The sequence below is a fragment of the Mustela putorius genome, unplaced genomic scaffold (genome assembly GCF_011764305.1).
Source record: "Mustela putorius furo isolate JIRA1106 unplaced genomic scaffold, ASM1176430v1.1 tig00003869_pilon_pilon_pilon, whole genome shotgun sequence".
NCBI lineage: Eukaryota > Metazoa > Chordata > Mammalia > Carnivora > Mustelidae > Mustela > Mustela putorius.
In genome coordinates this window covers 2,649,753-3,226,468 of record NW_025422021.1, presented here as the reverse complement: position 1 = coordinate 3,226,468, position 576,716 = coordinate 2,649,753, and the positions used below count along the sequence as shown (strand labels likewise).

General features: G+C 38.0%; 1 protein-coding gene and 2 non-coding genes across 14 annotated transcripts; 1 reads left to right on the top strand and 2 right to left on the bottom strand.

Moving 5' to 3' along the window:
* The first annotated feature begins 54,110 nt into the window (after positions 1 to 54,110).
* Positions 54,111 to 54,246, top strand: LOC123388047. The gene has a single exon (XR_006602580.1). It is a non-coding gene; the product is annotated as a small nucleolar RNA SNORA43 (small nucleolar RNA).
* Positions 54,247 to 89,660: 35,414 nt separating this feature from the next.
* On the bottom strand, positions 89,661 to 507,201 carry ZNF385B (zinc finger protein 385B). 12 transcript variants are annotated; one of them, XM_045066763.1, is made up of 12 exons: positions 506,379 to 507,201; positions 411,064 to 411,215; positions 410,225 to 410,542; positions 285,612 to 285,683; positions 185,185 to 185,327; positions 164,163 to 164,201; positions 157,138 to 157,248; positions 125,399 to 125,561; positions 94,308 to 94,553; positions 93,270 to 93,448; positions 92,601 to 92,702; positions 89,661 to 91,135 (listed from the first exon to the last, which is right to left on the bottom strand). In XM_045066763.1, exons 3-12 carry the CDS (start codon positions 410,538 to 410,540, stop codon positions 90,917 to 90,919), a joined length of 1,590 nt encoding a protein of 529 aa, XP_044922698.1. In that variant the 5' UTR covers positions 410,541 to 410,542; positions 411,064 to 411,215; positions 506,379 to 507,201; the 3' UTR covers positions 89,661 to 90,916. The 12 variants fall into 12 exon arrangements, with proteins under 12 accessions (XP_044922698.1, XP_044922699.1, XP_044922700.1 ...); XM_045066764.1 differs by lacking the exon at positions 164,163 to 164,201 and having other exon boundaries at positions 506,379 to 507,199; XM_045066765.1 differs by lacking the exon at positions 285,612 to 285,683 and having other exon boundaries at positions 506,379 to 507,199.
* LOC123388038 lies at positions 155,044 to 155,150 on the bottom strand. Its single transcript, XR_006602572.1, has one exon. It is a non-coding gene; the product is annotated as a U6 spliceosomal RNA (small nuclear RNA).
* Positions 507,202 to 576,716: the final 69,515 nt, after the last annotated feature.

Below are 576,716 nucleotides of genomic sequence, written 5' to 3'. Positions count from 1 at the left end.
GTGCTCAACCTTCTCCCTACATCATTCATTTCTTAAAGGGAGAAGGCACACATCCAACTTTTGAGAAGCTGTAGTTTTGTTGTGCTAAGTATGTTATTTCAGCCTCTTGAAGCAAAGAAAGCCTCAAGGAACAAGTGAAAGCATGGCTCTGAAATGATGTTTCTTAGCGAAGAAATGGAAATGAGTTCTCTTCCAATTACTTGATTACTTCTCATAATATCAGCATACTGTAGCTTATTTAGGAAAAGTGTATTAATGAATTTGATTAAATAAATATTTATTGAATATGTACCTCAATATGTTTAAGGTACCAGGCTAAGTACAGTAGAGGAATGCCAGGATAAATAAAAGACAGACTTTTCCATCAAAGAAGCCACGAGCTGGTGGGGAACTTAGACATTTATATAAATCTGTCTCTCTGCCAAAAATGTGATTAGGGTAAACAAAATATAACCAGAGAAGTAGAATCAGAGAATCGTCTCACTTCAGATAAATTTACCAAGCAGGAGGCGGACGTGGACTTTGACTCCAGGTCTTCAGTTTCAGAGGTACATTTTCACAAACAGAAATACTTTTGAGGCATTACTAGTACTGAAAGGAGCCCCATTAAACGGGGGTGGGGAGATGAGGGTTAGGCTATGGAGGAAGGCAACAATGGAATTAGAAGACATTATTCCAGTTCCGTTATTTATTGGGAACTATAATTAAAGAACAATTCTAATTTAAAGTTTATTTATTGGGGCGCCTGGGTGGTTCAGTCAGTTAAGTGTCTGACATTGGCTCAGGTCATGATTTCGCGGTCCTGGGATTGAGCCCCATGATGGAGTCGGTCCTCAGTGGGGAGTCTGTTTGTCTCTCTCCTCCTTCACTCTGCCTCTCCTCTGCTCATGCTCTCTCTCAAATAAATGAATAAAATATTTTTTAAAAAATTTATTTATTTATTTATTTATTTTTGAATTATCTTTACCCCCCAACATGGGGCTCCAGCTCACGACGACTTTGAGATCAAGAGTTGCATGCTCTTCAGAATGAGCCATTCAAGGTATCTAGGGAATAATTCCAATTTAAAAGCAAGATAGTGGTAGTAAGCTATATACTTAGAGTATTTTGTTATTCTAAGACATATTTTTTTGCGTAGTGTAATATTTCTGAATTTAAGATTCATCTCACGATGAACATTTATATTTAATATAAAGCTGTTATTAAATTGATGTTACATCTTAGAATCAATGACATCTTTTAAAAAGATTTTATTTATTTGGCAGAGAGATTAAGAGAGAGAGAAAGAGTAGCAAGCAGAGGGAGAGTAGGGAACCTGATGAGGGACTCAATCACAGGAACCTGGGATCATGACCTGAGTTGAAGGCAGATGCTTAACCAACTGAGCCACTCAGGCATCCTACAATGACATCTTTTTTTTATAAAGACTTATTTATTCATTTTTTAGAGAGAGAGCACATACACATACACACACACACACACACACACACACAAGAGAACAGCGTGAGGGGCAGAGGATGAGGGAGAATCCCAAAGCAGACTCCCTGGGGAGTGTGGAGCTGGGTGCAGGGCTCGATCCCAGGACCCTGATCCTGACCTGAGCTGAAGCCAAGAGCTGACCACTCAACTGACTGCACCACCCAGGTGCCCCTATAATCACTGGCATTTTAGGTGAAGAAACCTTGCTTCTGCTGCCCGAAGACCATATATCCTGGGTTCCTTGAGTCTTATCTCAACTTTCTCATCTATCAAAATGGAGTGAGGGTACCTTAGAGTTTATGAAGATTAAATGAGATAACGTATGTGAGGCACTTAACAGTGCCTGGTAGACACTAGATGGGCAGCTAAATGTAGTCATAATTATTGTCATCTTTTTTGCTTTTGAGATTTACCTGTCCACACACTGAGCATCTTTCATGGCAAAGCCCCTCTAACTTAACTCTGTTCGAATTTCATCCTCATACACAAACCATGACCATATTTTAGTCACAAGCCTACTGTTTGAAAGAAAAGGATTTAAAAGGGGGTTGGAAAGATGAGGCAAATTAGAGGGGAGGGTTGCCAAATGTTGAAAACCTTCTTTGGGAACATAACCTCTAGGAGAGGAACTACTCTGCAAGTACACAGATGCATCATGAAAACACATCAATTTTCTATTCTGTGGAAGGGAGAGCAAATTGTGGCTTCTCATCACTGAATTCAATAATCACAATAATATGATGACAGTTATCTGATGACAATGGCAGCCATGAATGGGGAGACAGTCTTCAGAAGAAAAACAATTATAATTAGACCACAAGAAGGAGGGCGGAAGAATGCAAAAAGTAGAGGGCTACAGACGGTATTGTCTAGGTTACCTAGCAACAGGGTAACTTTTTTTTGTTGTTTTTGTTAGAAAATGGCAAAATAGAATATCAAGAATAGGATGCAACGCTGAGCTCAGGGGGGCTAAAATGCCTGAGTATTATCAGTGAGGTTATAATTACATTCACAGCAACATCAATATAAAATGATGATTTGTGGCACATGCTTCAGGGGATTGTGGCATAAACAAATGAGTGTGTGTGTGTGTGTGTGCACGTGTGTGTCATAATTTTATAATCATGTCTATGGGAAGGAGGAATCGGGGCGCCTGGGTGGCTCAGTGGGTTAAGACCTCTGCCTTTGGCTTGGGTCGTGGCCTTGGGGTCTTGGGATCAAGTCCCACATCAGGCTCTCTGCTCATCAGGGAGCCTGCTTCCCTTCCTCTCTCTCTGCCTGCCTCTCTGCCTACTTGTGATCTCCGTCTGTCAAATGAATAAATAAAATCTTTGGGGAAAAAAAAAAAGGAAGGTGGAATAATTCAAACATAAAGAATTCAGATGGTATGGGGAAAAAATTCAGGTACCAGCCCCGACTGGAATGTGCAAGACAAAAACTTTAACTCAAGGAGACATTGAGTTCTATATGAACCAGATGTGTTGGCTAAATATAAGGCTGTTCCTGGTAATATTTACATTTTAGGAGGCAACTCCTGAAATGAACTTTGTGACGCCGTGAGGTAGAGGGGTAGGGATTTCAGCACCTGCAAGACAGATATTTTTGAAGCAGAATCTCTGCAGCAGCTGAACGAGTTTACAGCAGGCAGACAATCTGTTCTCCTGTCCGAGGTCAGTGTGCACAGATGGAACATCGCCCTCCTTCAGAAAAGGCCACCATCGTCTGCGGCAGCAGCTAGAGAACAGCCTAAGCCCTCTGTCCATCTGAACCAGCACAAGGAAGATTATTCAAATCAACCAGTTAAAAAGCAAACTTACACAATGTATTTGCCACCTAGCTTTGTTCTGTTTTCCTGGCTGGGTTCACAATCAAGAGAGTTAACTTTCTTCAACATGCAAATACTCATGTTTTTAATCTTTGAAGATCTTGCTAAGTGGACCATTAGTCAAGCTCTAGCAGGTGCGCTTCATGAAAACTTTTGAAGGGAAGCGTTTGACAAATTCCCGAGTAAGTCAGAAGGAAACCATGAAGAGGATGACCCCCTCACCTCCATAGGTATTCGGAGATCTCTGAAAATGCCAAACCGACGTTCACTGGTGTGTTCCCAAACCTCCCACATTGAGGCATAATAGTAATAAGCTAATGGCCAAATCTTTCAGGAAGAAAGTGAAATTCATACTCTCAGTTTCAGCCTGGGGCTGAGCCCCAGGGTCTCCTGAGTCTTAAAACCTTCACCTTCATTATTCTTTGGTTCTTTCTTCACTGTGTTATAACAAACACACCTGAATCTCTTAATTCTTGTCTAGCAGGGCACTAGCCACACACCCTCTTCAGTCAGCCTAGATTAAGAGCTACCCTGTCTTCCCCAAGCCGGTCTAGCTCACCGAGTCTCTACATCTGGAAAATATTGTTCGCTGCTTAAAGTATCCCTCCAACTGTGTGTGGCTGGCAGGAATTCCTGCTGCTCAGACTTTTGGTATTTATTGGGAGAGCACCGAATCCTGGTGCAAGGATGCCCAGAGGGAGTCCTGGAAAATCCTTTTGAGCTTCACAGCTGGCTCCCTTTCCAGACTTCGCAGCTGGCATTCTGTTGGCGCAGCGTGCCTTACTTACCTTCTGTCTGTCGGGATGGAGAAGCCAACTCCTCTGTATTGTCTTCGGATCTTCAAGTTCTTCTGCCAGTTTCTGCTTTCACAGGAAGAATTCTTGAGTTGATTCATTCTTAAAAGCTTTCAAACGCTATCAATTCATTAATGCTCAGTCCTAAGTATGGCAGGTTTCACCAAAAAAAAAAAAAAATATATATATATATATATATATATATATGGATTAAATGGGTATCGTCTAACTCTGAGAAAGTGGCATTGTTATTAAATTTAAAATAATTTTATTTGTAGGAGCTATGGAAAGAGAATTAAAATTGGATTTTTTTTGACCATTTAACTGAAATTTTAGTGGATCTTAAACTCATTCCTAAAAGTCTTCCTGATGTCAAAGTTCAGAAAGGTAATTAGATTTTATAAGGGACAGCAGAGTTGTCTTCCAAACATGTTCCCTAACTCCCTCACACTATTCTGAGTATTCTTGCATTTCCAGGTCCAGGGCTTACTATATCTAAACCAATCAGTGTAATTATATACCCTTGACACCTTTATTAGTGCAGGTAACTCAGGCTTAAGTAATCAGCACATGGAATTTTCCTTGGTGGTGGTTGTGGGAAGTGTGCCTCTTCTGTAGTTTTATTTTTTTAAAAAGTTTTATTTATTTATTTAAGAAAGAGAGAGACAAAGAGCACAAGAAGGAGGAGTGGCAGGCAAAGGGAGAGGGAGAAGCATACTTCTCACCGAACAAGGAGCCCGAGATGGGGCTCGATTCCCAGGACCCTGGGATCATGACCTGGGCAGAAAGCAGATGCTTAACCAACCGAGCCACCCAGGTGTCCCTCTTCTCTAGTTTTAGATGTGAACATGGAGCAGGTGGCTCCCTTTGATGTTGGCAGTCACATTGGGAAGCCAACTGAGCCAAGCTGATATATGAGGCAAGGTAGATTCAAAGCACCATTTCTCACAGGGTGTGTACCCTGACTGAATGTTGCCTCAACCCCAACACAATTGCTGAACTTTTGAGTCAAAAATTCCCATTTATTATTTAATTCGGTTCGGGTTGAATTTTTTGATACTTGTATCCAAAAGAATTTCAGCTGACATAAATTAAGCTGAGTAACCACAAATTTCTTCAGCTTTCTGGGGGTAATTCCTTCTCTTAAAACCATAATTCAGGCTTTCATCCTGGGAGACAGGTAGAAGTGCTATGCATTTTCCAACTGTTTTGAGGATGACCAGGGTGTGATTCGTTCTGTGTTTCTCTTGTTGCCTTTTCTTGTGGCTGGGGCCACTCTCATCATCTAAGTTTTCTTTCTCTTTTCCACTTTAGTTTCAGCATGATGACTCTGCTATTTCTTAAAACTACAATCCCAACCTGGAAGTTCCAAATTAGTGATTATAATAACTTTTATATTTAGGGAAGGCAGACTTTTATTTGCTTATGGACAGAATTATCATCTCTCCATAACACCTCATTGCCTGAATGTTCTCCTACTCCACCCAAACACCATTCTAGCACTAAGTTTTAAGCCATTTCTTGACTGAGCAGAAATTTATTAAAATATTTTTCCAAAGAAATGGACAATTTTCCTCAAAGAAGTTGCAACCATCCCCACTAATATAAAACACAATTTAGTTTTCTATGCGATTACATTATATAAATACTAGGCAAAACTGATAAATCACAGACCTGTACCCCTGAAACAAATAATACATTATGTGTTAATAAAAAAATAAAAATAAATAAATCAGACTATAGAACATATATAGAATATAATAGCTTCTATATAAGAAATAAGAAATTTTGAGAGCAAACTTCCTTTAAACACAAGTGCATTTAAATTACCAATGAGGATTAATATTAAGAAAATTTATCTCAAAACTCCACCCTTACAAAAATGTTTTCCTGAATCCATAGATTCAAATAAATTTACATAGATTTAAAAAATCTGCTTCATAAAGAAAAAAAATACTAGGCAAGAAATGATGAATATGGCTGAAATTTTTATAATGTCTGAAATTGCCTTCTTCATCATAAATAATAATGAACAAAATTTGGGGAAACTAGTAGAAGGTAGGAACTATGTCTTGTTGCCTAACTTTCAGCACAGTGCAATAAATACTCAGAGGTTTAATAAATATTATTTACTGTTTAGATATGAAGTCAGTAAAACAAATTTCTTATTTTATTGGGATCCTCTTTTGGATATAATTTAGCAGACAATTCTTTCTATACTTTCTATTACATTATTTTTTTCATTAAGAAAGGCTTTAGTTAAATCTCCCTACTCATCAAAAGCACCTTCATTTGATTTATTTTACATTTCATCAGTGAAGTTCTAGGCAAGTAAACATCATTGGGGAAGTATTCGAATGTGGAAGTTATTATTAATATTATGCTTTAATTAAGCTACATTGACATTCATTATATATCTCTATCTGGCTAATAAGAACTAATATTTTCTTGGACAAAGAACAATATAAACTATAGACAGACAGTAATCAACTACTAGTGCTTGGTTTTTGCACTTCAGATAAAATGGATCATATTCTATGGGGAAATTATAGAACTAATTGTGAAGAGTAATGATGTTCTGAAAAAAATAAAAAAGGATTCTCAGCCAACAGTAATTATAACAGTTACTGATAGATCTAGAATTTTTAAAACCTTAAACTTTCCACGAGTGGGTTGTATTTTTACATCATGATTTTCTCTTCAAGAGCCACCATGACTAAGCAGCTTCCAAAATAATTCAACGTACAACATACAACGTAAAGTGAGAGGGGTTCAGACGCCACTTCTGCTCATGATGGAGATCATTCCAATAGGTCTACTTCTAAGCATCAACAGAACTCAAGTCAACCCAGTCCCAATATACAGAGCATCTTCCTTTCCCTATAGCCATTAATTAATTACAGGCAATACAAACAAGTGGAATTGCAGGAGAGTGTGGGGCTTCCAGGCTCAGCACATTGTGCTCTCATGACATCTCTAACAACCTTCCATCTAACACAAATATAGCCTTTCATTCAATCTTTGCTAACATATTTTTATACATACACTCTCTACCTTGATCAGTTTGTTACAGACACATGGCTATTTTTTGTTCCTCAAACATGCAAAACTTGGTCTTGTTTCAGGTCTTTTTGTAGCTGTCCTCCTCTGGAAGTCTTCCTGCAAGGCTTGCAAGGCTAATTCCTATCCAGGTCTTGGAGCAAAGACCACATTCCAAAAGAGGCTTTGCCTGATAATTCATTCTAAGTTTACTGACAATCACCTCATCCTCTTTTTTCTTTTTCAGTAATTAACCCAAATCTTCTTTGATTATTTAGTTTTTGTGTATCTCCTCTCTTACATTATACAAGTCAGTTTCCTCAAAGCAGAGACCTTAATTATTCTTTTTCCTTCTATATCCCTATCCTCTAGAAGGCACTGAATAAGTATTTGACAAATGAATTTAAAAAAAATGAATGAACAAATGAATGGAGGTAAGAATGAAATTATGGAAAGAAAAATCACAAAAGTGCATCTCCGGAAAGGAGAAAAGTGTATCCCAGCACTTAGTCTTTAGTGATAGTGAAAACTTTACAAACTGGTTTTATAAGAACTTTACAAACTGGGGTTATAAGAACCTCCTCCCTCAATGCTACTTTCTCCCCTCAACCCCTGCTTTCTTGAGTTACTGGCCAGTTACCTTGTTGCAAGGATGGAGCCTGGGAGATTCACCTCAGTCCAGGAAAAAACCCATCAATTAGATTTCTCTTTCTCCTCAATATATTCTGGCACTAGAACAAATGGAGGAAGTATTGAACCATAAATCGATTTGTAGTGGGCAAATGATTGGAAAACACACAAAGCTTACAGAGTGGTAGGCCTCCCATTTAAGACTTCTGGAGCATTCTACTGCTTTTTCAATCTCCTGCACTTGTACTTTTTAAAAGGGAATATATTGGAGTATTCTTTTTGGCTGTTAGCTCCACTCCTTGAGGTATGTAAGTCATTTTTAATATTTGTCTAGAATACCTATTGATTTTTAGGCAAGTAAACATAAGTGTGTTTTGCTCTCTTAACTTGACTTCCTTAAGTCCTAGGTGTTATAACACCAAGGAAATGATTAGATGTGAGTGCTTGCTTGCACAAATCACTTCTCTCTACCCATACATGCTTTGCATACTCAGGGCTTATATTGGTAGGAACAGGTACCAGATTATGGGGGAAGCCCTGGAAAGCTCACCAGAATGTGGCAGGAATAGCTGAACATGTATGTGTAGGAACATTTATTTTTCTGTCTATTACAAAAAGATTTAAAGCAGTTGATACCAAGAGACACAAACTCTTACCTTCCATCAGACCACCAATAAAGAAGATGGCGGAAACATAGAACATTGTCAGGAAATGTGATTTTCTGCATCTGAGTGATTCGTCCATTTACCCATCCATCCATCTGTTTATCAAAGTAATGCTCTAAGCATTGGAAATGTGGTTTCTTGCCCACATCATACTGTTTGAGGAAGAACTGGGAATAAAAACTAACCAGTATGACTGCAGAATCCATGAACAAAGATACTTCTTTAGAACTGTCAACCCAGTTCACAAAGAGGACCTCAAAAGTAGCCGAAGAGCTCTGAGTCTACATCAGTGCTTCTCAAACTTAAATGTGCATAAAGATCCTGTAGGGAATCTTGTTAGACTGTGGATTCTGATTCAGTGGTCAGGGGTGGGGCCAGAGACACTGCCTTTCTAACATGCTTTCCCTGATGCTGACTGTGCACACTTTGAGGAATGAGGTCTTTAGTGAGGAAGACTTGCTCTGTTCAGATTGGCTTTGTAGTCACTGATACGCTGTCCTCTCGTGACTCCTGAAGTAATTGCCCCCTGTGCTAGCATTTTTTTTTTTTTAAGTTTTTATTTGTAAGCAATCTCTACACTCAATGTAGGGCTCAAATTCACAACCCTGAGATCAAGAGTGGCATGCTTTACTGACTGAGCCAGCCAGGCCACCCAACATTACTATCTTTAATCAAAGATCTTCCATCATTATGTAACTCTCCCAGGTAAATGTTTTTCAAACCTTGGTTTAACACTTTCGAATTTTTCCCATATTCACATACCACTACACATCCCCTCATAATTTCTAACATAACTATGTGCAATCTCTACTCCAAAATAATTATTTTAATTGGTTTTCTTTTCTTTAAATAGATTTGTTTTCAAAGGGAACTTATATCATCACCTCAAATGGAAAGACCAATATTGGTTATCACAAATACATGGTAACTGTAAAAATAATTGAAAGGAAACCAAAACAGAACAATGCTTAAAAGTTCAGATAGATGTCCTTCAAAGCTCCAAGTCTAAGTCTTTGTTAAAGGGAGATTATAAAAAGTGTTAGAGCGTGTTAAAGACTCCTAGCACTAAATCTGGCATTTGCTTTGATAGTATCACAAGGACTGAAAAGTAGCTGAGTAGAGATTAAGTCCTATGTAATTCAATGTGGATGTGCACCACCAAAATAATTTCTTAGGGAACTTGCTGTAGATAATGTGTAAGAGTCTTATTTCCTGCACTTTCATGTCATTTGTCCTTGAGAAGTACATTTATAGATCAATGTTAGTTGGTGTCACATCAGAATTGGTCTAAGGTAAAGTATGCCTGTGTGGGCCACTCTTACACCCCTTTCTGCATAACCAGTGGGGTGGAGGCATTGTGGGTTCTGAAGCCAGAAAGACATGGTTTATTTCTATGCCAATTCACTGACAATTTTCTGGATGTTACTAGAATCTTCACCTATAGTCATAACTAAGCTTGCTCCATTTCAGAAGTCGTAATTGAGCTCTGAAGTATAAAGCTTTAAAGAGGGTAGCAGATAAACTCTATTTCCCTTCAGATGATTAATCAAAGTAATTTTGAAAATCCTTTCTCTTTACCAATGAATGGTTCAGGGTGGGCAAGCTAAAGCCAACATGAGCCAATGAGATGTAAGGAGAGACTAGTTGATAATAAAAGATAAGCTTTTGCCCTTAATAGAACTGCAGGAGGTAGCTTTTTTCTCCTTTCAGACATAAATGAAGTATAGTTGCTACAGTAGTGTGACCATAGCCTTTCTTCACCAGTGAGAGTAACATGGCCTAGGGGGAAGCTGATCCTGTGGATGGTAAAGCAGAGAGAAAGAATCTAGGTCCTTAAGGACATTGTTGACTGCTGACCCAACCATCCCTCAAGCCTGCTCTGGCCATCATCCCATGTAATGGAATTGATTTCCTTCCTGTTTAACCCAATATAAATTTAGTTTCCAGAATATATGATCAATAGCACGCTAATTGACACAAGGAGGATACAGCAAAAGTATAAGCCATAAGCTTTTCAATCCAGCTAGACAACCATACATATAGAAAAGGGTCAGGACGCCTGGGTGGCTCAGTTGGTTAAGCAGCTGCTTTCGGCTCAGGTCATGATCCCAGCGTCCTGGGATCGAATCCCACATCGGGGTCCTTGCTCCGCAGGGAGCCTGCTTCTTCCTCTGACTCTGCCTGCCACTCTGTCTGCCTGTGCTCTCTCTCTCTCTCTCTCTGAAAAATAAATAAATAAAATCTTAAAAAAAAAAAAAAAGAAAAGGGTAAAGATCAGAGAATTTCGGTATAGGTAAATGATGGCATGATCATGTTCTGATATTTATTAAGCACCTAGTATGAACGAGGCATGGCGCTCCATTTTTTATATACATTATCTCATTTAATGTTTTTAACACATGAGTAGGTAGACATTATTATCCCAGTTTTAGAACTGAGGCAATTAAGATTCAGACAGCTGTGTACCATAACCAGTGACACAGTGAGGGAACAGAGAATGTAATTCTAAATTTTATGCCTTGTCTATAATGCAGCCGAGAGAAGGAAGTTAGGTAGACTTTGATGTAATGGATTGGTTGACCAAAGAGTGGCAATAGAGTGGCTTTGAGATAGGCCAGGCACCTACTTCTTACCGTAGTATAATCTTAGATAAATTACTTGATTTCTGAGACTCAGTTTTCTTATTTGAAATGTGGGATAATTATATGTCACTTACATGCTTCTTACTAATGTATTTTTTAGATGATGAATTTACAATGAGATCTCTTGAATAGTAGCCGGCATAGGATCGAGATTTGGGAAACATTTAAAGAGGAAGCTGTTGAAATATTACTGTTGGGGTCCATTATCAAAGGAACAAGACTGAGGCAAAGTGCAAGTTATGCAAAGCTTTATTCTATGCCAAGCATTAGAAGTCAGACTGACCGGCCAGGGCCGCCTCCGAAGAGAGCGGCCCCATCCCCATCTCACAGGCTGGTGTTTTGTTTTTGTTTTTAAAGATTTTATTTATTTATTTGACAGAGATCACAAGTAGGCAGAGAGGCAGGCAGAGAGAGAGAGGGGGAAGCAGGCTCCCTGCTGAGCAGAGAGCCCGATGTGGGGCTCTATCCCAGGACCCTGGGATCATGACCTGAGCTGAAGGCAGAGGCTTTAACCCACTGAGCCACCCACGCGCCCCTCACAGGCTGGTTTTATAGAGCATAACTGCAGACCTCAAGGTACATGGCTTCTATTGTTAGGGCGTTTACTTCCGGAATCGATATCTGGAACTGATACCAGGAACTGCTGGGATGTTTGGAACTGCTGGGGAGTGCTGGAGCATTTAGAACTGCTGGGGCATTTATTCCCAGAATGAAGTCCGTAGATATAAACAACAATATGGCTACCCAGGTAATGTGGAGTCACTTTGGCTAAGTAGGCCCTAATAGTTAAACAGGTTTTAACGTTAAATCGGCCCTAACAATTACACTTACATGTTATTTCATGGGAAGCCCATCTGTGTTAGATGGTAAAGAAGATACCCATTTTTAAATTGTTTTTATTTTGAAATATTGTTGATTCACAAGAAATTGCTGCCAATTTTTCAGAAGGGGGAGGACAGAGAGAAACTTTTTTTTTTTTTTTAAGATTTTATTTATTTATTTGACAGAGAGAGATTACAAGTAGGCAGAGAGGCAGGCAGAGAGAGAGGAAGGGAAGCAGGCCCCCTGCTGAGCAGAGAACCCGATGTGGGACTCGATCCCAGGACCCTGGAATCATGACCTGAGCCGAAGGCAGCGGCTTAACCCACTGAGCCACCCAGGCGTCCCGAAAGGGAGAAACTCTTAAGCAGGCTCTGCACCTGGCACAGAACCCACCTTGGGGCTGAGATCATGGCCTGAGCCAAAACCAAGAGCTAGACTCTTAACTGACAACCCCCAGATGCCCTCTGCCAATATCCATTTTAAAGGTTTCTGATGTCAAGCTTTACCTGTGTATCCTGCTGCACATCATTCTTTTGTTTAAAAACTTTACCTTTAATTAAGGAGGGCACGTACTGGATAGAGCACTGGGTGTGGTGCATAAACAATGAAACCTGGAACACTGAAAAATATAAAATAAAATTACAAAAAAACCCCACTTCACCTTTAATTGAATGACCTTTATAAAATGGAATGGAAAATGGAAAATCCACATGTACCTAGACTCTGATTTGAAACAGTAGATATTTGAAAATCAATAGTTAAATCAAGGTAGCCAAATCTCAGAACTCTCATACACTTATGTTCTCACTACTCTCCTATAAAACAAATTTTATATACTTTATATTATACATTTTATATTATATTATTAAAATATGCATACTATATATTTATATTAAATAAGTTTTTTTTTTTTTTTTAAGTAATCTCTATATCCAATGTGGGGCTTGAACTCACGACCCAGAGATCCAGGGTCACATGCTCTTCTGACTGAGGCAGCCAGGTGCCCCTCTGTACTCTTCTATTACAGGCAGAACAGAGGTCTTCTCATTTAACTGATCAGAAAGCTGAAGGCAGAGGCCAGTAGGAAAGGATGTGAACTCTCTGCGGTCAAAGCCCAGAGCTGATGCACTACCTCCCTGCTGCTAAATAAAGGAAATTTCCAATCATACCATTTTCATTCATGAAATCCGACCTTCCACAAACTGTAGGAAATAGACTTTGTGCCTTTTACCCTGAAGGAACTTCTCACCCACACTCCTGGATCCTCCTGAATTTGCCCCCTCTTAAAAGTAAAATTTTAAGTCCTGGGAAATGATTCTGTTTTCTCCATTGGCCACAACTGCCCACAGAATGTGTGTTGCTCCCTTCAGTGACTCAGCACCTTGGGGAGAAACGCTGTTCTGAAGGGAATGTTAAGGCAGGCCACACTGCTGGTTACAGGAAAGAAAGAGATCAAATACTGACTACAGGGAAAGCAGAAACACCAAACTCAAAACACTGAATGGAAAAAACACCAGCTGAAGGGAATCCCGTGAGGACAAGGTAAAGGAGAAGGGAATTCTCTTAGGTCTGCACAGGACAGGCACTGCTTGTAAATCCACTGGTACCATGAGCAAGGGGCCCTGAGCGAGTGATCACACTGCTCTTGGGGGACAGGCCTACACGCCTTTGTTCTGATTTTTGGCTGTCTTCGTTTTTCTGAAGTTGGAAGTTTGTTAGTAGTCTGTGTAAAGAATGGATGCAATGTCAAATCTGAACTCGGAAAATTTCAGAGAAATAAAGAAAAAAGCCATTCTTCCTGGCCTCTCTGATTTGTCCATGGGAACCCAAAGCCGCTGGCCTGTTTCCTGAGAAAATAGGCCATTTTAGGTTGTTTGTATTGTCATAGTGGATCTTCTCAGAGCCTGGGACTTGGAATCTGTCATTCTTCTTGAAAACAAGTAAGATGAGAATCTTCCATTTGTCAGGTTTTCATCATGTCAGCAGCTCTTAAATCACTGTAGATTGTTCTAGAAAAACAGATGAAAAAATAAAACTCTCCTCCTTTTTGTCTTAATCTGATATCATAGTCATAAGTTCCCATCAGGAAATTGCTTTCGGGTATTTGCTCATTCATTCATTCAGTCATTCCTCCTTTCCCCCTCTTTATATGCTTTGAAGGAGAATCTAAAAATGAAAACAAAAAACAAAACAAAACAAAAACAACGGAAGAAACCAGTACAGAAGAAAATTAGGTATCAGCACACCAAACGCAAATCTGGACATTTGCAGACTTGGTCCGGAGCTTTACAGCAGTTAAGATAGAAGGGTGTGTGCGACCTGTAATTTTTAAGTTGATAATACAAATTATAGTGTCTATAAGATTTTAAAAAAACCTGTTGCTTAGAAAGATCACGGCGATTTTCAACTTGGGAGAAATTTCCTCCTGAAATGTAATAATGCGTTGAGTAACTCTTCCAACAGCACTTCTACACTAATGTGGTAACGGGTTTCACCGAGTTGGTGGTGATAAAGTTTCTCAAATGCAAACTTACGGTTTTGTAGCCCAATTCAGCTCAGTAAAGCCAATTCTGTAAGATCAACAACATGGTTACAGGACACAGCTGTAAGACTTGGTGGTACAATGTCAAAAACCAGAGAAATAGACAGACTTTACGGTCATCTGGGATTTTACCTGAATATTTTGTCGTTTTAGAGTCAAGCTTTTTAACGGTCTTAGACAGCAGAGTTCAAGGTTTTGCTCCCTGGAGAGATGCTCAAATATAGATAATCTATGACGACAATGAAGGACACATCTATCAAAGTTAGTTGAACTGGTGGTAGAATTGACATTTTCTTATGAAAACTAAGGAGTCTAATCCAGACAAAGGCATGGATAGGAGGCCACCTACCTCTCCATAGGGGTAGCACTGATTGTCTCAGACAAAAACAAAAACAAAACAAACTCCTTCCTTTTCAGTGCTGGAAATTAGGAGAAATTTATTTTAGGAATTCTTTTGTTTTACTATGCCTTAATTTTTAGAATTTAAAGGCAAAATATGGCCACCTCAAAAAATTAAGAAAATACTGAGAAGCATAAAGGAGAAAATTAAATCACTTTTCATCCAATCTCTAGAGGCAGTCTGCATTGATATTCTATTTTCTTTTTTTTTTTTAAGTACAAAAGAGGGATTTTTCTGTGTAGTACTTTTTCATTTAATATTATAAGCATTTTCCTATGTCCTTAAATTTTATAAAATCATTATTATGTTTTATTATTCCTTGGTATTTTATTGCATGGATAAAACATCACTTATTTAGTCATTCCACTATTTGGGGCATTTCTTTTCTATTTTTCTTTTCCTTTTTTTTTTTTTTTTTGGTCACTCTGGTCAGGGGACTACACCTCACTTGGCTTCTGCAAAGATACACAGTTGCTGCATTCAGACTACTTGAGTTAAAATCTCAGTTCAACCACTGTGTGACCTTGAGAAAGTTACTTAACCTCTCTGATTCTCAGTTTCTTCATCCATATAGTGGGAATAATATCAGTACCTATCTCCCAGAGTTTTGACAGATAATATGTCACATACTACTTAGAAAGGGCTGATCAAATTTATCTTTTAGAGGAGCCTTTCCAGAGTTGTGACATCAAAGTCTAAGTTCAGATCTTAGGTATGAGACCCCAAGCATTGTAGCCAATTCTAAGAGAGTTAGCATCTCAGAGCTGAAGCTTCAGGGAAAGAGGCAACCATCACAGCTATCACAATGAAAACATCAGTATTTCTTTTTTCTTTTTTTTTAAAATTAAGTTTTTAATTTTAACTTCAGTATAGTTAATATACAGTGTTATATTAGCTTCAGGTATATAATACAGTGATTCAACAATTCTTTTTTTCCCCCCTAAGTTTTTTATTTAAATTCAAGTTAGTTAACTTATAGTGTGGGTTCAGGAGTGGAATTTAGTGATTTGTCATTTACATACAATATCCAGGGCTCATCACAAGTGCTCTCCTTAGTGCTCATCACCCATCCCCCCACCCAACTTCCCTCCAGCAACCCTCAGTTTGTTCTCTGGAGTTAAGAGTCTATTATGGTTCGCCTCTCTCTCTGTTTTGTTTTGTTGTTTTGTTTTTAATATTTTATTTATTTATTTATTTGCTAGAGATAGAGAGATCACAAGTAGGAAGAAAAGCAGGCAGAGAGAGAGGGGGAAGCAGGCTCCTGGTGTGGGGCTCAATCCCAAGACCCTGAGATCATGACCTGAGCTGAAGGCAGAGGCTTAACCCACTGAACCACCCAGGTGCCTCTCTCTCTCTCTGTTTTTATCTTATTTTATTTTTCCTTTTCTTCCCCTATATTCATCTGTTTTGTTTCTTAAATTCCAGATATGAATGAAATCATATGGTATTTGTATTTGTCTGATGGATTTATTTTGCTTAGCATAATATCCTCTAGTTCCATCCATGTCATTGCAAGTAGCAAGATTTCATCTTTTTTGGTGCCTGAGTTTCATGTATAAATACATGAAACTCAGCCACCACATATATATCATACATATATGATATATATATATATACATATATACATACATATATATGATATATATGTATATTTAATATATACATAATACATATAAACATCTTTTTTATCCATTCATCAGTTGGTGGATGCTTGGGCTCTTTCCATAGTTTGACTATTGTTAATAAACCTGCTACAAACATCAGGGTGCATGTATCCCTTCAAATCTGTATTTTTGTATCCTTTAGGTAAATACCTAGTAGGGCAATTTGAATCATAGGGTAATCCTATTTTTAAATTTTTAAGGAACCTCCATACTGTTTTCCAGAGTGGTTTTACCAGTTTGCATTCCCACCAACAGTGCAAGAGGGTTCTCCTTTCTCTGCATCCTCACCAACATCTGCTGTATCCTGTGTTGTTAATTTTAGCCATTCTGACACATGTGAAGTGGTATCTCATCATAGTTTTGATTTGTATTTCCCTGATGATAAGTGATGTTGAGCATTTTTTCATGTGTCTGTTAGCCATCTGGATCTTCTTTGGAAAAATGCCTATTCATGTCTTCTGCCCATTTCTTAACTGGATTATTTGTTTTCTCGGTGTTGAGTTTGATAAGTCCATTATAGATTTTGAATACTAACCTTTTGTCAGATATGGCAGTGAACACATTAGTATTTAATATAAACATGCTGGGGGCATCTGGGTGGTACAGTTGATTAAGCGTGCAACTCTTGGTTTCTGATCCGGTCATGATCTCAGGATTGAGAGATTAAGCCCTGAGTGGGGATCCACACTCAATGTGGAATCTTCTTAGAGTTTCTCCTTCCTTCTCCCTTAGTCCCTCCCCTCATGTTCTCTCTCTCAAATAAATAAATAAATATTAAAAAAAAAATAAAGGTGCTGGAGGAAAGGTAGAGGGGAAAGCAATCTAATACATTTGGATTCTGTGTAGTTTGCTAGGGCTGCCATAAGAAAGCACCACACACTGGGTAGCTGAAAGAGCAGAAACTTATTATTTCACAGTTCTGGAGGCTGGAAGTCCAAGATAAAGGGTGGGTACCTTCAAAGGCTGTGAGGGAAGGGTCTGTTCCCAGCCTCTCTCCTTGGCTTACAGATAGCTGTCTTCTCCCCATGTCTCTGCACTCATCTTCCAGGTATGTCTCTGTCCAAATTCCCCATTCTTATAAGGACACCAGTCATATTGGATGAGGGTCCATCCCAATAACCTCATTTTAACTTGATTACCTCTGTAAAGTCCTTACATTCAACATATAAAGTTTGGGAAGGACACAGACCCAAAACAGTTTCTAAAGTAAGCTTCATTTTTACTTTACACTTTGGAAGAAAACCACTTCATTAAGAAAAACCAGAACCACACCCAATCTAAGTTTTAAACTAGCCCACATAGCATCCAAGATAAGTGTGCACAATATGAGCTTTCTGTGAGAGCCATGGTAGCTGGCAACTAGGTGGATGTGGGGGAAAAGACCTAGATGAGATAACAGAGAGGTCTCCAAGGCCACTTTCTCAAATTCTACAGTTCAGATGGTCTGTCTCTTCATTAAGCAATTCTTTGATGAGTCCTCAGGTGTTCATTATATTCTTTTTTTTTTTTTAAGATTTTTTTTTTTTATTTATTTGACAGAGAGAGATCACAAGCAGGAAGAGAGGCAGGCAGAGAGAGAGAGGAGGAAGCAGACTCCCTGCTGAGCAGAGAGCCCAATTCGGGGCTTGATTCCAGGACTCTGGGATCATGACCTGAGCCGAAGGCAGAGGCTTTAACCTGCTGAGCCACCCAGGCGCCCCTGTTCATTATATTCTTAAGTTAGCTGCAGGAACATTTTACAAGACATGCAAAATTCTGTAGGCTAAAACCTGATACTGTTTCAAGTCTAAAGAGACTTGATACTGCCTTGATAACAATCAGAGAATAAAATTGAATTTCTAATGTGACTCAACAATGTCTTAAAGGGAGGAGAAAATGAGAAAACCATGGCAAATATATTTTCTTTCCTATGCTTAAAAACTGAAACAATAAGCTAATATGTAACTGTAAATTTAATTGGCTGAAGGATGTAAGCATTCTAGAAATAGGTCATATAAAAAACTCAAGTATTTTAGGAATATATAGGACTAGGGATTTAGGGCAATGGAAGCCCAGGGGATCAGCAATGACTGAAAACAAATATCCTTGGGAAGGGAAATAAAGATTCAACATTAACTGAGCATATTCTATCCCTGGTCACTCTTCCCAGCTACCAATAATAGAATTATGATTCAAGTTAAATCATCCATGGGTTTACCTAACTGCAGAACTTGAAGAGGTGTTAAAAGTGAAAGTAGCAAGCAAAGAACTACTGACAAAATTATAACTCAAGGACTGAGTTCCCATGTCTTTGAAGATTGTTCTAAATTTTGAAACTGATACAAGGCAATGTATCAAAAGTTTTAGCTTTCTTGCTTTAATTCCCAATCTAAAGGCTCAGAACTGATTCTGTGGAGGCCAGGAGCATGGCGGGTGTAAAGGCTTCTCCTGAAGATTAGATTTCCAACCTGCCCTGGAGTGAGCATTCACAGGATGGTGTCTAGGATCTGCCTGGGTTGTGCAAGAGTTCAGCATGAAGCAGTCATTACCTGCGGAACCATTTTCCCTGGAACTCTGGCCAGCATTCTTCAGAAGCAAAGCTGAGGACTGAGGAACGTTTAGAAAGGAACAGAGCTTGGAAGTGGAACAGTGTTTGGGAGCACACTTGTCCCAACGGCTTTCGGTCTACTGTCAGCTGTTGTGGAAATTTCGAGTTTGAGGAGTCTTAATGTTTCCGGCCTTTATAGTTGAAATATAATTTCCTCCTTTTCTAAACACTAAAGTGTGATGTCACCAGTTCTTTTAGGTCTTTTCAGGAGCAAGGCAGAGAAGTTGATTTTTGGTAAAGTTTCCACCCTGAGTGAGATAGAATTGGACAGCAGGAAATCATATTTCTTCCTAAAAAATGTTTGCTTTTGTATCTTGCATCCAAATCGACATCTATTCTGATGTGTGCAAGCACAGAGGCTGTTTGGGAATCTTGTTGCCTCCAAGGCAGCCTTCTTTTCAGTTTAGTAATAAGCCAAACTCCTGGACATCATTTCCTGGCCTTTGTAATGATGATATTTATAAACACCTCATGAATTATTTCAGTTGCACTCAATTTAGTGGATGGGTAATTTTTATCTCTTCACTAGAAGATACAAATACAGAAGCATCTACCCTCATATTAGTTTGACAGTTGTGATAGAAACACACAGAGAAGTGTCTATAAATAAAGGGTCATGAGTAACTCCCTGTCATAAATATTTTATTCTCAAGTTCCTATTTCTCTCTCTGTCACATTGACCTATGATATGTGGCTGAAATATGCATCTGTAACAAACATTTCTAGCAGATACTGGATATGAATAGTGAACATGGCTTAGGGACTCGGTTTTGTTTTGTTTTGTTTTGTTTTGTAAGGACTTAGTCCTTTAGCAAGGACTTAGATACTTAAAAAATTGGTCTACTGCCTTCTTAATATATTTAAGAATAAGAACGAGTTAACTATCGCCTCCTGCTTGAAAATGAAAATTAGGATGTCTTTCCTCCAGTAATTTATACCATGCTATAAATAGTATTTGCTAATAATAATAACAACAAGGAACTGACCTAGTTCCTCTTTTTAGCCAAGAGATAAAAGGTAACTGACTTTTCGATTACCGAGTACGCTCTTGCTATCAACTTGTCTCATTTCATAAATATATTGAAATAATTTAAATTTCAAACCTAGGGAAAAATTGGTAAAATTCGAATTCCCTGACTTTCTTATCAAGACAAGCAGGAAAGTATGCTAATACCATATCTGGCTCTTTGGCATTATAGCTCCAGAGGAAATATTTGGATACTTTCAATTAAGACCTAACAAAAGATAAATTGCAGTGTAAATGACAGAGAAAATCAAATGCTGATTTTATTAGAAAGAAGGCATTAAGGAGATTCATTAAAACCAGGAACTGATGGCCTCTTCTGACTCTGGGAGACAAAAAGTGGGTCTACTGCCACTCCGAAAATGTTTCACAGCAATAGAAAATGAATTCAAGGGACGCCTGGGTGGCTCAGTTGGTTAAGCAGCTGCCTTCGGCTCAGGTCATGATCCCAGCGTCCTGGGATCGAGTCCTACATCGGGCTCTTTGCTCTGCAGGGAGCCTGCTTCTCCCTCTGACTCTGCCTTCCACTCTGTCTGCCTATGCTCGCTCTCGCTCACTCTCTCTCTGACAAATAAAAAAAAAAATAAATAAATAAAAGAAAATGAATTCAAGTACAGATAATGCAATTAGACATCTTGGTTCTATGAATGGCTAGGGCAAGCAGCGCTGATCGGCTGGATCTCACTAAGCTTGATACCTGGGCTTTATTCACTGTGAGGCCCCCCCACCCAGTATTGGGAGTGCATCTACATCACTGTAAAATCCCAGAGGAAAGAGATATACGATCAGTGTAACAATTCAAAAATCACTGGGGGAAAAAAAACCCAACAATGGAGGAAATGAAAGTAAGCTATAATCTATTCATTTAGAGAGTATTTATTTATTTATTTATTTTTAAAAGTTTATTAAGTAATCTCTACATCTAATGTGGGGCTCAAACTCCAGATCCTGAGATGAGAGTCCCATGCTCTACCTACTGAGCCAGCCAGCTGCCCCAGAGATCACTTATTATTGACTGTTCAGTAAATTGTCTCTTAGTCTTCTAAGGGGCTCTCTAGATCACTATTAATCTATCTTTACTAGATAACAAGGTGGAAAGAGTTTTGTTATCTTAACTGCTGACCTAAACATTCATCGTAGATTGAGGCTGGAGTGACACATCGTAGATTGAGGCTGGAGTGACATACCTTAAGTGTTCGAATTAAAAAGTGTACCTAGAGAATAGGGCAGAACTGCTCCATGTGAGTCAGGAGGGTTCTCCTTATTTCTCTCCCCCAAATGGGTAGAAGGTGAAGCTAAGAACAAATAATCGGGGAAAAATGGGGGTCAGGGAGAGGACCCCAAGTGGAAGATTGGGTGCTGCTCAGAGGAGAAGTGAGGACTTCTTCAAATGCCAGAGGCATTTGGAGACCAGCATTCTCTCCCATGGGCTTCATGCCATGTGCTACGTCGTGACAGTGCCCCCTCTTTCTTGGACCCCAGTAATTTAGTGATGACTGTTATGTCTACAAAATGCTTGGTATGTGTCAGTTTTTCTTGTGGGAGTGTGTACACTCAAGGGCAGAGTGTCAAAACCATGTTGAAGCTGTATGAGGAGAGACCACACTAGAAGCTGTGGGATGCAAGTCCCTTCTTCCTTTGCTGTCTCTTTCCCCTGAATTCACAGAACACTTAGGGGAAGTTTTGGAATCTACAGGACTTGAAATTGGGGTTTGATATTGAACCACTTTTATCTTGAAAGGTCAGAAAGACCTCAGATAATAGCCGGGTTATAATTACTCTTATCCAAACCATGACGATAAGACCTCTCACCAGTCTTATTTATTGATTAAGATGGAATCCTTAACAAAGAATGTCCCTCTGATATGTCTAATGGTTTTGGTATCTAATATGTGCTAAGGGACACATCCCTGGGGCTCTTTCCCTCTTGTCCCCTCTTCTTGTCAAAGTGTTTCTTCTTGTTTCAAGGATGAAACTCACCATTCCTAGTCCAGAGAACATGGCAGCCCTCTGACAGTAGCCACTGCCCACCAGCATGGACACAGGCTCACCAGTAAATTTCCCCCAGCCTGAGAGACTACAGAAAGACAGGAACTAATGGAAGGGAAGTCCAACATGAAAAATCTATTGCTGTTGCAGTTGAAGTCCTGCCTGCTTAGGGTTCCTCATGAGCTGAGCCATTTTCCTGACTTGTCATCAGCTTGTCTCCATGTCGTCAGGCACAGGTCAGGGCTATTAGCCTTTCCCAATCTCCAAGTGTCAAACCCAGGGGAAAAAGGGATATTTTCATCTTACCTCAGTTTAATTTCTGCTCCTAAGTCTTCCTTTTCTCTCCCAGGATGAATTTCTTCCTAGTATGTTTGACAGTGGAAAATATCCATCTCATAGGGACACCCAACACCTATATATAGAAGTGAGACTTACCTCTGTGTGCCCAGAAAGAAAACCACAAGGAGGTTGCTTTTTCCATAATCTGAGTTAGATGGCCTTACCTTTGGTTAACTCGATGTAATATTAACTCCCCATTCTCCTTCTCCCAGCCCCCAGCAACAAACATTCTACTTTCTGTCTCTATATATTGACAACTTTAGGTGCCTTGTATAAGTGGATTCATATAATATCTTTCCTTTTGTTACTGACTTAGTCTCTTAACATGTTTTCAAGATTCATCTATGTTGTAGTATGTATCAGAATTTCTTTCATTTTTCCAAGCTGAACAACATTCCATTGTGTCTACACACAAACACACACACACATTGTTGATCCATTAATCTGTTCATGGACACTTTTGGTTATTGTGAATAATGCTTCTGTGAACAAGGGTATACAGATATCTGCCCATATTCCTGCTTTTACTTCCTTGGGGAATATGCTCGAAATGGAATTTCTGGATTATATGGAATTACCATGTTTTTTTTTTTTTTACATTATTATGTTTAATGCTTTTGAAGAACTACCATGTTGTTTTCTACAATGGCATCTGGGTCATTTTTAATCACAGAAAAAGATATATATCTATATATCTATATATATAGATATATATCTGCACATTCATATAAAGTATTTCTGTGTGATAAAGTCCTAAAGTGTAGAAGAGGAATTTCAGAGTAAAAACATTTTAATAAATATTGCCAAGTTTACCTCCCAGAAGATTGTATTAATTTACATTCCTATCTATAGTACTGACATTCTCTGCTTCATCACACTCTTACAAATTTTGCATTATCACATCTTTTAATCTTTGCCAAGATGATGAGTGAAATTTTTAAGCTTGCTTAGATTTGTGTTTTTGTAATTACTAGTGAGAAGAAGCATCTTTTCGTTTCCTGCCCATTTATATTTTTTCATCTGTGGTTTCCCTATTTAAGTTCTTTGCCAATTCTTCTTTTAGGTTGTCTTTTTTTTTTTTTTTTTGAAGTTGTTAAGAGAACTCTTTGTAAATTAGAAAGTTAGCACTTGTCTTTACAAATATTATAAATATTTTTCCAGTTTTTTTGCCTTCTAACCACAATTATGGGAGAATTTATAAATACTTTAAAAGTTTAAATATGTGTTGTGTTGTATTTATACCTATTTTTATGACATTTGGGTTTCATTTCACATTTATGAATGCTCTCCTCACTCTAAGATTTATTAAAATACTAATTCTTATTTATTTTCAGTATTTTACCATCTTTTCAAACTTAACCCATGGATCTAACTGGAATACATTTTGGTGTGAGAGAAGAAGGACTTTGTGTTTTTTTCTCCAAATGGTTATTTAGCAGTTCAAATCCCTTTTCCTCACTGATTCAAAATGCCAATGCTGGTGTTTACAAAATTACCACATGTTACTCTTTATTCTGTTAATAGGCCTCTCTTTTACTGGGCTGATAACATACTGTTTTATTTATTATGGATCTTTATCACCTTTAAAAATGTATTAAATCTAGTTTTTCCCTGTATTACCCCTATTCTATGTTGCTCTTGCTCTTGGCCATTTTCACTTGCATGCTCTTTCAGAAACACTTTAGAAGCATTTGGTCAAGTTTATTGAAATTCTGTGGGGATGTCGCTGAATTTAAGGATAGGGAAACTGACATTTTAAAGTACTGAGTCTTTTTACCCAAAAACAAGACATTTTCATCTATTTATTAAAGTCATTTTAATTTATGGGTATCTCTTAATTACTCTCAGTTGAAAACAAGTCTTAATTTCAAGGTTTTGTTGAGAACCACCTGTTCTGCTTGATTATCTCCTTTGTTTTTCTTAACTGCCTTTATTCTCCTCTTCTATATACAAAGTGTAACTCATTAGAATTTGGAAGCATGAACTTTAAAATAAAAATATTGAATTAAGTTTCTACCTGAGGAGAATGGAGACAGAAAGACAGTAATTCTTTAAGCAGTGGCTCTTCCAAAGTGTGTGCTTCCTTTTGGTTTAAAGATGGACCTGGGCACATTTTGGGGCAGGGAGAAAATGAAGTCTGGGGAAGGCAAAGAAAGAAGGAAAGGAGTAGGGGTTAAATTCTGAGTGCTTGTAGAAACAGAATTTCAGTGTGTGTCTTCTTTATTTTATTTCAAATGCTGTGAATTCTTAGAAAACAAGAGGTATGGTGCCTGGGTGGCTCAGTGGGTTGAGCCTCTGCTATTGGCTCAGGTCATGATCTCTGGGTCCTGGGATCAAGCCCTACATTGGGCTCTCTGCTCAGCAAGGAGTCTGCTTCCCTCTATCTCTCTGCCTGCCTCTCTACCTACTTGTGATCTCTCTCCCTCTGTCAAATAAATAAAATCTTAAAAAAAAGAAAGAAAGAAAATAAGAGGTACACGTGACTACACGTGAGTACAAACTAGTTCTCAACTCAAAGAAAAATGATATCTCGTGATATGGAGCATGCTATAGTTATTTCCTGCTTGTAGATACTTCCTGACAATATTCCAAAATGGAAGAAAGAAGAAATAGAACATTTTTAAAAAGTGGAATAAAATTTGGGTTAATAAAATGTGAAGAAAATGAATCACTTTCCTATTAAACTACTTTCAATGCATTTATCAACACGATGAAAGTGTAATGAAAATGACTTTCATTATCTGTATTGCTTTAAAGATTAGTTAATTTATTTTACACTGTACAATTTATAGTAGGAGTCCAAAGAATTAAATACATATTTTTTATAGTAAATATACAGCGCATTTATAGCAAAAGGTCAAAATATTAACTAAATATATTTTTCAAAAGTGTCACAATCACCACTAGAGGGTACAATAAGCAGTCTTTTTTCTAGGTATTTGAGCAGAAGAATATTACAGAGAAACAAAAGGCAATTTAGAATCACAGTACTTGGAAGAACCCCCACAGGTCATCTGGAAGAGAAATGGCTTTTAGAAATGTTCATCAGATTTGACATGTAACCAAGGACAGATGCTATCAAGTGGTTTTCAAGGGCAGTGTTTGTCTTGGGTAAAAGTGAGTTTATCAAGAAACACAGAAGTGTTTCTGAAGTAATTAAGCAGGACAAAAAAAAAAGATCAGCCTTTCAGACTTCCGTGAAACTGTGACTCCATCTCACTCAGCAAGCCTGTTGTTGATTAAAGCTTCTCTCCTGGAGTGATTTTACTCTGGAAAGATAAACTCCACAAGGGCATAGAAAACAAAATGATGACACAGACTTAAGAACCTCAGCAAGATCTGTGTTGGCAGTAAAAGGAGACAACATTCTCAAACTAGCCAGTGACAGTGGTGGGGGCCAGATGTAGAGCCTCTGAGTTCCTCACTTCAGGTATTTCTCCAGACCCATTGAGCCCATGTTGTGAAAAGTAAATACATTTCTCATTAGAATTCAAAGAAGAGCAGTTTTTTTTTGTTAGAGTTGGATCATCTCACCCAATGTACCACTTAATCTCCTATAATGGTTCTTAAAAAAAAAAATCACTTCTTTAATATAGGATTTCTCCTATTTCCCATTATAAACATGCACTCAGCCTTTCACTTTTTAATACTGTTGTGTGTTCCAGAATACTGTGCTTCTTAAGAGAAAAACATCAAGCTTTGTAATATAGGGGAAAATAAAGCAATCTTACCTCATTATAAGGAGGAAAATTTAAGCCTTCTTTTACTAACTATTTTTTAAGGTTTTATTTATTCATTTTTCAGAGAGAGGAAGAGAGAGCGAGAGAATACACAGACAGGGGGAGTGGCAGGCCTAGAGAGAAGCAGGCTCCCGGCTGAGCTAGGAGACCAATATGGGGCTGGACCCCAGGACCCTGAGACCATGACCTGAGCAGAGAAGGCAGATGCTTAACCTACGGAGCCACCCAGGCATTCCTTTTTTTTTTTTTTTAAGATTTTATTTGTTTATTTGACAGACAGAGATCACAAGTAGACAGAGAGGCAGGCAGAGAAAGAGAGAGGGAAGCAGGCTCCCTGCTGAGTAGAGAGCCCGATGCGGGACTGGATCCCAGGACCCTGAGATCATGACACCCAGGCATTCCTAACTATTTAAGTATAATATTGCTTAACTGGTGCCTAGCATTTTAAAGCGTATAATTTACCTTTACAATAATCTTCTGATCTAGCCAAGTAGATATTTTTATTTACTGTTTCTGAATGACAAAACAGAGCCTAGGGGCTGGGAAAGGCCTTACCAATGTCTCTTAGTTAGAAGAGGATGGTTCTGGGAGAATGGAACTTGGGACCGCTTTTTAATCCAGTCCTGTTGGTGCCAAACTCTGGTCCCCATTCATCTACAATGATTCAGTGTCAAATCTCCTTAATGACACATTTACATTATATTTCTCGGAAAGAACTTTAGACTTAATATGAGAAGAATTTTCTATTTATCTGTGAATGTGCTTGTGTTTGTGTCCTGAGTATCAGGAATAAATAGTTTCAATTTCATAGCCCTTTCAGTTTCCTAGGCCCATTTCATCACCTAGGTATGACAGCCCAGGCAGTATGTCACTGAAGGGTTGTTGTGTTTCTCCAGTGGTTGAAGTCTCTCGGCCTTCATTACAACACTACCCAGTCTTGTCTTATTGGTTACCTGGAAAAACATTCTCAGTATGTATAAAGTTGTTGAGGGGCGCCTGGGTAGTCAGTCGGTCAAGCATCTCCCTTCCACTTAGGTCATGATCCCGGGGTCCGGGGATCGGGTCCCACATCAATCTCCCTGCTCCACAGGGAGTCTTCTTCTCCTTCTGCTTGCCACTCCTTCTGTTTGTGCTCTCCCTCTCTCTGTGTCAAATGAATTAATGAATGAATAAATAAATAAATAAATAAATAAAGTTTTTATGCTTCAATCTCTTCAGCATTCCATTTTTTTTTTAAAAGATTTTATTTATTTATTTGACACAGAGAGAGACAGTGAGAGAGGGAATACAAGCAGAGGCAATGGGAGAGGGAGAACAGGCTTCCGGCACAGCTGGAGCCCTATGCTTGGCTCACTCCCAGGACACTGGGATCACAACCCAAGCCAAAGGCTTAACAACAAAGTTTAACAACTGAGCCACCCAGGTCCCCCTCTCTTTAGCATCCTTTTTTTTTTTTTTTTTAAGATTTTATTTATTTATTTGAGAGAGATCACAAGTAGGCAGAGAGGCAGGCAGAGAGAGAGGAGGAAGCAGGCTCCCCGCTGAGTGGAGAGCCCGATTCGGGGCTTGATCCCAGGACTCTGGGGTCGTGACCTGAGCCGAAGGCAGAGGCTTGACCCACTGAGCTACCCAGGAGCCCTCTTTAGCATTCTTTAAAGCATTAGAGTTAGTGGCCCGTGTTTACTTATATTACTATTCAACAAATTTAATGTCCATGTATTGCATATAGAAAAATATTCATCATTTTTTATATTTTACTATACTGAACAGCAATGACACTAGATGTAGATTATAGAAAAACAGAAATGGCATAATGACTTCTATGTACAATCAACATATTCTTTCCTAAAAATTTTTGATTTACATCCAAATCTTGAACTTAATATGGCCACTGGACCATTTCTAAACAGATTTTCAATATGTTGTTTATAATTTCACATGAACTTGCTGTGGTGAGGGTTTCAAATCTCAGTAATTTCTCTTCAGGATTTTTGCCATATCTATATGCCATCTGTACTATTATTTACTATATATATGTATATATATATTCATGAAATCAAAGTTTATTCAAATGATTTCTCTACAATGTGTTCAAATAAATGTGTAACTTTTAACTTTTTAAGACTTTTTTTAACGATCTATTTAAAGTAATCTTGAATAGCAAAGTTGATATGTGTGCCATATTTCGTGAGGCACTGGCTGAGTAGAAAGAGTTTTGAACTAATAGTACAAGCCTGGATTATGGCATAAACATTACCATTTTCTAACTTTGATCATTGAGCAAATCAATTACTTTCCCTGAGCTCGAACCTTAAAAAAATTCCGAGGATTAAAGAGCTAAATGACGTAAAGATCTTTGCTTATGCAATGTACTCAAATGTTAGTTTCTGTCCCTTAAAGGGAATTCAGCTGATTAAAGATCTTATCTACCTCAATCAGGACAGTGTGACTTGAGTCCAGATACCTTCTTCTCTGTGTAATTTTTATGCACATGATATGCAACAAAGTGCTGAGAAAAGACAGAAACTATTTCAGAGAAGCCAGGCTACTGATGAAACCAAGTGAGGGGGTGAGTCCCTATTGTATGTTTTGTATGGAAGTTCACACGATTATTTATCATATTCTCTTTGGAACCCTTTTGGTTTTTTTTCAAGGCTGAAGAACAGAGGCCCACTAAAGCACTCACGTCAAAGGGGAATAGGGCTCCTATAGGCATTCAGATTTCATCGAATGCAAGAACAACTAATGGTGTTCAGTGAAGTGGCGCCAACTAGAACTGGAAAACCAGCGTTAGTTAAGCCTCTGATAGACTAATAGTACTGAAAAATTTATATTTTCAGTACTATTTTACATAGTAAAATATTGTATTTACATAGTAAAATAGTGGTCTCTTTTTCTGTCTCTGTCTTATCTCTGCTCCCTTGGGGTTTTTTCTCTACTCACAGTTTCCTCTGCTCACTCGTCTTTCTCGTGACTCCAAAACGGCAGTGAGAGGAATCCTGTCCAGCTTATGTATTTCCGTGGAGCCCAAGGTCCCTGGCTAACCAGTGGATTGGCTCCCTTGGGAATTTACTTCAGGAACAATCAGCTGGGCAGGGAGGGAAGATTTACTTCATTTATTCAGTCATGAATATGTAAATTCCTTCTCCCCAAGGTATTAATAACATTTTGCTAGGTATCATGGGACATTCTGAAGATCTATGCATGATTTGAAGACTGATGTTTTTATGTGATATATCATATGTCTGAAAAATATCATGTAAACACACATACTGAACTCATTTTAACATCACCGTTACTGAGTTTGAAAGACCCTCGATCCGCACCCAAGAAGCAGACACCAAGCCTCCACTGGATGCAAGTTGCAAGAGGTTTATTGGTTACACAGGTGCCTGCGGACCCATCAGCCTTGTGGGCTGAGCGCACTGGGCTAGATTGGGGAGCAGATTATATAGGGCAAGGGTTGGGGTGGCGGGAAGCGAGCTTACAGAAGCAGATGCTTGGTTACAGGGATCTGATTGGTTAACTTAAATCAAGCATTGTCAGGCACTGGGTTTAAGGCAAGGACACAACGGTTTGTTCTGATGGGCCTTGGCTCAGCACTCTGGAAAGTCCCAGGTACACTCTATTCCTCATTTGTCTTTTCTCTTGACAGACCGGGTGATCACAGACAATAGACATCCTGGTATGTGTTGCCATCCGGCTATGGGGACAATCAAGCCTTCAGCAAGGGGAGAGGGGGTGCTGTGGGGACATCAGGTTACTTAAACAAGCCTTTAGCAAGGGGAGAGGGGTCTTTCATCTTGACTCTTAAGTTAAATCAATCATCTTTTCCTGGACCAGGCCATATTCATTCTTTAAATTAAGAAAAAAAAATTTTTAGAGAAATTGGACTTGTGAGTTAGACTCCTCTATCTGGAGAAACATAACTCCACCAAATCTTCCAATACTGAGGAACAGTGTTAACACTTATAATGGCCCACTAAGACAAGTGTTATGATGAATTAGGTTATTTTTTAAGCAAAGAATCAGTAGTTATTCCCCTCTTACCCCCAAATGTTGATATCTCATCACCTAGGATAGTAGACCTAGGCTAATAACACTCAACACCATTAGTTAAGGAAGTGAAAATTTATATTTTCAGTACTATTTTACATACTGAGTTCAACACAAAATAAGTAATTTTCCCATGCAAAATTTTGCTGGACCCTTGATAAAGACATAGGTCTTGGGACGCCTGGGTGGCTCAGTGGGTTAAAGCCCGTGCCTTTGGCTCAGGTCATGATCTCAGGGTCTTGGGATCGAGCCCCTCGTCTGGCTCTCTGCTCAGCAGGGAGCCTGCTTCCCCCTCTCTCTCTGCCTGCCTCTCTGCCTACTTGTGATCTCTCTCTCTCTCTCTCTCTGTCAAATAAATAAATAAAATCTTTAAAAAGAAAAAAGAAAAAAGAAAAACAAGACATAGGTCTTAAACTCTAGCATGCCTAAGAACCAAATTAAAGATTCTTAACCACTGGTTCTGAGAGACCACCAAGAAAGCTGCCTTTTTATTTTTATTTATTTATTTTTAAAATTAATTTATTTTGGGGGGGAGAGAGAGAGAGAAAGATCAGGAAGAGGCAGAGGGAGAGAGAGAAGCAGCCTTTCCCCTGAGCAGGAAGCACGATGCAGGTGTCCATCCCATGACCTGAGATCATGATCCAAGCTGAAGGCAGACACTTAACTGACTGAGCCACCCAGGTGTCCTGAAAACTGCCTTTTTAATAAGCACCCCAGATTTTATTGATGTGAGTAGTCTGAGAACTACATTTTCAGATACATTTTTGGGAAGCAGCTATGCACGGACGAGACCAATCTAGACGAGCTCCTCTGGGGCTGATCTGGTTTCTGCTTTTTGCAAAGGCATAATCACATCATGTGCTTTCTATTTGGGACACTCATGCACCAGTTATACTAGCATAAGTTCCACTTACCTACTTTGCAATCATTATATAACAACTGATTTTTAGAAAACAGGATTTCTCCATGCCTAAGGAGAGAGCCAGGGCCCTACCTAGCTAAGCATAACCAGGGCAATCCCACAGTGGGATTCTGGTGTTGGTTTCCTGTTAGTCCCTAACCCTTTGACATATGTCGCGTCAGTGATGTTTCATGCTTTCAGAGTCCGCTGTGAAGTAAGAAGCTTTGCTCCACTTTGAAACAGGTGTTTGCCAAGGGAAATGTGTCTTTTGAAATCAGGTACATTTTTCTTGGGTGTTAGAATACATCATTATAGCAAATGACTATAGAAATGCTATGGTAATCTTTGGGGCTATTTTCAAATGTCATACCATATGATTTTTGAATCATAAAAACTTACAAGTGATACCAGTTCAAATTGAATATTGTATGACTAAAGTACTTAATGTATTCTGAAGCCCATGGGGATTTTTTTTGCATCTCTAAAGGGAAAATGTGGGAAAATTGAAGGCATGAGATAGCATAGAGACTCTAGGTTGTTTATCATAAAAATCTTCTGGGTTTTAAATGGAATTTCAAAAGATGATTGTTCCAGCCTGAAAAAGAATTTAGAAAACAAGAAAGGCAAACTTATTTCCAGAGTTTAATTTGTGTTTTTACATCTAATGCTTTCTGCATGCTTGTTATAATGCCCCTGTATTCTTTACCCCTTTGTTTAATGCCAGCCTTGGGTCCTTAAAATGTTCTTTCTGTTTTAAATCTTCTCTTCTTGTATAAACTTGGAGATTCACATACCTGTACCCCTGGGGCTAATAATACATAATATGTTAATAAAAAATTAAAAGTTAAAAAAAATTCTCTTCTTAGTCATGGCAAAATTTGTTTTTGTGTTTTTTGTCTTTTATAGTTTAAATCTCTGGACCATGAAAAAAGTTAGATTCCGGAAACTTGCTTATTTTTCTTGATTTTCCCCTTGGAGATTCACATTATTAGCCATTACACTTTTTCCAATCAAGTTTTCAGAAGCCTCTAATGATTTTAGATCTGATTTAACTCTTAATTGCTCCACATACTTTTAAAGGAAAGCATCGTTTATTTTATATAACTAATTAGACTTAGAGGTATGGTTTTTTGGGTGTCCCTGCTACAAAGTCTGTTTGTTTGTTTGGTTTTTTCCCCCAGCCTCCAGTCTAAAATACTTCTTATCCATAGAGTTTCAGAGCAGAGCCCCTCCTTCTTGAAGCCTTTCCTGAGAATTGCCTGCCTACTTTGGTATTCTTTGTCATATTTTTCGATCTCTAGTTCTATAATTATCCCATGGTAATATGAATTCTGTCCTGTCTCTGCATTAGACAGTAGTGTGCAGCAGGTAGGGAACTTATTTTGAACTCCATAGTGCCTAGTGCATTGTCTACTGCAAATAAAGTGCCAAATAAATATGTGAAGAAATATATCTTTATATATTAGACTCAACTCGTGTGTTCTGATCCATATAAACACTTAAATTTTTATTTTGGACAAGCACATTTGAACAAAGAGAGCCTCTCTTCAAATGTAAGAGGTTATATATTTGTTTGAGAAATGAATTGCCAAAGCCTTTATTCAAATATAGTTGCTTCTGGTATCCTGGAACATGGTTTCTCAGCTTTAGCATTGTTGACAATTTGGGCCAGATAATTCAGTATGTGTGTGTGTGTGTGGGATATGCTGTCCACTGCATCAAAGCTATTCAGCAACACCCTGGTCTCTACCCACTAGACTCTAATAGCATTTCTAACCCCTTGCGATAATCAAATGTCTCTAGACATTGCCAAATGCACACCTTGGTTGAGATATACTACCCTAGAAGGATAACTATACCAACTTTAGGTCAATTGGTCAGTACCTGAAGAGTTTTCAAACATCGTTAGAAATGTAATACTATTAACTCTGTGAAACATTTCGGTTTTAAGTTTTAATTGCCCTTTTATACTTCCAATTAGCTCACAATGTAAATTTATCTTTAATATTTACCTTAAATCTTTTGAAACCAGTTTTCAACATGTATTTCAATTATACATATTGTTATAGTCGTCTATTGCTTCTTAGACAAACCATCTCAAAACTTTATGGAATAAACCAAAAACTGTTTTGTTACATACATGATTTTATGAGTTAGGGATTTGGACAGGGCATAGTAGTAGTGGCTAGAGATGCTTAGGACAGCTCACTTGAGCCATATGTATGGGACTTTGGCTCTGCCTACTGGTTGAGTTTCTCTAGTTTCCTCCATGTTGCTTCTGCTGGGGCTAGAAAGTCCAAGATGCCTCCTTAGCTTATGTGATTGGTGTATATGGAGCAGGGTGGTTGGAAGCGTGGGGCTGGCTGGACATCTATCTCTCCATGAAACCAGCAGTGCTTCCTTACAGCATGGCAGGCTTAGAAGAGTCAGATTTTTTACATTATCCCTAAGCATATATTTCAAGAGACCTGGACAGAGGTCAAAGACCTAGTGTAGCAAGGATACCCTGGTGATGAGGCTTCCTATGACCTACTCTTAAAAGCCCTGGAATGTCACTTCTATTGTATTTTATTATTTGAGGAATTTAGGAAGTCCAGCCCAGATTCAAGGTGAGGAGAGTGGAGAAGGGGGATGAATGGACATTACTTCTCTTGAGGAGAATAAAATATATATATATATACAGGAAGGGAAGAAATTGATGGTGGCCATCTTGCAAACAAGCTACTAAATCTGTCCAGGTTTGTGGCAGCTCAATTTCTGAAAATGGACAACAGAAGACAAATAATCCATTCAGATTCCTAGGATATTCCTTCACTTTGAATAACAGCTTTCTTTCCTCTCTGTCTTTTGTTGACAATGAGAATTTGGGGTCCTACTGTAAAGACCTTCCATTTTGGAGAAGGCATGCTAAGCTGCTCATTTATAATGTTTTTCTATAGTTCTTCCAGATATCTTTCAAGAAATAACATATTTCATCCTGGGGAGGCATAATAAGCTGAAAATTTTCCTTCTAGAAGGATTTAGTCATGATTTTTGGCTTGTCATAAACATTAACCATAAACATGTTTGGGTCTCCACAGTGGTTTGGTAGGGAAGGGATATGGAAGGAGACAGGTCTGGGTGTAAATCCCAACTGCACCACTATCAGGCCTGTGGTGAGTTCCTTCACTTCTGTCATCCTCATTTCCTTCTGTGGAAAGTAAGTGAAGTAATGACTGTCTTGAAGGTTTTTATTAGGTGCTGATTACTGGGACACAATTCTCCACAGGTCCGTGTTTTTGCACCTCTTAGAGGCACTAACTGCCTTTCTTCTAGACTCTTTTGAAGATTGATTGTATAGCAAACAGACTTAGATGATAGTGACTCCCTTTGGGACAGAAGCCAGATCTCTCTCTTTCTTTCTTTCTTTCTTCTTTCTTTTTTTTAAGATTTTATTTATTTATTTGACAGAGAGAGATCACAAGTAGGCAGAGAGGCAGGCAGAGAGAGAGAGGAGGAAGAAGGCTCCCTGCTGAGCAGAGAGCCTGATGTGGGACTCGATCCCAGGACCCTGACATCATGACCCGAGCCGAAGGCAGCAGCTTAACCCACTGAGCCACCCAGGCACCCCAGAAGGCAGATTTCTAACCAGGATAATAAGGCATGGTCTACCTTCTACACAGAAGCTAGATAAGCTCATTGTCTATTATGAAAGATTCAGATTTTGAGGCACCTGGGTGACATAGTTGGTTAAGCATCCAAATTTTGGTTTTGGCTCAGGTTGTGATCTCAGGATTGCGAGATTGAGCTCTGCATCAGGCTCTGTGCTTGGTGTGGAGTCTGCTTGAGTTTCTCTCTCCATTTCCCTCTGCCCCACCCCTTGTACTCTCTTTCTTTCTTTCTCTCAAATAAACAAACAAATAAATCTTTTAAAATAAATAAATCTTTTAAAAAAAAAGGATTCAGATTTTGTCTGGGTGGCTCAGTCAATTAAATATACTCTCGATTTTGGCTCAGATGACGACCTCAGGGTTGCGAGATGGAGCTCCATGCTGGGTGTGGAACCTGCTTAAGATTCCCTCTTCTTCTGCTCCTTCCCCTTCCCTCTCTCTTGGAAAAAAAAAAAAAAAGTAGATTTCCTAAGCTTGGAGTTTCTTAGTTTCTCAACTCCACATATAGGAGTAAGGGGGCCTTCTTGTGGACATTCAGGCTTAAGGAATTTATTCAAATGATTTGTTTCTGACCCAGATGTCCATGCTTTGGGGTTGAATCCCAAGACAGGGACGGAGTTAGCAGAGACTTGATGTTTCTCCCACTCATTCTGCTTCCTCTACTCTTGTCTTTTGCACTTTCTAATCAACTAAACATAGAGTAGGGTCAGTTTTCTTAGGCTTCCACTTCTTTTGTTGATGGGATCTCCCTTATATAAAACATCATGGTGAGGATTACCAACCTAATCTCTCTAAAGGAGGATATAAAGGAATTTAGAGAATACTTTTGCTCTCTTCTTCTCCAAAAATGTTGCTAAATTTTGGTGTCAAAAGCTGAATGCTAACACTCTGTTTTTCCTCTTTGCATTCTCATTTGAACAATTCTAAATCTCCCTTAGGCAAACTCACTGGCAGAATGAAAGATTCGTTTAAGGAAGTATAAAACAGAAAATCTTATGAATTTTTAAAAATAATTTTTTAATTTTTTTCTAAACATATAATGTATTATTAGCCCCAGGGGTACATGTCTATGAATCACCAGGTTTACACACTTCCCAGCACTCACCATATCACATACCCTCCCCAATGTCCATAACACCACCACCCTCTCCCTACCACCCTCCCCCCCACCACCCTCAGTTTGTTTTGTGACATTAAGAGTCTCTCATGGTTTGTCTGCCTTCATTTATTCTTTTCCTACCCCCCAAACACCCCATGTTGCATCTCCACTTCTTCATATCAGGGAGATCATATGATAATTGTCTTTCTCTGATTGACTTATTTCGCTAAGCATAATACCCTCTAGTTCCATCCACATTGTTGCAAATGGCAAGATTTCATTTCTTTTGATGGCTGCGTAGTATTCCATTGTATATATATTCCACATCTTCTTTATCCATTCTTGTGTTGATGGACATCTAGGTTCTTTCCATAGTTTGGCTATTGTGGACATTGCTGCTATAAACATTTGGGTGCACATGCCCCTTTGGATCACTACATTTGTATCTTTAGAGTAAATACCCAGTAGTGCAATGGCTGGGTCATAAGGTAGCTCTATTTTCAACTTTTTGAGAAACCTCCATGCTGTTTTCCGGAGTGGTTGCACCAGGTTGCATTCCCACCAACAGTGTAGGAGGGTTCCCTTTTCTCCGCATCCTCGCCAGCATCTGTCATTTCCTGACTTGTTAATTTTAGCCATTATGAATGTTTTTTGAAAGTCCTCTCAAAACTATTGTGGAATGATTCCTGTTTCCCCCTACTAGAATAATTCTGTACATTGTCAAGTTTGGTAGTACTCTCTTTGCCCAGAATTCTTCTTAGTAGAGTTAGCTATTTTAAATCCTACATTTCTATCTCTTTGAGAAGCTCAGGGTCTTCCATACCAGGTAAAGGAACTGAACCCGCAGAAACCTACTGAGCCTTCATCAACACATTCCTATATATATTTCTACCTATATAGCTCCCTCCAGCCATGTCTGAGAGCTGGAAGATAACCTCTCTTACATCTGTGTATGTACTCATATTCTCAATGCCACGGTCAGTTCCTCTAAGCACACCTTAGATTGGTTGAGAAGCACCTGAAAGAGAGAGCACACTGTCTGGCAATGTGAAATAGTACATTTTCTTTCTATTTTAACAAGTGTGCAATTCAGAATTTTACCAGGATGAAGTTGCATTAATTTTCCCCACTTATGTGTGGTATTCAAAGTAGATTAACATTGCATGGGGGTGAAACTTTCTTTATGGGCTCCAAACTGCATTCTTTTTCTGGGCCTAAAGCAAACAATTCATTTTTTTTTTCACAAGGTGGAGATTGGGGAGGTCAGGCAGTCCATCCACCAACAACACTGAATCACCTCCATTCTCTGGCAACCAAAAGAAAGCCATTTGAGTACTTATTATTGTTCTCAATTTATCTCAATTCAAAATATTGATCATTTACTAAGCAATTAGTATGGGCTGAGCATTGTGTGGAATAGTAAATAAGTACTTGAAGTCTATAACCTTGTTGGGTCAATTTGACACTTGAATGGAAAACAATATAAAGCAAATTAAAAATTGTGCCCCAATACACAGTAAACCAAAAGAGATAAAAGCGTGTATCTACACAAATACTTGCTTCCTAAGTCCATAGCTCCTTTACTTGGAATAGCCTCAAACCTAGAACAAGTTATATTAGTTACCGATTGCCCTGTAACACATTTCTCCAAAATTTAGTGACTTAAAACAACAAACATTTGTTATTTCATAGTTTCTGTGGATCAGGAATTTGAGGGCCACTTAAGGTGGGTGGTTTGGGCTCTGGGTCTCCCATGAGGTTGTAGTGAAACTATAAAGAGGCTATGGTCATCTGAAGTCTGGATTCAAATTGGAGGATTTGTTTCCGACATGGCTCACTTGAATGGCTGTTAAGAGGAGACTACAGTTTCTCATTACATTGCCTTCTCCATAGGGCTGTTTGAGTTTCCTCACAGCATGGCATCTGGCCTCCCCCAGAGAAGATGATCTAATAGAGAATAAGGAGGAAGTCTAAAATCCTTACATGACTAGTTTCAGAAGTTGCATGCTATCACTTCGCTTCTACTTTATTCTATTCATTAAAATTGAGTTGCTAAGTCCAGTCTATATTGGCAAGGAGAGGAAAATTAGACTCCACTTCCTGAAGAGGGTAGTAGCAAAGAATTCATTGATTTACTTTAAAACCATCATACAACCTAAATGTCCACCAACAGGAGAATCCTTAAAGAATTTCTTTGCCTATCACACAGTGGAATACTACTCCACAATAAAAAAGAATGGAGTTTTGAAACAGGTAACAATGTGGATGAATGTCAAAATAATTGTGCTAAGTGAAAGAAGGTGGACACAAAAGAAAAGGTACTGTAGGATTTCACTTATATAAACTGCTAAAAACTGCACACTAGCACACTAAGCTATCTAGAGAAAATAGATCAGTGATTACCTAGGGACCAGGTTTGGGGGAATAGAGCAATGAAGGGATGGAGAGGGGATTTCAAAGGAACAAAGGAACACCAAAAACTTTTGGAGGTGATGGATATACCCATTGTCTTGTTTGTGGTGACAAATTTAGAAATATGTCAGTATGCCAGCATCATCAAATTTTAGGCTTTAACATGTGCAATTTATTGTATGACAATGATACTTAAATAAAGCTCGAAAAATATTTGCGGTAAAGACAAAATTTTTTAAGTTCATATTCCAGTTCTATTTCCTAGAACTTTATTTTTTAGCTCTGTCTCTTTAGTCACCAAATGTAATTAATAAGTATGGGACTTTCATACCTTGCAAGATAGTTTTTGGCATGGAAGGAACTTATTAACCTCTCTTACATCTGTGTATTCTTGTAACTCAGCATTTATCAAGGCAAAGTAGAAGTGAGTATTGAAGGAGAAAAAAAAAGTCCTGGATTCCAGCTAGGCCATGCTGTTTTCTTGCAGAACATTTTCACCAAAATCATAAGAGATCACTCTGCGGCTAATTTACCTAATGAATTAAAACAAACAAAGAAACAAACAAAAACAAGAACACGGTGCTAACCATAAACATGGTCACACGTCCCCCCATTTTCCAGCTCATGTGAATGACTGCTGCTTTTTCACCAATCACCAATTCCATGTCTCCATCCTCCTTGGTAAAAGTTATTAGAATATCCAGTCATAGAATTTCTCCCAACTTTCTGACAACAACCAAATCCAAAGCAAATTCCTGTTTCCTTGAACCTTCCTCAAATTATCTAACATGGGCCCAAATCCTACAACCTGTCCCTCAAATACTCTTTCAGATTCCCTTTTGTTCTCCATGGTATAAAGTCTCCCTGCTTACAGCAAATAAGAAAGCCAATTGGGTTTGAATGCAGGTATATTCCTGGTGATGTTTCACTGTTGGGCATCAAAGCATTTATATATTTGATGTTTCTACTAGACACTAAAGACTTACAGATCTGGGACTTTTATCTAACTATCTATCTATCTATCTATCTATCCATTATCTATCTATCTATCTATCTATCTATCTACCTTAGCACACCCAACACCAAGCATGGTGCCTGAGCCTTACTAGGAATGTTTGTAAGATAAATGAATGAATGTGTATTTTATGACTGAAGGCACGCCCTTTAACAAATGGAAGAAGCCGCTTTACTAAAACAGGTTATTTCTCATCAATGCGTTCTGCCAGTCAGCTACTGACTGAGTTTGCTTTTACATGTGAAAGTGCTCCTGTGGTTTTCATGTTATTGCCTTTGGCCAGTTCCCAACATCAGCGAAGCTTATGGCTTCATTTTTGAAGTGACAGTGACTTGTATTGTACCTCCAGAGTTCCTCATGATCCTTACCATTCCCAGCATACACAACTACATGGCCCACCAGGTGTGAGGATGCCGTTATCCCAACTATATGTTACCAGAAATAAGTCTCAGTGGGAAAGCAGATTAGGAGAGTTTAAAGTGTGGGAAAGAGAAGCTATGAAAAACTAGAAAGAAAATTGATTTCTAAATACAGTTAGACCTCATACTTGTTTTGACATCATGGATGATTCAAAGTACAGTATAGTTGTCCTTTCTCACCAGGATTTACTGCTATCTGTAGATTTCCAGAGGCCTCTCAAATGTAATCTTAGGGATCTTCCCGTTTTGTGCTTTAGTAACATCCCATTCAAAGTGGAATAAAAAGTGCCGGTTCTGCTCACACCCTTATCTCAGTTTTGCCCAGCATAGCAGAGTGGTTAAGAACTCAGGTTTTTGCATCAGAAAGACATGGATTGGAATCCTGGGTCATCAAATTCCTGAACATGTGACTTTCATATCATTGAACTTTCTTCAATCTTAGTTTTCTCACCTGTGAAATAGGAATATCAACAGTAAATACATTGTAGATTTGGGCAAATGAAATGAGATAGTACATAAAAACCTACCTTGGCACAGAAGTTATAAATTATAACTACTATTAATGCAATTAGCTCATTATTTTTTATTAACATAAATTGCATTTATAAAAGAAAGGTGAAAACTGGATACTATATACTATGCAAGATTATGCTATATTATAAAATACATACTATTTTATATATTATAACATATAAACTAAAATACAATTGTTTCTATTACAGGATTTAGACAAACTCATTATTTTAGTAATAAAAACTTTGCAAAACTGATTTATGTATATCTTGCCTGAAATAAACTTCTAAATTTCGAAAAATAAACTCTTTGTAATACCTGTCACAGGGGGAATTTGAGTTTAATCAACTGGAAGACTTTCAAGGTTCCCTGTCGTCAGAAAGAGAAGAGTGTTTGGATAAATTGGAGCAGAACCACACAGCCGAGCTGCTCTCAAATTCCTGATCCACAGAAAACTACAAGACATGGACACCTGAACAAAAAGACAAGAAGGAATTCTGCTTCCATTCAGATGTATCCTCTGTCTGAAGCAACCAAAAAAGAAAGGGGAAAAAAAAAAAGGAAAGAGTAGGAAGAAAGAGCAAATTAAAGAAAAAGAGACAAACAGAACATATTTCCGCTTTCAAGATGCTGGACATCAGGCCCAGGAAGTCGAGGATCGCCTAGAGGCAAGAGATCTGTAACCGGGCTAGGTTGCTGCCAGCAGAGATCTGGGCTGTGGCAGAGACAGGTAGAATCTGGCAGACTCCCTTGAGGGGAGAAGATGAATCTGAGTCAGGAAACCAAGGCAGCTAGGGTTTCCAGGCCAAAAGTCCTGAAGAGGAGAACACCGAACAGAAAGAAAACCTCAGGGACGCCTGGGTGGCTCAGTTGGTTGAGTGGCCGACTCTTGATTTCAACTCAGGTCATGATCTCAGGATTGTGGGATCAAGTCCCACACCAGGCTTGTGCTCAGCACTGAGTCTGCTTAGGATTCTCCCTCTCCCTCTGCTCCTTCCTGCTGCTCTCTCTTTCTGTCTCTGAAATAAATAAGTAAAATCTTAAAAAGAAAAAGAAAAAAGAAAGCTTCAGAATATCTACTGCATGTTCCCCTCCTGTATCCAGTGAGTACGGACAGGGGCACACACCCAATAACAGCTTCAAAATACAAGAAACAAAACATAATAGAATGGTGAGAAGAAGTAGTCAAACCCACAATTTTAGTCAGAGACTTCAATACTTTCTTGATAATTGATAGAACACACAGGCATAAAGTCAGTAAGGACATGGAATATTTGAACGATAGTACCAAACTGACCTGAAAATTGTAGAAGGCATCACCCAACAACAGAGTAATACATACTATTATAAAGTTCAAGTATACATTTTCCAAGATAGATCATATTCTGGGCCTAAACTAAGTCTCAATAAATTTAAAATTATTAGACTCAAAGTCTGCACTTTGACCACATTGAATTGGAAATTAAAAACACAGAACTCTAGCAAACAATTGACAGCTGAATAACACTTTGAAATGACACATGGATTAATTTTTTGTTTTGTTTTGTCTTAAGTAGACTCTACACCCAATGTGGGGCTTGAACTCACCACCTGAGATCAATAGTTGTATGTTCTACTGATTGAGCCAGCCAAGCATCCCTGAATAAAGTTATTAAAATCAGGAAAAAATATAAAGTATTTGAACTGAATGAAGATGTGCTAAAACAGTATCAACATACAAACAAATCAACGACCTCTGCTTCTATCTTCAGAACCTAGAGAAAGAACAAATCTGATCTGATCTTACTTCTTTCTTCTTTCAGAAGAAAGGAAATAGGGCGCCTGGGTGGCTCAGTGGGTTAAGCCGCTGCCTTCGGCTCGGGTCATGATCTCAGGGTCCTGGGATCGAGTCCCGCATCGGGCTCTCTGCTCAGCAGGGAGCCTGCTTCCTCCTCTCTCCCTCTGCCTGCCTCTCTGCCTACTTGTAATCTCTCTCTGTCAAATAAATAAATAAAATCTTTAAAAAAAAAAAAAAGAAGAAAGGAAATAAATGTTATAGAGAGATGAAAATGAAAACAATAGAGAACATCAATGAAATAAAAAGCTGGTTCTTTGACAAGATTAATAAACTTGATAAAACTCCTGCCAGACTGATCAGGACGAAAGAGAAGACACAGATGATCAATATTCAGGAATGAAGGGGCGCCTGGGTGGCTCAGTGGGTTAAAGCCTCTGCCTTCGGCTCGGGTCATGATCCCAGGGTCCTGGGATCGAGCCCCGCATCGGGCTGTCCGCTCCGCGGATAGCCTGCTTCCTCCTCTCTCTCTTTCTACCTGCCTCTCTGCCTACTTGTGATCTCTCTCTGTTAAATAAATAAATAAAATCTTTAAAAAAAAAAAAAATATTCAGGAATGAAGAAAGTGACATCACTATAGATTTTACAGATAATAAAAAGAAAATAAAGGAATATTGCGAACAGCATTATACCTATAAATTTTACCTCTCAGGTGAAATAGAAAAATTCCTTGGAAGTTACAAACTACCAAAACGTATTCAAGAAGAAATAGACAAACTGAATAGCTTTTAATTTATTGGAGAAATTGAATTTGCAGTTAAAATCTGACTAAAAAAATAACCAAACAAAACTCCAGGCCAAGGTAGTTTCATTGGTGAATTTTTCCAAACATTTAAAGAAAATATAATATCAGCTCTACCCAAACTGTTCCAGAAGACTGAAGAGGAGGGAATATTTTCCAACTCATTCTGTGAGAACAAAATTGTCCTGAGATCAAAAGTAGATGAAGACATTACACACAAAAAAATTACAGATCAATATTCCTTATGAGCATAGACGTAAGAAATTCTAAAGAAATACTTAGCAATTAAACATATCAATACATAAAAAGTTAAATGTATCCATACCATGTGGGGTTTAATCTCTGGAATGCAAGTTTGGCTTAACATTCAAAAACCAATCCTTGTAAATTATTGTATTAATAACATTAAAAAAAGAAAATCCGGGGCGCCTGAGTGGCTCAGTGGGTTAAGCCGCTGCCTTCGGCTCAGGTCATGATCTCAGGGTCCTGGGATCAGGTCCCGCATCGGGCTCTCTGCTCAGCAGGGAGCCTGCTTCTCTCTCTCTGCCTGCCTCTCCATCTACTTGTGATTTCTCTCTGTCAAATAAATAAATAAAATCTTAAAAAAAAAAAAAAAAGAAAAAGAAAATCCATGGGATCATCTGACTGTAGCAAAAACATTTGGCCTGTTACTTACTGCTCTTACACAGTAGCAATGATGTAAATTGTGAGATGTTCTCAAAATAATATACACTTGGCATGACTGTGTGTGTGTGTGTGTGCGTGTGTTTATGCGTGAGTATGCGTGTGCACATACTTCTTTTTTTTTAGTCTAAGATGCATATTTCATGGTCCTTTGCTTCAAATACTTCAGACTGTGTTTCCTAAGTATGCAGGTGTTCTTTGCCATAACTACAGTACTGTTATCAAATTCAGCCAATTTAGCATTGGTATAACACTTACCTAATATAGAATCCATATCCCAAATTTGTCACTTGACTCAATAATGTCTTCTATAGTATTTTTTCTTCTTCCAGAATAGAATCCCATATATGGTTAGGCAATGCATTTAGTTGCTGTGTCTCTTTATCCTTCAGTTATCTGGAACATTTCTACATCCTTTCATTGTCTTTTATGATACTAACATTTAAAAAATATATAGTCATCCCTCACCTACGTTATCTAAATGGAATATCCTGAGGGCTGACTGATATTTCCTCATTATTTGATTCAGTCTATTCTTTACTCCTAGCTGGGGTTGCATCCATCTCTGTGTATCACAAAGGCAGGCACACGATGTCCATTGGTCCCTCATACTGAAGTTACTATTTTGGTCATTGTGTCACGGTGTTGAATTTCTCCCATAGGTAATTGCTGCTTTTTAGTCCTTACAATTAATAAGCAGTCTGTAAATGTAAATGTCTTATTTTTTATCAAAATTTCCTAGATTTAGTATTCATTGATGATTCTTGCCTGATCCGATCTTTATTATAAAATAATGATTTTGTACTCCAGGACTCCTGCATTTACCAGTTGATATTCTGCTTTCGTTTCCCCTGTTCATTTCTATTAGTAAGAACCAATAAATTTCTATTTCTTCAGTGGTTTATAATTTATTACTTAATTATTTGATGGCTCTTTTACCCCCACAGTAACCCTGCAATTTGGTACCTGGGTCTGTGTGATGTACCACATCATTTCTACTTTCTGGCAATATGTTCCAGGCTCTTCTCGAACTTACCCTGCCCAGCCCTTGAATCAGCCATTTCTTCAAGAAATGTTCCTTTGAAGGGAGAGTAGCACTAGGGACCAAAGTTTGGGTTCTAGATCATAGTCACTGTATTTTTATGCTTTTCCTATTAAGTAAAAACCGTTTTAGCACTACTGGAGCTGGGTTACCTGAGTCTAAGATTACCATTTGCTACTTCCCCTCTATTCCTTAATATTTTAAAAAGCTTAATTTCATTTATAAAATAATACACATTCACTGTTCAAAGGAAGTACAACAGTTGAAACAGACATGAAGAATCAAAAACAACCAATCAAAACCCCGAAACACTTCAACGCTCACCAACAAGTCCTTACTTCCTGTAAACATTTTGTCTTATCTGCTTCATAACTGGGTGCTGTTCTAAAGATTTAGTGGGAGTAATCTTACTGACTAGATAAAGTGTGTCTTTTTTATTCTGCTTTTTATTCTTGGGGCAGGGGGGATGGGTGCATGGAAGGGTGGGAATGATTTCTCTGTGGGAAACTGATGGCAAGACACGCACCCAACCCTAACTCTAGTTAAGTAGGGGTTTATGTTTTTCAGCCCTGGACCCTTCCTGACACACAACTGATGGCGAAAGGGACTAAAGTTTTTTTTGTATTTGAAGGAACGAAAGGCTAGGGACATAGCTCTGGGGGCTCTGAGGGGGTGAAAGGAAAATGGCATGCCTTAACTCTATAAGGTAGTGAACAGACTGTTCCCCATAGATGTAAAGTCTTGGTTTCATGTTGAGGAGCCCTAGGTGATCAAAGAAGACACTGTGGCACCCCATGGTATGAATGGGGACATGGCAGGTGCCACAGTGCCTCCCTGACCAGTGATCCCTCTGTACTGATTTCCTACTTACCACATACTAAGGATTCTTCTCATTCTTGAGCATCAGAAAGAGCACCAACAGGTCATATGGTCACTCTCATAAGGAAGTCTCTAGTGGCTTTTGTACAACTTACAGAAGTCTCTATGGCACTTGATAATTTCTATCAGTAAAAGAATATAAACCATGCAAATCATGCAGCCATAATTTTTTACCACTTACTAAGTTCCAGTCACTGTGCACATACTAAGGATTCAAATATAGAAAAAGTCTACCTTAGCATGTATCATTGGCTTCACAGTATCATTGGCCTTAAAGGATTGGTACAACATACTTTTGGAAATGGGAAAAGCTGCATGCAAATCAAAGGTGACAAGAGACACAAATTGGGGTGACCTAACAGTTCATTGTTCTCATAGTGGCTGAGCTTGATCTATCTGCCATCCTAATTAGTCATAAAATTTCTGCCTGGAATTTGAAATGAGAACATGGTTAGAAAACTATTAGTCATAAATCGTCGTGAGGTAAGGCTCTAGAGAGATCCAAAAGCTCTTGCTGCTGAGGTCCTTGGAGCTATCCTGCTTTCTTTTCTCCCCAAGGCTGAGTTATTCAGGTCTTCCTGAGATTTCTGGAAGGCATCCAGTATCCTTCCAATAAATCTTCTGTTTTCATATCTTAGCCATAATCCATTTCTGTCCCTTGCAACCCCAAGGGACGGAAATGGATTAGAGGTTTCAGAATAAAGGAAGCATTTGAACTGAGACTTGAAGAATAAACATAAATTTTCTAGATAGGCTTCTAGGCAGAAAAATGTAGATTTTTAATTTCCATATTGTCTATTTGTCAGGGTTATTTTCCTCCAAAATAGTCCCTTGGAATTTGATTGGTCAGGATGAACAATAGGGACAAGCACTATTGAGAATAAATATTTAAAGGATCTGAGAGAGATTATTTTGTAATAAAAATCTCTTTTCTTCAGCAATCTACCTACTTCAAGTTCTTGAGCAGATGAAGGTAGAGATGTGTGTACTTAACGTTGCCAGTTTAATACTAGTTATTTTGTGCCAAGAGATGTTTATATACACAAATTACATGAGTTTAAAAAATTATACTCTACATATCTAAAAATGGGGAAATTTAAACCACTTAACTGGAATACTCAAAACTGGTAATTAATTAGCAAACATGACCTGGAAACTCAACAGAATACAGTAGTCTACTATATACAGTTGTTATAGAATGCTTAGGCAAAAATTTTGGCTCTAGTGACGCTTATAAAATGGGTGATTACATTAAGGTCTTATTTGTTTTCTATAGAGATTAGGAAAGCATGAAAGCAAACCAATCAATTGATTTATTTATCTTAATCAAATAAGAAGTCAATTAAATTGAAGGGGGAAAAAGTCAGTCATTTAGATAAAAAATAAATAAAATCGAGGTTGAGTTAAAAATTCCTTTTTGAGAGCAACTGATGGAGAAAGGGACTAAGTAAGTTTAGCTAGACAGAGGGGCAGAGTTGAGGATAAAAAGATGAAAAGTTTTGATCTCAGAAACTTTTTAGCAAAATCCTTTTGGTCTGGTCATTCTGCTTAAAAGACAACTGAATATTTCTGCAGAGGATTCTGGGGATTGGGAGGTAAAGGAGACAGGGAAGTGGAAAGGAATCCAGAATTTTAAGTTTTCCCAGGGATACAATGGAGAGGTGGGATATTACTCTCCTTAGCATTGTAACATCGTGGTAAGAATTTGCCAAGTTAATCTAATTTTGCCATGTAATTCACAGATTTAAACACATCATCTCTCTACAGACTCTCCAAAAAAACCTCAGGATTTACAGATTTTTCTGTCTGAAGGACTTGGAGTATTTTCTGACCTAAATTCTTGGTCTATTGGAGATTATTTTGACAATTTCTTAAATTTAGGATTTGTGTGTCTAAAAACCCACAGGACTTCAAGGAGCTAACAAATTCTGAGGAGCCTCTTAACTTTGGGGTACCCAAGTGCTTTGCTAACAGAGCAAGCAACCGTACAAATTTCACATTGAATCCCATCATAGAAATACAGCAGAGGACCAGATGAAATTAAGTGAGACATCAGCTATCCATACTCAAATAGATTACACTGATGGAATCAAGAAAAGTAGGTGTCTTTAAATACTTAGAATTTTGTCTGTGTAGACACAAATCAAAGGAGTCCATCAGCATGGCTTGTCTTCAAAGCTCTCACAAGTAAATAAAACCCGAGTTAGTGAGATAGATATCAAAAGGCTGGGATATCATTTTGTTTTTAAATTTTGTTGCTTTTAAAATTTACTTGGGAAGTCAAAAATTGATAATATATGCAGATGGCTAAAACTCCAAAAGTACTAATAAGCTTATTAAAAATAATTCTCTGACCAATCTTCATTTCCTGTAACTCAAATATAATCTTTTGATATTTTAAGCTATTTCTATTCTTTTTTTTTTCAAGTTTATATATTTAAATAATCTCTACACCCAATGTGGGTCTTGAACTCACAACCCTGAGATCAAGAATCACATGCTCTACCAGCTGAACCAGCCAGATGCTCCTGTCTTCTATTCTTAAGTTTGTATTTCTAAATGACAACCGTGTGTTACTATTTCTTCAAGTTATTAATTTTAGGCAGAAAAACTGTCTGAGTCAAGAGAAAATTAGGTCAAACTGAAATGAGGGAGAATGAGAGTGGTAAAAATTATGTTTGAGTTCTAGGATCTGGTGATGCCTAAATCTGCTTCACCTTTGAAACTTTATAGAGATGAGCAAATAGTGAGAAAGTCACATTAGACAAGATTGAAATTGGTTTCCATTCCTTATAATCTAATGTGTCCCAATGAATGCATTGTTGTTCTATGGGATATATGTAGGATTTGGTTAGCAATAGCTTGCCTTTTTCTAAATGGAAATAAAATATTTTAAAACAAAATAAGGTGTTGGAACTTTTATTTTTATACAAAACAGACAGGATTCATATTGGTCAAAGAAATCATTAGTTTCATAGAAATAAAAACTTAAGGGATTAATCAGGTGCAACCGGACCTAGGTGTTCAAAAAAAAAAAAAAAAAAAAAATCTTTAGACCCTGTCTCACTCTGTCCTCTCCTCTATGGCTGCATTGTCCTTAGGCAATCTCCTCCTGTGACGTGTTAAGATTGTATCACCTCTGATCTTAAAACCTATCAGCCAAAAAAGCCCTGAAAGAAAGAGAACTCTCTCTGAGTTTACTCAGCCAGGATCTTATACTCATTCCTGATCCAAATGCTGGGACCTGGATGAGGGGTGGTGATGGAGCCAGCCCTGGGCTCACCACAAGGACACAGTCCCATCTGATTTTGAATGGAGTTAGAAAAAAGCACAACGTCAAATCTGGCGTAAGAGGATTAGATGTGGAAAAAAAAAAATCTTAATAAAGATAAACTAGTAAGTGACCTTATAGAAAGGATATCAAGAAAGTAATGATAAAGTAGTAGAATGAACAAAGTAATGGCAAAAAGAAGAAAATAGGGGAAAGCAAAAATGCTGAGCTGAGGCACCTCCCATGTTGAAGTTGTAAAGAAAGCAAAATGAATCTTGTGTTGTAAAGATTGGCTATCCTTTCTTGGACATGTGTTGAGACCATATGTTGAATGTAGACAGTGTTTTGATTGAGGTTAATTTCTTCTAGAAGATGCTTCTCTTATCTACCCAGAAATGGACAGTGAAGGAAATTTATACATTTGCTGATATATCCAAGAAGCATGGCTATGAATAATGGCCAACTGCAGAAATTGTGAACTAAATCACAATTTATTTGTAATAGAGATGGAAAATATATTCATTGAAAGAAAGGGGTGAATATTTTCACTGCTATGGAAATAAAGTCCTGATTAATTTATAGATTTAAAAGGCCACTCTGACTCAGCCTCATAATTTGAGTAATAAAACTCTTCTAATGGCTTTACAACAGATTTATAAAATAAATGAGCAAACTTAATCAAACCACAGTGCTTGGCCAATACAAACATTTCTGTTGTCAGCAATTTATTCCACCAATTGAGAGATTTAGCTGTGAATTTGGGTGGCTACATGCCTCATATTCCATGAATAAAATAGCTTGACCTTCATAAATGCATTCTCTGTAGTAAGTTAAGAAGGGCATATCCTTAACAATCTGCTGAAGAAAAAAAAAGATTCCTTCTTCTTTTTTATAATAATGAACAATATATTTTTTGAAGTTCCATAGAGATATATATTAAATAAATATTTAAAGACTCTCTAGGATATTATATTTAAAAGAGTTAATGTTTCATCATTTACTCTCATTTCAGTTGACTGGAACAAATATATACAAGCGTCCATTAGATGTTTTATGTATCTGTGGTTTTAAGTTGGAGACTCTTACAAAGGGAGATAAGGTTATTGATTTATAATTTACATTGGAAAAATTATAGACCAGAAAGATAATTTAATTGTAGTCTGTAGTTGTTTCCTAGAAGAAATACATGCAGACCGTGCAAAGGAGCTGCTTACAGTGAGGGAGAGGTGCCCTTTTTGCTCCTCAGGCTCCAGTGGACCTGACCTAATTAATGGAGACCCCAAATTCATTCTGGAGTAAAAATTTGGTTATACATTATGATAGGGTGATGGACTTCTTTGCAAATCTGGTGGACCTTATAGACCTCTCCTCCCAGTAAAATATTCTTATATACATAGTGTATACAACTTAGTATTTTTATTGAGGTGTAAATTACCTACAATATCCCATTAGTTTCAGGTATACATTATTATAGTGATTTGATATTTTTATACAGTACAGATGATCCCTATGTTAAGTCTAGTTACTGCCACTGTGCAAAGTTATTACATCATTGACTATATTCCCTATACATTACAAACCTACAACTTATTTATTTTATAACTGGAAATTTGTGCCTCTTAATTCCCTTCACCTATTTCATCCCCTCCTTCCCCTAGTCCTTCTTTTCTGGTAACCATCAGTTTGTTTCCTGTACTTAGAAGTCTGTTTCTGTTTTGTTTGTTCACTTGTTTTGCTTTTTAGGTCCACATATAATCGAAATCATATGGTACTTATCTTTCTCTATCTCACTTATTTTACTTAGCATGATACCCTGTAGGACCAACCATGCTGTTGCAAATGGCAAGATTTCATTCTTTTTTATGGCTGAGTAATATTTCATTATACACATACACACACACCACATATTCTTTATCTATTCTTCTGTAGATGGACAGTTGGATTGTTTCCATATCTTGGTTATTGTAGATAATCTGCAATGTGGGGCGCCTGGGTGGCTCAGTGTGTTAAGCTTCTGCCTTCGGCTCAGGTCATATCTCGGGGTCCTTGAATCGCGTCCCGCATCAGGCTCTCTGCTTAGTGGGGAGCCTGCTTCCCCCGCCCCTGCCTGCCTCTCTGCATATTTGTGATCTCTGTCTATCAAATTAAAAAAAAATCTTTAAAAAATAATGCTGCAATGAATATAGGGGCATACATATCTCTTTGGATTGGTGTTTCATTTTCTTCAGATAAATACTCACTACTGAAATTGCTGGACTATATGGTATTTCTTCTTCTTCTTCTTCTTCTTTTTTTTTTTTTAAAGATTTTATTTTTTTATCTGTCAGAGAGAGAGAAAGAGGGCACAAGCAGGGGGAGTGGCAGGCAGAGGAAGAAGCAGGCTCCCCTCCAGCCAAGAAACCTAATGCTGGACTCGATCCCACAACCCTGAGATCATGACCTGAGCCAAAGGCAGGTGCTTCACCAACTGAGCCACCCAGGCATCCCGACTGTATGTTATTTCTATTCTTAATATATTTTTAAAGATTTTATTTATTTATTTGAGAGAGAGAGCACGAGAGAAGGGGGAGAAGCAAAAGGAGAGGGAACAAAAATCTGAAGCAGACCCTGCACTCAGCACAGAGCCTGACTCGGAGCTTGATCCCATGACCAAGAGATCATGACCTGGGCTGAAAACCAGCCCACTGAGCCATGCAGGTGTCCCTCTATTTTTAATTCTTTGAGGAAACTCCATCTATTTCACATAGTGGCGGCACCAGTTCACATTCCCACCAACAACAGATGAGGGTCCTTTTGCTCCACATCCTCAACAGCTCTTGTTGTTTCTTTGTCTTTTGGATAATAGCCAATCTGAGCAGTGTGAGGTGGTATCTTACTGTGGTTTAGATTTGTATTTCCCTGATGATTAGTGATATAGAGCATCTTTTCAAGTGTCTGCTGGCCATCTGTGTGTCTTCTTTGGAAAAATACAAATCCTCAGCCCATTTTTGAAACCAGTTATTTGTCTGTTTGTTTTTTATATTAAGTTGTATAAGTTCTTTATGTACTTCAGATATTGACCACTTTCTGGATGTATGATGTGCAAATATCTTCTCCAATTCAGTAAGTTGCCTTTTCATATTGTTGATTGTTTCCTATACTGCGCAAAAGTTTTTTAGTTTGATGTAGTCCCATTTGTTTATTTTAGCTTTTTCTGCCCTTGCCTGAGGTGTCTGTTAAGTACTTTTTCCTTAAGATGAATAGTGGGTACATATGTGTTTGCTTAATTAGTCTTCATTCTTTTATGCATTAATTATTTTATAATGAAAGTTAAATATAAACTAGCAGTACCCATTAGGCTGAATAATTAAAATGTAAAAAAATAAGATGAAACTTCTACTAATATTGTAGACTGTTTGGACTCCATCGTGTAATGCATAAAAATCTTAGATAAGAAGTATTCTTAAGAAATTGCAAATATCTAATCAAGCTCAAAAAAAAAAAAAAAAAAAAAAAAAGAAAGCGAAATCTTTAGGTGCCAGACATGAAAAGAAAAATCAAAGCTAAAGCAATGAACAAAGGCTGAAGTCAGACTAGAGCTGCTGGCTGAGATCTAGTGCTCCACTAGAATAGGTAAAGTGGGCTGAGTCCTGAGGAGATACAGAAAATGGAACGGAAATCAATGGATAAAGACTGGATCTTAGGTGAATTGCCCCATTTGTTAATCTTGCCCATTGATGGAGGAGAAATAGTGAAGATGTTTTTATTCGTCCTGTGCCTTGTGTTGAAAAGAAAAGGCATACGTTAAGAATTACAATTCTAGGGACACCTGGGTGGCTCAGTTGGTTGGACGACTGCCTTCGGCTCAGGTCATGATCCTGGAGTCCCAGGATCGAGTCCCGTATCGGGCTCCCAGCTCCATGGGGAGTCTGCTTCTCCCTCTGACCTTCTCCTCGCTCATGCTCTCTCTCACTGTCTCTCTCTCAAATAAATAAATAAAATCTTAAAAAAAAAAAAAAGAATTACAATTCTAGGGGCACCTGAGTGGCTCAGTGGGTTAAGCCTCTGCCTTTGGCTCAGGTCATGATCTCAGGGTCCTGGGCTCGAGCCCTGCATCAGGCCCTCTGCTCAGCAGGGAGCCTGCCTCTCCCCCTCTCTCTGCCTGCCTCTCTGCCGACTTGCGATCTCTTTCGCTCTGTCAAATAAATAAATGTTTTTTTAAAAAAGAATTATAATTCTAAGCTTGTACTATATCCAGATACAGCATATAAATTTGTAATACTTCATGGCTCAGGAATTCACCAGCTAAGACAATTTCATCAGAAAAGAAGCTCAATAATAATAATAATAATAATAATAATTTATTCTAGATATGAACTCACAATAACAAATACATATTATGCACACAAACACTCAACATGAATAAATGCAACAAACAAAATAATTATCTTGAGAATTGCAGATAATAAAACAATGAAAAAAAATTAGAACAGGATTGCTCAAATTGTTTAAAAAGATTTTTTAGGGGTGCCTGATGGCTCAGTTGGTTAAGTGACTGACTCTTGATTTCAGCTCTGGTTGTGATCTCAGGGCTGTGAGATCTAGCCTCACCTTGGGCACCCTTACTGGGTGTGGACTGTGCTTGGGATTCTGTCTCCCTCTTCCTTTGCCCCTCCCCCTCTGCTCTCTCTCTTTTCCCCTCTCTAAAAAAAAAAAAGAAAGAAAGAAAGAAAAAGAGAGTTTTCTTAAAGAAAAGGAATAGGAATTATTATGAAAATGGATACCATACAAGAAGAAAAGCAATTTTTTAAAGAGAAACAAGGACACCTAGAAATTAAAAATATAATCACACAAATGAAAAATTAAAAATGTAGATTGAATAGCGGATTAGACACAAGTGAAGAGATAATAATCTGGAGACAAAAAACATGGAAATTATTTAAATGCAGCACAATAGAAGAAAAACACTAAATCGAAAGTAAGAGAAATGGAGAATATTATTTAAAAAGTACAACACAGGGGCGCCTGGGTGGCTCAGTGGGTTAAACCTCTGCCTTTGGCTCAGGTCATGATCTCAGGGTACTGGGATCGAGTCCCATATCGAGCTCTCTGCTCAGCAGGGAGCCTTTTGCTTGCCTTTCTGCCTACTTGTGATCTCTCTCTGTCCAAATAATTAAATTAAATCTTTAAAAAAAATAATACAACACATTAAATAGTGAGAATTTTCCTGAAGTGATAAAAACACATGAATTCACAGTTGAATTAACCCAAGTTGTGACCAAAGTAAATAGAACAAATTCACCCAGACACATGGTGAAAATATAGAATATGTAAAGAAAATTAATCTCAGAGAAAACACAGATTATATATATAAAGGGATAAAAATTTGATAGAAGTTTTCTCATCAAAAGATGCTAAAAGGAGGCGGCCCCACAGGTGCTGGACCTGCCGGCACCCCGGGTCCAGCTGCTCTGCTGCACCTGGGCCCTCGGGGCAAAGAGCAAGCGGCTATTTCTACGCTCAGTGCTCAGAACCGTGAGCGCTAAGAATGCTTTGTAGCCGGACATGCCCCAGAGCCGCCGTGGGGGCAGCGGGTTCCGCGAGCGCGTGGCGGCAGCCCCTGGCGCCGGGCTTCTAGCTCGGATCGCCAAACGCGTGGGTTTTCTGAGGCGTCCGGGTGTGAGCGGGCGGCCGGCTGCGGACAGTGGGATGAACCAGGAGATGGTCCCTCTGGAGCGCTTTCCGGAAGTCATGTGTCCCTGGCCGAGAGATGCTCCGAGTGGCCTGGGGTCTGCCGTCGCTCCCTGCGTGGGCTCTGGGCCCTGTGCCCACGGACACCCCTGCTTTAAGGACCCTTGAGACAGGCAGTGCAGGAGGCAGGTCTGGTCAGGCTGGGGCGGGGGAGGGACACAACTGAGCCCTGTAAACCAGGGCGGGGAGGGGGGATGGCCTTGGGAACCCCAGTGGGGCTACACGTATAACTCGGGCATTCCTGCCTTCTTGCAGAAAAAAAAAAAAAAAAAGATGCGAAAAGGAGATGGCACAATATTCTCAAAGATTTTAGTAAAATTTTCAGTCAGCCTAGAACTCTGTACTCAGCTAAACTCTCAAACAAGATAAATACATAGAAGATATATTTCATGAAGAAAGAAATTAAACTCAAAAGGAAGGAGTGATGGGCGCCTGGGTGGCTCAGTGGGTTAAGCTGCTGCCTTCGGCTCAGGTCATGATCTCAGGGTCCTGGGATCGAGTCCCGCATCGGGCTCTCTGCTCAGCGGGGAGCCTGCTTCCCCCTCTCTCTCTCTGCCTGCCTCTCTGCCTACTTGTGATCTCTGTCTGTCAAATAAATAAATAAAATCTTAAAAAAAAAAAAAAAGGAAGGAGTGAAGTAAAAAAGCAGTAGTTAGCACTTGCAGTGGTAAGTCTAAAGGAGCTTCAACTAATAATAAACAATAAAAATGAAACAATGTTCGTCATCATTAGTCATCAGGGAAATTCAAACCAAAACCACATTGAGATACCACCTTACACTAGTTAGAATGGCAAAAATCGACAAGGCTAAAAACAACAAATGATGGAGAAGTTGTGGAGAAAGGGGAACCCTCTTACACTGTTGGTGGGTATGCAAGTTGGTGCAGCCACTTTGGAAAACAGTGTAGATGTTTCTCAAAAAATTAAAAATAGAGCCACCCTATGACCCCAAAATTACACTACTGAATATTTACCCCAAAGATACAGATGTAGTGAAAAGGGCCATATGCACCCCAATGTTCATAGCAGCAATGTCCACAATAGTCAAAATATGGAAAGAGCCGAGATGCCCTTCAACAGACAAATGGATAAAGAAGATATGGTCCAGGGGCGCCTGGGTGGCTCAGTGGGTTAAGCCGCTGCCTTCAGCTCAGGTCATGATCGGGGTCTTGGTATCGAGCCCCGCATTGGGCTCCTTGCTCAGCAGGGAGCCTGCTTCTCTCTCTGCCTCTGCCTGCCTCTCTGCCTGCTTGTGATCTCTGTCTGTCTGTCTCTCTCTCTCTGTCAAATAAGTAAATAAAACCTTTAAAAAAAAAAAAGAAGAAGATATGGTCCATATACACAATGGAATATTTCTCAGCCATCAGAAAGGATGAATACCCAACTTTTGCATCAACATGAATGGGACTGGAGGAGATTATGCTGAATGAAATAAGTCAAACAGAGAAAATCCATTACTATATGATTTCACTTATTTGTAGCACATAAGGAATAGCACAGAGGACATTAAGAGAAGGGAAAAAAGAAGGGGGAGAAATCGGATTGGAAGATGAAACATGAGAGACTATGGACTCTGGGAAACAAACTAAGGGTTTCAGAGGGGATGGGGGTGAGGGGATGGGTGAGCCTGGTCCTGGGTATTCAGGAGGAGACATATTGCATGGAGCACTGAGTGTTATACACAAACAATGAATCATGGAACACTACATCAAAAACTAATGATGCACTGTATGGTGACTAACATAACACAGTAAAAAAATAGGAAAAAAATCAATACATGTGTTAAAAAATAATAATAAAAATGAATAATTTGGGCTAAAATCCTAGATAACAATAATAAAGGGGAAACTGTCAGTGTCACAGTTATCCAAGGTCCTTGCACTGTTTGGAAGGAAGACAGATGTTTTGATGAACCTTGAACTTGTTAACCAAAACAACCCCAAACAAAACAGAAACAAAAAGCATAGACATAATATGAATTCCTTCTAAGTAAATTAAAAAATAGAAATAAAACATCATCAATTCAATAGAAAGATATGAAGAAAATACATGATTAACAGAAAAAATAAGATGGTAGAAATAAGTTTATCTATGTTAAGGCAAGAAATGTAGAACATGCCTTTAAAAAATAGAGCTACTTACTCAGTTTTAAATTCTAGCAATTTCTTCTTATAAGTATGTTTCTAGGGGTGCTTGGGTGGCTCAGTTGGTTAAGCATCTGCCTTCAGCTCAGGTATGACCCTGGGGTCCTGGGATCGAGGCCTGCTTCAGGCTCCTTGATCAGCAGGGAACCTGCTTCTTCCTCTCCCTCCGCTGCTCCCCCTGCTTGAGTCCTTCTCTCTCTCTATGTCAAATAAAAAGACAAAATCTAAAAAAAAAAAGAAAAAAAGAATATTTCTAAGAAAAATTATAGCATAGAAGTTGGAAGTAAAAGGAAAGTTACATCAAATTTCAATGACGGTAGTAATGTTAATATCCCACTAAGTAGACTTTAAGAACAAAGGCTTTATTAGGGTAAAAAGGGTTATTAGTTTTTTAAATTAATTTATTTACTTGTTTATTTATGATGATTTAATATACCTATACTTTGTGAAATGATCACTGCAATCAAGTTAATTAACACTTTTGTTGTTGGAGTAGGCAGTCGGTTAGGTTCTACCAGGTTGCCTGGTAGCCAGTAACCGGGAAGCTGTTCCAAAACAAAACCACAAGAAATGGGATGGAAACAGGCCCAAGATGGCTGACCAAGTAGGCTGAAGTTCACATTATTCTATTATACCACATTAATATTTTAAAATCTTCTCCCTAAGTGTACTAGGACAGGAAACCTCTGACTAAATAAGGAAGAAAAGCCAGGTAACCCACGTTCCTGGAAGAGACCACCTGCTTCCAAAAAAATCCTGCCTCAAGTAACGAATATTCCACTCCTTTGTTAACAACTGTCAATGAAGGACAGAAACACAAACCCCAGTGGGCACAGCTCTCCCTTGCTTGAGTTTACCTTCTCTCACATCTTGGGAGTGAACTTTTCACTTTAATAAACTTTCCTGCTTGTACTGTTTGTCCACTGTGTTGTGTCTGTCCTTAAATTCTTTCTTGTGGGGAGACCAAGAGCCTCGAGGGACATCATCTGGACAGGATGGATTGAGGCCTCAGGGTCTGAGATCTCAGCAACATTCTTACCTCACATGATTACCATTTGTGTGTGTGTGGTGAGCACAACTAAGATCTACTAATAAGGGTTATTCTTCAATGATAAAAGAAACATTTTGATAGGAAGTTATAAGATGTCTAAGACTGTATGCACCCAAGACTACCTCTCCACTTTGGGATAATTTTCACAGACTTAATGAAGATTTATTATACTTAATTACTATGTATTTGCTGCTTAGTTATTTGAGTGAGACATTGCATGACGGCTGCTTTTCATTTGTCTTCTTGATTTATTTGTACTATAGTTTACAAGGTCTCATCTGAGATTTTGGATTTAGAGCTGTCCTTTGGATTAAAACCATCATCTAGTCCCAAGCCAAGAATAGTATTTCACCATGCCTATTTTAATTACCTTTTGCATTCAAGCCTTTAATTCATTTTAATGGATTTTTGTGTGCACTGTGAGATAGAAAATTTCTGTTATTTTAAAATGAATATCTCGTCATCCCAGTACCATATACTGAATGGCTTATTCTTTTCCCAACTATCTGCAATACTAAGCTGTCACATCATTTCTAAATATATTATAGGTCTGTTTCTGAGCTCTCTTCTCTGTTTCATTACCAATTTGCCAATCACCATTTAGCTCTGTAATAAATCTTAATAAACAAGTCTTCATCTACTTCCTCTCTCCCTCCTCATCCCCATCTCTCAGAACATCTTGGCAATCCTTGGCTTTAGCTTTTCCATGGGAATTTTTAATATTTGTAAATTTCCTAGAAAAATCCTTAGGGAAATTCAAGTGTAATACATGCAATCCATACATTAACTTAGAAAGAGTTGGGACTTTAAAGATTTGATTTCCTATCTACTAAGATATTCTTTTTATTTATTTAGATATCCTTTAATGGCATGCCATAAAGTTTCACAATTTTCTCCATAAAAGTTTTAAACATATTTTATTAGATTAATTCCCAGGTACTTAATGTTTTTGTTGCTATGGAAATTGCTATGGACTCTTCTTAAAAAGTATGCTTTCTAACTTTTTGGGTTTTGCTAGTATTCAGAAATACAATTGAATTTTAAATATTTATTTTATCGCCAGTCACTTTGCTATATTCTCTAATTAACTCAGTGATTCAAAAAGCTTTTGTATCTTAATATCTATGAATACATAGAATTGGGTATCCTCCTTTCCAGTCTTTAGAGCTTTTAAAATTTATTTTCTTCCTTTAATGGGCTGACAAGGATGAGAAAATTTAGGTGGATCAGAATGGGGTATCCCAGTGTGCAAGAACAGAAGTACCATGTTGGATACAAGTGGTTGTAGTAGTTCTTTCTCAATACTGATTTTTAAATGAAAAAATTTCTAAAATTCCTCCATTAAAAATAATACTGCAGTAGCTTTTGTTCGATACCTTTTATCAGATGAGGAAGTAGAATTTTTTAACATGAATTTTCCATTATCTAGTTGAATTCTAGCCTGGGGGAAGAGGTGTTAGGGGGAGAGGTTTTAGCCAAAATGCTAGGACATTCTCTTTCTTTCTTTCTTTCTTTCTTTCTTTCTTTCTTTCCCCAAACACCATACTCATCTAGTTCTTAGAAATAGGTGTGATTCCATGAAGCAAAAAAGAGGTCAGCGACTGAACTGCTCTTATAATTTGAAGTTTCTGACCAGCTCTCCTGCTAGGGACCAGACATTCTAGATGTTTAGTGGCTGAATAATTGCTATCCAGAATTTTTTGTAATAAGCAGCATGCCAGGGACTGGAGAAATGGACTTTCAGTGGGCAATAGAAATGGTAATAAAAAAACATAGTGTGTAAAATGCTGATGGTTTAGAAATATTGTCAATTAAATGAGAATCTTAACTGCCCAGTCTATGGCAAAATGTTTCACTGTTCTAGAGAAGACATATATTAAGGTGATCCGTTACCAGGATTCATATATCAAATAAATAGTCAAGATTGGAGAAATACTCCACCTAGGTGTGGAGCATGAAAAAGCGATTACATCGTGTCATCCACCAGGGGGCAGTGGTGTGATGTTTGGAGCCCTCAAGTTCCCGCATGCCGGCGCTGAAGAGTTGAACAGGGATCCAAGCAAGAGTGCCCCCTTGGAGCTCAAGTAAGGGAGCCTTGACTTGGGGCTCCCAGGTAAGAGGGTCAGTCCTGATCAGGGACAGGGTGTGTTACAAAGGGACCATAGACCATAGATTTCATCACTACTCTTCACTGATCATCTTTCTAACTCTTGTCTGGGGGTAAACAGACTCATTAATCAGTCAGGCTGCACAGAAACAATCCCAAACTGGTCTCAATTGTGAAGAGAAGAATAGCCTGTAATTGTAAGGGAACAGCCAAGTCACTGTCTAGATTTGAAGGGCACAGAATAGATCCTCATGATTGCTTTCTGGGGAGTTCCCCACTTCCAGCTCCGTAGTTTGTGAGTAGGGTCGGTGTACCTGAGAAGAGTTCTGCTCCCCCAAAAGGAGCAGAATGAGAGGAAATGACAGGAATGAGAGGAAAATGAACAGATACAGTGAACGTTCTTCCAGGAAAAGAAACAGAAAGCTTTAACTGGGACACAGAGCATTTAATTGAGTAGATGTTAGAGTTTTAGGCTAGGAGTGAAGGTTGGCTCCGTTAATGCATACAAAGTGTCTGAAGCAGAACAGGAAGATAGAGACGGATTGAAATGGAGTATTCCAATGTGCAGAAACAGAAGGACCATGAGTATTTTGTTTCCTTTTCTAGAGCATGGTGGGTAAGAGATCAGAGGGTCTGTTCACATCACTGATGAAATAATCCTAAAATGTCAAGGCATTTAACCTACTTATGCTTTAAAACCAGTCAATTACTGGGGCACCTGGGTGGCTCAGTGCGTTAAGGCTTCTGCCTTCGGCTCAGGTCGTGATCCCAGGGTCCTGGAATAGAGCCCCTTATCGGACTCTCAGCTCAGCAGGGAGCCTGCTTCTCCCCCCCCCCCCCATCTCTGCCTGCTTCTGCCTACTTGTGATCTCTCTCTCTGTCAAAAAAAAAAACAAAAACAAAAAACCCCCCCAAAACCAGTCAATTACTTTAGGATTTCAGCATTTCAGCATTAATTGTGTGTCCTAATGGTTATCCATCTCTCTTGCTGTTTCTCCTTCTGCCTTTTCCAATTCCTCAGTAACAAGTTGAAACTTGACAATTGTGAAAGGATTTTTTTAAAAGCTCTAGGTTGGTAAATAAGTAAGAAACAAACTTCTGTTGCAATTGGATAGATAAGAAATGACATGATTTGTGAGGCTTAATGCCACGTGAAAATGCAGGGTTCTCATTCAAAAAAAAAAAAAAGGAAAATTTGCTGTTAGAGTACAAATATATAAAGCTTTTTCTTTTAAAACTACTTCGTTACTGTAGTGATCCAAAGGAGCACTTACACCCCAATGTTTACAGCAGCAATATCCACAATAGCTAAACTGTGGAAAGAGCCCAGGTGTCCACTGACAGATGAATAGATAAAAAAGATGACGTGTGTACACACACACACGCACACACACACGCGCGCGCGCGTGCTCGCACACACAGGAAAATTACATCACCATCAAGAATGAAATCTTGCCATTTGCAGTGATATGGATGGAACTAGAGAGTAATATGCTAAATGAAATAAGTCCATCAGAGAAAGACAATTATCATATGGTCTCACTAATATGAAGTATTTAAGAAACAAAACGGAGGATTACAGGAGAAAAGAGGGAAAAAAATGAAACGAGCTGAATCTAGAGAGGGAGACAAACCATGAGAAACTCTTAATAATAGGAAACAAACTCAGGGTCGCTGGAGCAGAGGGGAGTGGAGGACATTGGGGTGTGTGTTATAATGAGCACTGGGTATTATATAAAACTGATGAATCACTGACCTCTACCTCTGAAACTAATAATACGTTATATGTTAATTAAAAAAACTATTTGATTACTTAAAAGATACAATAGAGATAATCATCATTTTCAGTAAAGAAAAATTTAAAATTTGAATTTTACCATTCATCTTTGTATTGCGTTGTGCCAAGTTCAATAATTATTTAACTCATCACCAGTATTTCATAGTTCATATGTCCATATGCATTTCATTCTTACCTAAGCAACTGAGATTACAAAACTGATTCATTTTTTCTCACACATTCTGCCAGTACTCTCCCTTTGGCTTACTGAAGAAGGAGGAAGAACTAAGAGGAAGGACTATGGCTCATCCTATCATTCCTTTTTCTTTTATGTCATAAATTTTAGCCAAATAGTATGAATGAGAAAGAATGATTTTGTGTTTCTGAGAATACCATTACTTTCATTCATCATTTGAAGTAAGTTCTGGTTCAGATGAAAAGCATGACCTCTAGGAGCTGTCAGCGTCCTCACTTATTTAGTCTGAAATATGCTGATATAGAATGAGCAAATAATTCTGGCAGATTCACAGTGTATGGGAGTTCAGAGAGACCCAAGCTTGTACATGTTTAATTTGTTCTGGAAACTACATAGCAGTTACTGGTCCTCTATGTATATGTTGACAAGGTACAAAGGACATGCTCACATGTGTCTTCTCCATTCCACTGGCCCATTGAACTTCACTTACAAAATGCAAGGTCAAAGATGAAATTTTGAGAATTAGAGGTGGCAACAGCAGAGTTTTTGACCAATTGTAGGATGCTTCTGAGAGTGGGACTTTGTGTCCCTATACTTCTTGCCTGCCCATGAAGCTGGCCCTGACATTGTCTTTCCTGCTCACACTTCCAGATTCCAGCCTGGCTATTACTTACTATCTGGGCTGCTAAAAGGATTGAGCTGCTCTTGGCATTGACCTGCTTAGGGTGAACACAGAAGTAGAAGCAATAGTGGACCAGATTCTGTCTGGGCTTTGGAAGATGATTCTCTTTGGGATGACTTGTCTTCTCTCAAACCAGAAAAAGTTCTGAGGCCCAGAGGAGGTCTTGTAGATGGCCTGGAATGTCACATTTGACACACACCCCTGCATCGTTGGCATCCCTCACATAATTAGGGTCTGTCTTTCAGTGAGAAAACACTGAACTCTGCTGGAATTCATTCAGGTCTTATCAAAGGTCTGGAACTTCCATGGCCTCACTCTCGCTTTTATGATGATTCCTAATTCTGCATCTCTAGCACAGAGACATTTTCTTTGAACTTCAAACCACAATTCCACCCACCCACATGACCCTCCACCAGAACACTTCATTCACACCTCAAATTCAAAATATCCGACTCTGAACTCAGTGCATTATTCCCCCAACAGCCCTCTGTTCCTTCTTCAGGAATTTCCTTTCTTCAGTGTAAGCTGGTGGGCAGCCTACACTGCCCCAGTCTCCTCCTCGTCTTTACATCCCTCCTCCTAAGTTGGAAACCAAGGGTACAGAGACCAGCTTCTAACCAGGTCTCGAATCCAGGCTCCTCTCTTCCTTCCCACTGTCCCAGCATAATTCAGTTCTTTGCTAGCTCTCTCCTGTACTTATTCCGTCTCCAGACTCATCCTTTCCCAAATGTCCCCAGACTGCCAGGAGACTATTTTTATCTTGACAAATACAAAACTTATAAAATATTTCAAGCATAGAAGTCTAAACTAGTTTATAGTAAAACCTGTATACCTATCACCAAGCTTTGCTAAGTCTTAATTTGTCAAATTTGCTTCATTTTTTAAAGAGATATTATTTATTTGAGAGAGAGAGAGAACATGAGTGGGAGGGAGGGATAGGGAGAGAGGACAAGCAGATTCTCCCCTGAGCAGAGAGCCCAATGCGAGACTCGATCCCAGGACCCTGGGATCATGACCTGAGCAGAAGGCAGATGCTTAATTGACTAAGCCACCATTATTCTTATTACTATTATTATTATTATCTATTTATTCAACAGACAGAGTTCACAAGCAGGCAGAGAGGCAGGCAGAGAGAGAGAGGGGAAAGCAGGCTCCCCGCTGAGCAGAGAGGATGTGGGGCTCCATCCCAAGACCCTGAGACCATGACCCGAGCCGAAGGCAGAGGCCTTAACCCACTGAGCCACCCAGGTACCCCACCCTTATTATTTTTTAAAAAGAAATAAAACATGACAAATATAGCGAGAAGCACTGGTATATATCCCTCTGTCCCCTTGCCCTCCCTTTTTTCCCAGAGAGGACTATATTTGTTTATCCTTCCTGTTTTGGTTATTATATGCTTACTATATGTGAATTTTTATATGTAACACATGTGTTCTTATGAATTTAAAAATTTTCACATAAGTGGTATGTGTACTGTACTTATTCTGCAACTTTCTGACTTAACTGAACATTGTATTTTTGGAGTTTAATTATAGCAAAACTTGCCATTTCAGTAATTTATTTCAATCTTTCTACTTTAGTTCAGTCATTTAGTACTTCATAATTTGAATGTAACCAATTTGGTTGTCCAGACTTTTGTGATCACATTGAGCTTTTCACCTTTCACTATTATAAATGATATGACAATTAATATTCTGACCCATGCTTCCTGCTACAAATTAAAAGTTTTTCTGGACTATAGCTCTGAAAAATGGGATTGGTGGGGCACCTCTCCCTTAACCACATGTTGTCTCACTGTTCTGTAAAGTGGTTGCTCTGATACACATTTTGTCCAGCAGTTTTCATTCTCTTGTTCAACAGCTCTGTTTACACTTGGAACTGTCATTGTTTACTTTTCTTTTTGTCACAGTGTTGGGCCTATAATAGTATACTCTTGCCATTTTAATTATTTTCTCTAATTATTAGGAAATATATATTACCTATTCGTATGCTTATTGGCCAGCCAAGTGTTATTTCCTCTGAATTGCCTGTTCATATCACCTACTCACTTTTCTGGTTGCTGTTGTTGCATTGTTTGCTTTTTACTTAATCTTCTGTTGGCTATGTGTATTGCAAATTTCTTACCCCTATGATTTGTCTTCTCATTTTGTTTATAGTGTCTTTTGAGACGTAGATGTAATGTAACAAAATGTATCAATTTTCTTTACGGTTCTTGATATTGTTGTGTCTCTGTGTTAATGAAGCACTCCTTTTTTAATTCATAGTTTTAGAAAATTCTCCTGTATTTTCTGCTGAAAAATGCAAAACTTTTGCTTTTTACATTTAGATAAAAACTTAATCCACCTGGAACTTTTTTCATGTATGACAAGGTATAGGAATATGATTTTATTCTTTCCATGCAGATATCACTATCACTAAGAAGGAATAACTCCCTAATACAATTGAATATCCAATCAATATGAAAATCACCTCATATCATTCATGGTGTGTTTTTCTCTCTCTCCATCAGTCTATTCATTATTCCTTCTATCTATCCATCCAACCATCCATTCATCTCACTGATGTGATCCATGAAGACCCAGACCCATTCTTTTTATTTCCCTGCAAAGGGTCAGAGGCTTTCTGGTTGGAGATATAATTTGTGTTCTGCCTCCTCTAGGCTTCTTTTCTCTGCAGTCTTTACCTGGTTCTCCATCATGGTCTGGGCTTCTGGAGTTGGTTTTGGTAGGTTTGGGTATTATTTCCTAATTACATATGCATTAATGATTGCCAAATTCCAACTCATAGTTATGCTGCAGGCTTCGGTTATGGGTGTTTTTATTTCCTTCCCTTGTAGATTTTTTGGGAGAGTATAGAGAAACATTTGGATTTAGGTGTCCCTTAGAATTCAGTATTCTGTAGAATTAGTTTTTCTAATCCAACCTTCACGCCTCCAAAAAGAGAAACTATTCCTTTTTGTATCTGATTCTTTTCTTTTGGATTCTTTGTCTTCTTTATTGAAGTAAGCCAGTGAAGACTCATGGGTCCAGTGGGGTTGGCAAGGTTATGTTGTGATGAATTAATTCCCACATGAGCTTAGTAAAACAAAGCTTTATTTCTTGATCACCGTCATATTCCACAGGAGTTGGAAGGGAGCTCTGCTCACTGTAGTCATTCAAAGACAAGGGCTCCATCTCACATGATCGTCCATGATTATGGAGGCAAGAGAAAGAGTTGTAAACAGGCTCATAAAACTACTGGAAATGACACTTTTAACTTTTGCTCATAATTTATTGGTCAAAGCAATCACCTAGCTGTGACTAATCTCAGAAGTGAATCAGGAGAATTGGGAATAGTTCTAGTAATAATGATTATCTGTATTTTAGTATATATATATCATTAGCTAGACTCTATTTATTTATGTTTTTAAGGTACAATTAATACACAGTGAAATGAAAAAAAAAATCATTGCCTGAAGAGTTTTGATAAATGTGTAAGTCTTTTTCCCCAAACCTTCACCAAAATATAAAACATCAGCATCGGGGTGCCTGGGTGGCTCAGCGGGTTAAAGCCTCTGCCTTTGGCTCAGGTCACGATCCCAGGGTCCTGGGATCAAGCCCCACATCAGGATCTCTGCTCGGCGGGGAGCCTGCTTCCTCCTCTCTCTCTCTCTGCCTGCCTCTCTGCCTACTTGTGATTTCTGTCAAATAAATAAATATAATCTTTAAAAAAAAACAAAAAACAAAAAACAAAAAAAACCCACCATCATCACCCCCAGAAAGTTCTGTTGTGTCCCTTCCCAAACAATTCTGACATTAACCTGTAAAGGCAACCCCATCCTGACATTTTTATCAGCATAGAGTGGCTTTGTTGATTCTGGAACTTCATAAAAAGAAAATCGTGTCATATTTACTCATTTGTGTCTAGTTCCTTTCACAAAGGATATTTTTATATTCATCTATGTTATTGAGAGTATCAGTAGTTTGTTTCTTATCATTGCTGAGTGCAATTCTATTGTATGGATATACCACAATTTGTTTATTTATCATCCTATTGGTGAAACTGGGCTTCTCCAGTTTCTAATTCTTATAAATAAAATTCCTATAGACATTTGTATAAAGACATTTTGTGGACATGTGGACATGTATTTTATTTATCTTTATTAAGTACTCTGAAATGGGATTGATGGGCCATAGGATAGACATGTTTAATTTTTTTATTATTTTATTTATTTATTTGACAGAGAGAGAGAGAGATCACAAGTAGGCAGAGAGGCAGGCAGAGAGAGAGGAGATAGCAGACTCCCGCTGAGCAGAGAGCCTGATGTGGGCCTTGATCCCAGGACCCTGGGATCGTGACCTGAGCCAAAGGCAGAGGCTTAACCCACTGAGCCACCCAGGCGCCTGACATTTTTAATTTCTAATGACATTTCTAGACTTTTTTTTCCAAAGATGTCACACCATTTTACATTCTACCAACAATGTATGAGACTTTGAGTTGATCCATATCCTTGTCAACATTTGATATTATCAATCTTTTAAATTTGAACCATTCTAGGAGATTCAATGAAGTGGGATTTCATATTTATTTTTATTATTTGTTAAGTCTCTATCATCCTTACATTTGGTTTTTTTTTTGCCGAATCTTACTCAGAGTCCATGATTTCTCTGTCTATAAACTTGGGTCTTGATCTCAACATGAGCAAAACCTTATTTGTAGGAATTCTGTATAGCTTGGTTTGTTTACTTTTGCTTTCATAAAGTTTCATGATTTTTATGCTAGATTCCCAAGGATGTCACTGGTAGGGGCATTTTTTTTTGGCTTTTGTTCCCTGCCCTGGGGTCTTTGGACATTACAGAGAGTATGTGTTTGACTCCATACTTATATTAGGGCTGCTGTAAAGTTAAAAATTCTTGAGAGAGAGATTTTATTCCTTGCTGAGCCTAGGAAGAGACAGTAAACCTGCTTTGTCATCTTTCTGGATTGGTGCTATCCAGTCTATCCCTCTGAGGTTGAAGTCCTTCCAGAATCACAGTGGTATGTGGGATCTCACTTGCAGCTCCCTACCTTGATGGAACATCCTCTCCTATGTCCCTGTCATCATTAGATCCAAATTCCATATTGCTAGGATTTATTATTCTCTGTCTTCTATGGCATAATCATTACGCTAGATTTCAATTCCTTCTTCATTTTTGGGCTCTGGGGTTTTTAATATTTTGCTGAGAGCACAGGTCTGCATTTAAAGAGATATTTATTATGTCTTACTCTATTTTTCTAGGTGTTCATGGTAATTAGAAGGGTTTAGAAAAAGGTTGTTATGGTATATAACCTCTAACTATAGCAGTCAACGATTCCTCCCATTTTTAAATGCTTACACTGCTCCTTCCAATAATAAGCTGAATCTGTTTTGCCTCCTTCTGAGTTTTACCAATAGGATGTGGTGGGAATAATATTCTGGGACTTCTGAGCCAGGATCATAAGAGTTCCGTCAACTTCTGCTTTCTTTCCCTTGGAGCCTAGCCACTATGCTATAAGAAATGTAGGCTAGACTAAAGACTGATTAGTGCCCACAGGGAGAGAAGCCCTGGGGGACAAGAGAGCATCTTTGGACATAACAACCCTGGCCCAGCTCTCAGCTAAATGAAGGTACATTAGTAAGCCTAACTGACGTCACGTGAAGAGGAATGAACCAGCTGAGCTATGCTAAATTCTTGACTGACGAGATCATGAGAAATAATAAATTGTTGCATTCAGCCTTTACATTCTAAGGTGATTTGTTTCACAACAACAGATAAGGACTATCTGCCAGAAAACATAAAAGGTCTTTCTCACATGCAAATCTAATACACTGTCTTTGCTGCATCTCATATCCATGGTATAGTAGAAAAAAACAGACATGAACATATATAATTTAAGTATGATCTAATAAATACTGTAATAAAAGCATACAAACAATGCCATGAGGGCACCCAAACCAGCCCTGGGGAAGGGGCAAAAGGCATCAGTCACAAAAATTCGTAATTTTTGTTTGACTAATTCTCCTGTTTCTTTTAGACAAGTGACTATGTCTCATCATTTCTGAATGTCCATGGCCTGGTGTGGTTTTGGATACATAGCTGGCATAGATTGGTGAATGAACTTAATGTGGTCTATTTTGGAAAAAAACATGTCAACCACATTGTTCCTAATCTCAATTGACTGAAGGTATACAATTGATACATTGTTAAAATAGATTTTCCATGACTCAAGATTTTGGCACCCATAACTAAATAGTGACATGGTGTGATTTCAAATGCCTTAAGAAATAAAACCTCTAGCATTCTTTCTCATCTTTTGGCTAGAGTCTCAGATTTCAATTAAGTTTGCTATTCCTTTAGCTAAGAGCTTTGAGGCTAGCCCAAATACAGCTCTCCATTCCTGGGGCAAGAGTATCTCTTTAAGCTATGATGAGTTATTTCACTGAAATATGGTTGTGTTTTATATCTTTCCAGAGAACTTGTTTAGGTAGAAAAAAAGAGGAAGAGGATATCTTAGTTGTGAAGGGAGCTGCTAAAGATGGTCATTCCCTAACTACAGTTTAGTTGGGGGGACTGGTCCTGGTCCTCTTCTTAAAATGAAAAAGAGAAAAATAGAAGGACGGTATATATCATTATACTTCACATGTGCCCATACATTTGCCCAACAGGGGATGAGTATTCATTTCTCCAAGAGTTTAAAATTTGTTATGTTATTACAAAGAACTCTGCATACTAGTTCCATGGGACACATAGCTGTTCTTGGTATGTTGGTTTTTTAAGAAATTATATAAGCTAATTAATTTTTAGAAATTATGTTATAATACAAAAAATTTATCACTGTAACCATTTTTAAAAAGATTTTATTTATTTATATATATTTATTTATTTGGGTGGCGGGAGAGCGCGCGAGCATGAGCTGGGGGAGTGGCAGGCAGAGGGAGCGGGAGAAGGGAGTCCAACGTGGGTCTCCATTCCAGGGCCCTGGAATGGTGACCTGAGCCAAAAGCTGACGCTTAACTGACTGAGCCACCCAGGTGCCCTCTACTGTAATCTCTTTAAATGTACAGTTCAGTGGCATTAAGTACATTCACATTATTGGGCAACCATCAACACGTTCCATCTGCAGAGATTTTTTATCTGCAAAATTCTGTACCCATTATCAACAATTCCCCATGTACCCCCTACCCAGCCGCTGTAAACCACCATTCTACTTTCTGCCTCTCTGAATTTGACTACTCTGAGTATCTCATACAAATGGAATGATGTAGTATTTTTCCCTTTGTGACTGGCTTAACATAACGTCTTCAGGTCCACCCATGTTGTAGCATGTGTCAGAATTTCCTTCATTGTTTTAAGGCTCAATAATATTCCATTATGTATATATATCACATTTCGTTTATCCATTCATTTATTGATGGGTGCTTGAGTTGTTTCCAGCTTTGGCTTTTGTAAATAATGCTGCTGTGAACATGGGTATACAAATATCTATTGAAGTCCTTGCTTTCAACTCTTTGAGGGCACACCCAGAATTGTAATTTCTGGGTCATATGGTTTTATTTTTAACTTTTGGAGGAAGAGCCAAACTATTTTCCATAATGGTGATACCATTTTACATTCTTAACAGCCATGCATGAGAATTCCAGTTTTACCACATCCTTGCTAACACTTGTTATTTTCTGTTATTTTGATAGTAGCCACCCTACTACTGTGAAGTAGTATCTCATTGTGGTTTTGATTTGCATTTCCCTGGTATGTTGGTTTTTAGGACCTTCTTTCCAACATTTGTTATTACTTCTTCTAGAGGAGCCAGACGTCTCAAGACATAGGAAGTTAATGATATTGGAAAAAATGATAATCCCTCTATAGTAGGAAATCAAAATGGATTTTGGTGTCTGATGGTAAAAACTTGGGATATATGTATTTTAATTTTAATACATGTACAGAGAGGCACTGAATTTCCCTTTATGGCCCTTTAAAGACTGGAGTCCCTTGCATGAAGAGGTATGGTGCTGGTAGCCTCCAGGGTATACGAGAAGGCTGTGGATTTGCTTGCCTTAGGCCCTGGCCTGCAGACCTTGGAGAAAGTTTAAGAATAGCAGGTTACCTGGGTTCTATTTTCAATCCCATTGATTCTCACAACTGCATAGAATTCCTAGCTGGAGAATTTGAGGAAGAAAACAGTTTCAAGGCTTCCTGTTAATTCTATTAGGAGGACTGGGATGCAGTAGCAAAAATCACAATTCTCTCATATCCTGTGAACTCAGTTTAACTGTAAAGAGAATGACTGAAAAACTGAGTGCTCTAGGATCACATTGAAGATATAGATTCTTATTATGGAGCCAGAAGAAAGAAAATATTTATTATGTGCGAAGCATTTGGTTAGATAGGTTTCACATAGGAGTTTATGAGTTATGTATTACTTTGTCTTATTAAAAAAAAAAGGTTAGTAATTTGTCAAGGTCACAGAACTAATTAGTGCTAGAAAGAAAACTAAAATCCAAGTTCAATTCTAAACCATGCTACCTCTGGAAATGTCTATTACGCACTGGGCATAATTATGGTTATTTTTATTATACTCCCTTCAATGACTGAAAAGAGATCATCTTTGCAATTCATAGGTTAGGTTATTTTGGTATCCTTGGAGGTATTATGGCATTTTCAAAGACTCTAAAAACAACCCAGTTAAGAAAGGATGCTGATTCTGACATGCTGCTTATTAAAAAATGAATAGCTGGTTGTTCCATGATTTATTTACAAATGCTTGAGCTTGTCCAAATCACAGAAGTAGACTTGGCATGACCTTGTTTATCAGAATCGGGGGCCAGGAAATGTAAACCCCAGAAAAATTAGGATTTTTATCTTTAAAACTCTTTGTGCAGGGAGTTGAATATAATAAGGCCATGCAAGCCAAGTGGTAATTATACCACTGTTTATGAGTTTCTGTTCTAATACCATTTTGTTTACTTCACTCACATGTTGACCAAAGAAACACTTAGAATATATTAAAAATATAAAACCTGCCCTACAATAACACTCAATTGCCTGTCATATGATGACAATGCTCAGGGGCACCTTTTATCTAAGGATTTCACAGTGCTTTGTATGCTCATTAACTCGCAGCCCATCTGTTTTGTTCCATTTTATAGCAGAGAAATGGACGTACCACGGAAATCACACAATATGTTGGTGCAGTAGCTTAATAGAGACATTTGCAGATTCTGAGCATTCAGCCTGTTCATTCTTAATCTTAATTCACCAGATATGGTGAGCAAGGAACATGATAGCTCTACCAAATGCTTTTTATGTATTAACTCATTTATACCTTTAAGAATTCTATGAGGTAGAGCTTTTATTATCAGATGGAACAATTGAAGACTAGAGAGGCTAGGTTATTTGCTGTTAATTTATAGTAAGTATTGGAGCTTGGATTCAAACTAGGGAGAGCCCAAGTTTTTACATATTTCCTCACATTGCCTCTCAAGATAATGGAAAGTCTTGTACCTTTAAATATATTGGAACTTACTGATTCTAGAGAAAGCAGTCAATTTACTCTGACATGTATAATGTTATGGATCAGTGAATTAATCACGGTCCTCCAGAGAAACAGAACCAACAGGACATATGTGAATACAAATACATAAATAAAGAGAGAGAGAAAGAGGTTGATTTTAATGAACTGGCTTACATGATTGTGGAGACATTCAGGGTTTGTTAAGTCCAAAACTTCAGGGTAGGTGGGGAGGCTGGAGATCCAGGGGAGGGTTGCAGTCTGAAATCAAAGGCAGTCTTGGCAGAATTTCTTGTTGCTTGAAGGAAGTTAGTCTTCGTCCTAGTAAGACCTTCACCTGATTGGGTGGGGCCCACCTATATTATGAAGCGTAATCTGCTTTACAAAAAGTCCACTGATTTAAATATTGGTCTCATATAAAAAAAAACCACATTCATGGAGACATCCAGAATAATTAAAATTATTTTTAATAATTAAATAATAATAAAAATTAATTAATTAAAAATATTTTATTTACTTATTTGACAGAGAGAGAGAGAGAGACAGTGAGAGAGGGAATACAAGCAGGGAGAGTGGGAAAGGGAGAAGCAGGCTTCCTACTGAGTAGGGAGCCTGATGTGGGGCTCAATTCCAGGATTATGACCTGAGCCGAAGGCAGTCACTTAACGATTGAGCCATCTAGGCACCCCCAGAATAATGTCTGATCAAATACTTGGATACCATGACTCAGACAAGCTGACCCATAAAATTAACCACCACAATTAGATAATACCAGGGGGGCAGTTTTCCTGATGATTGCTAAGCCCTCATCTGATCCTCCAGTCAGAATAGGGCAAAAGTTTCAGTTTCTGTATATAAATTAGCACTTAGGGCCTTGCTTTTATAACCTCACGGGCCTTTATAACCTCATGGGCTGTGTGAGGTAGAGGGCTATTCCCAGGACTGTCTGTTGTTGGCCTTACTTATCTTGAGCATACTATTGGGGATCTGACCCTGGTGTCAGAGTCCATTTTCCCCTCCACCAGTCATTTTTCATAGCTCTGGGATATGAATGACCTTCACTGTGGATTATCTCAGTTGTCTGATTCATGTATTGGTACTCTCTTCCATTTGACCTTCCCTCGGAGACTCACCTGAATTTGGTTTCCTGTCTTCTGTGGTTTGTTCTCTCTACTTCTCAAGGTGACTAACCCAAGAAATCTAGACATTCTAAACACAATTCCTAACTTCCATGGGAACAAAGGAAGCAAAGCTAAATTGTTAACTCTTTTAAATTTAGGTCTTCTATTTTAAGCCTCCCTGGGGTTCGTGCTGGGCACTTATTGGTTGTGCAGCAAGCAGATTAATGTATTTATAACTTTGTTTGGTTAACCCCTTTGGCTTTTTATTTCCTCATCTATAAAACTGTGATAATATTATCTGATTTTTCAGGTATATTGGTAGGTACACATGAGAATATTCACTGTGTAATGCCTTGAAAAGTAAACATTTCACGTGTATGTGACATCTGTACTTTCTAGAAGCAGTTCCTTGCCTATGGCTCCAAAGCAGTGACTTATACCTTGGTCACCAGAACAGTCACAGGGGTACATCAGACCACCCAGAAGAAAGAAATTCTGACAATTATAGGAAGATGAGGTGGTCAGAGGGAACTAGTTACAGCTGGGGTAAGGTTGGGGGTAGGGGTGCAGCTCTTGGTGCCCCTTACGTGGTATGTTACAGGTGCTAATATTTTGCTTCCATGGAAGACTGGCTCTGTTCCATGTGTATGTGGACATATTGCTTGGATTCTATTTAGGAACAAATAAAACTAGTTAAGAAATTATGGACATTTGACTGGTACAAATGGAACAAGAGAACACTTACAAGTAACATTGCAAGAGTATGAACTTGAAATCCTATTTCTTAATGCACAGATAAGGGATGCATTTAAGTTGGCCATCACAAGTTCAAATTTATTAACCATATTAAATGGTTCCATGAGAGATAAAATAGAGCTAAAAATTATATAGGAAAATAGCATGGGAGAAAAGTCCAATGAAAAATTCAAAGGAGGCACTGACCTATATATGCATTAAATTAAAAAGTCAACACAATTAATATTTGTATTTATTGAGCAGTCAGTGCTATACCAGATATTGTTCTAGGCTCATTATATGTGACAGTTCATTCAATTTTCATAACAATCACATGAGGAAGATGAGGAAACTGAGGCACAGAGAGATTAATGCTTTGCCCTATGTCACATGGTTAGCAAGAGGTAGAGTCAGAAGTTGAATCCAGCCAGGCAGTTTGACTCCAAAGCCTATACCTTTTTTTTTTTTTTTTTAAGATTTTATTTATTTGACAGAGAGAGGGAAGGAGAACACAGGCAGGGAGAGCAGCAGGCAGAGGGTGAAAGAGAAACAGGCTTCTCACTGAGAAGGGAGCCCCATACGAGGCTACTGTCCCAGGACCCCAGGATCATGACCCAAGCTGAAGGCAGATGCTTAACTTACTGAACCACCCAGGTGCCCTCAAAACCTCTGTTTTAACCAGTAGGTTAGATTAAGGAAAGTGTTTCATGAATATCAAAGGTCCATACAAAATCAAGGTGTTTCGGTCATGATTAGGACTAGAAGGTACATTAGAGATAATCTCTCAGAACCTTCCTCTTGCACCTAAGGGAACAGGACTGGTAAACTGACCTGCCCAAGATCACAGGTGAACTCACTTGTTGCATGTGCCCCATCCGTGTTGTCAGCACCCCGTACCACCCTCACCCTATTATACTGGGAGCGCGAATTCTAACAATTGCGTTGCAATTCTCTTTCCTGCCAATGCCGTCATAACATCATTCAGTGCATTGAAAGAAAGAAAATATTGGCAAACCAGAGAAGGGAGTTAGATAAAGAGTAGCAAAGGGACAACAATCTCTCCATGACTGAGCCTGCTTCTTGGAGTAGTGTTAGTCCTAAGATCACCTAGTCTGTGTGGCTTCCTGACTGTGGGCTTGGATGAACACCTGCACATTGACAGACTGGCCTCCCACCCCCACCTCCCTCCGCTCCTTTCCAAGAGTCGTGTGTAGAGATGTCTCCCTTAAAGACTGCTTTCAGTATTTGTTTTAACCATCATGATAATGTTAAATGGAGAGATGCTAAAAACGTTAGTTTTTAGTAAACTGACATTTACTCCAGAAGTGCCTCCGTATCTTAGATTAACTCCAGTTCCAAATCCCAAATCATGATTTAAAGAACGTCCTGATTAGGAATAACTTGGATGTCCCTGGGTCTCCCCGGCCTGTGGGAATAAATGAGATCCCTGAAGTGTTCATGTCCATGTTTTACTGACATGGTGCTGGACTCCTTTCTTGGACAATCGCCCAGCTCCCAAGACTTTGGTGGGTCTCCCAAAGTGTTCCACATGTGTGACACTTCTTGACATCCATGCTCTGTGGGGCACAGCTGTGCTCTGCAGGGCAGCCATCCAGGGCTGGTGGCTGTCCTTCAAGTGTCTGGGGTGGAGGGAATAAGACTATCTATTTCTCAGAATGAAGTCCAGACACAGGATCCCAGAGCGATGTCATTTGGGGGCCAGTGAGTTATGGGATTGGGTACAGCAGCCTCCTCTCTGCCAAGAACAAGCTTGTGTCCACGGCACTGGGTAGGGGTGCCATCCTCACTCGATTCTAAGAAGTAGAAACTGAAAAAAAGTGCCCCCCTGAGTCCATGGAACCATAGATGGTGAGGCACAGGTAAGTTTCCAGGAGTCTGAGAATATTCCTGCGATTGTGTAAGAAACTGAGTGTTGTAGATGCATATGTAAATTTTTCCATGGAGGGGTCTAATACTTTCAGCAGATTCTCAAAGGGGTCCATGAGCTGTCTCCACCCCACTCCCTAAGATGGTGTTGTCAGGTTAAGCTCCTCCCCCCAGTAACTGTGTACTCCCTCCCTGTTCCCCTCACCCAACTTAGGTAAGTGAGAGAAGGCTGTTTGTTTTGCTCTGCAAATAGCTATTTCTTTCAGCCCTCTTCCCCCTACCTCTGAATATGCTCAAATATTCCAGAACCCAGCAGAAGACTGTGGATCTGAAAGACATCTTTGCTACATGAGTTTAATTAAATTTAGAAAAGGTAAGTTTGCACATTTTATTGCCAGTCCTCCTGCATTTGTAGCAGAGGTTGTATTACCATTTTAAAACAGCCTTGGGGGAAAAAAAATCCTCTCTCTTGGAGAGAGTGACAACTTATTCTGGGGAAATAGTGGTAATGGAGAGTGTTGATTCAATTAATTTTACTGTCTATCTGCATCGCCTGGGAACAGGTAAAATAACGAAATAAAATGGTAACATTTCATCTTCATGATTCCCCACAATCAAGTCAGGAGGAATTTAGTAAATTGTGGAAACCACTGTGTAAGGGACAGTCCAAAGAATACTAATGAGATCTTGAGGTCCCAGGATTCAGAAGCACACCTACTATGGTTCTCTCTGAAACCAAGCTCCAGTGGGATATGGGGGCATTGGTAAAGCAAGAAGCACGAGATGGTCCTTGACTGGGGGGTACCCTATAATAGATGGGTGACAGTAGGAGGTAAGGGGCCAGTAGGAAATTTGGGAGGAGGCATTAGCTCTGTAGGATCCTCAATACTTCTTTAATTTACAAGGATTCTTACTGAATTCCATCCTTTTCCTATTTTTTTTTTCCTCCAAAGTGGCTCATCTAATTGATAAATGGCCTGTTTGTCTTTTCCCAGAATATCCCATTTCCTTCAAGGTGTCTTTGGGGATCAAGGGAAAATGCTCCCCACTTACTTGTGGGGCAGCAAGACCACAGGCTGTCTTGTTCTTTGGGCAACTTTTGAAATGCTTCTCATCTGCCTCCCTGAGAAGGAAATGAAAAGTGCATTGCATTCAACAGTTGCTGAATGAAGATTTCCTGCAGCTATTGTGAATAGACCAAGTACATCAGTGGTTTCTGCAGACCATTTATTCACCTTAACTTAAGCACTGTCCCACTTCTCCGAAAGGACTTCTGATCTTCAGAAAATGCCAGATGCCTCCCGCCCCTACGGATTCAGACTCATTTTAAATCCTCAAGTTCCAGTGTTGACGAAGAGCTTAGTTAGGCTCGCTACCTGTGTTTGCTTGTAACAAGCAGCATTTTACCTACTTTTCTTTCTGAGAGTGGGTGGGCAAGAAGCCTGTGGTTATGAGACACAGGGTGGGGGACACCTGCAGGAGATCCCCTGGGAATTTGGTCCCCAGAAAGCCCCACAGTTGAGGTTCCACATGCCCTGTGACCCTGAGCTCCTGAGCCGTGCACATCCCAGCCGTTCTTTGTGGGGGCCAACCCTGCTCACCCCCTCCACATCCGCATGTTCGCAGATGATGGTTCTTAGCTTTCAGGTGTGAAGAGAATGAAAACACGTGGGGGTGGGGGGCTGTTGAGCTCTCTTCAGTGGCTCGTGTGGGCAGAGCTGCATGACGGGAGAGCCAAGACTTGGAGCCCTTGCTGAACAGAATTGCTTTTCTGTCTGTAATGCGTGTTTTTCAGCCTTGCTTTAGTCAGTGTTGTAATGGATGCAGGAAAGGGAGTCACCTTACTTCTCTCAGAGATACGCATGGTTGGAGCACAAGGTAATCAGTCATCAGTAACACCCCTAAAGGAGAAAGCCCTTTGCCAAAGAATTTATATCTGGCAAGCAAAATGGGGCAAAATTCAAAAGAAGCAAAGAGAAAGTAGGGCAAGCACCCACTCCTTCTCCGGTCTCATAAAATGCAATCTCTCTCTGTTGCATAAAATATGATTCCAGCTCTGCTGTTGTCTCCAGCACCAGCAAGTATGCATGGTTCTGTGTGAGGATCCCCAGATGGCTCACTTTATAGGATCTGATTATGAGGACAGGAGGTCTCAGAGCAGAAATCAGATAACATCATCACGTGGGGGTTGGCAAAATTCACACTCAGTAGTAAGTACATAAAGATCGTTTATAACCTACTTGAGACTGTTCAACATATGTCATGATTCAGAAACATCCATGACTGCTTAGATTTAGTATCTTTAGTTATTATTATTTATTAAGTATGTGAGTTCAAGGGAAACTGGGTGGCTCAGTTTGTTGGGTATCAGCCTTTGGCTTGGATCAAGGCACTCTGCTCTGAGGGGAGCCTGTTCCTGCCTCTACCTCTGCCTGCGTCCCCCCTGTTTTGTGCTCTCTCTCTTTCCCTGTCAAATAAGTAAATAAAATCTTTTAAAAAAGAAAAAAAAAACAGTATGTGGGTTCATTTTTCCCAATCCTCATTATCAGCATAATATAGCAGAAGTGACCTAATGTACCCAAATACTGTTTTTTGATGTGAAAACCTTCCTGACTGACCTGAATCCAATACACCGACAATTTCCTATGGTGATTTTTGGGGTAGGTTGTGGACATTTTTATAAGTTAAATTATTTTGCTCTAGCATCAATGGTCAACAGATTACTCTGCACTGCTTCAAGAATTTTCTATTTAGATAAATAATTTTAGGATATTTACTTCCAGAAATTTCTATCAGAAATTTAACAACACATTGAGAACATTCTCCCCTCAGATTTCATAGTGCCATCATGCAGGATGACGGTTCCAGCGGTCTGTAGGTGCACCCATGGGGGGATTAGACCATATCAGAGGAAAAACAGGACATTGTTTAACAACATCCTAAAATATCCTCTCCTCCCCCACCACTTATGTACCTCAAAAGCTGGTTTGTTTGTTTTGTTTCTTGGGCTTGGAAGATGAATTTTGCTCTCAACTAACAGTGATAGGAGGCATCCAACTCCTCTTGCCTTCATATTCGCAGTTCCTCTTCAGCTCTAAATGATTACTGTATCTCAAGCCTGGCTCTTATTAAGACCTGGATAGTTTGTTTATTTTCCTATCAGTGCCCGGGACTCACCACCTGAGATCCTGATTCAGCTGATGTGATGCTGAGACCATGGCTCTGATAGGTTTTTAAAATTAATTAGTTAATTAATTTTTTTTAAGATCTTATTTGAGAGAGGGAGAGAGCATGTATATGAGTGTGGGGGAGGGGCATAGGCTGAAGCAGACTCCCCACTGAGCAGGGACTCAATCCCAGGACCCGGAGATCAAGACCTGAGCAGAAGTCAGACACTTAACTGACTGAGCCACCCAGGTGCCCCAGCTCTGGTAGTTTTTGAAACATCCTCAGGTGATGCTGAGTCAGGATGATGTCCTCTAGATTAAACTCATCTCAGCATTAACAGAAATAAAATTCCAGTTAATATAAAGAGACGTGTAAAAACAAACCTAGTATCTGAGACTTTGCTCTCTGAAGGTCGTAGTAATCTCCTTCAGTACCAGGTGGGAATCTCGTTTTGTTTTAGTATTTTCCATATAGTGGCTGGCACATGATGGTTTCTAAAATGAATTAAGAAGATGATTATTTATTTTAAGCATTTTATTTTTTAAAAAGATAGATTTATTTATTTATTTATTTATTTATTTACTTGAGAGAACAGGGCAGAGGGAGAGGGAGAGTCTGAAGCAGACTCTGTGTTGAATGTGGAGCCTGACATGGAGCTGGATCTCGTGATCCGGAGATCACGACCTGAGCAGAAACCAAGAGTCAGACGCTTAACTGACTACACCACCCAGGCGCCTCAAGAAGATGGTTATTTTTTTAAAAAGATTATTTACTTGTATGGTATTAAGTGATTTAGCCCATGTTCAGACGCCATTTCAATGACATCCTCAATGTACAAAGCCGATGCAACACCTGAAAGTAAGAAAAGGGAAACAAAATGCTACGCTGGAGCAGCCGCAGTAGCGGTCCAAAAGACTAAGAATGGTTCTGGTCTCGGGCTTCCTGGGAGCATCCCTCAGGCTGCTCTGGGAGCTGCGTTCTTGCTTCGCACACAGTTCTAACACTGTGTCGGCTCTGGTTCCCCAGTCCCAGAAACTTAGGAGGTGAGGAATGGCTTCTTTGCAACTTGACACTAAAGAAAACGACATGCCAAAAAAGTAGACAGTGGAACTCGGAGAATATTGTCGTCTGCGACTAGCTAGGATGAGAGCAGAGAGTTCTCCGTGCCCAGCAGCTCCGGCTCTGGGCCCCTTAATTCTTTCTCGACCGGACTCACTCGTGCGGGTCACAGCGCACGCGCGGTCTGGGGAGCTGGCCCAGGTGAAGGCTCTCAGGGCCCGAGTGAGCATCTGCCTTGGCTGACTGCGGGGGCAGTAGAGGTGGCCCTGGTAGTGGCCACAACTGTGGCGGTGGTGGTGGCGGTGGCGGCGGTGGGGGGCCCAGAGTGCACTGGCTGCTGCTGCGGCTCTGCTTCCGTGCAGTGGTTTTTGCCGCCTAGAACGCTTCATAGTTTTTAATGACTGAGGCCGTCCTTCAGGTTATTTTTGCGACCTCATAGCTGTCTGGTCCACATCATCTTCTCCAATCCCTCCTTTTTATTTCCACTGGAAAGATCTCCCTAAATGCAAATCTGATCATCTTACTCCCAATTAAAATCCTCTAATGATCTCACCAGCTACAGGATTTCATCCAGTCGTCTGTGCCAGGTTCTCCATCACTGATCCTCAGGTAACCTCCCAGCCAACCCTCACTCTTCCTGCCTCTCATCTTTAGAGCGAGGCCCTGCTCCGTTTCCTCCAGACTCTGTATCGCTTTTGTGCTTCTGTGCTTTTGCTCATGTTGTTCCTTCTTCTGGAATGCTCTTTTTTCTTATCATTTGAGCTATTCTGTCCTCCAGGTAGTTTTCCTGGGCATCTCCTCCCTCTGTGCCCCAGCCCACCTCCTCTGAGCTAGTTGTCATTCCTTTGCTCTTATTATATACAACATATACATTTAGATGTGTATATATATTTCTTTTTTTCTTCTCTCACTATATATTGAAGTACTGTTCTATGTGTGTCCTCCACTCTCCCCTGCCCCCTTCTTCTTAGCATGTTAAGCAGCCCGAAGGCAGAAACCATTCTTACCCACTTACTGTCTTTCCAGTGTCTGAACATCAGCCATAAGTGGCTGTTAAGTGGCACTAAACTGAAAGCGCTTTCCTATGATATTACTCAGATGTCGTGTCTCAGCAGGAACCTCTGTAAGTAGTTCACAACCTCTGTGTTTCTACAAATGGTTTCCAGGACTTGGACATGAAATTGGCTGCACTCAGGCCGGACAGAAAAGTCGGCCAGAGGCCTGGGATGAATTTATTACTTAGTCTCTGTGGTCTCGGTTCCTCATCTGTTTCTCACGGATTTGCGGTTCCTGCAATGGTGTCATACCAATAATATGACCACTAAAAATGTACTGAGCACTTATTATAATTGTTTTCACTTGATCCTTACAGTAAAGTTTGTTTTATGCCAGGCAGGTAATATCCCCCCTATTTTAGAGATGAGGATACTGCGTCTCAAACTTGCTTAAGGGGACATGCCCAGTAAGTGTAGGCTCTGGGGCCCGTTATTTGGGAATTCTGATTTTTAGCCCATTGTTCTTTCCATAACTGTAGGATATCTTCTACCTATGTGTCACCAGGGACAGTTTTAGTGGTGAACTTGAATCATCCAGAAAGAATTATAGCCAGTATATCATGCTCTAAAAAGGGAAGACAATCACTAATAACTTCTAGAAAGTGTCTATCTAAAGATTTAAATAAAACCAAGAGACATTTTGTTCCGAAAGGACTAAGATCCATGCATGTGAAAAATAAACTTATGTTGACACGATTTCCTGATGTATAAGTCAGGTATTATGGTCCAAATTTTAGTATCATAGTAGGCTTCTTAGAATCATGAGATAGATTCCTTGAAAGGTATTCTGGAATGTTCTCCTATGTTTGTGTAAAGTCACGCATTCCTAGTCCATAATAATAATGGGTACATTTTAGAGATCACATTGCAAGCCACCTCAGTAATCTTACTTTTCTAGAATGGCTACTACAAAGCTAGTCTAAGTCTTTCAAATACACCCAGAGCCTCTACTCTCTTCTTTCTCTTCTTAAATTAGAGGTATTTTGATTCCTCTATTTGTCTCGAATCACTAGAATCACATACTACAGATGATTTGTTTTGGTTTTGTTTGTTTTGCTTTTAAGTAACAGTTAGATGTCGGATTTTGTTTGCAAGGGGAGAAAAAGAAAGCAGATTGATTTCGAGGGCATTTGAAAATCTTTACTGTTTGCCTCAAAGTATTTGGTTGTTTGGAGATGGAGTTCTTTGGAGCTTTTGCCTGGAGTTTGGTCTACTCAAGGTAGTCTTTAGAATGTTAACTGCTTTAATGTGGACTTGATGTGTGGTGCTGGATAGACCCAGGAGTCTATTGGCATCCTGAGGCCAATAAAGATTTCTTCGATTTTATGAGCCAGATTGTTCTCTGTCTTCTCCATGTGATCCCAGGGGTGGGGAGAGTGGGGGAGGAGCGGGCCTGTTTAGGATGCAGTTTCTGGGCATCACTCCCATCCTCTTAAATAATAATTTTGGGGGATGGGACCCAGTAATATACATTTGAACAAACTCCCCAGGTGATGCTTCTCCGCACTATCCTTTCTGGATCTATATTCTGCATTGTACTTTGTACTTCAGTGAAAACTCATCAGTTAGTTTAAGGTTTTTTGCCTGTAGACAAAGCAAAATAACCCCCTCATTAAAAAGTCTTGCTTTCTGGTTGGAGACCAGTGGCATTTTTTTCACTCATGCTCAGTGTTCCACTTCCAAACTGATTTCAGTGCTTAACTGCTCAGTGCATTGATGGAAAACAGGTTTACCCATGTTGTGCAATGTAAGCGTGAGAGTTGAAGCTAGCTTTTTGTTTTAACGAAGATGTGAACTTGACTCCCAGCTATCTAGAGTGATACTGCATCTCAGGAGAGCCTCCTGTTACCAGAAGCTACAAGGAGGAGCCTACTGATCTTTGTCTCTGAGAGTCAGAAATCAAAGTGCAGAGGGTTTATTCCCTAGAGGGTTTTCCTATTTATCGACTCAGCTTCTATGCAAACATTGTCTCATGTGCCACCTGTTTATATTTACTAGAAAGTGAAACAGTTATTGGCATCCAAATAATGAATTCTCTTAGGGAGAGTGTATGGATAGTATTCTGACTCTTTGTCAGGAAAGGGAGGCTGCATTTTACATTGTCCCTTTATCATTTGAAACTTTGGGGCCTTGTATAGGTTAAATGCTGTCAGGGACTCTTCAAGGAAATTTTCCTAACTATTCCTACTTATATGGCATGTGTTCTTTTCACATGCAGTTCTTCCTTACTGCCTACACTGCAGAGAATAAAACATCAGATAAATATGCCTGGGATGGTGGTTCTCTGATGGAGGAAAAAAGGAAGCCTGCCTTTTCTTTCAGTTGGTGCCCTAGTCACCAAACTCTATATGCTATATATAGGGCAATACTTATGCTATAGTAAAAATGCAATGCCAATCAGCAGTGAGAGATGAATGCATTTTGATCTTATAATAATGTCATTACTTGAAATAAATAGGCACCATCTTTCACAGTCAAAAAACAAACGAGCCTATGTGAACCTATGCACTGGTCATACATTTCCCAAAGAATTGGTTGAGCAACAACAGAAGAGCCCAGCACATGGGAGAGAGGTGGTAAGAATCTATGTGAGAGGCATTGAGAATCATAAACCTCAAGATACTATTCACTGGGACACCTCGGTGGCTTTCTGGGTTAAGTATCCTACTCTTGGTTTCAGCTCAGGTCGTGACCTCAGGATCATGAAATCAGCCCATCTCAAGGGCTCATGCTGGGCTCTGTGTGGAGTCTGCTTGTCCCACTCCCTCCTCCTATACTGCTCCACTTCTTTCTCTCTCAAATAAATAAATAAATAAATAAATAAAATCTTTAAGAGAAAAGAGGCTATTTACATTAGTTAAGTGATTATTTCTTTTTTCAAAGTAACCTAATTGCAGTATTCAACATGCCAGGAAAAAAGTTTTTCTCAAGGCAGGAAAAAAGTCTGAAATAACACTAAAGCTCTTTTCTTGCTTTTGTTTTTATAATTAACTATTCTTATTTGTCATTTATCACCCATTTATTTTTCAGTTATAATTTCTTGGATTCTTGTGAAATTGTGTGTCATTGTGTGGTGGAGGTCATTTGTTTGCTTATAATGGGACAACTGATTATAGTTACATGATTCTGAAACAGCAACATGTGTTCTTTATAGAAATTCAAATTCTACCAAAAAATAAAAACAAAATGTAGAGCCATATGGAAATCTACAATTCAGAAGTAACTTCCATCAGTCTGGATAACCACATTTATCAGACATCTCTCCATGTATGTATGCCAACATACAGGTATAGTTTTAAAAATTAATAATGGGTGTGTTCATATTTAATATGTTGTTCTGTAACCCTTTATTTCTCCCACTTGGACACACATCATGGACATCTCTTCATGTCAGTAATTACAGAATTATGTCATCGTTTTAATTTTTTTAAGTAGGCTCCATGCCCACTGTGGAACCCAACACAAGACCTGAATTCATGACCCTGAGATCAAGACCTTAGCTGAAATCAAGAGTTAGATGCTTAAGTGACTGAGCCACCCAGATGCCCCATGTCATCATTTTATTAATTTTTTAAAAGATTTTATTTATTTATTTGACAGACAGATCGCAAGTAAGCAGAGAGGCAGGCAGAGAGAGAAGGGGAAGCAGGTGCCCCACTGAGCAGAGAGTCCAATGTGGGGCTCCATACCAGGACCCTGAGATCATGACCTGAGCCGAAGGCAGAGGCTTAACCCACTGAGCCACCCAGGTACCCCATCCGTGTCATCATTTAAATGGTTGTGCTATTTCCTACCACATATGGGTTCCATAATTTATTTACTCATTCCCTATGGACGAATATTCTTTTATTATTTTGAAACATATTAGTGTATAAATCCTTTTACATTTACAGGAATAGTATCTTAGGATAAAGTCTTGAACATAGCATTCCTGGGCCAAATGTTATATGTAATTGACATGATGGCACATTGACCAACCATCCTTCCACAAAAAAATTGAAGCAATTTTTTTTTACTACCAACAATGTCTGAATGTGTCCATTTTCCCACTCTCACTGATACAAGGTCTAGAAATTTTATATATATTTAGTCAACATTCTAGATTTTTAAAATGTTGATTTCATTTGTAGTAAGTGATAACAAACACCTTTTCACATTTATTAAGCATTTGTATACTTTTTTTTTTTTTCTGAATTGTCTTTTTGGCCGATTTTCATATTGGATTTTTTGGTCTTTTTTTTTCTGGAAGAGTTCCCTCATCCCATTTTATGAGTTCTCTGTTTAATAAGGATACATATTTCATGTGGATTATAAATATTTTTCTTAGTTTTTCTTCTATGTTTAATCCCTTTAATAGTGATTTTTAGTTCTTCACATCAGAAAGATTTTTTTTTAAATTTTTTAGAATGGTAGTAGTAATTTTTTGCAACATAAGGAAGTTTTTTATTTTTTACAACTTGAAACTCTATTTTTCTTATATGAAATATAAGACATAAGTTTCACCCATATTTGTGATATGCAAACACTTTGCATTTACTTTGATTCTGTTATTTTGGTATTACTTTTATTTGAATTATATCCTTATGAGTAGGAACATAAGCTTACAACTAATGAATTTACTGTTTCTTTCCCATTACAGATGTATTTTTCTGAGTCTAGATTAATGCAAAAGACTCAAAATTGGCTAATTTGAGAGAATTTACTTAAAATTTAAAAATGAAAAATGAAAAAAATTTCATTTGTCTACAGATGGAAATTTGCATAGTAAGCTATGATTTGTGGTGACATTTTACATGTTTTGTTTTATTCCCTTCTCAGAACACCCTGTGAGTTGGGGACCATGGTATCTGTTTTACATGTGTGAGAAACTAGGGCTCTGGGAAAATGACTGAAATCATTTTCAGACATAAAAACCATAGAACTAAGAAACAGATGATAGGACTTGAATTCATGTCTCTTGAATGTAAATTGTGTATTGTTCTTTTTTTTTAAGATTTTTAAAAAATTTATTAGACAGAGAGAGAGTGTGCAAGCAGGCAGAAGAGAGAGGAGATGTCCTGCTGAACAGAGAGCCTGCCATGGAGCTCAATCCCAGGACGCTGGGATCATGACCTGAGCTGAAGGCAGCTGCTTAACCAACTGAGCCACCCAGGCACTCCAAATGGTGTATTGTTCTTATTTAATTATCTTCCATCCTAATTTTACTTTTTCACTCTAATAAAAATGAAAAGGAGGTATTTAAGGACTAGCTTGTCTAATCATCTGTAGATAAGTGACTACTTAAAATGAATATGGCATTAAGATATTGTTACTTTATCCACAAAAGGGTCTGACAACCAGAGGCTGATATAGCTTGAGCACTTAGTGAGTAGAAGGATACATTGTATTTTCACCCTTGCTTTAGAAATTTTGGCCAAAGAAATCAGGGCAATTCCCTACAGTCATACCCCATTGCTGCTGAGAGCCGGCATCAGGTCCCTGATGAATTCCTCCATGGAGCTAATTACTTGGAGAAAGGAAGGAGGCAGAGATGAGCATCCCCGGTAGAATTTGCTCTTACACTACCCAGCTCTGCTTCAGCCCACCAAGGTATCAAAACTGGTATTTTCCCAAAGAGGCCATGTCAACTCAGGGTAACTGAGGGCCATCATATTAACAAAATCAGGATCTGGTGGAAGGAACACTGAGGAAAGGCCAGAATCCACCCACCAAGCCTACAGAGGTGAAATGAAGTCCTTCTGCCTGTTACTAGAAGATGCTCATCCTTATCGAGGGTGTACGTCTTGATGCTGACTTTCTCTGTCAAAGGGTTCCTGGTCACCTCTCCTCTCCTGCCATCATCCTTCTCTCTAATCACACCCCAGGCAGTGGGGGCCCATTTCTCAAAACATCCCTAAACTCAACGTCCTCAGTGAGTCACTTTCTATTCCTGAGCGAGTGTTAGCACAACAGGATGTCCCCCTGATGCTCTATCAGCTCTGTCTCCTTAGCTGTTTTTTCCAGCGAGAATTTCCATGGTTCCCTTTTGCAGCTATATTCACTGTAGTGTAGTTCTCCTGAAAGCACTTTCTGAGAGAAAAATTCTACAGAAACATAACCATTTCTGCTCCAGAATATAGGAATTCTCTTAGGGCAGAGATGGAGCAAACCAGGGGTAGTATGTTTGGTGTATAACACAAATGAAAACTCAGTTTTTTGCTTTTACAATAGTTCATTTTTTAAAAAAGATTTTATTTGTTTATTTGAGATACAGTGAAAGAGAACACGAGAGGAGAGAAGGTCAGAGGGAGAAGCAGACTCCCTGCGGAGCCAGGAGCCCGATGCGGGACTTGACTCCAGGACTCCGGGATCATGACCTGAGCTGAAGGCAGTCCCTTAACCAACTGAGCCACCCAGGTGCCTACAATAGTTTAGTTTTAAGCAGTTTTCAGTGTGGCTGTCAGTAAGGGACACCTGTAACTACATTTTTCCCATGCCTGGTCCTATCCAATGTCAATATATCATTGACTTTTATTTACCACAAGTTTCCTCCTCTGACTATTTGTGAGTGCTTCTAACAATGTGCCTTTAAAATCTCGTTATTTAGTTGTGAATACCCAAGAGGCCACTTCTTTCCTGTAGAATTATGGTACTTGAGATGAAGAGGAATGCTCCTGAGACAAGGGTTACCTGATGTAGCAAGTAAAAATACAGGCTTAAATGTGAATTTCAGATAAACAACAAATATTTAGTCTAAGTACATCCCAAATACTGCATACTTATTTCTGGGACATACTTATACCATGTGAAATATCTTACTGAAATTATTAAAATATTCTATTAAAAAATTATTCACTGTTGACCGGAAATTCAAATTTGTTTAGGTGTTTTATATCTTATCTGGCAATCCTATCTCAGATCTATTTTCATACTCTACAGAGACCAGAGCTGCACTGTGTCAGAGTAAACAGCATATTTTTACCTTTCCCAATAAGTGGAGAAGTAGAGCGGTAGCCTTTCCTCACTAAAAATGGCACACGAAGAGCTATTAGTTCAAATACACACATCTACTTAGGACTGACCCACCGTGCTACCTCAGAATGAGGGTGCACAAGCTTTATCTGTTTGATAGTGTTGTATATATCATTATTTGAAGCTGCCCATGGCTACTTTTGGAGGCATGCATTTTAACTAATTGCTATTCATTTGTACTTCTTCTCTGAGGTGATTTTTCAAAATCTTAAACTATAAATCTAATCAGCAGATTTCTGGGTCTGTTTAAATCCTGACATTTAAAAATTTTTGAGGATGGCAGTGACCATTAATGAGACAGAGGATATACAAGAGAAATGAAATATAATCACCGTTGGAGTTCATAATAATAATAAAAAAAACTTCTCCAAAGTATTACATGGAAACACATTTCTTTCGGAGTGTGGTATTTCTAAGCCATGTCCAAAGGTTCAACCAAGGTTTAGTGTTACTAGTATAGAGTTGGAATGACTCATATTAAAACAAGCAAACAAATTCTGAATATCAAACTGGAATTTTAATAGACTCTAACCCTTACCTGATTATATACCTAGAATATTAAGATCAACAATTTTCAAATAGTTGGATAACCTCTTTGATAATGGAAGCCTATTGCCAGGGAGCACAGCTGCACTGCCATCCACTGGCCTTAACTTCTTAGAAATGAGGTTTTAGGTCCCCTCCTGCATTCTTTTCATTTAAAGAATTAGCATGGTGTGGGGTTATGGTGGGAAAAGGGGCTCTGTCATAGCTTTGTTACCACTCCTCTCCAAGTTCTGTAACAGAGTGGTAGATTAAAGATGGCCACAAATTCTTTCCTCTTTTTTACATTGAAAAGGGAGTACTTTTCCTTCCCCTCCAATCTGGATTGCCCTTCGTAAATTGCTGATCAGTAGAACGCAGTGTAAGTGACATGCTGGGACAATTTTATAAGAAGTTTTTTTTTTTTTTTTACTTCCACCCAATCCTCTTGAAATGCTCTCTCTCTGGGAGCCCTGAGTTACTGTGTCATTGCATAAGACCATGTAGCTGGGCAGGCCATGTGTAGAGTTCAGCCTTCCAGCTATCATCTCCATCCAGGCACACATGTGAGTGAAGCCATCTTGGGCCTCCACTCCCCAAGTATTGCCAAGGGACTTCGTGTTGATGCCTCCTCCAATAGAAGAGCCCAGCCAAGCCTGGTTGGAATTCTTGACCCCTGAAATCATGATAGAATAAGATGGTAGTTATTTTAAGCCATTAAGTTTTGAAGGAGTTCATTAAGTAGAGAACCAGAACAAATAGTGATGTATTGATCTTTACACTTAAAAAGAGAATGAAGTGGAAGAAAAAAGGGGTGGGCTGACTAGAGAAGGTGATGGGGGAGAAGTGGGATAGAAGATCATTAATGCCTCAGACACAAAAGAAAGATGGGCTAGGGATTTAGAAGACTTACAGCAAATTAAAAAAAAAAAAATCAAGAGTCACAAATTTTTATCAGGTTACTACTGTGACTTAGGGCTACACTCACAACGTGAGTTCCTAAGGATTCAGAGGGAAAAGAGCAGTAAAGTCTTGCCTCACGCAGATGCTGTGAACAGTAATGAATAAACATGACAAATGAAAATGCCTCAAATAAGAGCTAAAAATGCTAAATATGTAAGGAGCAATCTCTTCACCTACTGAAAATCGTTCATCAGATGATTTCAAATTGAAGGTGTCTCAGGAGAAAATAACTTTGAAAACACAAACAGAGTTTTGCTTTTTGTACTTTTATTGAAAAGGTACATTTAAAAAAATACACAGACGTTTTACCATTTACAGATTGCAGATATAGATGCTCTAAAAGAGTTCACTCTGTTTTGTTTTATGATATCTCTTGCCCCTGATACCACAAACATTCCAGTCTTGTTGATACCAGTTTAGAAAGGGGGGCACGGGAGCATGACCTGCAACATATTCGGTGAACAGAAAGACAAATTGTTCAGTTATAAATTTTTTTAATCTTCTGTACATTATTGCATTAGGGAGCCACAAAATTATGTAGCATCATTACAAATGAAAACAGGTTAAAAATGAAGAAGATAATAATGTAGAAATACATGGATTCATTGTCTCCTTGCAGAATACGCACAAGAGGTGCAAAAATGTGCAGCCGAGGGAGCTCTTTTTTTCTGGTTGTATACATTTGCTCAGCAACTCAAACTAGTGAGGAAGCTACAAAATAAGTTAAACAAAAGTAGCAAACAGGTAGTAATTATAGCTATGTTATATGGCTTTCTAGTTCTTTTAAATATCACCAAATAAAACCTGAAGTAAAGAAAATACATTACTTTATCATTTGTTCTCTTAAAGAGAAAATTGAAAGCTACTTTGCTTCCTAACATTGACACAGCAACTAAAAATGTTGAATTCAGACAGGAGATACAGAACTAGTACTACACAGGATACAACAGTACTTGGGTCTAAAACAGTACACAATCCCTGTCGACAATAGTACACCAGAAAAGAAAACGTTGTGATCCGTTGGTAAGATGGTATCCACAAGTGAGCACTTGTGGTCATCTAGTTTTGTTCCACACTAGAATGTGCCCCGTTGGATTCCAGAGTTATTTACAGACGTGTGAGGAAGACCCTAGTTTTCAAGTCTGTCAGGAAAATATTCCTTATCGTTTCTAAGCCAGATCACACCCATGGAAAAGGAGTCGGCGAATGGCATATAGATACATTGTTTTGTTTTCTGACCGATACATTTGCAAGAAACCAATTATCTCAGAGACACAGATCGAGTGGGGGAGGGGCGGGGGTAAAGCCTGGGCTGCTCGGGTCCCTAACGGTGGGAGCGGTCCCTAAAAGCACTCTTGAGTCTAGTGCGCTGCTAGTCTTTGGAGTCGGGGCTGGGGTGGTGCGCCGCCTTCGGTGGCCGGGGCAGGTGGGGGGCCGCAACACGGAAGGCGCCCGCCACCGCACCCCGCGGGACCTTGCTCCCGCGGCGGCCCGGGGCGCCGGCCGTCAGTAGGGCGCGAAGAGGATGGAGGCGGGCGTGGCGCGGATGGGCCCGTGGCCGGGCCGCAGCAGCGCGGGGGGGATGGCTGGCGCCTGGAAGAGCGACGTCGACGGCCGGGGCGGCAGCGACAGCGCCGACGACACCGCCGCCGCCGCCGCCAGCGGCGAGGACAGGAAGGCCGGGGCCAAAGGCTTCATCATGTCTTTCTGGAATGCGAGTTTTGCCTGACGGAGGGAGAGAACCGGGGCGGGGTGGGGAGAGGGTTTTGAGTAAGCACCGCGGACGGCTCTTCGCGACCCGCGCGCTCAGAAGTCAGCTTTTAAAAGATCGCGCCTCTCCGAAGTCAAGAAATTATTTTCACTGAGCTGGTTCTCAGAGGCTCGTGGCATAGCTTTGCTTTGATTTGTTTCCGTTTCAACTCTTTTTCTGGGGGTCTTTACCCCTGGGGACTAGGACGCGGCAGGGGGCAGGGGCGGAGCCTCTCTGAGTAGATACTAAAGCTATTTTGTGCCGCTTCTGCTCACAAAGAAAAAGCAAACGTACCGGAGGGTTTCCTGCTTAGATTATGGAGCTCAATTTACAATTCTGACTACTCCTAACCCACAGTGCAGCGAAGGGAGAGGTTTTCTGGGCGGGGGGCGGGGGATGCCTGACTTCCACCTTCTCTCTGAAGAGCTGCGCTGGGTGAGGTAACTGGGGTTCGGGACGTTAGGACCCTGGTAAGCGACATGAAAACAAAGTCAGTGCGCTCCTGTCTCTCTGGCCACTTAAAGACTATTCCCTGAAAAACTGCAGCTAACTCAAGTTTCTGTCGTTGGGAATGATCCTAAGTGTGCTAGAAGTGTTCTCCTTTTAAAGGAATCCCAAGGTGGAATCTTCCTGTGAAGTAAGAAATCAATCCCTAATTTCTCTCTTTTGCAATCAGGAGACGCTTTGCACACTGGATTTGTTTAATGCAGGTAACACCTGCTTGCAGCATCAGATGGAGGCTTTGCAGAAGCTGGGAGCATCGCCTCCAGCTGGCCAATCTCACTTCAACCTCAAATGGAATGCCAGACTGGGCTAAGTCCCAGGGGGATTATGAAATCCATCCATCTAGGTATTTACATGACATCTATTGCTGGCGCCCCTGGGTATTTTTGCAAAGAAACTGAAAACAGCACAAACTGAGAGCAGGTAGGACAGGCTGAATACCAACATGCCTGCTAGACAGGTTAAGAGACAGTAATACAAACACCCACTTTACTTCCCAGAAAAGGGGGGGTTAAAAGGGGAGTGGAGGAGGAGGAGAGGGAGCGTCTCTAGAAGGGAGGGTATTAAATGGATGGAGTTTTGTTTTAGGAAGGCAAGCCCTCTTCCCAGGTTCAACATATTCCAGGATTCCTCAGGATTACTTGTCTTTGTTCCTGAGCCTTTATTTTTCTTTATATGTTAAAGAAGGTAGTCTTTTGAAAAGGTCCTGGTAAAGAATGAGGTATTAACTCTTAAAGAGGTTCAGTTTCTCTTCTCTAAAGCAGCTTGCTTCAAGGTGACCTATAGCAGGGACTACTAAGCCTTCCTTCTAAGCTTCAGTCTGAGAGGGCTATTGAAATTCAAAACCTTTCAGGGCCAGTTAGTCCCCAGGCTCTCCTAACCCACAGTCCTTAAGGGGGACCCAACAAAACAGGTGAGCAGGTGAGGTGAACTTACTGCTAAAATGCTTGGGCTCCGCTGGAGTTTGTTGTAAGGGCTGTATTTCGGCTTCAGTGGTTTCCCTGCAACTCGATCCTTATGCCTTCGGCTAGAAATGTGCTGAAAAAGGTTGGATGCATTAGCTGAATCTAGATGTGAGCTTTACTTTATTCCATGTAAAATGTATTTCCTAAATAGAGGTAGTGGGTTGCTCCATTCCCAGTTCTGGGTCCGCAGGTCCAAGGCGGTGATGGTATGACCACCTTGCTCTCAGCATTCAGACCTGCTCCCCACTCAGTTGTAATGCTTCTCTTCCTCTCCTTTCTCTGGAGTACTTACCCTGTTTGGCTCATTTTTACCATCGTGACTGATGAGTCTGTCTCCCCAACCAGATTTTGGTCTTTGAAAGACGGGCTGAACATCTTGTCTTCCAGAAGTTCCTGCTCCACTGACTACAAACTCCAGGTTGAATGCTGTGCTCACCTAGCCCAGATCTGACGTTTAATAAAGATGCACAAGTATTTGGTACTAACTTTTTCTTCCATAGCACCTGCACATCATATATTGTATACATCGTAGAAAGATTAGTAAATTTATCTGTGAGCATAGTGGGAACCATTATATAGATTAGTTACACACGCCAGTGGTGACCCAAACAACAGTGAATATTAATTCAAGATACATTACCTGCTTGAGTTGAATTTCTGAATTAACATGAACATCACAGATCTCACAATGAAATGTCTTGTTCTGAAGTCCTGAGCCCTTACTGCCATTCTGCATCTTTAACCTTGATCCAGGTCTAGGATAGGACTTAATTGGACCAGCCCCGTTACGAGCTTCAACCATGGTCTTGTGTTTAGAACCTAAGGCAGCAAGAGACATATAATAAGTAAATAGCTATTTAAGAACCGAATAGAATATATGTATAGCTTTGTGTTTTCTTATCCTTGAGAAGTTTATCTTCAGGCTGAATTTCTCATTGCTTTAAAAAAATCATTTTACTGCTGATTATAAACACTTTTTATTTATTATAAACAATCAGGCTGATTATTCAACACATTTTTGTGTAAAAAGGGGGAAACATGAGTATATTATGAAAAAATATGTAAAATATAAAGAAGCATAAAAAAAATAAAGATTACCCTGTATTTTCACCACTCAGAGATAACCATGGTTATCATTTTATTTTTTTCAGGTTTTATTTTGTCTATATACTAAAAATATACATATTTTCAAAACTGGGATCATACTAGTTATATACGCTGAAAATTTCACAGCAAATCATATACTTTTTAAAATAATTACACTTTAATAACTGAGTAATATATTCTCTCTGTTGGATTACTATAGTGTATTCAACATTACCCTACTGAGGGACTTTTAAATTGTTTCCCTTTTCTTCTAAGTGTGATGCAGTGAATTTTGTGCATGGATATTTGTCTTCATCTCTGTCACTTCATCGTAATGAGTTTTGGGAAATATTAGATGCTTTTGAGAAAATCAAGAACAGAGTAAGTTTTATCTCCAATTTGCTTTAAACTTTTGCCTTGCTGCTTCCAAAATTATTGTATCATACTTTTCTTAAAATCACTCCTTTGAATCAAAAAAGCAGAGAAGACAATGAACAAACCTAATGTTTGAACAACAAAAGATATGGTATTCTGCTGGGAAAAGTTGGGTTTTGTTATAAACACTATTTAAATTCAAATGATAGCTGCTAACCTGTGTTGTGTGCCTCTAGCTGTGACAGGGAGTTCACAGCCACTTTGCATAGTGAACAATACAGTAGTTTTTTGGCTTTTTCTTCTTCTGATTCAGAAACAGTACCAGGAGCTCCATTTGTGCTCTTCGAGGGAGAAGTGGCTGCTCCAGGTGGCAAGGGTGCTGTGCCAGATTTGAGGAGATAGGAGCCCCCTTCAGAGCCTGATGGCTGACTGCAACTGTTGACTTTTAGCTTCCCTTTGTCTTCTAAGAGAGATGCAGAGAGATTATATTGAAGCTTCATATATGGTATCAACACGTGGAAAACTGACATAGAGGAATTAACGATAGAAAATGGATTTCCGCATATAGTTTTAATCTCCAGCACAGATTTTAGTTCATTGAACTTGATTGAAAAAGAACTCCATGCCATCAGTTTCCAATATCACCTCACCCCAAGATTATGATGACTTATGAAAAATGACTTTTTGTCCTCCCACTGGTAGCAGGTAATTTTCTGAGATCCTTGAGTTGTAAATTATGCTCCAGGGAAGTTTTTAATGTAGAGGAAAACTAACTTCTTTCCAATACGAGTACATGATATGTTGGTAATGTGAAATAAGTCATTCATCAATGGTAGTTTCATTTGACTATTCATGCTTTCATTATGATATGAATATAAAGTTAAAATTCAATTTTTATACTAAGTTAGCATTTTAACTTTGGGGTTTGGGGATAGAGGTGAAGGAAGAAACATGGTTAATTTTGGTTATGGTTAGTTAAGCTTTTGCTGCTCTTTGAATGGCAAAGCAATGTATTTGAAATAAAAGACGCAAAGACTTCATTCATTATATTTATGCCCGCCAGTCTAAATTCTAAGGTGTTTTTTAATTTTGTTTTGTTTTTTGATAAACTCTACCCCCAACATGGGTCTCAAACTCACAACCCTGAGATCAAGAATCATATGCTCTACCAGCTGAACCAGCCAGGCACCCCTAAAATTTTAAGTTTTAAGTAATGACATTAATCATAAGCACAATATGAGGATTAGCCAAATAATTTATAGACATCTTGGCATTTTGATCATGTAGCTCCTAAATGCTTCTAATTCTCAAGGCCCATGTTGCAAGCTATAAGAAGGCTCAGAGTGACTTTAACAGAATTTTACTCTTCAGGGTCCATTTGCTATTCAAGACAGGTTCTGTTCAGTGGTCCTTTGGGAAAGAAACTGGAACTTCTTAGGCAACAGCCCAATCCATCACACATTTAAGTTGAGTAGAGCTGGTGCTCTCAGAAAATGTCTATTGATGTGTTGATAAACTCTTATTAAGAGGGGAAGGAAATTAAAACTGAAAACGTATTTGTTAATTTCCTAGCTAATTTAGATCTGTGTACCATGGGCCTGGATCACCAAGACGGAAAGAGTAGGGGAACAGCAACACAATAGTGTGTGTCTTTTCTGCAGATGGGGCAAAGCCAAAGGTTTGATATGCATCAAAAATAATGGGAGATCATATTTCTACCAGTTTGATTTCAGGATCAACAGTTGATTTCCATTCCTTTTCCTGCACTGGATACATCCAGGTCAAGACTAGCAGGGATTCTATAGATGAATTCCAGATCTGGATGGGTTTGGAATAAGTAAATGCTCAGGTTCCTTTTTTATCCCTGGGTCTCACAATGTACATTCCTTTTTCAGCAAGTTTATTAAAACTTCAGGATGCCGTGAAGTATGATGGTAAAGATCTTAGACTTTTACTAAACTGACCTTCGTAGTATGAGAGAAGGAAATAAAATCAGTCTTCCTAAATGGTAACAGTAAGTAAATTAGATTGAAGATTGTTTAAGGCTTGGAACTCTCTCATCTCTAAGGATCCTTCACAGTGATTTTACAGTATTACAGAACTCACAGAGCAGTGAAATAATTCAGTAATCTTAACATTTGCCCCTATGGAATTACTTAGTTTTTTGTGATGGAACTCAAGTTATTGCATAGCAAAATCTTTGCTTCAGGCATTTCATAAGATGTTTCAAATAAATTTCACCTAAAGAATCTGACCTGTTTTAGTCATTTACTCATTCTCTCTCTTGTTCGTATTTAATTTATTGTCTCTTATATTGATCTCCCTCATATCCTCTAATATTTATATAGAATGTTAACAATTTACAAAGTGCAATCACTTACATTATCTTATAATCTCTCAAAACAAACTTGTGAAATAGGTAAGATTGAAAATAATTATTCCCATCTTAAAGATAAGAAAACTCAGGCTCCTCAAAATTGAATAATGTCCTGTAGATTAGTAGGTGGCATAAATGAGCATGATGTTTTCTCTAACTGTTCATCTTCCTGTACAAAGGGTGGACTTCATATGGCATTAACATTATAAAAGGCATAGAGTAGTCACTGCAGATGTGGTAAAGCTGTTGTTTTCTTTAGTTTTAAAGCATATTTGCCTTAAATGAAAATATCTAGCCTATTCAATAATCATCTGATTCAGAGAAGATGGACAGAATTATCTTTTTCTCTCTATTCTTATTTAAGAAAAATTAAACATTTCCTTTCCATATCTTTTTTTCAAAAGAGGTCATTTATTCATTAACAAATGCATGTTAACAAGATGCTAGATGCTGACAATGTGCTAGACACGGAAGAGAATAGTGACTAAAGTGGGTATAGACTAAGAAAATAGAAGTATAGCACGGAAAATGAGACAGTCATTCAGAGATCTCTAATTTATGACAGAAACTGGTAAGAGGCATGGGAGCATGGAGGAGGAAATAATTAATTCTGGTTAGGTAAAAAGAGACATTCTTCATAAATGAAGTTATATTTTGGCCAGGTTTTGAAGGTCAGCTTTAGAGAAGCATAGGAGGAGGTGACGAGTAGAAAGTGAACGGTTGGAGGTGGAAACACGAGGAAATGCTTAGGTGTTAGAAAGGGTGAGGGTTGCTTATTGAATACCTGCTAGCTCAGCATAGGTGATGGCAACAGGTATAATGAGAGATATTATTATAAAGGTGAGTTGAATCAGAAGGTGGACAATATCTTAAAACTCTTAAGATGGATAACAAGGGAAGCATTTTCCTTTAAAAATATTAAGTGATATGGTATGTTTACATAAATTATGTTTTACTTTTTATCCTCTAGATAGGCCAGAGTCATAATCTCTGTGAATACAGGGCTAAATTTTGACCTTGAAGATGTGTAAATGGTTCCATCATATTCGGGGAATTCTGCCATTGGATTGATACCAGGTAGTCAGTAAAGCAGATTCTAAAATCACCAATGCAATAATGTATTTGAACTTTGGAATTCTTTCCAGATGTATAAATTTATAAGCTTCAAAGCCAAATTTTTTAAATTTCTCTTTTAATTGTTTTATATTGTTATCAAAATCCATCCTGTTATTTTTGTTTCTTTTGGCATTTTTTAAAAGCCTCCTTATTTTGTGTATTTGAAAGTTTAATGAATGTACTGTTTACTTCTGTTTCTTTTAATAAAGATACATGTCATCTGGAACTTCTGGTTCATGTGAATTCCATTTTCAAGTACCCCACCTAGTGTTAATTAGCAGGTCTTCTGACAGCCTTCATTATTTTCTGATTACTCAAATGCCTTCAGGTTTTATCCTACAAGACTTTGAAGCAAAATTTGCTTAGCTATATCAGAACTGCCCTTTAAAACAAATATCTGTAATTTATGCCTCCAAGCGAATTTAATTCTTCAAAGTATCTGTCCTGGAAGGTTCCACGTTGATTTACTTATTTTCCAAAGTTCTAAGCATTTTGAAAACCTCCCATTTTAGAACTGTTTTCATATCTAATCAATAAACCAAAATCAAAACTTATTTGTCACAGCTATTTTTTACTCCAAAACTTTACCCCGTTTAACCCACCTGTTCATCAAACTTAGCACTCTATTCCTCAGACACAGCTTCAGAGGACTAATGAGCTAACACAGAAGATGAAGAGAACATGCCAGGGGTTCTGGAAGCAGCTTTCAGAAACTAATCCTGTGGGTAACTAGAAGACTGATGTCCATCTGTATGTCTTAATTTAAAAAACAATCAAAGAAATACTATAACTACATTGTAGATCTTATAGTTTGAAGTAGAACTTTGGAAGCTATAACCAGTTTTTATGATTCCACTTACAAAGTTTACTCTTCAGTTTAATGTTACTAAGCTTTTTCTAACTGGGTTTCAATGGTTTAATAACAGATACATATGTTATATAAAAAATTTGTGTTCAGTGTAGAAAATAAAGTTAGACAAACATTTTTAAAAAAATCACCCATGATTCCATCGCCTAAAATAACTTTTTTCTGTAAAGCACCAGATGGTAAAAATATATTAAACTTTGTAGGTCATACTGTTTCTGTTGCAACTATTAAGCTTTGCCATTATAGCAGGAAAGCAGCGACCAACATGGCTGTGATCTAATAAAACTTTATTTACAGAAATAGGCAGGAGGCTACCTATTTATGTTTAGCCCACAGGTAGTACTTTGCCAACGTTTGACCTAGATTATTATAATGATAACTTACTTCACACTATTTAAACAATAATATATGTGAATAGACAGAAAAGGTGAATAGATATATATGAATAGATGGAAACATGAGGACACTAATATTTTTCAATTAGCAATAAATCAATATCTTTTCAGGTCAGTAAATGCAGAGTTGGATCATGATTTATAACAAATGATATTTACTTATATGGGTGTACTATAATTTATTCAACTAATCTTCTTTGATATTTAGGTTATTTCTGGTTTGCACTTTTACCATGTTAAAGATACCAAAAGGCAGTTTGGTTGCCTCAGAATGAAGGACACAAGCCCAAACTGAAAGCAATTGGCATCAAGTATCTCAGCATCTTAGAATAAGTCCCCAGGGAAACCCTCAGACACAAACGTGTAGCATTTCTATGAGGTAGTAGAACTTATCCTGTTACCAACATCCTATCACTCACTTCCTAGATTATCTAAGGATCAGAGGACTCACTGACATCATGAGCTTCTGTCCTGATTGGATGCTCCTCAATCTAGCCAAAGTAGTAAAACCAGAAGTACATGTAAGAAAGGACACTGGCATTTCATTTTTCAGTCTGGCAAGTTCGGATGTTAGTTATCTGCCCCTCATACCAGTAGGGAAAGTAGGGAAAAGGAAGGTTGGGGACAGATGAGCTGGACCCAAAATGGTCAGAAGTTGAGGGACCTATAATCTCACTTTGGCATATCAAGGTTGAATGAGTTTTCTTTGGGTCAATAGGACGTCTTGAAGGGCAGTCAGGCTTAATCCCTGTTACTGATAACTGACAAGAAGGCTGAGCATCAGGACCCTGGCAGCAAGAGGCAGAGGAGTGGACTTCTCTGGTGGCGGGACCTACAGAAGGACTAGAAGAACCACATGAAGACCTTACACATGGTCCTCCCGAGAGAGGAAGCGTCTGGACACCTACCATGCAGAGGGCATCAATGACTGTCATTAAGTACAAAAACATTTGTCCTTTCTTCTTTAGTTCCTACTCCTATCTGTAACAATTGGAAAGGGCAAGCACTAGAAATTATAGGATGGGGAAGAAGGGAAGAGTAGACAATGCCCCTTCCCATGGCCCAAGCTGAGACAGGAAGAAGGAAGTGCTCAGTTGGATAAGAGCTTTAGGTTTCAGTAAGACCAGACTTTCTGATATCTGATGTCTTTGACGAATGAAAAAGGGACAGTCAACAGAGGAAACAGGCAATCATGTTTACTCCACTGAATTCATAAATTCAGTAAGCTGGTTTTATAAATAGCATTGTATATAAACATCTCTGTATACTTGCCTAATAATTTCCTCAGGACCTAAACTCTGAAGGGGAATTACTGGCACAAAGGGCACATATGTTTTTGAACTTGTGATGCACATTGCCAAATTGTGCCCCAGAATGGTTACACAATACTCTCAAAGCTCTCTGTCCTAGAGTGTGCCAGCTTCTCTGTATCTTTATCAGCTGAAGTATCCATTGCCTTTGCCAATCTGACAGATGAAATATAATAACTCATTACTAATTTGATTTGCATTTTTATATCGAAAGGGTTGAATATCTTTTCATAGGATTAATGATGATTTGTGTTTCAAAGTGATATTTTTTTAAAAAATTTCTTAATTCTGAAAAGGAGCAAACTTTTGAACTAAATGCGTTTTTGACAGTTAAAAAAATTTTACCCATAGTAAGAAGTAAACTTTACCATAATAACAAGCTTTCTTTTACACACAACTAGTACTGTTGTTTGAAGCATGGTTCTTAGAAGCTGAATTCTGAGCCTCAGTACTATTTAGGGAAGTATGCTTTTATGTAAAGCAACAAACTGGCCTAATGATTACTCCAGGAAGTTTTTTTTTTTTTTTTTTTTTTTTTTTTTAATTTTTTATTTTTGATAAACATATATTTTTATCCCCAGGGGTACAGGTCTGTGAATCAACAGGTTTACACACTTCACAGCACTCACCAAATCACATACCCTCCCCAATGTCCATAATCCCACCCCCTTCTCCCAAACCCCCTGCCCCCGGCAACCCTCAGTTTGTTTTGTGAGATTAAGAGTCACTTATGGTTTGTCTCCCTCCCAATCCCATCTTGTTTCATTTATTCTTCTTCTACCCACTTAAGCCTCCATGTTGTATCACCACTTCCTCATATCAGGGAGATCATATGATAGTTGTCTTTCTCTGCTTGAAATAAATTTCTCTTGCGAAATAAGCTAAGCATGATACGCTCTAGTTCCATCCATGTTGTCGCAAATGGCAAGATTTCATTTCTTTTGATGGCTGCATAGTATTCCATTGTGTATATATACCACATCTTCTTGATCCATTCATCTGTTGATGGACATCTAGGTTCTTTCCATAGTTTGGCTATTGTGGACATTGCTGCTATAAACATTCGGGTGCATGTGCCCCTTTGGATCACTACATTTGTATCTTTAGGGTAAATACCCAATAGTGCAATTGCTGGGTCATAGGGCAGTTCTATTTTCAACATTTTGAGGAACCGCCATGCTGTTTTCCAGAGTGGCTGCACCAGCTTGCATTCCCACCAACAGTGTAGGAGGGTTCCCCTTTCTCCGCATCCTCGCCAGCATCTGTCATTTCCTGACTTGTTGATTTTAGCCATTCTGACTGGTGTGAGGTGATATCGCATTGTGGTTTTGATTTGTATTTCCCTGATGCCGAGTGATATGGAGCACTTTTTCATGTGTCTGTTCGCCATCTGGATGTCTTCTTTGCAGAAATGTCTGTTCATGTCCTCTGCCCATTTCTTGATTGGATTATTTGTTCTTTGGGTGTTGAGTTTGCTAAGTTCTTTATAGATTCTGGACACTAGTCCTTTATCTGATATGTCGTTTGCAAATATCTTCTCCCATTCTGTCAGTTGTCTTTTGATTTTGTTAACTGTTTCCTTTGCTGTGCAAAAGCTTTTGATCTTGATGAAATCCCAGTAGTTCATTTTTTCCCTTGCTTCCCTTGCCTTTGGCGTTGTTCCTAGGAAGATGTTGCTGCGGCAGAGGTCGAAGAGGTTGCTGCCCGTGTTCTCAAGGATTTTGATGGATTCCTTTCGTACATTGAGGTCCTTCATCCATTTTGAGTCTATTTTTGTGTGTGGTGTAAGGAAATGGTCCAATTTCATTTTTCTGCATGTGGCTGTCCAATTTTCCCAGCACCATTTATTGAAAAGGCTGTCTTTTTTCCATTGGACATTCTTTCCTGCTTTGTCGAAGATTAGTTGACCATAGATTTGAGGGTCTATTTCTGGGCTCTCTATTCTGTTCCATTGATCTATGTGTCTGTTTTTGTGCCAGTACCATGCTGTCTTGATGATGACAGCTTTGTAATAGAGCTTGAAGTCCGGAATTGTGATGCCACCAACGTTGGCTTTCTTTTTCAATATCCCTTTGGCTATTCGAGGTCTTTTCTGGTTCCATATAAATTTTAGAATTATTTGTTCCATTTCTTTGAAAAAGATGGATGGTACTTTGATAGGAATTGCATTAAATGTGTAGATTGCTTTAGGTAGCATAGACATTTTCACAATATTTATTCTTCCAATCCAGGAGCATGGAACGTTTTTCCATTTCTTTGTGTCTTCCTCAATTTCTTTCATGAGTACTTTATAGTTTTCTGAGTATAGATTCTGTGTCTCTTTGGTTAGGTTTATTCCTAGGTATCTTATGGTTTTGGATGCAATTGTAAATGGGATTGACTCCTTAATATCTCTTTCTTCTGTCTTGCTGTTGGTGTAGAGAAATGCAACTGATTTCTGTGCATTGATTTTATATCCTGACACTTTACTGAATTCCTGTATAAGTTCTAGCAGTTTTGGAGTGGAGTCTTTTGGGTTTTCCACATATAGTATCATATCATCTGCGAAGAGTGATAATTTGACTTCTTCTTTGCCGATTTGGATGCCTTTAATTTCCTTTTGTTGTCTGATTGCTGAGGCTAGGACCTCTAGTACGATGTTGAATAGCAGTGGTGATAATGGACATCCCTGCCGTGTTCCTGACCTTAGCGGAAAAGCTTTCAGTTTTTCTCCATTGAGAATGATATTTGCGGTGGGTTTTTCATAGATGGCTTTGATGATATTGAGGTATGTGCCCTCTATCCCTACACTTTGAAGAGTTTTGATCAGGAAGGGATGTTGTACTTTGTCAAATGCTTTTTCAGCATCTATTGAGAGTATCATATGGTTCTTGTTCTTACTTTTATTGATGTGTTGTATCACATTGACTGATTTGCGGATGTTGAACCAACCTTGCAGCCCTGGAATAAATCCCACTTGGTCGTGGTGAATAATCTTTTTAATGTACTGTTGAATCCTATTGGCTAGTATTTTGTTGAGTATTTTCGCATCTGTGTTCATCAAGGATATCGGTCTATAGCTCTCTTTTTTGGTGGGATCCTTGTCTGGTTTTGGGATCAAGGTGATGCTGGCCTCATAAAATGAGTTTGGAAGTTTTCCTTCCATTTCTATTTTTTGGAACAGTTTCAGGAGAATAGGAATTAGTTCTTCTTTAAATGTTTGGTAGAATTCCCCCGGGAAGCCGTCTGGCCCTGGGCTTTTGTTTGTTTGGAGATTTTTAATGACTGTTTCAATCTCCTTACTGGTTATGGGTCTGTTCAGGCTTTCTATTTCTTCCTGGTTCAGTTGTGGTAGTTTATATGTTTCTAGGAATGCATCCATTTCTTCCAGATTGTCAAATTTATTGCCGTAGAGTTGCTCATAGTATGTTCTTATAATAGTTTGTATTTCTTTGGTGTTAGTTGTGATCTCTCCTCTTTCATTCATGATTTTATTTATTTGGGTCCTTTCTCTTTTCTTTTGATAAGTCGGGCCAGGGGTTTATCAATTTTATTAATTCTTTCAAAGAACCAGCTCCTAGTTTCGTTGATTTGTTCTATTGTTTTTTTTGCTTTCTATTTCATTGATTTCTGCTCTGATCTTTATGATTTCTCTTCTCCTGCTGGGCTTAGGGTTTCTTTCTTGTTCTTTCTCCAGCTCCTTTAGGTGTAGGGTTAGGTTGTGTACCTGAGACCTTTCTTGTTTCTTGAGAAAGGCTTGTACCGCTATATATTTTTCCTCTCAGGACTGCCTTTGTTGTGTCCCACAGATTTTTTGAACCGTTGTGTTTTCATTATCATTTGTTTCCATGATTTTTTTCAATTCTTCTTTAATTTCCCGGTTGACCCATTCATTCTTTAGAAGGATACTGTTTAGTCTCCATGTATTTGGGTTCTTTCCAAACTTCCTTTTGTGGTTGAGTTCTAGCTTTAGAGCATTGTGGTCTGAAAATATGCAGGGAATGATCCCAATCTTTTGATACCGGTTGAGTCCTGATTTAGGACCGAGGATGTGATCTATTCTGGAGAATGTTCCATGTGCACTAGAGAAGAATGTGTATTCTGTTGCTTTGGGATGAAATATTCTGAATATATCTGTGATGTCCATCTGGTCCAATGTGTCATTTAAGGCCTTTATATCCTTGCTGATCTTTTGCTTGGATGACCTGTCCATTTTAGTGAGGGGAGTGTTAAAGTCCCCTACTATCATTGTATTATTGTTGATGTGTTTCTTTGATTTTGTTATTAACTGGTTTATATAGTTGGCTGCTCCCACATTGGGGGCATAGATATTTAAAATTGTTAAATCTTCTTGTTGGACAGACCCTTTGAGTATGATATAGTGTCCTTCCTCATCTCTTATTATAGTCTTTGGCTTAAAATCTAATTGATCTGATATAAGGATTGCCACTCCTGCTTTCTTCTGATGTCCATTAGCATGGTAAATTCTTTTCCACCCCCTCACTTTAAATCTGGAGGTGTCTTCGGGCTTAAAATGTGTTTCTTGGAGGCAACATATAGATGGGTTTTGTTTTTTTATCCATTCTGATACCCTGTGTCTTTTGACAGGGGCATTTAGCCCATTCACATTCAGGGTAACTATTGAGAGATATGAATTTAGTGCCATTGTATTGCCTGTAAGGTGACTGTTACTGTATATGGTCTCTGTTCCTTTCTGATCTACCACTTGTAGGCTCTCTCTTTGCTTAGAGGACCCCTTTCAAGATTTCCTGTAGAGCTGGTTTGGTATTTGCAAATTCTTTCAGTTGTTGTTTGTCCTGGAAGCTTTTAATCTCTCCTTCTATTTTCAATGATAGCCTAGCTGGATATAGTATTCTTGGCTGCATGTTTTTCTCGTTTAGTGCTCTGAAAATATCATGCCAGCTCTTTCTGGCCTGCCAGGTCTCTGTGGATAAGTCAGCTGCCAATCTAATATTTTTACCATTGTATGTTACAGACTTCTTTTCCCGGGCTGCTTTCAGGATTTTCTCTTTGTCATTGAGACTTGTAAATTTTACTATTAGGTGACGGGGTGTGGGCCTATTCTTATTGATTTTGAGGGGCATTCTCTGAACCTCCTGAATTTTGATGCTCTTTCCCTTTGCCATATTGGGGAAATTCTCCCCAATAATTCTCTCCAGTATACCTTCTGCTCCCCTCTCACTTTCTTCTTCTTCTGGAATCCCAATTATTCTAATGTTGTTTCGTCTTATGGTGTCACTTATCTCTCGAATTCTCCCCTCGTGGTCCAGTAGCTGTTTGTCCCTCTTTTGCTCAGCTTCTTTATTCTCTGTCATTTGGTCTTCTATATCACTAATTCTTTCTTCTGCCTCATTTATCCTAGCAGTGAGAGCCTCCATTTTTGATTGCACCTCATTAATAGCTTTTTTGATTTCACCTTGGTTAGATTTTAGTTCTTTTATTTCTCCAGAAAGGGCTTTTATATCTCTCGAGAGGGTTTCTCTAATATCTTCCATGCCTTTTTCGAGCCCGGCTAGAACCTTGAGAATTGTCATTCTGAACTCTAGATCTGACATATTACCGATGTCTGTATTGATTAGGTCCCTAGCCTTCGGTACTGCCTCTTTTTCTTTTTTTTGTGTTGAATTTTTACATCTTGTCATTTTGTCCAGATAAGAGTAAATGAAGGGGCAAGTAAAATACTAAAAGGGTGGCAACAACCCCAGGAAAATATGCTTTAACCAAATTAGAAGAGATCCAAAATCGTGAGTGGGGAGAAAGGGGATAAAAAGAGGTTCAAAAAGGAAGAGAGAAAAAAGAAAAAAAAAAAAAAACGAAAAGAAAAGAAAAGAATTTTAAAAAAAGAAAACACCTAAGAAAAATGTAAAAAAAAAAAATATATATATATATATTAGATAAACTAGTAAAAAATCGTTAAAAAAGAAAAAGGTAACAGTTAAAAAAAAAAAAAAATTTACCCGAAGGCGAGAAAAAAAAAAATGAAAAAGAAAAAATTAAATTAACTGCAAGACTAAAAAAAATCACAGGAAAAAAGCCATGAGTTCCGTGCTTGGCTTTCTCCTCCTCTGGAATTCTGCTGCTCTCCTTGGTATTGAAACCGCACTCCTTGGTAGGTGAACTTGGTCTCGGCTGGATTTCTTGTTGATCTTCTGGGGGAGGGGCCTGTTGTAGTGATTCTCAAGTGTCTTTGCCCCAGGCGGAATTACACCGCCCTTACCCGGGGCCGGGGTGAGTAATCCGCTCGGGTTTGCTTTCAGGAGCTTTTGTTCCCTGAGCGCTTTCCGTAGAGTTCCGGAGGACGGGAATACAAATGGCGGCCTCCTGGTCTCCGGCCCGGAGGAGCCGAGAGCCCAGGGCCCCACTCCTCAGTGCGCCCTCAGAGCACAGCGCCCAGTTACTCCCGTCTGCCTGACCTCCGGCCGCGCTCCGAGCTCACCGAGCCTGCGACCGGTTCAAGGTAACACGGAGCTGCGAGCTTACTGTCGGCTCTGTCTCTGCAGCCGGCTTTCCCGTTCCAATACCCGCAAGCTCTGCGACACTCAGACACCCCCGATCCTTCTGTGACCCTGCGGGACCTGAGGCCACGCTGACCCCGCGTGGGCTTCGCCCCGGTTTAGCCTCTGGAGCGATGTCCCTCAGCGGAACAGACTTTTAAAAGTCCTGATTTTGTGCGCGGTTGCTCCGCCGCTTGCCGGGAGCCGGCCCCTCCCCCCGGGGTCTATCTTCCCGTCGCTTTGGATTCACTTCTCCGCCGGTCCTACCTTTCAGAAAGTGGCTGATTTTCTGTTTCCAGAATTGCTGTTCTTCTTCTCTTCGATCTGCCGATGGATTTTCAGGTGTTTGCAATCTTTAGATAAGCTATCTAGCTGATCTCCGGCTAGCTGAAGCAGTCTCAGCTTGCTACTTCTCCGCCATCTTGACTCCTCCCCCCTACTCCAGGAAGTTTTATCTTACAGTGATAGAAATAACAATCATAATCCCAAGTCAATGGCTGATATGAAATGAAAACTCACTATAGACCAAGCACTGCATTAATAACTTCTATTCATTATCTCATATATTTTTCACATAAATTAATGTGGTTGTTACTGTTACTATCTGCACCATTTAATTTCATTTTTTACTGAGGTATAATGTATAAACTGTAAAGTACATAAAGTTTAATGAATTTATACATATGCATACATTTGTTGAACAGAAGATATAAGACCTGTAGGAAATACAGGATGCAAGATACTGATACACAAGATATAAAGCTGTAGATGTTTCCACCTTTCTAGAGGGCTCCCCTGAACCTCCAATCAGCTGATACTCCCTCTCCCTCTAAGATAACCACCATTCTCATCTCCATCAACTTAGATCAGTTTTGCCTATTTTTGAACTTCACAGAAGCCAAGTGTACGGCTTCTTTCACTCAACGTGTCTATGAGATTCATCCATGTTGCTGTACATAGAACTTTGTTTCTAAGAGCTGAAGAGTATTCCGTTGTATGACTATGCCACCAGTAATCTATTTGCTATTGATAAGCATTTGGAATGTTTTCAGTTTGGGGCTACTTTGAATAATGCTACCATAAGCTCATTTATATGTGTTTTTGTAGACACAGATACTCATTTTTGTTCAATGTATATACATGGAAGTGGAATTGCTGGGCCATTCGCCATCTATCTCCTATCTGTCTACCATCTATCTCTATCAAGCCTTAGTAGAGTCTAGAGACAGTTTTCCAAAATGGTTGTGATTTATATTCCTGCCAGCAATGCATGAGAATTCCAGCGGTTGTACACCCTCCCCAGCACCTGGCATCGGTACTGTCAGTCCTTTTGGTTTTAGCCATTCAAGGGGAAGTGTGGCAGTGTCTCAATGAGGTTTTCATTTGTATATATCTACTGATTGATGGTATTAAACACCTTTGCCTATTTTTATTGGCCAATTATATGCCTTCTTTTGTGAAATGCTTGGTCAAATCTTGTGTTGTTGTTGTTTTTTAGCCTGAGAAAAGTGCTCAGGAAACCAAGGCCACAATTTTAACAGAATTGTTCTTTGTGCTTTCTGAGGTCACTGAAATATACTGCTGGTCACTTCTTTGTATAATTACATTTTCCTTTTTATACTTAATATTTCACTAAAAAGAATTAGCAACAGAGGCATGCAGTGAAAAGACTGCTGGTCAGAGTCTTCCTTGCATTCACAAGCACCTTGTCCAACATCTCATTATTGTTCCAAAAAAACAATGTCCGCATTACTGCTTACCACTTATTAAATCAAGTTAGCTCACTTTCATAAGGAATTCTGAAATCATTCTCCTGTTTTATCTTCCCACTTTCTGAATAATGAGAAATTAATGGGTGTCAGTCACAGTGTGTGCTTCCTTACGAGTTGTGCACTCTTGTGAAAAGTGAAGCTAAAAAGCCTGTGGTGCTCTGTGTCAGACCAAAAAAACAAAAACAAACACAAAAACAAAAAACCCCAAAAAACCCCAAACCCCGGAAACAGTGCAAACCTGTATGCTTGTTGATTGGTGTGCTGTGGAAGACTTCCTCACCATTGGCTTCATTTGTCCCTTCCTTATCTACACATTTGACACAGTAAAAGTGATGGAAACCACCAACTGATGACAGATATTTTTAAAAGTTTAAACTGGAATTGCATTCAGACAGTTAATGGATTTGTGTGGGGGGTGGGGGGGAAGGCAGCAGCACACAATCTGCAATAAAAGATGTACAGATGCTAGAGCATCACTATGTTGGTAGACGCACAAAGAAAGGGGCATTCATTTCTAGTATAACAGGTCTGCACCTGTCTAAAGGAGCAGGAAGAAAAGACCAACATTGCAGATAATGATCAGAAAAAACAGTCAGTTCCCCCTTTTTATTTATTAAGTGTTTTCCTGAAAGGTATGTGCAAAAAGATCTTGGAAAACTTGGTAATAATTTGAATACACTATTTAAAAGAGTGGGTTTTTTTTTCAAATTTAAATTTTACTTAATTAACATACAGTGCAATATTGGTTTCTGGAGTAGAAATCACTGATTCATCACTTACAAACAACACCCAGTGCTCATCACAAGTGCCCTCCTGAATCCCCATCACCCATCTAGTTCATCCCCAGCCACCTCCCTGTAGCCACCCTCAGTTTGTTTGCTATTGTTAACCGTCTCTTATGGTTTGTTTCCCTCTTTCCCCATTTTTAAAGAACTTTTTGAAAGCATGGCTCTCTTGGCAATGCAATAACCACATATCCTTATTTTAAAATTTTATAATCTTACAGATTAGATTTGCTTAAATTAGAAACATATATAGTGAAAACTTATATAGCTGAAGAACGGGTCAATAAATAAGACAAACAAAGAGGAAAAGAGTGATTCTATAAGGGGAATAAACACAGTCAGTCAGCCTCCCATGGAAAATTTGTCCTTCTTCTTAAGTTGCCTACCAATGTTACCAGCCCCTCATTAGCAAACGTCTGGTATATTGTTTCTTACAGCAATGAGGAAGCTGGATGAGTTTGTCCCTGATGTTACCTTTTCTTCCATTTGCCTCTATTTTCTTTACTTCTCTGAGGAAAAGGTGTATGTTTCCATCTGTCTATCTTTTACACTTTTTCTCTATTTCCTATAGTTCTGGCTACTTTTTTCCTACTGGGTTCTTTCTGTTTACAAAATGCTGAGATTCCCGTGTGCCAAAAGTCATCCGCTGACTTGGTTCATTCCTGGAATCTTCCACCTATCTTCCCTTTGATGCAGAACATGAAGTGGCCATGTGAAGTGGGTCTTCTACTTCCTTTCTTCCTGTTTATCCTTACCCACCTAAAAAAACCAATGGTCTCTCTTCATTCTTCTCTTGTATTGGCCCCAAATTCCTTCTTGAAGTGCTTTTCCCTCTAGATGTCCACAGACACTGGCCTTGCCTGGTTCTCCTTCAACGTCAACCACAGTCCTCTTCATCAGCTCCTATTCTTTTGCTTAGTGTTGGCATTCCTCAAGATGGCGCCCTTACCCTCTTTTGGATGTCATATGATCTAATTCACTCTAATAACTTCTACCACATTGACATAGATTCCTAAATCTGTAGGTGAAATTTCCACCTTCCTCACAGGAAGTTCAAGATCCTTTCCCCCTGAGTCTGTGGGGCATCTATTTTAGATGTTCCATGGGTATTTCAAACTCAACCTGCCTGACACTAAATGAATGATCTCCACCAAGGGGCCATACCAAGTAGTCCCCTTATCAATCAATGACATTACTAGTTATACATCAGAACTGTCAGCAATGACTCTTAAATTCTTCCTTCTCTTACCCTCTATGTTTAACGAATGACCTAAGTTTATTGATACTATCTTCTAAATATTTCTTCTATCAGCCTTATTCACTCTTTATCCAGCACACATTTCTTTAGCATCTATTATGTGCCACTGCCTTATTTCAGGCCCTCATCCTTTGTGGATTGCCATTAAACTTCTTTCTAGATCTTGCAACTTCTAGTCCCCAAGCTCACTTCCTCCCTCCTTTCCTTGCCTATGTTCTCATAATCCTTTTCATATAATTATATTTTGATCTTGCATTAACTATAATTTTTCCACAGTTACAGTTATTACCAAGATAGAGAGATTCTTCAGTCCTGCAACAATGTCCTAATTCATCTTTGTGCCCAATGTACAGAAAGCAATTAGTGGGCAATTAGTATGTTGAAATAAGGAATGTTCAATTCAATGCAATCCCTTTTAGCCTCACAAGTAAAAATACCAGAAATTCACTGTTAATGGCTAAATCATAAAGTGAAGTAAATATAGAGAGAACAGACATTTCTGTTGTTGATTATGTAAAATACTTGTATCGTTGTTGAAGATACATATAAGCAATCAATATTTAATGTCATTTGAAGTTGAAATAATTCTCTTAAGAATGGGTCTCCTTGACATGTACTAGGGCAGAGTCATAACAACAGGTACATTGTGTCAGGTCCAATATTTTGATTTGATAAAATGAACAAATCTATAGATTTTACTATCTTCTTTATTAGGAATCCTACATAAGCTTACACAGAAACAATAAGTCTGTACCTATGCCAGAAAAATCTAAAGCACCTGTGAAAACAAAAGAGAATCAAAGTATAGCCTATCCTCTTTGCAAGTAAACTGATATCCTGTTCTCATGGCAAGGTTTCATTCATAGCAACACTGTGGGCCTTAAGTTTGTAGCTAACAACCCATTTCAGCAATGTTGTAAGCAGTCATTAACAAATAACGTCTCAATACATTCATCTGAATTATCAACAGTTACATGATTGATATATTTATGCAATAATATTCTTTAAGAAATCCCAAGTACTATGATTATGCCATTATTTCATTTTCTCCACCGTTTTAGGTAATAGATGTCCATTACTAAAGGTGATATTTTGCAGGCTTTGTATCTTAGTGATGATACTACTCATAGCCTACTCAGATCCCTAAGGCCCTAGCACCATTTAGCTACTTCCAAGTAGATTTCCTCATTTAGATTTGATCTAACTCCAGATGTCCCCAAGCATTACCCAGCATAATGCAGACTGGTTTATCTTACAACACCTACTAAGTTGGTTGACTTGCTTTATTAGTCACAGAACTTCTTTGTTGGAAAGTGTCTGATCTCAATGCCTCACTTGGAGGATAAACAGCCAAACAACCTTTGGAAACAGAAAGCATTCCCTATATGGCTTATGTCATTTTGCAGACATGGAAAACAAAACAGAGTACTGTCTGTCATATCAATACAAGCCCAGAGACACAAGTAGCCAAGAAAAGACACAGAAACTAAAGTTAGTTTTAAGAATTCTCAGAGCACTCAAATATTATTCACTGGGTCAGCTGTGGCTGGTGGGGCCCTTCCCACCTAAGGCTACATGCCTCCAGCTAAAGCCCGGAAACTCTGCCTCTTCAAACACGGTGGATCACTGTGAAGCTTGCTAATTCCTAATTAACTATGTTTATGACTGATTTTCATATCTTGGCCTTTAGACTAATCCTGGAATCAGGGAAAATTGTCTATAAAATTGACTCTACGTTGAATCAGAATCTATATATTCTTATTTTATTATTTTTTGAAAGATTTTATTTATTTATTTGACAGAGAGAGAGAGCGAGAGCGAGCACAAGCGGGGGAGGGAGGTGGCAAAGGGAGGAAGAAGGAGAAGCAGGCTCCCTGCTAAGCAGAGCCCACCAGATGCGGGGCTCGATCCCAGGACCCTGGGATCATGGCCTGAGCCAAATGCAGACGCTTAACTGACTGAGCCACACAGGCACCCCTCTAGATCCTTACTTTAAAAAAACAAAAACAAAAGCTTATTTATTTGATGTAACTTAGGACCCATGAAAGTCAGGAGACCAATTTTCTAAGTTCAAAATAGTCCCTGTACTGTCTTTTGCCAGACTGAGATCCTGAGTTAGGATATCCCACTCTTTCCTTTTGAAAGCCTGTGTCAGTTGGGGTCTGGCCACTGGGCTGCACCCTGCAGTGATTTTGTGGTCCAATGAAATGACAGTCATTGCCTAGCTCTGCATGACAACTGCCCTGTCGTCCTTCATGCCACTTTGTTGGGGAGCAGAACCTGCCAGTCCCACACTCAGATATAAAACAGTGGCATCTCCAAGTATCTCCCTGTTAAAAGCTGGCAGCCCACACTCTATATCAATGAGCTGGCACGGAGTCTAGTGAACATGTCACTTTTCTAAGGAAGCACAAAAGAGGGCTTGTTTGCTAGAGCTGGAAACTAATGAACAGCTTTCTCCTATTTTGTGTAGTTTTCCAGCCATTTGACTTGTACAATAGAGAAATCATATTTCAACTTCTTCAGGTTGAAAAATTGCCCCCTTTCCGATTTGTCACTGAGAGATGTGAAACAGCTCTTTCTGAGGCAGCTTTATTATGGAAAATAGAATAAGTAACTCCTGTCACTCAAATCAAGTCCCTCAGGGAGTAGGTCCAGTAATGATTCAAAAGCCAGGACTAAGAGTAAAAACTAATTTTCGAGGTAGAATGAGAAGCAAGTTCTTTTCCTTCTAAATGAATGGCCCTTTACAGGGGAAACATTGGTTCGCAAGGTATGAGGAAAAACATGTGAATTCTGCTCCTCCCACCTCTTCCCTCTCTAGATGCAGAATTTAGGGGTTAGCTTGAAGCTCCAGGTAGACTGATTAGACAAGGGAAAGGTCAGCTTGAGAGGTATTGAGGACACAGGGTCTTTTTTCATCTTAAAAAATGTATCTTTATTTAATAGAGAAAAATTCTTTTAAAAAATTACTTTCTTCAAATGAGCTCATTGCCTCAGGCTGCTCCAGGGAGACGACTGTGGGCGGCCACTCTTGAAGGATTATCGGGATACTGTCTGTCCTAAGGAGACAGCTGACTTTCAGGGGCTAGACTGCCCAAGTGTAAGAAAGCTACCAGTCCTTTTAAAAATACACTGCTAAAAGCCAATCATACTTTTACATTTTGAATCTAGCATTTGTGCCCAAATTCAATCTGCTGCTTTGTTATGAAATTGTCAAGGCCAACTTTCTACTTATGGCCTATCAGTTGCAGGAGAAAGTCTGTTGACCATAGACAGTCTCCTTCTAACATTAAAACTAATGTTAATTCAAGAGACCTGGGCAACCAAAGGGGTTCATCTAGAGGTTCTCATCATCTAGATCCCTTAGGAATACTGTGACATGGGGCCTTTCAGCTACAAAGTTCTTTTCCATCCTGCCCTGAGACATACAATAAACTCCTCAAGTCACTGGAAGAGTCCAGACCACAGGGATCCATGGCACCAGACAGGTTAAGAACCTCTGTGTTTATGCCCATCACTTCATGCTGCCTTCTTTCTGTTCCTAGCCATCATTTCAACGACGTTTTTACCAACACCCTAAATTCCCTTCCTTGTTCCCAAGAGTCCTCTCAGTGCTTCAGGTATTTAAACTAGGCTGTCTCTCACATCTAAGTCCTGTGGCATACTGGTCCTTCTGATGAATTCCTCTTTCCTTTCTGAAACCGGGGCCCCTGTTTGCAAGGCTACCTTCTTTCCCATCAGGCAGAGGGAGTTTAAATCCTCTGCCTAGGACTTCCTCTCCGTGGACAAGCTCAGCGCCCCTCTCTTTGCATTTAGCTTGTCATTATTTGTTCAACATTTGCTCTTCCAGACTGTATGCTCTCAGGAGGGCACAGCCCAAGTCTGCTTGATTCACTATCACATACCTAGTGCCTAGCATAGTGCACTGTATTCCGTGGGGGCTTAATAAATACATGCAAATAAATACATGCATGAACAAACCATTTTCTAACTTTTGATCTAGTGTATTACCTGCATTTTCATGTTGCTTTCATTTACTTTAAGGCTGCATAATACTGTAGTGAGTGTAAGTACTTTATCGAAATAACTTCCCTGATACTGATCGTCTTGTTTCTACTTTTCATTAATAAAAATACTGCTACAGTAGGCATTTTCAAATGTAACATTTTATTTTTTTTACTTTGTATTTAGGATTATTTCATTAGTATAAGTTATAGGAACAGGAATTTACAGGTCTAATGGAATGAACATTTTTATGTATTTTAAATTTACTGTGACATTGCTTTCTAAAAGGATTCTCTCAATTTAAAGTGCCATAAGTAACATAAACAGATATCTACTAGTGGTTTTTCAAAATACTCAAAAAAACTTTTTTTTAAAAAAATATTTTCTTTATTTATTTGAGAGAGAATGAATAAGAGAAAGCCTGAGAGGGGAGAAGGTCAGAGGGAGAAGCGGACTCCCCAAGGAGCTGGGAGCCCGATGGGGGGACTCGATCCTAGAAGTCCGGGATCATGACCTGAGCCGAAGGCAGTCACTCAACCAACTGAGCCATGCAGGCTCCCACCAAAAAAACTTTTATTGGATATTTAATCTTATGGATTAACCAAAGGACTGGATAAAATTTTTGTTGAAAGAATAAAATAAATAATTTTTCCTTAACTCAAAATGTGATACCTTAATTTCCCACTTAGTAAAAATATTTTCTTTAATAGCAGAGAACCAAAAGACAAACTGTTTTAACTTAAATATGACCATTTTGCTAGATTAATGAGTAAAAAAAATCATAAAACTATGACAGAAGTTCAAATATTTGCCAGCAAAGAATAAAATAATTTCTATTATGACAAGAAAGTCTAATATTTATGTCTTTTCACATTTGAAGGAAAACAAAGCACATATTTTCTAGAGGCTAACTAGTTAATAGCATACAAAAATTATTTTAAAAAATTGTACACTAAGAAAATTTTTTGCAAGAGGCCAGGAATAAAATGTTTGAGCTGACAAGTTTCTCATTTACTGACATAAATGCTGGCAAGGACTTGTCAGGCAGGAGCATGTTTCTTATTCTGATCACACTCTCCCTCTCCTGCTCAGTAGCCAACCCTGGCTCCAGGCGGGGCTGCTTCTCTATAGGTAGCACCCAGATTCCTCCCTCCACAAATGGAGATGGGTTGGGATATCCTTTCTTTCAGTACCGTGTTTATGTATAGTGCAGACTGCCGACCTATGAGGTGGGGTAGCCATCTTACAGAAGACAAAGGAAAAAGAGCTAACCAGTGTCCGCTTGCCCTGTCCACATACTAGAGAAGGTGCTACAGCTTCCCCATGAGATTCTTCTGGATGGTATTAATTTAATATATGCTATCTATGTGACAGCCACATGCAGGATGAAATACCGGGAGCTGTGGAGGCCAGAGAAGATGAGATACATTAACCAGTGGGAGAATGAGTAAAAAGAAAAGACTTTTCCTCCATTTATAGAAATGTGAGGAAGATCAAGAAGGTCCCGCTACAACTTTACATGTCCCACTGGGAGAGTCACGCTCATCAAGTCTTAATGTCTGGAAGGAAAATGCAGTGTAAATAATTACTATGAGATAAAAGAACAAGTACATAAAAAGGAATGGAGTACAGGTCACTGTTGCATGGAGGCAAGGCATGGAATGATCATGGAATCAAAAGGGCAGAGTTGGGACATTTCTTTGAATAATGGTTGTATTTTTTATGGCTAGCATTTATTGAGTATCTCGTATGTGATAGGCACTGAGGTTGCCATTATTGGTTCATTAATCCTGACAATTCCACGAGGTAGGTCTTAGCCGTCCTATCTAACAGGTGGGGAAACAGGTTGGTGAACATGATTTGATTAAGGTTATCTGGAAAGTGAGAAGGGGAGCTAATATGTCTGAACTTCAAGCTCATGCTCTTTTTACTATGTTATATGTACAAGGTGGGTAAATGACACTCAAAAATCATACCCTGGTTAGTATGTCCTCATTCAAAGAAACTCAAAACTTGATTTCTCAAAAATAAAACCCGTTGTAAAAGATGGTGGGAATAGAAATCACACAACCTTTCTGAGGTGTCAGACGTCTAGAAGTGTCACTTAGTGAAAAAAATATCAAATAACCTTAAGGAAGCAGTGCAGTTAAAGTTATACACCCTCATCCAAAGGTGGCAGAGCATGGTAGTGAACTGGGGCTGCCTGGCAGAGAATCTGGGCTGGAAGCTACCTTCTCTCTGAGCAACTCTAAGCCACCATTTCCCCTTACCTTCTAGTATCCGTCAGAGGACTATATCATTATGTAAGTTAGCATCTATAGGATATTTAGTATATTAGCCTTGGGCACACAATAATCATTCAGTTACATGTTAATTATTAGTAGTAAGGGTGTTAAGATAATTTTTTGCATCTGATTCTAGTAAGATTGGATCTGTTTTTCTAGAACAGACTGTAATAGGTGCAGCACAAAGAAGGACAGTGATAGCTGCCCAAGAAGGGGGCACCTGTCGCCTTTCATGGATGGCAGCAAGAAGGGCTAACTGCACAAAAAGGAAAACCCCAAAACTGTAAGAACATCCATAACGGGCATTTTTATTATGCTTTACATTCTGCCAAGTGCTTGCAAAATCTTTTCATTTGATCCACAAAACACCACTATGACGCTGGGAGAGCATTATTCCCAGTTTACATATGAGAAAACAGGCTCAGAGAACATAATGCCTTCTCTGGAGTCATGGCTACTTAAAGAGCAAAGAGTGCCACAGTCTGCAGTTGTGCTGTCCAATTCAGTAGCCATGTGTAGTACTTAAAATTAAATAAAATTAAATATTCAGTTTCTCAGTAGCACAAACCACGTATCAAGTGCTGAACAGCTACGTGTGGCTCATGGTACTCATGTTAGATAGCACATATTACAGACCGTTTTCATCACTGCAGAATATTTTACTGAATAGAACTGGCCTATAAAAACGAGGGCATCATACTATTAATGTGTGATATTATGTCCAGTATCCACAACAGTGAGCCTGATTCTCGGAGCAAAAAATCAGAGAAGGGGAAAATATTTTATAAATGTTTCTATGAAAAACACTTTAAGTTTTATACCATAAAGCCAAATTTGTGGGGTACAGTGAGAATTGAGCTGAAATTCCCCAAAGTGCTTAGTATCAGTGCCTTGAACACAGAATCTACAAATATTTACTGTGTGATTCTATTTGGTCATCCACCCATCTCAAAAAATATTTCACTGTCAGAGAATTCTTCCTGAAGCAAATAAGTGGGATGTCATAAAATATTTGTAATAACCTTTGTTAAAACCTCAGGGGGCATTTTTGGTGGTGCATTTACAAAATTACTCGATGTACATACAAAATCCTCTTATATTCCCATATCCTGTCAATGCAGAAAGGTTGTAAATAAATGTAATCAAAAGAGATGAATACCAGTTAAAATACGTCTGAAGATGAGAAAATCTTCCAATAGTGTTATAAGCCTTAACGAGGAGATAGTTGAGGTTTTGCTTTTTGGAATGTTTTATAACATATCCCTAGTAAATTATAAGTTAATGGATCCTCAGCAGGTCAGAAGTGAGTCTCAACTTTTGGTTCATTTTCTTAGAGTGATGCTATGGAAATAGTTTTCAGAAGTGGAGAAATTAACAATAAATGCTCAGTCTTATTTTGAAGCAATATAAAATCCTCACAAGTTTCAGAAGTTGGCTTCCTGAGTCTGACAAACACTTAACTATCTAAGAACCTTTAGCCTTGCCTGGCAGGATGCTGTTGTCAAATTCAAGGTGGATGGGCAAAGATGGAGGCAGATTCCATTTTTCAATTGACTTTGAAAGTCTTAATGATATATGTACATTTCATGAAAATATGAGCCTTAGTATAATGGTCTGTTCTTTTTAGACAGATGGGACTCAATTTATGTTCTACATGATTGTACCCCAGAATTTCAGACTTAAGATGTTTGTCATAAATATAGTTAATCTATTATTTTATGAGGGATACTAAATCTCGGCCTCCTGGATTTGGATAGATGTATGCCAAATTTATGATGGCACTTGTCTATAAATGACAGATGCTGCCAAAGCAGAGCACTATCATTTTCTTCAAGTCAACAGCACAAGGTCTTGTTGCCAGAGACAGAAAGGGGAAGAGGCAGTTACAAAGAGCTTGCTGGTTAATCGATGGAGTCCTGTGGCAGTCAGCGGAAATGAGAAGTTGTCATTTGGAAAACTTGGCCCCATTTGTAACAACACATAAAAACTATGAAACACACAGGGGAACCCATAAAAATGACGAGCCAAGGGTCTCTCCATTTGTATCCCTGGCAGAAAGAGTCTTTGACAAAATTGAAAATACACTTTCATAAAGCAATAGGGTAACCAGAAAAAACTGACCTACAGCTTTGCCAGGTAAATCATACTAATCTACTAGTTGATAACTACTTCTGGTTCATGCCCGTGGAATTGCCACAACGCAGAAGCACAATATGGCTGGAAACGAAAATGAGCTGTTCTGAGGTATGCTATCCCTTTTCCTTCCTTCTTTTGTCGTTTCTGACAAAAAGCTCCCATGGTACAATCATGGGTATGGGCTACATAAAACAATTTCCCTATCCCCAGTGGGAATATTTTATTTTTAAATTTTATTTATTTGACAGAGTACACAAGTAGGCAGAGAGGCAGGCAGAGAGAGAGAAGGGGAAGTGGGCTCCCTGCTGAGCAGAGAGCCCAATGGGGGGCTCGATCCCAGCATGCTGGGATCATGACCTGAGCCGAAGGCAGAGGCTTTAACCCACTGAGCCACCCAGCCCCCCCCCCCCCAGTGGGAATATTTTAGATGGAATGATTCCAAATGCTATTGAAGCTGTGGACAGACTTCAGGACAAGCCAGCTGGACCCTTTAGAGGGCAGTTCAAGGTTTCTGCCATATTGGGGATGCCCTCCCTAGTGTTCTCCTCTATTTCAGCAAGGATATTTGGCTCTGTAATTGTCAGACTAGTTTTGAGAACATTTGTCATTTACCCAAAATGAGTATTTTCATTCAAACTTGCCCTGGAAAAGATCTGTAATGTCTAAAGCTTTGTTCTGTTGCAGTTAAATGCTACAGACAATATACTGCATAGGAAATAAGGATTCTTAATAAAACAAAGCCTTAATGCTTCTTTTAGTTTCATAGTTTCTCCTGAAAAGTATCAACAGTCAGCAAGTAATTTAAAAGTAATCCATGGAGGTGAGCAGGAGGATTGGGTTAAACAGGTGCTGGGTATTAAGGGGGGCACTTGTGATGAGCCTTGGGTGTTGTGCGTGGGTGATGAATCGCTAGGTTCTACACCTGAAACTAATATTAGACTGTACGTTAACAGCTGGAATTTAAATAAGAATTCTACCTAAAGTAATGTATGGTCCTACTCACTAATTCTTTTAAAAAGTGGTTTCGTGATTTCTGACTTTGCCCACTGGGACACTTGTATTTATTCCTAAGGAAGAAAAGTTTAGAAGTAATGGGAGTAATGACATATGTGTGGGTCAGGAAGTCCTGACTTTATTGGGATATGAATGGTGTGACCTTATGTGAACTAATTCGCGTTTCCTTGACCCAGGTTCCTCATCATTACGATATTTTGGGGAGCAGCTTGAAGGTGGTAACCATATATTATTTTTCTTTGTAGCCCTAATATCCAACACATTAACAAATACACACACAATAGGTTGGAAGCTCTTTGAGGGCAAGAAAATGTTTTTGTGTTCACTGTCGCACCCTAGTATCTGGCAATACACTACATCATTTAGTATAGAAAACAAATATTTCCTGAGTAGATAAATGGATATAAAGTTTGTTGCATGAGTGAATGAAAGATGGATACTAATTTCTGCCCTAACAGTCAAAGGGATATGGAGAGGTTCATGCAAAAACACATATGTGACTGGATTTTATAAATTGAACAAATTTAAGGTGTTCCTATTGTTATATTTCAAGCAGAACATGCTGGTTTCATTATCTTTGCTCTTAATTGCATTTATAAATACATCTATAGTGTTTTGAATCATTCCATCTGCTTTCATCTGGTTAGACAGCAACTGATTAAAAGCTGTTTAGTTCTAAATAGCTTTACATACTTTGAACTAGAAATGGATTTTCCCCATTTGATATCTAATTAATTAAAAAAAATCTAGTGTTAAGACTAGACATATGGACCATTAGGTTGACTACCATAATATTTTATCATTAGGTTGATTATAAAAATATTTTATTATTTTCAAGAATAAGGCTTTTTGAAGGCTCTGGGCTTTTCTGAACCCGTTACGAGGGGTCAAATGCTGTCACAAAGAGCATTCCACTTGATGTATAGGACATATTATCACAGGAAAGTGTACTGTCATATGGCATTATGACACTTGAACTCCAGGGAGAAATTTGGGTTGAGTGTCTGGCTAATACGTTCCAGCCATCTTCCTGAAGCTGTTTAATGCTTGCTGTGTTTTGACCCTAATTCTCCTAAAGCACATTTCTCCTCCCTCCTACCATGTTTTGAACTCCCACTGATGCATCATTAGAAGTTGGGATGGATCCTGGGAGACCATGAAACCATTTCTTCGCATTTTACATCTAATTCTACACCAACTTCTAAAAGGTGAATGGGACAATTATTTTTTTATTTTTTTTCAAAGATTTTATTTATTTATTTGACAGAGAGAGATCACAAGTAGGCAGGGAGGCAGGCAGAGAGAGAGAGAGAGAGGAGGAAGCAGGCTCCCCACCAAGGAGGGAGCCTGATACGGGGCTCGATTCCAGGACCCTGGGATCATGACCTGAGCCGAAGGCAGAGGCTTTAACCCACTGAGCCACCCAGGCACCCCAGGGACAACTATTTTTAACTGCCTTTAATGAAGCATATTTAATTTTTTTTCAATCACGTGGTCAGAACTTCTTACAATCAATGAAATACAAACTATTATTGTTTAAACTAATTTTGTTTACTGATCTGAGAGGAAAAAAAAGGAAAGCTTGCCACAATTCCCTGAAATATTTATATCTGATAGCTCCATTCTAACAAATCTATCTGGATTACACAGATCCAGCTACAATGTGAGCCCCATGGTATCTCCAAATGGATCATAAAATTAAAAAAAAGAAGCTGCCACTTCTTAGAATAAATAATCTGTGCTCTTGAGGAAGAGGCAGAGATCATCTGTGGGTACCATGTTCCTTGCTGGATACTCTGAAATAACACTTCTCCTTGACTGCTATTTGGTGAATCCCAGGATGCTGCCCTCCTAGAAGGTCCCTCCCTTAATTAAATTAATTCTGGCTATTTCTGTTCCCTCAAGATTTGCCCTCTATTGCTAGGTTACTGCTCCTAAAATATGAGACTGGAAACTGAATTAGTCAACGATATGGATGTTGTGAATCTGGATATTTGAAATCTGGTGGCTGAGACATCAAGTAACAAATACATTCATTTTGATTTAAATGTCTAAAAATCATGTAAATGCTGCTTAAGACCACTTGATAGGAACTCTTCTTTCAGAAGAGAAAGACCAATGCTAGGCAAACCATGGTTTTCCACTCTGACTGTTACTCTGATTTTTGACTAACTCCTTAGGAACAGTGTTGTCTGAAATAAAACATTTGGTCAATTAAGTGCCACAGTCACTATTCCTCTTCCCTTCTCCCTCTTCTTCATCTCTACATTCTACCTAGACCATTTATAAAGGACTGGTTTTCGTGTCCTCTGTTCTTCTAAGACAGGGACTCTGAGTGTGTGTGTGTGTGTGTGTGTGTGTGTTTTAAGTGGGCTCCATGCTGAGCTCGAACTCATGACCTTGAGATCAAGAATCAGATGCTTAACTGACTGAGCCACTTAGGAGTCCTCTAAAATAGGGTTTAAAACGAAATAAAAACCAGTTTCCAAAAAATCTATAACTTTGACAAAGCGGAGGGAGCTTTTTAAGGATTTAGAAACAGATAGTCAGCAATAGGTTACATATCACATTGTTTAGGCCAGATTGCCCATCTGGGCAAGGTTTCTAATTTTCCAACTTGAAAATTCTACTACATATATGTGGGAATTCTTATTCATTTGAAGGTGACAAAAGAACATATGTATCTATTTAGCAAACACAACACATTTTATTTTTAAATGGTGCCATCTTTGACAACTTTGGTATTGCCTTTGCTGATATGATAGAACAAATAGTGTATTCCATTAGTATTAATATTTATGGAAAGCATGGGGAAAGGAAAAAATAAAGTGAATGATCCAACCAATGAATTATCAAATCATTTATACAGATTTTGAGTAAGGAAACATGGAGAATGAACTAGCCCCAAAACACAGGTGGTTGTCATTACTTCTGGTCCGAGTCTCAACAGTGACACAGTGAGTGAAGCCAATACTATTACACCAAGTACTCTGGGGTGGATAGAGAAGTGGCAGAGGAAGCAGACAATGCAGGATTAGAGACCACCTCAGAGCTATTGAGGAAGAGATTCTGCGGTTGAGATTTGTTTTCCCCTCTCCCCACTCTCATCCCCTAGGATCATTCTAGATCTCAATTCTCTTCCCTTGTTTATACCATTGCCTGGTGTGTCCCTATTGCTTACAAGGCAAACACAAGTGCTTAGAAAGTCTCTTTCATTGAGACCTAACTAGTTTTTGATGGTAGGAATAAATGCTTTGAATTGTTTAAACTTTAACATATGCTCATTGGGTACCTTGCAGGTATGAGAAAAGCTGTGATTGTGGCCCAGGCCCCTGATTTTCCATTTCTAGATTGCTCTTTCCTTGGGTCTATCCCCTAGTCTTTGACTTTTTTTTGTACTTCCTTTCTTCTTCCACATCTTTCCTTCTCTCTCTTTTTTAAAAGATTTTATTTATGACAGACAGAGATCACAAGTAGGCAGAGAGGCAGACAGAGAGATAGGAGGAAGCAGGTTCTCCACAGAGCAGAGATCCTGATGCGGGGCTCAATCCCAGGACCCTGAGACCATGACCTGAGCCAAAGGCAGAGGCTTAACCCACTGACACCCAGGCGCCCCTTTCCTTCTCTCGTTAACTGTCTTCTATACTTTCATTGATTCTGCTTTCATTGATTCTTCTTAATTTCCATTTTTAACATTTTTTTTCCTGCTCAATACTTTTACTACTATCCCTGGACAAACCCAGTTCCCAAATAATTCATAACTAAGGGGAACACTGAGCACACACAACAGCAACACTGGAACATTTACAATACCTACCAACTGTGCTATTAGCTCAAGACAGAAAATAGGCTGAAAGAATGGAGTGACACTAACTTCCATTGTTTTATCATGTTGTACATAAGTTCTGCTGTGCTTAAGGAGCATAATCCAGGTAATAAAACCTTTGGCAGAGTGTTGTTTCATAGAGGCAACAATATCCTGTAGAAAATGAAACCAAGCAGGAAGTCAGGAGATGATGGATTCTTCCAAACACTGGGTAACCTCCAGTAAATAACTCCTGCACTGTGGACCCCGGCTTGGTTTACCATTTTGTAAACCTTAATATCTGATAGACCTGTGTAAAGGATTAATTAGATAATATACATAAAAAGACTTTGTTCTTTAGAAGGGGAGAAGTGTGATGTAATAATCTAGTATTTATTATCTGTTCATCAGATAACATGATTTAGTGATTCTATCAAACCAAGAATAAATGTTTTTATTATCAAATTTGGCTTAACTCACTCCTACGCTGCAGGGTGGTTGGAACCACCATTCCTGAGACCTAATCAATAATTGTCCCTTCCCAAATAGTCTTTTTGTCTTACCAGGGTTTTTGAAACTTCCTCTAATACTAGTAGGTTTGCTCTCCTCCAAAGCCCTGAGGAGCCACAAGAAAGCATTCTTAAGTCTTCTCCTAAAATTCTACAATGATTTCAAGAACAGAAGAGAATCAGAAGTGTGTGTCTGTGTGTGTGTGCGGGCACGCATGTGCTTCCAATAACACAAAGGTCCTCAAAAAGAGTCAAACATTGAGAAAGGGATATATGCTCTTAGTCACCCTTCATAGACACGGTTCCTCAGTTAGTTACTGAAACACGATTACTTATCTATTTATCCAACCTGGGCCTGAGAGGCAGTATGAAAACCTTCTAAACATCCAATTTTATGGTGTACATGCTAGAAAATGAATTTTTTTCTCTTCTTCCTGAATCATTCAGTTTGAACTTACTTAGAAAAACTGCTGATTCATTGGACTATGAAATACAGACTCTTCTTAAGAGGCATTTCCTGTAGTAGCCCATTTCCAATTATGTAAAGCACTTCTGCTAGTCAATTCATAACTTTTTAAATAACTTCCATAAAATCCTCAAGCTCCCCTCAAGAGTTCTGAGGGGAACTCTCCATAGACCTTCAAAAATCAAAATCTTTTATTACTGAACACATTTCCAGATTCATTTAATAATTCCATTTTCAGAAAGCATCACCATTTTGACCTGCCTTTACTGTGGTAAAAGAATATAAAAATGCCTATTAATAAACAACTTTAAGCATTCCTTCACTGAAAAGTCTACGGCAAAAAACAAACATAAAATGAATAAAAGGTAATAAACTCAGTATTTTAGATCCATTTCTCGATTTTTGTCTAAACACATTATGACCAAGTAGCCTCTACTTACTTTCATGCATATATACATATATATTATATATATATATTCACACACATACACACATATATACTTAAATGTATGTATTTAACAACATGGAATGGTAACATCAAATGCTTAGGTTCAGTGCAAACACATAACCTTTCCTGTGAAGGAAACATATTAATATTATAAAAACAAATCATGGAGAGTAACATGCAACAGCTGAGGAGAGAAGAACGGGGTTGGGGCAGGGGACCCGGAGAAACACAAAGAATGTAAAGAACAAAAAGTGTCATTGACCTGATTTGTCAGAGCTGTTGCCTGTGATTGGAGTGATGGAGCAGCTGGGATTAGCCTTTGCGCTGTCCTTGGAAGAAACCATTTTGGGTTTATTTTTCGTTGCCTCTAGTGCTTTGACCTTCTTGGCATGTTTACTTCCTTTGTAGTGGGCCTCGGCCTGGCTCTACAAAGGAGAACAAATCAGGCTCATTTTTTTGCTACTTACAAACACCACAATGGATGATCATGCAGGAAAATATACATTCAATCGTAGGCACCACGGACATTTACAACTCAGCCCTCAACAAGGTTTTTGGCATTTAAGGAATTGGTAGACCAGTTCCTAAGGGGGTTTTGTGTCTTGAAACCCTCAGTACGGCACAGAGGACCCGTGTCTTTAAAACCCAGACATTATTATGAGTGGACACCAGGGCCAGGGCACACTTCTGATGAAGCTGAGCCTTGTCACTGGTGCCCTCCTGCCACTGCCCGTTGGGGTTCCTCTTCAAACACTGAGCTGGCAGCAAGCTGCTGCCAGTGTCCTTCTACAAATACTCCATTTTGTTTCCCTTCAGGTAAAAGCCGGTTTGCCTGTATCTACTTTCTTCTAGGCTCTGCTGTCTCAGAGATCAACTGATGTAACAGCAAGCTGCTGGTGAGTGGAAACAGAGTTACATTTTAGAGTCGTCTCCATGTGCTTCGGAAGATCCCAGTTCCAAGAATGGATAATTTAAGCTGCAAAGGAGGGACAGTCCTTGTTTCTAATCTCAGAAGTGATTCTGAAGTCAAAGCAGTTAGTGTCCCAATCACTTGTACTCAAAGCATAGGTGGAACTGTGACTTCAATACCAGATAAAAAGGAAGAAAAGAGATCAAGACAAGTGACTACTAAAAACCTTTAAAAGACAAAAACAAATTACAGCAAAACAAGAAAACATTTAACCAATTTATTGGCATTTGGAAATCTTCTCTCTGTCTAAAATAAGGATTTTGTATTTTGGGCATCTAGCACGAATACACATATTAACAATAGAATCTAAGTATATTCACTTCAATTTCATTTTGAGTAGACCCTGAAAATAAAAACATGCATTTGATAAAAATAAAAAACCAAATTATGACATAGATTATATGACCTATTAGCTTAGTTATAAAGGTGAAATAGGTGATAAACTTATCATAAAGTGAGTTTTCAATACAATTTTTAAAATAATAACTTTTTTTAATGTCAATTTTCCTTATACATTTGTATGTACTTAAAGATGATTATATTAACGCTTTCATCACTTTCCTCAACAAGCAGAATACAGGGTGTGTGTGTGTGTGTGTGTGTGTGTGTGTGTGAGTGAGCACATGTGTAAGTAGGTGGGTAGAAGTGACAATGGACTGAACAAGCCAGGTTTTAATTCTATATTTCAACTAACGGTATGAACGTGATTTCCTTAGCACAGAACACTGATCACCCGAGGTCAAAAGCCTTATATTGATGGCATACAGGACCTAACTTCCTCAACATCTTTTCATAAATTTCATTGTAGATCATCATCGACTTATAATTACTCTTAGTTGGTTGCTCAAGGACTTCTCACACTGTTCTCTGCCAGGTTGGAAAAAATAATGATACCAAGGGAGGAGAAAAGTGGAACATAACTTATTTACTTATTAGTTACCAAGAATGCTTAAATGCAGCTAATATGGATTATTGGATACAAAATAAGAAAATACACAAATAAAAATTTAAAAATTGATTACATGAAGAGATAATAATAGTGACTAGCATTACTGAGGCTCTGCCAAGCACAGTTATAAATGTATTATGTGTATTAGCTCATTTAATCCTCATAATATTCTGTGTGGTAGGTACTATTATTAATTAGCATTTTACAGAAAGAAAACTAGGCACGGAGAAGTTAAATAACATATCAAAAGTCACAGAGGTAGGTGTAGAAGCCACTTTGTCCATCTGAAATGCTTACATGAACACTCCTATTTAACTGTATGCCCACACATTTACATACACATATTCACTCTGAGCTAACATTATAATTGTAATAAAAGGAAAAACTTTTTTAAAAAAGGGAAAAATTACACACTGGGAAGCCACACTGCTTTTAATGACCCAGTGAAGATTATGTCTTAACAGAAGCTTCTATGAGTAGGAAAAATCTACTTCACGGAAAATACTCACATAGTATGTTAGGCCTGCTCCTTCCTAAAGAGCTAAGTAAGTCCCATCGTTTAGGTATATAACAATTTCTACATGATATCAGGATACCTAATAACTCGTCTTTCCAAGTATATTGAATATGTGATGTTACTTTAGTGCCCTCCGGCTAAATAAACATATGGTTCTCTAAATAAAACCTCCTAGCACAAGATAAGCAGAGTGTCATTTCCTCATTACAATTTCCTGGCATCACTGCAGAAAGTTAACAGCATGAATTAGCACTTGAGATAAAGATCCAGCTAAGTGACACCTTGCTAGATGCCAAGATGGAAAGAACTCTCCAGAGCCACGATCCACTTTCCTTTTGAGTTCTGGGGCACGGAGAGAAGTGCAGCAAGGGAGCTTAGCTTCTACTCAATGTTATTTGGGAAGGACTCATGGAATAAAGATAGTGGCAGGCACCACTCATTCACATTTGGCATCTTTCCAATTGCCATGTGGTATTCTTGGTAGTAGCACTTTGCTCTCCTCAGTGCTGTATCTGGGGCAGTGTCAACAGCTTCCAAATCCTGGGCAAATCTTCAAGTGAAACTGAGACACTGTTAATAGTAACACGATTAACCTGACTTCATTATCTAGGACTCTTCTTAGTTGAGGAGTGAAAGAAACAAGGACAAGAGCCAGAAAACCCATGAACTAGGGAACACAAATCAAGCCCAACCGACCACGGCTCTTGTGTCACTTCTGAGAGACCTGGTTGACCAAACTGACTTGCTTTACACCTCAGTGACTGAATGGCAGGCACGTATTTGTCTAGCTCTACTGGCCTGCTTTCTGCTTCTCTGCCAAAAGTACTGCTGTGCCCCTAACTGGCAATGGGCAAAGAAACCTCTTGCCAAGAACTGTCAGAATTAGAGAGTTGCCTAAACTACCATATTGACCGCCACACGAGAATACCTCAGGATCTATGCTCTTCTCTCACATGTCACCTCAGTAGCAGCCTGACCATCTTCTGGCAGAGGAAGAGAGTTGACAGGAAATTACATCCTAGAATTTTCTTATTTGTTTATCTCCATGTTTGTTACTACAGCCTTTTGCTTTCCCAAATCCTCTCCATCTCTCAGGACCCCAATGGTCCAAACAAAAAGGAAAAAGAATGAGATGATGTATTGGTTTAAAAGCAAAAACGTAACACTAAAAATATCTAAAATTCACTGTGCTCCCATTTCTGATTTTTACCTTCTTTCTTTTCTTTTTTTTTTTTTTTAAGATTTTATTTATTTATTTGACAGAGATCAGAAGTAGGCAGAGAGACAGGCAGAGAGAGAGAGAGAGGAGGAAGTCTGCTCCCCGCTGAGCAGAGAGTCCGATGCAGGGCTCCATCCCAGGACCCTGAGATCATGACCTGAGTCGAAGGCAGAGGCTTTAACCCACTAAGCCACCCAGGCGCCCCTGAAACACAACTTTAAATTGTGCTCACCTTTTTGGAAAGAAAAACGCAAACTTACAAAGTGTCTGGGGAAGAGCAATGTTACTAGAGAAAGCCCTCAACCATTTATTTACCAGTAGAACTCGTCTTGTTGCACTTAAAATATTAATTAGAACTCTTCCCTTCATTAAAGAAAGTTCATCATTAAAACTATTTGTGTCTATTTTTGAGCTTAGATTTCAGGATGTTAAATGGTGTTGTACGGGAAATAACAGAGGTCAGTTAATTTTCAGAGAAACTCTATAAACTAAAATGTCAAATAAAAAAGATGTCAAATGAACACAGGCTACACTAACAAGGGGAAAACATTATTATTGTACAAAGAATTATTTAATACCTGCCATGTGCTAGACATCCAGAAAAATTAAAAACAAAGACCTCTACTCACAAGAATGGTTGCAAGGAAAAATCATGCATGCAAATAGCCTCAACTCAGACCAAAGAGTGGAATGATAAAATGGGATGTAAAGAGTAAGAAGGAAGGATAGAAGTTACAAGAGGTAAATCTCTTCGGATTGGCGGTGATCATAGACGCTTCAGGAAAAAGAGGTATCACAGTTGGGGCCGGCTCTGGGGGGCACTGTGGTAGAAGGGGGAGAGGGAGGTATTTCAGGCAGAGGGAACAGCATGTGCTAGGGTAGTGAAGTCCTGTGGACTATGCTGTATTAGATAATAAGGAACAAGAGGGAAAGGCCGCTGCATTGTGTTACCCTGAAAATTATCATCCCCTGTAAAAGAACATGTGTAAGAGTGTTCTACAATTTAAAAAAAAAATGTTCTTTTTGTAGGCATTTTATAGAGAAAATGATTATAAAGTGGGATGTGGCTTTTACATCACAGATTTTATCCTCTGCTCCAAACTATAATCCTGTATTATAACAACTAAATTATTTCTACTGAAGCTTCAATAATTGTTTGAGATAAAAGCATGGCACTTAAAAATACTACAGTTAAACATATTACGGAAAAAACTAAAGACTACTGAGTATTAGCTAAATAATTATTTGAATTTTTGCTTTAACAAGACTATTACTAACAACGAAAAGGCTGTTTGCATATACTTGCTGCATTGACAAAATCACACACTCTCAGAGACAGAGCTATAACGTATGAAACACAAGACGCAAGATGCAAGAACAAGGCTTACTGAATCCAGAGATGGCTGGTAAGTCTTTCTGCTGATATTTGCCGTTGTAAGGTCTACAGTATCAGTAACGACACACTACCGGCTTTGATATTCATTTCATTCAATCCTCAATCTATTGAGATCTCTTGAAAACAAAGTCTAGACAAAAATTACAACCGATATGAGACTTTAGCATAGAAGGACATGATGTTTTTGCTAATTTCTAGTTTATAGCTAAGTGCAACACTCCAGGTTGCTGGAGCCTGTCCAGAGTTTATCGCGTTGCAGAAAGCCGGGAGTGAGCAAATGTGATCCCTGAATTCCTGTGAGCCTGGGTTCTGGCCTCAGACTTTCACATTTAATGGCTTTACATTTCTACATATGTAGAAAACCCCATCAACTCCAAATATTTCTAGGTGACTAAAGAGAAAAGTAGTGGCTGTCTAGGAAGAAATGATGTGCACGCTAGACTGCTAATTCTCTTTGGGTCTAATTTACATTCTATCCAATATCATTAGACAGAAGTGGAGTTCTTCGGCTGCTGCTGCTTTAAAATGCCACTATTTGAATACACAAGCATTACATATATATTTGTTCACATTATCAAAACATTCTCATGTAGGCAAATTAACTCATTTCTTAAAATGCCAAAATCCTGAGTGGGCTTCAAGTTATCAAGTTAATTTTTCAAATGCAGCCAAAGTCTTGATGCTACTGTTTCTTTTCTGGTGCATGATTCATTGGTGGAATTACTTTACACATTGAAACATGGAGAAGCTATAAATGGACCTAAGAACTATGACAGAATTTATACAATGAATTAGAAAAACCTTATTGAGTTTAAAATCATCTGGAATACAGCAAAAGTGTTTTTTTTTTTTAAAGAAAAAGTTTTTTTTTTTTAATAAAATTGTCCTTGCAGAATAGCCACTGAGTAAAATTTTTATAAATCATTTTCCCAGTGAGTTTTATATCTCAATTAGGTGAAGGTAGATTTTAATTTTGGAAGATTCCCAGCAATCTAAGATTCTTTCCCTCAATATCCAATGATACCCTATGTTTCTAGTTTAGGACTGAGTACAGCAGGGCATTAAAGGGACAGTTAGTTATATGAGCTTGACTATGTCAGCTGTGATCTGACCCCCAAATCCTTTTAGATGAAACCAAATCATGTCATTTCATTGAATTCTGCTCTCTCCTGTTCCCTCCTTTTTTTTTCAAATAAGGCCATAGTTAAAAAACGACTCAACCATATATATGTGTCAAGGTAAAGTTTGTCCCAGAATATTAATTTCCAAATTCTATTCATGAATATTGCAAATTACAGAGATTGTATTTTGAAAAAGATTTTTCCCTCCAGCAATCTAAGGGAAGGAGGCTTTTCTTTGTTTGTTTTTTAAACAATTTTATTTATTTGGCAGAGAGAAAGACAGTGAGAGAGGGAATACAAGCAGAGAGAGAGAGAAAGTGAGAGAGGGGGAGTGGGAGAGGGAAAAGCAGGCTTCCTGCTGAGCAGGGAGCCCAATGCCGGCTTGATCCTAGGACCCTGGGATCATGACCTGAGTCGAAGGCAGATGCTTAACGACTAAGCCACCCAGGCGCCCCAGGAAGGAGGTTTATGAGAAGTTTTCCAACATAAATAATGGATAAGAAAATGAGATTTATTTAATGCCATGATTTCTTTACCATCATCACACTTTAGTTAGAAATTCCACAGAAAGTGTCTGAAATGCTTATCCTAAGAAAATAAGACTGCTTACTTCTCCATTTCATATTACAATTTTGAAGGGTATATTTACTTTGTCTTCTGGGTTGAAGGTTAATATCTGAGTCAATTTAATGATAAATGTATGTGTAAACTCCTAGTAGTTGTTCTAGAGTTCAGTTGAGACAAGAGAAGTTTAAATATACCCTGGAGAAATGTGCCCTTAAAGTCTCTCCCAAATCCAAAGGGGATCAAATCATGAACTCTACACAGAATGCATTTATAAACCAGATTCTCCGAATTATTACGCTGAAAATGGGAAAGCAGTGTTCTGTATACTAACACAATCTTGAGTATGAAATGATGAGAACATTTATAATTTATAAAAATATCTAATTTTTTCAAAGAATTATGCATATAGGGACCTAATGTGTTAGAACTTTTAAATCTTAGAATTTTTATGAAACACATGGATACTGTCTTTTATTTTTATATAATATAGTACCAAACATTAAGAATTTGGTAATAATTACTTAATATTCTTAACTCATTTATTTTATGATCTTCCCCAAAGTATTCCAAGTAGAAATTGTCTACCTATCCCTAATTATTTTCACATTTTATATTAAACTGGAAAATTTTAGTTAATAATTCTCAGCTAGCTTGAAATATAAAGAAGGGTATCTCAGAGTTTATAGTGATTTCCCACTTACATTCTAAGTATCTAACATGTGTGAGAGTGCTGCTATCTTTCAGTGGGGAAATAGATTGCCATTATGTGCTTTATAAGAACGATTTTTGGTACTCAATGATAAGTAATGCAATATAATTTAAATCCATGCACCAAAGCTGTGACTCTCCAGCTAACTAATTTAAGTCTTCTGATGGTCTTTTAAATTAGGCTCCCAGGCTTCCACACATTAATTTTTAATCAGTCTAGAAGGTATTACATTTTCTTCCATTTCCATATTAAGGAAATTTACATAAATGATACAAAATAAATCTAAAATTAGAATTTGCATTATGTCTCTTTATATTTGATATATAATATCCCTAAAGTAGACAAAAGTGGCACAGTAACTCTGAAAGTACAAGGATCAGAAAATTGGTTGAAGAATGCCTTTAGCAATATCTTATATATATTTAATATATTATTTATGTATCATTACTCATTTGAAAATCTTTTACAGAATGGTTTGCTAAAACTCATACCCCAAAGCCTTAAACCAATTCTTAAACTGAGCAGACATTTTATAATTCAAAATTAAGAAAATATGTAAATATAAAGATTAATACCATATCCTTTCAAAGTATACAGATAAAACTAAGAAAAAACAATGAAACTATACATATTTAGCAGTCACTTAGCCAACCCAACTCATATTAAGGTTGTTTGTACTCTAAAGTACCAGATTAAACTAGAAATTTTCATTCCCGGTTAATCTGGTCAACCTTCTAACATATGTGAAATTGGTCTCCTGGAGATAAAACTAAAATAAAAATTCCTTTGAATTTGATTTACCCATACATATAAAAATATTTCAGTATAATCAGCCAAGTGGACTTCTAGTTTCTGATTCTGTGTAATGTTGTCCAAAAGTTCTATTCACCAGTAATAATCACAATACTGGTTGTTCATATAATGTATGAAAATCATTAATGTGGACTCTTACTCATTTCTGAGTCTTCTGAAGTACCTATTGTGTAGTACAGACTCAATAAAAAGTTTTTGAATTGAATATAATATATAAATGGGACAGAGCAGGGAAAATCTTCTAAAAGCAGAATTTAAAGCTGAGTGTTCATTCAGTCTTTCATTCAACAAATGCATATTGAAACCTATTATGTTTCAAGCATAATTCTCAGTGTTGTGGGATGCAGGTCTAATAAAACTTACATTCTATCAGGGGAGATGGCTAATAAAATATAGATATATATAGATATAGTTAAGTGATTAAGTGATAAGTGATACATTTATGAATATGTTAGGGCATGCTATAGAAACAATCCAGAAAGTTAAGACAAGTAGACTCTGATGGGATGGGGTGCCATTTTAGGTACTGAGATAAGTTTTTCTATTGAGGGAACATTTGTAGAGAGAACTAAATGAAGTGAGGGAGTAAAGCAGGTAGAAAGACGGTAGAAAAGCATTTCAGGTCCAGTGAATAGCAAATGGCCATGTAAGATTTTGACTTTAATCTGAAGAGCTGGAAAATTCCTACAGTGTTTTGAACAGACAAGTAACCTTGTTTGACTTCCGTTTATAAAAAGATTACTCTGGTTCTTGTGTGGAGGACAAGTTACATGTGTACATGTACAGGGTGAGGAGACTGGGGTTGAGGCAAAGTTTAAAAGGAAGCTGTTTTCAGTCTTTAAGGCAAGAGATAACAAGGGTTCAAAGTCAAATCTGATAGCAGCAAAGACCTGCTAGAAGGAAAGAAAAGACAGGAGAGTAAGACCTAGAAAGCAAAACAGGGAGTAATAGTGTTCTTAAATATACAGATTTCAAATTTCAGGAGCACTATACACCCAAAGCCAGAGCTTTTTTTTTTTTTTAGATTTTATTTATTTATTTGACAGGGATCACAAGTAGGCAGAGAGGCAGGCAGAGAGAGAGGAGGAAGCAGGCTTGGAGCAGAGAGCCCGATGCGGGGCTCGGTCCCAAGACCTTGGGATCATGACCTGAGCTGAAGGCAGAGGCTTTAACCCACTGAGCCACCCAGGCACCCCAAGCCAGAGCTTTCTAGAGAAATATATTCCTATTCCTCCAATTAAGGTACGTCTCTCAACCCAGAGATGCTATTCCTTTTTGCTTTCCTCAGGTCTATGATCCCTTTTCTTTTTTAACATTTATATTCAAAACTCCTTTCCCAAATAAATCCTTATGATCAAGGTCTAAACAAGCTCTAATCTCCCCAACCCGAATGAATCATCTTTCAACCCCCATTCAGCCTTAACTTTTCACCCTATTACTCTGCTCCCTCTCACAGACTAATTTGTTAAATTGTGTGCACATCTTCATTTTCTCAACTTGAATCCGGTCCATTTTAATTCCCTGAAACAGATATCGCCAAGACACTGGTGCCCTACAAGCTAAAGCCAAGAACATCTTCCCTTACTCATCTTGCTTGAGCAATAGGGTACACCTGACCCTGCTGACCCCTTGCCTCTTCTTTGGAAGGTATTCTTTCCCCGGCTCTTTCCCAAGTCAGCATTTCCCCCATCCTCCTTTCAGAAGCAGTCGCAGGATGTCCGCCCCCACCCCCAGCCCCACCCCCAGCCCCACCCCCACCCCGGCCTAGTCACTGAATGTTAATATATTCCAAAGCTCAGTTGCAGGCCTTCTTGTCTTCTCACACAAAACCTTCCAAACAAGAGATCAGTCTCATTCCCTAACCACCTCTACAGCAATAATTTCCTGGTGTCCACCTCTCTAGTCTATATCTCTCTTCTGAGTTCCAGACCTAGACTATTCACTTGGATAACTCAAAGCACTTTAAACAGAAGTTCAAAACCAAACTCCTGTGATACCAGACAAGTGATTCACTCAAAAGCCCCTCTTGCTCTCTTGCAATCTGTTCTCTACATGGCAGGCAGCCAGAGTGATATTTTCAAAATGCAAATCTGATCATGTCACTCCTCTGCTTAATATCCTCAATACCTTTTTCACTATTCGTGGTTTAAAATCTAAAATAATCATATGCAAGACCTATATGGCCTACTTCTTACCTATCTTGAGTTTCATTTGGTAGCAGCTATCTTTCATTCTCTGAGGAACTGAAAGAGTGTGGGTGGAAAATAATTATGGTACCATCCTTTTGCACATGCCTAAAACAGTATCCCTTTTCTCTCTTCCTAATTATTTCCCATTTCTCCTACAGAAGCCAGCCCAAACATTTCTTCCTTAGAAAGCCTTCCATGATGCCCCAGACCAGGCCATATCCTAACTCTTTAAATTCCTTTCTTCATAGCACATCTCACAATTAAAAATAAATAATAAATTTTTATAATTTGATTAATACACATCTTCCCCAACTAGACACCTTCATTAGGCTTGTACTTACAAGATTTTTGTTCTTCATTGTATCCCTTGTACTAAGCACACTGCCTGAGACAGGTTAGGCATTTCATAGGTACTGTTTACAATGATGAATGAATGAATGAAAGAATGAGTGACTAAAGAAAGAATCTGTATTATTTGGCAAAAATTAAAGTAAAGTTTGAAGAAGAAAAGTAATTAGAGTTTACTCTAAAAGTTTCAGGCCCAAATGACTGGGAAAATGGTGAAGCAATTAAAAACAACAAAAAAATTCAGTTATGGTGGGGATATGTGTAGAGGAAAATGAAAACTCAGTTTGGGGATCTTCTATTTAGGCTTCTAATAGGGGCAGTGCTGAGGTCCAACAAAGAACTGGAAATGCAAATGGTAGCTGAGCAGAGAGGCTGGGGCTAGAGACATCCCATTTGGGAACCACATGGTAAGATGATAGACCCAACTCTCTGGGGACAGATGAGATTAATGAAGAATAGAGGGGAAGAAACCAATCTGAGGAAAGAAGCTTAAGAAGCAGCTCCATTTAATAGATAATATGAGGAAGAGAAGACTGCACCAGGTACAGAAAAGGCACCAGAAAAGCTGGATACACAAGAAAGTAATAAAACACAGAAGTGAAGGGAAATAAAAAGGACAGATAATTAAGGGAACAAAGGAAAAATAAAAATACACACACACAACTATCAAAGACCAACTATAGTCTTACTGAAGTATGACCACATCTTAAATATTAAAATACTTTTCTATAATTTCACAATAACCTCAAAAAATAACTGGAAAATAATGTAATAGGAGATCTTTGTTTTCTGGAAGAATATCTGATAGTGTTGCTCAGAAAGGTGGTGGCCATGTTTGTGTGAAATAAGGGATCTATTTATAGCTACTTCCCCAAGGAAATCATAGTGCCTCACCCATCACTTCAAAGAACTGAGGACTGCAGAGCCATAGACAGAACACATCAGCCTGAAGACTGCAAACACAACATCAGGTTACAAAAACTACTCTGAATTCAATAATAAAAATAGTGACAAGGATGCCTGGGTGGCTCAGTGTGTTAAGCCTCCACTTTCGGCTCAGGTCATGATCCCAGGGTGCTGGGATCGAGTCCCACATTGGGCTCCTTGCTCATCAGGGAGCCTATTTCTCTCTCTGCTTCTGCCGGCCACTCTGCCTGCTTGTGTTCTCTCTCTCTGATAAATAAACAAATAAATAAAATCTTAAAAAAAAAAAGTGACAAATAGTGAACCAGTATTGTTTTCTGTGTACCAGACACTGTGTTGAGTACTTTACAGACAACACCTCATTTAATCCTCACAAAGCCATGTGAGGCAGGTATTATTAGCCCAAGAGACTATGAAAAGTTAAGTAATTGTCCAATATTACACTGCCAGGAATGAAAGACCCTGGATTCAAACCCAGGATTAAAAGATTAGACTCTTAACCAGTACATCTTTGAAGCAAATCCGCAAAAACCCTTCACTGGGGAAGATCCAAAACAGAACAGAACTTTCTCCCTTCATCACTCTGGTAAAGATGACCTTCATTTCCTTAGGAAAATCTAGAGGCAAAACCAGTTTGGGGTTGTGCCCTTTAAGGTCATGTAAGGTATAGTTTTTATTGTAGAGAATGGATTCAGTAATTCTCAACCAATCCTTAGGTGTCATAAGTCAAAGATAAAAAAATCCCCTTTAAGACCACTTATTAATTCAAGAAATATACACACACACTCCGTGCTAGGCACCAGGGAGACAGCAATACACAAAACACACCCACTCCCTGACCTTCTGGAGTCAACAGTTGTGTGTATGTGTGTGTGTTTTGCTAGAAACTGTTATTAAACAAATAGTCCCATAAATAAAAATCTCTTTACCAACTGTGATACATTTAATAAAGAAAAATAAGTGGGTGTTATAAAATTATTCCTGGGAATGGGGCTAGTTTAGACCAGGGAGTCTAGAAAAGCTTCAGGTGACACCCGAAGGAGGAGTATGGACTAGACCAAAGTGGGAGGGGCAGAAGCAGCTTGGTAGATTTACATAAATAAAAAGAATCCATTGTGGCTGCAGCCTGACGAGCAAAGGGGCAAGTGGTAAGAACAAGACTAGAAATGTGCATGGCCAGTTAGAAACTTGAATTTTAAGAATTCTAGGTGACTAAGAGAGTGAAGAGTTTGGTGTCAATAGGCGCCAAAATGAAACAAGTACCTCATACTTCCTCCAGATTTGCTGACCGAGGGCCGCCTGTGATTCAAAGCAGTGGACTGAAGAGCGGGTCACCAGCTGGTATGATTTTGGGGGTCTGGATTCTTGATCAGTCTCAATGTGGAATGAGCAACTTCATAATACACTAATCACTCAGTTATTGGTAAAATAATTCTTAAATACAGTGATTTCCTTCCTTGCCTATCAAGATAGCCTCAGGTCAGAACGCAGAATCAGTGATTTATTGATCATTCAGTTAACTCGATCAGTGTAGACACCTAAATTGGATAAACATCCCTCAAAGTAATGTCTCTTTGGCTGGAAACATAAAATGTGGATATTATCTAAGTTAAAATACTTGACTCAAAAGAGTTTTCAGAGAGGTGTGCCTGGGTGGCTCAGTTGCTTAGGTGTCTGACTCTTGATTTCAGCACAGGTCATGATCTCAGGGTCTTGGAATCAAGCATTGCCTCAGGCTCCATGTTCAGCATGGAGTCGGCTTGGGATTCTTTCCTTCTGTCCCTTCCCTCTGTCCCACCTCCACTGGCTCATCCACACCCCACAACCAATCTCACACTGTATCTCCCTTGAAAAAAAAAGAGAGAGACTTTCAGAAAAATGTTAATCAAGTCACAAATACATTCATTTGCTTTAAGAAAGAGAATAGTATTAGGTATTACTAAATGGACGTAATTTCAGAAAAAACTCAATAAAGCAGACCAATTTGGGTAAAGGACATAATGAAATGGTAAAAAAAAAAAATTGAAAACTAGAACATTTTTGAAGAAATGCTGTTAGTTGGTGACTATTAGCTACTAGAGATTCTTAGGTAATTTGTTAAAATAAACAAGATTATTTTAAATGATATCATTGTTTATATCTTAATGAGTGCACTTAAAGTGCTTAAGTAAGCCTGAAAAAATTGGTTCCATAGGTGTTTTGAATCTCTATGCTTCAATCTCTTTTGCAACACTCATTTGCATTATCTTTGAAGAATGAATTTGGACCAAACAAAAGTATAATTCAGCTTATACCTGAATTATCACAAATTCCTAATTAATGTAGTCCAAATTAATAAGAATTTATTATATCTATAAAAATGGAAATTTATGCAAAATACAATTACTCAGTGTTTAGATCTTTAGAAAACTAGCTCGAAGAGAATGTCTTTCAGATATTCAAATTTTGTGTCCTTTATCTACATCTGCACACTTAGTAATTCTACTCTGGCATTTTATAAATATAGACATTCATAATTTTCTCAGCATTTACAGATGTTAATGAATACCCCCTTCTATGACCATCTGTGTAAATGTATAAATTAAATCATAAAAAGAGATTGTTGGTATTTTTAGTTTAAAAGTAAATATAGGACATTTTGTTGCCTTAAACAATTTAAATTACAAAACTGTAACAACCAGCCCAATTAACGAATCCTTTTCCATTCCTCATGAATGATATAAAAAAAGTCAATAAAAAGTAATGACATAAACAAATAAGTCATCGCCTAAAGGATTCCATATAAAATCAATAAAATATGTCATGTATAAGCTAAAATTCATATTTACCAAACAAAAATAATACACCTCACAATAGGTACTGTCTCACTCCTAAATTTTAAACACAAAAATTCTAAGCAGTCATGTAAAATGAGAGAATTGAACTATGTTAAGCTCTGTTTCTTCATCTTTACAATCACTGTGCTAGCCTTGTTTATTTCAGATCAACTAGTGAAATGCCAGGATATGAGCTGCACAGTTTTTACAAACTTGAACTACATCTGAAATGAACTTAAATGATTTTTAACCATTAAGAACTTAATTTCCAAATAATAGGTTAGCAGAGTCAATATGCCTTGAAAGTTCAATTCTGTAACTACAAGTTCTCTACATTAACTTCCATGTAGTTAATTAAAAGAGAAGTGACAAAAACGTGCTGGTTTTGTTTGCATATATATTATTAAAATTCATCTGTAACCACAGCGATTATTTAGAATGTAGACAAATAGATTTTATTTTCAGGAAGGTTATTTTAAAACTATGTCTAGAATTGCCAGCACATATTGATATTTAATCAGAAGGAGGAGGTCTTCTTTTGATTATGGCCACTCTTGATAATCTACATCTTCACTGTATTCGTCACTTAGTCTGAGAGTTTTATTATTACTTTTAAATTATTTACAGACCGGACAACCCCTTATTTCCCGGATCTGAGGTAGGCAGCCTCACTTACTGCGTACCAGTGACATTTGTTATTTGACTTATAGGAATTCTAGTTCTGCTTTAAATGCATGTTACATTCAACATGCAAGATGTGTAGTGCAGACTTAAAATCAGCAAGTAGTTTTGTTTTTATCCTTGATCCTGCCTGCTGAGTGTCCTTTGATATGTAGCTTTCATTATTTCTGACCTGTAAGCTTGAGGTGACTACCTGGTTTTTGCTCTGGGAAGAAATATCACAGTGTATAATGGTGTATTATTTTTGTTTGGTAAATATGAATTTTAGCTTATACATGACATATTTTATTGATTTTATTAACTCCTATCTTTAAAATTGAAATTTATGCTTCTTTTAAAGTTATGTGCTTTAAAACTAAGCAATGAAGAAGAACATAAACTATCAGTGGTATAATTCGCTACGTATATAAGTTATATCTTTTGTGTAATTTTGATTTTATTATAATTCATTTATTTATTACTATAATATTATTCATTATTGAGAATAATATGTTGGTTTAAGTTTTTTCTCATTTAAAAATATATTAATACAAGTAAGAAGAATCAATCCTTAATTTTTTTCCCTTTTTATACTATAATATTAAGTGGTCTAGTAGTATATTAAAACTTTAAAAAGTCTCTGAGTTTTTTTCTGGCTTTTATTTATTTCTTAAATCTTATTATTATTATTTCTACATGTTTTATATTTGAGGGAAAGAGAAAGAGAGTGAGAGAGAGAGAGAGAAAGAACATGAGCAGGGGTAGGGGCAGAGGAGGAGGGAGAAGCAGACTCCCCAACAGAGCAGGGAGCCCAATGATGCTGGGCTCCATCCCAGGACCTTGGTATCATGACTGAGCTGACACTTCACCCACTGAGCCACCCCGGAGCCCTTGGCTTTTATTACTAGTCATGTACATAAATATTTTTTTCTGAGGGCGCCTGAGTGCTCAGTGGGTTAGAGCCTCTGCCTTCGTCTCGGGTCATGATCTCAGGGTCCTGGGATCGAGCCCTGCATAGAGCTCTCTGCTCGACAGGGAAGCTGCTTCCTCCTATCTCTCTCTGCCTGCCTCTGCCTACTTGTGATCTCTGTCTGTCAAATAAGTAAATAAAAATCTTTAAAAAAAAAATTAAAAAAATTTTTTTTCTGAAAGGGACTGTTCTATAGAGGCGACGTTAAAATTATCTGCTTCTGGTGTCAGAAGTGTTACGTAAAGTAATATGGTTTTATTTTTAAGTGTTAAAATACACTTAGTAAGAGTCAAATAATATTCTCTGCTCCCCAAAGTCATAATCTGAATAGAGTGGCTTATTCCTGGGAGTTCTTGTTCATCAGAATTAGTGAATACAACATTTTCTCTCCATGTGCCCTGGAAGACAGAACTGAAGAGAGAGAGAGAGAAAAAAAAAACCAAGGTCTTGTTTCTTTTCCCTTCCTTTGCCTTCCCTTTCCTCCCCTCCCCCCCTTCCTTTTCCTTTCCTTTTCTTTTCGTGTTTCTTTTCCTCCCCTTCCCTCCCGTGTCCTCCCCTCCCCTTCCCGTTCCCTTTTCTTTCTATTCCTTTTCCTTTCTCTCTTCTTTCTTCCCTTCCTATTCTTTCTTTCAAGATTTAGGTTAGATGAAATGCTAGCCACTAAAAATCATTAAATCCTGGAACATATTGCCAAAGGAAGCTGTGGAACATTCACTCAGCAAGAATGGAAGATTCAATCACTTTAATCATCATGTTAAATAATCCTGGTTTCAGGTATGCAGATAGGCAACATTTTGCATAATTTTGGAGGGTTCATGGACCCCCTGTGGCCTATACATAGATTGCCTCCTTAGAAGCCCCATCTGTTTTAGTTCTAGTATTTTATAATTCTTAAATTCTCTTCCCTCATCCTGACCATTTCTCAAGCTTTTTTTTTTTTTTTTAAAGATTTTATTTATTTATCTGAGAGAGAGAGAGAGAGCATGAGTGAGCAAGCGAGCGCAAAAGCCGGGGGAGGGGCAGAAGCAGAGGGAGAAGCAGACACTGAGCACAGAGCCCAACACGGGGGGCTTGATGTGGGGTTGGATCCCAAGACCCTGAGGTCATGACTTGACCCAAAGGAAGATGCTTAACCAACTGAGCCACCCAGGCGCCTCTCTCTCAAGCTTTTCATAGTTTCATCTCGTCCACGAACCCCTGTGCAAATAATAATGAGATAATGTATGTGGAGAGTATCTACTACAGAGTCGGCAGAGAAACAAGCATCCATCCATGCTAGCTTTCTGATTATTCCAGCCCCTGTGCTGACTCCTCTTCTAGATTTACACTACTCTACAGTTAACATTATACAGTTTAGCGGTGTTTCTAAGTGCATTCGTTTTGTTTCCATAGCAAGATAATTGGGTCTATGAGGATGGAGAAACTGTCTTCTGTTTCTTGAATCCTCCTTTCTGGGCAGGAACTATTTTGACACTCTCTGTCTCAGGCAAAGTTCACTGCTTCTTTAGTCTCCTTGAAGAAGTCACATTAACCAGCAACATTTTTTTTTTCCCAACAAAGATTCTTACCTTGAAATTTTTAGCAATTGGTTAAAGCAATGCTTCCTCATATGCTATTTTCTCCCACCCTCAATCTGAGCCATGTATTATAAAATTCAGATCCCCCCCCCAAATGATCTTTATGCTGACCCACTGTATCTGAAGTTCTCTGGCCTCTTGAGATAATGTCATCACATTTTATTCAAATTTCTGCTTGAGATATGAAAGTAGCTAAAAGTTATCCCCTTTGCAGGATGTTTTGAATTGCATTAACTCAGCCACTTGCTTGAAAGCACTGGGTAGACAGATTTACATCTTGTTGCATCCAGCTTTTTGTTTTGTTTTTGTCTTATACAAGTGATACTTTTTTCTTGTTTTAAGGTTGTGAAAATTATAGCCAGTTGCCCAAACAGGCATACAGAATATAAGACAAGCTATGGGAAAACCAACATGTCCTACATAAGCCTAAATATAAACTTTAAACCAGCAGCTAGTTATTTCGGAAACCTATAGGTGTTCAGCCTCAAAACTCTACCTGATCACTAACTATATGTTAGATAAGTTTTCCAATGAAGAATACCAAATCACAAAAATTGAGTGAAACAGTACCTTACTGTTAAGGATTCCACAACCTGCCTTAACTAAAAAATAAAAATCCATACCAAGCAAAGAAGGAAAATACAGAAGTCTTCAACAATCTTCCTCAACCCCCAAGTGGCAAGAGAACTCTCGGATGACAAAAATCACCAACAAGATGACTCAGAAATGCCTTCAGGATTCTTTTACTTTTGCCTACAAGAATTACTAACACAGGGATTTCACACAGGAAGAAAGAAGTCCCACAGTGTTTTTAAAAGGTGTTATTAATATTTGCTCAGCAGGGGAGCCTGAGGGGTTGAGCTGCTTGAGCTTCCAGCTCTTGGTTTCGGCTCAGGTCATGAACTCAGGTCCTGGGATCAAGTCCCTTGTCAGGTTCCCTGCTCAGCGCAGTCTGGTTTGTTTTCTCTCCACCCCCCACCCCTGCTCGCTCATGCACGCTCTCTCTCTCTCTCTCCTCCCCCTCTCAAACAAAATCTTTAAAATGTATAAAGTTCTTAAAAAAAAAAAAAACTTGTTCAGCACACCTCTATTAATGGAAATGTACCAAAGCTTGTAGTATTGACAGTGAATTGCACATACCAAATGGTTTCTGCTGAAAATGTATTCTGATACATGGGTGTGGTTTTTGGTACTTTCCTTGTAACATTCATACTTACTATTATTCTTCACAGCATCATATTGGCTGATCATCCTAACTTTGAATATTACTGAAAATGTATGATTACCTAAAGTAGCATATCATGTGAGGCATCAATGTATTTTAAGAAAAGTCAGAAGATATTGAATTATTTGTGTTGCATAATTTCCTCATTAGTTAAATATAGGATCTGATGAGTCTTTTTAAGTCATAATACTCACCTTAAAAAAAAATTTTTTTTTTTTACTTATTTATTTTAGAGAGAGAGAGAGAAAGCACACCCAAGGTGGGGCAGGGGGAGATACAAACAAAGTCTCCTAACATGGGGCTTGATCCCAGGACCCTGAGATCATGACCTGAGCCAAAAATCAAGAGTTGGACACTTAACCGACTAAGCCAGCCAGGCACCCCTAATGCTCACTTTTTAAAGAAACTTCATTTTTTTTTTTTAAAGATTTTATTTATTTATTTGACAGAGAGAGATCACTAGTAGATGGAGAGGCAGGCAGAGAGAGAGAGATAGGGAAGCAGGCTCCCTGTTGAGCAGAGAGCCCGATGCGGGACTCGATCCCAGGACCCTGAGATCATGACCTGAGCCGAAGGCAGTGGTTTAACCCACTGAGCCACCCAGGCGCCCAAGAAACTTCATTTTTATCCAAGTTTTTCCTTCAGTGATGAATTTAAAATTATCCAAATACAGGGTGTGCTGAGAAAGAAGGTGGCATTTTTATAATACCATCCACCTACTTTGGAGACAAGTTTTTAAAAAAAAAATTTAATAAGTAACTACTATATGCTTCAAAAAAAGCTGACCACACTTTGTTAAGAGCTTTGTTAAACAGAGTTATTGAAGACAACTTTGAGCTCGGCATGTTCCTTTTCCCTAGAACCTTGCTATATTTCTGTCAAGTTGAAGCAAAAAATGTTCATCATTTTGTCAGTTCTGTCTGCAAAGCAGAGAATTACCTTCCTAAGCTCCCGAGATTTATGCTTTTAATTACCTCCTATCTGCTTCGCTACCCTCCACACCTAAGAATCAATATAAATAGTCCCATTTATGGGAAAAATGTAAAATGTTTGACAAAAGCAGGCTATCATTTTCTAGATTTCCATTTGATGCTATCGATTCCTTCTATCTTCAGTGAATTTTTCTTGAATCAGTCGGTTTTTCAAACTTATAAATTTATTCATTTATCTAATAATTTGTACTGCTTAATAGCAGATAGTTGTAAGCCCTGCAACTAGCTTTTTGGGTCCCAACCCAGCAATAAGATTATCATCACTTGACATCTCTTTATTTACTCATCGGCTGCAGAATTCAGATTATGTATGGTTTTTCTCCAAAACCCTTCATCCTAAACAAACTTCTCAGTGAAGACCAACTCCAATGGCTTATTTCATTTCTGAATGGGAGGACACTATTAACACAGGCAAAACCTAGCCACTGAGGCACCAGTACTTTTAAAACTCTGCCCCTCATGTTTTATCAGCATCAATTCTTTAAAATAAAAACTCAACAAATTACATATCTATCTATCTATATAATTATACATAATATAAAGATATATACACAATAAAGTATAGATATCATTATACATATTGTATTTATTATATAAATACAATGAATGAATAGACTGAGAAAGCTGCTATCTGGAAGGGTTTTTTTTTTTTTAAGGTTTTGTTTATTTATTTGTCAGAATGAGAGTGAGAGAGAGAGAGAGCATAAGCAGGGGGACTGGCAGACAGAGGGAGAAACAGGCTCCATGCTGAGCAAGAAGCTGGATGTGGGACTCTATCCCAGGACCCTGGGATCAGAACCTGAGCTGAAGGTAGGTGCTTAACCAGCTGAGCCCCCAGGCGTCCCTATTTGGCAGGCTTTAAGAGAAATAGAGCAGATGCGTATGGGTGGCAGGCACTGGTTGTCTGTGTACATGGGAGGAGGGCACGGTTAACAGCTGATCTGTAGAATCAATACAGGTAGATAGTAGTTGGATGTATGGGATCTTGGTGATGTAGGGAAGGTCAAATATTGAAACAAGAATGTTCAAAGCTTTCCTTGAGATGTCAGTTGGGGTAATGCACTACAAAATGCAATGTCTGAGAATTCAGGAAATACAGGACAAACTGATTTGTTTAATATAGCATGCTGGTTAGAGTTTCAAATAATATACTCAACGTGTTTGTTTTGTTTTGTTTTTACCTGCTAGAGAATTTTTTCAAGTGAAGGACCTCTGGATTTAAAGCAACAAACCCAGTTATAAAACTCAAGGCTTCACGAAGCTGCTATGCATGTCCCAGGACCATGAGGAAAACGGTGTTTTTGTTGTACTTCTGTGCCCGAGAAAGAGGAAGAAAGGGAGGAAGAGAAGAGTTGGAAGAGTGGTGGGGTAAAGAAGATAGAGAACACAGGAAGGAGGAATGCAGTTGTTGAGTAGAAGAAAACAAGTTTTGACAGGCAAAGGGAAACAATGAAAACTCATGGACAGAATTACTGGAGTTAAAGGCGAGCATTAGGCAGCCAAGAGCAAAATGTGGCACCCCCTGGAGGACTAACATGGCGACTCCTAGGCTTGATCCTTCAGAAAAAGAGAGTAGCTGCCCTTGTGGCTCGAGTGCCTCTTCCGCTTTTGCTACAAGGGACATCATCGAATGCAGAGGCCACCGGGTTCCTGTTTGCTGGGCCGCTCAGCCCTTCCCCGGGAAGGCAGGGCAGCTGCTGCAGGGACATGCTAGCCCACGGCAGCTGGCAGAGAGGTGGAGTTAGGCCTGGTGGCAAAAGGCGATGGAGGGTCAGCCAAGAGCACAGAGAAAGGGCATTTATGTGGGCCCTGGGTGTGGCTCTCCCTAATCTCATAACGGCTGAAATCTCTGCTGGCTGATGGAGGACTCTGGGGCTTCTAGCAGAACCGGCGCGAAAGCCTCAGAAGGGACAGATGGCATATGGGGACTGTCTGTTTATGCAAGACAGAGAATTTGTGTTGCACTCTGAACTGCTGAAGAAATCAGGAAGTGGGCATAAGATTAAAATAAAAGAGAGAGAGAGAGAGATCAAAAGAACTAGGAGGGCTTACTTAAATAACGTTATTCACAGGAAAATTGCTAAGAAGACAAGGATGCGGAGGCTGAGGGAAGGCCTAGCCAGCGCACTGGTCACACGCAGAGGGCGGTTCTGGGAGAAAGGAGGGGATCCCCGAATGACTGCACGTCCTGAAATTTCAGATAGTTTTTCAGTCAAGAATAGGAGAATCACCCAAATGTCCACACAAATGGTTGGTCAACCTGACATTTTAACTTCTAAGCAAACCCTTAATTTCCTGTCCATTTGTACATAGTCCGACTGAAATCAATGAGATGGCATGAGGTCATTTGTTTAGGCCTTGAGGCATGAGGAAATAGAACACAGCAAAAAGAACAGTGGGCCAAAAATGCGAGGTAGAGCTATTTGGATAACCAAAGTTCAAAAACTGAAACAAAGACAAAGAACAATCCAACAGAATTAGAAGCCTAGAGAAACCACAATGTAAGACAAAACAAACGCGAACTGTAAGTGATTCGAAGTTTATGGTGCTCTTCAAAGGTAATACTCTAAATTTGAAACATCAAATGGGTTTGCACCAAATGACTAATGAAAGCCTGTGGGGTCAGCAATTAGGGACACTGCATCTCATGCTTGATCAATTGTGGTATTAATGCTGAGTATCAAAATTTCAGGGTCAATTCCTAAATTAGAGTACATAAAACTTGATTAAAAAGATCATTATGCTCATGTTTCGATTTGCCTATGAAGCATAAAGGACCCAGTAGTATATTAAGGGTATTTATGATTAACCGTGTTCTGAGATAATAATAATAAAAGGAGATCATCTCTATTTTTAAAGATTTTATTTACTTATTTATTTGACAGAGAGAAATCACAAGTAGATGGAGAGGCAGGCAGAGAGAGAGAGGGAAGCAGGCTCCCTGCTGAGCAGAGAGCCCGATGCGGGACTCGATCCCAGGACCCTGAGATCATGACCTGAGCCGAAGGCAGCGGCTTAACCCACTGAGCCACCCAGGCACCCCTCATCTCTATTTTTAAATCAAGTTGCCCTGATTTTGTGTAAGATCTCTTTAAGGATCAGTTTCCTTTATCCTTCTGCTATTATCACCCAAAGAATTGAAATTAATATGCAAATCAGAAAATATCTGGGATCTGCCAACTTTCAACCTAGCCAAAAAGAGAAACATTAGCCTCAAAAAATATTTTAAAAGTCTACATTAGCTCTTGTTTCTGGTCTTTTCATGTGAAAATGGAAAGCCCCAAAATTATGAGAGTCTTTTTTCAAGTCAAGCTCAGAAGAGCATAGAGGATAGAGACCTATATCCCTGGCAAGGCTTAACTCTAGAAATGAATTTCCCAGCAAAAGGGTATAGATTCAGATTTAAGCTTATCAGTTTGTGACCCCACTATAGTTGGAGTGCCCTCACTTGTTGGAGAAGAAAGGGGCATTCAGGCTTGGGACAGCCTCACTCAGTGCTGAGCTTAAGCCGCGTTAGGGAAAAGAAGATGGCCAAGAAGAAACTAGGTATTTGGGTGTTGCACAAATTCGTGCAAATGTCTGGGACTCAGTTGGGAAGACATATTATTCCTGGACTGCAGTGCCTGCCCCTGGCAAAGTTAATGGTGTTAATTTGTAAAGGTTCATTTGGGAAATGTTTGTGATTAATGCTTGCTCATTTGCATAACAGTATATGGTGTAAATAAAACCATAGCCTTTTGCTTTCCAACAGTGGAGTTCTACTGAGATGATAAAAGCTGGACAAAGGGGGCTATGGGACACTTAAACTAGGTCACATTGAATTTTAATGCATGAAGCCAGTCCTGGTACATTTTACATGGCTAATGGAGAACTGAGGAATGCAGTCTGTTTACTGTGCAAATCTGCCTTCCAGATTTTTCAATAAACATATTTTCTACACTGAAGAGTGAAGCCAATGCAGTCTCAAGCTGATTTAGAAATGTTATTAAAGAAAATAAGGATGAGCATCTTCTTAATTCTTACATTAAAATGTAAATAGGGTAATTATAAAATAATAAACTCTCCCCCAAATAAAAAATGCTCAGTTTCAGAGCTCAGTTATGCAGATTATAGCACCATTACTAAACACTGAGAACATGTATATGTCACACTTGTGAATTTGCCACCCAGACTTTGTAGCTTTACTGCCCAGAGTCTAAGCATGACTCAGAAATTTAATTTCTTTCTCCATTATCGACAGAACTTTTGAACGGCGACAAGGAAACTGGTGGTCACATGCTCACCTGTGTACATTTCTCATGATCCTATTAGTAAATACAAAGAAAATCATTGACATCAAACAAAACTCAAGTCAAAGGTGAACCTACTCCCAAAGCAATTCTGGAGCACAGACAGAAGGCAGCACCCCACCCCCCCCCATTAACCCAACACATGACACCAATGAAAAACAAAACTCTCACTCATTCTTTTTGGGTCTTAATTGTTCCACCTGTAAGGTGGAGATATTTATACCCTGTCCTTTATTTACTTATTTATAAGTTTTTTAATTTAAATTCAATTAACATGTTATTAGTTTGAGGTAGAGATCAGTGATTTATCAGTCTTATGTAACACCCAGTGCTCATTACCTCTTAATGCCCTTCTTAATGTCCATCACCCAGTTACCCCATTCCCCTGACTCCAGAAACTCTGTTTCCTATGATTAAGAGTCTGTTATGGTTTGTCTCCCTCTCTGATTTTGTCTTATTTTTTCCTCTCTTCTCCTATGATCCTGTTTTATTTCTTAAATTCCACATATGAGTGAGATCATATGATAATTATCTTTCTCTGACAGACTTTTTCGCTTAGCATAGTAGCCTCTAGTTCCATCCACATTGTTGCGAATGGCAGGATTTCATTTTTTTGATGGCTGAGTAGTATTCCGTTGTGTGTGTACATATATATATATATATATGTACACACACATCTTCTTTATCTATTTATTTGTCACTGGGCGCCTGGGCCCTTTCCATAGTTTGGCTATTGTGGACATTGCTGCTAGAAACACTGGGGTGCAGGTGTTCCTTTGGATCACTGCATTTGTATTTCTGGGGTAAATACCTAGTAGGGCAATTACTGTATACCCTATCTTCCAACAGAAAAGCCATGGAAATGATTTTTAATCATAGAGCTGTAATGGTCCTCTCAAAATTATCTAGTCTATTTTAGGTTGTGGCACAAGAGGAAACTGAGGCCCATGGTAGTGAAGTGATTTATCAAATTCAAAATTAGGATTTAAATCACCTCAAAGACTCTTTTTTTTTTAATTTTTAATTTTTTATAAACATATTTTTATCCCCAGGGGTACAGGTCTGTGAATCACTAGGTTTACACACTTCACAGCACTCACCAAAGCACATACCCTCCCCAATGTCCATAATGCCACCCCCTTCTCCCAACCTCCCTCCCCCCAGCAACCCTCAGTTTGTTTTGTGAGATTAAGAGTCACTTATGGTTTGTCTCTCTCCCAATTCCATCTTGTTTCATTGATTCTTCTTCTACCCACTTAAGCCCCCATGTTGCATCACCACTTCCTCATATCAGGAAGATCATATGATAGTTGTCTTTCTCCGCTTGACTTATTTCGCTAAGCATGATATGCTCTAGTTCCATCCATGTTGTCACAAATGGCAAGATTTCATTTCTTTTTATGGTTGCATAGTATTCCATTGTGTATATATACCACATCTTCTTGATCCATTCATCTGTTGATGGACATCTAGGTTCTTTCCATAGTTTGGCTATTGTGGACATTGCTGCTATAAACATTCGGGTGCACGTGCCCCTTTGGATCACTACGCTTGTATCTTTAGGGTAAATACCCAATAGTGCAATTGCTGGGTCATAGGGCAGTTCTATTTTCAACATTTTGAGGAACCTCCATGCTGTTTTCCAGAGTGGCTGCACCAGCTTGCATTCCCACCAACAGTGTAGGAGGGTTCCCCTTTCTCCACATCCTCGCCAGCATCTGTCATTTCCTGACTTGTTGATTTTAGCCATTCTGACTGGTGTGAGGTGATACCTCATTGTGGTTTTGATTTGTATTTCCCTGATGCCGAGTGATATGGAGCACTTTTTCATGTGTCTGTTGGCCATCTGGATGTCTTCTTTGCAGAAATGTCTGTTCATGTCCTCTGCCCATTTCTTGATTGGATTATTTGTTCTTTGGGTGTTGAGTTTGCTAAGTTCTTTATAGATTTTGGACACTAGTCCTTTATCTGATATGTCGTTTGCAAATATCTTCTCCCATTCTGTCAGTTGTCTTTTGATTTTGTTAACTGTTTCCTTTGCTGTGCAAAAGCTTTTGATCTTGATGAAATCCCAATAGTTCATTTTTGCCCTTGCTTCCCTTGCCTTTTGCGTTGTTCCTAGGAAGATGTTGCTATGGCTGAGGTCGAAGAGGTTGCTGCCTGTGTTCTCCTCAAGGATTATGATGGATTCCTTTCACACATTGAGGTCCTTCATCCATTTTGAGTCTATTTTTGTGTGTGGTGTAAGGAAATGGTCCAATTTCATTTTTCTGCATGTGGCTGTCCAATTTTCCCAGCACCATTTATTGAAGAGGTTGTCTTTTTTCCATTGGACATTCTTTCCTGCTTTGTTGAAGATGAGTTGACCATAGAGTTGAGGGTCTATTTCTGGGCTCTCTATTCTGTTCCATTGATCTATGTGTCTGTTTTTGTGCCAGTACCATGCTGTCTTGATGATGACAGCTTTGTAATAGAGCTTGAAGTCCGGAATTGTGATGCCACCAACGTTGGCTTTCTTTTTCAATATCCCTTTGGCTATTCGAGGTCTTTTCTGGTTCCATATAAATTTTAGAATTATTTGTTCCATTTCTTTGAAAAAGATGGATGGTACTTTGATAGGAATTGCATTAAATGTGTAGATTGCTTTAGGTAGCATAGACATTTTCACAATATTTATTCTTCCAATCCAGGAGCATGGAACATTTTTCCATTTCTTTGTGTCTTCCTCAATTTCTTTCATGAGTACTTTATAGTTTTCTGAGTATAGATTCTGTGCCTCTTTGGTTAGGTTTATTCCTAGGTATCTTATGGTTTGGGGTGCAATTGTAAATGGGATGGACTCCTTAATTTCTCTTTCTTCTGTCTTGTTGTTGGTGTAGAGAGATGCAACTGATTTCTGTGCATTGATTTTATATCCTGACACTTTACTGAATTCTTGTATAAGTTCTAGCAGTTTTGGAGTGGAGTCTTTTGGGTTTTCCACATAGAGTATCATATCATCTGCGAAGAGTGATAATTTGACTTCTTCTTTGCCGATTTGGATGCCTTTAATTTCCTTTTGTTGTCTGATTGCTGAGGCTAGGACCTCTAGTACTATGTTGAATAGCAGTGGTGATAATGGACATCCCTGCCGTGTTCCTGACCTTAGCGGAAAAGCTTTCAGTTTTTCTCCATTGAGAATGATATTTGTGGTGGGCTTTTCATAGATGGCTTTGATGATATTGAGGTATGTGCCCTCTATCCCTACACTTTGAAGAGTCTTGATCAGGAAGGGATGCTGTACATTGTCAAATGCTTTTTCAGCATCTATTGAGAGTATCATATGGTTCTTGTTCTTTCTTTTATTGATGTGTTGTATCACATTGACTGATTTGTGGATGTTTAAACAACCTTGCAGCCCTGGAATAAATCCCACTTGGTCGTGGTGAATAATCCTTTTAATGTACTGTTGAATCCCATTGGCTAGTATTTTGGTGAGAATTTTCGCATCTGTGTTCATCAAGGATATTGGTCTATAGCTCTCTTTTTTGATGGGATCCTTGTCTGGTTTTGGGATCAAGGTGATGCTGGCCTCATAAAATGAGTTTGGAAGTTTTCCTTCCATTTCTATTTTTTGGAACAGTTTCAGGAGAATAGGAGTTAGTTCTTCTTTAAATGTTTGGTAGAATTCCCCCGGGAAGCCGTCTGGCCCTGGGCTTTTGTTTGTTTGTGGAGATTTTTAATGACTGTTTCAATCTCCTTACTGGTTATGGGTCTGTTCAGGCTTTCTATTTCTTCCTGGTTCAGTTGTGGTAGTTTATATGTTTCTAGGAATGCATCCATTTCTTCCAGATTGTCAAATTTGTTGGCGTAACCTCAAAGACTCTTAACCCAGGATTCTATACTGCATGGCCTCTCAGTGTATGGACTCATCCAAAATATAGAGCAGAAGACCTGTGATATGACTAGAAACTTGGATAATGACTATGCAAAATTATTAAACATATTTGGATCTATTTTAGGATTTATTATTCTGTCTTTCCCTACAAAAATTCTTTACTTATTATACCTTAAATTAAGTAGTAATATTGTAGCTCAATACAGTTAGTATTTATGTTCCTATCATTAATTAGTCTACTTACAAAATATTTCATGGCTCCTACAATGCTGATTTTTTTTTTCAAGTCAGGGTTACTGGGGTATACTTTATATACAGTAAAATTCCTTTTTAGGTATTTAGTTGTACGGGATTTGAAAAACAAAAACAGTTGTGTAATCACCACAAAAATGGAGATATAGAATATTTATTTCCATCACTTCAAAAAGCTCCCTCATACCCCTTACACCTTTTGTAGTTGATTTCCTAACCTCGCCTTGCTCCATCCCTGTTAACTAATGATCTGACTTCTTTTCCAATAGTTTTTGCCAAAAGTTATATAAGCGCAACCATACAGTACATTGTCATTGTGTTCAATTAGTTTCATTTAGCGTCCTGCCTTTGAGATTCTCCCATTGTGTAGAATTTTATCAGTATATTATTTCTTTTATTGCTAAGCAGTATTCTATTGTATGACTGTAGTTTTTATTTGTTGATCCATTCATCAGTTGATAGACATTTGGCTCAATTCTAGTTTGAGGCAATTATGCATAAAGCTACTATAAGTGACACATATGTATAAACATAAGTTTTCATTTCTCTTAGATAAAACCCTAAAGTTGGATTGTTGGGTTGTATGGAAAATTTATAACTTCCTAAAAACTTCTTATAAATAACTATTAAACTATTTTCCAAGTCCCTGCACCATTTGTATTTCTACCAACAACAAATTAGAGTTCAGTTGCCCCTCATCCTTGACACTTGGTATTATCAATTTGTTTAATTTTCATCATATTAATAGGTAGAGGGGTATGTAATTGTGGTCTGCACTTCTTTAATGGCTAATGATATTGAACACTGTTTTGTATACTAACTTTCCGTTCATTTTTCTTCTTTGGTAAAGTGCTTGTTCAAATCATTTGTCCATTTCTTATTAATTGAGTTGTAAATTATTTAAATATTTTTTGAAAGATTTTATTTATTTGACAGACAGAGATCACAAGTAGGCAGAGAGGCAGGCAGAGAGAGAGAGAGGAGGAAGCAGGCTCCCTGCTGAGCAGAGAGCCCGATGGGGAGGGTTTGATCCCAGGACCCTGGGATCATGACCTGAGCTGAAAGCAGAGGCTTTAACCCACTGAGCTACCCAGGCGCCCCTTATTTAAATATTTAAATGACATGTTTTATATTATTTTCTCTCAGTCTATAACTTTTCCTTTTTTTTGAGGTGCAAATTCTTAAAAATTAACATATAATGTATTATTTGTTTTGGGGATACTGGTCTATGATTCATCAGTCTTACACAATTCACAGTGCTCACCACAGCATATGCTCTCCCCAGTGTTCATCACCCAGCCGCCCCATCTCCTCACCAACTCTCCACTCCAGCAACCCTCAGTTTGTTTCCTGAGATTGAGAGTCTCTTATGGTTTGCTGCCCTCTCTGGTTTCATCTTGTTTCATTATTCCCTCCCTTCCCCTATGATCCTCTGTCTTGTTTATCAAATTTCTAGTATCAGTGAGATCATATAGCAAGAATCTTTCTCTGATTGACTTATTTCACTTAGCATAATAATGTTCCATCAAAAATATGGAATGCTTCACTAATTTGAGTGTCATCCTTGTGCAGGCACTATGCTAATCTTCTCTGTATCGTTCCAATTTTAGTATACGTGCTGCCGAAGCAAGCACTTTTAATTTTCTTAAGAGTGTAACAGTGTCATTTAAAGAGAAGTTTTTAATTTTGATGATGTCTAATATATCAATATTTTTAGAGCTCATACACTTATTTATTTATTTGATGGGGTTGGGGGAAAGGATAGGCAGACTTCATGTTGAGCTGGAGACCAATGTGGGTCTCAATCCCACAACTCTGGATTATGACCTGAGCCAAAATCAAGAGTCAGATGCTTAACAGACTGAGCCACCCAGGTGCCCCTATAGTTCACACTTTTAGTTTCCTAAGAAATATTTTGCTTAATTCAAGTTCATGTAGATTTCCTCCTATGTTTTATTCTTGAAGTTTTTTACTTTTCAGTTCATGGTTAAATATATAATTCATTTGAATTAATTTTGGAATTTAGTCTGAAATGGCCTTTAAGGTTCTAAATTTACATGTGGTTATCCAATTACACTATTTGTTACAAAGATTAGCCTTTCTCCTCTGAATTGTCACTGCAACTTTGTTGAAGATCAACTGATCATACAGCTTTGGGGCTATTTCTGGACTCTTCTGTTCCACTGATCAACGTAACTACTATCCTTCCACCAATATTACAGTCTTGATTATTGTAGGTTTTAAGGTAATTATTGAAATCAAGGAGTGAAATCTGGAAAATTTGATTTTTTTTTTTAAAGCTTTATCTAGTCTCGGGTTTTTCTTTTCTATGTAATTTAAGAAGAAGCTTGGCATTTTCCACAAAAATGCTCTCTGGGATTTTGACTGGGATTGCACAAGGTCTATAGATGAATCTGGGGACAGCTGACAATGTTGAGACTTCTAATGAACTGATACCATATAGTTCTCAATTTTTTAGGAAACACTTTAATTCTTGAAAAAGGAGTTGAGATTTTATTGAGTGCCAAAAAAATTTATTGGATTTTTGACGGAAATTGCATTAAATATACTTTTACAAATCATGTTAAACATGATAAAAACACTCTTTTCCAATTTTTATTATGTTTCCTATACAGAATTAGCAAAACATTTACTGCTATGTACAAACAAGAGTATTTATTGTTTTAGTATTTGCAAAAAAGCATGAATCCTGGAACATTTTCTTTGGAAAATGGCTTCTAGGTGGAGTAGCTCAGGAAATAACACATAATATATAGTTCCAGATTCAGATATGTATTGGCCATTGGCTTCACTTGGTAACTGAGTATTGCAAACATTCTAATATTATTTATTTTAATTTCACGTTACATTACTCCTACATTTAAAATGATTTGTACTCTTTTCTTGTTATTATTATTATTATTTTTAGCATGATGGTTATGCTGGCCATTTAAAATAATTAAAAAAAAATTTCCCTGCATTTCCATGTTCTGGGGAAAATATAAATTGTGTAATAAATTATTCCCTCAGGCATTTAATATGATTTGGCATACACACATGAAATGTGACACTTGTTATAAAGGGGAATAGCAATAATTTTCCTCTGCATTCATTGTATTTTCAACTTTTTAAAAAAATATTTTATTTATTTGACAGAGAGAGAGATCACAAGTAGGCAGAGAGAGAGAGGAGGAAGCAGGCTCCCTGCTGAGCTGAGAGCCTGATGCGGGGCTCGATCCCAGGACCCTGAGATCACGACATGAGCCGAAGCCAGCAGCTTAACCAACTGAGTCACCCAGGTGCCCCTGCATTTTCAGCTTTAAAAAATTTTTCTATATAGTGATTTTTGAAAAGTGAGTATCATTGGCAAGATTAAGCATAAAATGTTATGGGTGTGATTGATCACCTGGAGGAATTCTTGGTTTTTGATATTAGCTACTCTATTACTCAAGTTTCTAATGTTGAATCCGAAACCCTGGAAAATCTGGCCCACTGAACTAAGTGGGCCACCAAGGCAAGTGGCTGTTAGAGGTGATGTAAATATGAAGAGATGTACGTATTCAGAACAATCAGACTTTGAGCTTGACAGACTACAGAGAATAATAAAAAGGTGATACTCACATCTGAATTAAAGCGAAGCTGACAGACATTGCAAGAAATAACTTGTTTCTTCTTTGGGGGAATGGACACTCCAAAAGTGTGGTTAATGACTGCTTTTTGCACAGGATCCATCTGAAGAGCAAATGATAAAATAGTCAATGTACAGCTTCAAAGGATAGACAGTAAATATGAGCAAGTTAAAGTAGTTGTATTATTCCCTAAGATTTTAACTTCTTGGTTCCCAAAGAGGGATAATAAACAGTCTCCTTCAATAGCAAGTTACTCGTTTCCAGGAGTTAAAAACAAGAACAAAAAACTGGTTTTGAAACAATAACCACTCCCAACCAAATCACAGGAGAATCATATCAAGGAATCTTATACCTCTATAAAGAATCTTGAAAAACCTTAAAAGAATCATAAAATAAGAAAATTTAAGATTCAAAGGTCAGGGTTCAAATTCACATGTTAATGCTTTCCTCATATGAGGTAATGATTGTTAAGATGGTCTGAAATGATCTCAGTCACAATCACTACAATTATATTTCAGTTTCTCAATTTTTGATTTATGACAAAATTATAAGTGACAGGCTCATATCACAACATAGAAACTATTGATCATTATTTTAAAATAATTTATTACTTTTCATGCACTATAGATCGAAATCCATCTTACTTGAAACACATGTCATAGTTGTATACTCAAATACCCATAGCAGATTAACATGCAACCTTTGTCTAGATATTGATCAAGTAAAGTTTTAACTTTTTGTTGTCTGATTGCTGAGGCTAGGAATTCTAGTATTATGTTGAACAACAGTGGTGAGAGGGGGCATCCCTGTCATGTTCTTGAACTTAAAGGAAAAGCTCTCAGTTTTTCCCACAGAGAATGATATTTGCTGTGGGTTTTTCATACATGGCTTTTATGATATTGAGGTATGTTCCCTCTATCCCTATACTGTGGAGAGTTTTAATCAAGAAAGGATGTTGTATTTTGTTAAATGATTTTTCTGCATAGATTGAGAGGATCATATGGTTCTTGTCCCTTCTTTTATAATCAGACAACAGAAAGAAATAAAAGGCATTCAGATTGACAAAGAAGAAGTCAAACTCTCACTCTTTGCAGATGACATGTTACTTTATATGGAAAACCCAAAAGACTCCACCCCAAAATTGCTAGAACTCATACAGCAAATCAGCAACATGGCAGGATATAAAATCAATGCAAAATAATCAGCTCTATTTGTATACGCTAACAATGAGACAGAAGAAAGAAATTAAGGAGCTGATCCCATTTGTACCAAAAACCACAGGATACCTAGGAATAAACCTAACCAAAGAGGTAAATGATGTGTACTCTAAAAACTACAGAACATTTATTAAAGAAATTAAGGAAGACACAAAGAAATGGAAAAATATTTCATGCTTTTGGATTGTTAAAATGTCTATGTCACCCAGAGCAATATTAATAAATATTGTTTAACAATAAATAAGAAAACAAGAATAAATATTGTTGAAATGTCTATGCTACACAGAGCAATCTACACATTCAGTGTAAGCCCTATCAAAATACCACTGACAATTTTCACCGAGCTGGAACAAATAATTCTCAAGTTTGTAAGGAACCAGAAAAGACCCTGAATAGCCAGAGGAATGTTAAAACAAAAACAAAAACAAAAAAACAAACAAACAAAAAACCCAAAGCTCATGGCATCACAATGCCAGACTTCAAGTTCTATTACAAAGCTGTAATCAAGACAGTATGATGCTGGCAGGAAAACAGACGCATAGATCAATGGAACAGAGTAGAGATCTCAGAAATGGACCCTCAACTCTATGGTCAACTAATCTTCAACACAGTAGGAAAGAATATCCAATGGAAAAAGGATAGTCTCCTCAATAAATGATGCTGGGAAAACTGGACAGCTACATGCAGAAGGAAACTGGACCATTTCCTTATACCACACAAAAAAATAGACTCAAAATGTATGAAAGACCTAAATGTGAGACAGGAATCCATCAAAATCCTAGAGAAGAACGCAGGTAACAACCTCTGTGACCTGAGCCGCCGCAACTTCTTGCCAGACACGTCTCCAAAGGCAAAGGAAACAGAAGCAAAAATAAACTTTTGGGACTTCATCAAGAATAAACCTTCTGGGGGCGCCTGGGTGGCTCAGTGGTTAAGCCGCTGCCTTCGGCTCAGGTCATGATCTCAGGGTCCTGGGATCGAGTCCCGCATCGGGGTCTCTGCTCGGCAGGGAGCCTGCTTCCTCCTCTCTCTCTCTCTGCCTACTTGTGATCTCAAATAAATAAATAAAATCTAAAAAAAAAAAAAAAAAAAAAAAAGAACAAACCTTCTGCACAGCAAAGGAAACAGTCAACAAAACTAAAAGGCAAACTACAGAATGGGAGAAGATATATGCAAACGACATATCAGATAAAGGGCTAGTATTCAAGATCCATAAAGAACTTATCAGACTCAGGGCACCTGGGGGGCTCAGTGGGTTAAAGCCTCTGCCTTTGGCTCAGGTCATGATCCCAGGGTTCTGGGATCAAGCCCCATATTGGGCTCTCTGCTCAGCGGGGAGCCTGCTTCCTCCTCTCTCTCTGCCTGCTTCTCTGCCTACTTGTGATCGCTCTCTGTCAAATAAATAAATAAAATCTTAAAAAAAAAAAGAACTTATCAGACTCAATGCCCATAAAACAAAGAATCCAGTCGAGAAATGGGCAGAAGATATGAACAGACATTTTACCAAAAAGACATCCAAATGGCCAACAGGAACATGAAAAAACGCTTCACATCATTTGCCATCAGGGAAATACTACAAAACCACAATGAGATACCATCTCACGCCTAACAAGACAAGAAAGAACAAATGTTGGTGAGGATGCAGAGAAAGAGGAACCCTCTTACACTGATAGCGGGAATGCCTGCTGGTGCAGCCACTCTGGGAAACAGTACGGAGGTTCTTCAAAAAGTTAAAGATAGAGTTACCCTATGACCCAGCAATTGTACTACTAGGTATTTACCCCATAGATATAAATGTAGTGATCTGAAGGAGCACCTGTCCCCCAATATCCATAGCAGAAAGGCCCAAAATAGCCAAACTGTGGAAAGAGCTGAGATGTCCATCAACAGAGGAATGGGGAAAGATGTGGTATGTACACACACACACACACACACACACACACACACACACACAATGGAACAGTACTCAGTGGTCAGAAAGGATGAATACTTACCATTTACATTGATGTGCATGGACCTGGAGGGATATTATGCTAAGTGAAATAAGTCAATCAGAGAAAGACAATTATCATATGATTTCACTCATATGTGGAACATAAGAAACAGCACAGAGGATCACAGGAGAAGGGAGGGAAAACTGAACGGGAAGTCATCAGAAGGGAGACAAACCATGAGAGAGTCTGAACTATAGGAAGCCAACTGAAAGTTGCTGGAGGGGAGGTGGAAGGAGGGTAGAGTAACGAGGCGACGGACTTTAAGAAGGGCATGTGATGTGATGAGCACTGTGTGTTATACACAACTGAGGAATTACTGACACTACATCTGAAACTAATGATGTACTATATGTTGGCTAAGTGAATCTAAATGTTTAAAAAGCTTAAGTTTGACTTATACCCTATAACTTCCTTTCCTTTAGTTTGCATGTTCCATACATATTCAGAAAAATATATGGGGACGAAAGTACTCAGCCATAGAGAAACTATGGCACAACACCATGATAATACTTGGAAAAAGAAAGAACACTATTTGTAGAGCCTATAAAAAGAGAGACAGAGCAGTGATTCTCTTGCATATTCCAAATAATCTCCAGCATTAACATCAGACAACTGGCAGTTCAAAGAACAATGTGGATGATGAACAAAGCATTACTTATCAACACATGCAACATGAACAAGAACAGATCCACTGACTCCATCATGTAGGAAATCTCCTGCGGTTAGAGTTTAGGATTGGATTTGTTGATGAGATTTGGTAGAGAGGACAAATGAATACTATCCTTGATCAGAAGTATAAATCAACAAAGTATAAAATTAGCTATTAAAACCTAAGTATATTAGAAAAGGGGGTGGATTACAGAACTATCAAATAGTAGTATTACCTATTTTTTTGCTACAAGTTTAATAGAGATGACATGACAATGTATTCTCATTATACAGAACAAAAATTTGGAGAGGGGGATATTCTGGAGTAAGATACTCTATATCCTGACGGTAGTGGTGGTCACACAAATTTACATGTGTTAGCGTTTTTAGAACTATATACACATGCAGAAAGTCGATTTTATATGTGATAATGTAAAACATAAAAAAAGAAAAAAATTGTATGAGTATGATGTTTAACTACCAAATGTAAAAATATCCTTACTGGAAAATCTGGGGATTTCTTTGGTTCAAGGTCATGACTGATGTATTAAGTGTACTTAATGAATTTTTTTTAAAAAAAACTCTCCATAGGCAAAGAAAATCTCAGAAGTTCAGAAAATAAAACTTAAGTTCACTTTTTTAGTTTACTCACAAAAGGTCTCATTCATCCCTTTGTAAAACATGAAACTATACTTTCTGATTGTTACTAGAGATGGCAAAGCAGTTTGAAGAGGCTAAAAATAAAATAGCCTAACTATATTGAGCAGGATTGAAAAAAAAGTACACTGTTTTGCAAAGTTAAAAAACGAGAGAATTTTATTGAGATATTTTCTGTTCTCAGGCTCTGAAAAATACTTGCTGGTTATGTGTGAACTACATGGAATAAAACTATATGAATATTTCCCAAACACCAGTTTTCTGCATGCCACTTTCATTATTTTTGCCATAGCCATATATTATTATTTACTTATTTTTTCTTTAAGTCAAAGTAAAATTGACTTTTCTTTTTAAATTGACTTTTTTTAAAAACAGTGATAACATTAATGAAATCATAGGTTAATGTCTTTTTTCTTATTACTCATTTTAAAAAAGATTGAAAATTAACGTTAAAAAAATTAAAACTTTCATTATCTAAAATAAAGGCATATATTCTTCTTGTTTCCATATGAACACAGGCAAAAGGCTCATCTAAAATAATCTAGTTCCATGTTTTTAGTAAACCAAGACATCTGCTGACAGCTCCAACATGACCTGGAATATAAACATTCCTCTTATATTTAAAAAATTGTTAGCTGCTTATATAATTTTTTAAATGGCTCCTAATACAACTTTATTCTACTTAAATCTCACATTTGCACCACATCAGCCTGAAAAAATCCCCTAGTGTCCCCAAGGCTGGGAGCAAACTGTCCCAAAAGGTGAATTGTGGATGAGCCCTCCAGGTACAAAGGCAAGCTCCCAGCCATCTGCTCTCCCGTAAGTGAACTGAGGAGGTTCCTTCAAGAAACTCTTACCAGAACTGGCTTCTCTATCTTATATACATAATCCTATCCATCCTTATAAAATCAGCTAACTAAACACAGCCCTTTTACTTCATTCCTTGTTATCAATTCTTGTTGCATTTTATCCTTTGAACAATTTATCACTAATCATGTAAAAATTTTATTCCCTATGTTTCTCATTTGGAATAGATTTTTCTCTGTTTTCCATTTGATTTTTTTTTTTTTTAAACAGCTATTTCAGGAAAAGATCCACTTCCCCCCCCTCCCCCGTCTAAATCTCTTTTGTCTTTCTCTGCTGTTTATCACAGGATTCTATAATTACATTTCTTATTCAAATGTCATTTTGGGGATCCCACTTCAGTTGAAAGAAAACCTCAAATTGTCTGAAAAAGATCGCTCCACTTGCCAATTCAGTGGATACCTTGAAATAGCTACCATCTAGCTGATATTTGGAGCATTTGCCATGTGACACAGTAACTACAGTTACCTGAGTCATTTCAGTGGGATCCAGACATGGAAGAATATAGAGAAGGTCTTCAGATCTCTACCTTTCCCTTTTTAAGATATTAAGTGAGGGACACCTGGGTGGCTCCGTTGCTTAAGGCTCTACCTTCTGCTCAGGTCATGATCCCAGGGCCCTGGGATAAAGCCCTGCTTTTGCTCCATGCTCAGGGGCGAGCCTGCATCTCCCTTTCCTCCCTGTTCCTGCTCTCTCTCTCTCAAATAAACAAATAAAATCTTAAAAAGAAGTATTAAACGATAAAATCTTACATACTTTTCTTAGCAGTCCTACAATACTCTACAAGTTAGAAGAAAACAGTAACTATGATGTTAATTTATAAATATATATTTTTTTCTTCTACTAATGCATGTCCATTCTCTGTAATTACGATGGGATACGTAGAACTAAGTCAATGGTAATTCTTTTATTCAATCACCAATTTTTAGGGTAAATAAAACAGGGTGAATAAAAACATTCTCATAAATCCTAAATTGTGATATATGCATGTGACTCAGTTTAATACCGTCAAAACTATATATACATATCATAATGATCTCATATGTAGAATACTCAGAAAAATTATTGGAGATATTGCAACTAACCACAGTAAGAGTTTTCTTAAAGAGTCAGTCGGCTTTCTCATAGACATTTGATTATTAAAAATAAACAAGTGTTTTCAAACATCTCTGTTAAAATGTTTATATCACTTTTAAACGAACAAGTGCCTTGTAAATACTCATTGTTTAGCTCCTGTTCATTCAGATTGCACAAGAAAGCTATCTATGTACTGAGAAAATTGTGATTCATTGGCAAATAATGCTAGAGAAATTTTGCTTTTTTTTTTTTTCCTTAAAAAAAAATCAAATTTCGGGGCATCTGGGTGGCTCAGTGGGTTGAGCCTCTGCCTTCAGCTCAGGTCATTATCTCCGGGTCCAGGGATCGAGCCCCACATTGGGCTCTCTGCTCAGCAGGGAGCCTGCTTTCTCCTCTCTCTCTCTCTCTGCCTGCCTGTGATCTCTGTCTGTCAAATAAATAAATAAAATATTTTAAAAAATCAAATTTCATATAAGAGAGGGTTTTTTTTCCCCATCAAAAAAACAAAACAAAAAAACAAAAAAACAACCCATGTAGTTCTAGCTACCAATATTCCTTACCTGGCAGAATTTATTGGTCCCAAATAAGCCTCTTCTTTTCTAAAAAAGTAAAAGTTAGAAGTAGTCATCTGGAATTTTGAGGCTAGCAAGCACATTTACAAGAAAGTTTTAAAAAATTCATTTTCCTTATTCATCTCTGATTAAAAAGCCTGCAATGCTTACTAACCAAAAAGCAGCAAGAGTTAACACTTGCCACTTTTTCTAATGAAAATCATGTAGAAATGAAAAGCAAAACCTATTAGTGCAATTAACTGGGAGGTAATAAAAATGAAAGATGGGGTTGCGGCTATTACCAGGAATTGAGGAGATAATTGGAGGCTATGTATGGACAAATTAACTATTATATTATAGTACTTATAAATGAATTAATGAAGCTGGCCTTATCACACCATCTATTATATTGTCAATATCAGAATAAGAACAAACAGGTATCCTTGGTGTATTCACCAAGATTATGGAAACACAAATTTGTATGGATTTTTAAAAAGTGTTACTGAGCATACTAGAAAGTAATTTACATCTTCACAGTGTAAGCAATCACATAAAAATATGCAGCTGCAAATAAAACCGAGCCACTGGGAAAAAACAACGCCGGGTACCTCACTAAAGGCAGGAGCCACCCTACTGGGGGTAGGGAGAGAAACCAATGCAGGGGCTACGGGATCAAATGGCTTTTAGACGAGATGATTTTTCGGTTCGAGGCAAAGAACTTAGAAATACAAACTTCGGACGATCTCTGTAATTTTCAAGAGGCCTGAAATTTGATTTATATCCTTGTAAGAGTCTTAAAATGATTTCATTATGCAGCCAGGGTGGCTAGGTGTAAAGTTGGAGTAAAATATGGGAGTAAACTGAGGGTTGCTGGGGGGAGGGGGGTTGGAAAAAGGGGGTGGGGTTATGGACATTGGGAAGGGTATGTGCTTTGGTGAGTGCTGTGAAGTGTGTAAACCAGGTGATTCACAGACCTGTACCCCTGGGGATAAAAATATATTATATGCTTATAAAAAATAAAACATTAAAATAAAATGGATGTCAAGTTGGAACACCGCCCAATTAAAAAACAAAGAGACTGCCCAAGAAGGATAATACAAGGTTTTCTTCTCTGCGGCTAAATGGCTAGGTTTCTGCACTATTCTTAAAGACAGAGTAGTGTCATCTTAAACTCAGTCATCTATTTTAACCGATGTACTGAAAAGCATTTGGGAAGCACTTGTTTTATAAGAAACGGGCAATACTAGCTTTTCTAGCAAATGGAGGTAGAAACCACATTTTTGATGTTTAAAGTTTAACAGTCATCCCATAGACATTCCTGGAAGCCTATTATGTCAGATATTGTTCCAGACTAGATGGTGTAGGATGAGTCCAACATAAGGACATATTTATAATTGTGAAAGTTAACCAATGAAAAAACAGACAACAGAAACTGTATTTAACTGGGGCTGGGAAAAGAAGTGACCTTAAAGCAAAATAACAGGCCTGAGAAAGCACTTGGAGGTGTGTCTCCTTTGCCTCCCCTCTACTTTGGGCTTTTTCTCCCTTTTCTGATTTTCTCACATTTTAAGCACCGAGGACCCTCCCTTTACCAGTGATGTCAATGTGTTATCCTCCCAGGGGGTGTTGGTCTTTTCCATTCCTTTTTTAGCTGTGGAATAACAATAACAAACATCATAAGAGCAGCTTCGATTTACGGAGCTCTTACTATGTGCCAGGAATTATACTAAGGGATTATTTTGTGTCGTCTCCACAGTCACCCAAGGCAGATATGATCTTTATCCTCCTTTACAAATGAAGACTCAAAGGCTTTGAGAGTTTCAATAGCTTGTCACCCCTGAGTCGGAAGGTCTGAAGCCAAGATTCAAACTCAGGTAGAGTCTCTCCCCACTGTTCCCTGCAAAAGGAGCACTAAGCCTGATGACCGGTAGTGCCTGTGGCTCTGCTGAGGGGGCTGGGGGTGGTGAGATCTGAAGAAAGGATGGATGTTTCTAGCTCCTCCGCAGCCTGGAGGGGAGTTGCCTCGTCCAAATACACGTAAGACCCACTTGATACTTAAGTAAGTTTCCTGGAGAGGTGAGTCTGGGTTTTTCTCTTTCTGATCCATTTTCGTCACTCTTAGAATCAGCCCATTTCTTCTTGTGCAAGTTAAGGAGAGCCAGAAATAAGCACTGGGGCTGTCCTGTCCTCTCTCCCCATTGTAACAGCTGGGCTTGCACACAGAATAAAACACCTAAGAGAGGGACTACTTAGAGATTACATGCAGCCGGGGACGGTCAGCATTTGCACCTGCCCTTGATTTACTGCAAAGAGGACCTTGACGACTAAACCCTGGTGACTCAGGGCTCTCTGGAAGTTTGGCAAAGCATTACTTTTTAAAGTGCAATATTAGCAAATTACAGTAGTACAAAAAGAATGACTATTTTTTCATCTCTTCCTTTTTCAATATCAGACTTATGGAAAGGAATGTGACCACAGTGTCCCATGAAAACTTCAAATGTTCAGAAAGTGACACATTTAAAAGTGATAGCTACATCATTGAAGAGTAGTATCTCTCTGAGTTACTTCAAAAAAAGGTTTTGCCTTTTTCATATTTAAGCACTCTGACCCCATGCCTTAACATTATTGTTTTACTTTTTTCAAATCCTCACAAACTGAAATAGAGACCAGACACAGCTATCACAAAGACCCATTTCTTTTCTCAAAGATCAAGAGGTAGAAACAATTGCGCATTATTGGCAACAACACCTCAACCACACAGCTTTGTATGGTTTTGGATTTCAAATAAGAAGGCTCAATAAAAGTAAACCGCATGGAACATTACACTGGAATTGCACGCGACCACGAGACCTGCATTTTTGCATCTGGAATGTGTACAAGCATAGACTTGCCACACTGATATGGCTTCTCCTACCCAGAACACCCTGACAGGGGTCCACTTGGATGCCATCACTGTCATGGTAAGGAAGACAAATGGCCCGCCACTCTCTCCACAGGTTGTTGATTCAGCAGGGAGCCGTATGTCTGGAAAGGTGCTTCCCTCACGGGTTTCCAGTTCTGTGCTAGAACCACACCTTGGTTGCGACTTGCTCATCAAATCCGCTGTATCCTGATAACAATGGGATACCATTCCTCTTCTAGGAGTTTAACCAGTCATTCAGAACTGGTATAAAGGCTAAAGTAAGACAACGCACACTTAGGGAAATAATAAGCAACAGGCCACATTATATCTTTATCTCCAACCCAATAAAGCTATTACTATTACTACTACTATTTTATCAAAATATGGTAGGCTGTTCAGTATTTTGAGGCTGGTTAACAATTAGCAGTATTAAGTATTATATAATATAAGTATAATATATATATTATATATATAATACATATAATATAAGTATATAATATAATATAAGTATTAGCAGTGATTCCTGCAGAAATGAGATGGGATTCCAGGTTCTCTTTCCAGAGTCTCCTTTGGGGTGTCAATAGTCTCTAGAAAATATGAGTGGCCTCAGCCCAGAGATCTGAAGCAGCCAGTCAGAGTAGAGTACAGATTGGCCTTTCATCCACCTCCCTTTTTTTGTTTAAATAAATTTAGAAGGTTTGACATCTTTCACTCAAATTCCATATTGTCAGGCCCTCTTTGAAAAGTTCTGAGATTCATCAAACGAGATTGCATTTCCATTGACAAAAAGGATGACTAAGTAAGGAAAAACACCCGGTGATCTATTTTGAGGATCTATTTGGAAAGAAAAACTGAACTGCATTTTCCAGTGGTTTTTGGAGAAATTCATCTTGTTTTTATTTTTGGAAGAATAAAAAGAAACATAGAATGTTAAGAGATGTATGTTTCTGTCATAAAATATTGTCCACTTTCTAGATCACTCTGATAGTAAAGGATGCAATGTTTTTAGAGGTTGTTTCATATCAACTTAGACTATTCAGTACTTGGAAATTTTTGCTCCTTTCCCAACACATCACACTTTTATAAATGCATGATTTTCAATTTGAACAAACTATATTTTCTTGAAAATTCATTGATGTAACAAAAGTTTATCAAGTGGCTATCATTCAGTGTCTTAGGAACTGGACATAAAATGAAGAACAAGCCTTCAAAAAAAAATTACAACATTGTATTTGAGGATACCTATAAATCTAAAGTAATAAATAAGGTATTTTCAGAGTGTTTAAGTACTTAAGAGAAAATCAGGAGAACGGGAAAAAAAAACCCCACATTTTACCACAGATAATTCCTAAAAACATTTTGGTTGTCTTGACACAACTGTGATTCAGATACTTCTACATGTAAAACCATACAAAAAACATAAAAGCAATGACACTATTCCATGATTTAGGAAAAATTTGATACCAAATTCCGAATTGTACAACTTGTGCAAGTAAGGAGCATGTTCCTCAGCTTTCAAAGTGGCCTGTGAGATTCCCATAGTGGATGTTCTTCAACTGACAAGTACCAGATAACAAATGGATGTCAGAATTCCCATGATCGTCCTAACCTCAAGGAGAAAGTGACCTGCATTTTGGAAGTTGTCTGAAGAGGAGTGCTACGTGCTAGATATTCTCTCACATGGAAACCTTCCAAGCCGGTTTCTGTGCAGTGTGGTTGGTCTGGTAGTTAGTGAATAGCAAAATGAGTACGAGCTACCTCTCTTGTTCTTTACATAAGTACAGAATTGGTCCATGATCTAACACTTATGAAGATACTCTAAGAAAATAATGTTTTTCAAGTTTAATACGTTAAGAACTTCAAAAAGTTACCAAATGGTAAAAGAAAAAAGCAAAAAGCTAATGAATGGGTGGTTTCACCACTTCCCTCTCTTTAGTGGAAAACCAGTTGAACGCTTTTGACAGATAATTTAAAAACTATTCTGAGGAAAAGGAAGAAATTTTAAGGTATTTTTTAGACAGTAGTTATTTTGTTAATGGTAGACACCACAAGATTAGACCTGTGTACCTTACTGAAGCCGCACGTCTAATTCTGACAGTAGATCCTTGTATGTAACAAATATGGTCAGTACAAATGTAAAATGTTCCATTTTCCTGGCGGCTCCACATGCCTGGTGATTTTCCATGCTACCAGGGATTAAGAGCGATGCAGCAACGCTGTAGTTATGCCATTGGCTAATTTAAGAAGCCACATCAAAGAGCATTTCAAAAAGCTCAGTTTAACAAATAAGACTTTCAATTTACGTCTGCAGTGGGTAGGAGACTTAACTGAAGGTTCACTCAGACCTCACTGCGTGGACACACACACACACGTACACACCCAACAGTTTTGGGTGTTGATGTTCCTATTCAAACAACAGACGAGTCAGCTAAAAAATTCAATGGCATATTACCCATATTCAGGTTAAACAATGCATTTTGAAATGTCTATTCGGTTAATGTGATTTATTAGGGAAGCCCAGACCACTCTGTAGTCCAATTCTAACTGCTGCTTTCAACATAGGGAAAAAGAAATAAGGTAATGAGCTGAATTTTATCTCCTAAGAAAACCCAATGCTTTTCTTTCTTTGTTTCCATTCTTAAACAAAGCAAATGTTTAGATGTGACTGGAAACCACTGAGAGAGAGAGAGAGTGGTGTTTTTCCATCAAGATGGGAAGAAAGTTCTTGAAAGCTTTTTCTTTTATCTTCAAGATTTGATGTTCTGGGTTGCCTGGGTGGTTCAGTTCGTTAAGCATCTGCCTTCGGCTCAGATCATGATCCAGCATCCCGGGATCATAGCCTTGCGTGGGGCTCCCTCCTCAGTGGGGAGCCTGCTTCTCTCTCTCCCTCTGCCTCTCTCTTTTTTTTTCTCTCTCTCTGTCAAATAAATAAATAAAATCTTTTAAAAAAAAAGAGTTGCTTTCCTATGACTATAATATTTTTTGGCCAATGGATGCATACAGATATGAAAGATCTATAACATCTGTCAAAGACAAGATAACAAAAAAATTCTTATGAAAATGTTAGATGTCCTCATGAGAGAATGCAAAAAAATTCAAAAAATTTTTAAGAAAAATGAAAACTATGTGGAATCTTTTAGGAAACTAATAAGAATTTAACTCTACTATGAATTTTAATAGCAAAGAAGAAATAAAATGATAAATCCTATGAATATATTTTTTTCCTTGTGGGAAAGTTACTACCTCCAAAGGTAGTCCAAAGGTAAGTACTACCTTACTCAATAAGGTATAGTCATATTTAAAAAACAGCCCAAGATATGCATAGTTGACAGTGAACTATGTCACCCCCTGTTTCCCAAAAAAGTCCCACTAACAAAGCTAGAGTACATGCTTCAGAGTGTTGGGAACAGGAACTGGATTCACCAAGAGAATCTAAACTACACAGGTCAGCTGTTTCCTGTGTTATTTAGTATTGTGTCTTCTCAGGGTGAAATAAAAAAAAAATTGTATCAGGAATATGGACCGAAGAACAATTTTTCAATAGATGCAAAATACTCAAGAAGATAGAGATTCAGCTAAGGATAGATCATGAGAAGATCATGAGAAGCAATTATTCTGTAGTACATCATAGTACATCCATCCTGCAGTTTGGAAGGACCGGCTAATATCTGAGATAGAAGACAGGCACTTTGTTCTTGACCTTTCTTTTTGTTTTTAAAATAGTGACTGGAAAACTGCCTCCAAAACTTTGTCTTCAAGATTAAATTTCCATAACATAAAATTCAGTGCCAAAAGGAAGTCTGAAAAATACCTTAAAAAAAAAAAAAGAATTCTCTGTACTTTAGGAGGAAAAAAATGCCATACCAGTAACCAAAGACTACTTGCGGATACTTATGATGTAGCTTTAAAAGTTATTGGTCCAGGGGCGCCTGGGTGGCTCAGTGGGTTAAAGCCTCTGCCTTTGGCTCAGGTCATGATCTCAGGGTCCTGGGATAGAGCCCCATATCAGGCTCTCTGCTCGGCAGGGAGCCTGCTTCCTCCTCTCTCTCTGCCTACTTGTGATCCCTCTGTCTCTGTCAAATAAATAAAAGAAATCTTAAAAAAAAGTTATTGGTCCAAAGTCTCTAAATACAAGTAAGTAAGAATATGTTTGCCTGTGTTCTGGTAAACAGTCTTAAAAAAAAAAAAGTTACATTGGCTTCCTTAGACACTAGGAAAGCACTGAGCTTTCTTGATTTAAAAATCAATACACCTCCCAAACAGCAAGATGCATTAACTGACATCCTCTCAAAACCATTCTGTCAAAGCTGAGTTTGAAAGGCTGTTGGGTAACGAATCAGATAGATCCTGATGGTGAAGCAAAACAGGTCCGTGACACAAATTAAAAAGGTAGAAGATGAAAAGAAAACCCCATCAGGCAAGAAGAAGTGCAAGCGGAAACCCGGGCCTGTTTGGATGTATTCTTTATTCTGCGAAGCAAAGTGGAAATGAAATGTTTTTTCCCCAGATGCAGGACCATGTTTCTTACCCTTGCGCTAAGAAGAAAGCTGACAGTTGAGGACTGACAAGGCTCAAGGCAAGACAAGTGTTCCAGTCCTAAGCATCTCAGGTTCCTTCTCTCCATAGCATACTCTCATTACACAGTGGTAAAATGTCAGAGATCATCTATGTTTTCAAACTGGTTTTTAAATTTTTAATTTTAGTCTGAGCTTCTGAACCGCCCCCCCCCCACCAAAGTCATCCTAATTGAAAACAATAAACACTGAAAATGATGCTGGTTACAACTGGTAGGCCAGGCCCCACACCCACCGGCCCGATTTTAGTCCAGCTTCCTCACTTGAGAATGAGAAAAGATTTGGAGAATTTTAGTGACTTGCTTGAAACCCTTCAGCTAAGCCCAGAACCCAGATCTCTTGCTACAGTCACCAGATTTACAAATAAAAGTATAAGATGCCCAGTTAAAGCTGAATTTCAGATAAACAACAAATCATTTTTTTTAAGTAAACATAAGTGCCAAACATTGTATAGGATATTCTTATACTAAAAACAATTTGTTGTTTATCTGAAATTTAACTTTAACTGGCATCTTGTATTTTATCTCTCCCTGATTCCTTTTTTTTTTTTGTAATTAATTTATTGATGTCATCTCTACACCCAGTGTGAGGCCCAAACCCACAATCCCAAGGTCAAGAGTTGCTCACTCTTCCAACTGAACCAGTCAGGCACCCTCCCTCCCTATTCCGTGACTGCCATCCAAAGACGTCATGACTACATCAATATTGATTCTACTGGTCCTTCTCCTTACAAGCTTTTTTGTCATACTTAACATTCTAGGACTTTTATTAGGAAAGTAGTCCCTGAATGGTTTTGTGGACAAGTGACATCAAAAATATTTTACGTCATATATTTATCTTGTTGCTGCCTTTTTATATGGATGTATATGTGTATACTCTTCCAGCAAATAAAGATTTTTGGTTCAAGTCTGCATTTATATTATACAAAATGTACCTACCATACTTGTAAAGTAAAATAAAGAGCTTCAGTATTATATGCCTCACTCTGTTCTCTGCAGTGATAATTGCTTTATTGAATAAGGCTCTGTTAACGGTACAGCTTGACATTTAACATTTATCCATTTAATTTATAATTATTTTTAGGTGACTGCGAGGAGGCTACAGTTCAAACTAAAAGTAGTCTGAACTGAACTGTCTTTCTTCTTCTCTGAGTTTTTTAAGGAAATGCAGTCACTGGCAGGTGAAACTATTTTATCCACCAAATTTGTTTCAAATATACATAAAGCCCTTTCTGCCTCTGTATATTCTGAATACAGCAACATCTAAAGGAAGAAAATGAATACAGTAAATGAAATCATCACATTAAAAATGTGTCTAGCTTGCTCATATTTTGGCCATGGGTATCTCATCAAAATTCCCTAGTCAAGCAATGGAGAAACACCTACATGCACCACGTAGCGAGCTGTTAGGAAATATAGAATCCCTCAGGAACGTTCATAAAAAGTTCGAATGTTATGGAGCAAAAGCCATTTGTATTTATAATCTATCTACTCCTTATGAAGATTTTTAGAAATGTTTCTAAATGTTTCTGTTTCCCATTTGGAAATTCAACCTATTGGGATGCTTGGCACCTTCAAAGTCTTCATAACACTCATTTGGAATTTTTATTCACCCTTTTTGCCTCCCTCAACATTTAACACTTTTACTAAAAATTGGACAAATACCTCTATGTAAAACACAAGAAGTTCATATGTCACTCTATTTGAAAGGTTTTGTATAATTATCTAGGAGTCACCAGATTTCTGCCACACAACAAACAATATCACAAGAACGATTGTTGGCAGTTCTCTAACCACTGCAGTCCACTGGCCTCCTGAAGCTGGGGTTAAAAGCTGGCCTCTGGAAATCAGTCATGCTCTCGGCAGAGAATAATATTTCAGTGATATGAAAGCTGAAATGGAGACTATAATCTTTTGTGATTACCCTTAAGGCCGAAGCAAACGCAAAAAGGAAAGTCCATGAATTGCTGATAATTTCCTGTGATGACTGATTCCCAGGAAATTCTGATATAACTCTTGCTCTGTGAAGAACTGATGGCTCCGCAGAACTGTCGCTTCAAAGACCTGCACCTCTGGATGTCACAATGCTTCTTCAGAAGCTACTCATCCATTAAAGGGGCCAGGCCTGTGAGGCAGCAGCTCTCCCTCTGAAGACAATGGGAAGTCTGATTGCACAAGGAGTGATGAGCTGTATGCTACAGGCTGTTTTTCCAGAGAGTTCTTTTATGAAGGAATTGATTGAAAATATAACTGTTTTAAACCTTTTTTCTCCTCCTAGAGGTTTAAAGATGGATATATTTCTCTGCTGTTCCTAATAGCTCCGTAACTATGATTATCTCAGCTTTTATAATTTTTAAGGTTTTACTTGTTCTGATATTTGTTTTCTCTGAGAAAAAAAATAGTTTTCATACATATGTGCATACTGTTCATGTCTATTTAATATTTTGGGGTAGGATATAAAACTACTCATCTCTTTTTGAGTAAGCATCAAATCTACAGTTAGATGTCACTGCTCAGAACACAGGTTAAGTGGGTCCTTCTTATACAACTGGCAACTGAAATTCAGGAGAAAAGGGGAGGCAGGGTAAATGGAGATCTCCAGCAGAAGTCCAAAGAATTTTTAGAATACATTTCCATTATCAATACATGAAGGATAATTTAATATATTGGCTTCTATGAATGGGTTTAAAATCTTTTTTAATTGTTATGTTAACATAATTGTTATATATATAATATATACATATACATATATTATATATACTATATACTATACATAGTATATGTAATAATATATATACTATACTATACTATATATAGTATACTATATATAAATCTATATAAAGTATATATAAATATATAATATAAAAGTATATATATACTATATATAAATCTTTTTAAATAGAATCTTTAATAGAATCTTTTTTAATTGTTATGTTAACATAATTTTTATGTTAACTATTGCTAGTTGAAAGAATAATGTGAGAATAAGATATGTGTATATATGTATATATTATATACTAAATATACTGTATATATGTATATATTATAGTATATATACTATATGTATATATTATATACATATATATTATATGTGTATATATGTATAATATACATATATATAATATGTTTGGAAGTCAACTGTATTTTATTTTATTTTTAAAAGATTCTATTTATTTATTTGGAAGAGAAAGTACAAACATAGGCAGGGGGAGAGGCAGAGGGAGACAGAAAGGGAGAAGCAGACACTTTGCTAAGCAGGGAGCCCAGTGCAGGGTTGGATCCCAGGCTCCTGGGATCATGACCTGAGCTGAAAGCAGACGCTTAACTGACTGACCCATCCAGTCGACTATATTTTAAAATAAAACAGAAAACACTGTTACATGTTAGTAGTCAGTGACAATGTTGCATAAGTGGACAGCTTTCAGGTTCAAAATATCTTTATCATAACCTAATATTATTGAAGGTAAACTGGCAAAATGGAATTCAGCCAAACCAGTGTGGTTATTTCCCGCCTTCGTTCTATACCCTCTCCCCAGCCCTGCTTCAAATTCAGCTGTAGCCTCTCTTCATTGCTTTTAGACAGCCAGGTAATTCTGATCTTTAAGCATGCCCTACTACTAACTCATTCAGCTAACAAATAGAGTACCTGCTTAGTAGCGGGCAGAACTACTTTAAACAGTATAAATGTCTTAAAGTCAAGAACCAGGTCTTAGCCATGTATATATCCTTAGCATCTGCCTGAATTAGGATTGCTCGAATGCACAAAACCAGCCCCAGTGATAAATATAACTTGGTTTATTTAAGGCAATTGGCTAGGAAGATGAGATAAAGGGAATAGACATATTAATAAGAATATTAATTTTATTTATAAAAATCAAGCTTTGCTATTTTAAGTGTACTTTCTTAAACATGATCTCATTTGGTATTCATAGAAACTGAATTGTTCAAGACAACAATAAGGTGATACGCTGGCATGCCTGGTGGCTCAGTCCAGAGAGCATGAGACTTGATCTTGGGGTTGTGAGTTCTAGCCCCACACTGAGTGGGGACTACTTCAGAATAAAATGTTTAAAGAAATAATATTGTAAAGCAGGGTCAGGCCTGGTTAGTACTTGGATGGGAGAAATAATACGGTGATATGTTTTATAGTTATGATTTTTTTCACAGAACTCGCACTACATTTCAGAAGTTTTCTAAATATTCAGTCATATCCTCAATCCTCCATAAGCAAAATAAGCCCAAATTTTCATGATATAATGATAAGGGTTATGAACATATATTAACTCTAGTTGTAAAATAAGGAAAAGTAGAACTAAATGACTTTCTCAAGATCAAAGAAAATGAATGTAGATACCGGTGTCATGGCTCCCAGTCCAGTGCCCCTTCCCTTCCCAGTGCACTAGATCACTCTCCCTTCTTCCCTCCTCCGTTCTGATTCCTGCTTCTCTAGGGGGCATGAAGCAGAGTCAAGACCATGTAGGACTGTTAGAGGCTTACTTTGGAACAATGCAAGCAGAATTACCTCTCTGAGATCAGAAAGAACGTTCCAAGTGGCTTTGGGGAGGAGGTGGGATATGACAGATGAATGAGTGACGAAGTAAATGCTACCACCTCTTTAGAAGCTAAGTACTTCAAAAGTTGAAAATTAAGTATATACCATGTGATAGTAGCTATTACTAATAATTTCAGCATCTAATAACTTCAGCTCATTTTTGGGAAATGAAGTTTTTGGAGGTTTGATACTATTATGACAAAGAATCAATTTACATATTGTAGATATTTGGTATCTATATAAAAAAATCAATTAAATTAGACCCAGAAACATATTTTTAATTATTGCAGACTTTATATACACCTAAAATTATTGTAAATCATAAACCTGTGAAAGACATCAGCTATCTTTTCTACTACAACACTTTATTTGGTTGCAGAAACTGCTCACAATAAGAAAAAAGGATGAGACTGACGAGACAATTCTATCTTCTAAATAGAACACACTGCAGGGATGCCCAGCTGGCTCAAATGATACATTATGCCACTCTTGATCTTGGGGTGATGGGTTCGAACCCCATGTTAGGTATACAGATTACTTAAAAATAAAATCTTAAAAAATTAAATTAAAAAAATAGAACACACTGCAAAGGAGAGTTTTTCAATCTGACTTTAGGTCCCGCAAGGATTTATTGGGTATTTTAAAAAGTATGTACTACTTGAATAACCTGTTATAAATAGACACATTTCAATTCAAGTTATGTCAGGATGGAGACTGCTCTTGCTTGTCTGATACTTAGCTTTTTTTCCTTTTCAGTGGCAGAGCTGTTTACTGGAAGAAGTGTGAAGACTGGATTATATTCTTCAATCTTCCATTTTGCAAAAAGGGTGCAACAATGACACATGTAGCCTATTTTCATATGTGGGTATGTTAAAAGAATTAATTGTAGAATATCTTTAAAATATGCTAAAACCTTCTGATACTAGAATTCCATGAAAATAAGGTGTTGTTCATATAATTTAAGTTTTTCCCATCCTATTTTAAACATCAGAACATAAAAAGGAAGGTATAAAAATCAAATTGACAGCTAAATCTGTGAAAAAAGTATTTTTCCAAGATTCCTATGTGGTTCCACAAAGATGTTGAAATTTCACAGATTGCTCAATAGCACTCCAATTCTTCTTTAACACCCTCAATGACAATTCTGAAAGTAAAGGGATTGGAAGATTCCAAAACATGTTTTTCCTTCCCCCAAAGTGATTTGAAACCTAATTCTGAATATAAGAACCTGGGTGGGGGGCAGGGGGAGCACACAGTCTGTGCTATTGGCTGGATTCCCAAATTTTTGATAAAAGTTTTTCAGAAAACAGCACCATCAATTAATGTTTATAGATTGATCAATTTAGAAATAACTTTTTGGGCTGTAGGAATGTTTTGCACAATAATATTTTACTACTTCTTATATTTATGAAGCTACCTTACTTGACCACTGGCACATGAAGAATTGGTCACTGAGAGAAACTAAGAACAAGGCTATTGTTGGTTTCTTCTTTGAATTAACTGGTAAGAACAAGGTAAATTATTTTAAGAAGATGGTAAATTATTTTAAGAAGATGGCCTGACAGAGACACTTTTTCCAAGTTGACTCTGCTCTTGAAAAATGCTGACCTGGGATAGTGCCAAGACTGAAGACCTGTCTCGCCAGAAAATCTCATGTGCCCTCCAAGTACACATAATCCTTGAAACTCTAGCACTAAAGATGAGGCTCCAGAGCCATGCGAGGTTGAGACTGGGATAATGAAATAGACATTCGAGAGGACAGAGCATGGGGGAACTACAGATGCCTCTTTTCATAGGCTTCTCAAACCTTGTGTTCCTTTACTGCATAAGGGCCCATCAAAGTCTTAATCTGTGTTTCTTGGCAGCTTAATCAACTGAACTGACTATTTATTATGAACAGTATTCTCTATTATATTATGGTGAATTACACAAGAGGAAGTAGTAATGTCAGACAGTGAGCAGATTCTTATTCGTTATAACCCCTTTCTTAGCACAATGACTGGCATGTGAGGACATTCAGTAAGAGGTTGTGAATGAATGCCTTTTCCTAGATGCCATGCACAAATAATTTATTTGGGGAGAGAGAAGGTGTATGACCATACATTATATAAATACACATGCACACACACATGCACACATACATACCATATAAATAATACCCACATATTCTAAAGGGATTTCAATATTACGTAGAGAAAAGGAGATCTAAACACAAAGTCTGTAATAGGCAAACCTTGATAAGGCAAAGGATATGACAAATTTTAAAAGATACGTTTGTAGTTTGAAGAGGGAGACAATAGTACAGATGGTCACTATGTAGTATTTTTTTCCCTCCCAGGTAATATTTACATACTTTTTCTCTGTCATATTGAATAGGGATGAAAAAATTTCCGGGCAGGAATCTATGCTTAAATATTTGTATAAAAATCTTCATTAGTTTTGTACTGCATTTCAAAGATGGATTCCTATAACATTTTTTTTTTCTAATGACCTAGGGGGTTGCTGTTGGCTTTTTAAAATCCAATAACAGACCATCATCTCCAAAGAAATTTCAGTAACCATGGAAAATTTCAAGTTGGCATATTTTAATATACATTTCTTTAGGACACATAGAAGAATAAGGTACTTCAATATATCTTAAGCATAATCATGAAAATAAAAATTCAACCCTATCCTCTTTTTTATGTTATTTTTATTTATTTTATCTCTATTTTACTTTTTTTTCTTTTGGATAAATGTATCATTTCAAGTAGCTGTACATATTAATATCCTAGGAAACAAGGAATATATAACTTCTTAATGACAGCAAATCATTATAAGAGTAAAAAAGAACCCTCAGTAGCAAAAATTCACAACTAAGTGCATTAGCAGAGGTAAAGTATTGTATTTAAATCAAATTAAAGAAAAAATCAAGTAAAAGGGAAGTATATATCCAAATGTTTAAATAAAAACTTCATTAGGTAGCAAAGGTATTAGAGACAGATTAAAAAGTTAAACGTTTTGGCTCACTTCAGGTTTCCTTACAGTGACATCTCATGAGACACATGGTATGAATTAATAGTGAAGTAAGTATGATTTTGATTCTCAGTTTCTTTATTTTGTACCTCCTTGATAAATATATTGTAATTATATTATTATTTTTGGTACAAGAAACATTTTAAATATTCATTGAAATTGTCAAACTATGAATAATCCAGAATCTCAAAGAGTTTAGAATGAAAAATAGTAGACATACAGATCATCTCACAGATTTTCACGGATGATTCAGAGTCATATAGTGATTTTGGATTTTATACTCAGAAATAATCTTTATTCTTTTCCACATATTTGTTTATGTGTCAGGAAAAATGAATTTCAAGGGATGTAGTAAAAATCAGATTATTTTTCACAGAACTAAGATTGCTGAGCCTCTTACAATAAAGCAGCAGTGACCTCTATTGCGCCCGGAGCAGTTGCAAAAACAAGGCAGGACTCAGGAAGACATCTGAAATAGTAAACATGGGAAGTACCTGCCAATTAGCAGAGAAATTGATAGGTGACTGTCGTCTCAAGGTTACTCTGGATCATATCTATAGCTCCAGAGGGTCACGCAAATACATCTGTTCATGTTCCCCATATGTGGCTGTTGAAACTTAACCTACTTATTGTCACATACAATATATAGGTTGGATAACAGTCTTAGTTTGTTCGGGCTGCCGTAATGAAATACCATAGACTGGGTGGCTTCAACAGCAGACATAGATTTGATCATGATCGTGGCAGCTGAGATCAGTGTCCCAGCATCATTAGATTCTGGTGAGAGCTCTCTTCCTGGCTTGCAGATGGCTGCGTTCTCACTATGCCTGCACATGATGGAGACACAAGAAGCTTTCTGTGGTCTCTCCTTCTAAGTGCACTAATCCCAATAGGAGGGCCTCACCCTCATGACCTCATCTAACCCTAAATAACTCTCAAAGACCCCATCTCTGAATACTATCTGCAGGTGTTAGGGCTCTAAAATATGAATTTGGGAAAGAGGACACAAATATTTTGTCCATAACAGTATGTAGATATATCTTCTAAAGGGACTTACTTTATTTTTAAAGGTTTTATTTAATCATTAGAGAGAGCACAAGCAAGGGGAGGACAGGCAGAGGGAGAAGGAGAAGCAGACTCCCCTCTGAGTAGAGAGTCAGATGCAGGACTTGATTTCTGGACGCTGAGCTCATGACCTGAGCCAAAGGCAGACACTTAACTGACTGAGATCGCTGGCGCCCATGGCCTTATTTTATCATCCTAAGCTGATGCTATCCACCCTGCTAAGTATGCAATTTATTTCAATTCTGAAGCTGTCTCTTCTTACAGTTAACTAAGCACCAAGTACTACCCTGGTTTTTAAACACCAAATATTAAACACCAAGTATTATATGCATTGAATGAAGATAAAGATTGAAACCATAGTAAAGGACATGAGAAATTCTAATTCTAATAAAAGAAACAATTGTGTATAATCTGGTACCTACCAAAACATTATGTAGAGTAATTAAAGGATGACTATGAGGCATTTGGTGAATTTAAATAAAGTGAAAAATAAAATGGTGAAAATAGCTCTATTGGGTTACCAAAAAATCATTCTTTCTGGCTTTTCTTTAACACTATGAAGTTGTTACTATTTTCACTTTGCCTATATTTCTTGGGTTTTGTTATCTTGCCTTTTCCAGTCTTTTATTCAATTTCTTTTAAGTTTCTTGGGCACTAGAGTATTTTTGTCTGTTTATTTTGTTTATCCTCTTCCTCAAACCCAGTACTCTTCAGTGCATATATTTTCAATAAAATCCAGGAATGAGTAAGTTTCCCTTTAAACTAGCCGCACTTAAGAATAGGACCAAAGATAAGAAATGTAAGAGATTTTTGCAAAGCTTCCACACCATCCACACAGAGAAAGCTGGAACTATAGCTGCAGAAAAGGTTGTAAATAAGTATTGCGCATGGGTGAAAAAAAGACGACAGTTCTCAGGAAAACAAAAAAAAAGTAAACACCTGGGCTTATCGCCTTGTGCTTAGAAAGGGCTCAGAAATGTTGGTATTTCCTTTGCTGGGTGGCGAAGCATGTACACTGAAAACAAAAAACTGGGGTGCTTTCCTCCCTCTGTTTCTCCTTCCCATCAGAAAGGTTTTATTGAGGTCCTGGGCCACCAGGCATAGGAAGATGAACAAGCTATAGGCCCTGCTCTCCAGGATCTGGCATTCTAGCAAATACAGTAATCAGGTCATGGGATTATGGTGTGACAACTGCCATCACAGAGGTAATCTGGGAGTACTTTGGAAATACAGAGGCCTGGCGCTTGATTCAGACTTGAAGGTCACAGAAAACTTTATGTGTGGGAGGTGATACCTAAGTTGGGCTCCGAACAACAAAGAGTTGAAGGTGGGAGGCCATGGTGGGAGTGAGGGAGCCTTAGTGGGTAGTCAGGTGAAGAAGCCCTATTAGGCTGTAGATAGAAAAGTTGAGATCTTTAAAAACTTAGGTTTTGGTTTGCAGAGTCTTTTACCTATAATTGTCTCAAAACAGCCCCTTGGTAAGATAAAACTGCTGGAGGGCAGAGTTCATATCACCGTTCTCCATCTTTGACCTAGAGCCCACCATAAATTCTCAGTGACCCAAACTCCACCCTCCCTAAACTCCAGACTTCCCTCTTTGGATGTCTGCTTGGACTGTGTCTTGAATTATATGCTTATGGTTCACATATAATCAGTGAGAGAGATTCTGTCAGTTGTGGAGTAGAAGGCAAGACAGCCACTGAATGAAGAATGTGAAGCTTATCTCTTCATTGTGTACAATTTAGTACAGAACAAGCATGTATTCTTTTTCGCAATATGACCGAATCCCATTTTTCAGTCTTGCTATAATTCTCATGTAACATTATCATACTCCACTGCAAAAACAGAAGGAAACTGTTACTTTATAGGTATTTTAAAAATCCACTTAAAACAAAACCTCAAAATTCCCAAACTGTTGATATGGTATTGGAATACAGTGTTTCTAGTCTTCTGATAATAATGATGAATTAAAATACTTCTTATTTCTTATATTTGCTAATGTTATCCTTGGTTAAAAGTAAAGTGATTATAATGGCATTCACCTTACTTTTCAAAGAATAAGTGGACTCTTGAATAGAGAATACCTTTAAAATTTGCTAACAAGAAATTTTAACTTTTAAAAATATATTCTGCCTCAGAGATACTGTTTGTAGAGGTCCATTTTACATTTTCAAAAAATTCTTTCCTCTTCCTACTTAACAATTCTGCTGAAAATTGCCTGCCATGCTTCCAGAGAAGAACATGAAAGATTTCTCATTGAGCTTTGTTCATATGGAGTGATGTGGTAGGTAACATGGACCAAAAGAACCAAAGGCATGGATGACCCAGAACATGAGTTTGAAAGTTAGGAGATTTTTTTTAAAAGATTTTATTTTTAAGTAATCTCTACCCAACGGGAGGGGGCTCAAACTTACAAACCTAAGATCAAGAGTAGATGCAAACTGCCTGAGTCAGCCAGGTGCCCCTTAAGGTAGGAGATTCTAATTCAAGTGTCAGTTCTTCCTTTACTAATTCTCTCTCCTCCTCTAGACAGTGGAAATGACATGGTCTACTAAAATGTTCTAAGACTTGTGTTCTTTGAGGGATATAAAACATCACATATCTATAGTATAATTATTATTAGTGATATAAAAATGTTTTTCTAGAAAAATGTAGACAATGACTTTTATGAAGTTGTCCTAGGAAATCTACTAGATGATTTAGACACTGGGATAGAAAAGTCTATAGGAAAAGGTTTAGAGTAATCCAAATGGTAACTCAGTGCAAAATCATAGGTAACCCAATGATCCTAAAAATTCATTTATTTACCAGATGATAGAGGATCCTACCTGCAATGATTTAACCAAGAGTATTTTCATGTGAAAATTACACTTTTATTTTCTTCCAAGAAGAAAAAAAATTAATTTTTATTAGAATTATTCTTTGGGTTTTCTCAAATATTTCATATAGTTGCTATAAACAAACAAAAAGGCCAGTGAGTGTATCTACCAGCTATACAACATTAGCAAACCATTATGATACTGAATTTTTATCTAAAAAAAATTATGAAGACACTCTTTCCTTTTCTTAAAGCTTTTAAAAACATATATATATATAATATATATATTATATATATATACACACACACAAGGCATCTTGATAGTTGAAAAAAGTAACTTAGAAAAAAAAAGAAAAAAGTAACTTAGAGAATAGTGCGGATCATCCCATCACAGCTGTAAAAAGACAACAGTGATCAGGTTCCTGTTAAGTATGCATATAACATACTTCTAGAAGGGGGAGAGAGGGATGGATATAGGGTACTTTCCTCTAACGAAGGGAATAAACTTGTACACAGGGACAGGTAATGGTGACTCACACATTTTGCTTTGAACGTTAATGTTTTATTCGAATCTTTGAAGTAAGTATCCATATATTATTATTTGTGTTAAAAACAATGAACTGCAGTAGGAGCCATTCATGTCTCCCCACATCATCAGTGCTGCTTCCTGACAGTGGCCAGACCCCAGCTGTGGCTAAAAATGCTGTCTCCCAAATACACATTAATCAAAATACAAACACCTAGTAAGTGTTTGAAGACGAGTAGCTTAATTCAGTTATGTTTGGAATGTATCACCCACATTTCGGTAGAGGATAAAACAGCCACACTTGAGTTCAAGTTCTCTGAAATGGCACGTTGAGTTTTGGGTGGTCACGCCTGATGGATTCATGTGATCCAGGCGGGCATGACTTCTCTCACTGAGCTGCTTCGCTGCTCTAGAAACGCTGCTCACCTGTTTATGCCTTTCTTTCTTTCTTTTTCTTTTTCTTTTTTTTGTTTGACTTGTCTTTGAAAAACCCAGAAAAGACAAAGACATTCAACTGTTTATTCATTAAGTCAAAGTCAGGGCTCCTTAAAAAGTTGGCTGACCCCCTCCCTACCCCCTAATTACCTTGCAACACTAAGCCCTGACCGAAGTTCTGTCAGCAGATTCTATTTACAGCCCTTGAGGAAAAATCCTCTTTCTGTTTCACTTCGTACAGAAGATAAGTTTGCAAAAGGGAACATTTGGCAGTGCTTCAGATGCCCACTGTCTGGTGGTGTGGATAATGCAATTCTTTTGCTTGATGACGGCAGCTTCTATAATGCTGTATCACTCCTATAGACCATCATGCCCCAACTGATTGCATTTATTGACTAAAGAAATAATTCATACAATCACCTGAGCTGTTTAACCGTTTCTCTTCCTACAAGCTTAGCATTGGGCTGTGGGCTGAATTTATGCTGAATTTTATTGGTGAAAAGTGTCAAGCTCCACCTGGCATGCCTCCAAAATGTCTTTCAGCTGACCTGAGTGAAGAACATTGGCAATTATAGGTGAGGCACTAATACTTATTGCACGTTTTCAAGGGAATGCCAAAATATCGCACAATTGATACGTAGATGTAAAATGAGTTTTTTTTAATAATAAACTCACATTTGCATAACCCACAATACCTTCCCAATAAAAATTCTGTTTGTATAAGACCCAAAATACATCCCAAATAAAAGTGTATCTAGGTAGTCAAAGCATATGGTTTCTTTCTTTTTTTTTTTTTCCCAGAAGTAGGGGAAAAAAAAAAAATCAGCATGGCTTGCTATCTCTATATTGAGCATTTGAATAGCACCCCAGATATAATATGGGTTCTCAAGCCACTGAAGTCTACAAAATTGCTCAAAGACAAAAGTGAAAAGTCGCTTGGGGAAATATTTGTAAAGTAAATATGCTGGCTTTTGTTTGGACCCACTCCCATGGGAGGATTGTCTTCCATAATACAGCTGATCAGTGTAACCAAAATAAGGTCTAAAATTACACACTTTGGAAACAGGCTACGTCTACTACCTATTCACAACTGTAATGAAAGGAATCGGGGAGGACACAAATAAAAGAAAAGTGCATTTACTCACTGTGTTAAAATTTGGAAAGAGCCCAACAGCAGAACTACTGTCCACTGGAAAAGACATAAATGGTTTGATATCCAGTGAAGGCTGCATCATCAGGGTAGGTGTGCGCACGAGAGCAGGAAGTGGAGTAGTGTGGCAAGTACTGCCTGCCAAGAACAAAACAAAAAGGAATTCAATCTTTTGCTCATATCCATCTCCCTCCCCAACCTACCCTGCAAAAATCAGGACTGCTGAGCTGCAAAAACAGGACCTGAGAGCGAGGGAGTTATGCTGAAAGTGAGCCAACGGCACTGGAGGAGAAAATTCAGTTAAAAAGGGTCTTCTTGCTCATGATATAAGACAATGAGGCAGAATACTTCCCGATGGCAAGGCCAAGGGCTGCTCAGACCCGGCAGGGGTACGTAGTACACGGATCCTGCTGGCAGGTGGAGCTGAATGAGATCATCCTGTGGTTCAACCATTGTCTCTGACTGGCCAAAAATGTAGGAGAGCCCAGGGGAGGGGCCTCTTGCAGCCAGATGCTCTTTACTATTCAGAGTTATTGAATGGCTGGTAGGCATGTTTTGTGCAAATCAGAGATAATTATAGGGTTTTTACAAGGGGGAAAAAACCTTGGACTCACAGTCACTGCCTGCTCCCAAGAAAATTATGACTCAAACAATTTTATCTCTAAAAAAAAAACCAAACTGAAAGTTGCCCTTACTTTGCGGGAAATAAGTAGTCTAGACATTGGGTAGTTGGAGTAGCTTGAGGGAGTGATTACTGCTAAAGGGAATGATTACTGCCCAGGTGGGGCAGGGTACTGGGGGACAGGGAGAAGTTAGGACAGAAACTTGAATATTTGTCTCCAACTTGAATTCTAATGAAATTTGTATTAGGGTAACAATTACCCCTTTTTAACAATTATATTAGCTGTCATCTCTTTAGGAATCTGGGCTAACCCATGTATGGGAGAGTTAAAGCACTCCTCCCTGGCAGCAAGCATTCTTCTTCTGAAGCCTCCGTCTACCGCAAGTAAGTAGCTGCTGGTACAGGTGGCCCTCTGGGAGACAGGCTCTGGTGTGCCCCGCCCCCCGTTTTTAAAAATGTAATAACTTTACTGAGATATAATTCACATACCAGACAATTCTACCACTTAAAGTGTACAATTCCACGGTTTTTAGTATATCCACAGAGTTGTGCACATTACCACAATCAATTTAGAGCATTTTCACAATCCCTAAAAGAAATTCCATGCCCATTAGCAGTCATTCCCTATTTCCTCTCAACATCCCCAGCTCCTGGCAACCACTAATCTACTTTGTTTCTGGGTTTGTCTATAATGGACATTTCATTTTTTTTTAAAGTTGTTTTTAAAGATTTTATTTATTTACTTGAGAGAAAGCATGCGTCTGTGCAGGAGCAGGGGGCAGAGGCTGAGGGGGGAGGGAGAGGGAGAGAGGGAATCTGAAGCAGATTCTGGGCTAGGCGTGGAGCCTGACATAGGGCTCTATCTCACTACCATGAGATCATGACCTGAGCTGAAACCAAGAGTTGGCCGCTCAACCGAATGAGTCACCCAAGTGCCCCTATTATGGAAATTTCATTTAAATAAAGTCAAAGAGGGGCCTCTGGGCGGCTCAGTCAGTTAAACATATCTGCCTTCTGCCCAGGTCATGACCCCAGGGTCCTGGGACTGAACCCCTCCCTGCTCAGTGAGGAGTCTGCTTCTCCCTCTCCCTCTGCTTCCCACTCTGCCTACTTGTGCTCTCTCTAGCAAATAAATAAATAAAATCCTTAAAATAAATAAATAAATAAATAAATGAAGTCGAACAATATGGGTTCTTTCGTGACAGCCTTCTTTCACTTGGCATAAAGCTTTCAAGGCTCATCCATGTTATAGCATGTATGAAAATTGCATTCCTTTTTAAGTCTGAATAATATTCCATTGTAGATGTAAGCACTTTTCCTTATTCATTCATCAGTTGATGGGCATTTGGGTTGTTACCATGCTGTTGTTATTTTGGATAATGCTGTTATGAACATTTGTCTATAAATTTTTGTGTGGAGATACAGTTTCAGTTCCCTTAGGGATATACCCAAGAGTAGAATTGGGGACTGTTGGGTTGTATGGTAATCATATAGTTTAACCTTTTGAGAATTTTCAGACTGTTTTACAAAATGGCCAAAACATCTTATAGTACCAAGTAGTGTACGAGGGTTCGAATCTTTCCCAGCATGTCTATATAGGACCACAAATAATTATACGCTGAAAATCTCCTACTGGCTTCAAGGAGAAATAAACAGTATGGGAAAATGGTCCAACTATTAAAATTTCCTCCACTGTTCTCACACAGTGTTCAAGAATAATTAAGATTTCTCTTTCAATGATATATTTTTTGATAATGGATTTTCTTAATAAACTGCATTATATTTCAAATCATTCCAGAACATTATTAGTAATAGTGTTTAATGGACTCTCATGCCTCATTTACATTGATCCTCAAAACAGAAAAAAAAGAAAAAAGCATCTAAAACATTTATCTGTAATGGCAAGTGTTTAGGTCAGCCCCATCCATCCATTAGGGAATATGGAGGAGGACTCAGCAAAAATAGAATCAACTGAAAGTATAGATCAAACAGTAATGGTTTTTTCTGATGCCAGAGTAAATACTCTGATCTCAGCCTGGCATTCACATAACCACCCTGTATTTAATTACACATTTTTCTTCTAATTAGGTAATGTTACATTCATTGTTAACTTCAGAGCTTGGAGATCCAAGATTTTACATTATGTCAGTATTTCGATGTTGCAGAAGCACTTATTAAAATCTTTATTTTAAAAGCTTTCCTGTGAAATCTTAGCTAAATTGAAAAAATATATTCTTATTTTAAACTGATGGCCTTTTACAACTCACAATTACTATAATCATCAGAAGTCTAAAGTCCAAAAAGTATACAAAATTATTCTACTTAAAGCAGCCTGATGGACAAATTCTTTTGCCATCATGGGTCTCCCTCTACCAAAAGCAAAATTCTTTTTTAAGCCCACAAAGTACAAGGTACTGGGGCGCCTGGCAAGACTCATTTTGTACTAACAAACTCAAATCAAACATACTGCAACATGAAACTTGACAAACCGATTGCTCCATCAACAAAGGTCAGAATGCACAATGATCCCCTTTACCCAATCAAATATCTATGCTAATAAAGATGCGGCTTGAGAACTACTTAGCTGCCACCATTCATTAGCATAAAAACTTAGCAGCTGTTTACCATTCATTAGCATTTTAATGACAGACAATTTGCCATGTTAAACACAGATTGTTTTAAAGTACTGGTAGATCTCCTGAATAAATATAAACTGCTTTCATCAATTCCCTCACCTCAACCTTGCTGTTTCACTTTTAAAACCTGCTTTTTCATGTCACTTCACCCAGACTCACTGCTTCAAAGGAAGTTTGTGCAAATGAGACATGAATGGCAATAAAGTGCTCCCCACCTCACCCCAAATTAGGTTAAGCTTTAATGCTTCTGTCACCTTATTTCAGATTTTGCTGCTACGCCTGCTGCTGGGAAACATTTCTCCTCACCTTGGGATGCCTAGGTTGGTAGGAAGTACAAGCAGAAATTTGTCCAGAATACATTGTACCCTGCAAGAAAATGCTTAGTATCTTTAAAACTTGCTGAGAGAAAAAAAAAGAGTTGAAAATATAATGAGCATAAAAGCATGATACAATGTATCTTTTACATTGCTATGCTCATGGGACAGGACCAGCCTTGGTCTTTGTATGAACTATTCGGCAGCATTATGTAAGACATCTCCTATATGTAGTTCTATTTCAAAGCAAAGGATACAACCTTGTATATATTCTAATGAATCAAGTCATAACAGAGGTCCCTTACTTGATAATCAAGATTTTTAATAATTTTTAAGATTTTATTTATTTAAAGCAGCGAGAAAGCAGGGGTTGGGAGGAGAGAGGGAGAGAGAGAATCTCAAGCAGACTTTCTGCTAAGTGTGGAGCCAGAACTTGGGGTTCGATCCCAGGACCCTGAGATCATAACCTGAGCCAAAATCACGAGTGGGATGCTCAGCTAACTGAGCCAGATGTTTATACTATTTGCTGTATATATAGATCAAACTCACTGACCTAAAATGAAATACACACAAGTGGGTATGCCTAGCCCAAAGATCCAACAGTCACCACTCTCACATGGAAATTGCACGTGTTTATATACTGTCCCATAAGAATGCAGTTAACCCTCTCCCCAAATTTCATTTTCATTGTAAAATCCAAATTGTATTTATTTGTAACTATGAAACTAATGAGAGAGACAGCTCACCACTATGATCATAAAACTATTCTTCAACCAACTGCCTCTGTAACATAATAGGTGCTTTATTATGTCAATGGATTATGTTGTAATCCATCACAATAAAACCTCATTTGAGGGCTTGGTGAAACGTGAAATTATTGCCTTAGTCTTTGACCTTTAGAGATATAATCTTGAAGATTTAGTTGATAGCTCTAAGGTTTCCTAGTGGCTCTTCTCTATGTATCATAACATGAGCAGACAAAACACCTCCGTGTTAGAAGGAGGAAATGCCAAAGTCATAGAAAAACTGTATGGAGAAGCATTTATAGAATGAGATCAAATCTATGCTATATCCGAGAGAAAGGGTTTTTCCTTATGCCAGTATTATGTATGTCTGCCCTAGTGTGTACTGAAATAAAAAGCTTAACATATAAAAGTCTATCGGGTGGAGGCAATGCCAATTATAGAATTCCCAGAGATGTCATTGAAGAAATTAAAAGGAGTGACACTTCAGAAGTCCTACCAAACTCAGTTTTCTCTTTTCACTGCTGTCCCAGCTTTGTTGCCTCTTACCCTGAGTGACTTTCCCTCTTAACCTCCACCATCACCACCCAGCACCACCCAGCATCTCCTCTCCCCCTCACTCATCATTTCCCTACTTTCATCAGTCTAACATGTGAGGAAAACAAATTTGTCATGAGACCAGGGCTATGTGAGTTGGAGATGTGACTGATAAAGGATTTTGTTTCTGAAAAGGCCACATAATAATAATAATAATAGAGATAACATTTCTATAGTTCATACTATGTGCCTGGCACTACCTGTAAGCACATTACATATGCATATATAGAAGTATACCCACAGATAATATATACATATTTGTACATGTATACCCATATATACTCATTATAAATTGAATCAGACAAAATGTATTTTACTTTTTAAGAGAAGGTAAGAAATGTTACTATTTAATGAGATTTTACTCTATGTGAGGTATAACTAAGTAATTTGTGTCCCTTATTTTATTAAATTATAATACAATTCTGTGAGGTTTGTATTATTATCCCCATTTTACAGATGAGAAAGGTGAGCCTTAAGGAGATTGAGTTCATCTAGTATGTGGTAGGGCCTGGGTTATCTAGCTCTAAAGTCCAGCCATCATTTCACAAAGTAGGTTATATGTAAAGTTGTTAAGTGAAAAAGATTCTGTCCTCAAATACATTTAGAAAATGCTGGCTTCAACAAAGTTTAAAGTGGCTCTTTTTTGCAAGACATCTTGGAGCTTATAATATACTAACAGGCACTGTGCATGTCTAGACAGATATAATTTCTACTTTCCATTTCTTGAGCACAAAACAATACTTTGTTGTTGTTGTTGTTTGTTTGTTTTCTTCCATAGAGCTTCTGGAACAATTAGAAAGCTTGGCATGTCCTTCAGGCAATGCTGTTCTACACACATGAACTGTACCAATTCAAGAGTAAGATGATGACTTTCAGGTCTACCATTTTCTTGTTGTGCAAATTTGTGATGAAGGATAGTAGGAAGAAAGGCAGGCAGGGACAAGGGACCCCCACCATAAGAGGAAACCAACCTTAGGAGGACTTGACATCACCCTGGAAGGAGCCCTCCACCCTTTCCCACATAATGGATAGATGACAAAAACCTGATTGGATGACAGGCGCATAGAGGGTTAATCAGATTAAAAGAGCCTGCAAAGGAGCCCATAGAATCCACTAGACTTAGAAAATCTGATGGCAACCGTCTCAGGTCCCCTCCGTCTTCAGGAGCTCTGTGGTATCACTTTGCTATTGCTCAATACACCTTCCTTTGCTTCCCACCACTCTGTCTGATCTACCTCTTCATTCTTGGAAGTGGGATCATCGAGAACGATGGGCACCGAAGGAGAAAGAAATCCTGTAACACTTGGACAAATGATTTTATTTCTTTATTCCTCTATCTTCTTTTTTATAAGTTGGGGAAAATAAGAGTAGCTACAGCATAGGGCAGGTAGGAATACTAACAGATTTTTCTATGCAAAATGCTTAATCCTAAACCTGACACCTAGCAAGTGTTCAATAAGCTTTGATTACTGTAGTTATGAACCATTCCTACTCCTCTCACACTATGCCATATCCCAGAAGGCCATAAATACTTAAGTTCGTTAATACTTGCAAAAGACAGGATATGTAAGGGATCATAAATTATCAACAAAATGCTAAAGAGTTTCAAGAAAGAAACTGCATCTGGTTAGGAGTTGGGTTCATAAATGTTTTCATAGATGAGCTATCTCTTAAGATAAGCCTTGGGGAATGGTTGGTATTTTGAGAGGTAGATATGGGAGAATGGTGGAGGGAAATGCAAAAGCAAAAAACACGGAGAAAATTGAATGTATTAAAATTCAAAACCTTAAGGATTCAAGATACTCTTAAGCATATGTGGTTTAGAAGGTAAAACAAGAAAGAGAAAAGCAGAGTATCTAAATGACCTTGGAGTAAGCAAAGATTTCTTCTTTCTTTTTCTTTTTTTTTTTTTTGAGACTCAGTTATTCATTAGAGAGAGAGAGAGTGTGCACAAGCAGGGGGTGGGGGGAGTGGGGGGCAGTGGGACAGAATCCCAAGCTGATTCCCTGACGAATCCGGAGCCCTAAGTGGGGCTCAATCCCACAACCCATGAGATCACGCCCTGAGCCAAAATCAATAGTCAGATGCTCAACTGACTGAGTCACCCAGGTGCCCAGCAAAGATTTTTTAAATAGGAAACAAAAGATATTAATCATAAGGGCGCCTGGGGGGCTCAGTTGGTTAAACATCTCACTCTTGATTTCAGCTCTGGCTGCGATATCAGAGTTGTGAGATGGAGCCCAGCGACCAGCAATGCATTCAGTAGAGTCTGCTGAAGATTTTCTTTCTTCTTCTGTCCCTCCCCCATTCTCTCTCTCTTTCTGTCTTAAATAATTAAATCTTTAAAAGAAAGATGTTAACCTTAAAAAAACTGACAATATAGAAAGAATAAAGCTTTGGGAATATAACATATCAAAGGAATGAAAAGGCAATCCACAGAGTGGGAAATTAAAATATATACTTTGACAAAGAACTTTAATCTAGAATACAGAACTCCTTAATATCAGTAAGAAAATGAAAACATGATGGAAAAAAATGGGGAGAAAATTAGCCACTTCACAAAAATATATACTAAAATGGCCAGTACTTAGCTTCATTAGTAATACAGTTTAGCAATTAAAAAAAAAAAAAGGGACATGCAAGTTAAAACTGCAATGAGTTATCACTGCATATCCATAAGAATGGCTCCTATGAGTAAAGATTGAGAATGTTAATAAAGATATGGAGCAACTAGAACCTTTTTCCCCCCAGTTTTTTGTTTTGTTTTGTTTTTAGTTTTTGTTTAAATTCCAATTAGTTAGTATACAGTATAATACTAGTTTCAGGTTTACAACGCGGTGATTCAACATTTTCAGACATCACCTAGTACTCATCACAACAAGTATACTCTTTAATCCCTGTCACCTATTTAACCTATCCCCCCCACCAGTCACCCCTCTGGCAAGTATCAGTTGTTACAATTACTGTTACAACAATTGTGAGGGTTTAAAAAAAAAATCATTTTTTTAAAGATTTTTATTTATTTATTTGACAGAGAGAGAGAGATCCCAAGTAGGCAGAGAGACGGGCAGAGAGGGGAAGGAGGCTCCCCACTAAGCAGAGAGCCCGATGTGGGACTTGATCCCAGGACCCCAAGATAATGACCTGAGCTGAAGGCAGAGGCCCAACCCACTGTGCCACCCAGACGTCCCTAAAAAAATGCTATTTAAATACAATTTAATGAACAGATATTGTATTATGCGTCTCAGAAGGAGAATTCAGTGATGCATCGGTTGCATACAATACCCAGTGCTCATTACTTCAAGTGGCCTCCTTACTGCCCACCACCCAGTTACCCCATCCCCTCACTCACCTCCCCTCTAGCGACCCGCTGTTGGTTCCCTATAGTTAAGAGCCTCTTATGGTTTTCCTTATTTTATTTTTCCTTCCCTTCCCCTATGTTCATTTTTTTTTCTTAAATTCCACATAAGTGAAATCATATGGTATTTGTCTTTCTCTGACTGACTGATTTTGCTTGCAAATGGCAAGATTTCATTCTTTTTGATGGCTGAGTAATATTCGTGTGTGTGTGTGTGTGTGTGTGTATTTAGATGATACACCTATCTATATATGGAATACCTATATGGATGTACATATATATACCACACCTTCTTCATCCATTCATCTGTCAATGGACATCTGGACACTTTCCGTAATCTGGGAATTACAGAGATTGCTGTTATAAACACTGGGGTACATGTGCCCCTTCAAATCACTATCAGTTGTTACAATTACCTTGAAAACCCATTTAGCATATCTACTAAAATTGAACATATATATGCTCTATGACTCAGCAACTTCCACCTCTAGGTATTTAGCCAACAAAAAGGATATGTACTAGAATGCTTATAGCAATACTATTTATAGCAGCCACAAACTAGAAATTAGCTAATTAACCCATCAACAGTAGAAATAAATAATGTTGGTTCTTCATGCAATAAAACATTCACATTATGGATTACAGCAATGAGAACAAATGATTTATAATTAGATGCTACAACAAATAGACCTTCCAAGTATGATGCTGAGAAAAAGAACTAAAATACGGGAGCATGTGAACGTGCTGTATGATACTAATTTACACAAAGTAGGAAATCATGCAAAACGAATGTATACTGCAAGGATAGGCTCTCCTTGGAGGAAGGATGCGGGAAGTGACTGAAAGGGGGCATGAGAGGGTGCTGGAAATTTTTCTGCCTGATCTTGGTGCCAGTTACACAGGTCTGTTATGCTTGTGTACATTCATCCACTGTACACTTGTGTGCACATTTCTGGTGGTTTTCTCCAACAGAAACTTTTAAAATGTGTTCAATGATAATAATTTTAGTAAACTATTGTTGGCAAATACAGGCAAAATTTTCCAATAAGAAAAACATCTTCAAACGCTGTCAAGTACTTTTAGGATGAATATGATGTTTTTTTCCCCACTGCCAGCTTGATTTTGCTCAAAATGATTTGTGAGAAAATAAAATTTCCCTTTAATGCTGCTGCTTCCTTGCTGAATTTCCTAAGTGGATGGAAGAGACTAACACAGGATCTACTGATGCCAAAGAGAAAAATGTGTATCTAGAACTCTGAGTCTATAAAATCTTCACAATTGGCAGTTCTGTTTCTGAATGTCCTTTGGGGCACCTCAGGGTTTCCCCCAAAGAGCTCCAACAGCAGCATCCTGGCAGAATGTTGCATTTAAAAATAAATCCTTCTGAGTAGCACACTGAAGTTTATGGGCAATAATGAAATGCTGCTGCAAAAAACAGCAGAGAAGTCACATCGTGGTAGATTTTAAGCTACAGTGTCTGTTGGGTTTAGCAGTGATACGCCAGCTTTTACACAAAACGATGAATCTTTCACTAGGACGCAACGGATGGCTTTTTGAATGTGTGGCAATAGAATACTTAGAGCCAAGTGGTGATTCATTTATACTTGAATATTTTGCTTATGTATGGACTTTCTTATGTTTAAATCCTGAAAAAAAGGTTAATATTTTTGTTTGTTTGTTTGTTTTGGTTTTTACTCCGTGGTACAAAATACAGTTTGACTAAACACGTAACATACTTCATTAGTGGTCATCATTTTGGAAACAGAATTGAAAAATCTGAGAATTTCAGAATCTAAGTAAAGACGTGGTTCTCAAAAAAAGTCTTGAGGACCAAGTCTTCTTTGCAGCTGAAATTACATTTTTGCTTTGTTATCTTTTTTCCATTTGTAGCCCGATTTTATTAAGCATGACCATGCAAGGAAGAAAAATAAAGAAGGGAAAACAGGATTCTGACAAGTGCTTTGTCATTTTTTTGAAATAGTTTTTAATATACCTGACTTATCAAAAGGGAATGTCATGTGCTTAGTGCCTAAATTACTAAGTCTTTAGAGAAGCCAAAATTATCTCCAGACAGGGCTTTACTAAAATTGTCTGAGGTCAAGAATGGATTGGGAGGTCACAGTAGCCTGATGAAACTTTCTGGCAAAAAGACGTAGGGAGATGCTCCTGTGCTACATTTGCCCAATGACTCCTGTCTATGGCATCAAGATGCTTTCATGGAGTTTGAAGCCTGTATCAGAGGAACTTTTTTCTCTCCCTTCCCAACATGTGAAGGACCTCATGGCCGCATGGACTCATGGTTTATTTTAGAAACCTCCCAAATAAGGCAGACTTTCCTAGGAAAAGCAACCACTGTGTTTCTCAAACTGTTGAATACTTCTAGAGGAATTATAGTTCATAAAATTTTAGAGGAATTCACCCTTTGTTTTGCATGAGATAAATGATTAAGAGAACTTAATCCAACATGATGTCTGACTGATGGTAGACATTGCCCAGAGACATTGTTTTGAATATTGATGTCTACACAATCGAAGATGTTTAGGAATCATATACTGAAGTCTTGGTCTTCTTTAAAAATTTAAATAGATTTGTATTTGGTCTGTTTTCTTTTTATTTAATTATTATTTTTTAAAGATTTTATTTATTTATTTGACAGAGAGAGATCACAAGTAGGCAGAGAGGCAGGCAGAGAAAGAGGAAGGGAAGCAGGCTCCCTGCTGAGCAGAGAGCCAGATTCGGATTCGGGGCTCAATCCCAGGACCCTGGGGATCATGACCTGAGCCGAAGGCAGAGGCCTTAACCCACTGAGCCACCCAGGTGCCCCTTTTTTTATGTTTTGACTGAAATTTAGGAGTATTCCCTTTTCAGTGAGATTTTAATCTTAATGTTTTATTTGTTTTTATTACTATGTTTTGAAAGATTTTATTTATTTATTTGACACAGAGTGAGAAAGAATGAGAATGAGAGGGAGAACACACGCAAGGAGAGTGTGAGAAGGAGAAACAGAGTCCCCGCTGAGCAGGGAGCCTGACAGGGCTCCACTCCAGAGCCCTGGGATCATGACCTGCATGGAAGGGAGATGCTTAACCAACTGAGCCACCTAGGTGCCCCTTAATGTTTTATTAATATGAATAATGAAAGAAAGAGATTTAAATCAAAGAGAAAAGCCAGGGAAGTCAAGAGCCAACATCTCTATTTTAAAGAATAGTGGAAGATCAATTGCAGCACCTTATTTTACAGAATTCTTTTAGTATTCCCAATGACATTAAAAAAAAAAAAACGCATTAAAACTACGCTTTCAAGCATACTGTTTAGGTCAACGAAACTAATTCAAATAGCTTCGTGGCAGGAGGCACACATATATTTGTTGGTGGTTTTTATACTGAAGTACTATCAGTTACTGAAACAAAAATGCTATCTGAAAAGACACATTTTTTCCAAGCTATAGCAACTGACCTTCCACTGGAGCAGATCAAAGCACCAAAACCATGGAGGCCTCTGAGTCTGTCTTTAGGCCTCTCTTCTGCAGCTCCCGAAAGGGCCAGGCTGAACGGGCTGCGTACAGCAACTCGGCAGGTCAACACATCCAGCTGCTGCTATAAATTCTAGCTCCAGGATACAAAATGTTTTAGACCCTGGCTTCAGAGAATTTCAGTTCTTGCATTTGGTGACTTAGCTATTTGCATTTAAGAACCAGACAGGGGAAAAGGAATAGTGGTTTACTTAATGGTCCTTTAAAAAGATATTTTTTTCCTCCAGAAGCTTGCCCAGTTTAAAGAAATAGAGTTAATATTTGCTCTGCTGGTGTTCTCTACTCCCACCTTGGTAGAGAAAAGACGTTTCCTTAGCTTAAATATTAACTAACATTTCAAAGCTATTCAAAAGCTGTTGCCCATGTTTAAAAAACAAAACAAAACCAAAAAACAGTAATGGGCTTCTAGAAAGCACAGTTCGGGAATAAACAGGACACCAACAACTGTGCCATTATACACTTTTCCCTTTTTGCATACATATTCCATGGCTTCCATATTACAGTGCACTATACAGAATTCAGGACAAATTCTAGTAGATTATAATACTGGCGACCATCATAGACAAGGCCACTCTTGGTGCTCCAACCGCCAAGAAGCCATTTTCATCCAGAGACTGCAGAGATGGCTCCCATTTGGCATCCAGGCACCATGAAACCTGCCATTTCATCCCTGTGGAAACCTGGCATGGGTGACTAATGTGGACGTGCTAGGAATGGGGTGAGCAGAGATTGTAAATACTGGGGAGACAGTGAGGTTCACTTGGGCAAAAGGTGAGGGGGATTTGAGGAGGGAGGGAAGAGCAGCTAAGTTTGGCTGACTTTTAGAGAGGAGACTAGAATTAACACCAATTCCTTACTTGGAGTTTCCTAACATCTCACTCCTAAAATGATTTTTTCCCCTTTTATCTTTAATCGTATTGTCAAACTCTAGGATTAGATCTAGGATTGTCAAAATAGGATGAAGTAGAGCAGAACAAAAACAATATAAGTAGGAACAACTTGGTTAAGGAGGAATATAATCTCCTTAAAGGAGCTGGGCAAGTGGGAGGCAGTGTCATATCATCCTTATGCTGAGAAACATGGGGTCTTGTGACCTAGGGGATGCTTACACTCCCAAGGGTCTTTAGTGGGTATTGAAGGGAATGGTGACCCCTGACCCAGCTTCTTGGAACTCTTGCCATTGTCCTGATCCTGGAAACTGAGGCTCCCTGCTTCAGTCATTCAGACGGCTTCTGGGGGCGCTAGTGATATGCGAAACAGCATCAGATAAGGCCGTCCAGAGAATGCCCAAGGATTTTCTGCATTGGAAGTGATTCATCATAAATGATCGCCCCTGTCCCTGTGTATCATGTTTATTTTTGTACCATTATCCTGACTTTGTACCAGTTTTTCTTCTATGGAATTTCTTTTTGGCATCTTAAATGACTCAATCTCACTTCCCCAGTGAACACCAAAAGTCAAAGACATAATGATTTTTTAATAAGGCGCCACATGGAAAGTAGAGAATTTAATCATAGTACTCATCATTTTCCTTGTCAATGATTTGCTTTATAAGGCAAGGAAGGAATGGAAATAGTTTTTTTTAGAAGAACATTTGTTTTGACTCTTAGTCTCTTCTGAACTTCAAATAGCCTTTTAAGCTCCCTTTGCCTTAAAGGACACAAATGGAAAAGCATCAGACCTGTGCTCAATGTATTTAATTTGACAAAGCATGTTGCCAGTTAAAGAAAATACAAAAAAGAACCCAAGGTTCCAAAATTGTACAATCTCTATTTTCAAACGTTGATTGACTTATGTGTCTGTCTTTTTTTCTCTGACACCTTTCTTCTCTGTGTCTCTGTTATCTCGCACAGTCTCTCTACCATCCCCGCCTCTCACCTGTTTATCTTTTCTACTTCTCCCATTCCTCTAGTCTCTCTCAGGTCTCTGTTTCGCTCTCTTTCTACCTCTGCATACAGACCTGTCTGTCTCTCTTGTCTCTTTGTCTCTGTCTCTGTCTCTTTCCATAATATTGCTGAGGAACTAGAAAGTATTCAGACTGTCATTTGCCTTCTTTTATAGAATTCACTGTGTTTTCAATAGTTGCTTCCATAAATCAAGACAAAAAGACAGATTTTACTAATATCAGAACAAGTTTGTCTCTGTGACAAGATAAAACAATTAGATGAAGGTCACATCTCTAGTTATGTCTCAAGTAGTCATGTCAGTTGCAACCACTGAAGACTGTTATTATATACAATCACATGTTAATATCTGCTATACTCACAACAGAGTAGAGCAAGTTAAGAACTTAAATTCACCAGGTTCACTTGGGCAAAGGTGAGGGGGATTCAGTGGTGTGTGTGTGTGTGTGTATAAAGATTTATATTTATTTATTAGACAGAGAGAGAGAGAGAGCACAAGCAGGGGGCAAGGCAGGGGGAGAGGGAGAAACAGGCTTCCCACTGAGCAGGGAGTGCAATGCAGGCCTGGATCCCAGGCTCCTGGGATCATGACCTGAGCAGAAGGCAGACGCTTAACCGACTGAGCCACCCAGGCACCCCTCAGTGGTATATTTTTATAAAATTCATCATCAGTGTCCTGGGTTATACAAATACCATGGCTTCCTGTTGGGGAACACAAGGTGCTTTAACACACATTAAGTAGACTTCTAACATGTTACATGGCTTATGATCAATCATCCCACATTTTTCTGATGAAGAAAATGGTGCTCAGGGAGAAATGATTCCATGACAAAGCAAAAACAGAATGAAGCCAACAATGAGCTCAAGGCTAGAAAAAAATTTTCTTTCAGAATCAGGTATGAGCCTGATTGTGATAGCTACACTGAGCACCAGTTCTGCTCAGAAGCCTCATATCACAGGGTCTCTAGCACCTTGGAAAAATTAAGGCTCATGGGCTTTAATCCATTCATTTTTTGCAAGAGTCTACTGAACCCTCAGTGTTTATACTTTTGACCCACCTGTGAGGTAGACAAAAAGACGACGATGCTCTTTTACTATTTTCTGAACCACCTGAAATCCTACTGGGGACTACGAGATAAAAACATCTACCTAGTGCCAAGACTTCTTAAGTTCTTTCCTAACAGTAATATTTATTCGTGTTTAAAAAAATGACAAAACTGAAAAAGAAAAGGAATTTTATGTGGGCAAAACTAAAGTGATAACATTAAAACAGAAATGAGAATTTCACCATCATCGATTGTATACATACAAACTACATCTATCCTCAAAACAAACAATACTCCCACTTAAGGAGCTAAATTTACCTAGTTTCCAGAGAGATTTCTATGCCCAAGGGTCTAAATAAACATTGAAGCCATTGAGTTTTGACTTAAACTAGATGAAACATTAAAAACTCAAAACATGCTTATCATAAAAACCATGTGACGAGTGCAAATAACCCATGTCACCTAATTTTGTGACAGGCCACCAGCCACTATTCTGTCAGTTTGATTGTGAATGCTTAAATAGGTATAATCATCAGCTTAAATATACTTCACAAAGAGAAAAGTGAGAGACGGTTCTAAATCCTTGGATTAAACATGAATTTCATTTTTACCAACTAGTTATTCTGAGACAAACTTCAAAAGGAAAAAGATAAAGGACATGTGGGCAATCAGTCACATCTTTATTATATTTAGCAAAATGAACCAATATTATAATTTAAATAAAAACAAATTAGGAAAACCAGGATGATATTGGGCAGGGAAGTTGTGAAATTAGCCAATTCTATTTGCTCTAATTCTGCTACTTTTCTCTGAAATTGATTTTAACTGTTTGACATTTTTGTCACATACTTCATGAAAAAGTTCCCTGAGGTGTAAATGCTGATTAGCCAGCAATGCTTACCTTCGTTTTTAAGATTACAGTCCACGTTCACTTCTGCATTCAAGCTCTGTGCGAAGTATGACATCGAGAGATAAATAATTCCATCATTTCAACCTGATGTTTCTGTGAAATGTGGTGCTAGGAGACAGCCGACGGGCACTGCGTCTGAACAAATCATATGTCCTGTAATTGCCGCTTAGCTCTAATTACTATTGAGGATAGTGTTTGCAACTTGATTCCAGGGAGAGGGCAGACTACCTTCTGACGACACCGGACCAAATATATCCTAAAAGACTGACAATTACTTTCTTTCATGTAATTTTTCTGAGTAGCTTCAGCTACTCAGAAACTACTACTCGGCCATGGCAAAAATGAAATCAAATCATCTGCCACCCAACTCTCCTTTCCAACAAGACAATGCAATTTGCTCAAAACACTTACTTGTTAAAACAATTTGGAATTTTGGGGTATCACTGAGATTTAAAGGGATTATTTTTTTCTTTTCTAGGTGGGCAACTAAATTTTTATTTTAAAATTGCTTTTTATTTCAAAAAGGACTGTGTTCTCAAAATATGAACTTTGTCTATGTTCTCTTAGTTTGAAATAATTTATTTGCATGCCGTTAGGCCTGAAGAATTTCCTTCCTTTCCTGTGCATTTTTAAGTTTTAAGTAGATTCATAGCATATAATTTAGAAAAGACTAAAGCAGGTAACAATTTGATGTTGATACATTAAGATGGATGTTTATGCCTTTCAGTGCCAGAAGCCTAATTTGAGTTATGCGGGTGAATTATCATAGTGAAATTAGCAGTTGTGCAGGCTTGGAACTGAAATGATACATTATGCACTCATATGTCTAATCTCACTTTGTCCAGTGGCATCTGATCATGAAGGTTTCTGATAGATCCACGTGACACGTATGGCTATGACTGAATGGTGTTTTGCTTATGCTAGGCTGACTGCCATTGATATTGATAAGTTAGCTTGGTGGGAATTTTGACTGAGTGAAAGAAACTTGAAATGACGGATGTTATAAATGTTGGGAAGGATTTTGCACCTTTGGTTGTGCAACTTAACAACATTTGCCAACCACAGCCAACACTTTAGTGACATACAGAGCAAACTACACCCACCCAAATTCAAAGATCTGATGTATCTGCTTATGTCAGATTTGCATGGTAACTATCAGGGACAGGTAAACCTAAGAGAATAATTAGATGCAGCAACCAAAATGGTAATTACAATACCGGCTCTTAGAATGAGTTCATAACTCTAAGCCCCACCATCTCAGTTGTTATGAATAATAACAAAGTAGCATTCTAAATGGGACACAGCACCCTCTATACTTATTTCCCCCCCCAAACAGCAGTTCACACTTCTTGCTCATATAACATTGTTGTTCATGATTAAAATAAACTTGTCTGGCTCAGTTGGTTAAGCATCAGACTCTTGATTTCTTCTCAGGTCATGGTCTTAGAGTCGTGAGATCAAGCCCCACATAGGATTCCATGCTGGGTGTGGAAACTGCTTAAGATTCTCTCTCTCTCTGCCCCTCCCCTCTAAAAAAAACCTTATAGTCACTGCTGTGGTTTTCACTTTTATTTTTTTATCTTTTTTTTTTTTTTAAAGATTTTTATTTATTCATTTGATAGTCAGAGATCACAAGTAGGCGGAGGGGCAGGCAGAGAGAGAGGAAGGGAAGCAGGCTCCTTGCGGAGCAGAAAGCCTGATTCGGGGCTTGATCCCAGGACCCTGAGATCATGACTCGAGCTGAAGGCAGAGGCTTTAGACCACTGAGCCACCCAGGCACCCCTGTTGTTTAACTTATTTTAAAAAATCTATACCTAAATTTAAAAATCTAGAACACTCCTAAGAAAACTCGGTGTTCAGTAGGGATTCAGCTAGGCAGATTATTCCATTCTTTTTTGTCTAACTTTAAATCATGCCTGATTCCTGAAGTATTTTCCAGAACATTCCCAGGCCTGGCATACTAGTCCATCCTCAAACTCTCACAGCTTTTACTTGTACCTCCCATAGGCCCTTTGTTTAGTTCAGCAGTACATGAAATGTGGTCCCTAGACCAGAAGCATCAGCATCACCTGAGAACTTGTTAGCAAAGCGAATTCCCAAGCTCCATCCGAAACTTGCAGAATTATAACCCCCTGGAGTGGAATCTAGAAATCTGTGTTTTAACCAGCCCTCCAAGTGATTGGACACACACTTATGGTGGAGAACCACTGGTCCATGATGCATGTATGTACCAAGAGTGGTAGGAGAATGTGATAAGGAACATTTAAGCTTCTATGGGGGAAACTATGGAAGAGCTAAAGGCCTAGCAGAGGGCTGGCATTTAAGTGGTGGTCTAGACGGGCGGCAAGAGACTGAATGAATGAAAGAGGCACTAGGCATCCCTTACCTGGCTAACCTGTCATGTGTGCCCTTGAGTTAATGCAGCCCTACAAATTCCAAGGTCTTACTCTGTAAGTTACCATCATTCTTCAATCATTTCATTTTTCAGGAAAACAAGGAAAACTTCCCTGATTTTTGTCAGCTTCTTCGTCTACCAATTTCTCTGTCTTTTCCTTTAATTCCTTTTAGCATAGCCTATATTTCTTTTTCACTTTTTTTTACTCTCCCTTCAATTAATAAATCTGGCTTCTGATTTCTCCATGTTAAGAAAACTATGGTTTTGATGTTCTTTATCAGTCCTCCTTTTCCAAGCTCAACTTTTGTATTTCTAAACATCCCCTGGACTCTTCTCACCTGTATTATCCCACTGGCATCTCAACTTGAACATATACAAAATTGAACTAGATCATCCTAGCTCCCCTAAAGTCTAGAAGAGACATACTTCCTCTGGTGTTCTTTATTTTGCTGCCTAGCACCACGAGTTTTGGTTATACAGACTACAACTTGACTCTATTTGACTTTTCCCTTTTCCTTGCCCTGAATCAAGTTAGTTACATTTATGACACCTTTCACCTCCTATCCTTTTTCACACCCATTCTTGTTACCTCCATTCAGGTCCTCATTAGCTGTTCACTAGTATAATTCTTTAATCACTGTAATCCCCCTGTGGTTAAATGAGTTCCTGAGAAGGATAGCTTGAATCAATCATTTCCCTGTTCAAATGTCTTCCATTGCTCCCCTTAGTGAGTTACAGGCTTTGAAATCCAATACTGTACACCTGTTCAAATCACTACTCTGCTACTTACCAGCTGGGCAACATTAAGTGAATTAATTGACTTGTTAAGCCCGTTTTCTCAGCTGACAAGTAGGAATAAACACTAATCAAATCTCATGAGGAGACCTGAAGGAACTAACACATGGAAATTCTTACTAAAGTGCATAGAAGGCTGAAGGATTTAGCAAATGGTAAGCATTATTATTACCGTCACCAAAACCATCGCCATAGAATACAATTCCAACACTGGTTCAGCAGCCATCACCATCCTTAAACTTAACTGAAACTTTCTAAGATATGCTCAACTGAACTATTTCTCAGGCGTGAGGACAAAATGGTTTTCTTTCCGTCTCTGGCTTTTTAGGCAGTTCTTTTCACCACACAAAGCACTGCTTGGTTCTTTTACATACAACTTTTTTTTTTTTTTTTTTAAGTTCTATAGCTTTGGTTATGCTTCCTCGAAGCTCTTGCCTTTCTGTCACCTCTCATACTCTAGCTTTAAGTGGTATTTTGAATGCCATTTCTTCCAGGAAGCCCTTCTATTTCCAAAACAAAAAAGTACCTTGCTTTCCTTTGAACCTGCAATACATTTCACTAATATCTCTTTTTCAGTATATAAGACATTCTATTGTGTATGTGTCTTTTCCCCTAGGAAACTATCAGATCTTCTGGGTTAGAGACCAGACATGACTTGCTGCTTTTGCTTGGTGTTTCCCCCAGAGAGGGCACTCAACAAATGTACTGAATGAATGAATGAATGAATGAGGTAAAGGGAACAGCATCTACATTCTTACATGAACTGTGCTACTGTGTGCTACCTGGTGAGAGGCTTTCTTCCCCATTGATAATTATGAGGGTCTTCAACATGATGAGAATTACAGAAACAAGTCTTAAAAGGCCCCTTATAAATGGGACATTTTCTTTAAACCTTGGGTTTAAATTCATTCTAGAACTCAGAAGTAGGTTCTGCATAAATAAAGTCATAAACATTCATTGGATTCCTGAGATTGTGCTCAAAAGCGTAATTGACCCATAGGACAGGTGTCATGGCTAGAACGTTACATTAACACCTCAATGCCAGTGTTACTAAAAGGGGTCATGAAAAGGAGTCGATATTCTATGAGTGTTTATGAAGTGCTCAAACTTCCTTATGAAACATCAAACCAGGAATTTTTTTTCTTCATATTTTAAGACATACTCCAAGAGCTGTAGCCAGAAGCCAATTTTCTTGTGTATTCAAATGATTACTTTTCCTTGCCAGGATGAATGTGCTCTGGTTCAAGAATGAATTTATAATTGCTGATTATAAATTTAGAAAATGAAAGTCTTCTATAAAGTTGTTGATTTGTTTAAGTTTCCAGAAATCAGAAATTATTTTCTTTTTTAGTTACAATTCTAATATTTAGCTCCTTTGTCTTCATTTTGGATTGATTTTAAATTGACTGTGTGGCCCCTGATACTCCAGCTTCAGTTCCTGTACCCACATCCCCTGAAAAATACATAATGGCCCATTAACAAACTTTTAATTACATTCATTAGGAGAGTCTGTTATTTTAAAGTAACTCTTCAGTGAGTAAATAATCCCTTTTTAATGGAAAAATGATTGCCTTTCCAATTATCTGAATTGCAATTTTGGATTTTCACAAATTTACTTAAAGCAGACAAGCCTATAAAGAAGAAATTATCAATGAAAAAGACCTATTTTTACTGTTACTTATGTTCCCCCTAGTATTGAGCTAGACATTACGATAAACTGAAAATGGGGGTCCTTGGTCCTTGAGAAGGTGACTATCCTGAGAGCAAAAATAGTAAATCTGAAACACTTAGAGACTAATACAAAGACACATAAAATGTAGTGTGAATTATAGGCCCAGAGAGAGATGTACAGAGGTGAGAATATAGCCTCACAAGGACAGGGATCTTTGTTTTCTTCACTAATGTATCCTCAACACTTGGAACTGTGTCTTACAGGTGTTACCACCTCAGAAAAAAAAAAAAAAATTGCTCCACCAAAAGGAAAGACAAATGAGTTAGAATGACTGGAGATGTTTCACTGGGAAGGCAGGACTTAAGTAAGACCTTAAGATATGTGATTCCTTGGTTTCTCCTTTTGCTTACCACCTACACCCAGACTACTAGCAAGTTCTGTCTGTACTCCCAGCACAAACTGCAAATCTTTCTACGTCTCTCCATGTCACTGCCACTTTTTAGTCCAAGCCACCAATGTCTATCTGGACTACAGCTAATCGCTCTGAATGGATCTTTCTGGGAACATTTATGTTCGCCTACACCTGGCCTCCATATAGCAGCCAAACTGTTTAAAAACAAATCTCATTATGTTACTCCCATAACACAATAATGACCTCCCATCGCACCCTGATTAAATTCCATTCCTTCCCATGGCCTACATTTATCACATGATTAAGCCCCTGCTTACTTCCAAAACCACACCTTGTATCACCTCCACTTGCCAACCTCTCCCCCTTCTAAGACCCAAGCTTCTTTCCTCTTTCTTGAATATGTCAAATTCATTCTTATCTCAAGGCTTTTGTCTTTGCTGTTCGGTCAGAGTGGAACTCTCATCCTTAAATTCAATGGTGTCTCAGCTGAGGTCTTTAACAACATGTTTTCTCTATTACGTGCTTCTGTTTTTATCTACTCCATCTACTTCTTTGTCTCTAAAATTATCTAGTTTTTTTACTTGTTTACTGTCTCCTGTCACTACAATATGATCTTCATGACAGCAACAGCTATATTCTAGGTGCCTCATTTCTCACTTCTAGAACAGTGCTAGGCCTCTGACAGGCACCTGGTACAGATTTTGAAGGAATGAATGACTTTCCTCCCCCAGCCTTTTCAAGTATGAAGACACTTCTTACACATCGAAGGATTTGAAGGGTTCCTCACATGTTATTATTCTTTTCTTTCCCATGAGTATTCACTGATTATATATGATGCTGTTATGAAGTCAGGAACATTTTTTCAAATAAAGACCTATCATTATCACAGTAGGGCTGACATACATTTGGCAGGAGTATGATATGTGAGACATGGTATTTATTCAATCAGCCAGATACGTGGTGCACACTTCTGTCGGCAGGTACGTGAGGATCCTTTGCCACAGATTTTACGGGATCACTGAGTAACACGCAGACAATATGAGAGAACAGAGGGATGGAAAACATTCTACTTAGCACTTTCTCAATACAGAGATACAAATAAACTCAGGTGAAGCCTTAGCCTAAACTAAGGATAAGCCAATTTATTCTCTGAACCCTCTAACACCTACTGTGGAGTTTACCGATCATCTTCACACATTTGTATCATAACGGCTAATGCACTACATTTATGACATGTCGACAATATTCTAAGCACTTTATGCCTATATTAATTCACCTAATCCTGCCAATTAACACAGTAAGAGAGGAACTCACTAATATGTGCGTTCTGTAGATGAGAAAACAGGGCACACCAAACTTAAGTATTTTGCTCAAGATCACAAAGCAGGTAAGTGGCAGGGCTGGCTTGTGAAGCCATATCGTCTGGCTCCAGAGTCCGTACTTTAACCATTATGTTATGCTGCCTTCCTGACAGAAAAAGATGGCATCGTCTTCACACTGGGTAGAGAATGTCTTGCATCATACATAGCATATAAGAAAAATTACATATCAAATGTCAGCTACTTCTAAATATGCACATTTTACTCCTAAGCATTTCCAAGCAGTTGTTTTTCTCTTTATGCCACATAAAGGTCTGAAATGCTTAGCAGCAAGTGATTTCATGAAGCAGCTCTATATCATGTGGGAAATCATGAGGATAATCTAAATCAAATACAAATCTCACTGTGCCTTTAATATCACTGTGAAAACAGCATGCTTTTCTAGGACACATTGTGAAGTCTGAGGTGATAAGACAGCCTATCTTAAAATGACTTGAAACCAAAAATGGATTTGTGATTGTTATTCCCAACTCACCAAGGACGTTCTATTTTGACAGGTTAGAACATGTGGATACAGGCCTCACCTTCATATATAAGGTCTAAAAGTATATAAACCTCAGTGATTTCTGCACAGTATTTGGTCAGGCTGTTTATGAAGGAAGTTCAATATTAGCTTACTGAACCAAGACAGAATTCCAATAAGGCCCTTCATTTATTCCCCTCCATCTAGTCCCTCCTTCTTAAAGAGATTAATTAGCCACCCTACGAAATATGAATGAATCAAGGAGGAGTCGTGTCTATTGGGCAGAACACATGTTAAGCAACTTGACCCTTAGGTAATAAATCTTTTGGAAAGCAGGTCTTTTCCCACTGGGACCTGTCTTCACTTTTCTCATGTGAGACCTGGCAAATGGGACATTTTGAGTTTGACAGGCCACTTCTCGGCTCCTCAGCTGACAACTGTTTTACACAGATGTCAGCTGAAATCCTTACTGGGGCACGTAGGGGATCAGAATGTTTGAATCACATCCAGCACCGAGAATCCCTCCTCCCTCAGCTCTCTGCCTGCCCCACCCATCCCATGCCATCAGCAGCACAGCCCTCCTGCAGGGCAGTCCAGCTCCGGGGAGATGGCCCAGGGCAGGAGTGAGGGGAAGGATCAGCTGTCAGCACAAAGGTGGCTTAGGGTGTTCCTTTGCAAGAAGTTCATTCAGGAAGACGCATCTCTCAACTTCTGCCATTATTCCTTGGTAAGGATTTGGGAGCTGGAGGAGAGATGTGAAGGAATTTAGGGCATTTTCTCATGGTGTGGTAAGATTAGAGTCCGACTCCAGATCAAATTTTGCTTCTACTATTTATTAACTCACAATGTCACTTGGGGGAATTACTCTCTCAACCACAGTTTTCTGATCAGAAATACCTGCCTTTTTTAGGGTTGCAAGGGGAAGAGCATCATAACACATAGAAAGTGCTTGGTGCGGTGGCTGGCAGAGAGTATGGCTTCAATAAATGTTAATTCTATCTTTTTTTCTCTGAAACTGGAAAGGCCAGGTGTTTGGAGGTCTGTGTTTAGAAATGCCTCCAAAATCCTCAGCGCATCCCATTTTCACTGGCTTTGTTTTTGTTTTGCCTTTATGCTTTTGTTTTGGATTCTTATATTAAGATCTATGGACTCTCCCGTCCAAGAATTCAGTGCAGTATTTGCAACCATGTTCATTTTGGGGAAAGAGAAATTAGATTTAGTCAATTCTCAAAGGATTGTATGATTCACAGAGATTAAAAATCTCTGTGCATGTTTCTGAAAAGTTGTAGGCAAAGTGAATATCTTTTTTGTAAATCAAATTTAGCTTTTAATGTACTAGAAGAACCAGTGAGCAAAGAAACTCTCCCACGAATCTTTCTGTTTCATAAACTGCATATTCAATCCAGAGCTCTTCAGTTTTTACAAAAGATTTAGACTTTCAATATCAGGCTTGCTTAAACTAGAACACTTAGTGACATTATATGCATAGTAGTAACTTCCATTAACGATTTACAATGTAGTATGGGGGTCAAGTTCAGGTTGAATGAAAACTGAAAAAGAAGGAACTCCAAAAAGTTCCTGCTCTTAACTGGACAGAATCTTAGTTATCCTCTGCTCCAAAGACCTCATTTTATGAAAGAAGAAATTGAGGTTCTTAGGGGTTATATGACTTGCCCAAGGTCATTGCAATAGTTACAGACAATAAGGAATAACAGCTATAAAAATAATGACAGTGATTATGATGATGATGACAGCACTATGATCTGTTGAGCATTTACTTGAGCTGAGCCTTTTAAAGGCTTCAACCTCGTGCACTTTTGCTACAACTCTAGAGGAAGATTTTATTAACTCCACTCATTAGATGAAGCACTTGGCCCAGGGCTTCACAGCCTGGAAATGGGCAACTCACAACTCAGAACCTATTTTGCCTTGAAACGCTGTGTTTTTAGGCTGCTTCCCAGAATACAACAGAACAGAGAATCACACAGTCTTGAAGTAGAAACAAGAGGTTAGTTTGGAAAGATGTGTCTACAACCTTCAGGGTATATACTTGAATGGGTTTTTAAAAAATACAACATTAGACAGTCCTAGATAATACTACACCCTCACAGGTACACATTTGTAGTATTCTAGGATTAGAAGCTCCAGAATATATCCAGGTCGATTGCTTGCCAGACCTCTTCCCAGGCTGCAGGCCAAGGAGATTGGTCCTCGTGGAGTCTAGGCTCTCCTCCTCCACATTCTAAGCCACGTTTTGGGTCTCTAGGATTTCATATGTTCATTTCTAAATGGTCCTAGAACTACTTCCATGGCCTACATAGGTCTCTTTTCCAGATCTCTCTCCCTCGAGGTAGGTAATAGACATGTGGGACCAGTATGGCTATTTTTAGGGAATGTAAGTGGAGCTTGCCAGCCAGGACTGGGTGTCCATACATCTGTAGTATAGGACAGGGCTGGGGTGGGGAAAAAAAAAAAAAAAAGAAGGTGGGATAGAAACCATGCTGCATCTTCCATGTTCTGGCATAGAACTTTGGATATGTCTGGGAATTCTAAAATAATATGTAGCCTTCTCAGGTTTTTATGAATATATATTTGTCAAAGTATATGAAATATACTTTACTGAGCAGCTGAACAGCTTGATTTTAAACTATAATAGTTTATAATAGATATATATGGGCATCAATTTTTATCCTTATCTCAGGGCTCGCATATCATGGGACAAGACAACACATGCTTGTCTGCTTTTCCACCTCCCCATGCTGTTCCTTCTCAGCTTTCTGGGTCTTTGTATCCCTTTGCTATGGCTCCATATTTGCTTTGATTTCCATTTTCCTCACTCCGCTTTTACTGATGACTTGGTATCAAACCCATCTATGATCTATAGACCTATGATCTATGAAATCCATTATCTAACATGTAATGAGGGCTGATTAGAAGCCATAGAGGTACTATGTAGAGAACAATGGACAAGAAACCCTCAGTCCCTGCCCTCATGTGACAGCTCTGCTTGAAAATAAATACACTTAAAACACAGCATGACAAATGTGATGACAGAGAATTACTAGCTATGCTGAGGGAACGTAACTCTTCACCAGGTGTCCAGTAAGGTTTCCTTGAGAAAGTCAGGTCTAAACTGAAAACCTGGAGTAGGATTTACCTGGGCAAAAGGTAGGAATGAAGTAGGAGATGTTTGTTTTAAGTAGAGGGGATTACACATCAGGTGAAGCCTGTAGCCAGGGCAAGCATCGTGCCCTGAACTGAAAGAATTTCAGCAGTGACTAAAGTATGTTTCTGGGGTGAGAAATGTTCCTGGAGAGATAAACTGGAACAAGACCAAGCCAGGTCTTAGAAGTCATGGTAACGTGTTCAGGTTTGACCTAAATGTGATGGGGAGTCAAAGGCAGATTGGAAACAGGGGCATGACGTGATAAGACTTCTATATGAGGACATCAATGGTTGAAATACGGATTATGTGTATATACCAGAGTTGCTGCTGGAGGAGAGGGGGCAGGGAGGGGCAGGGCAGATGGTGCAAAGTCCGAATAGCAGGTATTACAGCAATTCAGGGGAGGGACAGTTTTAGCATGAATTGCTTGCGGGTCAGGTTGTAGTGAGAAGACTGAGGAAAGAGGTAGAATCAGGAGGATGTGATCACTGGTGGGATCTGAAGCTAACCTCCAGTGGACTAAAGGGAAGCTCCCAGCCTGGGCAGATGGAGGGATCAATCGCAGAAAAGGAACACACGGGGAGGTGAAAGCTTGAAGGGGAATTTGGTTTCTGAGCAAGTCACAGCTTTTGATTTTCATCTTTGGATACCACACATTGAGGCTGAGAATGAGGGCCTACCTGTTAAGACTTTGGGGGTCTCCTCTTCCAACTGTGCCCTGCCACCATCAGGAGGAAGGGTGGACGAGCAACAACCAGGAGAAGGAATTCTTAGATGAGGCTTGCATTTATAATTCCTCTGTAAAGATCATCATTTGTTTAAAATACTTTGCTGTCATAAAAGTTACCAGGATTATTCAATAAATGACAATGTTTCAGAATTTTCAGTTATGTTGGATTGGGGGGGGTCTCAAATATTACAGCAAGGATTCAGAGTTAGTCAGTCTGTCAAGATTTTGCTCTCAAATATTTGATGTTAACCAAAAAAGTTGATCCTTTAAAGATGAAGAAAGTTACTTAGCGAATGGCTAATACACATCCTTCCTGAACATATCTTCTCAGACTTTACACATGCATTCCATAGTACATCAATGATAGAAATTAATCTTTATCCATACACCTGAGTTGTAGTCTTTTCTCAGTCTCCAGGAATTTCACATGGGTTATTAATTATACCAGAAGAAAATTTTAAGAAATAGTACTTCGTTTCAGATAAAAGGAAAAGTGCAATTTTATTTTTTATTTTGCCAGACTAAACATCAACAAGGATTGCTAACAATCCTTTATGAAGTTAGCAGCTATCAGAAAAAAGCAAAAACAAAACCAAAAAACAAACAAGCAAAAAACCCAAAGGATGGGTCCAGTTTTTTGAAAACAAACTTTTCAAAAGTAAATGTATCTTTCTGCTCAATATTGATGAACACTGTCTGCATTATTTATTAGCCATATCATATGTAGTACAGTTAGGTCTTTTAAAAAAATCTAAAATTTAGGTGAAAAAGCCAAATTTAAGAAAGTTACTTCTGAACTTCTTAGCGATTGTGCTGTGTGAATTTTTAAGGTGAAAAAAACCCAGAAATCAATACTATGTAAGGAAAAAAAGAAAAATGGATGAGAAAGCTTTCAGGGGCTCTATCAATATTTTAAGCAAGCACAGAGGAAAAAGCCAAGTTGTTGCGGCAACATTACCAAGGTTATTCACATCTATTGCCTATGTGGCTTTGATAAAGTTCTATTTCTTTATACCTTAGTTTTTTTCATAAATAAAAGAAACAAAATCAAAACAAATGCACCAAAATGCCACAGAAAGAAGGTTTATAATGAATTTTGACATGTGCTTAATAAAAACTATAGCATTATTAGATCCATCTTATTTTATCCTTATACAGACCCAGATCCCTATGAACCAAAAGGAATGATTTTTAAGATCACTTTATTATAATGATATTTAAGATCGGTAACATACCCTGCCCCAGGAGAAACGGGCAAATAAAAATTAACACAATGAGAATGCCTCCGAAGATTAAGGGTTTGCAATGTAAATTGCATTTTACAGTGGGGGAAACATGTCTAAGCCACTATCTGTTCAGGGGGCAACAGAGCCTCGTCGTCCGTGAGTAAAATAGAGACCAGAACCCATATGAATCAGACAGGCAGCATTGTCCTTACTTCAAACACTGAAAAATAAAACAGACTTTTCTGTTTATCCTTCTTAAAATTGTTAGTTCTCTTAATGCAAACAACAAAGTAGAAAGTCCATGGAAGCAGAATCTAAACTATTTCTGTTTGGCTCTGAGCAAGGTATTTATCTGTTACATCCTGAACAAGGAGCACAGTGAACAAAAAAATATCCCCTAGTAAACAAAGGTAAAATTGGCTGGGTAACCACGAAAATAATGACTACTGAAACACTCCCATTGTAGTCAAATTAATTGTAGCTTCTTACAGGAAAAGACCATGAGAAGCCACAAAGCCCATAAACAAACTAGATAGAAGCAATGCTAAAGAAAGCTAATCGAATGTCATACTTGCACACAGAGAAAATTCTACTCTTCACGTGGCATTAGACCTTAACCTAAGTAGAGAAACTCTGGTGGATTTCCACCTTCCCTCGTGGTTCAGAGGAACTGGGTGAGAGGGAAGACTGTGGAGGTGGCAGGTTCAAGAGGCAAGGCTAATGAGAGAGAAGTGGGTTTGCTTCCTGCTCCCTTGTTCTCTGCCTCCTTTCTTCTGCTACTTCCCTTTAGCCCTGCCTCCTGAGATGTGTCTCTCCAGGCCCTTCTCTGGCCTATCCGATCAAGTTGCTCTGTCACTGTAAAGCCTGTTCTTACTCTTCTGTGTATGTTGATGTTCTGGTTTCACCATGGTTTTCTGCTGGTGGTCCTCTACACCTTCTCCCCAGATGACCCCTGTCAGGGCACGGTCTCTGCTAAGGACTACTACTCGGAGCCCCAGCCTCTGCCCCAAGCCTCAGTTCTGTGTATTCAGTTGCCAACTGGATCCCCCATAACCATGTCTAAAACCAAACTCATTTGGGCTGAAAGATTTTACTCCGAAATGTGAGGATGGAGTTACTCATTCTAAAAGAATATCCTGAGATAATAAAAGATATATTTAGAACAGGAAGAGAACAGTGCCAAAGAGTGAGAAAGAAAGAACATTAACCATATTTCTTATAAATCTTCAGTGTACAAGAATTACATATTTTAATAATATTTTTAACCATCTGAATATAAATTAAATTTAACATTATTTGAACACCAGGTTCAAGTGAAGGGGGGCCCTTTGTTCTGTTGGATTTGTTTTCAGCCCCTCACCAAATGTTAAAACCAGATTGAGAAACAGAAGTAGAAATACTGTTTATTTGGAGTTCTCCTTGGCCTCGAAGCATTGCTCCTTTCCTGTGTGAATTGGAGAAGCTTTCAAAGGCCACTCTGAGAAGTTCCATGTGGGAGCTGATTCCAGCCCCTCTTCACTGTAGAATGCTCAACTCAGAGGAAGAGGGTGGGAGAAATGAAAAGCTAAAAGGAGGAAAGAATGAACTATCAATACATGTCTCTCTCTACCTAAAATTTTGTGTGAAGGATATGTGGTAATTAATTATAGCAAAATGTTTTGGTGTTATCAAAATTTTTAAATGCTAATATAATAGCCTTGGGATATTTGAAAATTTGAAGTTCTAGATTTTCATTGAAAACTTGTTAGAATTTGTCCATGGGTTCATTTTTTTAAAATTTTTTATTTTTTCAGCGTAACAGTATTCATTATTTTTGCATCACACCCAGTGTATGGGTTCATTTTTAAAACAAAAGTTGAAAGATATTTAAATTCTAAAGTCTTCAGGAACACTTGAACTTGATTCTTCCTCTAAACAACTCTTCTCCTTATGTTCTTTAGATTAAATAATGGCAACTACGATAACACATGCTTCCTACCACTCCTTTTCTTCTCACAGCCAGAGAGCCACACAAACACCAGGTCCTACAGGTTTAATCTTCCGATACATCTCAGATTCATCCTGTGAATCTGTGACTCCCGCTGCCCTACTTCAGAGCCTCATCGTTTCCCATCATCATTGGTCTCCTTTATTCCACTTTTATTCTTCTTGGATCTGTCTCTCAGGCTGCTGCTATAACAATTTATCAAAAAATCCAATTTGATTCACACACATCTTCTGCTTAAATCCTTTTTTTCATTCTATTTCATTTCATCCACCCAAATAATATCTGTTAAGGACCAGGGCCTGTGTGTCAGATCAAGGTACAATGTTGGGAATGCGGCACAAATGAGACCATTGGGAGCTTTGCCTTCAACATTGAATTTATACTAATACGGCTTACATGGTCCTCCAAGATGAAACCCCTAACTACTCTGTGAGCTTCATTTCTCACCATCTCTGTCTCAAACATTATATTAGCAACACACATCTGTTTATAGTTCCCTGTACATGCCATGTTCTTTCTCACCTTTGTGAATCTCTCCTACTGACACTTTTCTCTCCTCTCCCACTTGATCTGCCTCCTTCTATGCAATCTCTGAGAGAAAGTCTCTCTCTGTCCCTCTCAGACGGAGGTGAAGTGTTCCTTCACCGTGTTCCTATATAACACCTGCATTCCATACCACTGTGTCCATTATGTTGTAAATGTCTATATACATGTATGAACACAATTCATTTTGTGTTCTAGACAAACATTTATTTAATCATCACCAAATTCAAACATAATGACTCCTATATTCTATAATAAAATTGGAAAAAATTGGTGGCAAAGAGATGTTCATATTAACAAAGTTATAATTCAGGTAAGAGGGCAAGAGGTAGAAGGTGTTTAGAGCCCAGTTCTAATTCCATATTCATGATGGGCTTAAGAAACTTAGGCAGTTCAACAAATATAGAGTAAATTCAATGGACTGTCTTGTTCTGGTAATCTCTGCTGCACTAGTATGTTTGCCTTCCTGATTGAGGTATTAATAATTAAGTGTGTTGTGTTAAAGTCAGGTCCTTTTGCTAGAAGAGAGGGTTTGAGGAAAAGCTCTTAACAGTGGTGTTAAGCATTCTTCATATGAGAGTAAAGAACTCAGGAGAAAACTGTATATAAAAATATATTGAGGCAGTAGTGAGTAATCATTACCTGCAAATATGCAATTATGATATGGAGGAGAAGTCCTATACCATTGGGCTTCTAGAGTAAAAACTAAGACATTCTTTGAGACCTTCAGAACACTCTATGAGACAAAAAGCAGGCTATCCTAAGTCCAGCTGGATTGGAGGGATCTTGTTTTTTAAGGCCAATATTAGTGTGGAAATAAGCCAAAGCTGCCTCCTCAGATGAGATCTTGGAATAATTTCCTTTTTTCCATTTTAAGCTACTTCTAGTTCTAATTAGAGTAGATAATATAAAGTTGGTTATACATCAGACATAAAATCTCATGGTGAAACAAAGTTTCTCTAATAACAAGTGCCAAAATTATCCATAAATATAGATCCTTTCTACCTGTAAGACCATTTATTATAATTCTCTAATTATATAGAGCTGGTATCTACTTTAACCAGAAAACTTGCCTGCATATGTCAGTATATTTCTTTCTTTCTTTTTTAAAGATTTTATTTATTTATTTGACAGATAGAGATCACAAGTAGGCAGAGAGAGAGAGAGGAGGAAGCAGGCTCCACGCTGAGCAAGAGAGCCCGATGCAGCGCTCGATCCCAGGACATTGGGAATATGACCTGAGCCGAAGGCAGAGGCCTTAACCCACTGAGCCACCCAGGTGCCCCTGTCACTATATTTTTAATAGAAAATGTGGCAAGTAGACCTGTGCTCTTTTATAATTACTGATCTTGAGGGAAAAAAGTCAGGTTAATGTAAGGGTTTATTAAAACCTTGTGGGCCACCTGGGTGGCTCAGTGGGTTAAAGCGTCTGCCTTTGGCTCAGGTCATGATCCCAGGGTCTTGGGATCGAGCTCCGCGTTGGGCTCTCTGCTCAGCGGAGGACCTGCTTCCTCCTCTCTCTCTCTGCCTGCTTCTCTGTCTACTTGTGATTTCTGTCAAATAAATAAATAAAATCTTTAAAAAAAAATAACCTTGTAAGTTGTGTAACTTCTTATTAGAAAAAAACTATAATTGCTTTTTAACAAATATTTAGATAATTACATTTCAGTATTTTTAGTAAATTACTAGTATGAATACTTGTTATGCCCACAGTAAAGAAATGATGAATAAAAAAGTTGCTTCATGACCTATACTGACTGTCTTTGTTAGAAACAAATGAAAAAAAAAAAAAAACCCAACAACAACAACAAAAACATACACACACACCAAACAACTCGTGGCCATGAACAAATGTTAGTGTTCTTGAATTTCTGTAAGTTTTCTTGGGCTGGTATACTTAATTCTCATAATGTTTATAAACTAACTTATGTCCATTTTTTGTATTAAGAAATTATTACATTTTTCTGCTTTGGCAATTACTAATTATTTAATTACATATTTATGTGATGTTACTGCTGGCTCGACACCTCAGACATTACTTTCCTTAACTAGTGAAAGTACTCTGAATATGGGATGTGTGTGTGTGTGTGTGTGTGTGTACGTATGTGTGTTGGTGCATGTGTTCATTATACAGCAATAGATTCTTCATACATTTTTGTATTTATGTGTTGCACATTTAATTACTATAGACTCACTCTTTTGCTCAAATCCATTTATTCATTTATTCAAGTATTTCTCTTAAGGATCTACCATGAGCCAGGCCCTGTGTTTATCCTGACTGAGACATGGTCCCTGCTCCCCAGAATCTAGTAGGGAAAACAAAACAAACATATGCAAGGTGATGTGTAACTCCCCTTTCTGAGTACATACCACAACTTAAACCAAATCATCAAACTATGACAATTATAAACAAAGCCAACTGTTATGGTAGGTATGGCTATCTTGCCTTCTCAAATCAAAACCATTGCAGGGTGTGTGTGTGTGGGTGTCTGCCCATATGAGTAGTCACACTGAGACTGTCTAGGAGGTATAGAAAGAAGATGATTTTATGATACCATACACCTTACTTATCTATATATTCATAATTGCTCTGCCCAGATGTTGAGAACTACTTAGGATCAACTCAAGTCATTAGTATTATTAATTCCCAATCAAGACAGTTCAGAATTTTCTAACACATGTACCTGGTGGGAAGCACTGCTTTTACCTTTCAAAGTCACTAGACTGTGTTCCTGAAGCCTCAAAAATCACATTGGGCCTTCACTATTTGTTCAGCTGATCACAAATCAGAGGTAATGACATTTACATTGCTAATAGCCTTTGCTCCAAAGTATGTTAACTCCAGGTTTTGGTGTAGTTTCTCCTATCTGAGAAAAGCTTTTTTGACCTCCTGCATGAAACTTTAACTAGAAATAACTATGTGAATAAGAACATTCCCTTACTTGTATATCCACAGAAACATAAACATATTAAATGTAGAAATGTATGAAATTCTCTAATTAACCACTCCATATGAGAATCAGGACTTGTGTGCAAAACAAATTAAGGTATGTATTATTGATTTATCCTTACATACACATTAGATAACCCAACAAATCTGGGCATATTAGGAGAGTTGCTCGCAGTCATTATGATTGACATAACCTCTGTGACAATTACCACGTATCTTGGCTTTTAGAATGAGACTAATATAAAAATATGTATTTTGGTAAAGATTAAATCCAGCATAATGTGGAGAACAATTGCGCGTAATTGGACTTTTCCGTATACCAAATTTCAAGCAGTTAAATCTTTGCTTCTTTGATGTTCCTTTGATCACAATTACTAACATTTTATTGGCTTACTGGTGTGAAATGAAAAACAACAATTCCAAATTCAGTTTACTTTATTAATGAGCACTAAATGACCTCAAACCAAAGCCAGATAAAAAGATTACATTGGTGTGCTTCAAGTAGAAGAGTTTGAATACCTGCTACTTGTTAACTGTTTTAATCTGCTGCTTGAGCAGGCAAGAATAAATAGACACACACAGAGACAGTTATTCAGGTGACAATTAAGGTGCTAGTATCTCATATTACGAATTTTATAACACTTAAAAACTTGTAAAGTGTTCTGAGGTCAGCCAAAAGTATATGTCATTTGGATAGTATTTTATCCATTCCAATAAAATGTATAAATTTGGTTTCACAGCTAAATTCAATGGAATATGATTTGATGTGTGCTCAAATAATAACCAAAATTCTGAACATTTTTCTGTGTACTAGGTGTATGCCAACTGATTGCTATGCATTACATAATTTGATTTTCATTAGTACCCTCTGAGGTGGACTCTATTCTTTCCATGTCATAGAGAAGATTGAGAAATTTTAGTGAGTTAAGTAACCTGCCCAGTTACTGTTAATAAGTGACAGAACTTGGATCGAAGCCAGACTTTAGTGACTCCAGAGCCAAATTCCAGCTTATATACAGTCTGCTGTGAATTAGAAATTGTAAGATCTGGCATGGAGTCTCAGTGTCAATCAATTATTAGCCCTGAGACCTTAGGGAAATTACAGAACTTCTCCAAACTTCAATTTTCTAATATATAAAATAGAGCCAATAACATATCCCAACCCTTCCTTTGGAGTTGCCATGAAGATTAAAGAGATAATGTAAGCAAGAAAACTATAGAGTGCTCTACAGATATCACTTTGTTATACTGTAATATCTTCACATTTTGTAACTCCCAAGGCATTTTGTGGGGCTAAACAATGACATTAGACCAGGTATCTCCTTAGAGAAAGAGAATTTAGGAAGGCCAGAGTGATCTACTGGAAGAAATTTTAGGGAGGTTGTCCAGGGTGGCACAGGGTAGTCAGGAAAAAAAAAATCACCCTTTATGAATGATATGTAAATGAAAGGGAGGTCACTGCTAAGGACTGAAAATTTTTATTCTCCCAAAATTCATATGTTGAAGCCCTAACTCCCAATGTAAATATAGATCGGAAATAGGGTTTGATAGTTCCAATGGTAGTTAAATGGGGTCATATGCATGGGGCCCTAATCCCATAGGGCTGATGACCTTACAAGAGGAGGGACGAGATACCAGTGTACTCTCTCTCTGCCATGTGAGGACACAGAAAAGGCAGCTACTTGCAAACCAGGAAGAAAGTTCTCACCAGAAACTGAACATTGATTTTGGACTTCCCGTCTCTGGAAGTGTGAGAAATAAGTATTTGTTGTTTAAGTGCCTGGTCTATGTCTGTGGTATTTTGCTATGGCATCCCAAGCTAGCTAATACAGCCAGTATTGTGTTCACCCCTCATGTTACCAAGATCACCAAAAAGCAGGGCCACCTGAGCCCCGTTCAGCTGCCAGCTTGATGAGAGTGTGGTCTGACAGATCACATGAGCCACTGACAATCTGCAGTTAGGACCCAGGGAATGTAAGAATGTACTAGGCAAGCTTAGCATGAAGGGGACTCAGTATAAACTGCTTTGCCTAGAAGAAAACTGTCCAAGTTTAGCAGATTATAATAAATATCCTCAGGAAAACAATCAAACCAAACCAATAGAAAAATAAGACAAGTTCCAAAGATGCAGTCCCATGTTTGTAAGTATAAATTAATGCCAAAAGCTTGAAACTGAATTTATGAAAAGAACAGTGGAAAAATTCTGATTAACAAATTTACAACTGAACAAACGAAAGAATCTCTACATTAAAAACAAGTAACATAGTTCACTTTGTACTTTTTCTTTTTCACCAGAGCACAGCTATTTCTCAATCAATCTACCAGGGTTTCCTCAGCTAAAAGGGTAGTGAGCTGAAGTCATTGCACATAAAAACAAGCAGACATTGAAATATTACTTCTGCAGCTTCTTTTCCTTAGGATGATATAAACCTTATTTCTTGGGAATTGTGTTTTAATTTACAAGAAGACAGACAAATTTTCAAATGAAAAAAATAGCTTTCTAGGAAGAGCTGTCCCCAAAATCTAAGTAATGCAAAGTGTAATTGATAAAATATTTCCACTTACTTGCTCCTTTCACACTAATCGCCTTCCAGATGATTTGATTCTAGATGAACATTTACTCCATGTGAGGCACTATTCCAGGTGCTTAGGGCAGGCTCTGCTAGTTTTCTTGCCAATCTCCAGGACACCAGGAGTATTAGTTTAGCGCTTCCCAGATAAAGAAAGCATTTCTCAACTTCTCTTGCAGCTAGCTGGGGCCACATGACTAAGTTCTGGCCAATGAGCTGCGAGTTGAAACGATAACTTCCGGGTCATTCCCTTAGACGACAAGGTGTGTTTCCTCTAGCTTTCCTCCCTCTGCTGGCCTGGAATGTGGATGTGGTGGTGAGCTGAGCATGCAAAAAAGGGAATGCAGACCAGAGGTGGCTAAGCAAGAAAATGGAGGAGCCTGGCCTCCGAAAGAGCTGTTATACCATTTCTGGATTGTTGGGTGAGACAGAAACAAGCCTCCGTTGTGTGAAATCCACTGTGCTCTTGGGCTCTTGTTACAGTAGTCTATCATGTATTTTCACTAACAGAGGATCGTACATATACCTTGTGAGGTATTACTATCCCAGTTTTATTAGAGGATTGAGGTTTAGGGAGATTAAAGAACTTCTTTATAATTACACAGGTGGTAAGCGGTAAGCTAGGATTTTAATCAAATGCCTTTCCCATTAGATCTTTTTAATACTAATAGAGAGAAAATTACTAATTTATAGAAAATCAGTATTATGCAGCTTTCTAATCTCCGATCTATTGATCTGATGGGATTATAAAAAGTCTTCAGTTTCACTGAATTAGAATCAGTGCTACAAACCCCTATTTTTCTAATAAAGTGCCTAACAGTTACCAACCTTTCTAGGACCTACTCCTCAAAAAATGTTGCATTAGAAAAAAATTATACAGAAAAAGTATGTTGATTCTCCAGGACTAGGACATGGAAGGCTGGTCAGAATGTTCAAATAACTTACAAAATAATACACTGAAAAAACACAATAACTCAGATCAGCAGCTTTTCTGGAATGCATTTTCTTCCCTAATGTTATCCTTATATTAACACATAAATTTGTTCTCAGAAAGAACCATACGTGAATTCACTCACCACTTAATAAACATGTACTGAGTGCCTAGTCTATGTCAGGTACTTCTTTAGATCCTGGGGGAAACAAGAGGAAAGAATCTAGATGAAGTCCCCACATGCACGGAGACTACCTGAATGCAGCTACTGTAGGTAATATCCTATACACATGAATGTGACAGGCTTTCAATGTGCACCAGTAATTCACATTTTTAAATTAAACTTTGTTTTGGAATAATTGCAAATTTACAGAATAATTACAAAGATGATACAGAGAGTTCCATATACTCCTCACTCAGTTCCCTCTAATATTAGCATCTTATTACCAGAGTATATTTATGAAAATGAAGAAACCAATATTGGCACAGTAAGATCAACTAAATCCAGAATATATTCAGATTCACTAGGTTTCGGGTTTTAGGGGTTTGTTTGTTTGTTTGTTTTTGGTTTGCTTGTTTTACTAATTTCCTTTCCCTGTACAGGATCCAGTTCCAGACTACCACATTACATTTACATCTCAAGCTTACTTGATCCCTTTTAGTCTATGACCGTTTTTCAGCTGTTCCTTTGTTGTCATAGCCTTGACAAGTTTGAGGAGCTATTTGGTGTTGTCCAATTTTTTTTTCATAATTGAACTGGAGTTTGTTTAGAATATCTAAGTAAAGTGCCCTTTTCATCATTGTATACCAAGGGATAAATGATAGCAATATGACTTGTCACTAGTGATGTTAATCCTGATCTCTAAGGATTCCTGTTTCTGTTTGTTGGAATATATTGGGTGTGCTTCTTGCTACTGAGATAAGCTCCATTTGTGTAATTCTGTACTAAACTATAGTAAATTTATTTGGGAATACATTTATACACACACACATATGCACAGGACTTATAGGCCATAAAATAATCTAAGGTATAGAATGGCAAAATGAATTCTTAAATACTCTATTTCTATCTTTTATATTCAAGATGCTAGGTCTTAAAGATTTACATATTATAAGCATACTCACTCTATGAGAATGCATTTTGGAAGGTTCCTTAAAAGAGATCATCCCCATCTTCATTCTGTCCTCAAATCTGCTGCTTGGTACACAGAAATGGTGACTGGTGCTCTAGCAGGCATTTGGAATATCCGGGCCATACTTTAGCAGTGCATTCCTTAATGACTTTGTGGAGGCATCAGGCAAACCCGATTACAGACCTCCAGACTTATTTTGTGTGGGAAAAAATAAACTATCTGTTTAAGCCATTATTATCAGGGCTCTGTTTCAGAGTCAAATGCAACTCCTGATGGGTAGTTTGGAAAAGAGGCAGAAGGAAGTAAGATTTGTTGAGAGCACTGTGTACCAAGTGCTTTATATGCTTTAGTTCACATCATCATCAAGACAAAACAAATTTGAGAAACTAAAGATCAATGGCACTAAAACTCATGCATAGGTTTACAAAGCTCAATATTAAAACTGAACCGGGACTGGACTCCTGGGTGGTTCAGTCGCTAAAGCGTCTGTCTTTGGCTCAGGTCATGATCTCAGGGTCCTGGGATCAAGTCCCACATCGGGCTCCCTACTCAGCCGGGAGTCTGCTTCTCTCTCTCCCTCCTTCTGCCACTCCCCGCTACTTGTTCTCCCCTGCTTGTGCTCACGCACTCTCTCTCTCTGACAAATACATAAATAATATCTTTTAAAAAAAAAACTGAACTGGAATTTAAGCCAAACTGTGTTTTCCCATCACAGCATGCTAAAATGTCCTGTTCATCATAGGTACCAAGACCTATGTTGATTACTAGCAATGGGTATGAACACATATTATTTTATTTCACTCAACAAGTAATATGAGATAATACTTAAAGAAATAAAATGACATATATTTAAGTATGCAACAAAATAGTAATGTGCATCCATAGTTTGAGTCCTCTCATCTCGTTCCATGGTTAGCACTTCAAATGGTACAAAAGGCATCAGGGCAAATTCAGGAGTGAAACCTCAGACTTACTGTTCTCAATCCACATATAACTATAGATTTTTCTCACTGGGCTAGAATGGGAAGCCATTCAGACCACCCATCACTCTACCCACCTACTTATGCATTCATATGTACTGAGCATCTACTATATGCCAAACAACTTGTTACTTCCTGCATATACAATGTTGAATAAGACACAGCTCTTGTTCTCCAAAAGCTTGTAGCTCAGTAGGAGAAACAAAAAAATAAATATGCAATTAGAACAGAATACCACCTCACACCAGTCAGAACGGCTAAAATTAACAAGTCAGGAAACAACAGGTGTTGATGAGGATGCGGAGAAAGGGGAACCCTCCTACACTGTTCGTGGGAATGCAAGCTGGTGCAGCCACTCTGGAAAACAGTATGGAGGTTCCTCAAAAAGTTGAAAATACAGGTACCATGCAACCCAGCAATTGTGCTACCGGATATTTACCCCAAAGATACAAGTGTAGTGATCCGAAGGGGCACATGCACCCCAATGTTTATAACAGCAATGTCCACAATAGCCAAACTATGGAAAGAGCCTAGATGGCCATCAAGAGATGAATGCATAAAGAAGATGTAGTATATACATACAACAGAATACTATGCAGTCATCAAAACCCCTGAAATCTTGCCATTTGCAGTGATGCGGATGGAACTTGAGGGTATTATGCTAAGCAAAATAAGTCAACCAGAGGAAGACAATTATCACATGATCTCACTGATATGAGGAATTTGAGAAACAAGACAGAGGATCATAGGGGAAGGGAGAGAAAAATGAAACAAGGTGAGACCAGGGATGGAGACAAACCATAAAAGACTCTTAATCTCAGGAAACAAACTGAGGATTGCTGGAGGGGAAAGGGGTTGGAGGGATGGGGTGGCTGGGGGATGGACATTGGGGAGGACATGTGCTATGGTGAGGGCTGGGGATTGTGTAAGACTGATGAATTGCAACCTGTATCACTGAAACAAATAATACATGATATGTTTTTAAAAAAAAAAAAACAGAATAGGGTTTTTCAAATTCAGCACTAATGACATTTTGTACTGGATTATCTTTGTGGGGAGATCTGTGCCTTGTTGGATATTTAGCAGCATCCTGACCTCTACATACTGGAGGTCATTAGCACCCTAACCCTAACCCTTTGTTATAACTGAAAGTGTCTCCAAACACTTTGGAATGTCAAATACCAATTGTCAAATGTCCCCCAGAGGTAAAAATCACCCTTCCACCTTCTATATCTTCCCCTTTCCCTTCCGTCATTGAGAACTACTGTAATAAAGTACAAGCCACCACTCTGGAGAAAGTAAATCCTTAACAGTGACTTGAAAGTTCATGAAGTGTAGCCAGATGAAGTAAATAATTATATGTGTGTTTATATGTGTATCAAGAAGGCCTTCAAAGCATGTGCAAAAACTCAGAGTTTTTAATGCATACAATACATCTGGGGGAATAAAGGTAGTCTAGCATGTTTGGAATGGGAGGTATGTATAAAAGGGAATTAGGAAAAGTTGCATGTGCCTACAGAAGAATAGAGAGATCTAGTCTGGAGAAGGTAAGAGACTGCAATCAGAACAGGCAACCATTGGGAAGAGAAGGAATTCAGTTTGGGATGTGTTAAATTTGAGTTACCTGAGGGACAACCAGGTGAAGATGTCCAATAGGAAGTTAAATTTTCATTTCTGGAAGGTAGGGGCTTGACTCAGGCCAGAGAATGAATACCATCTACATATAGAAGCCGTATGTGTAGATGAAATGACCCAGGGAGAGTGGAGAGGCCGTGGGCTTGACAGTGGCAATGTGGACATGGGTGAGGGAAAATAAGAGTGATCATGATGTCATAGGGAGAGTTTCATAAAAATGGCATAAAGGTCAAACAGATGAGGGTGAGACATATCCAGTGGAGTTGGCGATTAGACATGGCGGCCTTCGCAAGAGCCACGTTGTTGATATGTTCTGGGTGGTAAGCCAGCTCCCAGTGGGCTGGAGTAGATGGAAGGGTATCAAGAAGAGTCACATTCAAGAAATCTGTAGAAAGCACTGGAATCATGTAAAGATAGTGCTCATGGTAGAATAAATGACAAACATACCCAGAGTCAAAAAGGTGAGTGGGGACAGGTAAGAAGAATTTTAAGTATGGTTCTGACATCAGGTTAGCTATGGATATTGCTTATAGGCTCTGTTCTTATTTTTGGCTCTTGGAGTCTCCTGGGTATTTACATTAAGCTGCCTCATAGAATTTCTGAATATAAGTGCAACTGGATTGTTTTTGCCTCTCCACAACATACCACATGATTCTGGGTGACTTTACAGTAGCTCTTTACTTGTCTGAGGTATATCCTCTGAATAAAGAATCAATAACACCCGACTCACTGGGCACTAACTATACAGATTTCCCTTTAAAAACACAATATTCCAAGTCTAAAAGCAAGAATTTAGAGCAATAAGTTATTTTATATAAAATCTCTAAAACTATTTTATCATTAAGTGTGCTTATGAAAATCTTTCCTTTGAGAGGTTTTGTCTTGGAATAACTGACTCATGGGAGACAAAAGCTGACAGGGAGTTAAGAGACCTTCTACCTCCTTCCTTACTCCTCATCCACTCAGTGATTTTAGATGAATCCCTTTCCTCATGTCTTATAGTTCTTGCCCTTGACTCCATAGCTTCTGCTGACACTGTTACCATCTCTCCTGTGTGCCTCTAGATGGTTTCCCAACTGGCTTCCTCACCTCTAATCTTTGCTCTCTCCAAGCCTTTGCCATACCTCGTTAGAGTGATCTTTCTAGAACACATATGTGAATAGTTCCTGAGTTCTACTTGGAATTACTTGTGTCATGGCTTCTCACAAAATTCAGAAATCCTTATGTCAGATAAAGCCTTTTCCATTTGCTCCAGCATCCTTTGCATATTTCATTTCATCCTTATATTCCACCTGTACAGGACATCTGTTAGATCCTGAGGCTTTATACTGACTTCCTCCCACAGGCCTATGTTCTTAGACCTCCATCCCCTACTCATCTAGAGAATGATATTCAAACTCAGCTCAAACATCTTCTCTTTAAAGTCCAAGTCAATAGTCTTCTCTCATCTGAACCCAAATAGGAATGACCACTCCTCTTTTGGTACTCTCCCAAATGTATGTTATATTTGTATACCTAATACAAATTTCTGTAATAGTATCAAACTGCTTTATTGCATGCATTAGTTTTTATAGGTGCATCTTCTATTGAACTCTCAGCTCCTTGAAGACAGGGGCTTCTTTTTATTATTATTATTTTCTGTCTCACTGAAACATGTTATTTATCAGGAGCTCAGTAAATATCTGTTGAATGAATCCACTCCAAGCCTCTATTACTACCAATGAGGGAAAAAGGCCTGGAGAAGTTAAAGGACTTACCCAAGGTCACCCATCTAATGAGTGGCAGAGTGGGAACAGAAGCTGTGGACTGACTTTAAACTAGGGCTCTTAGCAGTGTCCCAGATACTACTTCATCTGTTTGAAAAGAGAGACACCAAGGCCCAACTTTGTGGTTTGCTAACTTGGTTGAACAATGTTTTGATACGGAATATTTAAGAGACTATTTGATGAGAACACTTTTTTTTTTTTTTCTGATTGAGAGAAAGTGTGGGCTAGATAGTTTCAAAATGATGTATTATTTGATTTTATTCTCACCTTTTTCTCTATTTGCTCCTTCAGCCTGCTTGACTTTACCAGTTAGCATTCAGTTAGATATTTTCAAAAATTTCAAAATCTGTAAGTAGGTATCAGCTGAAGACAAACTAAGTGCTACCACATTCTTCTTGTTGACAGAAGGGGAAAAAAAACCTGTCTTGAATGAAGAATTTCCCATACGTATTTCATACATCAATAATTAGTAGTAGGTTGAAATTGTTTTTGTTTATTTGTTTTTGCTGTTTAAAGATAAGAATCAAAAAGAGACGAATAAATTCTAGTGTCTCTTGGAATTGTGTGATTTAAGTTGCCAAATATGAGCAGAATAAATTTGTATTAGTTACAGTTTTTTTTTTCTCTTACATGTCCATAGAGATAACTAGCTTGTCCTTCTCATTCATTTATTCACAAATAAAACAGAACATTTAACTGGTAAATATGTTTTATTTGGAATGCTTTAATAGTTCTTAGTATATAACATTAATATGTAAAGGCCCTGAAGAGTCCATAAAACTCTGCACAACAAGCTCTATTTTAATAATGCAGAGACTATGCGAGATGGAAACCAATTTCTGCTGTTCAGATAACATAAGCAAAAACAATTTCCCGAAAGAGCTGAGGCTTTTTTAAACCTAAAAGGTTTTTAGGTTTCAAACCTAAAAGAGGTTTAAGATGCACAGGTCCTCCAGATGGCAGAGCTTAACATCAGCCTCAAAAGAACAGAAAAAGAAAAGATTAAAAAAAAATTCCCTCCAAACGCAGGCTTCTTTCAAGTCTTCTACTCAAAAGAGGATCTAGGATGCTAATGAATATTCAACTTTTGTTTCTTCTAATAATAAATTCCATTTCTAAATCTATGAAGTAAAACAAACTTGCACTATGTTTAGTTTCTCTCAGAAGATAAAGTGGTCTTTCATATTCCTTCAGGAGTTGATGGTACTTGAATATAAACAGACTTGACATGCTGAGTTGAGGTGAAAAAACTGAGAGCCATTTTGTCAATGGCAGTTTCTAACCTTTATTGGAAAGGCCAGCATTTTGCAGGCTCTTTTCTCAGGATCAGCAAAACTTGTGATATAAAGAAATCCTCTTCAGCTTAGGCAGATTGTCATTTCAAAGAGGAGGAATGAGTGAGGAAGATGATTTTTCTCATCTTTATATGCAACATCCCACAAGTCAAGACCCAGTCCTGCCATCATTCCTCATGCAAGCAGACAGGTAGGAGGTGGTATTTGAGTTCTGTCAGATTTACCTACCACAGTTGCTAAAATCATCTTCCAACCTAGTCTCTTCTCTCAGGAAGGAGCCTGAGGCCATGAAAACCACTCATTCATCACCTGCTATGCCACAGTGATTCTCTGAGCAGACACTCTGGGCTGGTGTAATTTGCTTGACAGCCCCGAGGTCAGCCTGCCTAGTGACTGAAAATCTTTTCTTTTCCATCTTGAAATGTTATAAGGCATTGTCCTTTCTATACATGGCTGATGTTCCTGACTCACCATCAGTGGTGGTGAATCTGAAAAGCAAAATGTGATGATCCAGTAGGACTGAGCTTGAGAGCTAAACATGGAAGAAAAATTTCACAAATTGATAGGAGCTCTTGAAAACCCCTGCATTACAGAGAGCTCTGTCTTCATCTTACCTTAGGCTTTCAGATCTTCCCATCCAACCCAATACCTCCAGACTCTCTGATACTCTTCATATTTTTGTCTTAGTTTTCAAGCAGATTTCTATCATCTAGAGCAATTCCATATGTTGACTGGTACCCCCATATATTTACAGAAAAAAAGCAGCTCTGAAAATAATCATACTCAGGCAACTTGGGAAGAATTAAGAAAGGTGTGTCAACTTCAATTTTGAATTTTCTTTTTACTTATAGTTTTCCTCTCAGACTTAATGCCCAGGAGGAAGTAAAAATCATAGTTTACCCTCTAGTTGTTCAATAGCATACATAAAATGAAGAGGGGGCTTAACTCAGTTCTAACTGGCTTAATTTGTGCTTTGAATGTTCAGGTTTCTGTCCATTCTCCTACCAAATCCAAACCAGTCAGAGCTGCCTGGACACACACATTGCACAGGGAAAGGAGAGCAGCAAAGAAAAGAACAAAAGGAGGTTAAAGAAAGAGGGAACATACATTTATTTCTGAAGTGGGAAGGTGTACTGGCATTTCTTTAATTCACAGCAATTTTGTGCTCCCCAAAGAGGGGGAAGAGAAAAGGTAGTTCTCTCCTACCCTAGTCAAAGCCCAGATTCTATATCTATTTCCTATTTGTATATATCCATCAACACTGGATCTGATACGTGAAGGGTGTTTTACTGTCGGGTCCGAGAATTTAGAATAATTAACCAAGCTTTACCTTACCAGACTAGCTCCACAAATAAAAACGGAAGATTGTTATGAAGACACCATTAGCTAGTTACTGGAATACAGAGGTTTAAAATTGTGAAACCAGTCCACTTTGGTAACAGGAACTGGTTCTTATGGAAAGCTACGCAACTAACCAATATGAAGAAAAGGATGTTACTATGATGTGAATACTTACTTATGGCTAGTCCTGCTTATTTTCCTTTTGTGAGATAGCTAATTATAATTAGATTTTGATTTAACATTCATTAAGCTGTCATCACAAGGACAAAATTATAAATGAGGAAAAATGTAGCACAGTATAGAGGAAACCACATATTTAGAAAGAGCAATGTTAACATCCTTGCTGTTGTGTAGGGTCTGTGTGTGACCCTAGAGTGGTCACCTAAGCTCCTCCGCCACCATGATCTCCATCAACAGATGATGTCCCTCTGTCAGTATTATCAGAATTGTGGGAGAGAAAGAACAGATCCTAGAGATAGCCTCCTGGGGTTTGACCTCATTTTCCACAACCTCAGTAGACTTTCGGCAAGTGAGGGAACCTATCGGTGTCTCAGATTTCTCATTGTAAAATAGGGATTACATTGAAATTTGTTTAACGGGATTATATGAGACAATGTATGCATGGGGTTTCAGCCCAAAGCCTGACATCTGAGACTTTACCTGCCCTTATTTTACTTGTGACTGCTTTGTTATTTTTATTACCATAATTATTATACCATCCAGAATATGGTAGTGTATCATAAATAGCAGCTTTAGTTCTCTCTTTTACATTTCCTTTTTGTCTCCCTTCTGAGACTTTTACATGCTTATTAATAAATAGTACATGCCTTATGAATAGGACTCCCAAGCACAGAGACAGAACCCAGTGGGAGGCAGGGGGTTGGCTGGGCAAATACTTCTTTGTCTATATACTTTCTTAGAAGACTTGTCATAATAATCATCCCTACAGAGGGCTAACTGCAGAAGCATCTCAAGACGGTTCTCCGCAGATGGTGCCTTAGCACTTGGTGGAGATTTAGGGTGAAAAGTAAATCAACTGGCCCTTTTCTTTTTGCTTTGGCTTATATTTTACTCTGCGTACTTAACACTAAGAATGGGTTCTCCTTGGAGGTTCCTAAGATAAATATTGTCTACTACCTCTTTCATGTCCTCATAAATCGGTTATCATGGAATATGTGGGTTGACTTCAGTAATAGGTAGACTGAGGCACAGGAAGAGCCTTTCAGTAGTTTGTCAAGGGTCAGAGTTACAGGCTGAATCTCAGGTCTCCCTCCAGTGTTCATTCTATAAGGCCACTCAGACCCTTAGGTCTCTTCTGCTCCAGTGACTCTAAGTATAAGATTATTTTCTTTTTTCTTAGTGGAAAACAAGACCCAGAGCCTACGCAACAGAAAATGTCATGGTATTAGCAACACTGTGACTAGGTGTCTTGTAATTACAAAGTAGGCAGGAACAATATCTTTCTTAAAATTAAAAAAATACATATATATATATATACATATATATATGCAATTTTTGAAGAATAAAGGTATGAATTGACTTAAAACGGAGACAGATCTGAGACTTGACAGATTTTGGTCTCTTTCTCTGTTCTTTCTTCCCTTTTCATGGTCTAGAAAATTTAGATCTCCTAGCAGCGATGCAGTTTAAGAGCACTCTACACCTTTTTCCTGTATTCATACAGGCAAACATAATATCTATTGCAGGGGGGGGGCTGCTTCCTTAAGTAACCGCCGTTTTTAGTAACTCATAAGTATAGCATTGACCACTGTAATTTAATAGTCTCAGTATGTTGGATAGCTAAAACACAAATTCAGTCATTACAATCATAACACGGACTCGACTCTTTTCATAGAATGCTTTCCTTTGGCAATAAGTACACCCCATTAAAAATGGAGAATGAAAGCACGACATTGAGATTAACCCCATGTTATCTTTACAGTAGCAGAAACTCATAGTGAACTTCCCCACCCATAAAAGTGGTAATATTTAGTAATTGGGAAAAAGAATACTGAACAAAAACACACTATAAGATCTTTGTATAATGTTTCTTACAGAAAAAAGAAATGTACTATAAAAACTCCTTTGGAATTACATTCTTTTATTTCATGGTCCAGATGGAGTTGTTGCATTATGTTAATTATTAACAAGGTAACAAAATATGAAACTGAAAATGTGTTAGCTCTAATTGCAAGTTGTATGTCTAAAGTGCTCATGGAGGGTTTTTGGCAGCCCTAATCATTAGGTATTTTACTCCTTGGTGTCATTTTTATTGATAGCAGGCTCTAAAGGCTTCTCAAAAATCCCTGCAACCTTATATTTAGCATATTATAGGTGAACACTGAATTTTCATATGGGAAAACTATCTATTACAATCTACTTGGGAATTCTAAAACCAAGGTCTTTGCAGTGAGCTTTATTTATTTATTCAACCCACCATAAAAAGTTACTGTTAGAAGGGAAGACAAAGGAAATAACTTGTCTGGATTCATTTAAATGTCTCTAAAATATTAATATTGCTTTCAATTATGATAAAAATGAATTACTTGCTATCAATGGGAATGAAAACCTGGTTTGGGGCAAGAAGTATTTTCTTTAAAATATAATAAACATTGAAACATAACAGAAAATCACCTTCAGAAATTATATATGAAAAAGAATATTAGAGTATCTGAAAAAGTCTCCACTCTATTAATTTTATTCTGTTTGCTGAACATTTCAAATATTTTCCATTTAAATACTTTCTCTTTACCCAAAGTTACCAACAACAATAGTATCCCTGAAAATTTTTTTTTACAAATCCATCATGAATACATTTTATTAAACATCCATTTATATTTCTGAACTATAATTCCATGAGAATTGTTTTAGGAATTTTTTTAGATTACCAAATGGAAAATACCCTCTCACTTATTAAAGTTCTACAAGAATCTAGGTAATTCAATTTTCATGCATCTAAACAGGACCATTTGAAAGCACTCCCAAAAGATAACAAAGTTCTGAGGAGGCACAGACACCCCAATATGAGAAAAGACAAGACTGTCCTTGCTATTTTTTAACAAGATATTAAGATTAACTGGTTCTACCCAAATTTCAACTATCATGAACGTGTTTTTTAAGAGTTCCTACATTTCTCTATATCACCCTTTAGCCCATCTTAGGTATTACTAGGGTGATCGCTTAATTTGCTATCTAAAAAGGAGAGCAGTTTTGAGAATGAAAGGGGATGCTATTAATAGGCACAGCCTGAGACAGTCGCAAGCAAATGGGGATGGACGGTGCCCTCACTTACACCTATCTTGCTTCAGAACCCGTCTGCTGCCAGTAAGTTAAAAATGCACACGTGCAGTAGTTACCTTCTCCAAACTACAATATCTACCTCCAGGACCATAAGTAATGATGGCAAAGGAAAGGGTGGGAGTAAAACAACCAGGCAGATTTCCTCCAAATTTGAAAAGGAAAAGCAGGCAAAAGGAATGAAAAGACCAAAAGAAAATAAGATCAGTTGCTGGAAATGGGCATCAATGAAAAACATTTCACCCTGCCATTCCAGTTACTTGCTTCTTGCTTTCCTCTGAGCCCTTAGCCTACTGATAATATGTTAGCAGTTTGTTGGAATTAATTTGTTATTGTTATTAAGCAGCTCTAATTTCAACTTAATTTGGCAGTCACACAAATAAATTTAAATAAATACTAGAATAAGCAGTAGTTAATTCTGTCAGGTTTCAGTTGTGAATTATAATACTCAAAGCTGTTGTGAAGTGTCCAGTGCTCTAAATGGCAGCTACACTCATTAAGTCATTATTAACTCAACCACAAACACTATATAATACCTACTTTTTTGCGTATGTTACAGCAGGGAAGACATTATTCACCACTACTGGTTTCTAGTCTTCTTTGTGTCTGCCTATATCTAAGCCCCAGTGTTCTGAACCTAAGTCACAGAAAATAATACGCTAACATGTGACTCGAGCCAGCTTATGGCACTTGGCCTAAGGTTGACTCAGTTACTAAAACCACCATCACTGCTGTAAGCCTATTGTGAGCTGATGTTATTTTTGATGATAGCATTTTTGAAGCTAGTTCAGATAAAGAGGAGGCATAATGCCCCCCCCCCAAAAAAGCAGCTTGTTAAGTAGGATTCTCATTTCAGGACAACAGTATCTTATACAAACCATGAAAAAAAACCACTGTCTCAGGTGACATAGGCGAACTCTTCTTATATGTTAGAAATGACTAGCAGACTTTGGAGATCTACAAACATGATAAAGTATATTTCATTAAGCATAAAATAAATGCCAGTGAAAAATAATAACCTGATTTTCATCTTCGTTTAGTATTGACACTTCACATTGTCAAAAATGAAAACGATTTAAAATATTTTACTAAAACCTGAATATAGAAGGATTCAAAGGAAAAATGATACTTTAAGTATCTGACCTTTTCATTACTAACTCCAAAACACAGAATTTGGCTTCCTCTGGGAAATGGCTTTCCTAGGCTTTCTTGATGTAAATATTAAGCCCTCAAGGGGGATTCTGTGGTTGTTTCACAGCTATACCAACCTTGTCCCATTATTTCTTTCCAAAAAAAAATCTTAAAAACTACATTTCTTGAATGCTCTTGTTGCTAGGGTTCTAGACAGGATTTTGCTTCCACCAACTATGAATGCTTAATTAGGTCACATGCAAAGAGACTTAGGGCCTCAGGCTTCTGTTGTGATGCCTTGGAGAGCAGCAGAGGAACAAGGTGTTGAAACTTCTCTATTGTGGCAGTAACAGCTGCTCCTTGTCAAAGCCATGTTCTGTGATAGGCCGAGAGTCATATCCAGAACGTCAAGCCAGGTGATTTTCAACTATCCCAAATATTCTGGAAGTCATTTAAATTGTTCTAATAAATCCCTTTCTTATGGAATTAGCTAAAATGAACTTGTTTCCTGCAGTTGACCCCTAACCAATGCATTATCCCTTAAAGTGAGAACTCAAAATTGCTCATTTCCTTCCTCAAAATTAAAAACAATAAATGGAACATATTTTCTCCTATGAAATAGAATTTTCATCTTCCACCTTGGCCTCTTTTTATTTTTCTCCAACAATTTAGCAGATTCTTGGCACGCTACGCAAATCCCTCTCCTATCTCCCTATACCTTCTTTTGCTGCTATTAAGGAAAACAATATGAATTAAATTGGTATGTTTTGGAGTGGTGATCTCGTCATTCTTAGAATGTAGGCCATACCATTTACCTTCATTTGGAGACTTAAAGTTATGTTCTTGTACAATGAAAACAAAATTTTCCCAACCGGACTTCTACTTTGTAGTAATACTACAAAGGTATTACAAAAGTAAAGGTTCAGGTTGCTAAATGAAGTTTCTATACAGAGTAAACAATTCAAGAAATGATATCAGTGGGTGCGCAAGAAAGGTAAGAGATTCCACAGTGACTGGTGAACAGCTAAATCTCTGAAGGGAAGACTTAAAATCTACTTCACTAAGTGCACACTGACAAATTTGAAGTAGAAAATAACCAGGGAGTTCCCAGAGTCAGAGATTTATGTGTTTGTAACTTAATAGAAAGCATACAGAACAATACAGCATTTGAACAACTGTTTTCAGAGCAAACATTTGTAAGAGTTTAGAAGTGAATTTATATGGAAACGTTATGGAACCACTTTACTCTCTTCTAAATTGCATAAACTCCACTCTTTAGAATCTTTTAGTGGCTCTCTAGTTATTAATATTTGTATTAGATTTCTACTGCTGCATTACAAGTTAACAAATGAACTAACAGGCTTAGCACAGCACCCATAATACTGCAACATTCTGTAGGTCAGAAGTCTGAGTGGGTTTTACTAGGTTCTTTGCTGAGAGTCTGAAAGGGTGACATTAAGGTGTTGAATAGGCTGTACTCCAATCCAGAGGATCTCAGTTCTGCCCCCTCAGAAGTCTCTTTTTTTATTTTTATTTTTTGCATATGTTTGCAGCCAAATCATGGTAGTTTACTTCCAGAATTACTTCCAAAATAGAATTTTGGGGTCCATCAGTGTCCTTTCACTTTTCACTCTTTTTGTTCCTTTCAGTTCTAAATGGTAGTGTTTCTGTTGATAAAATTTTCTTAAAAATTTTGTCTTTTTTTTTTTTTTAAGATTATATTTATTTGAGAGAGAGAGAGAGCCAACATGAGCAGGGGAGGGGCAGAAGGAGAGGGAGAGAGAGAAGCGGACTCCCTGCTGAATGCAGGGCCGGAAGCAGAGCTCTGTACAAGCCACGCGGGACCTGACAGGGGGCTTGATCCCAGGACCCTGAGATGGTGACCTGAGCTGAAAGCAGACACTTAGCCAACTGAGCCACCCAGGTGTCCCCTAAATTTTGTGTCTCTTATGGATGATACAACAGTGCTCTCTATTAGACATATCCACAGGTTTTTCTGAGATAATTCCTTCTCTGTCTTTGGCTCCTGTTGAGATGGGTGAGGGCAACACAGATTCCTAGACATTCCTAATTGAATGGCGAAAAGCTATGAGGCACAGTCTTAAATTTTTATGACTGAACACTGATCATCAGATCTTCGAAATGTTTCAGCAAAAAGTTTTAGAGCCACTCTTGGCTTTTTTTTTTCTAGTTCTAGTTCTGTTCTGTTCTTTCAGAGGTGTCTTAGTTTTAGCATCTTTTGTCAGCTGAATAGGTTGAGAACTTCCCAAATTTTCATGCCCTGTTTCCTTTTCTTCCCTCAATTTATATCACTCCTCTTGCATTTTACTTTAAGTAGCAAGAAGCAGGCCACATCTTTAACACTTTGCTTGAAAACCTCCTTACCTCCATATCCCAGCTCATCTTTCCCAAGTTCTGGTTTCCACATAACTGAAAGAGACAATTCCACTCAACTTTGCCACTATGTAACAAAGGTCTCCATTCTTCCATTTCCTAATAATGTGTTCCTCATTCCCTACTAAACTTCCACCACCAGTATCTTTAATGACCATATTTCTAAGAGTTTGTTCAAGGCGATCTAGGATTTTTCTATTATACTCCTCAAAATTCTTCCAGCCTCTATCCACTCCCTTCTCCAAAGCTATTATTTAATTGTTATGAGAGCACCCCACATCCAGCTACACAATCCATCTCTTTAGAAAGATCCCATTTCCCTTGGCTCTTATTCTTTGTTGGTTCTTTTGTTTTTAACAGAACAAATCTGGTGTTTATATTTTTATTGTGGGTTTAGTGCACCATCTTACAAGGCACAGCAATACTTTACCACAATTCAGTAGTAGCCAAAGCTACTATATAGATGTATATATTGTTTTGACTGTGTTTTACAAATAAGATGAACTGCCTTAGCACCTATGTTTGAATATGCACACAGCTTAATATGATGTCAGTGACTGCAAATGCAAAGCTGATCTGTATCCTTCACAGTTTTCTCCCAAAAGTTGGTATCTCTACCCTTGAAATTAAGCTTCCATCAGTCTTCTGGGTTCTTTCCATCCATCTTTCATCTGGTCACTCCATCTGAGCTTCTCACACAACCAATGCATAGATATCTTTGTGTCAATCATTCATAAGTCCTGTTGATAGATGCTATATTCTAATACCATTTTATTTTGCATTTTAATGTAGGTTGAGAACACTGGAATATTTATGAGATCTATGTGAAGCATATATGATGTTCAAGTCTTATAGTTAGGGGGAAAATGGATAATATTTTTGCTTCATAGGCCTTTTTCTTTCTTGGGTTGAACTTCAAGATCTAAGTTGAAGTGTCCTGATACAAAAAATTCAATACACACAAAACTCTTTGAAAAGACTAATTCAACTTTTCACAATATGGAGAAGTAAAAATAATCTTCACTAGAGTTCAAGCATTGAAAATGTCAGTCCAAAGAAAGAATCTTGAAAAACTTCCAACTTAGTGAAAAGAAAGATTTATAACATGGTTGCCATGGTAACTGCCTTGTACCCTGTTGCAAACCAGTTTGTGGTTAGTATAGTGGCTCTGTCTTAGGTTCTTCAGGATTAAAGACAGTCAATAAATGCAAAGTTTTGAGAACTCAAAAAAAAAATTAGTAAATCTTGAGGCTGTTTCAAGGAAGACATCTTAAAAACATAGTCAAGCCTAAAATCCATAAAAATGAGTTTGTTTTCTTGAGTATGCCTGACATGACTCAACTACCCCTTCTGCCATGGCTCTTTCTGGAGATTTAGTTCATGTGCTGTTTAGTCTACCTCCTTCTTCACTGTGGTGAGAGATACTAGCTTAGGCCAGGTATGGATTGGCTTTTCCTATGAATGAAGCTAATCAATCTTAGGTCATGGAGCTCACCACAGATTTTTCCTTATTTCCATTGTGGAATGGTTCAAATGTACTTTGGTTTTAAGTGTCCAAAACATGTGCAGGCCTATCCTTGATATATAAATCACGTGATATATCTGAATATGTCAAAAAATTAAGTCCATTTATAAGATAGAAACCCTGCAATATTCTAGTATGTGTTTATTAAAAAACAAAACCAATATGAGTGGTGGTGTGTGGGAATGTGCACATGATGCATCAAAAACATGAATCATATACATTATTACAGTTTTTAAATGTGGATTCTGAAAAAGCCATGACGTTATAACAATCATCACAATAAATTCCTTATAATTAAGACTTTGCATAACAACAAAATCTGACATCTTCTAATATCTAGTTGTTTGGCACTTTGAAACATTAGCCTTAGAATTAGTGCATATCCTTCTCATAAGAGTTTATTAAAATTCTTGTGGTTTGGAAATTTCATTATTTATTTTTATTATCTTAACATATACTGTATTATTAGTTTCAGGGGTAGAATTTAATGATTCATCAGTTGCATATAACACTTGGAAACTATTTTTTTAAAAAAGCATTTTGTGCTCATTCCTTTTATTAGTTGGGGGACAGTTTGCTATAAGCAATGGATTTTTATATTAAATGCTTTAGATATATACAGTGTGAAGAAGAAAATGATTCTTGAGGACACTTATTGTGTAAAGAATTCCAAAATATGTGAGGAATCATGGTTTAATCCATATATAAGGAAGCACACTATTTGACAAAAGGTAAGAAAATAAATGAGTAAGTGAACATTCTAATAATTGTATCAGTAAATATTTTGTGTGTGTGTGTGTGTGTGTGTTTTAACGGAAAACAGTACACCTCTGCAGGAATGAATAGGTATTTAGAACTTCTTGAGTAACAGATGGTATTTGACTTTTCCAACAGACTGCCATGGTGTTATACTTCTATATTCTATAGAATCTCTTAAGTGATCTAATTACTGGTACACTTGTTTTTGGTTCAAAACATACTGTATGGATTTGGAAACTGAAATTCTAGGAAGGCTAAGGGACTTGCTCAAAACTAAGCTGTTTGAGTTTCTAAGCTGAGATTCACCCAGACTTTCTGATTCAAAAACCCGAGGTATTTATTTCCTTATACAATTTAGTGCCAAACTCATGTAGATGGAAAGTATTTGACAATGAGAATTAACAGAAACAAAGGGAGAATATATCATAAACTTTTATCACATATTGTCATATCAAAGAAAGAACAGCCAAATGTTTCATTTCAACTAACTGCCAAAATTTCTGTCACAGCTAAATTAATGGGCAAAACTTAGAGAAACCCTCTTCACATTTTCTTACTTAATATTTCTCCCAAATCATTTAAAAACAGAAATACTTTTCATCACTTTATATGGAACTATTTTCTCCCTAAACTTTATGTCTGTTAAAAAACCTCTTATATTAAAGGAGATTCTATATTCTTTAAATGTTATGGCATTACATATCAGTACAGTGTTTGCTCCAAAGTGAGTACTCAGTAAATACTTTAAATGACAACACCAGTTCATGGGCATTTCTTTTTTTCTTTTTCTTTTTAAAGATTTTATTTATTTATTTGACAGACAGAGATCACAAGTAGGCAGAGGGGCAGGCAGAGAGAGAGGAGGAAGCAGGCTCTCTGCAGAGGAGAGAGCCCGATGTGGGGCTTGATCGCAGGACCCTGGCATCATGACCTGAGCTGAAGGCAGAGGCTTTAACCCACTGAGCCACCCAGGCGCCCCCCCCCTTTTAAAATATTTTATTTATTTATTTGACAGAGATCACAAGTAGGCAGAGAGGCAGACAGAGAGAGAGGGGTGGAGAGCAGGCTCCCTGCTGAGCAGAGAGCCAGATGCGGGGCTTGATCCATGGGCATTTCTTAAACTACAAACAAATATACCAGTGGTGATAGTGATTAGATCAACCAAGGGATTCTGTAGAATAGATGTGGGAGAGCAAAGCAGTCTCTTGGAAGTTCAAATGCTATTCAGAAGACCGGAGTAGCCAGGTTTGATGACAACATAACAAAAAGAGAGTATACAATGGTGATTCAGGAAGAAATTCCTGCTATGTGACAGATAATCACCCTTCCCCCAGCCTAAGGGGCTCTGAGAGGAAGCCACTGGTTCTAGGCTGCTTTCCCCAGGTGGACTGCTCAGGAGGCATGGTTGACACTGACCACTTTGAACATGCCCAAGGAAAAAGAAAGGTATCGGAAGTGTGAGCGCTAACCAGAATCTTGATCTCACATACGTTGTGTTCTTTGGTGGTTCCTTAGTAAACCTAAGTGAAAACAACTCCAAATGGAACCTATCATCATTTGTGTCACTCTCCTAGCTCCGACTACATTTAGAGGTCTGCCGTGCTTTAAGGCCCAGCCGTTGCTAGTGAATGTTTACAAATAAAAGAGTTGTAGAATAACCAATCCAATTTGAGTTCTAATAAAATAAGCTAACTCCAGTATATTGGGAACTAAAGATACCCCTCAAAAACTATATGGCATTTCGTTAAAATACCATTTTACTATGCAATTAAATAAGGGGGGGGGGTTAGCATTTCTGCTGAAAAACTATAAATGCAAATTGGACACTGACAAGTTTGACAATATTAAATTACTTCTGCGAGCAAGTCAACCAGAGGAAATCTAATAATATTCTAATGAAAAGAGTATTGCATAGCTTTCTAAGGTGGCTACTCCAAATGAGAAAATGTTTATCTAAATATGTAAGTCCGGGAAAGTTATCATGTATTCATTTCTATATTTTTTTGGATCAATTATGTTATCTCTCAAATCTTTGAGGAGGTATACTCCTTTATATTAAAAGAATAATGTAATTCCTTCTATTGGATCTACAGAAGAGCATAGCCATTTAAGTTGCGTAACAAAATTAAAGTAACTGTCTTGCATTTCTTGTTCTATATAATGCTGCTTGTTCACACAGCAAACCTGACTACTACACTGTGAGAACCTTAAAGGCAAGAACCATTCCTATATATTTATTTTCCTTCCTCCATCACAGAAATCAGCACATGGTGAGTACCTAACAAAAGTTCCTAGAATTATATTACTCTCACGGAAAGACCCACATTCTATTTAGGAAAAATGTTTCCAACTCCCACCTTCCCTACTAATAGCAACATTAAACTCCCACTGGAGAAGGAAATGGTGAGGTGCAGCCAAGTTTCTCAAAAGTTTTGTGAATATATGTGGGTAGGAAAAAAAAGACAAGATTAAAGAGGCATTATAAATGCATAGGCCATTCCACTCTTGGATGAATGAAGGCATATAACCCATTTTGTATCCCAGTCAGCACCATTTTGTTTGAATATACAAGACAAAACTGCACATTCTTACAGTCCTTTGAAAGCATTAGAGACTCTGGGTATATTTCTTCAGCAACAACTAGAAACTACTTTTAGATTTGGGGATGCTGCCAGCTGATTTGATAGCTCTATGCTAAGGGAGGAGGAGTAAGTGTTTTGGGCTGGGTGAAGCAAGAATAAGAGATTTTGAAGTTCACTAAGTATATTCGAAAATATCCCAAAGCAGTAATAAAATATTCATTTTATGTATAAAATGCTTGGTTATAATCTAGAATTATCATTTTTATGCTTTATGAAACTAGATAGCAGGTATGGAATAAACAATTCTTCTGACTTTTAACATAACAATAACTAGTATATAAAGTTCCTTTCTTTTTTTTTTTTTTAAGATTTTATTTATTTGTTTGACAAAGACACAGTGAGAGAGGGAACACAAGCAGAGGAAATAGGAGAGGGGGAAGCAGGCTTCCCGCCAAGCAGGGAGCCAGATGTGGGGCTTGATCCCAGGATCCCGAGATCATGACCTGAGCTGAAGGCAGACGTGTAACAACTGAGCCACCCAGGTGCCCAGTATATAAAGTTTCTAAATCTAAGCGTGTATAATAATTTTTCAGTGTTGCTGATTCTACTTTTTTTTTTTAATAGCCCTGGTAAGTAAAAAATAAAACCGGATATTAAAAAAAAAAAAAACAATTTTACCTGAGCCCAAGTTATTTGAAGTTGGGTTGAAGTTTCAAACTCACATTTGCCACTTAAAATTAGGACACAGCTATGATACATGTGCATGTTCCTGAGTTATTTGAAATTCTGTATTAATTATAATACACCCATTACAAATATCCTTGGGGTCAATAGCTACAAGGTTCCTTAAAACCAACAGAGCCAGTGATATTGTTACATTAAAATTCATGATCAAAAGGAAAGGTTCAAGTGTTTAAACATTTTTCCCCCAAATATGCCATTAGGATGATTTGCTTTTTTATTATCGATTTCTCCATTTAAAACTATGATCTGCTGAAACTTTTACTTTGACAATATCCAAAGAGTCAACCAGAAAGAGATTTCAAGTGCAGGATCAAAATGACTGAACTTTTACTACTTAGTGACTAACCTACAATTCTCATTTCAATAATGGGAGATATATGAAAAATCTGTAGCATCAAAAGAAATTGAAGATCTCTCTATAGTAGGTTCTACAAAAAAGAAAAAAGGAATATAACAAGTGTGGTGTATTAGGATATGCAGGATTATTGACCACTGGTGTATTGTTTAGACTTACTCTAGAAATAGTAATTTTATTCTATAAGCTGTGTGAGACTTCATTAGAAAATACCCTGAGAAGATATTTATGCAGTACTTAAAACTGCCCACTAAAAAAATGTGTAATTGGGATCAGACTGTTTTTGTGAGCTTTCTTTTAAGGCATTGAATGATTATAGATTCAAAGTTTTATTAACCAAAAATACAAAATGCAGGCTTTCCTTTTTAAAAATTTTTTTTACAATAATTACAGTCTACAATCACTAAGACAGCCAAACTGGAACCACTTTGAATATTATGTCAGAGTTTGTTTCTCTACTAGTCCATCTAGGCATAAATTACTTTTTTTTTTTTTAACCTTCTCTAATGGTAACCACTCTGCGATTTTTCAAGAGAAAACATTATACGTATTGCCAACAAATGAGACTCTGAAAAACTAGAATGATTTTGCAACTAGAATATTACTGTTGTTTTTTTTTTTTAACTGGAAGTCATCATGATTCAAAGGTTACATTAGAGAACTAAATCTTGACATTATAACATAAATTACCTATTTGGAAAATTCATGGATTGCTAACAAGCATGTTGTAACTCAATAAACTTTCTTTAATAACTCATTAAAGAAATGTATCCTGATATTTAGTTTTCTTTGATTAGTATTTTAAAAACTCTTCATGTTCAAAGATGCTAAAATTTTCCTTAACTACCTCAAAAGATCAGTGTGATTCCACAGCATCTTCAAACCTATTTGAGATTAAACAATCTGATTCTTACTATTTAACTTTGTTCCTCATGGGTTTGGATTGCTAGAAAACTGATGGGGCTTTAACTAATAGTAATGCCAGGGCAGAACAGAAGAAATGAGCATTGGTGCTGGAGTAAGCAAATGTGGGTTCAAGTCTGGTTCTGCCCCTTTTGATCTGTGGGGCCTCAGAGTCATTACCCTGTCTAAGCCCCAATTTTCTCACCTACAAAGCGAGGATGGTAACACTGCCAGCCTGTATAGGAAAGTATTGAGGGTTAAATGAGAGAGTGGGCCTAGTGCTTAGCAAAGTACACATACTCAGTATATGTTAGCTGGTGTTACTACAGCCTTCCAAGGCAGCCCCCAAATAATAGTTTGGTTGTATTGGGGTCTATTTCTAAGTACAGGCATTGGTATAGATCTTTCAAAATAAGGTTTCTAGGATCTCAATTTTTCAAAAGAAATTATTTTTAATCCCAACAACAACACAATGGCCAAGGACCTCTGAACAACAATATTATTTACATTCAGGTTATGTGAACTTTATGGTAATTTACAGAACTCAGAGTACTAGCTCATACAAGAATGACTTCATATGATTGTAGCAGCAATTCTATGAAGTAAGCCAAGTCAATAGTACCTCCAGCTGTCCCTTAATAAAGGCAGATTGACAGCATTTGGTTACTTAGAAAAGCTCACAGGGTTAGTTACCAATGGGGCTGTGATGAAGTTTAATTCTTCCTAGTCTGGTAGTTCCTCCACGTTCCCTTTCCACACAAAATAAAATAAACCTCTTTTTAGGGGAGAAAAAAAAAGGCTATGGCAGACACTGATATTTATCAGAAGTTGAATGCAGGTCTCCTTCAGAAAATGTCTCTGTGGTAATCTGTGATGAGTTTTAAAGCTGAGTCCATTTAGAACACTTTTAATGAAAGCCTTCTCTAAGGATTAGCACTGTGGGAGATATCAGAGTGAGCTCACAGAGACTCTACCCTCCATAAATTTAAAAGCCAATCGGAAAAATGGCAAAAAGGTTAAAAAAAAAAAAAAAGCCCCAAACCCTGAAAGTATAGGATGGACTATAGAAGATGATGAAAATATATTTTCAAAAGTGAATTCCTGAGAAAGGGCTAATGATGATTATAAAAAAAAGGAGTGATCTCAAGAAAGAATGGAACTGAAAAGAAATAATAATAAAAATAATTGGATCCCATTAAAAGAATGGTCATATTACCTAGAATTTCTGAGTTAGCTGGCAGGAGAAAACTGCAGTTGGAACTTGGAACTTCCATCAACCCTTCCCAAAATTTAAAAATATTTATGTTGGTAAGCTTTATTAAATTCTGCTCATCATATAAATTCAAATGCAAATGATATACCAGTAGGCCTTAATATCTGGCAAGCCTTTTCCAAAGTCAATATTTTTGCATATTGTAAGTATTCATAACTATATTATAGGGCTTATTCTATACAGATTTTAATTTGTTGCAAAGGAAAGCAGTAAGTTTGTCTTGGAGGAAACTTTCTTGCCTGCTTATAAATACTAACTTTGTCCAAGTGGTTTCTGGAGGGAATTTCTCAAACTATATTTCCAAGGAGTACTATAATATTTAAAACTGTAAAATGTCACTATGCCTACATACACCTTTTAACTGAATTCAAAAATATTTTATATTCAGTAACACAAGCAAATAGTATTTTCTTTTCACACAAGGTATGCAATTGTGAAGTGATTTGTTTTCCACATTGCATATTTTAAGAAGTACTCATGTGATGTTATTTTGTTTCTGATTACGCATCTGTTAAAATGGTGTATCTTCCATCTTTAATATAAGAAAGTCCTTTTCCGCATGTCAAGGATTTTGACTACTTAATAGAAGTATGTTTAAAATACAAAGTGTGATTTTTTAAAATACACATAGCGATGTATTTTGACATGTTAAATGATAGGTAGTGATTTTTTTTAAACATGTGTATCTTTTAGTTTCACTACATGCTACTTACCATTCTAGCCTTACCAGAAACATTTTCTGATTAAAGTAGGACATCACGAGCACCTGGGTGGCTCATTGGGTTAAGCCTCTGCCTTTGGCTCAGGTCATGATCTCAGGGTCCTGAGACTGAGTCCCACATCGGACTCTCTGCTAGGCTGGGAACCTGCTTCTCCATCTTTCTCTGCCTGCCTCTCTGCCTACTCGTGATCTCTGTCTGTCAAATAAACAAACAAAATCTTAAAAAAAATAGAATAGGACATCAAGACATACTGCTTCCTGTGCTATTTCATCTGTGTCATATTCTCTGGTTTTTAAAACAACCCAAGGGCGCCTGGGTGGCTCAGTGGGTTAAGCCGCTGCCTTCGGCTCAGGTCATGATCTCCGGGTCCTGGGATCGAGTCCTGCATCGGGCTCTCTGCTCAGCAGGGAGCCTGCTTCCCTCTCTCTCTCTCTCTGCCTGCCTCTCTATCTACTTGTGATTTTTCTGTCAAAAAAAAAAACAAAAACAAAACAACCCAAGTCATCTACCACCTGAGGAGGTGTTTTCTAAATAAGAAACAACTGAAAATTTCACTAGAATAATCAATTGTTATTAAGTAGGTTTTTCTGGGTGTTTTTGTTTTTGTTTTGTTTTTTTGTTTTTTTTAGAGAGAGACCAAGACATGGTTTATTTATGGGTCATGATGGTGGAACCTAACAGCAGTCATTCATGTTGGGTCACCAAAGTAAATATCACACCTTGTTGAACAAACAAGGTGACAATGGATCCCATTGCTTGTAAAATGTGTGTACAGGCAGGAACTATATGTATATTTATTGGGTGATTTGGTTCAGTGTGAAAAGTGAATGGTCAGGAATCCTTAAGATGCATTTATTTTCATACATTATCAAATGAGCTTAATAATTACAGGGAGTCCAAAAGACCATTATTAACTCATGTCAGTAAGTACAGTGTTCCCAAGTGAGTTAACTGGTTCTACTGAGCAAACGTCAGTGGTATTAGAGGCCTGAGGCCTCCACTGTCCTAGTAAATCAGAGCAGCAAATAAAAAAGTCAGCTTTCCTTCTTTCGACACAGGTCATTTAGCCTGAAACCTATGGAATCTTCTGACTATTCTGACTAGTTCAGACCATTACTATCTAGGTGAGGAGGGTTTCTCAGGACCAATGAATTCTGAACTAATTTGTAAGCCACTTTTGGAAAACAAGAATCCATTGTTTTGTAAATCTGATTAGAGATTATTATTATTTTGTAATAACTTGAGAAGTACAAGTAGTAGTTGGCAGGCAAAGAATTTGTAGGAATCCAGTAACCATATTTGTTAAAATAACCACATCTGTTAAAATTTATACACAATTACCTCTGATGTACTGATCAGAGTTGATCAAATGATTACTGGTAGGAGACATGTTTCTGCTACTTCTGCAGCATGGAAATTGAGATTAGAATTTGAAGGAGAGTTTGAAAAGAGCTCTCTTTGTTCACAGAAAAATTGAAAAGGTTAAGAGGATGTGACACTGAGCACCTCCTTGGAGGGTGTCTTTAAGTTTAGAGCTGACCAATATCACACGCTCATATTTTTAGAGGTCCCTCTCATTACTGTAGTGTCTGGATTTCCCCAGGACATGGGAGTCACAAACATTCTTAAAAATGCCTTATTAGACATTCGGCAATACAGTACTGCCTTCAGAAAGCACAATTTCTGCTTTCTGATTCTTCAAATATTTCTTCTCTTTTTTCCCTGAGAAAAAGATTATCTCCTTTATGTTTTGGGAGCTGTGGAAATCTAGAGTTTTCTAAATTCTAGACTGGAGTTTTAGGTAGATCTATGGAGTGTCTATAGCATAGGCAAATGAGTTAAAATTTAATGACTGACATGTCATCCCAGTTTTCTTTATTCTGTGTTTAAAAAATATCCTTGACAAAACGTACCATTTTAAAAATAATTATTGAAGAGTTTCTTTCTTATTATAAAAGCAGTATAGCTTTATTATAGAAATTTTGAAAAGCACAGGATATGATAAAAATGAAAATGAAAATCTGTATTTCCATCACTTGGGGATAACTATTTTTGACGTTTAGATATTGGCCACATTTTCCTAATTTCCATAGACTCTAGACAGAGTGAAATATGGGTGATTTGAATGAGAATTTCTCATACAGCGAATAGTCTGGGAAGGCATAGCTCTGGGAGAGAAGGCGCGATGGTATTTGCTGGGTCTTGGCTCTGCCTCACTCTGGGATCTGTGGTTTCTCCTTTGGTATCTCTTACTATTTGTTTACCTAGATTTAGTAACCCAGACTGTTTGGTTCTATCTTTGTTTCTGGCTTGTCCAAGGATGAGGCTATGGGCATGATGACGTTAAGGCAGACATGTGTGGGGTGCACTGGTATACTGGGTGAGAAGAGAGGGGCCTGAAGCCTTGAGACTCACGAGCATTGACAAAAGCATCATGGGTATTAGTAAATGTGAAGAAGAGCAGCTAAAAAGCTAGGGGTGGGAGGAGCTAATAGAATAATAGATATATGGAAATCCTATGTGCCGTCAAAGGAACACTCGTTCACAAATCGGTGAGTGACAGAGTGCCTAGTTCAAGAACACTTTAAAAACTCCTGGTTATGATGACAAAATATAACATTCAAAATTCTAGGGTGAATTACCTTGTCTGGTGGAGGGGTCTGTGTTTCTGGTGACTGACAAAGGCCATGTCTAGTCACTTCTACTGACTTACCGGATGGCCTTTTCCATATACGTTCTTTTGACACATGAACTTCGCATGTCTCCATGGAAGCCCTTAACTGCTCCCTTCTTTTGCTCTGTCTTGATCTGCACCCACCCCTCCACTTTCTGATTTGGATACTGTAACTCAGAAGTGTAGGAGCAGACCCTCCCACTGGTGCGAACCTCAGTCAGCAGAAAGCAGGAGTCAGGAGGGAGCCAGACAGAACTCTCCCCACCCCCATGCCCCAATCAGTGTCTGTAGAGGCAGTTCCACAGGCCTAGCAAACACCCCTGCCCGCTGAGCTGCTGGACCACATTCATTCTGACAAAGTTGCCAGCGACCTATCTCATTGCTCTTGAGGCTTCCCTTGCCTGACGAACCCTTTTTCCTGTGTTCATACTGTCCTGCCTTCACACTCTCAAATAAAATCAGATCTTTAATCCTTACCTTGGGCTCTGTTTTTTAGAGCAGCAATTCTCAAAACATAATGTGGGTACAAATCACATGGGGATTTTGCAAAATAAAATACAGATTCTGTGTCAGGGGACCTGTGATGGAGCCTGAGATGCTGCATTTCTCACAATCATGTGACATCCACACTGTTGCTCCTTTACACAGCAAGGTTCTAGGAGACATAAAATAAGACAAAACTCACCACCACTCCAGCGTAAGCTCCTTGAAGAGCCAAGACTTTGTCTCTCTTTCTACATAAAGATTTTTTACAATTCTGTGGTTTAAATCTACAACAATGCTTAGAATGTGGGAAAGTCACAACAGATATTTGTTGACTGAATAATAAATGAATAAATTCCCCTGAATGACTTTAGTCATGGTAAAATCTTTAAATCTTTAGTCATGGGGAAAAAAAAATTCTAATTTTAGCATTCAAAATTCTAGGGTAAACTGCATTGTCTGGTAGTGGGTTTTCTGTATTTCTGGTGACAACATAAATGTTTGCAATGGACTCAATGTTTATGTTCCTTCCTCTCCAGAATACATGTGTTGATGCCAAAGTAACGGTATTAGGATGTGGGGCCTTAGGGACCTGATTAGGTCATGAGGATTCAGCCTTCATGAATTAGTGCCCTTATAAATGGACCCCAGAGAGATGCCTTGCTCCTTCCACCCTGTGAGGTTATATCAAAAGACAGCTGTCTAGGAAGTAAGGCTTTCACCAGAAACCAAATCTGTTGGTGCCTTGATCTTGGACTTCCCAGCCCCCAGAACTATGAGAAATAAATTTGTTATAAGGTACCCAGTCTGTGGGGCACCTGGGTCACTCAGTGGGTTAAAGCCTCTGCCTTCAGCTCAGGTCATGATCCCAGGGTCCTGGGATCGAGCCCCGCATCGGGATCTCTGCTCAGTGGGAAGCCTGCTTCCATTCCTCTCTCTCTGCCCGCCTCTCTGCCTACTTGTGATCTCTGCCTGTCAAATAAATAAATAAAATTTTTTAAAAAAATGTACCCAGTCTATGGAATTCTGTGATAGCAGCCCAAACAGACTAAGACAATGTTGAATACCAAATGTAGCTATATAGTTCTAGCAACCCAACCTCAAGGGGTTAAAGCCAAAAGCCAATTAAATGTAAGAGTCACATTTTAGGGATTGGTTTCTGGTTTGGAAGCATGGATAGACGGTAGTGAGGTATCAAGTTCAAGATTTCCAGAGGCCAACCTTCTTTTCTAAAGCCTGGTTGTCTTCTGTCAGAGACAAGGGAACAAAGAGAAGTGTGCTGAAGATCCATTATATTGGTAACATCCTGTATTTACTCACCCCGCACTTCACTTTTCATAGAATACCTTGTACTATGGAGGGTAAATGGCAGTTTTCCCCTGAATTTTAAAATAGTGCATCATGTTTAATTCATTAAAACTGCCAGTAGCATCAACATCCTCTTCTGGTATTTGTCCTATTTAAGAAATGTCGCACGTTAGACTTCTGTGATAGGTGTTATGCCTATTATTGGATGTAACTGACCTTGTTTTACTGTCCCTTCCGTTGCTACCAACAACCATTTGGACATTAAAGATTTTTTTTTTTTTTTTTTTGCTGACAACATCAGTAGCTATTCTTTTCTTGTTACACTTTTACTGTTGTCATAGAGACACAGAAACAGCTGAATAGAGTTTTTACATATGGAGTTCCTGATGGAGCGGTGATATTATCCATGCTACTCTCTGTCACTGAATTTGTTTCTAAATGATTGCATCAAGGTCACACTCTTACCTTTGAATTTTAAGGAATTTTCAAAGACAAGAACAATTTCTACCAGGAAATCTCATTTGGAAGACTATTAAAGTAGTTCTCAAAGTATAGTCCCTGTACCAGTTGCACTGGCATCACCCACCAACATATTAGAAATGTAAATTATTGTGCCCTGTGATGGTTTCTTAGCCCAGTTAGCTGGTAAAAGATTATTTCTGGGTGTATCTGTGAGAGAGTTTCTGGGAAAGATTAGCATTTGAATCAGTAGACTTAGTAAAGCAGATGTACCCTCACTGATGTGGGGGGCATAATCCAATCTGTTGAGGACCCACATAGAACAAAAGATAGAAGAGTGAATTCTCTCTCCTTGAGCTGGCCTGTCCATCTTTTGCCCTTGGACATCAGAGCTCCTGGTTCTCAGGTCTTCAGGCTTTGGACTGAATCATATCACTGGCCTTCCTAGCTCTCCAGCTTGCTGGCAACAGATCATGGCTCTTCTCAGCCTCCATAATCATGTTAGCCAATTTCTATTATAAATCTCTTCATCTCTCTCTCTCTCTCTTTATAGATATCATTGGTTCCTCTTCTTTGGAGTATCCTGATCAATACAGGTCCCATCCCAGGCCTGTTAAATCAAAACTCTGTAGTCTCTGTTTTAACATTTAAGTCCTCCAGGTGATTGCAAGGCATGGTAATGGCTGAGAATCAACTTCTCTCTCAGACACCTTCCTGTCTGATAGTATTGATGAAAATTATTAAGGTACTCAAGAATCAAGGGATAAATGAAAAGAAGATGTTCTCCATTGGAGTATTTGAAAATCTAAGGTACAGAACAGCATTTTTAGAACCTGGGTTTGAACTGCATATAGTATCACAGGACAGGTCATTATTAAAGATACGTAAGCCTTGGCCCTACCCAGACCTAGTGAATCAGAGTGTCTGAGTCAGGGCTGATTGCCTCTTTAAGGGTACACCAGACAGTTCTGAGGTACCAAGTATGATAACCATAGAATAAAGTATAGCTTTATGTTAACAGTAGTTATCTCTGGCTGATGGGACTGAGAATGGTCTCTGCTTTCTATATACTTTTTGCATTTTTTTGAGTGGGGTGCAATGATCATACATTACCTTTGTAATCAGAAAATAACAGCAAGGCTGTTATTTTAAAAGAATAAAAGCAAAAAGAATAGCATCAGCCTATCTTGGAGCCCTGGGAACTTGAGGAGCTGATGTATTTTCATGATTATTTATATTAGAGGGGTGCAAAGCTCAGATTTTGGCATAAGACTGGCTGGGTCCTGATCCTGGAGGCACTTATGAGCTGTGTAAATCTCCTCCCCCAAGCCTCAGTTTCCTCATCAGCCAAGCAGAGAGAGTAATAGTAGAACCATTTTAACAAGGTTGTTGTGAGAATCATATGAGTACTTAGTAGAGTGCTTAGCACATAATGAGAATTCCAAATGTCAGCTATTAGCAGTACAAGGACATCTATGCTTTCTGATTATTTATGGCACTAGGTTTTATGGCTATTCTTAGCCCTATTTTCTATGAGTCATATATTAATCAATCCATTTCTCTTATGATGCTCAAAACAAAACAAAATAAAACAAAAAACAAATCGCTGGCCATGGCTCTAAGTAGAAGATGTCCCTCCTTAGTGATAGTAACTCTTCTGCATCACCCTGGGCTTGCATTCTCTCATCTGACTCTGGTCCCTTGCCATGATTCTCACACTCCTTCCTCTTGACAAAAAAACCACTTCTTAGTTCTTTTCCCATGCAGTGCCCACTGCCTTCATGCTTCCATGCTTCCCCTTTCAGTTTGCTGTTTGTTCGGTGACTGACACCATATTTATTTTACCTCCAACGTTGCAACTGTTGGTTATTACAATGTATTTAATAAATTTTTGTTAAATTCTCTTAGGATTAAGGTTCAGTATCACTAGATTTTTGTTTTTTTCTTTCCCACCCTGACATAATGAATGATTCGGGTTTCTGAAGCTCCGTCAGGAAGAACATTTCTGTCTCAGATTAAGAACTGACTGGAAAAAAAAAAATCATTCCTGGGTTTGTGCCTCAAGGGCAGGGATGGATGCTGTGCCTGCATGCAGTCTTGCTTAGAGCCACTGCCTGGGAGATCCAGAACTTAGCTACACTTCCCTTTTTCAAAGAGAGACTCTTACGTGTCAAAGTCTTGACACCTGACTGGGACTTTGTCCTACCAGATTAAATCAGAGTCTTGTAAAACATCGAGGAAAGGAGTTTAGGAGAGAAGCTGATCAACTTTCTACTTTCTGGAGCACTTTTATATTGAAAACAAATACTTCCAGGCAGTGGTATTTCAGATTTTAGTATGCATGAGAATCATCTGGGGGTTGCTATATAGATGGAATGTTGTGTTCCCCAAACATTCATGTTTTGAAATCCTAGCCCCTCAGGTGATGGTATTAGGAGATGGGGCTTTGGGGAAGTGATTAGGTCATGAGGGTGGAGCCCTCATGGATGAGATTTGTACCCTTATTATTGAGACCTCACAGAGCTCCCAAGTCCCTGCTGTCTTGTGAGGTAAGTCTATAAGGAAGTGGGTCCCCACCAGATACCAGTCCCAGTAACCTGGGACTTCCCAGCCTCTAGAACTGAGAGAAATAAACTTCTGTTGTTTATAAGCCACCCAGATTATGGTTATTTCTGTTATAGCAGCCCAAATTGACTGAGATGAGGGCTTATGAAAACAGAGGTTATTGGTCCTGCCTCAGTCTCTGATTTACTAGGCCTAGGATCTAACAAGTTCCTGGGTGATGCTATCACTGCTAACTCAAGAACTTCACTCTGAGAACTACCCTTTAAGGGAATCAATCCTTAAGAATCTTGAGAACTTGGTCCCCCTAAAAGGGGAGGAGTGTTAGTACTGGCTATGGTAGGAAATTTCTTGTCATACTCCATTTCTCTTTTTTCTTCCTTCCACTCACTGAATAGTACTCAGATCTGATAATTTCAGCCTGAGAAAGTGACCACTTCCATGCTCAGTATATTTCAGAGACACTTACCAAGAACCACCAAAGAGGGGTCCCTGGGTGGCTCAGTGGGTTAAGCCTCTGACTTCGGCTCAGGTCATGATCTCAGGGTCCTGGGATTGAGCCCCACATGAGGCTTTCTGCTCATCAGGGAGCCTGCTTCCCCCCCTCTCTCTGCCTGCCTCTCTGCCTACTTGAAATCTCTCTCTCTCTCTCTGCCAAATAAATAAAATCTTCAAAAAAAAGAAGAAAAATAACCACTAAAGAAATTTCTAACCCTTGGCATAGACTCATCGCCAGTTTACCGATGATTTTAATTGTAACAGCAAAATGTAAAATTTGGCTTTACAGATGTGAGCCTCTGTATCTTTGCCTACTTCTCACTCAGCAGAACTTCTCAGGCACCCCGAGGCACAGGTGCCCTCGAAGCTGGTGCACTCTCAGTTCCCCTGCCCTGAACGTCACTCCATCCCCTTTCTATCCTACTTCCATACCTGCTTTGAAAACAGTTTCATAAGACTCAATGCCTCCATAATGTCTTTCTTTAGAAATTCTGACTCACAGATAATTCACCTGTTTTGCTTTCCAGTGGGTAAACACAGTTCATAGTTCTTATATTTCATTTTCTATTATTTTCTAGTGTCTTCTCGCTGATTTGTCACCATCTTTTTTTTTTAAAGATGTTTTTTATTTATTTGAGAGACTGAAAGACAGAACACAAGCAGGGGGAGGGGCAGAGAGAGAGGGAGAATCAGATGCCCCACTGAACATGGAGTCCAACTTGGGGTTAGATCCCAGGACCCTGAGATCATGACCTGAGGAGAAGGCAGATGCTTAACCAACTGAGTCACCCAGGAGCCTCTGATTTGTTCTTCTGTTTTTAATTTTGCTATCTTCTGACCACAGCACTCTTCCTCTAAAACTGGGAGATACAGAGAATAAAAACTAACAATAGTATCTTCTGTCACTGCCCGAGATTTTCTGCAAATGATGCATGGGGTAGGACAAAGCCAGGATATCCCTCAATGAGAGACCAAGGAGAAGCAGGAAAGCACCGGACTTGGCTTTCTTGCCTCTAAAGAGTCCACATTCCCAGGGCCAGCAATGACAAAGCACTCATAGATATCTTGGCTTCAGTGACCCCAAGAACCTAATTGTAACCTGCTCATTCTTCCCCTTAGAGCAGACACAATTACCATGCTTAGGAAGGGAGCTCAGCCAGAAGGTTAGTGGATTTTGTTTTGTGCTTAATTTTTGCTTCAGTGCTCAGAGAATGTATTACACAACTATTGTGAAATAGCACCTGGTCTGTTTACTAACACAATATTATAAAAGTAAAACATAATTAAAAAAAAAACTGGATAACTAGGGCCCCAGAACAAAACTCAACCACAAATGATCACCTCATACCTATAATTACCACAATAATTTGAGTGTGGAATAGATGCCAAATGATTCAGACCAGCCAGGTTAGATTCTCCTGCTGTGTGGATGAACTTTTCAGGTGCACCTTAACGTTGCATTGCTGTGGATATCAAAAGCACAGCAAGGGTCCCCACAAAGCTGGCAAAGCCAATAAATTCAGGGACTTGCAAGCTTCCGGGTGTAAAACGTATTCAGCATTTGTTTAATAGGAATGATTTATTCTATTAAATCAATGGTTTTCACTTTTTTCTACTTTCTTTAGTGACCCTTTTTCTACTTTGATGTTCAAAATACATATCCAAAAGTTCTGGCAGAAGCTGAGTAACCGAGTTCTGCCCGATTTCTGTCCTGTCCCCTAACCCAGGCAAGAACCCCCGGTAGGCTCTCAGAGTACCTCCTGCAAACCTAGACAGCCCCACAGAACACAGGTGAAATGGCAGCAATGATACCATAATGAACAAACACTATTAAGACACTAGGATACAATTCCAATTTTTCTCTACTCGTTCACTTTTGAAGTAGATTTATATATAAGGAAGGAAGCACATTCTTACTATAAACCATCCTGCAGGGGCGCCTGCGTGGCTCAGTCCATTAAGCCTCTGCTTTGGCTCAGGTCATGATTTCAGGGTCCTGGGATTGAGCCCCGTGTCAGGCTCTCCACTCAGCAGAGAGTCTGCTTCTCCTTCTCCCTCTGCCCTGCCCTGCTGTCTCCTGCATGCTCTCTCTCTCTCAAATAAATAAATAAAATCTTTAAAAAACAAAACAAAACAGTCTGCAAACAGATTTCTGCCAATTCTAAATATTAGATCTGGTTCATTAAAGGCAATTCTCTCAAAACTAGATAGTGTGTATGAAAATATACACAAAGAAAACAAGTGAGAGTTTCACTAACATTAAAAGCGACCATTAAACATTCACTTAGTACAATGTGACACATTATGACATAATAAAAGATATTGGAGCCAGGAAGATATGAGATAAAAATCCAGTTCTGTTATTTACTATCTATGTGGCCTTGGCAAGTCTCTCAATTGCTCTGTTAGATTCTGATTTTTTATTTTTATTTTTTTAAAAGATTCCATCCATTTATTTGACAGAGAGAGAGAGATCACAAGTAGTCAGAGAGGCAGGCAGAGACGGAGAGGGAAGCAGACTCCCTGCTGAGCAGAGAGCCTGATGCAGGGCTAGATCCCAGGACCCTAAGATCATGACCTGAGCCAAAGGCAGAGGCTTTAATCCCCTGAGCCACCCAGGTGCCCCAGATCCTGATTTTTTTTTTTTTAATTTTTTATTTTTTATAAACATATATTTTTATCCCCAGGGGTACAGGTCTGTGAATCACCAGGTTTACACACTTCACAGCACTCACCAAAGCACATACCCTCCCCAATGTCCATAATCCCACCCCCTTCTCCCAAACCCCCTCCCCCCAGCAACCCTCAGTTTGTTTTGTGAGATTAAGAGTCATTTATGGTTTGTCTCCCTCCCAATCCCATCTTGTTTCATTTATTCTTCTTCTACCCACTTAAGCCTCCATGTTGCATCACCACTTCCTCATATCAGGGAGATCATATGATAGTTGTCTTTCTCTGCTTGACTTATTTCGCTAAGCATGATACGCTCTAGTTCCATCCATGTTGTTGCAAATGGCAAGATTTCATTTCTTTTGATGGCTGCATAGTATTCCATTGTGTATATATACCACATCTTCTTGATCCATTCATCTGTTGATGGACATCTAGGTTCTTTCCATAGTTTGGCTATTGTGGACATTGCTGCTATAAACATTCGGGTGCATGTGTCCCTTTGGATCACTACATTTGTATCTTTAGGGTAAATACCCAATAGTGCAATTGCTGGGTCATAGGGCAGTTCTATTTTCAACATTTTGAGGAACCTCCATGCTGTTTTCCAGAGTGGCTGCACCAGCTTGCATTCCCACCAACAGTGTAGGAGGGTTCCCTTTTCTCCGCATCCTCGCCAGCATCTGTCATTTCCTGATTTGTTGATTTTAGCCATTCTGACTGGTGTGAGGTGATATCTCATTGTGGTTTTGATTTGTATTTCCCTGATGCCGAGTGATATGGAGCACTTTTTCATGTGTCTGTTCGCCATCTGGATGTCTTCTTTGCAGAAATGTCTGTTCATGTCTTCTGCCCATTTCTTGATTGGATTATTCGTTCTTTGGGTGTTGAGTTTGATAAGTTCTTTATAGATTCTGGACACTAGTCCTTTATCTGATATGTCGTTTGCAAATATCTTCTCCCATTCTGTCAGTTGTCTTTTGACTTTGTTAACTGTTTCCTTTGCTGTGCAAAAGCTTTTGATCTTGATGAAATCCCAGTAGTTCATTTTTTCCCTTGCTTCCCTTGCCTTTTGCGTTGTTCCTAGGAAGATGTTGCTGCGGCAGAGGTCGAAGAGGTTGCTGCCCGTGTTCTCCTCAAGGATTTTGATGGATTCCTTTCGTACATTGAGGTCCTTCATCCATTTTGAGTCTATTTTTGTGTGTGGTGTAAGGAAATGGTCCAATTTCATTTTTCTGCATGTGGCTGTCCAATTTTCCCAGCACCATTTATTGAAAAGGCTGTCTTTTTTCCATTGGACATTCTTTCCTGCTTTGTTGAAGATTAGTTGACCATAGATTTGAGGGTCTATTTCCGGGCTCTCTATTCTGTTCCATTGATCTATGTGTCTGTTTTTGTGCCAGTACCATGCTGTCTTGATGATGACAGCTTTGTAATAGAGCTTGAAGTCCGGAATTGTGATGCCACCAACGTTGGCTTTCTTTTTCAATATCCCTTTGGCTATTCGAGGTCTTTTCTGGTTCCATATAAATTTTAGAATTATTTGTTCCATTTCTTTGAAAAAGATGGATGGTACTTTGATAGGAATTGCATTAAATGTGTAGATTGCTTTAGGTAGCATAGACATTTTCACAATATTTATTCTTCCAATCCAGGAGCATGGAACATTTTTCCATTTCTTTGTGTCTTCCTCAATTTCTTTCATGAGTACTTTATAGTTTTCTGAGTATAGATTCTGTGCCTCTTTGGTTAGGTTTATTCCTAGGTATCTTATGGTTTTGGATGCAATTGTAAATGGGATATTGAAAGGGGTCCTCTAAGCAAAGAGAGAGCCTACAAGTGGTAGATCAGAAAGGAACAGAGACCATATACAGTAACAGTCGCCTTACAGGCAATACAATGGCACTAAATTCATATCTCTCAATAGTTACCCTGAATGTGAATGGGCTAAATGCCCCTGTCAAAAGACACAGGGTATCAGAATGGATAAAAAAACAAAACCCATCTATATGTTGCCTCCAAGAAACACATTTTAAGCCCGAAGACACCTCCAGATTTAAAGTGAGGGGGTGGAAAAGAATTTACCATGCTAATGGACATCAGAAGAAAGCAGGAGTGGCAATCCTTATATCAGATCAATTAGATTTTAAGCCAAAGACTATAATAAGAGATGAGGAAGGACACTATATCATACTCAAAGGGTCTGTCCAACAAGAAGATTTAACAATTTTAAATATCTATGCCCCCAATGTGGGAGCAGCCAACTATATAAACCAATTAATAACAAAATCAAAGAAACACATCAACAATAATACAATGATAGTAGGGGACTTTAACACTCCCCTCACTGAAATGGACAGGTCATCCAAGCAAAAGATCAGCAAGGAAATAAAGGCCTTAAATGACACACTGGACCTGATGGACATCACAGATATATTCAGAATATTTCATCCCAAAGCAACAGAATACACATTCTTCTCTAGTGCACATGGAATATTCTCCAGAATAGATCACATCCTCGGTCCTAAATCAGGACTCAACCGGTATCAAAAGATTGGGACCATTCCCTGCATATTTTCAGACCACAATGCTCTAAAGCTAGAACTCAACCACAAAAGGAAGTTTGGAAAGAACCCAAATACATGGAGACTAAACAGTATCCTTCTAAAGAATGAATGGGTCAACCGGGAAATTAAAGAAGAATTGAAAAAAATCATGGAAACAAATGATAATGAAAATACAACGGTTCAAAATCTGTGGGACACAACGAAGGCAGTCCTGAGAGGAAAATATATAGCGGTACAAGCCTTTCTCAAGAAACAAGAAAGGTCTCAGGTACACAACCTAACCCTACACCTAAAGGAGCTGGAGAAAGAACAAGAAAGAAACCCTAAGCCCAGCAGGAGAAGACAAATCATAAAGATCAGAGCAGAAATCAATGAAATAGAAACCAAAAAAACAATAGAACAAATCAACGAAACTAGGAGCTGGTTCTTTGAAAGAATTAATAAAATTGATAAACCCCTGGCCCGACTTATCAAAAAGAAAAGAGAAAGGACCCAAATAAATAAAATCATGAATGAAAGAGGAGAGATCACAACTAACACCAAAGAAATACAAACTATTATAAGAACATACTATGAGCAACTCTATGGCAATAAATTTGACAATCTGGAAGAAATGGATGCATTCCTAGAAACATATAAACTACCACAACTGAACCAGGAAGAAATAGAAAGCCTGAATAGACCCATAACCAGTAAGGAGATTGAAACAGTCATTAAAAATCTCCAAACAAACAAAAGCCCAGGGCCAGACGGCTTCCCGGGGGAATTCTACCAAACATTCAAAGAAGAACTAATTCCTATTCTCCTGAAACTGTTCCAAAAAATAGAAATGGAAGGAAAACTTCCAAACTCATTTTATGAGGCCAGCATCACCTTGATCCCAAAACCAGACAAGGATCCCACCAAAAAAGAGAGCTATAGACCGATATCCTTGATGAACACAGATGCGAAAATACTCAACAAAATACTAGCCAATAGGATTCAACAGTACATTAAAAAGATTATTCACCACGACCAAGTGGGATTTATTCCAGGGCTGCAAGGTTGGTTCAACATCCGCAAATCAGTCAATGTGATACAACACATCAATAAAAGAAAGAACAAGAACCATATGATACTCTCAATAGATGCTGAAAAAGCATTTGACAAAGTACAACATCCCTTCCTGATCAAAACTCTCCAAAGTGTAGGGATAGAGGGCACATACCTCAATATCATCAAAGCCATCTATGAGAAACCCACCGCAAATATCATTCTCAATGGAGAAAAACTGAAAGCTTTTCCGCTAAGGTCAGGAACACGGCAGGGATGTCCATTATCACCACTGCTATTCAACATCGTACTAGAGGTACTAGCCTCAGCAATCAGACAACAAAAGGAAATTAAAGGCATCCAAATCGGCAAAGAAGAAGTCAAATTATCACTCTTCGCAGATGATATGATACTATATGTGGAAAACCCAAAAGACTCCACTCCAAAACTGCTAGAACTTATACAGGAATTCAGTAAAGTGTCAGGATATAAAATCAATGCACAGAAATCAGTTGCATTTCTCTACACCAACAGCAAGACAGAAGAAAGAGATATTAAGGAGTCAATCCCAGATCCTGATTTTTTAAAAAAGAAATTAAGAAAAAGTGCTGATAGAACTATATTTCAGGGTAACTGTAAGGTTTAGATACCGACTATTCAAATTTTCATTGTGTGTCTCATGTGTAATAGCAAAGATTAGAACTGTTTTACCCCTAAACCTAGCTAGATACAGAAATAAACATTTCTTGTTCACCCAGCCAACTGAGGTTTTTTTCCCTGGTTGCAAAATGCCAACTCTAAATCCTCCTACCTGTAACTTGTCTGTTCCTTCCCGTAAAAGACTAAAAGTAAAACCACTCTGTAAAGACATGTTCTGTTCTCTGGGTCTGGGGTGCTGTCCCTACGGCAATAGCATGAATAAAATAGATTTCCTTATTTTCTAGTTCTCACCTTTGATGATATCATATACGTAAAAGTGCTTGAACCAGAATCGGTCTTTATTCCTTGGAAGCTTTTATTAATGACCTCCTATAAACAGTGCTCTCAGTATAAACAATGAAATGCACAAATGTGAGTAGAATGCATCTTTTGCACTGGCATCTGCTGAATCTAGCAGCAATTCCATACATTTATGATGCTAAAATCTTTCTTTGGTTACATTTTTCCAATTTCTATCATGATAAACTAATTCTGGCAGATCAGTAAGCAATGAGTTAACTCAAACTACTTTAATGGGAACTTTATAGTCATCTATTCATAAAAACTATAAATAGAGTTGAACTTTAATATGCATACCAATTCTGGAAGACCTAGTCGAGATGGCTCCATTTTCATGAAGCCTTCTCTAATTTCTGCAGTCAGAAATAACCTCCAGTCTCCGTGGTCCAGCTTGCATTGTTCCTTACTTCTTCCAATACTGTCTTCCACATTAGGCTCTACATCATTCCTAGTTGAGTACGTGTCTGGTTTTCTCCCTAGATTTTATTTTGCTTGAGACTAGGTACAGTGCCTTATTTTCTCTGGCACGATGTCTTAGGCAAATGATATATTCAATTAGTGTTCGCTGAAATGAGTCTATAATACCGTTTGATGGCTTAGATCATACTAATCAAGCAGCGTGCACATGAATGTTCTTCATAAAATGTCAGAGTCTACACTGAGAAGACTAGAGTAATCAAGAAAGGATCACGGAGAATGGAATTTTTTAAAAAAAGAAGAGTGGAGTGTGAAAAGAAAACTAACAATACACTGAGAAATCTAAGAAGGTAAAATTATATAGGAAGCAAATGCATCACAAGTAACTTAAATAGCACATTATTCCAATTCTATGCATCTTTACTACACAAAGGTTTGAATAAGGCAGATTACAGTCAAGGTCTTTAGAAATTTTACCTATACTGAGTCTTAATCAGGAAGTGATAATGATGGTAAGGTTGTGATATACAAGGTTCCTTTCAACAGTAGATCATCAGTGGAATGCTAATAAATCTTAGCAACCTAGTCTCTGGGGTGGGGAAAGGGAGCTCCTGATTTGTAGCACCCCCTATTTCAATGCTATAAATACTTCCAACGTGGCTTATTTTAAGGTATCAACAGATTACTTAATGTGAGTTTGGAAAGAGGTACACACAGTTGGCTCACCCAAGCCAGTGGCACAGGTCCCATCACACGACTGCCAGTTCCCTCTCTCCTCACCTTCCTTCCTTCACTTTCTTCCAAGGAAGAGGAATGGAGTACAGCCAGTCTAGGGAAAGGAGCAGGGCTTCATGGAAGGTTTTGCTTCTCAGTTTCCCCTTTGGGACTGTGTTTCGGAGACAATGGATCACCTCCAATTCATACTCTCCACCTCAATTTTCAGGGGACCTGACCATCTAAGAATCACTTTGGAAATAAAATGAAAGCTATGACCTTCTTTTAGGCCACTGAAGAAAATGTTAGGAATACTTGGTTCACAATAAATGTTACTTTCAATCTGACAAAATGATGAGAGTTTAGTTTCTCTGAATCTTAAAGAAACTATGAAATTATATGTGAGAAAAACTGCAAATACTGAATTACCGGTATTTTTATCTTCTCCATTGTTACGCTAACAGGTAACTTTCTGCTACTGGTTATACTTCATCAGTTGAGCCAACATTTGCTTATCAAAAATCTATGTGCTGCTTTTCTCTTAATACAAAATATGCTGAAATAAAATGAAAAAATAATATTATCATGGTTCTGAGCACTTACACAAATTAGTAAGGGCTCAAAGACCCACGAGTAGGAATGAATCAGATCTCAAGATGTGCAACTATTAATAAAAATGTGATACAACAGCCCCTTTCCTGAACTTGTTCAGGATCATCACTACCAGAAGCAACATCACTCTGACATCTTACAGCCCAGCCTGGGCTGGTGTAAACAGTAAGCTCATGGAGTCTCCTGGATTTATCTTCAAGAATATGCAGAAGAAATCTAGCTTTTTGCAACATATACTTTGTGGCATCTAATGACACTGGAAAATCCCTAAGAAAATCTTCCTAGAATAACTCATAAAGGTACCAAAATTAAAAATAAACCTTATTTTCTAAGTGTGGGCTAGAATGACTTGGGAGGGCATCCTCCCAGGAATGGTTATAAAAGTTATTTTGGTTCCAACTCTATATTTTAGAATCTTACAGAACTTATTTGTGTTCTTGTTCTGCATTTTCAGAACCTTATATCATTTTAAGCTACATCTATAAGCATAAGAATTTTTAATCACAACTAGTGGGGTAATCTTTCTATTTTCCCACTTGTACAACTGCCACACTGGTGTGTGGTCTGGTATGATTCTCTGCAACTGGCATTGTCAACTAATAAGAGACAGAAAGAAGACTGGCCTGCCCTTGGGAAGAACAGCAGCTGTAGCAAGGATCTGGTGGCTGGCAAAGCTCCTGGTGAAGAGAGGGACATGCCTATGTAGCTGGTGCCTGCAAGAACACTCCCATCATTGTTGGGGCTGCTCTGAGAGACTTCAGAGGGCATAGATGGTAAAATCCCAAACATTTAATTTGTTTGCAATTATTTTGTTTAAAATATAAGCACCAACAACAGAATAAATTTGATGTCAAAACTTAAAATGTTGACACTCAACACCAAAAAGTTGTGATCTACAAGGCTTAACAAGATCTCCGAACACAATGGTTCTGAATTTCATCTTTTAAACTGGAACTGAATGGGACCTCTAGGTGGCTCAGCTAGTTGAATGTCCAATGCTTGATTTTGGCTCAGGTCTGGATCTCAGGGTCGTGGGGTCAAGCCCTGTGTCAGGTTCTGTGCTCAGTGTGGAGTCTACTTGGGATTCTCTCTGCCCCTTCCCTCCACTCTCTCTCAAATAAATAAATAAATTGTTAAAATAAATAAATAAATGAACTAGAACTGAAAATTAAGACTCATTAGGTAGCTCTTTCTAGGGTTCCCTAAAATTTTAGCTTTAAAAACCATCCAAATTCAAGCATATATGGAGTTTTGAATGAAAGTTTTAGTGGGCAGTTGCCTGTTTTGGGGGATGGGGGTACACAGAATCTGAGCTTTATGTCTCCCTGAGGATTCGTATCTTTCTAGTTTTGGAGGGAGGATAAGTCCACTCTTCACTATAAGAGCCTGTTATGGACTGAATATTTATGAACCTCCAAAACCCTATCCTTCAAAGTGATGGTATTAACCGATAAGGCACTGAGAAGTAATTAGGATTCAATGAGTTCTTGAGAGTGGAATCCTCATGAATGGAATCAAGCCTTTTTAAGGATCACAGGAGAGCCTTGCTTCCTCTCTCTGCTCTCTACCCTGCGAAGTTACAGTGAGAAGACAGCAGTCTGCTACCCAGAAAAGGCTTTTCACCAGAACCCTACATGCTTGCAACCTTGATCTCAGACTTTCAGGCTCCACAATTGTGAGAAAGAAATTTCTGTTGTTTATAAGCCACCCAGCCTGTGGTATTTCTGTTACAGCAGCCCAGACAGACAAAGTCCGAACATCTAACAGCCTCAGCCGGTCAGAAATATCTCATATTCTGTCTGCTCCTTCCACCCCCAAATCTTGAACTAGTGATGTCAGAGGACAGGAATGGGGAGAAGCCCATTTGGAGACAGTAGCACAATCTCCAGGAGCAGGCAGGACAAGTGTCCTGTCCAGTGGTGGGACGCAGCTGTGACACCCAGAGCTTATTGGCACCAGCTGCTTTGCTCTTACCACGTGATGGATTCCATGCCACGGATCTAAGCCCTGTTTCTAGCTTTTCCCAGTGTCCTAAACCTGGTTCAGCCAGCTTCTTAGTGATTCTGGGCTCCCCAGAGCCTTTTCAACAAATTTCTGCAGTAGACGGCCAGTTAGTTTTGTGACTAGCAACTATAACCCCTGATGGTTACAAAACATAGTAAGAGGGGTGCCTGGGTGGCTCAGTGGGTTAAAGCCTTTGCCTTCAGCCCGGGTCATGATCCAAGGGTCCTGGGATCGAGCCCTGTATCGGGCTCTCTGCTCAGCAGGGAGCCTGCTTCCTCTTCTCTCTCTCTGCCTGCCTCTCTGTCTACTTGTGATCTCTGTCTGTCAAATAAATAAATAAAATCTTTAAAAAAAAAAACATAGTAAGAAAGTTTATTTCTCAAAAAACAGTTGTTTCTTAACCAATCCCCCCAAATTAGACAACTTCTATTTCTTTCCCATTTTTTAAAAAGATTTTATTTATTCATTTGACAGAGATCACAAGTAGGCAGAGAGGCAGGCAGAGAGAGAGGGTAAACTTTAGCTGTGATCACTACTAACAGTAATGACTAATAACTGTAGTATCGTTACTACTAACAGTAATGGTAAGCACATACTACTTTATGTGGGAGGCCCATGATGGGTAAGAAGTTAAGAAAGCATAGAAATTCAGACAGAAGGTACATCTCCACAACCATGTCCCCTCCAGAGTACAATTCCCCTCTCTCTGCTGTCCACAGTGAGGCCTAAGAAAACTTAAAATCCTCTCAAAATCTAGGATACTTCTATCTAAAACAAATGTTTCAAGGAGATTTCTTAATTTAGATATCATTTTGATATATACCACAAAAGGGAGAGTTATTTTATCTTCAGGGACTTTTTTATTGTGTATTTTTAAACACTTTAGGGACGCCTGGGTGGCTCAGTCAGTTAAGCATCTGCCTTCGACTCATGCTTCTGGGATCCTAGGGTTGAGCCCTGCATTGGACTCCCTGCTCAGTCTGGAGTTTGCTTCTCCTTCTCCCTCTGTCCCTCCTGCTACCTCCTCTCCTGCATTATCTCTCTCAAATAAACAAATAAATAAAAATCTTTAAAAATGTTAAAAAATACTTTAAATTTTCAATTTTTTAAACATGACTCAGATAAATTTGAAACATGACTCAGATAAATTTTTAAACATGACTCAGATAAATTTTACCTCAGAGTTGAGAATGTATGTATGTGTGTGTATATATATATATATACACACAACTAAAACATAAGTTTTACAAAACACCATTGATCCTATTTGTGACGCACTATTTTTAACTTATTTTGTTCCATTTCATTTCTTAAAGTATTCTTATTATGACCCTTTGAATTAAGTTTGTAATAAATAACATTGCTTTAAGAAAATAGGAAGTTCGATTTCCAACAGGCAAATCTTTTAATTTTCTGACAGAAAACTATTCTTTTAAAGATCAAAGGAGATTGGGCCAACTTCAGATGGATGATATAGTATACTGCTTCTTATCTCATTAAGTATTTGCTCAGAAATCCAAAATATGTAGAGTTGAGTCATGCAACTCTTCCTGAGAAGAGAAAATACATCCCCAAGTTGTATTCCCGGTAAGAACATATCAACCCACACACGTAAATCAAATTTCAAATGCCTCTAGTATTAGTGTCTCCAGATTCTAAATATGGGCTTGACTTATAATTTCCATTTTCTCTAGCCTTGGTTTTAATGAACTTAAAAGTAAATTTTATGTATGCATATAATTCAGTAATTCTGAAAACTGCATCGTTATTGATTAATCAGTGATGACCTTAATCTTAGATTTCTATACAGAAAAAGTAAACTGTTCAGAAAACAAACAGAAAAAAAACCCCTTCTTTCATTAACTGATACCATAGTTAATCATTGGACTTAAAATAAAGAATCTGGAAAATACAATGCTACTATTTTTAAAAACTGCTCAAGCAATCAAAATTGTGAATGGAAGCATTTCCAATTTGCCAACATAATCCTTAGACACATTCATGCCGGAAACATCTTGGCTGAGTTTTAACATTCCCTAGGAAAATATTAAGTAAGTTATAGGTTTTCTTTCTTTCTTTCTTCCTTTCTTCTTCTTCTTTTTTTTTTTTTCCATGTCAACTCTAAGATAACACTTAATTCTAACTGTGTATTTGCCGTGCCAGATCACATTGGACAGAAACCACTACCTTTAACAGATGGTTCTATTCTAGCCACAATCATATCACATTAACTTCCCAGCCTACCTATTAATATCCAACCAAATTAGAGCTTGGTGAGCTTCTGGCAGGTTTGTGACAGCCCCTAAAACCTGCAATTTTAAGTAATTATAGAAATTCTGGGCAGGAAGCCCTCTAAAAAGATGATCAGCTTCATTCCTTTCCTTTGAAACTTTGAGACCATCCCAAAGCCAGTGTTCTTTTTTCTATTTTAACTTGGAGAGAAGAAAGGATATTAGCATGAAGGATCACTCACTGTGTGACCAGAACCAGACTAGGTTCATTACATGTATGATGTAATTTAAGCCTTATATATTCACGTAGTAGGAATTACTATCTCCATTTTACAGAGGGGTAAGTTAGCCTCAGAAAAACTAAGTAAGCTAATCAAGGATAGAGTGTCTGTTAAAATTGGGGTCTGACCAAGAATCTGCAGAAATTAACATTCCCCTGTCAGCTTTCTCAGTCTCAGGCTAGGGCTGGCCACACAGACTTGTGAGAGCTGGGGGTGCACACCTCTTCCCAACTCCACATTTGGTGAGGTCACACCAGTAGCTTGAAATCTGCCATGGTGGGAATATTTAGACCATGCCAGCTGGCAAACACTACACATCAGGGCTTTCTTCTTCAGATAGTCATTTACCAGCACACCATTACCTACAACATTCATATATATTTTTGAAGATTTATTTATTATAGAGGAGGAGAGTGTGCATGAGTAGTGGAGGGGAAGAATCCTCAAGCAAAATCCCTACTGAGCACGGAGCCCAATGTGGGGCTTAATCCCTGAAATCATGACCTAAGCCAAAGGCAAATAAATGTCTGATGCTTAACTGACTGAGTGACTCAGGTACCCCTCACATTCATAGTCAATATCTTACAAATGTCATGATTGGATATTTCTATTAGTGAATTTATTTTATTTTCAAAAGCAAATAATAGTGAGGATATAGACATACTGTCTCTCAGTATATACTTCCCGCTTTTATTTTCTAAATGCTTTTTGCCTACCTGTTAAGAAAACCTTCAGTTACCTGAAAGTAGTTACAATAATATAATAAATCTCCATGTCTTCATTATCCAGACTTACTTATTACTAAAATATAGCCAACCTTATTTCATTTATACTCCCCAAACCCTTTTTTCTCCCTAGCCGCATTTTCCTCCCAAGCCAGAATATTTTAAAACAAATCTCAGATATTTTATCATTTTATTTGTAAATAATCAGTTTGTATTCCTAATAGATATTAAGCTCACTTTAAAACATTACAACACCACCGTTATTACACTTTAAAATTATCAGTGATTCCTTAACATTAGTATTCAGTTTTCCTTGATTGCCTCAGAGCCTTTTACAAAGGCTGCTTTGCTCAAATCAAGAACCAAAGTCCGCATATTACGCTTGGAGAGAATGTCTCTTAAACATTAATTAATCTTAATCTGTTCATTAGCTTAATTTTTTACTGGTCTTAATATCGCCCCTCTTCCTTTTTTTTTTTTTTCTCACATCATTTATTTGTGGAAGAAATTTAGCCATCTATTTTACAGAATGTCTTAACTTTTGGATTTTGTGGCCTGGATTCCATGGTACCAGATAACATGTTCCTTTTCTTCTGTATTTCTTGAAAACTGATAGTTAAATCTAGGGGTTTGAATAAATTTATGTTCTACTATTAGCAAGTATATTTTATAGACAGAATTGTGTACCTGCTGTGTGTTGTCTTGCTCTCTTTCTTTTTTCTTTTGGAATTAATGAGTGTTGATGTTCCCACCTTAACTCATCTCTCCTAGAGATTCCTCAACAAATGGTCTGGGCAGCCATTGACCATCATTTCTTAGATTACTTCAAAAGAAGTTGCAAAAATAATGATGGCTTCGTTTTGTCAATCCTTCTGCAATTACTGGCTTGAATTTTTTTTTTTTTTTTTTTTTTTTTTTTTACAAAGCAGACTTTTTTCTTAGCAACTCTTTGATTAACCTGAATTACAGTCAGAAAAGGGTGGAATATATCTTTTGTTACTTTCCCTTCATCAACCAATTTTTAGAATGAGTTTATGTCCTCATATCCTAGGATAAAGGAAGTTTTGGGGTTTTATTTGTGGTATTATGTACTCATAGGTTTTAACATATTTGATGTATTTCAATAAATTGCAGTTTCTTTTTATTCCTTCAAATTGGTTCCCGCTTTCTGACATGACTCCAGTAGTTTTTGATAGCCTCCTTACTTCCTGGTATATTCCAAGCTCTTGTACATTTCTTGCCCCCATCTTAGAAACAGACATTTTTTTTTCTGAGGAGCCTGATTTCTTGTGGTGGGAAATTGTTCTGTGCACTATTTAAATGGATTCTGTCTCAAGTCATGAGAGATTCTAAACCAGAACACTCTCAGCACTCACAGACTACAGATGAAGTACCAAGTCCTGCAGCCAGCATCTCAACTTCTATTTCTTCGAGCAAAAACTGCCGTCTTATTACAGGATCTGTCAGGTTAAATGTATACAATATAACCTTCACCATATCCTAACTCATTACTGATTGCCTCAAGCATATGAATGAGTGACTGTCTGTAAAACTACATACGCTTTATATATTTTGTGGGGCCTGAAATCTAAACAATTGGGAGGGGGCTCTCTTTTAGAAAATGAGTATGAAATTACAAATATAACACTAAACAAGAAAGTGGACATTTATTTAGTTGACAAAAAATACCAATGCAAATTACAAGTGTAAAAAAGGCTGAAAAAAATCACAAAATATGAAAAATAATGTTTTTATTCAATTATTCCTACATTCTTTGGTTGTGTACTCTTTGGTCACGTTTTCATGTGATAATGATTTTATGATATTATTCTATGGAGGGATTGGAAAGATGATCCTGTCCTCCCTTTCATGTGGCTGGCCAGATTTTCTTCTTATTTTTGATAGTCAGAAATGCATAAAAGCATGTGGCTTAACAGGTACTCTCTCATCTGTAGCACTACTATGCTTTGTACCTTACTCAGAAATTCTGATAAATCCTATCTTAAGCAATTCCCCTCAAAAGAGGGAAAAACGTATGACATATTTATAATCGTACACAGCAATTATGTTTTCTAGTATAGCTTCGATAAGAGAGAACTTACATTGTGACTAAGTATCAATTAGAACTCAATCATCCAGTTACAAGTTTAAATGTCTGGTGATGGAAGGAAATTTTACAGAGATTAGCTTTTGGTTCTGTACATTTCAATCATTATTTCTCCTCCACTGCCTACATACTTTCATGGCTGTCCTGCAGAACACATTAATAACCCAACATAGCTTCGGCCCCGCTGGGTGAATCAGCCAAGTATATGTGATAGGACCTAGAAGCCATTCTTTTGCGGGGATGGCAGGCAGTAACTTAATTATACACAGAAACAACTGCAGACCCTACACAGAGCCAGCTATACTCAAAGTAAATATATCTCCAACCCTTTGTCTTCCATGCATTCAGCTACTTCTAATTCCACTCAATGTGAGGAAAAGAGAGATGGAGGAGAAGTTTTAGTGGAAGGAAACAGAGGTTCTAACCAACTGTGGTTAAAATACCTAACTTAGCAGATATTACAAACCACTTGGGCACATGGTTCAGGCTCCTCTCAGGGCCTTGGGAGGGCCCATACGAGTGAGGGACCCTGAAATGTAAACTTCACAGTAATGCCCTGTCTTAGAGAAACGTCATCTCACCACTCAGTCTTTTCTTTCCCAATGGCTAATCCAAACATGTGACTCTTTCTGTCTGCAACCTTTTCCCAGTTCCTTGAACATTTATGGGACATCCTTTGACTCTTCGGTCCCATTTTCCGGGGACCCTCGTGCACACAGACAGAAGTCGGTGCTTTTCACGTTCATCACATATTCACAAACCCTCCATGTGAATGCAAACACCTCATAATTTTGCATCTTGAAAGCAGCCCCCATGTGCAATGAAGAGTAATAATGTCAGGTGTCATTTTTCTCTGATCGGAACTCTTCACTGGTAGAATCAATAGTTTATATGAACCTATAGTTTGTAAGAAGCTGTTTGTAGATTAAAAATACAGGACATCTATATAAATATATCTAGCTACTCATGGCAGTAACCCAAGAGTACTGCAAGTAAAAATCATAGCAAATGATTTCTAGCTATTATTTTGGCTCGTGCTACAGCACTCACCAGCAAGAGTAGCAACAACATACTTGCTTATAAAGTTATAGTATGCTGTGCCCGTCAAGCCTGGGAGTTGCCAGCAAGCATTTCAGGAAAATTTCCAAAGTTATTATTAGGTATAATACAGACTTTCCTACCTAGTTTTCAGTCCTGAGATCTCTGACAGATGCTTTGGTGGTTACGGCGGCTGTAATGTTTGGCATCCCAATAGACAGCCTGCCCCGGCACCAGCAGCAGCAACTGACCGGTGTTTCACAGGAGGAATTTTTATTTTTATTTTTCAGAGGCTTCAAAACAAAGACAAGGTCATTCTCAATGCCAGAACTTTTAGCTAAGCCATAACTTTGCCTTGTGTCTCAAAAGTACTGAGAGAAAGAAAAAAAAAATACAACAAAACCCACCAAAAAAATCCAGCTGCCAAGAAAATAAGCCATTAAAGTTAGTGTTAGGAACTCTGGATATCTGGATTACTGTTTCAAATTTAACCTCAGCATCACTACCAGTGCCTCTAAAAATCACAGGTAATACTTTGCACTTGCTACTCATCAGGCCCTGAACTAAGTGCTTTCTACTATTCACAGTAACCTCATTTCACAAATGAAGAGGACAAGACAGCAAAAGCACAATGATCTTGACCTGGTTGTAATCAGGAAGTGTGGGGTGGGGTAGGGACCAGGGTTTGCCCTCAGGCAATCCAATTCAAGAGATAATTTGTTGAGGTCTGCTCTATACCGCCAGGCAGCTCTGGTATCCTTGCAAAAACTTCTCTTGATCCTGAACTTGGAACAGTAATAAAAATGTAAATTATTAGTACAAGAAAGAAAAACATTTATGCTTTCCCTCTCTTAGTTTCTAAACAGATCTTCTATATGACGATGACTTCAGCACCAAATTTTGCATACGGTTTTTTAATGTTTAGTTTTCTTAGCATTTTAAAACAGCACTTCTTACATATTCAAAAGTAGATTAATTCAACAATACCGGAAAATAAATTCTTAAATCAATATTACAAGCCAAGTAAATGTAAACCTATATGAAGCTGTTAAGAATAAAAAGAGAACTAATTCACATATAAGCTGTTTTAAATATATTCTGACCATCTGACTATATCTAGAGAGACATATATTCTGAGGACAAAAAGAATTGTAGGAGAGGGGCACCTGGGTGGCTCAGTGGGTTAAAGCCTCTGCCTTCAGCTCAGGTCATGATCCCAGGGTCCTGGGATCGAGTCCCACATTGGGCTCTCTGCTCAGCAGGGAACCTGCTTCCTCCTCTCTCTCTGCCTGCCTTTCTGCCTGCCTGTGATCTCTGTCTGTCAAATAAATAAATAAAATTTTTAAAAAAATTGTAGGAGAAACTAATGTAACATTATGTGTCCACTATATTAAAAAAAAAAAAAAAGAACTGTAGGAAAGGGGCACCTGGGTGGCTCAGTGGGTTAAAGCCTCTGCCTTCGGCTCAGGTCATGATCCCAGGGTCCTGGGATCGAGCCCCGCATTGGGCTCTCTGCTCAGCAGGGAACCTGCTTCCCTTCCACTCTCTCTGCCTGCCTTTCTGCCTGCCTGTGATCTCTGTCTGTCAAATAAATAAATAAAACTGTAGGAGAAACTAATGTAATATCATGTGTCCACTAAATTAAAAAAAAAAGAATTGCAGGAAATCTTGAATTTGGCACCATAAGTTTGTTGTTGGTCACAGTATTGGTGTAGCAGATATGAAACTATATTCTGTGTGCTGCAGGACTGAGGAAATAAGTAAATATATTGCCACTGTGGGTACAAGCTTTGGGAGAATGGAAATGGAAGTATGGAACAGGGGTAGGGAGGAAGGAACCTGCGGTGTTAGAATAAAGTTGATAGCAGTAGCATAGCAGTACTATACCATAAAGCTACAGCAGTGCTCTCCACATATGGGTATATGTATGTGTACATGTGTGTGTGTGCTAGTATCCTTTGAAAGGGCCTAGAACCAATGACACACCAATAGCAATGAGCAAATCTTGTGTCCAGGTCCAAGTTTTAGAACTAGGCCTGATTCCAAAAGGAATGTCCAGAGGCTTCTCTGGACAGGAAAGTCCAAGTTAAGCCTGAAGTATCTAGTTGTGCCATAGAGACTGTGCTCCAACTGATGAGAACACATCAAAAAGGAACAGACACCAGCTCAGAGGGGCCCCCACTGGTAAAATTTGGTATAATGAGAACAGTGATGGGTAATGAAAAGAGTAGATTATGATAATAATGAATTGAAAAAGTATATTCATAAGAACATAGTGTCTCTAAAAATACCTTTTCTTAAGGGGAGAGGAAGGAGAAGAAAGAGCAAAGCAATTCAAATAAATTTAAAAGTAATGATAAAATGGAAAACCAGAATTTACACATGCATAGCAACAACAAGAGCAGGTAACAGTCATCAGTGGGTACTAAAACCACTAGGTTAAAAAAAAGTGGGGAAGTGGCAGTTCATACAATCTCAAAATATCACTGTACAGATATTTGAGTTAAAAAGGGGAGGAAAAAGTTGCTTGACAATGGAAAAATCATGCAGTTATTCCTTTTACCTTAAAATCACCAGTAATGGATACACACTGACATTCTATGTCTCCTGAGGACCCAGCATTACCTTGCAGATATCCTGCCAAAAAGGCTTACTATAAATCTAATCATGAGGAAACAATGAAAAACATCCAAAAACACCCAAAAACGGAGGATATTCTGCACAACTAGACTGGCCCTTCCAGCAATACCAATATTATATAGAACAGCAACACCATCAAAAAAAAAAAAAAAAACCTGGAGACCTGTTTAATTTACAGGAAACTAAAAAAATAGGATGAATAACACAGCATATAATCCTGGATTAGATCCTCTAGTGAAAAAAGAAGGAAATGATAAAAACAATGTTATTGGGACAACCAGGGAAATATGAGTAGACTCTTACTTAATACTACTCTATCAAGATTGCTCTGTCAGGGGCACCTGGGTGGCTCAGTGGGTTAAGCCTCTGCCCTCAGCTCAAGTCATGATCCCAGCATCCTGGGATCGAGCCCCACATCGTGGGTGCTCCCCCACCCCGCCCCTCGCTGCCTGCCTCTCTGCCTACTTGTGATCTCTGTCTGTCAAATAAATAAATAAAATCTTTTAAAAAAAAGAATATAAAAAAAAAAAAGATTGCTCTGTCAGCACTCTCAGATATTTTGCAGAGAACGTTCTGGTTTTTAGAATATCCATGCTGAAGCATTTAGAGATGAAGAGTCTTGATGTCCATAATAATTCTCAAATGGTTTGGCATGAGAATATGTATACATACATGCATATTAATGATATTAATGTATGAGCATAAATATAGGAAACATAAATCCATATTCTATATACTTTAGAGTAAGAGACCTAATACTTGGGGGGAAAAGTTAATATTTAGCAAAGTTAGGTGAGGGGGTATATGGATGTTTCTTGTGCTATTTTTGCAGTTTGATAATGGTTTGAGATTGATCAGAATAAAATGTTGGGGGTTATTACAATGAGAGATATTTGGGTTCAGTTTGAAAATAAAGATCAGCAAATTGCTAAGCGGGAGAATATATTGCTAAGGAGATGATGGATGGCAGAGGAGACAACCACGTCTCTGAAACAGCTCCAGGTGAGCCGTGGAACAGACCGAGTGAACTCACAAGGTTCTGTTTAGTGTTATAATTTGTAAACTATGAAAAACAGAAAGAGGAAAAAATATAAAATAAGGTTGTTACCTTGATTTGAATTTAAATTTTTATTTTTCTTTTTTCTTTTTTGTCGGAGGCAGGCCCCTGGCCAGGGCGGCCTCTGCCATTAAAAGATGGCGCCTGGCTAGTTGCCAGGTTAGGATTGCCTCGTGAGACTAAGCGGAACGCCCAAAGAGGAAGTAAACAGCATTGGTTGCTAGAGAAGTTATTCGTTTAGGTGCGCAGCCTGATTTGCTCCCTGCTGTACCCTGCTTGCTGATTGGTCATGTAAGCGTATATAAGTGTGTAGACTTGCGGAAATAGAGAGAAGAGAGAGAAGATGCATCCGAACCAGGGTTCTTATCGTCCTTGCGGGGCGAGGGCGATACTTTTTGAACACAGTGATATGATAGCCATGACCTTAGATCAAACTCATAGATTATTTAGTTCAAAGTTCTCTAATTTCTAGTTTAAAAGTTACAAATGCATTCTAGCCATCAAAAGATAGAAGTTAAAGGAAATCTTGTCATTATATATATATATTTTTAAAATATTTTATTAATTTATTTGACAGAGAGAGACACAGTGAGAGAGGAAACACAAGCAGAGGGAGTGGGAGAGGGAGAAGCAGGCTTCCCGCCAAACAGGGAACCCGATGCGGGTCTCTATCCCAGAACCCTGGGATCATGACCTGAGCCGAAGGCAGACACTTAACGATGGAGCCACCCAGGCGCCCAATTATATTCTTATTACAGCTTTACTAAACATGAATTTTCTTAAATTCTCTTTGATTTTTTTTTCTTAAGAGATCTGAACCACCTACGTTTAAAATGATTTTTATAATGTGGCTACTGCATGGGAAAGTGATTCTTTTTCCTTATTATATATTATCTGCCTCTTTAGAACTCCAAAATTTCCTTTGTGGTCCTTCTCTGGGATCTGATGAACAAGTATGTTCAGTACTATCCATATGCTATAACATTTTATAGTTTTCAATAATATTCCTTTGGGTTTCCAGCTTGAAGAAATGACATCCTAATCTTTTTAATGGGTCTTGCTGTTGGCCACTTCAATATCACCTCACTTATTTCTTTTTTAAAGATTTATTTATTTGAGAGAGAGAGTGTGTGTGTGAAGGGAGAGGCAAAAGGGGAGGAGGAGGAGGGAGAGAATCCTAGGCAGATTCCCCGTTGAGTGGGGAGCCGGAGGCAGGGCTCGATCCCATGATCCTGAAATCATGATCTGAGCCAAAATCAAGAGTCGGTCGCTCAACCAACGGAAATGTCCAGGTGCCCCTCACCTCATTCACTTTTAATTGCCCTTCCTCAATCTTCCCCATGAGTTAGTTCTATTCTCTAGAGGCAGAACAACTCGAAGAGAAGATAATTCTCCAAATATTTAAGTTCCATTCCTGAGACCTTGATTTCCAGTAGTTATTTTTTTTTAAACAAAAGATAAACTTTATCTGCAAATGTAACACAGTTTAAAACTTTGAGGGACAAAATGTCTTTTCTTAAAGTAGAAATGGATTCTTGGAAATTATCATCGTATAACTGTAATTTAGATTTTATCCCCTAAAAGTATTATGTTATACATACATACAGCAAAATTGAACTCCCATGGTCTCTAAACATTCAGAATTTATTTCTGATACTTTCAATTCTATAATATAATCCTCAGATATAAAGGTTGAGAGGAGTCAAAAATCACTTTATAACCTGCTTATCCCTATAAAGAAATATTGCCAACCAGGGCAAAACGTGTCCAACCCTCACAGTTGGTGAGCCAAAGGAAGGTCAAGCCCTTCCATTTCAGAAGCCACAGTGTAGAACAGTAATCAGAGGCTCTCGGGTCCGGAGATGCTTTCTATGTAGGTGGGAAGAAGGCCTAAGCTGCCAATGGCTACCTGTCTGCATTTATCCTTGGCATGTGTGTGAGCTGCACGTAGCAGCTCCCTTAGCAGCTCTGACAAAGACTCTGAGTTGATTCCAACCTACAAGTTACTGAAAACAGCATCTTGCATGGCTCTATGAAACCATATAAAACTGAAGACTGATTTAGAATGCTAAAACAGTCTGAAAAAAATGTTTGAAGCAAAGACAATGATACTTAGAGATATTATAAGCCGCAAATCCTTTGGGACTACAAAATTATAGTATTGGAACTTAGAGGAACATCAAGAAATTATTTCATCTGGTTTTCTACCTTCAGCCATTTGTAATAGTAAATGTTGTAAGAGAGTAAATAGGATTCTGTTTTGAAGATCTTTAGGGCGTAAGACACAACCTCACTCCTTCTAAGGGTCAGTGATGTTCTTCCCCTTCACCTCTATTTTCTCATGCCTTAACATCCCAATCCTTCTTTTTTCCTCACTTATCCTTGGACCTGTATTCCACAATGATCTTGTTCTTCTTTGAATCAATATGCATCACAATCTATAGGCAGTTCTCCAAATGTGGTCTGAAGACCCCTCGGGGTCAGGAGATATCCCTCAGGGGGTCCATGAAGTCAAAACTATTTTCATAATCCTCAAACATTTTTGAGTGTGCTTTTTTCACCTCGTTGACCTTTGCACTGATGGTGCAAGAACAATAGTGGATAAATCTGCTGATGGCTTAGAAGAGTAAAGGCATTGATACCACACTACACCAGCAGTTCTTGTCTTTACCACTATGATGCACAGTTCAAAAATTTTTTAATCTTAAGACTATCTTTTAAAAAGCAGTAAAAGTGTTTAATTTCAAGAAGTCAACCCTTCCATAAACATCTTTTGAATATTCTCCGTGACAATATTGAAAGTACACATAAAACGTATTTTCTGTATACAATAGTATCATGATTGTCTCAAAAACAAAACACAACACAACCTCTGTGTGATTAAGCTATGAATTGAAATAGCCACTTTTTTTCCTGGAAAACCATTTTGGCAGACAAACTATAGTTTCAGACTTGACAATTTGGCAGACTTAACAAAAAAAAGCAGAAGTGAATTGTCAAAAAGAAATTGACAAAATTTGGGGTCAATAATAAAATTAAAAATTTCATGTAAAAACTAATATTTTGGAAAACTAATATTCATCACTGTGAGCTTGCCAGCTTTGGAAGACTTGTCTGATGAGATTGATACTAACATTAATAAATGTGACTTTGGATATTTTATAAGAAATGTATCAGTATTTGAAAGATTTGCTTATATCAGCAAACCAATATTTTTCAAGTGACTAATGCAGGATCTTACAGAATCATGAATAGTTATAAGATCCATTCAAAGTGGGTAGCCTGGGTAGCTCATTGGGTTAAGCCTCTGCCTTCGGCTCAGGTCATGATATCAGGGTCCTGGGATTGAGTCCCACATCGGGCTCTCTGTTCAGCAGGGAGCCTGATTCCCTTCCTCTCTCTCTGCCTGTCTCTTTGCCTGCGTGTGATCTCTCTCTGTCAAATAAATAAATAAAATCTTAAAAAAAAAGATCCATTCAAAGTATAGAGATCATGCATTTCTTATTAACAGTATGAAAAGCTCACTGATATGGTTTCAGACTCCAATATGGCTACTAATATTTGAAAAATTACCACTTATCAAATTCAAACTGATACCAAATGGAATACCACACAGCACAAAAAAGGAATGAATTATTTATGCATGGGATGACAAGAATAAATCTCAAAGACCTTATGCACCAAGACAGTGAAAGAGGCCAGATTCAAAAAGCTAGGTACTATATGATTCTACTCATGTAAAAGTCTAGAGAAGGCAACTACAGCTATGGAGAACAGCTCACTGGTCACCAAGGGTTAGGGACACACAGAGGGTAAGACTAGAAGGGTTCAGCACAAAAGAGATTTTTAGAGTGATGAAACTGAACTATGATTGTGATTGTACTTATATAAATCTACATATATATTAAAATTTCTAGAACAAAAGAAGTCCATTTTATTCTACGTTAAAAATTAAAAATCTCATAGCACAATGTTAGTTCACAGAAGATACTCAATAATAGCCATATTTATAAGTAGAAAATTCAAAATCCTGAGCACTGTTTTTAAGACACTTACTTAATCTGACTCTTTTACTAGATTCTATAGTTAGAGGTAAAACAAACCCCCCAATACTTCCCTTGATGACACTTAAGCTCAGGTACATTTGGAACTGCTAGTGTTGTGAAAATCATATGAAAGCTCAAATCCTGAAGTTTGCCTCCAGTCCTGCTTCTAACTATAGGAAAGCAGATATAATCCATTCTATCATCACTGTCCTAAATACCACAAAGTTCCATTTGTTAGTGCCACCAGCGTTTGATGAAGGTACTGATGAGCTATTAACTTTTACTGAGTGATTGCTCCCTCTGGGTCTTGGGCCAATACCTATCTATACCCCGTTCTCTCATTTAAATCTCAGAACAATCCTACCAGTGAGGTCAAATCATTCCAAGATCACATAGCTCAGAGTCAGACCACACAATGCACACATGTAGCCACTGTGTGAAGCCAGCCCTCATTCTATGTTATCAAGGCCCAATATTTTCCAAAAATAAGTGTAACAGGAAAACTGCCTTTTATCCTATGTCCTGTAAGTCACAAGTTTTTTTAAACTCCCTTTCAGAGGCACCTGAGTGGCTCAGCGGGTTAAAGCCTCTGCCTTCGGCTCAGGTCATGCATAATACCAGGATTCTGGGTTCAAGCCCTGAGTCGGGCTCTCTGCACAGTGGGAGCCTGCTTCCTCCTCTCTCTTCCTGCCTCTCTGCCTACTTGTGATCTCTGTCTGTCAAATAAACAAATAAAATCTTAAAAAAAAAAAAAAAAAGAACTTGGGGCGCCTGGGTGGCTCAATGGATTAAAGCCTCTGCCTTCGGCTCAGGTCATGATCTCAGGGTCCTGGGATTGAGCCCTGCATCAGGCTCTCTGCTCAGCAGGAAGCCTGCTTCCTCCTCTCTCTCTGCCTGACTCTCTGCCTACTTGTGATCTCCGTGTCTCTAGTAAATAAATAAAATCTTAAAAAAAAAAAAATGAACTCACTTTCAGAGAATTTTCTATTCTAAACAATTTGATCAAAGATTCATTCTCATTGTGAAAATTCAAATCAAGATGTCAAAATCTCCAAAGATAATTTGGCAACTTTATATTCCTAACATTTTTTGGATTATGGGTGATAGGATTGGGACAGGAGACTAAAATAAAACATGAAGAAAGTCTAACTCCATCATGTGATCAAACAAACCTCGCAATCCCTGGACTTCATCGTACCCTATACTTCCTCCTGTTTTCCTAAAAATTATCCCTTTTAACATCTTTCCTATAAAAGTGTGTTTGAAATGGTAACATAGGATGTCACTGTCCAAACTTCCTGACTTAAAGTCCCATTTTTGTATATTCTGTTACATTTTACATGAACCACATAATTTTTTTAAAGTTTTAAAAAAGTTTTTAAAAGTTGTTATGAACTATTTTAAAAATGTAAAGAATGAACTATAATTTCTCATTATTTATTGGCAAGGGGATGGCTTCACTGTAGTTTGTGTGATCCTTGTGTGTAATTCCTGTTAGGGAATGAGGTGTCAGAGTTTTAATGGAAGAGAAGTTGGTGAAAAACATTAAAATATGGATGGCCACACGCCCTGTTACCATGTCATTAGATTTACAAAGCAAATGAGAAAACCACCTGACTTCACTGTGGCTCAGCACAGCAGCTGGACAACTTTGGTCACTCTTAGGAGACATGTATCATGACACCCAATCTTACAAAGGAGAAACTCTGACAGCACGGCTGGGAAATGCTAAAATTTTCAGGGCTCTTTCTTATCTGGTTTTCATTCCTAATTCCTGGACTGCTGATAGAGGAAAGCCTTCACTATCAAATAACTCTCTATCTATCTGGGGAAACAGTAATACATATCACAGTCTTTTTTTGGATTCTGACGTACTTAATAATAACAAGAACTAATACTGACTGTGTTCTAGTATCAGGCAAAACCCTAACGGCTTCACATGCACCATTGAATAAGAAGAGGAGTTTTAAGATAGTCCCTGAGTAGTATACTGTTATTCGTGAGACTCAAGCTTTATGGCTCCCCAAACAATTCATGAAGATCCACACAGTGCCAAAAGCCTGGGAACTGCTTATGCCATCTGAAGAGGCTTCCCTACCCCAACCTGCTGAAACCCCCCTCCTTCATGTAAGTCCTAGCTCAGGTTCTACAGAGCCTCCTCATCAGCCCAGCGTGACATGTGCTGTCCCTTCTTGAAGTCTAGTAGCTCAGGGCTCATGGACAGGTGTCCCTGAAGACCTCTAGGATCAGGCCTGTGCTCCTCTTTCCTAAAGGGGACCGAGAAGGAGAGGCCTTGTGAAACTGTACTTGTAGACATGCTCACCCATGTGCCTTTTCTCTCTGTAGAGGGAACCATGGGTTTCCTTTGATCATTAAAGGGAATCCTAACCTTTGGGGTTTAAAAACCATGTTAGGTCTAATCTAGTCCATCTTCTCTGTCCCATTGCCTTCACCTCAGGTCAGCCGCTTGCCCCTGAACACTGCAATTTTTCTGTCCTGTTCCCCTGCCTTTGCACCCCGCCATACTCCATGTTCCACAATGCTACTAGAGTGATCCTCTATTTTATTTTATTTTTTTTTAAGATTTTGTTTATTTATTTGACAGAGATCACAAGTAGGCAGAGAGGCAGGCAGAGAGAGAGAGGGGAAAGCAGGCTCTCAGCTGAGCAGAGAGCCCGATGCGGGGCTCCATCCCAGTACCCTGAGACCATGACCTAAGCCAAAGGCAAAGGCTTAACTCACTAAGCCACCCAGGTGCCCCTAGAGTGATCCTTTAAACACTTAATCCTGATGTTATATTCAAGTCTGTGATCTGGTACACACTTCAGAGTGTGTCGAACACAAGAAGTGCTTAGTAAATACCCACCGAAGAAATGGAAGAATGAATAAACAGTATATAGTCTGAGTCCTCAGCCCAGGACCCTGTAATAAACCTCCTTGACTTGCTCCCTGTGACACCCCAAGACCCTGGAACCTATGGGTTTGGGCTGTAAGTGTAATGAGATATATGCTACTGGGCCAAAGGAAAATCACAATCTCCAATCAGTGAAGTGAATACATAACAAAATGTGCTTCTCGTCCAAGTGTCACACATAAAAAGATTACCGTAGCTTGGTTAGGAGGCAAATTTTTTTTTTAAAGATTTTTATTTATTTATTTGAGAGAGAGACAGTGAGAGAGAGCATGAGCGAGGAGAAGGTCAGAGAGTGAAGCAGACTCCCCATGGAGCTGGGAGCCCGATGCGGAACTCGATCCTGGGACTCCGGGATCATGACCTGAGCCGAAGGCAGTGGTCCAACCAACTGAGCCACCCAGGCGTCCCAGGAGGCAAATTTTTTTTGAGTTAATTTATTATCATGGTTTTTAAAGACTTATTTATTTATTTGTTTGTTTATTTTAGAATGGCCAGGGATGTCTTCCTTTGGGGAGAAGATTTCAAAGAGGGGTTACACAAATGAATATACTATTTTAACATATAACCATAGATAATAAGCAAAGCTGTAATCAAGAAGCAGAAAACTGTAAGGGATTAAAATGTCATACAAACATTTTTTTTTTCAGTTGCCAGTATCAGATGTCATAACTTTGACTTTCAGACAGAAACAGACTGCCCATTCTCCAGGTCAGGCTGACACAAACTCATCCTTGCACCCAGAAGCTCAAATTCCCATGTTACATTTTATCTATATGTGAATAGAACACGAAACAGCTGTGAATTTCTATTATAGTCCAGAACAGCCTCCAGAAAAAACTGCCCACATTTCCCAGTTAGCACAAAAGATCCCAGGACACTACACCATGGCTGAAGTGGTCCCTCTAATAGCCTCAAACCCTCAAGTTCCCTGAGCCCCAACGGACTTTTCTTTTCTCTCCCTTTTTTTTGTGTGCATGTGTGAAACATCTTCCTGTTTTCTCAATTCTTAGAATCTGCATTTATTGGTTTCTTCCCAGGTGATTTTATGTATATTTTTCTCAACAAAATGCATTAATTTTAAAGAACCCTCAAGTATATTTCCATTTGTAGATGCTGTTACATTATTTTTTCCCCAGTTTCACTGAGAGACAGTTGACATACATCACTGAATAAGTTTAAATGCTATAGCATGATGGCTTGATTTACATATATTGTGAAACGATTACCACAGTAGGTTCAACTAACATCTCACTTCCTATATAGACCTAAAAAAAAAAAAAGAAAAGGAAAAAGGAAAAGTTTTCTCCTTGTGATGAGAACTCATAGGATTTACTCTCTTAACAACTTTCCTGTACCTCATGCAGCAATGTTAGCTCTGGTAGTCATGTCATACATTATAGCACTGGTTCTATCATTATAACTGAAGTTTTGTACCTTTTGACCTCTTATGTAGTTTCTACCTTTTGGCTGTTGTAAATGATGTTGCTATAAACATGGGGATAGGGTGCAGACATCTTTTGGAGTATGTATTATTTCCTTTGGATGTATTAAAAGTGAAATTGCTGGATCATACACAGTAGTTCTATTTTAATTTTTTGAGGCTCTTCCATACTGTTTTCATAGGGGGTGCACCAATTTATAATCCCAGCAACAAAGTACAAAGGTTCACTTTTCTCCTCATCTGTGTCAGCATTTATCTCTTGTCTTTTTGATATGGTCATTCTAACAGGTGTGGAGTGACATCTTACTATGGTTTTAATTTATGTTTCCCTAATGAGTAGTTATGTTGATAATCTGTTTATGTACCTGTTGGCTTGGTATAACTTCTTTGAAGAAATGTCTATCCAGGTCCCTAAAGCTCTTTTAATCTTAAAGCCAATTCAAGCCATGTCCAACGTTGAGGCTCCCAGCCTGGAGCTACTCAGAGCTGTCTAGAGCCCCCTGGCTCCTGGTCTGCATACCACAGAGCTAAGTCTTAAGACTTCAAGATCACTGAGGTCCAAATTAGCAAAAAGGTGATCATAGAGCCATAATCTCCTGCTTTAGTGGCTGTGGTATTGAAGTAAGGTTTCCTTCAATAGCAGCTATACCAGACACAGAAAAGGGTAGTTATATAACTGAGAAGATCCCAGGGATGGAGGAAACCAGAATAGGATGTTTAGGTCTACAGAGAATTCATATAAATCTCATTAGTTAAGGACTACCTACATTAAAGAGCTAAAACAAGAGCTAAAAGTATCGATAATCACAGCTGCTGTGTGTTGGGGGGGGAGGCCAGGGGGTGGGCAGGGAGGTGGAGGCTGAGAGAGAATCGGAAAGAGAAATGGTCTAAGCTAAAAATACTGGCAGATAATGATTTTTTTTTTTAATTCACTCTTCATCTTCCTGAATAATTTTTTTTCTAAAGTAATTTGGGTAGAACAAGGTATAGTCCACATGGGTGATAAGGAGGAAACTTGGTGATTCAGAAGAGGATGTCAGAACAGAACAGGTAAGGACTGGCAGAGGACTATCCAGCATGGGGAATAAAAGCTACAGGAGGGTAACAAAGGTATCCCCACATTGGAACAGTCCAAGAACCTAGTGCTGCAGCCTGAGGAGGGTAAGGAGGGCTTCCACACAGAGGCATGGGGCTCACCCTGCAAATGGGCTCTTGGGCAATGGGTGGGATGAAGAGTACTTCCACATGGAGGGGCTGACTGTGGGTGAGGTTACTGGCAGTCCTGTGGTGTATCACAGCCTACGTAGGGTAAAGAAAGCATGTGTACAAGGAAAAAATGATAGTAGCAATGGGAAATTGGTCACAAAGGAACAGATAAACCAAGTAGATACATTAAAAAATAATTGGACAGTCTGGGTGGCACAGTCGGTTGAGTGTCCCACTCGGTTTTGGCTTGGGTGGTGGTCTTAGGGTCATGAGATCGAGCCTGAGTGGGGCTCTGAGCTTAGCACAGAGTCTGCTTGAGACTCTCTTTCCTGCTCCCCCCTCTCTCAAATAAATAAATAAATAAATCTTAAAAAAAAAATCTTGTGGAGAAGTGAGTTAAAAATAGTGAAAGGGAGATACAAAAATAAATGTAATGTACATGTGTATACACTTGTCTGTGTGTGCATGTATCGCCACATGTATGCTCTGTCCACTGAGAGGACTTGAGACCAACAATATCCCCCAAAGAAGTGAGCACATCTATCACCCAGATCTTGGTTTCTAAATACCATCCACCGAAGAAACTGGGACTCCAGGAGAAAAGGCTGAAATCAGGACTGGGGTAAGGGAAGTACAAGATAAACCTGAAATATCTTACTATGCCACAGAGCAAGGAGGTATCAAAAAATTGTGGGTCTTCTGAGTCATAAGGACACAGGATTCAGCTTGAAAGAACCCTTGCAGCCTAATCTGGGACAATTTACCCATCAAAGTAAATGATAAAGGATTATAACTGAATAAATAAAATGGGAACCATGATGTATATGGATAGAAATAAACAAATGGAGAATCTCATGAGGAATGCGATATTTTTATGGTTTCAAAGTACCTCCCTACAAGATGCTTACTAGTTGTAAATGGGAAGGAAAAGAGTAACTCTGTGGTATAAAAGCTGGGACAACACCAACATTACAAAGAAATTAAAGTGAACATCATCACTAATAGGAGAAATTAACATCACCTGAGACCTGGCAGAATTCAATCAGAGGAACAGAGCATTGACTCCATATTATTCCTGTCCGAAATTCGTAACCTAAAATTAGATGAAACATTTAAAAAATCCAAATTGGTCTATAATTTTCAAGAGTCAAGATCATGAAAATTAAACAAAATAAAACAAAACAACAAAACCACTGGCAAACTATTCCAAGTATAGGAGACTACATAGACACGGTATCTAAATGAAATGAAAGATTTTGAAATAGATCACTTTACTAAAAATAGATTCTTTAACTATTAGGACAACCGCAAAACCTGAATCGTATCTGAAGAGAAGATGTAGAAATACATCTATGTTAAATTTCCCAGTTCTGGTGATTGTATTCTAGGATACTTACTTGTTTATAAAAAATAAATACCAAGATATTCCTGGGAAGTAGGATAACTCACTCAGAAAAACAAATGTTGTTGATATTACATTACACATTTTCTACGCATTCGATTGTGTTTAAGAATTTTTTTCAATGTCTTTTAAATAAAAATGAGATAAATATGTAAGTCCTATGGCAAAGTTATAAGATATATGCAATAAAATACAAAATGAAAATATTAAGGTACAGAATATATCATATAATACTACTGTGTGCCTGCAAACATATATATGTATGTGTGTGTTTTGTTTTAGATTTTTGTTTTGTTTTACTCTGAAACAAAGCACAAAATCCATTAGCAAAGTTTGTTTGGAGGAATGAAGATTAGTGGTTTGGGGGAGAGGAAAGAAAGATTTTACTTTTCATTACATAACTTTCTATATTAGGTTCTCTCATATTATGTTTTAGTTTTAAAATTTTAAAGTTTGGCTGAATAAAATAAAATCAGTACAAAGTAAAATTTTAAAGCATAATTCTGATCATAATATTATTTGTATTTCCCAATACTAGTATCCTTCCTCTAAAATTTGACAAGACTAGCAGAAACAAAAAATATCACCACTGGAGACCCAGTGCTTGGCACAGAACCTGGTACGTAGGTGGCAACAATCACATATTGTTGAACAAATGCATGAACTAGTAATTCATACACATAATCATTACCAGCCATATGATTTAATTATTTGTTTTCTTTTTGAAACAAAGAAGATCTGTATGTATTGTCATGTCTGTAATATATAGGCTTTATTCAAAGTAACAAAGTTCCTCTGAAGACATTACAAGACTAAGAAAGGAGAATGAGAGATCTCAATTGGAAAAGAGCCCAATGTAGGGCTCGATCCCAGGACCCTGGGATCCTGATCTGAGCTGAAGGCAGATACTTAACCAACTGAGCCACCCAGGTGCCCCTGTAATATGTTTTTGAAGAAAGGAGAATGTTTGGAGTATGAGAAAGAAATAGATTGTGATTCCCATTTAGCTCCATTATACTGATGCCCCATGTTTAGGACACCGGTCTAGGAGAATTTTTGCTTGATAAATAGGGTTTCTATATTCAGGCACAAACAGAAAAAATGAGCATATGTGAGAGAAGGTGACATACATTATTCAAGATAAGGCATGCTGGAAGATAGATAAGAGCCCAAGTAATAGATATTGCTAAATGTTGAAAGGATAATGTAATATCCTTCATGCTTGGGCTTGGTGCACAGGCTGTGGGGTTTGTTGTTGAAAAAGGGATCCCATAACAAACTGTCATTTCAAAAGTGGCATTGTGCCTTTTTCAGTCATTTGGCTGTATCAATAACTCACATTTATCCCATATACAGTGGGTAATTTATTGCCTTTATCGGAAGTAGAAGAAAAGCCAATCAGTAAGGTGAGGTGGTGAGAAACCAAGACACAAAAGTCTTTTGTGGTTATCTATATAACATTATCAATTTTCTTTGAATCAATATGTCACAGCACAAGACCTGGCTGACTGATAGCTAACCCTTTTCCTGTCTTGCTAGACAGCTAAGCGGCATTAAATCTACTAGACAATTGATACAGTCATACCCTGATAAAAGGTAAGAATTGATTAAGCAAAAAAAGCAGCATAATAGTTATCATCGGTATCAAACATTTGGAAACAATGCCTATTGATTCCCTTTTGTCATTGACATTACTCAGGGAGGAAACCACAAAGACATACATTAATTTAGCTGAATAATATAGGTGAAAGACTTTAATATCTTCAGAGTGCATTTCTGCTCCCAAGATGTTTTACCATTTGAAGAAAATCTGACAAAAGGGTCAAATTATACAAGTTGTCTGCAGAGTTAGGTAACTAACATAGGATAAACTATTTTCCTTATTGAGCTGTAATTGACATACAACATTATATTAACTTCAGGAGTACAATATAATGATGGGAGCATTTGTAAAGATAAATTTATTTTTAAAGTATGTAAGGTAAATTTTGAAACAATATGTTCCACAATGTGTTTTCAGATAAAGAACTTCTAAGTGCAAAGCAATGCATTTAGTGGTTAGTCTGGAACAAAAAACAGTTACTGAGCAAATGTGCTAACAGTGTCCAAACAGTCTGGAAAAATGGGGAAAAGGAGATATTTCCAGATTAATAATTGGACATATTGCTTTGTATTTCGAAGTACTTCAGCTAGAATGTATCTGGAGGCTGAAGAAAAGTGCAACAAACATTATATTATAAAATACAGCTAACATAAGTATAAAAATAAGTTTATACTTTTTCCAGTCTCATGGACACACTGTACTATACAACACATAAACCCCTTAACCTCGGGGCGCCTGGGTGGCTCAGTGGGTTAAGCCTCTGCCTTCAGTTCAGGTCAGGATCCCAGGGTCCTGGGATTGAGCCCCACACTGGGCTCTCTGCTCAGTAGGAAGCTTGCTTCCCCTGCTCTCTCTGCTTGCCTCTCTGCCTACTTGTGATCTCCCTCTGTCAAATAAATAAAAATAAAATCTTAAAAAAAAAAAAACCTTAACCTCTTTTACCACAATAAATAAATAAATAAAAACACAAAGCCCCAATTCTAATAAGACAGTCTCTGAGACTAAGTTTTTTTTAAAAATTATTTTTATTAACATATAATGTATTATTTGCCCCAGGGGTACAGGTCTGTGAATCATCAGGCTTGCACACTTCACAGCTCTCACCATAGCACATTACCCTCCCCAATGTCCACAACCCCACCACCCTCTCCCGACCACCCTCCCCCCAGCAACCTCAGTTTGTTTGGTGAGACTGAGAGTCTCATATGGTTTCTCTCCCTCTTGATCCCATCTTGTTTCATTTTCTCCTTCCCTACCTCCCAAGCCCCCCACTCTGCCTCTCAAATTACTCATATTAGAGAGATCATATGATACTTGTCTTTGAGACTTAGTTTTTTACAGAACTCCAAATATGACCTGTAAGTTGGTAAAGGAGGATCCGAATATTGCTCTGGAGAGGCCTCCTAGGTTCTGAGTGTTCAGCCTACATCACAATACCACATGTACGGGCTAGGGTTAAAGTAGGAGCTATCCCTATGAATGCTGGAGAACTGAAGAAGATTATCTTCCTCATGGGAAGTAGCTGTATTAGTTTCCCTTTTCTTTATGAGGGACATCTCTTCTCAGAAAAAAATAAGGGAAAAAATTAAAAAAAAATATTCCATAGGAGTGTTTCTATTGTTTAGAAAGATACAGCCTCATTGGGCATGTCCAAACTGTATTGCCAGAGAAAATTACAGTCTTCGTTAGATTAAAACTAGGGTCGTTGAGCATCCTTTTCAACCTGTCTGGGATCAGCCAACTCTGGCCTGGACAGAGTGTTTTAAGGCAGAGATTTGGAAATATGGCGAGGGCTGTGAGTAGTTACAGAGTCCACAGTTACAGCTGCTCAGATATATAAATAATGCCAACCGCTATTAGGACAACTTTTTCATGATAACGTGGTTTCATTTTTCATAGTTTTGGTGAGTATTTTTCCAGAGTCCAGGTCTACACTACTGGTATAAAGTACATGTTCAAGGATCTCTAAAACCATAGTTTCTAAAGAATCCTCTAATTGAGAATCATGTGGTTTATCTCCAGTGTTAATATTGAGCTTAAAACTGTTTCATGCGTGTTTGAAAGAGCTGAACAGTTTGTGCCAGTAGATTCTGGGAAACGCTACTTTTCCAAGTAAGTACTTATGGGACTCCTATTAAATAAAAGCAACACATTGCTAACAGTGAGGCTTTAAGCTGCTCGCCTGAGCAGCCAGGAAACTGGGCAGTCATGGCTATTACTGTAACTCTCATAGTCATCCTCATCCAAACCAATGGAATCATTGGCTAAACCCATTGCTCTTGACACTCAACCATTGTAGTTATTTGCATATCTACTTCCCAACTAGATGGCCAGTACCCTGAACACTAAGATATTTTATTAACTTCTCGATCGCTACATATACAAGCATTTAGTAAGTACTCAGGAATAATTTTTGAATGCTTGACAACAAGAACACTAGAGTATGATAAATACCTCACATATTTATCTGGTAACCCTGACAGTTCAGAATTCAGCTAAGCACCAGAAAATGTGCTTCTTCACACCCCCACCCCTACCTACCCCTCAAATAAGCATCAGAAGATCAAAGGTTCTTTTTTTTTCTTTTTCTTTCTTTTTTTTTTTTTTAAGATTTATTTACCTACTTGAGAGAATTTGTGGAGGGGTAGGGGCACAAGGAGTGTGGGGGGAGAGAGTCCCAAGCAGACTGTGCTGGGTGCAGAGCCTGCCTGGGGCTTGATCCCATAACCCTGACACCACGATCTGAGCCAAAACCAAGAGTCTGATGCTCAACCAACTGCATCACTCAGATGCCTCTAAAGATTCTTAAGAGAGTCCCTGAGGTCTCAAAGATTTAGCATAGAAAAAAACTGAGACATAAACTCCTTAAGGGCAGAAGGTTTTTCTGCTTTGCTCACATCAATATATTTAGGGCCTTTACTGAGCAGAATAGATGCTCAATAAAGATGTGTTGCATAAATGACTACAATGATGGTTATGTCTTTCCTAAATGAACAGAGAAATGAAAATAGTTGAACTCAGAACTAGGAGCTAGAGTTACTGTAGACATGGACATCTGTGACACAGACCAGCTGACATCATAGGATACCAGCAGACTACAGAAAAACATGGTCAAAAATGCAGAAGCATGACAAGTTGGAACCATTCCTTTTAGAAGGAAGCAGATCCCAATCCCTTACAGGACCCTGTGCATTATCGCTACACAGTTCAACAATTAACATTTGCATTAGGGATTCCGAGTCAAATAAAAATTTAAAAGCCAATCAATATCTAGAATATTAAAAAAAAAAAACCTACAGAGGAAGATGATGCACTAAAGGAATACTTTTTAAAAAAAATTATTTTTTCAGTGTTCCAAGATTCAATTGTTTATGCACCACACCCAGTTATCCATGCAATACGTACCCTCCTTCATACCTATCACTGGGTTAACCCATCCCCCCACCACCCTCCCCTCTAAAACCCTCAGTTTGTTTCTCAGAGTCCACAGTCTCTCATGGTTTGTCTCACTTCTCCTGCCCCCACCCCCGCCCCCGATTTCCCTCAATTCACTTTTCCTAAAGTAACACTTTCATCCATTATTGTTTGAATTATATACTGGATGGGAAAGATTGTTCTGAGAACAGTTCAAGAGATGGTGTGTTCTGGTTGTTCTCTGCTCCTAGATCCTCTGCCCATTCTGTATGGGAAGAAGGGAGAAGCTGGAGTATTTCTTTTAGTCTCCCTTCTTGCCTACATCTGGTGATGGCATCTTTTTAGGGTAACACATTCTGCTGAGTAGTCTCCCTTTCAGCCTCCAATTTCAGCTCTAACTAATTTCACCTTCATGAACTGCCTCCCCCTTCTCCTTTAAGAATGGGACCATTTATGGTTGGCCAACAGGATCCTTGACATGTATTGCTGGCTCCCTTCCACCTTACCACGCCTCAGCAAACTGGTCCTTCATTAAATTCTCTATGTAAAGCCCAGCTGATTAGGCTTTCAATCAAACCATTTGATCCACCATAGAACAGTCAGGGCCTTCTTAGTTTGGATGAGACTTTAAAACTAATTATGTCAGGCATAAGTTAATTATCAAACCAACCCATCTCTATTTCCTCCTACTACATGAAAGTGCCCTATAAGGCTCTCAAGATGGTGGTAAAGAAGAAAAAGACAAAGACAATTTGTGACCAGCAGCGGCAAGTGTTCTCTTGTTTCAATAATGCCCAGGCTGGTGACCAAATACAGATGGGCTAGTGACTTCCGCACATCAGTCAAGGCCACTTTATTCTTTCAAAAGGAATGAAAAGTAATTGCAGATGCATCTCTAAATTATTTTGAAATATTTCTGGAGAAAGCTTCAGAGAAATGCACATGAGTGAGAGGAGGCAAAAATATATTTAACAGAAAAAGGTCATGGGTTAACTCCACTAATTTTGAAGTAGACTATACAAGAACTTGTATTTAGTGACTTAGAGATGCAAACAGAATTAAGGGATGGAATAGGAGAAATTACTTGACCTCTCAGCATAGATAGATAGCAACATGGCACCAGGGCTAGAGCTCTTACCCACCCTGCCTGGAACAGAGGGAAACACAGTGAATGAATGGAAAGAAGCAGTGGGTTGGGTTCTAACTCCAACTTTCCTAAAGGAGACATTTTGGTGAAGGCACTTTGGCAGTTTTAAGTGAGACAGGGAGGATGGAAAGTACCATATTAATTCCTCATCATGCTGTGGTCTGAAGTCTGTGAAGATTATTCTAATCTCTTGGGGATGACACTTTTCGATTTCCAGGTTTGGGAAAACTGTTTGACCTGTCAGTCCTCAAAGGAGCTGTCTTAAAAATCTGGCCATTTCTGCTGAAACATTTGTCACCTACTATCTTGAAAGCTCTTAGTTTCTTCCACTGGAATGACAGAAAGTAGACACGAGGCGATCCTGTGGGGGTTAAGAGAAAACCTAGTGCATGCCTGAACTTCCACGGTGTCATTTCGTATGTATGGATTCTTAACCCAACTTTGCAGCCTAATGACTTTTTAAAGTCAAAACTTCTTCCAAAATCCTCTTGGAATATGATTTTTGAAGCATATGGAGACAGAATCTGAGCCAATATATTTTATTCCAAATGAGGTTCTTTGATTTCTCATCTGCTTTTGAAATGTGATATCTGTCTACCTTGTGAAATTGTGTTCTCTCAGCTCCCGGGATAGCTAGGAAGAGACTTAAATAGCTGTATCCTTAGTGCTTTCTGAATTCCACTATTTGGGGACTATTTCTGCTGGATACATGTATTGCCTATCTATAGCATTCTCTTAATTCTGCTCCTCAAACTCCTATTGTCTGCTGTCAAAGCCAATAATTACAAAGCCAGACTCTGGAATGGAGAACACTACTCCATGGATATTTGTTATTAAGGGACTTCTATCACAGAAAAATAAAAACATCGTTGACAAGATAAATTACTTCAAAAAGAAGATAAGCTGAAAAGGCAAGGAGAGATACCACGAATCTTGGAGATCTTCATTTATTCTGTTTTGCCACAATGCAATCCCCTTACACTGACTTTTTTCTCTCCACGGGATTTTCATCTGAAGAGTATTAATCGCACAAAGTAAAAGAAATCAAAATAACCAGGGAATAGGTCAGTGGATTAGAGTTTTAATAGTTATCACAAAAGCAGAACAATCACTTGTGGAGGGGTAGGGAGAGAGAGAGACTTATGGACACCTTTTCCAAGAACACAAATACAATCTTCCACAAAGTTGTATCAATACTGAAATTCACCTAATTCTACATGAATTCTCAAGAGCTCTATCAATATGGAATTTCTCAAATTTGAAATACTGGCTGATTCTCACTACTTCCTTTCAATTCACTTCTCTAGCCTACAATTCCATACATGTTGGTGAATATGTAAAAGCAAATATTATCTGTGTAGAGACAGGAAATGATGACATTCCAGGCAAAAGTGATGTCACAAACATACCTCAGTTCCAAAGGATACTCAGTTCTCACGCACTAAGGGCAATAAAACAATGACTCTATAGCTGAATAGTATTTAAAGAAACATATTTCAACAAAACTGCCAGATAAACTAATCATTCTACACGTCATAGACTACATTAGCAACTATAGATATTAAAAGTTTAACTTAGCAGAGGACTGACTCTGATTTTTAAAAACAGTTTAATATATCTGTTTTTATAAAAGTTATAAAAGTTAATTTATGTTTTTTTAACAAATTCAAGCTTATATATTCAATTTTTTTTATTAATCTCTATATCCAACATGTAGTTCAAACCTATAACCCCAAGATTGAGAGTCACATGCTCTTCCAACTGAGCTAGTCAGATATTTATCTGTTTTATCTGTTTTTGACTTAAGTCAATAGATGTCATCACTGGCTTAAAGGAAAACAAGAAATCTATCTCTCCTTTCACAGATAATATTAATATTTTTCCTAGAGAGACTTCTGTATTTCATGGGTAATAAAACTCTTATCTCCCACATTTAAATCTATTTTCTATAAGAATTTTAAGATAGTAAGTGACACAAAAATGTACAACACATAGAAGTATAGTTAGTAATTGGCATGCATTTATCATATACTAGGCAATGTGCAGAGGGTTTATTGTACCTTATTTTGATTAATACTTATGATACTGGAATTCCACAATTATGATCCAAAAATAAACTAAAGACAAAAGAACTGAGGGTTAAAGAGGGTAAGCAATCTGCCAAGAGTCACAAAATAAGAGAGAAAGGTAGAGGGGTGCCTGGGTGGCTCAGTGGGTTAAAGCCTCAGGTTATGATCTCAGGGTCCTGGGATCAAGCCTTGCATTGGGCTCTGCTCAGCAGGGAGCCTGCTTCCCTTCCTCTCTCTCTGCCTGCCTCTCTCTGATCTCTGTCAAATAAATAAATAAAATCTTAAAAATAAAAGAGAGAGAGAGAGAGAGAAGATAGAATTCAAGTTCAAGTATTTCTGTTCTCAAGTCTTTCTTTATTTACTCTTATAATTAAAAAGAGTAAAAGGTACAAGTGAGCATATTTGACTTCTTAGAACATAAATACTGGTTCTTAATGTAAGTACCAAGTTGGACGTAAGTTACTTTATACTGCAAACATCCACCTACAATTTAGTGGAATTTGTACTCTACAGGCTTAACAAAGTCCTTTAAAATTCTCATCTACAGTGGCATTTCTCAACTTTTTTTTATGTTATCTTTCCCCTTCTTGAAGTTTTTTTCTTACTCACCCCTCCCACAAAATTTTGATAACACCACTATACCATGTATCTGTCTATACAGTATATGTACACCCATGCTCTATACATAGGAAGAGTTGAAATTTTTTGCCTTCTGCAATGAATTTCTGCCCCTTAGAGGGCAATGAGAATCTAAAATCTAGAGGACATACCTCTCTGTTTTTCTTTATTATTCCAACACCTTCCAATCCACTGACTACTACTTAAAATTGTATGGGATTAGGACTTAAATTTTTTGCTTCAAGTTTTTCAGTACGTTAAAATGCAAATACGTAGAAAATGTTGGTGAGGCACTATAAGCCATTTACATTTTGGTATGACTAGAAGATGGGAAAACCAATTTGAGAGGGAAAGAAGAAGACTGTGTGGGCACTCCCTAGAGGAGCAGGGGAGGGGGAAGAACAGAGAGCCTCTGGTGCCGGAATGCCTGTGGTACAACCTGCTTCAGTCTAGTCCCGTTGAACACATTAACACGAAGGACTTCAAAATGCCAGCTCCCATTCATGACGAACAAGAAATCTTAGTCATAAGCCACCTTAGTGACCCTTACCCTATTGATTAATGTGTAAATATTGGGTTTCCTGCCCATGAAGAATTTGCTCTTTGGGTCCTTTGAGGCTTGTTTGTACATTCCCAACTGCTACGTGGCCAAGAACAAGTAAGTTTATGTACTGTTCCAAAGAAATAGCTCGACGCCCTGGCTCATTTTAACCCAGGTATGAATAGAAGACAGAGATGAATTCACAAATGCTTCTTTCACATGCACTGTAAAATATAACTTTTCATTCCCAGAGGCCAAAATGGTCTTAACCATTGAAGTAATTATAGCTCATGACTTTAATTTAGCGTTCGCTCTGGTTGACTCTAAATTCACACAGGAAAATAATTCACTCATCTTGTTGGAACACTGGAGTAAATAACTTCATAAAACCTATACAGTTTCAACAATCCTAGAAAGTAGGGTGAATTCTAAGAGAACTCAACAATTGATAATTTAAAAAGACAACAACAGTAATTGTCTACCATTTATTGGTCACCATTTTAGGCTCAAGTACCACAGCTGACATTTATAAATATCACCTATTCGATCCTAACACCAGTCTTATAAGATGAATGTTTGCATCCACATTTACAGAGGAAATAAGTTTAGAGAGGATGGGCAATTTTCCTAAAACCACTCAGAAGTGGAAGAACAAGTAGAAGAATTCAGACTCCTGTTATCTGAACTCATGCTTTGCCACTTCAGCCACAGTGAAATTATCTTCAAGATGGAAAGGATCAAGTCTGTAAACTTTTTGTTTCCAATCAGATGGAGAAATCCTGGGTAAATAGAGAGGTAACGGATTCGGCGTGAAACCTTTTTTTGCGGGGGTGGGGGTGCTTTTTACATGTGAGAAGCTATTGTTTAGATGATTTTGATTCAAGGATCATTTTTGTAATAAATGTCTTCAAGATGGGTATTGGCAAGGATTTTCTGACTGTGAAGGTTGTGAAAAATATGATATGTATATATGCACGTTTGCATATATACTACCTTGGTAAATGATAAATATAATGGTGGCTACATCATACAAGGATAGGTGTACTTTCCAGAGGTCAGGGCCATTGGAGTCAGCTGTTTCTATCACTCATTCTCCATCAATGGTATTGAAACTTATTACAAAGGGAGCCCTTATATGAAAAAATGGCTCTTCTAAAATAAAAAAATACAAGAAACGACAAGTGTTGGCGAGGATGTGGAGATAGAGAGATCCTCTTGCACTGTTGGTGGGAATGCCGGCCACTGTGGAAAACACTAAGGCAGTTCCTCAAAACATAAAAATAGAATCTAGTAATTGCACTACCAGGTATTTACTCAAAGAATAATTACTAACTAATTAAATTACTAACTAAACTAATTCAAAGGGATACATGCACCCCTGTGTTTATTGCAGCATTATTTGCAATAGCTAAATTATGTAAACAGCCCAAGTGTCGATAAACGAATGGATAAAGAAGATGTGATATTATTTATAATGGAATATTATTCAGCCATGAAAAAGAATGAAATCTTGCCATGTGCAACAACATGTATGGGGCCAGAGAGGATAATGCTAAGCAAAATAAGTCAGAGAAAGGCAAATACCATATGATTTCACTCATATGTGGAATTTAAGAAACAAAACAAATAAGCAAAAAAAAAAAAAAAAAGAGAGAGAGAGAGAGGGAGAGAGACACAAACCAAGAAACAGATTCTTAATATAGAGAACAAGTTGATGGTTACCAGAGGGAGGGAGAGATGAATGAAATAGGCCATGGGGATTAAGGAGTGCACTTGTGATGAGCACTGGGTGATATACAGAATTGCTGAATCACCATGTTGTACACCTGAAACTAATATAACATTATATGTTAACTAACTGGAATTAAAATAAAAACCCTTGTTTAAAATTTTCTGTTTGTTTCATACATCTATATGCCACCACCAATATGACAGGACAATAAAAATAAAGAGGGCAGAAGTAGAATGGCAAAAATAAAATAAAACCCTAAGAAATAATCTAATCGATTTATAGAAGAGCTAACCCAATGTTTAGGAGTGTTGAGGAGTTAGTACCCAAGCTTGGGTCACTTGATTCCTAGACCAGTATTTTCTTCCTAACAGTATACTATTACGAAGTAGAATAATAAATAGGCTTGAAATTACAGGGAAAAAATGACCTCCAAAATACATCATCAATTTTAGTCTTTCTCTATGGAGACTGACCTAATATTTAAATTATTTAAACACACTGACAATGAAGTACAAATATAATTTATCTCTTAAACTACCAACACAGTTATGTTTACTATGTCCCAAATGGGTTATCAAACATCCTTAAATAGTGACATAATGAATAACTCCAAATAAAGGCTAAAATTGTTCTCACATGTGAAGTAATGTGTACAACTGGTCAAAGTACAGCCATTGCAATAAAAATGTTTTTGCTTAATTTCCTAGAGGTCTCAGATGTTTGTTTAGCCTTTATTAACTGGAAAATTCCTTAATGCATTGTGCACTTACTGACATATTTTAGTTGGAAAATGTTTGTTTTCCAAATAAATAATCCAAGACATAAAATTCAGCCAGTGCTTCACAATATTAACTTGACAATAAATGAAGCATTTTATCTATGAAGCATTTTTAAAATGTTTATGTAACTTCGAATGAAATTCTAATTAAATTATGTTCTCCTATAAAGTGAGAAAACTTCCTACATCAGATCTTCTGTGAAAGGTTTTGCCAGACTTCTATTAAGAGTAATGCATGCAAATTCTAACTTCAAAAAATATTTTGTAATGTATAAGATATAATTGTGAATATTACCAAAATATGCTTACCGCTTCACTTTTTCAATGTTCTTCTACTTGAAACTAATTTTAAAACAGACAATCTAGGCATTTCCATATATTTTAAATATTAATAAAATAATCATGCAGAAACAGCTCTTTTTTAGAGGACATATCATAGCATTTTATAACATATAGACAGACATCCAACATATTTTTAAACCAGAAGTCATATTAACATTTAGATCGCACAAACTCTGTCATCTATAACAACTACTGATTAACCCCTGAAATGTTATGCTTATCTTAATGGAAGGGGGAAATGTACAGTTTTGCTAGTCATCCTGCCTCTTTAATTTACACATACATTTCCAAGATCTTTCTAAGTAACCACAGCTCATCAAAATCCTCGTAGGACAGATAATACTAATCATCATGGTATTGCCCAGCACTGTATGAAATCTTTACAAACCTGGAAAATTGCAGGCAAAGCCCAGTATACCTCCATATATATTTTTTTCCTATCACTTGAGAACAATTCTACTGCTTCCAAGTTATGTTACTTACCGAGAAGCATGTTTCTCAGCAATAGTCAATTTAGCCAGTCTGCAATTTCTCTGTGATAAAGGTATGAAGAACTGAGAAGTACGTGAACCTGCCACCCGTTTTGTTACAGATAGTGTGAGCTTTCACAAACTCTTCCTTGTACCCTCCGCCTGCTGGAGCTCTGGACAGACTCCACTCACTCACTTACTCACTGTGCACCTCGGTGGAAACTAACAAACAACAGAGTGACTGTCAGTAGATGCTGCCTCCTCGGCCGACAGAGCCAAAAAAAATGATGGAAAACTAGGTTACTTCACTGGGGTTGGAGATGCAAATTCTGAATTGATTATGCTGTTTCTTTAAAATTCCAGTAATATTTTCTACTGAATTCACAAAATGTAAACTTATGCAAATAAGCTTATAAAATCATGTTTAAAGAAGACATCCAGATGGCCAACAGACACATGAAAAAGTGCTCCATATCACTCGGCATCAGGGAAATACAAATCAAAACCACAATGAGATATCACCTCACACCAGTCAGAATGGCTAAAATCAACAAGTCAGGAAATGACAGATGCTGGCGAGGATGCGGAGAAAGGGGAACCCTCCTACACTGTTGGTGGGAATGCAAGCTGGTGCAGCCACTCTGGAAAACAGCATGGAGGTTCCTCAAAATGTTGAAAATAGAACTGCCCTATGACCCAGCAATTGCACTATTGGGTATTTACCCTAAAGATACAAATGTAGTGATCCAAAGGGACACATGCACCCGAATGTTTATAGCAGCAATGTCCACAATAGCCAAACTATGGAAAGAACCTAGATGTCCATCAACAGATGAATGGATCAAGAAGATGTGGTATATATACACAATGGAATACTATGCAGCCATCAAAAGAAATGAAATCTTGCCATTTGCAACAACATGGATGGAACTAGAGCGTATCATGCTTAGCGAAATAAGTCAAGCAGAGAAAGACAACTATCATATGATCTCCCTGATATGAGGAAGTGGTGATGCAACATGGAGGCTTAAGTGGGTAGAAGAATAAATGAAACAAGATGGGATTGGGAGGGAGACAAACCATAAGTGACTCTTAATCTCACAACAAACTGAGGGTTGCCGGGGGGAGGGGGTTTGGGAGAAGGGGGTGGGATTATGGACATTGGGGAGGGTATGTGATTTGGTGAGTGCTGTGAAGTGTGTAAACCTGGTGATTCACAGACCTGTACCCCTGGGGATAAAAATATATGTTTATAAAAAATAAAAAATTAAAAAAAAAAAAAATAAAAAAAATAAAAAATGTTAACTGTCCTCGTTTTTCTTTAAGAAATTAAAACACATTTCACTACATACTTCAAAGAAATTCTGCTCTAAAATAAACTCTGTAATATGCATGTTTTAGGGAAGACTGATTATTAAAATTATATCACTCATCAAGGATCGTGGAATGCAAATATATTTATTATTTGATGATATGAGCTTGAGCCTCCAATGTGAGTTCAGCTTCTCAATGGATTACTTGTTTGACTCCAATACAAAGGTAATTATTTCTGAAATCAGTTTCTCCTGAGAGAATAAGCCTTGCAGTCTTAAACCAATAAGGATATTGCAGTGACCATTTAACAAAGGAATATCTCGTTTCTTTTCATTTTTCTACTAGATGTGTATTAACAATTAAGAGAAAAATCTATTATCTCAAACCAGAAGAAGAATTCACAGCACTTCAGACAACACTAAAGCCAGTAAGTTGAATGTGATTTTTGAGACCATGTTTGTTAAAATAGAAAATGAAGTGACACATTCAAATATTACATATTCTAGCAACTGTTTTTCAGTTATCCTACAGCACATATTACCATTTATATATTATAATGACAGAGGACAGCATTAAACTATACCTTCCTCAGATACAAATACTTGAGCAGTGACGTTTTAGAGGGGTTTGTTCAAACGTATTTCCCTACCCCTTAATTTGGGGATTCAACTTTCATAGGATTAGCTATGATTGTTTTTAAGGGTAAAAAGTTAAAAACAGGAAAAGGAGAGGGAGAGAGGGTCTGACAAAAGTGTAAAAGGGAAAATTCTGAATTATACTGGGATTGCAGATTTTTCTGAATCTACGTGATACCCAGAAGGTGGGAAACAACTATGAAGACAGGACAGTTTGGAGCAATGAGAACAAAGGGCAGGGATAGCTAAGGATAATAATTATAAAATATACCAAGGATTTTTTGGCCATTATAAGATGTAGGCTTTTTGTATACCAAACAGATCTACTTGTTTTTTAAAGATTTTATTTATTTGCCAGACAGAGAGACAGAGAACAAGAGGGGAGGGAGTGGCAAGCAGAGGGAGAGGGAGAAGCAGGCTTCCTCCTGCAGGGCAGGGAGCCAGAAATGGGACTAGATCCCAGGACCCTGGGATCATGACCTGAGCTGAGGGTAGATAATTAACCAACTGAGCCACCCAGTGCCTCTCAAATACTTCTATTTGAATGTGGTCATCTGAAGGACTGCACATATAAATTCTTACAGTGAGTAAATCAAGTTTTAATAAGAGATTTATGGGTGTATATTTATATCAATAAAGATTTCTTTATAAATGTGGAGGAAGGCTTCCTTTCCTTTGACTTCCCATTCATTCTAACTTGGGCATGCATCAGAAGTCCCTGGAAGGCTTGTTAGAACAGATTGCTAGGCCCAATTCCCAGAGTTTCTGATTCAGACTCTCTAGGGTGGAACCTGAGAATTTACAACAAATTCCCAGGTGATGCTGATGTTGATGCTGTTAGTCCCAGGACTGCATTTTGAGAACTGCTGCTCTAGCTCATTATGTTACCCTAGCATCCAGCACAAGGACAGTTTCCATTGTAAACTGTTGTATTACCATATTACGTGGATTCTGAGCTCTCTTCCCCAGCCCACCACATTTTCCCAGCTCTGAATGGAGATGTGTCTTTAATTAATCACATCTTATGATAAGTATACACAAGGCAGCCCTCACAAACATAGTGGTCAATGTCACAGTGTGCATGGGCTTGGTCACAGCTGTTAAGCAGGTCTTTTCAGCTGAGTGATAGAATTTTTGAGTGATACCATGTGTGGAGTTTAACTGCCATTTCACTATTTTTTTAAACCTGTACTTTTTTTTAAGAGCCACAGTATGATTTGGCTTTAAACATACAAGGTGTTGCATACAAAGATGGCACATAAACAGGTGTGAAGTATGTCTTTGTTACTTATTAGTGAAGCAGATGTTCATTGTTGGAGGAATGACAGCAATTTCAGATTTCCTTGGAAAGTAACATTCTATTGCACTAGAGGTTATAAGAAAGGTAACCTTAAGTGGAAAAAGTTGTGGGAGAAGTTTTGGGAAAGTTTTGCTTATCACAGGCCTGGTAATGTGACTTAAGGTAAAAGAAAGGTAAGAGAAGGTAAAAGAAATTGCCAGATACCTCTGAACAAAAATTTCAAAGTGACGAGTTGCTGATACGAATAATTCACAGAAAGTCCAGAGCAACTCTCCTTAAGGTTCCGTGTCATAGTTTATTGACTTTATTTCTTTCTTAGTGATACATGAAGTAATGATGTGACTTACATTAAAAAACAAACACAAAATTCTTAGATAAGGTAAATATGATGTTATTAAAAAATAAAACAATCATCCCTAGTAGTAACTATTTAAAAATTGATGAGCAATGTGTTGATTTAGAGCAGGTTTCTTTGTTGTCATTCAAAGTTTGGCATGAAAATTACCTAAAGAATCACCCCACTAAAAATGTAGGTGTCTCGGACTACCTGAGATCTATTGAGTCAGTATCTTTGGTTGGAGAACGACTGACAATTTCACCTTCAAGTAAATAACAATTTAATAAGAATGGCGAGACTGGAGGAATCCTCAATGTTAGTGGTGATGATATATTCCTTAAAAAATCTACCTTTGATTTCAAATCAATTACAATAAACCCTTGATAGTGCCCAGATGATTAAAACTATACAAGAACAACTCTGCTTATCCCCATGGGAAGTTTTATAAACCCAAACACCCAACTGCATAAATATTCCAATGGACCTGTAAAGGCCGGAGAAGCCACCAGAGGCAATGGTGGAGGCTCTCATCTGACTGGTCTGAAAGCAATCGTGCTTAATAGGAAGGCATGATCCTAGGAAGAACAAGTACACAGGAGGAGCACCATATTGCCAAATCAGAGACTCCAACACTAGCCCAGTACCAACTGGAGTCTCCATGTAGCCCTCTGGGGTTGTGAAGAACTTAGAAGAGGTCACTCTAGAAAACTAGTTGTAATTGACTGGGAAGTCACCCAATATCTCTGAGCCTGTTTACTCTGTAATAGAATAAAGGTATTCATAGAATAGCTTTCTATGGCCCATTCCAGCTCCAAAAGTTTTTATAAAAGGGTGTGGGCTCTTCCAAAGTTTTATTAGGAAAACCTCATGAAAGCAAATGACAAACTAATCAAAGACAAAGGGCGTCTGTGATGGTTTGAATTATGTCCCCCACAACTTCGTATGTTGAGGATATGAACCCCCAGTATCTCAGAGTCTGACCTTATCTGGAGGTAGGGTATTTATAGAGTGGATTGAGCTACCTTGGGCCCATCAGACTGGGCCCTAATCTGCTATGACTGGTGTCTTTATAAATCCAAGAAATCTGGATACAGAGAGGTACAGAGGGAAGATGATGTGGAGGGACACAGGGAGAAGACAGTCATCTACAAACCAAGAGAGGCTGGGAACAGATCCTTCCCTCACAGCCCGCAGAAGAAACACCAACAGAAGCCAACACCGAGAATTCAGAATTCTAGCTTCCTTAAGTGTGAGACAATAAAATTTTCTTACTTGAGCTGCTCAGTCTGTGCTGCTTTGTTACAGTGGACCTAACAAACAAATATAGCATCTTCACCAGGTGTTTGGTATTAAGTATCTGCTAACTTCATAAAAAGACTGGAAAGCAGAGAACCACTCTCTTCTCTAAGAATTCTGAAAAGCAGTATGAGAAGCCATGTTTGGAAAGTTAAACTCAGATTTTTATACTTGTACTGCCATTAATTTTTCCTTAATCAGGTCAGTCATGCATTTGTCTAGTCAAGTAGATTTCCCTCCCCAAAACACTAGCTGTTGATGTATTTCAGACTTGCTTTTGTCTTTATTAAGGTCTGCTTCCTAACTTGATTAATTTTGAGTAATTTTCCTAGTTTCTAAGATACATACATGGCTCATTTATTTTCAATTTTTATTTTTTAACACTAAAAACCATTTAAGAACTAAGAACAGTTTTGATGTTTTCCCTCCCATTAACTTTTAATCTGTCATTTTAGTTTTGATTTTCCTTTTCTCCCTTTACTTAGTGGTTAATAAAACTATGAGTAGAAATAACATTATTTTTATCTTTAGTATTAATTTAGTTTGGTCTTGGGCCAATCACTCGCCTTCCATGAACTTCTATGATGTTGTCTGTGTGAGGATCACACCAACTAAATGATGATATGTGAAACTATAAATTGGTATGTAAATTTAAGCCATTGTTTTAATTATTTTTGATGAATTAACTATACATAAAGAAACGCGGTACCCCTGGGGACATCAGAATGGCTTAATTTTGGAGCTTTAAACTTTCATTTTTTTGGTGTATTATTGTCTCTCAAATTTTCTATAGGTTTATAATTTTATAGCAAAATGGCAATCATTCACCTACTAGTATAGTTTTAGTTGATGACTTTCATCCAAGGAAAGAAATTATTTTTAAAATCTATCTCTTAAAATACTCTGCATTATCACTTAAAAGCAGGAGAAAAGGGGTGCTGGGTGGCTCACTGGGTTAAGCCTCTGCCTTCAGCTCAGGTCATGATCTCAGGGTCCTGGGATCAAGCCCAGCATTGCATCAGGCTCTCTGCTCAGCAGGGAGCATGCTTCCCCCTCCTCCTCTGCCTGACTCTGCCTACTTGTGATCTCTCTCATTCTGTCAAATAAATAAATAAAACCTTAAAAAAAAAACACAAACAAACAGGAGAAAAACAAGCTAGCATTTACTGAGAGTCAGTTATGCGTCAGGCACTCTTTTAGGTAATTTACATTAAGTTCTCATATAACTATTAAACAGAGGTAGACACTGAGATTAAGAGTATAAACCAGTTGCTCAAGGTCACAAATCTTCCAATCCAGTGCTCCTTCCAAGCTCCCTTCTTATAAAAACCAGTGAACTGACAGCTGGGTTGAACTCAAGTTTTTTTCTAGTGATTGTAAATGTAAATGTAAAATGTTTCATATTTTGGGGGGAATTGAAAAATCTAAATCATTTTTTTTAAGTAGGCTTCATGCTCAATGTGGAGCCCACTGTGGGCTTTGAACCTATGACCTGGACATCAAGACCTAAGCTGAGATCAAGAGTTGGACACCCAACTGCCTGAGCCCCCAGGTACCACTGAGAAGTATAAATCATTTTAAAGTAAATGTGTTTCAAAAAACAAAACAAAACAGGTGGTCCTTCTGTTTTTCTTTGATTTTTTTTTTTTTTAATTCAGGGCAAATATTAGTTTTTCCTTTTTTGTTTTCCTCCAGGCAAAAACGAAAATATTGGTGAATAATCATTTTGTTTTGAGTTATACTATTATTTTTCTCCCATGCTTAATATTAAGTTCTAGCACATCATGTGTATTAATTCAAGAATTCTTGTAGTTTCTCAAATATATGTACAATTTTTTAGTACATTCATTTTTAATACTTAGTGCTGAGTTTTTACTTAAGTCCACTTGAAGGCATTGATTACTATTATTTCTGGTGAGATTATGTTGAGGAAAAAAATGTAGCCTAATCAGCTTTTCAATTATCTGCAAGTACAGCTCTCTGTAGATTAAAGATCATTAGTATTAACTAGGCTGCTATGTATTTGAATAAAGTAAACATTTAGGGAATTCTGAATTTGAGAATCCAAAATGGACCCAGAAAAGACAAATAGTAAGAATTTAAGAATTTAAATTGAAGAATCTAAACTGCATCAGTGAAGATGTTCATTACATTATGTACAATTGCAAACATATAGAAACATCCTAAACATCCTCTGTTCAACAGCAGATGAATGGGTGTGTCAATATTATGAAATATAAAATATATTAATTGAAATAGGAAAATGTTTACTATGTAACAAGTGAGGGGAAATATGTAATTCTGGTTACACAGTAAAGGTCATATGTGTAAGAAAGACATGTTCCTTACCTATGAATGTTTAAATATGTGCATATCTACAGAACTATGTTTAGAAGAAAATACTCCAAAATATGTTAACATTTTTTGCAGGTTTAGAGGAAATTTTACTTTATTTTTCTTCTGTATCCTTAAAATTTTTTGTTCTAAACTGAAAAAAAAAAATCCATCTTAAAAATGGCAGTGGGGGCACCTGGGTGGCTCAGTTGGTTAAGGGTTAAGCGTCTACCTTCAGCTTAGCTCATGATCCCAGGGTCAGGGAATAGAGTTCCACATAGCACCAGCTCCCTGCTCAGCAGGGAATTGGTTCTCTCTCTCTCCCTCTGCTGCTTTTCTCTCTCTGTCAAATAATTTTTTATTTTTTTAATGGCAGTGGGAGGGATTTGGCTCTTTAAAAGAAAATATATATAATTTATAATAATCTGGAGACAGGATTAGCAAAATTAGATAATCTCACTTAAAAATTTACAGTAGGTAAATCTTGAGAACAAGCTAAATTCTCAAGTGTCCTTTGGGTCCCAATGATCCTCTGCTACAACTGGCAAGGTTCGAGACCTGGGCAAGCGTTCAGACTGCACACACACAGGGGGCTCGCATTGATCACTGTCACAGTGCAAGTGTACCGTAAGTGATGTGAAATAAACACGGTAAGAGGGAATGAGGATAATGGTAATACAATATTTATAGGGAAATTCAGCCATCAATTCCCACAGCCCCTCAGTGAGTTCATGTCTTCACCTCTAATACCTGCATGCATACTGATGAGCCTGGAGAACCTGCAGGGAGGGGACGGGGGAGGGGTTGGGGGGGAATCCAGGCCACAGATAGGCTTATATGCATGATTTCTTTCAAGGCGCTAAATCTTTTTAATCACTATGGTAGCACTGTCATTTTTACCCAAGTGTTTAAATTATATAAAGGACATAATTTAAAGGCTAAAAAGATATGACTCCCAGAAACCTTTTATCACATGGCCCAAATAAACTATTTCTTATCACTGTCATCAGAAAAATTCCATGACGACCTCATAACACATAACTAACATGGTTCAGACACATCAGATCCCAGCACAACTGGACACATCACAAGAACTGTTATGTTATCAATGAGGCTACCAGACAGAGCACCTGCTCCCTTTCTGCACTGGAGCGCAGATCTTGCAATAATGCCATGCAGGTTTTCATAAGATAGATGCTCAGAAGTGTTAAGATTTTCAATAGGGATAAATTGGAAATGCTATCATTTTTGTTCATTAGAAAAAAAAAAAAGAAAGAAATCTCTACCTACCTACCTAAATGGCACTCAGTCTATATTCTCATTTTAATGTAAAGCCAGCTTGTCCTCTGAGGCTTAGTTTGCTTAGGGTAGCACAATGCTTTGCAACTGTTAATCCCCTGAGAGTGATCGCCAGCTGGGAGAAATGTGCTGTTTTTAGTTTGCTTATGGCATATATTTGGAGGGAGATGGACGAGACCATAAAAATTCGAACAAGTTGGATAATTCTGAACTGAATGATATTCTGCAAACAAAATGTTTAGGTACATCTAACTCTGAGAGACAAAACCCAAAGGGATTTTAAGGTTTGCTCTTCATTAGCACAGAATCTAAAAAACAAAAACAAAACAAAAAACAATGTTTTTCAATTGTTATCATTAAGTTCCTTGCTCACATACTTCTCTTACCAAAAGAGCTAATATATACAATTTATGAGGGCACTCCAATATCTGATAAAAATGCTTATTTGTTTTTGTTTTTGTGTTTTTCTGCCTAGGTTCATCTATACTGGTTTCCTTAGAGGTGATCACATTTATCCATATTAATTAGAATACCCCCCAATCTATATGTTATGTGTACTTTAATGAGCAACTTACATAAGATCTGTATTGTTTTCTGTTACATCAGTTGAACATATTTAGGATATAATTGCATAATATAATTGGAAAGATCTCTCTCTTCTTTCTTTCTTTTTTTTTTTTTTTAATCTCTATGTCCCCCAGGAGAGGAAAAATTTGAGTTTCAGAGATAATCATTTGCTGTTTCTTTCCCAATTCAATCTTAGGTACTTCCATTAACATTAAGCAGTCATCATGTTATGATTTCAGTGAAAGATATAGAGAAATATCTATATAATAACCAATGATGTTGTAACAGTCTAGAAGTACAACAATTAATCAGGAATAATTCTAAGACTGGTCTTAGCATAGCACTAGTATTCTGCAGTAACCATGTGCTGAACATGCACTACAACTTTTAGCCTTAGGCAACTCCATTTTGTAATTAAGGCAGAATACAAAGCATGTTTCCAGGGGACATTTTGGGGCCCTAGTTACTATACTATATCATTAATATTTAATGACATAGTGGCATTTAGTAAGTTAATTTTTACAACCTTCTAAATATAAAATTCTAGAAGGGTTACTAAAGACCACAGTACTGGGGCACCTGGGTGGCTCAGTGGGTTAAGCCTCTGCCTTTGGCTCAGGTAATGATCTCAGGGTCCTGGTATGGAGGCCGCATCGGGCTCTCTGCTCAACAGGGAACCTGGTTCTCCCTCTCTCTCTCTCTCTCTCTCTGCCTGCTGCTCTGCCTACTTGTGATCTTTCTGTCAAATAAATAAATAAATAAAATCTTAAAAAAAAAAAAAAGACCACAGTACTGAATTAATCTTTTCCAATTTTCAACTTTCAAATAGTTTCTGGTGATGCTCATAATATCTGCTTATTTCATCTCTTTCCTATTCTCTGTCAGAGGTGTTGGAAAACAGGCACTCAGAGAAACTATTGTAAGTAACAGTCTTCTGGTTTGCCATGGTTCTCACATTCTCCTTTATCAAAGTGCTTCCTGGCCATTTCTCCCAATAAATATTGTGCCTAAAGTACATGAGGAATTTTCCCTTTATTCTTTGTCTAATTAGACATCGATCCTCCTCAAACTGAATGGATGAGAAAGCATTTTCCCCTTTGTTTTGCTTTTAAAGATTTGAAGTATTTTTTGCTACTGGTTTATCTTTATCACACAGTTCCTGTCCCCAAGAGATTTTGGTCCTTCTGTATTTGTTGTGTTCCTACTGGGAACAGCGTCTACAAAAATGATTGCTGCCACCTCATATACATGAAAAAAGGTTTATTATTTATAATGTAAAGAAAATATCAGTCTCAGTCAATGCAAATGCTTTAATTCAAAAGATCTATTACAATGACAATGCAGATGTCGTTCAGCTATGGCTCTAAAGCATCTGAAGCACTTTACTTTGGGCTTTTCTAAATTAAAGGAAAATAAAAAAATTGGGGACAGTTGAGAAGAGAAATATCAGTATGATTAAAGGCTAGAAAATAGGAAAGACAAAAAGTATAATAAAAGGGACATTAAGATGTGGCCTTCAAGTACATAATTGGCTCTATGTTAGCATGGAGACAACAGGTAGTACTACTAAGAGAGTGTCCTTAGTAGTAGTAATACTAATACAACAAATGCTTCAGTGCCAGATCCTTCCCAAGAGAGAGAGGGAAGCAGGCTCCATGCTGAAGCGGACAGCCGGATGTGGGTCTCTATCCCAGGACTCTGGGATCATAACCTGAGCTGAAAGCAGAGGCTTTATCCCACTGAGCCACCCAGGTGCCCCTGTTTTTTAAAGATTTTTTAAAATTTATTTGCCAGAGAGAGAGAGCACAGCACGGGAGAAGCAAGAGCAGAAGGAGAAGCAGGCTCAATGCTGAGCAATGAAGCCCAACGTGAGACATGATCCCAGGACTCTGGGATCATGAACTTGAGCAGAAGGCAAGACACTCAACTGACTGAGCTACCCAGGAGTCCCGTCCCTTAACTAAGGTAGTACTATTATTCTAATATTACACATCGGGAAACTGAAGCATGGAGGTAGTGTGCAGCTTATCTCAGGTTACACAGCTAGGCAGTTGAAGAGTGGGGGGTTTGAAAACAGTTCTGGTCCTGCAACTGGAGCCCTTAACCATAGACTATTCACCCTCCATGTAAATAACCTGACTAATAGTTTTCAAATCAGTTGAGTGTTAGGACCATCCCAAGAATATGATCCTAAGGATACCACCATGTGGATTCCGCCTCCAGGGATTATCATATAATGGATTTGGATGGGACCCATCAACAAAATACCTAAAAAAGTGCTAAGGTGAATTTCAAACCAGAGAGGCAAAAGTACCAAGTCTAGGGTACCTGGCTGTTCTGTAGTTGAGACAGGAGGAGAATCCAGGTATTTTGACTTGTTCCTGTACGTTAGAGTAGCACCTACTTTAAGACGCAGTTTTACTCTGGAATGGATGAACTTGAATTTCTTAAATCAAAAAGTGTTGGTTCACTGGGGATCATGAAAGACAGATTTCTTTTGGTGGTTATTCAAACTAAGATGGATTATCAATTTTCTGAGATAATTAAGTGTATTAACGAGAAACTGATGAACGTTTCCAAATTCCCTCTCTTAAATATTGGAAGGCAGCTATGCTCACCACTATACTACCAACGCACCTCTCTTAAATATTGTAGCACTTATGTAATTCAGACACCAGAGGACTCTGCTATACATTCTGAACTCTCTGTATAATAAAGAGCCATTAAGGCAAGACATTTTCTAGAAGGAATGAAGGGGGTGCTGTGGTAAATGTTGAACAGCCAACTCCCTGGGGAAAAGCCCTGATTTGTAGTGTTTACCAAATCATAGTACAAGTATGATTCTAATTTCAAGATACAAAAGCAATGGGCATTATTGAATGTAGAGCTCAGTAGCACACCACCAAACAGTATTTCCATATAAATATATATATATATATCTTGAAATTAGAATCATATATATATATATATATATATATACACTTGACATAAAACCTCAAGAGCATAGATAATAGAAAAATGCAGTTAAATAAGTAGGAAGCAATGGGTTTTGAATATTTATCAACTTTGTTTTAAATATAACTTATTTAACATACATTTATAGGATTTAATTTTTAACAATACGATATTTAATGACTGGCCTGCAAAATTCTTGAAAACTTAATGATCAGCTTTTGCAAATCTGTCCAACATACCACTGAAAAGACATCCACTCAATCAAACATGTTTCTTGGAGAAGAACAATACTTATTCAAATAAAGTAAATAATAATAAGGCAAATTTTATCATACATAGAGTAAGAGGGGAGAAAATAATCTTTCTTCATTTGTTGAGTTTCTCAAGAATAGAACTTTTGATTAAATCCTTCAAGATAAATCAGGCTTCACTGTAAGCAACAGAACATGTAGCTAAAGAGGATTGGTTCTGGGGTCAGAACCCCTGGAACTGAGTCCTACCTTGCCCACTTATAACCCTATAGTTTCCGGAAAGTTGCTTAAAAAATTTGACCATCTGTAAAATGGGATGATAATAGTCCTCACCACAAAGAGTCGTTGACCGAATTAAATGCTAGTATATGTAAAGCATGTACAAAATGTTGGACATACTGCAAATGTTCAATGAATGTTAACTATCACTTTCAAATTTTTTTTAAAAGTGCCTTCAAATATGTTAACTATGTATACTTAAGTATACTTGAGATATTTACTTAAAGTTACTTAACGTTCCCTGAACACACCAACGGATTTCAAGTATCCTGTCCTTTTCCCACACTCTTCCTTGCTCATGATACTTGATACAATAAACTTTTGCCATGACTTTTTAAGTTCAGCTTCTTAAATTCAGATCATACTATTTCTCTTAACTTTCTCTGACTAGTTTGCACCATGGATGATTCAAGAGTCCTATGTAGGAACATATTTAATGTATTCTTAATATATGATTAAGAAGTTCCAAAACACATGTTCTAAGGTCAAACATTTGAAGGCTGAAGAGAGGAATGTGCATTTTGAAGTAGGGTGAGTGGGTCTGCTTCCTGGAATCATCATTCCTCAAGGACTAACCACTCTTTGTTAGAACTTGCACCCATATGAGCAGCTTCCTCAGGTGATAGCTCAAATCCTCCTGGATTACCCATATTAAAAACCTATTCAGCACATGAAAGTCTGGTTCATAAAGTTTGGAACCTCTAGGCATTGCAAAAGTGAAGTTTGTATTAAAGTGAAAATTATTTAATTTAAGGATTATACATAACTCTATAGTATCTATGATGTCCCCCAATTTTCATTCTGGTGGTCTTTTTTTTTTTTTTTTTAAGATTTTATTTATTTGACAGAGAGAGTGAGAGAGCACAAGCAGGGGGAGCAGTAGAAAGAGGAAGAAGTAGGCTCTTTGCCAAGCAGGGCTCTATCCCAGGATCCTGGGACTCATGATCTAAGCCAAAGGCAAATGCTTAACCAAATGCTTAAAAAGCATTTAACCAGGTTAAATGCTTAACATGGCTTGGGACCTTAGCCACCCAGGCGCCCCTCCTTCTGGTAATCTTAAAGGCATTGTACTTCAATCTGTTTGTATCTACACAGGTATGTGCTAGGTGATCAATAAATGTTGGCTGTATTTACTTCCAGCTGCTATAAGCATTAGAAAACCTCAAAGTTTAGGGAAAAAATAGCTTTGCTGTCTCCTGTCAATTGAATATCATTTGCATAATAAAGGAGGTTATAGAACTATAAATTTCCTTTTCCTTTCAAGAGTAGCTCTGGAATTTTATTTAAATGATGTATTATCTTATATAGATGTAAGAGAAGGAAGAAGGAAGAAAGGAAAGGAGGGAGGGAGAAAAAAGGGAAGGAGAGAAGGAAGGCAAATTGTTTCCTTAAAGGAAGTATCTCTCCCTCTCTCTCTCTCTTTTTTTTTTTTTAAGATTTTATTTATTTATTTGACAGAGAGAGATACAATGAGAGAGGGAACACAAGCAGTGGGAGTAGGAGAGGGAGAAGCAGGCTTCCTGCTGCTGAGCAGGGAGCCTGGTGCGAGGCTCAATCCCAGGATTCTAGGATCATGACCTGAATCCAAGGCAGATGCTTAAAGACTGAGCCACCCAGGTGCTCCCCAAGAAGTATCTCCTTAAATATAGAATCATTGTTGCATTCTATTTCCATCAATAAAATAAATTGACCAAATATTCTTAAAAAACCCTCCTCTTACAAAATGGATTGAGATTATTTTAAGAATGCTTTTAGATGCATAGAAGATTTAGAAGGAAACCAAGGAATGTTTTCAAAGGTCAAAAATGGAAAGCCAGTTTTGTAAGATGGTATACTATTGCCATGGTTGCCCCGAGGGCATTTGCTAGCATGGATACTGTGGTGTCTTTGGTTCTAACCACTGAATAGGAGCAGAAATCAAAGCTGTGCTCCTCTGTAAGGTGGGAAGTTGAAAATGAAACTCAAAGCCAAGTCCTTTGAAGAGCAACCCTGCAAAAAGTCTGCTCACTAGCAAAGGGGACTGCAAGGAAAATTGTCTGGTTTTGGCCAGAAACTGGGGAGAGAGGGTGGCTTTCTGAGAGTTTATAACCATAGTCCTATCCTTACATGGCTTGGGACCTAGATATTCTTTACATATCTGGTCCAGGAAACCCCAAAAGAAGAAACATAACAAATGTGGACCAGGGTTGGTTCCAACCCAGAGCAACTAGAAGAAGCTAAACGAATTTTTTTCTGGAAGGGCACACCTTCAATCCAAGTCTTGCAGAATTTCCTCAGAGAAAGCCCAGTAAAACATGAGCTAACAATCAGAAATTATAAAATACACAAAGAAGCCACATAAACAAGAGAAGCAAACAGCATACTTTAAACCTTTTTGAGGATCTCTTAGAATTATTAAATATAAATTATAAAATCTACCTGAAATATTAGGAAAATTGTGGATTGTGTATCATAAAATGGTCATTAAATGATTCAATTAAGTGGCATTTATGGTCTCTATGTAGGTCAAATATAGAGGGAATTTGGGAAAATGTGTTTGGAATAACAGAAATTTTAAAAAGAAAAAAAATAACCTCTGAATAGAATGGAAAAGGCAATTTTTCCTTCAAGCTCCCCTGCTGTTTCATCCTCTCGCCATCCTTCTCTTGCCTTCCTCTTCTCTATCCCCTCTGCAGGGATTGGAAAGTTTACTCTGACTAACCTTAGATCAAGGCCAATCCTAACCATATTAACAACACTGCTAATAACAGGAATCTTTATAATCCAGAGGTAATACTCATGTTCTAGTTTTACTTGAAGATATTGTTTTATAATATTAATTTTAAAACACTCTTGTAGTATATTACTTAAACTTGGTAAAGAACCATACTACTTCATTTGAATACAGTAGTAAATAAAATTTACAGACTTGCTTTTTATACAACCATATAGACTTCTATCTGAAAAGTGAAATGTTTATTGTGCTACCAAAAGCTTAAGCAAAAGGTCTTGGTCTTAGAAAAAACACAGTGTTCCAATAAATGCTATATCAAAGTCTGTTCTATATTTTTAATGCTTTTACAGAATTAGGTCCAGAATTACCAACAGCTTTTTTAAGGCTAGCGACTACTGGTAATGTCAATGTTACATATTAGGTGGCTAATACTGCATTTTTAACATAATTTATCTATTCGACAACACTTAAATGGACTTTTATATTATGATATGCTCTGTGAATAACTACTAGTAAAAATAGTCAGTTCCTGCTCTCGTGGAGTCTATAACTAAGTGAGACACATAGGTTATTACTGGAGTAATCCTCAAATAAGTGTAGAATCGCAACTGGGCAATCATGATATATTCTTAACTACAGTCAACAAATACATTAATCTTAAAACCCTTTGTGTAAAGGATTTTATTTATTTATTTTATAGAGGGGGAGTGTGTGGATAAGAGTGGGGGAGGAATGTAAGGGGAGGGAGAGGGACAAGCAGACTCCACGCTGAGCTGGAACCTAACACAGGGCTCCGTTCCACACCCAGGAGATGACCTGAGCTGAAATCCAGTCCTACGCTCAACTGGCTGAGCCGCCCAGCTGCTCCTAAAAAGCCCTTTTAAGGAATATTAACTTTGTCAAAAGTTAAAGGGAAATGAGTTACTTTGGTCTTATTATGGATCTATCCTTATAAATATAACCCAAATTTCCTATTGGAAATATTTACCTCATACTGATACCTATTTAATCCTTTTAAAGTCAATAATGATTTTGCCTATTTTTGGAAATTTTAGGAACTGTTCATTATAATCCCAAATGACAAATAGGCGAACTCATTAATTTTACCAAATTTTGTTTCTTACAAATTTTGAAGCAATACAGATTGTTTGGGATACTTCCAGAGATTCTGAAGATTTCCATTTTTAATGTGTTATTATTATAACTGCATTTTAAGAAATGTTAAATTTGATTCTGACTCCAACTGCCTACTTGAGGAAAGATGGAGCACATCAGCACATTGGGTGGGCTGGTCTGCTAGTCCCAGAGAGGCGAACCTGAACTGAGAGACAGGGTTCATGGGGATGGGGAGAGAGTCTGAAGACCCCAGAATATGCAAATACTGATTCTATATAGCCCTCTAAACTCAATTCATGTGAAACTAAACTAAAAATAACAAAATAAAATGGTTTGTTAAAATCTATTATTTTGGTGACTACGGTTAGTAATTTGGCCCTTTGGTAAGCTGGCTTTTAGATGATTGGCTTTAGTCCAACTGGCCTAGAATTAACTATAACGGGTCAATCTGACTTGGTCCTTAGTCATCAGATAAGAATAACCTGCCAGCATGAGGCTCAACCAGAGCCAAAACCGAAGAGTGCGTGCAAGCTGGCCAGGTGGACGGAGAGGAGTAGAGCAAGGGAAGGGCAGAGGGACGAAGGGCACGCAGAAAACCCTCAGCTGGCAAGAAAAACTGGGTTGCGAGAAAGCAAAGGGGTACTCCCAGATGAACATGGGGAGGCTATTTTTAAGAATTCTGTCTTTGTCCTAGGTCACTGGGAGTAATGTGATGAGATCTGGGTTTGGGAAAACGCTCTGGCTACAATGTGGAGTCTGAACTGGAGAACAGCTGGGGCATGTGCAGTGCAACCCAGCAGAAAACTCTTACAGTGGTTTGCTGAGAGATGACAGTAGTCTGGACTGGAGCCCGAACGAAGAAGATTGTGAGCAGTGGGCAGATCAGAGTAGTTGTCCTCAACTAGAGGTGATTTAGCTCCACAGGCAAGATTCAAATATCTGTCGACATTTCTGGTTGTAATGACTGGGCTAGAGGGACGGGCTGTTAGCCTCTAATGCACAGAGTCCAGGGTGCTGCCAAACATCCTATAGTGTACAGGATAGCTGCTCCCTGCCCATAACAAAGAATTGTCTGACCCAGAACGCTCGAGTCCCCAGGCTGAGAAACCGTGGACTAGAGACTAGAAAACCATGGACTAGAAAACCTGTAACACAGACTTCCTGTCAGAAATGATAAATTTATGCATAATGCCAGATTTACCAAAATAAAACGCAGTGGCCAAAAGAAAAACAACACAATGTCAGTAACTGCTTTAGGACCAACATTTAAACAAACAGGTGCAATTCCAAGCAATTATTAAATACATACATATAGTTACTAAATGCTGAGAAGGGATGAGAGCTGTAAACTGCACTCCCAGCTTGAAAGAAATACACAGTGACTAAATCTAGCATTGTCTGCAAAAGAGGCACGCACTTCACTCTGGTAACAGTCAGCAGGATCTAAATTTAGTTTATACTCTTAGTGCATTAAAATAGCATCAAGAAGCTCAGGAAGTCTAAAACCATCACACTCCAAGTTTCTGTCTATACTGTTAATAGCTACTTGCCAAGATCCCTGTTGCCCATGTGATGATTATAGCCTATTAAAAACATGTCCTCTGCAAAGTACTCTCAAGAAAAAACAGGAAATGGAGTTAAGGGAATGATTCTAGATAAAATAATTGGCAACACAAATATCACAATGTAGACAGTCATAAGGAATATATCTTAACTCCTGAAGTTTTGTGAGGGCTTTATGAGGCTTTTTTACTGTTTACTATAAAAGATAAAGTGCTTTCAATCAGAGTTCCAGTGTCACAATGGTAAATTAGAAAAGCAAATGAACATTTTCATTTGAACAGAAAATCTACTAATTGTCCACATGTGACTTGGATAAAAGTGGAACGGGGAAAGAGCTGAGCCAGGCCTCTTACTGCAAATGGGGAGTGATTCAGAGTGGGCTTGGTACCTTACTTTATCAGTTAAATCTCTCTTCTAGTAAAACAAAACCCAGATGGACTGACCCAACGAGATTCATTTTTTCACTTCAGTTCACAGGACCTTCTAAATGCAATATGAGATTTTTAAAAATTGCTTTATTTTTTGAAATTTTAGTTCAAGATGTATTCCTTCCAGTAAAGTGCACTTAGTTTTTGCATTCCGCAATCATCTAAGCAGATATGTACCACTAGAACGAACCTAGAAAGAGTTCAGAATTAATATGCTACAGTAAGGATAGTTTGGGGTGTTTGTTTGTTTGGCAAGAAGCCATGAACAAAAAAGGAAACCAAAATCAGCAGCTTCATAGTTAAATTCCGATTAAGTCATGTTAGTCGTTTTTTTTAAATAGATGCGCACACACACACACACACACACTCCTTCACTCATTGGCAGATTCTTTTCCAGTGTTAGATCCATGAGATACAAAAAATATCTGTTTCAGTTGCTCTGTGTCTTCACACCTGTGCTGCACTTCTCCTCTTGCCTATATTCCTGTGCCTACGACTAGAAATAGATTCTTAGCTAGATACATAGGTACCCAAAACAAAGCCTACATGTCTCAGTTTCTCTCAGTAAAAATATTTTATTTATTTAAGAGAAAGAGAGCATGAACAAGGTGTGGGAGGGGCTGAGGGAGAGGTGGAAGCAGACTGCCCCCTGAGCAAGGAGCCTGACCTAGGCCTGATTCCAGAACCCCAGGATCATGACCCTAGCCAAAGGCGGCTGCCCACGTTATGGGTTTTTTGTTTTGTTTTGTTTTGTTTTTAGGAACTCTTCCCACTTCCCACTTCCACAGAAATTTTTCTTTACATTGAACTAGGACTTGTTGTCTACACACTTCCACCTAATTTTGAGCTTTGACAATATTGTGGGTAAATATTTATTAATTTGAATTTACCCTATGCCCTCCCCAACTAGATGACAAATTCCTTAAGGTTAGGTAATGTACTTTCCACTTCCTTGTATTCCCAGTACTTTGCTAGAGTTAATAGATGCTCACATGTTAATATACGGAAAGGGGAAGTAAAGGAAAGAAAGAAGGGATAGAGTGAAGAAGGGAGGGACAGAAAAGGAGAAAGGAGGAGAGAGGGACAAAGAGAGAGAAGGATCGTGAAATAAATGATTAAAAGCAACACAGCAAAATGTTTTGTCTTCAAATCTGTCCGATAAAAACTTCTTTATATTTATACCCATGGACATTAATGGGCCATTATAGGACCAATTTAAGCACCTATTGTTTAAACATTCCTGAATAGGCACTTCTGAATGCGTAACTGAGTGGAAATCTTTGCATGTGGGAGACGACTCAACCTGAAACAAGAACTCTCCCTAAGAGTCTAGAGAATAAGAATCTCCTTAAGCCATTCTGTTGTTCATCTGTTTGCTAAAAACAATAGCAGTAGCAACAGCAACAACTGCTAATAAGAAGTAAAACTGAAGAAGGCTTTAAGTTTGCTAGACGCTCAGAATGCTTATATGAAACTTTGTCCTGAGTTTGAAGAAAAGCAAGAAACCAATCCAAGGATGTTTATGAGCCAGGGTCAAGTTAGGACAGAGTTTCTCACTGTTGCTGACAGAGAATAAGAAACTCAGTCTTCTTACTGAGTTTGCCAGATTAGAAGGATCTTCTTGTATTTGTGGAAACAAAATTTGTTCCTACATTCCCTTATGTATCCAGGTTCCTAAACATGGCTTATCAATTGATTTTGAACTTTTAAGTCTTGTTTTAACAGTGTATGTTTCTTATTACTGCTTTGGCTACCCTGTAAATCTAAACCCTATTACTGATTTCTCTTTATTTTGCCTTAATTTTGTTTAAAGTGAATTTTGACTACAAATAATCAGGCTGATAAGCAATAGCTTTACTTCTGTTCTCATTTGTTTTCTTTTTTTTTAAATAAGCTTTTTACTTTGGGATTATTTTAGATTTATTCCATTTACTTTTGATGAAGAAGCTGTGCTTATTCTAGGAATGCAAAGATGGTTAAGGATTCTAAAATAAATCTAATTCTTACTACTATAACAGAAGGAGGAAAAAGCATGCAACCATCTCAATACGTGTAGAAAAAGTATCTAAAAAAACCAAAACATCCATTATTGACAAAAGCATCTTAGTAAGCTGTTAATAAAATGAAATTTCCTTAACTTGAAAGAAGTTATCTTTAATCAAAATAATATGGTACCTGTATAAAAACAGACAAATAGACCAATGAAACAAAACAGAGAGCCCAGAAATAAATCCACACATAAAAGGTCAAGTAATCTATGACAAAGGTGTCAAGAGTACACAACAGGAAAGGGATAATCTCTTCAATAAACAGTACTAAGAAAACTGGATGTTCACATGCAAAAGAATGAAATTGGATGCCATCTAACACCATATACAAAAATCAATTCAAAATGGATAAAAGACTTAAATGTAAGACCTGGAAATGCAAAATTCCTAGAAGAAAACACAAGAGAAAGAGCTCCTTCACTTTTGTCTTGGCAGTGATTTTCTGAGTGACACCAAAAGCAAAAATAAACAAGTGGTCCTATATCAAACTAAAAATCTCCTACACAGCAAAGGAAATGAACAACAAAGTAAAAACACAACCTATAGATTGGGAGAAAATATTTGCACACCATGTATATGATAAGGGGTAACTATCCAAAATATATAAGGAATTCATAGAACTCAATAGCAAAAAACAAAAATAAAAAACAAACAAACCTGATTTAAAAATGAGTAAGGCTATTTTTTCAAATAATTAGGATTATTGAATTATAAATACAGGCTATTGATTCAGAAATATTACATTAGAATTTCAGGATTTGTGCATACAAAATTACTGGCAGACTGGAGGTGAGAAGTGAAAAAAAGAAAGACAGTATATTTTTTGTGAATAGCTAGATGCATTTAAATATTTAATAGAGTCTATTTTAGAAGTTTCTCTATTGTGTTTCTTAGCTCAATATAATTGCTAGTTGCATAATTTGCTAAAGGTAATTTTGAGTTTGTTGCACATGGACCAAAGTAAATATTTCTAGTACTAAAGAGAAATAAAAATAAAAAATAATTTAAAAAAAATGAGTAAGGGAGCTGAATAGACATGTTTCCAAAGCAAACATAAAAATGGCCAATAGGTAGATGAAAAGGAATCCAACATCACTAATAATTAGGCAACTGCCTATCAAAACCACAGTGAGGTATCGCCTCACACCTGTTGGGATGGCTATTATCAAAAAGACAAAAGATAACAGGTGTTGGGAAGGGTATAAGAAAAGCTTTGTATACTGTTGGTGGGGATGTAAATTGGTACAACTGTTACTATTATGGAAAACAATATGGAGGTTCCTCAGAAAATTAAAAATAAAACTTTGATTCAGCAATCTCACTGCTGGGGATATATCCAAAGGAAATGAAATTAAAATCTCCAAGAGATAACTGTACTCTCATGTTCATTGCCACATTATTCACAGTAACCAAGCTATGGAAACAACCTTAAGTGTCTGCCAATGGTTGAATGGATAAAGAAAATGTGATATATGGAATATGATTCATCTATACAAAGGAGGAAATACTACCACTTGTGACAACATGGATAGACCTTGAGAAATTAATGTTAAGTGAAATATGGCAGAGAAAGACAAACACTATATGACCTAATTGATATTTAGTATCTAAAAAAGTTGAACTCATAGAATCAGAGGACAGAGTGGTGATTGAGAGAAGGTGGTATGGGGAAATAGGGAGATATTTGTCAAAGGCTATAAACTTTTAGTTACAAGATGGATATGTTCTGGGGATCTAAAATAATGCTAGTTAATAATACTGTATTATATGTTTTGTAAATCCCCCACCACTACAACAAAAAAAATAACTATGTGAAATGATGGATGTGTTAAAAATTATGGTCACCATTTCACAATGTACATATATATCAAACTATCACATTATATACCTTAAATATACACAATTTTTATTTGTCAAATACCTGTACACCTCAGTAAAGGTGGGAAAAAAAGAAAAAGATTATCTACAAAGTTCCTAAAGTAGATATTGTAATTCAAGTTTAAATATTGAGATTGGCAAGGAGACAAAAATGTACTTTATACTTCTAATCAATACTATATTGAAGGTTCTAGCTAAGGCAATAAGACAAGGAAAAGAAAAAAATGTTGTAAGACTAGGAAGAAAAAAATGAAGCTGCAATTATTGGCTGATGATGTGATTTGTGTATGTAGGAAAATCTCAAGGATTTCAGATAATCAAATAAAGTCAATTTAGCAATGTTGTTAAATAAAAAGTCAATAATATCAATTCAACATCTATAAAAGAGTTGGAAAAATAGATTTAAAAAACTGAACAATTACAACAGCCTAAAACATCAAATACCCAGGAATAAATTTCAAGATTCATATGTAAAACTTCTGTACAGAAAATCATAAAACATTACTAAAATGAAAACCGAAATAACATGGACATCCAACACTTTAGACTGGAGAAACTCAATATTGTAAAGATGTCATTTCTCTCAAATTAACCTATAGATTTTATGTAATCCCAATAAAAACTTCAGAAGTTTTCTTTTTTTTTAGTAGATATTATTCTAAAATTTAGACAAATAAAAAATAGACAAGAGAAACTTGGAGAAAAAGAAGGTGAGGAGAAGAGCTCAAGACTTATTATAAAGTCATAGAAATTCAAACCGTGTGGTATTGGCATAAAGCTAAACAAATACATCAATGAAACAAATAGTTAAGATAATCCAATACAAATATGGACACTGCGTTTATGGTAGCAGAAATGTCAGGAAAAGATTTTAAAATAAATAATTCTGGATCCATTGTACGTGCATGCACGTGGGGGAGAAAAACTAACCGAACAAATCCTGACTCCCAAAACCACTTCACGCTGCACATAAAACTTAATCCTTTTTTTTTAAAAATAAAACTTAATCCTAGATAAACTGTAGCTCTAGATGTGAAACGCAAAACAAAATTTCTGTAACATTGTAAAAGAAAATACATTCATGTCCTCATGATAAGCAAGGATAACTTAAATAGACAGAAAAAGTCTTAATCACAAAAGAAGAGATTAACAAACTGAAGTGTGTGAAATTAAGGTCTTCTACTTATTATAACACCACTAAGAAATTAAAAAGCCAGCCCACAGAGTATGAGATATTTGCAAGCCATGAATATGACAAAGGACTCGTCTTCAGAATAAGCAACTTCTACAAATCACTTAAAACCCCAGACAAACCAATAGAAAGTGGGCAAAAGACTTAAATAGGTACTTCTCAAAAGGAGATATTCAAATTTTTATGAAATTATTAAAAGGTTCTCAATCTCATTAATAATCAAGGAAATAAAATTAAAACTATAGGCCACTATATGCCCAGGAGAGTGACTAACATTAAAACAATTTAACAGTACCAAATGTGGGTGAGGATATGGAAAAACCAGAGCTCTCACAAATTATGAATTTTCCAATTTGGAAAAACTTTTGAAGAAATCTCATTATCAAACATATGCGTAACTTTTGATCAAGTAATTCTACACCTAGGATGTATGTGTATGTATGTGTATATACATGTGGAGATATATATATATAGGAGGTATATAATATATTGGATATTTTTATTTATTCATGGTAGTATTTGTAATGGCTTCAAACTGGAAACAATTCAAATGTTTTCCAGTAGATAAATTATGGTATATTTGAAAATGTGGAATACTATTCAGTAATAAAGGTGACTCGAGTACAGCTATATGGAGCATCTCAAAAGAAATTTGACACCAAAAATACATATTATACGACTCCATTTATAAAATTCAAAACCAGGTAAAACTGAAGTATATAATACTTGCAGTTGGGATGTTGGTTATCTTTGGGAAGGAGGGCCGTAGTCATTAGCTTAAAATGGGGCACAAGGTGACCTTCTGTGCTGCTGTAATGTTCTATCTCTTAACCTCAGTAATAGCTACTTTAGTGTATTAATTATAATTCATTAAAGCAAATACTTATGATTTACGAACTCTTCTGAGCTACGTTATATTTCAAAATAAATTTTATTTGAAATATCCATCTTTTATCAATTTTCTTCTTTTATCCACACCCACCCTATTTTTCACATTAAAGTATTAAATATTAAAATCTAAGATCTAAAGGTCTGGAGAAAAAAATATATGGTTATAATTATTAAAAGTAGCAGGGAGTGTTACAAGTACATAGCAAATTTTCATATCCATTTATCTCAATATTTGTTAACAACTGTTTGAGAGACAACAAGCAATGAGGTTTTTAAAAAATAAATGTATAAACTGTGACTCAGATTTTATTCCCCAAATTCACACATCTAGAAAGTGACAGAGTTCAGTTTAAGACTTTAATTCTTGATTTCTAGTTTCTTGCTCTTTATGCTACCCATGTAGCCATTTAAAATAATATATAACTTAAAATAAATGATCTTTATTCAAACAGCTGGGTTTTTTATTTGATTCTGACTAGACTCACTGTGAGTCATGACAATTTTCTCCTAATCCTGTTTTAAAAATAAATGCATTTATTGAGATCAATAACAGGAGGACATTTTCTACTTTTTTAATATATATTTTTCCACATCAAATAATGTGTGTGAACAGTGTTTCATACTTTCTTAGCTACAGTAATATATTTCAAATATGGATTCTGATTTGGGTGTTCTTTTAAAACTAAAATACAGTAATATCATTGAGCTGTTCAGGGACCTTATATTCTGAATTTCTCTAGTTGAATTTTCTAGTTTTAGATAAAAGAAGAATTATTAGTTTTAGTTTCCTTTCTAGGAGTTATCCAATTAGAAGGATAAAAAGAAATATTTGAGACTACAGTTACAGAAATAGGTTAGAACACTGTGCTAGTAAAATTATGAGTATGATCACTCTATAGCTTAAATATTCTTTGATCACTATAGAATACAGCTCTAACTTCCACCAGGTATTTTAAAATTACATACCTCTGGTCACAGTGACTACCAGTAAAAAGAGTTCATATGACTTAATTGACATCATCTGCATTATTAGAAAAATATAATTCAGAGGTTTATAAAACTGATGGTGTGCTAGGAGTCGCACACGTGAATGTGGGAAATGGTTGCTGTTTCACTGGTGATGATAGTGTACATTGGTACAAATTTTTTAAAAAGATGTATTTGTTTGACAGAGAGAGAGAGAGTGAGGGAAGGAATACAAGCAGGGGGAGCGAGAGAGGGAGAAGCCCGATGTAGGACTCCATCCCAAGACCCTGGGATCATGACCTGAGCTTGAGCTGAAGGCCAGGGCTTATTGACTGGACCACCCAGAGGTCCCCATTGGTACAAATTCTGGAAGAAAGTCTGGCAAGCAGTATCAACAGTGTAACATAAGCAATTTCTAAGGCTGTGTACTCAATTTACATCAGTTTTCCAAAGGAAACAACTAATGACCAAGATTGGCCTACAGGGTTATTTGCTGTAGCATAATTTATAATATAAAAACTTACCATAGCATAAATGTCAAATAATAAAAAAAATTATTAAATTACCCATGGCATATTCATATTCACTTTGGAGCCATTAAAAACAGCACAGTAAAGGAATTGTAAGATGCTATTTGGCCAGACAGAACAATACTACTCATACTCTGTCCTCAACTTGCCACCCTTCACTTGTGATGCTATGGAAGGGTATGAATGCCTGTCACGGATTCCAACAAAGGAAGATATTATGCCAAGGCTCCTGTGACTTTTCATACGTCGATGATAGCAGAAATAGTTCTTTTTGACACATATTTCTGTATCAGCAGGACCTGACTTTACTTACGAGAGTGGTCACTTCCCCACCCTCTTCCGCCTTCTGTGACCCTACTCTTCCCTTTAAGAAGTTTCTGAACATAATTTTTGAATTCCTGCCCTCTTCCACGTGATGATCTCCCTGCTCCCCATTTCTCCATGCATGACCATCATGACGTGTTGCATCTGTGTGTCCTTCTCTGGGTTTCTTGACATTTCCTACCGTTCTTCTTGTAACTATAAGCTAACCACCTTTTGCTTTAAGTTTTCTCTTTGATATCCTACTTCCCACCCCTTAGGTTCCAAGTCCAAATCCCAGAATCATTTATTTGTTCATTTACCACATTTTAATGGCTTTTTGCCTACTTGCTATGGTTAAACTCTATCTCTGGACAAACCTATTTACTAAACTTTGGACTGATTATGGCACAGATGTATAATCTTCTTGGTCCTTGGGTTTGTGATCATTTCACTGAGTTTTTACTCCTTCTTAACCTAAGAGGAAAACTTTAGCCTTCCCTCAACTGGGTAGAGGTCCCCAATCCTATTAACTTCACTGCCATTATAATAATAATTATTATTATTAACTCCACTGCCCCATGAGGAAGAATCAATACCTGGGGTCTCTGAATTCACAGCTGAGACCAGAGCTCATCTACTATAGGCTAAGAGACCCTGATCAGGAAGGGAAAGTCATCCCTAAAGGGGTGAACAGCATCTTATTGATGGAAAAGTAACCCATATAAAGAATCTCAGCTTCCTTCTCTCTCATTTTCTCTTTTTGAATGTCTTTTAATGACTTATAATACAGACAAATAATGCCAAATAATTAAGTGGGACTAAAGTACCTTCTGAATTATAGGTATAAAAGTATCCTATTCTTGTTAAAAAAAAAAAAAAAGAAAGTCCTCCACAGCCATACCTAGAGTTAAGATGGGAAGCACCAGTGTGGTTAGGTTTTTTATGAGTAGGAAAGAAGCATTGGGGGGGAGAGGGCGGGAGGGACAGCTGTTGGAGTTTAGTTTCTCTTCTCATGTCTTTAGTTTTGAAATGGTTTACAAAGAAACCACATTTAATACCGTTACAGAACATTCATGTTCATCTGTTTTTTAAATTGTGGTTACTTTATCTTGAACATCCTGAACAAATCATGTTAAGGCCCAAGTTTTTTTTAACCTGCTTTCAATTTTCCCCAATTCCCCAACTTCATCGTCTTTTAGTGCCATTCTCATATGACACTGCCTCCTTTTTACCTTTAAAGTAAGAAATGCTGTAGATATAAGAAAGAATAGTTTTGCACATTTCTAAAAGATGAACCTTAAAACCTTCCAGTACTAATAATGAGCACCTCTAATCTATTTCTCTAGCCCTGGGTTTCTAAACCTGGCATCTACATTCACTGACCTCTAGCAGAGTTCTCCATTAACAGAACAAAATCATGCAAAATGCCAGGGACTGTTTCATTCTAAATGCATGTTCTGTAACATCTCTGTGCTCAGATTAGAAATAATTCCTGGACAGATACATACTCAGAGTTCAGCTGGTTGGTGGACCATGGCTGTAGAACTGCTTCCATTTACCCTGTTGAGGTAAACAGTTATATCTTCACTCTCTGCTTAGCAGCAAATAACAAGAAACACTACATTACAAATAAAGCCATAGAGACTGAGGTCACTTCAACTCACCTTCTAAGCTTCCTTCACTTGAAAATGGTAAAATAAAATATTCATGGGCTACCATTATGTGGTTGAACACTGAGGGAGGTATTTCCTTTTATTTCTATTAATCCGTGATTGCTCACAGCCTCCTACCAAGTCCATCATCTATATCCCTGTCTACCCCATATATGTATGACCACAGAGACTCAACAAGTGAGACAACTAATCAATCTTCCTAACAGCATGACAAGTATACTGAATCACATTTCCAATGTTCATTGGCACTTTGAACAAAAAAACACAACCTAGTTTATCCACAGAAGGACCAATTTCCCCAGGAGATGTCTGAGGCTGCCCACGGCAACCTATCATCTCTGAGAGTTTAGGGAACACAAACGAATACTGAAAGCAAGTTGACTTTCTGAATTAAAATTTTAAGCCCTTTAAATGAAATAGCAATACTGAAAGTAATTTAACATCTTTTAAGATAATTCAAAGTGCTTAACTCATTTAATATAATTATCTCTTAACATTGTTATATAGTCTCTATTTTCCTAGTGCTCTTCAGAAAGGACAAAATACCCTTCCTTTTACCATAATTTCCCCCTTGTCTATATCTAATTGAAGAGCTTTCTATCAGGAAACTTGAAAAATGGATAATTAGTGCTCTGGGGCCTCTCGTCAACTATGAACTTGGGAATTGGGAGTTTCTGGCCTTGCTTAATGAAAAGTGTTTGAATTAAATTTCCTTCATCTCAAAAGTATCTTTTTTTTTTTTTTTTCTTTTGGTAAAAAGTTTCTCAGAGAATCTCTCTTAATAGCCACTGGCAAAGCCCATAATTCTACTACTGAAACAATGAGATCTATTTTCCAGATCATCAATCTTCATTCTCCAGACAGATACAATTGTTTGAAGAGTTGCAATTACATTATCCCTTGGTGCTTCTTCAGCCTCCACATTTGACTGATTCCACAGTTAAACAATTAAAAGGCCAAAGGAATTGAGGATTAATTTTTATCTCTAATAATAAAAAGTTCATTGCACTGAATTTCTTGGTATCAGCATCATCACCCTCCTAATTAAAAGTGCAATAGTTATATAATCTTGCAAAAGGAGAAATGGAAGTCAATACGTATTCATGGACTATGTAATTTGAGCGTAGGAGCAGCAATCATCCTGACTGTATGGACAGCACCATTTTATACTACCTATAAATGAATCAATTTAAAGTGCTCGGCTTAGCCTAGAGAGCTAACAGTTAATTTCATCCTCTGATACTAAACATTACGTTTTTGGATAGCCAACGATATTTAGCAAGAAATAAGTCCAGTAGATTCCAAACCAAATGTAGTTAACCAGGATGAACCACACATTGCATTGGCATAGAGGTATGTTCTACTTCAACTGGCATTAAAGGCCAGCAGGAAGCTGTTGCTTGCTAATTATCAATAAGGAGTCAAGGCCAGCTCTTCCTCACTTTCCCTTCCCAACTCTTTCCACACGACTGCTGCCTTCGTCTCATCATGTTACCATCAGTTCTGTTCATGTTCTTATTCTCCTCGGTGGCTCTAGGAAGGCTCTAGGCTCTCCCCTTCCCTGTCCAGGTGCCAAGGTTTGGATTCCATAGGCCTCCACAGGCACCTAGGAATCTGAATTTTTCACAAGCAGCCACAGTGTCAGGGCAGCGTGGTCCCGGAGCCACTTTCCTTTTTTTTAAAGATTTTAAGTTCCGGTTAGTTAACTTACAGTGTAGTATTAGTTTTCAGTGTACAATATACTGATTCAGCATTTCCATACAATATCTGGTGCTCATCAAAAGTGCCCTCCTTAATCCCCACCACCTACCCACCTCTCCTTTGGTGACCACCCGTTTGTTCTCCAGAGTTAAGAGTCTGTTTCTTAGATTGCCTCTCCCCCCCCCTTTGCTCATGTGTTCTGTTTCTTAAATTCCACATATGAAGAAATCATATGATATTTGTCTTTTCTGTCTGACATATTTCACTTAGCATAATACTCTCTAGCTCCATCCACATCGTTGCAAATGGCAAGAGGTCATTGTTTTGGATGGCTAAGTAATATTTCAGTGAGTGTGTCTCTCACATCTTTACCCATTCATCAGTCATTGGGCACTTGGTTGTTTCCATAATTTGGAATAATATTGTAGATAATGCTGCTATAAACATCAGGGTGCATGTATCCATCTGAATTAGCGTTTTTGTATCCGTTGGATAAATACCTAGTACTGCAATTGTTGGATCATAGGATAGTTCTATTTTTAACTTTTGGAGGACCCTCCATGCTGTTTTCCACAGTGGCTGCACCAATTTGCACTGGGAGCCATTTTTCAAGGAAAAAACTGCCTGTGAGCTTCTTGATTACTTCCTGGTCTATTTATTTTGAGTGCTTGGCACAAGGCTTCAATGAGATAGGAATTCAAGAAAAATGATACCAAAAGCCTGGAATAGGTAGGATTTACATTAGAAATTGGCTTACGGAAAGGAAGGCTCAGAATCTGGTCCTATTAAATGCTCTTTTATACACTTGTGTCTCTGAGTCTCAACTTCTTCAGGGTAAAAGTTCAACAATAGGAAAGCAGAAGGTTAAGAATGTGAATGACAGGCTGGTAGAGAGGACAACATTTTAAGTGTATGATTTAGGATAATGTTCCTTGATCCCAAAAGCACACTCCTCTCAACTGGCCCACCCCTAAAACTGGAAAGGGGGGGAACTTCATGAAATCATGGTAGAAATCACCTAACCAAAATATAATTTTTAAACATTAAAAATTATCTTAATCTGCTAAAAGTGAGTGGTTTTCTTCTAACCAAATTGAAATTTTGTTTAAAAACATACATCTTAGGAAATCACCTGAAGTCTGTGGAAGAGTTTATCTGTGGTCTTCTGAGAATTGCTTCCCTTTTTGTTTTTGCCAATTCTCTCATGAGACAACTGACTAGTCAAGCCAAAATTTGTACTGTTTTATAAAAACAGCTCCATATTTTATTCATTTCAGAACATGAAGGCTAATGTCAATGTCAGGACTTGTCTTCCATAAAACTATCACATTCGACTCTTGGGTATTTACCCAAAGAATATGAAAACAGTGCAAAAAGGTATTTGCACTGCAGAATTATTTACAATAGACAAATTATGAAAGCAACCCAAGTGTCCATCAATAGATAACTGAATAAAGAAGATGTAGGGTGTATAAGTGTGTGTATGTGTATAATATACATATACAGAGAACACAATTATCATGATGAACACTGAATAATGTATAGAATTGTTGAATCATTATATTGTACACCTAAAACTAATATAACACTGTATGTTAACTATACTGGTTTTAAAAACATTTAGATAAAAATAAATAATATTCAAAAAACTATCTCAAGTCATATTTTAAACCAGATTCAGTGTACTCCTCTCACTTCCCATTCCAATTTTATTGGCATATTGAGAGCTATCAAGAATATACATGAGTGCTTGATTAAGCCCTGTCTTAATAAGAGCCAATTATAAAGGGAATGACCCAAACTATACAGAGACTTCCCAAGGAATGATGACTATTACTGGATTATGCTTTTTTCCTTATGAGGGCATCGAGCCCAATGTGGGGCTTGAACTCAGGACCCTGAGATCAAGACCTGAGCTGAAATGAAGAGTCAGGCACTTAACTGACTAAGCCATTCAGGCACCCCTTACTGGTTTGCTCTTAAAGGAATGGGCTAGCGGGTAAACATCAAGCCAAAGGACCTGTGTATTATAATTTGTTCCTTGGTTTCTGTTTCACAGGGTCAGCTGCTGTTTGTTATTCTCTTGACTCATCTCATGAACCCCAGATTTCTCTATTTCAAAATGACTGCCATGGAATATGCTGCTCCACCCCAGCACTCACAAACTGACCTTCACTGCTTCAAACAGTATCTTAGCAGGTCCTGTCATGTTAACTCTTTCTCAACTCTTAGAAATACCCTCCTCTGTCCACACAGAGTCGTCCTAAAAATTGCAAAATAAGAAGCTACTACATTAATAACACCACAATGTAAAACCTAATATATAATATTATGAAACAGGCATTGTGGGAGAATGGATCAGTGATTAAGAGAACACATCTGGTATCCAGTAGACCTGGGTTCATGTTGTGACTCTGATGAGTACTAGGCATCCAACAGGGTGCCTACATCTCTCCAACTCTCATCTGCAGACTGGTGCTAACAACACTACTACCTCACTAGGTTTATGTGAAGATTAAAAATGCTGACTGCATGAAGTTAGCACGAGGACCGATCAAAGTATTTGTTCAATTGCTATGAGCGACTACCGTTAATGACAAGGGTACATGCTTTAGAGTCACAATTATTTCAACTCATGGCTCTGCGTTTCAATCTCTTCATTTGTAAAGTGAGGTTGGCACCAACTATGCTACAGATTTGGTTTGCAGTTTAGAGATAAATATATTAAAATCCTTGGTAAAATGCCTGGCACAGGACAAGCACTCAATAAATGGCAGCCATTGTAATAATTATAGATGGAAATGACTTTGGTTATGAGACTGTAATCCATATGCCATCACTATCAATTTGTTCGAAGTTTAAAAGGCTTTTGATACCTTTCAGCGCAGCTGATCTTACTCCATCATGATCCTCCTACTGGTGAGGAAATCTTACTCAGGCAGAAACACACCCAGCCTTTCTCATCCTCTATCTACTGAGAAGGGTCTCACCTCTACCAGCAGAGTTTCTTTCCTTTCTCTGCCCTGGGGGGGTGGAGGGTGGGATGGGGGTGTTCTGTTGTCAGGCAGATTCTCTGGGACTTCCCGGGAAACTCATGAAGGGAGGGAAAGGGAATTTCCTGAATACAGTTTTATGTGTTCTCTTCTGAATATTCAAGGGAAGTAGGTACAAAAAGAAAAAAAAAAAGGAGAAGGGAGAAGGGAAAAAACCTCCTTTTGTTGGACTATGTTCTTTGAGTGCCAGTTCTCTAAAGCAGTACCAAATGAGTCATGGTTTCTACTGGGTAATAAACGCTATGGACTTGGCTGTTCCTGAGGGCAGAAATGCCATAGGAAATCAGACACACTATGAAGGCAGGGCTACTTGATTTCCCAGGAAGGTAGCCATTTGAGGGAAATACCTTTAGAACTGTTAACACGGGAGGATCTGAAGGAAGACTGCCAATGGTGTGACAAGGAAGAGAGGCTTCCCAAGTGAAATCAGAAATCAGGTGACCAAGGAGACCTACCCCAGAGGATGTGCCCTTCGGCTGACCTGCAATTGGGGTTGAAAAACACCAGGAGCTCCATAGAAATGGGGCCCAGCACTGACATCACTGAAATGCAAGAAGTGGGGCTAACTGGCAGCCCTCCATGCAGAGCAGAGAGAGGACATCTGCCAGAGAGAGACATTGGGAGACAGAAGAAAAGAAATGTGGCAAACAAGAGTGCAGGAGAAGGAAACATAGGCTTATTGGGCTATGCGACCATGGCAAGAAAGCACTATGCAACGGGTATTTCCCATCTGCCCTTCCAGAGTCAATATGCCCCATTCTCCACCCTGCTCTGACCCTGGGAGACTGACCTTTGTGGACTAGATCAGTGGCTCCCTTGTCCTCTGGCTTCTGGTTGAGTTCAGTTAATGTTGGCCACCAGCAAGAGACTAGACTGCAAGAAGAGAGGGAAGGCAGGTATTGGGAAGGCAGGTATTTGTTTACTTCTTCATTTTCATTCTAGACTTTGTTTGATTTTTCTTCTTCCTGGTGGCAACAAACTGGCCGTAGCCTTCCTAGGAAAGAGCAGCTCCTTGCCTGCTGGTTGTGTCTCTCCTGCAGCTGCACCTGTCTCTGGCTCCTGGCTCCCTTTCCTTGCTATCTTGGGGTCAAGGGACAGTAATTGATTCCAGCTACTGCTAGTTCCTGGCTCTTCTCTCTCTCCCACTTGTTCTCTCAACCCTGTCCACACCTTTTTAAATATTCCCTTCCTTAAACTCTCAATTACCTACTTGAATGTACCATCTGCTGCCTGCCCAGACACCAACAGATAGACTCATGTACAATGATGACTGTACAATGAGAAAATGCAAAGGCAATCCATTGCCTTCCTGATAAAGGGAGGATGAGAGAAAATATGAGAGTAGAACTCAATCACTGGACTAATGACTTTGGTTAGAAGATGTTTATGAACTTTATGTAAATCCAAAGCTTGATTCATGGTAATATGATCTACTTGTAATTATTTTCTATGATGATGATTTTGGTAAAACAAGGCAATATATTTTGCAGGTTTCCATTATTAGAATAAGTTGATTTGCAATGTTGCACAATGGAAAAGAGATTTAGGCTCAATTCCCATCTTCACCACTTATTGTGTTAAATTATTCCATCTTTGTATATCTCAATTTTTCCATCTGAAAAACGGCGGTCCTAATACCTTTTTTGCAGGATTCTTACGAGATTAAGTGGATTCCTACCAGATGCATGCTTGCTCACAGTAAACCCTTAACAAATGACAGTCACACGTGTCATTCCTGTGCTTTTTTGTATCCTCTTCTACCCCAAGTGTCAGTTTAAGAAATCCAACCAGATTGTGGTGTTGTCAAGGGCACTTAAATAGGGGTGAACCCAATCAGTTCCCTCAGCACTGTTTTAGATCTAGATGAAGAAGACTCTGATAAACTCCTTGCTGGCAGGGAAGCTGTGGCCAGCTCCCAGTAATCCACTCATCTGTCATATTTCCCTTTGTTGAAAACGATCTCTGAAGTGTTTATTTTTTTTTCAGAAATACATTCCAAACAACATCATTTTGTGCTACACACTACACTTACATCCTCAAGTTATTGATCAGTTAAAATCCTCAGAATTTCTTGAAAATTCTAGTAAACTAGTGATGCAAAACTTCCTAACCCTAATATGACTCAAAATTTCATTTTCAAAGACTTATCTTTCCTTTGTACCTTATTTTCCATACTGAACATTCTTGAGAAGATTGCTCAAGATTATTTTTGCTGAAGAAATAAAATATCAGACACATAGAATATATTTAGGAACAAATATCTAAATCTTAGGTCTGTTCTCTTTTATGTTAAGCCTCCTACATGCCACAATACTTTTCACCTTAACATACGTTCCTTCACACATACAATAAGTATTTACTGAGTGCTAGTCACAGACCTAGATTCTGGGGACTCTCCAGATAATAAAAAATGCAGAAATGAACACCCTGATGGATGTTACATTCTAAATACAAGGTTAATATATTTTCTTCATCTTTTCTGTATCTCTATTTACAAAAAGTATCAATTTTTAACAAGTCTAATGTTTCCAAATAAACTATAGGATGTCCAGTTTAATCTGAGTTTCAGATCAACAATAAATATTTTTTAGTATGTCACAAATATTTTGCTTGACTAGAGGTATTCATTGTACATATTTATACTAAAAATTATTTTTTAACATTTAAAAAAAATTAAATTCACTTATCCAACATATCATTAGTTTTTGAACTAATGATTAATGATACATTAGTTGCATATAACACCCAGAGCTCATCAAATCAAATGCCCTCTTTAATACCCATCACCCAGTCACCCAATACCCTACCCACCCCTCTATCTGCAACCCTCAGTTTGTTTCCTGGATTCAAGAGTATCTCATGGTTTGTCTCCCTCTCTGATTTCTTCCCATTTAGTTTTCCCTTCCTTTTCATATTGTTTCTGCACTACTCCTTATACTCCACATATGAGTGAAACCGTGTAATAGCTGTCCTTCTCTGACCGACTTATTTGACTTAGTCTAATACCCTCCAGTTCCATCTATGTCGATGTAAATGGTAGGTATACATCTTTTCTGATGGTGGAGTAATATTCCATTGTATATATGAAGCACATATTCTTTATCCATTCATCTGTTGAAGGACATCTCAGCTCCTTCCACCATTTGGCTGTAGTGGACACTGCTATGAACATTGGGGTGCATATACCCTTTCTTTTCACTACATCTGTATCTTTTCACTACATTTGTATCAGTAGTGCAGTTGCTGGGTCATAGGGTAGCTCTATTTTTAACTTCCTGAAGAAACTCCATACTGTTTTCCAGAATGGCTGTACCAGCTTGCATTCCCACCAACAGTATAAGATGGTTCCCCTTTCTCACATCCTCGCCAACATTTGTCATTCCGTCTTGTCAATTTTGACCATACTAACTAGTATGAGGTAGTATCTCAGAGTGGTTTTGATTTGTATTTCCCTGATGGCAAGTGACGTGGCTCATTTTTTCATGTGACTGTTGGTTATGTGTATGTCTTCTTTGGAGAAGTGTTTGTTCATATCTTCCGCACATTTCTTGACTGGATTATTTGTTTTTTGGGTGTTGAGTTTGATGAGTTCTTTATAGATCTTGAATAACAGTCCTTCATCTATTCTGTCATTTGCAAATATCTTCTTCTTTTTCTTAGGTTGCCTCTAAAAATTATTTTTAACTGAAATTCAAATTTAACTGGTGATCCTATTTTATTGTTGGCTAAATATGACAGTCCTAAAAAAGTCACTACTCTCCTGAGTGACGCTGTGCACATAATTTAGATTTTTTGGATCTCAGTTTGCTTGTACATAAATGTAGCTTGCTGGTTCAAGGGACACTCATGGCTCCTTAAACTTCCTGGTTCCAGTTCTTCCCTAAGCAAGAGATCATGTCATCACATTCATCCACTCCCTCTCCTCTATTCAGAACTTTCAAACTGGTTGTCCATTTTGTGGTACTACTCCTCCAATCTCTTCTTTTCTCAATGTCCCTTGGTAATAATCTTGATCTGACACCCAGCCCCATATTGACTGACTTAACTAAGGCTATTAGTATTCATGCTCAATGCCCTACATTTGAGTAGCACTTTACAGTTCACAAAGTGCTTTCCCATACATTACTGCATTTTGATACATTAACCTCTCTCCTCAATCCCATTAAAAAAATTTTGCTGAAGTTGTCTTTCGTGCCACTGCATAATCCTTCGTATGTACCTCTATGAGCATTAGCAACCTTCTGAGAGATCCTCTTTCAATTCAAACAAGTCTGCCCTCATCTTTGAAGATTTCCCAGAGATTCAGGCTCTATCATCCACCCATCTCCCTCCATGCTCACTGGGTTGCCTCCTTTCCCCCTTCTGTTCACAGGAGCAAGTACCTGCCTCCTCCCAAGACAGACCTTTTCTATCACGTTCCAAGTCCTGTACCCTGTGGGGCTCCCTGTAAGCCTGAATCACACAGTCCTGGATACTACTCAGTGTGGTTCCTGCACCAGCAGCAATCCATTCCTGGATTCAAGAGTATCTCATGGTTTGTCTCCCTCTCTGAGCTGGTTAGAAAATACAGTGCTTTATAGTCTTGGACTCTGCCTGAGAATACTGAACCAGAACTTGCCTTTTTAGTTTGAGAAACCTGACTTAGGACATCTTTAGTCAGGCACAATTTTCCCATGTTTTCCAGGAGATCTGCACCACTTGGTCTATATTATGTAGATCATCCAAAGAACAATATTTCTAATCTTGTTTCTGCGAAGGTACACTCCCAGGATGACATCAACTGCCATAAGAAAGAGAGACTCACCTCTGCAGTGATTCTCATCCCACCTAATCTGCATACTCTTTTTGCAAGTCATTCCTTACTATCAGCCAGGACACTGAATGACAGCATTAAGAAGGGGAAAACTACCCTCTCCAGTCTTGATATCTATAACACTGTTCCCTAAGTACATGAGCAAAAGGGAAATATGAATTATGGCTTTCCATGCATGCTTGCTGTCTGATATGACCAAATAAATTGACTCATTTTGAAATTGGAGAGGATAATACAATAATGAATTATTTCTGATACTGAGATGCTTATTGAATAATTTAAAAGCACTTTACAATTTCAAAGTTCTCAGAGCTTGATAACTAATAAAAACAATCCAGAGTTCCACTGGCTAAATCTTTTACATTTGTTTTCTGCTCCACAGAGCTGTTCCTGAAATTGACAGGCATGTAACATAATTCAAAATACTTTTTATGAAATAATCACAGGTACAAAAGATTGACAGAACCAACAAAACAATAACTGCCTGTCTTGGTAAACAGATATTTGGTTATTATATCTCTTTTAGCTCCAAGGGACAAGGGCAAACAAATATGAAGAAACCAGTTTTTGTCTGACTATAATCTTAATCCTTGGATAATAAGATGCCAAAAGGCAGAAAAAGAATTCTGTATACTGAATCCTCAAATAACCTGTTTGTAGAGTAAAAAACAAAAACACATTGTCTTTTTTCCTATAAGAACAATGTCAAAAAAAGCATCTAATGGCTCAGCTATTCATAAAGGTTAAAAATATCAACACAATGATTAGTGGATTCATTTATATTCAAATATAGAAGTTTGCCCATTTTAGTACGATATTCAAGGGTTAAAACTCAAAGAAATATCCAATTGTTAAGAGAGGTAAATGAGAAAATATTTCTTAAAGATCCAAATTCATTACTATTATTAAATTCTACACAGGAGTTTATGACACATCATTATCAGCTCATAACTAAGCTGAGCCGATAACCAACTCATAGCCAGGTAGATCTTTAATCAGTTCTAAAGTTCACTATTATACTTTATTTAGAAGGAGTTATACAATTAGGAAAATTAAATTGATATCCTTAGAATGGGTAAAGAGATGACAAGTCTGTTGCCAAACTATAGGGAATTTGGAATAGCCCTCAATTTAGCTGCATTAACTTTTTTTTAAAACCATAGATTTAGGACACTTGGGTGGCTCAGATGATTAAGCATCTGCCTTCGGCTCAGTTCATGATCTTGGAGTCCCGGGACTGAGTTCTACATTGGGCTCCCTGCTCAGCAGGGAGTCTGCTCCTCCCGCTGCCCCTCATCCCACTCTCATGCTCTTTCTCTAATAAATAAAATATTTTTAAAAATAAGTAAACCCTAGATTTATATCATTGAAGTAACTATGCAAATATTAGTGATGAATTTCAGCAAGACTTGAAATTTACTTTTGAAATATATATGTACTTTTTAAAAAAGATTTCATTTATTTATTTGATGGAGGGAGAGAGATCACAAGTAGACAGAGAGGCAGCTAGAGAGTGGGGGAAGCAGGCTCCCCGCTGAGCAGAGAGCCCGATGTGGGGCTCGATCCCAGGACCCTGAGATCATGATCCGGGCCGAAGGCAGAGGCTTTACCCACTGAGCTACCCAGGCACCCCTATATATGTAATTCTTAAGAGAAAATACAAAATTTCTCATGAATTAGTATTTTAAAGTTAATAGACACCCTACTGAGCATGTTGGCATAGAGCTATACTGTTTTAAAAGCAGGAACTGAATTTTGAAAAATTCTAGAAATGGAAAAGTAATTAGACTTCAGGGCTCTAAAGTCTGTCAGTTGTAGACTTGAAAGAAGGCAAATGTGTGAGCTTTGGCTTGTCTCCTTAACCTTTGACTCATTCTTTTTTTTTTTTAATTGTTTTCTCTAAATTTCCTCAGGGCCATATATGGAGTTGCCTTTATATAGAGTTAATTACCATGGGTCAGAGAGGTTTAATCTATTTCATTTACTTCATCTCTAACTAAAGTGACCATATCATTTATCATCCACCATTTTTAAGAGCGAAAGGTAAGATTAAAAATGCCAGCTTCCATCATATGTAAAAATTAACACAAAATGGATCAAAGAGCTAACACAAATAAACTACTAAAAGAAAACATAGGGATAGATCCGCATGGTTTTGGATTTGGTAAAGGATTCTTAGATATGACACCAAAAGCAACAAAAGAAAAAGATAAATTGGACTTCATCAACTTTTTAAAAAAATTGTGCTTCAAAAGATAGCATTAAGGAAGTGAAAAGATAACCCACAGAATAAGTGAAAAAAATTATAAATCATATATCTGATAAGGGACCTGTGTCTAGAATATATAAAGAAGACAAAAACATCAATTTAAAAATGGGCAAAAGATTTGAATAGACATTTCTCCAAGAAAATGTACAAATAGTCACGAAGCACATGAAAAAAATGTTGACATCATTATTCATCAGAGAAATGCAAATCCAAAACACAAGCTACAACTTCACACCCACTAGTAGGGCCAGGAAAAAAAAGCCAAATAACAACCGTTGGCAAGGATATGGAGAATTAGAACCTCACATATTGCTGGTGCAAATCTAAAATGGTGCAGCTATTTGGACAGGAGTCTGACAGTTCTTTAGATGATTAAATACATAATTACCATATAACCCAGCAATTCCATTCTGAGGTATATACCCAAGAGAAGTGAAAAGAGATCCACACAGAAACATGTACATGAATGTTTATAGCAGCATTATTCATAATAACCAATAGGAGGAAATACCCAAATGTCAATTAATATACAAATGAATAAACAGAATGTGGTATGTCTATATAACAGGATAGTATTTGACCATAAAAAGGAATGAAGTTTTTGATTTGGATGAAGTCCCAAAAGTTTATTTTCGCTTTTGTTTCCTTTGCCTTTGGAGACATATCTTGAAAGAAGTTGCTGTGGCTGATGTCAAAATCAAAAGCTTCTCCACAGCAAAGGAAACAGTCAAGAAAACAAAGAGGCAACCCACAGAATGGGAGAAGATATTTGCAAATGACAGTACAGACAAAGGTTGATATCCAGGATCTATAAAGAACTCCTCAAACTCAACACACACAAAACAGACAATCATATCAAAAAATGGGCAGAAGATATGAAAAGACACTTCTCCAATGAAGACATACAAATGGCTATCAGACACATGAAAAAATGTTCATCATCACTAGCCCTCAGGGAGATTCAAATTAAAACCACACTGAGATATCAACTTACACCAGTTAGAATGGCCAAAATTAGCAAGACAGGAAACAACATGTGTTGGAGGGATGTGGAGAAAGGGGAACCCTCTTCCACTGTTGGTGGGAATGCAAGTTGGTGCAGCCTCTTTGGAGAACAGTGTGGAGATTCCTCAAGAAATTAAAAATAGAACTTCCCTATGACCCTGCAATTGCACTACTGGGTATTTACCCCAAAGATACAGATGTAGTGAAAAGAAGGGCCATCTGTACCCCAATGTTTATAGCAGCAATGGCCACGGTCGCCAAACTATGGGAAGAACCAAGATGCCCTTCAACGGATGAATGGATAAGGAGGATGTGGTCCATATACACTATGGAGTATTATGCCTCCATCAGAAAGGATGAATACCCAACTTTTGTAGCAACATGGACGGGACTGGAAGAGATTATGCTGAGTGAAATAAGTCAAGCCAAGAGAGTCAATTATCATATGGTTTCACTTATTTGTGGAGCATAACAAATAGCATGGAGGACACGGGGAATTAGAGAGGAGAAGGGAGCTGAGGGAAATTGGAAGGGGAGGTGAACCATGAGAGACTATAGACTCTGAAAAACAATCTGAGGGTTTTGAAGGGGCGGGGGGTGGGAGGTCGGGGTACCAGGTGGTGGGTATTATAGAGGCCACGGATTGCATGGAGCACTGGGTGTGGTGTGAAAATAATGAATACTGTTATGCTGAAAATAAATAAAAAATAAATTAAAAAAAAAAAAAGGAATGAAGTGCCGACATGTGGTACAACATGGATGAATCTTGAAAACATGTTAAGTGAAAGAAGTCAGATACAAAAGACTACTATCTGGTTCCATTCATATTAAAGTTCAGAATAGTGAAATGCATAGTAATCAAAGAGAAATGTTTAAGCTTAGCATAGGTGGGAGGACAGATAGGGGAACAGAGGTGGTAGCTAAAGGGGACAGGGTTTTGTTTTTTTTAAAATTTAGGGTTATAAAAACGTTCTAAGACCGACTGTGGTAACAGTTGAACAAACCTGTGAATATACTAAAACCAGTGTATTGTATACTTTGTATGGGTGAGTTGTGTGGTATATAAATCATATCTCACTGAATCTATTAAAAGAGAAAAAAATTACGGTGGGACAACACATTTAAACTGGGAATATCCTGGGAAAATTCTGATGCACTGTCATCTCTCATTTCATCTGGGTATCTGACCAACTCACTTTCCGGCAAAGGACTGCTGAGAAGGTTTGATCAGTTCTATATTTATACTGACCCTGTTTGAAAACACAAGTCCAAAAAACGTGTCCTAATGAAGTAGCTAGGAAAGAATTTTCAGACTGGAAGAAAAAGTGTTGACTCATTTAGAGATATTCTCATACACAAGGACCTCTACACTCCTTTTCAAAAAGCTTTGGACTGTCTAACAAGTAGATTGTGCATGTGCTTAGGATGCCCACTAAGCCAGGGCCTTCCTTCCAAATAAGTTCAGCTGCAATGAAATTTTCAAGAAGTTTACATTAAAAAAAAAAATACAAAGAAGCTTTTTTTCATCTTAGTATGCATCTTGTGCATATAATACCTGAAATCCAATGGAACATGATATTCATAGACTAGTTTTAAAAGTTAAGTATAAATTTTATTTTTAATTATAATATTATAAGTGCTGGGGCCATCTAGAGGTCCTATTATAGTCTTATGGACAGAAGTAATCAAAGAGAAATGTTTAAGCTTAGCATAGGCACTGAAAGGAGGCTCACAGCAAGGACCCATGAGAACCAAAGATAAAGCAGCATTCCCAGCCCACCTGCTCCAGTTGGTGAAAGAACCTGGGATGTCCAAATGACCTCAAGGTGGGGAACCCTCAGTTAACTGAGATTAAATATCCTACCACCTTGGGGTCAGATTTCATTTAGTTTATGAAAATAAACATACATGCTATTTTTTTGCACAACCGATTTTGTGGGGGTAAAATTCATACTCACCTCACTACCTGCACCCATTCAGCCATGACTGTGAGCTAAGCCTTTTGGCTTTTTACAGTCCAGTTGGAGATTAGAATGTGAAATCCTTAACAATGCTGTGGTTTTAAGATGATTCTAATCCTAAGAATTTTATGTGCTCTTTGCCTTTTCCAGTAAATTGAAGCAATATTTGTAAGTGTTTGAATTGTATGGCTGAACTCTGTAAGAAATGAAGTCATTATGAACTTGCTAACCAGATAACCACTGATACATACGAAGAGTATTCTCAGTATTTTAAGAAAGAAACATAGTTTGCTATTAGATTAGACAGCTTTCAATAAATCATGGCTAGGGCAATAGGTATGGTAAAAATTAAAGTATTTCTGTTACAAAGGTTTCTAGCTGGGTTCTAAAATAACCATCAGATATACTGAAGATTCTTGAAGGCAATTATTATTTATCCAACTTTGACATCTCACAAAAGCCTTTCAGTATCTGAGAGGACAAGATAACTTAGAGTATGACATAAATTCCGGAATCATTTATTCAAATCAAATATCCATTTTTACATCAAGGGCAACTACTTCTTCATAAAAGAACAGTGTAATATATTACCTAGAAATGAATGTTACATATTTATAACTGTGGCTGGTAAATCCCAGTCATACTATTATTATGCCATTAAACTGGAAATATATAGAGTTGAAAGAGGAGTGATCATAATAAAAGCACTTTATTCTGCACATAATACCTGAAATTCAATCTAATACAACTTCCAAATACCAGAAGTTTAATGTTTATAGTCTTTATTGAATAATCTTCTCTTTCTTTGACTAAAGTCAATAAAAAGTCATCTCTAAACTTTTCAGCAAAGCTAGAAACCATTACGTTAAACTACAAGGTCATCAAGATAGGAATAAAATCGAGAGATCATCCTTCTGATACTTGCTAGCTGATGCTTAGTGCTTTTTTCCTCAATCCCAACGTGAGTTTATTTAGATATTTTAGTGAACTGAAGTGGACCAATTTTTTTTTGTTAATGTTCTTTTCACTTATATATTCAGATTTTTCTTTTCACTTATATATTCATATCTGATTTAGAGTTCTTTCAAGAAAAACAATATCAAGTAATGTTATAAATATGCTGGGAATCCCTTTAGGCTTAGAGGAGGCGATTTAAAATAAAATTTTTATTGTGATAAAATATATACGTTTACCATTTTAACCATTTTAATGTGTACAGTTCAGGGACATGAAGAAAATTCCCATTGTTGTACAACCATCACTATCATCCATCTCAAGAACATTTTCTTCTTCCCAAACTGAAGCTCAGTACTTATTAAACTTTTTTTCCCCTCTGCCTCAATGGAGGGGACAATTTTATTTTACAGGCTCTGATCCCAGGACCCCGGGATCATGACCTGAGCTGAAGGCAGATGCTTAACCAACTGATCCACCCAGGTGCCCTGGGAGGAGACAATTTTAAATAATGTTTACCAAACACATACATTTGTAAGTTGGAATTATACTCTTAAGCGAAACCTTCAGTCTGCACTTTAGAAACAATGACTGTGCATTAGTGACACAAGCCCTTGTAGGCCTATTTATGGACCTTACAGGACAGTCATATATTTTGGATTTGGGCTATGCAATTATTTCAAAATATCAGCAGAAATACTGTAAATATTATAGAATAGTAAGTTCAAACATGATTTAATAAATCCTGCTTTTAACAAAAGATTCAGAATACATATGGGGAACATGGATATCAAATAGTATGCTCTTGCATGGATATGGCCACATGACCACCCTGATTTACTAGAACAGGAAAGTATTTTGTGTATTTTTCCTAAGGAAGGCTATCGGTTTATAAGGATTCATCTATGTTTTTATATACCATATCCTCTGCGGGCAGGAAATGCACATATTTTTGAGTAGATGAATATAAAATATGACATATAAACAGGGAAACTCTATAATTACCATAAAAATTGACTTTAAAAATAAATGAAGAAAGAATGGCTTTTATATGTCAATAAGACAATAAACCAGATCTTGCAAAAAAGAGTCATCATTTTAGGCAAAGAAACTTGCAAAAAGCTCCTGATCTGGATGACCTGACCTGGTTAAAAGGAAGCATATGTTTGTCTGTCATAAATGATTCTTCTCTTTCCACTTACTCCTCATGGTCTGCAGCCCAGGACTCCAAAATGTAGCCTTGTAGGATGAATAAATCTCTGTTGACTGAATCCTCCCAGGCCACCTTTGTTCTACCCCATCCACATTCCATCGCGGGCACGCTAGGGAGCCCTTTCCACCAAAACTTTCCATGACGGAGCATACCGTATTCAATCACCCTTGCCTTTGCCTCCCCACTCTCAAATTCAAACCACATCCTGATACGCTGTGTGCCCTGGGATCCCTGCCCTCTGCAAATTTTGCTCTTTTCCAGTGTGAGCTCTTGATCTCCAGATTAGATCTCTGTGCCTACAAAATCCAGAAACCCTCAATAATGATGGTAGATAGTGGACATGACAGCAATGGAAGACCATTGGTTTTCATAGGGGAGCAGAATGGATTCAGTCTGAAGAATGTGGGACTGGGCCAGTTCAAAAGCATGGCCTAATTTTCATGGTGATCATGATCTGATACCACGTCATGTTCTCACCTCATTTTTCAGAACAAACTAAAAAGGATGGTAATTCTGGCTACATTCTTAACTTCCTAATATTGTTATTAATATTAACAGATCTTATGGCTCATACACTATGAAAATCTTACAGGTGGTTTAGAAATCCTCCCCACGTGGCTTCTGGCAGGAATATTACTTGTCCACTGATGACAATAAAACAGTACACCAACAATAGCCAAGAGTTAGGATTCCTCTGGAATTATTTTCTCTCTTCACCCTAATGCAGTTTCATTCTAATATGCAATCTAAACGCAAACTCAAGAGTTCTACTGTATACTGAGCTAGCAGTTATTGAGGGTATACAACATGCTAGGAATTGCCTTGAGAGTTCTACACTAAATTGTTCATTTAAACCTCCCAGCAATCCTATCAGGTATCAATAAGTATTATCCCCACTTAATACACTGTGCAGAGAAAGTGAAAGAGAGATTAAGATACTTAGCCAAGGTTACCTGGACTTTACTCAAGTTCACTAGAGACAGTCAGATCACACTCTTAATCTCTAGTTTTAAATATTAGTATTATTTTTCCACATCTAACTCATTTTCAGTGTCCAGTTCTACCTGTTTATAAACAGATTTTAAGGAGGTAAATGGCAGTGTATATTATTTGGTTGAAAGCCCTGGCATTTGCCAGCCATGCCTGAGATTCCTGCCATCTCAGGGCACTGGCCTTTGCTGAGTACCTTGGACATTTCAATTCAGTAACTGGTGTCTCAAAAAATTTTTGCATACATTTTTATAAGAAACTCACTGCTGATCTTCAGAAAAGGGTCACTTAACTTACATAGTTGGTGGTCAGAGTCCTGCCTGCGTGAATTTTTTTTTTTTTTTGAAGATTTTATTTATTTATTTGACAGAGAGAGAGAGATAGCAAGAGAGGGAACACAAACAGGGTGAGTGGGAGAGGGAGAAGAGGGTTCCTGCTAAGCAGGAGCCCCATGTGGGACTGGATCCCAAGACCTTAGGATCATTACCTGAGCTGAAGGCAGACAACCGACTGAGCCACCCAGGCATCCTAAATCAACAAATATTTTTAAAAAAACAACAACTGAATCCTTGTCAGTCTTCCAGAGATGAATCATTCATTCATAAATAGGAGGAAAAGAGAGCAAATTGCAGTTGTATCTAACAGTGTTCAGAGAGGTCAAGCTGCTGCTTCAAGAGACTTTTTACATTTTCATTAAAATAAAGTGGCATTTCCTGTATTAAAATGATTCTTATTAACTTCAAAATATATCATATTCAAATTATTTTAAAATAATGTTTGTGCAACTCAATTAATATTGCTCTATATTTTAAGATTTATAACTCTTTATGACTATTTTGAATAATTTAATCAAATAGAAAACAATTAGATTATTGTAAGAAGTCTATTATTAATGGGTTCCCTAGAAAATTTGTAAGTCAAAGGCAGGCTTGCTTTATTTATTAATTCATTTAGAGTCATCTGGACATATTTTCTGGAGAGTGGTCCAGGTGTTAAGCAAATGCACTTGCAAAACACAGGGGAATTTTATTACTAGAGCACTATGGTCCAAAAAATTTTATGACAGATATTAAAACTGGGTCTGGGTATTGTACGTGATGTGCTTATTAAATGAGACTGACTTCTGTAAGATGCACATACACCAATGAGTCTCTGTAATTTATAGTAACACCATGTAAACAAACACAAAAATGTTCAAATACAGAGAATTCTCTCTGGGACAATTCCAATTAAATCTAGCTAGGATGGTTAAGTGTGAGTCCGAAATTAGGCCAATAGGGCAAAACTAAGTTAATTGCTGGGTACACAGAATAGAATTTGTATTGCTTCTATGTTTTGAGAGATAAAGAACCTCAGTGTTATCTGTGATTCTGTTCTTTCTCTCTCATCCCCTATCTACTCCATGAGCAAATCGCCATCAAAAGAAATCCACAATTCAATCATTTCCTGCTACTCTCACCACCACCACTCCAGAACAAAGAATAATCTCTTGTCTGAAATATTGCAGTAGCCACCTAACCATTTACCTGGAGCCTCTTTTCAACACAGTAACTAGGAAGATTGTGTTGAAACCCTTTCCCCCAGTGGCTTCTCTTCTCAGTTGGGGCAAATACCAACATTCTGATGAAACCACAGCCATCTGGTTTGATGTCCCCATTTTGACCTTATCTATCTTCCCTCTAGTGCTCCCTGACACAGGAACCGGGGCTCCTTGTTCTTTTTCAAACATGTTCAGCATGTTCCCGCCTTGGGGCCTTTGCACTGGCTCTTTCCTCAGCCTAGAATGCTCTTGCCCAGATACTATGTGACTAGCTCCCTCCTTTCTTAGAGAGACAGGTTCTCCCTCCCACCCTGATTAAACTATCAACACCCTCAAACCCAGCAACATACAGACCCTTCAAAATCCCCTTCTATCCTTCATTTCTTTTCTCTTCTCAGCACTTACCACTCTCTAATATAGCCTACATGTCACTTATCTACCTTATTTACTATATGTCTCCTCACTAGAATGTAAGGTCTAAGAGGTTGCGTTCACTATTTCCCAGTACCTATACCAGTAACTGGCACGTAGTAGTTTTGTGAAATGAAACAAATAGATGAATGAACGCATTCAAGATCAAAAGAAAGCAAACTGTGACACAGAAAAGAAAATAATCATTAAAACACAGTGAAGGGGAATGAGAACTAAGGGAGAAAATACACAAGCATGCGTGCAGTCATTCGGTCTTTCATGCAAACAAACAAATATTAAGGGCCTACATGTCACTTTTTGCAGAAGGTAAGGCACAGTCCCTCAAAGAGTTTGTCATACAACTGGGAAGATGAACAGATCCACACACAGGGATAATATGGTGTGATGGAGGCATTTTGGGGGTATCTAGGTAGGGCTCCTGACCAGAGTGGCAGGGACAGGGCTGTACTGAGAAATCAGAATGGACAGGAAACAGGTCTAAAGCAGATTACAAATGACCTCTTCTGTCAAGCTGAGGAACTGGATTTAATCCTGAAGGTCAGGAACTAGAGAGCCACTGAAGAATTGCAAGCAGGAAATTATGACATAATCAGACTTTGGTTTTATGAAAGTCATTTATATAAGGATGTTCATTATATTGTTATGTGTAGTAGCAAATAAGTATGAAGCCCATCCAACAATACAGGGGTTGGATAATAAATATGGTAAATCCCTGCTAAGGATTAAAAAATGATTTAAATAAGAATTTATTGATAGGGGTGCCTGGGTGGCTCAGTGGGATAAGCCTCTGCCTTCGGCTCAGGTCATGATCCCAGGGTCCTGGAATGGAGCCCCGCATCGGGCTCTGTGCACAGCATGGAGCCTGCTTCCCCCACCCTCACAACCTCTGCCTGCCTCTCTGCCTACCTGTGATCTCTGTCAAATAAATAAAATCTTAAAAAAAAAATTTATTGATAGAAAAAGTTCCATGATACATTAGTAGAAAATAATATATTTTAAGAGAGCACATAAAATATGGTCCCGTGGAATTTTAAGAAAATGTATCTCTGTGTAGAGTGTAAGGACCTATTTTAGCCAGAGCACTTCCATCCAGATTGAACAATAACCTCATTATTTAACCCTTAAACTGTCCCTGCTCCCCCTCCCCTAGGGGACTTACTTAAGAACAAGTCCCAGAAACCAGTCCCAGGTAACAAAGCCCAAATGCAAGGGTGGGTCAGGCCAGGTGGAGACATCCGATCAGTAGGGGGGCACATACTGTCTCCCTAGTTACCAAGGAGTATGGGCCCTGCCTCTTGGGGCACCTTTTGGGTGCCAATTCTGACCAAGGTGATAGGCTGGTTCAAATATCTACTAGGGTAAATTATGATTCAATTGGTCACTTATGTGTGACCTAACATGACTGTGCAGCTTTCTGTGTGTTACAATTTCATTGGCCACCTGTGCGTGGCCAGGCCCAACCACATGGCCTTTGCCCTTAAAAGCTAGTCTGTGAAGCAGAGAGTGGTCACCCTCTCTATAAGAGGTGCGGCCCTGGCCTGTCAGTTCGATTCTTGATGCTTGGAGCGAAATAAAGCTTTGCTTGACCTTCGCTTTGTATCAGTCTCGCTCCTTTAATCACGGACCCATTATTGGGAGACTTAACATAGAGAAAGTCTGTGAAGATGAATAGCAAATTTTAGATTCTTTATTATGCCTTCTGTATCAGCTGAATTAATGTTACAGAGAGCATATATGGCTTGTATAATAAAAAATCATTTTTTGTATGTTTTTTTTTGTTCTTGTTTTTCATTTTGGAGGATATAAAAGGAAGTGACTTGGTGGGACTAGACTGAGGAGAGAGCCTGTTAGACTGGATGGCAGCATATCCTGGGGGAAGTGAAGAGGAATTGGGAGAAGTACAGGAGGTTTCTGGCTTAAGAAACCTGTGGTAGAGTCCTTCAGGAATACAGAGTCCCTGACTCATGAGTGAGCAGATTCCAGGGCCCAAGGGCACTCTGAGGTAGCCTGAAATTTCTTATCCACCGGGGCCTGTAGCCAATTTGTAACATTTAGAATACTTGTCATGAGCTAATACCAGTGGGCTGACTGCTCACCTGATTGGGATTTCCACATGGTGCCATCACTACGGGCATGGCTGAATGCTGTGGATTCAGAGAGGCACCTGTTCCTCTCTGTCCACCAGACATTCCCTGGTGCCAATTCTTTAAAAGGCCTGTGGCCAAAGAACCCTTGCTCACCTTCCAAAGGTAAGTGCCTCCTGTCACCTATTCCTCCCTTTACTTCCATTCCTGTACTCCTCTATTCCCTTTCTTTGACCTAAATTCTCACTCTGAAATTATCCTATTGTTCTATTTTTCATTCCAGAATTCCCATTGCATAGTGGGGGAAAAAAGGAAAAGAGAAAAAAGAAAGAATGCAAGTCTTACTGTCCTCCATCTCTGTCCTAAAATCATCTACTACATCTTGTCCCTGAATATCTCCTTTGAAGATAACACCCCCTGGGAACCCTTTCAATGATCATTGTTCATTCTCTCCAGGTAAGGAGTAGGTTGCCATCCTTCTCTCTAATTCCAACTTGAGGCCATTACTTCTCAAGCTTTCTTGAAAATTCCTATGAACAGGCCATATATCCCTTTATCCCTGTTTGTGACCCCCAAAGCCTTACAAACATTTATTTCCAGGACTTTCATGTAGGCTCACCATCTTTCTGCTCACCCCCCAACCTATCATCATCCTATGTGATTTCAACGTCCTTATGGACAGCCCATTCAATACACTCAGGTCTTTTATTTGAGGAAATGTTGACAAACTTCAGAGACCCAACTTCACCTCACCTATCCACTCCCCCCAAGACTTCTCTGGGCTTGACAACCACTGGAAACTATGTCGTTCTCCCCTCTTTTACCTCATCTTCCCACCCTCCCTGTCCTTTGACATTACGTCTGTTCTTAGACTTCAGTGAGAGAAATAAGGGAAATAGAATAGACTAAGGTTGGCAAAGTTTGTCTATAAAGGGCCAGATAGTAAATATTTTAAGTTTTGCAGATCTATTCTCACAATTATTCAAATCTGTCATTGCAGCACAAAAGCAGCAACAGAGGACAGACAGTAATGAAGAATGAATAAATGGGTGAATCTGTGTTACAAGAACGGTTTATATACAAGAGGCCTATATACAAAAGCAGTAGGTCAAGTTTGGCCCCAGGTCATAGGTTGCTGGCCCCTGACATAGACCTATATTCTCTTCCTTTTCTCTTTTCATTTTCTCCCTGTCTGTTGATTGGTCCTTAATCCTCCTTTTAGTCCCTAATTACCCCATTCTTTCGTCAGCATTGGCATGTCCATTGGTACAGTATCTGTGGTTATCTTGGCCAGAAAAACTCAAATCTTAGAATCATCCAACTATCTACATTCTTGACTCCTGGAATGCTAAATGCTGATGGAGAACATCATCCTTTTTCCCACTGATAGTACTATAATTCCTAGTTTTTGATCCCCAACTTTCAACACTTCATGGTAAATGTTTATATTGCCTTAATCCATTGCCTTCTTATTCTTTCCAGTAGCAACTTGAAACCTCTTCCATTTTCTTCAAGAAACCTACTCTACTAGCACTTAGTTCCCAGCATATTATCATTTACTTCACAGAGAAAACAAAATATAGGGGTGCCTGGGTGGCTCAGTGGGTTAAAGCCTCTGTCTTCGGCTCAGGTCATGATCCCAGGGTCCTGGGATCTAGCCATGTCGAGCTCTCTGCTCAGCAGGGAGCTTGCTCTTCCCCACCTACTCCCCCACCCCCACCCCCCCGCCTGCCTTTCTGCCTGCTTGTGATTTCTGTCTGTCAAATAAACAAATAAAATCTTAAAAAAAAAAAAGAAAACAAAACAAAATATGTCAAAACGAAACTCCTTAAACATTCTTCTTCCTCAACTACAAATGTACCATCATCTAAACTTATATTTCCTTTTCTTCTACCCTACTAGAAGAGGTTTGTTTCCTTACCCCCCTTTCAAACCCCCACACGTCTGCTTTCTTCTCTGTCTTTACAGGTTTATTTCCACCAGCATTTTAATGTGCTCATATTTCTCAGGGATAAAAAAATATTTTCATGTGTGGATACATTTATATATTATGGATATAATTCCAACCAAAGCATCATGAAATAGTACTATATGTGATGTATTCTAATATTATCTATTCTATAATACTTCATTTTTCCCCATATGCTGGCTAAGATCCACTCAATTGATTTCACACCCAATAATGAGTCTTTCTGAGAAAAACTTGTCTATGTACAAAAGGAGACATATAAAAATTCACATTGCCACATTTCTTATAATACCAAAAAATGGAAAATGGGAATAACCTAAATGTTCATCAATAAAAGAATACAGATATAAATTGTTGTATGCTCATGTGGAATTCCACATAGAAAATAAAACTGCAGTTACATGTACCAAATGCAGTTACATGTACCTCAAAGATAAAATACTGATTAATAAAATCAGTTTGCAGAAGTAAAGCTATGATTTAATACACTTAATAACTTCCAAAGTTCAACTCCAAATTTCATCACATTAAAAGTTAGAGCTTCAAACATATGAATTCTGGAGAAATACATTCAGTTCATAACATTCTGCCCTGATCTCCCCAAATTCATGTCCTTCTTGCATGCAAAATACATTCCTTCCATTCTAACAGCCCCAAAAGACCTAACTAGTTCTGGCATCAATTCCAAAATATGAAGTCCAAAGTCTCATTTAAATATCTTCTAAATCAGGTATGGGTATGATTAGAGGTATGATTCACTCTGTGGCAAAATTTCTTTCAAGCCATGAACCTGTGAAACCAGACAAGTTATGGGGCTTCCAATACAATGATGGGATAGGCAGAGAACAGATATTCCCATTCCAAAGGGAGGAATGTAAATGAAAGGGTGATGGGTCCAGGTCCAGGACAATTCCAAACCTCACAAGGTAGAGACCATTAGGTTGTAAGGCTTAGGAATAATCCTCTTTGGTCTGATGCTCTGCCTTTCAGACTTATTGGGGCAGCAGTCTCTCCTTCGGGACTCACAGAGGTGGAACTGCCTCCTCTACTCCTGGTTCCCTGTAGCTGTGGAGGGTAGGAATTGCTTGTTCTGGAGGCTCTGCCAGGAGCCCCTGTCTGGCTTGTGTTAACTGAGGTGATGCTTTCCCTTTGAAACTGAGGAGGGAGCCCTGATGATCTCTGACTTGCCTTTGGTGTTTTTCCCCTTGTATTGAAGAATAGTGTGAGTAACAGCCAAACAGCTCTCTGGTCTGCGGGATCTAAGTTCAACTGCCTTCCTTCTTTTCATCCTGCTTCTTCTGTTCACTTTAGTTCAAATTGGCAGGGTCTTAGCTATATAATCACATCTCATCCTGGGCTCTGTTGAAATGACTGATTATAATCATTTTTCACAGCCACACTAATCTCCTTATCAAATGGCCAGTGAACTATACCTTTGGTGTTTTCTCCCAAACACATTTTCTCATTTTTGCAATATGGACAGGCTGAGAATTTTCCAAATCTTTAAGATCTGGTTCCTTTTTGCTGAATGATTTCTTCTTCAAATTACTTATCTCTTCTTGTGCTTTGCTTTAAGCAGTCAGGAGTAATCAAGTTACTCTTCAAATTTTCTTAGAAATCTCCTCAACTAAATACCCAATTCCATCATTGACAGGTTCTCCCCTACAACACCCTAGAACACTAACAGGATTCAGGCAAGTTCTTTGTCACTCTTTAACAAGTATCACCCTTTCTTCATTTTCCAGTAATATATTCCTCATCTCCATTATGATTTCATCAGAATATGAAGTCAGACTTTGTCATCCATAGTTCTACCAATAACCTGTTTATGATCATTTATGTATTTTCTAAGAAGACGAAGGCTTTATGTCTAGCTCTTCTTTCTCTCTGGGCTTTTAACCAGACTGTCTTCAGCAGCACCTTCATGGCAACTTCTGCTTTTTATAGCATGAACCTCAAAACTCTTTCAGCCTCGATCCATTCATCACCCAGCCCCAAAGTTGCTTCCACATTTTTAGGTATTTGTTACAGCAGCACCTCACTTCTTGGTACCTGTTACATGTGATTACTTCCACATGTTTTTATTAAAACTTCACATTCTATCATCAAAAGATAGAGTCTATTTCCTACCTTTTGATTTTGGGAGAGTTTGTGACTTGCTTTTAACCAACAAAATGTGGTAAGTGTAATAGTGAATATCTTCCCAAGGTTAGGTCATAAAAGGTGATGCAGTAGTGATAGGAGCTGAAATACTTTTACTTGGCCCCCTGAGCTATCTGTGAAAAGTGAGTGAGATTCCCGTAAGCCCAAACTAGCTGTCATGAAGAGACCACGTAGAGAACCCCTGAGACTATACTGACAGACGCAGAGATGACCAGTCAGCCTCCAGTTGTTTCATCTCCAGCTATGGCCTAACTGCAGCCACATGATAGGCCATGAATCCAAACAGCTTGACTGAGCTTTTCCTGAATTGCTGACTTATAGAAATTCTGAGGCATAATTAAGTGACTATTGCACATTAAGCTACTGAGTTTGGGGGTGATTTGTTATACAGCAATATAATTGGAACAAACTGTAAAATTTAAAGCCCCCAAATTAACATTTAAAAAAAGACTAAAAGTAGAATTTTTCATATAAAACAAGAGAAACTATTTCCAAGTAGCCTTTTACCTATTTTCTCAAAGCAGAAAAGATTCCATTTTCAGCTTCTGTGAGGTGAATGGAGTTAAAACAATCTTTTCAAAGCTTAAAGCCTAAACTTCAGATGATATAACCTCCAGTTTTCTTTAGATTTTCCTTAAATATTATCCTTTGCCTAAGAACATCATTTCTATCTTGTTCTGCTAAAATAGAAAAATAGATCTATGGGGAGAGAGAGTAAGACAGAGAGACAGAATGGATAGGGAAATGGAAAAACTTTACATAGATTTGAAAGGAATTGTGTCTACTGTGATAGAAAAAGGTTGCCAGCTTCAACTTTAATTAAGCCATTTATTACCTCTCATTATGCTTACAAAAATAATTATGAGGGTGAGGAAAGGGGAGAGCATGGAACACTGTCTATCGGTAGTATATTTTAAGTCTCTATCATTTCAAATCACACCCTCTGTGGTGAAGTGTTGTAGCAATGGTTGGGAGCAGATCCAAGTTTTGTGGAGACAGAAACTAACACAAAGTTGAAAATTCTCTTAAATAAAAGGAATCTAAAATTACAAATATAAAATTAACTATGAAAAGAAGTATTTATTTAGATAGGGAAAAGAAATCACACCAACAACAACAACAAAAAAACCCACAAGTTTTAAGAAGCTGACAAATACTATCAATACTACAATATCCAGGAAAAAATATATTTGTGTTAATTAACTGCCTGACACACATCTTAATACTGTTTAAGTACATCTTTTGGCTGTATTTTATAGATTAATTACTTCTCCATACAACAATGATTACAAAATATTTTCTATAGATAGAATGTTTTCCTCTAGCATGGTTGATTGAAACTATTTTTTTTTACTATTAATAGTTTATAAAGTTGTATATTTTAAAGTCATATATGTTATATTACTGAATATATATACACACATGTGTGTATATGTATATAATATATACATAAATATAGTGAGAACTAAATCCTCCACTTAAAATTTTGCACTTCAGATGACTGAAAACTTTTCTACCAACCAGCTTCTGGCTTTGAACATTTAAAACTTTCTTTCTCTTCTATCTTACATACAGTTTGTTGCTGTAAGATATCATCATATTGTACTATTGATCCACACAGTGATTTGGCCAGGGGACAATATGTTTCTAGAAGTCACTGCTACACCAGGAGAGCTAATAATAATTCAGTTATGCAAGGGAGTGACTACAAACTATATTAAGCAACCCCCCAAACTGAAACAAAAGAGTCTCCAACTCAATTTCTCCTTACCTAGATTTCAAGCGTGCCACAGCAACTCCACTGTCATATGTCATAAAGAAAAATGTGGCGAACGGAAGTCGGAGTTGAAGATGAGTGTTCTTTTTCTTTTTTTTTTTTAAGATTTTATTTATTTATTTGACAGAGAGAGATGACAAGCAGGCAGAGAGAGAGGAGAAAGCAGGCTCCCTGCTGAGCAGAGAGCCCGATGCGGGGCTCGATCCCAGGACCCTGAGATCATGACCTGAGCCGAAGGCAGCGGCTTAACCCACTGAGCCACCCAGGCGCCCCAAAGATGAGTGTTCTTAACGTGATTAAAACATCCACAAAATATATGATCTTGTGAATAAATTAAAAGGCTGCCCCAGATTTCTGGAAGGGGCCCACGTACATAAAAGCTCATGGTAAATCTACCTTACTTATGACTACACATTTTATATCCCTGTTGGGGAGTTTTCAGGTCTCTTAGAGGAGTTCCCCATTCCAGGTCAAGTCTTTGCCTATCACCATAGACAGGGCAATCTTACCTAGACTGGCTGCTCAGATTAACCCATTCCCAGTCCTTATCAGTTTATGTAATCCAGAAAAAGCTAATGAGAATTTCCTAGGACTGAATATGGCTATTCAGGGAAGAAAATCACTTTTTAATGGGGATGCTAAACAGAAAAAAAGAACCCACATCTGCTGATGACTGACTTTCTCCTCTATGGAAAGACCTTGTTTGAAAATAAAGCCAGCATTTAAAAGCATTACTGTTGACTTTGAAGCTTTGAACCTCCAGAACCAGATGTGCACCCTCTCTAACTTCTCCCTCTTATTACAGACAATAAATTCCCTTCTTTCTTCAACTAAGTTGAATTCTTAGAATTTACAACCCAAACATCCATGAGTAATACTACAGCCTTTCCTTTATTACATTAGAATGTTTTGTTCCAATTATTATGTAGCAATTACAGAAAATGTAAATTTTAATAAAAAATAAATATCTCCATCATTTAAAGAATTTCTCAGATCTGGCAACACAAGTAACATGAAATATTAGGTACAAGGGAGAGGGAGAAATGTTAAACACACAAACAAAAACTAGTAATTGTGTTAAATTTCATGTTAATAAATTTTAATTAAGATAAAACAAAGGATAATATACACTAAAATAGACCTGGCAGACTTAAAATACAAATCTTTTTAACTCCAAGGCATTTGTATAGGGTATTTGCTTTAACTAATCCAAAGAAAGTGGTATTAAAATATAATATTTTTTAAATGTGTAATATCAGACAAAAGATCAAAGAAAAATGATTGGGAGCCCCCAAATATAATTATATTTTTTATATTTTTATATTTTATTTATATTTATTTATATATTTATATGATTATACTTATGAATTATACACTATATAAATATTTATATTTATATTTATTTGTATTATATTTTTATATTTTTATAGAAATATATTATACTCCTATAAAATAATAGGATGGAGGTGGCAGTTAAGATCAATTAGAAAACCAAAGATTACTTGAGTGATGGTGCTTACATAAGGAAAAAAAAGAGAAACCAAACTCATATCCAAAGTGAAATTAAATTCCATGTGAGTTAAAGCTGCAAATGTAAAAAATAATAAATATTTATGTGGTCATGGAATGGTGAAATAGAATTCAATATGTCAAGAGATCGAATTCAATATGTCAAGAAAGATTTATCTGTCTTTAAGAAATTAAAAATATCACAATATAAATTTTAAATAACACCACAAAGCAAAAATATAAAATAAGAATACAAATGACAAGCTGGAAAATCATATTTTAAATATGTCTGACAGAATAAAGGTAATACATAAAGGACTCTTGTAAACTGATAAGGATAAGAAAAAAGTAAGTCCTCTAGTAGAACTGTAGATAAAGGGGATGAGTGCCCCAACCTCCCAATATTAGAAAAGACATATATGTTTTAAGATGTTGACAATGGCTGCATCAGGATATTAGAATTACAGGTGATTTTTTGTTCATTACATTGTGTTTTGTGTTTTTCAAGATTGAGTAAGTTTCTTTGCATAATTAGAAAAAGCAAACAACGTTTATGTAACCTAAAGCCTCGTGACAAACCTTAGAAGAAAAAAAAAAAACTAAGGAAAACTTATTTTAGAGGGTAAGACCCAATTCTAATCAGACTGTCATTTTCCATGAAACCTTAGGTATTAGTTACTTGTTTCTGTCTCCCATTAGGCTTTAGAAGCTAATCTCATCACACATGGAAATCTTTACAACCTAACTATTAACATTAACTATAGCAAATGGACCTAAGACCTTTTTCAGCGTGGTTGTGGGTGCTGGTATGGACCATGCTCCTGGTTCTCCACATTAGGTTGATACTAACTTTACGTGTCTCCCACGTCCACCCTCACAATCAGTGACCCAAGGGCCCACCTCTGCAGGGCCCAGGGCCCAGCTCGGCCCAGATCATGGGAGTGTTTAATAGCTACTAGTTCAACTGTACTGAACTACGCTTCTACGATTACGAAAGGCCTCTATGACCCAGAAAGGCATGGTAAAACAGAGTCAATTCATTATTCTGTTGTCTTTTATATGGTCGAGTATTTTCATGTGAACTAATTTTCTAATTTACTTCAAGTCACTTACATTTTCAATTAATTTTCACATATCCCCAAAAGAAATGAGATAACTGTGAAAGTTGAGTCATTTAACATATAAAAACATATGATGTTCATAGAGAGAAAAAATTACAAAAAATTAAAATTTTCCACAGGTACTTATTATAAAGCCATGATGAAGACTAATTCAAATCAAGGGGCCAAAACTGGTCCAAGTGAAACCAGTACAACAAAATCTTTCTTTATATTAAATAATACACTTAACTTGGAGGGAGTCAAGATGGCGGAGAAGTAGCAGGCTGAGACTACTTCAGCTAGCCGGAGATCAGCTAGATAGCTTATCTAAAGATTGCAAACACCTGAAAATCCATCGGCAGATCGAAGAGAAGAAGAACAGCAATTCTGGAAACAGAAAACAACCACTTTCTGAAAGGTAGGACCGGCGGAGAAGTGAATCCAAAGCGACGGGAAGATAGACCCCGGGGGGAGGGGCCGGCTCCCGGCAAGCGGCGGAGCAACCGCGCACAAAATCAGGACTTTTAAAAGTCTGTTCCGCTGAGGGACATCGCTCCAGAGGCTACCCGGGGCAAAGCCCACACGGGGTCAGCGTGGCCTCAGGTCCCGCAGGGTCACAGAAGGATCGGGGGTATCTGAGTGTCGCAGAGCTTGCGGGTATTGGAACGGGAAAGCCAGCTACAGAGACAGAGCCGACAGTAAGCTCGCAGCTCGGGGTGTCCTTGAACCGGTCGCAGGCTCGGTGAGCTCGGAGCGCGGCCGGAGGTCCGGCAGACGGGAGTAACTGGGCGCGGTTCTCTGAGCGCGCACTGAGGAGTGCGGCCCTGGGCTCTCGGCTCCTCCGGGCCGGAGACCAGGAGGCCGCCATTTGTATTCCCGTCCTCCGGAACTCTACGGAAAGCGCTCAAGGAACGAAAGCTCCTGAAAGCAAACCCGAGCGGATTACTCACCACGGCCCCGGGTAAGGGCGGTGCAATTCCGCCTGGGGCAAAGACACTTGAGAATCACTACAACAGGCCCCTCCCCGAGAAGATCAACAAGAAATCCAGCCGAGACCAAGTTCACCTACCAAAGAGTGCGGTTTCAATACCAAGGAGAGCAGCAGAATTCTAGAGGAGGAGAAAGCATAGCACGGAACTCATGGCTTTTGCCCTGTGATTTTTTTTAGTCTTGCGGTTAATTTAATTTTTTTCTTTTTCATTTTTTGTTTTTTTTTCTCGCCTTCGGGTAAATTTTTTTAACTGTTACCTTTTTCTTTTTTAATGATTTTTTACTAGTTTATCTAATACATATATTTTTTCTTTTTTATATTTTTCTTAGGTGTTTTCTTTTTTTTTTAATTCTTTTCTTTTTTTTTTTCTTTCTTTTTTTTCTTTCTTCCTTTTTGAACCTCTTTTTATCCCCTTTCTCCCCCCTCACGATTTGGGATCTCTTCTAATTTGGTTAAAGCATATTTTCCTGGGGTTGTTGCCACCCTTTTAGTATTTTACTTGCCCCCTCATATACTCTTCTCTGGACAAAATGACAAGACGGAAAAATTCAACACAAAAAAAAGAACAAGAGGCAGTACCGAAGGCTAGGGACCTAATCAATACAGACATTGGTAATATGTCAGATCTAGACTTCAGAATGACAATTCTCAAGGTTCTAGCCGGGCTTGAAAAAGGCATGGAAGATATTAGAGAAACCCTCTCGAGAGATATAAAAGCCCTTTCTGGAGAAATAAAAGAACTAAAATCTAACCAAATTGAAATCAAAAAAGCTATTAATGAGGTGCAATCAAAAATGGAGGCTCTAACTGCTAGGATAAATGAGGCAGAAGAAAAGAATTAGTGATATAGAAGACCAAATGACAGAGAATAAAGAAGCTGAGCAAAAGAGGGACAAACAGATACTGGACCACGAGGGGAGAATTCGAGAGATAAGTGACACCATAAGACGAAACAACATTAGAATAATTGGGATTCCAGAAGAAGAAGAAAGAGAGAGGGGAGCAGAAGGTATACTAGAGAGAATTATTGGGGAGAATTTCCCCAATATGGCAAAGGGAACGAGCATCAAAATTCAGGAGGTTCAGAGAACACCCCTCAAAATCAATAAGAATAGGCCCACACCCCGTCACCTAATAGTAAAATTTACAAGTCTCAGTGACAAAGAGAAAATCCTGAAAGCAGCCCGGGAAAAGAAGTCTGTAACATACAATGGTAAAAATATTAGATTGGCAGCTGACTTATCCACAGAGACCTGGCAGGCCAGAAAGAGCTGGCATGATATTTTCAGAGCACTAAATGAGAAAAACATGCAGCCCAGAATACTATATCCAGCTAGGCTATCATTGAAAATAGAAGGAGAGATTAAAAGCTTTCAGGACAAACAACAACAAAGAATTTGCAAAGACCAAACCAGCTCTACAGGAAATCTTGAAAGGGGTCCTCTAAGCAAAGAGAGAGCCTACAAGTGGTAGATCAGAAAGGAACAGAGACCATATACAGTAACAGTCACCTTACAGGCAAAACAATGGCACTAAATTCATATCTCTCAATAGTTACCCTGAATGTTAATGGGCTAAATGCCCCTGTCAAAAGACACAGGGTATCAGAATGGATAAAAAAACAAAACCCATCTATATGTTGCCTCCAAGAAACTCATTTTAAACCCGAAGACACCTCCAGATTTAAAGTGAGGGGGTGGAAAAGAATTTACCATGCTAATGGACATCAGAAGAAAGCAGGAGTGGCAATCCTTATATCAGATCAATTAGATTTTAAGCCAAAGACTATAATAAGAGATGAGGAAGGACACTATATCATACTCAAAGGGTCTGTCCAACAAGAAGATTTAACAATTTTAAATATCTATGCCCCCAACGTGGGAGCAGCCAACTATATAAACCAATTAATAACAAAATCAAAGAAACACATCAACAATAATACAATAATAGTAGGGGACTTTAACACTCCCATCACTGAAATGGACAGATCATCCAAGCAAAAGATCAGCAAGGAAATAAAGGCCTTAAACGACACACTGGACCAGATGGACATTACAGATATATTCAGAACATTTCATCCCAAAGCAACAGAATACACATTCTTCTCTAGTGCACATGGAACATTCTCCAGAATAGATCACATCCTGGGTCTTAAATCAGGACTCAACCGGTATCAAAAGATTGGGATCATTCCCTGCATATTTTCAGACCACAATGCTCTAAAGCTAGAACTCAAACACAAAAGAAAGTTTGAAAAGAACCCAAATACATGGAGACTAAACAGTATCCTTCTAAAGAATGAATGGGTCAACCGGGAAATTAAAGAAGAATTGAAAAAAATCATGGAAACAAATGATAATGAAAATACAATGGTTCAAAATCTGTGGGACACAACAAAGGCAGTCCTGAGAGGAAAATATATAGTGGTACAAGCCTTTCTCAAGAAACAAGAAAGGTCTCAGGTACACAATCTAACCCTACACCTAAAGGAGCTGGAGAAAGAACAAGAAAGAAACCCTAAGCCTAGCAGGAGAAGAGAAATCATAAAGATCAGAGCAGAAATCAATGAAATAGAAACCAAAAAAACAATAGAACAAATCAATGAAAGTAGGAGCTGGTTCTTTGAGAGAATTAATAAAATTGATAAACCCCTGGCCCGACTTATCAAAAAGAAAAGAGAAAGGACCCAAATAAATAAAATCATGAATGAAAGAGGAGAGATCACAACTAACACCAAAGAAATACAAACTATTATAAGAACATACTATGAGCAACTCTACGGCAATAAATTTGACAATCTGGAAGAAATGGATGCATTCCTAGAAACATATAAACTACCACAACTGAACCAGGAAGAAATAGAAAGCCTGAACAGACCCATAACCAGTAAGGAGATTGAAACAGTCATTAAAAATCTCCAAACAAACAAAAGCCCAGGGCCAGACGGCTTCCCGGGGGAATTCTACCAAACATTTAAAGAAGAACTAAAGAACTAATTCCTATTCTCCTAAAACTGTTCCAAAAAATAGAAATGGAAGGAAAACTTCCAAACTCATTTTATGAGGCCAGCATCACCTTGATCCCCAAACCAGACAAGGATCCCACCAAATAGAGAGCTATAGACCAATATCCTTGATGAACACAGATGCGAAAATACTCAACAAAATACTAGCCAATAGGATTCAACAGTACATTAAAAAGATTATTCACCACGACCAAGTGGGATTTATTCCAGGGCTGCAAGGTTGGTTCAACATCCGCAAATCAGTCAATGTGATACAACACATCAATAAAAGTAAGAACAAGAACCATATGATACTCTCAATAGATGCTGAAAAAGCATTTGACAAAGTACAGCATCCCTTCCTGATCAAAACTCTTCAAAGTGTAGGGATAGAGGGCACATACCTCAATATCATCAAAGCCATCTATGAAAAACCCACCGCAAATATCATTCTCAATGGAGAAAAACTGAAAGCTTTTCCACTAAGGTCAGGAACACGGCAGGGATGTCCATTATCACCACTTCTATTCAACATAGTACTAGAGGTCCTAGCCTCAGCAATCAGACAACAAAAGGAAATTAAAGGCATCCAAATCGGCAAAGAAGAAGTCAAATTATCACTCTTCGCAGATGATATGATACTCTATGTGGAAAACCCAAAAGACTCCACTCCAAAACTGCTAGAACTTATACAGGAATTCAGTAAAGTGTCAGGATATAAAATCAATGCACAGAAATCAGTTGCATTTCTCTACACCAACAGCAAGACAGAAGAAAGAGATATTAAGGAGTCAATCCCATTTACAATTGCATCCAAAACCATAAGATACCTAGGAATAAACCTAACCAAAGAGACACAGAATCTATACTCAGAAAACTATAAAGTACTCATGAAAGAAATTGAGGAAGACACAAAGAAATGGAAAAATGTTCCATGCTCCTGGATTGGAAGAATAAATATTGTGAAAATGTCTATGCTACCTAAAGCAATCTACACATTTAATGCAATTCCTATCAAAGTACCATCCATCTTTTTCAAAGAAATGGAACACATAATGCTAAAATTTATATGGAACCAGAAAAGACCTCGAATAGCCAAAGGGATATTGAAAAAGAAAGCCAACGTTGGTGGCATCACAATTCCGGATTTCAAGGTCTATTACAAAGCTGTCATCATCAAGACAGCATGGTACTGGCACAAAAACAGACACATAGATCAATGGAACAGAATAGAGAGCCCAGAAATAGACCCTCAAATCTATGGTCAACTAATCTTCGACAAAGCAGGAAAGAATTTCCAATGGAAAAAAGACAGCCTCTTCAATAAATGGTGCTGGGAAAATTGGACAGCCACATGCAGAAAAATGAAATTGGACCATTTCCTTACACCACACACAAAAATAGACTCAAAATGGTTGAAGGACCTAAATGTGCGAAAGGAATCCATCAAAATCCTTGAGGAGAACACGGGCAGCAACCTCTTCGACCTCTGCCATAGCAACATCTTCCTAGGAACAACGCAAAAGGCAAGGGAAGCAAGGGCAAAAATGAACTATTGGGATTTCATCAAGATCAAAAGCTTTTGCACAGCAAAGGAAACAGTTAACAAAATCAAAAGACAACTGACAGAATGGGAGAAGATATTTGCAAACGACATATCAGATAAAGGACTAGTGTCCAGAATCTATAAAGAACTTATCAAACTCAACACCCAAAGAACGAATAATCCAATCAGGAAATGGGCAGAGGACATGAACAGACATTTCTGCAAAGAAGACATCCAGATGGCCAACAGACACATGAAAAAGTGCTCCATATCACTTGGCATCAGGGAAATACAAATCAAAACCACAATGAGATATCACCTCACACCAGTCAGAATGGCTAAAATCAACAAGTCAGGAAATGACAGATGCTGGCGAGGATGCGGAGAAAGGGGAACCCTCCTACACTGTTGGTGGGAATGCAAGCTGGTGCAGCCACTCTGGAAAACAGCATGGAGGTTCCTCAAAATGTTGAAAATAGAACTGCCCTATGACCCAGCAATTGCACTATTGGGTATTTACCCTAAAGATACAAACGTAGTGATCCAAAGGGGCACGTGCACCCGAATGTTTATAGCAGCAATGTCCACTATAGCCAAACTATGGAAAGAACCTAGATGTCCATCAACAGATGAATGGATCAAGAAGATGTGGTATATATACACAATGGAATACTATGCAGCCATCAAAAGAAATGAAATCTTGCCATTTGCGACAACATGGATGGAACTAGAGAGTATCATGCTTAGCGAAATAAGTCAAGCAGAGAAAGACAACTATCATATGATCTCCCTGATATGAGGAAGTGGTGATGCAACATGGAGGCTTAAGTGGGTAGGAGAAGAATCAATGAAACAAGATGGGATTGGGAGGGAGACAAACCATAAGTGACTCTTAATGTCACAAAACAAACTGAGGGTTGCTGGGGGGAGGGGGTTTGGGAGAAGGGGGTGGGATTATGGACATTGGGGAGGGTATGTGCTTTGGTGAATGCTGTGAAGTGTGTAAACCTGGTGATTCACAGACCTGTACCCCTGGGGATAAAAATATATGTTTATAAAAAATAAAAAATTAATAAAAAAAAATAATACACTTAACTTTCCCAAATATTCAGAACTTCTAGTTAACATATTGCTTCTAAAAAGAGGTTTACTAGATATACACATATATTTTTAAAGGTTTTATTTATTTATTCGAGAGACAGAGATCACAAATAGGCAGAGAGGTAGGCAGAGAGCGGAGGAAGCAGGCTCCCTGCTGAGCAGAGAGCCCGATGTGGGGCTCGATCCCAGGACCCTGGGATCATGACCTGAGCCGAAGGCAGAGGCTTTAACCCACTGAGCCATCCAGGCGCCCCTCAAGACAGGTTTAGACTTGATGATCCCTCTAGAGGGTAAACCTAAAAATACATTGACAATTTAAAACCATAATAATAATACCTAATTTGCTTGACAAAATTACCCAAAATGAAAACACTGGTCAAGAATAGAATACAAATGTCAGAGCACCTATATACTTCAGGATGATGGCAAAGATACTGATTAATTTTAGACTTTAAGTACCATGTTAAAAAATATCTGGAGTAAACACTAAAAGGGCAAAGTAGAATATAAACCTCCAAACATGTAAAAATCTGAAATGGGATTTTACAAAAAAGCAAAGCTCATGCCATCTAAAAGCCTGAGAAAAGGGGCGCCTGGGTGGCTCAGTGGGTTAAAGCCTCCGCCTTCGGCTCAGGTCATGATCTCAGGGTCCTGGGATGGAAACAACATTTGGCTTTCTGCTCCGCAGGAAGGCTGTCTCCCCCACCTCCCCTTGCCTGCTTCTCTGCCTACTTGTGATTCTGTCAAATAAATAAATAAAATCTCTTAAAAAAAATTGAGAGAAGGCAAAAAGGAAATAGAAAGCTCATGATAAGATGATAGAAAGGAAATCCAAGCATACCAGTAATTGCTATAAACATAAATGGACTAAACTCTCCAGATAGTTTCAAAATAAAGATAGGGGTAAAACATAAAAACATAAATTTAAGCTATGTGGCTTTTAAAGGAGACATAGAAAAAAATAATAAAAAAACTCCCCTAGTAATTATTATCCAAAATATAGACTTTAAGACAAAAAGAATTACTAGAGATGAAAAAGTATGCAATAAAAAGAGTTTCAATACATTATGAAGGAATACACAAATGTTAATAATAGTAATAAAAACAGCAAGATTAGAGATGTGTCAAAGATTCAAACTGATTATTAAGGGTTATAATTATATATTTATACTACAATTTGGAAAATATAAATGAAATGGGAACATTCCTAGAAAAATACAGATCATCCAAAATTGACTCAAGTAGAAATAGAAAACTTGAGTCATTTTAGATTGGTTTTAAAGTAAGTTTTTCCAGTCATTTAAAAGACAGATAAAAGCAATCTCACAAATTCTTCCAAAGAGAAAAGAAGGAAGATACAGATGGCCCCTGACTTAAAACTGTTCAACTTATGACTTTTGAACTTCAGGCTGGTGTGAAAGTAATGTGAACTCAAGTAGAAATTGGGGTTCAAATTTTGATCTGGCTGGTGATATGCAGTCTGCTGCTCTCCTGTGATGCTGAGCAGAGGCAGCGACCCACCCCATCACCAGAATAAACAACTGAACCACCTACAATCATTCTGCACCAATATAACCATTCTGGCTTTCACTTTCGTACAGTATGAAGTCAATTACATGAGCTAATGCACACTTTTTTTAATAAAATAGGTTTTGTGTTAGATCATTTTGCCCAACTCTAAGCTAATTTAAGTGCTCTGCACCATTTAAGGTAGGCTAGGCTAAGCTGTGATGTTCGATACATTAGGCATATCAAATGCACTTTTTGACTTGTGATATTTTCAACTTACCATGGGTTTATCAGGGTGTAACCCCATTGTAAGTTGTGGAAGAGTATACTCCTCAATTCATTTTATGACACTAGTATTTCCTATAACAAAAGTACATGAGGATAACAAGAAAAAATTTAGTCTCACTCATGAAGACAGATTAAACAATCATAAAAATTATTAGCTTACTGAATTGAGAAATGGATTAAAAGTTAAATATTATGAGCTAGGCACATTTACACAGTTGGTTTAATTAGAAAATTGATTAACTATATACACATATATAATAAAAGTAAAACCATATGATACATTTTAATAAATACAGAAAAAGCATCTAATAAGATACAGCATCATTTATGAGGAAGGGAAGCAGGCTCCCTGCTGAGCAGAGAGCCCGAAATGAGGCTCGATCCTAGGACCCTGGAATCATGACCCAAGCCGAAGGCAGAGGCTTTAACCCACGGAGCCACCCAGGCACCCCTAAAAAATCTCATACTTCTTGGTGAAATTTAAAAATATTCTCTTTAAGACTGGGAATAAAGGCAAAATATTTCTAAAGCATTTGTTTTCTTCTGCCTCTTTATGTTTACCAGAAAACGGGGTGTCTCGACCAAGATGGCGATATAGGAGGCTCTTGAATTTCCCCCTTCCATGTGATGCACCGACTATACATGGAGCAATTTCCTCTGAGAGAAATTCAGAAACTAGCTGAGTGACTCCTACACAGGGCAACTGAGAAATATCCACATTGAAAAGGCCTGCATCTTGGTGCTGACTGCAATTCTCCTCTTTGAAACACTGACAAGTTCTGGCATGTGCTCAACCACTGGGAGATACTAAGAAAAAAGGCAGTGGCTTAGACAATCACAAAGGTGTTTGTCTATATCTATACCCATACCTATGTCCATATCTATATCTATATCCATATCTATATGAATATCTGTATCCATATATCTATATCTGCCTCTATTTCTCTAGAAATTATCAGAAATATATGGATTTTAGAAATACAAGGAATATAGCCAGCCTTATAAATGAAGGAAATCCTGCTATTTGTAACCACATGGATGGTCCTGAAAGGAGTTAGGGCATTATGCTAAGGGAAAAAAGCTGGACAGAGACAGAAAACACTGCATGGTATCACTTATATGTGAAATTTAAAAAATAAATAAATAAAAGCCAAACTCCTAGAGACAGATTGTAGAATGGTGACTGCCAGGGGCTGATGTAGGGGGAAATAAAGAGATAATGCTATAAGGGTATAAATTTTCAGTAGTCATGAGTATGGATTTAATGTTAACATGATGACTACAGTTGGTAATACTACATTGTCTAACACTTATTTTCCTAAGAGAGTAGAACTTTTTTAAAAATAAAAAATCGTATTTTTTTATTTTTGTGCACATACACGCAAGGGGAGGGGGGCGGGTAACAGCAGGAGAAGCAGGTTCCCTGAGCAGGGAGCTTGATGCAGAGCTCGATCCCAAAGACCCTGAGATCATGACCTAAGCCAAAAGCAGATGCTTAACTGACTGAGCTACCCAGGTGCCCTAAGAGAGCAGAACCTAAGAGAGTTCATACACACACACACACACACACACACACACACACAAAGATAAACATATGAGGTGATTGATGTGTCCATTAACTTGATTGTGTGAGTCCTTTCACAATGTATATGTATATCAAATCATCATACTGTATGATACTTAAGGTATATGGCAATTTTATTTGTCAATTATACCTCAATAAAACTAAAAAAAAATTGAGTATTACACAATTTACAATAAAAAAGGAATAAGAAAAGAATGTACACTTTGACCATTCCTATTTAAATTACCAATTTGTTTGTTTAAATTATTGGTTCTAGGAGTGCCTGGGTGCCTAAGTCAGTTAGGCAGCCAACTCTGGATTTCAGCTCAGGTCATGATCTCAGGGTTCTGGGATTGAGCCCCAAGTCAGGCTCCCTGCTCAGCATGAAAGCTGCTTGTCCCTCTCCCTCTACATCTTCCCCCCCAACCCTAGCTCACTCTCTCTCTCTCTCTCTCAAATAAATAAATAAATAAAACCTTAAAAAATTTTTACTGGTTGTAACCAGTATAGTAAAATAAAAAGTTTTTAAAAGTATAAGGAATAAAGAATAGACAAGATGCAATAAAATGGATACTATTTGTAAGATGATATGATTATATAAAAAATATCTAACAAAAGATATTCCAGCCATTTTTTTTGAAGAAAATTATAAAACCTTACAGCAAAGACTTTTAAAGAAGAGATAAATTGAGCATGGTAGACCATGCTATTGGATAAGAGGACTCAACATTTGTATGGAAGAGTAAATGGCTGAGATAGATATAATTGTTGAAGTAAAAAGCCAAAAAGGAGTGCTTGGCAGAAACAGTTATAAAGACTTTTTAGAAGTCTGTACTATTAGGACAGCATGGGTTTGGTGTAAGGACAGAAAAATGAGCCAATGGAACAAAACAGAGACTCTGGAAATAAGTTGGACATATACAGACACTTAATTTTTAACAGAATGGGTACTGAAAACCAGTGTTAAGAAAGTATGTCACTAAATGACTCTGGAACAATTGGTTATCTATAGAGAAAAAAGAAAACTGCATAAAATTGACTGTATAAAGATAACTCCAGGTAGACGAAAGGTTTAAAGCTAAACTACAGCACTTGTAGAAGATGAATACATTGAGGATCTGTATGATCGTGAAGTAGGAAGACTTCTTAAACAGAATACAAAAGTACAAAGCATGAAAGCACTAGAAACATGTGGTTATGTTAAAGTTGAAGGTTAACTTTAACAAGAGACACTAAAAACCAGTGAAAACTGAAGCTATAAACTGAGAATATATCTGCAACATAGGAAATGGAGGATTAGTACAGTATTCATACTATATAAATAACTGCTTACAAATAAACTTTTTAAAAAATTAATGACTCAAAGGTGGTAACTGAGTAGGAATAGAAATTTCACAGAAGAGGAAACACAAATGGCCAGTAAACATGAAAAGATGCTTCACCTCATTAGTTATCATGGATATGCAAATTAAATAGCCAGTGAGACAGTATTTCACAACCACCAGATTGTCAACAATTTTTAAAAATCAGATAATGTCAAGTGTTGCCAAGGAGTTAACACAAAGGAAAGCTTATCTGTTGTTGGTTGGAGTATGAAGTGATACCTCAACTTGGAAAAATAGTTCGGCATTTCTTCATTCAGTGTGTATTAATTAACTACTTAAAATACATTTGGTACTATTCTGGGACCACAGCATGAGCAAAACAGATAAAATTGTCATTTCAGGTTGAAATGTACATCTCTTAGGTCAAAATTCCACTTCCTGGAAAGTGTAGGGCCTACAGAACATAACTATATAACCTGGAGAAATCTACATATGTAGATTTCTTGGAATCTACAATACTGCTTCTAAGTCAAACTAAGGAAGAAAGATGATAACCAAAATGTGTATTGTCAGTGGAATGGGTAAATAAATTGGAGTATGGGATACAAAAGAATATAAAACACTGAAGATGAATAAACTACATCTATATATAAAAAGGAATCTCAAAAATTATGTTAGTGGAAAAGCTAAATATATTTTTTTATTTATTTGTTTATCTTTTTTAAGTAGGCTCTGTGCCCAAAGTGAGGCTTGAACTCACAACCCCGAGATCAAGAGTCACATGCTCTACTGATTGAGCCAGCCCCAAAACTAAACATATTATAAAGACATATTCATATTTATTAGTAAACTATAAAGAAAAGCAAAAGCCTAACAGACAATTCTGCAGAAGAATTACTTCTAGGCAATAAGAAAGAAGTAAGGGGCATCTAAGGTAGAGTTTTATTTTTGAGTTAGGTTATTCGGGAGTTTGATCTTTTCAAAATTACATCTATATTTTATACACCCTTTGAAAATATTTTATATTTTACAATAAAAAAATACATGTCCTTAACATACTAATTGGGCTAAGTTTTTTTGTTTATCAATTTGGATCAAAATAATAAAATAGTAAAATCAAAAACTCACATATGTTACTGCTTCTATATCATATAAAAATAGTATATCCAATAGCAGTATAATTTTGTCTCAGTGAAAAGTTAAAAAGGAACTTAAAAGTATCAGAAAACCAAGTAAAGGATATATGATAACATAGTTATTAAGAGCAAAATCTACAGAATTACACAAAGTCGTCTGAAGGTTCAGCTGAATTGGTACTCAAAAAATATATTTATATGTGTAGATTCTTCCAGAGATCTAACTCCCATGGTAGAATCAATCTAAAATTTGTCCCACTAAGAAATAAACCTTAAAAACAGTTAACAAACATGTTAGCAATTCATTTGTAAGAGTTTATATAATATAGAGCCATTCATATAAATTGATCCAGCATAGTGTTTATAATATAAGAATTCACATTTAGTGAACACTATTCAAATATAATTTCAGTTCAAGACCAGCAGATGAGGCTACGGTAATGCTTTTCTGAATAGAAATATTGAAATTGAGGTTCTTTCTAAGAGGTTAATGATTACTTTGACCGTTTAAACCAAATTCTAATAAATAACTTCTCTTTACACTGTAGCTAGGAAGTTAGGGAGGAACTACCATCCTTGATGCACAGAACAGTGCCTGCACATATAAATATTGTTTACAGAAGATTCTTAATTTTAGATTTCTGTAGTTTAAAACATTAATAATTTTGATGTAAAAATAAAAAGCTTATTCAATGACCAACATGCACTTTATATGAATTCCAAATTTATGCCCTTACTGGTAAGTATATACTCATCTATGATTTTATGGAATTTTCACAATGAATATAAACAAATGAGCATTGCCATGAATTAATATTACTACTGTATATCCATGGGAAACTATGCAACAATAATTAAATTCATAGAATGAATATTCAATTTCACCCATTAGATCAAGAACTACACATTTTTCAAAACTTCAGTATAATAAGAAAAAAGGCTTCTCTGATTAAAGATAAAGTATACAACATTCAATCAAATAATCAGATTTCTAAACACCTAAGTATTTAGAAATGTCAAGTGAAATTAGTCTAGGGGATTGTCAATTTTAAGCGAAAAGGTTAGTCGTAAATGAAACACTGCTTTTTTAGGCATGATCTGTAGAGTCAATAACAAAAACAAGGTTTGACTACCTTAAAATTACCCACCATATATATAAATATTTCCATGTGTGTAAATGTGTGTGCGTTTATATATGTATACATATAAAAGTATACATGTTTTCCCTTTTTTTTTGAGATACATGTACATAAAGTCATTTTAGACATTTTCTCTGGATGCTATAAATTAAGGTGTTAGGTTTTTACACAATGTATTTTTGGTATGTAGTCATAATGTTCTCCAATTCTCTAGTTCTGTCAGTTTCACAATGCTCTAGGGTGTGAAATTGACAAGAAATGGTGCAAAACCAACAACCTGAAGCATAGAACTTTAATAAGAAGTTACCATGCACAATGTTTGAGAAAGACTAGAAAAATAAATATTTGACAGCAATGACTATGCTCCAATTTGATGAGATGTTTCAAACAAAGAATCCCAGATTCTTCCAAATGCATGAGTCCTTCTATATGTACAAATGTTTAAAAAATCGAAGTAGGATAATCCAGACAAATACCACACTACCTAAGAACCTTAGAGGGAAAGATATGGAAGAATGAAATCTTACAGTCACAGCAGTTGCTTATTTCCCTAGAGTTAAGCTATAGTTCCCACTTTTGCATTCTTATAGATAATGGTCATTTCAAACCCTCTCTCTGAAGCAGCCTTTTTAAATTTCCTTCCCGCAAATCTGAAATAACAATTTAAAAAAGGAAGAGTGTGGAAGGTCACCTTTGGTATTGTGTGTTTTCCATCATTAAAATCTGTCTACTCATTGCCCTAACAAATTAGTTACCATTATTTGGCAGCCCAGAAATCTTTTAAACATTAAATGTGATTTTATATAAAAAGGACTTAGCATAGTGGCTGGCACAAGTAAGAACTCAATGAACTGTGATGGTGGAGGTACACGTTCCTCATTATGTCACTCTTGACCGCTCCTATTCTAGACTTTCTACATTACTTTATGAGGGCAAAGTCCAATATTAGTAGCCAAAGAAGCAGCCAGAAAAATATGGGCTGCTTCTGTTTTCTTAATAAGGGATTTATAATGATGAGGAGGAGGAAGAGGAAATAATATTAGTAATGATGCTGTCTTTGTGCTTTATAAACATCTTTCAAAGACATCATTTCATGTAACAGGCATAGCATCTCTGTAAGTTTTGTAGAGCAGATATCACTTTCCTTATCTTAAGGATGAGGAAATTAAACCTCAGAGAGGTTGAAAAAGTAGCCCAAAGGACACTGACTGCACATTAGGCCATTGAATGCAAAATGGAGACCAGAAGCCACATCACTTCAACCCAAGTACTCCCTTATGATTTAAATCAGCATGGCACTCCATCTTGAAATATTAATCCTTTGGAGCAAGTAGAGTTTCATGTGGGTGTTTCATGGAACTCCTGGACTAACGATCAGTTCAAATAAATGAATAAGTACTCAACATTAAAAACAGATCCCTTGCTGCCTCGGTTTGGGTATAGCAAAAGGAAGACAATTTATCAGATAACATTTCAGTTTCTTTGACTTTATTATTCTTATATATTGAATTATTATTCTGAAAAATTATTCTTATAAATTGAAAATATATTTAAATGGACTCTAAATTATTGTACTTAAAAATATTCTTCAGTTTAGTTTTTCCAAAAAATAACACTGAAAACAATGTAAAATACAACTGAGTTATTTTCTGGTCCACAGAACTTTCAAAGGGAGTTGTGTTAGCTAAGCAATATTAGGATCCTACAGCATGAATTATCTTATAATGAAATACCTGGGAAAAGTTCTATGTAATTGGGAAAATAATATCTTCAAAGTAAATGATTGCTACAGTTATAAATGTATACTTCTGGCCTTTTAAGGATTAACCATGAGAAAAACATTAATGTTCACTACCCAAAAATATTTATACATTTCTTAAGTAGACTATAATAATATAGTCTTTCTGCTTAGATATAAGCTTTATTTTTAAAAACTTAGAATTATATATAAACAAGGTTGGATTGGGAATTATTTGATTAAAAATGTAACCAATGAACCCGTCCAAATAAAAACTCTTTTGAATAACCCCCATGGAAAAACAACATGTCACACCTAAATTCTACATATTTAAGCCATATGTAGCACATCAAAGCTACCATAAAGGGACTGAAAAGATTTATTTTGAACATTGAGAAAATCTTACTTGTGAGCAGATGCCTAGACTTAGCCTGGAGGCAGCAGGTTTTCATTGGGTGGGTAATCACATCACTGGGGCATTTTGTGAAGTCTCTAGAAAGGATATTTAGTAGTAAAAAGCATGCATATTGAAGTTAATAAACCAGCTAGGCACGTAAGATATTTCTGAAGAGCCTCCCCCAATCACAATGAATGCCCTAAGTCTTAAAAACAAGCAGTTCATTCCTGTTCTCTGAGGACAACTGCCCTTCGTCAAGTTTGACTCTGACAAAAATCAGTGAGAATTTTGCCTGAACAAAATGCACTAAACTCCTGCAGCAGAGGCATCTTCATAATAATCTCTCGCTTGATTCCTCAAGTTCTCAGGGCAGCTAATTCTGGAGAAACTCAGAACACATTGCAAATTTTCTTGTTTTTGTTTTTTATTTTTAACTACAAATGCAATCCATCTTCAAAAATCTACACAAATGCTAAAAAAAGGCCACTACGAAATGAAGTCATATGAAAAATAACCCTAGAATTGTTCAGCTTAAGGGGTTCATAAAGAGTACTAAAAATGTCCAAATCTCTCACATAGGAGGTAAGGAATGTGAAGCCCAGAGACTTAATATGACTTACTGAAGTTCTCAAAGTCAGGGGGTGCAGCCTCAGGATAAGAACCCAGAAAACCCAAATCATCTCGTGTTCTTTCCACCACACCATGACCACTTTCATATGGAAAGGAGTGTGAAAGAGACACATTTGTGAAGTTGGGATCTTAAAATTTTTTTCTTTCTCATAGTGAAGCCCCGTTTTGGCCCCCAAGAAAGCAGCATTATTTTATGTGTAAGTATTTCTAAAAATAATTCTAGTTTAAATCTACTATTATCTGGTCTCAATATGTTGCACTTTCTTTCCAAAGGGCTGATGTCATCAGAAATCCTTAATATTGGTTAGCAAACTGTGGTCTTTAATTGCTAAAGACAACATCTGTAAATTCTCAGTCAGGAGAACTCTGGGACCACAAAAAAAAAAAAAAAAAAATCAGGGCTACTTTAATGCATGAGTGATAGAAATCAGTGTGAAACATACACTTCAAGTAGTCTTGTCATTTTATGTATTTACAGGTTTATAACCCATTTATGAATTCTTGATAAAATATTAAATCAGGAAACTACTAAAAATTATTAAAACAGGGTAGCACAAATAGTTTTTAAATTTTTCTTAAATCTAAAGCCTAAAGTAACATCTTCTAAAAAGATTCAAATATTTATATTTTAAGCTAGAGTATCAGGCAGAAAAAAGGTTAAATCCTAATAACATAGTGGAGCTAAAACACGACTTTGGGGCACCTGGGTGGCTCAGTGGGTTAAGCCTCTGCCTTCTGCTCTGGTCATGATCCCAGAGTCCTGGGATCAAGCCTGCCTTGGGCTCTCTCTGCTCAGCAGGGAGCCTGCTTCCCCCTCTCTCTCTGCCTGCCTCTCTGCCTACTCCTGATCTCTGTCAAATAAATAAATAAAATCTTAAAAAAAAAAACAGACTTCAAACAAAATTTAGTTCATATTAAATATTTATCACTAGAGTAAAAACTGGATTAAAGAAAACTAATGAAAATATTTTTTGTACTCAGAAAAATGGGAAATTAAGTTTCTTTTTTGTTCAAGTTTCCTGAAAATCCCAGAATGAAACATTTAATTTTCTAGGACACATTGATAGACAGAGGTAAGAAGGCTACACAGCTAGAGCTGAATTAATCAAGCAAACATCATTGAGAATCAGCAGAACTTTCCTGGTGATTAAACTCAGTTTGAGACAGCTGGAGGTGGACCCAATCTTGCCGGAGATTCCATGAGAACAGAATGTTAAGGGCACAAAACGGTCTTCAAAAACAGACTATGTAAACCATTGTAAACCTGTCAGTATTTTCAAGTATATAGGGTAATATGTGAGTAAAAATCAAGAGGGTAAACCTCACATTTTCAAATTAGAGATATCTTATTAACTAGTATAGCTTCTTACCTAATTTCATTATTATTTTTCGAGTTGGATCATGTTTACATGAAATATTTGCCTTCTCCAATTTCCTAAAATTTCCAAGGGTCATGGAACTATTAATAATCAGAAATGCGAAAGACTGAATACCGTAGTGTTCCAAGGCTGGAATTACTTTAATTGTTAATTCTAAATTATTAAATCTAACTATATCTGGATTCCCGTTTGATCTATTTAATACCAATGTTGGAAAAATTCCAAAATTGTCCACACCCCTAATTAGAGTGGCCATACATCACAGTAAAAAGCAACCCGACTTTATGCCTGGGTCCTGGCTAAATCATAAATAACTCTTAAAAGGGTCCCATTTTGATGATAAATGATATAACCATCAACTATATAAAACTTTGAATGGCTTCTTCCCTTACTCTCCTAGTCCCTAAGAAGACTTTCTTCCATGTAACTTAATACTAGAAAAGAAATTAATGCTGACTTCTCCTTAATAGAAAATTTTCAATTTCAATATACAAGCTTGACTTTTTAGGTGTTACCTCCTGTCCCTTCCCACTTTGTAACCAGTATGAATTTTGCTTCTTCCTATGGAAATTGTGCATTACTGTTCTGACATTCCCTGCCCCCAGTCCTCCAACCCCTTAGTGCTTAGTTGGCTTGGAAGGACAGACTTACTTGAAAATATTAAATTTATGACAATGTTTTAAAATCACTAAGTAACTTAAAAATCAATTACTGCAATACAGTTCATTTGTAAACTGGGTACAGCTTTTGTACTGATAAAAGAATAATTTAGGACAAAATTTATGGTTAATAAATACCATTGTAAAAACACCTCAATGAATGAATGATAAGGAATGGACTTCATAGACAGGTGGTTTAGTGTGAAGAAATAGAAAAATTCTTATGCCACAAAGAGAAAGGGACAGAAGGGTGACAAGATAAAGGAGAAGAAGCATAAAATCAAAAGTGTAATTAAGTTTGAAAGAAACCCTGTCACCTACTGGCTTTGCACAATGACTAGCATGTCCTAAGGCACCAAAAGTTATAAACTTGTTCTACTGGGATATTTTTATCTTTTTTACTGTAAAAATGTAACTCAGACTTTATCATGGAAGTCACTTGTTAAAATGGACTAGGTTTTTAGAAATAAATATTGAGCGGACTGAAATGCATTTAGTCTTCAAGTGAAATATGCATACATTGGCCTTCAATCTGTAATGTTCAGGTCCGGCTAATATTGTTCCACTTTTGTACAAAAGATGAAGCCAAGGCTATAAATGTAGAAAAGTGTACCTCTGCTTTAATTTTTCACAACTGTCTTGTTTCTAAGTCTCATACTAGGTTCTGTAGCATATGCAACTTTGTTTCATCATCACTCCTATCCAATCAGGTACGTTTTACAGATGCAAAAACTGAGTTTAGAGACTTTAGACAACTTTCCCACAGAGCTGATAAAAGTCAGGGTCAGGGTTTGAACCTCTGGCTGCCAGCTGCCAAATCCCGAACTCCTTGCCACTGTGCTCTGTAATCTCTCTCTGAAGAGCTCCTTCACAATCAACTTATTTGTGGTGCTTCTTCTCAAAGACTCTCCATTACCTGCCCAGTAGAGCACAACCCCCTTGAACCAGTCTCTAAGGTGGTTTTAGAACAAGCTGAAAGCATTAAAAAACCCACATGCCAGCAGTTTGGATTTAATTGATCGGGGTAGAGTGTAGGCATCAGCACTATTTAAAAGTTCCCCAATGGATTGTAACATGCTGCTGCAGCTGGGAAGTCTCCCAGAGACTTGCATCCAGGGGTCCCCTGCAACTGGCTTGTCTGCTCTGCCAAAACGCTGTTTCCTGACAGTTCTTCCCAGCCATCTCACCCTCAGACATACCACAAACCACCATTCTTTACACAAAGAAATAATGCCCATCAGAGGAAAGAAAGTCCTACTTTTTCAGCTTCACATCTCCTTTCTGTACAAAGGTTCAGCCTTTGCAGTTTGAGTATCACAATTCCTGCGCTGATTCTTGGGCACTTCTTTGAAATTAAAAATGTGTAACATGGAAAGTTTGTAAGTCATCTTTCTCTGATCTATTCCTGCTGCCATTTTTATGAGGCAAAGAGAGATGGAAATTCATAGAGTATTAGTATTAGGTCAACCACGATTATATCTAGTTAGCTTAGAGCACCGTGCCAATGAGGCTAATATTGTGACTTTCACATCTAGTTAGCTCTGTTTGGATTCACAAACCCAAACCACCTTTAATCCGGGGTAGGCAATGCACAAATGTCAGCAATTATGCAGTTGATCATAATAGAGATGTGTATATGTGAATGTGTATGTGTGTGTGTGTGTGTGTGTGTGTGTATCTGTGAAAATCCAAAGGCATCATCTTCAAATGCAAGCAAGAGCATATTTTTAAAAAGCAACAGTGTAGCCAACTTAGACCGATTAGAAGAGAGAAGGAAAATGTCTAGTTGATCAACAGTTAGCTGATCATAATATTAACCAAGTCCTTCATGCCACGTTTCTGCAAGCTAACATTGAATATAATATAAAATCACTCCCACTTCAGCTCAGCTGGGATTTTGAGTTATTAAACAAAAAGAATGTGTTAAATTAACATTCACACTCAGCATTAAACCCCTAGAAGCAAAGGAATTGAAGATAAGACGTCCATTGTCAAATCATGACTTTGTATTACAGTCCCAAAGGTAAGATCACCCAGTATTATGTATTTCTCAGAAAACTAAATGTATGAGATTAAAAAACAAACCCTCTGCACAAAAGGGTGAGCTCAGTGCAATACTGAATGCTGTCATGTTTGTGGATTTAAGGCATGCCTTCCTATTATTTTAATGTAGTTTTGTTCTTTCTTCTTTTCCTTTTCATATATTAGTGTGACTCACATTGAGGTACTTCAGAAGTTTTCATTTCACAAAGCTGAGGTCCCTCACGTCCCTGCTGTTTTACACGGACTAACACATCTGAACGGATTTTATGGAAGAGACCCACAAGTGATATTGTTCAAGCATGAATATTTGAGTGTATTTCCTGAAAGTTCTGGAAGGAAAAACACACATCAGGTAGGCTAAGGCTGGACACCAGGACTGAACACAGAGGGTCAATACAGCACCTGCTCAGGAATTGACCAAAGAGCAGCTTTTCACATTGGGACAGACATGTGGGAGGACAAAGGCCAATAGACTGGATCATCATCCAATTACCCGGGAAAATGGCTTCTGCCTTCCTCACCTATTAACCGTGGCCGGAAACCATGCAGTCATCATCTGGCAACTCTACAAGCTTTCACTAGGACAACTTTTAATTACATCACATTCCTATCATTTTCTCTCTGCCTCTTTCATCTTTCTTTCTTTTTATATGAATATATCTGTTATTCTCAAAAGTAAACTTCTCCAAAGTAAAAGTATGTTAAAAAATTCAAGAGTACAAAAGGGTATAATACTTAAATGAAAGTCTACTTCAAAGAGTATGAAAGGGAATACAGTCAAAAGTAATTCTACTTTGATCTCCATCTCTAGACTCCCTATGAAATGGATTCATCCCTTCTTTTTCTCTTTCTTCTCCTTCCTCCCCCTTCTTCTCTCTCCGCATATATTTGTATGTATATACCTAATACACACACAAACATATCTCTAATGGAAACAACATATATTTTGTACTGCATATTTCTTGTTTTACTTATACCTTACACATTATCCCATATCAGTTGTTACTGTTACTGAAATTCATATGTTAAAATCCTAATGCCTAATGCGATGGCATCAGAAAGTGGGGACTTTGGGAGATGATTATGTCACAAGGGTAGAGTCTTCATAAATGGGATTTATGTTCTTATAAAAGAGACCCCACAGAGATCCTGTGTCCCTTCTGCCATGTGAAGATACACAAAAAGTCTACAACCTGGAAAAAAGACCTCACCTGACCATGCTGCCCGCTGACCTTGGATTTCCAGCTTCTAAAACTATGAGAAAGACATTTCTGTTGTTTATAAGCTACTCCATCTGGAGTATTTTGTCATAGCAGCCCAAACAGGCTAAGACAATGTCACCTTGCATGGATGAACCATGATTATTACCATCACCCATTGCTGGGTATTTTTTTCTATATCTTCCTGCAACAAATAATGTCAGAATAAAGTCCTGTATGGATTTGTACATAGATACATGCAACAAAATTTGCTGCTCTATGTGACTTTGTTTACATATGCAAGCATACACACAGACTAAATCTGGGGTAGTGGAATTGCTGGGCCAAAAGATACGCATATTCTAAGTTTGGGTAGTTATTGCCACATTGCCTTGTCAAATACACAAATGAATTTACACTCCATCCAACAATGAACAAGAGTACTTCCATGACCATACATTTGCTAACTCATTGTATTATCATAAGATTTGATCTTGCCCATCTCATAAGAAAGTCTCACTGTATTTTTAATTAGATAAATGTTTTTATGAGTGGCAATTAGCAAATCATGTATTGAGTTCTGGACAAGTAATCACAGATCCTGTACTTAATGGTAGTCTCTCTTAGTCAATGTTTTAAATATATTATGTATTATGTATGTGTCTAGTGTTGTAGTGAAGTTCACATATTTAAAAAAATTAGGACATAGTTCTTAGCTCAAGCAGTCTTGGAGAGAAAAATATTTAGGGATAAGTATAATAAGAGAATATGAATTACATATAGAAATGGTTAACTTTGGGTAAAAAGCTTGTCCCTTAAATATACCTTACTAATCTGTTTTTACATTTTATAAACATATTCAAATGGGATAAGGAAAAAATATATAATATGCTTGTCTACAAGAAGCACCATGACAATTAAAGCTAAAAACTAAAGATCCTGATCCAATGAAAAATTATCTTAGGTGACCCATCTATACTTATAATCTATATTTATTGAAATAAGAGTATGCAGAATAATTTATCAAACTATCTTACTTGATACTTATTCTAGGGACTTGGAGCTTTGTCTGAAAAAAAAAAAAAAAAGGACACAGCCTGTCCTCTGACCACTGTTTTTCAGATGTTGTTAAGCTCTTTTGATTAACAGAATCCAAACACAAACTTTTGTCTTCTGCCCTTCCTCCTCTCCCAACTCACTGAACCATTAAACTTTTAATATATGGTGATTCTTATTAACCGTTGGATTTGTTATACCATACTAAAGAAGGTTGCCCTTTAATAAGGGTGTGTTAAGGATAGTTAATTATATTACACAGAAATCCTTTAAGTATTCAGATCCCATAAAATGTGATAATAATGTTAACATTATTGACTGGTAAGGTTACTACTTGAGCTTTTAATTATCTTTCCAACCTTCTTTACAAGCTGTCTTCCAATCAACAGGAAGGCTTTAAAATTTTATTCCTGGACTAAATTTGATTCACTGATCATACACCCTTTCCACATTTTCCCTTAATTTCCAAACTTCATTACATTGTTTATGGCCAACTGGTAATTTCTCCTCCAAAAGTAAACCTTTGAGCTGGGCTGCCCACAGACGGAGGCAGAAGAAGCTGATGTGTGGAAGGTGCTGAACGGGGGTTCAGAAGTCTAGGTTTGACTTCCAGTTCTGCTATTTGGCAAGTCATTCCCCAGATGCTGATTTAATATTACTGTAATGAGCAAATACTTAACTACTTTATTTACTTCCCAGGGTTATGGTAGGGATCAAGTGAAATTATGGGTGGAAATGGATGATGAGAATTAGCAATTAGTTTCCTCAATCTCCTTTCAAAATCTCCCTTCTGTATCTATGCCCAGCAGTCTACACGGCCTACACTTTCCCAAAGCCTCCCCCGTGGGCCATGTTATTTGAGTCTTCCACACTCTAGCCCTGTATTTCTCACCAAAATTTACCTGCTTTAGGTTTTATCTCTCAAACTCTAATTTTTACTAGAAGACAGCTATAACAGAAGAAAGAATAATTTGTAAGTAATAATGGGTTACATTTATTGAGTACTTCATGCATTTATTGAGTACCTCATGCCAAACCATAAAGCTATCATTGGCAATCTTACAGCTTTTACTATAACTTCTGATTATATCATATTCTTGCCATTTTCCCTCAGTTTGACACACCAAGAACTTTATATACAATACTCTCACTTAATCTTTACAGCAAATGCATGCATGGAAGCCATTCTTCTTCTTCTCCAGCTGAGGAAACTGAGACTTGGAAAGTGAAGTAATTTGCGCAGTCATACAGCTAAGTTGTGGTGGAGCCAAGGCTTTGAACCTTTGAATGCTTGAAACTTCCCCATAATCACTGCACTCTGCTGCTTCTCCTTCATGCAGAACTAATGTAATGGACAAATTCTCATTGATGTATTACCTTATTTATTTAACATGCTCCTGCAATTACGGAGTCTAAAGTTGAAAGATCTACTTTTTTTAAGAGTTATTTATTATAGAGAGAAAAAGAAAGGGTACACGCACAAGTAGGGGGAGGGGTAGAAGAAGAGAGAGAAACCTGAAGCAGACTCCACAGTGAGCAGGGAGCCTGACACAGGACCCTGAGATCATGACCTGAGCCAAAACCAAGTCAGTTGTTGAACTGACTGTGCCACTCAGGTGCCCCTGGAAAATCATCTACTTTAACCATCCATCCAATCCTTATTCTTCTCTATCACACACCTAAGTCACATTCTGCCTTTTGCTTCAATCAGGGACATACTCTATGTCCAAAAAAAGAATCTCTTCATATTCAGACAACTCTTTTAAGAAGTTCTTTATATCACATAAAGATCTTTCTTCCTGAAAAGCCCATCCACTGATCTTAATTTTACCTGAAAACTTTATTGAAAAGGAGGTAGATGGGGGGAATTTGATGAAATAGATAGAGGTGATTAAAAGTATACCTATTGTGATGAGCACTGAGTCATGTATAGAATTACTGAATCATTACGTTGTACACCTGAAACTAATATAACACTGTATGTTAATTATATTTCAATAAAAAATTTAGGAAACAAACAAACAGAAAAAGAAAAAAATTCAAATAAAAAGGAAGGGGGAATAAAGAAAGGAAACACTATAACTCAAACGTTATAATAAATCATCTAATGATCTCTTCTCCTTGGCAAAGTACTGAGCATACCTTGGCCATGGTAGTTCAAATGAAAGCACTTAAAGCTCTCTGCATCTCTCCCAAACCTCAGGCATACTCTGACCAACTGAGGAAACTTCACTGATACAGGTATTCAATTTCTTCTAATCCCACCTAAAATACTATATTAAGATCGTAGGGGGTGATCATGTTATGCTTTTGATTCATTCATGAGTTTATGGTTTAATATTCCTACAACTTTTCTCTCTCCCTACTTCATTTACTGTAGCTGAAATTGACCTTGTTGGAGTTGATCCATCTTTTGAAAGAGTGCTTCTAACTGGGACTGCCACTGGAATCGCCTTGGGAGTTTTAAAAATATTGCTTCCCGTGTAGCGCTCCTAGAGATTCTGATTTATTTGTATGAGATGTGGCCTAGGTTTTGAGATTTATATTAGTTGTATTTCCCTATGTACTCATTTTCTCACCTTCATGTCATCTACAGATGCAATAGCCAAGTCATCAATGTTCTCCCCAAGTCATTGCAGAGTCCTAGACCCTCACTTTAAGTGAATAATTGGCCAGGTACACTTGGGTGTAGGGATTCAACCAATTACAAATCTACCAAATTACATTATCATTCAGTCCACAGTTTTCTATTCTACTCACAAAATAATATCAAATAATATCAAAAAGATTTGGTTAAGGGGCGCCTGGGTGGCTCAGTGGGTTAAGCCGCTGCCTTCGGCTCGGGTCATGATCTCAGGGTCCTGGGATCGAGTCCCACATTGGGCTCTCCGCTCGGCGGGGAGCCTGCTTCCTCCTCTCTCTCTCTGCCTGCCTCTCTGCCTACTTGTGATCTCTCTCTGTCAAATAAATAAATAAAATCTTTAAAAAAAAAAAAAGATTTGGTTAAATGTCTTACAGAAGGCGAGTCTCTAGGGCAGTGTTTAAAAGCATGGATTCTGGAGCCTCCTCTCATAAAGTAGGTATATCAGCACTTACTGATAAGGGTGTTACAAGACTAAATGAGATGAAGCCTCTGGCATATAGTTGGTTTGAAAGTGTCAATTATCACTGCTGTTGTTTTGCAGCCTTTTTATGCACTTTTTACTGCAAACACTTGATTAAAGGACAATGATAAAACTTGTTGATAGAGGTCCAATATTGGTTAAATCAGTTGTAGCTAAAGCAAGAAATAAGTGTTAGAGATCATTTCTAAGCCATCCCTATTTTTTCCCTACCCCAGTTAAACATGATTCATAAACCATTAAAGGATTTCTAACTATTGTGTATACAGAGTGACATCCACGGCTTGCTCCCCCTAATTTGCATAAAAGTTTTTATACACCTAAATTGCACAATATTTGAAAACTTCAGTTAAGCAAGAATTAACTAATTTGTCATAAATATTGTATTACCCATTGCACAAAAATAAAAATATATAAAATGTAGACAAATGCGAGAAAAAAATCCCTGTGGATTAATTTCTGAATCTGCTAACTCCTGAATATTTTGAAATTTCTTCAAAATTCAAGCTCCTCTTTCTTGTTCTCCAAGAAAAAACACTTGAGTAAAGAAATACACCTCGGGTATCTGAGTGACTCAGTCATTTAAGCGTCTGCCTTTGGCTCAGGTCATGATCCCGGGGTCCCTGGAGTGAGCCCTGCGTCTGGCTTCCTGCTCAGTGAGAAGTCTGTTTCTCCCTCTACCTCTGCCCCTCCACCCTGCTCATGCACATGCTCGCGCATGCCCTCTCTCTCTCTTTCAAATAATAAAATCTTAAAAAAAAAAAAATACCACCTTAACTTGCTGGTAGAAACAGAGGGCTTCTAGATGTAAAGTCATTACCTCCATCATCTTCTAAAAAACCAGCACTACCAAAGAGTGAATCAGAGGGGGGAAAATAGAAGTAGAATTATCATAGATCTCCAAATGAAATTCACACACCAATTTGAAATGTTGGCAAAAAGATGTTCGGTTAAATAGCCTGATGGTATTTCAGACTCCCTGGATGGAACAAGCAGACGAAAATTCCTCGCTCTGACAGAATAGGCATTTCCTGTGGGAGGCACCTGTTTATTATTCAATTGCCATTTGTCGAAAAAATATAGCTTTGAGCAATCTCATCTTTTAGGAAATTAAAAGAAATAGAATTCCTCAAATTACTAGCAAATTTAACTTACTAGTCCCTTTCCTAAGAATCTGAGGAGGAGTTAGGAAAAATGTTTTTTGAGGATACATAGTTATTAAAATTCATATTATGGATTCACACTGGTATTTTGCTGTAACAAACAGACCACACGGCCAGACAGGATTGGAACAATAGACTCTGAGAAATGAATTAGATCATTGTGGGTGTGGGAGGTACCATTTAACTGAAAGAAGATATGGTTTATTGAACAGTTCTTTATTGGGTAGTTAAGAGTTAATCCATTTCCAAAACTTGAGTTAATTGCTCCCACATTCAACTGATCAGTTTGGACTCAGAATTGGTTTTCTGGTTTGACACGTCACGTGATGGACAGAGAACCGAGGTGCTATTTTAGACTGGGTATAAAAAGGTTAACTTAAAGAAGTTACCCCAAACATCTCCTCTGCATTATTTACTAATCAAGTGCAGGGTAGCCTAACACAAAGTTCTGTTAAAGTATAAGTAGTTTACTTCTATTTTTTTTTATCTTGAGAATCAAATTATTAACTGATGTCTAGCCACTCTCCGTGGGGATATTTATTAAAAAAGAAAATAGTGAGTGAGGGAGATACTAGGAAGTGAAAAGTGAGAAGAAAGGTAATGCAAAGTCTGAGTGAGCAAAGAGGATTTTAAAATATAGCCTTAGGTGAGATAAAGGAAAATGAATCTTTATTCCTCTATTTCTCTGTGGGGAGGTTGCCCAGATGTTTAAAAGTAGCATTCAGAACCAGGATGGAACATTCTGCTCTGTTCCGGTAAGGTTAAAATTGGAGTAACTCTGGGCTGGGAACAAGATTTTGCTTTTCTTTTTCTTTTTTTTTTTTTTGACAAATAACATGTGTACAATGGGTATTACATTAATATATTAAAAAGTAGTTCTTCAATAAAAACCGGTCTATAAATATTTTGATACTGTATGAGGTACCTAGTAGGTATACAGTAAATCTTTATTCTCTTCTACTCAGCTGTGGCACATTGAATAATGTGAGAGACCTCTCATTAGGCATCTTAACTACAACAAAATAGTTAATTTGTAAGAATCTCAAACTTGTTAAAGGAAGACAATCCTGAAAATATTCTAGTTGGTAAAGGATAACAATTGAGCATTAATTGTACAATTCTCATTATTCTCTATCTAAAATGTTATCAACAACTGTTACTTAATATGCTGCCTTTACTGTTTTATCTCAGTAATTATAGGAGGCTTTCATATCCGTGCTTATGATTTCTGCTCTACAATCCTATTTTTTATACCATTTTAAGTTTCTCAAATGGAAACTTTGTTTTCTTTGGAGTTCCTAGGCATAAGCTCCAAAAGTATGAACTGCTTTTACAGGAATGTGAAACCTCCATTTTGGCTTTGACAGACCCAATTTTCTAGGTAATAAAGATTCACCTTCTTACTTAGAAACTAGATAGGGTTCCCATGTTCAATACAGGAGACCCTGTCAAATTTGAGTTTCAGCTAAACAATGAATAATTTTTAGTACAAGTATGTCCCAAATACTGCCTGGGACATACTTATACTAAAAAGTATTCAATACCACAGCAACAAACGTCAAAACAAACTACCAACTATATAATTAGTCCAAACTAACAACTGTACGTGTACAACAGGATAGCTCACCAAACATGGATAGTACTTTGATTTTGTCAAAATGTTTCTGAATTAAAGTAGGTTTACTACTTACTTTACTATATGCTATATTTTATAACTAATCATTTTTAAAATCTGCTGAAGGAAATGCAGGGTTGCTAGCTCTTGATATAAAATCAAAAAGATGCAGGTGAATTTCACAGATACATAGAATCTCACATCCCCATGATAACTTTCTAAATCCTACTTCTTGTGAAAGAGAAATTGCTATTAATTTTATGCTAAATTATCCTTTGCTTCAACTAGTAAATTTCTATGATCTATGTAATATGACAAGTTTTACTGTTCTAGAAGAATTCTGACATTCTAAAACTTCTTTTAAGGTTTCATTTACTAAACATGTTAGATCATCAGAAATCTAAATCCCTTCTAATCTTCTAATTCTCAACCCACAAACCCAATTTGTTTCGTAGGCTTCGGGAAGTGAGAAACATGAGATATTTATTTGTAAGTCAAAATCTAAAGGAAAATCCCTTTGACAATCTGAGGATGACTTGTGACATGACATCCGCAAAAGAGCAGAAGAAAAATAAGTTGTTTAAAATTATGCCTCAATGAAAATCAGAAAACCTTCTAATTATAATGGAACATATCATATGCCTGCATTTCAATAAATATCATTTTATCTTGGATGCTTAATCATGTGAAATCACTTAACGTAGGCTAAAATCCATGGATTAAAAAGAAAAAAAAATCATGAAATTCAAGATTTCAGAAGTGTTTTCATTTCCATTGTCAAGGCCATTTGGAAAAAAATAAAGTACAATAGCACCATTCTAATGTGTACCCTAATCCATCTGTCTATATCCATTACCACCATACAAGAAAAAACACAAGAATAAATACTTCATTAAATGTGCTGGTAGTTCGTTTTGACCACCTCTATTTCAAAATGTATTATGACTAGCAAAACTTTCAAGAAAGGTTATTTTCTGATGGAAAGACAAGGCTAAGAAAATAATTCCTACAATATTTACAAGTGCATTTCATCTATTACCACTCTGTGGAAACAAATAAAAACTGTCTTTAATATTTATATAATTTTAGCATTTGAGAGCTTTTCTCAAGATGAGGCAGTTACATGAAAGACGGTATTTTCAACATTTTTAATTTATCTTCAGACTGTTTAGTTTTATTCCACAGCACATGCATGTATAATAAAGTACAGGTACTTTATATCAACTGTGAAATATAGAAAAGCCTGGTCCTCTCTCCAGCATTGCTGTAAGATGTGTTACCAAACAAGCAGGTAAGTCCAATGATGACCTGCACAATATAGTCAGCACTAATAGAGTGATCTTCTCCAAATGCATTACAAAAAGATGAAAAAATACCTTACACTTCAGAACATAGCAATTTTGATGTCACACATCCAGGGAATTCCAAAGTGACAAACATTAGTAACTTTAAATCTGTAGGGTCTGGATTAAAAACATAAAGGAACTTCGGACAAATGACAATGCATTCAGAAAAAAGAGACAAGGTCGAAGGGAAGAGTCTCTTCTTGAGGGTCTAATTAGGTGCCCCCCTCCCTCTGCTTTTTAAAAATTTATCTCATACGGACACCTTAGCAGAAGCCATCAGCTTTGACAGAACACCGAAATCCTGGCAGTGAACCATAAATTGACCATTACCATAAAAAGAGCTGCTAAATGAGAAACCATGTGCTCAGTATAAAACTAATTTCATGCTTTCAAAAGCACACAGTGGCTTCTAGCAAGATAGTGGCCCTGGGACTTGCTGAGACAGATTGGCGAACACAAATGGTTTGCTCCTGATGCGTCTGCTTAGCCAAGCTTCACATGTACTGGCAGTAAACGGGGTTCTCGAATCTTCTGTCAAATGAATACACACTTATCTATAACTTCAGAGTTGAAAGCTATAAAACAGCTGCCTCAAATAAATTTAGCAGGGAAAAACACATACACATATATAAATACATACCCCATGTGCCATGTTAGCTTCCAGTCAAAAAAAATAGATTTCTCTGCAGACCTAACATACTAAACCGACACTTAATAAGCATACTGCTTTGTGAATACATCATAACTCCCGGTCCTTTCTTCTTTAGAAACAGCTTCTCATCATGTAGGAATTGGGAGTTCGAAAAGCCTAAGCAACAGGACTCCCTTCTACTCCGGGGCTAACTTCGAGCTTGCCCTTGTCTCGTTGGCTTGCAAATACTCTATACTTATAATGCTGCATCTGACCTTTCCAGGCATGGTGATCTACTAATTGAACTTTCCGGGTCAGCATCTGTACTTTATTTACACTTAAGTAATAAAATCTGCTACATTTAAACGTCACGTCTAATTAAAAATGCTTTATGAAGAAATGCTACTAATTTTCTCCTTCTTTCATTCAATATACTATCTCCAAAAATCAATTACTATAGGTTGCCCAGTGCCTGACAGGTCATAACTTTGAATTATTAATGTCAAGCTTAACAAGGTGTCAAGTCCAGGATGTAATTTTTTTCACTTACTTTCTTAGTTATATCAGAACCATCACTTGTTTCTTCCTATTTTTCATGTCAAAGATTCTACAAAGTACATTCAGTTCACAGTCTTTTACATGTATATACGTACCTGAAGCACATCATAGCCCTGCTAATTACCTACTTTCAGTAATGACAGCAAATTGCATAATATTACTGACTTGTTCTGAATGTTTAAAATGCAAAGGAAGTCACCTACTGTTAAGATGTCCTCGGCAAACAGCTAGCACAGAAAGAAAAGAATGCTATCACACCGTGCATTTAAGGAGTGACTTCCCAATAAAATTAAAGAATCTTCTATTTTGCTTCACGGTACTGCCCCTTCCAATCTGTCAGCACGACACGATAAACACAATTGATAACTCCACAGGATTCAACCCAGCACACAAATCTGTTACTGACACACCAGAGCCCCCATCCAAGTTTTAGAATAAAAATGCTCACCTCTGCTAGGAAGTCCACTCCACATCCTGGCTGGGCTTTCACCAGCTCTGAGAGCAACCAAGTTGGATAAACAAAACTTCCAGTATGTAACCAGTGTGATGCACGGCGCTCCCAAGACTTGGCTCCAGCCCTGATTATCTGTGTGACGGTACCGCGCTATATCGGTGCAGCTCCAAACCTTCCCAGATGCTGGCTTATTGCACTGCTCATTGAAAATCCTTTACATGCTGGCAACATTTTAGGAAAGGACAAGTACACTCGGAGTCATTTGTAAAGAAAGCAGAGCAATTTCAATGCTATATCTCCATGCGTGCTGAAACCAGAATCACTGTCAACCTACAAGTCTGAGGTGGATTTATGCCGAGAAACAGGCAACCTAAGCCTTCATTATCAATGCATGAAATCAGCCACTGTGATCAAATTCAAGCAAACCACAAAAAGGATATGATTATGAAAGGCTCCACAGATTTAGCACCAAACCTTGTGGAAGGAAGAATCATCTACTGAAATTGTGTAAATGTTAAAAATAGCTCGGGCTTTTCAACAATGAGCAGGATGCAGAGAAGAAATCAGGAGTATATATTATAGGGACTGATCGTAAAAGCTGCAAAATTCAAAATAGCTGTAGGTTCCTGAGACTTTTCTACAGACAAATAAAATCACTAGAGGCTCTCACAATTATAACAAAAAAAAATTTCCACGTGTTTGATGTAGGTAAAGAACAAATTAAATATACTTTAACCCCTAATTGCTGGTCTCTAAATTAAAATAATAATAAGAGTAAAAGCATGCAGGAATATGCTAACAGCAGGGCAAAAGCCCATCCAATTTACTCTAAGACAAATTCTTAAACAGTAAAGATTAAAATGTGCTCTGTATAACAAGAAAATCAACACACAAAGTAAAGAATATTTTTAACCCCACAGTTCTTGATCACTTATTATTTTTTAAAAACTCTATAGCTCATGAAAATCCCTACCCTCACCACCCCAACTTTGTACCCTCACCTTTCCTTTCCCCATCTTTTCTCTCTCAACACTAAAATATAAGATGCAAGACATAGCTGACAACTCTTAAAAAAGGTACAAGGTAGACTATCCTAGAAAGTAGCAGCAATGATTTGAGATCATAAAATAAGGAGCTTTGATACATGCAAAGTGCAAAGCAAAAAGGACATGAAACATTTATCAAAAATCTCAAAAGTAACTGGAAGAAATTCCTAGTCAGTAGCATTGACAAAGAACAAAGTTAAGGTTCTAGTCAGATTTTTAAAGATGGGCTTTAGGTTATCAGTGAGATTCTATATAGACAGAGCAAAGCAGGAGCCAAGCAAGGCAACCCCGATTTGAGGATCTTATACCACTACCTCTTAGGTGCCACATTCAGTAGTATCTACTAAATCCAAAACATCTGTGTATAAACAAGCACTGCGCCCAACATATATTTACATAGCACAGCATTTGGAACAACTTTAAACATGGCACCCACAAAGGTATCCACATTATATCTCTGTGTGTATATCTGACTCCTTATAGGCCACTAGTTAGAACCCCTTCCGTGGGTTCTAACCCACGGTCATGCACACAAGCATGTTTGTCCACGCCCCAGGAAAATGCCCTTATCCTGTTGCAGTTACTTCTACTACCTGACTTCCATTCATTGTGTGCCTCATGATTCACTGATTCAGCAACTACTCAGTGTTTTCTCTCTGTCTCTGGCTCTGTGTGTGTGCTTTTTTAATCTTAGAAAATAGTTCATGAGAGACCGTGTGCCGAAAACTCCTTTTATTATTACCATACATGCAACTCCTTAGTAATAAGATAAAAGTTTAAAGTGAAACCATAATATTTGATTATCGGTCCTTAATCCCTAATCTAAAACCTTAATGCCAGATGCATTTCAGAATTCAAACGCTTTCAGATTTTAGAAAGATAATACTCTGCATAGACCATGAATTATGTAATGCCTCCAGTAGAGTCTGGGGCAACACGCTATAGTCAAACACGTTAACATTTCTGCAGCAAAACATGTGCATATTCATACTAGTTGGGATAAATAAAGACTGTAATTAACCTCATATCAGTTCAGGTCAGGTTTTGCCATCAATATGAATTATAAAACCTTCTGATTTTCAGGGCTTCTTGGGTTGCGAGAATTACAGGTGAGGAGACCTGTAGAAATGTTTACCTAACACTGTTAAAGGGATTGGATTGGAAAATGGTTCCTAAACGTGTGTTCTCTTGCTTGAACAAGAGATTTGGAGATTAATGTTGCTTTAGCAGAAAGTCGAAAAATATGAGAGAAGGTGCGGAGACACACAGCAGAGGAGAGATGGACATGTAATGCAGGATGAAGAAACTAGGGCACAAGAGAAGAAAGTAAGAAGAAGCCACTCAGAATTACTGTGTTGAGAAAAAAAAAAAAAAACCCAAAATATAATTATAATGATGTCAAACACTCACCGATGAACTACTTTATACCCAGTAATGTGAAAGGCACTAGACAAAAATTTTTTTAGCAATGTACTTTAAAATTTTCAAAAGAAATTTTTAAAAGGAAGAATGTATCTCCCTCTCTTTTCATTGTACCCCAAAACAAAACATCCATAATGTATAACGTCATGTGTGAGAAATGTCACTAACAAAAATAAGCTTTATGAAGTAAAGGTCCCTGTTTTATTGGTACATGTCATGTACTATTTGGTATAAGAGTTCTTCAAAATCACTTGTAGAAAAAAAATGTAGTAATGTTTTTTACCATCAATACTCAATTTAACTTTAAAACCCTTTTTTAAAAGGAATATTTCTCCTCCCAAATATGAATATCTGCTGTGTTAACTTCGAGTGGTCCTATGAGTATAATTCCCAAATTCTTTTTTAAAGTAGGTACGTTAAAGATGTTTAAGATAGCATTGACCCTGGACTTAAGACTTTGGGCCTATAGAACATTCATCATCTTCAAAGGTGGTCAAAGGGTACCAATTTGCACTTATGTAGGACGACTAAGTCTAGAGAGTTAAGGTACAGCATGATGCCTATCAATACTGTACTGAATACTGGAATTCTGCTAAGAGAAATTTCAGTCATTCTCGTCACACACACACAAAATAGTAGTCATATGAGGAGATGGGTATGTTAATTAGCTTGACGACAGCAATCATTTCATTATATATATGTATACTGAGTCTTGTTGTACACATTAAATACATACAATTCTTATTTTAAAAATGAAAAGACTCTACATACTCTACCTAAAAAGAAGAACATTTCTTGAGTGACTTTTGGGGCCCAGACGTGCAGTGAAGAAGAGTTCCAGAGGCATTTAGGAGAATGTTCGTCATCCTATTTGCTCACTGTGCAAAGTGTAACAGAATGTGTGGCTCCAATTTTAAAATCTAGAATATGGTCACAAAGTCATATTCCATCTGAAGAAAGAAACTGCATTCATTCATTTCTGACAGGAGAACATAATTTAGTGAATTCTTTCTTTAGTAACTGAAATAGTGCCCCAGGGGTTTGCTGGGGTTATTGCCGCTTCTAAAAGCAACTGACTATCTGAGTACATAACTCCCCAGCATCAAAATCAATATCTCTTTATACCTTTTACATCATCTCCACATAAGAACGTAAACTTCCAGCCTCTATAGGCCAAGAGTCTCTGGACTGCAAGGCTGGCTCACCAGAGGGCAGGCTCTTGAAATGAGTCCACATAAAGTGAATGCCATCACACTTAGGCCAAAAGAAAAGAAAGAAAGAGAGAGAGAGAGAGAATGTGCACACGCAAGGAAGGAATTGCTCTGCTTTCATTCATAAGGAACTTCAATAAGCCATACAATACAAATACCAATTGAATTTACCTGGGGATTAACACTGTGGGGGTACTAACTCTATGATTATTTGGAAGAATAGACTCAGGATTTTGTAAAATACTTAGAAACTTATAATGATCATTCTGGCCAAGACAAAGAGCCAGAAAAGTATGTTTATGTTTTCTCTACTGTATCATCACTGGTTCTAAATTATTCTAAGTAAGAGAATTCTTGGACCCTATCAATAGGGATTTATACTAAGGAAAGCAAATGTCTTCTTAAATCCAAGTTAATATATATTAAACCACGATCCTTTTCCCTTCCAAGTCTGGTTTTCCAATAGAAAATTATGGGAAGTTATATGGACTCTATCTACTAAGTGGGCTGTATAGCGATTATTCCATGGAAAGATTTCTATGGACTTATAATTAAGATGTCTAGGAAAATAGTGCATTACAAATAATTGAATCCACCTACTTACATAGTGAAAGGCTTTTCTTACCTAGTGCACTTACTAACAGGAACTCACTGATACTTTGTCAATGACTTGTTATACTTTCATCATAGTACTGATATTTTGCAAAGTATTTTAGTTAAGTGATGAATGACCATGTTAAGTGATAACTGAGTTAAGTGATAACCTGAATCATCAAAAATGAAGAAAAAGCAAGTATTTGGAACCATATGTTTCTACTACAGAAGTAAAAGACGTCATATTGGTGAATTCTAGCCCTATCTCTGCATCTATCACACAAACCTAAGTTTGTGTCCTCAAACATTAATGTTCATATCTAATGTCTCTTAAAATGAACTACCACTTTTTTTTTCGGAGCAATATTATGATATTTAAGCAGTCATTTTTATTCCTAAAAAGTGAAGAAAAATCTCCCGATCCTTTTTCCCTCCCACCTCTTGTCAGGAACAACACACACCCACCACCATCCTCCTATCTCCCTTACAGATCTTCCCTAAGTCACAGAAGAGCTTCTGAAAGAGTCTGTCAAACTAGCATGCTCCTACGCACACATGCATGTCCACACTCCGGCTCACCCTTGGTCAGGATTTCTTTGCTTTCCATACGCATTAGTAAGTTCCAGCAAAATGTGGGGATGGAAAGGAGGAAAATATCTTACTTCCCATATACTTGTGGCACCACCTTGTGGCGATTCTATAGCGTTACTGTTTCAAGTTTAATTTTTGAAGTTCAAAACTGAGGGAACAATCTCGAAGACAAAATTTTATTTTCAATATATAGGAGAGGCAGTGGGAGAAATTTGGCCTATGAATTTAGAAGCACATAGACATATTTCAATAGTTGTAATACCTATCACAGTGTCCTGACCCTCATAGCTGATTCTCGAATCTAGAAGAGGAATGAAAATAGGAGATCCTCAGATGGGAGAGGGGAAAATAGCTGAGGATCCTAGAAGATCCTGGAGGCATCAAAGAGAAGCCCAGAATATGGCAGCAAAGGAAAGGATGCATTATACAATGCTCCAAAGCACAACCCACTTTCAGATCTTGTTCTCCCTTTTTCCCTCCAAGTGATTTCTTCTACCTCTTGCTGCAAAATCACTTGGCTATATCACTCTCACCTTCTCTCTCCGGGCTCCCAAAGTGTCAACTTAAAATCTACTCAAACTCAGTACAAAATTCCTAAGGCCACATAAAAAGATGCCACTTCTCACATCAAGAGGCAGAGTCAGTGTTCCCAGCACTTGAGTTTGAGCTGGTCTTGTGACCAAAAGGCCATAGTTGTTGCAGCTTCTGCTCTTACTGGGTGACGGGGCTGCTCTAGGACTGTGGAAGGAGGCCTCGTCTCAGCCAGTGGAAAAGGAGTCTCCTGGTGAGAATGATCCAGACTACAGCCGGCACCAACCACCAGATGCATTGTGTGAGGCAATTGTAGACCATCCAATCCAGCTGACACACAGGCTACCTTTAGTGGCATGAGTGACCTCCTGTGAGTCCAGGACAAGGACCACATAGGTGAGACCAGCTCCAATCTCTGATCCAGAGGATCGTGGCTAAAATAAAGCATTGTTTTTTTTTTTTTTTTTAAATGTCTAGCAGCTACTATCTCAGATTTTGTCTCTCCTGATTTTCTCACTCAGCTTCAGCCACATCTCAGCTTTTTGGATATGACAAACTGTCTCTTTACTCCCTTTGAATCAGTGTTTCTCCACTTTCTTGGCCTAACTCTTGTTTATTCTTAAAAGCTTGAACTTCAATGAGATTAGACATTCTTTTGGAATTAACTGAAGGTGAGAAAGAAAATGGGCAGTTCAGTTAGTAGTCACTGGGAAAACAAACATTAGATAACAAGGAAGTAGTCATGAATTCTTTTCATTTTTACTTTGTGAAGAATTTGTTGCAAAAAGTTATGAGAGGAAATGCAGAGGATGAGAAAGATCTTAGACTTTGAATCTTTGTGTGGCTTTTGGAAAGGCCTTTAAATCTCTCTAAACTTCTTATCTATAATGTGAGGAGTGTCATACTTCACGTGTTGGGTTGTGAAAACTAACGTCATTATTTCAGTCTTTCCATGATAACCCCTATCTCCAGTGCACCTCACATCAAGTACCACTGTGTCCCTCTTATGACCGTTCAGCTCAACCTTCGTAATCTGGGCCTGACCTTTCATAGCTTTAAATATTATTTGTGCCAAATGAGTGCCAAGGGCAGGATCAGAAGTCACAGCCTAAGAAAGAACTCTTCTTATTTTGAGGAAATATGGATTCCCAAAACCCCAGAATGTAATTAATTCTCCCTACCATGATCCTTGGGGGCAAATGTAAAGTTAACATTTTTTACTCCATCTAGTGATTTACCTGCTTCTGGGTATCAGAATATCATGTATCCCTGACTGACTTCTGAGCAAAAATGCTGGTACATCCAGAGAGAGCACTTACAGCCTCTCTTTTCTGATTCAACTTCCACATCAAGTACACAGTCTGAGCAGTAACCTTTAAGCACAAACTAGGCAATTTCTGCCCTACCCAGCTTATACCCATAGATGGAAGGCAAGAACACCATGGTGAAGAATCAGGTCACAGAATTAGGCCAACTTGTTTCAAATCCCAGCCTTGCCTCTTCTAGCTACTACCTTCTTCATTCCTCATTCCCACTGTATGTAATAATAGTACCTTTCTCATAAATCTGTTGTGAGAATTTAAATAAAGTAACCTCCTTAGCACAATATCTGACACAAGGTAAGGCCTCATTCATCCATTCAACGATGGTCTAATGAAGGTCTACCTTCATTGTATTTATGATATTGTAGAATGCACAGAGTTGCTTATAAAGCTCCAAGCTAGAGGTAAGTTATGGGATTGGGGAGTGGGGGAGGGTGGCTTTGTCCCTCTACTTCTGTGGCATCACCTCTCTATTTTCATGGGTCAGTGAATGCCCCCAGAGAAGACCAGGAACACAGGAAGGCCATTTTCCTCTTTCCTGACCAATTCCTAAGTATAGATTTATCTGAGATAAGAAGCTCTTTTTCTGGTTATCAATCATCCTCCATGGGTTAGATTGGTATTCTCAAAGTGTGATTTCAAACCAGGAGTTTCCCCTGAGAACTGGTTAGAAATGCAAGTTCTCGGGGTGCGTAGGTGGCTCAGTGGGTTGGACCTCTGCCTTCGGCTCAGGTCATGACATCAGGGTCCTGGGATCGAGTCCCACATCGGGCTCTTTGCTCAGCAGGGAGCCTGCTTCCCCATCTCCCTCTGCCTGCCTCTCTGCCTACTTGTGATCCCTCTCTCTGTCAAATAAATAAATAAAATCTTTTTAAAAAAGAAAGAAAGAAATGCAAGTTCTCAGGATCAACTTCAGGCCTATTCAATCAGAAACTTTGGGGATGGCATCCAGCAAGCTGCCTTCTAAGCCACCCTTCAGGTGATTCTGAAGCACGTTAAAATTTGAGAACTGCTGAGTTAGATGATCAGTTATTTACACATCGATCACTTTATTTATTTTTTTAAGTTCAAATACTCCTCAGAGAATTAGAATGGTAAATGGGATAAGAATCGAGGGGAAATACCATAGCAATAGGTATTGAGGATAATAGGTCCCAGCCTTTGAGAGCAGAGAGCAAGATGAGTGTTACTAGCAACACTACATAGGTAATAAATGTGGTCAGTTTTATTTGGACTTGGGAAGTTGTATGTGGGTTGTGGAAAATAATCTCTGCACAGCCAGCTGATATCCTAGGGAAACACCATGCTGAGATGTGTGGACTTGATAGGGAGGCTCCTGGTTGACATAAACCAGAGTGGCACAGAACTTAGGAGAACTCTGAATTCCCACAGCTGCACCTGATTTTTTTTTTTTCTATGTTTGAGAAACTGTGTTCTTCCTATGCTCCCAGAGAACAAAGAAAACTCTCCTGTTCTAGCTACCTTCTATTTTGCCTGAGGGATCTTCCCTCCTTTACCCTCAGTCATATTTCACTCCGGTAATAATAAACTATGGTTTGTCCCTACATGCATGGACACTGCAATCACTTCTATTTGGAATGTTGTTCTTCCTTGAATAACCTGAATCTCATCTTTGAATATTTACCACAAATATCACCTCTTCTGGGAAGCCTTCCCTGACCTCTATAAAGTTAATCATTCCTTTTCTCTGTGCCATCAACCTTATAAATAAATCTATCACTGTTCTTAGCATATCACATTGTCATTCATTTATTTAGCTATCCACATGGATACTTAAGAAAAAGAAATTGTGTTTTATTAATCTTTGCAGACACTTGAAGTATTTAAAAAGCCAAACCCCTGAATTTGTGCTCATTATCATCTCTGATAATGCTACTAGAAGACTGGGTATTTTAGGTGGTCACCTTAAGATTTTTTTAACTGAAATTTTTATTGAGATGATTAGAGATTCACAGGCAGTTGTATAAGAACCAGAACTCATTCTGGTTTCCACTGATCATACATTTTGTAAAAACAATGGAATAATGTACCAGTCTGGATGTTGACATGGACACCATCTACCAATCTTCTTATTCCAATTTCCCCCGTTATACTTGAATTCATTTGTGTATGCGTGCATGTGTGTGTGTGTGTGTGTGTGTGTGTCTCCTATGTAGGTTCATGTAACCACTACCATAATATCCTTCATGTTGACCTTTCAAAATCACACCCACTTCCATCCTGACACCTCCCCTCATCCTCAACCCCTGAGAACCACTGATTTGTTGTCCATTCCTAAAATTGTCCTTATAAAAATGTTGCACAATGGAATAAGGCAGAGGTAACCTGATGAGATTGACTTTTTTCATTCTGCATAATTCGCTAGAGATTCATCCAAGTTGTTGTGTATATCAATAGTTATTTCCTTTTTTTTATAGAGTAGTATTCCTTGTATAGATGGATCCTAGTTTAACACATCAAATCCTGGGAACCTGGAGACATCTTATTTGGAAAAAGGATCTTTGCAGAAGTAAGATAAGGATTATTTTTCCTTCTTAAGATCCAATTTTATTCTGAATGCATGTTTAAACATTACAAAAAATTTCAGCAATATTTACTATTGTCCTTAATCTACCCTGCCACAGAATGGTAATAATGTTAAATGAAAAAGCAGGAATAAGACATTATATGATAGTAACTGGTGAAATGTGGTATGTGTGCTTTATGTGTGCACATGAATGTACATGTGGGTGTATGTGTAGAAAAACAGAGTCGAGGTGGGGGAGGCATGGGAAAATGCTGACAGAAAATATTTAAGGGGCGCCCGGGTGGCTCAGTCAGGTAAGTGGACTTTGGCTCATGTCATGATCTCCTGGTCCTGGGATCCAGCCTCTCCTGGGGCTCTGTGCTCAGTGCAGAGTATGCTTCTCCCTCTGCCTCTCACTCTGCCCCTAGCCCCCCACTTGTCCTTGTGCACGAGCTCATGATGGCTCTAAGATAAGGATTTTGAGATGAGGAGAAAATCTTGAATTATGCTGGAGTTCCTAAGTCTAACAGTGGGTGTCCTTATAAGAGAAATAGGGGTAGATTTGAAATAGTCCAAGAGGAGAGGACACAGACACACAGAGGAGAAGATGTGAAAACAGAGGTAGAGACTGGGGTGATCTAGTCACAAGCTACAAGTCACTAGAGGGTAGAAGATATAAGGAATAGATTCTCTCTGGTGCCCCTGGAGGTTAATGAAGCCCTGCCAAAGTTCAGATTTTATTTTATTTTTAAGTTTTTAAAAATATTAATTCCAGTATAATTAACATATAGTATTATATTAATTTCAGGTGTATAATATAGTGATTCAATAATTTAGACCCCAGAACTTTGAAAGATTAAATTTCTACTGTTTTAGACCATCAAGTTTATGGTACTTTGTTACAGAAGCCTCAGGAAACTAATACAGAGTGGTTTATAGTTAGTTCTTGGCTATTACCAATAATGCTACTCTAAGCATTCATATATAGGTTGTTGTGGGAGCATATGTTTTAATTTCTCTGGAATAAATTTCCAAGAGCACAATTATTGGGTTGGGTGATAAATGTAGGTTTAGTTTTATAAGAAACTTCCCAACTACTTTCCAGAGTGGCTACACCATTTTACATTTCCATTAGCAATGTTTGAGCGATCCATTTACTCCCCATCACTGCCAACATTCCGTGTTGTCACTATTTCTTCCTTTAGTCATTCTGACAAATATATTTTAAAACCTCATTGATTTGTTTCATTTCCCTCATGACTAAAGATGTTGTACACCTTTTCATACACTTATTTGTCATCTGTATATCCTTTTCAGTGACATTGGTCTTCCTATCTTTTACCTATTTCATAATTGGATTGTTTGATTTTTTTATTGTTGAGTTTTGAGAGCACTTTGTATATTCTAGATATTAGTCCTATGTTAAATATTTGGTTTACAAATATTCTTTACCTTCTGTAACTTTTTTCATCCTCTTCAGATGGTAGTTTTCAAAGTAAAAGTTTTGAATTTTGTGTGAAGTCCAATTTATCAATTTTTCTCTTATGGGTCATGTTTCTGGTGTTAAGTCAGAACTCTTTAATCTGCCTTGGGTCCCAGAGATTTTTTTCTATTTTTTTTCCTAAAAGTTTTATATTTTTATGTATTACATGTAAATCTATGGTACACTGGTTTATTTTTTGTGTATGGCATAAATTTAGTTGACTTTTTTTGTTTTGCTTCTTTGCCTATAGACGTCCAGTTGCACCAGCAAAAGGTCATCTTTCCTACATTGATATATGTGCTATCGAAGCAAGCACTCTTTCCTACATTGAAATGCTTTTGTACCTTCATCAAAAATCAATTGAGCATAAATGTGTAGATTGGTTTCTCGTCTATATTTTTTTCCATTGGTCTAAGTGCCTATATCTCTGTTCATAAATAGTCTTGATGACTTTAGCTATATAGTAAGCCTAGATATTAGATAGAGATTTTTACTGATTTATTCTCTTTGTCAAGATACTTTAGCTATTCTAGAGTCTGCGTTCTTCCATATACATTTAGAGTAAGCTTGTCTATGTCACCAAAAGCCTTGCTGGGGTTTTAATAGGAATTCACAAAACCTATAGGGTAATTTAAAATATACATCTTAGCTATCCTGAGTTTTCCAAGCCATGAATATGGTATGTCTCTCCATTTCTTTAGGACTTGATTTATTTTCTCAATATTTTGTAATTTTTAGCATACACATCCTGTACATTCTGCATGTTTTGTTTTATTAGATAATAATAATAATTTTATTATAAATTATATTGTTTTTACATTGCAGTTTCCACAGGTTTATTTTTAGTATATAAATATGCAATTGATTTTTCTGTGTTGATATTCCATCCTGAAATCCTGTGTTTTAAACCCACTTACTAGTTTTAGGAATTCTTTCATAGATTCTTGGGGATTGCTAGACAGAGCATGTGATCCGTGAAGTGAGAAAGTCTTATTTCTTCCTTTCCAATTTGTATGCCTTTTATTTATTTATTCCTGCCTTATTATGGCAATTAGAATTTCCAGTACTATGCTGAATAAGAGAAGTGACAATGAACACCCTTCTCTTGCTCTTTTAAAATTTTATTAATTTTTTAGTTTTAATTCCAGTGTGGTTAGCATAGTGTTATATTAGTTTCAGCGGTACAATATTCTGATTCAGCAATTCTATACTTTGCTCAGTGCTCATCAAGATAAGTATACTGTTTAATTCCCATCAACCTATTTCACCCTCCACCTTTACCCACCTCACCTCTGGCAACCATCAGTTTGTTCTCTATAGCTAAGAACAGTTTCTTGGTTTGTGTCTCTCTCTTTTTTCTTTGTTCATTTGTTTTGTTTCTTAACTTTCACATGAGTGAAATCATGTGGTACTTGTCTTTCTCTGACCTATTTTACTTAGCATTATTCTCTCTAGCTCCATCTATGTTGTTGCAAATGGCAAGACTTCCCCCTTTTTATGGCTGAATAATATTCTATTGTATATATACACCACATCTTCTTTAGCCATTCATCTATCAGTGGACACTTAGGCTGTTTTCATAAGATGGCTATAGTAAATAATGTTGCAATAAACACAGGGGTGCATATATCCTTTCAAAGTAGTGTTTTGAATTCTTTGGTGACATATATAGTAGTGAGATTATTTGATAATAGGGTAGTTCTACTTTTAACTTTTTGAGGAACAGTATGGAGATACTGTTTTCCACAGTGGCTGCACCAGTTTGCATCCCCACCAACACCTCAAGAGGGTTCTTTTTTTTTCCTTAATATCCTCACAAACATTTGTGGTTTCTTGTGTTTTTTATTTTAGCCATTGTAACAGGTACAGGGTGATATCTTATTGTAGTTTTGACTTGCTTTTCTCTGATGAAGAGTGATATTGGGCATCTTTTAATGTGTATGTTGGCCATCTGCATGTCTTCTTTGGAGAAATGTCTGTTCATGTCTTCTACCCATTTTTTAATTGGTTTGTTGTTTGGGTGTTACATTGTATATATTCTTTATATATTCTGGATACTTACCCTATATCAGAGATGTCAGCTGCAAATATCTTCTCCCATTCAGCATGTTGTTTTTTAGTTTTGTTGACTCTTTCCTCCACTCTGCAGCTTTTTAATTTTCATGTACTCCCAATAGTTTATTTTTGCTCTCATTTCCTTTGCTTCAGGAGACCGATCTAGAAAAATCTTGCTATGGCTGATTTCAGAGACATTACTGCCTGTCGTTTCTTGTAGGATTTTTATGGCTTCAGGTCTCAGTTTACATCTTTAAACCACCTTAAGTTTATTTTTGTGTCTGGTGTAAGAAAGTGGTCCAGTTTCATTCTTCTGCATGGTGCTGTCCAGTTTCCCCAACACTGATGAAGATTTGTCTTTTTTCCTTTGCATATTCTTGCCTCTTTTGTGGAAGACTAATTGACCATATAATCACAGGTTTGTTTCTGGGCTTTCTATCCCATTCCATTGATCTATGTGTCAGTTTTAGTACCAGTACAATATGGTTTTGCAGGGTAATTTGAAATCTGAAATTGTGATACTTCCAACTTCTTTTCTTCTTTTTTAAGATTGTTTTGACTATTTGGGGTCTTCTGTGGTTTCATAAAAATTTTAGGATTATTTGTTCCAGTTCTGTGAAAAATGGTATTGGTATTTTGATAGTGATTACATTAAATCTATAGGTTGGTTTGAACAGTATGGACATTTTAACAATATTTGTTCTTCCTACCCATGAGCATGGAATATCTTTCCATTTGCTTGTGTTATCTTGAATTTCTTTTATCAGTGTTCTATAGTTTTCAGAGTAAAGGCTTTTTACCTCCATGGGTAAGTTTATTCCTAGATACTTTATTAATTTTTTGTGCAATTGTAAATGGAACTTCTTTCTTAATTTCTTTCCTTTTTTTTCTTAATTTCTTTCTGTTGCTTCATTATTAGTGTATAGAAATGTAAGGTATTTTGTGCATTGATTTTGTATTCTGTGAACTTCCTGAATTCATTTATTAGTTCTAGTAGTTTTTTGGTGGAGTCTTTCAGGGTTTTCTATATAGAGTATCGTGTCATCAGCAAATAGTGACAAGTTTTACTTTTTGTTTACAAATTTGGATACCTTTGTGCTCGCTCTGGCAGCACATATACAAATCTGGATACCTTTATTTCTTTTGCTTGTCTGTTCGCTGAGGCTAGGACTTCCAGTACTATGTTTAATAAAAGTGGTAAGAGTGGACATCCTTGTCTTGTTCCTGTTCTTAGGAAGAAAGCTCTCAGTTTTTCCTGTTGTGTATGATATTAGCTGAGGGTTTTTCATATGAGGCCTTTATTTTTTTAAAAAATCTAATTTATTTGAGAGAGAATGAGTGGGGGGGGGGAGGGCAGAGGAAGATGGTGAAGCAGACTCCCTGCTGATCAAAGAGCCCTGACACAGGGCTCCATGCCAAGACCCTAAGATTGTGACATGAGCCAAAGGCAGATGCTGAAGTGATTGAGGCACTCAAGCATCCTGATACATGGCCTTTATTATGTCAAGGTATGTTCCCTTTAAACGTATCTTGTTGAGGGTTTTTATTATGAATGGATATTATACATTGGGGAATGCTTTTCTGCATCTATTGAAATTATCTCATGGTTTTTATCCTTCCTTTCATTGTTGTGATATATAACATTGATTGATTTCTGAATATTAAACCATTCTTGCAACCCAGGAATAAATCCCACTTGACTTTGGTGAATGATTTTTTTGATACATTGTTGGATTTTGTTTGCTAAAATTTTGTTGAGGATTTTTGCACCTATGTTCATTACGGATATTGGCCTTAGCTGTCTTTTTTTGTAGTGTCTTTATTTGGTTTTTGTATCAGGGCAATGCATATCTCGTAGAATGAATTTGGAAGTTTTCCTTCCTCTTCTAGTTTTTGGAATAGTTTGAGAAAAATAAGTATTAACTCTTCTTTAATTTTTTTAAATTTTATTTTTTCAGTGTTCCAAGATTCATTGTGTATGTACAATACCCAATGATCCATGCAATACGTGCCCTCCTTAACACCCACCACCAGATTCTTCTTAAAATGTTTGGTAGAATCCACCTGTGAAGCCATCTGGTCCTGGACCTTTGTTTGTTGGGTGTTTTTGATTACTGACTCAATTTCATTGCTGGTAATTGGTCTATCCAAATTTTCTATTTTTTCCAGAATCAATTTTGGGAGGTTATATGTTTCCAGGAATTCATCCATTTCTCCCAGGTTGTCCCTTATTTTGCTCTTGATCGTAGGGTAAAGCATACAGTCTTTTACCATCTAGTATGATGTTAGCTGTAGGCTTTTTGTAGTGCTCTTTATTAAACTGAGGTAATTTCTCTCTGCTCCTAACTTGCTGAGAGTTGTTTTTTTCTTTTTATCATAAACGAATGTTGAGTTTTCCCAAATTCTTTTACTTCACCAATTGATAAGATCATATGATTTTTTTCTTCTTCAGGTGTTGATATGATGTTGAACCAGTTTTACAAATCTGGACTAAATCCAATTTGGTCCTGGTGTAAAATTCTCTGTTACTGGATTCAGTTTGTTTATATTTTATTGAGAAATATTAAGTTTAAGTTCATAAAAGACTAGTTTGTAGCTTTCTTTTTATATATTGTCTTTGATTTTGGTAGCAGAGTTATAGTAATCTCATAAAATAAGTTGGGGGTGTTTTCTCCTCTTCTGTTTTCTGGAAGAAATGTATAAAATTGGTGTCCTTTAAATGTCTGGCGCAATTCCTAGTAAAACCCTGTGGATCTAGAAATTTCTTTTGGGGAGCTTTATTATGCATTCCTCTAAGTTACGAAATTTCTTACTATAAGTTTATAATATTTGCTTATTATATTTTTATTTTATTTATTATTTTAAAAAATATTTTATTTATTTATTTGACAGAGACAGAGATCACAAGTAGGCAGAGAGGCAGGCAGAAAGAGAGGGGAAAGCAGGCTCCCTGCTGAGCAGAGAGCCCAATGCAGGGTTTGATCCCATGACCCTGAGATCATGACCTGAGCTGAAAGCAGAGGCTCAACCCACAGAGCCACCCAGGTGCCTCTGCTTATTATATTTTTAATTGTGGCAAGTTCTATAGTGATATCACCTATATCATTTGTGTTTAAACTGTATCATTTCTCTTTAATCTTTGTCAGTCTTGCTAGAGGCTTACAAATTTCATTGATTCCTCCCCCCCACAAAGAGCCAGCTTTTTGTTTCATTGATTTTTCTCTATTGTTTTCCTATTTTCAACCTCAGATATTTTTGCACTTGAACTTTATTATTTTCTTCCTTTTGCTTGGTTTGGGTTTATTTTTTCTCTTCTTTTCTATCTTCCCAGTGCAGAGACTTATTTATTGGATACTTTTTCTTATTTGAAATATAAGCATTTAGTGATATAAACTTTTTTCTCAGTACCATTTTAGTTACATCCCATCTATTTTGACATGTTATTTTCTATTTTCATCTAGTTCTTTGCATTTTTTCTTTCCTTTGAGTTTTATTCTTTGATTCATGGGTTAAGAGATATGTTATTTTTCTCCTTATGATCATAGACATACTGTAATTTTGTATTTGACATATGTAATATGGTATATGATTACAGTTCCTTTAAATGTGTTAAAGTTTCTCTTATGGCCTGGAATGTGGCCTCTCAGTGAATGTTCCATGGGCATTTGAAAAAAAAAAAATGTTCTACTGCTGTTGGATAGAGTTCTAAATAAATTAGTTAAATCCTGTTGGCTTATTCTATTGTTTAGATTTTCTGTATCCTTGGTGAGTTTTTGGTCTAGTAATTCTATCAGTTGCTGAGGGAGAACTGCTTAAGTCCTAAACTATAACTGATACATGAACATTTAGAATCATTATATCTTCCTTCTTCCTGATGGATTGGAACTTTTATCATAACATGACATCTTTCTTTGTCTCTAATAATATTATTTGTCCTGTAGTCTGTCTTATCAAATATTAATGTATATACTCATGCCTTTTTTATTTTTATGACTGTTTGCATGGTATATTCTTTTCCATCTTTTCATTTTCAAAGTAAGTGAGTTTCTTGTTGGCAGTATATAACCAGATAATTTTTAAAATCTACTCTGAAAATCTCTTGTCTTTTGATTGTTATATTTGGATCATTTATATGTAAAGTAATTATTAATATGTTATTACTTAAGTCTGACCTTTTAGTATTTGTTCTGTTTCCTCTCATTCTGATTTCTATGTTTATCTTTTCTTGTTCTGTAAGTTACTTGAAAGTTTTTATAGTACTCCATCTTGATTTATATATATTCTTTTTGTGTATCTCTTCATAAAGTTTTCAGAGTAGTTGCTATGGGTGTAACAATCTACATACTTATCACAATCTCCTTGCACCACCATTTAAATACTTCAAATGAAGTACCAACACCTTACTACTACTTGGGTTCCTTGAAGTTCTCCACTTTTAAATATCATCGTTTTGAGTATCAGATGGTTATAATTTTTGTTTCAATCATCAAATATGATTTATAAAACTTAAGAGAAAAATGACAGTGTAAGAATTAGTTTTACGTGTCAAACCTTGACTAGGCCATGAGGTCCCCAGATATTTGGTTATTCCATATTCTATCTGGGTGTTTCTGTGAGTTTGTTTTTGGATGAATTCTGAATTTAAATTTATAGACTGAGTAAAGCAGATTGCTCTCCCTAATGTGGGTGGGCCTCATCTGGTTAGTTGTAGGCCTGAATAGAACAAAGGGGTCCTCCTATTTTTCCAGAAGCTGAGATTTAAAGGTTTTGAATTCTAAGCTTAGTGAAAGAACTGCCACTGGTTATGGGTCAGTCACTTCTTATTCAGAGAAATGGCTTAAGTCCCAACCACCACCCTGGGGCCCCAACTCGCACCTTTGCCAACCCCTACTCTATAATAAGGCTGACAGAGAAGAAGGAAAGTTGCCTCTGAAACTGACAGTTCTTGGGAAGGCTACCTCTACTACCACATCTTTTCTCCTTTGTGGGGAGGACGGGATACCATTGTCCTCTGTGTGTCAGTTTGCTAGGGCTGCTGTAACAAAAACACCACAAACTGAGTAAAGATATAGCATTCACAGTTCTGTAGGCTGGCGGTCCAATATCAAGGTGAGGCAGGGTTGGTTCCTTCTGGGAATTCTGAGAGAAGGACTGGTTCCAAATCTCTCTCTTTGGTTTGTAAATGGCTGTCTTCTTCCTGTGTGTATTTACATCATCTTTTCTTTTTGTTTGTCTGTACATTTGAATTTCCCCTTTTTATAAGGGTATCAGTCATGCTGAATTAGGGTCAGCCTAATTCTAATGATTTTATTTTAACATGATTTACTTCGCAAAGGCTCTATCTATAAATAGGGTTACATTCTGAAGTACTAAGGATTAAGAATCCAACATAGCCCTTTCTGGGGCAGAATGGGGGGCATAATTCAGCTCCTAACATTCCCTAAAGCCAAGCAATGGCCAAAAAGGGAAGATTGGCATTTTGTTCCTTGATTAAGTGTCTACTTTTTCAGTTACCTTCCCAGTCTCCCCAATGCTACCTTAGCAGGAAGAGAAATGTGGAGGAGCCCCTCATACCCTACTCCACTTCTACTTGCCCATGTCCAAGCAGCTCCAGGTTTTGGAGAGGAATGTTATTTGTCATATGTATTCTGTACATTCCCTCAAGCCTTAAGAGTTGATCAATACATAGATAAAAATAGAGGATACAATCTTGCCAGGAATGCTACAATGTGGGAGAAAGAGGCATAACAACTGAGGTATGGTCTTTGCTACAAAGTGGGGTAAATTGACAGAGACAACTAAATCTCAGGGACTCCCAGTGACTGAGGGACATTTTGGTGGAGTTCTTCATCCACAGTCTCTGTCAGGAGCACTTGTGACCCAAAGACAACCAGAATAGCAACCTCCTACCAAGAATAGCCTTGAAACCTTGCCAAGGCTTTAAGATAAGGCCACTTCCACCCCTCTATCCTTCCATGGGCAGAAGGGCAAGCTGAAGCAGCAGAAGCTGAGCGCTAACTGTATCCTATCCTCTACGCTCAACTCCAGGTTCTATCTAGCCAAATCTTAATTTGGCTCTGACATGGATGTTTTTATAAATAGAGCTGAGTCATTTAAATCAAAGTCCCTCTGAATATACAAAAGTGAGAAGTTATGGGCTGAGAAAGTGTTAAGGGAACTGCTACCCAGCAGGAAACAGGCATTTGAAAGATCAAAACTGAAGAAAGTGACTAGAAAAAATAAAACCACGTCAGTCTTGCTCCTCAGTGAGTTCAGACTAAACAGTAGAAAAGTGCACATGTATACATAGCACTAACGTATATTTCATCTTACTTCCTGCTGTTTCACTTAGCATGATATCATGGACAGATTCCCCTGTCATTAGGCAGTCTTCAGAAATACAATTTTTAATGACTCTGGTTTCTATCATTCATCTTATAAATGTACTTTGATATATTTAATCTTTCTTCCATTGGATATTCAGGATACACTTAATATTTTGGAATTATAAATCATGTCATGATCATCCTTGTACATATATCTATATCTAATCTCTATTTCAAAAAAAGAAAAAGACATTGTTATACCTACTTTTTTTTCAAATGGGAGGATTAATGTCAACCACTTTCAGAGATTAAGTGACTTGCCTTCATCATATGCTAAACCCATCTTTTAGCAATGGATAATTGACTATATTTTATCAGTGTATGAAAGTTGTCCTTTATAGTTAATGTACAACTTGAGAAGTTGATTCATTTTGTATCCATTTTCCCACATACTAATACTGCCTTATACTTAGATGATGAACTATATTTTACTTATAGAATATATCCATAATAGTCTGTGTATGTCTTAACTAAATTTATGTCCGCTAATTTCATTAGCAAGGAGGAACTCATGAATTGGAGTTTTACATGTCTATTTTCAAAACCTGTCAAAGTGGGATAGTTCACCATGATAGCAACAATTTGTGACCAAAAATACATTACAGCACACAGGTCTGAATTTAAGCTGAGTGTTACTGCATGGCAGAAAATAGCAACAAAGTAGTGACAAAGAATAATGGCTTCACTATTAAATAATTAAATATGGTTAGAACTTTAGATCTGCCATTTCCATGCCATATGACCTGGACAAATTACTTTATCTCTCTGTGCTCCATTCCTAGTTTGTAAATTAGGGATAATCATAGTGCCTACCTCAGAGTTGATAAAAGGATTTAAGGAGAAAATTCCTAGAAAGGACCAGAAAATGGCCCATAAAATATGATCAGTTAGTGTTAGCTACTAATCTCACTAATTAGAAATCACAGGTTAACGTCAATCGAGACATACATATTTGGGCTCTGACAGACACAATTCATACTTTTACCCAAGACTACTTGCTCTCTGATTCAGATCTAAGACAATAAATCAGTTTTTAACCTGACACCAACTCTGTCTTACTATATAAATACGGATACATTAATGCATCTGTGAATATTTACATTATCATCATAATAAAGACAAAAATGGAGAAGTAATTTTTCACTATTATAATAAATGTGTATCTTACAACCTCAAAGTTCCTGTAAGTTCTTTCACAGCATGCCAAGTATCGACTGGGGAAAATCATTTAATGAAATTAAATCACACACTGAGTAAAAAGCAGTGAGGTTTAGCTTGAACTATAAAAATTATTTCTTTACAACACACACAATTTTCACTGGAGCTTAATATGGGTCATGGCATAACTTCACAAAACCAAAAGCCATGTAATGGCACCGAGTGAAATTCCAAGAAATGGCTGGTCTGCGTCATTGCTCTCCACGGTGAAGCCTCATTACCAGCGTCTGCTAGATGCAACTTGGAGCTCTTCCACCACATCTAGAAGGAGGCTCAGTTTGATCTCCCACGTAAACCTGAGTAGGAGGCCCCCCTTTCTGTAGAAATCTTCACCACAGATCACAGTAACTTTCACATTCTTTTTAATTGCGCCCTAGTGAAGATACCCAATGGCCAGCAATGTGGAGGAGGAAGGGCTGTCTAAGGAGAAGATAAAGAACTTGGAAGACTATCTCCCAGATTCAGGGCAGATGCAGGAAATGTGAAAATTCTCAAGCTTCTGACTCTACCCACCCACAGGACAGGGTGAGAGGTGAGAGGGAAGGCAAGAAGGTGCTTGCCATAGGGCCAGAGCTCAGAGGTAAGCCTTGTTGGTTTTGGCAATGCCTGCTCCTAATGTTAGAACACCACGGCACGCAGCTGCCAACTCCCTAAAAGACTACCTAACACTCAAGATTAATGCTCCTTTCCTGCATCACGGGATTTTATAAATAAAGCTGTAGCTTTTTATATGCTCTCAAATAGTACACTACCCTATAGATGAAGGAAACCCCAGAAAGCCCAATTTTGCAGAGAAGGGGAACAAAAAACTGTCATCATTGATCTATTTCAAAATACATTGGAAAATGTTCACACACTATGGGAATACAGGACCAAGTCTACAATCCAATACACAACATTGTGTGTATGTGTGTGTGTGTGTATTGTTCAAATCTAATATAATATATGTGAATTTCTTATACAAGCACACACATACACAGAAATAACAAACAGCTCTTGGAATTTACTGTAGGAAAAAGAATACGTATTAATGTGGTGGTAGCTTTTTAGTGAAAGTTATCTTTTTCTAAACCCTTCATTTTCTAGAACAGCAGCGTTTCTCCCAGCAGCTCATGGAGTCTGGGGCCTTTGCACCTACCTGCGCTGGTGTTGGTGCTGGGGCTGGCCAGCAGCTGTCCTGAACCCTGAGCGGGCGGCGGGGGCTGCCCATCACTCAGCTGCTTGACCCGCTTGCGATGGGATTTGCCATTGTAATGGACTTGGGCCTGAGCTGCAGAGTTTAGCTGGATGTTGCACACCTCACAGAAGGAGAACAGAATTTTCTTTTTCTCTTTACTCAACTGGTCCTCAGGCCTGTCATTCTTTATCCCCTTTTCTTCATATCCCCGTAGAAAAGTTGCCATATTCATAATACCATCTTCAGGGTAATTGTTAGGGCTTAATGAGTACCTCATACCTGAAGAAAAAAAAAAGTACAGGTGTTTGAGAAATACATGCTTTCTGATTTTCTAGTAAGATTACAAATTATTTTCGTGATTTAGGAATAAGCTATAAGTCTTCCAGCTACTCAGTGGACACTCTTTGAAAAAGTTATCAAAACTACCTGGAGCCAAGGCAGATCCTGGGTGACATGCTCCCAGAGTGCTCTAGGACTCCCTTCAGAGTGTCCATCACCATAAGCATGTCATATGTATTTGTGAAAATTGGCTTACGAATTTCTCTGATAGAGTATGTGCTCCATGAGGGCAGTACCCTCATTTCTGGATGTCCCTTGGGCCTAGACCTGTACTTTTTACATAATAGGCATTGAAATACCCACTGAAGGAAAGAATAAAGCTTATGAACCCAGAATTGTGAAAAAGGGTATGTATAGGCACAAAGCATATATAATACATGAGCATTTGCCAATAGACCTATGACTTAACCTGGGGAGGAGGTGAGTAACAAAGATCAAAACACAGTCTGTCTGCAACTTACATTAAGTTGTAGTCCAGAAGTCCCTTTATAAGTCAGCCAATGGGAAGTTGAACATATTTTTTTATAGTTGTAGTGAAATAAACTGTATTTAGGTTTCCAGATTAGCCCATAAATATCAATTTAATTTTTGATGAGGTTGAAATGCAGAACATCTGAAATAAAAAGTAAAAGAAATACAGTAAATGGTAACCTAGTACTCGAAAAATAGATAAAAAATATAGCAGACTAAGATACAATTTTGTTTATTTTTAAGTGCTGATTTTTTTCATCAGTTAGATAAGAGTATGGTGCTCAATCATGACTCATTGAAGATTTTAAAGGAGACTTTTCAGTACCTCAAGAACCTTCACCTGATGAAGATGGCCTTGGTTTTTTACTTTCACAGTTCCACTTTAACATACGTAAATTATAGATTTTATTTAATACCACTATTACCAGCATTTTTATACTTTATTAGAAAAACTCAAATTTTTCCTTCCTAAGGAGGAAAGTCACTTTCTTAGTCACACAGAACACTTTACCTCTGACACTTCTGGTCACGATACGTGTGGAGGTGGTTCTTCCCCAAGCCCAGCAATTCCCTGTGACACCAGCTGGGTGTCCTTCACCATAATTCAATTCTGACATTGTGTATCCAAAGAGAGCATCCGATCTCACAGGTTAAGGACTCAGCCCCACAAGACTACCTCCCCAACACACACACACACACACACACACACACACACACACTTCAGACACCTCTCAAGCCCAGCCTGTCACCTATGCCTCTTCTGACCAATCCACAGAGGTTCCAATGACCCCCTCCTTGGGTTTGATCAATTTGTTAAGGTGATTATAGATCACAGGAAAAGAGTTTACTTATTATTTACCAGTTTATTAGTAAAAGGATATAATAGAGAATACAGATGAACATCCGAATGGAAGAGATGCATAGAGCAAGGGATGGGGGAAGAGCGTGGAGTTTCCATGCCCTCTCTGGGTGTGTCACTCTCCCAGCACCTCCACATGTCCATGGACCCAGAAGCTCTCTGAACTCTGTTCATTTGGGATTTTTTGGAAGTTTCATCAAGTTGACATGATTGATAATTTACTCCATTTTCAGCCCCTCTCTTTTTCAAGAGAATCAAGGGTAGGGCTGAAAAGTCCAAGCTCCTACTCATGGCTTGGTGGCCAGCCCTTTTGCAAGGACCCCCAGAAGCCCACCCAGAGTTGCCTCATTGGGACAAAAAGACATTCCTATCACTCAAGAAATTACAAGTGTTTCAGGAGCCCTGTGTCAGGAACCAGGGTCAAAGACCAAATATTAGAACAAAAGATGTTCCTAGTGTTCTTATCGCTCAGGAAATCATAAGGGTTTTAGGAAAAGCTCTGTACCAGAAACTGGGGACAGAGAACAAATATATTTTCTATTACCTCACACATACTTATCAGTGTGATTATGGTAATGCTTTTGGTTCTCAACTACAAAGACACTCTCCTACAAGAAAGAAAAGTATTCATGCAATAATTGGGTGAAAACTAAGGGAAAAGGAGTATGCATGAGAAAGAATTGGCTGAGGTGAACAATATTGTGCCATGAGGGATGAAGAATTCAGATAAAGAAAGGATTATGGCTTGTGAGGCATTCTTGCCTATGGGAAAAACTCAAGAGATGGAAAGACACTTGGCTTCGAACAATTCTGTTGATTCAAGTTGGCTGAGAGCTGTATGAGGAGAAAGGAGCAGCTACAGACTATTCCTCATTAGGGGTGTTCACTTGTTGAATGTTTAAAAATCAGAAAATGAATTATAGCACAGGGCACAACCATAAAGATAGAGGTTGATTCTATGCATACAGTGTGCCAAGAAGAACTTCTTATTTATACCCATACACCCTATTGCAGAGAGCCACTGTGCATTATAGTGTAGGCTAAATCTTAACCTGCACTGAGTTGTTAGAATAATGCTAATTTTGGGGTGTCTGAGTGGCTCAGTCAGTTAAGCGTCTGCCTTTGTCTTAGTCATGATCCCGGGGTTCTGGGATCAAGCCCTGTGTTGGGCTTCCTGCTCAGTGGGCAGTCTACTTCTCCCTCTGCCCCTCTCCCTGCTCATGCTTTATCTCTCTTACTCTATCTCTCTCAAATAAATAAATAAAATCTTTCAAAAGAATAAAGAAAATTGCTAATTTTGATATGTAAATCCTATCTGTCCCATAAGTATTTTATCCCGATGTCACCATTTTAAGGAACTCTATTACACAAAATTTATTTTTAAATTTATTCAAATTATACATAAATCAGGTTTAAGCAAGTCCCATAGCTGAGTTGCAGAAAATAATTCTGTTATAATTAAAATGTGATTTAACTGTATATACATTAATATTTTTGCTTTTATTCCTTAAATCTAAAACATTAAGGTATCACAAAGCTATTTTACTCATAAAGCTTTGGAAAATATTAGTGACACATAAAAGTTATGTTCAAACATACTATACTTTATGTCCTCTCAAAATATTAAGATTCATCATAAGAATTATCTGAATAGAGATAAATAATTTTAAAATGAGCTCATCATTAATATATTATGTCCTATCTAGAAAACTAATCCATTGTAAAACATGAGGAAAACCAATCATTTCTAACTCTTCAAGGCTAGGTCAGATACCAGCTCAATGAATCATTGAAATCTAAGTGTTATATTTCAACTCAAGCAAACAAAATCCTTGAATCCTCAGCTGAGGACTGATGACACTTTCATTTGAAAATTTAACCCAACTTGGAGGTGGCTGGCCTTGCCCACGTTGTCAATTAACACATGATGTTTCACAGAAATAAGATCTACATCACAATGTTCCATTTTAAAATTGAAACCTAAAAAATGACTTCTTTGTATTACCTTATAGCAGATAAAACCAGCTTACTTGTGACTTTCTAATTGCCATCTGTCTTAGAAATATATTACATTTTAGACTTATTTAAAGATACATATTTTATTTTATTTTTAAAATTTAATTTATTTGTGTGTGTTCCAAAATTCATTGTTTATGCATATTTTAACTAGTAAGAAAGAAACCCTTAAAATGAAATGAATGGCCATTTTAGAATTCTCCTATAAACTTCTTCAGAATACCAGCATCCTTTATAATCTTTATCCGTAATTTATTTTCTCCCAGAGTTACTCTCACGTACAGATGTTCCCCCAAGCCTCCAACACCATATCCATAGACCACTCTAGGAAGGATGCATTGCCTAGCAGGCACCATGTCCCGATTTATTAGTCCTAGCTCCGTCTTCACACTTTTCCCTTCTCAGGAAAAATACCTGCAGCTCCTGTTAAGAGCCACTTTCAACCAGCATAAATTTCATTCCAGAGGTGTTGAGAAGAAGACCCAGAGGTAGTAGGGAGGCAAGATATCAGAATCCCAACATTTAATTTTGGCCTGAGACGGTACACTTTCTAGGCTTATAATACGTCTGGCAGTGATATTTATAATGTCAGTTTTCTGGCTAAGGGGAAGGTAACAGTGAGTTTAAGTGGAAGAAGAAAGAAAAATCTCACTTTCTATTTTGAAGTTTTGTTTTGTTTTGTTTTGTTTTGTTTTGTTTTTAACAGACTATCTTAAATTACATGTTTCACTTGCATAGGGCAGAAGGACCTTCAGGGGTATCCAATTTAAACTGAGCAGTGGGCAGCATTCTGCTTTGGAATGCCATGCACACACAGCAGGGGGTAAGAGAAGCCAGAGCTAGTTCAGGTATTCTATGCTCTTTTTGTATGATTTTAATGGATTAGATGGCCAATCATTTAACAGCCAAGAAAGAATAAGGTATTTTGGAACAGATCAAGGGATGAGAAAGCTGGTCCCTGAGTTGCTGCTTTTGAGGGAAAGAACTGATAGGACAGCCAGTCACTATGTAAAGGAGTGGCTTTTAAATGACGAGGATATGGTGTGTCGGGAAACTTTAATACTTGACTTTCTCTTAAGACTGGGTCTCACGGGGCGCCTGGGTGGCTCAGTGGGTTAAGCCGCTGCCTTCAGCTCAGGTCATGATCTCAGGGTCCTGGGATTGAGTCCCGTATCGGGCTCAGCAGGGAGCCTGCTTCCCTCTCTCTCTCTGCCTGCCTCTCTGTCTACTTGTGATTTCTCTCTGTCAAATAAATAAATAAAATCTTAAAAAAAAAATAGACTGGGTCTCACATGTGTAGTTATCCAATTGTTTTTTATAAGTAGAAAATTTATTATAATTACGATAAATCAGAAAACTGATTGAGAGGTAAAGACGTCTCCTTAAGGCACATGGAACGTACATCCCTTTACACAAAGTTGCCACAGCAGATAGAGAATATGAGAAGAGATTTCTTCACTTCTACATCAGTATGAAAGACTCTGCCCACGCCATGGATTTATTATCTCATTTCCCAACTCAAGTCAACCAGCTTTATCCAATTCTAATTCAGTCCTTAACCTATAACAACCCGGATGATAACCCTTTTCCAGATTTAGTCCTTCTCTTTGAAAAGTCACTATAAAAACTGCCTAACTGCCAAATCTAAGTGAGTCCTCTCCTCACTCCTCATTTGTCTTGACGTCCTCATGATGCTCCTCTTGCCAGGGTTTCTTCTATCTCTGCATTCCTGAAGCACTGTCGTTGCACAGCAAGCCTGGAACCCAGCCCTTATAGCAACACTTTAATTATTTTTATTATTATTTTTATTATATTTATACAGCTTTAGTTACTCACTCAAATTTGTTGACTATCTGGGCAGAGGACTTGATGCTAGGGGAACAGTAGTGAACAGGGTAGATGAGATGTCAGCCTGAAGGGACTCTGCAGTCTAATGAGAAATAACGAAGAGAAAATAGGAAACTACAACCAAATGTGATAAAGTCTGTGGAAAAGTCTACAGTTTCCTTCCTTGCTAGATTTCAGGTTCCTTTAGGATAAGAACAGTGCTTTGTCTTTGTATCCTCAGCATCTAAGACTATGTTTAGTACAAAGTGGGCCTCAATAAATATTTGAATAAATGAATGCATTGTTTATGTGTGTGGTGTGTAGCATGGGTTGTGAACACAGTAACCAAGGTCAATGTTTTCCCATAATTTCAGTTTATAGGTGGCTGAGTACATAGCTGTTTATATCTTGAGATTTCTAAAACAGCAATAACCATGTATTCCCAAAAGGAAAAAAAAATACAACCACTTATTTGCAAACTAAAATCCCAATTATTTGGGCAAACTCCTTCATCCTTTAACTGAAAACAAAATTTAAAGTTCAAATTCTCCTGGGGAGCAGGTCAGATACTAAATGAGCACACTTGTACTAGCATCCATATGACCTCTGCTCACTCAACTTTCAGAGAGAATGGAGCACTGGATATAGAGGAAAGGGTTGGGCAAGATAAAAACACACAAATTTGGAAGACTCAGGACTCTGACATTGATTCTCGCCCAGTTCACTATGTTGCCAATGTCTGTCCCGGACTTCTAAACTTTTATTTTAAAGGATGATAAACAATAGCCAAGTTCTTAGGCACCAGACTACAAACAACACACTTCCCCCAAATACAGAGTTTCAAGGAAGATTAAGAGGTCAGCAGTACGGGCGCCTGGGTGGCTCACTGGGGTGGGCCTCTGCCTTCGGCTCGGGTCATGGTCTCAGGGTCCTGGGATGGTGCCTGCATCGGGCTCCCTGCTCGGCAGGGAGCCTGCTTCTCCCCTCCCTCTCTGCCTACTTGTATTCTCTCTCTCTCTCTGTCTCTCTGTCAAATAAATAAAATCTTAAAAAAAAAAAAAGAGGTCAGCTGTATAAATGTGCATTTTGTGGAATATTTTACTATTTCATAATAGGATCCAGATACAGGAGGCTGTAATTAGTTCAATTCAACTAGGCAATTATTTATTAAACACTGACTATATACAACATACTATTTTTTGGCCCTATGGCAGCCAAAAGAATGAATAAAATAAAGAGCTTAAAATAAATCAGAAGAAGCAATCCTTCTGCTGCTCATTGTTCGTGACAGTGACTGTGGAGATTCTTTGCATAACAGTTCCCAGAGTACTCATACTTCTACAGCACATCAGCTTTATTACATTGGATTGAAATTACTGCTTAGTTTTCTATTTCACTAGACAGTTCATCAGTATCAGATTTTTTTTTTTTTTTCTGATCACCTACTGGCACTTTGCTGAGTGTTAGTGAAGCAGATTGTAATGGGGTATCCTGGCCTAATGTGAATCCCAAGAGATTTTGACACTAATTACTGAGTAAGAAAAACTGACATTTAAATGCTTCTTAGTTTGTTTCTCTTGAGAAAAAGATTTGAATTCAGTTTTGGGGGCGCACTACTCCTTTGTTTCAGAGAAAACATCCTAGAAGATCTTTTGATCTTCTGAGAATGTGAATATGTGTAGGTAAACCATGCACTTTATTCTATAATGGAGACTGCAGATAATATGGCTCCAAAGACCTTAATCTGCTTTTCATAATCATATAAAAGGTTGTCTTCATTGTGGCACAGCTGCATCTCTGCAAATTATCTTTTCCTTCACAGAATATTTCTTTCCTATAAGTGGATTTAAATTGTATTGTCTCTGAAAGCATTTTGGTTAGACACTAGGAGATAAATGTGTTTTCTTGTTCAAGCAAAAAACCACCAGAGATCAGTGGAGACTGGAAGCCACAGGAAGGATGTGAATGCATCTTACCTTAGACAGAAGAATGGCCTGGGATTGCTGAAGCTCAAATTGGATTATCCTATATAAGCCCCATATTTGGGGTCATTCCAGATTAATAAACTCAACTTTGGGGAAATTACTGTTGTTCTGAATTATCTTCCAAGCTAAAGAAAGACCACACCTCTCTGGATGGGTATAGTGTTACCACAAAAGGAAGAGACATTCCCACTGTCAGTCTTACCAAAAGATTTAGAGTGGCAAGATGGAGACAAAGAGAGGGATGAGCCTGTGATTGTCTCTGGGCCTGGGGTACAGGGACCTGTGATCCAGGTATGAGAGACTTGTTCCAGGCATTTCCTCTATTAGGAGATAAACTGATCCCTGAAACAGATAGATAGGCCTGAGATTGGACAGAGAAGATTCTGCATAATAGAGAATGCTTACAGAGGGTTTTAGTCTACAAACCCACAGAACCTCTGTATCTAATAACAACTGTGTGATTCCCGATTTTCCCTTTTTTTTTTTTTTTAACTCAAAGCTATTAGTAAAATCATGCAAATATCACAGCCAATCTTTCTACTACTTTAGGGAATTGTACAAGAGCCTGGAATGGCACCTGGGGTAAAACTATACATCATAGACTGTAGCACAGTGCTGAAGGATATTAGTGACTGGCAAAAAAAAAAAAAAAGTTGTGGCTCAGAATGAGACACTTACTTAAGATGTTGAATAACTACTGCTACAAGATCTTAGGGATTCAAAAAATATGTAAGAAGGACAAGTTGGTAAAATATTGAAATTCTTGCATCGAGTAGGGTAGAGATTTGAAATGTTTTGAACTAGGTAATGTGATGGATAAATAGGATAGGACATTTGAGTTACCTAAATGTAAACAAAAAAAGGTTGTTTTATTCTAATTCATTATGATAGGTTCTAAATCTTGGCTTTAAGAGGGCTAAATAATTGAAACATCTGGCACCTGTGATGTTCTGAGTGGTCCCAAATACCATCATATACATATCAATAAATAACAGTAATAAGAATTATATTTTTTTCTGTCATAATATCAATTTCAAATATATATGTGCATTTCAGATAACATCAGGGTTGAAAATATCCTTGTATGTTTAATACATTGAGATTCTATCAGTAGAAGGAAAAATGCATGTTTATTATTGCAAGGACAAAATGTTGTCATAATGTTAATTATGAAAGCTATTAATATTAGATTTAAAAATACTAAAAATTTTCAATTAGTTATATAGAGAAACTGACTGACAACTAAACCTAGCACTACCTATAGAGCTATAGAGGAAACATACTTATTTTGAAATACAAATATTTATAAACAGTTTAACAATGTTGTGATAAAAATAAGATCAGAATTCTAATCTCTGTAGAACTCTGTTGTGTACTAACTTTCATGATATTATACAAGTAACCTTGAAGCACTATATTTAGTTTTTATTTCTTAATTCCATTAGGATATGAACCTGTCTACAAAAAAAGAAAATCCTATTTGGGAATTCTCTTCATCCTCTGAAAATGAAGTAAATGCAAAAGGCTAGTTTTGCTATCTCAAAATTATTACCTCCAAGAGAAATGATTAAATAATACTTAAACTCATAATATATAATTTTCTGTTTCCTATCTCAAAAGTTATTTTGGGGGCACCTGGGTGGCTCAGTGGGTTAAAGCCTCTGCCTTCGGGTCAGGTCATGATCCCAGCATCCTGGGATCAGGCCCCGCATCGGGCTCTCTGTTCAACGGGGAGCCTGCTTCCTCCTCTCTGCCTGTCTCTCTGCCTACTTGTGATCTCTATCTGTCAAATAAATTTTTAAAAAAGTTATTTTTACTGATGTATTAGGTTTTAGCCTTAGGCTATTATTGACTGTAATTCTTGGCTTTAAAAAGGTACATAAGGTATACCTCTAGCCATAAGAGAGGACAATGCTTGTTTAGCTATGCAGTCTTCTTTACAGTGAAGAAGTCTGGAGTCCATTTGTCCTGTGCTCTGCCTAAGTCTGCAGCAGTCAGGTGAGAAAACTTCAAAACATAAAATCCTAGGCAAGGGCAGATGTTGCAGCCCTACTCTTCCTACAGCATTGCCAGGGCAGGAGTGCGACCTGGAACACTATCCAGAGCAAGCCTGGATGCCATTCCAGCAGTCAACAGCTGAAGTGTTATGTGAAGCAAGAACAAGCTTTCCTGGCTCCTTGAGGGACCTGCTATTGCATCGTCCCAGGGTGGAAGAAAATGCAGCACTTTAGTAGATGGCTCCATCCAAGCCAGATCCATCCATCAAGGACAGATCTTAGTTCACTGAATTCTTAGATAATCTTTAAAAGTTTACAAATAAGAATGATATTTTTTGGGTTTTGCTACATGGAAAATTATAGTTAAAGAGACCACATCACACAGTTTAGTTTTAGTTCCAATCATAATCCCTTTATATACCATCTAGATACATTTTTACATATACTGGATTTTTTTACTCATTATAAAAATAATGTATCATTCTAGAAATTTGGGGAACTATAAAGAGCAGAGAAACATTGGAGGAAAATCCTCCATGTTCCCATTATTCAAAGTTAGCCACATTTTATTTCTTTTTTTATTTTTTTAAGATTTTGTTTATTTATTTGAGAGAGAGCATAAGTGGAGGGAGGGCAGAGGGAGAGAGAGAAACAGGCTCCCTGCTCAGCAGGGACTCCGGGATTCCGGACTCAATCCCAGGACTCCAGGATCATGACCTGAGCCAAAGGCAACCACTTAACCAATTGAGCACCCAGGTGCCCCTCACATTTTGTTTATTTCTAGTCTTTTTAAGTGTACATACTATTCTCACAGAATTCTGGTTAAATAGTACATACTTGATAAGAGCTCAATTATATGAAAACATCATTTTTTTTAAAGATTTTATTTATTTATTTGACAGAGAACAATCACAAGCAGGCAGAGAGGCAGGCAGAGAGAGAGGAGGAAGCAGGCTCCCTGCTGAGCAGAGAGCCCAATGTGGGGCTCGATCCCAGGACTCTGAGATCATGACCTGAGCCGAAGGCAGCAGCTTAACCCACTGAGCCACCCAGGCGCCCCTGAAAACATCATTTCTGAGTTCTTAAATTGATTATATTTACCTGCAATTTGATGAACAAGATGTCAATTTTCACCTTCTGATATGAATCAAATGTAACTATAACAAGGTGTTCTAAAGAAGAGAAACAGTGATGTGAATACCTTTAATAGGGAATAACCTTAACTACTTGGAGCAATTAAAAATAAAATAGGCTGTTTGGACAATCAAAAAAGTTCAAGACATAACAAAAAGCTAGGACAGGACTGAATAATAAAGTTCAACTACACAAGGCTTCTACTTCTAAGACTGGAAGAAGTGGTTGTCTTATCTAATGTATAGAAACCAACACAGAATGTCAAGCAAAATGAAGAAACAGAGGAACACGTTCCAAACAAAAGAACAAGATAACCCCCCCCAAAAAAATTTTTTAATGAAGTAGAGATAAATATTTTACCTGATACAGAGTTCCAAATAATGGCCACAGAGACACTCACTGAATTCAGAAGAACAGATGAACACAGTGAAAACTTCAACAAAGGGGTGGAAAATATTGAAAAGTTCCAAGAGAAAAAAATGAAATTAAAGAATACAATGACTAAACTGAAAAATACACCAGAGGGTTTCAGCAGGCGACTAAATGAAGCAGAAGAAAAGATCAGTGAACTCAAAGACAGAGCAGAGGAACTTACCCATCAGGGAAACAAAAAGAAAAAAAGAACAAAAGTAAGTACAAATAGCTTAAAGGACTTATTGGAAAACATCAAACTCACTAACATTTGCATTACAACAGTTCCAGAAGAAAGAAGAGAGAGCGATAAAGAGACAGAAAACTTATCTGAAGAAATAATGGCTTGAAATTTCCCTAACCTGGAAAAGAAACAGATATTCAGATCTGGGAGGCCTAGAGAGTTTCAAATAAGATGAATCCAAAGCAATCCACACCAAAACACACTTAATTAAAACATCAAAAGTTAAAGACAAGAAGAGAATCTTAAAAGTAGCAAGAAAAAGAAAAAAAAAAAACAGCTTGTTTCATACAAGGGAATCTCCTTAAGACTCTAAGCAGATTTTTCAGCATAAACTTTGCAGGCCAGAAGAGAGGAGCATGATACCTTCAAAATGCTGAAAGAAAAAAATATAATCAAGAATACTCTATCCAGCAATGTTACTCAGGACTAAAGGAGAGAAGAGTTTTCTAGAGTTTTCTAAGCAAAAACTAAAGGATTTCATCACCACTAAACTGGCCTTAAAAGAAAAGTTAAAAGGACTTCTTAAAGCTGAAAAGAAGGGGCACAAAATAGTAACAAAATACATGAAAGTACACATTTCACTGGCAAAGGAAAAATATCTTAAAGGTATTAATTACTTATAAAGTCAGTATGAAGTCAAAAGACAAAAGTCTTAAAGGCCATGATGATGAACCATTCTCCTCCTCAACTTCCTGAAATGGACTACATCTTGGAGACCATTCCTGTATAATCTTATCAGAGACAGGAGGACCAGCCCACCCAGCTTTCCTTTTTGTGCTCTGACTCAAGAGGAGCAGAACACACATTCAGTAAATAACTGCAATCCAGCTTCTCCAGTCGACTTCTTTTCTTTACTTCATCTACAAAATGTGGATACTAGAGGTTTATCTATATCACCATTCTGAAGCTGAAATCCAAATTGCCTGTGGAACTCTGAGCAACTGTTAGATAAAGGAATGACACTGTAATTAATTCTTGGAACCAAGCTTAGGTGTCATTTCTCATTTGTCCTTTCAAAAGTCAAAAGAATTATATTATTTGAGCAGTATGTACAACGTTTTAACATCTGTGGGTATTTAATAACAGAATAAAAAGTTTCCTATAATAAAAAGTTTCCAGCCCTGATGATTACTTTTTCATACTAGGAAGTGTAGTTTATAACAGTAATGTGATTTTCATTATTTTCTTCTGTTATAGTATTTTAAAACTTGGTCTGAAATAATTGAAAATGCAATAGTGTAGTGGGCACACACACATAACAATGCACTTAGTAACAGTTAATATAGAGACATCAGTGGCTTTGAAGTCAATACCTTCTATGGGTCATTTTAACTGGTCCTTAGGCAGGTTCTTATCTTCCCCTTGTAGTTATCCTATTGTGAGGTACTGTCACTAATAGGGAACAAAGATAGATATAGACAAGGGATTGCATTCTATTGGGTCAAAGCACACAACAAGCGTACTGTACTTAAGAGTAATGTGAGAAGAAAATAGCAATTCCCAAGGCTCCTTTAAGAATTTAGAACACCAGGTCAAGATTTGAAGCTGACAGTTTCAGTGGGTGTGATATGGCTGCCAGGCAATGACCCCACAAGCCCTGTTGGGCAAATTAATCCCAAAGGTACCACAGGCAGAAGATGACCCAATTACCGAGAAGAAGGTCAGGCATATAAAAGACAATGATGAGAACAGGCCACAAGGACTCAAATATCAGAACAACTGAGATTGTCAGATTTTGATTATAAGTCAAAATCAGAAACTTCTCAGAGGGAGAAGAATAAAATGCCTTATTGAAAATCAGTGTCCTGATGCTCCTGGGGGTAAGAACAGCCTTGCAGGTTTCAAAAGAAAGAAGAACGTCCATGTTCATTATGTCATCACTCCACTGCTAGGTGGAACTGATATGAAATAGAGAAGGCAGGTGAAGGTGACCCAAGAAAAGGATGTGCAGACTAAGAGTCTGATGATAAGTATCTTGATTTTGTTGAATTTTTTAATTTATTGCCTCTTCTAACTGTTCTTTCCATATTATTTTCTTTTAAATGGTCTTTGTCCTATTAAAATTGATCTTAAAAACTGTTCTTTGTAAAAAAAATATGCACTGCTTCTGATGTTCCATTTAATTATATTTAGAGTATTTATTTTCTTACTATCCCCTCTCCCCGCAAAGGAAATAACTGACTCTGACTTAATTCTATCATAGGAGAAAAGTGGAAAGATAAAGAAAACCAAATTTATTTGTTGTCTCAAAGCAAAATTGCCAAATTTACTCTATAAGCTGTTCATGAAGCATATTCCCCCAACTATTTTTAGACAGTTTCTTAATTTCAAAATTATGAAGTTGTTTGTTAAAATCACTCCGATTTACATTCAGAAAAGACTTAGAAAAAGAGCAGCCTGTATGCAATTTGTTTAGTTACCCAAATCTTTATCTACTGGTAACCAAAGTGGACTTTGGATCAATTTCACATTTTCAAATGCATAAGTGGGTAGAAGGTGTTTCTGCTTTATCAGTTGCTGGCAGTCAACCCTCCTATGTACTTAGGGTTGTGGTGAAAGTGACAGGCAAGATGGGGCAGTGCATGGTAGGATTCAACTACTTGGGCTAGACGAGATTTTTGTTAATTTGAACTCTTGGAACACTACATTTACTTCAACAAGAAAAATTAATATAGGATTGGGGTGCCTAGGTGGCTCAGCAGGCTAAAGCCTCTACCTTCGGCTCAGGTCATGATCCCAGGGCTCTGGGATCGAGCCTCGCATCGGTCTCTGCTCAGAGGGGAGCCTGCTTCCTCCTCTCTCTCTGCCTGTCTCTCTGCCTGCTTGTGATCTCTATCAAATAAATAAATAAAATATTTTAAAAAACTAATGTAGGATTATAACACCAAGAATAATTAAGGAAGAACCTCAAGCAATTTGAAAGGGACCATCTTTCAATCACAAATGTCTGTCTGTTCAAAAAATGCATTGAAACACCTATCAAGTTCTTCTTTCTTTCTCTCTCCTCTCACCTCAAAGACCCAGATGAGGAATGTACCAAAGTAGTAAACACATTCAAAGTATATTGGGGTAATTTTAGAAGGACTTATGCCAAACACACAAGAATGTTTGCCTATTGGGGATGAGAGGAATAGAAAGGGGAATAGAGGAAAATAAATAAATCCAAGAAAGCGCCTCTCACGAACAAGTGATGAGTGTTAACAAGCCATGACTTGAGGAGAGTAATTAACTCAACCCTCTATATCTAAGATTAGAACAAAGGTTAAAAAACAATTTTTGTTTTGAAATTACTCTGTGATGATGAATAATGAGGTATTATGTCCCATGACAACAGGATCATCAAAGATTCCCGAGTAGATCCCAGAGGGGCATTCAAGGGCTTAGTCTGGTTATGAGGATTGAGAAGGAAAGAAAAGTCCCTGTAAAGCTGTTAACTATGGATCTAAGTAAGCTCCTCCCATCCTTACAGTGACTGGACAAGATTGAAAAGAGACTCTATTTGCTTTGCAAGATGTCCCTCTTTTGCCTTCTCATAAATTGCTTTTTTGGTTTCCTATGCTTCCTTCTGAGCCTATCTGTAAATTATTTCACATTAAGTTGTTCCTGACTGATGTAGACCTCTTTGTCAGAAAGAAACGAACCTCCAATACAACTGTGTTTAATGGAGACACAAAACAAAATCACTCGGAGCTTTTGCCAAAATCCGTTCGTCCTGGCTCTACCTCCGTAGACTCTGATTCAGTACATTTGCATTTATGTAGCAGTAGAACGGAAAAGAAAGAAGCAAAATGTTTCTTAGAATCCTAGGAAACTTATGTGTTCAGCTGATCCTGAGCATTTATCCAAGGATATCTCTCCACTTCCTAGTCTTACCACATCAGTTCTAAAGACTTCTAAGCCATTTGCCTACAGGGAACAGGAGACCAGTACTACTCCTAATTGTATCACTCACCTGCTTCTCAACCTAACCAATTCCCCAGCATCATGTGGAAGAAAGTGTCAGCTCTGTCAGTCACTTGATAGTTAAGAAATCACTTGTCTATCTGGGCATCAAATTCTTCTTTCATAAAGGGAGGAGAATAAACTGGATGACCTCTTAAATTCCTCTCTGTTCTAAAATTCCAGAAGTTTATACGGCTTCATTTTTGTTTGTTGTTTATTTGCTTTTTGTATAGGGGGAAATTAGAATGTCTGACTTGATTTTTTTGGCAAAATTTTATTGCCTGCTCTGATCCTTCTGATCTAAGGCTCATCCTTAACAGAGAACCCAACAAGTGCTGCTGTCAGTTTCAGGTTTGTGTAGAGAATATTCCCTCTCATCTCACTTGGTGATTGAGTGGGAGGCAGTAGGCAATATTTCAAAATGCAAACTGACATTTAATTATATAAAAATCTCCTTCCACGATCACGTCTCTTGCCAGGCTGATTCTGATCTCCTGAACATTTCTCCTTTTTTGTTGACTCCTAGTTTTCCAGTTCTTATTGAGAATAATCGGAAATGGGCCTCCAACATTAGATTTATAGACTTGCTACTTCTTCCTCTATGTAATAGAATTTTAAGGTGACAGTGTTTGCAAAATGATGTCTCTTTCTGATACCCACTGGAACCCCTCATATCTACACTGACAGTCTCAAAATATGGATATTTCCCAGTAATATTTTTAAAAATGGAGTATTTGTACAAATGTCACTTAAAAGCGTAAGTGGAAATTCTGGTGCAAAAAAAGGAAAAAGACCATTCTGTCTTAACTAATTAAACACTAAAATGATTCAGCATGGAGATAAGTCAGCCAGGACCACAGTAAGGTAAGGGAGACTTGTCTCAGGTGTGGAATTTAAGGGGGCACCCAAAATCTCCATAATTAAAATAAAAATGTATTAAAGCAATATTTTAAATCAGTAACAGTACCATGGGAAGCCATATTTGAACCTGACACAAAAGGGGAAAAAAACTTAATGATCTTATCTTTATTTAAAATTTTACTATTTTGCTCATAGTAGATTTAATTGCATTTGATATTTTTGATACATTAAAATATTATTTATATTGATTATGAAATTGGAGGCATCCTTTTAAGGCTTTAAAGTTTGCGCCCAAGGCAAGTTCTTTCTTCACTTCACCTAAGTTCTTGCCCTGATATAACTTACCTTCTGTTATAAGCTATACACAAATATTAATACATACTATTCCTCATAAACAGGGTCCCCTACAATAACTCTAATGATTTCTATTACAGTTACCATTTGTGTATGTGCCTTTTCTAAGTGATTGATACCATTTTAATAATTTATTCTAGCAGTGACTGGAGAAGTAGGCAATTTTCTTTTTACATCAAAGAAAAATGAAACTCTGAAAGGTGAAAATAACCTGACAAGGGGCATGCCTCATGTACACTGCACTGTTAAATGAGATCAAGGGGGAGAGAGAGAGAGAAGGAGAGGGAAAGAAAGGGACGAAAAGAGGAGGATGAATACACATCCCAGGGATTTTTCAAACTGAAAGTATATAGACTCGTCTGGTAAATATGTCTAAAATGTAGATTCTCAGGCTGACCCATATATGTTGGAATTAAATAAGACCTAGGGTAACTCTGAGAATCTGCATTTTAAGAGATTCCTGATGCAGGTGTTCTAGGGACCACACACTAAGAAACATGGATGAGATGCACTCATTCTGCCAGAAACAGGGTTAGATATCTGAAATGCATCTTCTCATAATCCCCCACCCTTAAATAACCTTCAAGGTAAGAATGAATGCCCCTTTCTTTACATACGAGGCGAAGAATCCAAGATGATAAGAAAATTAGAAACTTACATGGTAGCAAGTGGAAAAATCAAAATTGAACCCAGATCGAACTCCAAATTCAGGCACTTCCACTGTATTCTGGGACTTCCATGAGAAAGGCAGGGGATGCATCTGTCAGGTGACTGCTCTCAGGTACCAGGGACACCAGAGCATATCAAGGAATCTAAATGAGCTAAAGGTGGTAGTCAACAGCTGCAAAAGCAGGAGGCTGGGGCAGATGTCATAGGTATGCACGGTGAAAAGAAAGGGTAAAATATGCTAGAGTAGAGGGAGGCAGAACAATTCAGGATGCAGAAAGCAAGTAATGTTTTGCACATACAATGATTTTACTTTGCAGTTTGAAATTCAAAATGAGAACTACAACAATTATGTCAATGTTAGCTATTATATGAACAAATGAGATAATATATTTATAGATATGACAATAATACAATTTGATGAGAGAAGAAAAAAATCTTGGATTGAGCCTGTTTTCCAGTTTAAGACTACATTGCTGGATTTATCCCCATTCTGCCTTTCTGTGCCTTCTGTCTCTAATCCTGAACTCAAGCTGTTCTTCCTGGGCCAGTCTAACATTTGTATATTTTAAAGCCAGAACCTACTTGAAATCCATCTCCCATGGGGAATTTGTTCTGGTTAACTTCATATCATTCCAATATTTGACAAATTACCATTATGTACAACCAATCTTCACTTGTGCTTACACTTTTGTGTATAGCATACGTATTATTTATGCACCCTATATTGTTTGGCTTAATAATTTATCTAGATCATGGCTAGATTTGTAAACTGATTTTCAGGGTCTGAAGGTGTCTGGATACTCTAAAATTTAATTACTGAAACTCTATCACCTGTAAAATGCTATGTACTATGAAAAAGGTCAATGAGCACTTACTAAAGAATAAAAATAAAACAGAACTTTGTAAGGCAATAGATCTGCAATGTTATCACTCACTTGTCATTAAAGTGAGCTTTCTCCCCTAAAAGAATACATTTATAGACTTATAATATTTAATAACCATTAGACTCTTGCTATTTTTCTAGATCCGGCTGGGAGTAGGGGTGGAAGTGAGAAGTGTCTCAAGAGAGTCTCAAGAAGCTTAACATCTTACTGAGGAAATAAAAACCAATATCGATAGTTTTAGGACAAGTTGCACTGAACCTACAATCAGAATAGAGGAAGGAGGGATCAACAGGACCTCAAGAGTCATCTTGGATGAGATGGAAACACTTGTGGGCAGAATGTGGTTGGGTGGAGAGGGGAAGAAATGTGGCCTGAAACAGAAAGAGAAGTGAAAGCTGGAAGTCCATGCAGGGGTGTCATCAGCCCAAACAAGAAAATAAGACTTGGTCATAAAAGGTATGTAATGAGTAGACTATGTGTGGAGGGAAGTTTCTAAAGAAAATAAATGAGAGAATAAGGAGAGAATAAGAGAGAATAGTATAAATCTCACACCCAAGGAGCCTGGCTAATAATGGAATAGACTACTGAGGACAACAGAAAAATGTCTTCTAGAGAGAAAAGACTTTGAAGATACAAACACAAAGAGGCAGCAATGAAGGGAGAGAAGGGTTACAGTAGCATGAGTCCCCAGAAGAAGGATTTAGAGATGGGGTATAGAATATAGTGGCCAGGAGAACTTCAGGGGGAAGAAAATGCCTCAGAAGGGAGATATAGATCAGAAAACTGCTGGGAAAAGTGGGAGGCAAGGAAGGAGCCCACCCCAGTTGGTTTCCATCATGTTCATCATGTGGGAGGTGAGATCAGCTCCTAAAGGCAAGAGGGAAGTGGGGGTAGATGAGAATGTCTGGTTAACTGTGGTGGTGAGTTTTACAGGGTGTCCGTGCCATCTTCGTCATCCATGGTGACACTGTGCTGGGTGTTAAATCTTATATAAATTATTCTTATAGAGATTCCATATTTTATATAAAGATATAGCTACAGCTTCTCCCTCAAGATCATAAAGTGTAAATAATATAAAGTCGAGATATATTTCAAGGTCTAGAAGGAAATCCCAGTTTTCATTCTTTTAAAATACTTTATATTCCATGGGTCAGCCAACTTTTTTAAAATAATTGCTAATTTCGGCTGTTATAACACAATGTTTCCAATGAAAAAACAGTGTTTGCGACTTGGGTTGCCATAGCTTAATAGGTGACATACAAACTTTATAAGTCATTAATATCAGAGAACTAACATTAACTTCTTGATAAAAGTAACCATATTTTAAAGTATGAAGTAATTCTTAATTTAATTGAGGTTTTCTATGACCTTCCATATATCAGGAAGATGTTCAACAACCTCATAGTTCTTAGCATCTCTGGGCATATTAAGTTTTAGATCTAAACCAAAAAAACATACTGTGATAGAGCACACTAATTTATTTCTCTCTTTTCTGCCTGAGACAGAAACTATGAAGAGTCTAACTAGTTATTCTTGCCGGAGATATAGGGAAATCCATCCACAGAAAAGCAGAGAAGCAACTAACCTGGAGTTTGAAGGACATGTACTCATATCAATCTTAGGGAAATTTGTAGCCAATAATAGTCTTTGGCTAACTAGGAATTGGCATTTCTAGTATTTATTTTTACTTCCTTAAAGGACTGCTTTATTATGTTTTATACATATTATTTAAGGAACAGTGTCCAAATTGCCTCAATTTCAACAAAGTGGGAGATGAAAGATGCCTGGATCAGTCAAAGTTTCCCAAATCCCCACAGTTTTGTGTGTTTGAGGTCAGTCAGCAAATTGCTGAAAGCAGAAAAACATATTGTAGTCATCCTCCTGGGCTGCTACTTTATCAATAAAGCTTCAGTTATCACAAATTATAATTGATTCAAGAAACAGAGAGGGTCATTTTACAAACGGTTTTACTGACTTGAGGCTCTTCATTTACTTGTCTAGAAATGACTTATTCAAGATGTTCTGAAAGTTCACAGATGACTTGAGCGTTCATCTTTTAGAAGATTTTATAAACTCCCCCAGATCCTAGATGAGGGACTTAATCCTCCTGGGGCAACATCAGAGTTTGATCCAGGGGTTGTTTTTGTTTCTTCAGAATGAAGGCACCATTTCTTATTTGCCGTGGATTCCCCCCTCCTTTGTGTATATGCATGATAAGGAAAATGTCTCACTCTAGGACATACTATCCTCTTCCCTCCAGCCATACACCATGCAAATACACTACACCCAGGAAAACCACCTTGGAACGAGTGATTAAGAGGAATATTAAAACAGAACTGTTCTTCCCCTCCCCACCCCATCTTGTGGGGAAGGGGAGCAGCTTGCCTCACTAAAGATTCAGAATGGCTGGTATTGCCTGGATCAGGCTGACAAGTTTTGGAATCTGTATTTAGCCAACATGCAAATTACAATCTCCCTCAAAAGGCTTGAATTTGGGCAAAGAATGCTGATCAAGAAAATGGCAAAAATATACATACATATATATGTATTATATACATATATATATTTCTGTATGTACACACATGCATACCAGCAGACACCGTCACTCAAAATCTCTGCTCCTGTTAACTGTTCAGACTGAACAGAGTATGGGGAGCATGCCAGCAATAAAAACCAAATGGGCTGCATTGCAAGCCTGCCTCTATCCTCTGCTAGCTGTGTCTTGGTTTAAGATATTTAATATCTCAGCATGATCTGAAAAGTGAAGACAGTAGAATTTCTTTATAGGATTCTGGTAAATGTGAAGATAACACCTGTAAAATGACTACGACAATGGTCTGGCACATAACTTAATATTTAACAAGTGTTAATTGCATCTCATTAGGAATGTACTTTTGGGAATGGAGTGAAAAAACCCCTAACTTGAAGCCCTTCTTACTATAGTAATTATTTCACATAAATGACTATTTTTCTCCACAATATGATCTCTGAGATTGATCTTGTGATAGTCCCTTTTTTATCATAAAAAATTTGAAGCATAAACAAAAGTAGAGAGAATAGTATAGTTCTTCCCCAGTTTTGATAATTATGATTTTGTGTTTCACCTTACTCCCTTCCGCTTCTTCCCCCCAGATTATTGAAGCAAATCCCAGAAATAGTATTATTTCATCCATAAGTATTTCAGTATGTCTCTCAGAGATAAGGATCAAAAAAACTCCATAAAACCACAATACTGTTACCACACTTCTAAAGTTAAAAATAATTGTTAATATCATCAAATATCTGGCGAGTGTTCAGATTCCCTCAACAGTTGTATGGTTTTTGTTTGTTTGTTTGTTTTGGTTTTTACCTAACAGCTTGTTGGATTAGGATCTGAGTAAGATCCATACACTGAAATTTGTTGGTATGTCTTTCAAGCCATAATCCCCTTTTCCTTCTTTTTTCTTTTTTAAATGTATTTATTGAGATATTGAGAAAACCATGTTCTTCATGCTATAGAGGTATCCTAATGTTACACTTCCTCTCAGTGCATTTCTACGGTATCTTTTAATGCATTCTTCTGGTTTTCTCTCCTTTCTGAAACTGACAATCAGATCTAACGGCTTGGTCAATTTGAGGTCCAATCTTTGTCATGAGTAATTCACAGGTGATACTGTGGACTTCCATTAGAAGGCATATGACACTTCTAGTCTCTCTTTGTAACATCAGCAGCTGTTTGGTGGGGACTACCTAAATCCACTGTTGCAAAATAGAAATATTCTATCATTCATCCTATATTTGTTAGCTCATACAGTCCTACCAATAAAAAAAAAAAAAAAAAAAAAAAAAAGCCCTGTCATCAAGTCTTGATTATCAATTCTTGATTTCCAAGGAAGGAAAATTGCTACATTTCCTCTGTTTTTTTTGTTTTTGTTTTTTTCCAAAATACTGAGTTTGTTTGCTAGCATCCTACACAGGTGGCCACTGAGGGACCACTTTTTTCTTAAGTATCATTATTAACTCGTGTATTTAACGATGTTTCAATCTATTATTGATATTATTCTAATTGATGATTAAATTACTCTGTCTTTGCTTAATAAGAGCCTGTTCAAGTTGACTCCTTTTGATGCAAACCTTGCTTTTCATCTTCTCTTTTATTCCTCGTCAGAGCCCAAGGTTGGAGAATCAACTGTTTCTCCAAGGATCTTAGTTCCTTGCAGGAAGAAATGGCACTTAGATAACACAGTCTGGTAGCTTGGGCTGCTTATTTTTATGCCATTAGTCATTATTATAAGCGATTTGGGCTCTTTTATGGTTCCATACAAATTTTAGGACTTTTTGTACCAGATCTTTGAAAAATGCCAATGATATTTTAATAGGGGTGGCACTGAAAGTGTAAATTGCTCTGGGCAGGTAGACATTTTAACATGTTTATTCTTCTAATCCATGAGCATGGAATGTTTTTCCATTTTTTTTTTTTTTGCCCCAGTGTTCCAAGATTCACTGCCAGTGCTCCATGCAATACATGCCCTTCTTAATACCCACCACCAGGCTCACCCAACCCCCCTACCTCTCTCCCCTCTAAAACCCTCAATTTGTTTCTCAGAGTCCATAGTCTATCATGGTTTGTCTCCCACTCTGATTTCTCCCAATTCACTTTTCCTTTTCTTCTCCTCATAGAGTCTCTATCCTCATTGTCTAGAGTCTAGAGTCTCTATCCTCATTGTTAGAATAGAGACTCTAGAAACACACCTTCAACTCTATGGTCAACTAATTTTGACAAATCAGGAAAAAAAAATCCAATGGAAAAAAGACAGTCTCTTCAATAAATGGTGCTGGGAAAATTGGACAGCTAGATATAAAAGAATGAAACTGCACCATTCTCTTATACCATACACAAAGATAAACTGTAAATGGATGGAAGACCTCAATGTGAGACAAGAATCCATCAAAATCCTAGAGGAGAACATAGGCAGTAACCTTTTCTACTTCGGTTACAACAACTTCTTTCAAGACATGTCTCCAAAGGCAAGGGAAACAAAAGCAAAAATGAACTTTTAGGACTTCATTCAGATAAAAATCTTCCCCAGAGCAAAGGAAACAATTAACAAAACTAAGAGGCAACCCACAGAATGGGAGGAGATATTCGCAAATGACACTACAGATAAAGGGCTGATATCCAAGATCTATAAAGAACTTCTTAAACTCAACACTAAAAAAACAAATAACCTAGTTTAAAAAATGGCAGAAGACACAGACGCTTCTCCAAAGAAGACATACAAATAGCTATCAGACACATGAGAAAATTCTCAACATCATTAGCTATCAGGGAAATAAAATCAAAACCACAATGAGATACCACCTTACACCTGTTAGAATGACAAAAATGAGCAAGGCAGGAAACAACAGATGTTAGCAAGATTGGGGAGAAAGGGAAACCCTCTTACACTGTTGGTGGGAATGCAAACTGGTACAGCCACTCTGAAAAATAGCACAGAGGTTCCTTAAGATGTTAGGAATAGAGCTATGCTATGACCCAGCAATTGCACTACTAGGTATTTACCCCAAAGATACAGATGTAGTGAAAAGAAGTGGCATATGCACCACAATGTTTGGAGCAGCAATGTCCACAATAGCCAAAATGTGGAAGGAGCCGAGATGCCCTTCAACAGATGAATGGATAAAGATGTGGTTCATACATACAATGGAATATTACTCAGCCATCAGAAAGGATGAATACCCACCATTTGCACTGACATGGATGGAACAGGAGGGGATTATGCTAAGTGAAGTAAGTCAAGCAGAGAAAGACAGTTATCATATGGTTTCACTTACTTGTGGAGCATAAGCAATAGCAAAGAGTACCATAGGGGAAGTGAAGAAAATCCAAAGGGGAAGAAATCGGAGAGGGAGATGAACCATGAGAGACCATGGACCCTGCGGAAAAAACTGAGGGTTTTGGAGGGGAGGGCATGGGGGTTGTGGTAACAGGGTGGCGGGTATTAAGGAGGGTACATGTTGTGATGAGCACTGGGTGTGATATGTAACTAATGAATCATGGAACACTACATCAAAAACTAATGATGTACTATACAGTGGCTAACTGAACATAATATTAATTAAAAAAACCCTCAGTTAAAAAAAACTGGGTGATGGGCATTAAGGGAGCACATGATGTGTTGAGCATTGGGTGTTATACGCAACTAATGAATCACTGAACATTATATCAAAAACTAATTATGAACTATGTGTTGGTCAATTAAATTTAAGTTAAAAAATTAGAGTTGATAATAAAAAATTAAATTAAATTAAAAATTAAAAAATTAAAAAATAAAACTTATCACAGGTTCTTACTAATATTGTAATTCAAATCTGGTGCCACAAGTTTTCTGTGAACTCCACTCATCATCATGGATCTGCACCTTCATCTTCTTCCTCTAAAGTCCAAATTTCAGTTCTTAAGGATTCCAACATAATAACTCATTTGTTTTATCTCATAATTCTAGTTTCAGAACCACAATATGATTATTACCCCCAACAATACACTTAGAATAAATAATTTAAAAACTGTTTGCATTTCTTGTTCTCGGGGTGTATATCCCTAGGTTTAGGTAGTCAAATTACAGTGGTTTAAAGTTTTAAGAATTTTTTTAAATTTTTTTATTTTTTAATTAACATATAATGTATTATTAGCCCCAGGGGTAGAGGTCTGTGAATCGCAGGTTTATACACTTCACAGCACTCACCATAGCACATACCCTCCCCAATGTCCATAACTCCACATCCTTCTTCCTACCCTCTCCCCTCAACCCTCAGTTTGTTTTGTGAGATTAAGAGTCTCTTATGGTTTGTCTCCCTCCTAATCCCATCTTGTTTCATTTATTAAGAAGGGTTTTCTATGTGGTTATGCCACCAATTTTTTGCACAGGTGACTTGTTTCACTTTGCTTTTGACTTTAAGGAATTGTTTTCACATTTAATTTTGTTTTATATGTATTTAAAATATTTACATTGCTCCAAAATCATATCTAAGATAAAAAGATATACTTAGAATATTCTTATCTACTTGTCCCACCATCCTCTCTAAGACTCATATCTTATTTTTTTTTAAAGATTTTGTTTATTTATTTGACATACAGAAATCACAAGTAGGCAGAGAGACAGGCAGAGAGAGAAGAGGAAGCAAGCTCCCTGCTGAGCGGAGAGCACGATGTGGGGGCTCGATCCCAGGACCCTGGGATCATGACCCGAGCCGAAGGCAGAGGCTTTAACCCACTGAGCCACCCAGGTGCCCCTCATATCTTATTTTTAATAGTTTATCTATTCTACACTTTAAATATAAGTAAATACGTCTTCTTCTTAAAAGAAGAACGGTAATATCCTGGACACGCATTTATATATCTTCTTTATTTCACTCAATAATTCCTGCATCAAATAACTTTCCTCAATCATTATATTGGAACAGTTACTTATATTGGCCAAGGTAATCTAATGATTATCAGATATTACTGTCACCCATGTGAGACAAATGAAATAGGCATCCTGTCTCATGCTGAAAGACCAATCATGATTAGCTTTCAAAAAAGCGTACCTTTGACTCCCTTCACCAATTTCACCCACATTTCAGGGTCAAAAGAACAAACTTCCAGTTATAAATAAGTAAGTCCTGGGGATAAATATATAGCATGGTTACTAAAGTTAGTAACACTGCATTGCATATTTGAAAATTTCTAAGAGAATAGATTTTAAAATCTCTCATCATAAGAAAAAGCTTCACTGCATATGGTAATGGATGGCAACTAAACTTACTGTGATGATCATTTTATACCATATATAAATATTGTATGATTATGCTGAAAAACTGAAACTAATAAAATGTTATATGTCAAATCATCAATTATACCTCAGTTATAAAAAAGCATACATTACACCTTCATTTAAAGTGTCAGTGTTAAAAGGGAACATTCATAAACCTATTTCTTTCAAAAGTTGGCTATTTTTGTTAGTTAGTGTTGTATTCTTTTACAGGAACACTTGTGGAAAATTAGCATATTAATTCTCATCTCCCCCTTTAGATATTTGTATCTTATCAATTAGAATCTTGAAATATTTGTAAGAAGTCTGAGAATGCATATGTTATTTTTCTTTTTGCCATTTTCTGTTTGTAGAAATTCTATAATGGAAAAATTTGGAGCCAGAAAGACTTTTTTTTTTAATTTTTTATTTTTTATAAACATATATTTTTATCCCTAGGGGTACAGGTCTGTGAATCACCAGGTTTACACACTTCACAGCACTCACCAAAGCACATACCCTCCCCAATGTCCATAATCCCACCCCCTTCTCCCAACCCCCCTCCCCCCAGCAACCCTCAGTTTGTTTTGTGAGATTAAGAGTCACTTATGGTTTGTCTCCCTCCCAATCCCATCTTGTTTCATTGATTCTTCTCCTACCCACTTAAGCCCCCATGTTGCATCACCACTTCCTCATATCAGGGACTTATTAGAAATCTTAGCCGACCTGCTAACTAGTTGGATGACTTTGGGTAAATCACTGCACCTTTTAGAACTTTGATTTTCTCACCAGTCAAGTGCAGATAATACTACTAATGCCAAAGTGTTGCTATGAGAAAGAAATAATTACTTGAATACAACACATAAACGCCACAACACTCTGCAAATGCAAAGCATAATAAACAGGGACTAGAATGGCTGGTTTGATAAAATCCAATCCTAAAGCTTTAATTTGTTTGTTTAAAATGATGGTAACATCCGAGAGCTTTATGATCATCCAAGCTGCTGTCTGGAAACTGACTTTTTGCCTGAACAGAACTCAGTTATAAATATCTGTCTTTGGATTTGACATTCAATTCTGAGACAAATCAAACATGCTTCAGAATTTTAATCTGACATCAAAGAGCTAAAACTCCTTAAAAGTAGATAAAACATTTTGTGGTTGGGGGAGCAACCTTAATCTCAAGTGACTTTTAATTCCAACTTTGATTATTCAACATAGTAACATATCTTTAGATAGAAACTCATTTCTGAGAATTCACCTCCAAAGCTTTTATATAATCTAAGTTGGAGAGGAAATGTACCTATATTTTATGTTGAGGGAAAATAAAACCCTAAAATTAATCACTTGTTCTCTTAAAACTTTTTAGACATAAACTTCATTAAGGAAAGAATATTATATGACATAACTTTCTGAATGTGATTCAGCAAATGATAAAGCAACCAGAATGAGTAAGAGACTTATGACACTGCATTAAAAATCAACTATGCTCATATTGGCCCTTTTTTGGCTGTTACAAAGCATACCTTGCTGAAATTATTCATTCTTGCCAATGAATTCTGAGCATGGTTCTCTGCTTTTAAACCAAAATCTGCCTTGGGAAGTGCACACTGAAGAGTTAGAGGCAAATGTACATGTAACAATCAAAAAATGCTATATATATACATTGTTTCACTCTCAATGCACGCTATTTCCTCTTTCCACTTCAATCCCGCATGCTGCCAACAGCTATATGTCTACACCACCATGACCAGCTCACTGGGGGAGGAAGAGCCGAGGATCTCAGTTACGAAAAATTTCAAAGACATGCCAAAACAATGAGAATCGGTCAATGTGCCTCCACATATCTATCATCCAGATTTAACAATATCAAGAACTTACCACATTGATCCACCTTCCCTTTATTGCTTTGGGGAAGCCTTTTAAACAAATCTCAGACGTTAGACCCACGTCAGCACACATTTCTAGACAAGACGGGCATTTTCTTACATAACTACAGTGTAATTTCCACCATAAGAATATTGCCAATTATTCCTTTATTTCATCTGTTACCCAGTCCATAATCAAAATTTCCCAATTGCTTCAAAACAGTCATCGCAGGGTTGGTATGTTCAAATTAGGAGCCAAATTAATTCTACACATTATATTTATTACATCTCCAAAGACTGTTTTAATCCAGAAATGTGCCGCTTCTATATCTCCCCATGCCACTGACATAAGAAACCCTTCTTTAAAAAAAAAAAAATACACACTTCTTAAGTGCCTATTGCTTGGTAGATACTTTTGCATTTATTACCTAATTTGGTCTCAAAATAACCTCAGTGATAATGTGACAAAGGTACCTGTCTACCAAAATTCGGGCTTTCTCTCTCCCCCATCGTATGGAGTTTTGCTGAAAAGCAGCTGCCAACCAAGGCTTTACCAAGGAGTCTGAGCCAGGTGGGTCAAGCCTGGGTGAAAGCCCTTCCCAGTGACAGATGCCCCCAGTAACTTCCCCTCACCTACGAATATGCTCCTTGCAAGGTAAGCTGTGGGCATATTTGTTGACAGACATATCCTCCTAAGACAAAATTCTTAATTCCCTTCTCTGTGCTATGATGCTGTGTCACATGTCTATCACAACACTTCTTGCGTTTTAATTGTAGTCATATCTATCTTCAATGCACTATACAGTAAATTCCAACAGAAAACTGTGCCTTATTCAACTTTAAATCTCCAGGGCTTACCACACTGCCTAACATACAACAATGTATGGCATAAAAAAACAATTAATCAATTATACATCCCACTCATAGAATATGTATAAGTGACAGGTTATCACTGATTTGAGAGGATTTCCTCAAATGCATCCACGACAAAATCACAGCCCTCTATAGAGGAACTGAGGCATGAAAAGTGGCAATACATAAAATTATAGACTATGAAGGGAACAAAGGGAAAAGGTGGCAGAGGGCAGGAGTCCAAGGGGAAATTTTATACTTTCAAGTAAGAAATTTTTCTAAAATACTAAAACACAGAGCAAATGAAATTGTAGTTAATTAGAGGGCACAGATCCATAACTGTCTTTGGGCAGGAACATCTCTGGCTGATTAGCAGGTAAGCCATTTTTCAGTTTTAGCAAGGCTGAGATAACACAATTCAGATCAATGTTTAACAATCTTCATTGTTTAGAAAGTCGAACCCAAATCCCTTACACTTCAGCTTAAGCACATTTCTTCTTTCTCATCATGAGAGGTGAGCAGCTGGCCGCCATGCTAAGCAGATCTCTTTATATACTCAGAGACCCTCCAAATATGCACTGCTTATTCCAGTCTTTAAATAATGCAGCTCTCTTCACACTCTTCCTTATGCATTCTGTTGGGAATGATCCTTTATGGAATTCATCATATTAAATCATCCACTCATTTTTTTTTTTTGCTACATTCCTTAACTTTACCTCTCCCCAAGCCCCTTCTGTTAATGTCTCTAGTTCAAGTTACTACATTAAGTCTTTCCCCTACTGAATTTGCATTCTGCTTTCTACATCTTAACAGACAGATAATATTTCACCTTACATTTCATTCCTTGTTCTGAAGTGCCTAATGATAAAATTAAAACAGCTCCAATCAGAATCATGAAACAAACCTTAAAAGAGTTTCCATATGTCTTGGGAAGATTTGCCTTCCTGGAAATGTGTTGATGAATTTTTAGCACAAATTAGACTTCAACAAAATCACTTCTCAAGTATTTCTATAAGCATTCTGCCATCATGTCACCCTGCGATACTTGAGAACTTAGAGCTGGTTTGAAGCTGAATGATATCGATTCAAATAGCCCTTGCTTACAACTTACGAATCTGAGAACTGTTTCTGGGAGGTGAGGTAAGTGGTCCCAGGGAAAGAGGCCAGGAGAGTGCTCACAGTACTATGCTGCTTATTAAAAGGGTTGTTATTCTGCTTTCATTTACTGCTACCCAAAATGTTTGGCAAATAAACCTACTGGTAAAATAGAACTAAAATGAAAATGCCTTTTTAACCTTAGAAACTAATAGTAAATAATAACAGCAATACAATAGCTAATCCTTAGATTGTACGGACACTGGTACTGATACTGGTACTATTGTAAATACTTTATCTATATTAACCCATTCCACTTTTAGGATGCTCCTGTAAGGGAGACATTTTTTTATCACCTTCATGTTACAGATGAAGAAACTGAAGCTCAGAGATTTTAAGTACCTTTCCTAAAGTCATGCATGCTTTGGCTTGAATTTAAATTCAGGACATTCAGCTCCAGAGTCCATATTATTAATCAAGACTTATATTGGTGATGGTTCAGAAGATTCATCTTTGTGACATAGGAAATATATCTGCTAAGGTAATACATATTTAGTAAATATGAACACTTCCAAAACAATGTTTTCATCTTAACAAAAAATAATAACAATAATAAACATAGTATCAATGTGTGGATTCTCTGAGTGATGCTCTCTCTGGTTCAGAGTCTAGTTGGGGGACTCCAGAAACTCCTCTGGTCATATATGCTCACACAACTCCTCATACCAAGGGTGGGCAACTCATTAATGTCCTCTCATTGAATCTGGGCTGGCCTTGGGCCCGGCTTGGACCACAAACAGAAAGTGGTAGAAGTCCATTCTGAAACTCTCAAATCCAGGCCTTCACTTCCTGCTCTGAGAACCCAGCCACCATGCCAGAAACTCACGCCGCATGGAGATATTACATAAGGGGGAACCAGACACACCAGTGGACAGTCCTAACTTACTTCTCAGTTGATGCCTGTGCCAACCCTCAGCCATGTGAATGAACCATCTTAAATGGTCCGGCCCAGTCAAGCTTTAGATAACTGCAGCTTTAGGCTTTGCCATGTACCCAGCTGAGCTTAGTTAGCCCAGAGAAACATAAGCGATAATAAAGTAATATGATAGTGGCTTGAAATGGAATAATAAAATTATTTCAAGCCACTCTATTTTGGTTGTCTTATTACAGTAATAATACGGGTTGTTTATTACAGCAATACCAAGAGACATCATTCATGAAACTGCTGGACAGAATGGGTATTTCTTGGGCTAAGCTCTCATAATTCTATTCTGTAATTTAACAAATTGAATTGTAATTATTTATTTTTTTCATCTATCTCCTCTACTAGAAGTCTCAAGACTAGTAACTAGAACTTAAGGGAAAAAATTTTTTTCAGAATAAATTCCAAGAAAAATAACAAAATTTACAAATAACAAAGGTGTAACAAACTCGGAAAATTCAGAAGTCGCTCCAACCTATTGTTTTGGCAATATCTAACCCTTTGTAGATTTGAAGTTATAGAAAGGGTGAGACTTGTCACCCTAAAACAATAAGCAGATGATTTAATATTATAACTTCTATCTAAAGTTCTATTTATACACCACCTTCTTCTGATAAGTGAGGCAGAAAATAAAAACAAATGAAGGAGAGAAAATGACCAAAGTCAGCTAAGATTATTTTACTCATTTATCTTTTAAGAAGAACACTAAGGAGAGGAAACTTGTTTTATTAGGCAGAAAGATTTTTTGGAGGCAGGATAATAAAGGAATTATAAATGTGGACTCTGGAGCCAGGCTGACTGGGTTTTAAATTCAGCCTCATAGTCTGAGTTTGAACTGTCCCTACACATTTGTATGGCAAGTTACTTAACTTATCTGTGCCTCAGTTTCCTTATTGATAAAAGAGATAATGAGTGTACCTCCTGCACAGGGCACTGTTCAGGATCAAATGAGTCAGTATATAAGATGCCCATAGAACAGTGCCTGACAGTCAGTAAGACTGGCCAGCTGGTACTGCTGTTCATCCTCCTACCATAAAGGCAAGGTAAGGAAGTTATTCTCATTTCAGATCATGGAGAGACAAAGTAACCACTGGAACTAGGCAGTAAATAATGTTCGACAACTAGCTCTGTAACTTTTGCTTGAAACAAAAATAAATTCTGAAGAGAATTTTACTTATAAAACACAAAAAGTTTGTGTTTTGTAACATTTAGAGGGAAAAAAAGTAGGAGAGTGTCTTTAATAGCTTGGTTTGGTTGGCGAGGTGGGGGTGGGGGACAGAATCTTAAGCCAGATATTAAAAGGACAAACTATTAAGAAATGGTTGCTAAATCTGACCGCACTAAACTTTTAAAATTCTTTGCAAACAAACAAATAACATAAACAAAGTTAAAGGACAAGCCAGAGGTTGGGACAAAAGAATTCTGTCAGGATTAGTGTCCAAAATATATAAAGAATGCCTACTAATCAATAATAAATACCAAATAACTCAATACAAAATAGGCAATATGATAAACAAGCTTGGATGAGGAAAATGCAAATGGTTACTCATATAATTAAATAAAACTTCAAGATACCATGCCCTTTAACTTAAAAAAAAAAAAAAAAAAACACGATATTGCATATTTGGTAACTGGCTTCTTATCCTCTGCTTGGGCCCTGACCTAGTGTTATCTTCTGCATAGGAAGAGAAGAATGTGGGTGAATCATGGAAATGGGGATGAGAAGGCTGCGTCTTCTAATTTCCAGAAATTTTCCAACCCAACCTTTCCAGATCAGGCTGATTAGAGCCATAAACCTTTCAATAATGTAACCTGACATTCTACATTGTTTAATTTTTTTGAATCTCACTTACTTACCATGTTTTGGAAAATGTTTCTGACAACATCATCTTAGTAAGATCTGGGTAGGGCTCTATAAAATTTTCACATATTAACTCAGAACAATTCCACAAGGTCCATCTGATTATCATTCCCATTTTGCCAATGAACCACTAAATGGTGACAAGCCCTAGTTCACGTAAAAGACTCAGGATTCAAACCCGAGTTATATGGCTCCAACATCTATACATTATTATTATCTGGCTCTGAGGCATATGTTATTATTGCCTCTAAACATATGACATACAAAAAAGATACTCGATGCTGCTAGTAATCAGGGAAGTGTAAATTTGCAACATAGCATTTCATAGAATATGCAGAGTGGCAAACGTTACAAGTCTGACAATGATGACTGTATGAGGATGTAAAGCACTGGCAATCTTTGATCTTTTAGAAGGATTACAAATTTGTGCAAACCATTTCAGGGGCATATTTTACTCAAATGAAAGATGTGTGTTCTCTATGCTGCAGCCATTTCACTTCTACAAATACATGGAAAGGAAAATACTTGCCAAGGAGGTAAGTAGAGAAATGCTCAATTCAAGCATGTTTGTAATAGTAAAAACTATATATATTTGATGATATATAAATGTCTATAAGTGAAAAACTGTATAAATTTGATGTAGACTATTCAGCAGCTAATAAGGTTAAATTATCCCAGCTTCATAAAAAATAAATCCTAAACAATTGTATCATATTAAAAAGTTAAAAAATGATGCTGTTGGCTACCATTTCTATAAAGTTAAGCAACATGAAAAAATAGTATATGTATTTTTCAATGATATATGAATGTATAAAGAAGTACACAATCATGAATACAGATGATTAACACTACATTCCAAGGCATGGTTGCCTCGGAGAGAAAGGGATAAGGCAATGCACACAGGACTATATCTGTAATACAGTCCTGGCTTAAAAAAAAAAAAATAGCTAAGGCAAATATGTTGACATTTAATAAAACTGGGTGGCAGGTGCATGGTGGTAAGCTAGTTTGTATACTTGTCTCTACATTCAAACTATTTCATAATAAAAATACAAAACAAATAAAATATGGCATAACAGAGCATTTCAAAAATAAACTTAAAAAGAGGTGATTTACATATATTTCATCAAAGCCCTTTTTTGAGAAATGCACTGCTTTACAGGAGCATCTGTTGCTCTGAGTCTAGGTCCTTTACTTTGATGGGTCCTGCTTTCCTTTACAGACTTAACAAAATAAATGTCTTCTACTACAGCAATAACATTACAGTTTTATACAGAATAACAAGGTAAGAGGAATCCCAAGACACATATTGTGATTAACAGCTTAATAAAATTAGTGACAAAATGTTTATGAAAAATATCAGTAACGTATTTGTCCTCACCTTGCAAAATACCACAAGACAGATCACGGCAAGTGAAATATGAAAAATATATTTTCACCACCTTTTTATAGAGCTTTGGTAGTTTGTCTTTCAAACAGGAGAGAAAACATTCAGGGTTAATGATTCTGAATCAGGTTGATAACTGTCAAGTTGTGATTAATATCTCTGGAATATCAAAAGGTAAAAGCTTAGAGACAAAAAAAAAAAAGGTACTTTGTGGCTATGAGTTCACTGGCCTATTACTATGCATTCCTATCCCATCACATAAATTCCTGGATAACCAGGGCACCTGGGTGGCTCAGTTGGTTAAGCAACTGCCTTCAGCTCAGGTCATGATCCTGAGTCCTGGGATGGAGTTCTACATCAGGCTCCCTGCTCAGTGGGTAATCTGTTCTTCCCGCTGACCCTCCCCCTTCCCGTGCTCTCTCTCTCTCTCTCAAATAAATAAGGGCTTTAAAAATTAATTAATTAGTTAGTTAGTTAATCCCAGGATAACCAGCGATCCAGTTACAAATTCTGAGATTCAGGTATAGAGAAAACCAGACGAAGAAGCATAATACAAAAGGAAATTAGTCTCCTGAAAAGAACTCAAGATTTCAGAAAAACCCTTTTTATCATTGTCTTTCTTGCCATTGAGATATCCCCTTTCTCTTTGTAGCCTATTCAAATTGTATGTCTTTTTATTCATGTGTAGACATAGTAACACCACCCTTAACCAGAGTCGTTAAAGTGGCAGTCTATGTAGCCAAAATAAGAATATACATAAGGGGCCCAGGAACTACCAAGAGACAAAGAATGGAGGGGGAAAAAAATCAATAATTTATTCTTATCTTACATAAATTGTTAAAAAAATTAATCATATGATATCCTAGACTGATACAAATGGAAGTTAACTTAAAAGGCATAGATAGATCATAATATCTGGAGGGATTAGCAAAGGAAGATATTGGGAAAATAACAATTTGTCACAGAAATTTTATAAAATCTAAATCTAAAGTCACTTATAATACAAGCAAAGATCTATCATATTTGAAGAACACACAAGAATGCTACACTATTTCTAGCCCATCCATAGTCATGGCCCTGGATTGTCAAGAAAAAAATGTGATATTTATTCAGCATACATTGATTAAGAAGCATGAGGAAGTGAATTTTAAGCTTCTGATTCTAAAATTCATCTGAAAAAAATAAATCCGCAAGAATGTTCTAAAAAAAATAAAAGTAATGAGGGAATTTGTCCTATCAGTAATAAAACACTGTGTAATGAAATAATAATTAAAAGAGTAAGATAATGTTACAACAACAGACAAGTGACCTAATGGAATAGAACTTACACTAAACAGATAGTAGGAAATAGAAGTTAATGATCTTTGATAAGAGTAGCATCAGCAATCTAAGTATTATCTAATAAACTGGACTACAACACTTGTTCAACTACTTGAATACTGGTTATTTAGGAGGATTTATATTTTTTTCAAAATGTATATTAAATAAATTTCCAACAGGAAGAATTAAAAAAAAAAAACACTTTTTAAAAGGTACCTATTTATTTAATGGTGTAAGGAGAAAAATGACCCCCCCAAAAAAAGATTTTTTTCAAAATGTAAATGCTTTTTTAATAATTATAAAAGTAGTATGTGAGACATTTAATAATCTTAAATACATGAAAAAAGAAATTAGAAAGATTGTTGATTTTCCTCATCATCCAGGAAAAGCTCTATTACATTTTTCAGTAATTTATTTTCTAGTATGTATATATATGAGCTTTTCTTTTTTATTATTACATAAATGGAATCACAATTGCTTTGTAACTTGAAGTTTTCAATTTCTGCACTGAGCAGATATTGATGTACATTGTCATTAACATTATTGTCATTGGCTAGAATATAACTTACTCCATTAAAAGCAACATTTTCAAATTAAAAAACACAAGCACAAAGTTTCCTCTTTCCACTACATGACTTCAAAAGCTGATCCTGGAAGTCTTTATTTTTTTTCCTTCTACTTTTAATAGTGTACAAATTCCTTAGGTTAATGGGTGACTCTGGCTCAGTACAGTTGCTCATATACTAAGAAGTATTGGAAAGTCAAGCAGATTTTTATAATTTCAAGTATCCCATCTACACATCTGTTTTATCTTCTTTGAAAGCTAGTCAGGTTGGATTTTCTAAATGGTTATTCGTCATTTCTTCTTTTCTAAGTTATCCCTGCATGTTCTTTGATTAAATTCCTTCTTGGAATTTTCTTTTCCACTTGTAAGAGATCTTTTCTAGAATATTTACAAAATTAATAGTTTCCATATATGTTATAAATCATTTTCCCTGTTTGTCATTTGTATTTTATCTTTGTGCATTTTTCGCTGGGTAGAAGGTTTTAAATTAGTCCCATTTGTTAGTGTTTACTCTACTGGTTTCTACCTTTACTGACATGCTTAGAAAGATCATCTTTCCATTTAAACACTTTCTGATGCTGTTATGTTTTGTATGATTTCTTAAAAAATATTGGAAACCTCAGTCTGCTTGAAATTTATTTTGAGATGAGGTATGAGAAAGAATTCTAACAATGTTTGCTTCAAAATTTGGACATTTGTCTCCAGTGAATTAAATACCTTGAACATATGCCAAATTCTTACATCTGCTTGGGTCTGTTTTGAGCCTTAACATTCTGCCACTAATTAATTTTAAGATGTCACCTGACTAAAACTTTAAATCAAAAAGTCATAAAAGGCCACAAATTAGAAAAATTATTGCAGTGAATATGAGAGACAAGTGGCTGATAACATTAATACAATAAATCATACAAGTCAACAAAAAACTGCTGAAGATCCAATGGGAGGGCCTGGAGGATGGGCAAAGGACATGAGGGAAAAGTCATAAAAAAAGAAAAACATTAAACAGCAGAAAACAAAAACAGTAAAGATTAAAAAGTGATTTCCACCTCTCTGATAATCACACGTTAGTTTAAGAAATGAGATCACCCTAAAATGTTCAATTAGTAAAGACTTTCACAAAATAATTGTTTTTCAAAAGCCCTCAGAAGAATCTGAGAGAGGCATGCTTATACCTCTCAGTAGGTATATACGTTGACAGAATCGTTTTAAAAAACAATTTGGCAATATCTAACAAGAGTCATTAAACAGTACATATCCTTTGATTCAGCATTTTCCTTTAGACTGTATCCTAGAAAATAATCTGAAATGTAGGAAAAGAGTTATGTATAAAGATATTCACCTTAGTTTTATTTATATGAAAAATAGAAACTAGGTAAAAGTACAATGAAATCGCAAATATGCAAATCATAGCATAACAATAATATTAAATACTCTAGCTATGTAAAATAGTTCCAAAACCGTTTAATTGTATGCACGAAGTCTTACAATGTAATGTTTGTCATATAAAAAGAAAGATTTAAGGAGTCTATACATGGTTGGATCCTAGTCAGTTAAAACGCACATAGCAAAGGGACTGAAGGTAAACACATGTACGATCATCTCTGCGAAAGGAGATTATGGTTGTTTGTTGTTTTCTTCATTTCCTTAGTTCCAAAATACTTTACAACATGTCCCTATTGTTTTTATCTAGCTAGATAAGAATATAAATTTAAGCATGGCCGGTCTTTTTAAGATGGGAAAACTATGAACAAACATGTTTATGAGCTGTAAGAAGCTATAAAGGGACAGGATAAAGGCTTAACAGAAGGGAATGGACGCTACAAGGATGATGCGAGGAAGAGGCAACCACAAAACAGGTGGAGAGACTTGTTTAAGAGGAATAGCTTTACGTTGGTATTTATAAGTAAGAAGGACCCAGTAAGGGCAAATACAGGTAGCTCTATAAGCAGGGAATGGGAACGGGACATTCATGGAGCTCGCAAATGTTCCCTTTTACTATCTAAATCAAGCATGAGGCAAGCGCAGAGGCTGACACAAACAGGCTGGGGATGGCTGGGGAATTTGAGAATGATAAAGATTATGAAAGGGGAGTGAGTGAGAGCCAATTACAAACAGTGAAAGGGGGCGCCTGGGTGTCTCAGTTGGTTAAGGGACTGCCTTCAGCTCAGGTCATGATCCAGGGTCCTGGAATCCAGCCCCGCATGGGGCTCCCTGCTCAGTGGGAAGCCTACTTCTCCCTCTCCCACTCCCCCTGCCTGTGCTCCCTCTTTCTCTGTGTTTCTCCCTCTGGCAAATAAGTAAATAAAATCTTAAAAAAGAAAAAAAAAAACAGTGAAAAGAACTATCTTGGTATTTCTGCTTTCCTAAATACGCACTGAGATCATGAAATTGTTTAATTCTGGGGAACAGTGCAGTTACTATCTTGTTCATCAACCAACAATTCTATTAACATATCTATGCCATATCTTGATTGATCACTTGATTCAGACTTCTTAACTCATGTGACCTCATTCAAGCCCGTAAGCAGATCACTAAAACCCTCCACATTTGCAAGTGCAGCAGTCAATTCACAGGCTTCATGTTATTTTTCACTTTACTATTATTTGACACATTTAGGAATTCCTCATTCTTGAAAATTATAATTCATTTCCTTCTAGGACATTGCTCTCCTTTGGTATTTCTCCTGCTGTACTAGTTAACCCTTCACAGACTCCCTGGTGGGTGCCCCTTCATTTATGTGATTAAAAATGTTAAAGTGCTCCAAGGCTCAGTCTTTCTGCTTCTTCCAGATACTCATTCACTCACGATGTGATTTCATCCAGGCTTTTGGCTTTAAATACCTTTTATACACTGATAACTTACATGTATATTATATTACACACACACTACAGTCTGGCCATTTTAATCTTCCCCTTGAACTCCAAACTCATACAGAATTGCCTACTCTAGGGACACCTGGGTGGCTCAGAGGGTTAAGCGGCTGCCTTCGGCTCAGGTCATAATCCCAGGGTTCTGGGATCGAGTCCCAAATCGGGCTCCTTGCTCGGCAGGGAGCCTGCTTCTCCCTCTGCCTCTGCCTGCCACTCTGTCTGCCTGTGCTCCCTCGCTCTCTCTCTGACAAATAAATAAATAAAATCTTTAAAAAAAAAAAAAGAATTGCCTACTCTAAATGTCTGTCAAATTGTCCACAAACAATTCTCAGACTACTCACTCCTCAATTACATAGCCACTTAACTAAATGGAAACTCCATCCAGCTGGTTGTTCATGCTCAAAACCTAGTAGTCATCCCTAATAGGTCCCCGTTTCTTCGTGCTCTCTGTTCTAGTAGAGCTACAAATCCTAACTATTCCATTTTCAAAATGCACCAGGATCTGATCACTTCTCCCCACTTTCACTCTAGTTCAAGCCTTAATATCTCTCACCTGGGATGTCTTAGTCCCCCAGGGACCTTATCCCTCATCTCTTATCCCCCACGGTCTTTTCTCCCCATAGCAACCAGAGGGATTCTATTAAAAAAAACAAAAACAAAAACAAAAAAACATAAGCTCGATCACATCACTCCTCTGCTCACCCCTCTACAACGACTTCCTATTTCAGTTAGAGTAAAAGCCAAGTTCTTTACGAAAGCCCTAAAGCCAAATGGTCTGTTGCTGTGCAATGTCTAACCTTGAGATTTCCATGTTTCCCCTTTCACTCAGCATGCCAAGCATCTTTCTCCTTTATGGCTTCAGGACATGCCCTTGTTCTTCATTCTATTTAGCACACTCTTTCTCCAGATTTACCCAGGGGTCGTTCTACACCAGCACCTATAAAGGAAGTCCTTCCAGAGATGCTTTCCAAGATTAACCTATACAAAAAACTAGCAACTTATTTCCTGATCACACTTTATCTACTTCAATGTATTTTTCCACAGCACATATCACCACCCCATATATTATATATACATATATTTGCCTATTTTCCCAGCCAGTTATAAGCCTCACAGTAGATGCTTTTCTGTTTTGTTCACTCTGATAAACCTAGTACCTGGACATCTGCCTGTTATGTAGTAGGTGCTTGTAAAAACCTATTGAATGAGGAAGTGAATGAAATATTTTTCAGCACCAACTATGTATGAAACTACTGTATTGGTTGCTGGAATAGGAGATTTAGTAGTTTGTTCTGATGATTTCTACTTAGCTCAGGGTTCTTAATCATAAATAATAGAAAACAAATCTACACTTTGTAAAAAAAAAAAAAAAAGGAATTATTGGCAAGGTGAGTGGGGCTTTTCTAGTATGGCTGGGGAAGGAGGGAAATAGAGAACAAGAGGATCTTCCTTCTGTTTAGGTTTCTATATGGGAGACCAACAATTTCTCTAAAGACTATATCAAATACGGGCTTCCCAAATAAAAGTTCAATGTTTGTCCTAGGCACATTTCCCCAAATTTTCTTATCCAATTAGCAAGACCAGGAAAGTGGCCAAACAAAATATTTATCTAAATAAAATCCTACAATTTTAAATATGCAACTTCAGAAATATTAATGGTATCCTTCGGGCTATACCATAGGATACTCTAAATACCATTCTTAGATTTCATTTCGATTTTTACAAGAAAGGCACCAATAGACCAGGTGCAATTTATGAAAGCTTTTTTCCTCTTTCTCTTCTTCATTAGCAACAAAATCCCAAAAGTATGATTTCCAGATTCTCTTGGAGAAACATGAACATATGATATGTCCCAGATGGTGCCTTCCAATCTTTTACACACAAAAATGAAGGTTTTACTGTGAAGAACAGTGGGCATTTCCAACTCTGTTGAAAGCAGAACAACGACATTATATCTATCCTTATACATCCACAAACAGAATGCTCTTAATTTCAAAAAGGCAAGTTGATTACCCACCTTTTTATTTGTCCTCTATGGAAATACTAGGTGTTATTACTATTCTGTTCCACATTATTTCTTCATTAGTAAACTATCATAATCATGGAAAGCAAGTAATAAAACACAGCACAAAGTGACACAGAGAGAACATTTATCTGCAATATGGCAAAACAAAGAGTTATTTCTTGAGTTTCATGATATACTTTGCCACCTTCTCATCTGACCCTGTTAACTCAAAAAATATGTGTGAAAGGCAATTTTCTCTTCGACTTTTATAATCTTCTCCTCAACCCTTGCTTTGGCATATGAAAGCAGGGTAAGTTCATGAAGTTCTTTCTGTTCAACGACATGCAAATAATAAAAATGAACCCGTATCAAAATCATCAATCTCCCCCCAAAGGTAATCACATGAAATAATTGGTCTGAGTCACCCACTTCCAGTCAAAGATCAAAAGAAATGCATAAAACAAGGACAGAAAAGTCAGAAGTTAGCTACAAAACAGTGGGGGAGGAGAAGAGAGCAAAATTTTAACCCTCTGTGTGTAGGTATTGCTGTGTGTGTGTGTGTGTGTGTGTGTGTATGTGAGAATTTGAATAAGCTCATGGGAGTGTGTTGGCTTGAATGGATTCACATGTATGTGTATGCCCATATGGGTATGTCAGCCTAAGTGTGTGTGTGTGTGTGTGTGTGTGTGTGTGAGTGTGTGTGGAAGGACTAGATTCTCCATTTTCTTGCATACTGCATAATGGGAACGTTTTCTTAAAAATTATGAAAGCAAAGATAGTTAATCAAAATTTGCCAATCCTATATAAGGGCAGGTACCTCCAAATGTCTTAATTAAACTCAATAGAACTTAGGTGTGAAAAATATCCTAAACTGATTTAGCAGCAGGACATGTAGATTTCAGTTGATTTTTTTTTTTTAAGCATTTTTTTTTTAACTTTTAATTGTGATTCACAGACCTGTACCCCTGGGGATAAAAATACATGTTTATAAAAAATTAAAAGATTTCAGTTGATTTAAACATGACCGCTTCATAAACCAGCAAAATGCTATTTTTCTTTCACTTTAAAATAACCTGATATAATGAACTAATTTTCCTTTTAATAAAAGACTCTTTAAGTCAGTATTGTAATTGATTAATGTCTCTTGATTAAACACCACTTTATTTTAAATTAGGGCTTAACAAGTAATCTCTGAATGATCACAATTAAATCCTTCCCTGGTATGTTAGTGTTATACGTAAAATATAAAAGATACCCTTGCCAGAAATGTTTCAACTTTTTAAAGTAAATACTAGGGTGCCCAGGTGGCTCAATGGGTTAAAGCTTCTGCCTTCGGCTCAGGTCATGTTCTCAGGGTCCTGGGATCGAGCCCCACAAAAGGTTCTCTGCTCTGCTCTAATCAGTGGGGAGCCTGCTTCCTCCCCCCACCCTCTATGCCTGTCTCTCTGCCTACTTGTGATCTCTGTAAAATAAATAACTAAAATCTTAAAAAAAAAAAAAGGTAAGTACCATGAAGCACTGCTCCATATGCCAGATTATAACTGAATTTTGATTCCCACAACACACTTCAAGTCAGTTCACTCTGCATTCCTCCCCAGAACTGACTGGGAGGGAATGTACCACATGCAGGTCAATGGAAAAGATAAAAACGCTCTCATCTTCGATGCTGGCTTTAGTGCTCATCCGGTTTTAAAACCCCCAAGCTAAATCGGGTAGAACATCAAACTCATCCAGGAGAGCAGTGCTTTCCCGAAGTTCCAGCTCCGAAAGTCTCTTCATCAGATGGAAAGTTGCAAAGACAGGCTTTCTTTTTAGAACTCAGCTAATATTTCAGAGTGTTTTCTGCCAGCATCTCAGAGACATGTGTGCATAAGTATATGCACATGTTTAAAAACACACACACATACAAATAAAAATTTGCTCCACCATCTAACGTCACCTTGCTTTGTTTTTCTAAATCAAATAAAATCTGTCGGCCAACAGTATTTGCTATTCATATGCCTTCCCATCCTAGTCTTACAAGAGCACCAAGAAATTCAGCAAACTTGAGGATATGCTGTGGCTTTCAGTCTGCCATGACCACTGAGATTCTGGGGTCAAAAACCCAAGGACAGATTAAAGGTAGGGGTCCCACTTTTCCGTCCACATCAGTGGGAGACTGAAATCTTTATGTGCCTAGAATGCAGTGGTCTCCCCTGCTTGTGGTCCCACCTCCTCTTCAGCCATTTCATCTGTCCATCAGCCTTCGCTCATCGTCCTACCACCCCCAAGATCCCCCTTGGGAGTTGGGTGGGGGGCTGCCACTCTACTCTTTCATTACTCACAGTTCTACATGGGGCCATTATGCCTCTTTCAAGTCTTAAAACTGCAGCGTTCTTTTGGGAAGCCCACTTTAATATTTCCCCCACCCTGGGGTATAAAACCCCAAAGTTTCTGTTCTCCCCTTGGAGAGAAGAGTGAGATGTGAGATGCTCAGATTCTTAAAAAATAATCTTAGGGGCAGGGGGCCTGGGGGCTCAGTCCTTAAGCATCTGCCTTTGGCTCAGGTCATAATTGCAAAGTCCCTGCTCAGCGGAGAGCCTGCTTCTCCCTCTCCCACTCCCCCTGCTTGTGTTCCCTCTCTCGCTATGTCTCTCTCTGTCAAATAAATAAATAAAATCTTATAAAAAGATAAATAACAATGGCCTTTTCTTCCTGGGAAGAATGAGGAATAAGCACACTTGAGTCAACAGCAGCCACAATTGCTGACATTCTATTAATATACCGCTTTACTTGAATTTACAGACTTTCTGGGCATTCTGTGATATACAGACAGTACTTTTTTTCAGATTAATAATTAGACAGATTGCTTCAGGTACTTACCCCGAAAAGGTGTCTAGAGTTTAAAAAAAATGTACTGGGAATATTCTTTGATAATGCAATTAGCATACTGTTGAAATGAGTTTATCTTATGTTTCCAGACTTTTCAAATGCCCTGGGAGTGTGCATATAGGTATACATAAGTAAATGTGTGTGAGGGTGTGTGTGTGTGTGTGTGTGTGTGTGTGTGTAGATTGGTTTATATAAATCAAAATGACCCACTGATGTGTTTTCCTGAACTATAAGAGCTTTTAATTCCTTTGTAAATGAAGGCTTGATACTTTTCTATAATAGTTACTGAAAAAAATCTCTTTTCTGGTTTACTATGCAGGTTTGGTTTTACTAATGGGAATTAACATGCAGATTTCATCAAGATTTTCAGGTGTATCTGCATGAAGTTACACAGGGTACTGGTATAGTTTTTAATCTCTTCTGACTGTGGCCATAGTCCTTTTCTCATTCTTAAATGTGTTTGTGTTTTTGTCTCTCTTTTCTTATTCCATTTACCAAATGTTTATTTTATTGTTTCATTTTAAACTAATCTTAGATTCATCATTCATCAATTCTATTGTTTGTCCATCTTCTAACATTAAATTCTGTGTTTTGTTCCTAATATTAATTTATTCTTATTGTTCAAGTTTAGTTTATTATTGTTATTCTGTTTCAGGATTCTTTTTCATCCCAAATAACCACAGTTGAATGTTTCACTCATTTCAGTCATAAATTTTCAAATTTTATTTTTAAGCAACAAGAAATCTTAGGGTTGTAAATATATCTATAACTATGTCTTTGACTGAGAAGCATAACTTTGATATGCAATTTTGTTCTTTAATTACTTTCTTAAAAGTCCACAGTTGTATTTTTATTTCATCTTTGACCTGGGGAAAATGTTTCCTTTTCCTATAAATATTCTAAGTCTAAAAAAGATATTTATGAATGGGGGGGGCATCTGAGATATTAAAACTCTAATAATATTATTAGCTGCTGATAAATCTCAACTTACAACTCTATGCCTCTATTAAATATTTCAATCCTAGAAACAACTGCCAAATTTCCTATTTGTGCTTGCCAATCCAACCCATCAAAACTAATAAAAGATTTCAAATGGAATTTTTTGCAAATGTTTTCTACAAAACTTTTTTTTCCTTTTTTATATTCAAAGTACTTATTAAAGGAAAGATTGTTAATCTTTTCAGTTATTTAGGGGTTCCTGGCTAGCTCAGTCCTCAAGCATCAGCCTTTAGCTCAGTTCATGGTCTTGGGGTCCTGTGATCAAGCCCCACATCAGGCTCCCTGCTCCATGGAAAGCCTGCTTCTCCCTCTCCTGCTCCCCCTGCTTGTGTTCCCTCTCTCACTGTGTCTCTCTCTGTCAAATAAATAAATAAAATCTTTTAAAAAAAATCTTTTCAGTTACTGGGCTCTGCAACTGGTAAGTGGACACAAACTTCCTATTGTCAGAGCTCAGCTCATTCTCTCTCCCTCTGGCATTCCCTTTTTCTATTTCCACCTAGCTACACCATTTTTAAAGTAGTAATTACAAAGTAAGTCATTTGTGAGCAATTAAGAAGATCCTCATGATTTAAATTCTTTAAAATGATTCAATATCAAAACTGCTCATGTTAATCTTTTAAAATATCCTGTTAGAGATTTGGGCTTCCTCCAACAAAGGAAGAATAGGAAGTTCAGGGGGTTGGGACCAGGGTAGAAGCTGCTCAGAGAGTAAGTAAAACCTTCAACACCGAGTTCAGTCATTTTTACATTTTATATTTCTTGGTTTAAAAACCACACGTGGAACGAAAAACAAACTCTCTTTAAATGACTTTGACTTTTTGTTAAAAATACTTCACAGTTTCTCATGCAACTCTTGAGACCTCTGACAGAGATCAAAATAAGAGGCAATTTTCAGGAGTCATTCCTTATCTAGCCATTTTTCTCAGACATACTTTACCCAAGATAGACTAAAGAACCACCTGCTCCCTCACTTGGTATAAACCAGATAAACTAGCATTCCCAGTTCAGCCTTGACTATAGTTCTTGCAGAATATGATCAATGATATATTCCAAGCAGAGGTCCCCTAGGAAAACATCTTCTCTCAGTTCCTATTACCCTAATGAAATGGTATAGTTCTTAATTCATTAATTTGACTGGAGTGACAAAAGAGGCTGCAAGAAAAAAAAAAAAGTACCTCTATCATGTCCTAAGAGACAAAACTGGGATAATTCATTAGTGATAAAATACACTTGAAATTCACCATGTTCTGCTGAATAACACAAGGTTTCCTATAAAAAAGTAACAGCGATACACACACACACACACACACACACACACACACGCACTGTGGTCACCTCCAAAGAAGCCCACAGAATTCTTATTAAATAATTAAATGCTTGATTTTTCATGAAAGACAATCTACACAATAGATTTCTAAACTATATATTATACTGAGGTAATGAGTTAAGTAAAAGTCTACTAAACAGTGATTTATGAAGGACAGTGGGAATAAGGGAGCTAATAGGACTTTGTCCTTCTCTAGGTTTCTTTTGTCTCTCCTTCAAAGAGGAGTGCCTGTCACTCCATGAAGCCTACATTTTCTAAGTGTGAGGCCATTCCACAATTTATAGTTATTAAACTAATGGAGCTTAGTACATCACTTTATTCAAAACTAAGTTTGAACTAAAGGCAATCGACTAACACGTAAAATGAATTTCCTTTAGTAAAGTATTTTAAAGCTCAAAAAGAGCATAAAGATAATAATGATGAAAATTTTCATATTCTGTCTGAGTCAGCATAATTCTAATTAGCAGCAGCAGCAACAACATAAACCTGAGTGGTCAAGAAGGTCTGGTTGAATCCTGTACTTATGGAAGGTGAGATTCCAAAGCCATAAAGGACATTTGAGTTCTGAATGTCATCTCCATAGACTGACTCTAACTTCTCTAGATTTTTGAACTTCATTATTTTTTTAAGATTTTATTTATTTGTCAGAGAGAGAATGAGAGAGAGTAAAAGCAGAAGGAGCAACAGGCAGAAGGAAAAGTAGGCTCCCCACTGAGCAAGAAGCCTGATGCAGAAGAAGACATCCAGATGGCCAACAGACACATGAAAAAGTGCTCCATATCACTCGGCATCAGGGAAATACAAATCAAAACCACAATGAGAGATCACCTCACACCAGTCAGAATGGCTAAAATGAACAAGTCAGGAAATGACAGATGCTGGCAAGGATGCGGAGAAAGGGGAACCCACCTACACTGTTGGTGGGAAGGCAAGCCGGTGCAACCACTCTGGAAAACAGCATGGAGGTTCCTCAAAAAGTTGAAAATAGAGCTACCCTATGACCCAGCAATTGCACTACTGGGTATTTACCCTAAAGATACAAACGTAGTGATCCGAAGGGGCACATGCACCCGAATGTTTATAGTAGCAATGTCCACAATAGCCAAACTATGGAAAGAACCTAGATGTCCTTCAACAGATGAATGGATAAAGAAGATGTGGTATATATACACAATGGAATACTATGCAGCCATCAAAAGAAATGAAATCTTGCCATTTGCGACAACATGGATGGAACTAGAGCGTATCATGCTTAGCGAAATAAGTCAAGCAGAGAAAGACAACTATCATATGATCTCCCTGATATGAGGAAGTGGTAATGCAACATGGGGGCTTAAGGGGGTAGGAGAAGAATAAATGAAACAAGAGTCACCATAAGTGACTCTTAATCTCACAAAACAAACTGAGGGTTGCTGGAGGGAGGGGGGTTGGGAGAAGGGGGGTGGGGTTGTGGACATTGGGGAGGGTATATGCTTTGGGGAGTGCTGTGAAGTGTGTAGACCTGGCGATTCACAGACCTGTACCCCTGGGGATAAAAATATATTATATGTTTATAAAAAATAAAAAAAATAAAAAAAAAAAAAGAAGCCTGATATAGGATTCTATCCCAGGACCCTGGGGTCATGACCTGAGCCAAAGGCAGATGCTTAACCGACTGAGTCACCCAGGTGACCTGATTTTTTAACTTTCATCTGTACCTGAGGTTAGCAAGTGACTACCATTTGCCTATCAAGAGAGAACAGAGTAAACCCAGACTTCTCTCCCAGAACTGAAAGGCCAAATATCCCAGACCATCAAGCCTTAAAAAATTAAGTCACTCCATTCTAAAGAATTATTTTCTTACACACAAAAAGGAACACATCAGAATGGAAATTCTAAGCTTGTGGGGAATAAGCCAGCAATTACCTATAGGACATGAGACCAGTTTCATACTTTTTTGTAAAAATTTATTGAACAGAAGGCTATGAAGATATTAAAGTTCTGTTAGTGATTGGAGGCTATAAGGGGAAAAAAAGCAGGTTTCAGCCTATATAAGGAAAACGTCTATAGATGAGTTCTCCCTATTTGAGAAGGAAATTTTAAAAAACAATACAAATATCTAATATTTAAGAGCTCAGAATTCATAATGAAACAAAAGGTAACTTTATAATGGTCATGAAGTCTTGGCCGAAGGAATATTCTAATTTACTAACCTTGATTCTATAAGGGAGATAAAGTAGTTGAGGTAATGATAGTGAGACATATTCTTTTGCCTGGATCTTGTCCCCATACATCAAATTCTTCAGTTACCATAAAATACTGAGTCCAAGTGCTGTGTTCAGCTACATAGCTGTAGTATACAAGTCTCATAAACAGGTGAGTTTTAATTATGGATAAAAAGATGAAGATGCTTTCTATGATTAGGCAGGTTTACTTCTTAAAATTTGTTTAAAGGTCTATTTATTTGAAAGAAAGTGCAGGGGGAGGGGCAGAGAGAGAGAGAGTGAGAATCCTCAAGCAGACTACCTGAGTGCAGAGCCCCAACAGGGCTCAATCCCAGGACCCTAAAATCATGATCTGAGCCAAAGTCAAATGTTTAACCAATGACTGAGCCACCCAGATGCCCCTGTCAAGTTTACTTTCATATCCAGCTCTCCCTTCCAGGACACTCAAGGCCACAAACCTGCTTTAATTTTTAACAACTTCTTTGCTTTCCCACTATCAAGTGAGTCTGAAACATTTTCCTTAGCACTCCTTTCTCTCTGTTCCCTTTGTTTCCCTTTGTACAGAAGCATCCTGACTTGGATAGTTTTCCTTGCATTTTTACTGTTCATCCTGTCTTGACCTCCCTAATCCAATACCCAGACTTGAAGACTTTCCTGTACGAGTTATAGAAAGAGCAAACCATTCTTCTTTTCGAATAATGGTTCTCAAATCAAAATGGTTTGCAATTATTTTTAAAGCATGTATTAGTTAGGAAGTCTTTGATTGCAAGTAACTGAAACTACAGCTCAAAGCCCTGAGCAACAGAAGTTATTAACAGAAGTTACTGCAATAAGAGGGTTTTTGTTTTGTTTTGTTTTTTCAAAAGTGAGGAAAGTCATTATTTCATGTAACCAAGAACTCCAGTGACAGGATTTGGCTTGATCCAGCAGCTGAACAATGCCACCATTACTAGCTTTACACCAACCCTCTGAGCTTAGATGTCCTGTGAACCCTAAAACTTGTTTTGATCTTCAGATGATCTGTGGCACCTCCTACAGTTACGGTTTCAATTACTTTCAGTAGAAAACTCATAGTCTGTTTCCCCAGTAGTTCAACTAAAACCCCAGTATCCAGTGTAGTTGCACACATCTGTTCCTCATGGCCATCCCTAAAAATATCATTGTGGTTAAGGGGATGGAAAAGATGGATGACTTAAACCAGTCAGTGCCCTTTTGGAGCTGAAGGAGAGATCAGTGTTACCCAGATATTTGGGCCACTGTATTTGGAAGAGAGAAGGGATGTTTGAGAGTCAACCAGCAAATGTTGACTACAAAACTAAATCCTTGACATTTATCAGGTTGTGATTCTTCTGTACTTTTTATTCCTTTTTATTCCTTGCAACATCCCACAGAGAACAGCATAACATTTTCTATATAGCAGGTGCAATACGAATAATGATATTAGAACACACACATACAGAGATTAAATGCTGAAGACATGCGTGCTGTACAAACTCAATACATTTGAGAATCTCAAGATGCAAAGAAAATCAAATTTGGAAATTGGATTTAAACGAACCTGTCATTTAAAAAACTCATTGTGAGCAGAGACCCATTTTTTTTCTTATTTTTTTACACTGAAAACACCACACCTTTTGAATCACACTTGAAAAAAACATTTGGTTCTCTAATGTTTTAATTGTGATTTTATAATTTTATTGGAAGATGAAAATAGAAGTTAAAATATGGCTTTTAAATAACATGGCCATACATACGGGCTTATCCTGAAGATTCCTGGTTTATGCATTTTGTCCCTGGGGATCTATTAATACTTCCACTCTCAAGCAAGTACTGCTTTGTACAATAAATTACATGGTCACTCTAAGTTTGAATGAATGTCAGACATCTATTTTGTGTTCTAAATAAAATTGAAACAAGAAAACTACCTAATCAAATCAAAATAATGTCAAATAGTATATACTCTTTGCATAAGTTAAAAAAAAAAGTAATTCAATTTATCATGTTGTAAGAAATAAAGCATCACTTCTAAAGTCTGAAAGAAAACTCATTTAAAGCCACAGCTGTTGTGCTTTAGGGATGTGGATTAAAAATCATCATTATCTTTCTGTTAATACCCTTCCCTGGACCAATCAGTGGTCATATGGTGTTTACAGACCCTGGACACTGAGCTGACTTGAATGGCCTTTGTATTGCAATACAATCAGATTATGTCTAATCTAAATGCGGGGTGTCCTTTATAGAACAGACAAATCCTAATCCCTCATTTACAAAAGCAAAGCCAGTCCAGTCTCTACTGGCTATCTAGTCATTTACATTTTTTTTAATTTTTAAGTGACAGAAATTAAAATTTAAATTCACTCAGTCTAAATTTAGTCTAAATATTCAGAGGTTTTGAGCTGTGGCTAAAGCACTACTGTTTTAATAGCCTCAAACAGGCTATTATAAAAATACAGTTTTGGGGTTCTTTTCCTCCTAAAGAATAGAGATTAACAAAATAAACTACACCCACTCTTCTAAAAGAATAAAGCGAAGCTTAAAAAGCATCTAATTTCCCGTTTTCTAAATTACTTGATAGTCTATCTTAAAACCCAGATTAGTTAGCTGCACCTATACTTTATCGGTTAAGCCCTAATAATGGTTTTGTTTTGTTTTGTTTTTTCCCTAAAGATTGTATTTCTTCATTTGACAGACAGAGATCACAAGTAGGCAGAGAGGCAGGCAGAGAGAGGAGGAAGCAGGCTCTCTGTGGAGCAGACAGCCCGATGTGGGGCTCAATCCCAGGACGCTGGGATCATGACCTGAGCTGAAGGCAGAGGCTTTAACTCACTGAGCCACCCAGGCGCCTCAAGCCCTAATAATGTTTTAAAGCCAAAGTCTCCAGAAGAGGACTCTCCGAACCTTCCTGGAATGCACCTTTCTGCCTTTTGCCGTTTCCTTACATTACGGTCAAGTCCTACTTAACCATGAAATCTTGAGATTCAGTGCTATTTTCAAGACATGTGGCGGTAAAGTAAGTCATGGCTTTCACAATCTGCCAGCCCCAACCTTCCCTTTCACTGTCATCCCCTTCTTCCCAGGACCCTAGAATTCACTGTCAGTATCCTGATGCCATCTCCTTCCTCAGCTCTGCAGGCTGCAGTGAGACTGAATTTGGGGAAATCCTCCTTTTAAAATTTTGCATTGTCTCTGTGAGCCATTTTCTCATGACCTGAAAATGAGAGTCTAAAATTAGAAGAGAAAAGATAGACAAAGAAGTAACTGAAGTATGGAAAACAGTTTTCCAGAATGTACCACCCTCACACTCATCAGACGTTGGGGTTTGAAACTGTCAAGCAGGAATGGAGTTCAATGTTTAAAATGGAAAAGGGAGAAATTTTGCGAGGGCATCAGGAAGGGAAAGAGTATTTCCACAAAGACTGAGATGCTCCGTTCTTAACACAACTCCGTAGAGCCACAAATAAAACAACAACAAAACTAACAAGGGCTTTGGCACACTCGTGGGTTTTCTTCCTCAGAGATGGAGGTGAAAGCCAGGCTCATTCATAAGAACAAAAAGACACTTCCACTCTAACTTGATGACCCATTTCATTCCTGTTACAATACTCAGACACCACTTTCCCCATGCCCATCCATCTCTATGAAGCAAAGAGCTCTATCGATAGCTCTTCTGAAAAGCAAAACTATTCTTCAGCGGAGCCTTGAGGGCATTTAGCACACCCCCTTAGAGTAGGAGGTCAGTAGAAAAATATTTCTTCACAATACACAGAATGGATCTGTACCTAAGATGAATGGGTTGGGTTTCTTTCTCATTTGCCTTATATAGCATCCAGGTTAAAATTCTTGCCTAGATTCCTTTCAGTGCTTAACACCTAGCACAGAATATATGCTAAAAATAAATAACAATGGCTCCTGCATTGATAATGTAATAAGAAAGGTAAGTTTGAAGCTAAAATTTTATAAGGCACACATTAGAGACCCGTTTAGTTGACTTCTAGTTTATAGATCAATTCTGAACATTCAAACCCTTCATCCAATCAACACGTATTAAGTCCTTCCCATGTTCTAAGTACTATAGTGGGCAGAAGACAAATTAGAAGCTCATCCTACCTTTAATGATGTTGAAGAGAGATATATAATTATTTAAGGAGATAAAAAGATATAACACACTACAAAAGATTGATAAACTCTTCAACCCACCCTCAATTTACTACAGCGCCCCCCATGTACCCCATATCATGTTAAGTACCAGGGATACAGTGATTTAAAATACATAAATATGATGGGAGCTTGGCAGGCAAGGAAGGCACAAGGAAAGCTAGAGGAAAGTCTTAAAGATTTGGGGGGGGGGAATGGTGTTCAGAGAATTGCAAACAGCTAAGTATTTTGAAGACAACATGACAGGAGTTATTATGAGGGAAGGGGGAACAGAGTTCAGATCACAGTGGTCCTTACATGCTTCCCCTCAAAATTAAAATTCTATCCTATGGCAATGGTAAATCATTAAAGACTTTTAAGAAAATATCTCTCTTCCACAATTTCAAAAATTTAATAGCTGATTTCATAACTGTACATATAGCATTTTAAGGAAATGATGACTCAGTGGGAAATTAGTATTTTATATTTATATCTTAAAAATATAAATAATTTATTTGAAATACTGTATTTTGACATGCAACATATAAAATAATAATTCACAGTACTATTTAAATAATACTGAATATACTTTTTAAAAAACTAACCTAAACACATATCTTATAACCAGAACTTCCCACATTTCCTGGCCCCCTAGTATTAAGTGCTGCCTTCATTGAGAATACAGTCTACTGCAAATTGGTATTTGAGTCTTTTCCAGTTGGGGCTATTACAAATGATGTTGCTGTAAACACTCTGTGCTTTGCAGACATAGATATACATACTTGTGGAAGTGCTGGGTTTGCCTTAGTCACTTACTGTTTGTAACACTGATACTTTCAAACAGGGAGCAAATAGAAGATAGGGATACGTATGAAACCACAAAAGAACATAAGAGGCATAAACACATTCTCCAGAGAACATCTAGACCAAAATTCAAACATTATTTCTTAAAATATGCATTCTTTCACTGTGATATTTCTATCAAACATCATTTAGGGATAATGGCCTTTTATTTGGGCAACTCTTTATTTAAAGTACAACATAAACCCATTTCTGTTTTGTCACTTGATTAAGTAGAATTTAAAAAAATAAAATAAATCCTTGGGGTGCCTGGGTGGCTCAGTGGGTTAAGCCTCTGCCTTCGGTTCAGGTCATGATCCCAGGGTCCTGGGATCGAGCCCCGCATCAGGCTCTCTGCTCAGTGGGGAGCCTGCTTCCTCCTCTCTCTCTCTGCCTGCCTCTCTGCCTACTCGTGATCTCTCTATCAAATAAATGAATAAAAAATCTTAAAAAAATAATAAATAAAAACTAAATAAATCTTTTATTCAATTTTGTCTTTCAGGTAATTTGCTTCAACATTAAGCAAGCTATCATACTGTGAGTACCTACATTACTGCTCAAAAGAACATACCCAGAAAATCTAACAAGAAATGGCTCTTGGTTTTTCCTGAAGTTTGAGTTTGAAAAAATACACATCATTTGAAGAACTTGAAAAGTTTTCTTTCAAACAGGCCTTTGTAACCAAATCACTGGCAACTATATTTCTGAAAATATTTCACAAGACTGCAATGATCTGAAATATATGGGTTTAATGGATTGCTTGCACTCTAAGCCTGGAAATTTTCCCAGAGATCATCTCATGTTTTTATTCCTAGGATCAATAATGTCAGCAGATGTTAAGGCTTCCTAGCCAAGTACAGTGAGAGAGCGGGAGAGAGAGAGAAAAAGAAAGAATATCAAGCATTTCAACAGTCCCCCAAACAGTAGCTCAAATTATGAAATAAATTAAAAACAAGTTATAAAAGAGTGAGAGTATTTCAATAATAACTACTCAAAACATTTTATTGAGTAACTATGTTTTAGTTAAGAAACACAACCAGCTATAAATCATACACACCATCCCACAGTGTTTCCAAATCATTCTAAAATATAATGAAAGACCAACTGTCAAAATGCTTCCCTCATTAAACAATTCCATGTCCTTAATAATATTTCTCCACAAAGTTGAAGACACTTCATTCATTGAAAAAGGATTAAATATTCTCCCAGGTTTTCAGTGATTACAATATCTTCTTACAAAATAAAAATCTTCTTATAAGTATCTTCAAGAAAATGTCAACTCACTTACTAGAGAAAAATAAATGAGTAACTGGATGTTCACATACAAAAAATTGAATCTAGACACTTAACCTTATGCTTTTCACAAACAATAACTTAAGATCATAAACATAAATGTAAAACACAGAACTAAAACTTCTGGAAGATAACATCGGAGAAAATCTTGGTGACCTTAGACTGGGCAATAAGTTTTTAGATGCAACACCAAAACCATAATCTATAAAAGAAAATCTGATAAGTAGAACTTCATTGATATTAACAGCTTTTACTCCATGAAGACACCATTAAGAGAATGAAAGGACAAATCACATGCTGTGATTGCAAAACATGTATCTGACAAAGAACATGTGTCCCCAAAATACAAAGAAATCTCAAAACCTAACAGTAAGAAACAATCCAATTTAAAAAGGGCAAAAGATCTGAGCAGAAGCCTCATCAAACAAGATAGGCAGATGACAAATAAACCTATGAAAAGACGATCAACATCATATGTCTTTAAGAAAATGCAAACTAAAACCACATAGAGATACTACTACATAACTTTGAGAATAGTTGTGATTCTATTATAATGGCAGAAACAATGACAACACCGAAAGCTTCAGAGGATGTGGAGCAACAGGAATGCTCACTTATTCCTCACAGCAATGTAAAATGGTACAATTACTTTGGAAGACACACAATTTCTTACAGAGCTAAACACAGTCCTACCACTGGACCCAGCAATCATGCTGAAGTATTTACCCAAAGGAGTTGAGAACTTGTGTCCAGACCTGCATGCAAATGATTACAACGGCTTTATCATAATTGCCCAATGTGGAAGCAACCAAGATATCCTTCAAATAGGTGACTGGATAAAGAAATGGTCTTATATCTGGATGAAAGAATGTTACCCAGCAATAAAAATAAATGAGCTATCAAGTCACAAAAAGACAATGGGGAGAGAGGACCTTAAAAGCATATTGTTAAGTGAAAGAAGCCAAGCTGAAGGGCTACATACAACATGATTCCAACTATATAATGTTCTGGAAAAGACAAAGCTGTGGAGATAATGAACAAGATCAGATTTTCAGTGGTTGGGGAGGGAAGGGAAAGGGATAAATAAGTAGAACACAGGGAATTTTTAGGGCAGTAAAACTATTCTGGAGGATACCAGCAATGGTGGTTAATAATAAGCATTTGGCAAATCTCATAGAACAGTACAAAGGGCAAACCCTAATGTAACCTATGGAATCCAGTTAATAGTAATGTTTCAATATTCGTTCATCAGTTGTAACAAATGTACCACACCAATGCAAGATGCTAACAAGGTGGGAAACTGAGTTAGGGAGTATAGGGAACCATATACTTTCTCCTCTGATTTTGTGTAAACCTAAAACTGCTCTAAAAAAATAAAGCCCATTAATTTAAAAAGTTAAAGAAACTGATTTTTATTTTTAGGCAGTTAATATTTTGGAAAATATAATACTCATGAAATGGAAAACAGGAAACTTGCACTTGAATCCTGAACTTAAGGTGCCTGGTGTACACAGATGTCATTTTCTGGCAGTATTAGTTATAATAATGATGATGGATAACAGTTTCTATGCATTTAAAAAGTGCCAGGCACTATGCTTTGGAGTTTATTCATTTGCTAGTTTAATCCTCACATGACCTTATGAGGTAAGTATTGTTATTCTTATTTTTCAAATAAGGAAGCAGGATCTTTCTCCATTCACTTAGCTAGTACATGGTAAGCAGGCTGACCAACCCCATTATGCATCTCAGACCACAGGGCAACGTTGCATTTTACTACAAAGTATGGATCCAATAAAATTACATGAATATCTCTCAAGGCTTTGACTTTATCAGATTCATTCACTTGAAAAAAATAAGTAACAATGAGCTTATAACCTGAATTATGTATTTTTTTAAAATCTATCTGTGACGTACAAATACTTGGCAATACTCATATGAACTGAAAGAATGAACTCCAATTTTCTACAAGCAGACTTCTTTCAAACAGATCCCAATGCTTTCATGGCCCAGAAGTCTGCTCTAATGCTCCTTCCAAGGGAAAAAAAGAGAGGTCACTTTGGTTATGGCAAGTAATAGACACAAAGGTCATGAGTCCATGCCCTGGGCCAGGAGTCAGAAGACCAGAGCTGGAGTGTCAGCTCTGCTGGTCCTGTGCCAAACACATCTGTCTCCTGTGACCTCAATTTCAAGAGACTAAAAATCTCTAAGTATCTTCCAGTTCTCTGATTCATGGATTTGGTACTCATTCTTATAGATTACTGATTCTTAAGACAGAGAAAAATAACTCAGTCACAAGGCAGAAACAAATTACAATAGAGTGTAGAGTTTCATTTCATTTTATTTTATTTTATTATTTTTTTTTAATTTTTTATTTTTTATAAACATATATTTTTATCCCCAGCGGTACAGGTCTGTGAATCACCAGGTGATTCACACTTCACAGCATAGAGTTTCATTTTAACCCAAGCAAGACTGCTTTAGCCTAACATGATCAGTGCATTTGAAGTTCTGTAGCAGAGCCTCTTTCCATAGACCAGTCTTGGAATACAGATTAATTAGCCCTGCATTAGCATCAGGAAGATGAGTTCCATCTGATATCCCAAATGATTTTGGATAATGGAGGCCCTATGTAAAACAGAAAAAGAGGGAAAGTTTGGCCTTACGCTCCATTTGCAAAGGAATCTCCCTCTTCCTACCAATGCCCTCCTCAGCTGCCTACTCCCTTGCTTCCCCACTTTACTGGGCACCCATCCCAGGATATTCCTTGAAGTTTCCTGTGTGCTACAAAATATTCACCTCTTCTTTTAAAAATGCACCATCACTACAGCTCTTCTAGGATTTAGAAGGAAAGCAAATAAACTAAGATGAATCAGGAGCATCAAGGTGGCTCAGTTGGTTATGTGGCCAACCGGATTTTAGCTCAAGTTATGATCTCAGAGTCATGAGATCTAGTTCTGCATCTACGTGGCTCCAAGCTCAGCTTGGGATTCTCTCTCTGCCCCTTCCCCTGCTTGCATGTTTTCTCCCCCACCCCCAAATGAATGAGTCAATGAATGAATGAATGAAAATAAATGAATGAATGAAAACAAATGAATTAATATAAATAAATAAACAATAAAATTAACCAACAACAGAATAAATGGCTGAAAGGAGCATAACCTTTCCCAGCTCTTATTTGCATAATATACATAATATTATGTATATAATATACATAAACCTTCCAAAGGAGAAATTTGGAAAATAAGAGGATGTTTTGAGGACTTTAAAATTTTTTGAATAGATTTTTGTAAAGGAAAGTTTTTTTTTTTTTTATTATAAGATTTCCTGTCTTTATTACCCAGCCCACTTTAGTTGACCAAATCAGAAAAACAAAACTGGACACCATGCAATCCGCCACCCCACTTCTGAAAGATGGCCAAGCCAAATCTGAGCCACCCTGCAAGATGGCAGGGTATGCGTGTTCTTTAGGCAACAACTTAAATTATCAGCCTAGATGATGTCAAGTATACATTTTATAATAATTACCACATTCCATACTGATAATTAAGGCACCCAAGAATTAAAGTTAACATATACTTAGAGAAAATATTCAAGATATAACTGCAATTAACTTTTGTTGCATGAACAAAGGCACTGTGTGAACAGCAGAAGGTGTGCTGACATTATCTCCAGTAAGAAATACTTCATTCATTTGAATTTTCTCTAGTTTGGATCCAAATGACAACATTATATAAAAAGTCCTTTAAAATTATTTTATGGCTTCTCTAAACTCTGTACAACCCATTATTTTACATTTCTCTAGCTAAGCCACCTCGGACACACTGAAGAATGTGTGTGTGTGTGTGTGTGTGTGTGTGTGTGTGTGTACTTTTCAAACACTCAGATGTTTTGTGCGATTTTCATTTGTATAGCCACAATTAAATATTTGACTGCATTTTCCAGTTCCTGATCCTTTGTTTCCCCAGATGTGCCCTTACTTTTACTATTTCAGGAGAATACAAAGGAAAATAATATGAATAAAATGATAATTTTATTTTTCTTTGAAACTATTTCTAGACCTCACAGTAAAACACAGTAACCATAAGAAACACTGCTCTACAGAAGATGCACCCTTAAAAGAAATCAGTGGAAACACACAATGTAAAACACACATGCACACACACAAACACACAGTATCTGGTTTAAAAAACAGGATACAATTCTCAGATATAAAGTTAAAAGGCTTAAAATGAAGTGGGGTAAGTATTAATGCCAGAATCAAAACAAGAAGAAATATTACTCTTTGCATGGTCCTTTAAAGTTTTATAAGTGTACTGATATCCATTATGCCATTTTGATAAAGCTGTCCTATCTACTAATGGTCAGTACACACACTGCTGTCTTATTAAAGACAAAAATCATATCTGGTATTTTTGAAACTGAGAAGTAATGAATATACCTTTTATATAGCTCTGGCTTTTAAACCATATTGTTTTACATATTGATAAACTAAAAATTTAAGGAAGAAAGGATGGAGAGGCACACCTGAGTGGCTCAGTGGGTTGAGCCTCTGCCTTAGCTCACATCATGATCTCAGGGTCCTGGGATCGAGCCCTGCATCGGGCTCTCTGCTCAGCAAGAAGCCTGCTTGCCACCCCCCTGCCTTCCTTTCGGCCTACTTGTGATCTCTCTATGTCAAATAAATAAATAAAAATTTAAAAAAAAAGAAAGGATAGAGAAAACAAAAGTTTACTTTTTTTAATCTTTTTTTTTTAAGATTTATTTATTTATTTGACAGAGAGAGAGAGAGACAGCGAGAGAGGGAACACAAGCAGGGGGAGTGGGAGAGGGAGAAGCAGGCTTCCCGCCTAGCAGAGCCAGATGTGGGGCCTGTTAGGCGCTGTCAGATGCTTAACGACTGAGCCACCCAGGTGTCCCAAAATTTATTTTAAACAGAAACAAACCTAATTGTATCTCAAATAGATAACATACCTTTACAGAAGAAAATACAAAAAGAATATAGGCCATTTCTGAACACAACTTATGACTTATTTATAACTTCAATGAGATACATTCTAAGAACAACAAGAAGAGCAAAAATACCCTGAACTTCCTTTGTCTGATGTTGGTATTGGAGTAACAGTTCTAAAATTCAGGTAGGGTTATTGTTAGCTACAAATGAGTAACTATTAATACACTGATGTTGTTGGGACATAGGCTTCCCTCTGCAGGAGAAGGGAAACTCAGAAACGGAAGAGGGGAAGGAGAAAAAAAAATGCCGTGCTGTTGGATTAGAATTACCGGTATCAAAACTACTAGAACTCATACAACAATTCAGCAACGTGGCAGGATACAAAGTCAATGTACAGAAATCAGTGGCTTTCTTATACCCTAACAATGAAAATACAAAAGGGAAATTAGAGAATCGATTCCATTTACTATAGCACCAAGAACCATAAGATACCTGGGAATAAACCTAACAAGAGGTAAAGGATCTGTACTTGAGGAACTATAGAACACTCATGAAAGAAATTGAAGAAGACACAAAAAAATGGAAGACCATTCCATGCTCTTGGATAGGAAGAATAAACATTGTTAAAATGTCTATACTACCTAGAGCAATCTATACCTTTAATGCCATTCCGATCAAATTTCCATGGGTATTTTTCAAAGAGCTGGAGCAAATAATCCAACAACTTGTATGGAATCAGAGGAGACCCCGAAATGCTAAGGAAATGTTGAAAAACAAAAATAAAACTGGGGGCATCACGTTACCTGATTTCAGGCTTTACTACAAAGCTGTGATCACCGAGACAGCATGGTACTGGCATAAAAACAGACACATAGGCCAGTGGAACAGAGTAGAGAGCCCAGATATGGACCCTCAATTCTATGATCAAATAATCTTCGAAAAAAACAGAAAAAAATATACAGTGGAAAAAAGACAGTCTCTTCAATAAATGGTGCTGGGAAAACTGGACAGCTATATGTAGAAGAATGAAACTCGCCCATTCTCTTACACCGTACACAGAGATAAACTCAAAATGGATAAAAGACCTCAACGTGAGACAGGAATCCATCAGAACCCTAGAGGAGAATATAAGCAGTAATCTCTTCTATATTAGCTACAGCAACTTCTTTCAAGATATGTCTCCAAAGGCAAAGGAAACAAAAGTGAAGATGAACTTTTGGGACTTCATCAAGATCAAAAGCTTCTGCACAGCAAAGGAAACAGTCAACAAAACAAAGAGGCAACCCACGGAATGGGAGAAGATGTTTGCAAATGACAGTAGAGACACAAGGTTGATATCCAGGATCTATAAAGAACTCCTCAAACTCAACACACACAAAACAGACAATCATGTAAAAAAATGGGCAGAAGACATGAACAGACACCTCTCCAATGAAGACATACAAATGGCTATCAGACACATGAAAAAATGTTCATCATCACTAGCCATCAGGGAGATTCAAATTAAAACCACATTGAGGAGACAATCGAAGACGGCGGAGAAGTAGCAAGCTGAGACTGCTTCAGCTAGCCGGAGATCAGCTAGATAGCTTATCTAAAGATTGCAAACACCTGAAAATCCATCGGCAGATCGAAGAGAAGAAGAACAGCAATTCTGGAAACAGAAAAACAACCACTTTCTGAAAGGTAGGACCGGCGGAGAAGTGAATCCAAAGCGACCGGAAGACAGACCCCGGGGGGAGGGGCCGGCTCCCGGCAAGCGGCGGAGCAACCGCGCACAAAATCAGGACTTTTAAAAGTCTGTTCCGCTGAGGGACATCGCTCCAGAGGCTAAACCGGGGCGAAGCCCACGCGGGGTCAGCGTGGCCTCAGGTCCCGCAGGGTCACAGAAGGATCGGGGGTGTCTGAGTGTCGCAGAGCTTGCGGGTATTGGAACGGGAAAGCCGGCTACAGAGACAGAGCTGACAGTAAGCTCGCAGCTCCGTGTTATCTTGAACCGGTCGCAGGCTCGGTGAGCTCGGAGCACGGCCGGAGGTCAGGCAGACGGGAGTAACTGGGCGCTGTTCTCTGAGGGCGCACTGAGGAGTGGGGCCCTGGGCTCTCGGCTCCTCCGGGCCGGAGAACAGGAGGCCGCCATTTGTATTCCCGTCCTCTGGAACTCTACGGAAAGCGCTCAGGGAACAAAAGCTCCTGAAAGCAAACCCGAGCGGATTACTCACCCCGGCCCCGGGTAAGGGCGGTGTAATTGCGCCTGGGGCAAAGACACTTGAGAATCACTACAACAGGCCCCTCCCCCAGAAGATCAACAAGAAATCCAGCTGAGACCAAGTTCACCTACCAAAGAGTGCGGTTTCAATACCAAGGAGAGCAGCAGAATTCCAGAGGAGGAGAAAGCCAAGCACGGAACTCATGGCTTTTTTCCTGTGATTTTTTTTTTTAGTTTTGCAGTTAATTTAATTTTTTCTTTTTCATTTTTTTTTTTTTCTCGCCTTCGGGTAAAAATTTTTTTTTAACTGTTACCTTTTTCTTTTTTAACGATTTTTTACTAGTTTATCTAATATAAATATATATTTTTTTTACATTTTTCTTAGGTATTTTCTTTTTTTAAAAATTCTTTTCTTTTCTTTTCTTTTTTTTTTTCTTTTTCTTTTCTTTTTGTTTTTTTTCTTTCTTTCTTCCTTATTGAACCTCTTTTTATCCCCTTTCTCCCCACTCACGATTTTGGATCTCTTCTAATTTGGTTAAAGCATATTTTCCTGGGGTTGTTGCCACCCTTTTAGTATTTTACTTGCCCCTTCATTTACTCTTATCTGGACAAAATGACAAGACGTAAAAATTCAACACAAAAAAAAGAACAAGAGGCAGTACCGAAGGCTAGGGACCTAATCAATACAGACATCGGTAATATGTCAGATCTAGAGTTCAGAATGACAATTCTCAAGGTTCTAGCCGGGCTCGAAAAAGGCATGGAAGATATTAGAGAAACCCTCTCGAGAGATATAAAAGCCCTTTCTGGAGAAATAAAAGAACTAAAATCTAACCAAGGTGAAATCAAAAAAGCTATTAATGAGGTGCAATCAAAAATGGAGGCTCTAACTGCTAGGATAAATGAGGCAGAAGAAAGAATTAGTGATATAGAAGACCAAATGACAGAGAATAAAGAAGCTGAGCAAAAGAGGGACAAACAGCTACTGGACCACGAGGGGAGAATTCGAGAGATAAGTGACACCATAAGACGAAACAACATTAGAATAATTGGGATTCCAGAAGAAGAAGAAAGTGAGAGGGGAGCAGAAGGTATACTGGAGAGAATTATTGGGGAGAATTTCCCCAATATGGCAAAGGGAACGAGCATCAAAATTCAGGAGGTTCAGAGAATGCCCCTCAAAATCAATAAGAATAGGCCCACACCCCGTCACCTAATAGTAAAATTTACAAGTCTCAATGACAAAGAGAAAATCCTGAAAGCAGCCCGGGAAAATAAGTCTGTAACATACAATGGTAAAAATATTAGATTGGCAGCTGACTTATCCACAGAGACCTGGCAGGCCAGAAAGAGCTGGCATGATATTTTCAGAGCACTAAATGAGAAAAACATGCAGCCAAGAATACTATATCCAGCTAGGCTATCATTGAAAATAGAAGGAGAGATTAAAAGCTTCCAGGACAAACAACAACTGAAAGAATTTGCAAATACCAAACCAGCTCTACAGGAAATATTGAAAGGGGTCCTCTAAGCAAAGAGAGAGCCTACAAGTGGTAGATCAGAAAGGAACAGAGACCATATACAGTAACAGTCACCTTACAGGCAATACAATGGCACTAAATTCATATCTCTCAATAGTTACCCTGAATGTGAATGGGCTAAATGCCCCTGTCAAAAGACACAGGGTATCAGAATGGATAAAAAAACAAAACCCATCTATATGTTGCCTCCAAGAAACACATTTTAAGCCCGAAGACACCTCCAGATTTAAAGTGAGGGGGTGGAAAAGAATTTACCATGCTAATGGACATCAGAAGAAAGCAGGAGTGGCAATCCTTATATCAGATCAATTAGATTTTAAGCCAAAGACTATAATAAGAGATGAGGAAGGACACTATATCATACTCAAAGGGTCTGTCCAACAAGAAGATTTAACAATTTTAAATATCTATGCCCCCAATGTGGGAGCAGCCAACTATATAAACCAATTAATAACAAAATCAAAGAAACACATCAACAATAATACAATGATAGTAGGGGACTTTAACACTCCCCTCACTGAAATGGACAGGTCATCCAAGCAAAAGATCAGCAAGGAAATAAAGGCCTTAAATGACACACTGGACCAGATGGACATCACAGATATATTCAGAATATTTCATCCCAAAGCAACAGAATACACATTCTTCTCTAGTGCACATGGAACATTCTCCAGAATAGATCACATCCTCGGTCCTAAATCAGGACTCAACCGGTATCAAAAGATTGGGATCATTCCCTGCATATTTTCAGACCACAATGCTCTAAAGCTAGAACTCAACCACAAAAGGAAGTTTGGAAAGAACCCAAATACATGGAGACTAAACAGTATCCTTCTAAAGAATGAATGGGTCAACCGGGAAATTAAAGAAGAATTGAAAAAAATCATGGAAACAAATGATAATGAAAATACAACGGTTCAAAATCTGTGGGACACAACAAAGGCAGTCCTGAGAGGAAAATATATAGCGGTACAAGCCTTTCTCAAGAAACAAGAAAGGTCTCAGGTACACAACCTAACCCTACACCTAAAGGAGCTGGAGAAAGAACAAGAAAGAAACCCTAAGCCCAGCAGGAGAAGAGAAATCATAAAGATCAGAGCAGAAATCAATGAAATAGAAACCAAAAAAACAATAGAACAAATCAACGAAACTAGGAGCTGGTTCTTTGAAAGAATTAATAAAATTGATAAACCCCTGGCCCGACTTATCAAAAAGAAAAGAGAAAGGACCCAAATAAATAAAATCATGAATGAAAGAGGAGAGATCACAACTAACACCAAAGAAATACAAACTATTATAAGAACATACTATGAGCAACTCTACGGCAATAAATTTGACAATCTGGAAGAAATGGATGCATTCCTAGAAACATATAAAACTACCACAACTGAACCAGGAAGAAATAGAAAGCCTGAACAGACCCATAACCAGTAAGGAGATTGAAACAGTCATTAAAAATCTCCAAACAAACAAAAGCCCAGGGCCAGACGGCTTCCTGGGGGAATTCTACCAAACATTTAAAGAAGAACTAATTCCTATTCTCCTGAAACTGTTCCAAAAAATAGAAATGGAAGGAAAACTTCCAAACTCATTTTATGAGGCCAGCATCACCTTGATCCCAAAACCAGACAAGGATCCCACCAAAAAAGAGAGCTATAGACCGATATCCTTGATGAACACAGATGCGAAAATACTCAACAAAATACTAGGGAATAGGATTCAACAGTACATTAAAAGGATTATTCACCACGACCAAGTGGGATTTATTCCAGGGCTGCAAGGTTGGTTCAACATCCGCAAATCAGTCAATGTGATACAACACATCAATAAAAGAAAGAACAAGAACCATATGATACTCTCAATAGATGCTGAAAAAGCATTTGACAAAGTACAACATCCCTTCCTGATCAAAACTCTTCAAAGTGTAGGGATAGAGGGCACATACCTCAATATCATCAAAGCCATCTATGAAAAACCCACCGCAAATATCATTCTCAATGGAGAAAAACTGAAAGCTTTTCCACTAAGGTCAGGAACACGGCAGGGATGTCCATTATCACCACTGCTATTCAACATCGTACTAGAGGTCCTAGCCTCAGCAATCAGACAACAAAAGGAAATTAAAGGCATCCAAATCGGCAAAGAAGAAGTCAAATTATCACTCTTCGCAGATGATATGATACTATATGTGGAAAACCCAAAAGACTCCACTCCAAAACTGCTAGAACTTATACAGGAATTCAGTAAAGTGTCAGGATATAAAATCAATGCACAGAAATCAGTTGCATTTCTCTACACCAACAGCAAGACAGAAGAAAGAGATATTAAGGAGTCAATCCCATTTACAATTGCATCCAAAACCATAAGATACCTAGGAATAAACCTAACCAAAGAGACACAGAATCTATACTCAGAAAACTATAAAGTACTCATGAAAGAAATGGAGGAAGACACAAAGAAATGGAAAAATGTTCCATGCTCCTGGATTGGAAGAATAAATATTGTGAAAATGTCTATGCTACCTAAAGCAATCTACACATTTAATGCAATTCCTATCAAAGTACCATCCATCTTTTTCAAAGAAATGGAACAAATAATTCTAAAATTTATATGGAACCAGAAAAGACCTCGAATAGCCAAAGGGATATTGAAAAAGAAAGCCAACGTTGGTGGCATCACAATTCCGGACTTCAAGCTCTATTACAAAGCTGTCATCATCAAGACAGCATGGTACTGGCACAAAAACAGACACATAGATCAATGGAACAGAATAGAGAGCCCAGAAATAGACCCTCAAATCTATGGTCAACTCATCTTCGACAAAGCAGGAAAGAATGTCCAATGGAAAAAAGACAGCCTTTTCAATAAATGGTGCTGGGAAAATTGGACAGCCACATGCAGAAAAATGAAATTGGACCATTTCCTTACACCACACACAAAAATAGACTCAAAATGGATGAAAGACCTCAATGTACGAAAGGAATCCATCAAAATCCTTGAGGAGAACACGGGCAGCAACCTCTTCGACCTCTGCCGCAGCAACATCTTCCTAGGAACAACGCAAAAGGCAAGGGAAGCAAGGGAAAAAAATGAACTACTGGGATTTCATCAAGATCAAAAGCTTTTGCACAGCAAAGGAAACAGTTAACAAAATCAAAAGACAACTGACAGAATGGGAGAAGATATTTGCAAACGACATATCAGATAAAGGACTAGTGTCCAGAATCTATAAAGAACTTAGCAAACTCAACACCCAAAGAACAAATAATCCAATCAAGAAATGGGCAGAAGACATGAACAGACATTTCTGCAAAGAAGACATCCAGATGGCCAACAGACACATGAAAAAGTGCTCCATATCACTCGGCATCAGGGAAATACAAATCAAAACCACAATGAGATATCACCTCACACCAGTCAGAATGGCTAAAATCAACAAGTCAGGAAATGACAGATGCTGGCGAGGATGCGGAGAAAGGGGAACCCTCCTACACTGTTGGTGGGAATGCAAGCTGGTGCAGCCACTCTGGAAAACAGCATGGAGGTTCCTCAAAATGTTGAAAATAGAACTGCCCTATGACCCAGCAATTGCACTATTGGGTATTTACCCTAAAGATACAAATGTAGTGATCCAAAGGGACACATGCACCCGAATGTTTATAGCAGCAATGTCCACAATAGCCAAACTATGGAAAGAACCTAGATGTCCATCAACAGATGAATGGATCAAGAAGATGTGGTATATATACACAATGGAATACTATGCAGCCATCAAAAGAAATGAAATCTTGCCATTTGCAACAACATGGATGGAACTAGAGCGTATCATGCTTAGCGAAATAAGTCAAGCAGAGAAAGACAACTATCATATGATCTCCCTGATATGAGGAAGTGGTGATGCAACATGGAGGCTTAAGTGGGTAGAAGAATAAATGAAACAAGATGGGATTGGGAGGGAGACAAACCATAAGTGACTCTTAATCTCACAAAACAAACTGAGGGTTGACGGGGGGAGGGGGTTTGGGAGAAGGGAGTGGGATTATGGACATTGGGGAGGGTATGTGCTTTGGTGAGTGCTGTGAAGTGTGTAAACCTGGTGATTCACAGACCTGTACCCCTGGGGATAAAAATATATGTTTATAAAAAATAAAAAATTTAAGATTTAAAAAAAAAAAAAACATGATTAAAGAAGTGCAAAATACAGAAATGTAAAAAAAAAAAAAAAAACCACATTGAGATACCACCTTACACCAGTTAGAATGGCCAAAATTAACAAGACAGGAAACAACGTGTGCTGGAGAGGATGTGGAGAAAGGGGAACCCTCCTACACTGTTGGTGGGAATGCAAGTTGGTGCAGCCACTTTGGAGAACAGTGTGGAGATTCCTCAAGAAATTAAAAATAGAGCTTCCCTATGACCTTGCAATTGCACTACTGGATATTTACCCCAAAGATACAGATGTAGAAAAGAAGGACCATATGTACCCCAATGTTTATAGCAGCAATGGCCACGGTCGCCAAACTGTGGGAAGAACCAAGATGCCCTTCAATGGACAAATGGATAAAGAAGATGTGGTCCATATACACTATGGAGTATTATGCCTCCATCAGAAAGGATGAATACCCAACTTTTGTAGCAACATGGACGGGACTGGAAGAGATTATGCTGAGTGAAGTAAGTCAAGCAGAGAGAGTCAATTATCATATGGTTTCACTTATTTGTGGAGCATGACAAATAGCATGAAGGACAAGGGGAGATGGAGAGGAGAAGGGAATTGAGGGAAATTGGAAGGGGAGGTGAACCATGAGAGACAATGGACTCTGGAAAACAATCTGAGTGTTTTGAAGGGGTGGGGGGTGGGGAGTTGGGGGAACCAGGTGGTGAGGATTGCATGGAGCACTGGGTGTGGTGCAAAAACAATGAATACTGCTACGCTGAAAAAAAAAAATTAATTAAAAAAAAAAGAAAGAATTACCAGTATCAGTAAAAGCTTGAGCATGCACCTGTGTGTGTGTATGTGTGTGTGTGTGTGTGTTTACTTGCTCTGTCCACTAAATGGTTCTAGAAGCAGTGATACCATCATTCTGAAAGCAATGATATCTTGGTAAAAATGAACACATCTAGTTCAAAGATGCTGTTTTCTGAATATCACGCTCCACTAAAAGAAACCATGAAATTTTGGAGAAATCACTAATTCCTGTTCTGTAGAAGAGAAATAACAAACTAAGCCTGGATCTTCTGTCTATGCTGGGGAAAAGGAAAAATACTCAAAAACTGGTTGAAAATGTTAGCCTGAAAGGGCTCTCAGTAGTCAAATTTGAGACAATTAGAGCATCAAAGTGTATAATGATAGGAGTGGATTAAAACATTATGAATTTCTTTAAAACTCCTTGAGTTCATACTGATCTTTTTAAAGGGAGGAAGGGGGAAAAAATTTTCTTTACAAAAGTAAGCCAACTAATGAGGATGGAAAAACCAAGAGAAATTGAAAGCCATTTTCTCAACCACCAAGCAATATCTGATTCTGGAAAGTTCTATCTGTGGGCGCTAATACCATTAAGTGAAAGGCCATTAGGAAACGAGATATTCAGAGTCTCAGTGTATCTCCCCATAGATTATTTATTGATTGTCAAGGGGGAAGATACCTTTACAATAGGGAAATATAGCAGATACACCTTTACCAAATGATGAAATTTAGGGTTAGCCTTATGATAAGTATTAGGGAGGGCACAGATTGCATGCAGCATTGGGTGTTACAAGCAAACAAGGAATCTTGGAACACTCATCAAAAAGTAATGACATACTGCATGGTGACTAATATAACATAATAAAATTTTTTTAAAAAATCTTAAATGATTTAGTTTAATATCATCAATATTAGAACAAACTAACATCTGATAAAAGACCTGATATCATGCACTATGAAGGACACATCACCACCAGTGGAGCATTCTTGCCAAATATATTTAACCTAAATATAATTATGAGGGAATATCAGACAAATCCAAATCACAGGAAACCCTTTGGAGTAACCAGCTTGTGCTCTTCAAAAATATCAATACCATTGGGGCGCCTGGGTGGCTCAGTGGGTTAAGCCGCTGCCTTCGGCTCAGGTCATGGTCCCAGGGTCCTGGGATCGAGTCCCACATCGGGCTCTCTGCTCAGCAGGGAGCCTGCTTCCTCCTCTCTCTCTGCCTGCCTCTCTGCCTACTTGTGATCTCTGTCTGTCAAATAAATAAATAAAATCTTAAAAAAAAAATCTCTGTGAAAAATATCAATACCATTAAAAAAGAGAAGAAAAAGAAGGAGGAGGAGGAGGAGGAGAAGTAAGAGGAGGTGGTGGCGGCAGCAGCAGCTAGGGGACTGTTCTGAATTAGAGGAGAAAAAGAAATATGACCATCAAAAATCATCTACAAAGTACATAACTGGGACAATTTGGGAAATTTCAATATAGGCTATATAGTAGATAAAAGTTTGACATTGCTAAATTTTCTGGACATGGTCAGACAGATGGTGAAGTATTTAAGGGTGAAATGTCATGATGTCTGCAACTAACTTTGAAATGCTTTAGTAAAACAAAACAAATCAAATGTTTACATAGAGAGGAAAGATATAAGGCAAAAAGTAGCCACCAACTGAATGGCTCCATGTGAAGAGTTTTTGCAACTTTTCTGTGTATTGGCAATTTTTTGAAATAAAAAAATCATCAGAGGAGGGTGGGAACATTTGAGGTAATGGGACACTCTCATATGTGCTTGGTTCCGGAACTCTACAGTCCATCTTATTCAGGTGGGGCTTAACCTAATGGGGTGTGTAGAAACAGGTGCACCACGGTGCTCGAGAGGGTGTTGGCATGGGAGGGGGCTGGGAGGGCCTCGGCAAAGGTCTCCAGAATGTGGCATTTGCTGGAGCACTTGTCCCTTCTCTACTGGGGTCTTCAAAGCCCTGTATTATCCACTCACCCCAGTTCTCAAACCCTCCCTCTCCAGCCCTTATGTGTTCTTCCTTTTTCTATTCTGCATAACCATCAAGATCCTCTCACCTTGGACTTGTGTTCTCTGTGTCCTTGGTTTGGGGAGCTCTGCCTCCAGATCCCTGTATGCTACTATCTTCACATCATGTAGGTCTTGGCCAGGGGTCCCGCCTCAGCCAGCGGGTCCGTTCCTAACACCAGCAGATTTGGAACAGCCTTTCATTTCCACACCCTCTCCCAGGGCACCTTGCTTAGAGTTGTTCTTCGTGTACTTACCCCAAACCACAAGTCAGACATTTTACTTATGCATTTATGTATCAGTTTGTTCTCTCTTCTCCCTTGACACTTGTCTCTCTCGGCCACTGCTGTAACCCAGGGCTTTGATCAGTGCCTAATGTACTCTGTAAACACTAATGGACTCAATGGACCCAGGTGCTAAAACATTGCACAATCCAATGGAGTAAAGGCTATATGGCTTCTCCTGCGATCTTTGCATTTAGAACAGTAAAAGAAAAATGCAAAACAAGAGACTCCGAGTCAATAGCCTCTCTCATATTACTTTTAAAAGACAATTTCGAGATAACCTGAGTCAACACTCTTGGGTTTTCTAGTGAAACAAAAGTATATTTGCAAGCAATCATGTATCATAGCAAACTGGACGTCCCTCTCCTCATGAGGCTAAATGAGCGAAGGGATGGAACTGGTGCCTCGTTTGCCCCCAGAGTCCCATGTACCAGACAGAAGAAAGCATCAAACCATCAGAGGTGGGAACCTATTCTGCCTTTCCACTTCATTAAATCATAGATCATTTTTACATGTGAGCCGCCAGGCTATAAATCATGTGAGACAGAATGAGAGCTAATTAAAGGGTCAGCTGAGCATGTAATTTTGAATTCCTAGGCACCCAAAAACTGAGATTGACAATAAATGTGATAAAACCCAGAATCATTTGTTAACTAATAAAGCAAGAATTTTCAAGCTGCCAACCTGCTAAGCCACATTTTCATATATAAAGGAACCTATATTGAATATAACTCTTATAGGGTAACGAAATTTCAGTCATTTATCCTAGAGTACTTCATTAAAATATACTGAGATTTTAATTTTTTTTTTTTGCTAACAGTTACAAGGTCACAAAAAATATGAGTGAATTGTGTTTTCATTTCAGATTGAAGTTCACTCCTGAGATAGGGAACATTGTTAATTGGTATTTCATTGCATATTTCTTCCAAAGCGTGTTCACGGAAAGCAGGTTAGTAGAAAGAAACTCCATTTGTCAAGAGGGAAAATGAAAATGGAGTTAGACCAAGATGGCCAAGGTCACTAAACAAGTCACTAACTGTTCTGAGAGCAGAACCTGAAGAGACAGCTGACTCACCGTGGTTTCTCTCTTCCAAATACCCTGCTTCATCTGAAAGGTATTTTGAGGATATTCAAGTTTATGCATTTTATATTTGCATTCCTCATGATGAGGAGCTTTCATGTTAGGAAAAAAACTATCTTTCTTAGACGTTATAATAAATATCAAGACAACTTTCCTTCTTTTAAAGATCCTTGTAGTTATAAAATACAGCTTGAGATCTAACATGTTGAGACAGCACAGTCAGATATAAATACTAGGTTACAGTTTTTAAAGAAAGGTACTAACTTTCTATCATTACCATAATTTAATAACCTAAAAAATAAGGTACAGCTTCAGAGTTCTTGAATTATTAGAATTTTATCAAATTTAATATTGTCAGAATCCCAGCTAAAGGAAATGAGAATTTTACAGAGTAAATCTATCCACAGCCTATTTATCAATTCTTTAAAAATAGAAATCTCCAATATTTTCAAATCCTAGGGTAGAAAAATAAATGTTTCCCTCTGGTGAAGACAGAGGTGAAAAAAGTGGGAATTAGTGAGTTACACGGATCAAGGTTCCAAAGCTGTTCCTCTTTGCACATAACATGATACACACTTTTCTCTGATCAAGTATAGGAAATGAAACAAAATCAACAATCCACAGCTTGAGGACATCATATTCAAAAGATTGCCTGGACCCTTCCTAATCTTACGGCCCAAGCCTGAACTGCTGATCACAACACCAGTACTCCAGTATGTACAAACCAAGAAAACCTGCACAAGCCTTGCTTACACAACAGAGTGGTCTTTTTAGCCCTCATACCCAAATTTTCATCCACATGGAATGCCTCACTTCTGATCCCATGTAAAGTGTGCTTACTATCCTTGGCTACACATCCCCCCCATACGACTGCGGTAATACACAGGCTTCCATCCCCTCTACAACTCTAAAGGAAATGCTTACTGCATTGCCATTTCCAAAAGCAGATTTCCTCAGGAAAAGGAAAGCACATGCTTCTATGGGATGCAAAGCTATATATATAGATAGATATATAAATATCTATATGGCTGGATCTACAGCAGAAAATAGCAAAGAAGAATACTGGAAGCTTCACTATTTCTCTAGTCTGTCATCTTGGAGCACTATACACTCTTCCTAAGAAAAGAATCAGCAATTTGACATTTGTTTTCATGGCCAGAATCATGAAAGAGGAAATTAATTTACATAAAACTACATTTAAAATTTTGCATAAAAGAGAAAATAATATGAATAATAGACTAAGATTTAAATACGAGTTATTACTATAAACAAACAAACAAAAAAGGCTTTTTGCTGCTCCTAGCAAAGGCTCATGTGAAAGTCCTTTCAGTTTCAGTGCTATGCACTCTATACTAATTCAAAGAACACAACCATTTGGAGGAGGAAAATGATCTAGGATTGGTATTCATACGTAGGTTCTTTCTGGAGAATTCTTCTCCTGAGGAAGATTAATGCCTAACTCTAAAAGAGAACTGCTTAATTGTGGTCAACAGCCTCTCACTCATGCTTAAGAATTCTTTGGGGACTTTTTTTTTTTTTTTCAAAAGATTTTATTCATTTATTTGTCAGAGAGAGAGAGAGAGAGCACAAGCAGGAGGAGCATAGGCAGAGTGAGAAGCAGGCTCCCCACTGAGCAAGAAGCCTGATGGGGGACTTAGTCCCAGGAGCCTGGGATCACAACCTGAGCCAAAGGCAGACGCCCAAGCAACTAAGCCACCCAGGTGTCCCTCATTTAGGGACTTAACTAAAGACTAGCTGAAAAAGCTGTAACCACTGAGCCATCCAATGAATCCTGGTCTGTTTCTTCCATTAACGTCCCAACATGCCTATCCCTGTGGACTTTATCAGAGAGAACTGTGCATAGATGGAGTTTTTCCTACCACCCAAAACCAAATGAACTTAGAACTCTCTACCACGAATTTTCATTAGTCAGTGAACTAGAAAATTTTCCAGTCAATGGAGCACAAAAGAAATGGCCCTTTGACCAGAAAATGAATATTATCCTTATTCTAAAGTTACTTTTAAATATAATATTCTATTTTATAATGTTATGGTACCATTTGATATATGATATGATACCATATGATATAAAGTACCATACCATATGATATAAAGTAAAATACAAAAATGGACATTTTGTGATAAGTGTCTGCGCTTAGTTCAATTCTTCATCATTGAGATTTTTCATAGATGCTAAAAAATCTGTTTCACATTGCCATTAGAGTCTCAATAGGAAAGAAATAATATATTCAAATAGGGAAAATCTGAAGAGAGTTTATTTTTAAAGGACTATTTACAAGTGTAGAGTCAGATGTAAAAGAACCACAAGGATACGCAGAAACAAGGGGTCTGAGTGGGAATGGTGTTACAACCCCCAGAAAAAAAGTCAGTTACCTAAACCTGGAGAGCAGAAAAGACCTTGAGGGAGGCCATGTTGAGGGAGGCAGTGACCAACACAGGACAGTCAGCCTGAGGTACCTTTCCAGGGTAGAGTCTAGGAAATAAATGCCTCGATCTCACTCTCCTCCTTCTCTCCTATCTTCTGCCAGCATTTTTCCATTAACCAAACCCAAGTGTAAGACAGAAGGCAAAGGATTCCATAGATGTGGTCCGTACAAGTCAGTCTACTAGAGCAGAGAATTAAGTAGACCAGAACTACTTCCTGGACTCCCAGGCCTAGCATGGATCCAGAGGGACAAATGGAAGGTATCCACAGGCAGAAACAAACCACACAATACTTTTTTAATCTTAATCTTAATTCTTAATCTTAGAAATTAGATTAGATTATAGATATATTTTCAAAATATACAGAATCAAGGTATTCCCATGGAACAGGAACAGATGCAAGATCCCTATCACGGCTGGTCTTGTTGGTCAGGGTCCCTAAAATAAGCACATAAGCACTAGCAGTGCTACACAATGTTGCTGAGTAAGAAACTGTTGCTCATTTCTTGCCATACCAGGTGAAATCCATATTCAGGAAGATTTTGACAAGGTCCTCTGAACACAATGCAAAGAAGTCTGGATTGTCTATGTGCAGATTGAACTACAGAAGTTCTTTGATCAGAGCAATGCCGTGACTGTATCTTTGTTTAAAAAAATTTCTTTGATGGCATTATGGCATTGAGATTAGAAGAGGACACAAATGGAAGTAGGAGACTGCACAGAAAGCCATTACAATCATCCAGGAGAAACAAGTTCAGCATTGTCATTTTGTGGTTTATACTTTTGAAAATCCCTGGTTCCTAAAACTTTGTGATAGGTAAGGAATGATACAAAATTTGTTCTTTAAACTTTGAAGTTTCTATATTCTCTCATTTATTTCTCTTGCTTCTTGAATCCTAGCACCAGTCATTCACCAACTCCTGCTGAGTTTGATCTTTTTTTAGCATCTGTAGAACCTATCTCTTCTCTCTGACAATGCTTTGATAAAGACCACATTTACCACAGAGACGAGCATTTCTCAAATTATGTACAAACTCTTCTTGAGGTTACCATGAAAAAGAATTGTTTTCTTGACAAAGACTTTGGGGGAAATCTTGAGATAAACAAATTTAAATAGTTTATTTATACAACTTATGAATTCCTAAAGAGGAGGACCAAAGGCAGAAGTTCTCCCTTTTCATAGAAAACCTAGGGACATCTCCAGGGTCAGTGGTGCACCTCAGAATATAGACTGCAAAATGCTGACATGGACAAACTAAGGTTTTTCTTGTATTTCAGTAAAACTTCATTGAGTCTGCTTACTTTTATGTATTTACTGTTCCCAGGAAAGAGATTACATAGCATAAAGCAGAAAAGAAGGTAATCATTTCATGCAGTTTGAGTTTGAAACATTAGAACAACTCATGGGCAACAGATTTGGAAGAATATGATGAGTAAGAACAAAGTTTCCTACATTCAGACTAAATAAAAGGGAGAGAAAGGGAAATAGTTAAAAAGTAATCACAGTGGGGCACCTGGGTGGCTCAGTGGGTTAAAGCCTCTGCCTTCAGCTCAGGTCATGATCCCAGGGTTCTGGGATCAAGCCCCACATCAGGGTCTCTGCTCGACAAGGAGCCTGCTTCCCCCTCTCTCTGCCTGTCTCTCTGCCTACTTGTGATCTCTCTCTGTCAGATAAATAAATAAAATCTTTTTTAAAAAATTAAATTAAAAAAAAGTAATCACAGAAACTTCTGATGTAAATGAGTACCTGGAAAAGGGGCCCAGCCCACTCACCATACTTTCACTGAGCCCTGATGGAAGGAAAGGTAACGGAAACCCTAGGAGCTTTGGTGGATCTAAGAAGTTTGGGAATCTGTACCTTCCTGGGAAGATAGAGCACTGAGAATAAATTATAACTTTGTAAATAAATGGCTAAAATGTACTATATCCATGTCTATATAGGGGTTTCTCAGTATCAGTAATATTAACATTTTGATCCCCCAAATCTTTGCTTTTAAGGACTATCCTGTGCTTTATAGGATGTTTAACAGCATTGCTAGCCTGTATCTACCAGATGCCAGGAACATAATCCCCTTCCCCACTTGGGAAAATCACAATGTTTCTAGACATTGCCAAATGTCCTTGGGGGGATGGGATTCCCAGCTAAGAACAACTAACCCAGGTACAGAGAGTCCTAAAGAGCTTCAAAACTTTCCTCCTGGCACAGTATGGGCTGCAAATAGCTGACTGGAACATTCTGGAGGTTCTAGAGCAACCTGCATGGATGACACGTTAGAATCAGATGGGATAGAAACAGAAATCATTGGCTGTGGATGCCAGAGAAGACTATCACTCCCAAGGACAAAATGGTACGCTCTCCATGGATACCTCCAAATCATATCTGCACTGGTTAAGAACAAGGATCCCAGAGCAGAGCCGTCGGTGCGCTAACCATGTTCAAATCCCAGCTCTAGGCATTAAGAGCTGTTTGACTTTGGCAAATCACTCAGCTTCTGGGCCTGTTCCCTTATTTATAAGATGGAGATCATAACAGCATATACCACGTAGGGTTACTATAGTAATCAAATTAATTCAAATTTGTAAAGGACGTGCTCTTTACATAATTAAGTTTTGAATAAGTAGCGTCTTTTACATGTATAGAAGCAATCCCTGGACTTAGATCTTAGAGAAGGAGAGTACAACCCTGAATCATATAGCTTAGTTTCTACCATCAAATCAAACGAGGCTCACAAGAGAAACTGAAATTCCTAGAAAAAATGAAGTTATTTTCACACTACCAATTTGTGTTTAGAAACTGCTTCTCACTATGTCAGCTCTCTCCAGCAGAGTGCTGATCGCCACCGACCTGCTGGCCAGAGGCATCGATGTGCAGCAGGTTTCCTTAGTCATCAACTATGACCTTCCCACCAACAGGGAAAACTGCATCCACAGAATCGGTCGTGGGGGACGATTTGGCCCTAAGGGTGTGGCTATTAACATGGTGACAGAAGTAGACAAGAGGACTCTCCGAGACCTTGAGACCTTCTACAACATCTCCATTGAGGAGATGCCCCTCAATGTCGCTGACCTCATCTGAGGGGCTGTCCTGCTACTAGGCCCCCCAGGGTTCAGTCTGGGGGGCTGAAGAGCAGCAGGAGGGGGGAGGGAAGGGAACCAAGGGATGGACATCTTGTCATTTTTTTTCTTTTTTTTTTTTCTTTGAATAAATGCCACTTTTTGAGGCAAAAGAAGGAACCGTGAAAAAAAAAAAAAAAAAAAAAAAAAACTCGAACCTCTAACCTCTGCCTAACCTCTGTCTCTATCCCTCCGTGTATCCTCATACCACCACTGTGATTACCTCTTATATCTCAGATCTGATCAGGTAACAGGCATGTGATCAGTTGTGGTCACACAGAGATGCCCCAGGAGTTCAAGGCTCTATGGTGGAGAGTATGGCATCAAAGTTCATTGAGTTTCTATGTAAAGTTTTATTTGAAAAAGTGATCTGTGTTCCTAAAAAACATTTGAAAATCATTGGCCCACAGAGATTCCACCAGATGGCAGTCAAACCCACCCATGAGCAGACTTGCCCATCCTTCCAGCTGTTCATAAACACAACCCCAGGATCCAGATGAAGAAAATCACTGGTAGAGAGCACGTGCTCTATTAACTTCATGGTTTTGCACATGCCAGTTCACCTGCTTGGCATACCTTTCTCTATCCCCTATAGATGTGCTATCAATGAAGGGATCTTTTGCTGAGAAATATGCTGATTTGCATCTTTAAAAGAAAAACTCCCGGACTGGACGCCTCTCCTCTGGTGCTGGGGGTCCTGCTTCACATGCTGTAGGATTTTTGGCCAAGGCTGGGGATCCCTATGATAAAATACATTGTTTCCCCAAACATATCACACTCCCTCACAATATCCGGCTCAACCCTGGGGTGCCCTGGAGATGCAGACCACCTTTGGATCCTCTGACTCTAAGAAATCAACCTCTTTCTTTTCTAGTTCCCTGCTTACCGTTCTCCCCTGAGGCCAGGAGAGCACATAGGCCTGGCTCCCTGCTTGGAAAGGGAAAAGAAGTACTCACCTAGAGCGAAACAAACGGTCTCACGGGGAATCACAATTCTACCTGCATGGGTAACTCAGGAGAATCACCACTTCCTTCTTCGTATTTTCATGAATAAGTTTAGTTTTGTGGTAAGAATATACCACTAAAAAAAAGTCTGATCGGGACCGCATTTATGTGGAAGAGCCATTACGCAAGTTAAGCTGCAGTACAGGTATACGACACGCAGCAGCAGCCTGCTTTTCCAGATCCTCAACGCCGTTTATGCTGGGATCAAAATGCTGCTCTTTCCCCAAGAGGGTCACCATTCATTGTCTCCACTCATGCGTCCATGTCCATACCCTTTCAGTTCGATGCCACAACACATCAGATCACCTTCTCCTCTGTCCCATTTGGCAGCCAGTCTCAGGACTGCTGCTGGTTTTCCATCTGTCAAACTCAATCTATCTTCAAAAGAGAGGCAGGGCCTGGAGAGCTGGCTGAGCAAAGAACAACGAAGGCAGACTGATTTCGCCCTGAATTTGGTCTCCTTGGAGGGGAGGAGGAGTCCTAATAATATGGAAAATTCCCTAACAGGGTCTTGCTTCCTGGCTCTGTGAGAGTCTGGCTAGAATGGAGTTTCCAGCCTGGACGAGAACAGCCCCATACGGTGAACAGCTTTTGCAGCTGTTCCTTGCCCAGCCATGAAGATTCCTCTTGACCTGCAGCAAGAGGGTCAAGTGAGGTAGCAGCCATTTTGAACGATTCTGTACAGTGTGCCCGCGCTCCTTGTGGCAACAACAGAACATTGATCCAGGGAAGACAGCCGACCCAAGCGAGCCAGTTAGACGGAATGAACATGCCTTCATAACTGCCATAAGGGTGGAACCCATCGAGATGGGCTCTTTCACTTACTAGTTATAAAACCAAGGGTAAGGCTTTTAAGCTCTTTTAACTGATTTGCCTGTGGAAAGAATAGTCTGAACTACATGATGTTTAAATTTTCTTTTCTACTCTTGCATTACGGTTTTTGTGATAAAGGTGAGTTCTAGAGTCAGCGAGGCCTCGGTTCAAGTTTTGTCTGGTACTAGTCTAATGACCTAGAAAAGTGCCTTAATTTCTTAAGCATCAGTTCTGTCATGTGTAAAACAGGAATGACAATAATGCTTATTGTGTTATTAAATGATATAATACATGTTAAGTGCTTAAAACACTATCACACACAGTGAGGCAGCCTATGGTCTCTGGTTGCTATTGTTATTGTTGTTATTTCTATACGGAACATTATTTGAAATTAAAGAAAAGGAAGGAAAGGAAAGAAGGAAGCCAAGGTGAAAACATCATTTTTTTTTTTTAGTCAAAGGAATGCTTTAAGAAGATCAATCCATTTGGCTTATCATTAGTTCAAAGACGTGGGGGAAGGATAGACAAAAAAATCAGTATGACCCTCTAGGTGCATAAAAATGCACAGGATGTTTAATTGTGACCTTAAGAAAAAAGAGAAGGTAACACTATTGATCCCAAGCTCTATTACTCTCAGAATCTCAATAAAAATCTAATAACGAAGGGCATTCCAAATACAAGTAGCACTGGGTACAATCATAACTCTCCAATGAATGATCAACTATTCAACTTAGAGAACCATGTTAAGACTTAATTTGTCCTTTGCTTTTCTTTGTGGTCTTGTCTTGGTGACATTTACCATGTTTGTATATGAAGGCCGAATATGAAAAGCGTAATGCTCGCTACTACAACATCACACAAAGTGGATTATCTCAGGTCAAATGATTTTCTCAATCCAGAGACTACTTGAACACCCCTAAAGGCAGTAATGGTTTGAGACTCTCAGAAGAATATTGTGGCACCTGGGTGGCTCAGCGCGTTAAGGCTCTGCCTTTGGCTCGGGTCATGATCTCATGGTCCTGGGGTCTGGCCCAGGGTTCGGACTCTCTGCTCAGCAGGGGGCCTGCTTCCACCTCTCTCTCTGCCTGCCTCTGCTTACTTGTGGTTTCTGTCTGTCAAATGAATAAATAAAATATTAAAAAAGAAGAAGAAGAAGAAGAAAAACCTAGGCTATTTTAAAATATTTTTCTCTGTATAGATGGTATGCTCTGGTAGCAATTGAGGACATAAATTGACTTGAATACGTAGCCTCATCCCAGTTCAATTCTTTGGTGAGTGAATGATCTGACTGGATATGATGCAATGAATGGAAGAAGGTGACAGAATATAAGACGGGTAAGAATGAAAATAAATAAGTAAACCAGGGCCTGCAAATGTGCCACCCTCAAGAGATGCAAAAGCTCAGGAATCAATGGACTGTGGTCAGTGAAGGTAGTTGACCCAGGGTACTTCAGCCACAACAAAAATGTCATTCTGCCTATACAGGTAAAAGCAAGTATCACTGAAATTGATGGGGCCAGGGATCAAAGATAAACTCATCATACAAAGGGCATGTCACAGCTGCCTCTCATATAGAAGAGCTATATGGATCACATGCATATTTTCAAATCATATTTATGAAGACTTGCAGCTCTGGTTCTATTTTCTGGGCTTGTGAGTGCAAAGCCACACATGCACAAATGACCCTCTCAGATGGTCACACTAGGAAACTGGCAAGAGTTTCCCTATTTAGGGGATCCCAGGGACCTCCTAAGGAATGCAAGAAGTCAGTCATTTTGTGATCCCTGTTTACAACTTGACATCAGGTGCCCTAGAATTCAAAGTATATTTACAGTGCTCTTGGACATCTTCAAACAAAATGCGTCCCTACTATCTGTCCCATTCTATCTCAGCACTGTTGACAGCTGTCGTGTCCTGTGGCTGCCAGGACTTTTTCAAAGCCAACTTGTTCCTCTGCAAGATGATGAAAGACAAAGGGAACATTTCAAAGATTCTCTTCTCAGCCAATATTCTCTCCTGTGATATACTTGCACACGGTAGTGACTTTTAGTTGTAGAAATTCACCTGAGATGAGTTAATGACTTGCTGACTATCCAAAATAGTAGTTTGCGCATGGTTATGTCCCAAATTTTGTGTTATTCAGTTACTTTTATGTTTACATTTTAAGACTGTTCTTGTAAAATATCTAGCATGCCATTCTGTCCGCCTGTGCTTGCTCTCTCTCCCCCTCTCTCTCTGACAAATAAATAAATAAAATCTTTAAAAAAATATATATCTAGCATATCTATTTTCAAAATTTGGAACCTAAGAGGCTCCAACAGCCTTAGGATTCTAAAGTCATCTCAGAAACAGAAAAGTTCAGATTTAATCTAAATCATCCTAATGACTCGGATGTCTAATCAGAGATGCTGCCCACTTGTCCTGTTACATTTGCATATTTTTAAGTGGGAATTTGCTGCTGTATGGTGATATTAGGAAGGAGTTTGCTGAGGAGCTAAATTATAAAGCCTTTAAAAGAGATGAGCACTCTATAGCCTGCTTACCTGTTTGTGGTGTTCTATATAACCCTTCAAAAGGCTTGGGAAGAAAACTCAATCTGTTTTACTTCACATATAAAATCAAGGAAGTTGCCCCAAGACCGCTTTGGCATGTTTTTCCCTTTATACAGTGGCCTCTCCGTGAACCTAGAGGGCTGGACCCTGTGTCAGAAGCATGAAGCAGAGAGGAACCTTCAGGAGAAGCAGAAGGTGCCACTCCATTACTATCCTCAGACTTTGATGTGCAAGAGACACACAGAAAGGTTTCAGATGGAGATTTGGATGCAGTAGGCCCTACGTGGAGACTAAGATTCTGTATTTTTTATCAAGCTTCCAAGTAACGCCCACACTGCCTGTCCCTGGGCCAACCCTGGGCAGCTGGGACTCCACTCTCCCTGGCCAGAACCTAGTCCTGCTCTGCCACTACTGAGCTGTACCACCTTGGGCACATCAGGTAGCTTCTCAGTGCTTCTGTTTCCTTTTCTTGAAACCAGACAAAACTCAGAGGCCCTTCGCGACTTCAGGGAGTGGAAGAGAATGTGGATGAATAACTTTAGGTGCAAGCATTAGGAAAAAAGTTTAAGGGGCTACTCAATTAATGACTTTCAAATCACAGAAGGACATAAAGATAACTGCTCCTGAAACCAGCCAACCGGATGCCATTACTTCTGCTTCAAACTGCTGTTCTAGTGGCTGCTCTTGCACCAGGCTCCCATTGACTACCTGGCCTTCAGCACAAAGTTATTTCTGAGTGGACCCTGCACTAACCTTGCACAGCAGCGGTCCTCTGGAAAATTCTTCTTCCCAAGTCCTGAGCTCCATTAAAACAGTCTCAAGACACTAAGTTATTAAATTGAATCATTGGGAGGAACAGAAGCTAACTTTCCATGCCTATATAATTTATAGTTTATATAGTTGGGTCTACTAAAGTTTACCAATTACTACCTGCTTGTTTTATGTGTGGGTAAAGTTAGACCTGGTCAAAATAAACTCTTTGCCCATTACCACAAGAATCAGTAAGGGTGGAAACAGGCCTGGAAGCACTGTGTTTAATTCCCTTTTGAGTCTGACTGCTTCTGCTCCACATTGAGAGACATTCTCCTCACCTCTTCCTTCTCCCCAAGTTCCTTGAAAGTTACCTGCAGCCATTCTCTGTTTTTTGGCAGCAGATGGTGGTGGTGCCATTGGACCAGAGCAATACTGAGCCACAGGAAGAGAAGACAAATGCAGGAGCAAGAAAGAAGCATTCCTCATAAATGAAGCAGAAGGGACTGGAACCAGTAGCAGATCGTTCCCCCATCTGTCCTCTCAGAGGAGACTCAGGAAAGAATCACCAAAATACTTCCTGGGTTTCCAGGACTATGCTCAGAGATGCTGTCATTTATTTTAATCCGCTTTCAAGAGAAGATCTTTTTGAAGTCTACCACCACAAACTGGCCACCCTAGAACTAGGGTAACTGCTTACCATATGATGAGGAACAGGTTGGATGCAAGGTCCATGATGGCACACAAGCTCTAGAAAGAAGCCCATAAGCAAGAGGCAAGATCTGGACCTCGAAGGAGAAGCTACTCATGAAAGGAGCCAGCCTGGACGCAGACTGATTAGCTGCAAGAAAGTAGTCATGGGTCCCAAGCATGGAATGAATTATGGGGTTGTATGTAGAGAAATGGGCTCAGGGAAGATTTATTATGCTCCATTTCTACTCTGCTAGCAGGCTGCACAGGGTATCTGAGGTGCAGATTTACTCAGGATTGAAATTTTACATCCAGGGACCCTATCTCAAATAATCTAATTTGGTGAGATGAGAAAATCACATCTCGTAAAACTATCATCCCTTTTCAAAAGCCCATATAAAAGTTTACAGGCTGTTGAGGTATCTAGCCATGGCGTGAGCTTCTATAATAGGCGATACGGAGACAACAGACTTAAAGAGGAAATTATTTTAATAAGCAGTGTTACTCCTCGGTATGTGCAGTTTGCTCTTTACAACCTGAACTTCATAAATTTTTATAAGGTGTCTATTTACTGACAGGCTCAGGAGCTGCTGTGTCACTGTTGCTCAGTCAATGCTTCTTCAAATAAAAGAATCTTGGCTGGATGTGATACATTATATGATATTAAGACAGACGACCCCACACCCACTTCCTGCGTCTCCTCAATAACATTCATGTCTTCCATGCAAATGTTAAAATAAATCTATTCCTCATCACTGTGAAGTGGGCTGCTCTTTTGGCCATTGTACATGCTACAGCAGAATGCCTCAGCAGGAAGGGACCTTGACTATCCTCTACTAATTCTCAATGGAAGAGAAAGGATGCACTGAACACAACAGAATCATGCCAAGAAAACTTCAGGAGTTGCATGTGGGTGTCTTTCAGAGGTTGGAGGAAAAAGGAAAAAAGAGACAGGGGACTATTTCCAAATAACCATTATCATTTTCTAAGGGCTCATTATGTTTCTGGAGCAAGATTAGCATTTCATATATGTTATCTCACCGAGGCCTTGCAGCTCTCGAGGTCTAGAATATTCTGGCCATTTTGCAGGAAAGGCATCTTTAGCCTTGAGAGGTTTATAGCTTTCCCAAAGCCATATAGCCTGAATTCGACCCAAGTGTGTCAGAGCACAGAGAACCTGTTTTATCCCAGTGTCACCTCCTAACATTGCTTTTCCTCATTGTTCTGGATTCTTGGTTACCCAGGAGAATACTAAGCAGAGAATACTCGGCAAAGGACCTCAGGAAACTTCAGAAGGGAGAAGAGATTAGGAATTACAGTATTTCAGAATGAGCCCCTGTAAATGGTCTGGATAAACCCTCACTTTACTGAGAAGAAACAATGAGGTGCTCACAGAACTAGTTAACAGCAGGAGCAGGATTTCCTCCTCATCCCACCAGTAATGCTGCCAAAGGCAACATATCCAGTTGGGCTCAGGAAGGGGTTGCCTAAAAGGTGGTTTTCCCTTCTCTAATTTTGGGGATTTTTTCACCTCACTCTCTTCACTAGCTTTCCCCTGAAACAGAATAAATGGAGTAGGTAATTAGGGTGTGATTAGGAATGGAAAGGCATGGTTGGGAGAAGAAAGAATATTCTACTGTATTTCCTTACCTTGAGGATAAAAGTCATCCAGGGTATTTCTTTCGGGAAAGAGGTATGATGGGAGGAAAAATCTAATACTCAGTTAACAAACATCAGCTTTTACTATTTGCCAGATACTGGGATAGACACTGACTAGATGAATCAATCAAAGGGATCTGTTCTCAAAGAGCTTACAGTCTAGTGAGAAAAATCAGTACAATCAGTACAAACCTGATCACCACAATCTAATAGTGCAGGCACCAGAGAGGAAACAGAAGAAGTGATATGAAAGATTAGCCAGGAGCTTAGCTCAGGGAGGATGTGTATGCAGGACACCTTTTGTGACGTCATCAAAGATGCAGGAAAGCAACTGCAAAACTCTGGCTAAGATAAGACGTACTGGGATTTGGGTCTTTTGGCTGTTAAATGAGATGATATTCTGGACATGATAGGTGCTCAAGTGTAACTTGCTTATAAAGCCAGGGGGAAGATGAGGTAATTATTTTTTCATCTTTTAAGGAGTCTAGAAACACCTACCTCTTCACCTACGTATTTTCTTATATGTCCCCCTCCCATGCCTATGGTCACTCCTCAAATTATTTTACCAATAATGCCAAAACACGGGGATGCCTGGGTGGCTCAGTTGGTTAAGTGGCTGCTTTTCGCTCAGGTCATGATCCCGGAGTTCTGGGATCAAGTGCCACATCGGATTTCCCTGCTCAGCGGGGAGCCTGCTTCTCTCTCAGTCCGTCTCTCTCTCTGCTTGTGCTCTCCCTGTCTCTCTCTCTCTCTCTGACAAATAAATAAGCAATCTTAAAAAAAAACAAAAACAATAAATCCAAAAAGCAGATAGATTACAGTGGTCAGCCAAGTTGAGCTTCCACTCAATCTGAGAATTCCTTATATGTTGTTTCTGGTGGCTGATCCTCTCACGTGTCATATACTTTCCTCTGGAACAAGTGTGAAACTTCAAGGCCACTATTGAACAGTATGAATCATTAGAAAGTTCTCTCTCACACTGAATGGAAATCTGCCTCCCTCCAATCCCACCCACTGAATCTAATTGTGCCTGCTGGAACTTCAGAAAAATGAATCTGTGTCTTTGTCCACATGTCATCCCTTTGAGGGTTCGTAGGCAGCTTCCGTGTCAGTTCAAAGCCCTCTTATCTTGCACCAGATGGTGAAACATGTGCCTTGTCCTATTGCTAAAGGAGGTTAACAATGGCGGCATGGTGGTGGGGAGACTCACAAAAATTCTGCTTTGTGTCTTTCCTCATGCTAGGTTGCTTCAAGTGGCTTCAATCAGTGCTGAAATCATGTTCTTAGTGCTCATTGTCTTATGGTCATAACAAGGCTTCACGGAAACAAAAAAGTGGGCTAGTCGGAGAGGCCTTTGGGATAGCACAATCTCTTCAACTAAGCACAGGTCCAAGAGATGATGAAAAATCCATCCTATGGAGGGCCCCGCCATCAAGTATCATTATTAGCCCTATGGAACAGTTCAGATGTTGTCTTTTAAATGCTTTTCCTAATGTGAGAAAAATAAGCTTGTCATGTCACCAGTAATCATCTCTTGAAAAGATCCTTGAAGTTTGACACTACTATCTCCTCGACGCATAATTCCCTCTCGCATCTAATTTGATTGGTGGTGGATTCCAGGTAGATGTAATACCTTTTTGCCAGTCACCCAACCTCACTAACCCCGCCTCCTTTGGTTATCAGGGAGCCTTCCTTATTGTGGAAGAAAGATGTTAACATCTAGGAGGACTGTGTCAGGACTGTGTCAGATGTAACAGGGTTCCATCAAAACACGAACTTGGAATGAGGAGATGTCAAACTATTGACTTTTAAGCGACCTTACTTTCAATCAATCTCTGAAGTTTTATAGATAAAGGGTTATTTAACAAGACAGAAAACTATTCCTCAGTTTTTAAAGCAATCAATGACAAAGTTCACAATATAATACTTAATAATTTTTAACGTCACTTTTGTTCATTATTTTATATAGGAACACTAAAACATTCTCTAATTTACATTTTTATATGGGTCTATTGAAGTACATGGCCTGGAGACAGAACTGTTACACATATACAGTAATTTTCTTGCTACAATTCTTGATAATTCAGAAACACGATTTCAAGAATTCAAATATTTCTAAAGATCGGGTTGCCTCTCCCCCATTCCAGCCAAGAGTACATTATACTGTTCCTTTTTCCAAAGCACTTTAAGAGGAAGACAACAGATCTGAGAACCTGTGAAATTCTCGACAAATTTAAACCCTGCTTATGTAAGCTATACACAGGGAGGCAAGAAAGCCTTCAAGGATTGGAAAAGGCTTAACGGGGTCTCTCTGCCAGGCCAGCAGCAGCCTGAACGTGTGCCATCACATTCGTATGTTTGGCACTATCGTTTGGGTCTCTATTTGGCAGCTGTGGAAAGGAGAAGACAGGAAGAGCCCAGAGAGAAAGGAGCCTGTGTTTCCCATTATAAAACCTCAAGGACAAGAGAAATGGCTGTTAGCAGTCTGCAGAAAAAGGAGAAGCCTGGAGGTGTGAGAAGGAAGAGACATTGCTGACATTCAGGAGTCATGGCGGTCCCTATCCTGGCCTTATGGTCGCTGCAGCCAGTGTGCTCACCACAAGCACTGGAGCCGTCTGAAGCCCTGACCCATGCAGGCAAAGGCTAGCTCCACAGAGCACCGGCTATAGAACTTCAAGGCAATCATCATCCTCTGCAAAGCAAGGGAAAATCCAGGCTCTAAGACCTCACATCCCAACTCTTCTTTTTTTTTTTTTTTTTTTTTTTTTTTTTTTTTTTTTTTTTTTTTTTTTTTTAGTTTAGTAGTATTAGGTTTGGGACCTGGAATTTGACTATCCCGAGTGAGCTCACAGGGATACGGAGGCAGGTGGCCAGTGGTCCCTACAGCTACGGAGAACCACAGTATACTAAAACCCGTGGCTGAAGGCCCCAGGTAGTCAATGAGAGAACAAAGCCTTGTTCTCTAGAATTTGCACATGACAGGCTCATATGGGGGACTCAAAGCAGCTTAAGCAAGGAAAGTCCTGTGGTTAATGCATCACAGAAGAACTGAGCTTGGCCTGTTCAACTGGACTTTTACTAAAAGAACCACAATAACTGTGAAAGGCATCCCAAGCTGAGAACAAGTGCTCATCTAGAGAACTAGGCTGTTTGATCTGTGAATCAACTGGGACACTTACAAAATATTTCCGTAAAATATTTAGATTAGTGAGTCCTACCTCAAGACCTGGTGAGTCAGAAAACTTCAAGGGTGAATTACAGAGATCTGCATTTTTTGTAAGCCCTCCAGGGATTCCCTTACATGCTAAAGTCCAAGAATCACTGTACTAGAGACATTTTTTAGGATCAGCCCAGGACCACAAGCATGAGACACAAGGAGAAGTTTATGCAAAAGAACAAGACTAAGATTTTCTAAGTCCTGATGATTTTATTGCTGTGGAAATGAGACTGACTTTTAAGAACCATACATTATATATTTATTAAAAAAAATAAAAAATGTTATTAAAAAAAAGAAAAAAAAACCATACATGTAGCATATATATATATATATATATATATGGACTTAAACTCCTTGGTAATCCTGCATATAGTTTATCAATTATGGTTTTTTTGTGGGTTTTGTGGGGTTTTTGTTTTGTTTGTTTTGCTAATTATTTTGTTGTCTAAATTCCAATTCGGAAAATCCAATGCAAGTGCTCAAATAAATGCATGTGAACCCAGGAGGATTCAACTACAATTCAAATGCCCAAGAGACTGTCCTTGAATGAGTCCACTCTGGTCACAGACCCTAATTCCATTTGCTGGCTCCTATACCTAGGTCACTCTGATTTAGGTCACTTCCAAACATTCCAGGTTCATACATGACTACCAAGTTCAGGAAGCATGTCATATGAAAGCTACGTCTTAAGCCACTTGATCTTTTCATAAACCCTACGGCCTGAGTTATATATTTTGTTATTAAAAATCCGTCTGTGCTTCACATGGTTAAATTGTCTGGAGCCCTTGTAGGGCTTAAAATTCCACACCTCTATTCTCTCTTTCATTTCATTGTTCTCCTATAGTAAACAATGAAAGACAGAGGAGAGATCATATATATTAGAAAAATACAAAGTAAGTTTCAGACTCAAGGTGCAAAACCTAAGAGTTGCACAAGTTCTCTTGGCAAACAAATCAATGTATCCTTGAGGTATCTGGTATTCATTATTTAACCATATAATGTACAATAATGGCTACCATTAGGAGTACTGGACTTTGGTAAGTCCTAAGAACTTTGCTAAGTATGTTATGTGTACTTGTTTTTTCTGACAACAATCCCATGAAAATTTCTCTCATTGTCTCTTACACTTGGGAAACAAGGCACAGAGAAGTTGAGTAACTTGAACAAAGTTAGACAGTGAATAAGTGGAAGAGCTGAATTTTGCATCCACAAAGTCTGACTCTGGAGCCTGAACTCAACCATTAGGCTATACTTCTCTTCATCTCCAATAGTGTAACGTATGCTGGTAATGAGATATGTATCATGTGGGTAATGATTAAATACAACCATCAGCATTTCCAGGTATCGTGTAAAACCATGTTACAATGACCAATTTATTAAAATAAAAATTCATAAATATAAGATCAAAACACCTGTTTTCATATATAAGTGTGGGGTTTTTTTATATACAAACAATGGCATTTTGTGCTTTGTATTCTTACTTACAGCATTACATTTTAGATAAAATATAAAGTAATACCTCTCTCTCTAAGTCTGTGAGGTACAGTTTTCCCACCTGACATCACAGGGTCTATATAAATGTTATGTGAAGTTTAATTTCACTGTTAGTACCACAAGAACTTTTCCTTCCTTATTTGTGATGTCTAATTTCTTTAGGGTCAAATCTTAAATAATCTAGATTCTCAGGTCTCATTTTCCAATTTGTCAATGAGGATTTTGCACAAAGAGCCCTTTTCACCCTAAACTATCCTTAACTCATTTCCTTAGCTTATATCCTTAACTCATACTTCACAAAAATAACAATCTATTAAGCCTGAGATTAATCAGAATCTGAATCCTGGTTTGCAACGAGTATAAGCTGATCAAGGATCCAGACCTCTAGACTCTGAAAACCTTATATAATGGACTAACCATCAGGCTGACTAACCATCAGACTGACCACTTTAATCAATACACACTAAAAGTCACAGCTCTCTGTAGAATTTGACACAATTTTAACAAGTATATTAAGCAAAGATTGCAAAAAGAATTAGCTAAACATCGCTCACAATGGACCTTTTCTTAGTTGTAGCTCAAAGGTTCTTTTTAAAATGTCATAGTATCTTTTTTTAAAGATTTTATTTATTTATTTGACACAGAGAGAGAAATCACAAGTAGGCAGAAAGGCAGGCAGAGAGAAAGGGGGAAGCAGGCTCCCCATTGAGCAAAGAGCCTGATGTAGGGCTCAATCCCAGGGCCCTGAGACCATGACCTGAGCTGAAGGCAGAGGCTTAACCCTCTGAGTTACGCAGGCGCCCCTAAAATGTCATAGTATCTTCTTAATTGTGCTATTTAAAAAGCACACACCACAATATGAAAAATAAACTTTGGAAAAGTTTTATCAGTTTAATTAAAAATACTTTTCCTGATCAAAAAGTAAATAATACAGAAATGAAACATTTCATTCTAAGAGAAAAAAGTGAGACGCTGTCTCCAGGAGTCTTTCTTTTATGCACGAAGGCCATCAATAATGACAACCCCTGATGTTTGCTGTGAGGTACCTAGGCCAGGCCCACTGGAATTACTAAGCACCCTTTTACTTGTTTTCAGATGTATACAGGAAAAAAAAAAAAAAAAAGGTCTGTGGGTCCTCAGTTAATATGGGTTATATCCATTTACCCAATCTTTGCTTTGCTGATATGATGATAACATTATAGCATAACGGCTGTTCTGGAATCTCAGCCAAAAAAAGAGAAGAAAGGGTTGATTAAGATTTAGCCTGCACAGGACAGATTATCACTTTGTGTGCGCTTTTTAATTTTTAAATTCCATTTCCCATTATAAACTCAGAAATGTAAACGCCTAACCCATTTATATTTATTTCCAAAATAAAATGCTCTCTTAGACCCATGAATTTCAACCCTTTCTATTTGTTGGTGACAGAACTGTCTTTATTAAAGAGCAAAAGCATTTTTCATGACGTAGGTATGAAAGCCTGGCCATCTTTTGTGTATCAGTTTATATATGTTTTAATCTATCTTTGCTATTTATGAGATCATAGAGTTGATGTGGCACCAAATGGATCAAAAATACAAGGGTGGTTGGTTTTTATTAATATATATGCCCTCTTCCGTATTTTTTTCACTGACTTCTGAAAAATAAGCTCATAAATTTCTCCTCAAAGTGATTATACTATGCAGAATACCTAGAAACTGAACAGGGGGCAAGGAGACTGTTAGCTCTGAGGCAAAATGACCCTTAAGTAATTCAGTGGATTTAAATTGTTATGGTATCAGGATAAACAACCACTACTCTTTCTTCAACAACCACAATATGCATAGTATTCCACTGATGGCGCCTGTCTAACCTCACAATAACAAAGTCAACCCATTTCACAGACAAAGAAACTGAAGCTCTAAGACATGAAGTAACCCCCTGAAGCTCTCAAATTTGTTGAGTAGCAAAGCCAGGATTTGACTCAGCACAATACTGTGCTCTTAACCATCATTCCAAGCAGCCTTTACAGACCAGACACTGAAGTTCTCCACCCATGCTGGAAATCAGAATCACTTGGGGACATTTCAAAAATACTGATAAATTAAATCATTCCCTTGAAATGAGCTAACAACACCACTATTTTCTGTGAGCTCCTGAATTGATTTTAGTGTGAATCCAGGGTTGAGAACAACAGGATTTGCAAACCCCAAGGTATAGTTGTTGCTCTTTTTTTCTTAAGAAACATAAGTCCCTGAATGGTGCAAGAACAAAAGTTCAAATTGTTTATCTAAAACAGAAACATTAGATGAGGGCCCACACCAGCATCACCAGCACCACATGATCCTTCTTTCCTCCCCCAACCTGCTCCTTCTGCCCCACGAGAAGATCTCACGGGGTAAAGAAGATCTCCTGGTGCTAAAGGAGATGCCAGGAGTTGTATAATCCACAACCTCCATCCACAAGTGAAAAGACCAGAAAGAAACAGCTTTGCCCAATATCTCATGCTCACAGTAAAGGCAGAGTGAGAACTGGAGTCTCCTGCCCCGGATTTCAGTGCTCCTTTCACAGATAATTTTGGAAGCAATAGGAAAACAGTTGGGGCAGGGAGTCAGCCAAGGCATCTGAATTTTAAGAACCAAAGAGAGCACAGGAAAGAAAAAGAATCATAGCAGAGTGAGCAAGGAGAACCACCACAGTCTGGATATAATGGTAAAATGAGAAGTAATATACAACAAAGAAATAAAACTGGCCAGAGAAAAATACAAGAGGGAGAACTAGCCATTGCAACACTGGGTCAGCAAAATAAAGAAAACTTAAGGGCATCACCACATCTTCCATTTTGGTTTGGGAAGCATGTCAAGGCCTAAAATACTTCCAGGATACAAAGTAATATGGAAGCAAACACTAACTGGAGGAAAACCACCAGACAGAGAGCTGGGGCTGCCAGAAACTCCCCAAACTGTGAAGTAACATCTACTACCTTGCTCAAGTTCAAGGTTCTGCTATTTCAACATAAGCTGGAAACTCCTTAGCAAAGCAGTACCTCTGGCCCCATCCCAGACCTGCTAAACCAGACTCTGCACTTTAATAAGATCTCCTCATGATCAAGATACATATTCAAATTCGAGAAGCACTGGCTCTACTGTAAGAGACTGAATCCTGAAAACAAGTAGCTATCACAGGCCCAAGTGGGGACTAGAGAGCTATGTAGAATTCAGTCTAATTAAATTACTTGCTGATGTCCCACAACCTGCCAGGCCCTCAGCTGGGTATTTCAGGAAATGAAGGCCTGAGGTTAGGCATGGTTGGCAGGATGCCCTGAGGGGAGAATGCAAAAGGCACAGGAAAATGAGGGAGACAACTTGGCCTGTGCTCCAAGAAGATGCCTACCAAAGTGTTACAAGGTTTGGAGGAGGAAACACTGGAGTCCTGGAGTTCGGAGATGCCACAGCAATGGCACTGACTCTCTGGCAGGTAGAAATGGTTCTGCAGAAGTGGGAGGGCCGAGTCTAGGAAGAGGGAACAGCATAAGCAAAGATGCAGAACTCAGAAGCCTGCTGTGTGTTGAGGGAATACTGCCTTCTGCCAAAGCAGTGTTTTCAAACTGTTTCAAGGAGACTCAGGACTCTGTGATGATGCCTCAGAGACTACGAAGGGTAGGGATGTAGAGGTCAGTGGGGTTGCTAGGGCCCATAAGATTATATTTTAACAGTGGATCCCACCATTGAAAAATAAAATGTGCAGCATACCACTGAGCTAATATACAAGGCATACCTATAGCTGTTTCTGGCATGCAGCAGGCAATCAAATATTCATTGAATGAATGAATGAATGAATGAAGTCAAAGTAAAAATGTGAAGCCATTTTTGGCCTGGACTGCAAAGGGTCTTAAGACGTCAGAGATGAGGTTTATATGTTATTTGGTGGGGCACTGAAGAAAAGTTTATTAGCCAGTGATTGAGCTCGGCTCTGCCTTAAGAAGTTTATTCTGCAAACCAAGTATAAGATGGATTGGAAGTGAGAAAGACTGGATCTGAGAGACTAGTCAGGAAGACATCAAGAGAGTCTCTAGAAACAGTTAAGAGTCTGAAGAAAGATAGTCCCTATAGGAATAAAAATGTGGAGAAGCGGGTATCATAAGTCATCAAGTCCATAGGGTTTATCTGTGAATTATAGGAAATTTATAGAAAATTAGAAAATTTATACACACATACATACACACACACACACACACATATATATATATAAAATTATAGGAAATCAATGATATTGGGAAGGTCCTGGGTGATGGAGAGAAATACAGAAATTGACAGACCCACCCCCTTTCATGTAAGAAGAAAGATGTCAATTAGAGTTTAAACCTGTTTAAGGCACTTAAGAGGAATACAGAGGCATCTTGCAGATGATTCAAATTGTCAATATAAAATTTAGGAGGGACAGTAGGGATAGGAATACCACTTTGGGAAAATAATCCAGCACTAATAAAAGGACATCACTGAATAAAAAGTAACATGCAAAAAAGAGATCATCTATAAAGCAAAGAGGATCAAGAGAAAACTGCAGAAAAAAATAAAAAAGCAAAGGAAAGATGAAAAGGTGATATTGAGACACCCGGGGACAGACACAGGACAGGGGGGGGATGGCAAAATAGAGATGGTGAGATGGTGGTGGGGGGTTTACAATAAAACCATAGAGGGGAAAAGCAGTGGGAAACTGGAACATACATGCTCATTGTTCTTTAGATCTTGGAAGATATAGGATCTTAGAGGAACAGCAGAAAGCCAATTTTGCTCTTCTGTGAGCAAAGATTTTCATAAATGAAGCAATTACTCCTGTGAGAAGTAAACTATTTGTTCATATTTTTTCATATAAACTGCTGCTGTTAAAAATCGTGCAATGATATCTTCAAACTCAGTTGGAAGAAAAAAAATCTAAAGGGAGGCAGTTGAGGGATTTAAGATTCTTATCTCTTCTATGATGGGAGCTCCACACAGCATTACTCTACGGAGATATGGAGACATTTTACCTTTTGGAGGTGGGTGTTTGGGGGCTTTTTTTTTTTTTTCCCCTCCCTGAGCCAGGTCATTAAGCTGAGAAAAAAGAGAGCTGAGAACACCTGATAAGGCTTTATAAATCCTCATATAATAGTTAACACTTGGTAGGTAAAGTTATCCTCTAACTGCTGACAGGTCTCACTAATTGTCCATGTTTGGGTGACAAGTACTAATTGACAGTTCCTTCTCTGGTTTGATGGCAAAGGAGACACCTCCCTTGGTTTCCTTTCTGCCTCAGTTCAAGAAAGATAGATTATGTTCACTGTTCTCTTTTTGCTCTGTGAATCCGTATGTTTGGTAAAATGCTCTAAAATACTGACATACTTTTCTTTAATATAGATGCTGCTTAGTCGTTAAACTTCTATAAAGACATCATGACTTACGTAATGTAAAATAATATAATGTAAATGAAATACATAGGAATTATGCTGCAAAACACTGATATCACTAGGATGATTCCAGGGAGAGCAGGAATTTTTCCTTTGTTAGAACTCACCTTCGCAAAAGCATTTTACTACAAATGCATCCAAGAGAGGTCAAGGAGATCTACAAGAATAGCTACTTGATTTGTGGTTTTCATTCCAAGCTTCCTCAAATCACTTTTGGAAATGAGTAGCAGTGTGAATTATAAATCCACAAATATTTGATTTATGGGGATAGAGAATCTGAACTACAACCAACACTTTTGAGTAAATAAACATTTTTTTTTCTACCTTAAGAGCCTCAAGTAACAACAGAACTTCCAATACAGCATTTGCATTCTAAGGGCATTAATCTAGCACAGGGAAGGGACAACACATACTCAATGAACAGATGGCGTCAAAATAAGATGAAAGGACTATGAAAACCGGTGAAATAGGGCCCTGAAATATTTAAGGGAGCTCTTTCAAGCCAAAACCTTTCACTTTATCTGAGATGTAGCTTACTGACTTTATGAAAAGCCTTGTTTTTAATTTGATAAATGCATTTTCTACAGTTTCATGCATTGTTCTGAAGCTGCCAGTCTCCAAGCTTGAAGCTGGACCCTACATAACACGAATGTTTTACTTCTTCTATTTGAGCATCGTTTGCTACATCTTAACAAAGTTTGCATTCACCTTGGTGTGATGCTCCTGAGCAAAGCAAAACCGAAAATAAAGAAAATGAAGATGACGTTTCCTAATCCAAGAACTTCTGAGAGCATTCCAAAACTGTGTTTATTTTGTACTCATGGGGGCCGAGGGCTTGATGGCAATTTATTTTCCTTGAAAGACTACAACACTCCGTCATCCAGGTTCACCATAAAAATTGTTTGTCCTCCAGAGCCTGGGGAAACATTTGGGGAACATCGTCCTGCCAGCTCTCCCTTCTTCCCCCATGGGCCCCCGCAAATAACAGCAGCGAAGCAGATGGTCCTCCTCCTCCCCTTCTCCCTGTCCCTTCCGCAGTCCCACAGTGTCCTCCCGACGTGCACCGACACCTTCACCGGGCACCCCTGCACCCCACCCCAGGCTCCCAGCAAGTGCAAACTTTGGGGACCTTCTTTCTGCCTCTCCGCCCCCATTTCACCTTCTTTCAGCTGCAGAACTCTCAGAACCCCAAGTTTTGACGCCTATCTTCCTCCCACATCTCCCCAAACTACCCATCTCCCCGTAATGAAGAGAGAGACGCCCAGCCCCAAACTTCCCGCCCAGGTGGCGGAGGCACTGCGGCTAACCACAGAGGGGCATTCTCCTTGTCCTCTTCCCTTCTCCATTTTCCCCCTCGTCCTTGGTAATCAGAGCCCCGGAGCCCACACTGGGGATTCCTTCACTCCTTTGGCTTCCACGACCTACTCCTAACTCCAGGGGCTCACAGGAGCCTCACGCCCCAGCCCCGCAAGCGGCGGTTCGGCATCCTCCTCTACAAGTGGGACCGCCGGACAAAGTGCAAACTCCAGTGGGAGGGGGCTCCCGGCCATTCTCTCCGGCTGCGCGCCCCGGGGTCCGCTCGCCGGGAGGAGGCGGGCGGGCTGGGGCGGGAAGGGGGCGCGGGTCCCAGGGGCGCCGGGCTGGGCGCTCGGAGCTTACCTCGGCGCGCGGGCCGCTGGCGCGTGGGGCAGTGGCTCCTCCAGCCGGGAAGCTGTTGCTCGAGCTCCGGCGGCTGCGGCGATCCCGCCGGCGCTGCGCTGGGGCTCCGCGCAGACGCTCTCCCGCTATCTGCTGCAGCCGGGGCGGTGGCGGTGGCGACAGCGGCGCCGGCGACAGCTCGGCCCGGCGCGGCCCCGGAACTGTCCAACTCTGGCGGGCGCCGGGCTGAAGCTCCCGGCTGCGGCCCCAGCGCTGAGCGCCTGCGCGCCCTGCCTCGCCCAGGTGAGGGGCGTGTGCCTGGAGCCCGCGGGGCGCGCCCAGCCCGGGGCTGCGCTCGGACCCGGCCGACCCGGCCCTCCCGTCCCGCTCACGACCCCGGCCGCGCCACAGCCGCGCGCCGAAGCTGGTGGCGGTTTACCAGGCAGGGACTTGCGAGGCACACACACTAGGGCGAATGAGGCGGGACCGTTCCGGGGCCCGTTGCCACTGCAGAGTCTCCCGCAGCATCGCCGCCTCTAAATCCCGCCTTTCCAGGCGTGCGCGCACTGCGAGGGAGAGGAGGCTCCGTCCGGACCCGGGCTCCGCGCGGTCCCCGGCCTCGGGGCTCCAGCCCCTGCAAGAATTCTTGGCAACCGCCGGGGTCCCAAAACCGAGATGCCAAGAGGCGCGGTGGGGCGGATCTGTCAAATATTAGTCAAGCCAGAGGGAAACTCTCTTCTTGGAGATCGTCAAACCAACTATTTGTGTTTCCTCTTCGACCAGCTCTCGGCTCGGAGACCACACTGAGCCGCCTGGGCATTTCTGGCGGAGCCGGGAAGGCCCGCAGCGCGGGAAGCATCGCAGCCACGACGCGGCTCGGAAAGGCTTGGGGAGGGGGGGGGGGGGGGGCTTCTGCTCCTCGGGTTTTCTTTCCGTGTTTATTTAAGTTTTCAAAACTAAAACATGTCATTGGTTACCCCCGCTGTGGGGCATTTGCTGAAAGTAGTGTCAACGGCCAGGGTGCTGGGTTCTGAAAGGGAGAGCGCTTGAAAAAACAACATTTAAGAGGAAAGGAAAAATAATTGTAGAAGAGCAGTTTTCTGAAATTACCTCTTTGGCTGGAGAAGTTCAAAAGCAATAAATGACAAGAAAGCTGTGTTATACAGCAGAGACTTTTTTTTTTTTTTTTTTTTTTTTTTTTTTTACAGAATGATTTTAAAATATTATGCTTTGGTTTTCTTCTTAGATGATTGACACTAACGCCATCAATAATTAAGACTGCAGCTGTTAATGTCTTGGCATAATCGTCCAGAGTAAATATCGTAGGGTCCAGCCAAAGCCAGTACTGATCTCCAAAATGGGTTTGAGATTTGACAGGCACACGCACAACATCCTAGAGCTCTCTCAAGGAGCAGGTTGTGGTTTTTCCCACCTTGGAATTCAGGGATATTACTAGCACCAGCACACCTGAGCAATCAGCGTGAGAAGGAGCATCAATCTGACAGATAGTTTTTATATATTTAGGATTCTAAACACCTTCCTATATAACTAAGCATTCCCACTCATGACTAAGGACAGACACTTACTGGTCTGTTTATCCTTAAAACTGTTTCTTATTTGAAATTGCTATATACAGGAAGCAAGCACCAAAATTGAGTTATTAGAACCCACATATCATGAGCTATGATAATTGCTGAAGTTATCTTCTACAAAATTATGGCTTTGAGGTCTCCTCCCATCAGTGAAAGTTATACTGAAAACAAGTCTTTCATGAGTCCCTGACAGTCCAGTAAGGTGGGGTTCTGGCAGCCTGGGACAGCCAGGAAATTCCAGAGGCAAACGCCTTCCTTGAGAAAAACACCCAGCTTCCAGTGCCCTGTACGTCAGAATTGGGAACAGTGTGGTTGCTACTGAGCTCAGATAAGTATTGGTGTCTCTAGCTTTCTAAGGTACAGGGGAAAGCGACAGGGGCCCTTAAAAGCCTGAAGTCAACACCTTGGATTGCACTTGGAGGCAAATGAGTAACCTCTGCCGAGTGGAACACCTGTGAGGAGTGTTCTCTGTGGCTTGCACAATTTAGCAGCATGTGCATTTTTTATGTCCTGCAAACTGCAACTATATCCTTCTCTCCTCCCTTCTATTTTTAATCACCTATAGCAGAGACTTATGGTGGAGAATTATTTGAGGGCTACATTTCCTAACAACAGCTGAAAGAAGCATAAAATGCATGCAGACAACTCCCTATTTCTTACCTGTGCCACCCCTAAGAACTGTGCCTTCGTGTCCTTAGAATAGGAGTCAAGTCTCTGCAGGCAAACTAAAAACAATTGCAGTGCCTCCCTTCTAAATATACTGCAATATGGAAACAATATTAAATTAAAAATACACAAAATTTCAATATATAGAAACAACAGCTTCTTCCTAGATTTTCTGACTGCAGGTGTGTATTTATTGGATACGTTGGCATTGCCTGCCCACCTTTCTGGTGGTGTCTGATATGGGGGGGCGGTCCTCCTGTCCTCAAACTCTTGCACCATTATTTTTCTAGAACCACCAATATTCATCCCTGGCAATGACGGTGTAAACCAACACAGGGACTATTAGTTGTAGGCAAGGAGCTCTGGGAGGACTGTCAGTATAGCAGCAACACAGGGACGTGTAGCAAGAAGAGGTCCCTAAACAGTAAGACAGAATGTAGCAGAAATATTAATTTAAGCCTTTTTCCTACTAGGTGTGTTTACTTGGTGTGTGGTGCTTTGGTTCCTAAATATTGAAAACAAACAAACGCCTTTTAACTATGTCCACATATGGGACACCAGGCTGACTCAGTCAGTAGAACATGAGACTCTTGAGATTGGGATCATGAGTTCAAGTCCCTTGGTGGGTGTAGAGATTACTTTAAAAAAGAAAAAGAAAACCTAACTAAATTATGTCCACAGAATCAGCCTACCCACTGGATAAAGAACTCAGTGATAAGAACATTAACTAATTAGAAGATTTTATAAATCACTTAGTTTTACTCAATAAGATATGGGTAAGAGTTTCCACAATAAGATGTTATAAAACAAGGCCCTACAGCTATTTGAGATGCTTTGCAGTCATCAGCAACACTCGGGCCTCAGGGCTGAGGGCCATATTTTGAAACCCATTCTTGCAGTGGAAGAAAATGGAACTAGAATAGAAAACTCAAATTCCGATTTCAGCCGTCACCTTTAAGTCTGGGGACCTCAGTTTCTTCATCGGGAAGACAGAACAAGTGGAGCAGCCTTGTCTCAATGGGTCACTGTGATCCCCGGGAGGCAATGCTATACGGAATACTTTGGAAACCTTATGGGAATGTAAATACCACTGATCACTAATTGTCTTGCTCATATTTTGCTCTTCCACCTTCGCATCCTGCAAACTTGCCCTCAGAATATCCTGTAACTCCTGTTTAGTTTTTTAATAATCTCTGCTATGAATCTTTCCTTATAAATGCTTTCAGATGGCCCGGGTATGGTATAACATGGAAAGCACATATATTAGAGTTGGAGAAGCAGGGCTTCAGCCCCATTCCCTCTAAACTTCAGTGTCCTCATCTGTAGTATGGGAAAATAATTATCCTGTCTTCATAGGGTTATCCCAAGGAGCAAAGCAAATAGGAAAATATCTTTGCAAATTGTGCAATATCTGATATATGTCCTTTGAGATTTATATCCATAGCTCTTTGGGAAGTAAATAGGAGTTTTATCTCCATATTGAGCAATAAGGTCTTAAGTGTTTTAGAAATACAACAACAACAAAATTGTATCTGGAACTTTCAGAACAACTTAGAACTAGATAAAAGACTGCAAACCTTGTTTTAATAGGCTACTAAATTATATTTGTTTACATGCATACCTGAATATTACAAATACCAGAAAATCTTTTATTTCAACTTCCACATACTAAGAGAAATTAATGGAATAGTTGTTTCAGTTGACTTTTTAAACTCATTATATTTCATTGTGTCATTGTGCCTGACTTGTGGGAAGGACACCCTATTCTTTGCTTTTTTTTTTTTTCATTGCAGTAGCATTGACAAAAGTTATATTTAGTTTCAGGTACACTACGTAATGATTTGACAACTCTGCGTTATGCTACGCTCATCACAAGTGTAGCTACCATCTGTCACCATACAATTCTATTATTATGTTCTCTTTTCTATACATTTCAACCCTGTGACTTATTCATTCTATAACGGGAAGGCTGTCTCTCCCTCCCCCTTCACCCATTTTGCTCATTCCCTTCCCCTCGGCAACCATCAGTTTGCTCTCTGTATTTATAGATCTGTTTCTCCTTTTTGTTCGTGTGTTCATTTGTTTTGTTTGCTCATTTGTTTTGTTTTTTAGATTCCACATATAAGTGAAATCATATGGTAATCATCTTTCCCTGATTCATTTCACTTAGCATAATACCCTCTGGGTCCATGCACGTTGCAGTGAAATTTTCTCTTAAAAGTGCCAACTTGATTTCAACAAAAAATATATATTTCTTCAAAGCCATGATAATATTTTAAGGATGTCTGCTTACTTAAGATGGATAACAGCTGAAACACAAATGTTGAGGGTTGTTTTTTGATCAGATGATTTTCATATCATTTTCTCATGCTTGATGAAAAAATAATTGAATAGATAGATATTTAAAGCCAATGAGTTGGCTTTATGTAGAAATTCCCAATTGGACCTAGGTATTTATATCTAAAAAAAAAAAAAATCAATATAACAAAGTGTAAGAAGCTTGTTTTAAATGGAAATTGTAAGGTGATCTCTGAGCTATCAATTTGTGATTTACATTTGTCCCATTTTTGAACCTAATAGTATCTTTTAAATCTAACTGAAGTACCTCCTTTTGGAAGGAGAAAAGATATAAAACCCTTTGCTAAATCTTGGGCTTACTTGAGGAGCTGTGCTGGTCTTTTTTTCTCCCTGTCTTAAGGGATTGTTTTTATGTGAATCACTAGTATTCTGTGAAAAAGATTTGCCCTCTTGGTCTGCAATTATTTTTTTAACTGGAGATTGAGTTTCCTTTTACCTTTCTATTTTATTTGAATACTGTCAACAGAGTAGCGTCAGGCATCTGAATTCCTTGCTAACTAATATGTCTTCCCCTTTTGCATTGAACACATTATGATTTCTTTATCTTGATATTTGAAAATTAATTATTTAAGTATTTTTCCCAAGTGTGACCAAGATCTGCTTGCTTTCACCCTTCCCTCATAAAAATGTATGTTGTTGAGTTCTAGTGAACTCGTGCCTTTCTGTGCCCCCTTGCAAGGCAATAATATCCTTTGTGTCCGGAGATGATCAATACTATAAACGTATTCCTTCTAGACCTTAACCCGGGCTTTGTAGTAATAACTATGCCTCTTCTTATGTCTCTGTCCTTTTGAAACTTAATCCAGCACTGCCTTGGGCCCCAAAGCAGTGGTTACACCAACCTTCCGATCTCCCCAAATCCTTTCCTGATTAGATTGCAAGGTGATTACCCTGGTTAGCACATATTCCCTTGTTTGGCTCTTTGCTAGGAGATACATATAAAAATTAATCTTCTCTGAACTACATTTGCAATTTTGATTTCCTTTCCCTTTTTCTCAATCTGAAGATGTGGTAATACTCCTTTCACAAACGTTGATTTACTCCTGAGGCTCAGTTCTCTCCGGTTTGCACTTACCTCACAACTACCTGCTAACTAGGGAAGCTCCCAAATGAGGAGAATCTTTTGATTTAAAATTATAGTTTTAAAAAGGTTTCTCCTTTTAACCTATGTCATGATTTCAGAGAAATTACTAATGTTGAAGTTGGTGTGTTGAATAATTTTTTTAAAAAGCTTCAGTGTCTGAATAGCTAACAGTGTAGTCTTTACTGAGGAACACTGTGTCCCATGTATTGTACAAGCACCGTCTCGTGTTATTTTCTCACAGAATCCTATGAGGGAGAAATAATTAATCCCATTTTACAGAGGGGGAAAGTGATATACCCAACATCACAAATTGGCGAGCCAAAATTCCAGCTCAAGTTTATCTTATTTTTTAAAAGATTTTATTTATTTATTTGACAGAGAGACACAGCAAGAGAGGGAATACAAGCAGGGGGGGTGGGAGAAGCAGGCTCCCCACAGAGCAGGGATCCAGATGTGGAAGACCCTGGCATCATGACCCGAGCCAAATGCAGACACCCAATGACTGGGCCACCCAGGTGCCCCTCAAGGTTATCTTATCTTTAAAAAGTTCTTTATATGCTGCTGTTTGATGTTAATCAAAACGACTGATTTAACTATAAGTTCTACTGAGACTCAAACTCATATCCTTCTTGTTCTTTAGTCCCTTATGATACTTAATAAACAGTACCTTACCAAGAGCAGCTCAGAATCTGTTTGCAGAGTATGAGGTTGCTGACTTTGTGTTTTGCACTTGCTACAACTCCTATCAATAGACCTTGTGAAGCCATTCTCCAGCTCAGTCCCCTTAAGGCAGGGTTGGTGGAAAGGAGTTGAGAGGGCTGAGGAGGAAGACTCCAATTTCTTGACAAATTCCAAATATGTTGTAGCCTTTGACCTTGCACGATCCTATTTTGGACAACCATCTGGACCTCTCTAAACAAAGCCTTACACATGATAGCTATCTCATAGCATATCTTTCCAATAAGATTGTCTCATTCTTAAAGCCAAAGATAGGTTTTTGGTTTTTGTTAGCATTCACCTCCACCCGCAATGCCTAAGACTGAAATGAACCGGTTGCTGGCGTCCATGTGAGCTGGACAACAGCTGTGCACAGGTTCAGTCCTGCCTCAGCTGTAGCAGAGGAAGTGATTTTCAGGAAGCCTAGGCCATCCAGCCATCCAGTCATTGATTCACCAAATATTATGTGTTAGATACGCAAGTCTGTATTAGGCCCCAGGGATACAATGGAGAGCAACTAGGAGTTCTACGATCCATAGAAATAAAATGGTTTGTCTATAGACGCAGCAACGGTTACTGGACCCATTTCCCCTCCAATGCTAACCCCCCGTTGTTTTCCCTTTAGTAGGCTATCATTTCCAGCTCGCCTCTCAGTCCCTACTCCTCCCCTCTTTTTCTAACTCATCAATACTTATTCCTATCTCTCATTAAATATAATTTACTAATAACCTACTCAATTTGAGAATAGTTTTGGTCCACGTTTTCTTCTTCCTTATTCCTGTCAAAGCTCTTCTCCTTTTCATAAAGGACCATCATTATCTTAACAGAATAATCCAAGACGCTGTTGAAGTGGCCCTTGCTGATACAGTTTTGTGAGGACCCTTTATGGTCGGAGCCCTTGACCCAACTACCCTCCAGGAGTTTTCAAGCTATGGGGATCAAGCCTAAAGTACAAGTGTAGCAATTACTTAGACATCAAACATTAGCTGAAGCATTCCATGCTAATCAAGGAGGCCTATTCCCATGGAGACATTGAAATCATTGTAGCTCAGGTTTTCTGACAGAGTTCCTTAAAGGAGATGGACCCAGCTGAATTACAGTGGAGAGCAGAATGGCCTGAGCTATAGCTTGGGATAATGAAAACACCGAAAGCCTGGGGCTTGGAGACTTGAATCTAGTGCGGACTACTCAGTGAACTTGAGCAGTTGAATTAAATTCCCCGAGCTTCTGTCTCCCTATCTGTTCAGCTTTGGCACTATCACAGACTTTCCAGACTGACCTCAATGAGCCTCTGTTAGCTTTTTAAGAAACTTTAAAAAGTTTCGCTTTTTAGCCTGTCTTCACTTGCAGTTATTTTGCACATAATAAATGTTTCTTACTTTAGATACAAACATCTGAACTTTCAAAACAGATCAACTAAATAGGTAGTTTACTATATTATCGAAAATTTGTTTGCTAAGTTTAACCAAACTCATTTGGTTAAAGGTCTAATTCTTGGTATCGACTGAGGTCATGCTCGCAGAATCCTGAGATTAAGCCCCGGGTAGGGTTCCATGCTCAGTGCAGTCTGCTTGAGATTCTCTCTCTCAAATAAATAAATAAATCTTTGTTTTAAAAATAAGAAAGAAAATTTGTTTGCTAAAAATAAGATTGTTCGGAAGGTCTGATTTTGTCCCCAGTCAGACAATTAGCAATGCCTGGAGACCTTTTTGGTTGTTACAAGTTAAGGATGTTGCTGGCATATAGTATACAGAGGACAACATAAAGGACATTCCCCCCACTACAAAGATTATCCAATAATAGCCAAGATAGAGAGATTAGTTTCAAGGACAATCTTGTGTAGACAAAAGACAGGTATATGCAGTGTGCATGCTCACTAAACATTAAAAACATTTATTTAAAACAGCATGCAGTAACATCAAATTGGCAGACTTTTTAAATTTACATAACACATTGTGGCATAGGTGTGGTGAAATGTGCAACTTTTCCTACAAGCAGTATTTTGCCTTTTTTACCAAACTCTTAAAATGATTATTCTTGTTGACTCAGTCAGTTCCATATAGGGCTATATCTTATGGAAATAATGCTAAATGCAGAGGTTAAAAAAAAATGGGCCAAAGAGAAGTGTTATTGCTTTACTAATGATAAAAAAAATTGAAGATGATCTAAGAATAGTTAGAACACATCTTGTTAAGGGAATAGTATGTAGTTATTTTTAATAATGTTTGTTAGGACTTTGTAGTGAGTAACATGGGAAATTATTGATTGCAATATAAAGAGGAAAGGAGAAATAACTGTGGCATATATAGCATGATCACAACTGAGCAAAATAAATTGATGCATGAAAAGATTGAAAGAAATGTAAAACCCATCCATATAAATTGACTTACAAAAGTTTTGATTGATACATTTCAAGCATACTATATAATCACATGAAATACACTTGGATATATCTTCACTAGTATTTTGTGGCATATCCCATCCATTTCTTTCACATATGTGATGTTCTCCTGATTTAAAAGCCCAAGAAAGCAAAGAGTTTGCTTTTTATTTTCTTCTTCAGACTAAGGACATAGTTATATGTTATATGAGACTATTAAACAATCAGGCATGCTCTCATGCACTATTGATGGGACTGTAATTGATACAACCTCTCAGAAAGGTACATTCTTCATGTGCATATCCTTCAACACAACAATCCCACATTATCCCAGAGACACACATCTAAGCAAAGATATTCATTACATTATAGTTTGAGTAAGAAAAAAATTGGTAACAAACTAAGTGCCCAGCAACAGAAAAATGGTAAAATAAACTATTCTATTATATATTAACTAAAAATTTTATAAACATAGTGTATTCACACATTAACTGTTATTATAAAACTAATAAATGATTTTCAAAAAGCAGTGGGAAGGGGATGAAGTAATATGCACTTGGGTTTAGCCGTGTAGTGATTCTCAAATTAGTTCAAAAATCTGCTGATGTATCGGAGTTTTTGAAACCTAAATTTTATCAGTTCCTATCTATGTATTTTTTTTCCTTAATAAAAAAATATTCAGCACCATTTGGAGAAGGAAGGAAGAGGCATAGTCTTTCTAGGTTGACACTGGGATGCCACTTAATCTTATCCCAAGAATCATGAAATTAAACATTTGTTTTAATCCCCAGCCAGTCATCATACTCTCTGGCCTAAAGGAACCTTCCCATTGCTGGGAGTTTTACCCTTCTCAAGACAACCCTGCCATCTCTAGACAGGTTCAATTATTCAATGTTTCCTCCTCAAAGTAATTCCAAATTTACATATTAATTTCCTCATTTCTGTTTCAAAAGCTTGTTTCCTCTAAGCAATTTGTAAGTTGCATATCAGGTATCTTGCTTCTCCTTTTCCACTTAAAGAAAAAAATGTTATCAACCGGTTGGGCCATTTGAAGTAAACATTTGACAAGGCACAAGCAAACCTTTCTTGCCCCACAAATACTCCAAAGATGATGACTAAATATCTGGCCACTAAGCCCTCCCTCTCCACGATTCCTAACCTGTAATTCACACTCAGTCTTCCTTTTCATCACTCCTGATATCCTGATAGCCCTATACCAGGTCCTTTTCAACTATCCATTTCCTAACTCATATTAACTTTTTGTGGAACATTCAACCATGTCAACATCCCCAAACGCACCATCTTATCCAACAGGAAAAACGCATCTCTTGCATTCCTGGAAGGTGAAAGCCACCTGTCTTCAGCATCATCAACCTTCTTCATCATCACAAGGAACACCTTGGCATTTCTCTGCCTTTATCTCTCCTGGTGCTAATTTCTCTTGTTTCTTTCAGTATGGGGTCCTCTTTATTCTTGATCTCATTTCCTCTTGCTTGGCTCCACCATTCAAGATAATACCTGCATCTCGCAAGGGCAAAAATGAACTATTGGGATTTCATCAAGATCAAAAGCTTTTGCACAGCAAAGGAAACAGTTAACAAAATCAAAAGACAACTGACAGAATGGGAGAAGATATTTGCAAATGACATATCAGATAAAGGACTAGTGTCCAGAATCTGAAATCCCTTTAATCTCCCCTATTTTTCTCAGTCTGCTCTCTTACAATTAATATATTCAGGGGTCTCCTATTTTCAAAATAATAAAAGAAAACAGATGGAAAACCTTCCTTTGATTTTGCTTCACCTAAGCTGTTGTCTTCTTTTTATTCTCTCTTTGTCATCAACAGTTATTTAACTAAAATTTTAAGCAACTATTCATATGGGATAACCTGATATGTAGCTCTGTTGTGGGGCTTTAGATTATTATTTTTTTTTTTGACAGAGATCACAAGTCAGCAGAGAGAGAGGAAGGGAAGCACGCTCCCCAATGAGCAGAGAACCCAATGTGGGGTTCAATCCGAGGACCCTGGGATCATGACCTGAGCTGAAGGCAGAGGCTTTAACCCACTGAGCCACCCACGTGCCCCAGGGCTTTAGATGTTCAAAAAAATAAGTTAAAGGGGCGCCTGGGTGGCTCAGTGGGTTAAGCCTCTGCTTTCGGCTCAGGTCATGATCTTGGGGTCCTGGGATTGCGCCCCACATGGGATCTCTGCTTGGTGGGGAGCCTGCATCCCCTTCTTTCTCTCCCTGCCTCTCTGCCTACTTGTGGTCTCTCTCTCTCTCTCTCTGTCAAATATATAGATAAAATCTTAAAAAAAAAATAAGATAAAATACAGTATTTGATTTAAAAGCCTAATCAATTTGGGGAGGCAAATACACAAAAAATTTCTTAGAAAAAACTGCTTCAACTTCCCCATCCTCTCCTCAATCCAATTTCCACTTCGAATAAAACCAGGGATCTATCGGATCCCAGATTTCAAACCTTCTTGGTTCTCGTCCTCTTTGGCTTTTCTCATTTAGGAGGATGTTAATGATTACAAAAGTGTTTCACATGTATGCTCAAAAGTTATTCTCACAAGAAGCCTGTAAAGGAGCTTTCCTGCCACAATCCCCAACTCCCACTCCCATTTATCAGATAAGGCTCAGGAAGGTCACCCAGCAAACGCACGACAGCGCCCAGACTTGATCTCGTTGTTTCAGATTCCAGGGCCTCCATGCGTCTAACTTTGCTCCTGCTGCCATGGCTAACTGAAGGAATGACTGGGTGCATCTATATTAATCAACTGCGTGCAGACAGAATGCAGAATATCAGAAAACATTTGTCTTTCTCTGCCCTAATCTAACAACACATCACGCAGCACCAAGCATGGGATTAATGCCCATGAACTGTTGCTGTCTAGCTTTCGACACCAAATGCTTGCTGACCGTGGGCACCTGGATGGGGAAGATGGTGCCTCCTTGTACTGAAATGCTCTTCCCAAGATTCCTGTCACCAAACAACCTTAGACATGACTGAGCTTTATAATTGGGATTTTTTTGGTGCCTGAGTATCCCAGCAGCTCTAGGCTGAAGAACAGATAGACCCCCCCTTTTAACATATTTCACTACTAGAGGGTAATATTTTAGTGAAGTTCCACTTTACATAGAACCACCTTCATTCAAGTGTTTTTGAGTAATCAATGAAATTGGAGCACCTTAAATGCCCAAACTAAATTCACTGTTGATATCTCAACCTATGTAACCTGTAATGAATGCATTAATTCCTACCTACTTATATTCTAATCTTTCTGAAACATTATCACCTTGGTATCAACTAAAAATTTCTAAATTAACGCTTTGTCACTTTTTTTCTTTCTTATAAAAATCATGAACATGGACTATCTAGAATTTCTGTCTTATCTAATTTGTTTGCAGGTAACTTTTTTTTTAACTGCCTGTATCTGTTGTCCCAGGAAAATTGTTGTCTGATAAAGGTATCTCTCTGCCTGCTTTTTCTAAAGTAAGAGATATAATCACATCTGTGTTTTTATCTTCTAAACAATCTTTTGCTTAGTCCTAATTAGTTCAGTCATTTACTTTTATTTGTTGTCATCCCATTTGAACTTTTTACTGCCATTTGAAATGTTTTCTGAAATTTGCTGCTTATTATCTTTCCCCAATATGTAATTTTTCCTTAATTTGGCTTGTTTACATTGCTTTCTTCCTCCTTCACAATTTCTTCGTAAATGGATATTTTTAAATCTCTTCCATATGTCTCTCTAACTGGCCTAAGATCTCTGTTAGGCATTTATGTGTGTGAACTGCTGTCTTTTTCTTTTTATTTCCTTGGATAAATCCACCTTGATTTTGTCCTACTTTTTTGAAATTGCTCATGATAAAATTGAATAAAATCTTAATGTTTGCACTCAGTCAGCCACTTGCTAGATACCCATGACAGCTACAACATTGCGCCCCCGTGCTAAGCTGGGGAATGGAAAAGCCAAGCAGAAGGAAGAACCACAGAAGTAGAATGGAATACTAGAGGGAGGGGGTGGGGGTTGGGTGAGCCTGGTGGTGGGTATTAAGGAGGGCACATATTGCATGAAGTACTGGATGTGGTGCATAAACAATGAATGCTGGAACCCTGAAAAGAAATAAAATAAAATAAAATGGAAAAAACAAAAAACAAAAAGCAAAAAACAAAAAAAAATTAACAAAAACAATTAACGAAAAAAAAAACAAAAAAATGGGGTTCTAAATTTAGGAAAACTTAAAATGTAAGGGGGGTAGGTAGGATACCTAAAAAATCAGAATTCAAAAAGGAACATGTAAATATAGTAAGCAAGTATAAGCGGACTCTATGAATTCTGAAGGAAGAAGCAATGATAGGTTGGCATCATCAAAGAAGGTTCTTCGGAACAATGTGCTTTACTCAGGGAGGTGTTTAGGATGTCAATAGTCCAGCAGGTAGTGGCTGCATTCCAGCTGGAGGAAATGGGATAGAGATAGAAGAGAACAACTTGTTCAGATGATATCTAATTTGCTGTTGGATGAATAAGGGAATTGGAGTCTGTGGACATGGAAAAAACAGGGGTAAGTTTGTGAGTGTAGAAAGAAAGAGAGGAGCCTATCATTTTTAATTTGTAGGAATTCTTCATGTAATTTTGATTCTGATCCTTGTCAGTTATGTGTGCTGCACACCACCCCCCCCCAGTCCTTAGGTTGTCTTCTATCATTTTTTAAAGATGACTTGATGAGCACAAGTTCTTAATTTTAGAGTAGTCACGTTTATCAATCTTCTTCTTTATGATTAACACTTCTGTGTCTTCTGTTAAGAAATCCTTTTCTGCTTTAAGGTTAGAAAGACTTTCACCTATATTTTCTTCTAAAAGTTTTCAAGCTTAGCTATCTATATTTAAATTCTTAGTCCATCTGTGATCAGTGTTGGTGGTCCACATTTTTTCTTGGCTCAGCTGATTCAGTTGTCCTTCCCCAGTGACCTACTATATATGCTTGATAGTTACATATACCACCAGTTACACAAGTCTGGTTCGGGCTCTCTGTTTTGTTCTTCTGGCCATTGAAAAAGTAATAACCCTGACCACTGAAACTTTGAAATGCTGCCTTAATATTGTTTTGGCTCTATGACAGGTCTTCCACGAGCCAGGTCTGAATCACAGGTCTACCCAAGTGGGCAGAGAAAGCCTCCAAAGAACTACATGAATTTGAGGAGAAGCATTTTCCAAATGGAGAAGGTAGGGAACAACCATCAGTGGAAGGGAAAAGGTTATTTAGGGCAGGCAAAAAATTGTCACACAGTTTTCCTTATTTGAAGTTGAACTTTTGCTGAGATGTTCTTCCTCCCCATCCCCACAGACAGAATATGAATTTTGTCACATTGATTTACCAGTCTCACATATATGTTGAAGAAACTAACTCCTTTAGTATCATATGTGTCCAAATATTTCCCCCCATTTTTTTTTAATTTTACCTAACAGATTCTACAACATGAAAGTAATGGTTTTTGTGACTCCAACTTCATGAACCTATTAAATTGTGACTTTATAGTTTTATTCTTTTTTTTTATAAACATATATTTTTATCCCCAGGAGTACAGGTCTGTGAATCACCAGGTTTACACACTTCACAGCACTCACCAAAGCACATACCCTCCCCAATGTCCATAATACCACCCCTTCTCCCAAACCCCCTCCCCCCCAGCAACCCTCAGTTTGTTTTGTGAGATTAAGAGTCACTTATGGTTTGTCTCCCTCCCAATCCCATCTTGTTTCATTTATTCTTCTCCTACCCACTTAAGCCCCCATGTTGCATCACCACTTCCTCATATCAGGGAGATCATATGATAGTTGTCTTTCTCCGCTTGACTTATTTCGCTAAGCATGATACGCTCTAGTTCCATCCATGTTGTCGCAAATGGCAAGATTTCATTTCTTTTGATATAGTTTTATTCTTTATTGTGACTTAACTTTCATTCTTTGTCCTTTTCCATTCTAATACCTGAAGAATATTGTATTTCTTTTTTCTTCTCTTTTAAGATTTTATTTGTTTATTTGATAGAGAGGGAGAAAGACAGGGAGCACAGGAGTAGGGAGCAGCAGGCAAAAGAGGGAGAAGCAGGCTTCCCAATGAGCAGGGAGCACAAAGCAGGCTTGATCCCAGGACTTTGGGATCATGACCTGAGCCAAAGGCAGACGCTTAACCAACTGAGCCACCCAGGTGCCGCATGAACATGTCTTTCTTAAAATACTTTATCCTCCTGAAAATTATTTTTGGTGGAAATAATAATAGAGTATCTAAATTTCTCAGATTTGCTTGTTAATTTTCTTGGCACCATTTAGTGAATAATCATTTTTATTCTGATCTGTAATCATCTTATATTACACTATTATATAAAAACATAGTCCTTGTCTCTTCTGAGATCCAGACACATATGTAATATATCTTCTGGAATCTTTCAGTTGTCCTGTGACTGAATAAATGTAAAATGGTGCTTATGATCATCACCGAAAAAAAAAAAAACCAAAATAAAACAAATGCTGCCTTAATTATAATAACTGTATCATGTGTTGTTATATTTGGCACCATTTTAAATCTATAGATCATTTACATAGGGTAGGTAGGTAGATAAGTAGATAGGTGGATGAGCCTCAAGTGGACCAACAATGAGAGTTTTCATGAACTCGGGATTATGTTTAATTTAATTCTATGCACTTGAGATTCAAAAGTTGCCATGAACAGGAAGTACATGGAACACTACTGAGTGCATTTTTGGTAAGGTAAGTTTTTTTTCAGTCAGGTATTATTTTAGATTATATCATTAATGACTTTGAGGAAAACAAAGTAAATACAAGAAATCTGCACCAGCCACATCAAAATTAGACAATGTAACTATTAATTTTTAATAAACCAAAATTTTGAGAAACACCTGTTACGTGTCTCAACTAACATTTTTTGAGGGCATGAACTGTGTATACTCAGCACCTAAAAGAATGTCTGACAAACAGTAGCCACTCCATGCATATCTGAGGCATGAATGAGTAAACAAGTGAAGGATGGAGTGGTGGAGAGCATCATGGACAGAGTCTATACTTTTAACTTTGAATCTTTAGTTGAACAAGTCTTATGCACTAATATTCTTCCATTGGGAGAAAATGCCTGCATATACAATTCCATACAGCTAATCCAATGACATTGCTTTTGCACTGTCACATAATTGTGTTGGCAGTCAGCAGTATCTATCAGCCGTCCGGTGGAATGGACACACTTTGCTAGATTCTGGGAGGGGCTGTGAAAGGAGGTGCATGAGCCAAGCAGTCATGCCCCTGTTGTTCTAGCTTTCATTCAAGCTGAGAGTACAAAATGAACCAAAGAGAAAATGTCAGAACACTCCGAATAAGAAGTGTAGATTAACTCTGTTAAAACTATGCACACCTGTGTTGAGAAATCAGGCAAAACAGCAGATGCCCCTTGGGCAGGTGAGAAGCAGTGGAGCTCCCTACAGCTTTCTCTACTGTGGAAGGATTTACTGTAACTTCTCACTGGTTTTCAAACTGGGGTCTCGGACCCCTGGCAAGTTATGCTTAACATTCATGTAAATAGAAACGATGTATGTTATCTACATTCATGTAATATAGGTCTCTAAGATATAGACCTTTAATTTTAACTGTAATTTGTAGATAATTTTCTTACAGATTTAGTTACTATCCATATAGAATAAAATAAAATGGTTCATAAAGTGCAAAAGAGAGTGCATGCATGGCATATACTAAAAATAGGATATAGGTGTCTAAATTTATTAAATTTTTGTTTCCATTACTTCTATGGTTTTATATGTGTGGGGATGTGCTGGGCTGTGATGTAAACTGTATTTCTTGCTGTAGAGTCATCGAACATGTTTGAAAACCACTACTTTAAACCATGATAAACTGAGCTTCAAAAAGGTCTGGGCAGCTGGCTGAAAAGTCTAGTACAAGAACAACGGCCCTTTCTGTCCTGTAGGCACACAGTGACAATTTTTCAAGGTCTGGCTCTAGCCACTCGTTGATAGGCTCATACTTTGTTGCCTTGTCTTTCCCGGTTTTTGCAGCCGGGCAGCAAACTTTGTTTAAAAGAACTTTCCCTGTTTCTTGTAATGACTTGCAAGGCTGGGAATTCTGGTGGCAGCTTCCCAGGTATTTATAGTTCTGGTATCAATTTAGAAGTTGTCCCATTTTTCAAATCTCCATTCGGCTTACTCAACTTGGAGCAACTCTCTGCAGCAATAATGTAGGGGTCCTGTGGCCCCTTCCTACTCCATCATTCCTGGCCTGGCCGAGCAACACCAGGGTGAGCCCGTAGATACAAAGGAATCTCATACTGTAATTTTCAGAGAGTGTATAGTTATATTTTAACTATATGATGTAGAAGGAGTGTATACTCACTTAATGTAGTACATGGGCAATTATGCTTTCCTCTAAGAGTAAATCTGTAATTATTCTGTAACAACTGCCTTGCATCATTTCTTTTCCAGATAAGCTTTTTAAGTTTTGAAATTGAGAAAATAACATTTGAACTAATAAAGTTGGAATTGTCAGCACTTTTCCCCTAATGTTCATTTGTCAGAAGTTCTTGAAACAATAAAGAATAAATCTCTGAAGAAACAAGATAAATAGAGTCTATCTATGGAGACCAGTTGTGTTTGTTTTTTGTTTTGATTTATTTTTGTATCTTTTTTTTCTTTTGCAGCGAAAACAAAACAAGACAATCCAAGAACAGAGATGAGGTCAGTTTTACAGGTCAGTCCTGAATACATCAAATGAGCATATAGTTAGCAGGTACCTGCAGAATGAAGAACAGCCTAGAAAAGAATCAAAGAATTAGAACACAGGGACAACAAAAAGCAGTAGGCCAAAAGGTTAGAGACCGAGTATCCAATTTTTACCATTGTCAAATATCTTCTGACTTCAATGAGATTCTATGTACCACTGGATCTCATGGGCTCCTGGGTGAGCAGAGGAACCACACCTAGAGGGGACAGACAGAACATGAAGCTGCAATTATGTCCGTTACAGGGGAGAGTGCCAAAAGTAAATAGTACGAGGAATATGGCTCTAATTCAGACTAATATACCTGAATAACTAGAAGATGCTCTTTAATTTTGTAATTTATCTTTCACAGAAAGAGGTGGAAACCAGGAGGCTTTTAAAATGATATCAAATTTATTTTGGCCAAGCCAAATGGATTAACTGCACTGAGACAAATTTTGGAAGGTAAAAACAGAGACCTCTTCCTAAGCATGGATAGGATTATCCATGCAAGACTGATCCTGTCCTTTCCTTTGGTGAGTGAAGCTTATGAACATTCATAATAGAAGGCATTTCATAATTCTTTCTTATTGTTTTCCATGTTTATCAGATATTTCAACATACTGTGACTTTCAAAGAGATAGGGCCATGGAAGTCCTCCAGATTGCCCTTGGGATGATCTCAACATATCAATATTTACAACTACATCTACTCTTTTGTCTCAGGAATAATTTAACCTGTTGGTGCTCTCTCAGTAGATATATCCTCAGGAATTTTATTCTGGGGGCACCTGGGTGGCTCAGTGGGTTAAAATCCCTGCCTTCCTCTCAGGGCATGATCCCTCTGGGATCGAGCCCCACATCGGGCTTTCTGCTCATCAGGGAGTCTGCTGCCCTCCCTCCCCTGCCTACTTGTGATCTCTGTCAAATACATACATAAAATATTAAAAAAAAAAAAGGAAAGAAATTTTATTCTGTTAAGATACACTGTAGACTCCTTCAAATCTGAGAAGTATGGGTTGCCTATTAAAAACATGAATTTAGGGGGGGCCTGGGTGACTCAGTGGGTTAAAGCCTCTACCTTTGGCTCAGGTCATGATCTCAGGCTCCTGGGATCGAGCCCCCATCGGGCTCTCTGCTCGGCAGCGAGCCTGCTTCCTCCTCTCTCTCTGCCTGCCTCTTTGTCTATTTGTGATCTCTGTCTGTCAAATAAATAAATAAAATCTTTAAAAAAAACGCATGAATTTAAAACTAAATTAAGTAGGTTTGGTAAGTTTGTTATTGGCACTAAATGTATAAATGTTACAAAAAGAAAAAAAAAGACAAACTTCCCTATGACTGGCTTGTTGCTTTGCAAATAGACTTCTCTTATGATGTAGAAATTACTGTGTACTTAAGAATTAAAATTATGTAACTTTATAAAATATGTCTAATCTCCCTTATCAATTATACCTTAGGCTTTTTTCCTTGAAGCTTTCAGACTCTATGATGAGGTTTTAGAGGAAATATAGAATATCCTCATTCTGACTTTACTGTACAAGGTGCATAAAGAGGTAAAGAAATGAAATACTTGATATAAAATCATTTGCCCAGGAATGCCATTGATTGGGGACAGCGTCTTGACCTCTGCATTCAGAATTTGTAGACAAAATGAGCAGCACCTACCAGTGGAGTTCTATAAATAAATTGGCAATGAACAGGGAGAATTGCATCTTGTTAATTAAGAGTCACTCAAGAATGAGTTCTTGACTTTCTGTAGACTGTTGTAAATCTTCCCTTTTTAGAGTGCAGGATTTTTATTTTTAAAGAAAACACACATCTGTGTTTATACCAGATGGTATGTAGACACTTCCTATTATTATCCATTCTTCTGTCCATTGCTACAGATGTTACAAGTGTCTTCTAAACTTTCCCCCTCTTTCAAGGCTAAAAACAGAACCTAGCATTAAACAAAGCAGTAAACGAAGAGGCAGAGAGAAGCTGAAATGAAAACCAGATGCATTATTAGATTAACTTTGTTCTTCTCCTGCTTGGTCACCTCAACAAGATGATACAGTTACGCTACAACCAAAGCTATGTAACTTTTTTTTTTTTTTTTGCATAGATAACTCTGGAAGATAAATGGACCTCCGTTCTTTAAATTGAACTTTTTATGATATCGTATGCATACAGAATTGCCCTTAGCATACAGAATAAACCCCTGGTTGAAAACCTCCGCTCTGTTTGTCCAGTTCTGACTTAATTCTTCTTGCAACTTAAGAGTTGTACTAACTTTGTAATGAGCAAACATTTGACTTGTACTTTCTGGAGCTGCACCATTGGATGTTTAATTTAGAGACATTATTTAGAGTCAGATCAAAGGGAGCAAATGCTTCACCAGAGAATACACTGACAATATGTTACCCGGAATTAAGCTTTAATAAAAGGATTCAATATTGATCTAACTACGTAATGGTTCTAATGAAGGCATACTGAGGTCTTACAAGATAGCCTACCCCAGCTGCTTTACCATCCTCTACTTGCTGAGGACAAGGGTGAGGATGGAGAGGATGTCCCATCTTCAATGTCACTCATTCACTGAACAATATTTATTTAGCGTCTACTCTATGCAGACTTTTTTCTAAGAACGTTGATATTATGAGGACTTTATTCTCAGCATCACCTTCTTTCCATAACTTCAAGACTTGGGAGAACTTTGAAAAATACTGTCATAACCGAAAAAACTGAGGACCCAGATCTGAGAAGGGATCACAGTCCATCCTCCATAAAGCCCTTGATAATAAGGGGTCAAGAAACTCAAGTTTATCTCTAGTTACTAGGTCTAGACCCAGAATACCAACTCAATTTTAAAACGCCCTGAGGAAAATTGAAGCAAAGTATAGATGTATTGTTGTTGATTTTTTTTAAGAGTTTATTTATTTATTTGACACAGAGAGAGAGATCACAAGTAGGCAGAGAGGCAGGCTGGGGGTGGGGGGGGAAGCAGGCCCCCCCACCGAGCAGAGAGCCCGACACGGGTCTCAATCCAAGGACCCTGAGATTATGACCCAAGCCGAGGGCAGAGGCTTAACCCACTGAGCCACCCGGGCACCCTACAAAGTATAGACTTGTTAAATGGAACTTTCATCTACTTGACCACTGAAAAGATAAAGTTTTACTTTCAAACGGTTTTATGTAACTAACGTTTTCTGAGATTTGCTCTGAGAGGAGGAAAGGCAAATGACATTGCATCAGATCACAGAATGGAGGACTCATGTCATTGAGATACTGTTCTTGGAAAATTAATAGGTTCCAGAATCAAGCAAGATGATTAATACTGGCTTTCATTTGATCTATAAACCACAATGACAGGCACAGCATGCCCCTGACTTTGCCTGGCATTGTGATTTAATGAAAAGAGAAAGCTTAGAAGAAGACTATGAAGGGGGAAAAAAACCTTCTACATTGGCCCAGAAACTTCTTGATTGATATGCCCACCTTTTGATTTCTAAATCTTGATCAGGGGGCCTTTATGTGTGGTAGATATTTTCTTTCCCAAGATAGCAGGATAAAAGGTGTGAGTTTTTTAAACACAAGTGACAACAGTATAGAAGGGAAGTGATAGACAGCTTTGTATTTTCTGAAGGAAATGCCATTTGCAAAGATATAAATAGGAATGCTGAAGAGAGTAGGGAAAAGTGAAGAGTGAATGCTAATAACCATGGGTGTACTTTTATAATGGGCATACTATTAAATAAAACCAGTTTTGGAAGCCTGATTATAAGGCTGAAGTAGAAGATAGTAGAGGTCACAAAATACATTGGTGTGAGTGAATCTACCAGCCATACCCTATCAGGTCTCAATGGTCCTGACTGGCATTGGAAGATGACTGTGTGGATGATACAGATGGAATATCCAAGCCCCTCTGTAAAAGGTTGAAGCCACTGTAGAAAGCCGGAGCTGTCATAAAACCAAGCTGTATTCACCCCCACTGTTTTTCTTAAGACTCTTAATATAGCTCAGAACTCTGCTCCAAGATGGTCTACACCCACCAAATCGCTTGAACTTTCATCTCCATCTCTCCAACTCCTATAATGGCACCTGCCCCCATTCTGCATCGTGGGCTCTTCAGTCTACGCCTGATCCAATGTGGCTAACATACCCTGCCTAATTTTGTTTCCAGAGATTTCTTCAGACACTAGAGCTTCTTCCTTCTCTTGCTAGCAACTCTCTAGGGGATTTGTTAAATCGAAACAAATAAGGATGAGCTCCACATGTTCACCAAGAGATTCTTTATCCTGTGATTGGATATGTACATCTGCCTCAAAGGCTGGTCTCACAGTTTTTGTATTTTCTTTCACTCCCTCATTTTTCTCCACACATATTGAACGTGTCTGAGTACTCCACACTTCATCTCTGAGTTAAAGTTCACTCCTCTACAGAACTTAACCTGCTGAGGACAACAGCTAATTTATAGGTTATGGTATAAGGATGATAAGCACTTTGATAGATGTAAACATAGAAGCTATTGGGCCCTTAAATCAGTTTGCCTTATTAGTTTGACTGCTTTGATCAGGAAATCCCTGGATTGAAAGGTCACATAGTACTCTATTTCCTTAGCAAGCTTTATCCCCAAATCTCTTGAGATTATTCAGTCAAAGAATATTTAGTGAGTGTATATAATTAAGTAGTCACTGTTCTATAATTTTAATACTGAATGGAACAGAGAAACATTCCTGCCATCATGGAGTTTACAGTCTGCCGGAACCAAATTTCCACTAGATAACATGTGAATAAGTATAATGTAGAATAGGAAAGATAAAGATTTGTGCTGAAGGGCAGATATAAAGCAGGAAATAAAGGTATGACATAGAGTGTGGTCTATATATTAGGGTGACAAGGGAAGAGCCCGCTGAGACAATGACTTCTGCGTCTTGATCCAAAGGATGTGACAAGGTCAGTCATGACGCTATCTGGGGAAAAGCATTCCAGACAAATCTAGCCCAGCAAATGCAAAAGGCCCCATGGCAGGAAAGTGCTTGGTGTGTCTAAAATCAGTAAGAAGGCCATTGTGGTGTGAGATCAGGGAATGGGTTAGTTGAGAAGTCACTCCTTTTTAAAGAAGAGAAGAAGAACTAGCTTCCCAAGGCTGTTTCCAGACTCCAGGAAAGGATTCGGTGCTTGGAGAAGGAAGTAGTGATGTTGTCAACAAGGCCATCAATATGGGAGGGTAAAGCTATGTCTCCCAGGCCTGGAGTCATCATTGTAACTTTCAACCCTCACTCCTTGGTCTTGGAATACCATTTGATGTATTCACTTCTATGAGGGAAGATGAATGGGAGCAGTAATCCTAACAGACAACAAGAAGGAACCTAATTACCTCAGGAGGACTGAAGAAAATGTACAAAATTTGTTGTGCATCCTCACTACCTAACTTCCCCCTTCTTTTTTTTTTCTCTCCTCAACGTCCTTTCTCAGCCTGACATTATCTTGGCAGAAAATTACCCTTGAACTTCAGTGGCACAGCTTTCTACAAGACCTAAACCAATTGTAACTAAAAACTGAATCCTCAGAGATCATACAACCCCAAACTGGCTCACGACAAAAGAGAGCATCTCTGCGGAGAGACACCAGTGAAATTATCTGGTCTCAAAAAATTGAAAAACCAAACACACACTCACCCATACACACTAAGAAACAAGCCAAAATTCGAGACAAAACAGAAAAGGAGACCTTTGTAACTGCCTCTGAGACAGTGATTCTTAATCTTTCAGCAATTACAGATCCCTTGGAGAATCAGATGAAAGATATGGAACCTGCCTCAGGAAAATGCATATGCATTCAGTTTCAAGGGGTTTCTTAACCCCTTGAAGCCCATCCACAGACGGGATGGGGGTTGGCATTCAGAATATCTACTTAGGAAAAAAAAATCCTTTCTTCTTCAAAAAAGCTAAAAATTCTTTTTATTGAGGTTCATTAGATATAAATAAGCTCCTAAAACTTCAGTTATAGCTCTACTATCTCCGTTAACTATAAACGCACTATAGTTTACAATTGAAGAATCATAATCTAACCTCCCTCCCAACACCAGGGCGGACACAAGGCTGAAGCCAGGGAAAGGAGCTAGCAACAGAATTCAGTATCAGAGCGAGGGTTCATCCAGTTCAGACAACCTGCCTTTGGAGATGCCATCATCAAACAGCAGCAGGAGGTACCGTCAGGGTCCTGGCTCTGTGCCCCTTTGGCAGCATCTCTGTGACCCTGCTAGGAGTCCTGGTCCCAGGAGACGTCCTGAGTTATGCAAACAGATTTAGCTGTCTTAGAAGCTTTATTCCCTCTCCATATCAGTGGCCATTCCTCTGTCCTACTAACTTATTCACTGCACTCAACTGGCTTAGCCTTTGGAATCTCTTTGTGAGCACTGAGCTCCATTCCAACATAGAAAAGGTGGAGTTTAGAGAGGGAGGAAGAGAAAGATTCTGCCTGCTGATATTTTCTTCATCTGTGTACCTGCCAACCTACCAACAGCCCTGTGAATCTGAGCATAAACACTGAGGTTAAAAAAAAAAAAAGAAAGAAACACAAACCCTATAAAATGATGTGTCTTTACTGCTGGGAGATGGTCCAGAAGAAGGAAGTGTTTAAACATGAATATATGCATTGCTTTTTGTTTTTTTTTGTTTTTTTTTTTATCAAAAAAGAGATGCTGATACTCGGATTTTAATAGAGTGCAAACTGCTTCTCCCACTCTTTTCCTGTTCCCACACACCTTCTCTAGCTGCTTGGGTTTGTGAACTGGTTGTTCTCACCAAGGGAGTTAGCTAGGAAGGAAATGGTAATTTGTTTAGGATGGCAGAAATCAACACTTGTTTCACGAGCCAATATCCATAGTCCTTATTCATTGTTGTGTGACATGTTTGCAATCCAGGATATTGAAGGTGCGGGTCACTATGTGTTTTTATAAATGTGTCACCCACTGCCATTGCCCCATGCCATCTACGAGGGAACTCTGTCACCATCAGGGAGAGTGAACAACACCCACAGAATCAGAAACTAGGCTCTTAGACAAAAAGAGGTCCTCTCTTCTGCTGGGGCCCCAGGGCTCAGCCTGCTTGAGAAGTGGGGTCAGTGGTGGAAGTATGGTGGGGGTTGGGACATATCCCAGTTCCTTCCATGGTCTCCATCCTTACAGACATTCTTCTTGTTCTTAATGAGGGCAATTTCTCAATCAGAAATTCTTGTGTTACAGGAAAACACAGCAATCCTAAAGACCAGGAAAGGACCTCGCCAAGTTCCTTCGTGGGCATACCTAAAGGGTCTGGGGCTGCTGCAGACCCCTGCAGGGTGTGGCACAAGTACTGGGTAAAGGTATGCAGACATTAGGGATCATACAGTCAACTCCCCCCCACAGGCAATCATACTAGAGCAGTAGTTCTCAAGTGGAGGCAATGTCTGGAGACATTTTCGATTGTCATGATTGAAAGAAGGGGTGCTCCTGGCGTCTAGTGTGTAAAGAGGCCAAATCCTGCTAAACATCCATAACACTCAGGTCATCCCCCATTTTCCCCATAAAGGCTGATCTGTCCCCACAAGTCAATAGTGTCAAGACTGAGAAACCCTGTGCTGAAGGGAATGAGGGCATGGAGATTTGAGGGACAGGAGAAGTAGAATGTGTGGGAGCCAAATACATCAGAGAGTCCTAGAGGAGGCAGCAGTTTGACATTTTCAGTCAAACTCAGAGGCTTTGGAGACCTCAAAATAAGGTGGGACGTTTTTGACTGAATATTTTACTTTGGATCTGGACAATCTATTGAATTGCTGGTAAAAATTTGAGTATTCTCTTATGGCTGCATGTAGTTAATGACTTTTCCCTCTAACTGAGACTTTCATTTTCTGCATATACATGTGTGTGTACAGAGAGGGGCAACACAAAGGCAAACACACGGGACCTCTGGAAGGAGACAGTATATAAGTTGTAAACGAACCAAACCTGTGTCCTCTGTGCCACAGACAACACTGATAAGAAAGGTTACACATCCTTCTTTGCATACAACACAGTATTGACAACTGTGGGCTTAAGATAAATGAGGTGTCTTTCTCCCTTCGAGACTGCAGCACTGGAACTGAAAAATTTCCTCTGAAGGATTTCTCATGAGTGACTTTTCAAAGGATAGTTCCAAGTCCATTTAAGGAGTTCCCTTCTGTCTTAACAGACATCTAGGATGTTTCCATATCCGGACGACTGTGAGTAATGCTGCAATGAGGATGGGAGTGGCAAATCTCTCTTCAAGTGAATTTACTTCATTTGCATATATACCCAGAAGTGGAATTGCTGGATTATATGATGGCTTCATTTAAATTTTTTGAGGAACCTCCATATTGTTTTCCATAATGGCTGCACCAATTCACATTCCTGTCAACAGTGTGTAAGGGCTCCCTTTTCTCCATATCCTCACCAACAACGTGATATACGTATGTAGGTATGTATATACATATGTAGGTACCTACATGTATGTATGTAGGTATGTGTGTACAAGCCTACATACATATATGCACACTATATGATATACAGTACAAACAATAGAATATTATTCACCATTAAAAAAGAAGGAAATCACGCCATTTGTGACAGCATGGGTGAACTCGAGAATATTATACTGAGTAAAATAAGCTAGACACAGACAAATACTGCCTGATCTCATTGATGTGTGGAGTCTAAAAAAGTTGAATTCATAAAAACAGAGAGTAGAAGAGTGGTTGTTAGGGGGTAGGGAAAATGGGGAGTTGTTGGTCAAAGAGTAGAAATTTTGGTTATAAGATGGTTATAACTTCTGGCAATGTAATGGGTAACACAGTGACTATAACTATAGTTAATGACAGTGTATTGTATACTGAAATCTGGTAAGAGAGTACATCCTAAGTGTTTCTCACCACAAAAGAAAAGTAACTATGTGAGGTGATGGGTGTGTTAATTAGCTTGATTGTAATAATCACTGCCCAATGTATGCGTAAATCAAAACATCCATTGTACACCTGAAATATGTACAATTTGTATTTGTCAGAAATAAAGTAGGAAATATAAAATAAAATTTAACATAGGAAGAGCTGCCTCCTCTCCTCACAAGAATATCATCCCGGGAGAGTTTACTGAGGTCAGAAGGGCAGGGTGCACGAGCACACGCATGTGAGAGAGTGAGAGAGTAAGAAGGACAGTGTGAGCGTGCGCGTGTGCGTGCGAGCACATGCACCTGTGAGAGAGTATGTGTGCATTTTCCTGCCTTTGTCTCAATGCACTTTCTAAATGGAAATGCTCTGCCAGGAATGAGTGTGCCACCTCCCCTTTGGACCTTGGCTTCCTCATAAAGAGAGCGAGTTGGATACAATCATCTCTAAGGTCCTTTTCCAGCTCTAACATTTCTGGATTCTGTGTAGACGGTTATTTTCATGCCTGCAGAAGAATGCCAAATGGCTGCATCCTTTGCTTTCTGTCTTCAGTGGCCTTGTGCAAACCTCCCTGGCACAGCACTGCGGGTGACAAGGCCGGAGGAGCACCCAAGACATCCATTCTTCACCTCCTGTTCTTGCTTTGAAGAAATATTTTAAATTCCTCCTCAAAATTATGTGAGAAGGACTTTAATGGGCTGATTTTTATGTGAGGATCCAATGATAGAAAAACAGATTCTAGTCAGTGCTTTACTCAGAGGATCATTCCACAGAAGCTGAGCTGTTTCTAAAATAGTCCCCAAAGTAGCTTAAAAAATAATGGAGATTCTAAAACCAGATCATTTCCTGATGAAAACTCTGGGCCTGTTCAATTTTTAATCTTTTCTGAAATCAGCATGGTTTTTCTTTTTCCCATAAAGGTATTTAGAATGAAGTTCTTGAATTTGCCCCTTGGACACATTTACATGTTATGTCTAGTTTCCTAATTCATTTAATCAAGGCTTTCCTAACTTTAAATCGCAGTTAACTCTCTTCAGGGGAATTAAGGTGCTTATTCCTATTTGTCTGACAAACATACAGCATCAAATATTCATCATTTAAATGCAATTAAAATATAGAATCACAAAAACATCATTGCAATGATTTAAATTGCTCCAGTTTTAATTAAGGGATTAGGGCAACTGGGGATTAGGAATATAATATAATGTACAATCAAGAGGCCATATTTCTATAGGTTTTTAATAATTCAAAACTCTTATGACTTGAAAGATAAGAGGTATGTGGGCATATTTGCCAACAATGAGTAATAATGACACTGGAGAAGAATAGGAAAAGGTGGGTAAAAAAATCTGATAACTCAGATGTTCCGAGAAATTTAAAAATCTGTCCAGTGAAATTTTTAACAGTCCCAAATTCTTCCAGGCTAAAAGCAGTAAGTGAGAATAAAACATCACATATGAGTAGAATACGATATTCGGTAAAGTTGTTAGGAATCCTATCTCCATTCTGGAAACAATTCTTACGTATCATATTTCTATTTCACTAGGATCATCTTAATTTCTTTATGGCTCTGGAACTTGTGGGGCCACCTTAATATGAATGCTTGAAATTGATCTAAAACGCGGCCTGTGGATGATAAAACCTAAACACGTCGTCAAAAACTTAAAATTAATTGACACTTTCATTATTCACATGGCCTCCAAAATGACTTCATATAAATTATATTGCCATATATAAATCGTTAGAACTCTAGCTGCCACGTTTTCCATATAAACCAACAGCAGCTATAAACAGTGCTAAGTGAAGCGAAAAGAGGTCTCTCTATGGATGCTGGAAATGTGAAGTCTCCTATACTTTTATAACTGACATCTCTTGTCACATTTTTAATTAAAGTGGTAGCGGTGCTTAATGTATTACCCATGCTTGTTGGCTCCCCAAAGCGCATGTGTCTCGCTCATGTCCTAAGGCAGGCGTGCACTTGTTCTCACCTGCACCAACCTCAACCGGCTAACCGGCCAATTGTACCTTGACTGAGAGCATCCACATACTGCTACCAAAGGACACCTGGACCTTCAGAAGATTTTTCAAACAAAATACTTTGGGGATCATCTGGCCTAACATTCTGAATCTAACAGAAGCTAAATGAGCCACCTAAATGAGACCATGCTCCCAGTCAACTCTATCCCGTAAAAATCAAATGAAAGCTACCTATGCAATTTCAAATTTTCTAGTAGCCATGGTTTTCAAAGTAAAAAAAAAAAAACAAAGAAACAAAAAACCACACTGGTGAAATTAATTCTAATAGTATATTTCATTTGGCCTAAATTATTATTTCAATAAGCATTCAATGTAAAAATTATTGGATTGTCTTACATTACTTTCATCACACCAAGTCTATAAAACACAATGTGTGTTTTACCTATGTGGCACATCTTAACTCCCACCAGTCACATTTCAAATGCTCGGTAGTTGTGTCTGGCCAGGAGCTATACTGGATTAACAGTATAGCTCTGGGCTATCCAAGTGGACCAGAATGGCTTTCTGACACTGAAAAAATTACAAATGTGGGAGAGGGTAGCCTCTTCCTCCAGAGGGCATCGTTAGGCCTCAGAGATTCAGACAAAGCAACTGAAGTCAGGTTTTTACATCTGGTCCTAGGGGTAATGTTACTAGAAGAAGAAATTACAAATAAGTGTGGAAGTTTTATAAATAAAAGTTATGGTCTACTCATACAGTGGAATACTATGCAATAAAAATGAATCATACAGGGGCACCTGGGTCGCTCAGTGGGTTAAGCCTCTGCCCTCAGCTCAGGTCATGATCCCAGAATCCTGGGATCAAGTCCCACATCAGGCTCTCTGCTCTGCGGGGAGCCTGCTTCCTCCTCTCTCTCTCTGCCTGCCTCTCTGCCTACTTGTCTCTGTCTGTCAAGTAAATAAATAAAATCTTTAAAAAAAAAATGAATCATGCACAGCCACTTGCAACAAGAAGGATGGTTCTTACAAACATGATGTCAGTTGAAAGAAGCCAGATACTAAAAGTATGCATAGATCTCCTTGGACTTAAGAATTGAAAATATCATAAATCAAAAATGCATTTAACACACCTAATATACTGAACTTCATAGCTTAGCCTTGCCTACCTTAGAAATGCTCAGAACACATATATTAGCCTCCAGTAGGACAAAGTTCTCTAACACAAAGCCTACTTTATAGTAAAGTGTTGATTATCTCATGAAATTTATTGAAAACTGTGCTGAAAGTGAAAACAAAACAGTTGTGTGTCTGTCGTTTGCCCTCGTGATTGTGATTGTGTGGCTGATTGGGAGCGGCGGCCACTGCCCAGCATCATGAGAGAATTTTGAGCTGCATGCTGCCAGCCAGGGAAAAGATCGAAGTGCACAATGTGAAGAATGGTTTCTACTGAATGTGTATTGCTTGTGCACCATTGTAAAATGGCAAAATCTTAGGTGGCAAAATCTTAGGTTCAATCATCCTAAGTCAGGGACTGTCTGGATTTTATGTATCCAATTACATACAATACAGAAGAACAGGCGATATTAACCCAAAGAATAAAGCATCAAGAGAGTAAGTACCCTTGGGAGTGTCAGTGGCTGGAAGGGAGTGAAGGGGAAGCTACCAGATGCTGATCGTGTTCTGCTCCTTGAACTGGATGTGTTTCACTTATGAAAATTCATTGAGCTATACACTAGGAAAAAGTTGACTTACCATTTTATTTATATATATATATATATATGTATATATATATTTTAAACTTCCATATAAAGGTTTTTTTAAAGTAAGATTCAAAGAGATAAATTTCTACATATTTCTGTTTTGGAACAGAAACACATGTCATATATCAGATAACATTATAAAAAGACGTCAATGCTTCTGATCTAATTTTTAAAAATTTCAATTACAAGATAAATTATAAAAATATACATCAAAGCTCATTTATATTGATTGCTAATGATTGACCTCAAAGGTGCCAGGAGCACAGGCCACAGAAGGGACACCAGCAACAAAGCATACCCCAACCTTTTCTCTGAAGAATGTTTAATCTTCTTGTCCCGAGTTTCCCCAATTGGTCCTTTGTCCCTGGATTTAACAACCGTTCTCAAGAACAGAGATCCTCAAGAGGACATGTTGTCTATTAGGCCTTGAAAGAACAAGTCCAAGGATGACAGATTGGAGCATCTTGGTCAATTTGGAACATCACTGCATTTGATTCCTAGACTGCTAACAGCTCATGATCACTACCAGCTTTTGGAACTATACCCCAATGAAAATAGTATGTTTGGAAAACTTGTCTTAAGCTCATCATTAAAATATACTTAATTGTATTTTAAGGCTTATTCTTGGAAATGTTCTACCCTTAAGAAAAACCGCTGACAATTCTCAATAGAAAAAGAGGAGAAAATAGGAAAAACATCCATCCTGTAAACTCAAGATGCTGTGATTTACAACCAACTCAAACCCACTTTGAGTCTAGTTTGGCTGTGGTCCTGGGCCAACTGAGCCTATTGTGACAGGGATCTCTGCTTTCACCCCCCACAGGTACTCTTGTGTGTACTCCAGCCTGGCCAGACTCCTCACTAATTCCATTTATGTGCCATTGGTCTTGGGCTTTATAGCAAACATTTTAACTTACAGAATCTAAAAGTCTTGTTGTGAAGCATCTCCTGCACATAATTTCCGACAACCTAGAGTCTGCAGTCTGGCTGTCCTCAGCTCCCACATGCACATGGCTGACATGTGTAGATGTTTTGGAAGAATATGTTAATAGTTAGTTGTTTATATGTCTCTCATGATAAAGGCTGAAACAATAATTATTTTTCTATTATTACAAAAATTTTTGTTTAAAGCTCTGGATTCTGTAAATCTATTTTTGTTGACTTAAATTTTTGCATTCAAAGAATGTAGATTATACTCAGTAAAACTATGCCCCATCTTAAAACACTCCTGAAACACCATTGACATCCAAAGATGAGGTTGCCTATATTCACATGTAAAGCTTAAAAATTGTGACTGCTGTGATCCAAACTCAGGGTGGAATGGCAGTCTAGCCTCAAAAATTAATTTCTGAACAGTCCATGTTCTGTGCTTCCATGGTTTCAATGCCACGGAAGGGCCAGGCCGAGCACAACGATATTTCTTAAACCCCCTCCTTCCACCCTCCATAGTTTCATTATTTGGCACAGCTTCTCCTATACCTCTCCTCGTAGTGTTCTCACCCTTCTCCCCATCATCTTTCTCCCTTTGTCAAAACTCTGCAGGGCAGTATGCTGCTGGGAAGAAGTTGGGGGAGGTGGGCAAGAAATGAAACAGGCAAAGTCTGTCTCCTCTTCAGAAAAGAAAGCCAGGAACAAACATCTGCTGATCATTTTTGTCCCACCATGTGCCGTTAGTATCAGATTAGCATCGCCTTCGGTTGGGTTCCTGGAGAAAAGGGTTGGGACAGAGATTTGCCTGCATGAGCTTTATTGAGGAGAGCTCTCAGGAACAGCACCTGTTGGGGCATGCGGGGAGCAAGTTAGTAGGGCAGAGAGAGAAGGAACATGAGGCTGATAGAAAAGAAGTCTCCCATGGTCCTCCTGGGGAACTAATTAACTGGGAAGGGATGGCCCTTCGGGGTTCTTGAATCAAGACAGGGCAGAGAGGCCTTGGTAGCCCCCATTGGACAGTCACTGGATGTGGGCTGTCCCAGGAGGGGGCATGACTTTGGGAAAGGCAGCTCTCTATGGCAGAAGGCTAGGAAATTGGTTGCGAGCCAATAATAGCCAAGGTCCCATGCAGCTGAGGGAAAGAACACTCCAGCCCTGAAAGGGGCATCTGGGTGGTCTCTAACAGCATCCACCGCAGGCATGTATAAAAAGTGACCTTTTCATTCCAGAGAGTAGCAATTATCTGTCCTTACATGGTTCTCTGAGATCATCACTCTTCACTTTAGGACCTTTGCGACATCTTGGTTCCTAATCATGGTTTCAGAATGCCTCATATGAAGTGAGTTTGCTTGTCTGTTGTTGCAAACGGGGTAATGGCTATCCCATACATGAAAATCATTCTGCCAAATGTCTGAGGAGATCTTTATGCTCGAGCCTCCTACAACTGTTACTCCTTGGCTTTCTGCGCAGCAGACCAGATCTCTTCTTGCCGTTTACCCTCTGCAGATATTCAGGCCAAGAAAAGTTCAGTTTCAGTAAAGCTGCAATGTAGTTAGGCAAGTTTGATGTTGGTGATGGGAAGTAGCTGGCACAAATGAAATTGCTCTAGAATTTAACGGCTCAGTATTATGTGCCAAAGTCTCCCAGGCCTTTAGGAAATTTGGTTTTCAGCACATCTCAAATCTGGCTTGAACTTCCCCGGCTATGTTGATGCCAATCCAGTTTCCAAGCATAGATGTGTTTGATGCTATTTTCTCCTTCCCGATCTATTTAGCATGTAGTTTGACTGGGATAGCAAAAATGTGTTTTTATTTCAGTTGAAATGCTTTGTTTGCTCATCCATGGTACATACCATGATACGTACCCTCAATTTCCTTCAGCCTGATATTCATTTAATTTGACAGTCTATGTTTGTCCTAATATATAACTTCCAGCATGTAAGTATGAGCATAAAGCTGTCCTAAATCAGTTCCCAGCTAATGACTGAAAGAACTAGTAATGAATTCTAGAATTCTAACTCAGATCTTCCCACTGAATGTAACTGGAACATTATGTAACCACCGGAACAACCCATGCCTTCTCATGTTTTAAAGGGCCGGTTGGAACTTCCTGGTAATCAACAGAATTAGTAGCTTCTAGAAATACCTGAAGGGCATTGGGCTCCCTCTGTGTTCAGCCATGACAACAGCCATTGCATGATGCAGGTCAATGGATTTTGCATCTTGGCACAAGTTCTTTCCTTATTGTGGGGTCACATCCTAGTGGCAAGTACATCAAAGTGTGAAACTCCAGGTGTATTGATGGCAGTGTGTCACAGAGTTGGAATGAACAGCTAGAACTGAAGGAAGCGACACAGTTAGGTCCTGGCCCCCAAAATCAGTAAGATCAGGAGTTCAAAGCCAACTATCAAACTAACCATGAATTTGAGGCTCAGAGAAGTCAGGGGTCAGGGAACAGGGAGCCCCCAGAGGTCAAGAGAAGGTGAGGGACCAGGTAGAAGCAACTGGATTTTATTCACTGGTGATATGGGCATGTCATATACTCCCATTAGCATTTTGAAGTCATTGGATCATTTAGCTTTGGGTTTCCACAACTATTCATATTCCAAACCTCTCCAGTAGTTTACCTTTCACGTAAGGAGCTATTAAAAAAATAAATAAATAAATTTAAAAAAAGGTCAAGTCATTCTGTACCATTCAAGGGTATAAAACTCACTTTTTTCTCTCTGCCATCACAGAGAGCTTTTATTTTTTTTTTTAAGATTTTATTTATTTATTTGACAGAGATCACAAGTAGGCAGAGAGGCAAGCAGAGAGAGAGGTGGGGAAGTGGGCTCCCTGCTGAGCAGAAAGCCTGATGTGGGGCTCAATATGGGGCTCAATCCCAGGACCCCGGGATCATGACCTGAGCCAAAGGCAGAGGCTTTAACCCACTGAACCACCCAGGTGCCCCCACAGAGAGCTTTTAAAAACTGACTAATTAACCTTCACAGTATCTGTCAGTTAAGTAATAGATTGAAAGGAAGTACAGCCCCCTACTGAAATAAAGTCCCATTTGGAACAGAAGCTTTTTTCAGCTGTAACTAGACAGCAGTTTAAGACAGAGTGCTGAGGACAACATATGGGACAAATATCCAAATGGATGGAAGTATGAAAATAGGACAGGAAGCTAAAATAGATGTGCACTCAATTTCTTTAGTATAAATAGCATTGTCTGTAATCTCAGGTATATGATTCAGCAACTACTAATGGAAATCATTTCCAGTATTGCAAATGGGAAAGTAGCAAGTGCATAGATTCTTTTATAAAAGTGGGAAGGGTCTCTAAAAGACTTTGAAACACTTGAACATTCCAGTTGGGTTACATTTTTTCATATTTGTTTATATAATTAGAGTCCACATCTCCTAAAGCAAATGGAATGACTATTCACCCACCTAACCAATAGGTTTTGGTCCCTGAGGTAAGCCAATCTCAGTAAGAGTGAGTAAGAAAATCCCTGAGTGGTTGGCCTCATTACCAATTCGTGGCTACCATACTCACCTGGGGGGTGCTTACAGCCACTCTGCCCTTTATTTACTCCTTCCTGGATGAACCCCCTGTTTCATGCAGAATTGATATTTTCTCCCGCCCCTCTTTAGCTTTCGGCTCCTTTGTGCAACCCTCATTCTCAACACTGTGCCTCCTTGTCTAGCTTGAGTTGGTCCACTTTCCTTTCCCCCCTAATTTTTATCCATCTTTCTCTCAATCATTTCTGCCTCAAAAAAGGCAGTGTCCTCACTTTGAAGACCAGTTTTCCCACTTGATCCTGTCTCCCCTCATCTTTTGGGGGGCCAGCCAGTCTCCTTAACATTTTTTCCTTCTTTCCCTTCCTTCCTTCCACACTCCCTGCCTGCCTGCCTGCCTTCTTTCCATCCTTTCTTCCATCCTTCTGAGATTATATTTAAGACAGAGAAAGAGAGAAGGAGCAAGGGGAAGAGCAGAGAGGCAGGGAGAAGCAAACTCCCTGCTGAGCAGAGAGCCCGACAACAATAACGCAGGCTCCATCCCAGGACCCTGGGGTCATGACCTGAGCTGAAGGCAGACATTTAACCAGCTGAGGCACCCAGGCAACCACTGTTTCTTTCTTTCTTTAACCACATATCCCAGGCACCTATCGCTGCATCACAAGCATTCAAAAACGTTAGTGGCTTCAAACAGCAATCATGTACTCACAAGTCTGCACTTTGGGCAGAGCAGGGCTCCTCAGTTCTCCAAGTAACATCTTCTGGGGCTGGAAAGCCCAAACTGGCTTTCCCCCTCACGTGTGGTGCCACAGATGGAATGTCTAAACCATCTGGGAGCTAGCTGGACATCTCTCTCTCCCTCCATGCGGCATTTCCATGTGGATAGCTTGGGTTTCCCACACAGCAGGATAATGTCAGGTTGAAGCTCTTGTATGGTGTCTGGCTTCTCCAGAACACAAAAGTAGAAGCTGTCAGGTCTTCTTAATGCCTTGACTTGGAAGTATTTCAAAGAATATCACATTCTATTGGTCACCAGGCCATCCCAGGTTCAAGGGGACACAAGGACACGAATACTGGGAGACACAGCTCACTGGGGGCAGGGTGGGGGGGGTCATCAATGTAAGAGACTACCATCTCACCCCTTTGCTGTCTCCTTAGAATCAGCTTTCCTTGTCCTAATAAGACTTTCTTTTCAGTCTTATGCTCTTCAAAGAATAACAACCCTCTTTCATTTACACTTCATCACCACTTCTCAAAAATAATTCTCTACTCTTGCTTTCTCCACAGCATGACTTTTCATTTACTTCTCAACCCATTGCAATCCAGCTTCTGATCTCATCACATTATAAAAAATTAACAGCAAATTTTGGGCTCCTGGTGGCTCAGTAGTTTGAGCATCTGACTCTTGGTTTCAGCTCAGGTCATGGTATCAGGGTTGTGAGATTAAGCCTGACTTCGAGCTCTGCACTCAACATGGAGTTGGCTTAAGACTCTCTTCCTCTCTCTCTCTTTCTAAACAAATCTAAACAAAATCTTTCTAAACAAATCTAAAAAAATTTAACAGCAACTTCTTCTTTGTTAAATTTATGTATTTCTTCTTTGTCCTCATTTTACTATGTTTCTCTGAATAATTTTTTTCTGTTGACCTTCTTCTTGAAATCCTCTCCTCATTTGGTTTCTGAGATACAGGGTAAGTCTTCTCCTTACTTATGCCATCTTCGTATTTTTCCCTTTCTCTTCCTCTGCATAAGTGTAGGGGATCCTGCATCACCCCCATTCCCATGCTCCCCAGTCTGTCACTAGATTATCATAATCCTACCTTGATAAAACCTAGAAACCACCTCATCTTTCCATTCCCATTGCTCCTGCACTAATTCAGAGCCTCATTTGCTCCTCATGAGGCAAATGCAAGTTTTCTATTGGATCTTCACCACGCCAGTTTCTCTTCCTTCCAATCCTCCAAACTGGTACAAGAGCTACTTTCACTAAGCAGAACAATCTATGATCAAAAACTTTCCCCAGCTGCCTATTGCCAATTAGGAAAGCAGTCTTCTTGTCTTAGTTTGCCAAAACCTATAATTCGGGTCTTGAACTGTATTTCTGAATACCACAGCAAATTCCCACAGCCTAAGTTTTAGTTCCATAGGACATCTCACAGTTCTCTAAAGATGTCTTGTGTTTTCCTGCCTCTGTACTTCTCTTTTAGAAAAGTATCTTTGCCCATCTCAGCCTATTAAAAACTTCCATGTCCTTTAAGGCCAATCTTAAACGATACATTTTCCACAAAGACTTCTCTGAACAAATGTGTCTACTTGCTTTATACCCATGGAATTTTGTTTAGACACCGCTTTTAGAGTATGTCATATTTTAAGTTAAAATGTGTTGTTATTTTAGTGTTCCTCACTAGATCATAAACCCCGTGAGACTCAAGACTCTAATCCCAGCATCTAGCACAGTTGATTGGAGCTCACTATTGTCGAGTTGAATGAATTAGTATTATGAAGTGTTTATTGGCTTTCAACCTTCAGCTGGAGAGTCATGTAAAATGAGAGAGGTTTCCTTCTATGCATGTGATTCAGTTGCCAGCTCAGAACAAAGGCTCTCTGTGGACAGATTGCTAAACTTCTGCCCCCCTTCAAATCACTCAGGGTTGTAAATATTAAATTATAGAGGAATATTCTAAAAAATCTAGGAGAATTGAGCAAAACAACTCAGCATTTTCCCAGATTACCTAGATAACTACCTAACTTCACCATCTTGTTTATATTATCGCTCTAGGATTTATCACTAACTGATGCTCATTAAATTTTAATAATTCTCTGGGATATGTGTGGCAGTGACACTGCATTTCCTTTCCCAAGGAGCATGCAGATGTATAAACATTTCAGTTAATTATGTAATATAATACTCAGATAAATCTATAGGATGAAATAAGGAAATGCCGGTAAGTATTTCATGTTGTAAGAAGAAAATACTTGCTCTTTCCCTGTAACAGACTACAACAAAATTATACAATGTGCCTGGTGAACAGCAATTAAGGCTCTACCTCACTTTCACAAATAGATTTATTTGTAAGATGAAATGATCGATAAATCAATTCTATTTTCTTATCTCCCATAATTTATTTAAGATTCATTTTTCTTCTATCTTTGTCTAACAATTTCCAACTTCATACATTAGGCTGCTTAACCCACCCATAGATTCTCTATTAAGTAGTTAATGGTCTGGAACCAAACACTAAAGAACTTCCCGTTGTAAAGGAATCCTAGGGTGAATACTTCTGCAAGCTAAGTGATTAGATTCTAATTTGAACTTTGAAAATTTGACTTTGCATAAACAGCTTATGTATGTATTTGCAATTTATGATTACACTGGGTCCCAAAGATAGTCTGAAAACTGATACTAAAAAAATGGAATAAGATTTTTCCATTCAAATCATTTTAGCCAAGTCAAAAATCATACTTTTTAACTCTAGTGCTGCTGCCCTGTAGCACATTAGTATCATAAATAACTAGATCAATTTCAGGATCCTGGGGCAAGGGAGACTTGATGTCACAGAAAGAAAGAAGAGCAGTTTCCTTTTTCAATCTTTGCTTGATAATTCTAAGCAATATTTCACAACTGTAACATTTACCATCATTACTCTTCTCCTCCCTACATTTCTCTTTTTCTTTCCTATCCACTTCCTTTGTCAGGGGCTTGTTCTAAGGTTATCTTTTTGTAGTCTCTTGCTTGAATGGCATTAACAGATATATTTCAGGTTTCAAGATGACTTAAACCCATCCTATGTCTTCCAAATTGCCCTTTCATCCAGCTGGGCACAAGAATCCAAGGGAGAAGGGATTCTGGTGGGGAGAGGAGAGAGTGCCATTCTCATATAGCACATTTACAACAGGCCTAAAGAAGACAGACCTTCACTATTTTCTGTTCACATTTTTCTGTTTTGTTTTGTTTTATAATATCTGGACATTCCTTGAAAGCATTAATAATGTAGTGAAACACACATGAGAAGGAAATGGGGAGAAGAGATGATGTTACAGCCCCTGTAAAGAGAGGAATGGAATAGATCTATCAGCAGGAATGAGTATGAAGGAAGGGGGTGGGGATACCTCTTTAGCCAAGTCAGAGAAGATGGGATGGGCATTTGTATGTCAGTGACATTCATTAGTCGGGAACTTTGTGACTTACAGAGAGACCCTCCTATTGTCATGATTCAAGTCAGTAAAAGCAAAGAAACCACAAGATCAATATTTTTCACTTTTTCAAATATATCAAGAGTAAATGAATACTCAGTTTGGAAATTAAAAGGAAAATAATTTTAAATAAGCACTATTTATATCTGGAAAGCTAAGTATTTTCATCTTGAGTTTGGAAAAATCCATGAAAAATCTCAAAAGTTTGCTAGTCATCTATTTTGAGATTTTTGGTTTTCTTTTTAAAGATTTTATTTATTTATTTTAGAGAGAGAGAGAGAGTTTGGGGGGTGGGCAGAGGGAAAGGGAGAGAGAGAATCCCAAGCATACTCTGAACAAAGTGTGGAGTCCCATGTGGGGCTTGATCCCATGACCCTGAGATCATGACTGGGGCTGAAACCAGGAGTCTGAAGCTCAATCAACTGAGCTACCAAGGAGCTCCTATTTTGAGATTTTTGATTGTAGAAGTTATTTACAGGGCAACAAAAGTGTTCAACATGTTAGTGACTGAGGAAATAACCAGATGAGTTTTATACCTGTAAGTGTAGAATTTATAAGTGGGAAACATGGCAACGTAATGCAGACTTATACTGGCAGTTTTATTTTTTAGTCGCCCATATACCTCCTATATTTCTAGAGCATTTTGCTTTGCCCCATGTACCACTACAATGAATTAACTGCCTCTGTTCCAGCTATAGCTAACCTTCCCACCTGTCCCATCCTCTCTTACCTACTGTGGATTGTGCTTCTCTATTTCTTCTCATCTGGATTATCCCCCTCAATGTACAAATATGCTTCAGTATCTCATACTTAAAATGAAAATTCTTCTCTTTGAAGAAACTGCTGATTATCATGTAATATAGAAATCATATAAGATAAGCCTAGAATACCAGATAGCAAGGAATCTATAAAGAACTACCAGGATACGTCAAAAATATTCTGAGGCCAAACTGAAGAAGCTCCCATAGTCCACAATGGGGCAATTTGAACTTCAGGGTGCTAACTAAGCTGTATTGAAACACAATGAGTATATTTAAATCCATAAGTTCATTGTATTATTTTAAAAAAATCATTCATTGTTGGAAGACACTAGAGAATTTACTCATTATTTTTAAGAACTGTTAAAGAGAAAGAATCAAACATTTTTTCTGTCTTTCCTAACCAAACTGTAACAGTAAGTAACCAGAAATTGGTAAGGGAAGTATTGCAGCTAATAAAGAAGCAAGGATAGAATTGGAATGTCACCACTTTGCAATCCCTAATGAATTAATGTAACTGGACAGAGAGCATCATTGGCTACTAACAACACAAAAAGAGAGACAACCAGACATTATGTTCTTCTTGATGGATAGACATACCATCATCTCTGAATTAATCATGCCAAAATATTTAAACCTGATTCTGATCAAGCTTTTGGATCCAACCACCAATTTTGGGGAAATACAAAAGAAGAGAACTCAGTTAATCAAAATCACAGAAGTTCAATCAGGAATACTCACACTATAGGAAACTCTACAGGAAATGCTGGCTCCTTTGAAAATAAATTGCGGGGCGCCTGGGTGGCTTAGTGGGTTAAAGCCTCTGCCTTCGTCTCAGGTCATGATCCCATAGTCCTGGGATGGAGCCCAGCATCGGGCTCTCCGATCAGCAGGGAGCCTGTTTCCTCCTCTCTCTCTCTGCCTGCATCTCTGCCTACTTGTAATCTCTATCTGTCAAATAATAAATAAAATCTTTAAAACAAAAAAAAGAAAATAAATTGCAAGGGGGACAAAAGATGGAGAGAGAATATTTAGACTCAAAGATTTTAAAGACATAGCAAAACAAACAAAACAACAACAACAACAACAACAAAAGACATAGCAGTGTTAAACCAAAAGAACTTGCAATGTGTAGATCCTATTTGGGAATTAATTAAAACAAATTATTCAAGCCTGTGATGTTTGTGAGATAATTAGAACTTTAAACACTTTAGATGTTTGGTATTAAGAGATTATTATCAGTTCTTTTTAGGTGTCATAGGATATTGTGATTATATTTCTTTGCCAGAGTCCGTGTCTCTTAGAGATATACTCTCAAAGAGTACAGATGAAATAATTCATAGGATTTGCTTCAAAATAATACGGAACTATGTAAGTGCATAGCAGTACAGACTAACAAGATTGTTCATTCTTAAAGCTGTTGATACATGTGAAGTACTATTGGATCTACTTTTTTTATACATTTAAAATTTTCCATCACAAAAATATTTTTAAAAATTGTCTCTTGATCCTCAACTTTTTCACGGACAGCCTCATTCCTTTGCTTACCACTGGAGCACAATTCCACACATGACTCGTCTCTACTTCTTTACCTCCATTCTCACTCTTTTCAATCAGGCTTTGGCTTCTACTCTACTCTACTCCACTGAAACTTCTGTCATCTAAAGGCCCTAGGACCTCTGCCTGCCTAACTCAGGCTGCAATCTCTGTCTTCATCTCACTCAACCTCTTAGCAATACTTACCTGCTCTTGGTTTCTGGTGTTCTCCTGTGTCACATATTTCTCCTACTTTTGCTGGCTTCTCTGTCTTCAGTGCCATTCAAACTGTTGGAATGCCATGGGGCTCCCTGTGGACACATCCTGACAAGAGGGACCCCTCCAGTACCACAGCTTTAAACCCAATCTAAATGCTGATGACATTCAACTTGGCACCAACTTGTATGTCTGACTCCATAATAATGTCAAACAGGTGGTGATCTTAAAATTAATGAGTGTACAATAAGCTCCTGATTTTGCCTCTTCCCCTTCTTTTACTACCCCTCCCACTCCATCTTCCCATCAAATTTAATGCATCTTAGCAGTCATTCAAGCAAAAAACCCCAATGTTACCTTTAATCTTTTTTCCCCCTATTCTGGACTTTTAACCTGTCAGGAAGTTTTATAAGCTCTAACTTTAATATACCCTAAACCTAATATCTTGGTCAACTTGGGCTGCCATAGCAAGATGCCATCAACTAGGTGGCTTAAATGACAGCAATTTGTTTTCTCAAAGTTCTGGTGGTTGGGAAGATCAAGATCAAGTTGCCGGCCAGTTGGTTTCTGGTGAGGGCTCTTTTATTGGCTTACAGACACCAGCCTCCCACTGTGTCTTCACACAGCTGGATGAGAGAGCATTTATAAGGACACACTCCTAGTGTATCAGGGTCTCATCCCAATGGCCTTAATTTCCTCCTTATAGGCCCTATTTCCAAATATAGCTATGTTGAAAGTTAGAGGTTTAATATCTCTGTTTAGAGGACCACAGTGACCACCACATCTGACCACAACAACTTTAGGGATTTTACATATATATGTATGTTTTTTGTACTTTTCTTTCTGCCCAGAACATCATTCTCTCCATTCTTCACAGGGCTACCCCTTTTCAGTGTTCAGATGTCAGAGCAAATGCCCTTCCTGGAAAGTCCTTCTCTGATTACTCTATCGAAAGTAGCAGCATAAACTCAGCTAAACCTACTCACTCCCTCACTGTCCCTGCTTTGTTTTCTTCCTAACCTGTCACTACTAGAAACACCCCATGTTTATTTGCTCACCAGATACTCCCACCAGCTTCATAGGAGCAGCAGCCTTGCCTGACCTATTCTCAGTGCACACAAGATCAAGAGTAGGAGGTGCTCAGAAGGAAGTGGTAGAGAAGAGGAGCCTATCTCTTCCACAGCACTTAGCAGCCAGACTGTGCTGGTTTCGGTCATCACTGAGCCCTAGCAGAACAGTTCTAACACTAGATACCGAATTTAAAACATCTCTGAGTTGTAATTTATTAGCCCCTCTATCTCAGCCCTAATTTTCTCCAACATTCTTTGTAATCTCTACAATTCCCTGCAAAACATTCACTTTTCTTCCCTTTCTTAATGACTGTATAACTTCCAGATTCCCAAATCTTCTCAGTGATTCTAAAGATGATTTAAAGAATAAGTGACTAAAAACCTATCAACTGAGGGTTTTGGAGGGGAGAGGTGGGGGGTTGGGCGAGCCTGGTGGTGGGCATTAAGGAGGGCACGTATTGCATGGAGCACTGGGTGTGGTGCATAAACAATGAATCTTGGAACACTGAAAAAAGATGTGCCTTTTTACCATAAAAAGAAAACTATCAAAAGTATAAGAAAATATATGATTTTTCTAATAATCACTGTATCAAATTAGCTATTTGCTCTGAGTTATTTCTATTCTTCTAACACTGAAATCGAAAGGTGGGAAATATAGTACTCTAATAAGACAAAATTGGAAAGAGTTATACATAGCCTATCTTCTACTACTTTTCTGATTTATACCTATATGCACTCACACTTATGCATATAAAAACACGCTTTTCTAATAAAAAACAGAACTGGGGTGCTTGGGTGACTCAGTTGGTTAAGCATTCGACTCTTGATTTTTGGCTCAGGCCATGATCTCAGTGTCCTGGGACTGAGCCCTACATTGGGCTTTGTGCTCAGCAGGGAGTATGATTAAGATTGTCTCTTGCCCCCACCTCCATGATTGTGCAAGCACGTTCTCTCTCTCTCTCTCTCAAATACATACATACATACCTACATGCATAAATAATAAAAAAAATGTTCTTTCTCTACATGTTGATTACATAACTCATGTAACAATATACCTTGGTCATCTTTCTGGGCCATATAGATTGACCTTGTTCTGTATAAATGTTGTATTATATTCTATTGTATGAACCACAATTTCTTTATTTATGCCTCAAGAGACGGCACTGAACTCATTTCAAATCATTTGTTTTCGCGAAGTTCTTTGTATGTGTGTGTTTACAGACTTGTGCAATTATTTTTGCAGGCTTGATTTCTAATGCTGATGGCTTTCTTAAGTGACATGAACATTTTTATTCCTTAAATTATGTACTGATTCAGTTCTCATCAACAATGTATAGAATTGCTTCCATCAGCTCTAAATGATCAAAATGTTATCAAACTTTTACACTTGTGCCAAACTGAGAGATGTTACCTTGCAGTTTTAATTTGCATTTATTTATGTTATTATTAATACGACAGAACACCTTTACATATATCAGTTAACACTTGGCACACTACAACTTTTATATATTATGTTGTTTTGTATATGTCTAACAAAAATACCCTACTAAGATTTGAGAGGACTTATAAAAGAACTCATGTAGAACTATTAAAAATGAAGTAAATGAGGGGCACTTGGGTGGCTCAGTTGGTTAAGCGGCTGCCTTCGGCTCAGGTCATGATCCGAGGGTCCGGGATCAAGCTCCACATTGGGCACCTGCTCAGTGGAGGGCCTGCTTCTCCCTCACCCTCTGCCTGCCGCTTTGCCTACTTGTCCTCTGTCTCTCTGTCAAGTAAATAAATTTCAAAAAAATCTTTAATAAAATGGAGAAAATGAAATGTTGGGGGAGATTAAGCTTGTGTGTTATAAATAAGGCACAAATGCACTTGTACTATTTCCATATAGTTAACTAACCATATTAACAGGAGAAAATAAAATATAAAAATCATCAACTTGGCAGTTCCCTATAAAAAGTTGTAAATTGACAAAAACATTAGAATATAGACCCACAAATTAGATCACCAATGGACATGCTGAGACAAAACTTTTCATGAGAAAAGAAATGTATGACTAGGTTTTCACCGTAATGGGTAAATTGATTGCATATTAGCATTAAACACACATTATATTTATCTAATAAAAATGTGCTGTGGTTTTCAGTAGGTGAGAACAGATTTAACTTCCTTGGCATATGAGAGAATATGTTTGAAGAGTTGATGAATTGCCTCTCTCACTTCTTAAAACCTTTGCCTATAGATTCTCTGATGTTTTTACAAATGGCTAAGTCCACTGAAAGACTGCATTTGTTGTTCTCAGATGTATTCACTCCTAATGGAGTCATAGTTTGTAATAAAATCATTCAAAATGTTGAAAGAAAATGAGAATGAGGATCACGTGTGCAATTCTGTGCAAAGCTGAGAAAAAGAAAATGTTCTCACTTTAGACAACTTATCAAACATTCCAAACTGAAAATAATTCAGTTCAGGATTTTATACCCAACATCCCAGATGCCTGCACAGTTGGAAAAGTGGGGCTGGCCTGATTCTGGCACACAGTGGAGTTATTTATGAGACAAAATGCAATTTCCTCTTCCCTAAACTGCCTGCAGATTACACAGGGTCTGGAGAGACTGACCATTAGGGATGGGCCTTTCTCATCCAGACAGGATGGTAAAATTAGCTGAAGAGGGAGATAGCCTGGTAGGAGCCTTCCCATCTCACCACAGGGCATGCCAGCAGCCCTGGACTTTTCCATGAGAAAAAGGTTTATTTTGTTGCTGTTGTTTCCTTTCCAAGAAGCCTGGAAATCATAAGGAGGCTATGTGGATACCAAAGCTTCCATGGGATAAGTTTAAGCAAGGAGACAGGGAGAGAGGACACCATGGAAATATGGTCATCTTGGAGCTCAACCAGGGAGGCATTAAATGCTATGGAGTTTCTTCCAATGACTGGAGCTTTTTGCCCCGGATACGTCCATGGTAGAGCAGCCTCAACATCCCATATTCTAGCAGATCCTTTCAAGATGGGAGAACAAGCAGTGTGTGTGCTCTAATCTGGGTATTTCTGTTGCAGTTTGGGTTAGGATTTTGGCACTGCCTCACTGGCTCCAAGGAAGTCTCAAAGCTATTTTAGAGATTAGACCTTTCCTCAGAGCCCCTTAGAGATGGACTAAAAAATCAGGCAACCTCTTTGACATGAGGTAAAGATTTATGCAGCTAGTTTGGTAATCTGATGCCAGTGTGAGTCTAGCTGTAGCCTTGATTCTAAGAAATTGAGCTTGGCAAATGCTGAACCCTTGACTCATGATGGAACTGATTACAATTTGAAAGACCAACAGAAAATTCCTTGTAGTGGGTTGTATGTGTCACCCCACCAAATCTGCCGAGGTCTAACCCTAGGTACTTGTGAATGTGAACTTAACTGCAAAACAAAACAAAACAAAACAAAAATGATCCTTACAGATAAAATAAATTTAAGGATCTCAAGAGGGCATCATCTTAGATTCAGGGTAGGCCCTACATTGAATGAATGACCAGTGTCCTTATAAGAGACAAAGGAGAGAATCCACAAAGCAGGAAAGGCCATGTGAAGATGGAGGCAGAGACTGGAGGGGTGCATCTATAAGCCAAGGAACAACAAGGGTTGCCATCTGCCACCAGAAGCAGAGAGAGGCAAGGAAGGGATTCTCCGAGTTTCCCAAAGGAACGAACACTGCAAATGCCTTGCTTTCAGACATCTGGACTCTAGAGATGTGAAGGACTAAATTTCCATTGTTTGAAGCCATCCAGGTTATGGCCATTTATTTTAGCAGCCCTAGGAACTACTACACCTCACATTCCAGATCCAAGGGTTTAGTGTGCTCTGTGCTGGCAGATTACATTGGGAACCCTGTGAAAATAGCCCTTTAGGGCACAACTAGGGTAAAGGAGACAGAGCACAGGTTGGAGTCAGACAGCCCTTGTTAATTACTGCTGACTTGGCAAGTCCTTCTAAGCTTTTGTTTCTTTGTGTGAGACCAGGAAGGCAGCCTAGGAATATGGGATAGAGTCAGCTAGCATAAGCCAAGAATGTATTAGAGGTTATCAATACTTGCTGCACATTAACACCATCTGAGAAGTTTTCAAAATATTGTTGACAAGACCTCACTCCCAAATAAGTAAGTCAGCATCTCTGGGACTAAGTCATGGACACTGATAATTTTTTAAAATCCCTGGGCACCGCTTCATAGCCATTGGCATAGCTATTATCAAAAAACAGAAAATAGCAAGTGTTGGCAAGGATGTGGAAAAACTGGAACTCTTGTGAATTGCTGGTGAAAAACACTATGTCACCTCTTAAAACAACAGAAACAACATGGAATTACCACATGACCCAGCGATGCTACTTCTAAGTATCCACTCAGAAGAATTGGAAACAAGAACTCAAAGAGATATCTGTACCATGTTTATAGAAGCATTATTCACAACAGCCAAAAGGTGGAAACAACCCAAATGTCCATCAGTGGATGAGTGGATAAACAAAATATGGTATAAACATAGATTAAAACATTATTCAGCTTTCAACAGGAAGGAAATTCCAACCCATGCTACATCAGGGATGAACCTTGAAGATGTTATACTAAGGGAAATGATACCAGGTGTGAAAGTACAAATATTATGTGACTCCACTTACACAGGGTACCTGCAATGATCAAATCCATGAAGACAGTAAAAAAGTGTCTGGGGAAGGGAGGGGAAGGAGAGTTAGTGTTTAATGGGTACAGAATTTCAGTTTAAGAACATGAAAAAGTTCTAGAGATACATGGTGGTGATGGCTATACACCAAGGTATTTAATGAACTGTACACTTGGAAGTGGTTAAAATTGTAAATTTTATGTTATGCATATTTTGCCATAAATAAAAACAAAAAATAGATGTTAATACACGTACTGTGGTAATCACTTCACGACATATATAAATCAAACCATCATGCTGTATATCTTCTACTTCCACAGTGATGTATATCAATTATTTCTCAGAAAGAAAAAAAAACTGAGGAAAAAAACAAATACGCATACACAAGCCCTTTTTGGGCAATGCTGCTATGCAACAGAATTGAGAAAGAGGGATTAAACAGGGTCCAAGGTCAGATGCAAAGGCAGGTCAGGCAAATCATGGAAGAGACCACCTTGGCCACGGCTAGGGAGGATGCTCTAGGGGACCTCGGACAGGGACTCACACCTGGCGCTGGGATGTTCAGGGTCCACGGCAGGTGCATAGTCACTGTAAGCCTGGGTCACCAAAGTTAGAGAAGGACCACCAGCATCACTGACATGATGCTGAACCAGAGTTCCTTCCTAGCCCTCTTTAGAGGACAAAACTGGTCCCAACAAGGGAGCAAAACTGAACTTGTGGGGAGAGGGAGAAGGGGAGGGCACCAGACAGGTGACTTATGAAATGGAGAACCCAAATACTGTTACAGTCTCCAATATGCTTTGTTTTATTACCATCTCAACTCCATAGATGTTCTTCTTCTACAAAGAAACGCTGTGAAACCTCAACTCTTGACCTCGTGGGGAAACTCTCACTGTGAACATCAGGCTGAGAGAGGGCTGAGAGCCTGGAAGCCTTGCATAAGTCTGACGGCACACTCTATCGATCTATTTCCAGCGCAGAGTGGGTTGCAGGGAAGAGTTGAGCAAGGGTGCGTGGGTGCCGGCTGAGGGCGTACATGAATAGATGCTGATTCTGTTCACTTGGGTTTCAGAGGAAGCTGGTTCTGACCTTGTGCCCAGGCTTGGGCATGCTCTCTCCTTGCAACATGTGCACTCCTGCCACTGCCTTTGGATTTCCTTCTTTTAAAAAGTGATAACACCACTGTCAAAAGCAAATTGCAGCCCTATCACATGAGAAGAGTTCCTCAGTTTTGTTAGCAATGAAAGAACATTTAGAGCTTTAAGTTTGAGCTCTTGTGCTTATTTACTCTAACCTGGACCCATCCCCGCCCCTCTCCCCCCACCCCCCAGCAGAACAGCCTCCTTCCTACGTCCTCTGACTTCGCCTCTGCTCAGTTAGGCTGCATCCGGGAGAGGATGTAACTCCTTAGCACACCTCATGAGGGAAGCATGAGTGGGAGGCAGGGCTTCACCTGTCAGATGCCATCCCTGTCAGCTTCCCAATAGCATCTCATGTGTACAAGGAAACTATTTTACCTCTCCTATTTTAATGGTGTTATCAAGAACAACTGTAGCCACTTTCTTCAAATAAATGATGGTTGGGGGAAAGAAAAGAATGATACAGAGCCTTCTGTGTTTCTAGTAACTTTGCAGCTCTGTTTGTACATAGATGGGGTCTAATTTAGTTAGTCCTGTGCTCAGGAGTAGAGTGAGAATAGAACATCAAGTCTGGTCCACTTTCCAGGGCTGGGCAAGTGGCCCCCTAGGGCCCTTTCAGGGCTAAGTTCTCTTTGTATCAGTGCAGAACCAGCCACCAGGCTGCACCAGATAAAGGACACACAATGGTGGAAATAGATTTAGCTCCCAGGGCTCCTTTGTTCTGCAGATGCATTCCCAAAATTTGGAGTTCTGGAAGCTGTGCAGAGTGAAGAATCCAACAGGTCAAAGATCAAAGATATGCTACCTAACATTTATACTTCTAAAAGGGTATGGGCTTGGTGTGAGCTGCAGGAACCTAACAGCCTACAACACTCAGACCTAAGGTCCAGGTTCTAGGTTTATGATTTCTTTTATTTTTTTAAAGATTTTATTTCTTTATTTGAGGAGAGAGAGAGAGAGAAACAAGTGGGGAATGGGAGAGGAACAAGGAGATTGGATCCCACCACTCTGAGATTATGACGTGAGCTGAAATCAAGAGTTGAATACCCAACCGCCCGAGCCACCCAAGCGCTCCTAGGATATCTTGATGCAGTGCAACTATATTAAGGTCTGTGTCCCCCTTTGCTTCTTTTTGAGCCACAGGGTTTACTTGGGACTTCAGTGCAACTTGCTTGGCCATGGTCTATCACAGTTGTGAAGAATAAATAATAAAACAAGTAATGGACTCCAAATTGTTTATCATTTCTACCAAAGAAACTTTAAGGTGAAGAGTAGCAATCTATCACAGTACAGTAAACGCGTCAGGGCAGTGACCTCTGTGATAACATTAAGCAAGGCTTATTTGATGGCTAATTCAGAGCTGTGATTCAGAGACCTGTCTTGACAATCCAAACTCCCTGGTTGTTACGAGGACTATTTTACCCAACAGGTCCCTCTGTATCCCTTAACATAGACTTTTTGAGTGACTGAAATAATCATGTCTGCCAGAGGAAGACTTGGCTAAAGCTGGCTAACATCTACAATTCTTACTAGCCACCTTACCTGCCTTTCCAGATTCCATGCAAACCCTGGCTCATTTACGTGGCTTTTCACCTTCTGAATCAAGACTTCACCCTGTGCTTCTGATATTTTTATCTCTTGGATCATATTCATCATATGCTTATTAATTTGCTTCTTCAAGAAACATGCATGAAGTGTCTTTTATTTACTAGGGGGTGTTCTGGGCACTGAGAACAAAACGGAATAAAGGACACCATTTTTACTTCAAGGTGTTCACATTCTAGTTTGAGAGGGTAGACAAAGAAACCCCTGATAGAGGTCTTCAGATGTTTCCAGAACTGACTGTGTCATATATTATTTTTAAGTCACCCTCACTTTGAATGGAGTGATAGCCAAGCTGTGAGATGGCCTCCAATGTTCTCACCCCCTGATCTTTATCCTCTTATAAGACCTCTTCCCACATAAATCAGTGCTAGCCCGCATGACCAAAATATAACAGAAATGGCTCCTGAGGTCATAAAAGTGTCACAGTCTCTACCTTGGTCTCTTGGATTTCCCATTAACCAGCCACCTACTATAAGAACACTAGCATAGCCCATGAAAAGTCTACCTGAGGAGGAACTGAGACCCTTAGCCAGAGCAAACCAGAGCTTACTAGTTGTATAAGATGGCCACCTTGGAAGCCAATCGTCTGGCCCTAGTCACACATAGATAAGTGCAGCCCTGACCAGGGTATGACTACTCACAACAGATCTCAAGCCAGAACCAGCCAGCCAAGCCAATCCCAATTCCCCTCCCACAGACACCATGAGAGATAATAAATTATTATTATTATAGTTTTAAGGAAGTAAGGTTGGAAAGAATTTGTTATGCTGCATTAGATGACTAATACATAGGCTATGCTTTGTCTTCTTTTTGTTTTTTTTCCATGTGGAATCTTTTTGCATATGCCCTTCCATTGCAGTTTCCTCATCTCTTAAGAGACAGCACAAATATCACATATTCTAATAATGCTTTCCTTAGTTATAAAAATCTCAGATCTATACCAGTTACTTGATACATTGCACATATTCTAATTCCTTGTATATTTGTCACAACTATTTTCCAGGTTAGGAACAATCTAAAGGTAGGCTGTTCTGTGTTCAGTTCATAACACCATAGTAGTAAGCAGTCTTACATATCATGTGTGTGCAATAACTATTTGCTAAACGAATGATATGTGTGATCAGTGATAGACTGTGATGCATACACAAAATATGCTTTTACATGTTTTCATGTTATTTCAAAGGCTCTTCTTTCTTTTTATTTTTCCTATGTCAAAATTAAAATGAACCTCATCTATTATATCTTTTCTGCCTTCCTACAGCATCTAATGTAGTGTTGGATACTCAATGTGTGCTCAATAAAGGTTGACTGACTAAGCATTTAATCTCTTAAAACAGAAATTCAATAAATGTAGTCCCAGTGACCTGAAAGAGTAATGTTTTCCCTTGTGTGTCTAATGGATTACCAAAGAGTGTCTTAGAGCCAGGATTTTAGAAACAATTGTCAATGCCAGACTCAAGGACACAGCTACCGCTGTGTAGGGACTGCCTCAGAGAAAAGATAATTCCCAAAGGATAATAATGAGCTGAAGAAATGTATGTGTACCCAGTCCATAGAACTCTAGACCCCTTAAATGTAAAGGACTCCCTCTGACCCTGATGCCTACCCCCAAATCAAAGATTCCCTTTTTGAGGAGTGAATATCCCATCTTAATTCAGAGAACAGTCAGAGCATAAAAGTCAATATTAGTGATGAGACTACATAAAAAATAAATGAATTGTCACAGTGAAAGTTCAAAAGCTGCTACTAATTCTTGTCAAAGCAACACCTACGATGTCTGACTACTGTTGTCTCAGTAGCCAGTGCTGACTCTGAGCACCAAAAAGTCTCACATATTCTGTTTATGACACTACCATCCTGAAGAGTCACCTTTACCTTTTGGGGTCTAAAGCTCTTGGCCCCAACCCTGTCTGTGACTGGCTTCTCTTCATTTTCCTTTACTCACGCTGTATTACAACTTTAAGCCATTGGTTTCTGTCTCCTGGAAGAATTTCCTTTCATCTACTGAAGTACCACTTATGAACTTCTGATTAATTAATTCCTTCTCAGTTTCCAAAGGATGAGCTTTATTAATTGGGAAGTAATTGCTGATATTACCCAAACTTTTAAAAGGAGAATCAGCTGGTATTTTTCTGAAAGAAAAGAGCCCAGGTCCTGATGATAGAAATTACTCTCAAAAATACTTCTTTCTGATATTTGGTATAGTCAGCATTATGGAAATGATGATAATACTTTGCCAAATGAGAAGAAAATATAAAAGTGGAAGGAATATAATAAATATCAAGCCTTATAATATACTAACATTTACCATTCAGATTTTCAATAATTTAATATAGCACCAAAGCAGGTTTTATTATTCAACATATTTGCCTCTGGATTATCCATCAGAGATGGAAATGTCTCTAATTCAATCATGTTTATCTTGTAGGTATACTAATAGCCTCACTGTTGAAGGCTTTTGTGTTTTGCATTCAAATGTATGTTTGTTATTATGAGAACAATAAATATAATTTTATGAAAGAAAGAGACAAAACTACATAAAATGAAACTATATCTAAAAGTAATGGGATAAAGTAAACATTAGTAATAGAAACAGCGCTTTAGGAAATAAATTGATTTTAAAATTAACATTATGGTACAGAAGGTTTTAAAAAATTTGTATACCCTACAAAAAATTAAAATGATTCATAGCTGTGTTTTGGCTCTGAAACTTACTTAAATTTAATAATTTAGCCTGAAAAATCCTTGGTATTTTATTAAAAAGTTCAATAAGGAATAGCAAATAAAGCATGATCATCACACCCTTCAAGTGGTATTTATTAAGCTCCTGTCTAGTTCCCTTAAAATCATATCAAGTACATAAATAACAAAATAGGAGTGCATTAAAAATTGATCTGAGTGTAGCTTCTATGTTCATCTCATCCCTGTCTTCATTTATAGCAATTTCTACACCACCACTACGTGTGTAAAGCACCCACCATGAATCAAGAACAGCACTAATCACTCTAATGCATAATCTTCCTTAATATTCGAGATGACTCTATGTCTAAGGACTCAACATGCCGCAAATGGGGCAACTGAGGCATAAGAAAGTTAAAAATTTGTTCTAGACCACAGTTAAAGGTGCGAGTGAATTTAAATCATATCTCTTTGAATCCAAATCCTGCGTTCTTACTCATTGTACTATTAATTGTTAAATCTCCTTCAAAAGACTTGCTTACTTCTCCAGCCCACACACATCTCATTCCCCTTCCGAAACCCAATCTTTTTCCATGTATATCACATTGTTATTATGTATTGGTCTATATAATGTTACATACATGTGTGAAGTGTATAAAATTTGTTCTTCAACTTCATAAAGGTTGGCTTATGTGTAATATGTGCCATGCTACTATCAAAAAAAAAAAAAGATAGCAAGTTTGGTGAGGATGCAAAGAGTCCTTGTACACTGTTGGAAGGAATGTAAATGAATACAGGTATTAAGGAAAGCAGTATGATGGTTCCTTAAAAATGAAAAATAGAACTATCATATGATCCAACAACCCACTTTCCCCCAAAGGAAATGAAATAATTACCTTAAAGTCATACCTGCACTCCCATGTTCATTGCAACATAGTCAAGAGATGGAAACAACATCAGTGTCTGTTGATGGATGAATGGATAAAGAAATTATGGTATAGATACATATGCATATGTCATATATACATATACACATGTATTCATATATAACATGTATCACATACATATATATCATCTATAAAGATATGACATATATGTTATATCTGTATATATATCCAAATATATATGATGAAATATGATTCAGCCTTAAGAAAGGAAGAGATCCTGCCATTTGCAATGAACCTGAAGACATCATACTAAGTGAAATAAGCAGGATACTCACTAATATGTACGATCCAAAAAAGCTGAATACCTAGAAGAAGCAGAGAGCAAAACAGTGGTTAGGGAGGTGGGACAGGGACGTGGGGAAATGGGGAAATGTAGGTCAAAGAGTACAAAGTTGCAGTTATATTGGATGAATATATCTAGAGATCTAATGTACAGCGTGATGACTATAATTAATAATGCTATATTAAACAATAGAAATTTGCTTAGAGAGTAGATTTCAAGTGCTTTCATGACAATACACAAAAGATAACTAGATTAGATGGTATGTTAATTAGATTAACTGTGGTAATCATTTCACTAGTATATTAAATCATGTTGTATACCTTAAATACATACTTTCATTAAAAATACATACATACAAAAAGAGTGCCATATACTCTCCCAATTTACTAACCACTTCCTCAAATATAAGTACTTAATAAATACCGTTTGAATAAAGTGTGACTGTATAAAATAGGTATTGAGATGGTTAATAAGATATTTAGCACAGTTATTCTAAGTAATTTACATCTATTACCCTCATTTCATCCTCATTTACTTCCTGTGAAATAAGCTTCATGATGACCATTTTATGATGAAGAAAAGGGAAGAAATATCAAATAATTCGACCAAGGCCACAAAGATAACCAGTGGCAGTCTGGGATTCGATCCAAATTGTCTAAAAAAAATCTATATTCTTATCATCTAGTACACTGTTATATTAGGACATGGCTAGGGAAAGTGATACTAACAAAGTTGTTTTTGCTTCTGGAGGAAGGGTGAATAAGAACTGATCAAATAGGAAATGTGTATCATTGTTACATACTATATATCTGAGTACATGGAACTGAATATCAGGGATAAGACTGACTAGCAATTTAACATTTACCATGGATAGGGGAGAAGGAGGTGAGTAGAAGAGAGTCTTCATAAATACATCACTCACCTGGGGTAGAGTAAATAGAATTTAGTCAAAAATATTTTCTGTAATCCTTCTAAAACTAAAGTGTAACTTTTTTTTTTTTTTTTTTAAGATTGTATTGAGAGAGAGAGCAGAAGCAGGGGTGGGGTGGCAGAGAGAGAGGGAGAAGCAGACTCCATGCTGAGCAGGGAGCCTGATGCAGGGCTTGATCCCTGAGATCATGACCTGAGCCAAAGGCAGATGCTTAACCAATTGAGCCACCAGGTGCCCCCCTAAAGCCTGATATTTAAACAGCTTCTGATTTCATATGAGATTGCCAACCTTTTCTTTTTTTTTTCTCTCTAAGATTTATTTATTTTAGAGAATGAGAGAAAGAGAGCGAGCACATGGGAGGAGTGGCAGAATGAGAGAGAGAATCCCAATCGGATTCCCTGCTGAGACTGGAGCCTGAGGAGGAGTTTAATTTCATGACCCTGAGATCATGACCTGAGCTGAAACCAAGAGTCAGGCATTTAACGGGCTGAGTTACCCAGGTGCCCTGAGACTGCCAACTATTTGTTTTCTTTTTTCTTTTCTTTCTTTTCCTTTCCTTTTCTTTCTTTCTTACTTTCTTTCTTTCTTTCTTTCTTTCTTTTCTTTCTTTCTCTCTCTCTTTCTTTCCTTGACAGAGAGAGAGAGAGACATAACAACTAGGCAGAGTGGCAAGTAGAGGGAGAGGGAGGAGCAGGCCCCACTGAGCAAGGAGGCTGATGTGGAACTTGATCGCAGGACCCCGGGATCATGACCCAAGCTGAAAGCAGATGCCTAACTGACTGAAACACCTAGACACCCCTTGCCAACTATTTCTATTGGAGAAGTTACTTTTATTTACTTCTACAACTTGAATTTTTGAGATGAGTTAGTTTTAACATAAGAGATATTCTATTAACAATCTCAAATGTTCTCATTTTGATCACAAATCTTTAGGGCAATATCACCTACTCTTCCTATCTCAAGCTTGTATCATATTAAATATTATATTCTTTCACAGGAGTCAACCTGGAATCATTCCTTCACCTTCTCTTGGTTTGTCCTTTCCTGATGGATGATTCACACCAAGAGAGATTCAATCAAAACAAGTCATAGGGGGGGCGCCTGGGCTGCTCAGTGGGTTAAAGCCTCTGCCTTCGGCTCAGGTCATGATCCCAAGGTCCTGGAATCGAGCCCCAAATTGGGCTCTCTGCTCGGCAGGGGCCTGCTTCCTCCATCTCTCTCTGCCTGCCTCTCTGCCTACTTGTGATCTCTATCTGTCAAATAAAATAAATAAAATCTTAAAAAAAAAAAAAACAAGTCATAGGGCAAAAGGAAAGATGTAGAGTGTTCAGTGAGCAAGGACTGACCTCCATTGTAATATCTCATAAGCCAATGACTCACTTCTGTTGCAAATACCGGCTTTACTGAGTGCTTCTGCTCTGTATCTCTACGGCTTTGCCAAAGATGGCCACAATGGACTGAAAATATCTTTATTTGCTGGGAAGCAATACTTTTGATAGTTTACAAGGTGGCCATATCAATAGTTAGTAGAGTCATCAATACCCAGAAGCAAAATTGATTTTAGTGAATATATAACTGGAAAAAGTACTTAGCAGATTTTTCCTTTGGCCTTTTAAAAAACTGCATTTAACTATATATCTCGTCATGGTACCATTTTTTAAAATGGTTAATATGTTTGGCTGACAAAGTAAAAATATAGATCTATAAAGGATTATTAATGATGAAGAATTGAAGATACAATAGGAAAAAGTGAGTTGCTGCAGAATGAGGTACAGCTGAGCAAGGCAGAAATAAGAGAAAAATGGTCTAACACCATGGAGGAAGATTGTTTCAATGCCAAGTTCAAGGAAAAAATTCATTGCTCCAGGAAAATGAGCAGAAACACACTTTTTATGTTCATTTCAGCATTATTTGTAATGGCAAAGACTTAGAAACAATATAAATGATCAGTCATTATGGTTCACTCATATGAGAGAATATTATGTAGCCATAAAAATAGGTTGTGGAGGAATATTGGAATATTTAATGACATGAGAAAAATTCTTTCAATATTATGAAGAAACAAAAAACAGATTACAAAGTGGTAGATGCAATAGGGCAAAAATTAGATAAAACACAGAGATATGCACATGCATATACATAATATAAAGATGGGAAAAAATAAATACCAAAATCTTATTGGTACTTAGCTCTGGGTAATGAGCTTATGGATGAGAGTTAATATTCTTCTCTGTACTTCTGTATATTTCTCAAATTTCCTATAATTAACATGTAATATCTTTATAATTACAAAATAAAAACAATACTTTGCATTTTTATGTATTTATTTATTTATTAAGATTTACTTATTTATTTGAGGGGGTGGGCAGAGGGAGAGAATCTTTCAAGCAGACTCCCCACTGAGCAAGGAGCCCCATGCAGGGCTTGATCCCACCACCCCATGAGATCATGAACTGAGCTGAAACCAAGAGTCAGATGCTTAACCAACTGAGCCACCCAGGTGACCCAATACTCTGCATTTTCAAAGGAGAGGAAGAAAACAAACAGAACTTCTATTTTTGACAATAAGGCTGAGTAGATACCCTCAATAGTCCCTTGGGTAAAGAGAAATTTCTGGGCTAAAAAATAAATGAAACAAGTATATTAAACTCCTCCTTTTAAAACATACTGCCAAGATGGTAGAAATAGCCTAAAACAAGACCAAAGAGGAAATCCACGATGGTAAGCAATTATTCACCGGTCTTTCTACTCTGAAGGATATGCCAAACTAGTCAATTAAGCTTCCATTTTCTGAGCCATGTATAATGTGACCAGTGGAGTGTGAAGCTCCTACCACCAGCTGTGAGTGCTGACTATACATATCTCTTCCCAACTTCATGTTCAATATTTCACACTGGTTGTTAGAAATCAGCCTTCAGAGTGTTTATAACATAAAAACTGACAAGTGATACAGATCAGGAATTCCGCCCCACCCAGAGACCCAGTCCTTATGCATTTACCAAATTTAGGAAACAAATCCAAGTGTCTATAAATGATTGAGAGTCTTATTGTGGACTGCATAGCTTTGAGGCCCCAAAGAGCTCCACAGTTAGTAGGAGAAAGAAATAGAAATAAGTTTATTCCACAGGAGGAATCAACAAGGAAACAAACTGGATGCTAGGTGGGAGGGCAAGATATCTTCCCTGAAAATTTCAATGTCACCAAGGATTTAGGACCTGAAACACATACTGCTTATGTGGCTCACAAAACTTTAAGCCAAAATTCAAAAGTGTGGTCCCAGTTGATAGAATCCCCAGGCTTCTGGCTGATACCAATGCAAATCCTATCTCAGGCAACACACTTATAACTCAGCCTCAAAAATTATCCCAAAGGGAAAATATTAGGTCATATTAAAGAATGAAAATAGCACACAAGAAAATAAGACAGTAGGAAACAAGACAGTAAAATCAGATCTCCAGAAGTTTTAAATACTTAAGCTGGGCACAAATTAGAAACGAGTTTAATATAAATAAAGAAATAAAAGAATTGTAAATAGGAGAACAGAGAGTTATTAAAACAGAAGAAAAGATCAACTTGAAGGAAACAACATTTCTAGAAATTAAAAAAATCAATCATAGAAATTAAACTCTGTGGAGAATTCAAGCAGAGTATTAGACACAGCTGAAGACAGGGCTCATTTGGAAAATCAGAAGGCAGATCTGAAGAAAGTATCCAAAATGTAGCAAAACATGTCACAAAAGTGGCAAATGTGTAGGAGAGGTTAAGAGATGTGACAGAATGATTAGGGGGATACCTGTGGAGTAAATCTATAAACAGAAGCATGGGGGTGATAAGTATTAAATTTAGGACAATAGCTACGTGTGGGATGCAGTGAAGCATTGGGTCATGTGCATATAGCACTTTAAAATATATATTATTTATATATACATAAAATAATATATTACCATATATTCTCTGTTCTACGATTGGCAATGGGGACAGTGTTGTAGGTGCTGGGGTGGCTGCAGCCAGCAGTGGTAAACTGAGGGAGCAGTGGCCTGGCCTCGCAGGGTATGGGAAGCCGCCACAGACGCAAACAAACAAACAAACAAACAAAACAGAACAACAACAAAAAATGGGCAGTGGGTACACAAGTGTTCCTTCTAATTTTTTTCTGAAAGTATATAATAAATACTCTTTTTTACATTGTCAATATTTAATTATTATTTATAAAGTAGCCTGAAAGGGAATACTCCATAGAGTTCATTGTAGTTACATTTGAGTTCAAACTATGGGTATTTTTATTTTCCCATCTTTTCTGATACTTAAAAATTTTCTTTCATGAAACTATTAAATTTACAATAAAAATATAAGGATAAACACACTTTAAAAGAAAGAAGCATATGGTTTCCTAACATGATAAATGTCTTTGCATAAAATAGCAAACTCAGGTGATCCAATTTTCTGGGACCTTGTCTTTTATTTACAGATAAATATAATTTTTAAAAAGCTGCCTACAGAAGTTGGGAAGGCTTCTTTGGGTTATTTTTCTCTCTGGTGAGTAAAAACATAGCATCAAGTTTCCAGTGAATCAAGGAGGCTTTTAAATTACTCTTTGGCACTTATGCAGATTCTTAAACTGAATTACTTCAGTTTCTTAATTATATTTAGTGACAAATTAATTAGAGATCTGGGACTGGTGAAATTATAATAAGACTACTGAGATTTACACTCGTTCCAAACAGAGTCAGTGGCAAAGATAACAGTGATTTAATTTGGGACATAATATGTTTATAGAAAGAAAGGGTTAGAAAAAGGCCCATTGGTAAGAGAAGCACTAACACTGGTAGGTTTTAAGACAAAGAATTTGCTTAGGCTTCAAAGAATTTTGGATAACTAGTTGAAAAATCAAATCCTAAGAGAAAAGAGGAAAGACCTTTTGAAGTGCTGAATTCAACTTACTATAAAATTACAGTCTACAAAATCATGTAAGGGAAAAAATGAGATAAAAATTAAAAAAATAAAGTCATTGGGAATTGCTTCAGTCTTTCTAACATAAAAAAGTAAGCTATCTTATAATATGCCTAAGGGTGAACACTGTTTCCTATTTGAAAAGTATAGCTTAGCTTGCAATTTTTATTTTAAGTGACCTAAATTAAGTCGTCTTAAATATTCTTTTGGTTTCCAGCCATATTTACTGAGGTATAATCATATATAGTGAAATGTACATATACCTAGAGTTCAACCCAATTTAACAAATGCACATAACTGTGTAACCCCATCACTTACAAAGATATCCACCACTGCCATCCCCCCAAACTTTCCCTTGTACCTCTATGCTGTCAATCCATAACTCCACGCAACCACTGTCCTGATTTTTAATATCAGTGAATGAATTTGATCTTTCAAGAATCATGTGATATTCATTCTTTTGTGTCTGGCTTCTTTCATGTGGCATATTTTATAAATTGCCTTGTGCTTTTTATTCTATTGTATGCCATGATTTGTTTATTCATTTTCCTTTTGATGGCTGCCTGGGCTGATTCCAGTTTTTAGCAACTAAAATAAAACTGCTATGAATGTTTCTGTACAAGGCATTAGTGAATACTATATTTTAATTTGTTTTAGATACTCAGGTGTGGAATTTCTGAATTATAAACAAATATGTTTTTTAAAGGAAACTGCCAAAGTGTTCTTCAGAATGGTTGTACCATTTTACTTTCCCACCATGAATGTATGAGAGATTTGGTTGATTCTCTCATACATTGAGAGAAATGTATGAGAGAAGAGAGGTTGATTCTCTCTTTGCCTACACTGGTATTGTCACTCACTTTCATTTTAGCCATTTTAGTGGGTGTGTGGTGGGCTGTCATTATCTCTCCTTGAATATTCTTGTCTGATCTTAATATCAGGGAAATCTGGCCTCATAACACAAGCTGGGAAGTATTTCCTCTTCCTGTATTTTCTGAAACTGTGGGAAGTTTTATATTAGGTTTTATATGAAGATTTTTAGTTCTTTAATAGATACAGATCTATAAAAGATTTCTATGTATTCTCTTCTTAGTTTTTGTAATTTATAATTTCTATCTACCTTGGATTTGCCTATTTCATCTAAGTTGTTAGACTTACTGGTATCAAATTATTATTATTATTATTTTAAAGAATTTATTTATTTGACAGAGAGTGAGAGAAAGATAAGGAGAGAGGTAAAAGCAGGGGGAGCAGCAGAGGGAGAGGGGAGAAGCAGTTCCCTGCTCAGCAGGGAGCCTGATGCAGAACTCGATCCCAGGACCCTGAGATCATGACCTGAGCCGGAGGCAGAGGTTTAACCCACTGAGCCACCCAGGGGCCCCACTGGTATAAAATTATTTATAATATCCCTTTCTTCCCATTAATTGCTATAGAGTATATAATGATGTCCCCTTTGTCATTCCTGTTAGTAGCTATTTGTGTTAGTAGCTATTAATCAGTCCTATTTGATAATTATCAATTTTATTACTCTTTTAAAACCCAATTTTTTTTAGTTTATTTTTTATTTATTTTCAGCATAACAGTATTCATTATTTTTGCACTACACCCAATGCTCCATGCAATCTGTGCCCTCTCTAATACCCACCACTGGGTTCCCCCAACCTACCACCCCCCCACCACTTCAAACCCCTCAGATTGTTTTTCAGAGTCCATAGTCTCTCATGGTTCACCTCCCCTTCCAATTTCCCCCAACTCCCTTCTCCTCTCTAACTCCCCATGTCCTTCATGCTATTTGTTATGCTCCACAAATAAGTGAAACCATATGATAATTGACTCTCTCTGCTTGACTTATTTCACTCAGCATAATCTCTTCCAGTCCCATCCATGTTGCTACAAAAGTTGGGTATTCATCCTTTCTGATGGAGGCATAATACTCCATAGTGTATATGGACCACATCTTCCTTATCCATTCGTCCATTGAAGGGCATCTTGGTTCTTTCCACAGTTTGGTGACCGTGGCCATTGCTGCTATAAACATTGGGGTACAGATGGCCCTTCTTTTCACTACTGTATCTGTATCTTTGGGGTAAATACCCAGTAGTGCAATTGCAGAGTCATAGGGAAGCTCTATTTTTAATTTCTTGAGGAATCTCCACACTGTTTTCCAAAGTGGCTGCACCAACTTGCATTCCCACCAACAGTGTAGGAGGGTTCCTCTTTCTCCACATCCCCTCCAACACATGTTGTTTCCTGTCTTGTTAATTTTGGCCATTCTAACTGGTGTAAGGTGGTATTTCAATGTGGTTTTAATTTGAATCTCCCTTATGGCTAGTGATGATGAACATTTTTTCATGTGTCTGATAGCCATTTGTATGTCTTCATTGGAGAAGTGTCTGTTCATGTCTTCTGCCCATTTTTTGATATTATTGTCTGTTTTGTGTGTGTTGAGATTGAGGAGTTCTTTATAGATCCTGGATATCAACCTTGTGTCTCTACTGTCATTTGCAAATATCTTCCCCCATTCCGTGGGTTGCCTCTCTGTTTTGTTGACTGTTTCCTTTACTGTGCAGAAGCTTTTGATCTTGATGAAGTCCCAAATGTTCATCTTCGCTTTTGTTTCCTTTGCCTTTGGAGACATATCTTGAAAAAAGTTGCTGTGGCTGATATCGAAGAGGTTACTGCCTATATTCTCTTCTAGGGTTCTGATGGATTCCTGTCTCACGTTGAGGTTTTTTTACCCATTTCAAGTTTATCTTTGTGTACGGTGTAAGAGAATGGTCGAGTTTCATTCTTTTACATATAGCTGTCCAGTTTTCCCAGCACCATTTATTGAACAGACTGTTTTTATCAACCTTTTGTCTGTATTGTCATATAGCTGTCCAGTTTTCCCAGCACCATTTATTGAACAGACTGTTTATATCAACCTTTTGTCTGTACTGTCATTTGCAAATATCTTCTCCCATTATGTGGGTTGCCTCTCTGTTTTCTTGATTGTTTCCTTTGCTGTGCAGAAGCTTTTGATTTTGATGAAGTCCCAAAAGTTTATTTTCAGTGGCTTTCTTATACACTAACAATGAAAATACAGAAAGAGAAATTAGAGAATCGATTCCATTTACTATAGCACCAAGAACCATAAGATACCTGGGAATAAACCTAACCAAAGAGGTAAAGGATCTGTACTCGAGGAACTACAGAACACTCATGAAAGAAATTGAAGAAGACACAAAAAGATGGAAGACCATTCCATGCTCTTGGATCAGAAGAATAAACATTGCTAAAATGTCTATACTGCCTAGAGCAATCTGTACTTTTAATGCCACTCCGATCAAAATTCCACCGGTATTCTTCAAAGAGCTGGAGCAAATAATCCAAAAGTTTGTATGGAATCAGAAGAGACCCCGAATCGCTAAGGAAATGTTGAAAAACAAAAATAAAACTGGGGGCATCACGTTACCTGATTTCAAGCTTTACTACAAAGCTGTGATCACTGAGACAGCATGGTACTGGCATAAAAACAGATACATAGACCAGTGGAACAAAGTAGAGAGCCCAGATATGGATCCTCAACTCTATGGTCAAATAATCTTCGACAAAACAGGAAAAAATATACAGTGGAAAAAAGATAGTCTCTTCAATAAATTGTGTTGGGAAAACTGGACAGCTATATGTAGAAGAATGAAGCTCGACCATTCTCTTACACCGTACACAAAGATAAACTCAAAACGGATAAAAGACCTCAACATGAGACACGAATCCATCAGAATCCTAGAGGAGAACATAGGCAGTAACCTCTTCGATATCAGCCACAGCAACTTCTTTCAAGATATGTATCCAAAGGCAAAGGAAACAAAAACCCAATTTTTTTTTTAACATTGTTCATTTTTCAGTTTTTGTCTATTTTCTATTTCACTGATTTCAACTCCTATTTTACTAGATAATTTCTTTTACTTATGCTGATTTTAACTTGCTCTAATTTTGCTAAGGTCTTAAGTTGGAAACATAGGTTATTTCATCTTTCTTTCTAATATATTGAATCTTTTTAAAAAAATTTATTTATTTATTTGACAGAGACAGAAATCACAAGTAGGCAGAGCAACAGCAGAGAGAGAGGGGGAAGTAGGCTCCCCGCTGAGCAGAGAGCCCAATGTAGGGCTTGATCCCAGGATTCTGGGATCATGACCTGAGCTGAAGGCAGAGGCTTTATCCCACTGAGCCACCCAGGCATCCCTAAGATATTGAATCTTATAAAATTAAATAGAAAAATATAAATAATTAAAAAAATAAAATAAGCTCATAATACAGCCTTCTATTATGACTATATATACTCTAATTTAAACATTTATATTTGAAATATAAATCTACCTCTAAGCACAGCTTAACTGCATGCCACAAATTTTGAAATGCTGTTTTTAAATTCTTATTCCATTTTAAATATTTTTAATTTTTCTTGTGATTTCCTCTTCAGTCCATGAGTTATTTAGAAATGTGTTGTTTATTTTCCAAAATGTTTGGAGATTTTTTAAATATTAATAACATTAATGACATCTTAATGTTATTAATTCTACTTTAGTACTCTTGTGGTCAGAAAATATACTTCAAAGATTTCAACCTTTGGAATTTATTGAGACTTGTTTTATAGTTCAATATATCATCTATCTTGATAAATTTTCTTTATTTTTATCCTGATAAATTTTCTATGTGCAATTGGAAAGAGTTTATATTCTCTTATTTTGGACTATAGTGTTCTATAAATGACAATTAGATCAAGTTAGTTGATAGAGTTTCTCCAATCTTCTGTATCGTTACTAATTTTTTGTCTACTTGCTCTCTCACTTACTGGAGATGCTAAAATTTCCCACTAGATTTGTCTATTTCATACTAATTAATTCAAGCATTTTACATATTATCTTCTGTTTTATTATTAGGAAATGTCTTTTATCTAGGAATAGTTTTTGAAGAGTCTGATGTATGTGTCTTTGTGGTTTTCTTAGTGGTTGCTCTGGGGATTACAATACACACCTTTAAATTCCACAGAGTATCTCCTCAAAATGTCTATTATTTCATCAATAGTGTAAGCAACTTAAAGCAGTGGAGTTGCCTACCTTCCCTCTCTTTATGCTACTCTCCTTTTATGTCTATTTTTATGTATTATATAAACCACACAATATACTTTTTTAATTTAAGGAATCAGTAATTTCCAAAATAACATTTGAATGTGTGTGTGTGTGTGTGTGTGTGTGTGTATTTTTTTTTCCTTATCTGGTAACATTTCTACCTGGCATATTTTCTCTGAAGTCTCAAGAGATTCTCTTAACATGTCTTTTTTTTTTTTTTAAGAGTTTATTTATTTACTTGAGAAACAGTCACAGAAATAGGGATAGAGATTGTGATAGAGAGCAAGAAGCAGGCTTGCTGCTGAGCAGGGAGCCACGCATGGGACCTGATCCCAAAACTCTGCGATCATGATCTGAGCCAAAGGTAGACACTTAACTGAATGAGCCACCCAGGCACCCTTCTTAGCATGTCTTTTATTGCAGATCTGATGAGGGTGAGTATTTTCCCAGTTTTTCTTCAGGGACAGATATGTTAACCTTCATTTTTGAAGATAGTTTTTGCTAGATATAGAATATTAGATGACATTTTTTTTTTCTTTCAGCACCTGAAATTGCTCTATACTCTTCTAGCCTCCATTTTTTTCTAATGAGGAGTTAGTCAACATTCTTATTGCTGCTCACCTGTATGCCATGTATTTTATTCTCCAGATTCTTTCAATACTTTACCTTTGAGTCTTTCAGCAGTTTGATTATGATGTGCCTTCCTTTAGTTCACTTTATATTTATCCTGCTTAGGGTTTGCTGAATTTCTCAGATATGTAGATTAATGACTTTCATCAATTTAGGATTTTTTTTTTTGTTCCATTTTCTCTCTGTCCTTTTTCTACAACTCCAATTACATGTATTATTGACTTATCTCAGATATGTGTTCCCCCTTTTCTTTCTTTCTTTTTGTGTTTCACTTTAATTTCTATTGACTTATCCTTAAGTTCTTTAGTTCATTCTTATGTATGGTACATCCTCTGGGCTTATAACCCTATTGATGAATCTTTCATCTTGGTCATCATAATTCCATTTCTAGGACTTTTCATTTGGTTTTTTGTTATAGTTTGCATATATTTTCTGAAATTCCCCATCTTTTCACATATATTGTTCATTGTTTTCATGAGTTTTTCTAACACTTCCTATTATGGCCATGTAGTTGTGTTAATCATTCACCAGAGTTTCTCTCTTCTGTGTCTTTGATTGGCAATACATACCAGAATGGCAATAGTCAAGAGATAGGTGTTTGGCCCACAATTGTACAGCCAACAGAACTAACTAACATAGCATTCTCCTAAAACTCAAATTATAAACCACAAGTCTCTTAGGATTAAGAACATTGCAAAAACTACTGGCCATCTCACTACACGGCAAAAATGCATGCCAATTTTTCCTCAGCTTTCATCTTTATGTTGCATTTGGGGCATAAACTGAAATCACTGGATTAGTAGAGATCAAAATATTACCTTTTTATATGTTTGAGAAGGAGATAAGTCTTTCTTCCAAAGGCTTAAAGGAAAGTAGATTCCTCAACCCTCTACAATAAATTTGTTTGGCATTTCTCTGAAAGGAATATATTTCTTTTTTTTTTCTTTCTTCTTCTTCTTCTTATTTTTTTTTTCAGACAGAGATCACAAGTAGGCAGATAGGCAGGCAGAGAGAGATAGAGAGAGAGAGGAAGGGAAGCAGCCTCCCTGCTGAGCAGAGAAACCAATGAGGGGCTCAATCCCAGGACTCTGGGATCATGACCTGAGCTGAAGGCAGAGGCTTTAACCCACTGAACCAACCAGGTGCCCCAGGAATAGATATCTTTAAAAAAAAAATGTGCAGTGCTGAAGAATAGTTTTGTATTATTTTCTAAAGAGATTGTTAATAGTAATTAGCATGGTTTTGTGGGGCAAAATAATGACATATCTGAAGATCATTCCTGAAGATTTCAAAGAGGCTTGGGGTTACCTTAAACTGTGATCCACAGCATAGTCAGACCACTGCTCTTTGAGCAGGGACCCCACAAGTGGCAGATCCAGGGAGACTCACCTTCCTCCTCTGAAGGCAGGAATCAGCTGGGTTTGGCACTGAGGAGTGGGGCCCTGAGCTCTCGGCCCCTATGGTCTGGAGATTGGGAGGCTGCCATTCATTCCCATCCTCCAGAGCTCTACGGAAAGTGATCAGGGAACAAAAGCTCCCAAGAGCAAAACCAAGCAGATTATAGCCTGGCCCCTGGCAAGGGCAGTGTGATTCTGCCTTGGGCAAAGACATTTGAGAATCACAGCAACAGGCCTCTCCCCCAGAAGATCAGCAAGAACATCCAGACAAGACCAAGCTCACTGATCGAGGAGAACAGTGGAATTCCAGAGGAGGGGAAAGCAAAGAATGGAATTCATGGCTTTCTCCCAATGATCCTTTAGTCTTGAAAAATTAAATTAAATTTAAAAATTTTTTTCTTCTAATTTTTTAAACTTTTACTCTTTCCTCTTTTAACAGTCTTTAACTAGTTTATCTTAACAATACCTTTCTAAAAAAAAAAAAACCAAACACTTTTTAAAATATTTTTATTTATTTATTTGAGAGACAGTGAGAGAGAGCATGAGAGGTGAGAAGGTCAGAGAGAGAAGCAGACTCCCCATGGAGCTGGGAGCCCGATGTGGGACTCGATCCCAGGACTCCGGGACCATGACCCGAGCCAAAGGTGGTCGCTTAACCAACTGAGCCACCCAGGTGCCCAAAAACAAACACTTTTTAAACACTCATTATCATAGTCATATTTTATCCTTCATTGTATTTAAACTTATTTTTTGTATACATACAGGGTTTTTATTCCTAAAAATTTTGGGATACAATTTCTTCTAGTAGATCAAAATAGACTCTAAATCTAGCATAGGGCTTTGTTCTAGTCTCCAGCCTGAGCACATTCCATCCCCCACACTTTCTCTTCTTTCTTTTTCCAACCAACTTATCTTATCAATTCTTTTTTTATAAGATTTTATTTATTTATTTGATAGACAGAGATCACAAGTAGGCAGAGAGGCAGGCAGTGAGAGAGTAGGAAGTAGGCTCCCCAATGAGCAGAGAGCCTGACATGGGGCTAGATCTCAGGACCACAGGATCAAGACCCGAGCTGAAGGCAGAGGCTTTAACCCACTGAGGTACCTAGGCACCCTTATCAATTCCTTTTTTAGAATTTTTAAAAACATTTTAATTTTTACAGTTACAGTCCATCCCTTCACTGGTTTACCCTTATTTTTGTGTAAAGAAAGAAAGTTTTTCTTTCTTTAAAAGAAGGGAGGTAGTTTTTTCTGAGACCAAAGCACACCCAAAATCAGGTGGGTGGCTCTGTTCTATTCACCAGTCAAATATGCATATATATATATATATATATTTTTTTTTTTACCCCTTTTTTTCTCCCCTAGTTTGGGATCTCCTCTGATTTGTTTACATTTTTCTGGGGTCTTTGCTACCCTTGTAGTATTTTATTCTCTCATTCATGTATTATTATCTGGATAAAATGACAAGGTGGAAAAACTCACCACAAAAAAAAAAAAAAGAGAGAGAGAGAGCAAGAGTCAGTACCAACAGCTACATATTACTCAGACATGGGTAATATGTCAGATCTAGGGTTCAGAATAATGGTTCTCAAGGTGCTAGCTGGGATCAAAAAAGGCATGGAGGATATTAGAGAAATGCTGCCTGGAGAAATAAAACCCCTTTCTGGAGAAATAAAAGAACTAAAATCTAATGAAGTTGAAATAAAAAAAGGAACCAATGAGGTGCAATCAAGAATGGAGACTCTTATTCATAGGATAAATGAGGCAGAAGAGAGAATTAGTGATATAGAAGACCAAATGATGGGGAATAAAGAAGCTGATTAAAAGAGAGACAAACAAGTTCTGGACCATGAGGGGAGAATTTGAGAGATAAATGGTACCATAAGATGAAACAATATTAGAATAATTGGGATTCCAGAAGAAGAGGAAAGAGAGAGAGGGGTAGAAGGTATATTGGAGCAAATTATAATAGAGAATCTCCCTAATATGGCAAAGGGAACAAGCATCAAAATCCAGCAGGCACAGAGAACCCCCCCCCCCCAAAATCAATAAAAATGTGTCCACACCCTGTCATCTAATAGTAAAACTCAGTAGTCTAAGTGACAAAGAGAAAATCCTGAAAACAGCTCAGGACAAAAAGTCTGTAACATACAATGGTAGAAATATTAGATTGGCAGCAGACTTTCCCACAGAGACTTGGCAGGCCAGACTTGGCATGATGTATTCAGAGCACTAAGTGAGAAAAATATGCAGCCAAGAATACTATACCTAGCTAGGCTATCATTGAAAATAGAAGGAGAGAAAAAAAGCTTCCAGGGCTAATTAAATTAAAAGAATTTGCAAACACCAAACTAGCCCTACAGGAAATATTGAAAGGGGTCCTCTAAGCAAAGAGAGAGCCTAAAAGTAGTAGACCAGAAAGGAATAGAGACAATATACAGGAACAGTCACCTTACAGGCAATACAATGGCACTAAATTCATACCTTTCAATAGTTACCCTGAAGGTAAATGGGCTAAATGCCCCAATCAAAAGACACAGGGTATCAGAATGGATAAAAAAACAAAACCCATCAATATACTGTCTGCAAGAAACTCATTTTAGACCCAAAGACACCTCCAGATTTAAAGTGAGGGGGGGGTTGAAAAGAATGAAGTGAGGGGGTGGAAAAGAATTTACCATGATAATGGCCATCAAAAGAAAGCTAGGGTAGCAACCTTATATCAAATAAATTAGATTTTAAGCCAAAGGCTATAATAAGAGATGAGGAAGGACACTATATCATACTTAAAGGGTCTGTCCAACAAGAAGATCTAACAATTTTAAATATATATGTCCCTAACATGGGAGCAGCCCACTATATAAACCAATTAATAACAAAATCAAGGAAACACATCAACAATAATACAATAGTAGTAGGGGACTTTAATATCCCCCTCACTAAATGGACTGATCATCTAAGAAAAAGATCAATGAGGAAATAAAGGCCTTAAATGACACACTGGACCAGGTGGACATCACAGATATATTCAGAACATTCCATCTTAAAGCAACAGAGTACACATTCTTCTCTACTGCACATGGAACATTCTCCAGAATAGATCACATCCTGGGTCACAAATCAGGTCTCAACCAGTACCAAAAGACTGGGATTCCAATCCCAACATCATTCCCTCTATGTTTTCAGACCACAATGCTTTGAAGCTAGAAGTCAATCACAAGAGGAAAGTTGGAAAGAACTCAAATACATGGAGACTAAACAGCATCCTTCTAAAGAATGAATGGGTCAACCAGGAAATTAAATAAGAATTGAAAAAATTCATGGAAACAAATGATAATGAAGACACAACTGCTCAAAATCTGTGGGACACAGCAAAGGTGGTCCTGAGAGGAATGTATATACCCATACAAGCCTTTCTCAAGAAACAAGAGAGGTCTCAAGTACACAACCTAACCCTATACCTAAAGGAGCTGGAGAAAGAACAGCAAAGAAAGCCTAAACCCAGAAGGAGATGAGAAATAATAAAGATCAGAACAGAAATCAATGAAATAGACACCAAAAAAACAATAGAACAAATCAATGAAACTAGGA

Coding starts and splice junctions, on each gene's coding strand:
- ZNF385B (XM_045066763.1), bottom strand. CDS start 410,540: ATGAGGTACTCATTAAGCCCTAACAATTACCCTGAAGATGGTATTATG. Junction 185,328..285,611: donor TGAATTCTGCCAGGTCTCAG/GTGATGTTAATT, acceptor TGTTCTTGGCAG/GCAGTACTTGCCACACTACT. Junction 92,703..93,269: donor CAGAAATTCAACTCAAGCAG/GTAATGTATCTT, acceptor AACCTTTTTCAG/CACATTTCTAGCCGAAGGCA.